The sequence below is a fragment of the Budorcas taxicolor genome, chromosome 24 (assembly GCF_023091745.1).
Source record: "Budorcas taxicolor isolate Tak-1 chromosome 24, Takin1.1, whole genome shotgun sequence".
In the NCBI taxonomy this organism is placed as follows: Eukaryota; Metazoa; Chordata; class Mammalia; order Artiodactyla; family Bovidae; genus Budorcas; species Budorcas taxicolor.
Window position 1 is genome coordinate 6672294 of NC_068933.1, and position 576716 is coordinate 7249009.

General features: G+C 40.5%; 7 protein-coding genes across 7 annotated transcripts; 4 read left to right on the forward strand and 3 right to left on the reverse strand.

Annotated features, from left to right (window-relative positions):
* The first annotated feature begins 599 nt into the window (after window positions 1–599).
* Window positions 600–19168, forward strand: LOC128068166 (putative protein FAM90A15P). Its single transcript, XM_052661257.1, has 5 exons — window positions 600–611; window positions 731–853; window positions 17206–17402; window positions 17818–17923; window positions 18458–19168. Exons 1-5 carry the CDS (start codon window positions 600–602, stop codon window positions 19166–19168), a joined length of 1149 nt encoding a protein of 382 aa, XP_052517217.1.
* Window positions 19169–30526: 11358 nt separating this feature from the next.
* Window positions 30527–35077, forward strand: LOC128068404 (beta-defensin 109-like). The gene is made up of 2 exons (XM_052661554.1): window positions 30527–30617; window positions 34872–35077. The coding sequence occupies exons 1-2, from the start codon at window positions 30527–30529 to the stop codon at window positions 35075–35077; spliced, it is 297 nt and encodes a 98-aa protein (XP_052517514.1).
* A 50144-nt stretch (window positions 35078–85221) lies between these two features.
* Window positions 85222–332366, reverse strand: GPM6A (glycoprotein M6A). Its single transcript, XM_052661403.1, has 7 exons — window positions 332285–332366; window positions 122012–122204; window positions 114750–114906; window positions 100065–100218; window positions 93182–93258; window positions 92323–92388; window positions 85222–87026 (listed from the first exon to the last, which is right to left on the reverse strand). The coding sequence occupies exons 1-7, from the start codon at window positions 332286–332288 to the stop codon at window positions 86874–86876; spliced, it is 804 nt and encodes a 267-aa protein (XP_052517363.1). The 5' UTR covers window positions 332289–332366; the 3' UTR covers window positions 85222–86873.
* Window positions 332367–385515: 53149 nt separating this feature from the next.
* Window positions 385516–435319, forward strand: WDR17 (WD repeat domain 17). Its single transcript, XM_052661371.1, has 30 exons — window positions 385516–385581; window positions 391973–392101; window positions 393325–393508; window positions 394799–395029; window positions 397629–397880; window positions 399748–399870; window positions 401432–401616; window positions 402239–402407; window positions 404298–404389; window positions 406150–406232; window positions 407634–407720; window positions 410566–410730; window positions 412402–412604; window positions 414393–414542; window positions 414630–414760; window positions 415191–415316; window positions 416787–416942; window positions 417625–417689; window positions 420401–420533; window positions 420990–421081; window positions 422318–422417; window positions 423306–423445; window positions 426483–426503; window positions 426695–426806; window positions 429389–429530; window positions 429807–429909; window positions 430717–430818; window positions 432174–432272; window positions 432586–432769; window positions 435200–435319. The coding sequence occupies exons 1-30, from the start codon at window positions 385516–385518 to the stop codon at window positions 435317–435319; spliced, it is 3945 nt and encodes a 1314-aa protein (XP_052517331.1).
* Window positions 435320–437513: 2194 nt separating this feature from the next.
* On the reverse strand, window positions 437514–446248 carry SPATA4 (spermatogenesis associated 4). The gene is made up of 8 exons (XM_052661549.1): window positions 446031–446248; window positions 444444–444573; window positions 443957–444075; window positions 443626–443846; window positions 441408–441524; window positions 441140–441260; window positions 438794–438813; window positions 437514–437626 (listed from the first exon to the last, which is right to left on the reverse strand). Exons 1-8 carry the CDS (start codon window positions 446246–446248, stop codon window positions 437514–437516), a joined length of 1059 nt encoding a protein of 352 aa, XP_052517509.1.
* A 9028-nt stretch (window positions 446249–455276) lies between these two features.
* Window positions 455277–495301, reverse strand: ASB5 (ankyrin repeat and SOCS box containing 5). Its single transcript, XM_052661275.1, has 7 exons — window positions 494827–495301; window positions 463868–463947; window positions 461779–461886; window positions 460973–461123; window positions 460669–460803; window positions 458246–458437; window positions 455277–457210 (listed from the first exon to the last, which is right to left on the reverse strand). The coding sequence occupies exons 1-7, from the start codon at window positions 495284–495286 to the stop codon at window positions 457083–457085; spliced, it is 1254 nt and encodes a 417-aa protein (XP_052517235.1). The 5' UTR covers window positions 495287–495301; the 3' UTR covers window positions 455277–457082.
* Window positions 495302–509052: 13751 nt separating this feature from the next.
* On the forward strand, window positions 509053–517843 carry SPCS3 (signal peptidase complex subunit 3). The gene is made up of 5 exons (XM_052661310.1): window positions 509053–509363; window positions 510715–510788; window positions 512848–512924; window positions 513515–513630; window positions 514579–517843. The coding sequence occupies exons 1-5, from the start codon at window positions 509221–509223 to the stop codon at window positions 514709–514711; spliced, it is 543 nt and encodes a 180-aa protein (XP_052517270.1). The 5' UTR covers window positions 509053–509220; the 3' UTR covers window positions 514712–517843.
* Window positions 517844–576716: the final 58873 nt, after the last annotated feature.

The following is a 576716-nucleotide window of genomic DNA, read 5'->3' on the forward strand; positions in this document are numbered from 1 at the left end:
CAACTCTCACATCCATACATGACCACAGGAAAAACCATCCTAGGGTAATTGATATCCACATCCATGGGGAACAGAACTAACCTCAGGGCTGAGGGAGAGCTGGAAGGCAGTGTGTTTCCGGAGGACTGCCAGGGCTGTTGGAGAAGCACTGCGGGCGCACAAGGCAGGGGATGATCTGGGGGCCTCCAGAGCGTTTCCCTACAGCAGTGACCACCGTCCACTCTGGCGAGAGTCAGGGTCGCCGAGGGCGGGAATGAGGGAGGACGCTGAGCGACTCTGGGTGCCACGGGCTGATGAACAAAGTCAGCGCCTAGCACGTCCTTATTTGCAGACTCTGACTTTCCGTGTTAGCAAGTGCAGCTCTAGCTCTTCACACGGGGTCTGGGGGAGAAGCTGCATAGTATTCCCTGGACGCACCACCAGTTCCCGAGTGCTGGGCTGAGGCTACACCCAGGTGAAGGTTGGGGGCTTGAATTCAGGTGGGTCTGGAAGCACAGGACTGGGTTCTCGTGGCTTCTCCATCCTCAGGTTGGCCTGCCTAGTGCCTGATCGGCTGAGTGAGATCCCGAGAAAGGCTCCCGGGGACTGAGCTGTTGAGCATGGAGCCCCCGGTGAGTAGGGGTGCTTCCTCCTGACGCTGCCCCCAGTCCCCATGCTTCCTCAGCTCAGCCGCCCACTCTGGCCAGCGGGAGGGCTGCTCTGTCTAAACCAGAACATCCTGATGTTTTAGGAATCGGTGACATTTGAAGATGTAGCCGTCGACTTCACCCAGGAAGAGTGGAGCCTGCTAGACAAGTCCCAGAAAAACCTGTTCAGAAATGTGATGCTGGAAACGGTCACCCACCTGGTCTCTGTAGGTGAGTCTGTCAACAGGGATGTGCCTGCGCCTGTGTCCATTCTGTTCATTCACTCACTGAACGAGCATTTAGAACAGCTTCCCTGGGTCCCACTCCAGCTGCTCCCTGATTCTCTGCTAGTCCTCCTAACTACATAAAAGGAACATGTTCCTTTTCATGGCACTTCTCATTACCACACTGAAAGGTCACCTTGGCCAGGTTTCATATCTTTATTGATACTTAGTCTCAACATTCAGAACACGACTGGGGATTCAATGGACATTTTAATGCATAAATAAAAGGATCAAATATTTAAAAAATAATTATTTTGTTCCAATCACTCCATGAAGGCTTAACACCAGAGTCCTATATATGACATAATTTTGATTCTCACTGGATCCTGTTTGACAGAAATATTCAGCCCACGGTAGAGTCTTTTGATCTTTCCCATTTGGAAAAGACTGGGGATTCTGTGGCCTCTCTCTGAACTGGTGCAGGGGCATCGGCCCCTAGACAGCCTCACTGTTCTTGCTGCTGCTCTGGGTTTCCTCCCAGTCTGCTGAAGGGCCTTCACTGTTCTGCCTGGTGAAGATGTTACCTGCACCGACCTTCAGTTATCTCTTTATTGTCTTCACTGCCTTACCCATGACTCACAGCAAAGGGTAATTAGCCCACACTCAAAATCCACGTTTGTTTGTTTGTTTAAATCAAACAGGCTATCAAATTAGCAAATCAGATGTGATTTCATAGCTGGAACAAGGAAAAGAGCTGTGGACTGGAGCAGCAGGAAGCCTCCAAGGTCAGAGTCCAGGTGAGCGTCAGGGGCCTGGGCTTCAGGGCAAAACAGTTTCAGCCAGTGTGTTAAGTCCTTGGAGATACCAGGTGAAAGTCTGATGAAGGCAGGGATATATTCCAAAGTGGAAGTGAGGACACTGGGGCATATTCCTCGCGTTGTCATCATTCTGGGCCCCTATCATCACAATACATACTACTTCCTGCCATTTTCTCTTCTTTAAGGAAAAGGGTTCTTATGGAGTTATTGCACTTAAATTTTCACATAGTGATTCTTGTCCTGATCCTGCCATTTCATGTTTTTTCCACCATTTTCTGACCCAATGTCTCCTGACCACATTACATTTTTATGTTTTAATCCTGTTTTCATTTTCCAATAGACAATGACTTTAAAAAATATTTCTTTCAAATACTACACTGAGTATTTCTTTGCTATACACAGTTTCTCCAACTGAGTGCCAATTTTTGAAATATACTCACATGGACCTTGGTGGTTGTCTACATTTTATTTCCCTAATGCCATTCTAAAATTTATATTTTTCTCCATTCCTTAGGCAGTGAAAGATCCCTTAAACAACAAGAAATGATATTCATGCAAAATGTCTACAGAAAGCACATATCCTCTACTATGTCAGTAGTAAGTTTCAGGGGTGGAAACCTCAGTCATCCAAATGAAAGACCCAGCAGTGTGATAAGTTGGTAATTGAGCACAGTTGCCTGTGTGTAAGTTGATAAAGCTCTTTCAGAGCAAATTTTTGGATAGTCTGAAATTGGTGAAGTGAATATGAGCTTAAAACTAATGTAAGGAAAAAAGTCAATAGCACAAACATTGTTCATCTCCTAGTTTTTAGAACACACTGAAGTTTTCAAAATTAATCTGATATCTGGGGTTTGGAAACTATAAAAGAGAATGTTTGTGCCTGAAGAGGAGTAACACAACATGTTTGCAACTAACATGGGAGACATTTACCAGGAGACTATTACTGGCTGATGCTCTAGGGTGAACATGTAGAGGAATAAATGTCTGCCTGGACATGGGCAAACCAGTAACAGCCTCATATCTCCTTTCCCAAAACAGGCTTCTCACCAGCAAGGGGATCCTGCTGGATGCACTAATTTGAGAGATGAATTAGCTTCTAGATCTTCACCTCAACATTCATCAATTCACTTGAGAAGGAAACATGTCCACAAACAGTGTGGAAAATCATGTAGTCAAGGATCATTTCTTGATGCACAGGATCCTATTCACACTAGAGGAAAATCAGGTGAATGTCCTCTATGTAGAAAAGTCTTCAATAATTACTTTAGCCTCAGATGACACAGGATGATTCACACTGGAGAGAAACCATACAAATGCAGTCTCTGAGAAACCACGACCGGGTCCACACTGGAGAGACACGATTCGAATGTCACGTGTGTGGGAAACTCTCCAAAGTTCCTACCTGAAACATGAGAAAACGCACAGGAGAGAAGCCCTGTAAATGTCGTCTGTGTGAGAAAGTCTTCATCAAATCTCTTACCTTACAAAACACGAGACAATCCACCCCAAAGAGAAGCACTATGAATGTTGTCAGCGTGGGAGTCTTTAGCCAAAGCGCTGGCCTTAGTCAGCACAAGAGAATCCACACTGGAGAGAAACCTCACGTGTGTCTTGCGTGTGGGAAGGCCTTCAGTCAGAGTTCTGAACTGACTCGGCACAAAAGGACCCACACAGGAGAGAAACCCTATAAATGTCAGCGGTGTGGGAGCACCTTCAGTCAATATGCAAAGCTGAGAAGGCATGAGAGAACACACGCCGGTGAGCAACCCGATGAGTGTCAGCTCTGTGGGAAGTGCTTTAGTCACGGCTCTTCCCTTAGACGACACGAGGGAACCCAGCACCAGAGAGAAAACCAGGAAGGCCCTCAGTAGACTTTCTCACCCGAGGTGACACGCTGTTCCTCCCACATTCCACACATGAGGAATGTGGGAGGAACAGCAGCCATAGCGTTAGCATTTAAACTCACCAAGTTCCCACTCACTAAAGTAACTGTCTGTAATCAATATGGAGGCTCCTTCAGGCATCGCACTCCCCGGTCCAGACAGGAATCACCTGTGGACATGGATCCACATGCGCGCTGTCTCTGTGGCAAAGCCTTTAGTCACTGGCCTGACCTCAGATAACTTAGCAGAACTCCCTCTGTAAATACAATATGGGTGTTTTCAGCAACAACTCCCAACTCTTAAAGCCCCTAGAGCACGTGAGCAGAGGATAAGAACGCCTAGTTTTTCTTTCATAAGTGTTGTTCACCGTGAGCCAACTCCATGTGGAGAACCACTAGGACTTTGATAACTGTCAACAAACATTCAGCCAAGCCCCAGGCTTGATGTGCGCAAGAAATTCCGTGAAAAAAAAAAAAAAGGCACTAAAACAAGAACAAAGACGAAGACCTTTGAGAAATGCTAAGGTATGTTGAGCAGCACCAAAGCATACTTCTGAACAGTTTATCCTAGAGAAGTGATTTCACAGAAGGTTCTGAGACATTCTCTCTCCATGGAGCAACCCCTCTGGTCCACATGTACGCAGGCTATACAACACACCGTCAGTGTCATGGAGGAAGGGAAGTCTTCGGTGATCACTCATTTCTCAGTCCACACAGATATCACCCTGAGGATGCAGCGATCCTGAAAGCACAGTGGGGCTACAGCCAGATTTCATAGCAGAAAAAATCCTGTGGAGGAGGCGTAGTGCTAGTCGCTCAGTCGTGTCAGGCTCTTTGTGACCCCACGGACGGTAGCCCACCAGGCTCCTCTGTCCATGGAATTCTGCAGGCAAGAACAGTGGAGTGGGTTGCCATTCCCTTCTTCAAAGGATCTTCTTCACCCAGGTCTCCTGCATTACAGGCAGATTCTTTGTGTAGTAGGGCAAACCCCTAAAAGATTATTTGTACAAGCCCCTAAAAAATCCTGTAACATACAGTCAGGTCTCCCTGTGGCTCAGTGGTAAAAAAAATCCACCTGCAATGCAGGAGACCTGGGTTTTATCCCTGGGTCCAGGAGATCCCCTGGAGAAGGAAATGGCAACCCACTCCAGCTTTCTTGCCTAGAGAACCCATGGAAAAGAGAGCCTGGGGGGTACCGTCCATGGGGTTGCAGAGTTAGTCACAACCTAGCAGTTGAACAACAACAGCAAACACGTGAGTACATTATGATTTGGGGAAAGACCTATTCATGAAAACGTGGCATGAAATGGAGAATGAAGAGACCTGGCAACGTGGATGTAAAGTTTTGTAAGAAGTTAAAATTTGTGTGTGCAATAATAGTTGTAAATATTCAAACAGTCGTTTGTGGCTAAAGGAGCTCGGTGTTGCTGTCTGGTTGCTTTGCCTGTGTGCATGCTAGTCGCTTCAGTCGTGTCCAGCTCTTTTTGATCGCATGGACCATAGCCTGCCAGGCTCTTTTGTCCATAGGATTCTCTAGGCAAGGATACTGGAGTGGGTTCCCAAGCCAACCGCCAGGCAGCTAGTGCTGCTGCTAAGTCACTTCAGTCATGTCCGACTCTGTGCGACCCCATAGACGGCAGCCCACCAGGCTCCCCTGTCCCTGGGATTCTCCAGGCAAGAACACCAGAGTGGGTTGCCATTTCCTTCTCCAATGCATGAAAGTGAAAAGTGAAAGGGAAGTCACTCAGTCGTGTCCGACTCTTAGGGACCCCATGGAATGCAGCCCACCAGGCTCCTCCATCCATGGGATTTTCCAGGCAAGAGTACTGGAGTGGGGGTGCCACTGCCTTCTCCAGCCCTCCGCCAGGGGTTCTTCCCAACTCAGGGATCAAATTCATGTCTGCTTATGTCTCCTGCATTGGCAGATGGGTTCTTTATCTGTTGTGCCACCTGGGAAGTCTGGTTTCTTTGGGCCCCTGTAACACAGGGACGCAGGTCTGCACTCTGGTAAAGTGGGCAGAGACTCAGCCCCACTCTCTGAGCCCCCCTTTCTCCACTGCTCTTTCCACACAATTCAGCTCCACTCGTTTCAACATCTCCCCACCCGATCTACCCCTTCAGGGCCTGGGGGTGACACAGCTCTGATCTTCAGCTCCACTGGCCAGGTTTCCCAGAATGTCATGACCTGCTCAGGCAAGGTCCTGGGGGAGGCTCAGAGACATCTGGTCTTACATTATTTGAGGCCCTTCAACCTATGTCTGTGGATGGAAACCACCTAGGGCTCAAGAGACAGACATCTGATCTCTGCCCTCCCAGACCTCAGGAATCTGTATTTTGTCCCCAAATCTCTGAGCTGAGCCCAGTGGATGAAGAGTTCCTTCCATTATCATACTCTTTATCTTACTCAGCTGATTCCTGAATTATGCACACAGCAGTCTCAACAGAAACCCAGTCTTGTTACCCTCACATAAGCTCATGGGATAAATCTGCAAGAATATAAAATACCTAAAACTATCAGCCATCACACAAGCAGGTTTTTAAAATAATCAGTGCAATGTCCTTTTCCAAAGAAAGAAATGAATGTCATCACAAAGCAAATCTCCCCTCTTGTCTGTAGGACTTGGAAAGTTATCCTTTGACACACATCCATACTGAACCCAAATCTCCAGGGAGAGTCTTCCCGTATATCCACTCGAATGAGGTGTGTTCCTGCCAAAGCAGCACAATTCCCCAAGAAGCCCTGAGTCCACTCACAGAAACACACACAAGGATTGCACTGATACCTCACTACCTTTTCACTTGCTTATTTATTTGATTTTAGCTCTGCTGGGTCTCTTTTGCTATGAGGGCTTTTGCTCTAGTTGCAGCAAGCCAGGGCCACTCCGGTTGCGCTGTGCAGGCTTCCCCTTGCAAGCACTTCTCTTGCTGCAGAGCGCAGGCTCTGCGGTGCGTGGCCTCAGCTGTGTCGCCCGGGCTCTGGAACGCAGGCTCAGTAGTGGCACATGGGCTTAGCTGCTCTGTAGCATGTGTGATCTCCCCAGACCAGGGATAGAACCCATGTCTCCTGCATTGACAGGTGGATTCTTATCCACTGAGCTACCAGGGAAACTCCATCATTAGCTTTCAAAATCTCCAAGCGGAATTCTGGGGACAGTCAGGTGGTAAAACTGAGCAAGGGTAAGGGGCAACCAATTCTCTTGTCTGTCAATTGTCATATATTTCATTCCTTGGGTACAAATGGCTCAGCAAGGTCATGTGACCTTGGAGTAGCATGAAGGTCAGTTTGCAAAGACAGCTTTCCCCATGGACACATCCTCGGCCACCTGAATAGCTTCATGTCATCCAGTGAAGCTTGTTCCGCACCCATTTTTCTGAGGTTCTACTGACAGATAAGAGGAGTGCAGCTGGATTTCAGGTTGGTTTGAAATATATGTGGTGTTCAGCTATACCCCCAGAGAAATGGAACAGCAGTCAAAATATGTAGTGATGTGGCTTTAGACAATGCGGTGAAGATTCTTTAATTTTTAAAAATTTTCATTTCTATTTTTCTGAGGTGTTCTGTTATAATATTAGATGAGTTTTAGGTTTACAACAATCTATTTCAGCTCCGGCATACCGTGCACCTGCCCAGCACCAACGCGCTCTCTTCCCTCCTTTACTCTCCGTGACTGTGTTACCCTCGGGCCCTCCCGCCTGCCAGCTCCCCCCTGTATCCACCACTCAGTTCTGTGTTATCTGTGTATGTGTTCTTGTGTCATTTGTTTAGTTCTTGATTTTTTTTCACTTGTTATCTTTTTTGTTTCTTGGTTTCTTCCTGCTTTACACATGACTAGGGTCAATAGGTGTTTCTCTCTCTTAATCTGTCTTCAGACATGGAAGGAACAAAGCTGATCTATGACTTGGATTGGTCAGGAAAATCTTAACAAGGTCACATGACCTTGGAGCAGTAACAAGTCAGCTAAGAAAGGGAAATTCCACCGCGGACCCTCAGCCACCACTGAGTAGACGGTGTCCAGCGCCCACCATTCTGAGCATCTACTGACAGATGGGAGGTATCTAGCTGGATTTCAGGTTGTTTGGCTTTATTTGGTGTTCAGTGTATCCCCCAGAGAAACAAGATGTAGACAAAATATGCACACCTGTGGCTTTATGCACTGTGAAAGTCGCTCAGTGATGTCCAACTCTGCGATCCCATGGACTGTATAGTCCGTGGAATTCTCCAGGCCAGAATATTGGAGTGGGGAGCCTTTCCCTTCTCCAGGGAATCTTCCCAACCTAGGGATCAAAGCCAGGTCTCCCGCATTGCAGGCAGATACTTTACCAGCTGAGCCACAACGGATACACTGAGGCATGGATAATGTAATTTTTAAGTATTTCTTTTTCTAGAGTATCTTTGGGTTACAATAATACATGTTCTATTTGTATAAAAATAGATTTCAACTCTGGCATGCCATGAAACTGACCAGCACCAGAAACTGGGTTTTTCTTTTCCAGCCTGCGGACCTCTCTTACTGCCGCCCTCTGACACCCACTGCTCTGCTCTGGGATTGTGTGTTTATTTTTGTGTCCCTTGCTGTCTCTTAATAATTTTTTGTACTTATTCCCTCTTTTTCTGTCCATTTAGGGTTCCATATATGAGTGAATTTATAAAGGATTTCTGTTTTTGGAAAGTGTCTAAACATGTTATTAGATCAAAGGTGATACTTAACCTTGATTGGATTAATACAACCTCATTGAAGTCACATGGTGTGGGAGCAGACTTAAACGCAGCAGGAAAGGGAAATGACCCCACGGACCCTCCTTAGCCACCTTCAAAGGTGCACAGAGTGTCCAGTACCTACCTTCTGAGCATTTACTGACAGGTAAGGGGTATGCGGCTGGGATTAAGGCTGATTTCAATTTGGTGGTGTGTGTCCGTCGGAGAAATGGGACAGTAGACAAAAGAGGTACCAATGCCGTCTAGGCAATGGGGTATGGATACTTTAATGTTTAGATTTAATGATGTTTGTAGGGTAATTTTCTTGAAGAGCTCTCTAGTCTTTCCCATTCTGTTCTTTTCCTCTCTTTCTTTGCATTGATCACTGAGGAAGGCTTTCTTATCTCTCCGTGCTATTCTTTGGAATTCTGCATTCAGATGCTTATATCTTTCCATTTCTCCTTTGCTTTTGGCTTCTCTTCTTTTCACAGCTATTTGTAAGGCCTCCTCCGACAGCCATTTTGCATTTGTTTTCCATGGGAATGGTCTTGATCCCTGTCTCCTGTACAGTCACGAACCTCCATCCATGATCTTCAGGCACTCTGTCTATCAGATCCAGTCCCTTAAATCTATTTCTCCCTTCCACTGTAGAATCATAAGGGATTTGATTTAGGTCATACCTGAATGTTCTAGTGGTTTTCCTCACTTTCTTAAATTTAAGTCTAAATTTGCCAAGAAGGAGTTCATGATCTGAGCCACAGTCAGCTCCCAGTCTTGTTTTGCTGACTGTGAAGATCTTCTCCATTTTTGGCTGCAAAATATATAACCAATCTGATTTTCAGTGTTGACCATCTGGTGATGTCCATGTGTAGAGTCTTCTCTTGTGTTGTTGGAAGAGAGTGTTTGCTATGACGAGTGAGTTCTCTTGGCAAACCTCTATTAGCCTATGCCCTGCTTCATTCCGTAATCCAAGGCCAAATTTGCCTGTTACTCCAGGTGGTTCTTGACTTCCTACTTTTGCGTTCCAGTCCCCTATAATGAAAAGGACATCTCTTTTGGGTGTTAGTTCTAAAAGGTCTTTTAGGTCTTCATAGAACCGTTCAACGTCAGCTTCCTCAGCGTTACTGGTTGGGGCATAGGCTTGGATCACTGTCATATTGAATGGTTTGCCTTGGAAAGGACCAGAGATCATTCTGTCATTTTTGAGATCGCACCCAAGTACTGCATTTCGGACTCTTTTGTTGACCATGATGGCTGCTCCATTTCTTTTAAGGGATTCCTGTCATCTGGGTTAAATTCACCCACTCCAGTGCATTTGAGTTGGCTGATTCCTAGAATGTCGACATTCACTCTTGCCATCTCCTGTTTCACCACTTCCAATTTGCCTTGATTCATGGACCAGACATTCCAGGTTCCTATGCAATATTGCTCTTTACAAGCATCTGACCTTCCTTCTATCACCAGTCACATCCACAACTGGGTATTCTTTTTGCTTTGGCTCCATCCCTTCATTGTCTCTGTAGTTATTTCTCCACTAATCTCCAGTAGCCTATTGGGCACCTATTGACCTGGGGAGTTCCCCTTTCAGTATCTTATCATTTTGCCTTTTCATACTGTTCATGTGGTTCTCAAGGCAAGAAAACTGACGTGGTTTGCCATTCCCTTCTCCAGTGGACCACATTCTGTCAGACTTCTCCACCATGACCCTCCTGGCTTGGGCGGCCCCACTCTGGCTTGGTTTCATTGAGTTAGACAAGGCTGTGGTCCATGTGATCAGACTGGCTAGTTTTCTTTGATTGTGGTTTCAGTGTGTCTGCCCTCTGATGCCCTCTTGCAACACCTACCATCTTGCTTGGGTTTCTCTTACCTTGGACGTGGGGTATGTCTCCACAGCTGCTCCAGAAAGCGAAGCCATGGCTCCTTGCCTTGATGAGGGGTATCTCCTCACGGCTGCCCCTACTGAACTTGAAGGTGGAGTAGCTCCTCTTGGACCTCCTGCCCCATGCAGCCACCACTCCTTGGATGTGGGGTTGCTCTTCTCGGCCACCTCCCTTGATCTTGGGCATGGGGTAGCTCCTCTCAGCCACCAATGTGTGATCACTCATCTAAGCCAGACATCCTGGAATGTGAAGTCAAGTGGGCCTTAGAAAGCATCACTACAAACAAAGCTAGTGGAAGTGATGAAATTCCAGTGGAGCTATTTCAAATCCTGAAAGATGATGCTGTGAAAGTGCTGCACTCAATATGCCAGCAAATTTGGGAAACTCAGTAGTGACCACAGTCCTGGAAAAGCTCAGTTTTCATTCCAATCACAAAGAAAGGCAATGCCAAAAAATGCTCAAACGAACACACAATTGTACTCATCTCACATGCGAGTAAAGTAATGCTCAAAATTCTCCAAGCCAGGCTTCACCACTATGTGAATCACGAACTTCCAGATGTACAAGCTGGTTTTAGGGAAGGCAGAGGAACCAGAGATCAAGTTGCCAACATCCACTGGATCATTGAAACAGCAAGAGAGTTCCTGAAAAACATCCCTTATGCTTTATTGACTATGCCAAAGCCTTTGACTGTGTGGAACACAATAAAGTGTGGAAAATTCTGAAGGAGATGGGAATACCAGACCACCTGACCTGCCTCTTGAGAAACCTATATGCAGGTCAGAGAGCAACAGTTAGAACTGGACATGGAACAACAGACTGGTTCTATAAAGGAAAAGGAGTTCGTCAAGGCGGTCTGTTGTCACCCTGCTTATTTAACTTCTATGCAGAGTGCATCATGAGAAACGCTGGGCTGGAAGAAGCACAAGCTGGAATCAAGATTGCCAGGAGAAATATCAATAACCTCAGATATGCAGATGACACCACTCTTATGGCAGAAAGTGAAGAGGAACTAAAAAGCCTCTTGATGAAAGTGAAAGAGGAGAGTGAAAAAGCTGGCTTAAAGCTCAACATTCAGAAACTAAGATCATGGCACCTGGTCCCATGACTTAACGGCAAATAGATGGGGAAACAGTAGAAACAGTGGCAGACTTTATTTTTGGGGGGCTCCAAAATCACTGCAGATGGTGATTGCAGCCATGAAATTAAAAAACACTTCCTCCTTGGAAGGACAGTTAAGAAAGCAGAGATATTACTTTGCCAACAAAGGTCCATCTAGTCAAGGCTATGGCTTTTCCAGAGGTCAAGTATGGATGTGAGAGTTGGACTGTGAAGAAAGCTGAGCGCCGAAGAATTGATGCTTTTCAACTGTGGTGTTGGAGAAGACTATTGAGAGTCCCTTGAACTGCAAGGAGAGCCAACCAGTCCATCCTGAAGGAGATCAGTCCTGGGTGTTCATTGGAAGGACTGATGCTGAAGCTGAAACTCCAATCCTCTGGCCATGACATGTGAAAAGTTGACTCACTGGAAAAGACCCTGACGCTGGGAGGGATTGGGGTCATGAGTAGAAGGGGATGACAGAGGATGAGATGGCTGGATGGCATCACTGATTCGATGGACATGAGCTTGAGTGAACTCCGGGAGTTGTTGATGGACATGGAGGCTTGGCCGGGTGTTCTGATCCATGGGGTCGAAGAGTCAGACATGACTGTGCGACTGAACTGAACTGATTCAGGGAATTTGGCAGATTAAACGTTATGTGTACAAAAAATATATTTCAATTCCAGTAGATCATAGAATTGGTGAGCACCAACAACTTAGGTGTTTTTGTTACCACCCTGTAGATCCTTTTCACTCGTCGGCTGTCCCCTTGCCACTGTCTTCTGACATGCCCTGCTCTGTTCTGTGGGAATGTTTGCTTTTGTGTCATTTTGCATCATTTTCTTTTGTGTTGACTTCTTTGCTTCTGAAATTTGTGTTTCTGTTCCACATGGAAGTGAATGCACAAGGTATTTCTCTTTTCTAAATGGGTCTTCAAGACACTGAGAAATACAGGGTGATTTCTGCTATTCAGTCGCTCAGTTGTGTCTGATGCGTTGTGACCCCCTGGACTGTGGCCTACATAACGTTGATTGGTTAAGAAAACCTCATCAAAAAAAAAAAAAAAAAGAAAAGAAAGAAAACCTCATCAAGGTCATGTGACCTGAGGGGAGTATAAAGTCGGCGGGAAAGGGAAATTTCCCCTCTGACCCTCCTCAGCCACCCTGGACGCTGCATCTCCTCGGCTGGAGTGTCCGGCACTCATGATTCTGAGCATCTGCTGACAGACTGGAGGATCACAGCTGAATTTCAGGTTGTGTGGTTTAAATTTGGTGTTTGGCTAGTTCCTCAGGGAAACGGGACAAGAGGAAAATCATGTAGTGATGGGGCTTTAGGTACTAGGGGATCGATTCTCTAATTTCTTTGGAATGTTTTTTAAACTGTATAAAGTTTTGGAAGTATCCCGTTATAATTTTAGTGAAGTGTTAGGGGCATTGCCATACCTTTCAGCTTCTGTGAACCACACACCTTCTCAGCACCCAAAACTGCAGGTTTCCTCTGTGACTATCTGCTGCCCAATTTTCTTTGCGGCTCCTCTTCTGATTCCCTTTACTCAGGTCTGTGCATCTTTGTATTTGCTATCGTGTTAGCCTTGTCTTCTTTAAAATTCTGTTTACTTGTTTTCTGTTTGTCTTTTGTGTTCCACACATGAGTGACATTGTGAATTATTTCTTTCTCTTAACATGTCTTCAGATGTAGTTAGACCAAAGAGAATAGTTGATGTCACTTGGCTAAGAATCTCTGGACAAGGTCATGTGACCTTGGAGCAGCCTCAGGTCAGCTGAGAAAGGGCAATTCCTCCTTGACTGGTTCTCAGCCACCATCAGAGCTGCATCTCCCTCAGTGAGGGCATTCCTCCCCCACCTCTCTGATCCTCTCCTACAGAGAGGAGGAACACAGCTGGATTTTAGGATGGCTTGGTTTTTCAAGCTGGTGTTCAGCATATCGCTCAGAACAAAAGTCCATCGTAAACTTATGTAGTGGTTTGGCCTGGCGATAGGGTAAGGTGTCTTGAACTTTACAATTTTATTTTTTAAACTGAATAAACGTTGATGTTAATATTAGATGTTTCATTTGTACTTTTTTTCTTTGCAATTATATAGCTAATTTTAAAAGTTTGGGGTGAACTCCACATGAATAAAAAGACTGGAAAAGGATAACTCCCTCAACCTCTGGCAGTGGCCGAAAGGGAGGGAGGCTACCTGAGGGGAAGGAAGCACGAAAGGGACCCACTGTAGACTCAGGGCAAAGGGAACGCCATCGGTCCTGGGGCCTGGGAGCCCTGTGGCAGGAAACCCCAGCGTGGGGGCACTGACTTCAGGCCCACAGGCCAAGGGCGAGAGGGTTGCACATGAAGCCTGAAAGCTACTTGGCTTCCCCCTTCCCTTTTGCCTTTCTCAGCTTCTGCTGCATGATCTGCGTGTCCCTCTGCTTGGGGGACAATCGCCCCGAAGCTCAGTGCTTTCCCTTCACCGAGCGGCTCTGCCTGAGCGGCTCTGCCTTTCCTTATTCTTCTGGCGGGCAAGCTCCTGCTGGTCACATCATGTCATGGGGACTGCAGCGACTCTGCTCTTTTGTGCATTAGCACATTTCAGCTTTCTGACCCTTACTCAGGCTCACCACCCAGATGTTCCTCTCTCACTGCCACTACACATTTGACCACAGTCACTATCCTGCCTTCTCCCCTGAACCTTCCTCCCTCAGTTCAGTTCCAACACTCAGTCATGTCTGACTCTCTGCCACCCTGTGGACTGCAGCTCGGCAGGCTTCCCTGTCCATCACCAACTCCTGGAGTTTCCTCAAGCTCATGTCCATTGAGTCGGTGATGCCATCCAACCATCTCATCCTCTGTCGTCCCCTTCTCCTCCTGACTTCAATCTTGCTCAGCATCAGGGTCTTTCCAAGTGAGTCACTTCTTCCCATCAGTGGCCAAAGGATTGGAGGTTCAGCTGCAGCATCAGTCCTTCCAGTGAAAACCCAGGACTGACTTCCTTCAGGATGGCCTGGTTGGATCTCCTTGCAGTCCAAGGGTCTCTCAACAGTCTTCTCCAACACCACAGTTCAAAAGCATCAATTCTTCAGTACTCAGCTTTCTTTATATTCCAACTCTCACATCCATGCATGACTACTGGAAAAACCATAGCTTTGACTAGATGGACCTTTGTTGGCAAAGGAATGTCTCTGCTTCTGAATATGCTGTCTAGGTTGGTCATAACTTTTCTTCCAAGGAGCAAGTGTCTTTTAAATTCATGGTTGCAGTCACCATCTGTGGTGATTTGGGAGCTGCCCAAAAATAAAGTCTGCCACTTGTTCCACTGTTTCCCCATCTATTTGCCATGAACTGATGTGACCTGGTGCCATGATCTTCCTTTTCTGAATGCTGAGTTTTAAGCCAACTTTTTTACTCTCCTCTTTCACTTTCCTCCAGAGGTTCTTTAGTTTGTCATTTTCTGCCATAAGGGTGGTGTCATCTGCATATCTGAGGTTATTGATATTTCTCCCGGCAATCTGGATTCCAGCTTGTGTTTTATCCAGCCCAGCGTTTCTCATGAAGCACTCTGCATGTAAGTTAAATAAGCAGGGTGACGATATACAGCCTTGACATACTCCTTTCCTGACATGGAACCGGACTATTGTTCACTGTCCAGTTCTAACTGTTGCTTCCTGACCTGCATATAGATTTCTCAAGAGGCAGGACAGGTGGTCTGCTATTCCCATCTCTTTCAGAATTTTCCAGAGTTTTTTGTGATCCACACCTTCAAAGGCTTTGGCATAGTCAATAAAGCAAAAGTGGATGTTTTTCTGGAACTCTCTTGCTTTTATGATGATCCAGTGGATGTTGGAAGCTTCCTCCCTATTGTCCGCTAACTGTTCTGCAGATCTGTGTCTTTGCCTCTGTCTTCTGGTTTGTTTATCAATTTGTTGATTTATTACTTTTTTCTTTGCTCTCACTGGGCTACCTGGAGTGAAGTCCTTTTGTGTTTGCTTTCAGCCTCTGACTTAATTCATTAGCATCATAACACTAAGGTCTCTCCATGTTCTGGAAAATAATTACATCTCAATATTTTTTCTTTTTTTTTTCTGGCTGATTAGATTTCCATTGAATATGCATACTATTGAAAGCCAAAAACTTTATTTGTTCATCCTTAGTTGAAATATGCATTTCACATGAGCGAGGTACAAATGAGATGCTAAGGACAAAAGTTCCAGAAAACAGACCCTCAGCCGTGAATCATCTAGTCTAGTAGAGAGGAAGATAATTTGAAGTGAATTTGTACTTGAAAATTGCCTTCGCTGATGTCGAATGGGAGAGTCCAGTTTTCAAAATTCATCACACTTATTTTTGATTTTCAAATGCCTATTCCTTAATATTAACTGCAGCTTTCCCCTAGCACAAATATTTGTGTACATGTGGGGAGATCTTTTATCTCCTAGATTGTGATACGTGTAACCCAAGTGTCTAAGTGTAGTCTTCCGAGGATGCATTCCAAATGCATATTAGTCTGGGTCCTAATCTGGGTGTCCGTAATCTTGGGAGAATATAGAACTGTCTGGGCAGTTCAGTTCAGGTGCTCAGTCATGTCTGACTCTTTGGGACTCCATGGACTGCAGCACCCCAGGCTTACCCATCCATCCTGAACTCTGGGAACTTACTCGAATTCATGTCCATCGAGTCAGTGATGCCATCCAACCATCTCATCCTCTGTCGTCCCCTTCTTCTCCTGCCTTCCATCTTTCCCAGCATCAAGTCTTTTCCAATGACTCAATTCTTAACAACAGGTGGCCAAAGTACGGGCGTTTCAGCTTCAGCATCAGTCCTTCCAGTGAATATTCAGGATTGATTTCCTTTAGGATGGCCTGGTTGGATCTCCTGGCAGCCCAAGGGACTCTCAAGAGTCTTCTCCAACACCACAGTTTAAAAGCATCAATCCTTCGGCATCCGCCTTTGTTTACGGTCCACCTCTCACATCTATAATGACTACGGGGATAACGAGAGCCTTGACTAGACGGACCTTTGTCAGCAATGGAATGTCTCTGCTTTGTAATATGCTGTCTAGATTGGTCATAGCTTTTCTTCCAAGGAACAAGCGTCTTTTCATTTCATGGCTGCAGTCACCATCTGCAGTGATTTTGGAGCCCCCCAAAATAAAGTCTGTCACTGTTTCCCTATGCATTTACCATGATCTTAGTTTTCTGAAGGTTGAGTTTTAAGCCAACTTTTTCACTCTCTTCTTCCACTTTCATCAAGAGGCTCTTTTGTTCTTCTTCACTTTCTGTGAACAGAAAGATCTGGGCAGGAGAAATCAATTTTTAGAAACCTGGTTGCGATGTCATGATCCCCATTTAGGGTTGATAGGGCAGGGATGTCTCTGTGTCTCTGCATCAATATGACAGGTTTTCTAAAAATTTGTTTTCACAGAGGAAATCCAAAAATTGAGATTGAGAAGAATCTCCAGTAGGTGTGGAAGATGGCTGGTCAGTACGGATGGCTGAAAGCCTGCCGACTCTTTCAAGACCGGAAAGTGAGGAAGCAAAACCCGGGACCTGGGAGGCAGACGGCTCCCCAGCCACAGGACAAAGACTCTATGGTGAGTGGAGGCTTGGACCCACAGGGAATCTGTGGGTGGCATGGACTGCGGAGACAGGGTTTAGACCTGGAATATTCTGGGTCCATAACTCACTAGTGCATTCGCCTGCAAAGATAACTGCCTCCACCTCCCTCCTGAGCAGCTCGAGCCACTCAGAGCCTGGGAGGAACCATCTGGGCTCCTCGGGGTTATGTCTGCCGTGGCTTCATCCAGATCTTTCAATGGGCCCTTATTGTTCAGCCAGCCCCTCCTCCTCTGATGCTTGTGACAAGGGCTTTGGGAACCACAATGTTGTAATTATCCTGACACTCTCCATCCGTCCTTGCATTCCCTCTGGACTCATGCCTGTGCTTTCTGGTGACTCTCTGACCTGGTCTCCTCCACCCACAGGTGAAGTGTAAGGACTGTGGAGCCTTTGGGCACACATCAAGGAGCCTCAGGTGCCCCATGAAGCGCTGGCAAGGGGCGCTGGTGCCCCTGCCCTTGGGGTCCAGATTCGGTAAGGAGAACCTGGCGTGGAAGCTGCAGGACCCACCGACCCCAGGGAGCCCTAACGCAGCTGAGAGAGAGGAGGAGGAAAGACAGAGGTGAGTGGCGGGGAGGTGGGACCCAAGGTCGGGGCTGAAATCTGGAGGCGGTTCCTCTCCTTGTCGACACTGTGCTGAGCCATCTCTAGAAAGGACAGGGCAACTGGGGAGACAGAGACAGGAGCCACGTGCTCAGGGGCCACACTCGGGGGCTCACACCAGGCCCTGAAGTCACTAAGGAGAGTGGGGAACACACACAGCTTTGCACCTGACCGGTCCCAAAGCCATAGAGATGAAGAGACAGGACCTCCTGGGAGACACTGCAGGGAAAGACAGGGGCGGGGGTCTGTACAAAGGCAGAGGGCTTCAGGTCCGGTGTCACCCCCAAATGAGGAAAGGGGCTGGGCCACAGCACTGTCGGGCCCATCGGTGACAAGGACACTGGGTTCTGACACTTGACCTGTTCGTGTCGCAGGAAAGAGGAGCAGCAGAGGAAGCTCCTGCAGCGGTTTCCCAGGAGGCCCCGCGCTCGGCAGCCGCAGAGCTGGAAGGAGGAGCCGGAGCCCGGCCTCTGCCTGAGGGTCAGTCTCTTGGGCCCCCTCTTTAATCGACTGGCCTCAGTCCTATCTCTGGGAGGAAGCCGGTCATGTTCTTTCCTGACCAATGTCAGCATTTATTTTTCAGATGCCATTTTTTGCGGTGCCTTTGATTTTGCATTCTTACTCACATGTCTGGCGAGAAGCTGGCAGGGACATGGAAGTGATTTTATCAGCAGCTTCCATAGTCAAATCCTTTAACTTAGAACAGGAATCTGTACATTGTGATTCATCCTCCAAAACTGGACATGAAAACTCATTTTGCCATCAAGGCGCCTGCAAAACACCAATCTGTGTACAGTCTGGAGAAGAAGGTCTACCAAAAGCTTGCTTCCCCTTACTTAACAAGAGACACTGTTAGAACATTTCCATTGGCCATTGGATGTATAAATGTGTCAAGGTCACATGAGCACCCTGATGTTGAGGATCTTACCATGTAAAATTAATTCCTGTGAGGTGTTTTTCTGGAGGGAGAGGAGATTCTCACACCTGGCCTCTCTGTGTGCTCTTCTCTTACAGCACCCAAACATGCCCCTGCTTATCCACACATCCAAGAGGAAATCCTTCCAGGATCCAGATCACCCAAGAGGGTCACCCACCAGGAAAGATGATGTGAAATCCAGCCTCCCCGCCGTGTCTCTCACCGGCAGGAATGTGGCCCCGGCCTCCAAGGGCAGCGTCGAGGCTCCAGGCAAGAGATGTGCGCAGACCCCCAGCCTGACATGTGTGAACTTCCCAAAGAAACCTAGACTCAGCCCCGTCCAGACGCCCCAGCAGAGCACTCCCACAGCAGATCAGGGGGCCTTCCTGAATCTCCCTCCTCCACCCAGCACAGCAGGACGTGGACCTAGAATGGCCTTCCGTGCATCCAGGGAGACACCTGCCCAGGGGCAACGCTTTGACCTCCAGCCTCCCGCGGACAGATCTCCCTCCAGGAGCGTGCGCACCGTCCCTGCAGCCCACCCGCCGCCCATCATCATCCGCGTTCGGGCCCAGCCTCTCAGGATGCGCTTCCTGAGAGATGCCGAAGGCTGCTGGAGCTGCCGCTACACGGCGTCCCCGTCTCCGCAGCCTGCGGAGCGGCCAGCCCCTCCTGCTCAGAGCCTGTCCGTCGACCGGGAGCCCGAGGGACTCGCTGTCCCCGGGCCCCGGAGCGTCCTCTACGATGACCTCCTGGTGTCTTCTTCCTCCGAAGAGAGTGACTGGGACGCAGACACCAGTGGCAACTGAGACTCGTCCTCCAGCGCCCGGTGCCCTGACTTGACTGTGGCTGGCGGGTGGGCTGGGTGTTAGAGGGAGCGGCTGTTCCCGGTGAAGCCGGACTCCCCACCCTGGTGGGCGAGACAGCAGTGGGACCGGACCTCCCTGGGGACACCCAGCTGCACGCACTGCCCTGTCTCCTCATGGAACCCCAGTCTGTCCCATGGCGCTTATCCAACCGAACGGCAATTGTCAACCTAAAACGATTATAAGCAATTGAGCAAACTCTAGGAGTGACTTGTAACCATTGTGTAGACAGGAAGTGATGGTAGTATCTGCAGTTGATGATGGTAGTGTCTGTGTTGATGGTAGTAGCTGTATCTGAACCTTTGGAACCTGCCTAAAGGCCTGACTCTGCTCTGCAGAAGGGCAGTCGCGCCCCATCCTGAGATAAGTCTAGTGGACTCTGTGGAGTCTTGCACTATACATCACAGTGGGGAAAATTCCTGTGGCATGCTTATCAAATGTCATTAAATGGTAATGTAAAGCTTTGCTTTAAAATATTTCTGTCTTTTCAGAAGAAACAAGAAAAATTACACAGTCATCTCAAGAGATGTAGAAAGATCATTTGGTCACATTCAACATCCTAGTCAGGCTGGCCCTGCACCGAGGCCCTGCAGGGCCTTCCTTCTGCCCTAAATCAAATCACCAATAGGTCAAGATCCATTTCCTATGTATATATAATTATATACTGTTGAATTTAATATGCTAGTAGTTTATTACGATCTTTTGTACTTATGCTCATCAGGGAATTTTTGATTTGTTATTAAGTATTATTTGATTTTGTTATCATGGAAAGGTACACTTAGTGGCTAAGTCGTGTGTAACTCTTTTGGACCCCATGGACCTCAGTCTGCCAGGCTCCTCTGTCCATGGGGATTCTCCAGGCAAGAATCCTGGAGTGGGTTGTCCTTCCCTCCTTCAGGGGATCTTCTCAACTCAGGGATTGAACCCAGGTCTCCTGCACTGCAGGCGCATTCTTTACAGACTGAGCCGCTAGGGAAGCCCTATTATGTAATGCTGGTATGGAAAACTGGTTGGAATCAGTTGCCGCCTTGCTTTTGAATGATCATTTTCGTAGGAGTGATGTAATATCTCCCAACAATTTTATAAAATTTACCAAGGAAAAAGTTTGAGTTTTAATAAAGTTTTACCATATAAAACATTTTGTGTGTGGTTTTTATCTCTAAGCCTTGAAGATCATCTTAATACTATTTTGACTCAAGATGCATCTTGTAATGGAGGGGAAAGAGGAGCATGGGAGGACTTTAGGAAAAACACAGAATCAGGGCCTCCCAGATCCCCGGGGCCACTTATGCACATTAACAATGCCCCGGGCCAGTCCCCTGCAAGGAGAATGTGGTCAGCCTGTGCACTGCCTACAGCCACAGGAAGCCCCGGAATCACCTCAGCCCTCATCCTCAGGTGCCCTGCGCCAACTCTTCCTCCAGAACCCTGGGAGTCCAGACAGCAGGCTTCTGAGTATCTCAGCAGGGGGCTATAGGCCAGTGTCAGGGACTGTTGTTCCTGGACCAACAAGGGCAGCAGAAGCCACCACGAGTGTTTCAAGAACTCCCTGACCAACCAGGCACTTATCTACCCTTGCTCAGGCTGAGGGTCACCACCCCCTTGTCTCTCAGTGAAGTGAGCGAAAGTCATTTGACCTGATGAGGTTCTGAGAGTGAATGACCACAAGATTCAACTTCCTCCGCCCTGAGGAGCAAAGCCTGATCTCAGCAACAAGCTCACACCTCTCTGGGAGGCAAGTGTCTGTTAAGCAAACTCAGATGCGTGTCATGAGTACATTGTGAGCAGAGCACCGTGGGCTTTCCAACCCGGAGGGAGAGGCGATTGATCGTGAGGATGGCTCTTAAAGCCTGGGAAGAGCTCACTAATGTCTAGTCACTGACGAAACCAGCCCCGCTCACTGTCCCTGAATACAGACGGCTCCTCGCTCAGACCCTTTAATCTGGAGCCAAAGCACCTGTAGCTCATGTTCCCATTTAACGCGGTTTTCTGGTCCAAAGTGTGCGCCCACAGGCTCCCCAATGCTCTGAGTGTCCCACGAAAGGAGGATTCTGCGGCTTCCGGCGAAGGCCGCTCTGGGCGCAGAACAGCTCTGCGCGGAGCCCTAAGGAGGCGGAGGAGCGCGGACATCCGGCCCCGACGCCCCGCTGCCGCCGGAGCCGCGGACCGAAGTGTCCTCTGCCTCTCGGAGACGAAGCCAAGCGGTCTCCTCTCTCCAGCCATGAGCACTGCTGTCCCCCTGCTCACCATTCTCTTGTTTATGAGCCACGTTCCACCAGGTAACAACAACAACGAAAGCTGGCTGACGCTTGGTGAGAGTAGAGTGCCTGAGACCTTGAGCGGATCCAGTGATCAGAGCAACGTCACCATCACCTCTGCCTGAGGAGGGGTCTCGTGGGAAACCTGGGAAGACCCGCAGCCTCCTGACTCAGTCGTTCCCCACAGCAACTCTCAGTTAGACAACGCGAGGTCAAGGGTGTTTCAAGGGCTTGCAAGAAACCCTCCTTGCTCCAGCACTGAAGATGAATTATTTAGGCAAATCTACTAGCAGTTTCTAGATCTAGGTAACAAAAAACAAGGCATTGTTCTGCTAAATTTTGGTCTCCAAAATTCCTCTAATTTCAGCAAAAATTAGTATCTTAAGATACTGTTATAAGAGCTATGGCAAAGCTACAGGGGCCCAGGCAGGTGGATAGGTGAGGGTCTCCTTGAAAGGCTTACTCTGAGTCAGAGTGTGTGTGTGTGTGTGTGTGTGTGTGTGTGTGTGTGTGTGCGCGCGCGCGCGCGCGTGCGACTCCCGAGAGACTTCTAACCCATTGCTCCTTAATACTGCTGGTCTCCTGGCTTGATGATGTCCCCAGGGACCCCGGGCTTCCTCTTTCTTTTCAACATCTGTTCTCCTGGAATAGAACTTAAACACAGAGATGAAGATGGCACTGCCGTGGAGTCTGTCCACCTGCATGCTGTGTGGTATGCCAACACCCATCACAGGGGGAGGCGCAGATGTTTATCTCCAGGACCTGTTGATCTATGAGGGATGAGCGACTCAGTGCTCTACGTCAACAGGAATGTCTTGTCCTTTCCTGAGAATTCAAGGTCTCAGGGTTGGGAAGGAGCCTGAAGGTACACAGATGGGTGAATGTGGACAGTCCTCGCATAAGGAGCTGTAATCCCAGCCCTTTCATTCATCTCAGATCCCTCGTGGAGTGTGGGGCAGTGGATATATTTCACAGACAGGCAAAGTGCATGTGTGTGTACACACACACATACAGAGAATGCTACTATTCTGGGAATAAGGAAAAATCCAGATGAAAACCTTGAACACACAGCCTTAGTACTAATCTGATCCCAGAATTCTCCTTCCAAAGCCTGCTCCAGCCATCAGATTCTGTGAGGCGTCAGTGCCTTGAGCTCTCATCCCCGGGGACACTTACGCTGTCTTTCCTTCAGTCATGTTTATTTACCTCTGGCTCTCACTTAGCAAACCTCTTCTTCATCCTCGGGCCAACACTCTGTTTTGAGAGCTAGTTGACTGTTCCCTGGACTGTCTAGCCATGAAGATGACTGGACCATGATACCTTAGAAGTCAAGGGCCATCACATCTTTTTTTCGTTGGAAGCCTGCTCCCCAGTAAGGGCCTCCCAATCAGTGGATGCATAGCAAATATCAATTAGTGGTTGTTTTGTGAACGGTAAAGAGTTAAATTCAATTTAATCCATTTGACTTTCGCTTGAATTCAATGGACTTTTGTTGACTTGCTACAAATGCCCTACACCGATTTGAAGCTATTCAAGAGTTGGCTTTTGTGTTCTGGAATAGAAAAATCTAGAAGTGCTGGTTTTGAGACCTCTTTTAATGCCAGCAAAGAGCTTCGGAAGCTGTCTTGGGAATGGTGCTCTTTGTTACATATGGAGACTGCTGAGATGAAGCCACTTTCGAAAATGAGCCCCTCGTTGTGTGTGACCCATCTCCAGAAGACTAATATATTAGGCCATAAGTCAATTATGATTCAATGTTTTTAACAAGCATGTGTGTTCAGCCCTTGAAAGTGAAAGTAAAAGTCACTTAGTTGTGTCTGCCTCTTTGTGACCCCATAGGCTGTGTAGCCTGCCAGGCTCCTCTGTCCATGGAATTCTCCAGGTAAGAACTGGGATAGGTAGCCAGCCCCTTCTCCAGGGGATCTTCCCAACCCAGGGATCGATCCCAGGTCTCCCGCATTGCAGGCAGATTCTTTACCGTCTGAGCTATTAGGGAAGCCCAAGAATAATGGAGTGGGTAGCCTATCCCTTAAGAACTCTTAATGTTTGCAATGAATCCTGCAGCAGGTTGCAACCCAGAAGAGCAGCACCAGAGAGAGAAGCAGTGAGTGCCCCCTCATGATGCAAGAAATGCTGACGTGGGCGCTATCTGCACATTACATACGTAGGAATATCGTTTCCTTCCCCCAGAAGTATATCCTGTCTAATAATTTCCTTGTGTACATTATCTTTTGGATCTGTATTTCAGTTCCACTTTTGAAAGATACCCAAACACACAGAAAGACAGCTTTCTCTAAAAAGTTTTTTCTACTTTAGAAAAACGAGCAGTACAAGACTCATAACAAATAAAGACTGCCTTCTGCCATCAGTGTCAGGAGATAACAGGCAGTAAGAAAGACGGGAGGAGCTTTGATGTGTGTGAGCCCCGGAGTGAGGGCAGGACTGCCCATGGGCAGGCTTTCCTTTTTCAGATGCACTCAATCTTGCTGAATTTTCCAACAATGCCCCAAATACAAATTTTTTGTGTGAAAGCAGAGGGGGCTCTCCCAGGTACTCAGTGGTAAAGAATCTGTCTGCCAAACCCTGGGTTGGGAAGATCCCTTCGAGATGGAAATGGCAACCCACTCTTGCCCGGGGAAATCCCATGGACAGAGGAGCCTAGCAGGCTGCAGTCCATGTGGTCGCAAAGACCTGGTCATGACTTAGCAACTAAACAACAAACAGATTTTTAAGGAAATCGAGTAACAATGAAAAATCCATACAAGCTTGTTTCCAAATATTCCTTCACCGCATGTAATTCAATAAAATTTAAGGAGAGCAGTAAACAGTAACCATCACCCTCTTGTCTGTGCAGGCAGCGCCAGTTTCAGGGAGGTCTGTGAGCGTCCAAATGGGTCTTGCCAGGAATTCTGCCTCGACTCAGAAATTCATTCTGGACGATGTCTGGATGGCCGCCCATGCTGCTTGCCCTTGGTGAACGTCCCTGAAGTCGACCCCACTACACCCAGAGTGCGCTGAAGGCCTCCTGAAGCTTTTTGTTCGGATGTTTTATTCTCATTCTCCTGAAACCTTTCGCTCTTGCCTCTCTTTTGTTCTCACAGGGATTCTTAGTGAGTTCTCAATAAATCAAGAATCAAAATTTGCAAACACAGAGTCTGTTCTAAGAATCCTGTGATGTGTCCTCACTTGGCTGTGGTTTGGTTTCCATCTTTTTATCTGGCCTGGATGAGCTCCGGTTGGGGGTGGGAACTTTCTCTCACCTTCTGTTTTCAGCTGGCCCTGCAGCCCTCTGCCCTTCATCTGGGGAGACGAATCCCCTTCCACACTTGGAAAACGCACCACTTCACTCCACGCAGCCTCGCGGGGTCTCCCTTCCTGACAAAAGGGCAGCTCACAGGAAATCTTCCCGGACGTCACCAGCAAGCTGAATCACGGACAGAATGACATCCATTTAAAAGAGAAGTTCTTCTCACACCCTCTTCACAGCCAGTGCTCTGGGTCCCCCTTTTTCCACATTCTCAACAACACTTCTTCTCTTTTATTTTTTGACAATAGCCATCCTAACCGAGGGAGAGGAGCCTAGCGGGCTACAGTCCATGGGGTCGTAAGAGTTGGACACGGCTTAGCGACTAAACTACCACTACCATCATAACATGTAGTTAGAATTTTTTTGCATATGTGATGCAAACTTTTAAGATCTACTCCCTTATCAATTTTCAATTATACACTACAACGTTGTTACCTCCGTCCAGCAGGCTGTCTGTTAGCTCTCCAGAACCTAGTTACCTTATAACTGGAAGCTTGTACACTTTGACCACCCTCAGCCATTCAGCCCACCCCCAACAACCATCACTATATTTGTGGTTTCTATGAGTTTAGATTTTTTAAAATTCCACATATAAATGAGATCATATGGTATTTGTCTTTCTCTGACTTACTTCAGTTAGCATACATTCTCAAAGTTCATCCATGAATTTCCTTCTTATTTTTTTATGACCAAACAATATTCCATTCGGGGACAACTTTTCATTTATTTCTGCCTTCTTCAATTTCCTTTATTATTGTCTTATATTTTCAGTGTATAGATGGTTCAATTCTTTGGCTAAATTTGTTCCTAAGTATTTTATTGTTTTTGATGCTATCACAAATAAAATTTTTCTTAATTTTTCAGATAGCTCATTTTTAGCATATAGAAATGCAACTAAGTTTTGTATGTTGATTTTGTATCCTGAAACTTTAATTCATTTATTAGTTCTAACAGTCATTTATGGAGTCTTTAGGATTTTTTATATTTAAGATCATTTCACCCTAATGAAAACAGAGGCTATTTAAAAAACAAAACTACCATATGATGCAACAAATTTTCTTCTGGGTTTTTTTTTTTTTTTTTTGAAGGAAACAGAAACACTAACTCAAAAAGATATCTGTACTCCAATGTTCATTGCAGCATTATTCACAATAATCAAGATATGGAAAACTTAAGTGTCCACTGAGAGATGAACGAATAAGGAAAATGTGATATATATTAATATATAATGAAATGTTATTAAGCTATAAAAAGAAGGAAGTCCTGTATGTTGTGACAACATGAATGGACCTTGATGGAATTATGCTATGCGAAATAAGTTAAATATTGTATGATCTCATTTATACATGGAACCCAAAAGAAAAAAACAAACCATAAAACAATGAACTCATAGATACAGCGAACAGATTGGTGGTCATTGGAGTGAGGGTGTTGGAGGTGGGTAAAAAGGGTAAAATGGCCAAAACGTACAAAGCTTCATTATAAAACAAATCCTAGGGATCCAGCGCACAGCATGGTGGATATAGTTAATCAAACCACAAGTATTGCACACTTGTCCTGCCAGGCATTCTGCCTTGACTCAGAAATTCGTTCTGGGTGATGTTCAACAGTTGAAAGTTGCTAAGAGACTCAATCTTAAAGTTCTCATTACAAGGAAAAAATTTGTAACCATGCTTTGCTGTTGTTCCGTGCCTAAGTCATGTCCAGCTATTTGTGACCCCATGGACTGCAGTACACCAAGCTTCCCCGTCTTTCACTATCTCCCGGAGCTTGCTCACCATGCTTTTTGATGGATGTTAATTAGACGTATGGTGGTGATCACTTCAAAATATATGCGTATGTACACCCAAAATGAATATAATATTGTATATCAATTATATCTCAATAAAAAAATCATTTCTTTTTCAGTAACAACTAAAATATGAGGACAAAAATTCAGTAAGTATATAAAAGTCCTGGGTAATACTAACAAGCAGTTTAATCTAATTAATATTGTTTAAAACTTTCCCACAACAATAGTAGAATAAACACTCTAAGTGTGCATTGAGAGACATAAACTGTATTCTGGGCCACAAAATAGTCTTGATAAACACAAAATTATCTAGATCATACAAAATATGCTCAATAACCTTACTAGAATTAAACCAGAAATCAATATTCAGTACTTGGAAAGTTCCCATATATTTGAAAATCAAACAACTTCTAGATAAAAATGAATAAGCATTCGACTTGAGTAAAAATAAAAATATGATATAACAAAATGTGGGGAATAAAGCTACAGCAGCATTTTGAAATAAATTTATATTATCCAAATGCTTATATAGTCAAAGAAGAGCATATTAAATCTAAAATAAATAAAGGAGGAGATTAATGTAAATAATAAAAGAAATTAAACATAAAACCAATAGAAAATAGAAATGAAATCAAAAGCTGGTTCTTTGAAAAGATGAATAAAATTTATGTCTTACCATTCTGATCTGAGATAGAGCACACAGATTACCAATGCCAGCCATGAAGGAAAACACATTAGATCCTACAGATATAAGGTGAACAACCAGACATTATTAGGCATAGCTTTACGTACATAAATCCAACAAGATCGATGAAAACGGGTGAATTCTTTGAAAAAAACAAACTACCAAACCTCGCTTAAGCAGAAACAGATAAAAAAGAAGACAAAACAGACTATAGGGACAGAAAGATGTCATCAGGGGCTGGGAACAGGAGACAATGGACACGGAAGAATATGACGGGGATTTTGTAGGTGATAGAACTGGTCTAGGTATTGATTGTGGTGGTGGTTATACAGCTATATGCACGTTTAAAAACTTGTAGAAATGAGCTAAATTTTAATGAATAAAATTCTATTGTGTAAGACACATCTCAATATATCTGACTTAAAAGACAACACAAATGTCAGTTCTGTTCCTGTCTTCAGCTTTTATAGCTCCCTTTGACTTCTAATAGCTTGTGGCTTCTTTTCCTTGGGCTTTAATGTCAGGAAGTACCTGCTATATTCCTCCACCCAGAACACGGCCTTCCTGAGTAACCACGGCTTCCACCCCCAGAACTTTGCTGTACCTTTGAGACCTGGCACCACCATGGGGACAGGTAAAAATCTGGAGGAGTTCCAGTCATGCAGAGAAGGCTTCATCATCATCCCTTACTGTCTGAATTATAAAACGGTGGGACCTGATACTGAGTGATGGAAAAAACCCTGTCTGGCTCTGCTCCTGATGAGTTCATATAACCCCAACTTTTACCTGGGTTCATTCAAAGTCAGCTGCCATCTGATAACCCTACAGCCAAACCTTTGCCCTAAGGAGTGGTCCAAAAGTAGAAGAAAAGCAACCCTGCCTGAGGATTTAGATACTATAAACCAGACCTCTCACCTGGAGATGCTTTTCTGCCCAGCACGTAGTTGCCAGTGACTAGAGATACCTTCAGTTGTGACAATCAGAAAGATGCTACCAGCATCTATTAATAGTAGCCAAGATGCTACCAGCCAAGGATGCTACTAGGCATCTTACAATGGCAGAAATGACCTTCAAGACAAAAAATCATCTGACCCCAAATCTCAACAGTGCTGAGGTTGAAAAACTCTGCTACAGGCTTTGACACAATGATAAGAACCAGAAACCAGAGAGGGTAAATATCTTGCCTCAAGAGCATGTTATAGCCTCCCTAGAAAACCCCTAAATAGGTATGAGGCACCCACCCACTCCCATAACTATCCTTCAGAATGGTGAGCCTTTAATTCATGGACAGGCAGGATAGGAAAGTGAGTCTTAGATACTCCAGCATAACTGATAGCATTTTTCATTCTTACATATTGCTTCTCTCTTGTTTTTTCTTCTAAGTCTATTTCAGGGTCTAACCACCTTCTGGCCCAATTATCATCAGATCCCATTGCCAGAATGAATCATCCCCAGTTCAATATCCCTTACTGTATTTCACTCTGGAACACTGCTTCCCTAGGTGATTTAAACTCTAAGAAATGCAGAATGAGTTCACAACATAATCACTTGAAACATCTGCATGTTGAAAAAAAACTCTGACTGCTCGAACTTTCTAACATTGCATATACTGTGGCATCACTTCCCCAGAGTCTCTTTGTTCCAGTTGCCCTCTTTGACACCATGCTTCCCAGTAACTTGGGGCCCAGGAAGGTGCAGATTGCATTTCCCAGACTCCTTTGCCGATTTGCTTCAAGGATGGACTCTCCAGGAAGAGCTGGAGCTTGGAGAACGGGGATGGACTTCCTCACTTTTGTTCCTGTCACTGTTGCTATAGCAACAGTGGCTTGCATCCAGGAGCAACAGTGCCCTCCTGGGTCCACATTCTCATGGTGCTACACAACCCATCTCACAATGTCCTCAAACAAGTGTCTGCAACAGCTAGTCGATGCCCCCTTTCATAGACTTGAGGACTGACTCTGAAAGGTCTCCCCTCAGGTCTGCAGAGGCACCGGCACGGCTGGGTGGGGTGCCCCCTCCTCCGAGGCCTGAGGACCACAGGCGTCCTCCCCTGGCTCCTGGCTTCTTCCATTTTGTTGTCTCACTGAGGGGTGATATCCACTGCCTGCAGTTGCTTCTGGGTTCCCTCGGCGTTCTCTCGGAACAAATCCTGATGTAAGTCCCTTCTGTAAACCAAAGCACCACTCTGTTCTAATTGGGCGGATCCTGACTGATAGACCTGCTGCCACCACTGTTTCTCCTGCTGCTGTTACTGATACTATTGCTGTATCATCCTAGAACTCTAGGTAGCAGGTCAGTTGCCTGCTAAGTCTCTTCAGTCATGCCCAGCTCTTTGCAACCCTGTGGACTGTAGCCCGCCAGGCTACCCTGTCCATCGGGTTCTCTGGGTCTAGTTACTTTACAATAAATGGACCAAAGGTAATGCAGACAACATTTTCTCACTGACAATTGGTACATCAAATAGGTGAAAAATACATTAAGACGGTAGAGTGGGCTTCCCTGCTGGCTCACTGGTAAAGAATCTGCCTTCCAATGCAGGAGACATGGGTTCAATCCCTGATCTAGGAAGATCCCATATGCTGCACAGCAACTAAGCCGGTGCACCACAATTATTGAGCCTGTGCTCTAGAGCCTGGGAGCCAAAACTGCTGAGTCCATTTGCTGCAGTTGCTGAAGCCTGAGCACACTAGAGCCTGTGCACCTCCAAAATTAGAGAAGCTACTGCAATGAGAAGCCTGCGCATTGCAACTAGAGAGTAGCCCCTGCTTGCCAAAAGTAGAGAAAAGCCCGCACAGAAACAAAGACTCAGCACAGCCAAAAACAAATAAATAAAATTTTAAAAAGACTGTAGAGCAACTAAAACAGCAATTTTAAAGGCAAAATGTGCACTTTCAATTCTAGACATTATAAATGTGAAACAGAACTCAATTTCTATTTTCCATGTAACATAAAGAGGAACTGACTGCGTCTTCATCCGCTGACTGCTCAGGTCATCAGTCCCCTGCTGGGAGGGTCTCTCCACAAGGGAACACAGCAGACAGCTCGGATATCCTGAATCTGGGAAACCCATGGCATCAGCTTCTGCTTTCTCATCCGTTGAGTTTCCACCACACCGTGTACTTTTTTCCCTGGAGATTTCCTGTGAAAGACTGAGGTAACTCTCTTTTGGATAGGCTCTACTAACCACGGAAAAACCGCAGGCCCAGGGGACACTATAAAAGGCCACGGACCTGCCCGTCCAGCGACCCCAGCTGAAGCCATGCGGACGCTCCTCCCCTCCCGCTGCTGCTCCCCCGCCAGGCTCCACCTGCTGCTCTCCGCGCTCTGCTTCTTGACCCTCTTATCCCCAGGTAAGGTGGCGGCTGATTACCTGGGCCCACAGTTCAGAAAGCTGTTGGGAAGGTCAGACAAGACTCTGGAATCAGTCTTATAGATTCATAAACCTAACAGGATGACAACAGGGGAGGATGGTAGAGAGATCATTCAGTTGCTGTTAGCCAAATGCTGGATGGTGTCACATTCGGCTTTATCCTTACTTTGTAGCTTGGGATGTCTGGGTGAGGCACAGTGACCCACTGGTAGGCAGGTAGATCGGAAAGGATTGGATTCCATCAGCATCTATCATTATATCTATTCAGTAGGTCAGAAACAGACGGACAGAGACCTAGCGACAGGATTCAGTGCAGAGGGTGCGTCCTGGGGAGCTCTGTCCTGTAGGTTTGCCTCCTGAAGGAACTGACAAACCAGCATAATAATGAGCACAGCTCTCATTATGGGAGAGGTGTAGCCATGATTACAGAAGTAGGATGAACATTTCTAAAATCTGAACTAGATATCTTTGCAAAGTGAAAGGAGCACTTACCACTGTATCAGAACTAAGGCATAACCCAGACCTGTCTCATTTAAACTGGCCACTGGGCCACGCTATGCAAATAGCACAGACCCAGGAGAGGGTTTCAGAAAGAGAATTAGAGTCCCCAGTAAGAGGTTACTGAGAAGATCAAATGCTGGTCCACATTTTAGGAAGGGCTTCTTATGTTACGTAGCATTGCACAGAGTAGGTACCTCAACATAAATCTGGAGGCAATTAGGAGGATAACAGAGTTTGGAATACTAATGCATGTGCAACGTGGGAAGAAAATGATTGGGCTGGGAAATGCAGACAGTCACATGAAATGTGAGACTCTGTGACCTTAAATCCTTAGGGCAAAGAATAAATGTAAGACCTTTGAGAGGTGCCCGAAAGACTGTAAGACAAACCACCCATGCTGCTATCTCTGTGGCCTCACTTCCACTCCCTTGTGGTAGGTCCTTACACCTTTGGAGTTTTAGCTAATTAGCTTTCTTTGAGAACCCAGATCACTGAGGGGCTCTTAAAAATATGATCTATAAATTCCTGGATGGCTCAGATCGTAAAGAATCCACCTGCAATGTGGGAGACCTAGGTTTGATCCCTGGGTTGGGAAGATCCCCTGGAGGAGGGCATGACAGCCCACTCCAGTGTTCTTGTCTGGAGAATCCCATGGACAGGTGCCTGGCCGGCTACAGGCCATGGGGTCGCAGAGTCAGACACAACTGAGTGACTAAGGATGCACACATAAATTACTCAGCTTGCTTTCTTTGTCAAGCCAAGAATATATTTATTTTCTCATATGGGTGATTCCCATACCGTTAGTCTGTAAAGGTCCAAATACGTTATTTCTCCATTAACTTGTACTCACAGTATCTTACCTTCCTGGTCTTCTTTCATAATAAATTTGTTGCTTCTACTCAGCTTGCCATGTTCTTACGGTCTCAACTGAGAATGTGTTTCTGCAGCCATCCAAAGCTACCGCTGTAAACCTCTCCTCTTCTTTACCTCAGTTCCCGGGTTCCAGTCCTAACCAAACAGCAATGTGCAAAACCCAAGAGTCAGTCCCCGTGTTTGGACTGGTGATCACAGCATTGACCTTCCAGGAAACCCTCCACCTACCCAGTTGACCAATACTGAGGGCCCACTGCTCAAGTTTCAATTCACAGACTTCTTTCCTTGAAGAAGGAATTATTTTAGGAAATCAACCTATCATTTTCAAGAATAGAAATATTTCAAAGATATTCTTCAGGGTCCGTTTATTTCTACAATAGCAGTCACTTGAAGCACTGAACCCATAATCTCAGCCAGAGTTTAAATCTTTCTTGCAACCTGATCGTGTTTGGTTTGTGTCTTTCAGTTATTTCTCAGTTTCTGATGCATCGATGGTACCCTGTGATTTCTGGCACCCCTGCAGATTCTGTCAAAATGTAACTTATATAGTTCCCATGGCAGTTGGGGATATATTGAAGGAAGGGTTCAAGTAATCATTGACTTTCCTTCTATGACTTATGGCATGGCTCAAAAATTTCAGAACTATATTCATATAGTATTGACTGGACATTCTTCTCTTCTTTATGATTTTCATGGGATTGAGGCTAGTATTTTACTATGAAACATTATCTGGAATTTTTTGTGCAGACAAGCTTTAACTTGGTTAAGGCAACACCCTTCCTACTTAAAAAATAATGTTTATCAGATGTTAATGTTGATTTTCTTTTCCATTCTCCCCTTCAAATACATATTTAAGTTACTTGATCAAGTGGGAATATTGTCTATGTAATTCTGTTACAGTAAACAGGAACATCACCACCAAATTTTAAGCAGAAAATACTGACATCATTCTTAGCTAGGAATGGCTTTGACAGGCAAGCATAAAACAATTAACATGATGATAATAAAAACTATCTTATTTAATAGACTCCATCCAATATTAAATGGACCGTGCACTATTTCTTGACTGGTAAAATCTTGACACTATGAAAATTCTCAAGACACAGGTGAGTCCAAGTGAAGCTACTAACTGTCCGTTTCCTAACTCCGGCTCTAGGTGGATTTTCCATCTAGGTGGATAAATCCATCTAGGTGGATTTATTTAGCTCTGCTGCTACAAAGCTACTTAGTAAATTAACTTTTCTACTGTATAAATCACCAGGAGGAAATAATGGTCTGGACACAATGACCAATTTTCAGCTTTCTAATACCCTTTACTTTTTTTTTTTTTACTTTACAATACTGTATTGGTTTTGCCATACATCAACATGAATCCGCCATGGGTGTACATAAGTTCCCACTCCTGAACCCCCCTCCCACCTCCCTCCCCATACTATCCCTCTAGGTTATCCCAGTGCACCAGCCCCGAAAAGATATGATTGAAAGGATCATTTAGCATGTCCAGAAATTTAAATCTCCTCTGATACACTCCATGATGAAAATTTCTTTGTCCCTTGAGTTAGGTAGATCATATCTACCTTGGAAAGAAAAAAATAAATTCTACTTTCAGAGCTGATTGAAACATGAAGAGATTGAGAGGCTTTCTACTAGTTTAGAATGAACCGGTACCACATCTGAGTGGGCTTCCCAGGTGGTGCTAGTGGTGAAGAATCTGCCGGCCAGTGCAGGAGATGTAAGAAACACGGGTTTGATCCCTGGGTCAGGAAGATCCCCTGGAAAAGGGAATGGCAACCCACTCCAGTATTCTTGCCTGAAGAATCCCACGGAGAGAGGAGCCTGGCCCTCCCGTAGAGTCACAAAGAATCGGACACAACTGAAGTGACTTAGCACACGGCACATCTGAGTATCCACAGAGGTGTTTTTCCTGAAACCTCCCCCATCCCTTATCTAAATGGACTGGAGGAAATAGGAGGTGAAAATACCAAACATTTTAAAAGAAGCATAAGCACAGAGATGGAAGCATAAGCTGACGGAAGAAAACTGCAATGTTAACTATATGAGTCTGCAAGCTTCCTACGACCTACAACCCCAGAATTATCTTGATCCCGTTTAATCAAGGTCATTTCATTTCTTATCAAACTTATTTTTTCCCAATATGTTCCATCCACATAGGTCTTTCTGTTCTTCAAATAAACTAAGCAAAGGACCTTGCTGTCTATACACCTATCCTACCCTCATGTGGATAACTACTTGTCTGTTTCATTTTCATCATCCACATCTCAGTTCAAATGCTATATCCTGAGAAAGCCTTTCTTGGTCCATTTTATCAACTCCATCCTCCAGACTATATCTGGCTTATTATTGTATTCTAACCACTTAACACTTTGTGAAATTATCTCATCATTCTATTTTTCTATGGTAAACTTTTCCTCATTGAATATAAGTTGCTGTGAGAATAAGAAACATTTGTGCCATTTTCACTGTTCTATTGCTAGTACAAAGAAAAATGCCTAGTGAATAGAAGACACTCGACAAATACTGGTTGAAGATCCATATAAAGGAGTACAATAATGACATTGTGTATTTAGAACATACATTTTGTCCATCCCTTTGTTGTTTCACTTCAACATTTACCGAAGTTATTTTTGAAGCTTAAAGATATAAGGAAAGGAGGGGAGTTTGTCAGTATTTTGGCTCTTGGGTAAAAAGGAGACAGTGAATGTGATGCAATTGGATGGACACTTTGTCCAGTTTCTTTCCTGCATGTAGAAATGCTCATGCTAGATCTCACCTAATCTCACACCTAGATTTACAGGTTTATATTCATGGGCTAATGATTTTAATGCCTCTCCTTCTGCAGTAAGAAGTGGTATGGGTTCTGCGCAAAACCACTGTCTCAATCTGGAAGGCGTTTGCCGAAGAGACACCTGCAGAACGACAGAGGATATAATCGCCTACTGCAAGAGAAGGTGGAAATGCTGTCGCGCATGGTGGATTCTCATGCCCGTTCCAACGCCCGCTATCTATTCAGACTATGTAGACCACGTTAAGCCTAAGATAAAATGAAACTTGGAAAAGCATCAAAAATGAAACATGCTTGTGTCTAAAAATTTTAGAATATACACATTAAACACTGCTGGCTTTATTATCAACTTCTATCATCTCTTGTCAATAAAAATAAATAACTATATATCAATTTCAAATCAACCCGAATACTGCTTCTTTGGAACTCATTTCAATCCAAAAAAATCCTCTTTGAAAATAGCAAAGATTGAGATTGACATACATACACAACAGTGTGTAAAACAGCCAGTGGAAAGTTATTATAAAGCACAGGAAGCTCAACTGGGTGCTCTGCGATAACCTAGGTGGGCAGGATGGGGGTGGGCGGGGGAGGAGGGAGGTCCAAGAAGGAGGGGATGTATGTATACATATAGCTGATTCACGTCATTGTACCACAGAAACACAACATGGTAAAGCAATAATACTCCAAACAAAGCATAAGAAGAAAAAGTAAAGGCTATTTACATAACAAATTTTCAAAAAAAATTATCTTAGAAAGATAAAAAACCAACAGGTTGCAAAAATGAAGATATCATTATATATGCAATATAACTAAATGGACACACAGAGAGTTCAAAGGAAATTCAAAAGCCAAATATAGAGGAAATCTAGAAACTGTCTGGGAGCGGAGGAGATATAAATAAGAAAATGGGAGAAAACTGGAACGAGGCAAGAGAAAATAATTTGGGGTGATAACATCGGATTGTAACTTCATGACCGATAACTAGAAAGAGATGAAACCAGAAAGGAGGAAACGAAAAGTTGAAGACCAACAGAAATAAGTATACTAACACATAAAATCTCAATTAACAACCCCTCCCCAAAAAGATATTTATGTCCTACTGCAATGAGGAAATATTGTGATCATATAGAGATTCTCAATTATTTTACTCCTCTATACAAATAATTTGCTTTTCTAGAACCTAAACATTTTACTGTAGAAAACATAGGAGCCTCTCTCAGGGTATGCTGTCAATATCCCTTTTAAATAGACTTCGGATGTGTCACAAGTTCTGACTAGAACTTCATCTTCCTCCCTAGAGTCATAAGGTCTCACTTTCCTTTCTTGAATGCCCTTAGGACTTGAGTTCAACCACATACCTCAAAGTTGTTCTTAGAAGGAGTCAGTTTTCAGTTATGTGGAGAACTTTGATGATTAAGGAAGTGTGGTTTGGTAAGCGAAGACTCCCCTTCTCTCATCCTATAATGCAGTATTTGTGAAATCAACTAACGTTTGACATGGGAAATAAGAATATCAGTGGAGAAATGACAATCTCTCCAACAAATGGTGTTGAAAAAATTGGGTAATCACATGGAACACACTGAAATCATACCCCTATCTTATACTACACATAAAAAAATAAACCTGAAATAAATTAAAGACTTAAACATAAGACCCTATATCATAAAACTCCTAAAAGAAAACAGGGGAAAACTCCTTCACATTTGCCTTGGCAACAAGATTTTTGGGGATATGACACCAAAAGCACCAAGCAAAAATTAACAAGTGAGACTTGATACATCAAACTAAAAGCTCTGCACTGCAAAAGAAACAATCTAAAAAAATGGAAAGGCAATCTACAGAATGAGAGAAAATATTTGCAAACTATATTTCAGATATGCGTTAATATATATAGATACATAGGGAACTCACACAACTCAAAAACAGAAACCAAACAACTCAATTTTTTAAAAATGGACATAGGAACTGAACAGAAATTTTCCCCCAAAAACCATACAAATGACCAACAGGTACATGAAAAGGGTCTCAACATCACTAATTATCACGAAATGCAAACAAAAACCATAGTGAAATATTACCGCATACATCTTAAAATGGCTAGCATCAAGGAGACAAGAGCTAACAAGTATCAGCAAGGATGCGGAAAAAACAGGACATCTGTGCACTGTCGGTGGAATGTAAAATGATCCAGTCACCATGTGAAACAGCGTGGAGGCTCCTCAATGAAGTAAAAATAGGGGGAGAGGCTGCGGGTCTCCTTAAGCTTTTGGCATAGAGTCTTTAGACAATCACGGTGATTGAGGAAATACTATGCTCTTTGACTCTTCTGTTCTCACCAACCTTGTCATATGGGACAATTATACAAAGTGTTATAATGGATGAGAACATTTTAGTTTTCAGTGTGAACTCAGTGTATTTGCCTTTCAGATGCTACTTAGAACAAAACACATATGTGATACTGGCCTCTCTTTTAAAGAAATAAAAGTACAGTTTCTTTTTTCCAGAAATGGACCTTATGCAGTTATATTCTTCCTCGTATGATAAAGAGTCCCCTTGCAACACAGAGGACTTTTTGGTAACCAGGACTTTGCACTCAATGATCCTTCAAAAGATGCTGGTCAGAGATATTGACCTCTGAAAAATGTGAGAGCCCACAGAAAAAGTACAGGATAAGCCATCTGGTCTCCAGTGGTTAGGTTAATTTGTCACCAAATTTAGAGAGCCCAGGGTTTGGAAACATTCCAGTGGAAGCTGTTTTTATTTTCTTACTTCTTAAGCTTCACTGACTAAAAGGACTCTTGGTCTGCAGAAGTAAATAAAAGGCGCTGTATCCTGCTGTTTCTGATTACTCACTGCTCTACCAGGCATTCAACCATGAGACTCCATTTATTGCTTTCTGTGTTCCTTCTCTCTTTGGCTATAATACCAAAAGGTAGGTGGTGAATAACTGTAGACCTGGGTTCTTAGGAGACCTACTCGGACACTGAGTTATATACCATGGCCATCTTGACTCAGACCCTAACGCACAGTCTCAGGGATACAGAGGTCCAACATGAGCGTCCTCCTTAGAACTGATGGGGTCCAAATTGGGAAGAAGGACAAGGATTTCCACCAACAGAAAACAAGTTCCAAGAGCTCCATGATTACAAAAGGGGGCTCAAATTTAGGGGGATGGGGAGAAGTCTTGACATCTGACACAAGGATACAAATCAAGTAGCTTTCATAAGAGCCCCCATCTCCAAGAGACAGTGGAAATGGCAGCTATTGGGTCAGACTTGGTTAGTGAATGAAACTGACCTGGAGTCTACTGGCAAAGGAATATTTGTGAAGGGTGAAAGTTAGGTGTGTAAGAAAGCTCAGGAACAACAACAAAAAGAAATTCTATCAAACTATTAAAAACCAACAAGAAGCAAGGGAATTTGGGAAAAGCATGGAAATTTGGGATGGTGCTTCAGTGGCAAAATTTTAAGTATAATGTAAAATAGGAAGGAAGCATTTTACCAGTCTGAGATTCACCCTTGGTGCTCATGATTGAGAAGCTGGAATATTAAAGCATAGATAAAGGAGAAAGGGAATGTGGTCATTTTCAGGACAGTTTGTTCAGATCCTTGTAAAACTGATAAGACTGTTTTCTCCACTGTTCATGGCAGGATGCTCCAATCCTTCAAAATGACACCGGTGTTCACTTGGGTAACTCTCCTTCTTCCTTGAATCATCTATCTAGCTCAGTTCAGCTCGGTCGCTCAGTCGTGTCCGACTCTTTGTGACCCTATGCACTGCAGCATGCCAGGCCTCCCTGTCCATCACCAACTCCTGGAGCTTGATCAAACTCATGTTCACCGAGCTGGTGATGCCATCCAACCATCTCATCCTCTGTCATCCCCTTCTCCTCCTGACTTCAGTCTTGCCTAGCATCAGGGTCTTTCCCAATGAGTCAGTTCTTCACATCAGGTGGCCAAAGTATTGGAGTTTCAGCTTCAGCATCAGTCCTTCCAATGAATATTCAGGACTGATTTCCTTTAGGATTGGCTGGTTGGATCTCCTTGCTGTCCAAAGGACTCTCAAGAGTCTTCTCCAACACGACAGTTCTAAAGAATCAATTCTTCGGTGTTCAGCCTTCTTTATGGTCCAACTCTCACAACCATATATGACTACTGGAAAAACCACAGCATTGATTAGACAGACCTTTGTTGGCAAAGTAATGTCTCTCCTTTTTAATATGCTGTCTAGGTTGGACATAGCTTTTCTTTCAGGGAGCAAGTGTCTTTTAATTTCATGGCTGCAGTCACCATCTGCAGTGATTTTGGAGCCCCGCAAAATAAAGTCTCTCACTGTTTCCATTGCTTCCCCCTCTATTTGCCATGAAGTGATGGGAAGATTCTTCAAATACCATCGAAGATATTCCCTTGTTTGATCTTCACCTGATCTATGAATATCTTAGGATCTCTGACATACAGTTGTCCCCTCTTGAGGGAGTTCACATAATTCTCATCTTGGCCTCAGTTCCGTCAGAAGACACACTTGCAGTGAACTGTAAAATTATATGATGTTAAGGACTTAAAATTAGAAGGTAATTTAATGCTTAATTCTTTAATTTTACAGATAAGAGAATTTACATCAACCAAAATAAAAAATATTTCACTAAGGTCATGTAGGTAGGGGCAATTGCAGCTGAAACAAATTTTTTTTTAATTTTTTTATTTTGAATTGGAGTGTAGCTGATAACTTTTTGCTACTTTCTGTTAAAAGGCCTTCTTTCTGTCAGATTTCCCTCAGAAAATCACCTCCTTTCTGTCAGAAAGGGTCTTCTTTCTGTCACGTTTCCCTCAGAAATTGTCTCTTTTCTGTCATAAAGTACCTTCTTTCTGTCAGGTTTCCATCAGAAATCAACTTCTTTCTTTCAGTAAGTGCTTTCTTTCTGTTAGGCTTTCCTCAGAAAATCTCTTCCTTCTTTCAGGAAGTGTCTTCTTGCTGTCAGGTTTCCCTCAAACATCTCCTTTCTGTCACAAAGTGCCTGTTTTTCCTGTTATGTTTCCTCCGAAATCACCTCCTTTTTGTCATAAAATACCTTTCCCCCACCTGGTTTTCCTCAGAAAATCACCTCCCTTCTGTCAGAAAGTGTCTTCTTTTTGTCAGTTTTCCTTCAGAAATCACCTCCTGTTTGTCATAAAATGCCTTCTTTCTGTCAGGTTCCTTTATGAAATCTCCTTCTTTCTGTAATGATATGCTTTCTTCTGTCAGGTTTCCCTCTTAAATTGCCTCCTTTCTGTCATGAAATACCTTCTTTTTGTCACATTTTCCTCAGAATTCACCTCCTTTCTTTCAGATTGCCACCTTTGTTCTGTCCTTTTCCCTAGGAAATCTGGTTATAACTGATGGAGATGAAACTACATTGTGTATAAGGAACAGCATGAAGGCCCCTAGCAATTTGTTTCAGAAAATGTGCAGAGGAAATCTGTGATTATGTCAAAGTAAAAGCTGCAGGATGCAATGCTAAATCTGTAGGAACACTTCAAGAATGAGGTAACTTCTTCCAATGGTGTTCCAATGGATAACAACCTGCCTACCGATGCAGGGGACATGGGTTCAATTGTAGTCCAGGCTGATTCCATATTCCACAGGGAAACTAAGCCCGTGTGCCCAAGCACTGAGCCTGGGTACCCTAGAGCCCACTCTCCACAAAGGAGAAGCCATTGCATTGAGAAACCTGGCACAGCAAGAAAGAGTAGTCCCCGCTCCTCGTGTTATAGAAAGCACAGGCACAGCAATGTAGACCCAGTGCCGCCAAAATTTAATAAAATAAAATAACAAGGACAAGGCTTCTAGACTTTATACCTGGAAGTAGTAATCACCTGCATTGGGATCACCCAGGGGTTTCAGTTTACCCTCAAAGTAGGATCAAGTAAGGGTTTTAAACAGCCTAGAAGAACTATACAGAAGAAAGATCTCAATGACCCAGATAACCATGATGGTATGATCACTCACCCAGAGCCAGACATCTTAGAGTGCGAAGTCAAGTGGGCCTTAGGAAGTGTCACTAGGAACAAAGCTAGTGGAGGTGACTGAATTCCAGCTGACCTATTTCAAATCCTAAAAGATGATGCTGTGAAAGTGCTGCACTCAATATGCCAACAAATCTGGAAAACTTGGCAGTGGCCACAGGACCAGAAAAGCAGTCTTCATTCCAATCCCAAAGAAAGGCAATGCCAAAGAATGTTCAAACTACTATACAATTTCACTCATCTCGCATGCTAGCAAAGTAATGCTCAAAATTCTCCAAGTTAGGCTTCAATAGTTTGTAAAACAAGAACTTCCAGATGTTTGAGCTAGATTTAGAAAAGGCAGAGGTCAAACTGCCAACATCTGTTGGATCATAGAAAAAGCAAGAGAATTCCAGAAAAACATCTACTTCTGCTTCATTGACTAGACTAAAGCCTTTGACTGTGTGGATCACAACAAACTGTGGAAAATTCTTCAAGAGATGGGAATACCAGACCACCTGACCCGCCTCCTGCAAAACCTGTATGCAGGTTAAGAAGCAATAGTTAGAACTGGACATGGAACAACAGGCTGGTTCCAAATTTAACTAAAAACTTTTATGGCATGCAAAGGTCAGAATGCAACACTTTTTTCTTTTTTTTTCAGTTTTATTTATCTTACTTTACAATATTGTATTGGTTTTGCATACATTGACATGAATCCGCCATGGGTGTACATGTGTTCCCCATCCTGAACCCCCCTCCCATCTCCCTGCAGCCCTTCTTCCTAAATAAAGATGCAACACCATGCTGCTGCTGCTGCTGCTAAGTCGCACAGTGTCTGACTCTGTGCGACCCCATAGACGGCAGCCCACCAGGCTCCCCTGTCCCTGGGATTCTCCAGGCAAGAACACTGGACTGGGTTGCCATTTCCTTCTCCGATACAACACCATACTCATCAACAAAAAAGGTACCTGTTTTGAATGATTTACTTAGGGTTCCCTAGTGGCTCAGAGGTTAAAGCGTCTGCCTGCAATGCAGGAGACCCAGGTTTGATCCCTGTGTTGGGAAGATCCCTTGAAGAAGGAAATGGCATCCCACTCCAGTATCCTTGCCTGGAGAATCCCATGGACAGAGGAGCCCGGTAGGGCTTTACAGTCCACGGGGTTGCAAACAGTCGGACACGACTGAGTGACTTCACTTTCTCTTTCTTTCTGTTTACAGTAAATGTGTATTCATTGAAGTATACATCCCCCCTGGGCTCCATTTACAGTGTATGACAGGCATTTGTGCTCAGTTACCAAATTTAGAAGTCATAAAACATAACTATGCCTAGAATTTGAGGCTTTTGAGTAATGTCACTTCAGAGCTATGCTATTTTGTAGTGGTTCTATACCAAGTTGCCACCAATACCATAGCTTAAAATAACAAATTGTATTATCTTAGACTTATGTCATCTCACTGGGCTAGTCAAGATGTTGCCAAAGCCACCTTCCTTCTGGAGGCTCTGAGACACCACCCACATGCCTTCCCGAACGGCATTATCCGAGCCTCCTCCACGGCTGCATCCCCCCCGGCTCTCTTCTGACTCCATCCCATTTTCCACTTAAGGACCCTTGTCCTGACACTGGACCCATCAGGATAATCCAGGATAATCTCTCTATTTTCAGGTCATCTGATGAGTAACCTTAATTTCATCGGCAACCATAATTTCTCTTCCCATAAAGCCTAACATATTCACGAGTTCCATTGACTGCACATGGACATCCCTCATGGGTCTCTGCTCTGCCCACTCAGAGCTTTGACTTATGCCTCATTCTATAGAGAAAGAGGAGTACATGATAGTTAACATACAGCCCTCTAACCTCTAACTCATCAATGAACGTATCTTTATTGGAATCCATGGTAGGTTCTGTCAGGATATAAGACACTTGAACAAACCACAGATCCTAACTTCCGAGGACTTACATGCTAGTGTTCACTGAGTGTGAACTCGGTATATGAGGAAAGGATGTCAAAGTCAAACAAGAACATTTCTCAAGTCTTTACTTGGCAACCCAGCAGGAGAGGGAAAAATGCAATCATGGCCATTGTAATAAAAATGTATAAGAGCACACCAGCAAATTATGACTGTATAAATAAAGCACAATAATATATTTTGGAGGCATGATTACATAGCTATTAAGAACAAGGTGTTTAGTATTTAGATAGAGCTGGTTTCAAGTCTTGACTAAAACTTTGGAATCAAGTAGTTATAAAATCAAGTGTTATAAAAGCCTCAGTTTCCTCTTCAATAAAATGCAAATAATACCTATTATGATGAGTCTTGTATAAAGCATATGTACAGAGCTTAGAGCATAACGTGGCTCCTAAAATGTGTTCAATAATTACAGTAATTACAATCACTTAAAGTTGGAATTTAAGGGAGATTATACACCACAAAAACTTATCACTGAACCTGTGGCATAAAAAGAAAGAGTAAGAAAGAAATGAATTGTTTTAAAAATGTCTCAATAACCTAAACTCGCCCATCTAAAGAGAATCTAGCTGAAAAACTTAATTCCCTGATATTGGCACCAATTACATTAAACATTCTGGTAATAAAAAGGGACTTTTCCTCCCCATTCTCCACAAAAGAAAATGATAAAAAATGATTTTATTAATCAGAAGTCGATCTTTCCAGTTGCTAATGTAGGACATCCTGATATATACAGAATAGCCTTAACTGGTAAATCATAATAATAGAGTTATAAGAATGGAATTTCTCCAAGTAACTTCCTGTTCAAATGTGTAAACTCATATTTGACCCCAGAGAGTGTGTGTATGTGTGTGTGTCTCTCAAGAAATACAGTTTTGTGATATGTAGTGAATCAACAGAAAATTAGGATTTTGTCCCCACTGTCACTTTGTTCTAGTTCTTTCTTCATAAAAAGTTCACAGCTATAAAGTTGCTGCTTACATTTTATATGCCCATCCTTATGAAATTACACAATGCAAGGATTCCATCGTGCATGGTCAAGCAAATGATGTTTGGAGAATAATCAAATCATTTGGTGTTGACAGGTAGAGCTCTTCCCCACTGACATTTTGTATTGCATTGCACTGCTTTCTTCTAAACACACTCAAGGGATTTCCAGTGCAGGGGGCTCAGGTTGGATCCACGGTCAGGCAACTAAGATCCATGCAGCATGACCAAAAAATTTAAAAAATAGTAGTAAAAAAATCAAACATACTTGGGTGGAATGTTTGATCCCTCAGACAAGCACAACCTGCTTTCTTTGTATCCTATTAGAAAGTGAATCTAGCCCATTAAAAGAGTATAATGGCAGGTCACTCAGGATAAAGCAGCTTTAAAATTATTGCCTAATCCAACACAGATATGTTTTAAAGATTGGGGCAAGTGGGCCAGGAGAAAGGAACTGGGATTGTGGAAAAAGCCCTGGTGAATGACCCAGTGTGAGAAGGACTCAACGTGTCACCGTCAGCTTAGCAGACAGAGGACAGGAGCATCAAGCCAAGGAATGTGGTGTGCGTGCACGTGCACGTGAGCACTTAGCCACTCAGTCATGTTCAACTCTTTGTGACTCCGTAGACTGTAGCCTGCCAGGCTCCTCTGTTCATGGGATTCTCCAGGCAAGAAATACTGGAGTGGGTTGCCTTTTCCTTCTCCAGGGGATCTTCCTGATCCAGGGATTAAATCCTTGTCTTCTGCATTGGGAGCCAGGTTCTTTACCATTGAGCCACCTGGGAAGCCCTATGGTGGCCTCTAAAAGATGGTAAAAGGAGGAGGATTTCCTGCCAGAATGTCCAGGAGGAACACAGCTCTGGCAATATCTTGATTTTAGCCCAGCAGGACCCAAGTTGGACTTCTAAACTACACAACACTTAGATAACAAATGTGTGTTGTTGTTAAGCCCCCAAGTTTGTGGTCATTTGTGAAGCCAGCCACAGAAAAACAAGACAAATATTAACTGAGAGGCTTATGATATCCTGAGGTGAACCATAGAGACAGGGAGATTCAACTCAGCTCATCTAAGCTTTTCAGCAAATATTCATTTCTAGTGAGGGCTGCCAGATAAAATACAGGACTCACAGGTAAATATAAACTTCATATAATCAATGACTATTTTTTAGCAAGAGAATATGCAGTATTTGGTACATATATACAACAAATTGTGACCCACACAGTCCAGGGCTTCGGCACAGTCAATAAAGCAGAAGTAGATGTTTTTCTGGGACTCTCTTGCTTTTTCCATGATCCAGCGGATGTTGGCAATTTGATCTCTGGTTCCTCTGCCTTTTCTAAAACCAGCTGGAACATCAGGGAGTTCACAGTTCACATATTGTTGAAGCCTGGCTTGGAGAATTTTGAGCATGACTTTACTAGCATGTGAGATGAGTGCAACTGTGCAGTAGTTTGAGCATTCTTTGGCATTGCCTTTCTTTGGCATTGGAATGAAAACTGACCTTTTCTAGTCCTGTGGCCACTGCTGAGTTTTCCAAATTTGCTGGCATATTGAGCGCAGCACTTTCACAGCACCATCTTTCAGGATTTGAAATAGCTCTCCTGGAATTCCATCACTGCCACTAGCTTTGTTCATAGTGGTGCTTTCTAAGGCCCACTTGCCTTCAAATTACAAGATGTCTGGCTCTAGATTAGTGATCACATCATCATGACTATCTGGGTCATGAAGATCTTTTTTGTACAGTTCTTCCATGTATTCTTGCCACCTCTTCTTAATATCTTCTGTTTCTGTTAGGTCCATACCATTTCTGTCCTTTATCGAGCCCATCTTTGCATGAAATGTTCCCTTGGTATCTCTAATTTTCTTAAAGAGATCTCTAGTCTTTCCCATTCTGTTGTTTTCCTCTATTTCTTTGCATTGATCGCTGAAGAAGGCTTTCTTATCTCTCCTTGCTATTCTTTGGAACTCTGCATTTAGATGCCTATATCTTTCCTTTTCTCCTTTGCTTTTCGCCTCTCTTCTTTTCACAGCTATTTGTAAGGCCTCCCCAGACAGCCATTTTGCTTTTTTGCATTTCTTTAACATCCGCTGGATCATGGAAGAAGCAAGAGAGTTCCAGAAAAACATCTATTACTGCTTTCTTGACTATGCCAAAGCCTTTGACTGTGTGGATCACAATAAACTGTGGAAAATTCTGAAAGAAATGTGAATACCAGACCACCTGACCTGCCTCTTGAGAAACCTGTATGCAGGTCAGGAAGCAACAGTTAGAACTGGACATGGAACAACAGACTGGTTCCAAATAGGAAAAGGAGTCCATCAAGGCTGTATATTGTCACCCTGCTTATTTAACTTATATGCAGAGTACATCATGAGAAACGCTGGACTGGAAGAAACACAAGCTGGAATCAAGATTGCTGGGAGAAATATCAATAACCTCAGATATGCAGATGACACCACCCTTATGGCAGAAAGTGAAGAGGAGCTAAAAAGCCTCTTGATGAAAGTGAAAGAGGAGGGGGAAAAAGTTGGCTTAAAGCTCAACATTCAGAAAATGAAGACCATGGCATCTGGTCCCATCACTTCATGGGAAATAGATGGGGAAACAGTGGAAACAGTGTCAGACTTTATTTTTCTGGGCTCCAAAATCACTGCAGATGGTGACTGCAGCCATGAAATTAAAAGACGCTTGCTTCTTGGAAGAAAAGTTATGACCAAGCTAGATAGCATATTCAAAAGCAGAGACATTACTCTGCCGACTAAGGTCCGTCTAGTCAAGGCTATGGTTTTTCCTGTGGTCATGTATGGATGTGAGAGTTGGACTGTGAAGAAGGCTGAGCACCGAAGAATTGATGCTTTTGAACTGTGGTGTTGGAGAAGACTCTTGAGAGTCCCTGGGACTGCAAGGAGATCCAATCAGTCCACTCTGAAGGAGATCAACCCTGGGATTTCCTTGGAAGGACTGATGCTAAAGCTGAAGCTCCAGTACTTTGGCCACCTCATGAGAAGAGTTGACTCACTGGAAAAGACTCTGATGCTGGGAGGGATTGGGGGCAGGAGGAGAGGGGGACGACCGAGGATGAGATGGCTGGATGGCATCACAGACTCGATGGACGTGAGTCTGAGTGAACTCCGGGAGATGGTGATGGACAGGGAGGCCTGGCATGCTGCGATTCATGGGGTTGCAAAAGTCGGACACGACTGAGCAACTAAACTGAACTGATACAACAAATTGCCCATTATGTCTGCAATTAAAATTTAACCATGTCCTGTAACTTTATTTGCTCAACCTGGCAACCTTATTTTTGATTCACATATGTGGGACATTCCAGGGATTACCTCTGCTCAACTGAACTGTTTCCTGCCAGCCACACTGAAACCCACTTCTTAACAATTCTCCTCCTGTATTTCAGGTCTAATTTATCATGCACAGCCTGTCTTTCTCTGTGATAATAGGGTTGCTGGTTTCCATCTCTAGTGATGGTATTACTGCCATGAATTGCAAATAAAGGTCTGTGGAGTTTTTGCTAAATGTGACAGTCCTAGAATCATCTGGAGCCTCATATGCTTTGTCCTTCTTGCATTTCATCCAATTTGAATTTCTCCTCTGCCAAAATACATGACAGCTATCAGAATGCTGCTTAGAGAGTGATATTCAGGCTCCGACGCTGGGCGTAAACATGCTCCCTCTGCTTGTTTTAAATAATTTCATCCCCACCACAGCTGTTGACTCTGCTTTACTGATCTGATCCTTTGATTGTGTAATAAAGCCGTTCGGTTTGAACAAATTAGTGTGTCTTTTCCCATAGCACCTTCCTCTGGCTGATAACTTACACTTACGAATATGATGACTCATGCAAAACCGTACATGTAATAAGTCTAATGTGTTCCAAAAGAATCACATAGTTCCTTTCAGTGGGTTCTTATATTACCAAGGAATGGGAGGATAGGTTTTCCATTTCTGTAGTCAGAAAGTGGAATGTGGCACATGCCCACTTATTACAAATTGGAGTTTCTATTCTTATAGAAGTTATTGATGGAAATGATTTGCTCCTCTTTTGAAAGTGTTGGTCACTCAGTCATGTCCACCTCTGCGACCCCATGGACTGTGGTCCTCCGGGTTCCTCTGTCTACAGAATTCTCCAGGCAAGAATACTGGAGTGGGTTCCCTTATCCAGGGGATCTTCCTGACCCAGGGATCGATTCCAGGTCTCCTGAATTGCAGGTGGACTCCTTATAGTCTGAGCCACCAGGGAAGCCTGTAACTCTTTTAGCAGGATATAGTGAGGAAGGTAGGATGCTAATTCTAAACAAGGCTTAGGGGATAATTGTACATTTATATTAGAGTTACATCTTTCCATTAATACACTTGGGGTTTATTCTAAGATGTGTGCTTTTTTAATGGTATAAGATATTTAATATAGGTTCCTCAGATAGCCTTATCACTTGCAATAAAATTATTTTTTAATAAATGAATAATGTTCAACCATGAATAATGTCCATTTCTGTTCTATGAGTTTTTGAATGATAACAGTGTTGCTTGTTTAGAGTTTGGGGACAGATTCTAAACAATATTAGATAAAACTTTCCCTCAACACAGTATAATTTTTACTATATTACCTATAAAAGAAGTATTATATGCAGTATATAATTATAATTCTTACTATATTGTGTTTTTCTTTTAAACAATACTAAGGTAAATGATTAGAGAAGGGCATATCAACCCAGTCCAGTATTCTTGCCTGGAGAAACCTGTGGACAGAGGAGCCTGGTGGGCTACAGTCCATAGGTTGGACGTGACTGAAGCAACTTAGCACAAGGTAAATGGTGGTGATATTATTGTAAAAGATAAATCTCTTGCAAACATACACTGTTCTAAATATCATTTTGACAAGTGAAGGAAAAAAGATTCTAAGAAGTTAAGGATCTTTCCTGTCGATTTATGGTGGATGATAAGGTTAAGGGTTTATTACAGACAACAAAGATGTAAGGCATATGATAAAACACAAAACAAAAATAGGAACAATGTAGATTGCACAGCAAGAGAAGAATCATAACAGGTTGAGAAATGAGGGTAAAGACTTCAATACTATAAAGATAAATATCTTGTTTGAAGTGCCCACGACCTTGGCCTGATGCTTTCTAGAAGCCAAATAGCAAAGTGAAATACTGCCACTTGTATTTTTTAAAAAAGAATTAATTGACTTGATTGCTAATTGCTTGCTTAGGAGAAGCACAGATATTACTGATAGTAATATAAGACACAAATTCCTGCTTGAGTTCTTCATAAAAAGAATACCAAGTAACACATAAGCCAAATGTCTTATAAACTCCAGACAAGCACCAAGTCTAAAACCCAGATCTGTAGATTTTCCACCTCATTATGTAAAAATGTTAGTTTCTGATTCTTCTCAGCAAGACTACAGATTCCCTTTACATCATCAGTTTCTTCCACCCTTCAATCAAGATAATATACATGGTTTTTCTAAGAATGACAATTCCCTCAGATCATATCTCAAGGTAACTTTTTATTATATGTTAATATAATAAACAAATTAAACATGCTTAATGTTAAAAATATTGTTTGATGTTCACCTAGATGGAAAGCTCCCAGATGATGATGAGTTCCAAGGATGGAATGTAATATAGACAGAAGTCAATCACTTTGATGGATGAGCTATAGACAGCTATTTTAGCTTTAGTATAAATGGAAGTATCTATACTGAGTTCCTGGTCTCAGGTTTTTGCATAGATACATATGAAAAACTGCTGTAATTTGGCAAGTATACTCATTAAGTTTTAAAAAGGATTGCATTTTTAGACAAAAGTGAAGCTGGACAGGTCGTAGCATGTAGATTCTCTGAATGAGCTTAAATGGGATCTTGCAAAGCTGCCTTGGACAGTGTCCCGCATCCTTACACCAACAGCCTGGTTACCAATCTGCCATACTTCCAGGTTGGCATTGAATAAGCAGGAAGATACATCATTTCCAAGTGTAAATAAAATGCTTATTATCTTGATCCTAGTTGAGTCATTTTTAAATGCAAAAATTAAATACTTGAAAACACAGGATTCCTTGTAAGCATGCTATTAGTTGAAATAAAAATCCATTGTCTCACATCAACCTAGGATTTTCCTCTGCTGCTTCACATAATTTTCCTGCTTTGTACCAAGGAGATCAAACCAGTCAATCCTAAAGGAAATCAGTCCTGAATATTCATCAGAAGGACTGATGCTGAAGCTGAAACTCCAATACTTTGGCCACCAGATGCAAAGAACTGACTCATTGGAAAAGACCCTGATACTGGGAAAGACTGAAGGCGGGAGGAGAAGGGGATGACAGAGGATGAGATGGCTGTATGGCATCACTGACTCAATGGACATGAGTTTAATCAGGCTCCAGGAGTTGGTGATGGACAGGGAGGCCTGGTGTGCTGCAGTCCATGGGGTCACAAAGAGTCAGACATGACTGAGCGACTGAACTGAACTGAACCTATATATTCATGCACAGAGTTAAAATAGGGTTCATACTCTGAGGTATGAATTTTCTGAACAGTCAATGATGGACTAAATCTTACACTATCAAGAATATCTCTTGTATTCATTCTATCAGAAAGTAGGTGATTTATTTTAATATCTCCAGCCTTTTATTATTTTTTTTAATTTTGAAAAGTATCAACAATCCACAAAAGTAGGGGGAACAGTACAATGAAATGCCATGTGTCCATCATCAAGTGACAACCATTAGCAACCTGGGGGCACACTTGTCTCTGCTAAAGCTTTACATGCTTTCTTTTCCCCACACAAAGACTGTGACGCAAATCTTAAAGATCATGTCTTTTCATTAAGTAGTTCAGTATATTTTTTCAAAAAGGTAAGCACTCTTTTAAACACCAAAACAATCAATCCAGTTATGGCACTAAAATATTTCACAGTAATTCCTTCTACTTTCAGACACTCTGTCAGACTCCAACCATCACATCAGTATACAATCTCATTAATGATTCCTCATATGTGCTTTGTTTCAGGGCTTTTGACAAATATTTACTACAAGCTAGTTTGGTTCCAGGTGATGTGTGGCACATTCTAATGTGTTTTATTATATTTTTTTCCTTCCTTGTAATGATTTATCAAGTGCCTAATACATGTCAGGGAAAGTTGAGGATCCTTGGAACACATAAGTAAATAAAACAGACAGAGTCCCCACCTTCCTGGAGCTCATGCTGTAGGAGGATGAGGCAGGAAATAATGAATAAAAATAATAAAAGTAAATCTGCCCATTGTTAAAAGGGGACAAGTGATTCTGGGGGAAAATATTACAGCTGGCTAATGGTTATTCCCGGAGAAGGCAATGGCACCCCACTCCAGTACTCTTGCCTGGAAAGTCCCATGGACGGAGGAACCTGGTAGGCTGCAGTCCATGGGGTCGCTAAGAGTCGGACACGACTGAGCGACTTCACTTTCACTTTTCACTTTCATGCATTGGAGAAGGAAATGGCACCCCACTCCAGTGTTCTTGCCTGGAGAATCCCAGGGATAGGGGAGCCTGGCGGGCTGCAGTCTATGGTATTGCACAGAGTTGGACACGACTGAAGCAACTTAGCATCGGCAGCAGCAGCAACAGTTATTCCAATACTTTGGCCACCTCATGCAAAGAGTTGACTCATTGGAAAAGACCCTGATTCTGGGGTTGGGAGCAGGAGGCGAAGGGGACGACAGAGGATGAGATGGCTGGGTGGCATCACTGACTCAGTGGACATGAGTTTGAGTGAATCCCGGGAATTGGTGATGGACAGGGAGGCCTGGTGTGCTGCGATTCATGGGGCTGCAAAGAGTCAGACACAACTGAGTGACTGAACCGAAATGAACTGAACTGAACTGAAAGGTTATTTGCAAATCATGGGCAGAGATGCAATTTTAAAAAGATAATCGGGGAAAGGCTGATTGGAAAGGTGTTTTTTGAGGAAAGGATTAAAGGAAGAAAGGGAATTAACCCTGTAGATATCTGGAGGAAAAGTGTCTAAATCAGAACTAGCTCAAAATCTCTAAGACAGGATAAAATTGGTGTGTTCCAGAAACAAGAAGAAGGCTAACATCTTTGACATTTAATAAAAATAAATGATAACTTGAGGGAAAGGAAACAGCCATAGGAATGCATGAACAGAATAAATATGACCCACTCTGCTCAGTGACTACGATCAGGTATATTTAGGAAAGCAGAAATAGTGGAATATTAATTTTATAGAAAGTTTGAATTACAAACATTCAAAGATGGACACATAATGTTTAACCTGCTCAGTCTATCAAACCTCTAAAAATGTCAAGTTATATTTAAAAGGTGGTCTCAGTTTTATATATATTTAGAATGTATATCACCATATTTACTACTGCCTATGTGACATTTTCCTGAACAATCCCATTCACTTGGATAGTTTTGCCTATTTTTTCTATAATACAATGACCACCCAATGTCTATTTTCAGAGGCCCAGACCTTACTCTAGCGCTGTTAGCTTATGGTGTGCACCGTGAACTGAATACCTTCATCTGAGCATACTTCGTATCACTGAATATCACCATAACCGTCCCCAATATCAAAGGCAGAAATATGGTCTTCATCTGGCTTCCCTCCTTTTAGCCTCTTGCCAAGTCCAGGAGGTATCCAAACCCTGCCCATTTCAAGTCCACACACTCCTGTTGCTGCTACTAAGTTGCTTCAGTTGTGTCCGACTCTGTGTGACCCCATAGACGGCAGCCCACCAGGCTCCCCTGTCCCTGGGATTCTCCAGGCAAGAACACTGGACTGGGTGGCCATTTCCTTCTCCAATGCATGAAAGTGAAAAGTGAAAGTGAAGTCGCTCAGTTGTGACCAACTCTTTGCAACCCCATGGACTGTGGCCTACCAGGCTCCTCCGTCCATGGGATTTTCCAGGCAAGAGTACTAGAGTGGGATGCCATGGCCTTCTCCACCACACACTCCTAGGATATATATATATTCAAACATTTCAACCATTGAGACCCATGGGGAAGCGAGCTAATTTCCTTTAACCACATATGATGTATTACTGTACTGAATAGTGACTTCCCTGATGGCTCAACGGTAAAGGATCTCCCTGACAATGCAGGAGACACGGGTTTGATCCCTGGGTGGAGACGATCCCTTGGAGAAGGATCTTCAGAAGAATACTCCAGTATTCTTGCCTGGAAAATCCCAAGGACAGAGGAGCCTGGCCGGCTGCAGTCCATGGGGGTCACAAAAGAGTCGGACATGATTTAGTGACTACACAACAATATTGAATATTTATATATAAGGTAATGTATGTTATATGCATAATAAATGTTATATGTGTAAATATAGTCATATTATTATATAATGTATTAAGATATTGAATATGCATAAATAAGGTAATATGTAATATAAGGTAATTTATGTAATATAAGGTAATACGTGCATAATAATGTTTACATGAGGTATGTTCATACTGTAAGTATACATATATATAATATTTCACACGCTGCTGCTGCTCAGTCACTTCAGTCGTGTCTGACTCTTTGCGACCCTATGGACTGTAGCCTGCCAGGCTCCTCTGTCCGTGAAATTATACAGGTAAAAATACCGGAGTGGGTTGCCATGCCTTCCTCCAGGGGATCGTTTCCACTCAAAGGATTTATGTCTTCTGCTTTGCAGGCGGACTCTTTATTGCTGAGCCACCAGGGAAGCCAAATATTTCACATATTGTGCCCCAATATACCGGCATCAGGAACGCTGCTCTATTTCTATAATGACACGTGCACCAGGCTCAAACAAAACACGCGTCCGGACTGTCTGCAGAGGAGGCTCTGCCCAGCGTGGCGTCGGTCAAAGGCCTTTAGGGTCTTCCGCGGGGCTTTCCCCAGAGCTGCGCGCCCGGTGCAGGGCGGCTCCCCGCACGCCACCGGCACGTGCTGGGCGAAGCGGCTCACCTGGACACCGCAGGCGTGGATGCTGACCCCGGCCCGTCCGCCTGACGCCAGCCTTGGCTTCCAGGTCATCAGTCTTCAGCTTCCGGGTCCTCAGCCCGCACACCTCCGGAAACACTTTAAGCCGGGTCCCCAGAGGCCAGTGACGCTGCCAGTGGTTGGGTCCCCTTGTCCTGGAGGCTGCAAGGCAGACCTGCTCAAGGATAGGTGCCGGGACGGAGGCTGTGGGGGCCTGGCTGGAGCCCTGCCCGCTGGGGTCAGGGGACGGCGAAGAGCCTACCTGGAGAGCCGGGCCGGCTCTGCGGACGCGACTCGGCCGTCAGCCCCCCGGGGGCAGCCGGGTGCCCACAGAGCGGGAGGAGCTTAGCGCTGCCCTGCGCCGACCTGGGGCTGACCTCGCACCAGGCTGGCTGCTTTGGACCGGTCCCCAGGCTGTGGCGGCCGCGCTCCCCTCATACAGACGGGCTAAGCTCCCTGGACCCAGTGAACTCCCTTTGAGGCCCGAGGCAGGGGCTTCCAGGGCCCAGCGGCCCGGTGGGGGCGGGTCCTGGAGACCCCATGGACCGTTGATCCCCGGGCGCCTACCTGGGCGGGCCTGAGTCCCCCATCCTGGGCCGCCTGTGCAGCGCGCGCCACCTCGCGGCCGTTTCTGGGCGTGCACCTTCAGCACTTGGCTTCAAGACCCTCTCTGGCCGGAACTCACAGCCGGCCTCTTCTCCTTGGCCAGGCCCATCTCAGGGGTAATAGTAGCAACTAAAATGACATCTCTCGACAAAGAAAGAACAAGGAAAAAAAAAAAAAAGGACTGGTTGGCTTAAGACAACACAACATACACTTATTTCTCACAGTTCTAGAAGCTGGGAAGTCCAAGATCCAGGTGCTGGCAGATTCTGGGTCCGGTGAGAGCCAACTTGCTGGTTTGCAGAGGGCCATCTTCTTGTATCCCCACCTGGTGGAGAAGGAGAGAACTGGCTCTCTGGTCGATTGTTAAAGGGCTCCAGCCTCATGAAGGAATTACCTCCCAAAGGCCCCAGCTCCAAACACCATCACATTAGGGATTAGATTTCATTATATGAATTTTGGGGGCACACGGACTTTCAGCCTATGGCACTACCAAAGGAAGAATAGCACTGTGGGGCCTGGAGAGGAAGAAGAAAATGTGAGAGTAATTATAGCATGTACCCTAACTTGGTTTAGGGCTTCCCAGGTGGTGCTAGTGGTAAAGAACTTGCCTGTCAATACAGAAGACGCAAAAGACAAGGGTTCCATCCTTGGGCCGGGAAGACCCTCTGGAGAATGAAATAGCAACCCACTCCAGTATTCTTGCCTGGAGAATCCCATGGACAGAGGAGCCTGGTGGGCTACAGTCCATGGGGTCACAAAGAGTCGGACTGACTGAAGCGATTTACCGCGAGCACACTAACTTGGTGTATCATGGCAGACCAGGGAAGGCAAAATGACAATGAGTTGGATAAAACAAGCAAGTTCAGAGTCAAGGAGGATGGGCTTGCCACCGCATTTGAAAAGTGGGACACCAGTAGCTTTAGGAGTGAAGAGTTCAGTTAGTTTCTAAACACAGATAGGAAACAGCTGAAGCTGGCATTTCAGCACATCTTGTGGTAAGAAAATGCAAGAGAGAAAATGATAGGCGGATCCCTGACTCCAAGAATATCTACAGAGATGTGTGAGCACAGTTGCTGTGGTTCAGGTAAGACTGAACTAAGTGTGCTTTCCAAATGCTGCCTGTGTCTGCTTCCTTCTCCCTTGGAAATTTGGCTTTTGCCTCCGTGAATGACATTGGTCTGGAAAAGATATTTCTTTTGATTTCTGTGCCTGAGTGCTGTTAAATCATTTGGGCTATCTGTGTGTCCCAGATATGAATGAAAGCTATAGGGATCAAAAATTAAAGGCATAACAAAGATGTTGCATCATGTTTATGTAAACTTTGTGTCTCTAAAAAGACACAGACATAATCTAGGTAAAAAATTCAACAGAAAGAAACTTAAATGTACTATACAAATGATTACTTAGTGATGCTGAGTGTGATCTTATGAATTCTTTAGGGTATCGTTGATACTTATATCTGAAATAGATTTTTAATAAGGAAATAAACTATTATCCAAATAACCATTTGCTTGCCTGACACGTTTGAAGTGCACAGCTTTTTATTACATAAGTATGTATTTTTATCTTAACATCAATTATGACTTATTGATTCTGACAGAAATTAATCATCTAGATAGGAAATACTGTCACTCTTAGTGATGGCACCTTGAGCTCCAGCTCTGTAAGTTGGCCATGCATTTAAAAAGCAAAATAAGTAAGGCTAAATAATGCTCTGGCTTCTGTGGATGAAAATCAGACACATTTTCCAAGCAGTATTTACTGGTATCCCATTTAACTAAGTCACTTCTACCACTGATAGCACATAGCAAAGTAATGATTTTTCAGCATTTTAAATTTGAGAACTGAACCTGTTATTAGGTGCATGAATGTTTCAGGTTGCTATGTCTTCTTGTTGAAAATCCACTTTGTCTTATGTTTAAACAGTCATGACAGCCTTCTTTTCTTTAGGTTTCTTTGGCATCTCTTGTTTGATCATTTTGCTTTTGACTTATCTAAGGCCACCTAGCTGTATCTTCAGAAATAATATATAGTTATGTCTTGCTATTATTTTATTTTTTTAATCCAGCCTGAAAAGGGTATTCTTTTACTTAGTATCTACTGAATGTATATTCAATTTGATTACTGATATGATTGGATTTGACCAGCATCTTCCTCTTTGTTCTGTTTCATTTATTGTTTTTAAAATTTCTTTTGATTAATTTTTTTTGCTATTACATTTAGTATGTTCTTTTAGAACTCTCATTGTAACTTTTATATTATTATTTTAGTGATTATGTAGCCATAACTTCACTTTCACTTTTCACTTTCCTGCATTGGAGAAGGAAATGGCACCCCACTCCAGTGTTCTTGCCTGGAGAATCCCAGGGATGGGGGAGCCTGGCGGGCTGCAGTCTATGGGGTCGCACAGAGTTGGACACGACTGAAGCGACTTAGCAGCAGCAGCAACTTGTAAGAGTACCTTAAATTAGAATTTTATCAGTTTCCATAAAATCCAAAATCTTGCCACAATTTAACTATACTTACTCCCTTGGCTTTTCTTTTATTGTTGTTATATAGTTAACTCTGTGTCTTGTAAAAACACAGGCATAGTTTTGAACATAGCAATTATTGTTTCTTTAAGGGCTTCCCCGGTGTCTCAGCTGGTAAAGAATCTGCCCACAATGCTGGAGACCTGGGTTCAATCCCTGGGTTTGGAAAGATCCCCTGTGGGAACAGCTACCCACTCCAGTATTCTGGCCTGGAGAATTCCATGGACTGTATAGCCCATGGGATGGCAAAGTGGTACACAACTGAGAGACTTTACCTTTAAGTGGTTGTTATTTTTTTCATATTTTCCCATGTATTTTCCCTTTCCAGTGTTATTTCTGCTTGTAGCTTTGCACTTCTACTTGGAATCATTTAAGTTCTACCTAAATAATTTAATGCTTCATACAGTGCAGTTCTGGACTTCCCAGGTAGCACCAGTGGTAAAGAACCCACCTGCCAATGAAGGAAGCTTAAGAGCCTTGGGTTCACTTCCTGGGTCAGGAAGATCCCTTGGAGGAGGGCAGGCCAATCCACTCCAGTCTTCTTGCCTGGAGAATCCTTGGGCAGAGGAGCCTGGTGGGCTACAGTCCATGGGTCACAAAGAGCCGGGCTGGCTGAAGCCACTCAGCACATGCTCACGCACAGTGCCGTTCTGTTGGACATAAATTCTCTCAGCTTGTGGCTGTCCAGAAAAATAATCATTTTGCCATCGTTTTGGAAAGATACGTTGCTGAGCTAAAATTCTAGGTTGACAAGTTTTCTAAGACTAGTAGACTCTTCTGTTGTAGTTTTCATTGTTTCGGTGCAGAGGCAGCTGAAGTGTTATTGTTGCCTCATATGCCTTTTCATCCCAACCGTGGTTGGTTGTAAAGTTTTCTCTTTAGGCTGGGTTTTCAGCAGTTTGGCTGTGTGCCTAGATGTGGTTTGTTTGTCTTCATCCTGCCAACAGCGTGGTGAGGGTCTTCAGTGTGTGCGTTGCCTCTCTCATCCGTTTGGAGAAAGGCGCACCATCTATCGTGCCCATGTTGTTTCTGGCCCATTTTCTCTCTCCGTTCCTGCTGTTACCCCGTTACACCAAATTAGGCTGTGAGACTGTCCTACAAGCTTTCTACACTCTGCAGTCCTTCAGAAAGAAGAAAATAACTGCTACCAGCTTATTTAAAATAAGTGAACTTTCTTACATAGTATGGCATCTTACAGCATAGCATAGATTAGAAGACACATTTTGTAAATGGAGAAATATCATTTGAAAGTTTCACGTATTTTCAGAATTTCAATGCAAGGGAAAACATTTAGAGATACAATATTGTTTTATAATTCCTTTATAGACAGCTATAAAGTAGATGTTTTTATTTTTTGATTTTGTTATACCTAGTGTTAAATGCATATTAATGGTCCAATAGGCCATAGTACCATATATTGCAGTTGACTTCATGTGAAAAAAATTCATCTTTCTGGGCATGTTTCTTCCTTCATCCCATAAGCCCAGCCTCACATTAGGGACAGTTTTACTCTCATGTTCTGAACTCATTAGAGGAGACCACCCACCTCTGTAATTGTATAGAGAATTAATTAGTAAACACTCTAGAATCCCCACTTGTGTAACTTCTCTTTTTGGTAGTCCTGTTACCAAGTTGCAGTGCCCTCAGAATCTCACTTCCTTCCTTAATTAAAGCCCATGTAGAGAAAAATCATCAATTCTCTCCAAATATAATAGAAATCAGAAGTGCTCAAGCATTTTGGTCTTGGAACCTCACTGTACTCCTACAATTTATCAGGGACCCTGAAGAGCTTTCGTATATGTGGGTTAAACACATTGATACTCACCATCAGAAACTGAAACTGAAAGATTTGTTTAAAATCTTTATTTGTTAGTTGAATTTAAAATAATACTAATGAACTATTGCATGTTAACATAAGCAACACGTTTATGAAAACTAACTTTATTTCATAAAGTTAGAAAAAAGCGACAAGAGTGACACTGTTGTACATTCTTAGCAAATCTCTTTAATGTCTGCCTTATAGAAGAGAGTGGTATTTTTAGATCTGTGTCTACATTCAGTCTCTTGTGAGTTTATGTCTTGTTACCTCTAGAAGACTTCTGAGAAAATGGGAATTTTAAAAGGCAAAAAATGTCTCGGTATAATTATGGAAATTTTTTTCACCTTACAGAACCCTGAACGGGTCTCATCAACCCTTCAAAGGTCCCTAGACCAGGGTTTGAAAACTGCTAATGTAGGTATTAAGATTCATATGGCTGGAAGGTATTTAATTCAGTATACATTCCAATGCCATCACTTTAATGAGGAAACTGGGAACTAGGGGTTGAGAAATTTTTACAAGTTCCTCAGAGACGTGGTGGCAGAGAAGCAGAACAAAGACCCAAATCTTTTGTTCCCTCTGGCATTCTTTACAGGAAGTAAATGGAATATTCTTGGTAATAGGATTAAAATAGATTAGACAGAGGCATAGAATATTAGCAGTGCAACCTCAGGCCTGGGTGGACAGATTGGGAGGTATTTTTGGAGCAGCAATATCTTCAAAATCAAACCAGTGAGACGGTTCCACACTTTCTATCACATCCAACTCCACTGCCATCCTCTCCTATTTTCCATTGTGATACAAGCATGGAGAAATTCTGGGAGAATAATAATGATAAAAAACAAAGAGCAAAAAGTCTCTTGATGTCTGTTGCTGCTGCTAAGTCACTTCAGTCATGTCTGACTCTGTGTGACCCTGTAGACGACAGCCTACCAGGCTCCTCCGTCCTTGGGATTCTCCAGGCAAGAACACTGGAGTGGGGTGCCATTTCCTTCTCCAATGCATGAAAGTGAAAAGTGAAAGTGAAGTCTCTCAGTTGTGTCTGACTCTTCGCGACTCCATGGACTGCAGCCCACCAGGTTCCTCCGTCCTTGGGAGTTTCCAGGCAAGAGTACTGGAGTGGGTTGCCATTGCCTTCTCCGTTGATGTCTGTTATCACAGATATAAAATATTCAAATTAGAGCAGGAGTACTCCCCCTGCTGGTAGTGAGGCAGGTTGCAGGTCCTTGGTTTGGACCACTGTTATTAGTACTTGAACTTTGCTAGTTTCTTAGTCGTGTCCGACTCTTTGTGGACCCCATGGACTCTTTGTGACCCCATCCCCTGCCAGGCTCCACTGTCTATGGGATTTTTGAGGCAAGAATACTGGAGTGGGTTCCCATGCCTTTCTCCAAGGGATCTTCCTGACCCAGGAATCGAACCCAGGTCTTCTGCATTAGTGGGCAGATTCTTTCCCCTGTGAGCTAATTAGTACAGCAGGGCGCAATTGGATCAGGTCTGGATGACCTTCAGTGCCCCCAAGAGACTATGTGCTCTTTCACCACCAGCGCCTCCGGATATAACTCACTAGACTCAAAGAGTTTGGCTCAACAATGGAATCTTAAGTGGCCTCAGCACAATGAAGAGAAACCCCATATGGTACCTTCACTGAGTGGATAGGGATGTTACGCTACAGAGTCCCTGTCACGTTACATGATAATGTAGCAAAAACTGTATGCACTAGGGAGGCAGGCTGCTAGAGTTTATATCTAAAATCACCTTTTTTTGTTGTTTTTACAAATTGAGTGAGTAGAGAAACTTTAATAAAATTGTAACTTTAATGCTCTGGAATTAATAAAGAGCAGTCACTGAGGGGGAATTTCAACTAAGTAGCACAAACAGTACACGCCATGGTAACATACTCTGGGGAAATTTGTTTGGTGTAAATACAAGCATGTTTGTGTGATAAAAAATCACAATGCTTTTCTTTTAATGCCAAAATATCATGCCATCTTGCTCTTACCGCAAGAGCCACACCAGGTTCTTTCCAATATTTATTAACAATAGTTTGCAATTGCTTCATACCAAAAGATGAAACCCATTCTGAAACTTAATAAGCAATTATTTGTGGAAGCATTTCCCACAAAGAAAATGACCAGTTTAAGGGAGATTATGCACTTGTGAATAGGATGACCAAAAGCTCTATAACAATCTGATTAAAAATATTTATGGTTAATTACATAAAGGTATAGATTAACATGGCTACATATTTAAAACAGTGTTGAGGGGAAAAAAGCAAACTATATAAACATGTACTGTGTTAAAAATACACAAATATGTCTCAAATATGTATTCAAATATGATAATATATAGAAATGATGTAATTTTCTTCTTGGTAGCAGTTAATTCTGAGGAAAGCAAGAGGGGAGAGGGTTAATTCTGATAAAGAGTGCATGGAGATAGCCTCCATTACTATGTAATTTTGTTTATATTTTTAAGGAAGAATAATTAGGAAATTCTTAAAGTATCCTTTGTATAATTTTCCATCTAGATGGAATGGTTTAAGGAAAATGTTATAAATTAACACTGGAATAGCAGCAAACAGTAATAACTCACCTCAGTCAACACTGCACCGAAATGCCTACATTTGAGTTCTACATCTGGTTGCTACCATCAGGCGCAGTACTTCCTTCAGGGACCTTATTTTATTAAGATGATAAAGATAGCACAGTATGGGTTGACAAACCTGGATGATGAAGTTGTGTGTGTTTAGTATAATTATGATTTTCTCTCTATTTTAACATAGATGAAAATAAAGATAATACACAAAATTAAAATAATGCAGCTAAAAAGTGAAATAAGCTCACATCCACACGAAACCAATGAGTTGTCATCAAACTAACTTGAGAAACACGGCTGAATGACGGTGACAGCCGTTCTGGAGGCATCCTTTCCGGTAGGGCTGGTGGAGCACACGTGAGGAATACTGTGAGCTCCAGAAGAGTTGAGCTTCAGAGGGATTGGGTTCCAATAGCACCAGATCCTTGTATTTTATTTTTAAAAATAGCTAAAATACAGTATTTTGAAATAGATATAAAGGTACTCCAGCCTATGCAATCCCTATGTATGATTCAGCTGAAACAGTCTCCTAAAAGGCTTTGACAATTTTCAGGAAAAGTTGCCTTTAGAGGGTTCCAGAAAACCTAATCCCAGTTCACTCAAACTACCAAGTCGTCCTGTCTCTGAGATTCCGATTAGGAGTGTTTTTTTCTAGGAATATTCCAGTCATCAAGGTATGTGCCTGAGTGTGGTGGTTATGCGATTGGGGAGGCAGAGTGGGTTTGTGGAGAAGACAGGGTAGAAATTTATAGATTTCCCCTCTCCTACAAGTTCTCTGATAGATCTGTAAGTTTCAGATGCCCAGGTGAGCGTAAACGCCAAACCTTCAGATCATTACACTCTGAAGTAGGGACCAAAAGCCGCATTGCCCGTGGGAGCTGCAGTCTGTGTTTGTCCTATTTTCTTTTTTTCGCCTCTCACATCTCTGACAGCTTAACTTGGCAGAGTTCATGAATAAGAGCACCAAGCTGATTACTTTGCATTTTCCTGTCACAGAAATGTTGTCTGTGCAGTCACTTGGAAAAAATGAATGTAAATTCCACAAAGGATCAAGTTCCTGCTTAGGAAGCTTTTTGCAAACTCATTAAATTGATGGCTTTTGGAGAGGGACCAAGAAGAGAAGCCATGATGGGGAAAAATTGTCAAGAAAGTACTCAGTGTAATCTGCTTTCTAGAATAAGGTTTATACTGTGTATAATTACCAATGGGGAAAATATACATAAGGCTTGGAGAAATGTAGTAGCAGTAAGTATTAGACTAAAATTATAACATGCAGAAAAGGAGGGAGGGAGGAAGAAAATAAGTTAGAATGCATTTGACAAAACGCGAGCTAAGTCAACTTCAGTCATGGCCGACTCTTTGTGATCCTATGGACTGTAGCCCACCAGGCTCCTCTGTCCATGGGATTCTCCAGGCAAGAATACTGGAGTGGGTTGCCATGCTCTCCTCCAAAGCATCCTGCTGGTCCAGGGATCGAACTTGTGTCTCTTACCTCTGCTACATTGAGAGGTGGGTTCTTTACCATTAGGGCCACCTGGGAAGCCCTTTGCCAATTAGCCACATACATTAATATATATTCTTAGAAATACAAACTCTCTAAAATGTGAAAAATGCCAAATACTCAAAGCAGAAAGGTACTGAGAACTATTATGGGGCCACCCTTTTGTGTGTAAAACATAAACCATTGTGGTCAAGCAGGCAGAGCTGAAAAATTGAGGGAAGCACTCAAAAATGTCAGAAGAATTTACCTCTCAAGAGGCTTATTTCAGATTACAAAAGGTCTAAGCCAGGGAGCAGCAAGGCCATTTATAAAGATGTTCTCCATAGGAAATGAAAAGGATGCGCTTTCTTCAGTTTCAGGCAGAATGTGGAGTAAAACCGATCCTGAATGGTACATTTCCCTTCAGGTTTTCATTCTGTCTAAGTATCAGCAGAAGTTTAACATATAAAGGACCATAATGGGCCATCAAAATAAGGTACATGCATGTGTTCCAGGCGCGCACTGGCCCTAGGAGGTGCAAGGCGTGTAAAGGGGAGCAGTGCACTGTTGTTGAACGTGCTTTGTGGCGATGTTTCTGAGAGCCACCAGATGTCAGCATCCGATAACTCTCTGAAAGAGGCTCTGGCTTCCTTTTTTATTTTTCTCTGCGACAGACTTTCTGTTCAGCCATTTTCTCCAACCATAGAGAGAGTGAATGAGAAATTGTATAACATTTAAAATAACGCAGATAAAAATGGATGAAGATCAGCAATTCATTGGATATAACTGTTTTCCAGTCCTAAAGTTATGATATGTTGCTAAGTCGCTTCAGTCGTGTCCGACTCTGTGTGACCCCATAGACGGCAGCCCACCAGGCTCCCCCGTCCCTGGGATTCTCCAGGCAAGAACACTGGAGTGGGTTGCCATTTCCTTCTCCAATGCATCCATGCATGCTAAGTCGCTTCAGTCGTGTCCGACTCTGTGCCACCCTATGGACAGCAGCCCACCAGGCTCCTCTGTCCACGGGATTTTCTAGGCAAGAATACTGGAGTGAGTTGCCATTTCCTTCTCCTATGATATGTTAAGCAAAGTTATTAGTAAAACTATCAGCGTGCATGTGTGTGTGTATAATGTACATTGCCGTGGTATGAGAAAGAACCACTTCAAACATTCTTACCCCCTTAAGCTCTTAACACATGCTTTCCATCTGCTGCATCAAGGGGAAAATGAGGATATCTGATTGTTTCTTTCCTGTTTTCACTCTTTTGTAAATTTAGCCCTTTCTACATTTTGTGTGGTTATTTTTAGATCTCTCAACATTTCTGCAGAGCTAGTACTACCTTGAAGGCTAGAAAAGTCTCTTGCTGATCACATGTGCAAGGTACAATCAGTGAATTTGTGAATGAATCAATGTAAGGAATTAATTAATTCATCCTAGGGAAATAATTTAAAGAGCAAGTCACGTCTGTTAAGCCAGACCATGAGTTTTGAAGAAGCCGTGTTGGAGAATCCGAATCATTAAGTTTCCTTGGACTACAGGTATTCTGAGTCTGCAGATGACAACTAAGGACTTACCATTTGCCTTTCCCCTTATGTCGCTTCCTCTAAGCACCTGACTTTAGGGAGAGGAGAGCCAGAGACAGGAAGTTTCTGTGTTTCTCAACTGTGAAAGATATAATCAAGTGAGACCCATCAAAGTCCTCTGCTCACAGTCTACAAACGAATATTATACAAAGTCTATGTATGTGCAGGTGGCTGTTTTGGAGAAAGGGGGGCACAGGACTAGGGAATTTTGACACTCAACAAAGGTCCTAAAGATTAGCTATGCAGTGATTTTCTGCTGAGAACTGGCTACAGTTTGGGCGTATTTATCCCCCAGTTCCTTGGGTGAGGTCACTCTTTCAATCCCAATTCTAAAACAAGGTCTCCCCTTTTCTCTGAGAAACTGTAGCTACAGAATGAGATTGTAAAAATCTTTTCATTTAGCAGATGTGTATTCAGCCCAGCTCTCTGTGAAGCACTGTGCTAGGTTCTGTGGGGGGGATACAAAGATGTATTCAAAACAGCCCCTGTTTCAAGAAGCTTAAAATGAATCATCTAATGAAACGACAACATATTTTAGTCTTAATGTCCCAGAATTCATTAATACTTGAAACTCCTATAGCACAATTAAGGAGAGGATGCTGAATCATCTTGCTAAAAAATCCTCATTGGTATGTTTAATGTACAGTGAAATCAGATCTTACCAGCTGACTTTTTATGATAAAGTAATTGAAGTTTTTAGAAGAAAATGGCTTGCTTCAGGCTATGGAGTGAGCTGAAATTATATAACCATTCTCACCAGCAAGCTGCTGCCAGTCTATTCTAACTCCTAGTATATCATGATTAAAAACATTTTGTTATGCCACAGGCACAACAGAAAATGGAAATTTTTGGGTACTTTTACATTCAGTGTCACTGTTAATATAATAATTCTGGACTTGGGTTCCTGGGCACTATTTGGCAGGGGAGAATTTATTTCAGTTTATCTCAGAAGGATATGTAGGATTTACCTCAAGTTTATGAAACTGAAGCACTTCCCCACTGTTAGCTGTTTCTCACCAAATCTATCCACTTTCTAGTAAATACATTAAAGCAGCAGCCCCCCTTTTTTGGTATCAGGGACCAGTTTTGTGGAAGACGATTTTTCCATGACCTGGCAGAGGATGGTTTGGGGATGACTCAGGTGCCCTGTGGTGATTATGCACTTTATTTCTATTATAATTACATCAGCTCCACCTCAGATCATCAGGCATTAGATCCCAGAGGTTGGGGGCCCCTGCAAACCACAGCACAGGAGGAGCTCAGGTGTGTCCATGTGCACCTGGGAACATTTTCTCCCTCTTGCCACTGAATGGGGGGCTGGCAGGAGCAGAGCCATCGCTCAGACAAGAGAACAGATGGGTGAGAACATTCCCGCATACAGCTCTGGGGAGCTGGGTGGAGAACAGATTCCATGCCCATTTAGTTTTCAATCTGCCTTCACATCATGTTTATGATTTTGCGGGAAAAAAAAAAATGTCTAGTTTCGTTAACTGAAGGCTGCATTGAATTACCTCCTAAACTTGCATTCCGACCCAACAATAACTCTTCATGTACCGTAAGGAAGAAGAATCCCAGAGTCACACAGCTTGTGTGTAGACTTGAGTAGACTTATAGCTTGCAGTTTATTCCTTATTTGTGAATATTTTCAAACATGATATTGACAAGATGATGGAAGAGACCCATTAGTGCTAGAAAAGTGACATGTGTGTGTGCCTGTGTGTATCTGTCATTTAATAAAATAGGGATGAAAGTGATGGAAATATGCAAGAGAAAATATTTGGAAAAATAACTAGCTATCAGTTTGAGGATAAATAACTAACCTATTAGTTACTGAGCCTGCATAAGCAGCCATACTGAGCAAGGGATTCATTTGAAGATGGTTGAGCCTGTGACACTATTCATTTTATCTGTGTGCTTCAGATAATCTCAGACATTTGAAAGAAAATTTTTACTTGTAGAGAAATGCTTTGAGATTCAGAGATAATATGATTTTTTTAAGTTGGTTCTTCACTGAAATTAAAAAACATTTTACATGCTGGTGTAACTAACTCATGGACATCCAGTCTCATAGCTCCTACAGGCAGGACCATGGCATGACAAGTCAAAGGAATAAGCCCATCTAATCTTTGTACATTCCTCTCAATTTTGCTGTGAACCTAGAACTGTCCTGAAAAAATAAAATAAGGTACACTGGGTAGGATCTGTACTAAAATGTTGAAAAGAAATTGCCATAAAATTTATTCTTACCTTTTCCTGGTCTTTGTACAAAACATTTATCTTTCACTCTTATGTGTGATCATTGCTGTGGGGTTTTTTTTGGTAAATCCTGTTTGTTTTAGCTTGATGAAGTTGCCCTTTATTCTTTGATTCTTAGTGTTTTGATCACAAATGAGTGTTGCTTTGTTAATTGCTTGCTCTGTATCAGTGAAGACAATCATATGTTCCTTCTTTTAGTGTGTGTGTTAATGTGGTGAATCGGAATGTTTAATTTTCAAATGGGAGCCAAACCTTGCTTCCCTGAGCTAAATGAGAATTGAAATGTTCCCTTTTATATTTTGCTGGATTCGTTTTGCTCACACTGTGTGAAGTATTTTTTCATCTGTATTTCCTGAGACATGTTTGTCTCTGTTGTTGTTGCTCTGTTTGTAATGCTGGCATCCTCTTCTGTCAGCTGGAAAATTTGCACGAGACTGACATTACTTCTTTTTTTTCTTTTTTTTTTACAATTACAGTTGCACATTTTCTTTGTGGGACAGTTTTAAACTACAGATTTAATTGCCTCCTGATAAAGGACTATTTAGGTTAGTAGCTTCTTAGTAACTTGTGTCTTTCAAGGAATTTGTATGTTTCATCTTTGTTATCAAATTTATTGATGCATAGTTTTTAAAGATGCCTGTGTTATATAGAGACTTCTTCAGTTCAGTTCAGTTGCTCAGACATGTCTGACTCTTTGCGACCCCATGAATCGCAGCACGCCAGGCCTCCCTGTCTATCACCAACTCCTGGAGTTCACTCAGACTCACGTCCATCAAGTCAGTGATGCCATCCAGCCATCTCATTCTGCCTTTAGGATCTATAACATTGTCCTCATTTTCTTTCCTGATACTGGTAATTCATACCCTTTACTTTTGGGGTTTTCCTGGATAAATGTTTATCAATTTTATTGAGTTACTCAAAGAACCAACCTTTCAGGCCATCGACTTTTCCCTATTTTTCTGTTTTATACTTCATTGATTTCTGCATTGTCATTATTGCTTCCTTTTGCTTACTTGAGGTTTGATTTGTCCTTTATAGTTTCTCAACACAGATTAGTTTTAAGACCTTTCATGTCTTCTAACATGGAGATTTAAGGCTATAAGCCCATTTTCTCCTGAATCCTACAAGTTTTGATGTACTGTATTTTCATTTACATGCCATTCAAAATATGAACTGAATACAAAATCAAAATTTCTGTTTTGATTTTTTTTTGACCTATGAGTTATGTAATAGTGTGCTACTTTATTTCCAAATTTTGAAAGACTTCATCAGGTACCTTTCTATATTGACTCCTAGGTCATTTTGTGGTTACAGATCACATTCTGAGGGTTCTTCAATTTACAGCAATGTGTTTTACCACCCAGAATATAGTTTATCCTTGTCAATGGTCTACATGATCTGGATATGATTGGTAATTTCTGTTGTTGAATCAGGCTTGCTTTGAAGATTTGCTTAGGATTGGTTCAAAGCAGCCTTTGGTCCAGGGCTAACTGATGCCCACTGTGGAGATGATGTTTCTCTCAGGCCTGCGCCCAGTGCTCGTTTATTATAAAGTCTTTCTATGTTGGGATTTTCACTGCATATGCTTCAGGCAATGTTTGTTCCATCGCTTTCCGGCATTTCCCCATCTTCTGGTGGTGCCCCTGTACACATTTGCAGATCAGTAGTCAAAGACATATGTGCATCCCCCTGCTGACCCATGGGGTTTATCTTTTGTGAAGCTCCCTCCTCTCAGATAACCTGCTTCACACACTGAAGCCACCTTGGTGGGCGCAAACACCAGTCTCTGTCTCCTCGACGGATAACTACTCCTTGGCTTCCCCAGCCTGTGCCACGGCTTCCGGCCCATTAGCTGCGGCAGGTACACGGTTGGCTTGATTGGTTCCTTCATGTCAGGAGTCACAGCACACTGCTGCCTGTGGGCCAGGGTTGGAAAAGTACTGTTTCATTTTGGTCTAGTTTTCTAGTTGTCAGTGGCACGACAACATTCCCAGGCCCATGTACTTGATGGTGTTTAGTCTATTTGCAACCTTCTGTTTTTGAATTACATTTGTTTGAAGTTCACATTTCTCACAATTACACCTATCTTGGAAAGAATGACTATTAATTTCCATATTTTACAGAAGAGAAAATAAAGTTTAGAGAAATCAATATATGGGCTAGGCATAATATTTTCTTCCTCTTAGGCTGTACCCCACACTGATTCTCTTCAACCAGACTTCTAGGAATTTGAAATCAGGCAGTTGTACTTTTGAATAGAGTACCATCACTTAATAATAAATTAATATCTCTGTTTTCTCATATGCAAAATGGAAATAACAACAAAAATAAACTCTCAGTAGTACCTCATGATAATAAGCATTGATATATAGAGAGTTATCATTTGGATGATAAAGATGATGGTTAAAAATCAGTGCTCCTGTAACTGGTCTTCATATTAACACTCCGTACATATTCTGCATTGCTTCTCTCACTGTATTAAAATTAGTGGTAAAAAGGGATTGAACTCTAATGTCTTCATTGCTCATTTAAGGCTCAACTTAATACATATCTTGTTTTATGTTTTATCACCTCGAGCTGTCCAATCTGTCACATGAGTGTGTGATGACTATTTTTGTTCATCATCAGTGTATATTACCATCAACTTTTATTTGTGCTTAGTTTATCTTCTTAAAATATCAGTTCAGTTCAGTCACAGTCGTGTCTGACTCTTTGTGGCCCCATGAACCACAGCATGCCAGGCCTCCCTGTCCATCACCAACTCCCGGGGTCCACCCAAACCCATGTCCAGTGAGTCGGTGATGCCATCCAACCATCTCATCCTCTGTTGTCTCCTTCTCCTCCAGCCCTCAATCTTTCCCAGCATCAGAGTCTTTTTAAATGAGTCAGTTCTTCACATCAGGTGGCCAAAGCATTGGAGTTTCAACTTCAACATCAGTCCTTCCAGTGAACACCCAGGATTGATCTCCTTTAGGATGGACTGGTTGGATCTCCTTGTAGTCCAAGGGACTCTCAAGAATCTTCTCCAACATCACAGTTCAAAAGCATCAATTCTTCAGCGCTCAGCTTTCTTTATACTCCAACTTTCACATCCATACATGACCACTAGAAAAAAAATAGCCTTGACTAGAGGGACCTTTGTTGGCAAAGTAATGTCTCTGCTTTTTAATATGCTGTCTAGATTGGTCATAACTTTCCTTCTAAGGAGTAAGCATCTTTTAATTTCATGGCTGCAGTCACCATCTGCAGTGATTTTGGAGCCCAGAAAAATAAAGTCAGCTACTGTTTCCACTGTTTCCCCATATATTTGCCATGAAGTGATGGGACCAGATGCCATGATCTTTGTTTTCTGAATGTTGAGCTTTAAGCCAACTTTTTCACTCTCCTCTTTCACTTTCCTCAAGAGGCTCTTTAGTTCCTCTTCACTTTCTGCCATAAGGGTGGGGTCATCCGCATATCTGAGGTTATTGATATTTCTCCCAGCAATCTTGATTCCAGCTTGTGTTTCTTCCAGTCCAGCATTTCTCATGATGTACTCTGCATATAAGTTAAATAAGCAGGGTGACAATATACAGCCTTGATGGACTCCTTTTCCTATTTGGAACCAGTCTGTTATTCCATGTCCAGTTCTAACTGTTGCTTTCTGACCTGCATACAGGTTTCTCAGGAAGCAGGTCAGGTGGTCTGGTATACCCATCTCTTTCAAATTTTCCACAGTTTATTGGGATCCACACAGTCAAAGGCTTTGGCATAGTCAATAAAGCAGAAATAGATGTTTTTCTGGAACTCTCTTGCTTTTTCCATGATCCAGCAGATGTTGGCAGCTGGATCTCTGGTTCCTCTGCTTTTTCTAAAACCAGCTTGAACATCTGGAAGTTCATGGTTCATGTATTGCTGAAGCCTGGCTTGGAGAATTTTAAGCATCACTTTACTAGCGTGTGAGATGAGTGCAATTGTGCGGTAGTTTGAGCATTCTTCGGCACTGCCTTTCTTTGGGATTGGAATGAAAACTGACCTTTTCCAGTCCTTTGGCCACTGCTGAGTTTTCCATATCTGCTGGCATATTGAGTGCAGCACTTTCACAGCATCATCTTTTAGAATCTGAAATAGCTCAACTGGAATTCCATCACCTCCACTAGCTTTGTTCATAGTGGTGCTTCCTAAGGCCCAGTTGACTTCACATTCCAGGATGTCTGGCTCTAGGTGAGTGATCACACCATCATGATTATCTTGGTCCTGATCTTTTTTGTATAGTTCTTCTGTGTATTCTTGCCACCTCTTCTTAATATCTTCTGCTTCTGTTAAGTCCCTACCATTTCCGTCGTTTATTGGGCCTATCTTTGCATGAATTGGCTTCAAATTAGCTCTTGCTTGTAGCTTAGGGATAAACATTTTGGGACTATATACTTTGATAAAGCCTGATGTAGTTACCATAGTTGCTTTTTGTTCATTAAATGGGATTTTATACTTTCAAAACTGAACTATATAGTAGTTTTGACATAACATTATTTAACAATTCGAGATGCTAGCATTGATGTGCAGCATTTAGCCTCTGCACATATGTCATCCAGAGCCAGAAACCAAGATTTTCTTGTTTTCAAAAAGGCTTGGCACAGTCAATCTGCTGTTAAATATTTTGTGCCTACTTAATCCTTGTGTAATCCTTGTATAATCCAATTTCTTGAGTTAATTTGTTCATTTATAAATGTTTCCACAGCATTTAAAATTAAGAGCTAATGTAGTTCTAAAATAGAATTGCACCCTTCATGAATATAAAATGACTTTATAGTGAAGGTATATTTATATATTGTTTCAAGATTTTTCTAGTTTTAATGTAAGCAGGCAGTATTCTGTATTACACAGAACTTGGCCCAGCTGAGACCTGAGTCAGTCCTGTAGTGAGTTTTGGAATCTTTGATGATTTCTCGCAATTTTCTTTATGGTGAGACCCACACGTGTGCACCTCGGAACCTCACGACGCCCTCGCGGGTGACTCTCCCCAGATTCTCATTCTGTTTCTCTACACAGTGCTCACCAGTTTCCCCTGGGCTCTCCTCAGTTCTCCAGCTTCTAACTGGAGGTTCCTTTGCCTCATTCTGTCTGACGTGTTTCTGTCATTGCCTCTGCACGTGAGGCAGGAGGACAGGAAATTATTTAAAGTGCAATAGATGATCACACCATCCTCTTAAGACAATGGTCCCTTCACTCTGCAAAAGGGACGCCTCTGTCATGGCTGTCACTGTCACTGCCCCAGGCCTGCTGGGGAGCCGAGGTGTGAGAAAGCAGAGAAAATGAAACTAAACGGGATTTTCTCTTACCGCCTTCCCTGGTGGCTCAGATGGGAAAGAATCTACCTGCAGCGCAGGAGACTGGGGTTCACTCCCTGGGTCAGGAAGATCCCCTGGAGAAGAGAATGGCTACCCACTCTGGTATTCTTGCCTGGAGAATTCCATGGACAGAGGAACCTGGTGGTTCTACAGTCCATGGGTCGTGAAGAGTCGAACATGACTGAGCGACTAACGCTTATCACTTCCCTTGTGTGTTAGGAGATCCCCATCGTGCTCCTCAAACCAGAGCTGGAGGACTTCCCTGGAGCTTTTGGTCCATGATGATGCCACTTCCAAATCTGTAGCTGCACTGAGCCAAGACCAAAGATAATAAATAGGATAAAAAATTAGGTAAAACCACCACTAACTGAAGAGTACTTCATATTCTAGTTACTTCTTTAGTAAGCCTATTACTATTTACTTTAAAAAAATTAGACTTTATTTTTTACAGTAGTTGTTGGTTCACAGCAGTATTGAGCAGAAGATAGAGGCTTCCCACATACCCTCCAACACTCAGCATATACCCTCCAATAAGATGGTACATTTGTTACAACTGAAGACCTATACTGACATATCATTATCACCCAAACTCTATAGTTCATACTAAAGTTCACTTTCAGTGCTGTACATTCTGTGGGGTTCGAAAAATTTATAGTGATACTGTTTGCCATTTTAATGTAATATGGAGTGGTTTTACTGCCCTAAAAGTCCTCTCCACCTAGTAACCCTTCTGACCCCCTAGTAATCCTCACTGACCCCCTAGCAACCACTGATACTTTTACACACACACTCTCTCTCTATGTATATAAGCATGTGTGTGTGTGTGTGTGCGTGTGTGTGTGTACACCAGAGGATCCTCTCCTCTTCCCAAATATTTTTATTAGCATAATGAAAGCTGAAAGTTGTCACTGAATTCTTCCAGGTAGAAATGTTTCTCTAAAGTTACAAAGCAAAAATTAAGATGTACACAAACTGAACAATGATATTTATAGACTACATCTCTTATTAAACACACAAACTGTTAACATATTTTTAAAGGAAAATAGGTAAGCCAACACAGTTTCAGAAAGCTAGTAGACAAATATTCCCTTGTAGCATATTGTCATTGGCCAAGACAAAGCTCTACAAAAGAGCAGGTGCATTCCGATATCTCTGTTGTTATGAAATGGAGACCTAATCATTTTCTTAGGCAATTTATTTGCCGTCTCAGGATCAATACTTTATATCAGAGAGTGAGCTTACCGTGACCACGTGACATTCGAGTTGGCTCTCCTTCAAGTGCTATAAAGCACACTGAAGAAAACCAACAAGCCATGGTAAACATCCCCTCAGGTACAATTTTAATTGAAAATAATAAGACAAGATAGAAATATAACAAAATGATATATTAATTTGATACCTCAGGTTTGCATCCCCAAGTTAGTTGCAAAATTATCCTAAGGCAGGTCATTTAAAGCTACTGATGTCAGTTTCCTAGATATAAATCTTACAAAATAATGGTTCCACAGAAAAGTGATGAGAAACGTCTAAGTACCTTTAAACTGAAAAGGGTTCTAAAGTGTAGGATTTGATGACAATGCAGAGACATGCTATATTATTGATCCCAGAGGTTGAGCCATGTAATGATATGACCAGGAGCAAGCATGAGTTTATTTCAAAGTACAGGATGGTCACAGACCTACTCTGTCATCAGGTTCTGATAGTGCCATCTTAAAGTATGAAGCATGCATGCATACTAAGTCACTTCAGTCGTGTCCACTCTTTGCGATGCTATTAACTGTAGCCTGACAGGCTCCTCTGTCCATGGGATTCTCCAGGCAAGAATGCTGGAGTGGGTTGCCATGCCCTCCTCCAGTGGATCTTCCCTACCCAGTAAATGAGCCTGTGACTCCTGTATTGCAGGCAGATTCTTCACTGTTGAGCCACTCAGGAAGCCCATGAAGAATAATAAAAGTTAAAAAAAAAAAGCTTTCATTGAAAAGTAGCTTACATTGACATCAGCTTACCTGCTAACTCATCTTCCTATTTTAATTCACTCATCACTGGAAATCTTTGTTCTGAGGTTTAAGCTATTTCTTTATCATAAAAATCTGAAATGATGAGACAATTAAGTACACAAGGTTTTTCAATCCAAAGCATGAGACTTTTCCCAATTTGTGATTTTTTGGAACTAAAGGCTAAAATACAAGATACTATTTATGCAAACAAAAGTAAAGGCATACCCTTTGGTATATATAATCCAGTATTATATTTGGATCACCTACAAATGATTATCATTTGTAAACTCCTTTACAGAATATTATTGTTGAAAGGACCACATGATGAAGGAACTCTTTCCTTCAAAAACTGATGCTTTGTTTTTTATGTAAAATAATTGTCATTTCAAACATGACTAATTTTTAAACACTGATTTTACAAAAAAGACTGCAACTGTTTTTTGGGAGGCCAACTGTTTTGCCTTTTAGCACAAGATTATAAATTATAAACACATAAATTCCCCCCATTTTTTTCATGAACAAAATGGGAAAATGGTAAACTGCTAAAATAGTCATTTGGGCAGATGTCTGTGAAATAGTTATAATAAAGAAACAAGCTGTCATCAGATTATATTGTTCCTTTAATTTTTTTACAGAATGTTACATATTCACAGTGAAATACTGAGTCCAACATCCTGTAGAAGTCACAGGAGCAAAGAAAAGATGACATGATGTTATTCCCTTCATCTACTCCTCACTTCATGTGAATCATAATGACAGAAAACCTGAAATAAAATTGAAGGTGGTTTAATAAATTATTATATTTTGGGGGCAATTCATTTAATGTCTCTGAGTTTATTTATAAATAAAATTTTTTTAATGGTCTCTACTGTCCTTTTCAACCTTCAAATGCAATGATTATAGTGACATAGTTAACTGTTTAAGACATAGTAATGTAATCAAATCTGTGAGCTACTACACACACATCATTTTACAAAACGTTTTGAAGTGATATTTTATTCTGATTTCAGTTTCACAGATATGGTTCAGTTCAGTTCAGTCGCTCAGTCATGTCCGACTGCGACCCCATGAACCACAGCACACCAGTCCTCCCTGTCCATCACCAACTCCCGGGGTCCACCCAAAACAGTGTCCATCAGGTTGATGATGCCATCCAACCATCTCATCCTCTGTCGTCCCCTTCTCCTCCTGCCCTCAATCTTTCCCAGCATCAGGGTCTCTTCAAATGAGTCAGCTCTTCGCATCAGGTGGCCAAAGTACTGGAGTTTCAGCTTCAGCATCAGTCCTTCCAATGAACACCCAGGACTGATCTCCTTTAGGATGGACTGGTTGTATCTCCTTGCAGTCCAAGGGACTCTCAAGAGTCTTCTCCAACACCACAGTTCAAAAGCATCAATTCTTCAGTGCTCTGCTTTCTTTATAGTCCAACTTTCACATCTACATATGACCACTGGAAAAACCTTAGCCTTGACTAGATGCACCTTTGTTGGCAAAGTAATGTCTCTGCTTTTTAATATGCTGTCTAGGATGGTCATAACTTTCCTTTCAGGGAGTAAGCGTCTTTTAATTTTATGGCTGCAGTCACCATCTGCAGTGATTTTGGAGCCCAGAAAAATAAAGTCAGCCACTATTTCCACTGTTTCCCCATATATTTGTCAAGAAGTGATGAGACTGGATGCCATGATCTTAGTTTTCTGAATGTTGAGCTTTAAGCCAACTTTTTCACTCTTCTCTTTCACTTTCATCAAGAGGCTCTTTAGTTCTTCACTTTCTGCCATAACGGTGGTGTCATCTGCATATCTGAGGTTATTGATATTTCTCCCGGCAATCTTGATTCCAGCTTGTGTTTCTTCCAGTCCAGCGTTTCTCATGATGTACTCTGCATATAAGTTAAATAAGCAGGGTGACAATATACAGCCTTGATGGACTCCTTTTCCTATTTGGAACCAGTCTGTTATTCCATGTCCAGTTCTAACTGTTGCTTTCTGACCTGCATACAGATTTCTCAAGAGACAGGTCAGGTGGTCTGGTATTCCCATCTCTTTCAGAATTTTCCACAATTTATTGTGATCCACACAATCAAAGGCTTTGGCATAGTCAATAAAGCAGAAATAGATGTTTTTCTGGAACTCTCTTGCTTTTTCCATGATCCAACAGATGTTGGCAGCTGGATCTCTGATTCCTCTGCTTTTTCTAAAACCAGCTTGAACATCTGGAAGTTCATGGTTCATGTATTGCTGAAGCCTGGCTTGGAGAATTTTGAGCATTACTTTACTAGCATGTGAGATGAGTGCAATTGTGTGGTAGTTTGAGCATTCTTTGGCATTGCCTTTCTTTGGGATTGGAATGAAAACTGACCTTTTCCAGTCCTTTGGCCACTGCTGAGTTTTCCATATCTGCTGGCATATTGAGTGCAGCGCTTTCACAGCATCATCTTTTAGAATCTGAAATAGCTCAACTGGAATTCCATCACCTCCACTAGCTTTGTTCGTAGTGATGCTTCCTAAGGCCCACTTGACTTCACATTCCAGGATGTCTGGCTCTAGATGAGTGATCACACCATCGTGATTATCTGGGTCATGAAGATCTTTTTTGTACAGTTCTTCTGTGTATTCTTGCCACCTCTTCTTAATATCTTCTGCTTCTGTTAGGTCCCTACCATTTCTGTCATTTATTGAGCCCATCTTTGCATGAAATGTTCCCTTGGTATCTCTAATTTTCTGGAAGAGATCTCTAGTCTTTCCCATTCTATTGTTTTCCTCTGTTTCTTTGCATTGATTGCTGAGGAATGCTTTCTTATCTCTTCTTGCTATTCTTTGGAACTCTGCATTCAAACGGGTATATCTTTCCTTTTCTCCTTTGCTTTTCACTTCCTGTCTTTTCACAGCTATTTGTAAGGCCTCCTCAGACCGCCATTTGCTTTTTGCTTCTTGTGCCTTTCATTCAGCTTAATTTGATTTTTAATGCAAGCGAGTCATCATGTATCATATACATGAAATGGATAGACTGAAGTGTATAGGTTCATTACTTTGGACAAATGTGTGCATCCATATGGCCCCCACCCCAATGAAGATCTGAGTACTTTGATCAACTCAGGAAGTTCCCTCCACAGCTTTTGAAAGAAGTGAGATGTCCGATGACAGCCCACAAGGAACTGAATCCTGCCGCAACACTGTGGGTGAGCGAGGAAGCTACAAAGGGGCTCCATCCCAGGCGAGCCTTGAGATGGGCGAGGTCTGCTACAAAGATCCAGAGCCAGATGACCTGGATGGTCTAATAAGCTGTGCCTGGACCTGCAGAAACCTAGTGCATGTTGCTTTAAGCCACTACCATTGGGGTAACTTGTTAGGCAGCAATAGAGAAGGACACAGCAACAACAGGCTTGTAGGGAGAGTTGCATTTGCTTTGGGAGACTCAGTCTGAAGATACATCCTCCAGACTGGAGGCTGTCAGAGTGAAGGCAATTCTGTGGTTGAGCATCTCAATAGTTTTTACTTGAAAGGCAGGAAGAGCATGGTGCCCTTAGAGGTCAGGTGGTGAAGAAGCTGCAGTCATTTCCATGAGCAAGGAGAGAGAGAAGCAGACTTCTTGTGAGGTTGGTTTGGACAGTTTTTGTTTTGTATTGTGCCCAAATAATTCTGGAATGCTCTTTGTTTTGTCTTGCTCCATCATCATTGACTGACTTATTTTTGATTTGCTGGTCTTTAAAATTGTTTATGTTCATCTGGAGAAAATTTCTAATAGCCAAAACAACTACCTCCCAGTGGAAAGCAGTCAGGGTTCTTTTCTCTCTCTTTCTCAATCCATAAATATGCTCCAGACATTCTTGTACAACTCTTTTTTTTTGGACCCCCCCCCCCAAAAGTTCATTTCTCTTGAATAATATCTAGGAGTGGAGTGTTCATAGTCTAGGCAGATGTATAACTTCATAAGTAATTGCCAACTATATTCTTTAAAAAATTTTATTTCAATTTTTAAAAATATTTTTTACAATTTTGTGTTAGTTTGTGCCATACAATTATATTCTTATCAGTAATCTATGAGAATTACAGATGCTGTACATTTCAAAACATAATGTTGAAAATTTTTCAATTTTAGCTATTCTAACGAGTATAACAGGACTGGAAAAGGTCAGTTTTCATTCTAATCTCAAAGAAAGGCAATGCAAAAGAATGCTCAAACTACCGCACAATTGCACTCATCTCACACGCTAGTAAAGTAATGCCCAAAATTCTCCAAGCCAGGCTTCAGCAATACATGAACCATGAACTTCCAGATGTTCAAGCTGGTTTTAGAAAAAGCAGAGGAACCAGAGATCCAGCTGCCAACATCCGCTGGATCATGGAGAAAGCAAGAGAGTTCCAGAAAAACATCTATTTCTGCTTTATTGACTATGCCAAAGCCTTTGACTGTGTGGATCACAATAAACTGTGGAAAATTATAAGAGAGATGGGAATACCAGACCACCTGACCTGCCTCTTGAGAAATCTGTATGCAGGTCAGGAAGCAACAGAACTGGACATGGAACAACAGACTGGTTCCAAACAGGAAAAGGAGTACGTCAAGGCTGTATATTGTCACTCTGCTTATTTAACTTATATGCAGAGTACATCATGAGAAACGCTGGACTGGAAGAAACACAAGCTGGAATCAAGATTGCCGGGAGAAATATCAATAACCTCAGATATGCAGATGACACCACCCTTATGGCAGAAAGTAAAGAGGAACTCAAAAGCCTCTTGATGAAAGTGAAAGAGAAGAGTGAAAAAGTTGGCTTAAAACTCAACATTCAGAAAACGAAGATCATGGCATCCAGTCCCATCACTTCATGGGAAATAGATGGGGAAATAGTTGAAACAGTGTCAGACTTTATTTTTTTTGGCTCCAAAATCACTGCAGATGGTGACTGCAGCCATGAAATTAAAAGACGCTTACTCCTTGGAAGAAAAGTTATGACCAACCTAGATAGCATATTCAAAAGCAGAGACATTACTTTGCCGACTAAGGTCTGTCTAGTCAAGGCTATGGTTTTTCCTGTGGTCATGTATGGATGCGAGAGTTGGACTGTGAAGGAGGCTGAGTGCTGAAGAATTGATGCTTTTGAACTGTGGTGTTGGAGAAGACTCTTGAGAGTCCCTTGGACTGCAAGGAGATCCAAGCAGTCCATTCTGAAGGAGATCAGCCCTGGGATTTCTTTGGAAGGACTGATGCTGAAGCTGAAACTCCAGTACTTTGGCCACCTCATGCAAAGAGTTGACTCATTGGAAAAGACTCTGATGCTGGAAGGGATTGGGGGCAGGAGGAGAAGGGGATGACAGAGGATGAGATGGCTGGATGGCATCACTGACTCGATGGACGTGAGTCTGAGTGAACTCCAGGTGTTCGTGATGGACAGGGAGGCCTGGTGTGCTGCAGTTCACGGGGTCGCAAAGAGTCGGACATGACTGAGCGACTGAACTGAACTGAACTGAATGAGTATAAAGTAGCATCTTATTTTGGAAATGTAATTCCCCTGATGATTAATGATATTGAGCATCTTTTCAATGCCTATTTGGCCATCTTTACATCTTTTTTAAAATTTATTTTGTATTTGGATGATAGTTGCTTTACAATATTGTGTGTACATCTTCTTTCTCATGTTTCTATTCAAGTCCTTTGCCCTATTTTATTGGATTTTCCTTTCCTTATTGATTTGTAGTTCTTTGTACACGTTGAATGTATTTCCTTTGTATTTTATCAAATATATGCACAATGAGTTTGTATCTTTTGTTTTCATTTCTTTGTCCTTTAATAAGCTAAGGTTTTAAATTTTGATAAGAGTCTAATCCATTACTGGCTCCTTTAGACTTTCAAAACCTGTCTAAAAATTTTGCTCATCCAAGGCTCAGGATGATATTCTTCTCTATTTTCTTCTAGAAGCTTTATAATTGTAACTTTTATGATTGGGTCTATAATCCACTTCAGATTAATATTCAAGCACAGACATGGAACAACGGACTGGTTACAAATTGGGAAAGGAGTATGTCAAGGGTGTATATTGTCATCCTACTTATTTAACTTCTGTCCAGAGTACATCATGTGAAATGCCCAGCTGGGTGAAGCACAAGCTGGAATCAAGATTGCTGAGAGAAGTATCAGTAATCTCAGATATGCATAATCACCTTATGGCAGAAAGCTAAGAGGAACTAAAGAGCCCCTTGATGAAAGTGAAAGAGGAGAGTGAAAAAGCTGGCTTAAAGCTCAACATTCAGAAAACTAAGATCATGGCATCTGGTCCCATTGCTTCATGGCAAATAGATGGGGAAACAGTGGAAACAGTGACAGACTTTATTTTCTTGGCCTCCAAAATCACCACAGATGGTGACTGCAGCCATGAAATGAAAAGATGCTTTCTCCTTGGAAGAAAAGCTATGACAAACTTAGACAGTTTATTAAAAAGTAGAGACATTACTTTGCTAACAAAGGTCCATCTAGTGAAGGCTATGGTTTTTCCAGTGGTCATATGTAGATGTGAGAGTTGGACTATAAAGAAAGCTGAGCACCGAAGAATTGATGCTTTTGAACTGTGGTGTTGGAGACTCTTGAGAGTCCCTTGGACTGCAAGGAGATACAACCAGTCCATCCTAAAGGAAATCAGACCTGAATATTCATTGGAAGGACAGATGCTGAAGCTGAAACTCCAATACTTTGGACACCTGATGCGAAGAACTGACTCACTTGAAAAGACCCTGATGCTGGGAAAGAATGAAGGCAGGAGGAGAAGGGGATGACAGAGGGTTAGATGGTTGGATGGCATCACTGACTCAATGGACTTGAGTTTGAGCAAGCTCCGGGAGTTGGTGCTGGACAGGGAGGCCTGGCACACTGCAGTCCATGGGGTCACCAAGAGTCCTATACAACTGAGTGACTGAACTGAACTGATTATTTTTTTTTTCCCATTGGGTTACTATTTTGGCATTTTTGTCAACAATTTGTCATCTATCTATATATGTATCACTGTAGATGGTGATTACAGCCATGAAATTAAAAGATGCTTACTCCTTGGAAGGAAAGTTATGACCAACCTAGACAGCATATTAAAAAGCAGAGACATTACTTTGCCAACTATGGTCCGTCTAGTCAAGGCTATGGTTTTTCCAGTAGTCATGTATGGATGTGAGAGTTGGACTGTGAAGAAGACTGAGCGCCGAAGGATTGATGCTTTTGAACTGTGGTGTTGAGAAGACTCTTGAGAGTCCCTTGGACTGCAAGGAGATCCAACCAGTCCATTCTAAAGGAGATCAGCCCTGGGTATTCTTTGGAAGGACTGATGCTAAAGCTGAAACTCCAGTACTTTAGCCACCTCATGCGAAGATTTGACTCATTGGAAAAGACTCTGATGCTGACAGGGATTAGGGGGCAGGAGGAAAAGGGGACGACAGAGGATGAGACGTGATGGACGTGAGTTTGAGTGAACTCCAGGAGCTGGTGATGGACAGGGAGACCTGGTGTGCTGCAATTCATGGGGTCGAGTCAGACATGAGTAGGCAACTGAACTGAAGATCCCAATTCCTGTCCATTGGAATATCTGCCCATTTTTACTCCCCAATTAATTTTTATTATGAGGACTTTCCAATAAATCTTGACGTCAAGTGGTGTAAGTGCACCAACTTCTTTTTCTGTTTTGAGTGTATTGCAATTATAGATCTATTGCATTTCTAATTTAGAGTTGACTTTAAATTTGTTCTTACTGTTGTTTGCTTGTTTAAAGATTGGAATAAGCCATTAGAGAGTGAAAACTGATGATTCAGGAGAGACTGGGGGAGGGAAAATTTGCTGGCGTGATCGCTACCCTTCAGTAGGTGACAGGAAGTGGGATCTAAAATACATCAAGTGCGTCTGGCCTGGGAAACGTGAGCAATTCATCCAAATTGAAAAGAGAAAAAGCAGATATTGATACAGATAGATTAAGAGATTAGTGATGGAGATTCATGGAGATGTTCTTCTGTTTCTCAGTTCTCCCTGAAATAGGAGACAATTTCTAACTAAATGAAAAGAAGGCACTGGAAGTTTGATAAGAGAAAACTGTGATGCAGGAACCATCCAGAGGATGTAAAATGGTGAATGCTCTAGGGCAGAAATCAGTAAATTATGGACCTCAGGCTAAACATGGGCCACCATTTGTCTTTGTAAACAAAGTTTTATTGGAATACAGCTATGTCCATTTATCTGGAGAAGGGAATGGCAATCCACTCCAGTATTCTTTCCTGAAGAATTCCATCGACAGAGAAGCCTGGTGGGGTATAGTCCATGGGGTCACAAAGAGTTGGACACGACTGAGTGACTAACACACATGCCCATTTATTGACACATTTCAACTGCGCTTTAAATTATAATGTCAGTTAAGAAGGTACCATAGAGAGTTCACGGCCCTCACATAAATCCTTAAATATTCACTATGTGGTCGTTCACAGAAAAAGTTTCCAACACCTGTTTTAGGAAAATAGAGTTGATTTCTTGACAACTCCTGGAGCTCACCTAGACTTAAGTGATGTTGGTCAGTCTGGGCATGTGATTTTCTCTAGTCATGATTAGGTATATACGTTCAGATGTGGACAGAAGATGAATTAAAGCAGGGATGGCATTTTACCCTGTGAGTTTAAGGAGGAGAGAGGGTCAAGGATGCTGAGGATTTGCCAAGGGAATGGGTACAATGATGGGTCATGCAATATCAGTTAGTTATTGGAGGAGCTGAGGACATACAGGAGTAAAAGGCTGCAAGATTGAGATCAATAGCTACATGGTCCCAGTAGAGTAAATAAGGTGAAAAGATAGCAAATAGGAGTTAGAATGCATACAGTTTAGATTATACAGGGTTGGCAATTATTGAAAATGATGAATTTGGGGATTGAGCAGTGGCAGTGGGTCTCATTTAATCAGGAGAAAGATATTTACATTTGAACTAGCAGCATTTTATACAGACTTGCCTACACTGACTTTGAATAATCTGTCATCTAAAAACCTTGCTTATATGCGTAGTACATCATGCAAAATGCCAAGCTGGATGAAATACAAGCTGGAATCAAGATTGCTGGGAGAGATATAAATAACCTCAAATATGCAGATGACACCACCCTTATGGCAGAAAGCAAAGAGGAACTAAAGAGCCTCTTGATGAAAGTGAAAGAGGAGAGTGAAAAAGCTGGCTTAAAAGTCAACATTCAAAAAGATAAGATCATGGTATCCAGTCCTGTCACGTCATGGTGAATAGATGGGGAAACAATGGAAACAATAACAGACTATTTTCTTGGGCTGCAAAATCACTGCAGATGGTGACTGCAGCCATGAAATTAAAAGACGCTGCTCCTTGTAAGGAAAGCTATGACAAACCTAGACAGCATATTAAAAAGCAGAGACATTACTTTGCCAACAAAGGTCTGTCTAGTCAAAGCTATCGTTTTTCCAGTAGTCATGTATGAATGTGAGAGTTGGATCATAAAGAAGGCTGAGCGCCGAAGAATTGATGTTTTCTAACTGAGGTGCTGAAGAAAACTCCTGAAAGTCCCTTGGACTGCAAGAAGATCAAACCAGTCAATCCTAAAGGAAATCAGACCTGAATATTCATTGGAAAGACTGATGCTGAAGCTGAAGCTCCAATACGTTGGCCACCTGATGTGAAGAACTGACTCATTGGAAAAGACCCTGATGCTGGGAAAGAATGAAGGCAGGAGGAGAAGGGGACGACAGAGGATGAGATAGTTGGGTGGCATCACCGACGCAATGGACGTGAGTTTCAGTAAACTCCAGGAGTCGGTGATGGACAGGGAGACCTGGCGTACTGCAGTCCATGGGGTTGCAAAGAGTTGGGCACGACTGAGTGACTGAACTGACTGAAATATAAGCATATATTTTTACATAGAGAAATGAACTTTTAATTTTTCAAAGATTAAATTATTTTATAATTATCAGTTTTTGAAAAGCATATATCATGAAATTTTTGTTCATGTTAAAGTTCTTAACGTTTAGTTCTTTATTATCTGTTGCTATGCCTAGAAGGGCTTCCCATGTGGCACAGTGGTAGAAGAATCTGCCTGCCAGTGCAGGGGATGCATGAGACTTGGTTTCCATCCCTGAGTCTGGAAGATCCCCTGCAAAAGAAATATCAACCCACTCCAGTACTCTTTGCCTGGGAAAACCCCATGGACAGAGGAGCCTGGCGGGCTGCAGTCCATGGGGTCGCAAAGTGTTGGACACAAGTGAGCACAACGACAAAGTTAAGCATCTCATAAATCCTGGAAAGAATAAGAATTATTATTTCATAAGGTTTGAATAGGGGATAATTTTTTTTATTGTCATCAAAGTGATTTTTTAAAACAAGACATTTTCCCATGATCTCCTTATAATTATTGTAGCTATTAGTAATTTAACTTTATGAAATTTTCAAATTGTCATTTACAATAATACATAAATAAAGAATAATGTAATTCCTTAGGTTTTATGAAAGTTTAGGTTTTTTAGATAACTATTTTATCATTTGTAAATTGCCATTACTTGATTTGGCCAGAAGAAATTACATCCAAAACAAATGAAGTCTGGAAAAAAATTTTTTTCATTTCTTTGGTCTCACCTTGACATTTTGAAGCAAAGCAATAAATCATTTTTTCTCTCTGAATTGCATTAGACATTTTTGTTTCTCTGCTAGTTTATGAAACACTAAAGAAAACACAAAGCAATAAACATTAGGCAAGGAAACAGCACAAACTGGGAATCGTTATCGTTTGCTAAATGGAATGGCCTCCACAGCCTCCACGTCACCCTCTCTCCTCTCCCCAGCATTCCCTCGCTGTAGGTCATGCACAGACTTCTCATTAAATTGTGAAGAGTTAGGTCGGCTCAACCAAGTCAGTAAGCATCCTAAGGAAATAGCACTGATTGAATTGGAAAGAATGCACACACAGGAAAAAGGAATAAACAAAACAAGAAAGAAAAAAACAAAAACACACTGCAGAAACTAATAATAAGTACACAAAGTACACAAGTGTATTTATTACATTTGCAAGCACTTTGTTCTACATTTCAAAAACGCCACCATCAAGCTGTTGGCACATTTATGTACAAAACAGATTAATTGTAATGCCTGCTACAAAGCACTCTGTGAAAATACAAACTCTAATACCTGAAAAAAAAAAAAAGCCAAAAACATCAACATCATTACATAAGTTTAAAAGACAGTTTTAAAAATCATCACAAACTGTTAAGACACAGAACCGAAACACTATAAGATAGAATTTAAAGAAGCCCATTAATACTTTTGCTGAATATCTGTAATACTGCATATATCAGAAAAATGTTGAACCAGTAAGATAACCTAAGTGAAAAAAAAGAAGCAAAACCCCAAATTAATTAAATAATACTACAGAATGCATAATCATGCCACAGATAACCCTAGTAATACACCCCCTACCTACTACAAGAATTGTAAGATTATGGATGATGCACAACTAGTCATTGTACAAAGATTGTTTCACTCGATAAATTTTATTAGAAATGCACTTACACTGAGAAAAGATTTCACATGGTCAAATAGTGCACAATACTACCTAGTTTTTATACACTGACAAGACAGTCTTGTCAGGCTACAGCATTTTAAAAGACACTTTACAGCATTCTTGTAGCATTAGAAATAACCGGAAGAAGAGTTAAGGTTAAAACAAACACCAAATTTGGTCCAATAATACTGATTGTTTTTTTTTATTCCTTTGATATAGGTACGTCTTATAAATGAATACGAATGAACATTTGGTTAAAATGACTTACTTGAAATAAAAACACAAGATATCACTACACTTTGAAAGGACACATTGTATAGTGGCCTCTGACCTCACTCTAAAAAACACTACAGGTAAACCAACATAGATTGGAAGGCTGCAAGCAAAGCTATTATATTAATGGAAGCCTTTTCAAATGTATCATACACATTGGAGGGATCGTTTACAGAGGTGCAATCCATTAAAATGCTTTAAAGTAGGTAAAACAACTTCGGAGGGGTTAGTGTGCTTATTTTTAATATATCACCTTCATAAAGGTAATTAATGTTCCACATTAGCATATTAAAAGTTCCAATCCAGCCACTGCTTAAGTCACAAAGCGATCATTCACCAACAGTCCATGGTAGTTATTTCTGTTAAAGTCATTGCTATACTAAACTTTAAAAGGTAAGCCTGGTGTCACTATCTTAAAAAGGTAACTAGCCATGCATTAGCATCACTGTTTCTACATGCTCACAACAGAAACATGAGTCATCAGAGAGAAATGCTTTTAAGTACATCAAGAAAAAAATAGTGTTAACAAAGATAAGAAGCACTTTTTTTAAACCTACTCTTACAAATTTAGAAATTGCACCTTAGATTGATGAAAACATTAACCAGGGCCTATAGCGACACGGCCACTGATCTTCAGACAGGATTTTTGTGTTTCGAGTCATGATATCATTTCTGTCTATTGTCATAATGTACAGTGGTCCCTTTGAAGGTTACCTGTAGTTAAACTAGTTACTGAAATCAAAACTAAAAAGTATAAAAAGCTACTTTTCTTTTCAAAACATAAGAAAGAATGCAAAAGGTGTAATGTATAACACATGGAGGTGGTTAAAAATCAAATCTCTGCATTTGACAATGTTAGTCTCTTTGATCTTACAGAATTAAGTGAGTTTGAGAAATTTAAAAAAGAAAAAAAGAAAAGGCTGGATAGGAGCTTGTAGAAAAGATCTGATTACACCAATTTAACAAATTAGGAAATGAAGTGCTACGCAACAAAGACGTGTATTCGGGTGATTCATAAGTCACCCCTCCATATCATTGATGAGAAGCACTTTCATTTTCTTTTTCAAAAGATTGGATGGTTGGATGGCCCTTAGTTAAACACCAATGCATTTGAGTGATCGAACTGGAAGGTGGTGTTTATGTGTACGCATTGAGCCGCTCTTTGGAGCGAGTAGAGTGGATATCGTGAAGCTCCTGCTCCTCCTTTGACTTGATGTCTTCATACTTCTGCATCCGGCAGGCGTCTTTCACATAAGCCCAGTTGGCAGACAGAACCATAAGGTAGTGGACCTAGTCAAAGACAAAGATAACTGATGCAGGAAGTCTGTTCTGTGTCTTCACTACACCTTGCTATTAGGAAAGAAATGTTCAAATTATATACGTCTGTAGAACATGTTCATTAACAAAATGGGATGAAGGTTTCTGCTGTAACAGAATATAAACAAAATATATTCCTTCCTCACTCCCCCAATGATGACAATATCTTCTTGGTGCACTTTTTTCAGTGTCTCTTTCTTCTTCTTCAGCTTTGAGGGATCCAAGGGTCTTAATTCAATATTTTAAAGCTTTTATGTGATGCTTCCTGTCCTTCTGCCCTCACTCAAACCGTAGACTACACATTTTATGGTTACGTATTTATGTTTTCTAATCTATTATAGGAAACAGTCTCACATACAGTGGACTCCAGTGAACTGGGACTAACGAAATGATACACTGCCCGATGTGTAATAGAAAACAGGTTTATGGAAACCCCAACACAAACCTGTGGATTTAATTACGTTGATTTTACATTCAATGAATTTTGCACTTTACATTGCAAACTACAAGAGAGCAAGCAATGTGTCATGTGAATCTTGTATTATTTTGTTTAATTTTTTAAAAAATGTTTATTTGTTTATTTGGCTGCACCATTTATTTAGTTGCAGCATGCCAGATATTCAGTCTTCATTGCACCATGAGAATTCTTGGTTGCAGCAAGTGGGATCTAGTTTCCTGAGCGTGGCTGGAACCTGGACCCCCTGCTTTGGGAGAATGGAGTGTTAACCACTGGATCACCGGGAAGTCCCTGAATCTTGTACATTTATATACATTCATAATAGCTAGAATAGTTCAAGAAGGAAGCTCCCTATTTTTCCTGATGAATACAGTGTGAAATAATGAAGCTCCTGGTTTTATCTGAATAGACTGAGCAATGAGATCACTTATTTGTTTTTCTTTCTTTGCTTTCCTTGTAGTCTTTGAGAGAGAAAAAGACGTTTTCCAATTGGTGGATTTTGATGGATGAATAGGAAAGAGAAACTAAGTTGTCAGGTATGTACTTTCTCTGAGCCTTAAAGGGTAGCATTATTTTTACTTAAAGTAAAATAGAACAGGAAAAGTTTTTATTGAATTATAGCGATATTCTATATTATGTACGTTACAGGTATACAGTATAATGATTCACAATTGCTAAAGCTTATATTCCATTTATAGTTATTATAAAACATTGGCTATATTCCAGTGTTGTATAATATGTCCTTATAATTTATACATACTAGCTTATATCTCTTAATACCCTGACCCTATGTTGCCCCTCTTCCGTCCCTCTCTCCACCAGTACCTACTAGTTCTTTCTTTAATTTCTGTGAGTCTGTTGCTTTTTTGTATATTCACTAGCTTGTTGTACTTTTTAGATTCCACATAGAAGCGATATCGTACAGTAGCTGTCTTTCTCTATCTGACTTATCTCACTTAGCATAATACTCTTCAGGTCCATCTGTGGTGTTGCAAATGGCAAAATTTCCTTCTCTTTTATGGTTGAGTAATGTTCCATTGTATATATGGAATATTACTCAGCAATATTCCACTGTATATACACCTCATCTTTTTCCATTCATCTGTTGATGGACAATTAGGTTGCTTCCATGTCTTGGAAATTGTAAATAATGCTGCTATGAACACTGGGGTTCATGTATCTTTTTGAACGAGTAATTTTTCTTTTCAGATATATACCCAGGAGTGAAGTTGCTGGGTCATATGGTAGTTCTATTTAGTTTTGTGAAGAACTTGAAAATTTTGATTAGTCAAGATAGGAGCTAGGCTCATTCTAAAAAAGTAGGGATGAGCATTTAGAATGCAAGGTACATTCTAAACGGTGACTACTGTGGTATGTTCATGTTCAGGCAGTCAATAGGCAGTAGAAAGGAATTTTGACAAAATAATTTTGATACAGCGATACAGTAAAACAATGAAATTCCTTTCAAATGCTGTATTTTGCTTCATTTGTTTAGAAATTGTAAGCCACATGGAAGTAGGAGCTCTGAATTATATTTCTTGCGTTTTCATAGTGAAAGCTTAATCACTGTATGTATGTGGATTAAGTAATGCTTGTACACATAGCCAAATTTGTGTTGTCGTTGTTGCTGTGAAAATATCAAGGGCCTTGGAGAGTGCTTATCAAGCAGCTGGTACTCAGAATATTTGCCATAGGAATGAATTTATTTTTAGATGTTCAGAAACTTTCTCTTTGAAATCTGAGAAAAATATGACCCTTAAATTATTACTAAGAATCTATGAGTGAAATACTAAAAAGAATGTCAATGTTACTGAAAAGAATGTCAGCGTTACTCTATTTTAGAGACTGGAGTTTCCCAGCAGGTTTTCAGATATTTCACCTGGCCCTAGGTTAATGCAAGCTCCAGGCTTGTTACCGGACCTCAGCAGATGAATCCTAAACACCGAAATCTAGAGATGCTAAGTTGACTACTTTTGTCAGCAGACAGACCTTCCTAATATAATAAAAAAATAATAATGGAGTAGTGCTATGCCCTGCTTAGTTGCTCAGTTGTGTCCGACTCTCTGTGACCCTATGGACTGTAGCCCACCACGCTCCTCTGTCCATGGTGATTCTCCAGGCAAGGATATGTGAGTGGGTTGCCATACCTCCTCCAGGGGATCTTCCCAACCCAGGGATCGAACCCAGGTGTCCTGCATGCAGGCGGAGTACAGCACACATGAATCTTGGTCCAAATCCTTACAACCCTTGCCTTAAATGACAGAGGATTTTTAAATACCTTGGTAGAGTGAAATTCATCTCAATTTTCTGACATCTAATATAGAAATAATTATGGTAGCTGTCTTCTGAGATCTGAATGAGATGTGTTGAGGTTAATGACAGTTGCTATCTTACCAGTCCTGATAAAGCATTTGACGGTAACTTCGACAAAGTATATTTTAAAGAAATGTTAGCCTATAGCAGTGCTATGGAAGCTATATTAATACTGCGAACAATAGAAGTAGTTCTATCAGTATTTTCTGTTTCCAGAAACATAAACTTGAGATGTCAATCAATATTTAGAAGTTATTTACTTCTTAAGGAATTTATGCTTTGCTTTTATTTAGTTATCTAAAAGGATGGTTAGTACTTATGAAAGTAATCTTCTAAACTCTTGCTGTTTGAAATAAAATTTATTTATAAGTTAATTCCTAAATCTATGCAGATTTCTTAAGAAATACATAACATCTAAATTTTCTATCATCTTAAAACCTTTTGATAATAGAATCACTTTATAGGAAGCATTTTTAGAGTCATTTAAACACTATTTTGTTCAGACAGGTACTTTTCACTAATGTGTGCCTGAAGGCATGTGTTTTTACACAAAATATTACACACACTATGTTGCAAATGCAAACAAATGCTCTATTATGTACTTCTTTTCATAAAATGATTTGATAGATGTTTTATACATGGGTGTGCATTGCTTGAAGATACACGACCCTAGATTTATCCATTGTGCAGAAATGTGAGGGTGGATGCAGGTGAACAGATGTTTCCTGTTATCTCACAGCCAGGCTATTTGGGATTATGGGGTCTGGGATATCACTGCCCAGAACCTATGGATGATTCTATGTTAAGAATATAAGGCCTTTGCTTATTGTTTTATTGTGACCCCTCAATTACTCAGGCAGCGAGATCTTGTTAAGCATCTCATATTCTGAAGTGAAATTCTTATGGAGACATTTATACACCAAATTTACAATGTTGAGCAATTAACATGATATTGAATTAAAATATCTGAAAATCCACCACAGCCCTGATATGGCTATTTTTGTCAGGTATTTTTGAAAATAGGGTGGTGCTAGTGGTATAGAACCTGGGGACACGGGAGATGCTGGTTGGATCCCTGGGTTGGGAAGACTCCCTGGAGGAGGCCATGGCAATCCACTCCAGGATTCTTGCCTGGAGAATCCTATGGACAGAGGAGCCCCACCGGTGGGCTACAGTCCCTGGGGTTGCAAAGAGTCAGACATGACTGAAGTGACATATATACACACTTTTGAAAACAGTTTTATAAAACAGAGTCAGGTCTTAATGCAAATTGATTTATGAAGTCACTGAAAATAACTGGTTCGAAGCGGCTCACCGGCACATTGTCTCTGCTTTCCTGTTATTAGTCTTTTACAAGAGAAAAGCACTCATTTTTTTTCCGAATGTTTCTTTCACCAACACGTTGGACAATGTATTGGCACCATAACGAAAGGAATTAGATAGTTCCAAATTAACTCATCATTTCTGGGTATTAAAGTAGCTGTTCCATAGCTGAGGTTTTACTGGGCACCTTCTAGAGCTCTCTGCCACGTATATTCTAGGACATGAAAGTAAGGACAGAGGAACCCGGCTGCAAAAGCTCCTACAATGTGCAGGGTCCGTGTTCATCGTTGCCACTTGGCCTCCCACTAAACAAAATGGAACTCATGGTGAGTTACAGAGAAGAGACTGGATCTGGCAAAATTCAGGTCCTCAAAACTTGGTAAAACCTGACTTTCAGGACTTGTTCTTAATATTTTTTAAGAAAGTTATATACAGAAGACACGACCAGAAACTACTAAGGTTTATGTGAAGAAAAATAAATTAATCCTTTTTTCATAAATGACTCCATAAGGAGGAAAAAAGGGTAACGTACGATAAGGAATTGATTAAATTATTTGAATATCCCATTGATGCATATGTGCTGCTACTGCTGCTGCTAAGTCACTCCAGTTGTGTCCGACTCTGTGCGACCCCATAGACGGCAGCCCACCAGGCTCCCCCGTCCCTGGGATTCTCCAGGCAAGAACACAGGAGTGGGTTGCCATTCCCCTCTCCAATGCATGAAAGTGAAAAGTGAAAGGGAAGTCGCTCAGTCGAGCCGACTCTTAGCGACCCCATGGACTGCAGCCCATCAGGCTCCTCTGTCCATGGGATTTTCCAGGCAAGAGTACTGGAGTGGGGTGCCATTGCCTTAGTATATGCCAAATAAATGACTTTTTATGTTAATAGTAGCCTCACATCTAAAATGCTAAGGAATTTACTTATTTTGGTTAGTGTTACCAATATTATGGAGCATTTGAATCCTTCAACTGATTACTAAATGTCAATTCTATTGTAACAAATATCTTTCTTTAGAGTAAGCCTTATTTTTCACTTAATTATTTGCTCATTCTCCCTCTCTCTTTTTTAAAATGATGCTAAAACACATATGATTCCTACAGACTTTGGATATTAGAGGCAAATGGTCATCTCTACAGGCAAACTGAAAAACCAAGCCTCAGAGCTTTGAGGTCTTACCATAGCGATGACTGCAGCCCCAGCTCCGGCAAGGGCAACAATAAACAAGTGGAAGGTCATGTTCAGCTGCAAGAGAAAGCAGAGAGAAACAGACATGCATCAGGGTTACAAGAGAAGAGTGATAAGGCGTCCACAGCCTTATGAGTAGGAACTCTGCTCATCTTTAACAGAAGTGCACCTCACAATATCTTTTCTTCTGCTGCTGCTGCTGCTAAGTCACTTCAGTCGTGTCCAACTCTGTGCGACCCCATAGATGGCAGCCCACCAGGCTCCCCTGTCCCTGGGATTCTCCAGGCAAGAACACGGGAGTGGGTTGCCATTTCCTTCTCCAGTGCATGAAAGTGAAAAGTGAAAGTGAAGTCGCTCAGTCGTGTCTAACTCTTAGCGACCCCATGGACTGCAGCCCACCAGGCTCCTCCATCCATGGGATTTTCCAGGCTAGAGTACTGGAGTGGGGTGCCATTGCCTTCTCCGTGTTTCCTCCTGAAAGTTGTTTAAATCTTTGCAACTGCACTATTTTAGTATAATTTCATGTTAAAGATGAGATCATGATTAATAATGATGGTTTCCAGTAATATTATAACCACAAAGGCTATGGCATATCTTTTAAAATATAGCCTTATGATTTTCCAACTTTCACTAAAATGATAGTTTCTAGAAAAAATTTTTGTCATAATTTTTATTGAAATGTGCAGAGTATCTCATTCTTATTTATTTTCTCATCCCCCTGCATAACAACATTGCAAGTGAACTTGCCTCTGAAAGAAAAAGGCAGGAATTTGATGTCACTTTAATTATATATCAAATAACAAAATGAAGCTCAAATTCTAACAAAATTAAAGGCTGTAACAACACTCACCTCAGTGGATTCACACATTCTCAGGAAGTTCTCAGAGACAGTGCAAATTTTCTTTTCCTCTCCAATTGTCACAATCCCTACAATATTCAGAAAAGTACAGTTTAACATTTTACATATTTTCAGGATCCCAGAGAGAGAGAAAAAAAAAAAACTTGAGTGGATAAAATATAAGTAAGTTTCCTTTTATGTGATATTATAATGGAAAAACTCTTCCTCAGCTCTCGTGGCTTGATAATAATCATGAAAAATAAAACTTAGAATGGAAGATCAAGACTATTCAAGCCTCAAGCAATTTAAAACATTTTCAATCTGAATTCAATGGGATCTAGCCACCAGAATCTTCAGATTCAATTGTAGCTACTTCATTGGTTTGGTCCATTAATGTCATGGTGTAGGCATCAGAATTATTTGGATAACTGTGCTCCAGATGAAGTCAGGATCTAAAAGTATTCTGCTTGTACAAAGCCTCCGTTAGTCTATAAAAGCATACTGCACAAAGGAGCAATTTTTCTCCGCTAACGCTGAAAACAGTGTTATTAGTAAGAAGAAATAAAAAGCTGCAATTTCACTCCTGTTTATTCTTGCTCCAGTTGGTTTATGGATCAACTGCATCAGAATCTCCTGACTAGAGATCTCTTCAAGAAAATTAGAGATACCAAGGGAACATTTCATGCAAAGATGGGCACAATAAAGGACAGAAATTGTATGGACCTGACAGAAGCAGAAGATATTAAGAAGAGGTAGTGAGAATACACAGAAGAACTGTACAAAAAAGATCTTCATGAGCCAGATAATCACAATGGTATGATCACTCACCTAGAGTCAGACATCCTGGAATCCAAAGTCAAGTGGGCCTTAGGAAGCATCACTACGAACAAAGCTAGTGGAGGTGATGGAATTCCAGTTGAGCTATTTCAAATCCTAAAAGATGAGGCTGTGAAAGTGCTGCACTCAATATGCCAGCAAATTTGGAAGACTCAACAGTGGCCTCAGGACTGGAAAAGGTCAGTTTTCATTCCAATCCCACAGAAAGGCAATGCCAAAGAATGTTCAAGCTACTGCACAATTGCACTCATCTCACATGCTAGTAAAGTAATGCTCAAAATTCTCCAAGTCAGGCTTCAACAGTACGTGAACTTCCAGATGTTCAAGCTGGATTTAGAAAGGGCAGAGGAACCAGAGATTAAATTGCCAACTTCTTGCGGATCATCGAAAAAGCAAGAGAGTTCCGGAAAAACATCTACATGACTGAGCGACTGAACTGAATTGACTGCTTTATTGACTACACCAAAGCCTTTGACTGTCTGGATCACAATAAACTGTGGAAAATTCTGAAAGAGATGGGAATACCAGACCATTTGACCTGCCTCCTGAGAAATATATATGCAGGTCAGGAAGCAACAGTTAGGACTGGACATGGAACAACAGACTGGTTCCAAATAGGAAAAGGAGTACGTCAAGGCTGTATATTGTCACCCTGCTTATTTAACTTATATGCAGAGTACATCATGAGAAACACTGCGCTGGATGAAGTACAAGCTGGAATCAAGATTGCCGGGAGAAATACCAATAACCTCAGATATGCAGAGGACACCACCCCTATGGCAGAAAGTGAAGGAGAACTAAAGAGCCTCTTGAGGAAAATAAAAGAGGAAAATAAAAAGTTGGCTTAAGGCTCAACATTAAGAAAACGAAGATCATGGCATCTGGTTCCATCACTTCATGGCAAATAGATGGGGAAACAGTGGAAACAGTGTCAGACTTTATTTTTGGGGGGCTCCAAAATCACTGCAGATGATGACTGCAGCCATGAAATTAAAAGACACTTGCTCCTTGGAAGAAAAGTTATGACCAACCTAGACAGCACATTAAAAAGTAGAGACATTACTTTGCCAACAAAGATCTGTCTGGTCAAAGCTCTGGTTTTTCTAGTAGTCATGTATGGATGTGAGAGGTGGACTATAAAGAAAGCTGAGTGCTGAAGAATTGATGCTTTTGAACTGTGGTGTTGGAGAAGACTCTTGAGAGTCCCTTGGACTGCAAGGAGATCCAACCAGTCCATCCTAAAGGAGATCAGTCCCGAATATTCATTGGAAGGACTGATGCTGAAGCATCAATACTTTGGCCACCTGATGCGAAGAACTGACTCACTGGAAAAGATCCTGATGCTGAGAAAGATTGAAGGCAGGAGGAGAAGGGGACGACAGAGGATGAGATGTTGGATGACATCATCGACTCAGTGGACATGAATTTGAGTGAACTCCAGGAGTTGGTGGTGGACAGGGAGGCCTGGTGTGCTGCAATCTTTGGGGTCGCAAAGAGTCAGGCACGACTGAGTGACTGAACTGAACAGCATCAGAATCTCCTGGGGAACTATCACAAACTTGTATCTCTGGATCCACCGGAGGACTAATCCGTCAGAGTCTGTGAACGTTTGCCAGGAGTATTGAATTTTAACAAGCACATAGGTAATGCACTGCCACAGACCTCATCTTACAGAAGTGATCAAGTTCATCCTAAAACGGGTCTTTGATTTTGTTTTGAGAACTCCTAGAGTATTAAGCACATATATACATGAAAGGAAAAATTCACAACTTCTGGGCAAACTAATACCTCAGCTTTTAGCACTTGCTGCATAACAATATATGGACATATTATTTAGTTTTAATATGTACACATATTCACACATTCTTAGCTTTGAGGTGCACCATCAACTCTCCATGTTAATGGATCTGCTTATACCAACCTGCTTTGCCAATGGTTTGGGCAATTATTTCAGTTAAAAAAAAATCTACTTGCAATATCTTGAATTCAGAGATCCTTCTCTGGGACCTTCCTTTTTTGCCATGGTAAGTCTAAGAGGGGTTAAAAAGAACCTCTGGAAGATGTGTCTAATAAATCATCATTAGTGAGAAATCTTCCCAGGAAAGGCTATCTTTCTCCTTGCTGATCTGTTGCAGACTTCATTCATTCACATGAAACACCCTGGCTACGCATGCATTTCTCTGCCTATTTCTTTATTCGCATTTGCAGCAAAACTTCTAGGAAGTGTTGCTTAGGCTCCGTCTGCAATTCCTTTCTTTCCATTTTCACTTAAACCCTTTCGAGTCAAATTTCACCCCAATCCTCCACTGAAACTTTCCTTATGAAGATCACTCATGCGCTTCACATTGTTAAATCTGAAGGTGAATTCTCAGTTCACCTTCTATTCACCAGTCAGCAGTACTGGAGGCAGCTGATGACTCCCACAAGGCTTCCCTGGTGGCTCAGTGGTTAAAGAACCTGCCTGCCAATGCAGGAGACGTGGGTTCGATCCTTGGGTTGGGAAGATTCCCTGGAGAAGGAAATGGCAACCCACTCCAGTATTCTTGCCTGGGAAATCTCACGGACAGAGGAGACTTGCATCCTTCATGGTCTCTTTATTTGGATTCCAAAATCTACACCCTCCTGCTTTTGCCTTTCTGTTCTCACCGGCTTCTCCCAATCAGTATCTTTGTCTGGTTCCTCCAGCAAGCTAGGATCTCTTTCAGTGGTGCTTCTCAGAGTCCGGTCCTCAGTTATCTGTCTCCTTTGCTGGCCTCGGCCGTTCTCAGAGCTTTCAACTTTAAACATTATCAAGATTCCTAAATCCATACAGGCAGCCCCATACTTCTCTCCTGAAACCAAGACCCAAATATCCAACTTCTTACTTGACAACTCTATTGAGTCCTCTAATAAGCACCCGAAAAACAACACTGCCGAAACTGAAGTCTCATCTTCTCCCTTGCCTGCCCCACTCCTGAGCAAGCTCTTCTGGTTGGCTTTCCCATCTCATTTGATAGCTAATCAGCCTTCCCAGTTGCTTAATCAAAAAGATGAATTCCTTCTTGAATCCTCTTTTCCTGTCGACCCCCACACACAACCCATCAGGAAATTCTGTTGCCTCTGTCTGTACCCATTGTGATCCACAATTGGGGGGTTGGTTTTCTTCTTTTCTGATGCCCTTTGTTTATAACTTGATTGCATATGAACATTAAGGATTCTTATTAAAGATGTATTATTTGGAGGGTAAATACATGCTGTCCAGGCAGTAGATTCTTTGTTAAGAGCAAACAGAAAGCCTGTACAGATGACGTGAAAGGTTGCATGACACCTCTGCACATCACAGAACAAGGCTACGCCTGAATAAATCCTGGATGAAAGTGCAAGAAGAGAGTGAATAAGGTGCCTTAAAACTCAACATTCAGAAACCATTCACGGCATCTGGTCCCATCACTTCATGGCAAATAGATGGGGAAACAGTGGAAACAGTGACACACTTTATTTTTTTGGCCTCCAAAATTACCACAGATGGTGACTGCAGCCATGAAATTAAGACACTTGCTCCTTGGAAGAAAAGCTATGACCGACCTAGTTCAGTTCAGTTAAGTTCAGTCGCTCAGTCATGTCCGACTTTCTGCGACCCCATGAATTGCAGTACACCAGGCCTCCCTGTCCATCACCAACTCCAAGAGTTCACTCAAACTCACATCCATCGAGTCGGTGATGCCATCCAGCCATCTCATTCTCTGTCGTCCCCTTCTCCTCCTGCCCCCAATCCCTCCCAGCATCAAAGTCTTTTCCAATGAGTCAACTCTTAGCATGAGGTGGCCAAAGTAGACAGCATATTAAAAAGCAGAGACATTACTTTGCCAACAAAAGTCCATCTAGTCAAAGCTATGGTTTTTCCTGTAGTCATGCATGGATGTGAGAGTTGGACTATAAAGAAAGCTGAGCACTGAAGATGCTTTTGAACTGTGGTATTGGAGAAGACTCTTGGGAGTCCCTTGGACTGCAAGGAGATCCAACCAGTCCATCCTAAAGGAAACCAGTCCTGAATATTCATTGGAAGGACTGATGCTGAAGCTGAAACTCCAATACTTTGGCCACCTGATGTGAAGAACTGACTCATCTGAGAATACCCTGATGCTGGGAAAGATTGAATGTGGGAAGAGAAGGGGACGACAGAGGATGAGATGGTTGGATGCATCACCGACTTGATGGAGATGAGTTTGATCAAGCTCCAGGAGTCGGTGATAGACAGGGAGGCCTGATGTGCTGCAGTCCATGGGGTCGCAAAGAGTCATACATGACTGAGCGACTGAACTGAACTATGCTGTAACAGGGCTAAGGTTCAAAGAGCAGCTTTAATCATAGTCATGCTTCACACTTACCAGATGTATGTCCCCTACAATATCTGGGGTGTACTGGACTAAATATATTGCTTATCAGAAATTCAAACTTAACTGGGTGTCCTGTAATTTACCTGGCAACCCTCTCTGTGAGACTAGCCACATCTCTTCCAATTTTAATTTTTCAGATTAGAAGAATTAAAAAGGAAGACATTTTAGTTGGGGGCGGGGAATGCTGAAGTTAGGGCTGTGGTTTTCCGAGCAGCTATTTTCCAGTGACCTCCAGCAGCAGGTGCCAAGGTTTCCTTTTCCTGTGTTTACCTGGACATGATTCCAAGGTTTAAACTTTCCCCAGAGAAGACCTGCCCACATTCCTTCCATCATCATCTTGCCAAGAACCCCATGCACAGAGCAGATCATCCTGATTTTCATTTGCATCACGCAATGGGGGCTGAAACTCCTTCCATCAAGAGCATAGGTGGACATTGTTTTAGAACATTGGGCTAGCTGGTGATGGACTGGTTCGACCATACCCTGCAGTCTGTCTACAGTCTAACTTCAGAGCCACAGTCTAACCTTGCGATCCCCTCTACTGAACTGTTTCCCACTTGCCTGAAGTACGGGGACACCCGCATTAGAGAAAAACATTTAGAACACTTTATTAGATTTTAAAGGTCTTCCCTGGTGGCTTGGATGGTAAAGAATTCACCTGCAATGCAAGAGACCTGGGTTTGATCCCTGGGTCAGGAAGATCCCCTGGAGAAGGGAATGGCAATCCACTAACAGTTGTGTTGTAAAAAAAAAAAAAATCAGTTTGAGCACATGACTTTGCATATCTTCTATAAATTCTGTAGCCCCCATATCATTACAAAGGATGGGATGGAATTCCAAACAGGTTAGGTGAGATTAGACTCAACTTTCCTCATTCATAGTTCAGTACTTGTTTCAACAGTGAGGCAGCTCACTTCAAGCCAAAAACAGACTCTGAAACTGGATGGAGAGAATCCAGTGCTGTTACTTACTAGCTGCGTCACCTTGGACAGGAAGTTAACCTCCTGGTACCTCAGTTTTTTCATTTATAAAGAGGATAACCACAGGATCCACCACATAGAATTACTGTGAGAACTAAACAGGCAAACATATACAAACTATTGTAAGCCCTTATGCACATAAGAAATTATTATTATTACATGAGGTTTCAGCCCTAAATAAAAATAACCTAAGAGGACCTACTGATTGATTTAGTATTTTTTGATTTTTTTTAAAAATTATGAAATGGTAAAGTTAATTTTTTCCCCTGTTTCAGAAAACAATGAAGTATCTATTTCTTAGGTGAGCTTCATAGCAGACTTCACAGACTATATAGTTTATTGGGGGAGAATGAAAATACTATGCAAACACTACACGGTTCATGTCATAAGAGTGACTTGCACTCACTCTGAAATTCCCTTAGTTTGGTTTTAAAACAATGACTTAAACGTGAAGATTCGGATGCATCTCTCTCTTTGGTCGAAGTAACGATGGTTCCCAAGTGGTTTACGCTAGTTTGCTCAGTTGCTCAGTCATTTCCAACCCCTTGCGACCCTTAGGACTGTAGCCTGCCAGGCTCCTGTGTCCCTGGGACTTTTCAGGCAAGAATACTGGGGTGGGTTTCTGTTTTCTTTTCCATTACACTAGTTTAAAATGAAGCAAACCATGTGAGGTGCTGTATTTACAGCCAGGTATACACCTACCAAACTGACGAAGGTCCAGGCAGAGATTCGCTCCCTCCACTAAGGTGGTGTTTCGGCAGATGGTCCACAGGTTGAAATACATGTAAACTGGCAGTGAGGTGAATGCCGTGACTCCCAGCCAGGCCAGCATGAAAAGGTATGTCAGCATAATAAACTGCAACAGAGAAAAAGTCAAGACAGAAAACATATAATCTACTGGGAAGGAGGGATTCTGTGTTTAACCTACACAGCTCAATATTTATCACAACTCCGGTAGGTCCTGCCACCAGTAAAGAAGCTAAGAGATGGTGAACACGGATCATGAGAAGAAAGGGGCTGGAAAACTGCATCACAGAGGTTCTGATGGACAAAGGAAGAGTTCCTCCATCTGCACCTTAATGCCTGTTTCATTCATGTATTGATCTCGAAAATCTCACCACACATTTTTTAAACTTTAGAAAACATTAACTGATAAATTTTAAGATGTGATCCTGCACACTGAGTTAAAACTTTGCCAATAGCTTTGTATGACAATTAAATGGGCACAAATTCACATCATAAATATTTAAGCTACTTAATCATGTTTACATTTAACATTCTAAGTACGATGACTCACAGGTCATTTTGGTATATAATGATATGAGTGTGTATTTCTACTCCTCTTTTTCAATGACTTTTGTAAACTTTAAGTCTAAATCTTCTTTCATGCACACTAATTTTACCTTTGACTGACTGGTTGATTTATCAAGCACTGACATGCTACTCATTCACTGTGTCCCCAGCCTAGATGTCACATTTGTTTAGAAGAAGTGGGGCCTTAGAACATGCTGGTTAAAGGCACAGATTTCTGAACTGGTTTGAGTCCAGGCTGCTTTTTATGCCTCTTTGTGATAAATTTAGCAGAGCATGCCTGCTAAACTGATCTGAAATTACAATGACAATTGTAATCTACAGTTGTAATCACTGCATGACTGTCGAGAGGCTGGACTGAGATGATTCGGTGGAAGCACTGAGCATCAAACCTGGCGCATACGAAGCCCAGACAAAGTATTAGTACTTTTTATTCTAGGCAGTATTATTGTAGTAATAGTAGTAGTAATAATCATTACTACTGCCACCAAACATATATCTTGCCTGAATAATAGGAATGTGTAGAAGAAGGAAATTAGGCTTCATTTCACGTTTGGAGAAAATAAAAAGCATGAGAAGTTCTCAAGTCTGGGAAAATTATTTAATGAGCGCTTCCGCTGGAAGAGGAAGGCTCTCAGAAGTCTGGAAACTACCCTAAACTGAAGAAATCTTGTTAATGGAACTCCTGGGAGAAAAAAAGCTCTGTTTATTAACATTTTCATTATTCAGAACTGTAGACCTCAGTGCTAATTTACAATCTCAAGAATAATAAGCATGATACTGCCCCTCCAGACCCAGTCCTCTGGAGGGTAATGGCGACTCAGAGCCCACAGAAGAGTCATCAGCAGGCCTTTTGGCTCCGTTCGGCCTTGTTTTCCTTTCTGACCCAGGGGACTTTTCAAAAGCTTCTTTTGATGGTGCTGTTCACAGTAGAATGGGACTTTGGATTTGATGGGTTTACACTCAAACTGGCCTGGAATTCTCTGAACTGTGTTGCTGCTGCTACTTCACAAGGCAATGGAAGGAGTGAATTCTGAAACCGTATTTGCTATAATGTCACAGCATAGTAATAAAGCTGAATTTTATGGAATCAATCTTTGCTGCAAGAATATGTTTTCATGAGGACTAATGCATTAACTTTTGTTCTAACATACAAAAGATTTTACTTCTGAGTTGGAGTACAAACAGTTACATTTTAGGGAGTTCATAGTCACTAAAGTATTCATACTGAACATTCTAAAAATATAAGGCTATTTTCCTACTTTATGTTTTTCCTTAGAATCTGATAATTACTAAGATTGAAAAATTATTTGAATTGATAAAGTGTGATTCTAGGTAAAAATTCTCTATATGTAATAAAATATCTCATGATTATCATCTTATTTCTAGCTTTCCACTGCTAGTAATATGACAGGTATTTTGTTGTCTGAGCATTAAACAAATGAGCTACTCTTTTTCTCTAAACTGAGTTATAATTGATATATATCATTATATCAGTTTCAGGTGTACAACATAATGGTTTGATATTTGTATATATTGTGAAACGGTCATTGCAATAAGTCTAGTTAACATCTGTCACCATACATTGTTATTGTTATAAATATTTTGTAAACTATTTATTCACATGTAGTGTTTATTGCCTTGAACGATATATTTTACTTTCTAAACTAAACAGCAGTGGCCCTGTTTATAGAAAGGAGAGAGGGATGGGTCTTATGGAAGTCTGATATATAAAGTGGACTCACTGGCTTTTCCTATTTCAGCCACAGTTTAATGTATCTCTCACTTATATTAAAACACTGACCATTTCCTCCTAATTCACAAAGAAAAATATCTCAGTAAAATTTCTTTGGTTTGGTTTAGATTAGTTAACTTGTTGATCTTAGATGGTAAAAACTGTCATTTTTTAATGACATTAATGTCATTTAATGCCATTAAATGATAAAGACCTGGGTGCCAGATTCATAATTAATATCCAGCAATCTTATTATCACACCATTATTGAGTACCATTTCATCAGAACATGCAAATGACTTTCACAATAGGTACCTTCTTGTTACCATAGTTCTTGTTTTGTGTTTTATTCAAAATACATTTGTTGAGGGTCTAATATGTGTTAGTATTACACTCAACAATCTTGCTGTGAATTCCTTCTTAGTGGCTTAAAACTTTTAAAAATATGTATTATTGTTTTGATTTCAACCTAGATGTTCTAATTATTATTTGAAATTTAGAAGGGAGGTTGAAATACCAAACTGCAAGAAACAAGGTTTTCTTAGTCTTTGGAAGAAGGTTAAAACAGATGATTACCCCTTGATGATGCAGCTTTGAGATTACAGTGTATTTAATTTGAGAGTGACTTGTAAAAGGTAATTCATTTTTCATCTGAGTGCCTATGAATTTAAGCTTGATGTCTAAGAAAATCACACTTGGTTGAGCCATAGACTTTCTGGGGAACTTCAGCAGATGTGTACCAGTCTGGGTAAAAATAACATCTCAGATGTTAGCTGAACTGATGACAAAGAGCCAGCTGACTCTGACTCCAAGAGTCTCTGAGTCTAAGGACTATGTAAACGCTGAAAAAATTAGCCATATATCACATTTAATGTTATGATATAATGAATAAATTCGGGCATAACGTAGACTCAAACTTCAGTGAAATGAATTAAATGGATCTGTCTGTTCAGTTCAGTTCAGTCGCTCAGTTGTGTCCAACTCTTTGTGACCCCATGAACCACAGCACACCAGGCCTCCCTGTGGGTATATGCAAACATATACCAAACATGTACTGTTGGGTTCCACTCAGGAAACTGTCTATACAGTCTCTTTCTCATCAGTGTTTTATAGCACAGCTTATAAAAATACTTAGATAAAGTATTTTTTAACTCAGAGCTCCTTCATTTCACAAAAATATGTTTTCAATGACATTTCCTCATTGGGAATGGATTTATAGACTATCAGTTCAATCATGTCCCCACTTGAACAGCAAGAGGAAACAGCTGTAGATTTGAAGGCAGAAACATCTCTGGGTTTATAGATTTGTTCATCCAGCAGTCTCGCTGGGTGAACGTGAGCTGAGGGTCATGCCTCTGACAGTGGTTTCCAACCATGGACACACAGTAGGATTATCTGGCAAATCTGAGAAAGAGATCAGGCTTTGCCCATGACAACTATATCTGAATTTGCAATATCTTTGCAGACAATTTTAATGGGCATCTAACATGAAGAACTACTGCTCTATGGGAATCAATAAAGCTCTCATGAGTACATCTGATGTGAAAACTTCTCTGATATTTTCCTTAGGCTCTTTAGGGTACTACACCTGAAGTCAGAAAAAAAAAAAAAAGAGCACAATTGGAATGATTTGCCAGAAATCCATGCCAATGTCAACAATATAGCCAAATGCATAGATGAGTGACGGACTGACATGAACCAAATTTGAAATCAAGATTTCCCAGATTCAGCACTATTGAAAATTTGGGCCAGAATATTCTTTGTTATGGATAGTGCCCTGTGTATTGCAACATGTTTAACAACATCCCTGATCTCTACTCAATAGACAATAGTTACATAACCAAAATTTCTGTGTCTCCTGCAGGAAGAAGGCAAGGAGTGGGGAAACGGCATCTGGTTGAGAACCACAGCTCTAATATGAGAGAAAACCAAGTCACAGAAAAGCAGTGGACACCTGAATATGCTATCGTTAAGAATGCAAAATGAAACAGCACTAACAATATTGAGCTCAGTAGGCTGTGAGAAGCACACAGTGTAAAGTTTACTGAAGAAAAAATTACTTACATTATTATGTAAATTACTTGAAAATATGCAATCATCATTATTGTCAACATTATGGCCTAAAGCTATCTTGGCACAAGTGGTGATCAGAAACTTGCTTTAAAAAAAAAACTATTTGCCATGTTTATACCCATTTTATCCATAATTGTCAAGACGTGGAAGCAGCTAAAATGTCCTTCAGTAGCTGAATGGAGGAATAAACTGTGCTACATTCAGACGATGGAATATTATTCAGCACTAAGAGAAATGACTTATATAAAGCCACAGAAGAACATGGAAGAACCTTAAATGCATATGACTAAGTGAAAAAAGTCTGAAAAGATTACGTAACGTGTGATTCCAACTATATGACATTCTGGAAAAGGCAAAACTATGGCAACAGTAAGAGGACAGGCGGCTGCCACGGGTGGAGAGAGGAGGAGGAACGGGTGGAGCACAGGATTTCCAGGGCCGTGAAAGTATTCTGTTTTACACCATAGAGGCAGATGTGTGTCAGACACTTGTCTAAGCACACTGAATGTGCAACACCAAGCGTGAAGTCTCAGGTAAATTTTGGACTTTGGGGGATTATCATGCGTCAGTGTCGGCTCATTAATTGTAGCAAATGTACCACCTGGTACAGGAATTTGATAGTGAGGGAGGCTGTTTAGATGTTGGGGTGGGGGATATTTAGGAAATTTCTATTAATATATTTTCTGTTCAATTTTTCTCTGAACCTAAAGTTGCTCTAAAAAATAAAATCTATTAAAAATATACTAATTATAATGCTCTTCTTTATTACCTTGCTCTGGTCTTTTTCATTCCACAAATCAAACTAAAATGCTTCAGAATACAGTACAGGATTCATCATGAGTTTGCAGTTGCCCTATCTAACACTTGGATGATTGCAGTAATTCTAAACAGTTCATTCTAATTTGCACCCTTCAGGTTACTTATAGAGCTTATTTCTATTTTCCAAACCCTTGATCAAAGTCCTTTACTTTTTAATTCATTAATAATTAAAATGTCCCCTGTGTCAACAATGTGTACTGTACGAGGCCTTGGGTATATACTGGTCAAAAATGTCTTTAGAGGATTTTAATCATTCTCTGAACAAACACTGTAAGCCATCCATGTTCATCAGTGTGCTCAGCATGTGTATGCTTATGCAGGCTTTACTTTTTCAAGTGAAAGCAGAATTCAAATCAAATTATATTAGAGAGAAAAGCATTGCCAACCTTTTTCCAACAAATATTCCTATAGAGGAAATTTCCCTTTCAGTTCAGTTCAGTTCAGTTCAGTTGCTCAGTCGTGTCCGACTCTTTGCGACCTCATGAATCACAGCACGCCAGGCCTCCCTGTCCATCACCAACTCCTGGAGTTCACTCAAACTCATGTCCATCAAGTCAGTGATGCCATCCAGCCATCTTATCCTCTGTCATCCCCTTCTCCTCCTGCCCCCAATCCCTCCCAGCATCAGAGTCTTTTCCAATGAGTCAACTCTTCGCATGAGGTGGCCAAAGTACTGGAGTTTCAGCTTTGGCATCATTCCCTCCAAAGGTGAATGCTATTTTATTGTCAGTTACATTGTAAATATCTGAGAAATGGTCTTCTGACCAAGAATCCCAATATGATAATACTAGGCTTAGACATGGGCCTTCCTGGTGGCTCGGTGGTAAAGAACCACCTGCCAATGCAGGAGAAGCAAGTTCAATCCCTGGTGGAGGTGGGGTGGGAGTTGGGGTAGGGAATATCCCTTGGAGAAGAAAATGGCAACCCACTCCAGTATTCTTGCCTGGGAAATCCCATGGACACAGGAATCTGGCAGGCTACAATTCATGTGGTCGCAAGAGCTGGACACGACTGAGCGACTAAACCACCAGCACCACCACCACCACCAGGCTTATTCATTCCTAGTGAGCTTTTGATTTTATATCCTTAATATATGTCATCTCCCCATAAAGTAATTTAAAAACATAAACTATGGTAGCTAATCTTAAAATGAGAAAAAGATAAATTGAGTCTCAAAAATGTGGTAAAATTTCATGTTTTGTAAAATGTTACCTATTTAAACGCAAAGTCAGAAAAATATAATTCTTTTTTTTTTCCTAAAAGAAATGATAAAATAAGAATCTTTTGGGTGGAGATTATTCCCAGTACAGTGGGCATGAGCCTTCTGATTGGAAAAGACAGGTATCTACTAAATAACCAGTATTGCAAAAGACCATCTGTAATCCACAGTTCTCATTGAATCCCCAATCCAGTAGCCTGTTTAAATGATAACTTTTACATGTATGGAAATATTTGGCATATTAAAATCAATTGAACCAATTTAAAAAAAAACGTATTTCTATTTGCAGTGTCACCTGATCATATAAAATCGAGGTTACTCACAGTAGAAGCAGTTACTATCAGTAAATGGATTCAGGATGCCACATTAGGATTCATAAAGCCTATGAATTGGAGGATATTTTCTATCTATCCTTAAGGTGAATTTCTAGCTTTATTATAAAATTTAATTAAAAAATCTATATGTGCAAGTGACTTCATTTAAACTAGAATATCCTTATAAGCAGAAATTGAAAATTCATTAGTTATAGATATATCTCCTTAGAACTTTTCAGTTCAGTTCAGTTCAGTCGCTCAGTCATGTCTGACTCTTTGAGACCCCATGGACTGGTCATGCAAGGCCTCCCTGTCCATCACCAACTCCCGGAGTTTACTCAAACTCATGTCCATTGAGTCAGTGATACCACCCAACCATCGCATCCTCTGTCATCCCCTTCTCCTCCCGCCTTCAATCTTTCCCAAGAACTTTTCAGTGGGCATCAAATTCTAAGATTTAATTTTATATTAATTAAATAAAACACTGAGGGTTTTAAATATTCTGTAAAAATGAAAATGGACTATTATCCTGCTATGTACAATTAATCTGTGATAACTGTATTTTAACATATTTTTCCCCACATTTTATTTTATTTAGTTATTTTGGTTCCACTGTGTGGCATGTGCGATCTTAATTCCCTGATCAGGGATTGAACCCTTACCCTCTGCAGTCGAAGCACAGAGTCTTAACCACTGGACCTCTAGGCAAGTCCATCAACAGTTTATTCATTCTGTATAACTGAAAGTTTGTACCCTTTGATCACCATCTCCCCATTCCCTACTCTCAGCCCCTGGCAACCACCATTCTACTTTCTGCTTTTATAACAGGATTGCTTTTAACAGGACTATTTCGTTTAGGAAGACATGAATCAGAGAGTGTTACTTCATGTCTCTAGTTTCCTTTTTCAACAGTTCATTAAACGTATGAGAAATGGTGTGATGAGAAAGTAGTCTCTGTGGTGTTCCTTCCCAGAGTCCAAAGCCCCAGTCCAAATCAAGAGAAATATACCAGACAGATTTCAATTCAGGTACATTCTATAAAAGGCCTAACTACTCCCCCACAAAACTTTCTAGACCACCAAGGACAAGGGAAGTCTTGGAAAATGTCACAGTCAGAGCAGCCTAAGGAGGAATGACTGGCCTGTGACATGCTCTCTGTACTCCCTGAGTGGGATACTAGGAGAGAAAAAGAACGCTTGATTTAGGGAAAACCAAGGAAGCCTGAACACAGCATGGACTTTAGCCAATGTTCCTATACAGGCTCGCTAGCTGTGACAAAGGTACCAGCTAAAGTAAGATGTTACTAGCGAAAACTGAGTTTGATGTATATGGACCTTCTCTGTGCCATCTTCATCGTTCTGTACATCTAAAACTACTGTGAGATTAAAAGCTTATTTTTGAAAAACTGCTTTAGGATTTTAAAAATATGTGTGTGTTACTTAATCACGTCTGACCTTCGCGACTCCATGGACTGTAGTCCACCAAGCTCCTCTGTCCATGGAATTTTCCGGGCAAGAATACTGGAGTGGGTTGCCATTTCCTTCTCCAGGGGATCTTCTCAACCCAGGGATCAAACCTGGGTCTTCTGCATTGCAGGGAGATTCTTCATCATTTGAGCTATAGGGAAGTCTTTTAAAAATATAAGGAGCATTTCACAAAGCATTTCATAAATGCTATGAAATTATATCCTAGGATGATCTGATGGATGAGCTGATATATAGAGAAGTCTAATGAGAATGAAAATGCCACTGAATATACAAATTTTAAAAAGAACAATTTAGCAGAAGATTATATTTCATGATTTGAATAATCAAAAGAACAAAAATGAAAACAAAACAAAACCTTGGCTCAATATTTTTGAGAAGTTATTCTAATTTGAATTGAATTCCAACCATGACCTATGGTGACTGGGAAGGAAGCAGGATGATTTAGACTTTTTTTTTTAATTTTTGCTTTCCAGCAGTTTGAAGTATTTCAAATTAAAAATTCCAACACTCGAAGATTTACTTTTTATAAGAAATTTTCCCATTCTGTCAATGTCATCTTCTAAGGCTAACCAAAATTTTTTGTTCATTTTTATGTTCAAAACCCAAATAGAATGAGACCATGTTTTCTGTTTTTGCCATAATTTATGTACCAGCACAGCTAATAACTGCATGGTCAAACTTAGATTGGTCCACTGTCCTGTATTTAGAGTCCAGTTCTGAAACTATAAGTGCCTGTGTGAGATCTGCTTCAGATACTTGTGGCAAATATTTCTAAATATTACCACTATGCTTGAAGCAGTTCATGTTCCCTATTCCACTTTATGCCCTATTGAGAGAATGCTAAAATGCTTGCTATAATCTGAAAAAAAAAATGATGTTGCCTTCTTGAGGTTAGATTTAGAATATCCTAGAGAGAGACTACGGAGAAGGCAATGGCCCCCCACTCCAGTACTCTTGCCTGGAAAATCCCATGGACGGAGGAGCCTGGTAGGCTGCAGTCCATGGGGTCGCTAAGAGTCGGACACGACTGAGCGACTTCACTTTCACTTTTCACTTTCATGCATTGGAGAGGGAAATGGCAGCCCACTCCAGAGTTCCTGCCTGGAGAATCCCAGGGACGAGGGAGCCTGATGGGCTGCCGTCTATGGTGTCGCACAGAGTCGGACACGACTGAACCAACTTAGCAGCAGCAGCAGCAGAGAGAGACTAAGACTTATTTGAAGAACTTGGCAGTCTTGGATCAATGGTGTTATTATTTTTAAACTTTACTTTTGAAGACACTGATTTTTAGAGATAGACTAGAATGCAGAGTTCCTTGATGACAACTTTACTTAGAGAGTTACCTTAAGATTCTTTTAGAAGCGGTCATCAAAATCGACTACTGAGTTATTTCACCTCGCACAGAGCATCCTTGTCTTATAAAAAGAGATAATTCATGATTGTGGATAAAAGCCAAGGTTAAAATGAGGACATCTCTGCCATGAAGGAACTTTCCAGTCACCAATGAATTATATCGCTAAAATGTAAAACAAAAGGGGCTGGTAAATTATTAAAAACTCTCACAGCCAGATAATTCTCCTGTGAAATTAGCCCAAATAAAACATAAATGACAAGACAAATCCTGATTATGAGGTTAGTGAGGCACTCTGTGCCACAGGCTTGAATGCAAATCTGACTCCACCACCCACCATGTACTCATCTCTTGGTGGCAGATTCATCATCTGTGAAATAAAGGTAATTATTACTATTTACATCTCAATAATACTGGTACCTACTCACATAGTTTGGAGGATTAAATATCCTAGTATTCCGTAAAGTCCCATGCATAGCAACTGGCATATATAAGTACCTAACAAACATTTCCTATTATTAATACTGGATTTATTATTAAAACTTAAAGTTAGGAAAATGAGCCATGAGTTATGATACACTGTAAAGGTAATTCTACAGAGTAATATGTCTAATATACAGTCAAAATCTATAACTATCTGAGGCTAATAGAAAAGATTAAAACAATAAATACAGCTGGTCTTCCTTTTTGACATCCTTGAATTTAACCAATGATGAATGGAAAATATTTTTTTTAATATGCCAGAAAGTTCCAAAAAGCAAAACTTGAATTTGCCACATGCCAGCAACTATTTTATAGCATTTACACTGACAATTATAGAGTTTATATTGTATTAGGTATTATAAGTAATTTAGAGATGATTTAAAGTATATGGAGGGATGTGTGTAAGGTTAAATACAACACTACACTGTTTTATATAAGAGACTGTGGGTCTTGGTCTCTACAGGAGTCCTGGGACCAATCCCCTCAGATACAGTGGATGACTGTAAATACATATGTTTCTTTACCCGTGACTGTAAATACATATGTTTCTTTACCCGTTAAATGAGGTAAAAAGTAACTGCCTATTTTTGTTACTTTAAACATCGTGTGTGCTTCCCAGGTGGTGCAGCGGTAAAGAATCTGCCCGCCAATGAAGGAGATACAAGAAACCTGGGTTCAGTCCCTGGACTGGGAAGATCCCCTGGAGTAGGAAATGGCAATTCACTCCAGTATTCTTGCCTGGGAAATCCCATGGACAGAGGAGCCTGGTGGGCTACTACAGTCCATGGGGTCGCAAAGAGTCGGACATGACCAACACACACACACACACACACACACAATGCAACATAAACACTCTGTGTGGCATACTGTTGCTGTTTGTTATGAGTCAAAATTGTGTTCCTCTGAAATTCATATGATGAATTCCTAACCCCCCATACCTCAGAATGTAACCTTATTTGGAGACGGGGCATTTGTAGAGGTAGGCAAACTAAAAATGAGGACGCTAACCCAATGTGACGGGGGTCCTTCAGAAAGGGAAATCTGAGCAGCAGACGTGGACAGACACCAGGTAAAGATGAAGGCCGTGGCTGGGGTGACGCTTCTACAAACCCGGATGACCAAAGACCACCAGCGCCCACCGGAGCTTAGAGGAACAGAGCTTCCTCACGGCCCTCAGGAGGAACCAGCCTCGCTGACAGCTTGATCTTGGACTTGAAGCCTCCAGAAACGAGAGACAATACGTTTTTGCTGTTTAAGCCACTCAGTTCATGGTACTTTGTTATGGCAGCCCTAGCAAATGAATGCATATACTTTAAAATTTTTTATTGTCTTATAGAATACTTAGAGCAGGTAGATTTATGGAAAATAAATGTATTAATTTCCAAGGAAAGTAGCACATTTAAGAACTCCATTACTTCAAAGGTGTTGGGCTTAAAAATCTAATGTGTCCGAACTAGCATAGATAAAATTTGAGATCCATATTGCGGTCATAATGAGAAATTTTTAGAACAATAGCGATGGGTGTAACAGGTATCCCAAGATTTCAAGATGTGAGCCACTGAATAGCTCCCAAATTGCAACCGAATAAATGTATTTTTTGGTTTAAAAACTTAATGGAGAAGAAATTCAAAGGAGAGAAAATATTTCTGTATTTATCAAATTGAAGTTCACATTTAATATGTTCAGCAACATTTGACTTGTACTCATGTTGGTGCCATTTACTATTTAATTTAGATAAAAACTGTTACTTAGAATAGTTAAATAAATTTTCACATGCTCTTAATAAACTAGTGGTCCTCACCCCTAAAAGTTAATTCCATGCTATTTTGTTTTATGCGCCTCACATTTAGGATTTCTAGGGACAGCATTAAAAATCTGAAATGAATTTGAAGTGGTCTTGATGCTGCAGGACAGAAGTGCATAACGCAGGTCAAGTTATGTTTTCAAGAGATTCATTAGGAAACGACAACAGCATTTAGCATCTTCTATTCAGAGATGCAATGCCGCTTTAAAATAAACTTCATTTATGCATTGGGCACAATTCCATTTTGTGAGCAGAATCAGTTACTAGTGACCACTTTACATTTTATACAGCATGAAAAAACAGGGATAGAATAATACTTTTCTTTCAGCACTAACTCTGAAAGCTGATTCTATAATATAATATGGTTGTTTCAAAAAGTTTTTTTCCACCTGTTAATATCACTCAGAACTCCAAACAGAAATTCATCAATCTATTTTCAAAAAGACATTTTTAAAGCTAAGGAAGACTGCTTAAACATGCTAACAGGAGAACTCATAAAACAAATAATAGACTCTAAGATACAATTTACCTACAAATTGGGGGCGGCGCGGGGCGGGGTGGGGGGAAAGCACCAGAATGGAAACGAGAAAGCAAAAAACATAAGCAGCAGGACAGTGTGACTTATAAAACATTATTATTTTCCCCCTCTGATTCCACGGAGCCCTGAGTCTTGCGTGAGCAGGGAGCTGGGTGTGCAGCGGGAAGAGAGGCTGGCAGGGGTGTGCCCTGCGCGGGCCGCAGCTGCCACTGCCCACCTCCGGCGGCGGAGCTGGTCTCTTTCTGCAGGCGCTGGTCTCCTGCCTGGAGCCCGTGTTGGGACAGCCCAGGCCTGACTCAGCGCCCTCCCTGCGGCACTGATGCTTCTACAAAACACACAAAGCGCAGCTCTGCTTCTGCCCTGGTTCCGCTCGTTCCGGTGCAGGGAGGGTCCTCAAGGAGCGGGTGGGCTACGGTGTGGGTCCCCGCTGCCTCGCCTCTGCGGGAGCCCACGCCGCTGCCGCCACCATTCTGGGCTGGTAAGTGCGACTGCTGACAAAATTGTTACTATTATAGAAAAAAATGTGGCTCCTGGTTTTGCTTTAAAAATCTTTCTTTGAGATATCTTTGAAATGTTTGAATGGCAAGCAGATAATCATTAATGACACATAAACAGGCGGTTTCTTCCAGGACTTTTTGTTTCTGCGTACAATCCTATGCAGAAACTTGGCAGTCTCAATGAAACATAGTCAGTTGCCCTCTTCCTGGCACAAGGTCACTCACTCCTCAATGGTAAAAGTGTGTTCAGAGACCCTTTCTCTCTGTGATTCTAGTGCTTCAGAATGAGGGACTCTTCGAGCTAGACTGCACTTTAGAGATGATCTAATGTCTTTATGATATGAGAGAGTAAACTGATCTGGAGGAGTTAAGTGATTTGCTATGACCAACAGTGGTGTTATAATGATACTGTCCTAATTATAAGAAGAAGTCTATCATTAACTGAATTCTTCATACTCTACTGGCACAGTATTTGTTGTTGCTTAGTGACTAAGTCCTGTCCGACTCTTGCGACCCCATGGACTGTAGCCTGCCGGGCTCCTCTGTCCATGAGATTTCTCAGGCAAGAATACTGGAATGGGTTCTTCAGGGCATCTTCCTCACCCAGGGATCGAACTCACGTCTCCTGCATCGGCAGGTGGGTTCTTTACTGCTGAGCCACCGGAGAAGCCCTTGGCAGAGTACGAGTGAACCTAAAATCACAGTGTCCCTTCTTAACAGAGAAATCCCTTAGGTATCACTAAAAACTGGCCAGTGGATAGTCATATCTTACTTATTAATCCAAGATCTTTAGCTTAACTTCCTTTGGGTCTGTAATTTGATATTGTTGATCCTAACACTGAGCTATTACAATAAACAGTGTCCTCCAAACGAGCCTTACAAGAAATTACTGCAGAGGCAACAAATACCCATAACACAGGCAAACTACTTTCTCATGTTATTATCATTGTGGACACTGAGCAAATAATACAACTTTTACAAGCTGGTGGAGAAAACGGTGTCTTCGAACTTTTCTGTAAGACTGAAATAAATTACACCATCCTTATTAGAGACACCTTACATAATAGGAAATATATGCTGTAATTAAATATATATTCTCATATAATATTAGGAAATAAGAAAAACTGTTAGTTAAAAATGGAAGCTCCCAAGTTTGTGAAAATTACTCTGCATGAAAGTACTTTAAACCATATTACTCTTAATTTTCATCTCTTGTGCTTAAATTTTCTGCACTGCATTATCTCTTGACTATAAGTTTGATTTACCATTAAATATCAATAAAAATTTAAAACCTAAATAAGTATAATATAGGGTGATTCTTACCTTACATCAAAACTAAACAGAAATTACAGTTCCCACCCAAATTTACAGTAAAATATAGAAACATATTTAAGGAGGAGAGACATGCATTTATCTATAAATTGCAGACGGATTTTTCTATTATTCTAAACATTGTATGGGAAGCCCAGGGTCATTTGGGAAAAACAAAATATAAATCAGTCAACAGTTTGCTGCCTCCAGAAGCAAAACGAGTTGTATTGCACACGATTTGAGAATTTGAACCTGAATTTTCACATGTAATAATTTAATCTTAAGTTAGAAAATAATATCATTACTATTTTAAATAGCCATCACAGGAGGGAATGTTACTGTGTTAAAAAATATATATTACTTCCATTCCTGGCAGATGAACACAAACACCAGAGTGCTACTGAAATAAACCCGCAAGAAGCTCTGAGCGCAAACAGAGAACGTACCCACGCGCTCACACATCTGCCGCAAGTGGTGATTTTGAAATCCCCGTAGAGATCTTTGATAGCCCCGGTTGTGAAGAAGCCTTCCACCATCAGCAGAATGCCGTACACAAAGAAGGCAGCTGCAATTCCGTAGATGACATACTTGAAGATGTCAATCCTGGAAGGAAAGACCAAATGATTTAGTTCAACAACTCTTCACAGCTCATCTGATCCAGAGCAGTGGACGCCCACGTGCGCAGGGCCCTTTGGAAGGAAAGCTACAGAATATTTATGTTCATGATGAAGGTTGGATTTTTTAAACATTTTTGCTTTATATGCCTAGAGCTTGTACATTTCCTTCTGCCACTTCCAGGATTTGTTGGCTTCTCATGTTTTTAAGTTTTTCCTCTTCCACTGCACTGTCCCCTCTCCCCTGGTTCACACCAAGGTAGCCCTGGGTGAGCAGGGCATCCTACTGGACTTTGCTGGGATGAATTTGATAAGTAGGATAATTACCATATAATTTTTAAAAAATTATGACAAAATAGCAGATACAAAGGTTTAGGTATAAAACACTTGAGTTTTTAAGACATTATGACTTTACAAGAGGAAGAAAGCTTTATGGCTAACGATGCATTCATTTCTGATAAAGTAACAATCTCATATTTTTCTTATAGTTAATTGTAATTATGTTTTATTTCACACTTACTGTGATGGTTTCATCATTAATAGTTTCTGTTGACAATAATGAAAAAATTATGGTTTTATAGCTGTTATAATTTTGACAATTAAACTTTTAAGGCAGAATCACTAATGGAATATTATGTAATCCAAAATCACTGTAAATGGTGACTGCAGCCATGAAATTAAAAGATGCTTACTCCTTGGAAGAAAAGTTATGACCAACCTAGATAGCATATTCAAAAGCAGAGACATTACTTTGCCAACAAAGGTCCATCTAGTCAAAGTTATGGTTTTTCCAGTGGTCATGTATGGATGTGAGAGTTGGACTGTGAAGAAAGCTGAGCACCAAAGAATTGATGCTCTTGAACTGTAGTGTTGGACTGCACGGAAATCCAACCAGTCCATTCTAAAGGAGATCAGCCCTGGGTGTTCTTTGGAAGGAATGATGCTAAAGCTGAAAACTCCAGTACTCTGGCCACCTCATGCGAAGAGTTGACTCATTGGAAAAGACTCTGATGCTGGGAGGGATTGGGGGGCAGGAGGAAAAGGGGACGACAGAGGATGAGATGGCTGGATGGCATCACTGACTCGATGGACATGAGTTTGAGTGAACTCCTGGGAGCTGGTGATGGGCAGGGAGGCCTCGCATGCTGCGATTCATGGGGTCTCAAAGAGTTGGACGTGACTGAGCAACTGAACTGAACTGAGCCAAATTATAGAATAATTCCACAGAGAAATGAGAAAGTATTTTTTTCTCTTCTGACAGCTGAGTGCCCATGTATTCAAGGGGGAGAGAAATGTATATTGTCTATAAATTGCAGATGGATTTTGTTGTTATTGTTGTTCTAGATATTGTATGGGAACCCCCAAACCCTTTGGAAATGAAAAAATCATAAATTAATCAGTTTTTCTGCCTCTAGAACCCAAACTAGTAGTTGTGGAGCCATGGTATGAGGTGAGATATACATATTAGTTGCAGTTCTGTGTTTGTGGTCTTCATATCCATTTGAAAGAGATTTTTTTTTTTATTTCACTGGCCAAACTTGATTTTTACTCTCCTCAATAATTAAAGTGAGTGTAACAGATAGGGTGGCAAGAAATGAAGGACAGATGCTGTTGACTTTATACAAAGGGGGAAAGAGTGAATAGGAAGCTCGCTTACACTGATGGAGAGTTAGAAACTTTGGATGCTACGACAATATTAAAAAAAATATGTCATAGCATAAGTGAACTTGTTGCATGTAAATGAGCAAGAAGAGCTTGCTAATATTCAGTGTACCAGAGCGAAGGTTTAGTGACCGGTTCCCACTGTCTGAAAAATCTAAATATTCCATAGTTCTCTTTGTCATGGGCAATGAAACAGATGATGTGAACTGTATCAGCCCATCAAGCATGTGACACAATCTGAGGATTTCAACATTCAGATCCCGTTTGATATCACTAACACTTTGAAGAGTTTAGTTAAACCAAACTTGTATGGGTTTTTCCATACAATGCTTAGGTTAAAATGACCTATTTAAAAATATTTTTTAATTTTTATTTGAGAACGAATTCACATTTAAAAGAAAAGTTGCATAAAATGAATAGTACAAAAAATCCTGTAAACCCTTGATCTACTTTATGACATTTTCCCTCATTTACCTTGTGTTTTTCTCTTTTGGGATAATTTTATCTGAATGGAGAGAAATTCTCTGCAGTACAATGATTGATCTTAAGAAATATAATGTTGATAAAATAGACAGCCAGTGGGAATTTGCTATTTTAATCAGGGAGCTCAAACCTAGTGCTCTGTGATAAACTAGAGGGATGGGATGGGATGGGATGGAAGGTGGGAAGGAGACTCAAGAAGGAGGGGACATATGTATACCTATGGCTGAATCATGTTGATGCATGGCAGAAACCAAGAGAATATTATACAGCAATTATCCTCCAATTAAAATAAAATTTAAGAAATATAATGTTGATAGAGTACTTGCGTCAAATCTATAATTTGTATTCTAATTTTATTAACTGGACTGACCCATAGCATTTCCCCCTTGCAACGTGGGATCCAGTCCAGAGGCAAGTACTGCTTTCATTTGCCATGTTTCTCCCTAGTGTCCTTTAGCTCAGAACACATCCGCAGCCTGTCTTTGTCCTCGGGACATTAACGTTGCTGAGAAATACAACCCACTCCCTCCTTACTAAATTCACTATTCTTCATCTGGGGTTTGTCTGATGTATCCTCATGGTTAGGTTCAGATTATGCACAGGTGATAACTCTGTGCATCTGATACTACAAAATTAGTAGTGATGCTGATTTTTATCATTTAGTTGGTGATGTTTGATTTCTGTACTGACTTCTGAGGTTTTTTTCAAAACATCCTCTGCCTGTCTCTCAAAAGGATACATGGGATTGCTTTTAGTGCCTACCAGAATACTGCAGGGTAATTTTCTCTTCCCAAGATCTCTAACTCAAAACTATTTACACCATATAAGGCAAAATTCACTTTTTTTTTGCCACATAAAGTAATATTTATAGGTGTTAGGGATTAGGAATTTAGTGTATTTAGAATGAAGCATTTGTTTTTTAACCTATTGCAGTAGCCAAGATTGCTTTTTTTCCCTCTTGTAACAACTGTTGCCTGTAAAAACTTTTTCTAAGCATACAAATATTGGTAACTTTTAGAGATACATGAGCAAAGTAAATATGCCTGTACAGTTCTTTCTGGAGATACTTCTGATCCCCTCTTTTTTTTACTGTGAGAAGGATCCAGGTGAGCATAAGCAGCAACTTGGGACATGAGAATATATAGGTGCCGAAAGGCAAAGCATCTTCCTAGATTCAGAGACTAGAGATCATTTTTACAAAACCGAAAAAGCATCCCGACAACCTCTTACTGATTGTCTTTATTTCAGTCTGTGTGTCATTCCAGTAAAACTACTGTGTTCCCTAAAAAGATCCTAAGAAGTAGGGATGGGTGCATTTTTTATTAAGGAGTAAGGGTCACAGTCCCAAACCCAGGATACTTCACTGAGGCATTCCGATTCAGTCACAAGAAAACCATGAATAATCTCTGCTTTTGTTCCACACTGTTTTGGATGGACTAGCCCATCAGAGGTCATCCTGTGTTATATAATCCCAACCCAGGGATCGAACTTGCGACTCCTGCATTGCAGGCACATTCTTTCCTGTCTGAGCCACCAGGGAAGTCCCCTTTAAATCTGTACTTTTACAGGTTAGTTTACTCTTAAATTTTAACTTTAAATCCATCTGAAAATTTTCTGGTAAAAATGTGAGTTGCTGCTACTGCTGCTGCTAAGTCGCTTCAGTCGTGTCTGACTCTGTGCGACCCCATAGACGGCAGCCCACCAGGCTCCCCCATCCCTGGGATTCTCCAGGCAAGAACACTGGAGTGGGCTGCCATTTCCTTCTCCAATGTATGAAAGTGAAAAGTGAAAGTGAATTCGATCAGTCGTGTCCGACTCCTAGTGACCCCATGGACTGCAGCCTACCAGGCTCCTCTGTCCATGGCATTTGCCAGGCAAGAATACTAGAGTGGGTTGCCATTGCCTTCTCCGAAAAATGTGAGTAGGAACATAATTTTGTATGTAGTTACAAGTTCTTATATGTATGTCTGTGCCAATGCCATGTGGTGTCAATTATTGCAGTTTCTCAACTCTCTACTTCATTAACCTGATGCATCCTCAAAATCAGCTCAAGTACTAACTACCACTATCTGATTCATATCTATTGAATCTAATGTTTTTGAACTGTGGTGTTGGAGAAGACTCTTGAAAGTCCCTTGGACTTCAAGGAGATTCAACCACTCCATCCTAAAGGAAATCAGTCCTGAATATTCATTGGAATGACTGATGCTGAAACTCCAATACTTTGGCCACCTGATGTGAAGAACTGACTCATTTGAAAAGACCCTGATGCTGGGGAAGATTGAAGGCAAGAGGAGAAGGGGACGACAAGAGGATGAGATGGTTGGATGGCATCACTGACTCAATGGACCTGAGTTTGAGTGAACTCCGGGAGTTGGTGATGGACAGGGAGGCCTGGCATGCTGCAGTCCATGGGGCCTCAAAGAGTCGAACACAACTGAGTGACTGAACTGAACTGAACTGAGTCTAATGTGGATAGCACTTTGCTAACATATGTTTCCTATGTCAGTACAAGAGGAAAAATAATTCGTCTTATACTACTTTGTGTCCCTAAAGATTAGCACAGTGATTTGCACAGAGCATAACCCTGTAATATTCGCTAAGTGAATTAATCAAAAAACAAACCAGACTAAAGATTGTCTTGAAAAAAATGTGAATATTTGAAAATAAGTACATGGTAGAAGTATAATAAATTCAAGGAGTTTTAAATATATTTCCATACTTGATATTTGCAATAACTCAAATAGCAAAATAAGCACTAATCCTAAAGTAACTATTCTTGAAAAAAGAAGACTGAGGTTTCGCAAGTGAATATGGATTGTAATATAGTATAATAAGTGAATATAGACGTTATTTTCTTGAGCTCCAAAATCACTGTGGACGATGACCGCAGTCATGAAATTAAAAGATGTGTGCTCCTTGGAAGAAAAGCTATGACCAACCTAGACAGCATATTAAAAAGCAGAGATATTACTTTGTGTACAAAGGTCTATATAGTAAAAGCTATGGTTTTTCCAGTAGTCACATATGGATGTGAGAGCTGGACAATAAGAAAGGCTGAGCAATGAAGAATTGAACTGTTTTGAATTGTGGTGCTGGAGAAGATTCTTGAGAGTCCCTTGGACAGCAAGGAGATCCAACCTGTCAATCCTAAAGGAAATCAGTCCTGAATATTCTTTGGAAGGAGTGATGCTGAAACTGAAGCTCCAACACTTTGGCCACTTGACGCGAAGAGCTGACTCATTAAAAAAGACCCAGATGCTGGGAAAGATTGAAAGCAGGAGGAGAAGGGGACAGAGGATGAGGTTGTATGGCATCACTGACTTGATGGACATGAGTTTGAGCAGGCTCAGGGAAATGGTAAACGACAGGGAAGCCTGGTGTGCTGCAGTCCATGAGGTTGCAAAGAGTTGGACACGACTGAGCAACTGAACAACATAGATTGTAAGCATCTCAGAATCGGAGGTTCATCACCAGCCTTGTCTAAGCACATTCAGTGACAGGCAAATCACTACATTCTAAGGAGCCCATGTGTACTTTAGAAAACTCTGACTTTTGAAAATGTACCACTTCTCAGCCACTATGTGACCTTGGATGTACCGCCTGGTTTAATCATACCCAGGAGTTACTGGTACACATCTTCCCTCTGTGTTTTCATGAACTGTTTGCCAACAGGAAGAGGGTTTTAATTCATTTGCTAGCTTCACAGGGCTTAGGATAACAGATTTTAGTTATTTGAAATATGAAAAGAGAGAACTTGAGCACTTGCTTTTATTCTGATCTAAATGGCATTCTTCTCATGCCAAAGATGTGTTCTTGATTTCACATTTCACTCCCAATATAAGAGGTCAAGGTTAAAGTTCCGGAGTTAGCACATGACCTCTGATTCTCCTGCTGCATCCACACACGTACAGCCCTGCGGAGCTTTTGTCAAGGTTTGTGATCTATAAAGGTTTGTGGTCTAAATGTCAAATAAACATGCTGGCAACTGGTTTTCAGTAGATTTATGCAGTCAATCATTCCGTGCCACTTATTAAGCTTCTTATTTCTTGCAAACTTCTATAACTAAAAGTTAGCACTTTGGATGTAGCCTAAATATAGAGGATCTGTAGATCTTAAAGACATCTGTGGTAGCTTAAAATAATGCACAGTGAAAACATATTTTGTCCAGTGTAGGCTGAGATAAAACTAAAAAGAAAATGTCAGTATTGTCACATTAAAATATATCTAAGGAATCATTTGCTTAAGGCTCTTTGCAAACCAACATGTAATAATCCAAAGCATTTTCAGATAGTTTAATTATATTCCAAATGATGGGAATCATTCATAAACTCTCAAGGATCAATCCATGCTATATACCTGATTCAGTGTTACTCGATAAACTGTCTACTACAGGCTTAAAAAATTCAATTTAATGGATAATGTTGAATTTTCAGGATTTGTAAAATAAAGTTACACGGGGAAATATAAGCGATATAATTGCCTTATCTCTCTTTTCATTATTTTAAAAATTTGCTATTTATTCATTTCCATTTGTCAGTGACGTTGACGAAGTTCTAAATTGATGCTTCTGAGTTAGGGACTATTTTTAAATAAGTTACCTTCCTATCTGAGTGCCTAATCAACAACTACCTCCTTTTAAATCGTTATGTGTGTGTATAGTTTTGGGGGGGGGGGTATTATCACACACGTGTTTTGTTATGTTCCTTATTTTATGACCAATCTCTCTCCAATCTTAAGTGCCAGTCTATTTTAGATAAACATGAGTTATTTCAACTTTTCCTGAAAATTTTGTCATCATTATGTCCAAGGGGACACGCTTTTCACCCTCCCTAAAAGTATTTTTTCGTCTATAAAATACTGCCTCATTTATCTCTAGACCCCTGTTTATTTAACACACAGCACGGAGCACATAATGAGAAATGAGAAGCGATACCAGATTGACCTACATGGTAAAGACGTCCAGCGTATCTCCAGCAGTTCTGGCCATCTCAAAGTAGGTTTGCAGGATGTTGACAGTTCCAGAAAGTGCTTCATGACCACAGCCACAGAACAGGGCAACCCCGGCGTAGAGCAGGATGGTGGCGATCAGAGAGGCGTAAGGAATGCCGCCCAGGCATTTAATACAGCACTCGAAACACCCTGCAGAAGACCAACAGAAAAAAAAATTAGAAATTAATATTCCATGTTAATCTAATGAAACTTTTTCTCAAACTTAAAGGAATATGGAACATACTATGTATTGCATTTATAGATGACATCAGGTCAACCACACAAATCCAGTCCTATGGTATCATGGAAAGTACAAATCAAGTTCCTTAACCAGCAACCATCCTCCACAGGCAAGAGAAGGCTTACTTCAGCTGGGGGTTTCCTCTTCTACACCAAAATTACAGAAGCCCTTCCTTCCCAAATCGGATTTCTATTTTTTTTTTTTTTTTTGGCTGCACCACATGGTTTGTGGGATCCTAGTTTCCCAACCAGGGATTGAACTCACACCCCCTGTGTTGGGAATGCAGACTTGTAGCCACTGAACCGACAGGGAAGTCCCAGATTTCCTATAATAATTAATATTCACTAGACAGGCAAGAATACACGGAAAAACTGTACAAAAAAGATCTTCACGACCAAGATAATCACAATGGTGTGATCACTCACCTAGAGCCAGACATCCTGGAATGTGAAGTCAAGTGGGCCTTAGAAAGCATCACTACAAACAAAGCTAGTGGAGGTGATGGAATTCCAGTTGAGCTATTTCAAATCCTGAAAGATGATGCTGTGAAAGTGCTTCACTCAATATGCCAGCAAATTTGGAAAACTCAGCAGTGGTCAGAGGACTGGAAAAGGTCAGTTTTCATTCCAATCCCAAAGAAAGGCAATGCCAAAGAATGTTCAAGCTACTGCACAATTGCACTCATCTCACATGCTAGTAAAGTAATGCTCAAAATTCTCCAAGCCAGGCTTCAGCAATACATGAACCATGAACTTCCAGATGTTCAAGCTGGTTTTAGAAAAGGCAGAGGAACCAGAGATCAAATTGCCAACATCCGATGGATCATCGAAAAAGCAAGAAAGTTCCAGAAAAAACATCTATTTCTGCTTTATTGACTATGCCAAAGCCCTTGACTGTGTGGATCACAATAAACTGTGGAAAATTCTGAGAGAGATGGGAATACCAGACCACCTGACCTGCCTCTTGAGAAACCTATATGCAGGTGAGGAAGCAACAGTTAGAACTGGACATGGAACAACAGACTGGTTCCAAATAGGAAAAGGCGTACGTTGAGGATATTGTCACCCTGCTTATTTAACTTATATGCAGAGTACATCATGAGAAACGCTGGACTGGAAGAAGCACAAGCTGGAATCAAGATTGCTGGGAGAAATATCAATAACCTCAGATATGCAGATGATACCACCCGTATGGCAGAAAGTGAAGAGGAACTAAAAAGCCTCTTGATGAAAATGAAAGAGGAGAGTGAAAAAGTTGGCTTAAAACTCAACATTCAGAAAACAAAGATCATGGCATATGGTCCCATCACTTCATGGCAAATAGATGAGGGAACAGTGTCAGACTGCATCTTTTTTGGCTCCAAAATCACTGCAGATGGTGACTGCAGCCAATAAGTTAAAAGACGCTTACTCCTTGGAAAGAAAGTTATGACCAACCTAGATAGCATATTCAAAAGCAGAGATATTACTTTGCCAACAAAGGTCCGTCTAGTCAAGTCTATGGTTTTTCCAGTGGTCATGTATGGATGTGAGAGTTGGACTGTGAAGAAAGCTGAGCACCGTAGAATTGATGCTTTTGAACCATGGTGTTGGAGAAGACTCTTGAGAGTCCCTTGGACTGCAAGGAGATCCAACCAGTCCATCCTAAAGGAGATCAGTCTTGGGTGTTCATTGGAAGGACTGATGCTGAAGCTGAAACTCCAATACTTTGGCCACCTCATGTGAAGAGCTGACTCATTGGAAAAGACCCTTATGCTGGGAGGGATTGGGGGCAGAAGGAGAGGGGACGACAGAGGATGAGATGGCTGGATGGCATCACTGACTCGATGCACATGAGTTTGAGTGAACTCCGGGAGTTGGTGATGGATAGGGAGGCCTGGTGTGCTGCGACTCATGGGGTCGCAAAGAGTCGGACACGACTGAGCAACTGAACTGAACTGAACTGAACTGATACATGCATATCATTCTATCTTGACTGCATTGTTCTCAAATTTCAGATTTTGGTTTTTATTTCCATGACATTTATTCTTTTCAACTCCCTGGGCCTGTTTCTTTTACACAGTGAGTCAAAACCTCTTAGTTGTGTGTGAATCCAATTTAGTGAACGTTGACCAGCATTTATTAAAAGTGAAAGAGAATGCAGGAAAGTACTGTGCGTAGGAAGGCACATTACTTTAGAATCACTTTGAGTTTAGAAAAGAGAGACCTGAATCGTTAGGGACTCCACCCCTCTGTGTTTCAGGGCGAGGTTATTCTTCTGAATTAATTTGTAAAAGAGTGACAATAAAACGGACTCAAATGGTTCTTGTGAGCATTAAATGAGCTAACAGAAAATATTGTATGACCTAGAGTAACTACTCAGTTAATGTTACACCTATCATATTGGATATAACTGTAACTATTATAAATATTATTATTGTGTTGTAATATGGGTTCCAAAAATGGTTTGACCACAGTAACTACTTTTGCTTTTTGAAGTTTCATCATTTTAGTCTTCCATTTTCCAAAGATGGCTTTAAACTAGTCTCAAACATCACTTAACCTTGGTTGTTGATATTCAAAATAAGTATCAGAACTCTCTGGTCAACTCAGATATATTCTTCTAAAGAATTAACTAGAAATGCCTAAGTATATATGTGTTGCCACAAGAAATACTGATGAGATGCTGTTTCTCAGCCACTGCTGAGAAGGGAAGTTCAGGTTAGATGTGCAACAAGCAAAGAGGAACTCTATGCAATCAGTTTCATCTCTGTTCCCCACTGCTTCCCCACACATACCCTATTTCAAAAATTTCCTCCTACCTATCGTCTTTTGGAAATTGTGGATCAAATTTCCTTCTGTAATGCTGAGACCCCCTCAAACTCTCTCCATGTTATCGACTTTTCATCTCTTCAGAAACTAATAACAAATAATGTTGGAAAACGGATTGTTATGTACTTACTTCATGGGAAGATGTGTGTGTGTTTTATCTATAATGTGTATATGTTTATAAGCTACATATGAACCACACAGTGATTGCAAAGTTCCTGTGTGAGGCAACTTTACATTCAGAGGGTGGTTAGTCTGCTATTTTATTGCTCATTGAACTAACCTCCTTAAGAGAATTATGGATCATCTTATCTGTCCCAGGAGAGGTTAAAAAAAGGAGTTTGAACACCTTCCCACTTCCACAGCTCTTGCTAGCACAGGCAAAATTATTCCCTGAACATTCGTCCCCCGACGCACGTGATACACACAACACACACATGCATGCACGCACATACACACACAATGTGGTTAGGTAGAAAAGGTTAGAACACCTTGCCACCTCATGTGATAGGAAGAAATATCACTGGCAGATGGGTGAGACCAGTGTGTGGAGTATCTGAATGTCACTGAACACAGTTTTGGGCAGAGATTAACAGGGTAGCAAAAAAAAAAAAAAAATCTTTTCACTGTTTAAAAATAAAGAAAAAACCTAAAACTGGTACCAACCCAAAGAAGAGCTACTCTTAATTTTGGCAAGTGTCCCCAAAAGCCCCATGATCTCAAATCCTTGTCCTTTGTAGTTTCTCTCCCTATTTTTCTTGAAGGGTCTAAATGTGTGGCATTTCTACTGCAGACACTGAGGTGTCCGATTAAAGTATCCACAAAACCGTTAGGAAAAGGAGTCAAATATACAGGAAAGGGTCCAAACACCGAATTCATGGATAGGAGCTAGCTTTGCTGATCCCACCCTTCAAGCTTCTAACAGAATAAAGATAAATTGTGACTGTTTCAGGACCAAAGGGAGTGATAAGCCCACTGGTGGTCACCAGATTGTCATGAGTAACATGGAAACTCGCAATACCATATGCAAAATAGATAGCCAATGGGAATTTGCTATATGACTCAGGGAACTCGAACAGGGGCTCTATAATAATCTAGAAGGGTGGGATGGGGAGGGAGATGGGAGGGGGTTCAAGAGGGAGGGGACATGGGTGAACCCATGGCTGATTCTTGTTGATGTCTGACAGAAAACAGTAAAATTCTATAAAGCAATTACCCTTCAATTAAAAATAAATAAAGTGTCAAAAAAAGAATTTCTGATTAATTTTGTTAATAATTCCGGTCAGTTTCTGCTTATTTCATGTTCTCTCTGTTGTGTGTTAGTTGGACTAATTCTAGCCTACAAGCTACCAAGCCTGGCTGCCTAGACTCTATATATATGGTGGGAGGGGAGATGCTCTTTGTAGATGCCATAGTCTGTGTAGTATTAAGGATAAAGTGAAAGTGTGAGTCGCTCTGTCAACGTCTGACTCTTTGTGACCCCATGGACTGTAGCCCGCCAGGCTCCTCTGTCCATGGAATTCTCTAGGCAAGAACACTGGAGTGGGTAGCCAGCCATTCCCTGCTCCAGGGGATCCTCCCCATCCAGGGATCGAATCAAGGTCTCCAGCATTGCAGGCAGATTCTTTACCATCTGAACCACCAGGGAAGCCCAAACATTAAGTATAGCTTTCATTGAAAAACTGCCTTTTATTTGGAAAAACATGAGAGAAATTTCAATACTGAGTAAACCCAAATGGACAAGCCTGAGTTAACAGGCATTTCCAGATGAGCTTAAAATCGCCAAATTAAACAGATATTTCTTTAACTTTCTATTTAAATGCTGTCACTTAAATCCCTCAGACTGACAGTACCCTTATGGATAAGTGCCAATTCCTTTAAACCTCCTTCACTGTCAGATCAGGTTATAATCTTTCCATTTCAGTCCTGTGATGTGAGAGTCGCTCAGTTGTGTCCAACTCTTTGCAACCCCATAGACTATACAGTCCATGGAATTCTCCAGGCCAGAATACTGGAGTGGGCAGCCTTTCCCTTCTCCAGGGGATCTTCCCTACCCAGGGACTGAACCCAGGACTCCCGCACTGCAGGCAGATTCTTTACCAGCTGAGCTACTAAGGAAGCCCCATTTTCAGTCCTGATCCTCCGCAAAACTTTTACTCAAAGTAAGAAACTTTTGATGCACATTTTGCACTCGTAATGGGCTGGATTCTGATCGCCCCACTCTTCTGCGAGGCCCGAGTTGCCTATTGGCTTTTAAAGAAGGCTTTCAGAACTCCCATCTGGGGAAGCAGTGCACCATTTCGGCGTTCTCTCCAGCTGCCAGAATCCCACGTAGCTGCTGGCAGGGGAGCTTCTTTCCTCCCACAGAGAGAAGCGGCCTTGGCATAGCAGCAGAGTTACCATGGCAACTGTGCTCCGGGGCCCACGAGATGCTCCCAACAATCATCTTCTGAGGCTGAGGATTCTGCTGCCACCATCGCCATATTTCTTACTGTGCCTCCAATGAGAAAGCACTCCATCAAATGATATCAGTGAAAGCATAGTACGCGGAGGGCTGGCACTGGCGAAAATACCTTTTCTTGAGAAAACTCTATTAAAAACAATAAAATGACTTTCCCCAGGAAACATTTTCAATATTAGATATGCTGAAAGTAGGGTCACTGATTCTCAAACAGAGCTGATGGTTGAAATCCTGAACCCAGAATTTACATGCTGTAGACATACCTGTACACACAAACAAGCATTTCTCAAAATAGTCTATTTTTTTTTAAGTGGGACATATGCTGCTTAATTTTCTTTCATTAAAACATTGTGAAGTAAACACAAGCCTTTTCTCACTCCACAGAGTGCACCAAAATAAAGGGAGAAAAGTCTAAATCAACAAGAAAGAGAGTAAGAGAGACAGACAGCTGAGAAGAGAGACCAACAAAACGGAGGGCCCTGGAACGGAGGCTGATGTGTGAGGCTGCCAGGAGACCGACAACGTGCTCACTGGGAGTGCTTTCCCAGCATCATTTACCAAAGACCTGATTCTTTATCCTGCAGCCTCCCATAACACCTTTGTCATTACCAAGTAGCCACCAAGGTCTGCGTCTCTTTGCGGGCAGTCTAATTCTGTTCAGCTATTGGTCTATTGTCTCCTGGTCTGTGCCCCAGCTTTGGAGCTTATCTTGGTTTGTTGTGGAGAAAATTCCCTCAACTTGCTCCTCTTCCTCATGTGTATCATGCCATTGATGGCCCTATTACATCAACATACAAATTTTAGAAATAGTTTGATTTCCCAATTTACCTTATTGGAGTTCAGGTGGGTATTTTTTATAATGATTGCATGTCTAGAAATTTTGCAGAACCTGTTTTTGATCTCTGAATTATTTTAGTTCTGTGAATTATTTTGTGTTGATAATTATTCCATCTGTGAAAATTTTGAGATTTCTTTTCATTATTTGTGCCTTTCTACTACTGACCTTTCTCTTGATTCTACTCTCGTTTGACCATCAAGCGTTATGTATGCTATTGGTTGACTGGTTAAAAAGGTATCTTCAGTTTTGAATTCCATAACTGGCTTTTCCCCATCTGTCGAAATAATTTTATGTTTTTCTTTTTATCTGCCATTTCAATATTTTTTTCAATTTTAAATTAAACTTGCATCCCTGAGAAAAACCCAACTGAGTCATACTGTATTTTTTAATATGTTGCTGAATTTGTCATGCTAACATTTGTTCAATGCTTTTGTATGTATCAGTTCATTCCACAAATAGCTGTCAGGCCCTCACCAGGTGCCAGGCACTTCACAAATTGCTGGTGCTGTGGAAGTAAGTAAAAAAATAAAATAAAATTCTGCTCTAGTTCTAGAGGTGGAAGACAGACAAATGAGATGCAGAAGTAATATGTGTAAGAATGTGAAAAGTGCAAAGAAAAGCAAAATATTGAAGAGGGGTAGGGAACACTGGAATAATTCAGGGAAGGAATAACTGAGAAGACAAATTTTAAAGGATGAGAGGAGGTAAAGGGGCCAGGCAAGAGAGTTTCAGGAGCAGAGGGCTTCAAAGAGAGGAAAGGCACACGTGAACGTCCTGAGGAAGGGGCCTGAGGATTCGAAGAGCGTCTGAGAAGTCAGTGGTGGTAAAAGAGACGGAAGCTGAAGCAAAAGAACCTAAGGTGAGATGATGAGATGACCGATGTCCTGGGTGAGAACAGGGATGCTCATGTTCATGAATGGGACTGACATCTAATTTGTGCTTTCTTGTTTTATAATTAAGTTCATACCAGCCTTGTAAGATGATCTTTTTTCTACACCCTGAGGTTGTTTGCATTAGGTTTAGCTGCATAATAAATATTTGGTAGAACCAGCCAGTAACACCATCCAGGCCACTTGCATACTTCATGGAAGAAGGTTAACTACTGATCTAATTCTTTATAGAACTAATCAAGCTTTCTTTTGCTTCTTAACTTTGTTTGCTAGGTTCAATGTGGTAGGCATTTGCAAACTTAGTATAAGTTTTCAAACTGTTGATGAAGTTTTATGTAACTTGTATAGTATTTTTAACCGACTCGTCATCTGCATGCATCTCCTTTTGTTTCCCCTGATGATTTCAGTTCCCTCCCTCCTCCTCTTCTTCCTTCTGGCCTTCAGTCCTTCATGCACACCTTCCTCTCACTCTGCTATTTCTACTTGCGGTCCAGTGGCTAGAAAGTCACATGCCTCCCCCTCGGCCACACAGAACAAACAGCACAATTCTACCCTGTGTGCACAGGACAGGGCTCCATAAATATTCAGCCAACAGCCCTAACTGCTAATAACTAATGTCAATGGCTTTTAAATACTACTATTGTTAATTGTCAATTGCTAACTGTAATAAGTAATGTCAATGGCTTTTAAGTACTACTATTGGGCTTCCCTGGTAGCTCAGATGGTAAAGAGTCTGCCTGCAATGTGCGAGACTCGGATTCCATCTCTGGGTCGGGAAGGTCCCCTGGAGAAGGAAATGGCAACCCACTCCAGTATTCTTGCCTGGAAGATTTAATCCCATGGGCAGTGGAGCCTGGCGGGCTATGGTCCATGAGGGCGCAAAGAGTTGGACATGAGCGACTAACACACACCCTTTTCAAATAACCCATGCTGCATGATTACTTTGTTTTCTTAGATTCTGTTCTTAAGTTTTCTCTTCCGTTTTTACTTTCTGTCTTTTTATAGTGTGCTCCTATACATTTCATCATGCCTAGAGAGGGATATGTGTGCTTAGTTGCTCAGTTGTGTCGGACTCTGTGACCCCAGGCTGTAGCCCACCAGGCTCCTTTGTCCACAGGATTTTTTCAGGCAGGAATACCAGAGTGGGTAGCCATTTCCTTCTCCAGGGGATCTTCCCAATCCAGGGATCGAACCTGAGTCTCTTAAATCTCCTGCCTTGCAGATTCTTTACCCACTGAGCCAATGGATGCTGAGCTATTAATCTTCAGTATTTTATCTTTGTTAACATAAACATTTAGGGGGATAAGATGAGAGATGAGAGTAAATTGTGCTTGTGAAGAAGTTTTATATTGTAAGATTATAGTAAACAGAATTTCTAACATTAACCCTTTGATTAATGACATGATCAACTAAGGTTTTAAAGTGTCCTAGAATATAGCTCAAATAGTCATCCAATATTATTGAAACGTTAACATTTTATTTAAATATATTCCTGGCCAAACAAAGTACAGGGTTAAGGTAAATATTTGAATAATTACAAATGAATGCTTCGTCATTCAGTTCAGTTCAGTCACTCAGTAGTGTCCAACTCTTTGCAACCCCATGGACTGCAGCACGCTAGTACTCCCTGTCCATCACCAGCTCCCTTCATTACAACTTCCTTCATTAGAACTTCACCAACTTCCTTCATTACAAAGGGACAACAAAAGATCTGTAGATATTTGAGGAATACCTCCAACTTGAAAGAAATAAAAATAAAATAATAATAAAAAATAAATTAAAAAATAAACACAAAAAGAGCTCAGAGAAATGAAAGACAAAGCAGGCAGCTGGTGAAAGTTTAAATGGGTGCATGCACGCACACACATACATTCACATATTCCTATGTTCTCCTAGGATATAATTAAATACATTGTACATGGACTTCCCTGGTGGCTCAGATGGTAAAGAATCGTGTGCCATGCGGGAGACCTGGGTTTGATCCCTGGGTTGGGAAGATCCCCTGGAGGAGGGCATGGCAACCTGTAGAATCCCCAGGGACAGAGGAGCCTGGTGGGCTACAGTCCATGGGTTGCAAAGAGTCGGACACGACTGAGTGACTAAGCGCGGCACATTCTTGAAATAAGAGTGGATGCTAAAAGTAGGTAACTGCAAAAAAGCTAAAAGTTCTTATTTTAAAATATGATAGCAGAAGTTTAAAATTTAATGGATGAGGTAAAAGACAAAGAAAAGGAAATCTGTATCAAAGAACAAAAAGGTGAAGATGGAAATTGGAGAGAGAAGATAAGCAACTCAGAAGATCAGATAGGGAAGTCCAATTTCGATATTCAAATGTAATGAGGTCCATCAAGAAGAGCCGAGAAAGTGAAGATTAGCAAATTATCAAATACTACAAAACAGTCTCTTAGAATCGAAGAACAGGTGTCTCCAGATGAGAAGGACTTTTCCTCATGGGCTGGTTTCCTTTCTGTAGCCCTTACCTACAGCCTCATGATATCAAGGAGACAAGCATCCTGGGGTTGGCTGTGTGCCTCTTCCAGTTACAACAGCTGGGATCACAGACAATAAGTGTCTTAGACAACACTATCATCAGACAAGAGAAATGGGAAGCTATCCACTAATGTGAAAGCAGATGACTTTTCAGAGGACCATTTCTGAAGACGTAACAATTCCATTTGGCCTTAGGATCCTTAAGAGTTTGTGAAAATTTTAGGGACAGGAAGCCAGCCTCACTTCCTCTTATCCTATTACACAATTCCTTGTCCCATGGGTAGAAACAGTATGTGAAAGAAAAAGAAAGTGAAGTCGCTCAGTCATGTCCGACTCTTTGCAACCCCATGGACCGTAGCTTACCAAGCTCCTCCATCCGTGGGATTCTCCAGGCAAGAATACTAGAGTGGGTTGCCATTTCCTTCTCCAGGGGATCTTCCCGACCCAGGGATTGAACCCAGGTCTCCCGCGTTGTGGGCAGACGCTTTAACCTCTGAGCCACCAGGGAAGCCCAACAGTAGAGCCACCATTAGGTCAGACTTGACTGTCCTAGGTTTATGTCACATGCTTATTCGTTTTTTTCCATGCTTTGCTGGCAGCACAGTTACTGAATCACTCTACCAATATACAGTGGATTTTTTTAAGCACCTACTAGTTCTACGTACTGAGTCTACAAGAGTGAAAGTCACTCAGTCATGTCCGACTCTTTGCGACCCCATGGACTATACATTCCATGGGATTCTCCAGGCCAGAATACTGGAATGGGTAGCCTTTCCCTTCTCCAGGGGATCTTCCAACCCAGGAATCGAACCCGGGTCTCCCACATTGCGGGTGGATTCTTTACCAGCTGAGCCACAAGGGAAGCCCAAGAATACTGGAGTGGGCAGCCTATCCCTGCACCAGAGTATCTTCCTGACCCAGGAATCGAACCAGGGTCTCCCTCATTGCAGGTGGATTCTTTACCAACTGAGCTATGAGCGAAGCCCATATGAGGGAGTCTACAAGGGTGACAAGAAATATGATCTTTACCTACCAGTGGCGAGAATGAGCCCACATACTACTAGGAAATAAAATTTGAAACTTCTAGCACCTTTCTACCAAGCTTTCTAAAAATATTCTACCTGAATATTTAGGATCGTTGTGACGTCTTGCGTGTCCAACCTGAGCAGCCAGAATCACCATGTTCATCAGCCACCAGAAAGAGTGGCGGTGACCATGGAGTTCAAAGTCACTTGAAGGACAGTGGAAAAATGTCCTTGGTGTAAAGGATAGCATACTAGAAAGATGAGCAGTAAGATGAGAGTTCAGAATTGTGCTTATGAAGAGTTTTTTATACTGTAAACTTTACAGCAAACAGAATTTCTAACACTAGACCTTTGGTTAATGACATGATGATGTAAAGTTTTAAAGCATGCTAGAATATACCTCAGATAATCCCCCATATTATTGAAATGTTATTAGCCCTTTACTTAAATATATCCTTGGCCTAAAAAAATTACAGAGTTGAGATAAATATTTGAATAATTCAGGATAAAGTGGCATTATAAAGAATACAAATGCGCACAATAGGTTTTCAAGTTAAATACTTTACTCATTGCTACAATACTGTGATTAGATTAGTTCCTAACTTTAAAAAGAAAATCTTGGAACAGGAAGAGAATAGGCAGCGTTTGGAAATATTCTTTATACTCTGCTAAGTTTCTGGCTAGGTACCAAAATCACCAGGGATTTTCTCAAAAACAGAGATCCTAGGACCCCCTCCATTGAAAACATTGCTGTTTTTATCAAGTACTTCAGCTGACTCTGATGTACAGATGGAAGAGCACACGGAAACCATGCAGTGTTCTATAAAATCATATTAAATGTCTCACATACCCTAAAATGAGTTGACAAACCAGATACACATGTAATACAAGGATTAAGAAGGATTTACTCTAGGAATTTTGAACAAATCATTAAACAAAACATGCAGTCTGTAACTAAACGACATCAAAAATAATTTTTTGAACAATTCCAAAGGCTCATAAATAGTGCCAAGACTTTTAGTGTACTGCCAGGTGAGTGTCATCTTCACAGTAACCCTGTGAAGGGGGTATAATCATTCATTTCTCAAATGATTATTGATGGCTGGTATTGAAAAAAGTTTGTGAAAGGCTGTGTATAATGAATTTTCCAGAAGAATGACGCGATTTTCCTTTTAAACATGCTTTTCTTATGGACACATTTATAATACTATTTGCAACTCTAGAGTGTAAAAAAAATACCATTAATTACAGAACAATCTGTACTGGTCAACATGACTTAGCAAGAATGTTTTGATTAATTAAACTCATTTCCCTAAGGCAAAAAAATTAATTGTTTAGATAATGATTGGAGCCATACTCTTCTGGCTGTGATAAACAAACCTCAAGGGTGAGAGAACAGTCAGGTGGAGACATGTTTCTGAGATCCAACCAGAGCAATTCCTGGAAGGAAAAAAGCTGAGCCCCCAAACTGGTCTGAGTTCCAGACACCTGTGAGGTCTTTGCAGCACACCTTGTGCTTGTTTAAATGATGTTCAGAGATCCAGTTAAAACCCTTATCTCCCCCTGTAATGCTGCTGATGCTAAGTCGCTTCAGATGTGTCCAACTTTGTGCGACCCCATAGATGGCAGCCCACCAGGCTCCCCCGTCCCTGGGATTCTCCAGGCAAGAATACTGGAGTGGGTTGCCATTTCCTTCACCAATGCATGAAAGTGAAAAGTGAAAGTGAAGTCGCTCAGTCGTGTCCAACTTTTAGCGACCCCATGGACTGCAGCCCACCAGGCTCCTCTGTCCATGGGATTTTCCAGGCAAGAGTACTGCAGTGGGGTGCCATTGCCTTCTCCGCCCCCTGTAATGAGTGAACCGGTAAACATAAATTTCAGTGTGGCCGTGTCCTCACAATGTTCAGACCTATGTTCAAAATGCCATTAGTTCTGGGGTTTATCCACAGCTGCCATCCCAAAGATGCATTATCTTAGAACAAAAATATATTACAATTTCTCATAATTGCATAATTGCATAGGTTTACTCTGATGGGCAGTTTTCACTTGGGATCATTCTACTGCAGCTAAAAGAGGAATGGGGACTGATTGCTTGACTGAGCTGGTTTCTCCACTTGCACTTGGCTAATATGGTGAACCAGGGATTATAAAAAAATGTTTCTAATGTTTCCTGTACAGCACAAAGCAGCTGCTAGAACTGTCCAGAATTTTCAGTGTAACAAGGTATTCTGTGTTGTGAAATAAACATGTGTTATATAATGAAGCAGTATGATATTTGGAAATTATTTTAAAATTTTAAACAGTATATAAGACTTTGTAAAATTATACCAATTACATACAGCAGTCTGGATTCCAGATCAAGTATTCTAATATCCTAATATTATATTGTTACTTTAAAAATAACAATAAGGGAATTTTAAAAATTAATCTTTAAAATGACATTTACAATTTAAAAGTTATTTTGGTCAAAAAAATAAAAAAAATATTGCTCCATGTATAAACCATATGACAATTTTTTGAGAGTATTGATCACAGTTTTATTCGAAACTCCAGTGAGAAAAGGCAAAATGGGATCATTTACTAACATAGTCCATGTGCATGATCAAACACATATTTTCTATAGAACTGGAGTATATTTAAAAAATAATTGTGGAATTCGAAGATATTCTTGAAAATAAAAACATATCTTGAAAAGCTAATGGTAATAATTTCAAATTATAAATTAAAGTTGTGAAAGAAATATTATAAAGTTAAAAAATACAAATTCTCTTTTTAAACACTGTGAATTACTTATAGAAAGTTTCTTTATTCAATTTAGTTTGTAGAAATTCACTGAGACATTTGCAGAGACAGCCATATTTCTCTAAACATAATTATAGAGTTTTTCATGTAATCTGGTATTTTAAAATTTACACATTTATTGTAATTATTATTTTTTTTTTTTCAGAAAGGCAGGTATCAAAATTTTCTGTTTCATAGTTCCCTGGTAGCTCAGCTGGTAAAGAATCCGCCTGCAGTGCAGGAGACCCTAGTTCGATCTCTGGGTTGGGAAGATCCCCTGGAGAAGGGAATGGCAACCCACTCCAGTATTCTGGCCTGGAGAAGCCCATGGACAGAGGAGCCTGGTGGGCTGCAGTCCACGGGGTCACAGAACTGGACAAGACTGAGCGACTAAGCACACACATTTCATAGTCACTAAAATATAAAAAAATTTGGTATGAGGCAAAATATAAAGTCATCGTCTGAACCATCGAAATGATAATATTTTCAAGTACAATTTCTTACATCACAATGTTTCTTCAAAATATACGTGGAATAGAGAACAAAGCAAACTGCCTCCTAATAATCACAGTAAGATGTTTTACCATGAACATTTGCAGAGTTTTTAAAATGAGTATATTTTTTCCCAATTAGTTTCACGACAAGTCATTTTTTTCAGTCACAAACAACCTGTCATAATTTGTAAGAAGGAAAACTCTGCTTCCACAGTTGAAGCATTATTGAGTATCTAAATTATCTAATGTCTCTTTGGAAAGAGGCAAAATGGCAGCATTGCAAAGTAGAAATGTCACTTCTGCAAGTGCTATCTTTTCTCAAGTACCAGAAACTTTAAAAAGCTAAAATATATTTTTAAAATCAACAGAATAATATTCTCCTTTTCTCTCCCTCTCTGGCTTCTTCTCTCATCAGAGGAGCTATGGTTCTCTGCTCTGCTCTCTAAAGACCAGGGAAGTACTAGTTCAAAGTCTCAGTAAACCTTTTTAAATGTTGCCGAAGAAATGTTGATTTTATCTGAGCCAAGCAGAAGCCCTCCATTTTGTTGCTTCTATTACAAGCTGAATGAGCTTTGTGATCACAAAATATACATGCACTGTTTTTTAATTACAGCAATTTTCATCCCCGGCTAATTTGTCCCATGCCATATGGATTTTATGTCCTTTGCTTCTTTTGATTATAACCCAAATGACTCCTAGATACTGGCGGCTGAAAAATAAAGGTTTAGTGACAGATGACTACAAAGCAGCCTTGAACATGTTATAAGGGAATCGGCCTTTTAGGTGCTTTTGTATTCTGCTCGCCACAGGGCGCATCTTTAAGAGAGCTCAGCCTATGTATGAAAACCTGCACTTCACACAAATCTTTTTATTTCCTGTCAGTAATCCCCACAATTTTATGAATACAGACAAAGCTCATTTTCAGTTCCTGCCAGTCATCTCAAGTGGCTGTGAAGTTAAAGTAAGAATTGCTGCCAAAGTAATAGAATGCTCATGGAGAACTGGAAAGGCAGATATATTACACAAAACATTAGATTTTTATAATCTCGAGTGTATACTCTACACTTTGGTATATAGCACTACAGTGTTGTGGTTTGCTGACAACTTCTGATATCAGGGACTAAGATTTATGTATCTTTACACATCCGGGATTTCATAAAGCTTGGTTCATGCACACAGCAAGCGTGGAAAACTCCTAGGACTTATCTTCTATTTCTATTTGGTGGTGTGTTTTTTTCTTGTTTAGGTTGCCTATAAACTGGAAGGATAAGTCAACATCAATTTCAGTGTGTTATCTGTTCAAATTACATTGGAAAAAAAAAAATAGAGTCATAGCAATGGAATCAGAAGATGCAGTTTAATTCAAGGAAACCTTAGAAGCATATTCCACAATGTAAAGGAAAACAGTCATTTCTATCTTTGGCCAGGACTGGTCACTGCTGAGATATAATGGAAAGAACCCTGAAGAAAGTAGCAGTAGAAGGGTGACATTTCTGCTTTTTCTCAGTAAGCAGCAGTTCTCAAACTTATCTAGTGTTTGATTTTTCTCCTCTGTTTTTAATAAAGCAAAATCTAATTTTTTAAAACTCATTTGGTGGGTTGTGTGGGGATACAGAATTGGCATTATTACCCTTAAAGCTGCTGTATGAGCTCACTAGCTTGAGGTTTTTCTCTAATCATTGGAAAGTCTAAGGCAGATAATCCTTAAAGACTCTGCTTATTAAACAAATACATTGTTTGGCCTTAAAACATGGAGAACAATGTTCTGTATTTTTGATAAATACCACTGATACTTCCTGCAGTTTTGACAGGTATATGGGATCAAATTTAGATAACTGCAAAGATTATTTTTATCCAACATCATCTGTCAATGCTCATGTTAAGACTGAACTTGGAAGTGAGTGAAAAGAATTGGAGTGAAAAATATTTAAAATTGTTTAATAAGTGACAGTGACTAACATATTCCAATGGTCTGGTAATTTTTACTATTTCCTTTGAGCTCTTAAATGTGACCAAACCCCATGTGATGATTTATGTAATTAAATTATGGATAATGTATAACATGTAAAGATTTCTCTCTACTGGTAAGAATAATGTATTTTTTTAATCCTATTATCATTTTAAGATAATATTCTGGGAGAAAAGTTTACAGTGACTTCAGTGGTTTACCTGCACAATGAGACTCTAAATGAGACCTATATTTGCTGCCATTTAGTTACATGAACATGATACTTATGCCTAACATTATTTTCCTTCACTTAAGAAACCACAAGACCTGAAGCATTTCACAGACAGAATTGGATGAGGAAAATCCAGGGGAAACATACAGAAGTGACCTTGACCATCTCGTGACCAGGAAGCAAATGTCCCCGAGGGGCTCAGGCTCTATTTATGTTTGATCCCAAGCGTTCAGTGAAAGCAAAGTCATCATCTGTTGGTCGGGATTTTCTGCCTCTGTTTTTGGCATTATCATGACTCCCGTTTCAACCATATATTTGATTTGTAAACTATAAAGATGTAGCTAACTAATTGGGAGGGCTACCCATTTAAAAACTGAGCAGGTGCTGCAATGCTAAGAACAAGAAAAGGACACAAAGAACAAGCAAACGGGGTGCTTCTCGAGGAGTCTTGCCAGAAGACTGCAGTTTTACCAAGGAGCGCTAGAATCTGAGCTGGCAGACTTATTATATTTACATGAGTTAAAACCTAAATTAAGAGAAAATATGCAACATTCATCTAATAGCTGGTTACTTTTGAACAATGAAGATGAGTAAGACGGAGCTGACCTTTATAAAGACATGAGTTACTAAACGTCAAATCTATGTCTGGACATACAATAGCTAACTAACAGAACGTCTATGAGGGCAGATAGTAACACCAATACATTTGGAATTCTAATATTGAAAAGAGCATATTGAAAGGTACTATGCAGTATGTGTTAATGAGTAATACATATGCATGACTGTACCCCAGAGAGACAGCTTGGGGGGTCAGATAAGAATAGAAAAACAGGCAGGCCTTGTGGGAGATGCAGCTTATTTCCCTTGGAACAAAGCTAAAAGCCTTACAAAAGGGCTTGCCAGCCGCTGAGGTTCTCCCTCACCACCTCTCCAGCCCCTCCCTCTCTCAGCCGCATCTTCCTTCTTGCTGTGAGAAACACCCAGCCTTGGGCATTGCTACAAGCTACACTTTCTCCTGCAAGTATTCTTCCCTCAGATATCTGGGGACCCAGCTTCCTCACGACCTTCAAGTTTTCACTTAATTTTAATCCTGATGCTCCAATTTACAAATTATATCCTGCTTTCCTCTATTCATAGCTGTAGACTCCAGAGTCCTGTTACCCTGCTCTTCTTTTTCTTATTTCCACGTGACTTTCAACACAATACAAAGTTTACTCCTCGGTGCTATCTATTGCTTACCTGTATTCTTCTCCTTGGGGCTTCCCTGGGGGCTTATCAGTAAAGAATCTTTCTCTTGTCAATGCAGGAGACACGAGTTTGATCTCCAGGAGAAGTAAATGGCAACCCACTCCAATATTCTTGCCAGGGAAATCCCATGAACAGAGGAGTCTAGTGGGCTACAGTCCATGGGGCAGCAAAGAGTCAGATATACCTTAGCAATTACACAACAACAAATTCTCCTTGAAGTGTAGGCTCGTACATAGTTGGTCCTCAATTAACATTTGTTGAATGTGTATTATCTTTTACACACATAGAAGCTTATGCTTATGATTGCCAAGTAAAAACCTACAGTTCACAGTCAACAAGGAAAATAACAAAAAGAAGTTGCTTAAAAGATAGAGTTTCTATCCAATATCCTAATGCATATGTATTTGGAAGTAATATACTTCTATTGAGCAAAGAACAGATACTTAATATATATTCCTAGTCAAAATACAAAATATAAAAATCAAATCCATAACCATAAAGGTGATAATTTCACATTAAAAACTGCACTATTTATTATATAAACACAAAGAAACGACTGCACAGGCATTTGACTGGATCCTAGTTTTCCACAATAGCACAGAGTTCTTACAAAGCTCCTGGAAAGTAAAACTATAGCATTAGTTGGAGACATTAACAAATTTAGCAATAGAGTCCTTCCATAAAGATAGCACTGCCCAATGGCTACAGCCACCAATCTAATCAATATGGCTCATATTTCAAGAAACAGAAGTAAGCATACGATTTAGCTCTCACTCAGTCTCACTCTGTAGAACTCTTCTTCTAATAGCTTAAAAAAACCCCAAAGAAACACATCAAAATAAAAAGCCATAAATAAAAAGTTATGGCTATTATTATTGTAGCCATAAATACCGCAGTGTTTACAAAAAAAAAAAATGGTACAGATATATTTACTATCTAGGACAATGAATTTTAAGCATATGTTCTAAATTATTCGATGGTAGGCAAGACAGAGCTTTTTAAGATTCAATGGCAAAAAGCCTTGAGTAGGGAGCCAGCAACTTGGCTGCTAAATGAGTTCCACCACAATAGCTTTAAAGTCACAGGGCAAGTCTCTCAACCTTCCTTCACTGTTAAAGGATGCAATGGCTGAATGGTCTCTAAGGTCTCATTTTGCTTCTAAAATGTTTCTTAAAATCTTAAAAAAAAATTCAGCTTGTTTTATTTTCTTCCTCTGATGCTCAGTAGATCTTAAACAATGTATTCAGGACACAAGGAGAAACAGTCTTTTTAGCCCAGTTATGACTGAGTATCTTGTGACAAGAAGGCGTTTCATAGAACTATCCCCACATTCAGGGGGACGCAGGCAGAAAGAGCCTCTGGAGGATAGAACACTGAGCTTCCCTTCCTGTCTACCTATGATCGCTTGTCAAGGAGCATCCATGGTTCCTTGAGGCTCCCTTTTTCCAGGAGGTTTTGGGAGGATGAGGGGTGCTGATAAGGCAACGGTGGTCCATTGTTGCCACTGGTTCACCTACCAGACTCTAGACAGGCAGTGTGTAACATTATAGCAGAGCTCAATGTTTTGAACTTTAGAGGTCTTTTAAAGAGTAGAGTTTGAAACTGTGTTATAGTGCTAAACGCAGCTCAGTGGTAAAGAATCCACCTGCCAGTCCAGGAGATGTGGATTTGATCCCTTGGTTGAGAAGATCCCCCGGAGGAGGAAATGGCAACCCACTCCAGTATTCTTGCCTGGGAAATCCCATGGACAGAGGAGCCTGGTAGGCTGTAGTCCAAGGGGTCGCAAAAGAGTCAGACACAACTTAGCGACTAAACAACAAAAAATAAATGCTTTTGCTTTGCAAATACTTGCTATTGCATTTAAAACTACAAGAAATAATTTATGTTAAATTTATGTTATGTTAAATTTATGTTAATAATTTATGTTAAAGTCCTACAAAATGTAACATTATTCTGTAATGGGAAAGTCAACTCTAATACACATGTTACAAGCCCCAGATACTTAAACTTCATAGTTGCACGTGTTCTGTCACTTTGTAAGATCCACTCATATTGGAAGAATGAACGCTGGTAAAAAAGTATACATTTTTATATATAAAGCAATGAATGGTTACTGACAAAGTAGTCCTAATACATTAGCAAAACCATGAAGTGATTGCTTGTCTTTCATAGTTATTAGTTGCTTTCATTCAAATAGTTGTGTCTTGGTTTCACTAGATTTTGAGTAATTACTTTAAAATACAGAAATGACTTTAAAGCAGAAATAAGGTTGAAAATCACAACTCACTTGTGCATCCTGAGATTCTAAGTGTTGCCTGCCTGGTTGGTAAGTTTATCACTTGAGCTCTTCTTTTTCTGTGGAGGCCTGGCCTTTTCCTTAATTTTTAAATTTGGTAGAAAGAAAAAAAAATTCAAAAGAACAAAGCATATTTCCTAACAATTCCACCCAATAATAACCACTTTATACATGACAATAACATTTGTCTGTAAATGGATATTTTTAATATACATTTTATATTATTAATTATCTACATTACATTCTCATCTACATTCTAATACATATTCAAGGAATGCTTTCATAAGTAAAGGTTTGTGTGGTTCTCCAATATAATGTTATATTCTATGCAAATTATTAGATTTCTCCTTATGCAGTCAACATAGAATTAAAGTCTAAAACTTTATTATAATGTATAATGCAGAGAGGTAAGGAGGCCTATGAGCAAAACTGGAAAAATGTTACATTAACTTTCTGTAAGAAAAAACATCTCCCCATTAATTCCCAATTCTTAGTACTCGAGAGGGAGAAATGCTCAAATAGAAAATGGATAAATGGCAGAAATTCTACACTACATTTTACATAAGGAAATGAAAACATTACTGAATGACATTATGTCATCAATATCATTGACAGAGAACTTGCTTGCAATCTGTAACACATACTTTCAAAGAAAACAGAAAGCAATACGAGGCTTCCAAAAAGCAATCCAGCAGATAGAAAAACAAACTGCTACCAATGCAGTTAGTCTCCTCATATCAGGAAATCTACAGTGTAAGAGAAGAGGCAATAATCTTCTAAAGTTGCAAATGAAAAAGAAAAAAATCTCATTATATTTAATGGGAAAAGAAACACAGCAAAGAACAAAGTTACCTTGTTTGTAGTCATTCAATATTATAAACTTTTTGTCATGAATCTATGAGAAATCTAAGATAGAGGGCAATTTCTGGTCTTTTTAATTAAATAACTCATTTGCCAGAGTATTATGATCCACGAGGAAAATGCTAAGCCAGTGTGGTCTAGTTTGCTGTGGATCTGTGTCTAATAGTTGATTAGACAACCCACACCCTAGAGATAGATGGCCTTCATGTTACCAACTATCCACTCATTTCTTCTATTAACATCAGTATATAATCACAAAAAATTTCTGCAGGGTGTATCTAAGAATATTTAAAATAATTCCAGATAATATGATTTCATATATATACTTCTCACAGCAATGGAACGATTCATGGTGTCAGTTCTACCTGCCAAATGCAGATAAAGATGAAAATAAAAACCACCATCACTACCATCCCAGCCACTGCGAGAAGTTTCCTAGTTGTGGCACAGAGACCTACAGTATTCAAAATGACAGTGGGCATGTTTCTTGCATCATTGCTTTTACCTCGGTGTCATGAGCACTGTTGGTGCCCTCTTTGTAGGGCATTTGCTCTTAGTCACATGACAGCTCAACTTCCAATCATTAGCATCTGCATTTTTCCCCTAAAGGTGTCTTCAGTCCTACAAGCGCTCTGTCTGCCAGTTAGGTGAGCATAAGGGAAATTAATGTCCATCTGAGGACCATCCTTATCTAATGATTGACAGGAACTGAGTACAAACATCCTGGCTTCTCTCCTAGGATGAGACGACTCTGCGGAGGGGTGATCTACCCTGGCTCCTACTGTTTCCCCAGCAGGAGGAGGACCCAGCTGTTCAAAGTGATACCTGGCTTGTCACTGCGTGCTTTATCAGCGTCCTTTCTCTTCCTAACTTCATTAGCTGCCTCAGTTACCCACTCGTAGTAGTATTTCCTTTGCATATCAAACAAATAACAAACCTCAAATCTCTGTAACAGGGGTGGTTCCTGGGGGAAAATAACTTAGGACAGTGACCATTAATTCTAGTACCCCCAAAAATCCCAGCTTAATTATTAATAGTACCTACATTCATTCCTCAAAGTGTCCCAGTTTGGATGACAAATTGTATGGTCATTCCATTCTAGGGAGCACAGAAACCACTCGATTAGAACAATCTCTTCTTCCTGATGGCAACCATGCCCATTTGCCAACATCTTCACTCTTGACTCTTAACTTTCTTCTAGTTTAGATATGAAAATCCCTTCTCTATCGACAAGTGAGATGATCTCTGTACATATTTAAAGCTAATTACTCCCCCTACCCTGAAATCTACAGATTCTTATACAATCAATGTTGGTTTTTTTTTCCCATGCATATTCAACTTCTTCTACACTGGACTTTCCCATTGGCTTCCAAAGATCCCTAAATCTCTTTTTTAGTTTGAAAATAAAATTTCAGAAAGCTCTCCCTTATTTCCACATATTCTGACAGATACCATGTGGCTGCTGTCCTGGTTTCCTCCTCCCTCTCAGAGAGAAACTGTTTCTAATCGCTGCTGACATAGTGGCCTCTTTTTGTCATTTCCATCTGCTGTGCAAGCCATCCCTCCAGCTAGGCTACCCAGTCCATCACTACCCTGAAACCACTTCCCATGGCTTCCCATCTTCACCAACATACAGGATTCACTTCTCCCCTCAACTGACCACCAGTCACCCCTCCCTCATTCTTGACACTGCTTTTACTTGGACTTCAGGATCCAACTGTTGTCTGGTTGCTTAGTTTTCGCCCTGCCTTTCTGGCATCTCCTCCTCTATTTCTTTGCCTCTGTCTTCTTCTACCAAGGTTCTCAATCCTGACAGTCTTTCCTGCCACCCTCTCTCTTTTAGACACTGAAAGTATCCTTAATGGGTCTTGCTGCATCCCACTGGCCCATCTTAATCAGAACACTTTGTTTGGATATAAATTTTATATCTTTTCTCTGCTTTATAATTCATAAATGACTTATGTCTTAGAATAGCATATAATGTTCTTAATCTTTGAATAAGGACAAACTCAGCCTGGCTTTCAAAACTCTTCATTCTCTGGTCTCTCCTTAGCTAGATCTTTATCACTTGTGGCAGCTGATACTGGGCTCCTGGAGTTCCTCTCTGACACAGGACCTGAATATACACTGCACTGCCCCAGGGTCTGGAATGCACTCCCAAACACACACACACACACACACACACACACACACTCACACACACTGCACCTTCATTTTCACCTGTTTAACTCCTACATATCTATGATCGTTCCACTTAATGGTTACTTCCTGAGACAACTTTCCCTGATCTTCCTGACAAGGTCATTTCACTGAGAACGTGGCCTCAAGCATGTTTGACTCTTAAGCTATGCCACTCTGCACAAGGATGAAGCACAACAGTTTTTGCTCAATGTCATATTGTGCTTAGCACAAGGCCTGGAAGATATCTGCATGGTTTTTCCCTTTACCTCATCTCTGCTCGAAGTGTTATTCTTAGAGTAGTGCTCATCTTTTAAAATCTTATCTAAAACTCTAATTTCCCCATTCCTCAGTATTTTTTCCATAGCAACTACTGCCTTCTAGTATATCTCTAGTATACCATTTAAATTCAATACTCGTATGCTCTTAGCATGAAAGATCCATAGGAACTTCTTGCCTGCTCTGTTCACTGTGGTAGCTTCAGCACCTAGGACAGTGCCTGGCACAGAGAACATGCTCAGTACCTATTTGTTGACAACACAAAAATCTTGACCATCACATTAATCTCTCTTAGCTACTAAAGCAGGAAAAGGTGTCTTAACCCATAACTGCCATGTAGATGAAATACATATTCTTAAAAAATATTATTTTTTCTACTAATTGCCATTGTAAGCCTGCCATTACACTACAATTAATAAAATTAAATGTTTATCTTTTTTTCATAACAGTAAGAAACGAAAGTCAGAACCCAGAGAAAAGGAGCTGAGACTTTATCTACACATGGCACAGATCTGCATACAAAAAAATAAAGGCATGAGAATCAACAGACATATTTTTAGGACAAACAAAACACATGGGGACCCCCAGCAGAGTGTAGAGACCGCAGGCATGGAAGCTAGACTTTGCTATTTCACTTGGCTCTCCTCCATAACCTCTGCAAACCACAGAACATGCACCTCAAACTGCCTAAGCTTTCTGTTTTTCAGATATAACACAAGATGATGCTGAGTATCTGTGGGACTGGACTAGAAATCAGAAGTGAAAAGCATAGCAGAAGTGGGGGCTAATCAGTTCAGTTCAGTTCAGTTCAGTTGCTCAGTCGTGTCCGACTCTTTGCGACCCCATGGACTGCAGCACTCCAGGCCTCCCTGTCCCCCATGGACTGACTGCAGCACTCCAGGCCTCCCTGCCATCATCAACTCCCGGAGTTTAGCGAAACTCACGTCCATCGAGTCGGTGATGACATCCAGCCATCTCATCCTCTGTCGTCCCCTTCTCCTCCTGCCCTCAATCCCTCCAAGCATCAGGGTCTTTTCCAATGAGTCAACTAGACCCAGCTTAAAACTCTAGGCCAGCCACTTCCTAGGAGTATGGGTTTAAACCAGCTCCTTGCCCTTTCTTTTACAGAACAGCCACCTCTGAGGTCTTTTTTGCAAGTATGAAATGTGACAATAAAATATACCTCCCGATTCAGAATACTTTCGAGAATAAGAGAGGGTGCTCTTGATCGTTAAGCCTAGACAACAAGCAATAATTGAGATTGTTCTGGATACACTGAGACCATCCTGAAAAACTGAGATACAGGGTCACCTCAATTAAAGGAGACTACATAGCTGGAAAAACCTGGCATCGATCATGTGTCCAACAAATACCCGTCATAAAAAGATTCAAGGAAGGGAGGTTCAAGAGGGGTGGGACATATGTATACCTATGGCTGATTCATGTTGATGTATGGCAGAAACCAACACAATATTTAAAGCAATTATCCTTCAGTTAAAAATAAATAATTTTTTTAAAGGAAAAAAAAAACTCAAATTACCTGTTACAGTTGGAACAAATTAATTGCCTAATTTTGAGTAGGTCACTTAATTTTCAAATGCTGTAATGCCCATATATTTTGTAAGGGGACAGGTTTCTTCCATGAGTATCTGTGTGTGCCTGTGTATATGTATATTTACACATACTCTTTTTCATTAAGGTTCTCCATCTAATCTGAAGTAGCAAGGGATTTTGGAGGATTTACCTTAGTTCTATAAATGACACATTTATATTACAACAGATAAGAAATATTCCATCCTGTACGTTAAGAACATATACAAATAAAAAAAATCTTTTGACATGAAAATATTACCTGTATGTAACTAACTCAAAGATTTAATACTCCAGTTTAAGTAACTGATACCAAGAGAGCTTACGTTGTTTCTGTATAGTATTCCTTTATATAATGGAAGGTTATCATTAACTGGTCACTGGTCTCAGAAATATAATGAAATAATACTGGGATTTGCATATATACAGGAGCTTGAATTTTGAAGAGATGACCCATCTATTAAGTCAATGGTTACTCAAGAACTTCTGTTATTATATATATTTTATAACCCGAGGAAACTCAGCCATGGAGATAGGAACTGATTGGCCTAAGGCCACACAGATTTCAGGGGCAGAGCTAAGTTATAAGCCACATCTACCAAGTGTCAGAACCACGTTAAGTTCAGGCAACGTAATGATGAGTGAAACTGACAGGTAACTTCCTCTTGAAGCTTTTAGCCCAGTGATGAAATGGTTGTTTGCTGAATAACATCACCTCTATAAGAAAAGTATGCTGCTTCAGAAAAACATAAAAATATTGAGAAATCAAACTATCTAAACAGTTCATGCTCTTTTTAAAAGTAAAGCTCCATTATCCTTTGTCTTTGCTGTTGTTTTACCTATGTGGGTAGAAATGTCCTTTCACTGACTATTTATGGAATATTGAACAATCTTTCCTTTAAAAAAAATTTTTTTGACATGGACCACTCTTAAAGTTGTTACTGAATTTGTTATAATGTTGCTTCTGTTTTGTTTTGGTGTTTTGCTTTTTGGCCAGGAGGCATGCAGGATCTTAGCTCCCTAACCAGGGACTGAACCTTCACCTCTGCATTGGAAGGCAAAGTCTTAACCACTGGACTGCCAGGGAAGTTCCCCCCACCCCATACCATGCCACAATCACTTTTTTTTTTTTAAGATCTTAGTAACTTTAAAAAATCTTAATAGCTTTCTACAGGAAACAAATGTTTCTTGCAAGTCAGCCATGTGCTTTTTACTTTACTCATGGGATATCTAAACTCATTCATTCCATCTCTGACAGACCTGGAGAAGAATAGGATACAAAGAGCCAGGTTAGACAATGTCTTGTATCTATGTGTGCGCGTGAAGCTCAGTCGCATCCAACTCTTTGCTACCCCATGGTATGTAGCCGGCCAGGCTCCTCTGTCCATGGAATTCTCCAGGCAAGATACTGGAGTGGGTGGCCATTTCCTTCTCCAGGGGATCTTCTTGACTCAGGGATCGAACCCGGGTCTCCTGAATTGCAGGCAGATTCTTTACAATCTGAGCTATAGTTAAAGATTTTTGCCCTGTTTGCATGTTTAAGAGTAGTAGGTATACAGAGCATAGACACTTAGTTTTGCATAAGAAGTAACCTTAAACTATCTTTAAAATAGTATTTTAATTCCAATTTGAAAACTAGTTTAATTCAGATTAAAATGGTTTCATTCATTATAATAATATTAATGGCGTGGGTGCTGTCTCTTCAGGCGTGTTCGACTCTGTGCCACTCTGTGGACAGTAGCCCAACAGGCTCCTCTGTCCATGGGCTGTTCCAGGCAAGAATACTGGAGTGGGTTGCCTTGCCCTTCTCCAAGGGATCTTCCCCACCCAGGGATCGAATTCATGTCTCTTACCCACGTCTCTTCTGTCTCCCGCTTTGGCAGCCAGGCTCTGTCCACTAGCACCACCTGGGAAACCCCGTATGAACGGCATTCCTATTTAAACTTTCGGGCTTCCCTGGCAGCTCTGTGGTAAAGAATCTGCCTGCCAGTGCAGGAGATGCAGGCAACTCGGGTTCCATCCCTGGGTCGGAAGATCCCCTGGAGGAGGAAACAGCAGCCCGCTCCAGTATTCTTGCCTGGGGAATCCCATGGACAGAGGATCCTGGAGGGCTACAGTCCATGGGGTCGCAAAGAGTCGGACGCCACTGAGCATATATGCGTGCATTTAAACCTTCATCCCAAACATCTAAATTCCTATGGAGTGTGCCAAGTTTGATGTTTTGTCAGACTCAAATTTTTCAAAATTGAACTTTTGCCATCTCCTCCAAATTGACTTCCATTATTCCGAGGTAGAAAAATTAAAGTCTATTTTGATTAAATCTCTCTCTTTGGTTGCCTGTATTATTTTCTGCCAAGTTTTTTTTCTTCAACATTTCCTTGCAATTTCCAGTGCTGCCATTATAATTTGTAATTCTTCAGTCCTGTTCTGCTCCCTTGCTTCAAGTCATTCTTTTTTCTAATATACTCACAGTCATCAATTAATATGCTTTACTACCATCCACTCATCATTTCCCTATTCAAAAATGTGCAGCGACCTTCTGCTTTATGTATAATTGTCAATCTTTTTTTTTTTTTTTTGGCTAGTTTTCAAGGTTCCTCAACTTACATCAAATTATTTCAAATGTGGTCAGTCCCTTACTTTACAAATTACTTTAATAGTCACCTTATGTAAACCAGTCATTCTGTTTTGGAATCTCAACTTTTTCTGGAGTTAGATTATACCTTTGAGAATGATTTACTTATAAGAACTTTTTCATACTCCCTATGCTTTCCAATAAGCCAGTAAGCAATTGTTGAATAGTCTCTTTAAAAATGTCATGAAACAGCATCTTTATTGAGAACAATGCTTTCTATTCTATATTTCATATGAGTCACTTAGCTCAACCTATAGTAAATTGCTTTCAAAGTACATCCTTCTGGATTTTTCCATTGTTTAAGCATATTTTGAATTAATAGCAACACTTATACTTCCTGGAAAAATATCTTCCAGAAACATACAATGTGAAGAGTGAATGTGGGAGTTAAACAGGAAAACCAAAAACAACTGGGTCTAGACTTTAGGAGTCCAAGATCTTTAAGGTCATATGAACAGAAAATTGACTATAGTCATGTTCAGGTTTGGTTCTTAATTCTGTCTGATTTGGGAAACAAGAAGTTGTTATTCCTAATTATTGCTATTAAGTGGTCCATTCTTAGCTTCTCAGAAGGACAAATACTTTCATCAAGCTGTAAATGTATTGGATGCACATACAATATCACTCTAAGTTTTTCACAAATAAAAATCATGAGCCAAAAGAATACAAATTATGGGCCTATATTACAAATAACCATCAGAACTATTTATGAGTCTGAGAGCACAAATGGGCCTGAAAAATAGAGTCATTTAAAAGTTGATTCGTATGAAAATATAAATGCAATCACATCCCTTTCTAAACTCAGTCTGGTGGATTTCACCCAAGAATTTCCTAAGACTAAAAGAAAGAAGTCTTAGAAGAAGGCATCTATAAAATGTGAATAAACGAATCTAGAGTCTTGACACATGAGGCTCCACCTGCTTGTTTTCTCAGATTGACCATCTTGCCACCTAATGATCACTTTCTGGGGCACCAAATAGCAAAAATAATACCAACTGTGTTTTTTTCCTGTTTGAAAATAATTTAAATGCTCTAATAAAGAAGATTTTTTTTTCTCTATAAAAGCACTTTATGTTGCTGAAATAAAAATAAATTTTAAATAATATTGCCAGACAGCTGAACTTATCAATTGCAAATTTCTAGCAAAGCACAGCCTTCAGACTTATTTTTAGCAAGTATTGTTGGTTACTAGCATACTTGTATAAAAGCCACTTCTTAAAAGACAATTATAGATTAGTAGTAATAAGATAAAAACAAGCAAAACTATGTGAATTATTTTAATTACAAGATAAAGTTCATGTTATTTTTCTTAGGAGACAGTTCTGGCATTCATTAATTTTGGGGTTAAAAGAATTTTCATAAAATGAAATGTGTTTTTCTTAAAATAATATTATCAAATTCCTAGCTCTATGAAAAAATAGTTACAAACATTATTCAAAATGACACTATCCAGAAACTGACTTCAGGAAGTTAAAAAACAGTTACTACTAGTTCTATTTAACTGAAGGCATGTTAGCTCCTTTTGCATTTTTGGTATACATGTGAAAGAGAAAATGTGATTTTAAGGAAAATATTTTAATAGCTGAAGAGATAAGTGCCTATTAAAAGCTTATTTATTTCAAATGATGTCTTGATTTTTAAATTTTCATCCAAGAAAAGCATGGAAGGAAAGTTTTAGTCAATACTGAACAGCACTTGTTGAGAACCTAGTGTATACTAAATGCCCAGTTTTGTATAAGACTTTATCCTATTTTTAAGATGTTTCTCATCCAGCAAGACACACACGACAGACCCTGATAACTTCTGCTACTGTCCCATGGACCTCATGTCTTCACTCATCTCCAGCCAACATGATCTCCATGGCATTGGATCCCACCCTACTTCATGTCTTTTCACCGGTGTTCCTCTTCCTCAAATACCTGCAATTTCTACCAAGGCAACACCCCTATTTCTACCTGCCTCAGTTCCTTTCCTTCCTCAAGCTCTTGTTCAGATGTGCTCTGCTCACTGCGATGTCCCTAACATCTCTCCCCAATTAAAAGTGTCAGCCTTGACTCCTGGGGACCACTTCCTCTCCTCCCATTCTTTTAATCGCCTACTTCTCTGTCCCTTGGGAGTCTCTTCCCCTGGTGATGTGAGATGAGGGAAGCGGGGATCCTGTCCTCTTTGTTCACTGCTATTCCCCCGGCAGTACTTGATTCACAAACGGAACAATTCAATCTTACAGACGATGGAAGGGAAGCAAGCGTTTTTAGAGACAGTGACATTTTCAATGAGCCTCCAAGGAAACCCATCCTGGCAGGTAGCCTGAGACCACGTTTTCTAGGGAGGAAATTATGTGGAATTCAGCCTGCTTTCCTACCCCTGAGGCTGCCTAAAGCAAACTAGAAAAGCCTTCTCTTGACTATTTTTAACCACATCCACTAAATATTCTCAAGTTATCACTGACATTGCTTTCTGAAAAGTCTGTCTGTGGGATTCTGTCGCCAATGCCCCAAATAAAAATCATTCTAATATTCTTTCACTCATTTGGTGGCATTTTCCTAATCATCTGGATTACATCTGTGAATAAATATCACAAAGATCCATGACTCCACAAATCTTACATCCTGGAGTGCATCAAAGACACAATAAACAATAACCAAGAAAACACAATTAAAACCATGGAGTAGGTTAAAATGTTACAAGGGCGATAGCACAGAGAAAACAGTGGAGCAGGATAAGGGCTGATCCGATGAGTGAAGGGACGGGGAAGATGGGCCAGGAGGCAGCGTTAACAGGGCGGCCAGGGCAGGACAGCAAGCTTCACCGTGAAGGGGAGAGTTAAACAAAATCTTGACACTTGATGGGGGTGGGAGGTGGGGGAGAGTCACATGTGGATGTTTGGGGAAGCTTGGCCAGGGCAGAGAGGCAGCTCCAGCGATGCCTTTAGCAGATCATTGAAAGAAGAGCCAGGCGGCCACCGTTGCTGAACCTGGGAAGCAAGAGAAGGAAGGGCAGGAGGAGATGAGGCCACAGGGCTCAGGGCTGATTGTACGTGACCCCGAAGCCACGATGGGAACATTGGCATTGAGTCTGCATCAACAGAGAAGGGAAGGTACTGCACGCAAGGATGAGATCATCTATCTTCTTAAAAGGATCGTTTTGGCTGCTCTGTTGAAGTGGAGGCACATCAGAGCAAGGGGGTAGCAGCAGCAATGGTGTGGAGAGGCCCGATCTGACGCATTCCAACCCTATCGGAAGGCAGGGTCTTAGGGTGTCATCAAGGTCTGGATGAAAGGACGTAAGAAAAACAGGAGCCAAGGATTTTACTTTGAGCAAACAGAAGGGTAAGTTTGCCACCAGCTTGAGATGGAAAGATCTATCACCAGTGGTGGGACGAGGGTCAGGAAACAGTGGATTCCATTTCAGACAGGCTTGAACTTCTGTTATCTTTAAGATATTCATGTGGAGATCTCAGGTAAGCCATTACATAGATGGGTCTAGAGTTCAGGAGACAGAATCAGTTTGGGAAAACGTGGATGATACAAGGGGCTGGAGATCCAATTCTGAGGCTTGCTTCTATCTTCATTCCATCAGATGCTTAACTGCACTTATCTTTCAGCACTGGCCAGGTTATAAGCCTCTGCTATCGGTAATCAAGGTTGACCTCTGCAACTGTTAATGAGACTAGTGAGAAATAGGTAATCGCTGAGGATCAGGAAGGTAATATTCTTACCCTGCGAAACATAAATCACAAATTTCATTTGGAGAAACATCCTATTTTGATGGACTTCAAAAAAGATTTGGAAATTTGTAACTGGAATAAAAAATGACAGTTTATCCTGGATAAATACCAGTGAAAAGATACTTTCTGCCCTCTTGGAGGAGGAGGAAGAAGAAGAGAGTATAACCTACAAGGAAGGACCTGCTCAGCCTTTGGACTTCATCCAGGTGACCAGGCCTTTGCAATCCTGGGCATATGATGCAAGTTGAGTTAATTTAAAAGTTGCTACACAGGCGAATGAAAAGATGGAGCCAAAGCAAAAACAACATCCAGTTGTTGATGTGACTGGTGATGGAAGCAAGGTCCAATGCTGCAAAGAGCAATACTGCATAGGAACCTGATGTGTTAGGTCCATGAATCAAGGCAAATTGGAAGTGATCAAACAGGAGATGGCAAGAGTGAACGTCAACATTTTAGGAATCTGCGAACTAAAATGAACTGGAATGGGTGAATTTAACTCAGATGACATTGTATCTACTACTGTGGGAAAGAATCCCTTAGAAAAAGTGGAGTAGACATCATCAGTTCAGTTCAGTCACTCAGTCGTGTCCGACTCTTTGCGACCCCATGAACCATAGCACGCTGGGCTTCCCTATCCAACACCAACTCCTGGAGTCCACCCAAACAAAAGTCCATTGAGTCAGTGATGCCATCCAACCATCTCATCCTCTGTCATCTCCTTCTCCTCCTGCCCTCAATCTTTCCCAGCATCGGGGTCTTTTCAAATGAGTCAGGTTTTGCATCAGGTGGCCAAAGTATTGGAGTTTCAGCTTCAACATCAGTCCTTCCAATGAACACCCAGGGCTGATCTCCTTCAGAATGGACTGATTGAATCTCCTTGCAGTCCAAGGGACTCTCAAGAGTCTTCTCCAATACCACAATTCAAAAACATCAACTCTTCAGCACTCAACTTTCTTTATAGTCCAACTCTCACATCCAGTCAACAAAAAAGTCCAAAATGCAGTACTTGGATGCAGTCTCATAAACAACAGAATGATCTCTGTTTGTTTCCAAGGCAAACCATTCAATATCATGGTAATCCAAGTCTATGCCCTGATCAGTAATGCTGAAGAAGCTGAAGTTGAATGGTTCTATGAAGACCTACAAAGACTTTCTAGAATTAACACACAAAAAAGATGTCCTTTTCATTATAGGGACTGGAATGCAAAAGTAGGAAGACAAGAAACACCTAGAGTAATAAGCAAATTTGGCCTTGGAGTACAGAATGAAGCAGGGCAAAGGCTAATAGAGTTCTGCCAAGAGAATGCACTGGTCATAGGAAACACCCTCTTCCAACAACACAAGAGAAGACTCCACACGTGGACATCACCAGATGGTGAACACCAAAATCAGATTGATTATATCCTCTGCACCCAAAGATGGAGACGCTCTATACAGTCAGCAAAAACAAGACCAGGAGCTGACTGTGGCTCAGATCATGGACTCATTATTGCCAAATTGAGACTTAAATTGAAGAAAGTAGGGAAAACCACTAGACCATTCAGGTATGACCTAAATCAAATCCCTTATGATTATACAGTGGAAGTGAGAAATAGATTTAAGGGACTAGATCTGAGAGAGTCCCTGATGAACTGTGGATGGAGGTTCATGACACTGTACAGGAGACAGGGATCAAGACCACCCCCAAGGAAAAGAAAGGCAAAAAAGCAAAATGGCTGTCTGAGGAGGCCTTACAAATAGCTGAAAAAAAAAAAAAGAAGCAAAAAGCAAAGGAGAAAAGGAAACATACACCCATTTGAATGCAGAGTTTCAAAGAAAAGCAAAGGGAGATAAGAAAGCCTTCCTCAGTGATCAGTGCAAAGAAATAGAGAAAAATAATAGAATGGGAAAGACTAGAGATCTCTTGAAGAAAATTAGCACAAGCTGGAATCAAGATTGCTGGAGAAATATCAATAACCTCAGATATGCAGATGATACCACCCTTATGGCAGAAAGTGAAGAAGAACTAAAGAGCCTCTTGATGAAAGTGAAAAAGAGAGTGAAAACGTTGGCTTAAATCTCAACATTCAGAAAACAAAGATCATGGCATCTGGTCCCATCACTTTATGGCAAATAGATGGAGAAACAGTGGAAACAGTGGCTGACTTTATTTGGGGGGGCTCCAAAATCACGGCAGATGGTGACTGCAGCCATGAAATTAAAAAACGCTTACTCCTTGGAAGAAAGTTATAACCAACCTAGACAGCATATTAAAAAGCAGAGACATTACTTTGCCAACAATTACTTTGTCCATCTAGTCAAGGCTATGGTTTTTCCAGCAGTCATGTATAGATGTGAGAGTTGGACTATAAAGAAAGCTGAGCACTGAAGAATTGATGCTTTTGAACTGTGGTGTTGGAGAAGACTCTGGAGAGTCCCTTGAACTGCAAGGAGATCCAACCAGTCCATCCTAAAGGAGATCAGTCCTGAGTGTTCATTGGTAGGACTGATGTTGAAGCTGAAACTCCAGTACTTTGGCCACCTGATGTGAGGAGCTGACTCATTTAAAAAGACCCTGATGCTGGGAAAGATTGAAGGCAGAAGAAGGAGATGACAGAGGATGAGATGGTTGGATGGCATCACCGACTTGATGGACATGAATTTGAGTAAACTCCAGGAGTTGGTGAGGGACAGGGAGGACTGGTGTGCTGCGGTTCATGGGGTTGCAAAGAGTCAGACACGACTGAGTGACTGAACTAAACTGAACACATTGATAAATAGAAGTCCTTATCACTGGACATGGTATAGAGGAAATGCTCAATAAAGATGATCATTATTTCTGTTTCACAGTGTTCAGAGGTGGCTTGTAGAAATTCATAGCAGTTGGGAATGCTCACCACTCTGCTGATCTTACAGCCCAAAGCATCTCTCGGTCATTCACACCTTCTAACCCAACAGCTCCTGAGAATGCCAGCACGTTTTATCCTCTCATTACCATCTTGTTTTCACAGGGGACATGCACTTGAGAAAACCACCTCCCTATCTTTGCTTGAAAGCACCCCAAAGTAACTAAATGCAGAATCCGAATCAGCATGGAGAGTCCTAGCAGTCCTGTACTCGGCACATTTCCTCCGAAGTTCATGAGCAGAGAGTGAAAATGGCAAAATGGGGCCAGAAGAAACAGGAACACAAAGTGTTCATAGATGGAATGGAGAGTGGCTTGAGGGTATTTTAATTTTCTTTTTTTTACCCCTAGACAAGTAGTACATAAACACTTTGATAAACAAAACGTAAAGATAATTTTTTAAGGAAATTCAGGATTTAAACCAGAGCAGTGTGTACATATTGGTAAAGAATGATGTGCAGTTAAGTCAGAGAAATCCATGGATTTTCATTTCAGATGTATCCTACACTCCATACTCCCACCCTCCCCACACACCATCTGCTATTTGTTTTAGAAATACAAAGTTATAGGTGGGGTGGATATGAAGTTGATTTTTTAAAACTCTTAAGAACTCGTGGCTTATTTTTAAAGCCTAGTGGTCTGTGCTGTCATAAAAAAAATTAACCATAAAATTGACATCATTTGTGTAGGTGGTCGTATCTCGTTCTAAGACACTAGAGAGCCTTTGGTATAAGTCTAAAGCAAGTATTAAAGAGAGCTACAGCTGTGGCTGACAAGGTGTTGAATAGAAGGTATTATATTTTAGTTTTCATTTGATAGGATACGTTCCTAATTATTCTCACTAAATTTGTTGCCTGAATTTAAAAATTGGTATATGTGTTTCTGTTAACTTTGTTCTCTCAAAATTTAATGTCATGTCATACAGTCAACTAAGGTATATTTTTTTGCCAAGAAAATGCAAATTCAATTATAAATAATAAATTAGATGCATTTTGTCAAATATCTATGGGCAGAGGTTTCTTTCAAGAGGTCTCAGGCACAAAATTCTACCATATTTTACACACACAGATTCATACATACAGTCTATTCCTAGAAACAAATGTTCTCTCTAAACTTCCATATCACTAATGCCTATAGTTTAATTCTGACAATTCCCAATTTGAGAACTAATAATAAGAGCCAAGTATTATTGAAAAGTACTAATTACATGTATAGGGGAAATTCTTTATATATGAAATGCAAAAATTGGTAGACTAGCTAAACTGTTCTGAAAATATACAGAATTTCTTTCTTAGTGAATGTCATTCATGAGTCACATTTTTATAAGTAAATGATCCTATAATATTAAACCTCTAATTCTAGGCAGTAAAACAGAACCATTTAAAAATACTTTGACGAGCCATCAGAAACCTGAATTACCTGGTGTTTTAAGACACTGTTTCTTAAGACTTTGCTTTTAACACGTTCAGTTCAATTCAGTCGCTCAGTTGTGTCCAACTCTTTGCGACCGCATGGACTGCAGCACACCAAGCTTCCCCGTCCATCACTAACTCCCGGAGCTTGCTTAAACTCATGTCCAACAAGTCAGTGATGTCATCCAACCATCTCATCCTCTGATGTCTCCTTATCCTCCTGCCTTCAGTCTTTCCCAGCATCAGGGTCTTTTCCAATGAGTTAGCTCTTTGCATCCAGAGGCCAAAGTATTGCAGTTTCAGCTTCAGCATTAGTCCTTCCAATGAATATTAAGGACTGATTTCCTTTAGGATTGACTGCTTTGATTTTGCAGTATAAGGGACTCTCAAGAATCTTCTCCAACACCATAGCTCAAAAGTATCAGCTCTTCAGGGCTCAGTTTTCTTTATGGTCCAACTCTAACATCCATACATGACTACTGGGAAAACCATAGCTTTGACTAGATGGACCTTTGCAGCCAAGTAATGTCTCTGCTTTTTAATATGCTGTCTAGGTTTCTCAGGGCTTTTCTTCCAAGGAGCAAGCATCTTTTAATTTCATGGCTTCAGTCACCATCTGCAGTGATTTTGGAGCCCAAGAAAATAAAGTCTGTCATTGTTTCCATTGTTTCCCCATCTGTTCTGAACGCCATGATCTTAGTTTTTTGATGCTGAGTTTTAAGCCAGCTTTTCGCTCTCCTCTTTCACTTTCATCAAGAGGCTCTTTAGTTCTTCTTCACTTTCTGTCATAAGGGTGGTGTCATCTGCATATCTGAGGTTATTGATATTTTTCCCAGCATACTTGATTCCAGCTTGTGCTTCATCCAGCCCAGCATTTCACATGATGTACTCTGCATAGAAATTAAATAAGCAGGGTGACAATATACAGCCTTGATGTACTCCTTTCCCAATTCGGAAGCAGTCTGCTTTCCATGTCCAGTTCTAATTGTTGCTTCTTGACCTGCATACAGGTTTTGTAGGAGACAGGTAAGGTGGTCTGGTATTCCCATCTGTTTAAGAATTTTCCACAGTTTGTCGTGATCCACACTGGTAGAGAATCTGCCTGCAATGTGGGAGACCTGGGTTTGACCCTGGGGGAAGATCCCCTGGAGAAGGGAAAGGCTACCCACTCCAATATTCTGGTTGGAGAATTCCATGGACTGTAAAGTCCATGAGGTTGCAAAGAGTCGGACATGACTGAACGACTTACACTCACTTATTCACACAGTCAAAGGCTTTAGGGTAGTCAGTGAAGCAAAATAGATGTTTTTCTGGAATTCTCTTGCTTTTTCTATGATACAACAGATTTAGAATTGTGATCTCTGGTTCTTCTTTCTTTTCTAAATCCAGCTTGAACATCTGGAAGTTCTTGTTTCATGTACTATTGAAGCCTGGCTTGGAGAATTTTCAGCATTACTTGGCTAGCATGTGAGACGAGTGTAATTGTGAGGTAGTTTGAACATTCTTTGGCATTGCCTTTCTTTGGGACTGGAATGAAAGCTGATCTTTTCCAGTCCTGTGGCCCTTGGTGAGCTTTCCAAATTTGCTGGCATATTGAGTGCAGCACTTTCACAGCATCATCTTTTAGGATATGAAATAGCTCAGCTGGAATTTCATCACCTTCACTAACTTTGTTTGTAGTGATGCTTCCTAAGGCCTGCTTTGACTTTGCACTCCAGTATTTATTTAACATGTTAATCCAGCTCTAAATATGAAGCAAATTTTTAGAAATTATCAAACTCTTCATATGTTTTTTTCACAAAAAGAGTTTTGCTATTGATCATTTTAGTCTTCAAATGAATGTGAGAATTATCTAAAACTATTACAGAAAATAAGATATAAAGCAAAGTTCTTCAAAAATACCTTTAAAAGTAGTAAATAATGTTTAACTGATAGCTTGCTAAGATAAATATATAGAAAATATTGTCTCTAAAACACACAGTTTATTCTTCTTTTTGGTTAATTTAGTTAAATTTTAGGGAGTAAGGAAGGAACAGTTTAGTAAGCTTACATTATCATATCAAACATATTTGGGTTCACCTTATCTAAACAAGCACTCAAAAATTACCAAATGACTGCTGGAAACATACTTTGTTGGGTAATATATTTAAAGTAGGAATCCTATTAAAATCATTAATTATAAAAAATCATAATGTACATGTGGAGATGAGTGTCTTAAGACAGTCTACTCCTACACATTTTTAGATGATACCTGGAACCTATTAAAAATTGTGCAGAATCAGCATTACATGTAAATTATGAACAGACTTCAAATAATTTATAAATTTCAGTTAAAACCATTAAAATGAGTTCCTTGGTGGAATCTAGTGTCAAAGACCAGCAAGTGTTATTGCTAACTTCTTCAGCAGAAAAACAACACTACCTTTGTTTTCCCTATGAATGCCTCTGAATAAAAAGAAAAAATTAAAACATCTCAGTATTGGTATAGTCTGGGCCCTGGAAACATTTGGAGGTGGATGAATTTTGCTTCATATATATATCTACATAGAGAGATAAGCACCTATTAGATTAGGAAAAAATGCTTCATTTTTATTTTATTGTCATTGATTTTATTGTTTTAGGTTTTAGAAGAGTTTATTTCATGTTCATGTTTCTTTCAAAAACTGTCAAATGTAAAGGGCTTCCAAAATAAGCTGAAAGGGTGGCATTTTAAGTAGTGCTATGGAAACCCAAGAAAGGCATTTTAGAAGCAGCCTTCTAAATGTCACCAGCAAATATGAAAGCATGCTCAGATAAATGCATAAAGACCCAGACTGTGAGTTTATTCTAGTTTTCACCTTCAAGAATTCAACTGCTTAATAAATACTATTGAAGTGTCACTCACTACTTCTACTCCTTTTCTTCCCCCAATCCTCAAATTTGAATATAATTTTAACTCTACAGTTAGAGGTCACCTGATCATTTCACGGAAATGGCTCTCCAAGAGGCCAGTAGCCAGTTATCACACAGACCTAAGTGGGGGTGGTGTAGTTGCCAAGTCGTGTCCGACTCTTTGCGAACTCGTGGATTGTAGCCCGCCAGGCTCCTCTTTCCATGAGATTTCCCAGGCAAGATTACTGGAGTGGGTTGCTATTTCTTTCTCCAAGGGATCTTAGGGATCCAGGGGTTGAACCTGGGTCTCCTGCATTGCAGGCAGATTGTTTACCAACTGAGCCACCGGGGAAGCATTTTTTTCAGCTCCCTCATTGGGAGATTTCCACACGTGCTTTGATGTCTGAATGGTGTACCGCAATATAAAAATAATTCCCTCTACTCCTTCTGGGTGGGTTGGTCTGTTCCAGAGGAGCTGTAAATGCTCTATATATCATGAATTAGATAAATTTGCACGATGTCTCACTTACTTAAGATGTAAATTAAATACCCAGAAGCATTTATGAAACTGATATACAGAATACATCAATAATACATGGTTTATCGGTGACTTTTTAAATATTCATTTCCCAAAACTGAGTTAAGCTGTCTACTTTTCTTGGCATTATTTGATCCTCTTTGTACTGAATAGCTATGTTCACAAAATTCATTATTTTGATTACAAAAGCAGACACCAGAAAATAGACACTTAAATACATTTAGGACTGAGTTACTGGATGCTCAGTTCCAGTTACAAAATGTTTCTTGGAATAATCTTCCTGTAGAAAACAGTCTGAAAGCTAGATAAATATAAAAGCTGTAACAAAAGCAGATTGAAAGCCTTTATAAGTAATCAAAGCAGCTAAGATGTAAGGGACCAAGATCCTGGAGAAAAGTGTATCAAGAAAAGCCCTAAATGTGTTGATTTCACAACACGAATGATAGAAGCAGAAGACAGATCTATTTAAAGAGTTAAAGAGGAAAAAGAAAATTTTTCAAAAACAGAAAAAGGGAAAACAAACTATAGTTTTTTTTTTTTCTTTTTATAGTCACAAAAACCTAGAAGGAAAATGATGCCAGATAGAATCAGGGCAGAGAGAGGGCAAGGCTAAAGTTGGGGGTAAATCTAAATGAATATTAACTGATTTTTTAAAACTAAAGTACTTTTAAATGTCAATTAAACTACAAAAGGAGTGAGGTATGTAGAAACAAAGAGTACAAATTCTGAAAATCTGTATATGTTTTCTTTAAGGTAGACTTAGATAACGTTAGAATGGCATGTTTTAATTTCTAGGGGAACCAATAAAAGAATTTAAAACAGGAATTAATGTTAAAAAAGTAATAAGGGGGAAATTTTAAAGAAGTATTATTAATATAAAATAAGGCAAAAGGAGAAGAGAATGAACAAAGAGAAGTAAAGACAAACAGAAGGGAAAAAATGGTACATTTAGACTGGACATAAATATATTATTAATTCACATCAACAAAAATGAACTAAGTAGCACAACTTAAAGATGAAGGTCAGAAAAGAAAATGATATGCTTCTTACAGTTAAAAAATTCCTTTAAATATAAGGACACAGAAAGATGAAAAATAAAAGGGCAAAAAAAAAAAAGGTATAACATGCAAATACTCAACAAAAAAGTCATATGATAATCCTGATATCAGACAAAGTAAATGTTAAGGTAACAGTTATCATTCAAGACAAGGAGGGACATTTCACCTGATTAGACATTTAATTCAAAAGGAATGTAAACTATCCTAAATTTCTAGATACCCAATTAAGCAGCATTAAATATTGAATGCAATAACTAATTGAGTTAAAAAGGAGAAATAAATAAGCACAAAATGAGAGTTGAAGAGTATAGCAGACATGTGTTAGTAACTGAATGAACAATAACAAAAAAGCCAAGAACAGTACGCAAGAGATTAACAAATGAATAACCAAACTGACATACACATGCTGCAGGGTATACATTATTATCAAATGCATATGGAACATTTACCAAAATAGGCCACAAAGGGAGCATTAAAGTTTCACCAGATGTCAAAAGAATAGAAGTATACTGTGTTCTCTCACCAAAGTGAAATTGTTACAAATGAATATTTTTTAAACTAGGGAAAATTCCTAAATATGTCAATTTTATGCAATATTTTCTAAATCACTTAGGCCAAAGGAGAAATTTTAAAAAATTAGAATGGTATTCTGAAATAAATAATAATGGAAACAGGACATATCTCAAAACCTCTGGTATGCACTAAATCTCTGTTACAGGGAATTTATGGTCAAAAATACATACATTTTAAAATGAAAAAAGTTCTCAAGCCCATGACTGCGCATTTTTATTGCAAAGAACTCTAAATTGTTCAGCAGAGTGAAAAGAAAAAGAAGGAAAAATAAGAAAGTTCGCCAGGGCCTCAGTGTCTCCTGTCACTGATCCTTTTCTCTAAAGTAAAGCCAAAAGCTTTTCCACACTACAGAGATGAAGACAAGAAATTAATCACCCATGAACTCTGATGAAAAATCAGAAAAGGCATGAAACATCAGATTCTTTGCCACATACACAAAGTCTTCATGTGCTAAAGCTGCTATCCTGACATACATTAAGTGTCTGCCTTTTTGAAACAGCATAACTTGAGACTATAGGCAATGCATTTATCTAGGATACCCATGGCAATTATTCATTAGTCAGCTAACGAATTTCATTGAAAAATGAAGTATACGAAGAGGGTTTTCTTGGGTCAGTTCCTCCATACTGTGTGTCAAGCTGCAGCTGTCCTTGTACTGGGCATGTTTAATGTGCAAATTAGCAAATGACAAAGAGGAAGAACATGAGCTTTGTCTGAGTCGATGCCTACTATGCTCCAAGCAGTCAGCTGGGTGCTAGAAGTACCATTATGAAGAGAAGTCCCTGCCTCGATGGACCTGGGGTAGCTGGCAGGGAGAAGGCAGTCTTCCCTCTAAGATGATATGATTGTGTAGTTCACAAAATCTTCTTTAAGAGGGAATGCCTGCCTTATTGTTATTGCAAGATACATAGGAATTATTCAAGTAAGATTGGCAGAGAGCGCATAAAGTACTTAAGAAACATCACGGTATGTAGAGACAAATGCCGTCACTGTTGATATAAGCAAAGGGCGCACTGGATGCAAAGTGAGGGAAGACAGAACCGGAGTCTGGAGACGTGCGTCACGTGGGGGCAGGGAGGGCTTCTTCATGCTCTTTATTCAGAGAGTGACATGATGAGGTTTACATTGGAGAGGGATCTCACTGACTGCTGTGTGGATGGTGAATTCAAGTCAGGGCCAGGCCTGAGGCACAGAAATTGGGTGTCAGCTTTAACAGCCTGAATGAGAGACACTAGAAAACCGTAGCAGGAAAAAGGAACCTGGGAGTGGATTTATCACCTGCTGAGTTAAAAGTGTACGTTTTGAGCAGTTCTAGACAGACAGGCTAAATTTTCCATATAATTAAATGTCCACATCAGCTTCCCTCCCCAAAAGCTTTCATTCTGGTTTGGACATGTACAAGATCTAGATTCATTAAAGATAGAAAATTAGTATCTGATGGGGAAACTACTAAGAAAAACGAGGAAGGGAATCTAAACAAGACCATTATAGAAACATTTTCTGTAATCATCTTTGACTGTTTTGTTTTTTTAATTCCTTAGTAAGAAAGTATCTGAAGTTGTTTTGTTAATTTCTTACATACATCTTCACAAGTCGCCTGTGTGTTAACCTGAATATGTCAGACAGCACTATGACCTAATCACTCTCAACCAACCTGGTGTGGCCTCTTGAAAGATCAGAATTAAAGATTTATATTCTTATAGGTAAGTTTCTGAAATGTGAAACCTATCATAATTAGAATCAAACTTCTGATGCTCAGAATAGACATGTCAGAAACATGACTCCATTTGGAGCATGGACCCTTTTCACACTCGTTTTTTTTCCCACAAGGACTTTATGTTTATATTCCTAAACCTATGCCAGATTATATTTGGTCTGAAAAGGAAGAGTTTCTAAGATTCGTTAGATGATAAGTATATCTTTTGAAACCTTAAATATTACACATCAGAAGAGCCAAAGCTTTGCAAACTGATTTAAGACTAGGCCTATGAACTATTAATATATATCTAGATTACACAATACACCAATATCTAGAGATATGTAGATTATTAATACACTAACTGAAACAAAATCAGAAAGCCAACCTTATTCGTTTGCCCAATACCAATCAAGTCATTTGGCAAACTGCTAATGGTGCTAGTGGTAAAGCACCTCCCTGCCAGTGCGGGAGACAAAGAGATGAGGGTTCGATCCCTGGGTCGGGAAGATCCCCTGGAGAAGGGAATGGCAACGCACTCCAGTATTCTTGCCTGGAGAATCCCATGGACAGAGGAGCCTGGTGGGCTACAGTCCATGGGTCACAAAGAGTCGGACACGACTGAAGCAACTTAGCACACATGCATGACTCATTAAAACAGTCTGGATCGTCTCTTGTCATGTAGACGGCAATACTTAAACATTTTTAAAATAGAAAGAAGGAAACCTAGAACATAGTGTGTTTTTCATGCCTTTTATAGTATTAGACTAAACTAAATATTAAAGAACCAAATAAGGGAATATGAAGTGGGAGGATGATCGTCATGTTAAGCCAACTGCTTTCAAACATATAGTACTGTGTTCTTTAGATCCTGTCTTTAATAATTCATGTCCAGAAAAAGTGTCCTCCCTCTGCTCAAATAATGAACAGAGAGTAGAACATTAAGTTTGACTCCCACAACAGCAGGGCTCTACATGACACAAAGACTTACGATAAACACATATGTAAAAAGTGATGAGTATCACCAAATCACAGTTCTGTGTTTTTTTTCTTAAACATTATGGTCATCTGGACAGGAGTTCCTCTTTTTAAATCATTCTTCTGAAACTGTTTTAGGACAACTGTCCCCCAACTAATGGGCAATATGAGCTGTAAGAAGGAGACAGTTGCTCCAGCAGTTTATTCCCTCCGCCTCCTTCTGGTCTAACTATTCTCTGGGACCCGCCATCTAACACGTGGCAGACAGGGGAAGTTTCCACAGCCTTAGCCATTTTAGTATGTGTGTAAGGGTCAGATCCCGTAACTACACTCCTGTTAAAAATGTCTACAGACATTTATCCAAAGTATCTGTTTCTAACTTACTTCTCTCTTGGCCCAATACACGATTTCTTGGAAATACTATGGACACGTACAACCGATTGCATTGTGGGTGATTCTGCAGTGCTCCTGACTGAGTCACGGAGGCTAGTAATCCATCTACCCACATCACATTAATGAATTTCTGTTTTCATTCATTAGCATTTTACACGACTTCACTTTCACTTTCACTTTTCACTTTCATGCATTGGAGAAGGAAATGGCAACCCACTCCAGTGTTCTTGCCTTGAGAATCCCAGGGACGGGGGAGCCTGGTGGGCTGCCGTCTATGGGGTCGCAGAGTCGGACACGACTGAAGCGACTTAGCAGCAGCAGCAGCAGCAGCATTTTACTTGATGACTTCTGTGTATCAGTCACTATGAGCTCAGAAGATCTGGAAAGTAGAATTAGTCATAATCCTTGACACCAACTAGATTATAGGAATACAGGAAGGTGTTGGTTAGAAGGTAAGATTAAGGAAAGCTTTTCTAGAACAGGCAAACTTTGCACCGAGCCTTGAAAGATGAGTTGGTGTTTTATAGGCGACAGAGAGTAAGAGGAGAAAAGGCTTCAGGGTGGAGCGTGTCACCATGGGAACCAAGGTTGGATGCATTAGGAATTCAAGTTATTCAGATAATTAGGGGTCTAGTATGTTCTGGAAGACATGGGAGTTGGATGCGGTGATGAAGGGATCAGTCAAAGAAAGAACAGAGTGTAGAGTTTTGTTACAAGATAATGAGAAGTCACTGAAGGATGCTTTGCAAGAATTTTATGGATGGATGTGCCATGAAAGACAGAAACAAGGGTGAACATTTAAGAGATTAATGATATAGTCCGGTCAGAGATGACAAGATTTGACTTATGACCATAGCAATAGGGAAGGGAAACATGGCCATTTTAAAAGATACTGAGAAGTTAGACTCCACGAAACACTGAGACTGGCTTCATGTCGAGTTTGAAGACAAGAATCTCAAATGATTGACAATGTTTGTCTTGAGCCACTAGGCTATGGTAGAACCATTCACTGAATTTCAAAGGATAAACATTGCAAATGCATTACATAATCTTCAAACCACAGCAGAAGCATGGGGAAATGAGCAGTGTAGCCTGTCCTTAGAAGAAGTGCTGTCCTCGGGGAGGGCGGGGGTCGGGGGAGGGAGGTGGAAAGCTGTCAGTCTGATCAAGGCTGTCTTCACTTCTAGCCACTGGAGTGACCTGAGGCAACAAATCTACCCTCTCCAGACTCCTTTGTTGTAAATTGTTAGATCAGGATAATACACAAGAGCTGCTGTCAGGTTTAAGATACGTATTACTTATTTCAGAACACCCAGCACAAGCCTGAGACATAAAGGACAAAGTACTTAGCGAATATCTTTTACTTTCCTTTTTAAAAACTGGAAAAGCATAAGAAAACAGAAGCATTTTGCTTTCTCATCAGTAACATCTTTCTGAAAATGAATAACAATTTGTGAGAAGTCAGTACACAGTAATACATTATATGAAAAAAGTCTTTAGAAAACTCTAGAATGAGTCAAATCTGCTAGCTTTAATAGTTTAATTCCAAGCATGTGATTATTATACACATGAAATATCAAACAGGACAGCACTGTATACATGTGAATTGCTACTTAAGAGCAACTAGCAAAGGCCAGCAGCTGAGACACTAGGGAGGATATGGCAAATTACATCTAGAAATAACTATTTTTGTAGATGCTAAAAAGAACATTGAGAATGTTCCTTTATAATCAAGGAAATGTATAAAAACAAGGAGCGTTTTCAGTGATAGCTCCCAGGCTTGGAACAGGATGAAAATCCTGGTTTATCAAAATAAATATGAGATAATGAGCACACCTTCCTGGTGCTCCGTTGGGGCACAGCAGGCAATGCAGACTCCACACACAGGAAACATCCAGTTTACCTCCAGCCTGTAGGAGGCAGCCGGTTTTTTACTTCGCCCTTTAAAAGCCACCAAGACATGAAGTTCTCTTTCTAGTTTCCTGTGAATTTATAAAAGGCAGTTCATCTATTCCATTTATAAGCTGATCAAAGGTAAAAAACGGTTACACTCTTTGACAGTAGGAAATGGGTTTTGTTTGTAACGTATGACACAGAACAGACAGTTATACTATAAAAATAATGTTGGCCAAAATGAAATCTCTAGGCCATATATTCCGTCACTCATAGTACCCGTCAGACACCAGCACAGCAAGAGTGTGGTGGTTCTGCAGGCTCTTCAAGGTATGTGGGTCTCGCTGTTCAGTGTCTGAAGAAAATACCCAGTTATTTAATGCTTGTGGCTACATGGATTTTCTGGAAGTGGTTATCTGCTTCTTGACAATCATTTCCTCTAAAAAAGGAGTGATTTTGTGACTGATGCATGGCAGCAAACAAAATAGAAGATAAAGGAATACAACATGAGAGGAAGATAAGATAATGACTTAATCATAAGTAGATAATTCTTCAAGAAAACCTAGCATTAAAGATAAAAGATCAAGATGATAAGATATCAGCTCTTTTAAATAAAAAGTGTAAAACCCTCTCTGTACCCATCTTCTCCTTTTTGAAAATAGATGGACAAATAATTTTTGTTGTGAATTTTGAGGGTCTTTTATTCTTTCCTGAAAAAGACTTCAAACGTACGCTGGCAGTCTACCTATGCCACTTTAAAAGACAGCTAAGTTTACTTACAGACAGATTATGAGTATAAATTGCTATTTGTTTGAATTGAAAATTTATAGACATACATGAATCTATTAACGACTGTTATCTCAGAAATGAACCTTGGGTATTGGGGAGAATAAAAATGAGACTGTTAAATTTGTCTGATATCTTTTCTGTAGCTTTTGATATTTTAACATGATTGTGCATTATTTTGAAATAAAAATTTTATTATCTCTAAAATATGAAGAATTTGAATGGAGAGAGATAGCAATTCTCTCAGAAGGAAAGAATTGTATTCTTTGGAATACAACTACAAATATGCTTTATTTTATCTAAATTTAGAACACTTTTTCACTAATCAAATTGACCCATGTGTATATTTTTATACCTTTTGACATTTTCATAAGTAATTTCTAAGAGCAAATTACTGATACTGAATAACAGGTTGAGGATGCTCGACACAGTTCAGTTCAGTTCAGTCGCTCAGTCATGTCCGACTCTGCGACCCCATGGACTGCAGCATGCCAGGCTTCCCTGTCCATTACCAACTCCGGAAGCTTACTCAAATTCATGTCCATCGAGTCAGTGATGCCATCCAACCATCTCATCCTTTGTCGTTCCCTTCTGCTCCCGCCTTCGATCTTTCTCAGCATCAGGGTCTTTTCCAATGAGTCAGTTCTTCGCATTAGGTGGCCAAAGTATTGGAGCTTCAGCTTCAATATCAGTCCTTCCCATGAACACCCAGGACTGATCTCTTTTAGGATGGACTGGCTGGATCTTCTTGCAGTCCAAGGGACTCTCAAGAGTCTTCTCCAGCAGCACAGTTCAAAAGCATCAATTCTTTGCCGCTCAGCTTTCTTCACAGTCCAGCTCTCACATCCACATATGACTACTGGAAAAACCATAGCTTTGACTAGATGGACCTTTGTCGGCAAAGTGATGTCTCTGCTTTTTAATATACTGTTTGTTTGGTTTCTCACAGCTTTTCTTCCAAGAAGCAAGCATCTTTTAATTTCATGGCAGCAGTCATCATCTGCTTTTGGAGCCCAAGAAAATAAAATGTCACTGTTTCCATTGTTTCCCCGTCCATTTGTCATGAAGTGATGGGACTGGATGCCATGATCTTAATGTTTGAATGCTGAGTTTTAAGCCACCCTTTTCACTCTCCTCTTTCACTTTCATCAACAGGCTCTTTAGTTCTTCTTTGTTTTCTGCCATTAGGGTGGTGCCATCTGCATATCTGAGGTTATTGATATTTCTCCCAGCAATCTTGATTCCAGCTTGTGCTTCTTCCAGCCCAGCATTTCACATGATGTACTCTGCATATAAGTTAAATAAGCAGGGTGACAATATACAGCCTTGATGTACTCCTTTCCCAATCTGTAACCAGTCTGTTGTTCCATGTCCAGTTCTAATGGTTGCTTCTTGACCTGCATACAGATTTCACAGGAGGCAGGTCAGGTGGTCTGGTATTCCCATCTCTTTAAGAATTGCCCACAGCTTGTTGTGATCCACACTGTCAAAGGCTTTGGCATAGTCAATAAAGCAGAAGTAGATGTTTTTCTGGAACTCTCTTGCTTTTCCATGATCCAGCAGATGTTGGCAATTAGATCTCTGGTTTCTCTGCCTTTTCTAAATCCAGCTTAAACAACTGCAAATTCATGGTTCACATACTGTTGAAGCCTGGCTTGCAGAATTTGAGCATTAGTTTGCTAGCATGTGGAATGAGTGCAATTGTGCGTTAGTTTGAGCATTCTTTGGCATTGCCTTTCATTGGGACTGGAATGAAAACTGATCTTTTCCAGTCCTGTGGCCACTGCCGAGTTTTCCAAATTTGCTGGCATACTGAATGTAGCACTTTCACATCATCATCTTTTAGGATTTGAAATAGCTCAACTGGAATTGCTCAACTCAACAGAGACATATCTGTAAGATATCTGAGAAAAGCACAAACTAGTAACGGAGCATTCCTTGGGAAATTGTTCTCTCTCTCGCACTTTTTCATATTATAGAACTCTGGACTGCCATACAAAAACATATTTAAAAACTCTGAGGTTGATGAAATGTGATAAAAGTTTTAAGATTAAAGTTAAGATTCAAAGATAGATTAAAAACTAGAGGACAATTATAGAAAAAGGACATATATTCTCTATACAAATTGATCACATACAGAATATTTGTAAAATTATGGCTTCATAAGTAGTGAATAATTTAGTCAATAAATGCAGATGAATAGATAGAACATGACAGAGATAGAGATATATATCAAGATACTTGCTTGGTGGTGAAAATATTAAAAACTACTACTCTTAAACTGGGAGGTGCTCATCTAGGTCTGTTGGGAATGTAAACTGTAATGATGGAAGATCAAAATATATGTGAGCATTAAAGATAGTAAAAGCTTATTTTATAGCCGGGCCCCGCATTAAGACAGCTTATATGCATTGTTCTCTTGTCAGTCCTTAAGTCATGTCCAAATCTTTGTGAACCTGTGGACTGTAGAAGACACAGCTCAATGTCCATCCTCACCCCTGTCCTTTATATGCATAAACTCTAGCAAAAACATATTAGGAAGCATTCATCCTGTCATACTGAATTCAATGACAAAATACCTCAAGAAAAGAAGTAAACAACTATTCAACAATTCAACAAATCCCACACTTACTATGGTTAGGCACTAAAATCACAAAAATCACCTAAGGGTCCATTATTACAAACACGAACATGCTTGTAGACAGCATCAGCTCAGTAATTATGTGTTGAATGAAAGAAATAAGATTACTATTCTTGGGGGCTTCCCTGGTAGCTCAGCTTGTAAAGAATCCACCTGTGATGCAGGAGACCCCGGTTCAATTTCTGGGTCAGGATGATCCTTTGGAGAAGGGATAGGCTACCCACTCCAGTATTCTTGGGCTTCCCTGGTGGCTCAGCTGGTAAATAATCCACCTACAATGTGGGAGACCTGGGTTCGATCCCTGGGTTGGGAAGATCCCCTGCAGAAGGGAAAGGCTACCCACTCCAGTATTCTGGCCTGGAGAATTCCATGGACTGTATAGTCCATGGGGTTGCAAAGAATCGGACACAACTGAGCAACTTTCACTTCATTAAGATATAAGGCCTTCAATGTATATTTCAGATAGGCATTAATTGGTAAAGCTTACAATTTTATTTTAATTCTAAGAAACCAGGAGATTTTTCTAGGGAAACCTGACAGAAAGGAGATTTTTGACAGAAGATTTCTGAGGGAAACCTGATAGAAAGAAGGAAACATCTGACAGAAAAAAAGGAGATGTTTGAGGAAAACCTAACAGAAAGAAGGATATTTCTGACTTCTGACAGAAAGAGGAGATTTCTAAGGGAAAACTGACAGAGAGAAGGAGCTTTCTGATGGAAACTTGACAGAAAGAAAATTTCTGAGGGAAATCTGACAAAAAAGAAGGAGATTTCTGAAGGAAATCTGACAGAAAGAAGAAGATTTCTGAAGGAAATCAGACAGAAAGAAGAATCTGACAGAAAGAAGATTTCTGAGGGAAACCTGACACACAGAAGAAGCAGCATTCTGATAGAAAGAAGACTTCTGATGGAAAGATTTCTGACAGAAAGCAGATTTCTGAGGAAAATCTGATAAAAAGAAGGAGAGTTCTGACAAAAAAAATCTTCACACTTCTATTCAATTTTTATATGTATGTTGGATCATTAAGTCAATGGTAAAGTTCAGACTTTGGATTAAATAACCTGGCAATGTATTATTCTACAATTAATAACACAGTGATAATTTTTTACATAACTGCAATACTGGAACAATGCTTCCCTCTCCCAGCAGAAGTTTAAAGATAAGGATTAAGTTCCTTACATTAATTTAACATTTGTGCTGTATTAACCTGGTAAATATCATCCAGAATTTCTGCTTCATGGAGTCTAGTGGTCTCTCAGTGTGCTTTGAATTTCTCATGCATCTTAGGCTCACCAGACATCTAGTGCATTTGATCAGTTTGTTAGTTTTTAACTGATTCCATTTAATATTATTAACACTACCAAAGAAATATAGCTACAAGCATCTATAACTGGTATTAATAATATATGATATTTTGCTAATATATGATCAGTTTACCATGTTTTTATTTACTCATTCATTTACCTTTCACTCAGTCACTCAAAAATGTTTACTATATCACTATCATCCCCTCTATTTCATGTATTAATAGCGATGGTGTAAACTCATTCTTTCTTGTGCCATTTTGCTGCTCTTTTATTGATTATTTTTCTATTAATTATGAAATATTTTAAAACTCTCATTGAAATCAATACAGTACATACATCAGACAAAAATATAACAAAGGATTCAATGTCCAAATCTAAGTATATATTTCTGGCAGATAAAATGGTAATCATACATACTGTAAAAAGCTACTAGATTTAAAAAACAAAAGGATTCTGGGGGAAGGAACTCCACCTGGGGAAAACAGAAAGAGACTATATGAATATCCTATAGTTGGCTAGAAATAAATACAATTGTTTCTTATTTATAAATTCTGCATAAATGGTGCAGATTGTTTTTTCTTTCCCCACAACCTCCAGAGTTTTACCTTAATTCAAATAGTAAGAACACTAGAAATAAAAGCAAAATAGATTATTACTTTGAAACAGAGCTGCCCATATACTGAAAGAGAAAGATTTACTAGTAATTACCTAGGATTGGGCTAGTGGGAGGGGAGGTGGGTAGGGACCCCCTGATGGGTAGGAGGCTGCTTTCCTGCATAATGAAAAGGTGCTAAAATTAGATTGTGTTGATGCTTCCAAAATTCTGCCTATATGCAAAAACCTAATGAACTGTAATCCTTAAATGAGAGAATGTTATGATATATGAATTACATCTCAATAAATCTGTTTAAAAATAGATGCTGCTACCAAATTTTTCCATAAACAATCCAATGCCTTACAATTTATTTTGCAGTATTTTTGAAATTTTACTTCAGAGCTGTTTCTACTTCCAAAAACATGTGTTGTAAAAAGGAATCTTTCCCTCTGGATGATCATCAGTTGACTCATACGCAATCAGTTTCCTTCCTTTGATTGCCACCAAGTATTTTTTTGCTTTTAAAGATACGCTATTTTTAATAACCAATTATTTTGACTAATATTATTATAAGTTTTAGGTTTTAAATACAGCGTGAGTTACTCAATGACCTATGAAACTTAATTTCACTTTCCACTTAATGATGTGTCAAATTCTTAATATCTGCAATGTGGTTTCATTAAATGTAGTTTATCTAGCGAATAAAATCTAATGATGTAGAATAACCCCAGACTGCTTAACTATAAACTCTTTATTTAACAGTGAAACAGAATATTCTACATGTCTCAGTGATAATTTTTAGGTAATAATGTTGATTTCTTTTGGAAATAGATATTCTTGTAGTTTTTTCCTAAACATTCTATAAATCCAAAGAAAGTAACTCCCTTAGAATTTTTCTTCTCTGACAGAAAATTTTTAATTTAAAAAATCCTAAGATCCTGTTCATCTTAACAGAATATAATCAATATCCACATGAAGTTCTGTAGTGAGAATTATTATTGTTTTTGTGCAGTCTCTAAGTCACATCTGGCTCTTGATGACCCCATGGACTACAGAAGGACAGGCTCCTGCAATCTCCACTATCTCCTGGAGTTTGCTCAAATTCATGTCCATTGAGTCAGTAATGCTATCTGACCATCTCATCTTCTGTCACCCCCTTCTCTTGTTGCCTTCAATCTTTCCCAGCATCAGGGTGTTTTCCAATCAGTTGGCTCTTAGCATCAGGTGACCAGTGTGTTAGAGTTTCAGTTTCAGCATCAGTCCTTCCAATGAATATTCAGTGTTGATTTCCTTTAGGATTGATTGACTGGTTTGATCTCCTTGCAGTCCAAGGGACTCTCAAAAGTCTTCTCCAGCACCACAATTAGAAAGCATCAATTCTTTGGCACTAAATCAAACAGGAAAAGGAGTTCGTCAAGGCTGTATATTGTCACCCTGCTTATTTAACTTATATGCAGAGTATATCATGAGAAACACTGGGCTGGAAGAAGCACAAGCTGGAATCAAGACTGCCAGGAGAAATATTAATAACCTCAGATATGCGGATGACACCACCCTTATGGCAGAAAGTGAAGAAGAACTAAAAAGCCTCTTGAGGAAAGTGAAAGAGGAGAGTCAAAAAGTTGGCTTAAAGCTAAACATTCAGAAAACAAAGATCATGGCTTCTGGTCCCATCACTTCATGGAAAATAGATGAGGAAACAGTGGAAACAGTGACAGACTTCATTTTTTTTGGCTCCAAAATCACTGCAGATGGTGATCGCAGCCATGAAATTAAAAGACACTTACTCCCTGGAAAGAAAGTCATGACCAAACTTGATAGCATATTCACAAGCAGAGACATTACTTTGCCAACAATGGTCCGTCTAGCAAAGGCTATGGTTTTTCCAGTAGTCATGTATGGATGTGAGAGTTGGACTGTGAAGAAAGCTGAGTGCCGAAGGATTGATGCTTTTGAACTGTGGTGTTGGAGAAGACTCTTGAGAGTCCCTTGGACTGCAAGGAGATCCAACCAGTCCATCCTAAAGGAGATCAGTCCTGGGTGTTCTTTGGAAGGAATGATGCTAAAGCTGAAACTCCAATACTTTGGCCACCTCATGCAAAGAGTTGACTCATTGGAAAAGAGTCTGATGCTGGGAGGGATTGGGGGCAGGAGGAGAAGGGGACGACAGAGGATAAGATGGCTGGATGGCATCACTGACTCGATGGACGTGAGTCTGAGTGAACTCCGGGAGTTGGTGATGGACAGGGAGGCCTGGCGTGCTGTGATTCATGGGGTTGCAAAGAGTCGGACACAACTGAGCAACTGAACTGAACTGAACTGAAACCTTCTTTATCAAAAGTAATCTCCAATTACCACTTTGTATAATTTGGGAAATGCTCTTCAATAACTAGTCTATTTGATCTCTTTATGACTATGGTAAAATGCATATAACCTTTAAAATGTTTTAAAGTACACAATTCTATGTATTTAGCATATTCATAATGTTGTGCAACCATCACCATTGTCTAGTTCCAGAATTTTCCATGATCCCTAAAAGAACCTCTCTACCCATTAAGCAATAGCTCTCTCCTTCTTACCTCCAGGACCTGACAATGACTTATCTGCTTTCTGTCTCTATGGATTTGCCATTTATAGGACATAAATAAAACCACACAGCATGCATCCTTTGTGCTTGCCTCCTGTCCCTTAGTATAATGTTTTCAAGATTCATCCATAGTGTAGCATGTGTCAGCACTTCATTCCTTTGTATGGCTGCATAGTATTCCACTGTGTGTATCTATCATATTTTGTTTGTCCATTCAACAGCCTATGGCATTTGGATTATTTCTACCTTTTGGCTACTATTTTAGCAGTTCATTTTGTTTGCTTTTATAGAATATATAAATACCATGTGATATATTTATTCTCAAATACAAATTAAGAAAACATGAATATAAAATGTAGGGAAACATATTTTTTCTCTAAAGAAGAAAAACTTTTGTCCATTAACGACCTCATCCATCACATATCAAACAGAACATGGGCACTTTCAATGAAGGATGAAACCTGCTGAATTTTAAGGATATAATAACATGCTGAGACTGATAGCCAAGAACCCACTTTTTATCACCAGGATATCTTGTATACATCTTGTACATATATACATGGCTGACTTATTTCATCTCCACATTAAATTTTCTTTGGCCGTCTTCATTTCTATGAAATGGCAACTCCCCTCAGCTAGTGACACAGCCCAAAGCCTGGTGGCCCTCCTTAGCACACTCTTCTCTTATGACCAGTGTAAATTCCACCTCCAAATCCTGTATATTTGGAGAACAAAATGGCTTGAACTCTTCCACTTTTCTTTGTTTCCACTGCCATTAACTAGAATTAGTCACCACGTTACTTGCCATCTGGGCTGTTCCCTCTTGCTTTGACCATCTCAAATTTATTCTTAACCAAAAAGATCGGAGAGATGCTCCTAAGAATTTAACTAAATTACATCACTCCTCTGCTTTGAACTCTGGAAACTTTCTGTTACCCCTAAAATAAAACCTGATCTTTAGTACAACCTATTCATCTCTAGAGCTTGGATTCCGACCATAAATTGATCTAATAGCACTCTCCCCGTTCCTTATTATACCCCATCAACACCAGGCTTTTGTCAGCACCCTCCTGCACCACACTGTTCTATGACTTTGCCTAACGCTGTTTTAATTCTCCCGCCATCACCAAATCTCACTCCTCGCCTAACAACTTCCTAATCACCTTTTAGCCTCTACTCAGATGTCATGTTCTCCAAACCACCTTCCAACATCCCAGTCAAAATTAGAGTGCCTTGATGTTTTTCCTTTGAAATAAACTCAGTATTTTTTCCTAGCGTCTAATATGTTTTATTTTTTTATTGTACATTTATCTGGCTGTTTGTTTAATTTCTTATTCCCACAGTAGGCTGTAAAGTTATTGGGGCTTTATATAGTAAGAAAAAATATGTCTCTTTTAAGTAAAATAATCATAAGTCAGCTAAGTACATATTCTTTGGTTTCTAAAATAGGCCATTTGTTTAAGATTTTCAAAAATGTTAGAAAGTAGTGCTTTTGCCCCCTTTTTCATAGATTTATAGATGAAGAAAATAAAATCCTTGCCAAGGTAAGGATTCTGAAGCATAGCAGGTCGAACTTGGTTTAAAAAAAAATTGCTCATTAAAATAAGTCTCTATTTGGAAAAAATAATCAGAAGGGATTCCACTCAGATTACATGAGTGACTTCAATTAAAGCAAATCCAATTTACACTAACCAGTGGACTTTTGGTCACTTCATTTTTCCTCCCCCACCCCCCACTCAGTTGTATTTGATTATCTTCAGTATATCAATTGATAAGTTTAATAGAGTTAAATTCATCAGGTACATCTATTGTTGACACAGTTCTCATCTCACATTATGATTTCCAAAGGAGCGTTAGAATATCAGTGTGTCCACTCACTCTTTACCTCTGAGTCTGCCCTTCCAATCACAAAATTTCTCTGCAGTTAATGGACCAAACTAGTTGGCTTTCAGCCATTACCTTTCAGGGAATGAAGAGAAGAAGCAGTCAGAGGGTAAGATGCTGTTCTCCTTTCTTTTCATAATGAATGAGTATAACACAGTTTCTTGAAATGAAATCTATCAGAACTGTTTAAATATTCTGCAGGCACATCAGTTCTCCTGAAGACACATATCATTCTTCTGAAAGAAGTCAGAGAATTTATAGACATGATCAAGAGCTACAGATGGAACAGGTTTTTGAAAGCCAAGATTCATAATCTGCCCCTCTTTTGGCAGCAGAAGGCTACATATGTTGTGTCGAGGTAACACTCCTGTGGGGGGCAGGAAGAGGACTTCTCTGTACTTGGAGATGTCTTGCAATCCAGCCAAAGGAAATGTGTGTTCACTATGCACAGCAAACCTTTGCCCAAACCTTAAACCCCTGACTGTGCTGCTTCACAATGAGGATCTGAAAAGATCCTTCATCCAATTCACTGTCTGGTCTCACAAACCGGAAGAAAAGCATAGTTTTAAAAAATACACTTTCTCCGAATATTTTTCACATTTGTTCATTTCTTTTTTAATAGGAGATTTTTCATATTGTGCACTCTCAAATCGAATATGGGGCTACAGCCGTGGCTTCAGCCATTGAATGACACACTTGAGGAGCTTGTAATTTTATATTCTGTTCATGACACAGCCTAGCTTGAAAGTTTGAGTGTGCTGAGGTATATACATACATCAGACATAGGCTTGGCACCCATGAATTTAGATGTGTGATATTGATATAGAGTGAATGGTTCACTCTAGAACATCCAAAGGTCTCCACGATTCTACCACTGGGAGAAAATATAGACACACAGATGATGTCTAAGATGTCATACACTACAGATACAGAAAAACTGAGGCATCTGCTTTGAGATTCGAGTGGATATCACAATTTTCAAAAGTTTAAGATTACAACACTTAGTTTGGCATTTTCCAAAATGAATGCTATTTTTATATTCACCCTTACCACTGAGATAAAAATACAACTAAATAGGCACTTCCATTATAAACAACAGCATGCTTCATGTTTATCTCGAAACAGAAAATCTGTAGTTTAATTATCATCTGATTTTGAATTACTGCTTGATTACAACATAATGGTGCTCAATTTGACAAGTATAATTCTAAGAAAAAGCTTTTACCTGATTAAGAAATGACATGAAATGCTTTGAAGTGCTTTTTAAAAATGATGCTATTTTTAGATTGAATGTTGTATAAAAGAGTAAAAGTATTCTATAAAGGAAGTATCATAGCAACTTTGTGTCACTGATTAAACACATTGTGACTTCTAGAATTCTTCTCCTGGAAGAAGACATAAATTCTATAGATGTATTAGATGTCATATATTGCAAATACAGGAAAAAGAGGCAGTCTGCTGGGGAGATTCAAGTGGCAACTCCATTTCTTGGTGATTTAGGAGTAACCAGAACAAACAGTACAGGAAAGAAACGAAAAACTTTAGTTTTATACAGTGACTAAACTCAAAGAAGATGAGGAAGATACAGTGAAAGTAATTCAAAATAAAAAAAAAAAGGGAAAAATGATCCATTGCCTACAGACTTAATTTGTGACCCATTAAAAGTAGTTTGTGGATATTTAATTATTATTATATAATATACTCTATTTTACATTTATTACAAAAGTTGAATTTAAATATGTGGGCATCATTTATCATCTTGACTATAAATATTTTAGAAGTAAAAATCGACATTTGTATGTAATGCAAAAGAAGAAACTAAGGTGCTATTTGAAAGGTAGTTTTTGGAAATATTCACTATATTTCTAAATAATAGAAAGTTAATTAAAAGGTAGTTTCCTAACTGGGATTGTGTATGGCCTTTTTTTAAAAAATCTTAGGGCTAAATCTGGACTTTCCAATGAAAGTGTTCAAATGAGTAATGGTGTGAATTTGGATAAACCACACCATCTTTCTAAGCTTCATCTAAAAAAAGGGGATATGGACACGAAGGTGGCCAAGAGGGGCTTGGGAGATTGGGGCTGACACATACACACTATGGATAAAACAGATAACCAATGAGAACCTACTGTCCAGCACAGAGGGCTCTACCCGACGCTCCATGGTGACTTAAATGGGAAGGAAATCCAAAACGGGGGGTATTTGTATATGTGTGGCTGATTCAGTGTGCCGTAGAGCAGAAACTGACACAGCAGTGTAAAGCAACTATACCCCAATAAAAATTAAAGAAATAAAAACCTTTAAAAATGGGATAATTTTCCTTACCTTATAGAGTTAAATGAGATGATACATAAAAACTCTTCTTGTAGTATTTATTTCAATTAAACATAAAGGGCAGCCTGGGTTTGAAGTTGACACGGAGCATAAGGGGCATAAAAGACAAAGGTGAGTTCACGGATACAGATGGATGGAAACTTCTCCCCAGCACCTCTCTTAGCCTCCTGAGGGTTCACTCCACCGTTGGCGATTCACCCAGCCCAGAGTGAAAGCTCAGCCAGGTCTGGGAAGCCCAGGGTGGCATGGTGGCTAGCATTTAGACCATCAGATATAAGAAGGGTCAGGGTAGCATTTGAGGGTACACCATTTACTAAACAAATTCTATATTCCCTTATCTTATTTCACATTTGATCATTGGACCTAAAAAGGACAGGCCATGGATCACATACTCAAGAGTCAATGCTAAACTTGCCTGCTAATTGTTTCATTCTGCGATATTTTATATCTTTAGTTTTCCTTCCAGTGTAAAATTAATGTCCAGGAAAAAAGTCAAATTTATACATTAAAAATTAAGAAAAATCTTATACAGTCTCCACAGGTTAGCCGTCTCGGCAAAAGGCTGAATTTTACTTCTAAGCGACAACCTGCGAGAAGCCTCAAGCAGAAGAATGGTATGGTAAATGTTATAAGATTTTAAAACCTTTGGCCTATAACCTTACTCTGAGGTACTGTGAACAAGAAAGGTCTTTTTCATAGTCCTACAGCTGCCAGTCTTGCCAGCCTTTAATCTCTTAGCTCTTAATCTCATCTCGCTGCATCTCTCCAGCGTAACATTTCAAAAATGCTAACTCTCCCATATCACTTACGGTATTAAGGCATTTTCTAAGAGGTTTTCCACACCTTGAAATGAATTTCAAGCATCTCAGAATGGCTTATAACCTCCATTCTGACGAGGCACTTGCTTAACTGTCCAGCCTCATCTCTCAAACTTGCTTCTTGGCACCTGATACTCTCATAATACTGAGTTACTTTAAATTCTCTTTCTTCAGGATTTTATGTGTGCTATATTGGTGCTGGGAAAACTCTTCCCTTCAACATTTTCCTCTGCAGGTCCTGACTCTGAATACTGGGTTTTGGCACCCCTCCAAGTCCTGGTCCTTCCCACCCCTCTGAGAGCTCACACCATAGTCCCCATTGCTGTATCTTTAATACCGCTCTTCCTATTGGTTCCTTGGTCATCCTCTCCAGACCTGCTCAAGCATGACCTGTATAGACTGTTTTTAGTCTCTGCACAAGGATCACCCCTCCTCTTATGCTTCTGTTCAGTACACATGCGTTTATCTTCCCAGGTTAACCACAAGAGGAAAAGCAAGGATATTTGACTCATGAACATCTCCACACACCTTCCTGGGGCTGTAGACACGACTCCCTTCACATGTGATCAGCATATCTGTCCATCACAACCTATTATAAGTTACTCCAAGTAGGACACTGCTCCTGCCCTGTTCCTCAGTAAATGCCAGGTTTTAACTGGGGAGAGAGGGATGAATGCTGAGCAAAAACCACTTTGAAAGAGGCTTTGGTGGAAATCAAATCCCCAGGAAAGGTTAAAGCACTGGGGGTTACAAAGGATGAAGAACAAGAACGCTGCGTGCTTGCAACTGTGTATCCGGGATACAGTGCTCTTTTGCATCCTGTCACCAGCTTCCCTGGAAGCTCAGTGGTAAAGAATCTGCCTGCCAGTGTAGGAGATGCGGGTGCGATTCCTCCATTGGGAAGATCCCCTGGAGAAGGAAATGGCAATCACTCCAGTATTCTTTCCATACTGTTCATGGGGTTCTCAAGGCAAGAATACTGAAGTGGTTTGCCATTCCCTTCTCCAGATGACCATTATATCTACTACTGTAGGAAAGAATCCCTTCAAAGAAATGGAGTAGCCATCAGAGTCAACAAAACAGTCCAAAATGCAGTACTTGAAGGCAGTCCCCAAAACAACAGAATGATCTCTGTTCGTTTGCAAGGCAAACCATGCAATATCACAGGAAACCAAGTCTATGCTCCAACCAGTAATGCTGAAGAAGCTGAAGTTGAAGACCTACAACACTTTCTAGAACTAACACCCCAAAAGATGTCCTTTTCATTATAGAGGACGGGAATGCAAAAATAGGAAGTCAAGAAATACGTGGAGTAACAAGCAAATCTGGCCTTGGAGTACAGAATAAAGCAGGGCAAAGGCTAACAGAGTTTTGTCACAAGAACACATTGGTCATGGAAAACACCCTCTTCCAACAACACAAGAGAAGACTCTACACATGGACATCACCAGATGCTCAATACCGAAATCAGATTGATATATTTTTGCAGCCAAAGATGGAGAAGCTCTATACAGTCAACAAAAACAAGACCAGAAGCTGACTGTGGCTCAGAGCATGAATTCCTTATTGCCAAATTCAGACTTAAATTGAAGAAAGTAGGGAAAACCACTAGACCATTCAAGTATGACCTAAATCAAATCCCTTATGATTATACAGTGGAAGTGACAAATAGATTCAAGGGATTAGATCTGATAGACAGAGTACCTGATGAACTACGGACGGAGGTTCCTGACATTGTATAGGAGGCAGTGATCAAGACCATCCCCAAGAAAAAGAAATGCAAAAAGGCAAAATGGTGGTCTGAGGAGGTCTTGCAAATAGCTGTGAAAGAAGAGAAGTAAAAGGCAAAGAAGAAAAGGAAAGATATATCCATTTGAATGCAGAGTTCCAAAGAATAGCAAGCAGAGATAAGAAAGCCTTTCTCAGTGATCAGTGCAAAGACATAGAGGAAAACAATAGAATGGGAAAGACTAGAGATCTCAAGAAAATTAGAGACACCAAGGGAACATTTCATGCAAAGATGGGCACAATAAAGGACAGAAATGGTATGGACCTATCAGAACCATAAGATATTAAGAAGAGGTTGGCAAGAATATGCAGAAGAACTATACAAAAAAGATCTTCATGACCCAGATAATCATGATGGTATGATCATTCACCTAGAGACAGACATCCCATAGTGAGAAGCTGAGTGGGCCTTAGGAAGCATCACTATGAACAAAGCTAGTGGAAGTGATGGAATTCCAGTTGAGCTATTTCAAATCCTAAAAGATGATGCTGTGAAAGTGCCACACTATATGCCAGCAAATTCAGAAAAGTCAGCAGAGACCACAGGACTGGAAAAGGTCAGTTTTCATTCCAATCCAAAGAATGCTCAAACTATTGCACAGTTGCACTCATTTCACACGCTATTAAAGTAATGCTCAAATTCTCCAGGCCAGGCTTCAACCGGAGAAGGCAACGGCACCCCACTCCAGTACTCTTGCCTGGAAAATCTCATAGACAGAGGAGCCTGGTAGGCTGCAATCCATGGGGTTGCGAAGAGTCAGACACGACTGAGCAACTTCACTTTCATTTTTCACTTTCATGCATTGGAGAAGGAAATGGCAACCCACTCCAGTGATCTTGCCTGGAGAATCCCAGGGACGGGGGAGCCTGGTGGGCTGCTGTCTATGGGGTCCACACAGAGTCAGACATGACTGAAGCGACTTAGCAGCAGCAGCAGCAGGAGCAGCCTTCAATAGTACGTGAACCATGAACTTCCAGATGTTCAAGCTGGTTTTAGAAAAGGCAGAGGAACCAGAGATCAAATTGCCAACTTCTGGTGGATCATCAAAAAAGCAAGAGAGTTCCAGAAAAACATCTACTTCTGCTTTATTGATGCCAAAGCCTTTGCCTGCATGGATCACAATAAACTGTGGAAAATTCTTAAGGAGATGGGCATACCAGACCACCTGACCTGCCTCTTGAGAAACCTGTATGCAGGTCAAGAAGCAACAGTTAGAACCGGACATGGAACAACAGACTGGTTCCAAATCAGGAAAGGAGTACGTCAAAGCTGTATATTGTCACCCTGCTTATTTAACTTATATGCAGAGTACATCATGAGAAACACTGGGCTGAATGAAGCACAAGCTGGAATCAAGATTGCCGGGAGAAATATCAGCAACCTCAGATACTCAGATGACACCATCCTTATGGCAGAAAGCAAAGAAGAAGTAAAGAGCCTCTTGATTAAAGGGAAAGAGGAGAGTGAAAAATTGTCTTAAAACTCGACATTCAGAAAACTAAGATCATGGCATCCAATTGCATCACTTCATGGTGAATAGATGGGGAAACAATGGAAACAGTGACAGACTTTATTTTGGGGGGGCTCCAAAATCACTGCAGATGGTGACTGCAGCCATGAAATTAAAAGACACTTGCCTCTTGGAAGAAAAGCTATGACCAACCTAGACAGCATATTAAAAAGCAGAGACATTACTTTGACAACAAAAGTCCATCGTCAAAGCTATGGTTTTTCCAGTGGTCATGTATGGATGTGAGAGTTGGACTGTGAAGAAGGCTGAGCGCCGAAGAATTGATGCTTTTGAACTGTGGTGTTGGAGAAGACTCTTGAGAGTCCCTGGGACTGCAAGGAGATCCAACCAGTCCATCCTAAAGGAAATCAGTCCTGAATATTCATTGGAAGGACAGATGCTGAAGCTGAAGCTCCAATACTTTGGCCACCTGATGCAAAGAACTGACTCACTGGGAAAGACCCTGATGCTGGGAAAGATTGAAAGTGGGAGAAGGGGATGACACAGGATGAGATGGTTGGATGGCATCACCGACTCAATGGATGTGAGTTTGAGCAATCTATGGGAGGTGGTAAAGGACAGAGAAGCGTGGTGTGCTGCCGTCCATGGGGTCGCAAAAAGTTGGACACAACTGAACTGAACTAAACCAGTATTCTTGCCTGGAAAATCCCAGGGAAAGAGGAGCCTGGCAGTCTACCATCCATGGCAGGCTACAGTCCATGGCAGGCTATAGTCCCTGGGGTCACAAAGAGTCGGACATGAGTTAGTGACTGAACAGCAATCCTGTCACCAGTGTCTCACCCAGAAATGAGACAAGGAGGTTACAGAAGAAGAAACTTCTGCTGACCCAAATCCAAATCGCCCCTGTTTAGATGGGCTAACTTTCCTTCCTATCATTGGGCTAAGGTTAAGCACAGCACAATATTCCTAACTGGCTTCTCTCCACTCCCTCTGGGGGAAAGAGGAAAAAAGCAAAAGAAAAGTAGGGATAAAGGGGAGGGAAATAGTACAGAACAGACTGCAGTCTCACATTTTCTTGGGGTTAGAATCCATCTTCCTTTCCTACTGTTATATACTGAAAAAGAAAGAGATAAAGAGATTCATCATTTAGGAGAAAACACAATTATCTAGTATTTCAAAATCAAATGGAAGCAGGGAAAGTCCAATTACTCTAAAATAATGTGCTTACAGATGGAGGCATCTTGAATTTCCTCTGAACCCCACTGATCAATAAGTCATCCTAGGTCTTGACCAGGTCACTGGAATAAATCAGCATACTAAAAGCTTTTTCATATGGTTATTTAATCAACTGATGCCCTTCTGTTTGTACATCTTCATTCAAAGCCCCTCGTCCTTTTGGTGGAGATTCCACACATCCCTATAGACATTCTTTATCAGCTCATATAAGCAAGTATTTACCAGCCATCTGACACACTGAAAAACATTTGAATGGGTTTTCAAGAGATCAGTTTTCTACATTCAAGGCTTATTAATCACTACCATCATTGCGTCATGTCATGGGATAAGATCAGCATATGCCTTTCAGGATTAGTGGGAAAAAAATCTTTGTTCTCATATACTCAAGGCTTTAAAAAGAACAAAAGCCTTGCATTGAAATTAGTATCAGACTCAATGTTACATCTTCACAATAAATATAGAAAATAGGAGACCCTATTTGGCATAGACTGATAGCCAATTAGAAAAGAAACAAAATCTTAACGTTCAAAATTTTTTAAAAATATTTTTATCTGATAATAAAGAGGACAACTCTCAAGGTAAAGATTGATTTTGTATTTATCAAATTGTCTTTTCAAATAATAGTAATACTAATCCTAAGTAAAACTAATTTGATATAAAAGATTATATGTAGATTATAACACTTGTGGGAAAAATGAATAGAATTGTATCATAATGGAATTGTATTAGGATTCCATTGTATTCTGGACTCCATATGAAAGAACTGAAACCACAATTTTATGTTAATGAATTGAAGGGAAGGAAACTCTGATTGGCTATCACTGTGCACTGTTGGGCAAAAGTGTCTATACCTCAGATTCCTGCAGTTTCCATAGAAACAGGACAGTGGCTAGTGTAAGAGCAATAGTTATCTCTAGACAAAAGACTTGCCTGAGCTTTCATTTCAGTGCATCAAAATCTTAAGAAAAGAAGCCTTTATCTTTAAAAATAGAAAGGAAAATTTTATTATGCTAAATGTCAAAATTCAAATGACATTTCATAAATATCTTTAAAAATAAATCCTGGAATAAACAAAATTCCCTTAACTGGAATAAACAAAATTCCCTTAATTTTTTCTTTGACCCCTATCAAAATAATGAAACCCAGCTCTATCAAGTTTGTTGCCAACATAGCTTGAAGTTTATGAGCAAAATTGAAAATCCCAGTTGTCTAATGTCTATCAAGGATAATCAAGGTCTGTAGACAGAGTTCTATCACTACCACTGTTTTTAATTTAGATATTTGCTTAATAAAGTATGATCCCATTAGTGTATACGAGGGCTTCCCTGGTGGGTATGACAGTGAAGAATCCACCTTGTACTGCAGGAATGGAGAAGGACATGGCAGCCCACTCCAGTGTTCTTGCCTGGAGAATCCCAGGGACAGAGGAGCCTGGTGGGCTTTCGTCTATGGGGTCGCACAGAGTCGGACACGAATGATGTGACTTAGCAGCAGCAGCAGTACTGCAGGAGACCAGAGCTCGATCCCTGGGTTGGAAAGATCCCCTGGAGAAGGGAATGGCTAGCCACTTCAGTAGTCTTGCCTAGAGAATTTCATGGACAGAGGAGCTTGGCCATCTACAGTCCACAGGGTCACAAGGAGTTGAGATTCGGACATGACTGAGTAACTAATGAGTGTGTATGAAGACATGGGAGGAAGAAATTTGCATTTGTTTATCTCTTCTGCTTTACCAAAGTCCCTGAAAAGGTCAGCAAATAACCACTGGGTTAATAACACAGTATTTAATATAACTCTACCTGGTAATTAATTAGAAGTATTAATAAATGTTCATTTTTTCATATCAAATCTAAATTCTTCAAATAATATGTCATTCGATTCCCCTTCCCACCCAATCTATAATACTAATATTGAAGAATTTGACATATGTATTCACAAAATGGGGATATTAATACAGGCAAATAAGAAAGACAATCTAATTTTAAAAAAAGAAAAAACTAAAGTATTTTATTTTGGCATAGAATCCAACAATACACAAGTTCCAAAGAGAAAATGAAAGCAATCAGGCACTGAAATTTTTAGATAACGTAATTTAAGTCGTGAGTGAACATCACAAGAATTTTATACAATGAAGAATATTACAAATAATGGTAAGATCCTTGTAACATCTAAACAATAGATATTGCAAAGAATAATTGTTTTCATCAACACTGTATCATCAAACTACAAGAAATCAGTAAAAAAAAAAACCAAAAACCTCATGTTACAATTGTGACTGTCTAATAAAGAGCATTTTTAAAGAGGATATAACTGACAAATCGGGCTTTCCTGGTGGCTCAGTGGTAAAAAATCCAGTTGCCAATGCAGAAGCCACAGGTTCAATCCCTCGGTCACGAAGATCCAGTGGAGAAGGAAATGGCAACCCACTCCAGTATTCTCGCCTGGGAAATCCCATGGACAGAGCAGCCTAGTAGGCTACAGTCCATAGGGTCGCAATAGCGTTTGACATAACTTAGTGACTAAACACCAAGACAACAAGTGACAAATCACTAAAAAAAGATTGCAAAATATATTTTCTATCTCTGAAATTATAAAATGACTGTGTATAAAAACCTATGTTCTCAAATAGGCTGAGTTAGTAATAGGTTGAATTTTATTCATTTATTCATTGTTTTAATTAACAATGTTCATAAAATAGATTTTATTTTTAAGGCAACCTGCTGATCTCAAAGTTGTGACCAAACACCATTTCAATGTAGATACAAAATAAAATCAGGATATAAAGTGAGCAAATTTATGTAGTGCAAAATTTGTATTGTCTGTTTTGTATGTGAATGTGTAAAATTGACCAGGCTGAGAAGTTTCACACACATAGATGTTAGGCTAAAACCAATGGAAGCAATTACAGTCAGTCTAGAAATCTGCAAGACCATATAAAATTAGTATCACCAAAATATTTGCAGTTGAGAGAAATATCTGTGTCAAATACAGTATCAACCTCACAAAATTTCAAAAAGTTGAGGAATCTAACCTCAATCAGGCATAGAAAACACGTCTGAGAAGGATCCCAGACATCTTGTGGCCAATAAAAAACACAAATGAGAAAAAAAACAAAGTATTTCCTCCAAGATTCCTACTTTAAAAAACCCATGTAAAATAACAACTATTTCTATAATGGTGTTTCTCCAAAGTTGTGACCCCAAAAAGAAAGTGAGGAAATCTGACGCTTAGAAATGTATTCAAAATTTTATTAAAATCTCTGGATTTTTCCATTAATTCAAATGTTATTTCAGCCTGCTAGTAATTTTTAATCCTCTCCCACTCACTACCAAGTATGTTGCATTTCAAACTCAAGTGAAAAATATCTGATAGTGCAGAGGGAAAAAATGACTCCTTTCTTTCCAAAGTCTTGCCTTCACTACCATTTAAAGGACTTACAAAGGACTATCTGGTGAAATTCTAAATAATCAAATTAAAATGGAGATACACTTCTGATGATCAAAAACTATACAAATTGTTATAAAGCCAGTCTTGTGTGAAATACATGCCAAAACACAATCTAATGTCTTCAGAAAAGTGATTTAAAACCTCATGAAAACAGAGTTGCTTTTTCCTACCACCTTGGATTAACATGATGTGAAAATCTAAGTTATAAATCTATAAATCAGCCCATTGGGATGAAAGCCCAAAAAGAGAGGTTATATTTTGTTTTGTACAGAATGACATTGAGCTAGAATACCAAAGAGGAAACCTTGAGGAAAAAAAGTAAAAATGTCAAGAGACAGTTATCTATTGACGCTAAATTTGAGGAAATCTTCAATTATTAAAAAAAAAAAAAACCCCAAGGACACAATATGCCTGGCATCACTATTAATGTGTGGTGTGAGAATCAGCATAAAATGGCAAGAAGTTAAGACAGGAGGGTTTTTTTTAAGGGACAGTAAAGCCAGTAACACTGAGGAAAGGCTTCTTCAAAAAGAGATCTGTGGCAGGAACCTTAAAAAAACTTTCTTAGATAAAAATTTCAATTCAATATTATACTAATCATTATACCAAGTGTCTATCCTGAAAGTGTCTCCCACTTTTTTCTGACTTACCCCCTGTGTTAAGTCAATTTATATGTAAATTCTATGGAGAATTAGGTTAATGTGCCTTTTTCATGTAACTGACAGTAAGAGCAAATGTATCTTTCCACTTGGCTTCCAAACAAAGACCCAGCCAAGCCTTGAAGAGAGGAAGAGACTCTAGAAAAGCAACAGAAACCCAGACTGTGAAAGAGCAAACTGTGCTGATTCGTGATGTCAAAAACTTGAGCAGCTGCCAAAAAAGTCAGGTGTGTAAGGGGTCTCTGAGCATCTTTTAACTGAGTCTCTGATATATTCAAACACTGATCTTGGAAGCACGACAAAAAGACAAAGTCTTGGTTGGCAAGAGGAAGAAGCTGCCCTGGAAAATTAATTCCATGAATAGGTGGAGTAAAAATTCCCCCTCTAAATAATATTTAGTTTCACTGTATATTTAATTTCTAACAAAGTTTAATTTTCTCTGGTAAAGGTGACTACTCAGTTTCAAGTTACAATATGACTCCCACTTCCCTAAAGACTCAAAGGTTGTGTCATAAAATGAACTTAAGGAAAGGGGCAAGAAATGACATACCTAAACCTTGTTTCTCAACTATAAAACATTAAAAAGTGGCACCATCTACCTCACTGGTTTGTTGCAAAGCCTGGAAAACAAGAAGGCTCAAGAAGTGCCAGACAGAATAAGCATTATCACTTTTATTACCAAATTCCACTGTTTAGAGGCCAAAATGTTTAGGCTAACATCGTCCCATCATCTGGCCTTAATTTGATTTCACAGACTATTCTTCCGTATACCCTGGGACAACAAAGAAAACATTCTGAATTTCTCAAAACTTTTTTTCCTTACCAACCCCGAGCTTTTTTAAGACTGTTCCTTTTTATGGAATATCATCTCACCCATTCCCACGTGTCAAAGTCTTAACCATCTTTAAAGGGTTCACAAAAAATAATCACCTTTACTTAGAAATCTCAAACAGAAGGGATATCAGGAAAGTCATATCCAGCCTTGTCAGGTAAAATTTCACATTTATGACCGTCGCCTCCTCCCAACCCCTGCCACTAAACACATGTTCTTCAGAGACAGAGATAATGCTTTGTTTATTGTTGCATTCTTGAGGATCCTTTGCTAAACAACTTAGCAAATTAATACAACTCAAATGCAGTTATACTCTGCAGTCTACATAAATTCATTACATTTGATTAACCAGCAGCAGAACAAGTAAACAAGAAACAGCACTTTATTATCCCAAAACACTTGCAATTATGGAAATCACAGGTAAGTTGTGTAAATACAACTTAGTATTAATAATTTCTATTCCATTATTTGCATATACCATAAGGAATAGAGTCAATTAATAAATAGTTTTCAAAATTAAATAGTTTGTAAGGATTAAATAATTATGCTATTCTCCTTTCTTCTTTTAAGATATGGTGTTCTCCTTTGAATTACTAAAATACTATTTACATTCACAAAGGGATGTTTAATGATTATCAGTCTAAAATAAACATTTATTTTGTTTCAAATTCACTGAGTAAATTCAGGGCATAACTGGTAATACTTTGTGTTTGTAATGCATATTTGAAAAAAAAATACACTGTCCTAAATTATCAGCAACAATGAAACAAAACTCAAAAAGGTAACACTAATTCTAGGTTATTTTCAAAACCTTCCTAGTTTAAAAATCATTTATTAAACTTGCTTGTGCCCTTTTTTCCTTATTAAAATGAAAACTGCTTTGAATTAACTTTGTCTCCTTGCAAAGTAATACTTTTCTTTCCTTCCTTTGCTATCATAGTAATGTAAAACAAAACCACAAATTATTAAATAATTAGGCATTGCCTTGACATTCCCACTATCATCTGCATAAGAAGTCTTCCTTGAAGTAAAATTTGTTTCAGATTAAGTCGTATCAATTTCACCAATGAAAAAAATTTTTAAGAGTTGATAAAGGAACTGAACAATTGTGAAGTATTCATGGCAAGTGTCGTTTCTCGATTTTAATAAAAAATTTAAAAACTCTTTCTGACTTCCTTATTCTAAAGATCCTTTAAGAAATTTGATATCTATAAAAGACCAAATTTAACGACAGAGAAAGAAAGCTTGAAAGGATGCACAATCTATTAAAGCACAGTAAGGCCTAATTCTGATTTGTATCAAATTATATGCTTTGATATAACTGCAGAAGATGAATGCATATTTTGATCATTAAGGCAGATATAGTAAGTGAAACATGTGGAGATCAATAAAATTTTGTGAATTACATATGCTGAATATGTTTTGCATTTTAACTTGTAAATAAATTACATTAGGAATTATGTATGTTGATAAGAATTATTTGCACTGTATTATGGTCCTTCATTTTGCCACATTATCCCATAGGATTTACAGACAAAAAATACTGAATAATTATAAAAATAAGTTCTGTGGACTGAAAGTTCAAATCGGAGGAGAAAAATCAGGATTTTCTGCGGAGGTTCAGATTCATTCTGTGAATGGAATCAAACACATAGCCTTTGAAATATTTATTAATGCTGGCTGGCTGGTTTCAGCATGTTCACACATTTTTTGACAGCACTTCCTCTGAGGGGGGAAGCCTGAGTTGAGCTCCTTGAAGACAGGATGGACTTAATGAGTCTCTTCTAACAAAAACTGTCTGAAAGGGAAGTGGCAGACAGTACAGGGTCTTAACCAAGTGCCCAAGGAAGCCATTTGGTAAACTAAGAGCACCAACTCTGTGCCTTCCTTCCTCAAAATAAGGAGACATTGGACAAACACAAATGCGGGAAGTTTTTAAAATACTCTACCAGTACTGTGAGAAAACATCAAGGTAACATGAAACAAGGAGAGATGGAGAAATATTCACCCACTGGAGGAAACTACAGAGACAGGACTCAACTGAGTTTGCTGGACTAGATCTTGGAACATTGAACAGCAACTGTGAATGACATTCAAATACCCAAATAAAGTCTGTAGTTAGCTAGATGGTATTGTGCTGCTGCTGCTGCTGCTAAGTCGCTTCAGTCGTATCCGACTCTGTGCGACCCCATAGACGGCAGCCCACCAGGCTCCCCCGTCCCTGGGATTCTCCAGGCAAGAACACTGGAGTGGGCTGCCATTTCCTTCTCCAATGCATGAAAGTGAAAAGTGAAAGTGAAGTCGCTCAGTCGAGCCGACTCTTAGCGACCCCATGGACTGCAGCCCAGCAGGCTCCTCTGTCCATGGGATTTTCCAGGCAAGAGTACTGGAGTGGGGTGCCATTGCCTTCTCCAGATGGTATTGTATCAGTGTTCATTTCTAACTTTGGCTAAGTTATGGAAGCAGTCAGGTAAGCTGGGTGGACCTGCACTGAAACTTTCTGCACTATCTCTGCAATGCTTTGGTAAATTGAAAATTATATCAAAACACTGAAGAAAGAACATATTCTGTGAGTGAATAAAATAATCAATGTGAACTGTAATAAACTGCAAAAACAAAGCATTATATGACTATATGACTATTAAGTAGCAACTGTGAATAACATTCACAGAATAAATGCCTATTCAAATCCCTACTATTATCATCACTGTTATCATGATCTCTAAATTTACTGAATGTGTAATATATATATATGTGTGTGTGTGTGTGTGTGTGTGTGTGTAATCACATACGAGAATGATCAATATTGCTAGAGGTGAAGCAGTAACAGGTTGTGATTAAGAATATATACTCTGAGACTCTGAGTCCTGGTTGCTGCATTTATCATCTATAAATCGAAGTTACCACTTCATCATGAATCTATCTCCCCACTTCTAAAATTAAAAAAAAAAAAAAACTAGTAGCACCCAGAAGAAGTGAAGAGCCAATGATGGCCACTCTTGATTCATTCCCTCTCCTTTTATGCTGCTTTTCACATTGATGAGTGGGATCTAACTCCCCCTACCCCCCCACCCCACCGTGAATCTGGGTGAGCTTTAATAATCCCCCTTCCCACATACAATGTGGCGGAGGCGTTCTCAGGTTTCTGAGGCTAAATTCTAAGAATCCTTATGACTACTGCCTGGATCTCTGACAGTACTTGGTCCTGAGTTGCTCCCTCTCAGAATCTAGCCGCCACACTGTGAGACGTCCAAGCCACATGCAGAGGCCATGAGTCTCAGCTAAACTCTCAACCAACAGCCAACATCAATTGAGCACTCTCGGACATTCCAGCCCAGTCAAGACCCCAGATGACAGCAGATTTTCTTGCAGCCAATATGACATGGAGCAGAAGAGTGAATCAGACAACCCACATAACTGTGAAAGAGAAAAAAAAATACTGTCTCAAACCACTAATTCTCTGGGTAGCGTGTTAAGCATCATACTTCCTACCACTGTTTGCAGTTAAAGGAGTTAGGTGCACTTTATTTTAGAATTTTAACTATTGTTAAACAGAATTTTAACTATTGTTACAGTTATTATTCTTATGTCTACCACAATTCTCCCAAAAGTGTACTCAGACTGGCGATTCATGTGATTCGCCTTCTCTTATGCAGAAGGAAAAAAAAGCAATTCTTGTTTTAGCACTTGCAAGCATTCTATTCAGTTATTGTTAATAGATCTCACAAAGATCATTATTATGACTCTACTAAAAGAAACATTCTACAAATTAACCTTGGAGCTTGAAAAGTGCACGCAGACATATTAGCATTGTATATAATTAACCCATTCATAACTTGGATTAATCCAACAACTAGTTACTGAAGACCTGCCATGAGCCAGTGCTGGTTGGAAAGGATACAGCTACGAACAAGATAAACATGATCCTTTCTTTGTGAAGTTTGCAGACTCAGCTCAGCAAAAAGCATGGAGAAAAAAATCACACAAGCACTTATGATACAGTGAAATATATATTCTGACACAACACGAATAACAAGTATGAGAAAGCACATCACCAACATATGGTTTCCAGCCTGTGACCCAAGGCACCTACACCTCTGTGCAAACTCACAGGATACCAGTGGATATTTAAAACTGTCAACTGAAAACACCATGGCATCTTTCGGACCCTGTTGGACTACCATTAGTAAGATAACTATTTAATACATAATGTTTTAAGTATTTCTTTCAGTCTAGAAACACTACATGTTTCATCAGTTTTCCCTCATATTTTACCCTTGAATTAATAGAATCTTTCCGACTTCCCTGCTGGCTCAGACGGTAAAGCGTCTGTCTACAATGCGGGAGACCTGGGTTCAATCCCTGGGTGGGGAAGATTCCCTGGAGAAGGAAATGGCAACCCACTCCAGTACTCTTGGCTAGAAAATCCCACGGACGGAGGAGCCTGGTGTACATGGGATCGCGAAGAGTCGGACACGACTGAGCGACTTCACTTTGACTTCACTTCCAATGTGCAGCCGTTTCTTGGTCCAGCCTCCATGATCTCCAATCTATAGTCAATATTCTCCCATCTGTCCTGCACAATACCAGACTCATTTCACCACAACCTCAAACTAATTTCACCAAACTGTGCTTTTCCAACAGAAATATGTAAAACCAAACACACAAAACATGATACACATACATCTTCTTTCGTTGTGTTCAAGAAACAAAACGAAACTTCATTCTTTAAATAGGGACGGGGAAAAGAATCCGCGGTTGTCTTTCAGGGTTTGCTATGAACCTTTCCAGCTACACTCTAGATTTTAGCACCTCTCACAACTGACCTCCTTCTAGTTTTATTTTATTTTCTATTTCTCCCACTATCCTGATTCTTCACTCTTCAAATGTATATTCACATCCCTACCATATCAAAAGTCAAACAGCACAGGAAATAAATGACATCTCTTTCATAAGATACGACATGCATGCATGCATGCTAAGTCACTTCAGTTGTGTCTGACTCTTTCCAACCCCATGGTCCATAGCCCTCCAGGCTCCTCTGTCCATGGAATTCTCCAGGCAAGAATACTGGAGTGTGTTGCCATGCCCTTCTCCAGGGGATCTTCCCGACCCAGGGATTGAACCTGTGTCTCTTACATCTCCTGTACTGGCAGGCAGGCTCTTCACCACTAGCACCTCCTGGGAAGCCCAAGATATGACATGCTGCTGCTGCTGCTGCTAAGTTGCTTCAGTCGTGTCTGACTCTGTGTGACCCCACAGACGGCAGCCCACCAGGCTCCCCCATCCGTGGGATTCTCCAGGCAAGAACACTGGAGTGGGTTGCCATTTCCTTCTCCAATGCATGAAAGTGAAAAGTGAAAGTGAAGTTGCTCAGTCGTGTCTGACTCTTTGCGACCCCATGGACTTCAGCCCACCAGGCTCCTCCACCCATGGGATTTTCCAGGCAAGAGTACTGGAGTGGGTTGCCATTGCCTTCTCCAAAGATATGACATACCAGATATCAAATATATCTTACAGCTTTAATAATATACCTCACATGGTATGAGCTACAAAGAAATACCGCAGAAAAGGTTTACTCAAGGGTCTGACTGACAATGTACTCTCCAAAGTTACACTTGACCTTGTTGGTCTTCACAAGCATGGGCTACTGCTAGCCACTTCTTGTTCACGACTTCTCTTCACCCTCCGTCAAGGGCCCCAGCACATGCTTTCTGCCCACTTAGCATTCTCTTTCCTGTTCCCAGCCTCTTTCTATGAAGCTTTCCTGAAGTCTCTATTCTAGTCCCTTCTAGGTCCACAAATACCTTTAGGTTGGTTTCATCAATAACACTATCATCAATGATCCCATACATGTTGATGACTTACAAGTGCAAAATTTCAACACAGATTTTTCTCCCAAATCTGAGTTCATGCATCAAACGCTTACTGGGCATCACTCATCACATCAGGCAAATAAATTTAACTTATTCAAGACACAACTTTCTGTGAAAAATCTTTTCCTTTTGTTCTTACTTCTGAAAGAAAGATACTTATCAACAATATAAAGCACCATTTTCTAAGCTAAGTTTTTATTCACTGGACTATAGGCTCCAGGAAGATAAGGACTCGGTGTCTTGGAGTGTGTGTGTTCTGATTGCTCCAACCTGAGCGATTCAATTAGAGTTGGCAAAAGTGGGTGCTCATTATATGTTTATTAAGTGATGAATGAATCATCTAATAGAGGATGAAAAAACATAAATATTAGCTGCAAAGTTTTAACGGACAAACTTAACGTTCCTGTCCACTGGTTTATCTGTTTCCCCCCAATTTTTCTATTCACGATCTTCTCATCTTTCATTTCAGCTTTCACTTTCCTGCTCATCATTTCTCCATCTCACCCTCCTCCTCCAACCACTTTTTTTGTTCTTTTGAAGATGTTCATTAATGTGAGCTGATCTAGTCAAAGTAACTGGAATTGGGGAGAGAGGATGGGTCTGAAAGGGAAGGGCAAGACAGGGAGAGACTTTTACAAGGAAGATGAGAAAGGGCTTAGCACAGACTGAAAAGAAGAAGCAAAGGAGAATGAAAACAAAGAACGTCAACTGATGTGTTCGGGGGAGAAAAAAAGACAAGGAGAGGCAAGACATGTATTTTCAACCCTGAAATAAAGGAAAATGGTCAACGTTTTTCTCAAAGAAATATCTTTAAATTTGTTAAGATATATTCAGTTCATATTTTTAATGAAATCACAGAAATATAAAATAGAAACACACAGATCACTGAGTTTTTAAAAACACAGTATTTTTGAGTCCCAGTACTTGGAAAGATCTAAGCAAAATCTCATGAAGATAATACAAGAAAGAAAACACTTGCCCTCAAAACTAGAAAACTTAAGGAAAGTGCCAGTTCTAAAACAAACTGAAGCTAGAATTTATTATCAATCATTGGCTAGCAGAAAATTAAAATTTTACACAAGTGTGTATCTATCAGGGTAATTTCAAGAGTTTATACTGCTTTTCAGAGTTAATATCTAAATACCAATGATGGATAATGTTTAGCCCTATCCATCCTTCAATAATTCATGAGCAAATTAGACATTTAAATATAATGAAAATATGAATATGCCTCTCTTAAGTCAAAATTAAAAAGAAGCAAAAACTACACGTAAAATAATAAATTAGAGCCCTTAGCTCTAAAAAAGGAGCTATGACAAAGAAAGTAAGGAATTTCAAAATAAAAGAGTGTTGCCTTCTCTTAAACTAAATGGACATCTCATGCAACCAGGAAGTTATTATGTTTGACCACAACATGGATGGTAGGGGGATTAGCAGGCATCACGGTGCTATAAACAGAGCCTGCATTTGAATGAGGCCAGCAGGGTTTTAGGCCTAGTTCTATCATTAATTAGCTCCTTAATCCCACACAGTTAATTTCCTCTTGTAGACTGAGGATGATCTGTAAATCTCGCCCTCTCAAAAAAATTATAATGAATAGTGATTCTTAAAAATTTTCTTCAACAATAGATTTTTATCGTGGCCTATTATAAATTATTTATATTTACATCTGATATTCATATTTTCCATTGATTAATCAAAACATCCATACTTGAATTTTTATATAAGCATCCTAATAAAAAAATCAAATTAAAACATACAACCTTCCTTACCTCATATATTGATTGTCAAAGCTGAGTTGCAGAAACAGTTTAAATCTGTGCTGTCCACTTTATCTTGTCTTTTAAACTTTATTAGCCAGATCAGAGCAAACTAATTTTTTTTAAAAATCTTGCTAGACAGTCAATTCCTTCTCCTCCTATCTGTATTAGACATAAAAGAAAATAAATGGCAAACAATATGAAGTGTCTTATAAGGCATAATAACTTGCTTTCATTGACTACCTCCAAATTTCTTTTAGGTTAATAGCTATGTATTAGCCAAAGGGGTGGAGTTGAAAAATAGATGAGAAAAAAAAATGATAGTGAGCCATACCATCCGTCTTTGTCCAACGCTCTGTCTCTCTCGTTAATGATTTATCCTTTCACCATCTCCTCAGTCCCTAAATTTGGCTATGGAAATACTGGCCAGCAAAGGCAGTGCCAATCTACGCCATCTGTACATGTCATCTGCCATGTGCTTCATGGAACGGCTTAAAAGGGAAACAGCTAGGTAGAAATGATCATTTACAGCAATTATACTTGTTCTAAAGAATAGTAAGTATTTTCTCTAAAAGAGGACTTTGTATTTTAAAGCTATTTCAACCATTTCTTTTTAAAATCCATATAAAATCAAAAATATTTTTGGTAAACATCTAAATGTTTTTTTAAAGATCTAGTTTTTGTACGTATTATAAGTTGATCTTATCCATACCATATAAATGAATACGGAATAGCAGAGCCATCCTTAGACTCCTCTGTCCCTTTCACCATACTCTGAGCAGGACTCTCTTCCCACCAAGTTAACATCCGAGGAGCACAGTTTCTCCATTTCTGAGCATGTTTAATCGACCACTATGGTTGTCATGCCAACCAACACAGAGAATTCTGAGCTTACATGGGGTATTTCAATACAGTGACCTAATTACTATCTGTCAACAAATTCACCAGCAAAATAAAGGGACTCACACATTAGTAAGATTTATTTCCTGAATCTGAACTATAGAGTTGTTTGCAATAAGACTGTCAACATTTTAAAAAATAATCAGAATGCTGTAAGTATCACAACTATGATCCTTTTAATCCTTTGCCTTGGTTATTGTCTTCATGAGTTTCTCTATTAAAAAATTGCCTGAAGTCAATATATATTTAGCTTCTCTTTTATGACAAAAGCAAACGCCTTTTGACATTTAGGTATCCTCTATGTAAAGATACCATATTCTCAAAATAGGAAATCACTGAATAGCAAAATTACCTCAATTCTGTATCATAAAATGAAAATTTATGAAGACATGTGTTATGCTATATAATCTTGTTAACTATTGTTTAAGGAAGTCTTTAGTTCAAAAGCAAGAACAGCAAATCCAAAGGACTGGAGGACTTTGCAAAATGAGGAAGTCATTAATTGCAAAAAAAAAAAAAGACATATTATTCCTTCTTGTAGAGGAAAAGAAGACCAGCATAAAGGTCAACCCTGGGTTGAAAAAAAAAAATTCAGATTAATCCTTTAGATATAAAACATTCAAAATATTTTACTTTCACTTGACAATTTACTATATTTATGATAGTTTGCTTTTGTTATGTGTGTGTTTATGTGTGTGTATCTGTCTGTATCTATGAGAGAAAAATAAAAAAGAAGGGAGAAAATAAATTATTAAAATATGAATGTTTCTATTTTCTGGTAAACACTTCTGTATGTTTTGGACAAGAAATCATACTTTAATCATTCTATGTGTAGACTCTACCTAGTACCTAACAGAATATTGACACTCAGATGGGTTTCTCCTACATAAAACATCAGATGAAAAATGTGCTTATTTTATAAGAAATAAGTAAAGATAAATAAAATGCACCAACAGAAAATATGTTCTACTTAGTAAAGCAACAGCCTAGCAATGCTCGCACATTGCCTTTGACATTACCAGGTTTAGAGAGCACCTCTAAAAGCCATAGGAGCATAGGTGTGGGATTCTAGTGCACTCCTTAATGTTGCAAATAGGGAATTTAAGGTCGCAGAGGTGCAGCGGTTTGCCACGGGCCATTCACCCATGCCACCATCTCAAACACACAGAAGAAACTTTGAAAATACTTTTTTTTATGATAATATAAACTTGACTCTATTCATTCACAATTTTCATCTATTTAGCCTTTCATCCAAGGAGCTTTCATCTTATAGTTTTTATTTCTTTATCCCTCTCTGATTTATGCTATCTCAATTTGGCTATCTTTGGATACCAATTACTTTCCAGAGTATCTGGGGCTAGATTGCCTTGGTTTAAGACCCAGCTTCACCACTTCCTAGCTGGGTGACCATGGGAAAATCACTAAACATCTCTGCGCCTTGGGTTCCTTATCTTTAAAGAGAGAATCATAATATCTAATTGACAAAGTTGACGGGATTGAGTAAATTAAACATAAAGCACTCCTGGAAACAGTGCGCAGCAAATAGCGTGACCCTAATAAATGTTAAATTTTGTTATAATTTCTTTTAGATTTACATATGTAAGTCCCTAATAGGAACTAAAATCAAACATTTATCTTGGTCATAGCCCTTCTTTGGAACTTCTACATTGAAGTATTTTTTTTTTGAACACTGCAATTATACACAATAACTTAAATGAGAATTCACATATTCTATCATTATTTATTGAGTATCAATTGTTGTACCACTGTACTCAGAATTTTGAATTCAAAATTAATAATTCATGGATTTTATTTGAAAGGGAAGTCTAGAAAGTATAACTCAGTGAGCTGAGTGACATGATAGAAATTTACTGGACCTTAAAGAAGTTCATGGCTTGTGATGAATGTGGGCGTCTGGCAAAGCTTCCTGAGAAACACTGGTTGAGCTGTGACTTCAATGGTGAATGAGATCAGCAGGTAAGAAAGAGCATAAAGCAGGAAACCAGGACGGGCCAGAACACATCACAACAGGGCATGCCATGATGAAAGCGTCAGGATTTCTGTGTGTGAAGGATGAAATCCAAAACCAAGGCTAGTGGGTTGGTTTCCCCAGTGCTATAAAGGGTCTGATAGGCCAAAATAAGGATAATGGATTTATTCTTACAGGGAGTGAAAATAATGCAAGTCTTGAAGACACAGAATCCATGGATATATTCAGTGTGAGAAAGATAATTCTAAATAAAGCAGATAGAAATTGGATGAAGAAAACATAGTGAAGACAACTGCAATAGCTTCAGGCAAGAACTGACGAAGCCTCCAGACTACAACTGAACAGATACAGATGAGACATCAGAATTAAAAGACATTTCTGAGGAAAAAGCATACGGCGACCAATCTGATGCCGAAGAAAATGTGGAAGGGCTTAGCAGTGACCCTTTGGCTTTGAGGTTCTGACATACCAGAGTGACGGGAGTCAAGAACAAAGGAGGCAGAGGAGATTCAGAAGTAAACGGATTCCTGTAACTTGGGACACGTTGCATTTGAGGCATGATCTATGGCGTGGCCTCTTATATGGTACTCAGAGATCCAGCCCCATAGCATTCACATCTTTCTGAATCTCCTCCACTTGAGTAAGGGCTACATTCCTTCATTCATCGATTGGCTATATTTACTGACTTGCTTCTAACGAATAGAATACGGCACACGTGATAGAATGTTGTTTCAAAGATTTTTTTTCCAGTTCTTTTTTTTTATTTTACTTTATTTTACTTTACAATACTGTATTGGTTTTGCCATACATCAACATGAATCCACCACGGGTGTACTGCTAAGTTGCTTCAGTCGTGTCCAACTCTGTGCGACCCCATAGAAGGCAGCCCACCAGGCTCCATCGTCCCTGGGATTCTCCAGGCAAGAACACTGGAGTGGGTTGCCATTTCCTTCTCCAGTGCATGAAAGTGAAAAGTGAAAGTGCAGTCGCTTAGTCATGTCTGACTCTTTGCGACCCCATGGACTGCAGCCCACCAGGCTCCTCCATCCATGGGATTTTCCAGGCAAGAGTATTGAAGTGGGGTGCCATTGCCTTCTCTGCCACGGGTGTACACATGTTCCCAATCCTTAACCCCCCTCCCATCTCCTTCCCCGTACCATCTCCCTGGGTCATCCCAGCGCCCCAGCCCCAAGCATCCTGTATCCTGCATCAAACCTAGACTGGCAATTCGTTTCTTATATGATATTACACATGTTTCAGTGCCATTCTCCCAAATCATCCGACCCTCGCCCTCTCCCACAGAGTCCAAAAGACGGTTCTATACATCTGTGTCTCTTTTGCTGTCTTGCGTGCAGGCTTATAAAAGCACTGTGGCTCTCACTTTGCCTGTTCTCTTCCTGTGTCTTTTACATTCTTCATTCAGAAGAACCAGCTACCCTGTCAGGAGGCAGACCTATACTGAGAAAGCTGCAGCAAGGTGACTTGTGAGCCACAAAACAAGTGTGCTCTGACAAGTCGAGCCTTCAGATGAGACTGCAGCCATTGGCCAACAGCTGGACTGCAAGCCCTCTCAATTCTAAATCCCACTCTGTTCTTCTCATGGGTATATCCTTGGTATTCTCAGGTCTATTTTAAGTGTGGATATTGTTTTAGTTATAGTCTGTATCCACGTCCACATTAAAATCTCCATAATCTAGTCTGCCTTGTTCAATGACACTTAGAAGAGCGGTCGGCACCGTGTAGTTATTCTAATATAACTATCTATGTACAGTCACAAAATCTGCAGATTTGAGATGACTTTTAGCAAGGACAGGGAGGCCCCATAACATAAAGGAAAGAAAAAGTAACATATCCTAAGAGATTAATAAAAATCCACTTTGATCCCCTACGATTTATCAAGTAGTGCTAACCATTTAGATGATTTATAAAAGTTATCTCATTAAATAATTGATCAAGCTCCCTGGTGACTCAGATGGTAAAGAATCTGCGTGCAATGTGAGAGACCTGGGTCCGATTCCTGGGTCCAGAAGATCCCCTGGAGAAGGGACTGGCTACCCACTCCAGTACTCTTGCCAGGAGAATTCCATGGACAGAGGAACCTGGTGCGGTACAGGCCATGGGATCACAAAGAGTTGGACATGACTGAGCAACTAACACTTTCACTTTCACAGAGATATTGTATTTTCCTATTTTACGAATGATAAAATTAAGACTTTTGATCAGAAGCTAAGTCACTGAACCAAAAAAAAAAAGCCAGTATGTGAACAAGTTAAGATTCAAATCCATGTCTGACCAACTCAGTTATTTCTACCACCTCCCTTCTGACAGTTGAGAGCTTTTCATTACAAACATGTAAAAGCTAGAAATGTAAGCCATTTGTCCCCTTCTATTGCATGAACAAAGCTATTAGGTTGTGTTTACCAAAAACAGATCATAATTCAGCAGAGCTATTCGCATCTGGGAATTCTGGAAGAGGAGAAGCATAATTCCTAGGGGTAGTACTGATGGAAGACACAGTCTTCAAGCCTTCCACCTATGCAAGCTGTTTGCTGGCTTGTTTTTAAGCCAATGAACCTGTAATAAGTTCCCACAGGCATTTCCTTCCCCAGAGCATACTGAACTCACCCTGAAAGCTGTTCTGATCCAAAACAAGAATTTCAACAATTTTTATAAGCTTCTGAACTACGTTTTGTGTATGTTAAGCCTATGTCTTCATTATTTTATAGTAAAACAATTACCTTAGGTTCTTAAACATTCTATTCTCTGAAAAATTACCTAAATTTGATTTCATATTCCATGACAATGAGTAAAAATTGCAATTACTTCATTTCTTTAAGATAATTTATGTACATTTAATAAGAAAATGCAAAACAACACACAAATAAATAACTCCATAACACACGGTAATAACTGAGATTTCAAGTCATACTTTTTGCTTTTATTTTGTCAGTAAAACATAACTTGTGATCTTAGTAATAACCAATATTTACCAACAGTGATAACCAACTGATCCAACTAAGTTTAGAGCTGGTTTTCATGGGATCTTTCATGATCACTGACACAAAATTTCATTGATATTTGTTAATTAGCTGGTGAGAATGACAATAGCATTAATACCAGCAACAGGTCTTGGCAGTCAGGTGTGACATAGAATCATTCTCCTAAATGATTGAACTCTCATGCCCACTGAATACAAGATAACTGTTTTATTGGTACACACATAGCATTTTCAGTAACTGTAGGTTTCCTATCTCAGTCAGTTTTGCCCATCAATGCATGATTATAATTTTCTCCTACAGTTACTGAACAATCCAGATGGAAAGCTGTATATCATCACACATTTCACGAAACTTTTTGAAGCCTTGCATAACAAGAATTTATGCAGATGATCACAGATTTCAAAAATCTGTTTGATTTTCAAAAGCAAAATGTTTGAATTAGTTACCCAGAAAGTTCTAATTTTTAATGACTGCCATTTCTACGTTTTTACGTAGTTACCCAGAAAGTTATTTAAATGACTGCTATTTCTATATTTTTTGTCTCAGACTTCATGATATCTTTATTTGGATATATATAAATTATAAGTCTCTGTTGGGAAATTCACCATGAGTTTTACCCAGTAGAAATAATATACTAGACCAACAGCTCTCTATGTGTGGCCCCATGACTAGCCCCTACAGCATCGCTTGGAAATTGTTGGAAATGCAGATTCCTGGGCCTCGCCCCAGGCTTACTAAATCATAAACTTGAGGTCAAAGGAGGAGGGGCAGCAACTTATGTTTTCACACACCCCAATAGAGGTGAGCATTAAGCAAAATAAGACTGAGAACTACTCTGCTAGACTATGGTCCTGCTACACTTCCAAAGACACATAACACAAAACATAATAAAGACACATAAATCCCAAAGGCCCCCAAGTAGCACATCCACTGCAAAGTACAGTTAATAATGATTCTTCTCTTACAAGTTATTCATTCCTAATAGCTTTAGGCAAAATCCTCACCTTATCTCTCCCAAAGGCTGCTATGTATCATTTAACAATTTTTAAGGAAGCTCAGTTGTTTCAACTTGAGATTATCTTTAAACCAAATGTTCTAATGGTGCTCAGTTCACCACTTCAAGGTAAATAAAATTCTGTTTATGACATTTATAATATAATTACATGGGTGTGGATAAACATTTTCTTTCAATGCCATTGCATCTAACTAGCAAGACAGAAGCCCTTGGTTCTGGAAAGAAGGAAACTCGAGGAGCACAGTGGATTAACAATCAGTGCATTTCCTCAGAAAAGCAGTTTTACCAAGGGAAATATAGAATGCAATTTTTATGCCGCTCCGAAAGAGGTATTCAATTTTTTTTTGTCTGGCAAATCCTCAGCTGTATTCCACATAAAAGAAAATGAAGGAAATTGGAAATCATTGCCAGAGGCAACTTATAAGCAGAAAGTTCAAAGATTTCAATGGCCTCATACGTAGTCGCATTTTTTTTTTCTTTCTCATTTTGCAAAATGGGAAACGACATTATGCTTTCCCAACCATGCCCTATAAATAGCTCCATCAGGCTCATTGCCAGCCCCTGGAGACCTTAAGACAGAGTCCATACTTCTTTCCTTAGTTCCTAGGGGCCTCTAGCCAGCTCGCTTCTCTTGACTCTTCCAGGCATCAGTTCTGCTCTGAAATACACATCATTTCTTTTTTGGCACAAACATATACCCACTTCTTTAACGTTTGAACCAGTGTCATTTCTTGGCAGTAGTACTCAACGATCTCTTGTTATGGCATGGCCTTTTAAGTGGGATGGATTTTTTTAGATAATAAATTCTAAAAAGATTAAGAAAATTTTGCCTCAAATAATGTAATCCTGAGACTACAAAATTTTAAGCTTTATAGATTTCTAAGTGGTCAGGAAGTGGTTAAATAATTCCAGTAACTGCGTAACTTGGGGCTTCCTAGGGGGCACCAGTGGTAAGAGAATCCACTTGCCAATGCAGGAGACACAGTAGACAGGGGTTCAATCCCTGGCTGGGGAAGAACCCCTGAAGTAGGATGTGGCAACCCACTCCAGTATTCTTGCTTGGAAAATTCCATGGACAGAGGGGCCTGGTGGCCTACAGTCCATGGGGCTGCAAAGAGTTGGACACAACTGAGTGAATGAGCACACAACTGTATAACTTGTGGTAAATAATTCAACATTTTCAGAGACTTAAGGGGAATTTCAAATTTCAAATTTTGCAAAGTGAAAACATAAATAGCTAAAAAGAATATTAAAAATATAAAATAGAATTTAAATTTATAAAATAAAATTTAGAAATAAATCATACTTGTACCAAAACCTTGGTTAGAGAAATAAATTGCTTTATTTAATCAATGCATATATGGGCTTCCCTGATGGTTCAGATGGTAAAGAATCCACGTGCAATGCAGGAGACCTGGGTTTGATCTCTGGGTTGGAAAGACCCCCTGGAGAAGGGAATGGCAACCCACTCCAGTATGGCTACCCACTTGCCTGGAGAATTCCATGGACAAAGGAGCCTGGAGGGCTACAGTCCATGGGGTTGCAAAGAGTTAGACTTGACTGAGTGACTAACATCACTTTCAATCAACGTATACTAACCTGAGTTCAATTTCATAACATGATTTTTAATATTAATTATACTGAATGTAAATCACTTAACTTAGGGATGGGACTCTCCAACATCTGGGCCAAAACTGCTCTGAAACAGAATCTTTCCATGAAGAGGTCTTACTATCTGAGCTTTAGAAATATAAGAAAGCAGTCATTTTGAATAATAATTTTTTTAAAGTTTAGGCTTCAGGTGCACAATAATGCAGGACAGCACCAGAAAACATCCTGTAGGAAGATCAGAAGCATCCAAGTCTTTTCCATCCATTCTCACTTTTTCTCACAACTACATTTAAACAATTAACAGATAAAATTCTGTATCTACATAAACTAAAGGGCATTCCATTGTTTTCTAGTGCTGTCCTGCATTATCGTGCACCTGAAGCCTGAACTTTAAAAAAATTATTATTCAAAATGACTGCTTTCTTATATTTCTAAAGCACAGATAGTAAGACCTCTTCATGGAAAGATTCTGTTTCATCCACAATAAGCTCTAGTCATGGTAAGTGAGGAGTATTTCCACACAACATTCTGAGTTACATTCAATATTGAAATGGTACACAATTCTTCATCCCTCAAGGACCACAAACAGTCCTATAAACTTATCTTAGATGATATTTTTAAAAAACTCAAAAAATGGCATTCTCAATTTGTGGGAGCTGAGACTCCATTGGTCATGCCACGTATATGGAAAATGATCTTTGGAGTTTCATTGAATCCAAAGAAAAACACAGCAGATATTCCACCCACTCTCTAGAGGAAAGGAGACACCATCTACTCTGAGGCAGGCAGAGTAAACCACAGATCCAACAGCAGTATGTTGAACAAGCCCCTAAAGTACCAAGGTCATCCAACCTCAAAAGTGAGAAAAGGTTAGCTTTGAGTTACATAGGAATAAAACAATCAAGTTTTAAAGCTTTGCCGATTTTTGCTTAAAAAGATAAAAAGAGCACAACAAATTAATGAGCTCACAATGATTTGGGACAAAAAAACTATTTGATAAGCTTACTGTATATTCCACTGTAGACACGCAAACCTTAATCATGTCTTATCACATATTATTTTTCTATTTTCTAGATAGGAATGATGAACATATTAAAAAGTTTCATTAAAGGTAACACACTGATAGTACAGACATATTGAAGTGTCATGTTTTAGAACAAATTGTCTAGTATTAGAAATTCAACATGGCCAACCTAGTACATCTATAATATAGCCAAATATGTCATAACTCACCCAGCAGACACTTAAAATAATTCTTTTAGTACTTAAAGACTGAAGCAAAATGAACATACATCAATAAATAGGAGGAAATGTGCCAATAATGATACAAATGGAATGAAGTGGCCAATGAATCTGATTTTTTTAGTAGAGCATATTAGAAGAAAAAAGTACACGCTGTGTTTTTAATCTATTTTAAAAATTGTGCATGGGACTGAGGCCAAAAAAATAAATAAATAAATAAGGGGCTTGAGAAAACTAGGATTAAAGAATATGGGTAAAATTATACAGAAAGTGACTTACAGGGAAGGAAAAGAGCTTGTAGCAAAGTCATCTGTTCTGGAAACCCACAAGTTATTGGGGTTATGACAGTTGACTACAAAAATGACTCAGTTCTCTACATGCTTAAAGTTTATGGAGAGAATCCAAGTATATGGTCTCTGAATTCCAGATCTTATAGTTTACTTGCAACTTTCTATTGTGGATGGTGGAGCAAAGGGATTGAAAATGTTTTATGCTCAGTTATTGCATGAGTAACATCCAAAAGTCATCTTATTGTAAAAGGATGAGTTCTTTTAATTGATGAAAAATTATAATAAAATTTCTAAAGTATTAAATGAATCTCGGTTTAATAACATACGGGCTCCACTGAGGACCTTCAGAACATCTCAAAGTCTGTTTGCTTTTAGTGGATAAATACTATTCAGTGTCATATCTGAGAGTTCCACAGCTCAGACAAGGCTCAATCCTTTCTTTTTAAACATTGATTCTAGTAGCAAAATACTGAAAGATGTTTTATCAAAAATATAAACAATTCTCTACTAGCACTGAAAAAGAAATTTCCAGTCTAAAATTCCAAAATTTGTATTTGTGCTTTTATTATGGGGGGTGTGGGGGGTGGGGAATGCTTTTTCTAACGAGACACATTTTTTCTTCTTTGAAATGAAGACTATCTCATTTCATTAAGTTAAAATCCTCCTTGTTCTCTGGATATTTCTATAAAATTTTCTTCTAGCTCCTTTTAGAGTTTAGTTTGAATGAAATAATCATTGACTAATAGTGTCCATAAAATTAAAGAATCTTTGAAATTATTAATTAACATATACATGTTCACATTAGATACTTGATATGAAATGCTAAGAACAGTGCCTAGAAAATTAAATATTAGTTATTATATTTACTATTTTTCCACAAAAAGTAAATCACGTTAATACAGGCAGTGAGCTATGTTTCAGACGTTCAATCACTAAATTGAAGTGCAAATTGGCATGGTATAGACTACTATGAATGAAAATGTATATCCACTGGTACAGGAAACGTGGAAAGATGCCTCAAAAATGGAAAAAAATGACTAAGCTTTCAAGGAAAGAGATTTGATCAGATACTATTTCTTTATTTGAATTCTTTACTAGAACTTCTTCTCATCAAATAACAATGAAAGAATATAAACAATTATAAGGTTTTTCTTCCACATTTTACATTATTAAGAAAAAACAGCTCATTCATCTTTCAAAGGCTCTCTTTAATGCATTTAAAACAGAAAATATTTACCAAAACACTAAAATTTCTATTATTAATTAGTGGGAAATAATAACTAGGAAAATGTTTTAATTCCCTCACCTTTACTTGTGAATAAAGTAAAAACACACATGCTCCATAATAGGAGGCAATGTGAACAACATGTTTCATCTTCCTAAAATCATTCCCAGGGATCGATTCCACAAAATGGCTTTCTTTTGTAGAGGTAAGTGTACTATAAGATTATTACTTCTCTGGTGATAGAAATTTAAGTCCAAAAACATTAAGCAACTTAAACAATGTGCTCAAATGTCTTTCTTTGGGGAATTCTGGTTACGTACAGTAGTAATGTTCCAACATGTTGACATGTTTTAATACTTTAGGAAAACACATCATTTATAACAACAGGATTTTTTCCTTTTCTCTCTGATCTCAGACTTGCTCACATTGTAACTTAATTCCCCAGTAAACTATATACTCAGGCCCTACTAAACAGACTTTCATCTGCGACCAAAGGTAAATTTTCCACTCACAAGCTAAGAGAAACAGCTATCTTCTGTTTTTCTTTCCTTTTATTTTCACAGAGCAAAGAAAGGAAGTTTCTTTCAGATTAAGAAAATCTAAGACAATGGACACCATTTGAGCAGAGAACACATGGGAAAACATGAATTATTTTTATAATGTCAGCTCATCTACAGCTGTGCCACCTGTTAATATGGATGCCATCCAAAGGGATTCTGAAAATAAGCCAGGCAGTCTGCCTTCGACGGATGAAGAAGAAAACTGCCAAGCATTTTGCATGCTTGTGGCAGTGGGGGTTGGGGGAGGCAGGGAGGCTGTTAAGTGTAGAGGACAATGGCGGCCAAAACTGACAAACCAGAGTCATTTCCTGTATCCTAGGAATCCCACATGTACCACTGCCTTTGAGATTCAAGAATAATTAATTTCTAAGAAACAAATGTTAAGATTTTTTTTTTGATGTGAACATTTTAAAAGTCTTTATTGAATATTAAAATATTGCTTATGTTCTAATTTTTTGGCCATGAGGCATATGGGATCTTAGCTTCCTGACCAGGGATTGAACCTGCATCCCCTGCATTGGAAGGTGAAGTCTTAACTGCTGGACCACCAGGGAAGCTCCCTCTAAAAACCATTTTGAAGTCATCACTCTACCTATATTCTGCATCAGCATACCATACCCATGTCTCAGTCCACCATATTGTTCTCAGTTTCCTTAAATGTTTAAGATCAAGTTTCAGTTCAATTAGTTAAAGACATAACTATATTAAGCACTTTCATTTTAAAGTGAGGTCTTCCCTGGTGGCTCAAATGGTAAAGAATCTGCCTACAATGCAGGAGACCCGGGGTTCAACCCCTGGGTAGGGAGGATCCCCTGGAGAAGGAATTGGCAACCCACTCCAGTATTCTTGCCTGGAGTATTCCGTGGACAGACGAACCTGGCAGGCTACAGTTCATGGGATTGCAACAAGTCGGACATGATTGAGTGACTAACTTTTCCCCCCATTTTAAAAGATGAATACGCTCATTCTAATGATATGGTTGGACTATAAAGAAAGCTGAGTGCTGAACAATTGGTGCTTTTGAACTGTGGTGTAGAAGAAGACTCTTGAGAGTCCCTTGGATTGAAAGGAGATCCAACCAGTCCATCCTAAAGGAGATCAGTCCTGAATATTCATTGGAAGGACTGTTGTTGAAGCTGAAACTCAATACTGTGGCCCCCTGATGCGAAGAGCTGACTCATTTAAAAAGACCCTGATGCTGGCAAAGATTGAGGGCAGGAGGAGAAGGGGACAACAGAGGATGAGATGGTTGGATGGCATCACTGACTCAGTGGACATGCATTTGTGTAAACTCTGGGAGTTGGTGATGGACAGGGAGGCCTGGGGTGCTGCGGTTCATGGGGTCACAAAGAGTAGGACGCAACTGCGTGAATAAACTGAACTGAACTGAATGATATGGTGAAAAACTGACATATATCCTCTGTCCTAACGTGATGGTGTTGCTTGTATTACCGAGCACGTGGGTCTCAAAGACAGGTAGCACCACAGTTAGAAAAAACATAATTAGCCGCAGAATCAGTGGAAATAGAAGATGACAATTCTATTTACATTCTATTCTAAAACATTAAATCTAAACTACAGAAGTCACAATAACCAGGGCAATGCATAAGTTCTGGGAATATTTACTAAATTTTATGAGATATATACATAATTTTGCCCCCTGACAGGCATTTGATAACCACAACATGAAGTCAATTTCTGAAAGTGCAGCAAACACTAGTAAAGCACAGCTGTCAAATCACAGGACACAGTTTTCTTATGTTCTTTATAAAATCTAAATCTCTAAACTTCTTCTAGCTTTTGTCCAAAGGTAGAGATGGCATCTGATGATGCTTGTTGAGAATTTTGTCCACTTGGTACTATGCAAGGCAAACTCCATTTTTCAAGGCTCTACAAGGAGCTGACATCCAAAAGCAAAAGGGGGCTAATTAATTCCTCCATGTCTGTGACTGTTAAAAGCTTTTTGATGTTATTTTCCTAGCCTCAGGTCTGTGGATTTCAATGTCAAACCATTGAAGATTCCAATTCTTTAAATAAAGCAGACATTTTTGACTCATGCTGCTTCTTTAATTTCTCTTGCAATGGTTCTAAAAATATTTTACTACCAATGTTTACTTGGTAAGTTTTAGGGTGAACTAATCAAATTGTCAACATCCGCTGGATCATGGAAAAAGCAAGAGAGTTCCAGAAAAATATCTATTTCTGCTTTACTGACTATGCCAAAGCCTTTGACTGTGTGGATCACAATAAACTGTGGAAAATTCTGAAAGAGATGGGAATACCAGACCACCTGACCTGCCTCTTGAGAAATCTGTATGCAGGTCAGGAAGCAACACTTAGAACTGGACATGGAACAACAGACTGGTTCCAAATAGGAAAAGGAGTATGTCAAGGCTGTCTATTGTCACCCTGCTTATTTAACTTCTATGCAGAGTACATCATGAGAAACGCTGGGCTGAAAGAAGCACAAGCTGGAATCAAGATTGCCGGGAGAAATATCAATAAACTCAGATATGCAGATGACACCACCCTCATGGCAGAAATGAAAAGGAACTAAAGAGAGCCTCTTGATGAAAGTGAAAGAGGAGAGTGAAAAGTTTGGCTTAAAGCTCAACATTCAGAAAACTAAGGTCATGGCATCTGGTCCCATCACTTCATGGGAAATAGAGGGGGAAACAGTGGAAACAGTGTCAGACTTTATTTTTCTGGGCTCCAAAATCACTGCAGATGGTGATTGCAGCCATGAAATTAAAAGATGCTTACTCCTTGGAAGGAAAGTTATGACCAACCTAGATAGCATATTCAAAAGCAGAGACATTACTTTGCCAACAAAGGTCCATCTAGTCAAGGCTACGGTTTTTCCAGTGGTCATGTATGGATGTGAGAGTTGGGACTGTGAAGAAAGCTGAATGCCAAAGAATTGATACTTTTAAACTGTGGTGTTGGAGAAGACTCTTGAGAGTCCCTTGGACTGCAAGGAGATCCAACCAGTCCATTCTAGAGGAGATCATTCCTGGGATTTCTTTGGAAGGAATGATGCTAAAGCTGAAACTCCAGTACTTTGGTCACCTCATGCAAAGAGTTGACTCATTGGAAAAGACTCTGATGCTGGGAGGGATTGGGGGCAGGAGGAGAAGGGTATGACAGAGGATGAAGTGGCTGGATGGCACCACCAACTCGATGGACGTGAGTCTGAGCGAACTCTGGGAGATGGTGATGGACAGGGAGGCCTGGCATGCTGCGATTCATGGGGTCGCAAAGAGTCGGACACGACTGAGCAACTGAACTGAACTGAATTAATCAAATTATAAAAATAAAATGATGAGGGAAAAACTCACAATTACCCAGGATGTGTTCGATAGTAGTGGCAAGTTGATGATTAAGTACACAATGAGTGTACGTTTGGTTCGTTTGCCACTTAGCAGGTTAAACTTGGGAAACAGTTCTTAACATTAAGTCCCTCTATATCAGATTCCTAAAAGGATCTAGACATCTATTTTATTTAGAGGTCCTTTGATGGCCAACAGAAATTCACTCAGATTAGCTGGGGGCTGGGCAGCACAGTCAGTGCACAGACACATGGAGGGATAAAGAGACTCTGCACACACTGAGAATCATCTCCTGATCTCAGGAGAGGAGACTCATTGACCCAGGCCCTCTTTCTGGAGTCAAAACTTCTAGGTCATATGTTGCTGGCTCACCTGGGGACTAGACGCCCTTGGTGAAGCTGTTTCACATCTGGGCAAAAAAAGCCAGCGCTGGTGATAGGGAACAGCCGTGATTGCTGCGCTTGGCTGGCCAGTGCAGCATTGGGTGCCTCTTAAGTGGAATCACTAAGAAGGGGGTGTGCAGGCAGGCCACGTTGGCATCTAATGCGATGCGGGGTGTATTTGAAAGTTAGATCCTGGCCTCCTCTGTCTGACTGTATCGAATCCCAGCTCTTTCCACATGCTACTCTGAGACTTTGGTCCAGTTAATTAACCTATTTGATTTTTAGTTTTCTCAGTATTAGTACCAACAAAGGTCATGGTGACAAGTCAATGAGGTAATCTATGCTAAAGTCCCTAGGCCACCGTCTGGCACTGAAATCGCAGGGTAATTTAAGTTGACCAATATCATCTAGTATCAGAGCTGAAGCCGACTCTCTTCCCATTTATTACGGTGGTGTCTCTTCTCCATGTCTGTCTAAGGAAGTGTTCGGCCCCAACATCATCTGGCAAGGCAGAAATAACCCTAGTCAAGAAAAGTTCTGATCCAGTAGCTGCAGACAAATACTGTTTGACTCTAGGTAGGAGGTACCTGAAAGTGAAGTGAAAGTGAGCGTCGTCCAGTCGTGTCCAACTCTCTGCGACCCCATGGACTATAGAGTCCGTGGAATTCTCCAGGCCAGAATACTGGAATGGGTAGCCTTTCCCTTCTCCAGGGGATCTTTCCAATCCACAGATCGAAGCCAGACCTTGGCATTGCAGATGGATTCTTTACCAGCTGAGCCATAAGGGAAGCCCAAGAATACTGGAGTGGGTAGCCTTTCCCTTCTCCAGGGGATCTTCCCAGCCCAGGAATTGAACCAGGGTCTCCTGCATTGCAGGCAAATTCTTTACCAACTGAGCTATTAGGGAAGCTCTAGAATAGTTAAATTCATAGAGTTAGGAAGGACACTGGTAGATGCCAGCGGGTAAGCAGTAGGGAAGGGGAATGGTGACTTAGTGTCTAATCGGTACAGAGTTTCAGTTTAGGAAAGTTAAAAATTTGGAAGATGGATGATGGTGAGAGCTGCACAATAATAATGTACTTAGTGCCACTGCAAAGTACAGCTAAATATGATTAAACAGTATGTTTTAGGTATTACGTGACTTTTACCACAGTAAAATTTTTTTTAAGTTTTGAAGATTGTATCAGCCCATAAATATAGTATACGTGCTTTTCTGATATGTATCCTTTAATGGGGATATGTGTGTATACATGTCCATGTAAAGTGTATGATTACGTCAAATATAATTGTACAGTGTTGTTAATTATGAGACAGACATTACAACTACACTGAAAAAAAAAAAAAAGATCTGTGCACTGTCCTTTCACTGAAATACTCCTGCTGGTTTTAGTAAGTTAAGGAGATGCTGATGCCGTATGTTAGCGGTGCTGGGCCAAGGATGAATGAGGATCATTAAGCAGTGGCCACATGATGGGTTGTTGAGATAAGGAAGCCGGGCTGTTCCCACCGAGTTTGATCTTCTGTGTCCTCAAGTGACCCAGTCTTTCAGGGTCACCAAGGATTGATTCTCAGAGGAAGTCAGTGGTGGACTCTGTTCAACCAGAGAAGTTGATAGGTATTAATATGCTGCTGGTTAATTATGCTAGAAAAACATGGTAAATAACACTGAGGCTGGGCTGATCAAACATTTCTGGTACATGTAATTTCAAGGCTTTGTTTCATATGATGTTCCTGTTCCAAAAGGAAATCAATCAGGTTTTGGCTGTTTGGAACAGTCCTGCCAATTTATGAAGATTTCAACTTGCTTGCTCTTCCTGTTCATTGCTCCTTTGTTTTTATCTCTATATAACCACTCACTTGTTCTAATCATTGATTCAGCAGTGACGACCTCTGTGTGTGCGTGATAAGTACTTCAGTTGTGTCTGACTCTGAGACCCTATGGATGGTAGCCCTCCAGGCTCTCCTATCAGTGAGGTTCTCCAGGCAAGAACACTGGAGTGGGTGGCCATACCCTCCTCCAGGGGATCTTCCTGACCCAGGGATCAAACTCTCATCTCTTATGTCTCCTGCATTGGCAGATGGGTTCTTTACCACGAGCGCCACCTGGGAAGCCCTGACATTCTCTGTGACCTCTCCTAATTCATAATGTGTTCACTGAGGTTATCGACAAAGCCATGGTTAGTCACTTGGTGGGCCATAGAAACACACATTCTCACTAACACACTAACGATCAGACACCCTCAAATCATTTACTTCTCTTACCAGAAGACTGGACAAAATGTTCCAGACATAGTTAAATATCTACAAGTTATAAACGTATACCTTTTAAATCTCTGTAAAAAGAAAAACACAGGTCTTCATGCACTTTGTTCAACTGTCCATGGTAACTGAAGCCCTTGTTGCTAGACCTGGTGACCATGTATCTTGATGTTTGCTGACAGTGATGCTGGGCTTATGATGGGTGCATGTAAGGGCCAAGTTCAAAGACGCCTCTTTTGTTTTCTTTCTTGTCTTTTTTTTTCCCCTCTGATACCAGAACACTGTTGCTTTGATTGAACTTGAGATAAAATAACTGATTTCATTTACAGGGCATGTTTTACAAAAAACATATTAATATTTACTTAAAACAGTAGACTCACTCTCAGCACAATAAGACACTCACCTTTGGGAGGCTGGCAGACATGGATGGAGCAATAGATTAATGACCCACATTTCAGTTTCACACCAAGACAGGGACTCACTGAGCAGAACAGCTGGTGAAGTCACCCCCTTATTACTGTTCTCCTCCCGAATTGAACACATAGAGTTAAATCAGTGCAAATGTCCTAGGATTGTTTTCAGTGTCTTTTATAGAGTAAGTGGAAAAGGGAGGTCTCATTTCGAAGACAAATACCTTTCTTATGGAAGATCTTTTTAAGTCCTTAAGTATCAACTCTATTTTTTTTTTCAAACATGTTTACGAAACCATCAACTTCCACTTCACAAGGAAGTTTAATTTGGAAGACGACATGACTAAACATTGACATGAATGTAAGTCCTTTAAGTACGTAACAGGAAAGAACAGATTTAAATAGTTAAGAAAGGACAGAAAAGCTTCTTTCAAATCCAAGAGAATTCTCTGATATCTGAATTATTATTTAAAAAATCCAATCTATGGGAAATAGGATAACAGTTACTGTAAAGTGTTGCCATCATTTAAGTGGATGGATCATTAAATCTGTCTACCTGAACTCTTGAAAAATCTCTAAAGATTTTTATCTGCTTGTCAAGGAAATCCAACTTGGATTTCATCACATTGCCTCCTGCTCCTACACAAGTAGAAAGAACATTTATATTCAAATATAACAGTCTAACAACAAACTTAGATAGGAAAGGTGTCATAAGCATAACTGAAAGGAATGGAAGACCAGGAATGAAGAAAATTAAACCTCTCTTTCTTCAGTAAGAGGAAAAACAAAGCTTAACCACAGATATCTCACTTGTGTATCTCAGTATACTTATAGATCACTATACGACGTTTAATTTTATTGTTTTCCACTGCTGTTCCTAAACAAAACATGCACACCTCTGGTAAAAAGAACCCACTGAGACAGCAGCAGGTGCTCGTCACATCACCACTACCCCGACCGCAATGAAGGAATGATTTTCAGTGGTGTTACTGGAGAAAAAAAACATCACAACTAATTACATCATTTCTCTTGGTTCCTACATCCACCAAGGCATGCTCAAACATGCTCAGACATACTCAACCTGTTACCACAATCCATGATTTATCTCAAGGTTTCATTTAGTGTAATGAATATCATTTCTCTATTTAAAATGATAAACTTCTATTTCCTTAAATAGAATGACTGGCCAAGAAGCAATCTTCTCATGTGCTATAACAAGGTATTCACATGAGGCATTTTATTGCTAAAATAAGTTAATCAATTGAGAAGCCTTTTAAGGATGAAAATTACCAGGAAAATTTGCCATTTCATATCACTGATGAATACTTATGCTATTAGTTCACATAGTAAAGGTAGTTGCGGATGTTATTTTTTTATTTAAAAACATATCATATGATATCTATGTAGATTATTGTGTTTCTGTTACAGAGTATCATTATCAAGTGTGCTAGTGTCTAAAATTTGGGTACTGGTTTATTGCCTTTCTCTATTGCTTCTATAAAACCTTTATTTATGGAATGTCTCTGGTTATACATATGTGAGTACATGTATGTGTGTGTAAAAAAAAAACCAGCAAAGCTGAAAGCTTCAAAATAATGAAAAAGACAAAACACTGTATTTCCATTCTATTTTATCATATAAACTAAAATAATGCATTTGTGTACATTCGAAATCAAATTTGATAGCTGAATCTTTTCCATACTGCTCTTAAATATAACCTTTAAGTAGTTTTACCTGTGTTACTGTTTGCATCCTAAGAACACAAGAGTATTTGCTATAACATTACATAAGCCTTGAAGAGACAGGGGAGAAAACGCTGCCAATCCTGGGGTAAAAGCCACAGTTCACTCCAAAGCTACCCTTGAGACCCACAAATGCTAGAGTGTTGGAATCATTTAAAATTGCTGATATTTGGCCATTTCAACCTCAAAAAAACTGACAATTTCACTTTAACTTAAACAGCCAGATATACCTAACAGGCTTAGAAAATGCATCTGACGATATCCTCGACAATTATTATGCAGAAGTTGGTGACAATCAACTCTATAGAAATGAAAACCTTAACATCAGCGTATGCTCTGAAAATTTATGCACCTTTGCTCCATCTTTATTAAAACTCAACTGTGTCCATGCAGAGAAAAAACAGATTCTTTTTTTTACGAAGGTGCACCAATGAAAATAAATACCCTCTCTGTCTTTGTTCTATCAGATGCCCATTCAAAGGTCGTGACGACGGTCACATCGCCAGATTTTTAACTACATCTCGCTCCCAATATTGCATTTGTGGCTCACACCAGGAATCCCTTGACCCAGCTCGACAACCGTGAAAACATGAAATAAATGAAGATTAACAAAGACAGGTCTAAGGGACAGCTTGCACCAACACCGCAATGCCCTCATCACTAACATTCGACTCTGCATCGGGGCACTTATATCTGCAAGATTTGCAAATAGTGACAACGTTCACGCCAGACATGACTGCAAGTGGGGAACAGGCTAAAGGGGAAATAAAAAGAAATGCCTTCCAAGAGAGAAACATTCATTAGCCTTCCTGGCAAGTGTCTAAAGCAAACAAGGAAACTGCAAAATAATGCCTTCGTTACAAATAAACCCTTTCGAGCACAGTACCTTTTTGTGTCTGCCCCTCTTCCATATTCTCTTCCATGGCTACCTTTCTTCAGTAGAATCTGGTACACGGAATTAATCAAAAGCTCAATTAGATGGAGGAAAAGCAAGTGATTTCTTTTTTTTTTCTCTTGGGAAGCTCCCCCAGCAGTGGCTTGGGTAAGTCCTCGGAGCTTAGCTCAGGCTCCCTCGCGCCTCTTGTTTGCTTGGAGACAGGCTGTCAAGTGCAATTTCATTCAAATTACTCTTCCGTGAAGATTATCAATTTTTCTTCTCAAAGCTGCCCATTGTGTACCACTGTAAGCAGGTATTCACAGCAAAGAGCCTGAGAATTTTGGGGGGAAATTTGGTCTGAATCCCAGTGGCAGAGACTCTAGGACTCGAAAGGCTTGCTTTGCATTTCAAATGGGGAAAAGAAATTGAGGTTTGTATTGAAATCTGGGCTTTAAATGGGAAGCAGGCTGAGCTGGGAACAGATGGAGGGGTGTCCTCCTAACAGGAAGCAGACCACCAACCCACAATTCCCCCTCTCTGCCACTAGAGTGGGAAAGCCCAGCTCCCCGTGGGTTCTTTATGCTGCAAGCTTGCTCCTCACCCAGTCAGATACCTTGTGAAACTGCGTTTTCCTCTTCTCTCCTCCCCAAGTATCTGGTTAATTTGATTTAAAAGTGCCAAGACAGGATGCAATTATACCATCTCAGGGTTTATCTCTAAGAGGTTATGATGGAGAGAGGACTTGCAAGCTCACAGCTCTCAGATTTAAACAGATAGAGAAGTATGGTTTTCAAAAGAAGGAGTATAAACCTTTAAGCCTGAAAGATATGTTTAAGTCATTATTTCACTTCAGAGCCACGAGACTCTTAAAGGGAAGGGAGAGAAACTGAAATGTCTGTAGAAAGAAACTGATGGATGACTTTGTAATCTATCGTGACGATTTTCGCCCACAAAAACTGATTTGAAATGGGAATCTCTTGACAGGGAATTGCTTCAGAGGGTCGTCATTGGGGAAGCAGAAGGAGCAAATTCTAGATAAGGAACGACAGGATAAGCAATTTATAATGGGATTCTGCAGTCTGATTTGGAATGCAAATCACAGTGCTGCAGTCTGGCAATAAATTAGCATTTGTACTTCAGTCTAGTGAGTGATAGGGCATGATCCACCAGTCTCAATACTTCACAAAAAGTAGAGGAAGAAAATAAACAGTACCCCTTTCTAGGGGGCATAAACCTTCCCAGAAGATAAAGGGAGGAAGAAGCCTTGTCTCCGTCTCCATCTTTTAACAAGCAAGCACACAGAGACGCACACATATGTGCACACACACAACTAATTCCTTACCTTTCATGAAAAATAATTTGCCTCCTAACCACCCACAGTATATGTTTCTCATATTACAGCACATATTTAACATCCATTATTTCAAGTGGGTCAGTAACATGTTCCATACCACCCTCGAAACCATGACAAACGCCACTCTTGAGAAGAAAAGCAATTCTCATACAACATTTCACTTTATTTCTCATTATTTCTCCTAAAAGAATGTTTAGCCTTCTCACTTCTACGATCATTCGCTATTTATTTTCTCTAGTCAAATAATTTTAACCCAAAGGTAAATATCATTTGAATAAATCAAAAACTCATCTCCTCCGAATAGGTTTCCATTTGTATTCAAGGGTTCATGAGAGAGCTGCTGGCTCAGGGCACGGACTGAAGAAGGAAATCAGAAGGGAAATCAAAGAGGCGAACCAGAGCAGCATCCCTGCTTCCACTTGCCCCCAGGCTGACATAACCTGGCATACAGTCAAAACAGAATGAAGCATCACTTCTCATTAATATTCTCTATTCATTTAATACCACAGGAATCATCAGCAAAACAAATCATTAACAGTAACAGCAGTAGAAAGAATAATGTCACTTGAAATCTTCAGAGCACTTTCCAATCCAAATGACACACAGCACATGCATTAGCCCATTTGCAAAACAAAGAGGCAAAGTGCTGTTTTCTCCCCATTTTATGTTGGAAAAAACTGAGACTCAGGGAGACCCAGGGACTGGACCAGGAAACAACCAAGTTAGTCTGAGATTCCATGTCAGCAGTTCCTTGTCTAACGCTCTGAACCACGGGCAGCTTTATCCCCTCGTGAGTGTCTTTGGCAGCTTCACAAGTCAGACTCAGTCCACAGTTTCACCATGTGAACCAAGGGGAAGATGTGGAAGGGAGACAAAAAGAAAACTGCAAGAAATCTTCACTGGGCAAAGGTAGATGGAAAAGTTACTGTAACTTATTTCCCTTCTGGAAACTTTGCAACAGAGCAACAAATTCCTATAATGATCAACTTTTTTGTCTGAAGCAGACTTTTTCATGCACAAATCTTTAAAAGAAGACATTAGCAATTTATGCCAATTTTTCAAATATACAAAGAAGCATCTCTAATCCAGGCTAAAAAAGCCTCTTAGGAGGAGAAACAAGCATGCACACAGCTTCCTTATGGCAATCACTTCTTGGAGAGTGCAGATTAATTTTTTTAATGTAGTAAAATAGATATAAAATGCACCATTTTAACCCTATTTAGGTGGACAGTTCCGTGGCGTTAAGTATATTCATGCTGTTGTACAACCACCATCAGCATCCATCTCCAAAACTTTTTCACTTTCCAAAAGGGAAACTCTGACCCATTAAACACCTTAATTCCTTCTCCCCCTGTTTGAGGGGAGGTGAGTTTCTGGGGCTGATTGGTGTGTTTAGAATAATTTTTAAAGTCTTGTTTTCATTTAAACCAAATCTTTTGAACAACCAAGTAATTCAAAACTGTTTCAAAAAGAAAAAGAAACATAGTTGTCATTATTGTATTAACCTTATGAATTTGAAAATATACTTCCATGAACCCTAAGAATTGGCAATTCTCTGTTTTCTAGATTGTTTTTTTATTTAATTTTTAAATGCCATTTTTTAAAACCATTTCAAACACATTGCACAGCATGTGAGATCTTAGTTCCCTAGCCAGGGATGGAAACCCATGCCTTTGGCATTGGGAACATGAAGTCTTAACCACTGGACAACCAGGAAAATCCCTATGTTGTATTTAAGACCTACAAGTTGAGATGATGAGACATCTCATCTAACATGCTTTCCATCACATCACAGTATGTTTGCCACACTCTATTTTCAGTAGTACCAGTCAATCCTAATATCCATATAATATTTCATCAATGGGAGTTTAAAAATATGGTACTAAATGTTAAATATGATTTCCTTTTCAAATATTGCCGAAGAAATATTTGTGAAATATATGACTTTTTCCCATGTAAACTAGAAGACACAATTGCTCACTAAATCTAAACCTGTTGTGAGAAGATACTTTGCAAATAATACATCAGATAAGAAGTTAATATCCAAAATATGTATAAAACTCATAACTCAGCAACAATAACAAAAGAAAAACCAATTTTCAGAGGAGCTGGATTGATGTTTTTCTAAAGAACACATACAGATGGCCAACAGGCACATAACAAGATGCTCAACATTCCTAACCATCAGGGAAATGCAAATCAAAACCTCAATGAGATATCACCTCACACCTGTCAGACTGGTTATTATCAAAAACGCAAGAAATAGCAAGGGTTGAGAAGGATGTGAAGAAAAGGGAACTCCTACACACTGTTGGTAAGAATGTAAATTGGTATAGCCACTATGGAAAACAGTAAGAATATTCCTCAAAAATTATGAATAGAGCTACCATATGATGCTTATGAACTGCATATGAAGTTATATGCAGAGAACCTCATGTGAAATGCCAGGCTGGATGAATCACAAGCTGGAATCGAGATGGGTAGGAGAAATATCAACAACCTCAGAAATGCAGATGATACCACTCTAATGGCAGAAAGTGAAGAGGAACTATTGAGCTTTTTGATGAGGGTGAAAGAGGAGAGTGAAAAAGCTGACTTAAAACTTAACATTCAAAGAAATAAGATCCTGGCATCCAATCCCATCACTTTATGGCAAACAGAAGGGGGAAAAGTGGAAACAGTGACATACTTTATTTTCTTGGGCTCCAAAATCCCTGTGGATGGTGACTGCAGCCACGAACTTAAGACACTTGCTCCTTGGAAGGAAAGCTGTGACACCTAGACAGCGTATTGAAAAGCAGAGACAGGACTTTGCCGACGAAGGTCTGCATAGTCAAAGCTATGGTTTTTCCAGTAGTCATGTATGGATGTGAGAGTTGGACCGTAAAGAAGGCTGAGACCAAATAACTGATGCTTTCAAATTGGTGCTGGAGAAGATTCCTTAGAATCTCTTGGATTCCTTACAAGGAGATCAAACCAGTCAATCCTGAAGAAAATTAACCCCGAATATTCATTGGAAAGAGCTGAATCTCCAATACTTTGGTCACCTGATTCAAAGAGCCAACTCATTGGAAAAGACCCCGATGCTGGGGAAGATTGGGTGACAGAGGATGAGATGGTTGGATGGCATCATCAACTCAATGGACATGAGTTTGAGCAGACTCTGAGAGACAGTGAAGGACAGGGAAGCCTGGCGTGCTGCAGTCTGTGGGGTCCACAAGAGTCGGACACAACTAAGTGACTGAACAACAACAATGATCCAAGCACTTTCACTTCTGGGTATTTATCTGAAGAACATGAAAACACTAACTCAAAAACAAACATACTCCCCTACATTCATCCTGTCATTATTTACAGTAGCCAAGGTATGTAAAACACCTGAGTGCCCACCAATGGGTGAATGGATGAAGAAAACGTGATACACATGTACAATTGAAATGCCATGGATCGGAGTTAATGGCAGAATGATACACATATTTCATAAATGAAACTGTAAAACAAAATGGCAAGTGGAAAATAAGTAGTTGTGTGCCATGTCTCCCTTACCAAGTGCTTGTTACAAACACTGATTGGTATAAAGACAGATAGAAAAATGCAAGAGGAACACTATCTAGACTAAATTAATCCGTTCAAAGTAGGAAAAATCAATTATAAGTATTTATTGTAAACCAAAGTTGAGATCCTCAAAGTTAGTAACTTTCTCTGGGTGACACAGGTTGTGAATTAAGGAACTGGGATTTGAATTTCAGTCTTTCCAATCTTACATTCACTCTCACAAGAAGATAAATCATTCAGTACATGGTTACCACAGTCATAAGACATGTTATGTTACCATTTCTTCATTTTCGAGTGAAGTCTTCATGTTAACACTAATCACAACAGACATAAATTATACCTTAGCTGAAAGATGAATTTTTTGCTCCATTCATTTGAATCAAAGGTCAGCAATTTGGAAATCTCAGCTAAGCCCAACCTTACACATCACACTGGATATTGCAAATGACAAACCCTTAAAAATAAAGAATAAAATGGGAATGTGTGTGTGTGTGAGAGAGAAAGAGAACAAGGAAGACAGAGAGGCTAACATAAAGCTTGCAAAGCTCATCAGAAGTTCTGAGTTTTGAAATACTGGTTTTAAATCTTGCTCTGAATGTTCCTGCAGACACAGATGATAGGAAAAATCCTTTGCGAAAGCTGATTACACAACATGGTGCATAAAGATATGATGAGGAAAAATCAGATTCAAGTCTTCTCAGCTTTATAATGAGCACTCTGGTCTTTTTGGTTATACATTAGACTGCAAGTCCTTTCATGGCTGAAAAAAATATACTGGCGTCTACTCTTACATTTCTGGAGAGCATCTCGGGTAATCTAAACATTCTTCTTATCTCAGAAAAAGAAGCTATGCACAGACTGACAACTTCTCTTCAAAATGTCGCTTGTCAATATATCTGAATTCAAGACTTAGGCAGGGCACAACAGGCTTGTCCCAACAGGCAAATCAGGATGAAAGACACTTCCTTTCCTACGTCTAAGAGGGGTGAGTGATTTTATGCATTGTTCCTTTTTAGTGAGTTGTACATTTAAGATACTTAGGGGTTTCTTAGTCTTGAGCAAGACACCTTTGATCATGATCTACTCTCTGTGAATTAGAAGCGTAGAAGTGAAAGTTGCTCAGTCATGTCCAACTCTTTGCAACTCCATGCCCTATATAGTCCATGGGATTCTCTAGGCCAGAAATCTGGAGTGGGTAGCCTTTCCCTTCCCCAGGGGATCTTCCCTACTCAGGGATCGAACCCAGGTCTCCCACATTGCAGACGGATTCTTTACCAGCTGAGCCAAGAGTGAGTAGCCTATCCCTTCTCCCACGGATCTTCCCGATCCAGGAATTGAACCAGGGTCTCCTGCACTGCAGGCAGATTCTTCACCAGCTGAGCTATCAGGGAAGCCCTATCAGCTAAGTCCTTCATGCACCAGAAACAACCAGAAAACATTCTCCCAAGAGCTTTACTGGCAACGACGTAGGGTCTATTTGGATAACATACCACGGCAATGTGATATATAAGGAAGATGGATACATTCAAGCTTTCAAGCACCACAAGAAATTTACATCCTAAAAGTTCCTTCTTTCCATGTGCACAGGTTAAATGAACCCTGGAGAGCACCCCTTGGTTCCAATCTGGTCGTGCAACAGCCACACACAATCCATCCATTTGTGACTATTCTTTAGGTTTTCTGCAGGGTGCTCCAGTCATCCCCAGCACCCCACTGCAGATGTCCAAGATAAATGCAAATCTATTTTTAGGATCTGATATTGCAGATATTAAGGAAAAACTGATGTCTTTCCTCCCTCCATTCCAATGCCTGAATTTCAATATCTTTTGTCAACAACGTGTATTTGCCAAGTGTCATACATTTTTTCCATTTTTAACATTTCAATACAAATGCTACTTCAATATATATTTCTCCTGCCTGTCACTGAGAGCAGAAGCCGGAAGTTGCACGTGGTTTCTCTGTACTCTTTCATCCAATGAGGCTGAGGACAGACCTACTTTGAAGTGACAGGCTTCCCAGGGGCCAGGTTTAACACTTCTTACTCAGCTTGCTTGTTCAGTGACTAAGTTGTGTTCGATTTTTTGCAGCCCCATGGACTGCAGCACACCAGACTTCTCTGTCCTCCACTGTCTCCCAGAATTTGCTCAAATTCATGTCCATTGAGTTGGTGATACTATCTAACCACCTCATCCTCAGCCTTCCCCTTCTTTTGCCTTCAATCTTTCCCAGTATCAGGGTCTTTTCCAATGAGTCAGCTCTTCACATTAAGGGGCCACAAGCACTGTAGCTTCAGCTTCAGAATCCAACAACTATTCAGGGTTGATTCCTTTTGGATCGACTGGCTTGATTTCCTTGCTGCCCAAGGGACTCTCAAGAGCCTTCTCTAGCACCACACTTGGAAAGCACCAGCTCTTCAGCACTCAGACTTCTTTACAGTTCAATTCTCACACCTGTACATAACTACTGGGAAGGCCATAGCTTTGACTATATGGACCTTTGTGGGTAAAGTGATGTCTCTGCTTTTTAGTATGCTATCTAGGTTTGTCACAGCTTTCCTTTCAAAGAGCAAGAGTTTTTTAATTTCATGGCTGCCAATACCATCTGCAAAAGCATTTAATAAATACTTGTGTGGCAGCCACTGTACGCTAGGCACATTTTTATCTTTCTGTTCATTTGTGATCTTGGGAATAACTGGTATTCCTACTGCACAGGTCATAAGATTTAGACTGAGGGAAGCAATTAATTTACAAGTTACACAGCTATGGAGAAGCAAAACTTGAATATAAAATCACTCAAAAGTTCACTGTTTTCATTATATTAAATGGCTCCACAGACAAAAGGAAGTGATTATTAACCAATTCCAGAAAATAAGTGATATAAAAAATATATTTTGAAAGTTTCTCTCATTTAAAAGTCTTAACATTTGTAGCTAAATGAGTAGGATGTCTTTATAAATTTAGAAGTATTTTTTTGTGCTGTGCTTAGTCACTCAGTCATGTCCAACTCTTTGTGACCCCATGGACTGTAGCTTGCCAGGCTCCTTTGTCCATGGGATTCTCCAGGCAAGAATACTGGAGTGGGTTGCCATGCCCTCCTCCAGGGGATCTTCCCAATCCAGGGATCGAACCCAAGTCTCCCACATTGCTAGGCATCTCTTATTGTATGACCTATGTAGACCACACAGAATAGTCAATATAAATTGTACCAGTTACATTTTAAATGAATTTAAAATTTCAAGAGACATTATCTTAAACTACAGGATATTCAGTGGCATGTTGCCCAGACATAGGCTTTTCATTCATTCACTCATCAGCTATCTACTGAGTGCTTATCTTCCTCCAGATATAAATCTAACTTCTGGGGTAAGTGCAGTGGAAACACATGCTAGTTCCCTGTCCTTATTTACACTCTAGAAAAGGCTAAATAAATAGGCACATAAAAAAGACAGTATCAGGTTCTGATATGTGCAATGATGAAAATAAATAGAGTAATACATTAAAGGGGTTTCCCTCATGGCTCAAGGATAAAGAACGCGCCTGCTAATGCAGGGGATGCAAGAGACATGGGTTCAATCCCTGGGCTGGGAAAATCCCCTGGAGGAGAAACTGGCAGCCCACTCCAGTGTTCTTGCCTGGAGAATCCCATGGACGGAGAGGCCTGACGGGCTACAGTCCATGGGGTTGCAAAGAGTCAGACAAAACAGCGATTAAACAATACACTAAAGAGTGTTCAAAGGGGCTCTGTAGCTTATGCTCCCAATATATGAGGTTCTTGAACATTATGCACGGCCGTAATAATAAATCTAAAAATCTCTAGTATGAAATGGTCATCAATAGAATTTTATTATTTATTAGTTAGGAAGGAAAACAATGAAAGGGAGGTTTGAGCAATCAGCAAAGGGCATAAATATTATGTTTTCTGTTGAAACTGTATCTTTTGTAATTGTTTGGATGTGGTGCAACATAAAATTTTTAAGTGGAACATTTTCAAGTCAGATTGAAGTCAAAGCTATTGTTGAAAAGAAAAAGTGGCATATGCCAGTCACAATCTCAAAAACCATTTCCCAACAACCTGTATCCTGAGGCTTAGAGCAACCTAAAATGTCACCCAATGCTGGAGTCCACTGTCTGTGCGCATGTGTGTGTATGCAAAGGTGTGTGTGCACTCCTGTGTGTATGCACACATGTGTGTGTCGTGCATCAGGATCAGGAATTAGACACAGGCTATCATATATAGCTAGTTCCCAGTAAAAAAAAAACCCTGCTTTTTAAATAGAATATTCAGGTGGCCATTCAGAATTTCTGTGTTGTTAAAAGATTTGTTTCAACACTATGTTGACTTCGATTACATTCATGAAAAGGAGGTAGATACTGACATCTATAAAACTGAAATAGTACACAAAACTGGGTCCTAGAAGCAAGTGGTCACAAGCAGCTTCTCTGGATGGTCCAGAGAGAAGAGAATGCAAAATGTCCAATCTGTGCAGTGAAATCTAAAACACCTTTGGGAAGTCAACAAAGACAAATTCCTCATGTCTCAAAAAATAGAGCTGCACACCAGTGTTCACGGCAACAATATTTCCAATAGCCAAGATATTGAAGCAACCTAAGTTTCCACCATCAGATGATTGGATTGAGAAGAAAGACGTAGTACATACACACAATGGAATGTTACTCAGCCATTGAAAAGAAAGAAATTCTGCCATTGCAACTACATGGATGGACCTAGAGGGTATTATGTTTAGTGAAATAAGTCAGACAAAGACAAATACTATATTGCTTCACTTATATGTGGAACCTAAAAAACAGAATGAATAAATATGACAAAACAAACACATAAAAAATAAAAAAGATTTTAAAAATTAAAAAAAAGCTTTAAATAGAGCTTATGGAGATTCTTGTTAATGAAGCCATATTATAACCCCCCAGGTCCAAATATATCAAATCATGCAACAATAAAATGCAGAGTCGTCTTAGTCTAAAACTAATAAGCTCTCTGAGTGATCTATTGCAATACTTCTATAGCAGGCATTCTGTCAGGTACCCTTGCTTTGTGCTTACCGTACCACTACCCGCTATATGATTTTGGGCAAGGATGGCCTGTCTCAATTTCCTCAAACACAAAATGAACGTATTAACACTTTCCCTGTTGTCTTCTGACTGCACTAAGTGCCAGATACTGTGCTAAATATTTTATGTATGTCATCTCATTTTATCCCTCCAACATCTTCATAAGATAAGGCCTTCATCAGTTGAAGCCATTTAGTAGGTGATGAAAGCAGATGAAAAAGTTCTTCCAAAAATACAAAATACTGTACAGAAATAGTGTAATTATAACCATTGTTGAAAAATAAATAGAACCATTGTTAGTAAAATGTGCTGTATGAACAATATTAGCGCTAGAGTGATATAGAAATTGCAAGTTGATAGCACATTCGTCCACCTGATACAACTCAGAAAAGCAATGCTAAACATTTAGGGACTATTATATGCCAGTCACAGTTCTTAGCATTTGGGGCCATACTTTAGCTCAAGAATCTTCAAAATAACCCCCCAAGCACGCACGAATGTTATCCCCATTTTATAGATGCGGAAACAGAGGGAGAGAAAGAACTTGCCCGAGGGAACAATGCAAATGGCAGAGCTGGGCAAAGAGACCAGGCAGTCTGGTTTCTGAACCTGAGCTCTTAATTCTAGCACTAAACCACTCCTGTGAAGCAGGCTCCAGTGGGTGCAAACCAAATAGCTGTTCATTCCCCAGGCTTCAGGAACAAATGGCAGGATTACTTTTCCTCACGTAGATGGCTTTCGGCCATTCTCTGGGCTCAGTGAGGTCAGCGCGGTGCCCTGGCTGGGCTTGGCTTAGCAGTCAGTTTCCAAGGGCAGCTCTGCCTGTTCTGAACATCCTCCGTGACCTCTTTATGGTTCTGCTTCTCATTTGTAAACTGAGAAACAGAAAGTCTATTCATGGGGGATTTTGCAGGATCCAGTGCATTCAGCACAAATCTTGGCACAGGTGCGGCTGGCACTCAGTACACATGAGACTCCCTCCTTCCTAGAATGTGACATCAGTGCAACTAATTAACTCTTCCATAAACTACTTAGAAAAGAAGAGAGAAAGACCTTGGGTCATGAAGTGTTAGGTTTGAAATGAACTATTACTGTCTTGAGTCATAAGGTAATCCACTTGGCAAAAACAATTTTATCCTATCTACAAATAGGAATTTTTTTTCTTCCTAAAACAGTGTGTAAAGATTTTCTCAGGGGTCAGTAGATTCCTTCTGATAGACTGGGGGACTACTCTGGTTTAGTAATCCCTAGGTCAATTCTAGACTTGCCCAGGTCATGCTGCTGGTGCTGCTGCTAAGTCGCTTCAGTCGTGTTCAACTCAGTGCGACCCCAGAGACGGCAGCCCACCAGGCTTCCCCGTCCCTGGGATTCTCCAGGCAAGAACACTGGAGTGGGTTGCCATTTCCTTCTCCAATGCATGAAAGTGAAAAGTGAAAGTAACGTCGCTCAGTCGTGTCCGACTGCCCAAGTGAAGTCATAGGTCTGCCTAAACCAACTGACCACAAAGCAGAATTGTCTCAGAACTGTTATCAGGGACAGTGGGAAGCATGGTATTAGCCTCTTGCTCATAAACCATGTTGAAGTAACTGAGAACATGTGACTTTTCATGCTATAAACTGTCCAAAGCTTAGTAAAGGGCTTAATTTTGTCAAAACCTCATTTTAAAACTTTAAGATTTCCTAAAGTAGAAAAGACTAGGCCGGTGACAATCTTACTATGTTGTTTCAAGACAACAGTTATTCTCTGCAAAGTGGTTCTACTGTTCACAGACCAAATGAAATCCAACAATGCTCATGGCAATAATAATAATGAATGCTCAGATGGGCCCTTTTGCTGTGCCAGGCGCTTCTACGAATAGGATATGTATTTCCCCCATTTAATCTTCATAATAATTCTATGAGATAGGTAACATTATTATTCCCACCTTGTAGATATCAAAACTGAGGCACAGAGCGGCAGAGTTGAGAGTCGAATCAGGCAGTCTGTCTGCAGGGGCCACACCTGTCCGTCCATTTCAAAGAAATGTGTGCACATAAAACAAAGCACTCTTTTTACGGCTGCCATCAAGGCACGCCACCTGATAGCTCAGCTGGTAAAGAAACCGCCTGCAATGCAAGAGACCTGGGTTCAATCCCTGGGTTGGGAAGACCCCCTGGAGAAGGAAATGGCAACTCACTCCAGTGTTCTGGCCAAAGAGTCAGACAACAACTGAGCGACTTTTTCACTTTCGCTTACCACATCCCTCATCCAGCTCATAAAGGGATCTTCAGTCCCTCATGTTTATATCTTCCTAGCCAACCGAAATCTTTTGTGCAATAAGTCAAGGCAGGATCATGAAAACATGTAAGTATTTATGCTGCTGCGCTTCACGTTGTTCCCAGTGGAGAAACGAAAGTGTACTACTTTCCCATTTAACAAATAAGGAGACTAAGGGGCAGAGAGACGTGAGGCTCCCGAGGCGCCCAGGAGCCGGGATTCGCTGAGACCCTCTGGCCTTGTCTCGCTCGGCGCCGGCCTCGGATCATGGCGAGGGGCCGGCACCGCAGCAACAGAGGCCCGCGGACGCTTGGAGCCGCCCGGGCACGTTCTGCAGACTCCACCGAGAGAGGAGTGGTAAGATCTACTCAAACGCTTGTCAGGTCTTTCATCGGGAAATGGTGGCTTGGCTTTCACACGGCAAAGCGAAGAACCTCCTATAGAAGGTCCCCAAGGCTCCCTACCAGCCCGCCGACCTGGGCGAGGGGCAAGGACACAAGGCTCCCCGGTCCCCTGGGACAGAACTGTTCAGCTGCATTTTGCGAGTTTTGTTTTATTCTTGGCTTGTTCACTCAGGTGATTACAAAAAGCTTTCAAAAGCGAGACATGGGCCGACTCTCAGTTCCCCCCTCAGGGAGGCAGCCCGCAGGGGTGTTCACAGGGCAGGGCTGCACCTCCGACCTTCACAGGTTGTTTCCCCTCCCCAGCACTTCGTGCTGAACGCTGGAGTAAACTCACCGTGCTGGTGTGTGGGTGCAGCGGCTCTGTTACACCTCTAATCCTGATCGGAATGGATTAAGCTATCACGTTCTCTCACCTGTGCACTTTTCCTTTACAAGAGTTTAAAAGAAAAAAAAAAAAGAAAACCAACATTCTTTATAAGCTGACAGTGACGAGAGCTGCGAGAGCCGGAATCACAAAACATAATAATTACAGTAAATAGTAGAACTATGACCGTCATTACTATAATAAAACAAGGCATGTCCCTACAGTTTGTTGAAGCTCTCATGACTTTTTTGCATCATACATGTGCCCCAAGAGAGGGAAGAATAAGAAGCATGAAGGTCACCTGGCTGATGACTTGTCAGTTTAATTCTTTTCGTACCTGAACCCTCCAAACTGGATCGGAGGCCCCCTGACTGGACCTCACTCACCTGCTCTCTCCTCTGTTCTAGCACTTTCTACGGCTCTCTGTTCTTCCTTGGCTTTACTTGTCTCTCCTGGTCTGCATGCCCTCCCGCAGGGTCCCACCACATGTTCGCGTGCTACTGTTGAGAAGAGGGTGTTGTAAACTGTATCTTGTTTACCTGAGTGCTTATGACAAATTGCCAATCCCTGGGAGCTCAGGAAAGCCCACCATGATTACACTGCTCAGATCCCTTTATCCTGGAAAAGCACTGCTATCATATTTCTCCTTAGGAACATATGACTACATAAATAGCACATGAGACTATGGTTGACGAGAATCCATTTAAGTGATGAGGAAGCACAAATTTCATCATATGATAGAAGATAAAGAAACTGAGGAAGAGGGAGGTGAAATAACTTGCCAAGATCGCACAGCTAGTTAGGAGTAAATTCAACCCCAACATATCTCTCTGTAGTAATGAATTCTCCAGGGAAGTGGCTGCTGACTCATGAAAGAAAATGGAGGTCTAGTAGGAATTGGATAAATAACATTAAATAACATAAATAGCAGTGACACTGTTCTGTTCATGTTCCTCATTTTTTTCCTACATAAACTGTACTTATACAACTAACAATAATATGAGAGTGATATTCATTTTAAACGCTTGACATAGGAGCTGGATTCTGCTTTTTTTAAAAATTGTATTTAATTTTAATTGAAGGATAATTACTTTACAGAATTTTCTTGTTTTCTCTCAAACCTCAACATGAATCAGCAGTAGGTATACATATATCTCCTCCCTCTTGAACCTCCCTCTCTGGATTCTGCTTTTTTGTTTTCTTTCTTTTTTTTTTTTTCTAAAGAGAATCCTGGTGTATATGTAATGCACACTCCTGGAAAATCTAACACTGCCCTACTCCTAGGTTTTTAAGAAATCTTATTGGGGAAAACATTGAAAGTTGGTCAAGATTGGTGTTTTTATTTAAAGGATAAAGATGCTTGCCTGAAACCAACTTGAAATGATAGAGAATCCATAAAAGGAAAGCACTGCAGATAAACCTACTTGAAAATCTTATTTCCATGACAACAGAAACAGCATTAAAGGGCCAGTACACCTCTGTACTGCTTTGTTGCCAACACATTCAATCATCTGACACATTTTCAAGAAAAGAAATAATCTTTCACATATATGCTAAATTATAACTATGTATGAACATATAAAAATGTTAGTGCTTTTTAAGAACAGAGATAAAAGCTGATATCCTTAATAGTTACATACAGACTAGCAGGTTCTCCACTGATGCTGGAAAATGTAGAAATAAAATGCAAGCTATAAACTAACATTGCATACCAAATTAGTTTTTTAGTTTCCATATTTATCATTAAATTTATTGCTTTTAAAAAATCCAGTTAATCTATATTGTCTTATAACACATAGTGTGGTTACTCATGAATATATAAACAGCCAAAATAAATTTTTATTCAGAAAAAAATATTATTTTATAATATGAGACATACATGGTCATTGCTACTCAGTTTTTCTGAAACATGAATTTAGTTCTTTTTGGTTTTGCATATATGAAACATTTGAGAAAATTATGGAAAATAACTTTGTTTCTCTAATGTAATAACAATATTTTGTACAGAACTCCTTTTTAAGATAATGTTTCCAAGACTTCCTAAATTTAAAGATTCTCCAAAGGGAAATTTAGCATTAAATTATGTAAAGTAATTTTGAATCTGTAATTTAAAATTATATGTATATTGGATTATAGATTTTAAAGGCATTGTGTGATTGAATTTGGTCTTCACAGAAACTCCCAGTGTAAAATAGAAAGGTCGGATACCATTATCAACTTATTTTTCATTGACTAGGTATTTGATACTCACAAGCATTACATGCTAAGTGGCCATAAGAAGAATAAACATAATTCTATATATTTCTATGCTAAGCTGTTTCTTTTCTATGATGCACACTCCACACTTAATTTAAAAGACTAAAACTGTCATCATAGTTCAATTTAGTCATACTTTAGTTAAGAATGAGTTAATAGTTTTATACAAAAAAAGAGAACATTCTTAATCTCCAATATTTGCTAACTTAATAAGAATGCAAATTACTTAGCAATTGATGCAAAATGTGTCTTTGATTTAAAGTTTATCATAATTATTAACTATGTGCCCATTCTTTATACCATCCTGTAGATACAGATGATAGATAGATCTCAGTCTTCAAGTAGGAAAGCTTTCCATCTCTAACTCTACAAAGTAAACAGGTCAATCTCTCTACACCCATGAATTCAAGGAAAATTATTTATGTGCCAAAAATCAAATGCAAAATTCCCAAGGTGAAAGTCAAGTAAAAAAATATAAAGCATGAAGATTATTTCACCTAAAAGTAGAGAAGAATTGGCAAATGAGAAGTTTATTAATAGTTTCTCCACGTGTCTTTCCTTTCCACATTCTTTTATTTCCTGCCACAGAAAGTTCTGGAGCTGAATCTGGACCTGGAACTCCACTGAGCAGAGCCCCCCCTCCCCACCCCCAGAGCATGACACAATGACTTGGAAGGCCCACTGGACTGGATCATTTCGTTTGTAATCCTAATTCTACCACTGAAATGCTGAGTGATTCTCACAAAACTACTTAAAACTATTGAGTCTGTTTCAACACACACTTATTCAGTGCTTTTGCAGATCCTACTCTCAAAAAGTTGGAAGTCGGGCCAACTTCATGGATGGGCATCCGTGGGGTCACACAGGACCCTGAGCTCAGAAGAGCCAGTACTTGGTTTAGTGATCTGTTGTCACTGTTTAGAAATTGTTTCTTTTTAAATGTAAACTTTTTATTTGGACATAATTGTAGATTCCCATACAGCTGTAAGAAATAATATGTAAAGGTCTTGAGTATTAACTACTTTCTCCCAATGGGAAACATCTTGCAAAAATACAGAACAAATTCCAGAGGGGCATGATGTATTCTGGAGAAAAGGGAAAAAGCCAAAGCTTTTTTTTAATTTTTGATGTTGTAAATAAAAAAATGAGAAGATTAATGCAGAAAAGTCATCAAAACAGAAGGTGGATCTCCAGTCTCAACAGATCCTGCCTACCTGGATCAGACAACTGTGCCTTATCTTATCATAGGAACTTGCTGTGGTTGCAAAGGATGACCACCAAATCCCACTGAATTTTCCAGCATCATATCAGTGCCTTTGTTTTACAAAGCTTCATTTTGAGCTCAAAAGCAAATGATATTCTTGGAATACTTTTGTTGCCAATATACACTGTATAAATAAGAGCCAGAAATCAGTGAATTGCCCTTTGTTGGCTTAAAGCATACTAGAATATATAGAAAAAAGATACAGCAGATAATTACCATACCAAAATAGCAAACCAGTAGGAGGCATTAGTTGGCCTAATAGGGGAAAAGGAAGAGACTACTCCACTCAACACATAATCGAACGAACGAACTCAAGAACACTTCACTGGAACACAGATTTTCATCCGAGACTATCCACTGGATGATGGCCTGCCTTTCTTCCTTTCTTTTTGTCAGTATAGTTGCTTTACAATGCTGTGTTAGTTTCTGCAGTACAACGAAGTAAATCAGCTATGCGTGCCAAGTCATTCCAGTCGTGTCCAACTCTTTGTGATCCCGTGGACTGTAGCCCGCCAGGCTCCTCTGTCCATGGGATTCTCCAGGCAAGAATCCTGGAGTGGGTTGCCATGCTCTCCTCCAGGGGATCTTCCCAACCCAGGGATCGAACCCAGGTCTCCCACATTGCAGGCAGATTCTCTACCACTGGGCCACCAAGCAAGCCATATACCCCCTCCCTCTTGGGTCTTCCTCACATCTCCCAGATCTTACTCCTCTAGGTCATCACAAAGCACTGAGCTGAGCTCCTGTGTTATCCTGCAGCTTCCCACTGGCTATCTATTGCACACGTGGTAGTGTGTGATGTCAATCCTAATCTCCCAGTTCACCCCACCCTCTCCCTCCCCACCCCTGTGAACACATGTCTGTTCTCCATGTCTGCGACCCTCCTTTCTTTTGATCTACAAACAGGGTTTCTACATATACATATATGAGTCCATTAAGGCAAACTCCTTTCCTGAAGAAACTCACAGCACGTTTTCTAACCAAGAACAGCATTCTGCAAATGAAATAATAAATTCTTTCATTCTCTCAAGATCATATCTTCATTTCCCTCTGCCTACCCCTTCAATTCCTAGCTTTTTTTAATTGTTTGTTGGCAAGAAAGTTCACATCTCTTCCTCTTGAATAGTTGTCAAAACACCAAGGCTGCCACCCACCGACTCTCTGCAGCCCCGTGCTGAAACAGTGATTTCTCGAACATTTGCAGTTGTGTATAATGTTGATGACAGCTTGTTTTGTAGTTGTCTTGCCTTCCTAGCTTCAAAGACAGCAGCCGCTAGTGCAAAGAAAAGCCTTTTCTCACATGGATACACTTCCGTTTTTTTACCTCTGAAAATTCAACGAGTTAAAACTATGCCTAAATGCCTTTTAGGACCCATTAGATGAGTTCTTAACATGGGGGTCTTAAATCTTCCTTCTCATTTTATACTTAAGTTCTAAAACTAACTATCTTACAAACTTTAAAATCAAATATGTTGGAGATTAAGAGGCAAACTAAAGTTGCGATTAGGACCTCTACTAGTCTGCCTGACAACACGTTACAGCTTAGAGATAGAGCCAGACAAAATGTGTATCAAATTCTAGGGCTACCTTGCACTAGCTGTGGTATTTTTGGAAACATCCTATCTTAGCTTCAATTTCCTTACATGTAAAATGAGAATATTAATAATTTACCTACCAAAGAGGAATGTTCTGAAAATTTCAAGAGCTAATATACATAAGATTTTTGGCAATGCGTTTCTAGTTCACAGCAATAAATACTGTTATTTATTAACTAATAAACATAAAACTTGTATATTGCTACTGTTTTTGGTATTGCTGTAATTATTAAGCAAAGGAGATATTACAATGATTTTAGAGAAAATAAGAAACTAGTATGAAAATAAATATATACAATTCAGATTCATACTAGGAAAAGTGACAAACCACTCAATTTTAATTTTGGAGTTTTTGTTATTCAACTGATAAAATTAAATGGTATGAGATATTGTTCTATGTATAATTCATTCACTTCAAAACTGGTAATTTTATGAGTATTTATAGTATCATAGTATAAAGAATTTTGCTATTCAGAGGTAAGCTCTGACAAAGTTAGTAGGGAAACACGATAGAGACAGTGCGTCACACATTCGTGTGAAGCTCGGTTCTTCAGGCTCTCTGCAGCTGATTGGGACCTTGTGACTGATTATGGCCAAGTCCATCCTAAAGGAGATCAGTCCTGGGTGTTCACTGGAAGGCTGATGTTGAAGCTGAAACTCCAATACTTTGGCCACCTCATGCGAAGAACTGACTCATTTGAAAAGACTATGATGTTGGGAAAGATTGAAGACGGGAGGAGAAGGGGACGACAGAGGATGAAATGGTTGGATGGCATCACCGACTCAATGGACATGAGTTTGGTTAGACTCCGGGAGTTGGTGATAGACAGGAAGGCCTGACGTGCTACAGTCCATGGGGTTGAAAGAGACACGACTGAGGGACTGAACTGAACTGAACTGAACTGGACTACGACTGAACCTACACATGTCACTTTTAAGCAGAAGCCTGGACAACAGATTTAAGAAACAGAAAAGTGCTTCTACTTTTTTGATTAATGCACTATTTGGCCCCATGCCCTGAGTCACAATGTGAAAATGAGCTACCCTGATGATCCACACTGGATCTGTGCCATTCGCAAAAAATAATCCACTGATGTGTTAAACCACTAAGATTTGCAAATTAATTTGTTATCGCAGCATGATCTAGCCTGCGCTGATTAACACTGGAATGGTTTCACTGACAAAGACCTGAAAACAATAGCTGCATGGCATTAAGATTGACCCTTGATAACTGCCTTTATCTTTAATATTTGTCAATTTTATAACCTTTCCTTCACTTAACAAACAGAGACCAAAATTTAGATATAAGCATTTGTCCTGCCCAAAGTAAGTAATTGTCTGGTAAAAAAGAGAAGATACATACATTTATAATAAAGCATAGAATCATAGTGACATAAGCTCAGATAAAGTCGTAAATGAATTCTGAGAAAAGAAATACAAGTCCTACTAGAAGATTTCTGGGAAGAAATGCTGAATGGTTTACGTCTGAAAGAATGGGATGCATTCGAACATGTGTGGGTGAGCAAAATATGGGAAGAACAATGAGTAGCATTCCAGTATGAGGGACCAGGAGAGAGAGGGACTGGTTGAGTGTGAAAGGAATGAAGGATGCAGGCAAATAAACCAATAAAAATTACCATCTCCCCTCATGTACTTCTGGGAAAAAGAAGAGGTAATCTAAAATGCTATTGAAGTAAACAGCTGAAGATACAGATGGGAAATTTATTCAGTGAGAAAGAAGACAACCTTGAAGGATCCTAATCAGGAGGTGAGTATGATCTTATAATCTAAGAATCTTATGCTGCAAAAAGGATGGAAAAGAAACATGACTACTATAGGAAGTTTAGTTTATTATCAATATTATTATATTAATATTCTGTATGGGACACAATAAGAAACTAAGGAAATGGCAAGGGGCTAACACGTTGATGAACTGAAACATTGTTTAGGAATGCAGATTCAAAAAAGTTCAGGAAAACAAAAATGTGAGCATAAGGGTAATGGGACCAGAAGAGAAACAGATGTGAATCATTAAGGACTGTAATTAGAATAAAAAATTTAGACATGAAAGAAGAGAAACAAATTTGGGATGAGGCAGATTTTGGATATGCTAGCTGTGATATACTAATGGCATTCAGCATTCATACAAATATATATATGCATATACATATACAAAAACCAGTATCTCCTACATATATACATATATATAGTATAGATATATATCACATACATATACATATGTGGTGTTGGAGAAGACTCTTGAGAGCCCCCTGGACTGCAAGGAGATCCATCCAGTCCATCCTAAAGGAAATCAGTCCCGAATATTCATTGGAAGGACTGATGTTGAAGCTGAAACTCCAATACTACGGCCACCTGATGCAACGAATTGACTCATTCGAAAAGACCCTGATGCTCGGAAAGATTGAAGGTGGGAGGGGAAGGGGACAACAAAGGATGAGATGGTTGGATGGCATCACCAACTCAGTGTACATGAGTTTGGGTAAACTCCGGAAGTTGGTTATGGACAGGGAGGCCTGGCGTACTACAGTCCATGGGGTCTCAAAGAGTTGGACACGACTGAGAGACTGAACTGAACTGAAACTACATATATAGTTCCTCTTTCTCTTCCTATTTTCCTCTCAACAATTATTCTTACTAGAAATATCCCTGCCAGGATGCAGCCCATTTTCTCCTTTTTTCTGCCCCTGTGCTTTCTAGAGGCTGAACTCTCCAACCTAAAACACAAATACTCTTCATGCGCCATGAGAAGATATACTCTTCAGGTTACACTAAAGAGGGATGAGCACCCAGTCCTCCACTGGTGTAAAACATGGTCATGGATATAGCGGTTTTGGAGGAGGAGGAAACATAAGACCCTCCATTCAGATGGACAGTTTTTCTGCAACCACAGGTGGCTAAAGATGCAAACAAGGTCCAGTTTATACACTACAGAAATTTCATTCACATTCAAGGTCTTATTTGGGTTGAATCATGAATATACACAATATTCTGTCCTGTGTTATCATCTTTCCTCTATTATCCTTTCACTTCAGTTCAGTCGCTCAGTCGTGTCTGACTCTTTGTGACCCCATGAACTGCAGCAAGCCAGGCCTCCCTATCCATCCCCAACTCCCGGAGTTTACCCAAACTCATGTCCATTGAGTCGGTGATGCCATCTAACCATTTTATCATCTGTTGTCCCTTTCTCCTCCTGCCCTCAATCTTTCCCAGCATCAGGGTCTTTTCAAATGAGTCAGCTCTTCACATCAGGTGGCCAAAGTATTGCAGTTTCAGCTTCAGCATCAGTTCTTCCAAAGAACACCCAGGACTGATCTCCTTTAGGATGGACTGGTTGGATCTCCTTGCAGTCCAAGGGACTCTCAAGAATCTTCTCCAACAACCACAGTTCAAAAGCATCAATTCTTCTGTGCTCAGCTCTCTTTATAGTCCAACACTCACATCCATACATGACCACTGGGAAAACCATAGCCTTGACTAGACAGACCTTTGTTGACAAAGTAATGTCTCTATTTTTTAATATGCTGTCTAGGTTGCCCATAACTTTCCTTCCAAGGAGTAAGTGTCTTTTAATTTCATGGTTGCAGTCACCATCTGCAGTGATTTTGGAGCCCAGAAAAATAAAGTCTGACACTGTTTCCATTGTTTCCCTATCTATTTGCTACAAAGTGATGAGACCAGATGCCATGATCTTAGTTTTCTGAATGTTGAGCTTTAAGCCAACTTTTTCACTCTCCTCTTTCACTTTCATCAAGAGGCTCTTTAGTTCTTCTTCACTTTCTGCCATAAGGGTGATGTCATCTGCATATCTGAGGTTATTGATATTTCTCCCAGCAATCTTGATTGCAGCTTGTGCTTCTTCCAGCCCAGCATTTCTCATGACGCACTCTGCATATAAGTTAAATAAGCAGGGTGACAGTGTACAGCCTTGACGTACTCCTTTTCCTATTTGGAACCAGTCTGTTGTTTCATGTCCAGTTCTAACTGTTGCTTCCTGACCTGCATATAGGTTTCTCAAGAGGCAGGTCAGGTGGTCTGGTATTCCCATCTCCTTCAGAACTGTCCACATTTTATTGTGATCCACACAGTCAAAGGCTTTGGCATAGTCAATAAAGGAGAAATAGATGTTTTTCTGGAACTCTCTTGCTTTTTCAATGATCCAGTGGATGTTGGCAATTTGATCTCTGGTTCCTCTGCCTTTTCTAAAATGAGCTTAAACATCTGGAAGTTCACGGTTCACGTATTGCTGAAGCCTGGCTTGGGCATTACTTAACTAGCGTGTGCTGCTGCTGCTAAGTCGCTTCAGTCGTGTCTCACTCTGTGCGACCCCATAGACGGCAGCCCACCAGGCTCCACCGTCCCTGGGATTCTCCAGGCGAGAACACTGGAGTGGGTTGCCATTTCCTTCTCCAATGCAAACTAGCGTGTGAGATGAGTGCAATTGTGTGGTAGTTTGAGCACTCTTTGGCATTGCCTTTCTTTGGGAAATCCTTTAGCTTTCAGTAAAATCTGTTTCATGTCAAGGACATGTTTCAGCAATGCCTTAAGCAGAAAGAGGGCAGTGGCCACACACAGGGTACAGCCATGGGGGGCAGAGGGGGGCACCCTCAGGAAGTGACTGGGTATGAACAGATCAGTCAGAACAGGAATTTAAAATAAGAAACAAGGATGCCAAGGAACCCAGGTCTCAGGAGAGGGTGTTGACCTGCCTACAGTAATTGAATGGGACCTGCAGTCATCTTATTAGAAGTTAAGTAAAGGGATGAGATCAGAAGGTAAAATCAATACTCCTAGCATTTGGTACTATTCCTGGGACATAACAGATAACCAGTTTATCAGGAATAAACATACAAATAGGTAGAAATGCAGGAGAACCTGAAGGAACAAATAGCAAGCAAAAAGATAATGGAAAAAAAGATACTTTTTGGAAGACCTATACCATCAAAATGTACTAGTAAGACAAGAGATGGACAAGAAAGAAGGGATGGTTGTAGAAGCAGGCGGACCTCTAAGAAGCAATGGTACAGAAGCCAGTACAATGAGACCAAATATAGACTGGTTTTTAAAAATTTAAGTGTTCTTTCAGGACACAGACTCATCTTCATTTTTTCTCTAATTTGCTCTGTATTAGAGTTGGACACGACTGAGTGACTGAACTGAACTGAGAGATGACAAAGAAAAATGGAAACATTCCCTTCCTTGTGTCCTGTCAGAGCTTCATCCCTAACCCTCCACTCTGAAAGCTCTGAGTTCATATTAATAATCTTTCTGCTCCTGAATTCAAAAATCCACTTAGCCTTAAAAAAAAAACTTAAGGAATGGAGTGTGGAAAATAATTTCAGAGCACTAATTATATAACATTCAGGTTTCTCTCCTACTTGTTTAATATTCTGTTGCCTTTGACATATAAAAAGGAAAGCCTTTTTTTTTCGCTCTCAGAAAAAAAGCAAGAGGGAAAAAAAGCCTTGAAGCTTTAATGAAAATTCAGAAATACTAATCAAATAAAATATTTCACAGTCTTAGAGCAAGGTGAACATCAGAAAAAGATATGCAGCCTGTTTCAAACAAGGAATACATTATGTAAGACCCAGCAAAGAGTCTGTATCAACACTCAGTAAACACTGTTTTCCTTTTGTTAACATTGTACCCAAATGGGCCATCCAGGTACAGCTGCCAATATTTCTTCTCAGGCCTAACAACCTCTTCTCCACAGTACACGAATCCTACAAAAGTCAGCTTATAGAAAACCACAGAGATAACTGAGCATTACCGTTAGCTTGCATTACTTTTCCTTTTTCTCCTCTTTTTAAGAATTTCATTGAAAGATAATTGATTTATAATGTGTTAATTTCTGCTGCACAGCAAAGTGCATCAATTACACATTCATATCCATTTGCTCTCTTTTCCATTGTGGCTTATCACAGGATACTGAATATAGTTCCTTGTGCTAAATAGTAGGACCATGTCATTTATCCACTCTCTATAAGCTTGCCTTATGTTTCCCCATGATTCATAACTTAAGGGAAAAAATTCAAACCACTTGGGTACAAAGAGATTAAAGCACTTTAAGACTAATTTACCACTTTTCATCCTTCATAACAAATACATATTTACAATCATTACTTCAGCTCAACTCTTGAGTATGACTGAAACGAGGCTTTGGGGGCATTATATCAAAAAGGATTACGTTATAAAAAAAAAAAAAACCTGGAGCTAAGTTTTCAAGAAAGTATTAACAAAAGAAGCTTTTCTTCTTTCCCCTGCTTTTACTTTATCTTAGCTAAAAACTTGAGTTGAAGTTTACCACAATGTTAAGGAAACATTAAATAACAGTACAGCACTAATCAGGCAATAATGGGGAAACAGAACAAGCTCTTTTTTTGTTTGTTTTTCTGAGCTTTGCAAATCCTCAGAAACAATGAGATCAAAAAGTAAGAAAATCAGGAAATCTTCATTGCTCTTTACAAAGAATGAATAAGATTACAAGCAGAGGTATTCTATGCTTTTACGTAAGGGGATAGGTTCTAAGGAATTTTTTTTTTTTTAAGGGAAAGGACAATACCTAACAAACATGAGTGGGGGCAACTTGAGAACTCACATGACTTTACTTCTCAGCAGTATTTTTGTGTGAGGATATTACAGTATTAATATCACTCAGTTACCAAAAATAAAAACTTTAAGCCTTTTTAGCATGTTCAGACAATTGTTGTGAGTTTAAACACTCTTAACTATTTCACTATCAGAATCTTTATGCAATATATTTTATAACTGGTCCATATTAATTTGAACACTGGACACTCATTTACCTTGAAACGAAAAGCAAGCTCCCAAATGACTTAAGCCAATACGTCAGATTAAGAAAGAAGGGACTCTCATGAAAGGAAAAAGGATAAACCAGGGAAGCATATTTCTGACTTAGCCATGTCAACTGAAAATGTTGCTAAACAGTTCTGAGGATCTAATTTTAATTATAAAAAAAAGCGGTTATTTTGGAAGTATGTGTGTATATCCGCACAAGTTAGCAGAAGGTAAGTAACTCCTGGAGAAAGACCCCGAGACCATCAATTTCTTAGAAACAATTCAAAAGCAAACCAGAAAAGGAAACAGCAGAAGGGAAGAAACTAAGAAAATTTTGAAGGTAGCGTAAAGAGGTGTCGTCCAAAACTTACCCAAAGCTTCTTGTACATAAAGATGAGTGGAGTCAGAGCCTACATTTCATAAGGAGCTGTATTATCTGATACCACTTGGAGTTCAAGAGGTAGACATCCCAGGACTTCAGAGAAAGGAAAGTCTTAGTGAATGATTAGGGGCTTAGACTGACTGACTAGGATTGGATTTACTCTCACAGCTGAGACAACCAGCGACTGAACACAAGATTTTAAACAAATGATGCTCAAGACCAATGACCTCATACAACTATAGATGGAGAGATGGAATGCAAACGAGGTGAGCTCTGTAATTGCCCAGGTACCACCATGCAAGAACTTCAAAGGTTCCTCTCATGTGCTGAGGAGGGGAAAGCAGGGAGTGCTTGCTGAACTCCCTGGGCTGAGGGCACAGAAAGACCTAGAAGGGCAATGGCCAAAGAGCCAGAGAGGAGACAGCTGAACAGAGAGGGAAGTCTGGGGACCCCCACGGTCTGCCATGAGCATCAGCAGCATACTAATCAACAAAGACACGTGAGGAAACTACCAGAGAACAGAAGAAGACCCTCGAGAAGACCGGGAGGACCAGCACCACGACGCACGCAGAGCTGGGGAAGGGACTCCTCCACTCCCTGGGAAACTGAACCAGGAGTCTTCGGAGAAACGAAGACTCAGGAACTGGCAGGAAAGATACAGTGTGAGCGTGGAGCACCTTATAGTGCTGCTGCTGCTACTAAGTCACTTCAGTCGTGTCCGACTCTGTGCGACCCTATAGACGGCAGCCCACCAGGCTCCTCCGTCCATGGGATTTTCCAGGCAAGAGCACTGGAGTGGGATGCCATTTCCTTCTCCAACTCATGAAAGTGAAAAGTGAAAGTGAAGTCACTCAGTCGTGTCTGACTCTGTGTGACCCTATAGACGACAGCCCACCAGGCTCCTCCGTCCATGGGATTTTCCAGGCACGAGTAGTGGAGTGGGGTGCCATTGCATAGTGCTAGAAAATCAGAAACTGCTCACAAAAACAAACATATATAAAGACTTCCCTGGCGGTCCAGTGGTAGAAACTTTGTCTTCTAATGTAGTGGGTATAGGTTTTCTTCCTGGTCAGACCCACATCCCTCACAGCCAAAAAATATCAGAACATAAACAATAGAAACAGTATGGTAACAAATTCAATAAAGACTTTAAAGAGAGAGAAACAAACACACTGATGATGCAATGTGGTTTCCTGGAACAGAAAAAAGAACACCAAGAAAAAAAATCAGAATAATGTATCAGTTCAGTTCAGTTCAGTCGCTCAGTCGTGTCCGACTCTTTGAGACCCCATGAATCGCAGCAAGCCAGGCCTCCCTGTCCATCACCAACTCCCGGAGTTCACTCAGACTCACGTCCATCGAGTCAGTGATGCCATCCAGCCATCTCATCCTCGGTCGTCCCCTTCTCCTCCTGCCCCCAATCCCTCCCAGCATGAGTCTTTTTCCAATGAGTCAACTCTTCGCATGAGGTGGCCAAAGTACTGGAGCTTCAGCTTTAGCATCATTCCTTCCAAAGAACACCCAGGGCTGATCTCCTTCAGAATGGACTGCTTGGATCTCCTTGCAGTCCAAGGGACTCTCAAGAGCCTTCTCCAAACACCACAGTTCAAACGCATCAATTCTTCGGCCCTCAGCTTTCTTTCACATCCATACATAACTACTGGAAAAACCACAGGTTTGACTAGACAGGCCTTTTTTGGCAAAGTAATGTCTTTGCTTTTTAATATGTTGTCTAGGTTGGTCATAGCTTTTCTTTAAAAAAAATGACTAGCTTTTTTGGGTGAACTCTCTGACTTTGCTCTTATTATTCTAATGAGTCATAGAATAATAATAATAAATGAAGGCTCACATTCTTCCAAATGGCTTTGAGAGGTTGCTACTCCCAGGCTGATTATAAAACACCAGTGATGTGGTATCCTATAAACTTATTCCACAAACTCACCTAGGAGAGTTCTGACATATTATCCACATGTTCACTTTCCTAATGTCCATGCTCTTGATCCTATTTCAATATATTCTATAAATAATTTATCTTGTTCTACGGGGTTTATTTGCTTTAAATATTTATAGGATATTAAACAGGAACTAGAATGCTTTCTGCTATATATGCTCCACCTTAATTATCCACATTTTTCAGACTTTAAGAAGGGCATCCTGGTTTTTTTTTTTTTTTCCTGTTTATAATTAGTTTAAATTTAGCCTACTCAAAGCAGTGTTAGTTGCTCAGTTGTGTCCGACTCTCTGTGACCCCAGGAACTGTAGCCCACTAGGTTCCTCTATCCATGGGATTCTCCAGGCAACAATACTGCAATGGATTGCCATTCCCCTCTCAAAAGCTATCTATTATCCAAGAAGCTGTACATCATAATGGTTTTTCCTAAAACAGAAAATATGTCCTTTTCCATTTATTAAGATATATGTGTGAAGTTCTATGAAACACAAGCGTACCCTAGGGCCCTCATACTAGTCTACCAGCCGAGAAGAATCTATGGCAAGATTGTGATTTAGTGGGATTCAGTTTGGGAGATCAGGGACATGTAACAGTTTATCCTCTAAGGTTCTCATTCCTTTGCCCACGGCACCCTTCAAAGCACAGGATTCCATCGAGAACCCTGAAAACATCCTCTTCTAACTATGAAGTCCTGTTTTCACTACATGATTTCTTATCTCTCCTAACCTCTCCTTATTTCTACATGATTTTCTCCATCATTAAAATTTGCTCTTCCAGCAGGTTTTGTCTCCTTTTTTCTGCCAAGTGACTAAGGGCTCTATGGCTGGTCAGCTCAGATGTGAACCAATTTCTACCAGCTTGGATCCTGGACAAGTTCCTTGGTCTCTCAAAGCCTTGGTTTCTAGGTTTATAAAATGGAGAGTAAATTCTTATTTGAAAAAGTTGTTGTAAGGATGAAATAAATGCACTCAAGATGCAAACATCTGCAATACAAAAATTAAAAATGTTCAATAAATGTGAGTTGCTATTATCATCATTTATTATCTTAAGGGTGTTAGCATCATGATTTTAAAGCTTATTTAAAATTGTGCATCTTTTTTTCTCCATATCTCTTATTTATTTGTCCACTGACCGGTATGTTGCCCCAGTCTCTCCTTGTGATTATGGTCACTTTTCCTTTGCCTTAGATAAACAGTTTTAACCAAAATATTGAAATTTTTATCGTCAAAAGAACTCAATCTTACTAACAAAACTGGTTGCCTTTCCCCCATCTCTGAATATTTCTCAAGCTCCTTTTTTCACCCTGGTCATTATTTTTGTCTAACTTCTCGTGACCTCTATTGGCAAGTAATGATACCAATCCCTACACCAACCCACACCACCATTTCTTATTTATTTTGATCTTTTTTACCCAAATATCCTTTCTTTATCTTTCTCTTTATTGAACATTTTATGTTCAGGGTCTTTGTGTAAAGGGCTTCCCTTGTGGCTCAGCTGGTAAAGAATCCTCCTGCAGTGCGGGAGACCCGGGTTCGATCCCTGGGTTGGGAAGATCCCCTGGAGAAGGGAGAGGCTACCCACTCCAGTATTCTGGCCTGGAGAATTCCATGGATTGTGTAGTCCATGGGGTTGCAAAAAGTCGGACACGACTGAGCGACTCTCACTCATTTCTTTGTGTAAAATACATAACATGATGATGGCTCTTTCACCTTAGCCCAATATAATCTATAGTGACCATTTTATATATGAAGATCTGTGATCTACTCACAATTTTTGCTGCAGAAACCAAGCAAAAGTTTTATTTCTTTTTCTCCTCCAGATATTCCCAAAGGAATCATAGATCATTTCATTACTACACCTCAACTAACACATTTTTCCCCTGACATGTGCATTCAGAGAAAATGTCTGGCACATTCCAAAGGGAATTTACAATTATGGCACAATTATGGCTTTTAAAGAATAGTCTATGTTCTGTTTTGCTGTTGCTCTCTTATTCTCTTATTTACCTCAACTGGCCCTTCCTGTTTCTCCTGGTAAATTAGTCAAGCTAACACGCTGAATCAATAATAAAAGTCTCTTCTCAGTTTTACAGACTACACGTGTGCATAGTCACCAGGTGGGGGACCTATGGCCTCGAGCTCTGTGTCCCTCTGCGGTGTCTCTGGCCCTCATTCCGTCCCCCTTCCCCGGCCAGCCTCCACCTCCTCCGCTCACCACCCTCTCCAGGCTTACTCTCTTCTCCTCTATTACCAAGCACTTCTTGAAATTGCTACAAAAGCTTCTTTGATTTATTTCTTTCTCTTTGAGACATCAACCATCCTGGATTTTGCCCAAGAAGCATTAAAATATTCCTAAAAAGTAGATATGCTGAATTGCCATACAAATTAAAGTATATAAAACTGAGGCAGAGAGAGAGACTGAAATAGTTCCAAAATTCATATACTAAAACTCTCTACTTGGCTTTCTTTGAGAATTAGAAGAAACATATATATTTCTTCTCTTACAGGGAAATCAGTATTAATACTCTGGTCTTTAAAGTTGCTTTACTATTTGAAGTATGTAGAATAAAAGTCATTCAGTTCTAATTTAGGAATACAAGGGTTAAAAGTAAACAATGCCAAAATTGATGTGACAAAAGGTGCCAAAAAGTTAATGCATCTGAAGCAATAAATTAACATGGAGACAGATGGTATAACCTTCCTGTGAAAATAAGATTCTAAAATTCACACTTCTGTGAAACCAAAATGTGATTATCAGAGTTCTCTGTAACAAGTCTTATTAGGATTGATTGAATTATATTCCTCTGGGTTTAGAATTAACGCTAATTAACTCTCATAAAGGGCTAAAAAGAAATAGCATGTGTACTGGACAAATAGAAACCAAGTGACTTTATTTAAGGTATTTGGGGGAAGAAGAAGGATAAAATATGAAGGCATATTTAAAAGATTTTTTTGTATATATGGGCATGTGTATGTATGTGTTTGTGCTTTAGCTATTTCCATTAAATGTATATATATATACACACACATACATACATAATATGCTGCTTTTCAGATGAAAGGAAGATGTGGTGCCATCCTTAGCTTAATGAGTTAACAACAGCAGTTTTTTTAAAATAATCATTTACGTAGGGCTCTAATTAAATGTCATATTAAGATTTTTTAAATTAAATTAATGACTTTATCATTTGTAACTTATGTCTACTGAAAACTTATCTGCAAGTGTGCAACTAGCTTAGTAAAGAAAAAAAGAAAATGGTCACCATAAACATTTTGTATGAGATGCTGTTTAAATTACAGTTAAGAACATAATCACGTTTTCTGCTATAAAAGGAATCTGTTTACATTTGAAAATGTACATAATCACTACATTTCTTGCTATTCAGTTATGTCATTATAATTTCCACAATAATGGGAAAATATATTCTAGTAAAATTATGAAAAAATATTCTAATGAAAATGTGATCAAATTATGAAGCAATTAATTGTAATAAATCAAAGATTTGAAAGATTAACATTGATTTTTCTCATCGATGACTAATAGTCATCAATGAATTAATTTCATTTTTTTCCCAAAAAGCACTTAATTCCTAAAATAAATCTTTAATTTTTAAGAAATAATACAATGTAACATCCCTTGGTCTCCTTTCTATGATGAACTCTCAATATGGAAACAGATCCAAATATTTGTAATTCAAAAGGCTCAGTAAATAAAGATAAATCCTGCATGATATTACATATGGAATCTGAAAATTACAACAAACTAGTGAATATAACATAAAAGAAGCAGACTCACAGATGTACAGAACAAGCTTGTGGTCACCACTGGGGAGGGGCTGGGGAGGGGAACTCAGTGATACAGACTACTGGGTATAAGACAGGCTCAAGGATGTACATACGACATGAGGAACACAGGCAATACTCTGTGATAACCACGACAGAAAGTAACCTTTAAAACTGAATAAAAATTCGAATTTAAAGAATGAAAGAACAAAAAAGTTAGTAAACAATTAGGTTTGTTTTGAATGTGCTTGCATTCATAAAATTTAGTGTGCCTTAACTTCTGTTTGATTATCTAACACCTGTCTTTACTGGGCTCCACTTTCCTACCTTTCCTCCATTTTCCTTCCATTATATTAACTTATTTCATTAACTTTGCAATTAATTTTTGAGCAACTGTCATATAGTTAAAAAAAAAAAGTAATGAAAGAGTCCCATAAACTCCAGAAGCTGACAATCTACAAAAAAACTAGACAAATACATGAATTAAGTCGCTTGCTCAGTCGTGTCCGACTCTTTGCGATCTCGTGGACTGTAGCCCACCCAGGCTTCTCCGTCCATGGTATTCTCCAGGCAAGAATACTGGAGTGGGTTGCCATTTCCTTCTCCAGGGAATCTTCCAGACCCAGGGATCGAACCCAGGTCTCCTGCATTGCAGGCAGACGCTTTAACCTCTGAGCCACCAGGGAAAAAAGCTTAAAAAAAATGACATCTTTCATGAAAGAGCTGCAGTGAAATTGCAAGAAACGATAGAGCACACAGAGAAGCACATGGCCATGTGGCTGCAGGTCAGGAAAGGTGGTGGAATAAGAGAAACAGAAGCGATGACAAGTCTAAGGCTGTATCACTGATGAACACCCACGTGGAATTTGTTAAGCGAAACAAGACGTTCCGGGAGGAAGACAGAAAACAAGAGGCCAGAGACATTTTAAAAATAGAACGTTATGTTGTGAAGTCAAAGGAGGAGAAAAGTTTCAGGAAAAGACAAGTGGTTGGTTTCATTCAGAATACAAGGGGGGTGAGGATGGGTAAGAGGTCTTTGGCATTGGGTCAGGTCTCTGGTGACTCAAAAATGGTTTCAGAAGAGAAGAAGCGAAGCTAGTGGAGATGACTTATATTTGAAACTTTCACTGAGAAATAGGGGAGGTTTGATGGTCCTTAAAGACAAGAAAAATGTCAAAGGCAATATTTTAAAAATAATTTGGAAATGAGGAAGCCCTTAAAGCCCAAAAGGAAAGGGACAGTGATAATGAGGTGAGTATGAGAAAGAAGGTACCGGTGATGAACAGAAGCCTCCAGGAAAAAAGTAGGTGGGATTGAGAATGAAAGAACCTCACTTTGAAATACACAGGAAATGGGAGAAGAGGATGCGTACAGATCTCCCCAGCGGGCATTTATCTTTCGACCGATCCAGGAGCACGGCCATCTGCCAAGAAGTAGAAGGAAGGAGGCAGGGTCAGTGAGCAATGCTGTCTCCCACACTGCATCCTTTCCTAATTCCCAGTACTTCTTTCCAGCTTCAGTTTCCTTCTGTGGCATAGCCCGCTGCTGCTGCTGCTAAGTCACTTCAGTCGCGTCCGACTCTGTGCGACCCCGTAGACGGCAGCCCACCAGGCTCCTCCGTCCCTACACCCTGACCATTTGTGAATGTGCTGCAACATGAAATCCAGGTGCCTGCTTCCAGTGAAAAGAGCTGAAGAAGCAGATCTTATTTCTCATCACCCCCTCCAGCCAAGAGGAGGCCACATGTCCTAAGCTCAACCAGATTCACTCCTGGGACTCTGAACCTCAGTGCAGGACTGGAGGCTAGGCAGGGGGGTACGTACTCCCCAGCAGCTGTGCCCACCTGTTCCTGCCCAGCAACCTTTCTCACAGCCGCTGCTTTCTTGCTCCCCAACCTCCTGAGTCGTGTCCTCTTGAAGGCTGTTTCTCCAGCCTTCCTGCAATTCCATGAGCTTTTGATATCAAGCCAGTACATTTCACTTGACTAAACTTATCCATAAGCAGCTTTATTTCCCGCAAGCAGCCCCCACCCCCAACACACACTCAAGTATAACTGGCACAGGAGTTCAAGATGAAGGGGAGAAAGAAAGCAGCCATCATTGTGATCACGAGATAATAAATGGAGAGACAATTCAAGGTGGAAAGATCAGCAGCACTGAGAGTCCGGTTACAATTAAAGGACATAAACTCACACTTTTATCGTGGCCAAGTATTATATAATGACCTACATGATAACTATTTTCCACATCTTACAATTTTTATAATAAATCAGGTGATGTACTCCAAGACTTAGATGGTCAAGACAGTGGCTACTGGTATAAGCATTGTTCACGGGTTTCTTAAAGACACCACTGCATTCGCCAAATTTAAAAATGCAGAAATATCCAGACACAGCAGAATGATTTACGGCACGGTGAATTTTTCAAGGCTCAGCAACCTGTAGAGAAGCAGCAGATGATCACTCAAGATTGTTCCAAGTTCCCTTAAATCTTTTTAAGAATGAATGCCTTGGAAACAGAAATAGCACACTTGTTCTCAAGAGCAGACTCTAAAGAGGATGACCTGTCATTAAGAAATATGACTCCCCTCCATGTCTTATAATGATGAAATAAGCAGTAGAAACCTACCAGCAGGTGCAAGAAAAGGAATCCCAGATTTAACAGCAAGGGCTGGTTTTATTTCTAATCACCTACTTGACTAGGTAATTCAGATATCTTTTTTTTTTCCTGTCTTTTATTTTCCCCATCTGCAAATTGAGATTTTTGTCAAAATTCTTCACCCAGCACAAGTCTTCCAGAATCTGTGCTGTGACTTCTCTATGTAGTTTGATTCCCATATGGTACATAAACCTAAAAATAGTATTACTGTGGGAAGAAACCTAGGAGGAGTGTGGTGACAATCCCATGAGTTTCAGATGAGCTGTTTTACAAAGTGCCTTCTAATAGATTTCTAGAACCCTGACTCTCTTAGCAGCATGAGCTACAAAAGTAACGACATGACTCACGCAATGGCCAACATCATAATAAATTCATAAAACAGATCTCAAGTAATAAGGAAATTTTAAAACTAAAATTACGCTAAGGTACACTGGACTTTATGTCCTCAATTTCTGGGCAGAAACCATGGACTCTATTTTCAGGTTTTACTTCTGTTTGTGGAGAAGATACATGTCTCTCTGAGAGCTGCTTTCTGAGTACCATGGTAACCACATCCTTGCTGTCAAGTCTGCCCTGTCGGATGCGCCATTTAAGACATTTGCAAATGCCACCTAAGATCACGTGAAACACACCGGAAAGGGTACGCTTTCATATGAATGTGGGACCACTGCTGGTGCTATTCAACATGAAATGCCAAGAATGCGGACGAGGCATGGGATTCAACCAATACAGCAACTTTTGCCACGACTCTGAACTGCTTCTTTTTTTTTTTCTGTCTGTCCTCATCTGTTGTTTCTACCTCTCCTGGTCCTGTGCACTAGGGCTGAAGTCTGTCTTTAAAAAAAGAGAAGGACCAGAAATGATAAGATTCCAGCTAAGGGGTAAGAAAAGTATAAAAGGACCAACGACACTGTGCTGATGGGACTCTGCACAGGCGGAGTGTCTCAAGGTCCAGTCCTGGAGGCTCTAGAAGCATCACTAGAAGAAGCGCACCTTGATGAGTCCTGGCCAGCAGGGGAATGAAAGTCAGTGAGTGTCACACAGCAAATCCAGCAGGAAGTGACACTGGCCCTGAGATGAACGCGGTAGCAGACCCATCTGTGGGCACCTGTGAGGCAAGGCCACTGTGGTCTCTGCTGGGGAAGACGTCTGAGCCCTGCTTCAGCTACAGGAGAAGCAGGAGAGGGCAGTAATCAGAGTCAGTCAACACAAGTGAGTCCAGAGGTGGCAGGACAGCAACCCAGCTGCAGGGCTCTATACCTTTATGACAAAAAGGCCAGCAATGTTACATGCGTGTGTGTGCGTGTGCGTGCACGCTCAGTCATGTCCAGCTCTTGGCGACCCCATGGACTGTAGCCCATCAGGCTCCTCCATCCACAGGATTTTTGAGGCAAGAATACTGGCCTGGGCCACTTCTTCCTCCAGGGGATCTTCTCAATCCAGGAATTGAACCCGTGTCTCTTTGGTCTTCTGCATTAGCAGGTGGATTCGATTCCTTACCACTAGTGCCACTTGGGAAGCCCCAGCAATTTTATTACAGGAGCATCAAAATAGTGTTAAATGTTATGTGTAAGAAGTTTGTGTTATTTTTGATGAATATTTTTGGTTAAAAAATAATGTTCCTTATTATTAAATGTTTCAGAAAAAATCAAGATAATAAGGATAGTAATAATATTGAAATAGCTTTTTCTAAACATATGTCAATCAACAACCAATATATATAAGTTGGAGTCAAAACAGTTAAAAAATATTTGGTGAAGTAGTTAATTAAAATAACATATCTGATTTTTTTAGATCAATAGTCCATATACATTTATAAAGAAATACATATTTATCCTTGTAAATAGATGTGTAATTATAATTTCAATACTTAAACATGAATTTATTATTAGTAATGTATTATTATCAATTTAATCAATTAAAATTAGAAACCCTATCACTCAGCTTTCCTAGTAGCTTAACATAAGGCAAAAGAGAATATATATTTTCCATTTTGCCAAAGGTAGTATGCTTCTTTAATAATATCTATTATCACTTCAGTGACATAATTTGTCTGTAATATTTTCCACGAGGTCTGCTGTGTACTTATCAAAATATTTAAAAGTAGCTGACACAACTGGTAATTTGATTCATGAGTGAGCACTGAAATTATTTTATGCTTCTGGATGGTTAAAAAAACTGTCAGTAAAGAATGATAAGGGCTCAAGATTAATATCTTGGATTTATATGATAGTAAATTTCATATTAAATAAAAATTGAGAAGCTCATCCTTTTTCATATTATTTACCCTCTGAGTTTCAACAAACAGTCAAAATTATTCTTCCACAAATTTAAAAAGACTGCCACAGAAACTCATCTTACCATCTTTATAAACTGAAATTTAAAATTTTCCCTTTATCCATCTCATTCTGTTTGGAATCAGATGTTTTGCTTTATTTTCCTCAGTCATGCATTTTAAAATATTAATATATGTATTATGCCTATAAGGAATAATTACCTCCTATTTATACTATGCAAGGAACAAGGCTAAAAAGAATTCACAGGCTGACAGGGAAATAGATTTGTAAAATAAAAAATAATATGATAAAGGGTAATGAGAGAGCTGTGAGAAACTTACAGTGGTTACACAGAGGGAGATTAACCTTCTACTGGGAAAAGGCAACTTCTCAAACAGGAAAAAACAAGAGGAGAGTCTTAGAAAAATTAGTAGGAATTCACCAAGCATTCAAAGTGATGAAGGAGCAGCAACAATTCATACAAATGTTAAAAAACTTATGAAACTTCATGATATTATCAAAGATATTTAAAAGACTCATTTTCTTAATGCATAAAGAAGTGGAAGGGGCAGATCACCCTGTGAACAGGAGTCAGAATCTCACAACAGAATCCAACCATCTAAAAGAACTTATATAACTTCTTGACGCCCATGGAAACCCACAGGATCAAACATAGGATAACCAATTCAGTTTGTTCTGCAACATATTGGCTTGGGACTTTTTGCTCTGAAAATACGCACGGCTAAGCTACTACCCTACATTATCACTGTACAACAGAGAGATAAAGGGAGTCACATATGTAATTTTAAATTTTCTAGTAGACATACTTTAAGAAAATACAAATTAGTGAGAAACTTAATTTTAATAATAAAATTGATTTAATAACCTGATATCCAAAAGAGCCAAATATCATCATTACAAATCTAATCAATATTAGAAATTAAGAAGATATTTCATGTTACTTTTTTAAATTAAGTCTTCATAATCCACTATATATGTTTTTACCTATATTATTTCTCAATGTGGATATTTAATTTTCATCAGAAATACTTGATCTGTACTTACAGTTCATAAGGAATTATATAGGAAAAGTAGATTCACATTTCCAAGTATTCCAAATATACTTAAAAGTTTCCTAATAATTGAACTGGATATCAAAAATCATTTTCCTTTGATTTCTGCAATAATATTAATAAAACTGATTCATATTTGTTAGATTATAGATTTGGCTTTAAACAAAAGCTTATCATGTTTCAAAAGTATACTCTTCAAGACAGGTAAATTAACTTTTGTGTCAACTCAGTGTTAACACCTAATATAGAGATATTGAATGAATTGAAAAGCAACTTTAAATTTATCAAAAGTAAAAACATACTATTCCAATTTTTCTTGTTGGCTTTAGAGTCAATTTATAATTCTTTTAATTACAAAGTTCTACACATTGATAGGATACTGAAAGACGGACTCACCAGGTCAGTAGGTGCCCAACATGCTACTGGAGATAAGTGGAGAAATAACTCCAGAAAAAATGAAGGGATGGAGCCAAAGCAAAAACAATACCCAGCTGTGGATGTGACTGGTGATAGAAGCAAGATCCGATGCTGTAAAGAGCAACAGTGCATAGGAACCTGGAATGTCAGGTCCATGAATCAAGGCAAATTGGAAGTGGTCAAACAGGATGTGGAAAGAGTGAACGTCGACATTGTAGGAATCAGTGAACTAAAATGGACTGGAATGGGTGAACTTAACTCAGGTGACCATTATATCTACTACTGCAGGCAGAAAGCCCTCAAAAGAAATGGAGTAGCCATCATGGTCAACAAGAGAGTCCAAAATGCAGTACTTGGATGCAATCTCAAAAACGACAGAATGATCTCTGTTCGTCTCCAAGGCAAAGCATTCAATATCACAGTAATCCAAGCCTATGCCCCAACCAGTAACGCTGAAGAAGCTGAAGTTGAACAGTTCTATGAAGACCTACAAGACCTTTTAGAATTAACACCCAAAAAAGATGTCCTTTTCATTATAGGGGACTGGAATGCAAAAGTAGGAAGTCAAAAAACACCTGGAAAAACAGTCAGATTTGGCCTTGGAATGTGTAATGAAGCAGGGCAAAGACTAATAGAGTTTTGCCAAGAAAATGCACTGGTCATAGCAAACACCCTCTTCCAACAACACAAGAGAAGACTCTACACATGGACATCACCAGATGGTCAACACCAAAATCAGACTGATTATATTCTTTGCAGCCAAAGATGGAGAAGCTCTATACAGTCAGCAAAAACAAGACCAGGAGCTGACTGTGGCTCAGATCATGAACTCCTTATTGCCAAATTCAGACTTAAATCGAAGAAAGTAGGGAAAACTGCTAGATCATTCAGGTATGACCTAAATCAAATCCCTTCTGATTATACAGTGGAAGTGAGAAACAGATTTAAGGGACAGGATCTGATAGATAGAGTGCCTGATGAACTATGGACAGAGGTTCGTGACACGGTACAGGAGACAGGGATCAAGACCATCCCCATGGAAAATAAATGCAAAAAAGCAAAACGGCTGTCTGAGGAGGCCTTACAAATAGCTGTGAAAAGAAGAGAAGCAAAACGCAAAGGAGAAAAGGAAAGATATAAGCATCTGAATGCAGAGTTCCAAAGAACAGCAAGAAGAGATAAGAAAAATTGCAAATAGAACTCCCTTATGTCCCAGCAATCCCACTGCTGGGCATACACACCGAGGAAACCAGAATTGAAAGAGACACATGTACCCCAATGTTCATCGCAGCACTGTTTATAATAGCCAGGACATGGAAACAACCTAGATGTCCATCAGCAGATGAATGGATAAGAAAGCTGTGGTACATATACACAATGGAGTATTACTCAGCCGTTAAAAAGAATTCATTTGAATCAGTTCTGATGAGATGGATGAAACTGGAGCCGATTATACAGAGTGAAGTAAGCCAGAAAGAAAAACACCAATACAGTATACTAACACATATATATGGAATTTAGAAAGATGGCAATGACGACCCTGTATGCAAGACAGGAAAAAAGACACAGCTGTGTATAACGGACTTTTGGACTCAGAGGGAGAGGGAGAGGGTGGGATGATTTGGGAGAATGGCATTCTATCATGTATACTATCATGTAAGAATTGAATCGCCAGTCTATGTCTGACGCAGGATACAGCATGCTTGGGGCTGGTGCATGGGGATGACCCACAGAGATGTTATGGGGAGGGAGGTGGGAGGGGGGTTCATGTTTGGGAACACATGTAAGAATTAAAGATTTTAAAATTAAAAAAATAAAAAACAATAAAAAAAAAAAAAGAAAGACTTCTTCAGTGATCAATGCAAAGAAATAGAGGAAAACAACAGAATGGGAAAGACTAGAGATCTCTTCAAGAAAATTAGAGATACCAAGGGACCATTTCAAGCAAAGATGGGCTCGATAAAGGACAGAAATGGTATGGACCTAACAGAAGCAGAAGATACTAAGAAGAGGTGGCAAGAATACATGGAAGAACTGTACAAAAAAGATCTTCACAACCCAGATAATCACGATGGTGTGATCACTCACCTAGAGCCAGACATCCTGGAATGTGAAGTCAAGTGGGCCTTAGAAAGCATCACTATGAACAAAGCTAGTGGAGGTGATAGCATTCTAGTAGAGGTATTTCAAATCCTGAAAGATGATGCTGTGAAAGTGCTGTACTCAATATGCCAGCAAATTTGGAAAACTCATCAGTGGTCACAGGACTGGAAAAGGTCAGTTTTCATTCCAATCCCAAAGAAAGGCAATGCCAAAGAATGTTCAAACTTCCGCACAATTGCACTCATCTCACATGCTAGCAAAGTAATGCTCAAAATTCTCCAAGCCAGGCTTCAACATTACGTGAACCGTGAACTTCCTGATGTCCAAGCTGGAAGGCAGAGGAACCAGAGAGATCAAATTGCCAACATCCGCTGGATCATCAAAAAAGCAAGAGAGTTTTAGAAAAACATCTATTTCTGCTTTATTGAGTATGCCAAAGCCTTTGACTGTGAGGATCATAACTGTGGAAAATTCTGAAAGAGATGGGAATACCAGACCACCTGACCTGCCTCTTGAGAAATCTGTATGCAGCTCAGAAAGCAACAGTTAGAACTGGACATGGAACAACAGACTGGTTCCAAACAAGAAAAGGAGTACGTCAAGGCTGTATATTGTCACCCTGCTTATTTAACTTATATGCAGAGTACATCATGAGAAATGCTGGGCTGGAAGAAACACAAGCTGGAATCAAGATTGCCGGGAGAAATATCAATAACCTCAGATATGCAGATGACACCACCCTCTTGATGAAAGTTAAAGAGGAGAGAGAAAAAGTTGGCTTAAAGCTCAACATTCAAAAAACGAAGATCATGGCATCCGGTCCTATCACTTCATGGGAAATAAATGGGGAAACAGTGGAAACTGTGGCAGACGTTATTTTGGGGGGCTCCAAAATCACTGCAGATGGTGACTGCAGCCATGAAATTAAAAGACGCTTACTCCTTGGAAGAAAAGTTATGACCAACCTAGATAGTATATTCAAAAGCAGAGACATTACTTTGCCAACTAAGGTCCGTCTAGTTAAGGCTATGGTTTTTCCTGTGGTCATGTATGGATGTGAGAGTTGGACTGTGAAGAAGGCTCAGCACTGAAGAATTGATGCTTTTGAACTGTGGTGTTGGAGAAGACTCTTCAGAGTCCCTTGGACTGCAAGGAGATCCAACCAGTCCATTTTGAAGGAGACCAGCCCTGGGATTTCTTTGGAAGGAATGATGCTAAAGCTGAAACTCCAGTACTTTGGCCACCTCATGCGAAGAGTTGACTCATTGGAAAAGACTCTGATGCTGGGAGGGACTGGGGGCAGGAGGAGAAGGGGATGACAGAGGACGAGATGGCTGGATGGCATCACTGACTCAATGGACGTGAGTCTGAGTGAACTCCAGGAGTTGGTGATGGACAGGGAGGCGTGGCTTGCTGCGATTCATGGGGTCACAAAGAGTCAGACACGACTGAGGGACTGAACTGAACTGAACTGAACTGACACATTGACTCCTAGTAGAAAAGTGTGTAAAATCATCATTGATTTGTATTAGGAAGAATTTTTATTTAAAAAAAAAATCCCACTGTTATCTAGCTAAATCAAAAATAAATTTTTACTTTCTTTGGAGGTTCAAATTTAGGTTATGTGTATGCAGTGTGATATTGATGACAAAATGTAAATCGCATTGCCATTTTTTTCTTCGATATTTTAATATTTGGCAAGCATTATTTGTTTCAAGAAATTCTGAATGGAGTTAACAGAGCTACAGATTTTATAAAAAATCTTCCATGACTCAACTAGCAAGCATTGGCAAAGAACAGAAGATTATTGAATTCATTGTCTTCTACTTCTTTCAACATTTGCATTCACTAGTGATGATTCTGGCGAAGGCAATGCCCCCCCCCCCCCCACCACTCCAGTACTCTTGCCTGGAGAGTCCCAGGGATGGGGGAGCCTGGTAGGCTGCTCTTGATGGGGTCGCAGAGAGTCAGACATGACTGAAGCGACTTAGCAGCAGCAGCAGCAGCAGCAGTGACAATTCAAATCACTTACACATACATTCAGAACCATCTTACAACTGTAACTCTGACTCTTTCACAGAGTCTGCTTTAGGAAACTGACCACAAAAACTTTCAAAATGTATCAAGCAACAGAACCGGGCAAGAAGCAAAGGTTTAGTCTCTTGAATTAAAATTCCAATAAATCTCTATTAGACTTAACATATGTCAAGCATCATTTATTGTTAGAGATGTTTTCATATCAAGATGAAACACTTCTTTGACGTATGTCAAATAATCAAAAATATCAACTATTGAATTCAAGTGTCATTGTAAGTTTGCAAGCTCTTTGAGACAAAATGGTAAAATGAAAGAGGCAAAACTAAGTGCTGATGAAAATTCTGAGCAACTGGAATTCTCCTACATCTGACAGAAACAATGTCAATTGAAAAACTATTTTATATTAGGTATTAGATCTGAAAACTAACCAAACTGAACACATGGATCACAGCCTTCTCTAACTCAATGAAACTATGAGCCATGCCGTGTAGGGCCACCCAAGACAGATGGGTCACAGTGGAGAGTTCTGACAAAACATAGTCCACTGGAGAAGGGAATGGAAAACCACTTCATTTTTCTTGCCATGAACAGTATGAAAAGGCAAAAAGATATGACACTGAAAGATGAACTCCCCAGGTTGGTAGGTGCCCAATATGCTACTGGAGAAGAGTGGAGAAATAGCTCCATGAAGAATGAGGAGGCTGAGCCAAAGGGAAGACAAGACCCAGTTGTGGATGTAACTGGTGATGGAAGTAAAGTCCAATGCTGTAAGAACAATATTGCATAGGAACCTGGAATGTTCCATGAATCAAGGTAAATTGGAACTGGTCAAATAGGAGATGGCAAGAGTGAACATTGACATTTTAGGAATCAGTGAACTAAAATGGACTAGAATGGGCATATTTAATTCAGATGACCATTATATGTACTACTGTGGGTAAGAATCCCTTAGAAGAAATGGAGTAGGCCTCACAGTCAACAAAAGAGCCCGAAATACTGTACTTGGGTACAATTTCAAAAACAACAGAATCTGCTGCTTGTTTTCAAGCCAAATCATTAAATATCACAGTAAACCAAGTCTATGCCCCAACCACTATTGCCTAAGAAGCTGAAGTTGAACGGTTCTATGGTGACCTACAAGACCTTCTATAATTAGCACCCAAAAAGGATGTCCTTTTCATCATAGGGGACTGTAACGCAAAAGTAGGAATTCAAGAAATACCTGGAGTAACAGGCAAGTTTGTCCTTGGAGTACAGAATGAAGCAGGGCAAAGTTTTCCCAAGATAACACGCTGGTTATAGCAAACATCCTCTTCCAACAATACAAGAGACAGCTTTACACATGGACATCACCAGATGGCCAACATTGAAATCAAATTGATTATAATCTTTGCAGCTGAAGATGGAGAAACTCTATACAGTCAACAAAAACAAGCCCGGGAGCTGACTATGGCTCAGATCATGAACTCCTTATTGCCAAATTCAGACTTAAATTGAAGAAAGTAGGGGAAACCACTAGACCATTCAGGTATGACCTAAATCAAATCCCTGATAATTATACAGTGGAAGTGACAAATAGATTCAAAGGACTAGGTCTGATAGAGTGCCTGAAGAACTATGGATGGAGGTGCATAACATTGTACAGGAGGAAGTGATCAAAACCATCCCAAAGAAAAAGAAATGCGAAAGAGCAAAATGGTTGTCTGAGGAGGCCTTACAAACAGCTGAGAAAAGAAGAGACATGAAGGGCAAAGGACAAAAGGAAAGATATATCCATCCGAATGGAGAGTTCCAAAGAATAGCAAGGAGAGATAAGAAAGACTTCCTCAGTGATCAATGCAAAGAAATAGAGGAAAACAACAGAATGGGAAAGACTAGAGCTCTCTTCAAGAAAATCACAGATACCAAGGGAATATTTCATGCAAAGATGGGCTCAATTAAGGACAGAAATGGTATGGACCTAACAGAAGCAGACGATATTAAGAAGAGGTGGCAAGAATACACAGAAGAACTATACAAAAAAGATCTTCATAATCCAGATAACCACAATGGTGTGATCACTCACACTCACCTAGAGCCAGACATCCTTGAATGTGAAGTCAAGTGAGCCTTAGGAAGCATCACTATGAACAAAGGTACTAGAAGTGATGAAATTCCAGTTGAGCTATTTCAAATCCTGAAAGATGATGCTGTGAAAGTGCTACACTCAATATGCCAACAAATTTGGAAAACTCAGCAGTGGTTACAGGACTGGAAAAGGTCAGTTTTCATTCCAATCCCAAAGAAAGGCAATGCCAAAGAATGCTCAAACGACCGCACAATTGCACTCATCTCACATGCTAGTAAAGTAATGCTCAAAATTCTCCAAGCCACCCTTCAGCAATACGAGACCTGTGAACTTCCAGATGTTCAAGCTGATTTTAGAACAGTCAGAGAAACCAGAGATCAAATTGCCAACATCCGCTGGATCATCAAAAAAGTAACAGAGTTCCAGAAAAACATCTATTTCTGCTTTATTGACTATGCCAAAGCCTTTGACTGTGTGGATCACAATAAACTGTGGAAGATTCTGAAAGAGATGGGAATACCAGACCACCTGACCTGCCTCTTGAGAAACCTATATGCAGGTCAGGAAGCCACAGTTAGAACTGGACATGAAACAACAGACTGGTTCCAAATAGAAAAAGGAGTCCATCAAGGCTGTATATTGTCACCCTGCTTATTGAAGTTATACGCAGAGTATATCATGAGAAATGCTGGACTGGAGGAAGCACAGCTGGAATCAAGATTGCCGGGAGAAATAACAATAACCTCAGATATGCAGATGACACCACCCTTAAGGCAGAAAGTGAAGAGGAACTAAAGAGTTTCTTGATGAAAATGAAAGAGGAGAGTGAAAAAGTTGGCTTAAAGCTCAACATTCAGAAAACTAAGATCATGGCATCCAGTCCCATCACTTCATGGCAGATAGATGGGGAAACAGTGGAAACAGTGGCTGACTATTTTTCTGGGCTCCAAAATCGCTGCAGATGGCGATTGCAGCCATGAAATTAAAAGACGCTTACTCCTTGGAAGGAAAGTTATGAGCAACCTAGACAGCATATTGTGTATCCATCACCAGGGAGGCCTGGCGTGCTGCAGTTCATTGGGTTGCAAAGAGTTGTACATGACTCAGCGACTGAACTTAACTGAATTGTTCCTTGGAAGAAAAGTTATTAGCAAGCTAGATATCATGTTAAAAAGCAGAGACATTACTTTGCCAACAAAGTTCTGTCTAGTCAAAGCTGTGGTTTTTCCAATAGTCATGTCAGGACATGACTGTTGGAGCATAAAGACAGCTGAGTGCCAAAGAATTGATGCTTTTGAATTGCGTGATGGAGAAGAGTCTTGAGTTCCTTGGACTGCAAGGATGTCAAATCAGTCAATCCTTTTAAAGGAAATTACTCCTGAATATTCATCGGAAGGACTGATGCTGAAGCTGTAGCTCAAATACTTTGGCGACCTGATGTGAAGAAGTGACTCACTGAAAAAGACCCTGATGCTGGAAAAGACTGAAGGCAGGAGGAGAAGGGGATGACAGAGAATGAGATGGCTGGGTGGCATCGCTGGCTCAATGGACATGAGTTTGAGCAAGCTCTGGGAGTTGGTGATGGACAGGGAGGCCTGGTGTGCTGCAGTCCAAGGGTTGCAAAGAGTCAGACATGACTGAGTGACTGAACTAAACTGAACAGACTAGATTTGAGCATGTCTGGTCATGTGTGGATGCGAGAGCTGGACTGTGAAGAAGGCTGAGCGCTGCAGAATTGATGCTTTTGAACTGTGCTGTTGGAGAAGACTCTTGAGAGTCCCTTGGACTGCAAGGAGATCCAACCAGTCCATTCTGAAGGAGACCAGCCCTGGGATTTCTTTGGAAGGAATGATGCTAAAGCTGAAACTCCAGTACTTTGGCCACCTCATGCGAAGAGTTGACTCATTGGAAAAGACTCTGATGCTGGGAGGGATTGAGGGCAGGAGGAAAAGGGGATGACAGAGGATGAGATGGCTGGATGGCATCACGGACTCGATGGATGTGAGTCTGAGTGAACTCTGGGAGATGATGGTGGACAGGGAGGCCTGGCGTGCTGCGATTCATGGGGTCGCAAAGAGTCGGACACGACTGAGCGACTGAACTGAACTGAACTGAACTGAAAGTATGAGTCAGCAACTTCCCTCATATGGAATGTATACCTGTATGCACAGCAGAAGATGTATACAAAGTGTTCAAAATAGCCCTTTTCCAGCCCAAAGCCAAACAACCCAAATATCCATTAATGTCAGAAACAGAATGGGGTATATATTTATAATGAAATGTTATAAAGCAACAAGAATGAATGAACTACTTCCATAGGCAAAAAAAAAAAAAAGGAAGAGGCTCACAAGAAGGTTACTAGGTGATGGAAACTAGACACTGCAGAGTTCTCACCTAATGAGGACTCGTAAATGTGAACAAGCCACTGGCAAGTTTCACAAAGAACAAAAGAGAAAAGGAAAAGACAGTTTTAGATGGAACAGACTATAACTGTAATAAAATTTTTGAAACAAAACACTAAGAACAATTTAAATATATTAAAAAAATGTTGATGAAACATTTTAAATGTTTCAAGGAAAATAGAAAACGTGAATATCATTCAGTTCAGTTCCATTCAATCGCTCAGTGTAAAGTATTACTTTTTACATTAGGTCTTGGTCACGTGATGTTTTTTGTATGGGCAGGGTACATAGGCGTTTGTTTGAAATAGGCATCTGTTTTTCTTTTCGAACTACATAGTGAGTCCGTCATCCAGCAGATCTTTCCTTCTAACTGACGACGTTACCTCATTGCTCAGTGAAGTTTCCATACATACAAGGATATGTATCCAGCGCCCATATTCTCTTACATTCTTCAGTTTGTCAATGGCAATATCATCATGTTTTTGTTATTCTTTGTTCTTCTATTTCTTTAAAACAAATTTACCTATTTTTGGTATTTTATGTTTCTATATTATCTCAGATTCACCATGCTATGCTCCTAAGGTGCCTTTGGGAATTCAGTGTGAATTGCATTATTTTTTAGAATTATGGGGAAAATATTCATCTTTAAAAATCAAGACTTTCTTCCTTGGCAACACAGTATGATATCTGAATTGTATTTATCATTCTAATGTTAAAGCTTCTCTGTATTCGTATGTTAACTCATATGCAAGTATGTCACAGATATTATACTTAGGTTTTGGCAGCACTACTGAAAAAATTATAATAGCAAATCCACATAATTAAACTGACTGTCCACATATAGACCATTGAATGCGGCTTATTCATACAATGGGAGCCCATACACACACTAAAAGTTGGGAACCAGATGCTTCAAGATGTCATTTGTGTAAAATTTAAAGAAAATACTGAAATTATAATAAGTTATATACATATGGATTGTTGTGGTTCAGTCTCTAAGTTGCGTCCAGCTCTCTGTAACCCCAGGGACGGATGTAGCCCACCCAGCTCCGCCATCCATGGAGTTTTCATGGCAAGAACACTGGAGTGGGTTGCTGTTTCCTTCTCTAGTACATATGGATACATACACATATATGTACAGAGATATACAGATATCTGAAGTAAGAGCTCTTGACATCTGTGAGTAGATCTGGTCCTGTCAACTAGGAACTGGCTGGGAGTTACCTCTATGGGTTTCACAACACGTGGCATTTACGTTCTCCTACTGAACATAAAGAATTTCACAGAATGTCACTGTCAAACAAGACCACACTGTGACCATTATGGATCAAGAGAAAAAATAACCCCACTATGAATCCATGTTGAATAAAGGCAAGCCAGGAATATTGAGCAAGCATTCCCTATCCTAGCTAATACAATGGACTTGCTTCTTTATCAACTATAGCTTTAGCGTCAACCTATTCTTCCCTCCTTTAAGGTAAGATATCTTAAAGATACCCAGTAATACAATTATTCCTGCTTCTGAATAGTAAGGAATTGCAATTGTAACAATTCCTGCTTCCTAATTGTTAATAATAAACAATTCAGAGGAGAGCCCCATTTCCCGAACTCCTACCCCAAATCACGTAACCCGATTTGCAGTTTCAAAGCCTTTCTAATACCCTCTGAGATTCCACACACTTCCCTATGAGGGCATGCTCCTTCACTGAAAGACACCAACTTATTCAGATGCAGGCGTGCTCCTGGTGATCTCTGGATGGCACTGACACATATAAGTAATTAATACAGAAACATCTAAAGGTCTGGTGGCTCAGACAGTAAAGAACCTGCCCGGGTTCAAAGTCTGGATCGGGAAGATCCCCTGGAGGAGGGCATGGCAACCCACTCCAGTATTCTTGCCTGGAGAATCCCACGGACAGAAGAACCTGGTGGGTTACAGTCCATGGGGTTGCAAAGACTTGGACATGACTGAGCGACTAACATTTAACAACATAAAGAAAAAAACCGTTCTAGTTTCAGGACAGCGGTTATTCCTTGGGATAGAAGAGGGGAAAGGGCAGGTGGTGAGAACTTGGGCTACGTCTTGAGGTTATATTGCTCTCTTCTCTCTTTAAAAAAATCGTAAAACAGAGAACCAAATTCAGATGCGAATAGCAGTCAGAGACTAGTCTGAAGTTTCAACTCATAATTTCCAAGCTCATTTAGATAATTACGGCCTAAATAAAGAAGAAAATGAAAAGGCAAGGCTATGAGTCACAGCCCTGCAAGCTGTGCTTCTGCAGTGCTGCCAAGAGCAGGGACCAGCTCGCGGGACTGAAACCTTCTCGGTGGCTTTCCCCGCTGCTTTACTGCACGCTGTCTGCGAGCTGCCACTGAATGGAATCGGAGGGCTCCTTTGGGAAGTCAGCTACTGTTAAAAACTACCAAGCATGTAACTTTGCCACCTTTTGGTAACTCAAGCAAACTACAACTTCCACTCAATAAGTACAAAATTCACAAAATGGCATCTTATTAATACGAAATCTTCTCCTCTGAGAGATGATGTCACAGACTTGAATAGGAAGTCTAACGTGTACTCTTATCCCATTCCAGTTTACTGTTACGAGTCTTAAAAAATTCGGATCTAGAAAAAAATGTGCTACTCATTGCTTTCTATCCTTTCCCTGTTTCGTTTTTCAGGTCTCAAGGATCATTTACGTCTCAAAGCTCTCTTCTCTCTGCATGTTCTACCCTCCTCTCACGTGTTCCAATCGCTCTCCTTCAGTATGTAACTCATGTGCAATTTCATAAATATTCTCAAACAGTCTTACTGGAAGTAACAGGTTGCTGGTGAGAAATCCTGTTGCACTTTATTTCTGCTTCACTTGTGTACTTCTTCCTTCTTTCACTCATTTATTCAATACATACATTTACTCACTTTGCAAGAGGCGCTAAAGAACTAATACTTTTCGACAGCGGCTCTTGCATGTACTAGATCTCCGCAGCTGTGCCCTACCCCCATCTTTGCACATGGCCTTCACCCTGTTCCTTCCCACTCTCTCGATATAATGGAAATGGCCCAAACAAAGACAGGAGATGCACCAAACCAACTCAGACCAACTCGTTTTGCTATTAGGTGAATATCAACTGTGCTCTTTTGTTAAACTTCATTAACTATTCCATCTTTTTTCTGAGCTATCCTTGCCTGGCACTTTAGATAAAAGTTTTGTTCATGTTCTGGTTAATTTCCTTCTGTGGTTTGATGCTGACACTCAGATCAGCACTGGGACCCTTTCTCATGCCAGGCATGCTGTGGATGTTCTAGAAGCTCCTTGTAACCATGGATGGGCTGTCCTTCTCCTGATCAGTGTTTTCGCTCCTGGGCTTGGAAACACTGCTTAAATTTTTACTCGGACATCTGTATCATCCCTGGTGGAAGGCTTTTGTTTCACTTGGTCTCACTACTTAGACAAATGGGATCAGAGGACAGTGGTGGCAGACCCAAGATTCCAAGGCTCCGATTCTCAGATCCTCTTATTTTCAGCCAACTGCCAGGTCATTTCAATGAATCTGTGGGTTGTTGCCCAGCTTCTTAAACTCTGGCTGGGTTTTATCATGGACAATATTGAATTTGATGGAGCATGCTAGGAGAACAATGTATAAATAAAATACTCATTTGTGCGGTTCCTTAGAAAAAAGGCTTTGGCTTATCTGGTAAAGTATCTGCCTGTAATGCGGGAGACCTGGGTTGGATCCCTGGGTTTGGAACGTCCCCTGGAGAAGGGAAAGTGTACCCACTCCAGTATTCTGGTCTGAAGAATTACATGGGCTGTATAGTCCACTGGGTCGCAAAGGGTCGGATGCAACTGAGCGACTTTCAGTTTCACTTTTAGAAAAAAAGGGGTTAAAAATGGAAAAATTCAGTGAACTATGTGTATTAAACTGTTACGAGGAGGTCTTTAAAATTTTAAATTGAGTCCCTTAAAATGACTCATTTGCCTCATGAATCAGTCAGGGCTCAACCCGGAAAACAAAAACCACTGTAAGAACTGAAATGAGAGATGTCAGTACAGGGCCAAGGTGACACAGGTGAGGGGCTGGCTCGGAAGTCAGTGGACAGTGAGGGGTCCCCAGGACAAGCCAGAGCTGGAGGTTGATGTGGTCCTGCCGCCAGAGGAGGGATGCTGAGTTCCTGGAGTCCAGGGTCGGTGGAATCTACAATGGGCTTAAATGGCAGGAGCAGCAGCAGCCGTATGAGTTGTGAGAGACACTGCTGGGGTCAGAGAAGGAAGAGGATAAACCCAGATCTATGTGGACGTCAGCATCTCCCACACTCTGGGCATGGAATAGGTGAGGACTGAGTCTTGGTGTGAACAATTCAGAAACTGGAATGTCTAGGAACTCCCACTATAACACAGGGCTAAACTACACTCAAACACTGACCAACACTTCTAGCTACCACTTCGGGTTCTTCTAATGAATTTGCATCTGCCTAACTGGAAAAATACTACAGAGCTACTCTTTGAAATGTAAGCTACTTAAGATCAGGAAGGCATGCAATGGAGGACCCAAGAGAAAAACGTAGGGCTTGGATGCTGCATTTCTGTTCATGGAACGGAACCGTATTGTGCAATATTCATATGCGTGTGCCTTTTCCTGGAGAACTCTACCAGTCCTGGAAAGCCAGAGACAGGGAAGAGCATGACTCTATAAAATATTCCTACATCTCAATAACATAAAGATGAACAGCACATTTTAAAAACGAGCAAAAGGTATACTATCATGTAAGAAATGAATCACCAGTCTTATGTTCGAGACAGGATACAGGATGCTTGGGGCTGGTGCACAGGGATGATCCAGAGAGTTGATAAGGGGTGGGAGGTGGGAGGGGGGTTCAGGATTGGGAACTCATGTACACCTGTGGCGGATTCATGTCAATGTATGGCAAAACCAATACGGTATTGTAAAGTAAAATAAAGTAAAAATAAAAAATTTAAATAAATAAATAAATAATAATTAAAAAAATAAGAATGAGCAAAAGGACATGAAGAGATGATTCACAGACAAAGACAGACAAATATGAGAACACATAAAAAGTGCTCAATATCATTAGTAATCAGGGAAATGCAAACAAAAATTATAAAAAACAGAACAGTAACACCAAAAGTTAGCTAGGATATGCAGCTACCGAACTGTCAGATGTTTTTGTTGGGAAATTAATATAGTGAAACTATAAGGAGATACCCCTCATCCAAGGGGTAAGGAGCAGCAGCTGTGCCTTGCTGGAGCAGCTGTGAAGAGATACCCCCATGTCCAAGGTAAGAGAAACCCAGGTAAGATGTTAGGTGTTGCAAGAGAGCATCAGAGGGCAGACACACAGAAACCATACTCACAGAAAACTAGTCAATCTAATCACACTAGGACCACAGCCTTGTCTAACTCAATGAAACCAAGCCATGCCTGCAGGGCAACCCAAGACAGGTGGGTCATGGTGGAGAGGTCTGACAGAATGTGGTCCACTGGAGAAGTGAATGGCAAACCACTTCAGTATTCTTGCCTTGAGAACCCCATGAACAGTATGAAAAGGCAATATGATAGGATACCAAAAGAGGAACTCCCCAGGTCAGTAGGTGCCCAATATGCTACTGGAGATAAGTGGAGAAATAACTCCAGAAAGAATGAAGGGATGAAGCCAAAGCAAAAACAATACCCAGCTGTGGATGTGACTGGTGATAGAAGCAAGATCCGATGCTGTAAAGAGCAATATTGCATAGGAACCTGGAATGTCAGGTCCATGAATCAAGGCAAATTGGAAGTGGTCAAACAGGAGATGGCAAAGGTAAACGTCGACATTGTAGGAATCAGTGAACTAAAATGGACTGGAATGGGTGAACTTAACTCAGATGACCATTATATCTACTACTGCGGGCAGGAAGCCCTCAGAAGAAATGGAGTAGCCATCATGGTCAACAAGAGAGTCCAAAATGCTGTACTTGGATGCATCTCAAAAATGACAGAATGATCTCTGTTCGTCTCCAAGGCAAAGCATTCAATATCACAGTAATCCAAGCCTATGCCCCAACCAGTAATGCTGAAGAAGCTGAGGTTGAACGGTTCTCTAAAGACCTACAAGACCTTTTAGAACTAACACCCAAAAAAGATGTCCTTTTCATTACAGGGGACTGGAATGCAAAAGAAGGAAGTCAAAAAACACCTGGAGTAACAGGCAAATTTGGCCTTGGAATGCGGAATGGAGCAGGGCAAGGACTAATAGAGTTTTGCCAAGAAAATGCACTGGTCATAGCAAACACCCTCTTCCAACAACACAAGAGAAGACTCTACACATGGACATCACCAGATGGTCAACACCAAAATCAGACTGATTATATTCTTTGCAGCCAAAGATGGAGAAGCTCTATACAGTCAACAAAAACAAGACCGGGAGCTGACTGTGGCTCAGATCATGAACTCCTTATTGTCAAATTCAGACTGAACTTGAAGAAAGTAGGGAAAACCACTAGACCATTCAGGTATAACCTAAATCAAATTCCTTATGATTATACAGTGGAAGTGAGAAATAAATTTAAGGGACTGGATCTGATAGAGTACCTGATGAACTATGGACAGAGGTTAGTGACTTTGTACAGGAGATAGGGATCAAGACCATCCCCATGGAAAAGAAATGCAAAAAAGCAAAATGGCTGTCTGAGGAGGCCTTATAAATAGCTGTGACAAGAAGAGAGGCGAAATGCAAAGGAGAAAAGGAAAGCTATAAGCATCTGAATGCAGAGTTCCGAAGAATAGCAAGGAGAGATAAGAAAGCCTTCCTCAGCAATCAGTGAAAAGAAATAGGAGAAAACAATAGAATGGGAAAGATTAGAGATCTCTTCAAGAAAATCACAGATACCAAGGGAACATTCCATGCAAAGATGGGCTCAATAAAGGACAGAAATGGTATGGACCTAACAGAAGCAGAAGATTTTAAGAAGAGGTGGCAAGAATACACAGAAGAACTGTACAAAAAAGATCTTCACAACCCAGATAATCACGATGGTGTGATCACTCACCTAGAGCCAGACATCCTGGAATGTGAAGTCAAGTGGGCCTTAGGAAGCATCACTACAAACAAAGCTGGTGGAGGTGATGGAATTCCAGTTGAGCTATTTCAGATCCTAAAAGATGCTGCTGTGAAAGTGCTACACTCAATATGCCAGCAAATTGGGAAAACTCAGCAGTGGCCACAGGACTGGAAAAGATCAGTTTTCATTCCAACCCCAAAGAAAGGCAATGCCAAAGAATGCTCAAACTACCGCACAATTGCACTCATCTCACACGCTAGTAAAGTAATGCTCAAAATTCTCCAAGCCAGGCTTTAGCAACACGTGAACCGTGAACTTTCAGATGTTCAAGCTGGTTTTAGAAAAGGCAGAGGAACTAGAGATCAAATTGCCAACATCCACTGGATCACTGAAAAAGCAAGAGAGTTCCAGAAAAACATCTATTTCTCCTTTATTGACTATGCCAAAGCCTTTGACTGTGTGGATCACAATAAACTGTGGAAGATTCTGAAAGAGATGGGAATACCAGACCATCTGACCTGCCTCTTGAGAACCCTATATGCAGGTCAGGAAGCAACAGTTAGAACTGGACATGGAACAACAGACTGGTTCCAAACAGGAAAAGGAGGACGTCAAGGCTGTATATTGTCACCCTGCTTATTTAACTTCTATGCAGAGTACATCATGAGAAACGCTGGGCTGGAAGAAGCACAAGCTGGAATCAAGATTGCCAGGAGAAATATCAATAACCTCAGATATGCAGATGACACCACACTTTTGGCAGAAAGTGAAGAGGAACTAAGTAGTTTCTTGATGAAAGTGAAAGAGGAGAGTGAAAAAGTTGGCTTAAAGCTGAACATTCAGAAAACTAAGGTCATGGCATCTGGTCCCATCACTCTATGGCAAATAGATAAGGAAACAGTGGAAACAAGTGTCAGACTTTATCTTTTTGGGCTCCAAAATCACTGCAGATGGTGACTGCAGCCATGAAATTAAAAGACACTTACTCCTTGGAAGGAAAGTTGTGACCAACCTAGATAGCATATTGAAAAGCAGAGATATTACTTTGCCAACAAAGGTCCATCTAGTCAAGGCTATGGTTTTTCCAGTGGTCATGTATGGATGTGAGAGTTGGACTGTGAAGAAGGCTGAGCGCTGAAGAATTGATGCTTTTGAACTGTGGTATTGGAGAAGACTCTTGAGAGTCTCTTGGACTGCAAGGAGATCCAACCAGTCCATCTTAAAGGAGATCAATCCTGGGTGTTCTTTGGAAGGACTGATGCTAAAGCTGAAACTCCAATACTTTGGCCACCTGATGCGAAGACCTGACTCATTGGAAAAGACTGATGCTGGGAGGGATTGGGGGCAGGAGGAGAAGGGGACGACAGAGGATGAGATGGCTGGATGGCATCACCGACTCGATGGACATGAGTTTGGATGGACTCCGGTACTGTGGATGGACCGGGAGGCCTAGTGTACTGCAATTTATGGGGTAGCAAAGAGTGAGACAAGTCTGAGCCTGAGCAACTGAACTGAACTGAGTAACAGACAAGGGTTATTGACTAAGGTTTGTTATGCAAATTCCTCTCCTTGCAGTCACAGAGCTAACCTGACTCCACCCTCCCTGGTGCAAGAGACAGAAGGTTTGGGTTCACACACAGGGGAATGGCTGCCCTGCTGTTAGGCAAATGGTGAGGGTAGAGAACTTCTCTGTCTGTTGCTTCTCACTTGCCTTCAGCTAAATATAATCCTTCTGCCAAAGTGGCATATTTGGAGGTGTTGTACTTTAATCTCCTTCAGTATATATCCTCTCACATTAAGGAACCACATTCTAAAAGAACTGGTCTTTATGTTACATAAGAATGCTAATGTGAGAAAAATGTCAACTAGCAGGCATGCATTACATCGTGACACTGCAATGCCCTTTTGTCCTTTCATCATTAAGAAAAGAAGAGCATTTTAGTGGAGCGTCACAGAGTATGAGCACTTCATTTCTCTCTAAATTAGCCTGACACAGCTGGTTTGGGCCGCATTTCCTTGCCTCTTTGCTTACAAGAAGCATTTGGGAAGTGGAAGGAGTAACGTTTCAGCAGGGACTTCTTTGGGTAATGAAAATCGCAGAACAGCTTCAATAACAGTAAACATTGAAGACCCATTAAGTCATCTCCCTTATTGTGTTTAACACCATCCGATTCAATGAGAGAATCAAGGGCCACAGCTGGATGCAAGAAGCATTGGAATTCAAGCAACTCTCTCCCTGCATCAGTGATAATGGCTAAGCAGTAGCGGGTGAAAGATAAAAAGTCATCACTGGGTTTTGAGTGTAGATCAGCAGTCAGTATGAAGGAAGACTTGCTAATTCACACGGATTTGTTAAACATAACACGTGTGCTGTCTGGAGGAAGGACAGAGAGCACAAGTATTCTTGACTATTTAGCGATGAGCATTTAAAAAGAAATTTATCATGTGCTTTACAGACAAATGAGATTGTTTAGAGACAATCCTGCAAATCACAGGATCTTTTCATTCGATTAGACAAGCTAAAAATCAATCTTATTAAAAAAATCTTCAAACTCCAGAGCTCTTACTTTTTCTTTTCTCGTCTCATTATTTTTATATTCTGTAACCATGGTGCTGTTCAGAACGTAGCTCTGTTCCTTGCATAGCTTCGAAGCTCACAGTTCTGAGTTTCACCACCTCCGTGACAGCTCCCGACTCAGACTCCTTTGAAATCCAGCTTTACCTTTCCTTATTTCATGTCCTTGTAATTTTCATGAGTTCACTTTGATGCTGCTGACTTAGGGAGACCACCCAACACGTCTTCTCCTTCCCAGGGCTATAGGCAATGATGCTGCTGTTGACTTGGATGGAAATTTACTCTGATGAGAACCAAATTAAGCTGGGAAATCTTAGCTACAGATGTTTAGGGACATTTTCAACCGTTGAAGTAGCTCAAGTGAAGGGCATTTATAGTATCACTAACAGCATATATTGTCTCCCAGTGTCTGCCAATCTATAGGAGCTCCTATAGAGTCAGAGCAGAAACACCACCCGCCACAAAGGCAGATGACTTGTGATTTCAGTTGAATGGCCAGCACTTCTCCTCAATCATCCTGGACATACTGTGCTTCTCAGGCATCACAGCTGACGAGCTCAGTGGGAGCTTAAGAGCGGATGTGGCTCCCGCCCACTCCAGCTCACTGTGTAACTTCCGGGACGTCACTCCACCTCTTCCCGGTCTGCCTTACAGAGCACCTGCTGCCTCTTACCTGGTCCTCCTCATCTAATACCACTTGGCTGTGAATTCTGTGTCCCTCCAGAATCTGTATGTTGAAGTCCTAGCTCCCAGTGCGATGGCATCACAAGCAGAGGCCGTTGGTGGGTGACTAGGCCAGGAGGGTGGGGCCCTCCTGAATGGGATTTGTGTCCTTATCAAAGAGATCCAGGGCACCGCTGCCCCTTCACCCGTGAGGATGCAGGGAGAGGAAGGCGGCCAGGGGAGAAGTGCGCCCTCACCAGACACCCAGCACGTTGATTCTCAATACGCCCGCCTCCAGAGCTGTGGGGAATAAATGTGTTTTTTCCCAGGGCACCAAGTCTAAGGCGTTTTGTTGTAGCAGCACAAACAGCCTAAGATGCTACTCCTCTACCTCCGAGTGTGATGCACATATGCCTAAAGGACTGACTAACATTCCCATAACAATCCTCTAATTCCATTTCTGCTCTTTTCCAGTCTCAATCCTGACTAAGCCCCTTTGCTTCTCCTTGCCTTTTATTAAATTATTACCAGAGGTATAATTTACTTGAGGGGCCCACCTGTATGGTAGGGTGAAGACCTAATTATACAACATCAATCTAAGGAGCTCACATGCTTTATCTAATGTGATCATCCCCACAACCCAGGAAGGTAGATATTGTTAAATTTAGCTCAAAGACAAGGAAAGCAGATGCTCAGAGGGGAAATCCACTGTCTGACCTGATATGGAAAGGAACACAGTTACAAATTTTAATTTTTTATTATAATGGTCCTCCTTTTATATACAGCTAACAGCCATCTGCTGGTGAAATTTCCAATATCCTCCATCTACCATAAGACCATAGTGAAAGCAACTAAATGTAGAGCATTTTAATACATCCATTCATGAATGGATTTTTATTAATATGTTTATCGTAAAATAAGTTTACATAATGCTATGAACATGGAGGAGAAGGCAAAGGCAACCCACTCCAGTGCTCTTGCCTGGAAGATCCCGTGGACGGAGGAGCCTAGTAGGCTACAGTCCATGGGGTCTCGAAGAGTCAGACACGACAGAGATTTCACTTTCACTTTTCACTTTCATGCATTGGAGAAGGAAATGGCAACCCACTCCAGTATTCTTACCTGGAGAATCCCAGGGACAGGGGAGCCTGGTGGGCTACCATCTATGGGGTTACACAGAGTTGGACACAACTGAAGTGACTTAGCAGCAGCAGCATGAACATGGAATTGATATGGTACAGGAATTTTAAAAAACCATGATTTCTACTTTCCACTACCATACAGTAGAGGTGAGGGAAGAAAAAACAGGAAGGACACAAATTGAAAAGCCATGCAGCATATTACATTACGTATTTATACAATAAAACACAAATACAAAAGGAAGAACAATAAAGAGAAATTCGATACGAAATGAAGTCACCTGGGAAAGATTTAAGAAACTGTGGACACTGTAGAGTTTGCAGTGAATCTTAAAATTTGATGGGATTTGGCTAGGATGACCAGACAGAGATAAACATTACTTGAATAACACAGGTTAAACAACACAGTTAATGAGAAACAGCCATAGTATGTTTAGGGAACAGAGAAAATGACAACAAGATGTTTATGAATCAGAGGAAAAGGAATCAAGTATATTAAACATGAATAACTCATTACATTATATTACATTAAACATGAATAACTCACAGGCTATAATGAAAAGCATGTGTATTTTGCCTCCTACTGCACTTTCAAAGTAGTCAGTGTGGCTTCATAAGATCCAATGATGTGCTAGAAAATCACCTTTCTAGAGGGGAAGTCCTGATTTGTCCCATTTACCAATTTCTATGTTGTAAATACTCCCCTTCTGGCCAATTTCAAGCTACTGGTGCTTTACCCACAGGCTCATATGGTTCCTAAATATTGAATTATCAACCTTCATAAGCCACAAGGTTGATCCCAAATTGCTTCTGGCTCCCCCTTCCTTTTGATGAAAATTTACCTTTTTTTTTTCTTGTCTTCTCTGGTTATTCTGAACACCATAAAAATTCCACAATTTCTTAAAGTTGTAAAACCATCCAATTTTAAGAATTGTGAAATGATGAAACCTGAAAGGGAAACTCGCTCAGTGGGGTCTGACTCTTTGCAACCCCATGGATTATACAGTTCATGGAATTTTCCAGGCCAGAATGCAGGAGTGGGCAGCCTTTCCCTTCTCCAGGGGATCTTCCCAACCCAGGCATCAAACCCAGGTCTGCTGCACTGCCCGCGATTCTATACCAGCTGAGCCACCAGGGAAGCCCAAAAATACTGGGGAGAGTAGCCTATCCCTTCTCCAGGGGATCTTCCCACCCCAGGAATCGAACTGGGGTCTCCTGAATTGCAGGCGGATTCCTTACCAGCTGAGCTACCAGGGAAGTCCAAGTGAAACTCGTTCAGTCATGTCCAACTCTTTGCAACTCAAAATAGTGGAGTGGGGAAGTTGTTCCCTTCTCCACGGATCTTCCCAACTCAGGGATCGAACCCACATCTCCCACATTGTGGGTGGATTCTTTAACAGCTGAGCCACCAGGGAAGCCCACGTAATAGTAAAAGCTTTGAACCTGATTTACAGCTGGGCAAAGTGCCTTCCTTTTTCCCTCTTAGTGTTACTACATCTCTGGTTGAGAACTTACTTTCTAAGCTCGCCTTCCTGCTCTGGACGTGGCTGCTCTGGACACGGCTGCTCTGGACACGGCTCCTCTGGCCAGAATAATAGGTTGAGTGCAGGAGAGGCTATTACGCACATTACACACTACTACAAATTATTACAGGCTATTACACACATCAAAAGGAATTTTTAAGCCCTGCACAAGCACGAGCAGCTGCGACGGTGCACAAGCGTGGCCCAGAGGAGCCACCCCACGCCCGAGGTCAGGAGTGGCGGCCGCACTTTGCTGGAGAAGCCGTGAAGAGATACCCCCACACCCAAGATAAGAGAAACCCAAGTAAGACGGTAGGAGTTGCAAGAGGGCATCAGAGGGCAGACACACTGAAGCCATACTCACAGAAAACTAGCCAATCTGGTTACGCTAGGACCACAGCCTTGTCTAACTCAATGAAACTAAGCCATGCCCTGTGGGGTTACCCAAGACGGGGAGGCATGGTGGAGAGGGCTGACAGAATGTGGTCCATGGAGAAGGGAATGGCAAACCACTACAGTATTCTTGCCTTGAGAACCCCATGAACAGTATGAAAAGGCAAAATGATAGGATACTGAAAGAGGAACTCCCCAGGTCAATAGGTGCCCAATATGCTACTGGAGATCAGTAGAGAAATAACTCCAGAAAGAATGAAGGGATGGAGCCAAAGCAAAAACAATACCCAGTTGTGGATGTGACTGGTGATAGAAGCAAGATCCGATGCTGTAAAGAGCAATATTGCATAGGAACCTGGAATGTCAAGTCCATGAATCAAGGCAAATTAGAAGTGGTCAAACAGGAGATGGCAAGGGTGAACGTCGACATTGTAGGAATCAATGAACTAAAATGGACTGGAATGGGTGAACTTAACTCAGATGACCATTATATCTACTACTGCGGGCAGGAAGCCCTCAAAAGAAATGGAGTAGCCATCATGGTCAACAAGAGAGTCCAAAATGCAGTACTTGGATGCAATCTCAAAAACGACAGAATGATCTCTGTTCATCTCCAAGGCAAAGCATTCAATATCACAGTAATCCAAGCCTATGCCCCAACCAGTAACGCTGAAGAAGCTGAAGTTGAACAGTTCTATGAAGACCTACAAGACCTTTTAGAATTAACACCCAAAAAAGATGTCCTTTTCATTACAGGGGACTGGAATGCAAAAGTAGGAAGTCAAAAAACACCTGAAGTAACAGGCAAATTTGGCCTTGGGATGCGGAATGGAGCAGGGCAAAGACTAATAGAGTTTTGCCAAGAAAATGCACTGGTCATAGCAAACACCCTCTTCCAACAACACAAGAGAAGACTCTACACATGGACATCACCAGATGGTCGATGCAAAAATCAGATTGATTATACTCTTTGCAGCCAAAGATGGAGAAGCTCTATACAGTCAGCAAAAACAAGACTGGGAGCTGACTGTGGCTCAGATCATGAACTCCTTATTGCCAAATTCAGACTTAAATTGAAGAAAGTAGGGAAAACCACTAGACTATTCAGGTATGACCTAAATCAAATCCCTTATGATTATACAGTGGAAGTGAGAAATAGATTTAAGGGACAGGATCTGATAGACAGAGTGCCTGATGAACTATGGACAGAGGTTCGTGACATTGTACAGGAGACAGGGATCAAGACCATCCCCATGGAAAAGAAATGCAAAAAAGCAAAACGGCTGTCTGAGGAGGCCTTACAAATAGCTGTGAAAAGAAGAGAAGCGAAAAGGAAAGGAGAAAAGGAAAGATATAAGCATCTGAATGCAGAGTTCCAAAGAATAGCAAGACAAGATAAGAAAGCCTTCTTCAGCAATCAATGCAAAGAAATAGAGGAAAAGAACAGAATGGGAAAGACTAGAGATCTCTTCAAGAAAATCACAGATACCAAGGGAACATTACATGCAAAGATGGGCTCGATAAAGGACAGAAATGGTATGGACCTAACAGAAGCAGAAGATATTAAGAGGTGGCAAGAATACACAGAAGAACTGTACAAAAAAGATCTTCACAACCCAGATAATCACGATGGTGTGATCACTCACCTAGAGCCAGACATCCTGGAATGTGAAGTCAAGTGGGCCTTAGGAAGCATCACTACGAACAAAGCTAGTGGAGGTGATGGAATTCCAGTTGAGCTATTTCAGATCCTAAAAGATGATGCTATGAAAGTGCCGCATTGAATATGCCAACAAATTTGGAAAACTCATCAGTGGTCACAGGACTGGAAAAGGTCAGTTTTCATTCCAATCCCAAAGAAAGGCAATGCCAAAGAGTGTTCAAAGTACTGCACAATTGCACTCATCTCACACGCTAGTAAAGTAATGCTCAAAATTCTCCAAGCCAGGCTTCAGCAACACGTGAACTGTGAACGTCCAGATGTTCAAGCTGGTTTTCGAAAAGGCAGAGGAACCAGAGATCAAATTGCCAACATCTGCTGGATCATCGAAAAAGCAAGAGAGTTCCAGAAAAACATCTACTTCTCTTTTATTGACTATGCCAAAGCCTTTAACTGTGTGGATCATAATAAACTGTGGAAAATTCTGAAAGAGATGGGAATACCAGACCACCTGACCTGCCTCTTGAGAAACCTATAGGCAGGTCAGGAAGCAACAGTTAGAACTGGACATGGAACAACAGACTGGTTCCAAATAGGAAAAGGAGGACGTCAAGGCTGTATATTGTCACCCTGCTTATTGAAGTTATATGCAGAGTACACCATAAGAAACCCTGGGCTGGAAGAAGCACAAGGTGGAATCAAGATTGCTGGGAGAAATATCAATAACCTCAGATATGCAGATGACACCACCCTTATGGCAGATAGTGAAGAAGAACTAAAAAGCCTCTTGATTAAACTGAAAGAGGAGAGTGAAAAAGCTGGCTTAAAACTCAACATTTAGAAAACTAAGGTCATGGCATCCAGTCCCATCACTTCATGGCAAATAGATGGGGAAAGAGGAAACAGTGTCGGACTTTATTTTGGGGGGCTCCAAAATCACTGCAGATGGTGACTGCAGCCATGAAATTAAAAGACGCTTACTCCTTGGAAGGAAAGTTATGACCAACCTAGACAGCATATTGAAAAGCAGAGATATTACCTTGCCAACAAAGGTCCATCTAGTCAAGGCTATGGTTTTTCCAGTGGTCATGTATGGATGTGAGTGTTGGACTATAAAGAAATCTGAGCACAGAAGAATTGATGCTTTTGAACTGTGGTATTGGAGAAGACTCTTGAGAGTCTCTTGGACTGCAAGGAGATCCAACCAGTCCATCCTAAAGGAGATCAGTCCTGGGTGTTCACTGGAAGGACTGATGTTGCATGAGAAACTCCAATACTTTGGCCACCTGATGTGAAGACCTGACTCATTGGAAAAGACCCTGATGCTGGGAAAGATTGAGGGCAGGAGGAGAAGGGGACGACAGAGTATGAGATGGCTGGATGGCATCACCGACTCAATGGACATGAGTTTGAGTGGACTCTGGGAGTTGGTGATGGACAGGGAGGCCTGGCGTGCTGCGGTTCATGGGGTCGAAAAGAGTTGGACACGATTGAGCGACTGAACTGAACTGAACTGAAACATCTTCATTTTATACCCCAAAGGGTTCTGTGGTTGATAGACTTTTTCCTGCCTAATAAATCCATATACACAAGGTTTACTTACTATAAGCAATCTTTAGCCAAGGACATCCTGCTAAAGGCATTCCTGCTAAAGAGATAATGTCTGTTTCTCTGGGAAACTATCACTTGTCCACAGGAATCCACTTAGCAAGGAAATGAGACAGGGTCACCTGACTGTTTACCTTGCCTTGGACAGGAGGTGGAGAAAGTCATCTTCCAACTAAACCTAGTGAATGGATCACAAGCAGCTTCTTATGGTCTGCCCTCGAGAGATCACATTTGTCTAGGGGTCCTAACATTCAAGATGCTCTCATTTTAACCCCCTAAATGAGTCACTTCCTCCCCTTAGCACTGCCCTTACCTGTACTGCAGGGCCCTTTGGAGGCTGCTGTTGACTGTATGTTGCAAAAATTGAAATATTACCTATAAATAAGCAAAACAATGACACATCGGTGCTTAAGATGGCAAATGCATATAATCCTAACGAGAACAGGGAAATCCAAAATAGGCTGATAAGATTTTATCCGTTCCTATATGAAATCATAATAATGTGGGCAGCTATTAAAAGTCTGCTGAACAGATTATTCTTTTTCATTCATTCTCCCTGATGCAAAATTTATAAAATGCAGGAGTTGGGGAAGAAGAACCATAATATAATTCAGGATAAACAGGTTAAAAACTCTGAGTTTTTAATATTATACTAGAGTTAATATTGCATTAGACTTTATACCTAGTAATATTAGAGTTAAGAACTCTAATATGTGGGAGAAATGGGTTGATATAAAAAACAGGAAAAAAAATAATCAAGGGAAAAATAATAGGAAATGGTTCAAGAAGTCTCAACCCAAGAAGAGGAAAGTTTTCAAAGAACTCTACACAGACAACAAAGCAGCCTCACTAGTGGGTAATTTGTGAGGAGCTATGTACTATTATTGTAATTTTTTTTAAAATTGGATCCTTTTTTCCCCTCAGTTCCTTATTTTATGAAACTCAAAACAACTATCTCATCTTAAACTTCACTGGAAAAAAAATGCCTTAGTAATAAATCCCACCAGATAAAGTAAATTGTAATAATTCTTTTTCTAATATATTATATTCTCAATATGAAGAGTTTCATGGGGGCATAATTTGCACACAGAATTTAAAATCCTGACAACTGAAAATAAAAAAAAAAAGAATGAGAGAAAAACAGAAACTTCATGATGAAGAGTGTTTTCAGACAAACTTGATGATAATAACCACATGCACAAGTTCTGAATTTTCTCCAGAAACACTGGACAAACTATAAGGATGTAAACTGGGCATCTGTCAGTTTGTAAGAAAGCAAAGGTGTTGCTTAGGTGCTGGAAGCAGTAGTTGTTGAGTTATGTGTGGAAGAAGCCCTATGGGGGTGGGGGGGAACCAGAATCAAGACGAAAAATCTTTAAAGTTGGCTGGGGGGGAGAGATAATCCTGCAATGGTTTCTGAAGAAACACTCATGTTTTATATATATATATGTATATATATATATATATAGGTAATTCTGAGGTAAGTATCTGTTTCTCAGTTGAGACACACTAGTTGATTGATGTGAAAATAACTCTGCAATATTGCTAAAGCAAGAGTTGTAAAAGATAAAAGTACTCTGCAAATGCCATGAGATAGCAAAACTACATATTAGAAAAAAATTTAAGATTAAACACAAACTGCAAATCATCCAGAATATGCAGGCACAGATTCCATTCAAACTAAGCTAACTTTATACCATAAACATAGTTAAATTAAAACCATCCTCTAAAAAGAGCACTTACAATAGACAGCCATGACTAATTTCTTTCCTTAAAAAAAAAAAAAGAGGAATGCCCAAATAGGTTATAAATTCATGTGGATAACGAGTCAGGCAATGTAACGGATTTTAATCTCCAGTCTGTGGGCTCATGGATGCCTTCCAAAGCCTGTGAACTGTTTAACGTGGAAAACAGAATTTCATTTGTATGTGAACAGGAGAACTTCAATGTTTTAACCAGATTCTCCAAGGGATTTCATGCCCTGCCCCACCATAAAGTCAAGGACCATTGTTGCCGATGCAAACAATAGGATACAAAGATGACTGAATAGTCTACAACTCGTGAAAGACCAGGAAATAACTAAATTACCAATGAAGTCCCAAGAACAGTACTATGTGGACCTAATTTGGGGTTCCTAGGGAGTTTAATGGGGCTTCCCAGGTAGTGCTCGTGGTAAAGAACCCACGTGCCAAACCAGGAGACATGAGATGCGGGTTTGACCCTGGGTGGAGAAGACCCCTGAAGGAGGGCATGGCAACCCACTCCAGTATTCTTGCCTGGAGAATTCCATGGACAGAAGAGCCTGGTGGGTGACAGTCCACAGGGGTCACAAAGAGTTGGACACAACTGAAGCAACTTAGCATGCACACAGTAAGTTTAACACCTTCTGGAAACCCAGTTTTTTATGGAGGAATAGAATGGGACAGATTTTCTGCTACAGAACACATCTGAATACGATCATGATCTATCATCCTGTTTACTATACTAGGTTTCTTAATCTCCTTCTTTTGTGCTGTTTTTGCAGTGGGATTTTGCATTTACTTCTTGGCATTTATCATACCAGTAATATTTACATGATAAAATTTTTATAAACCCTTGAGCAAAATCCCTAATTACTAGTAATTTTAAGTCAGCCTAACATAAAATCTAATTGATTAAGACCATCCCTTTTCATTTTCTTTCATTCTTATTTTATTCATTTTTCTCAGTGGAAAGGGATACTGAATTAGCAATTATATATGAAAAACATACATGAGATGATTAGATAGCATCATCAATTCAATGGACATGAATCTGAGAAAACTCCAGGAGTTATTGGAGGACCAGAGCAGCCTACTCCAGGAGATATTGGACGACATGGACTATAGTCCATGGGGTCACAATCAGTCAGACACAACTTAGTGACTTAACAGTAACATGAAAAACACATTATTGTCCACCAAAATACTGTTGTCCTATAATTTAATCCATGTACTTCTAAGTTCATCTTTATCTTAATATTGCTTTTTTAAAAACTTGTTATTTTGTACAGGGGTATAGCCAATGAACAAGGTGGTGACAGTTTCAAGTGAAGAGCAAAGACACTCAGCCATATACATACATGAAAAATCCAGGCTCCCCCACACTCCCCCTTCCATCCAGGCTGCCACATAACACTGAGCAGAGTTCTATGTGTTATTCAGTAAGTCCTTGCTAGTTATCCATTTAAAATGGATAGTGTGTACATGTCCATCCCAAACTCCCTAATTACCCCCTTTCCCCATCCTTTCCCCCACCAGCAACCATAAGAAACCCTAAGTTCATTGAATTATAATGCAGTGTACACATGTTATTTATCTAGGATACTACAATAATAGCACCAGACACTCTGTCTATATCCATACCACCACCGATTTTTAAACACCTTTCTCCCAGAAACAAGGGCTGAATCTCTAGCAGTGCCTAAGTTAAGCAGATTTAACACATGCTGTCAAAGGCAGTCTTTACCAGTTCAGTTCAGTTGCTCAGTTGTGTCTGACTCTGACACCCCATGGACTGCAGCATTCCAGGCTTCCCTGTCCTTCACCAACTCCCAGAGCTTGCTCAAACTCATGTCCATCAAGTTGGTTATGCCATCCAACCATCTCATCCTCTGTGGTCCCCTTCTCCTCCTGTTTGCAATCTTTCCCAGCATCGGGGTCTTTTCCAATGAGTCAGTTCTCATCGTGACTTCACTTTTACTTTTCACTTTCATGCATTGGAGAAGGAAATGGCAACCCACTCCAGTGTTCTTGCCTGAAGAATCCCAAGGGGTCGCACAAAGTCGGACATGACTGAAGCGACTTAGCAGAAGCAGCAGCAGCAACAGCAGTTCTCATCAGGTGGCCAAAACATTGGAGTTTCAGTTTCAGTATCAGTCCTTCCAGTGAATATTCAGGACTGATCTCCTTCAGGATGGACTGGTTGGATCTCCTTGCAGTCCAAGGGACTCTCAAGAGTCTTCTCCAACACCACAGTTCTAAAGCAGCATTTCTTTGGTGCTCAGCTTTCTTTATAGTTCAACTCTCACATCCATTAATGACTACGGGAAAAACCACAGCTTTGACTAGACAGACTTTTATCGGCAAAGTAACGTCTCTGCTTTTTAATATGCTGTCTAGAAATAGGTGGGGAAACAGTGGAAACAGTGTCAGACTTTATTTTTGGGGGCTCCAAAATCACTGCAGATGGTGACTGCAGCCATGAAACTAAAAGACACTTACTCCTTGGAAGAAAAGTTATGACCAACCTAGATAGCATATTCAAAAGCAGAGACATTACTTTGCTGACTAAGGTCTGTCTAGTCAAGGCTATGGTTTTCCAGTGGTCATGTATGGATGTGAGAGTTGGACTGTGAAGAAGGCTGAGCACCGAAGAATTGATGCTTTTGAACTGTGGTGTTGGAGAAGACTCTTGAGAGTCCCTGGGACTGCAAGGAGATCCAACCAGTCCATTCTGAAGGAGATCAACCCTGGGTATTCTTTGGAAGGAATGATGCTAAAGCTGAAACTCCAGTACTTTGGCCACCTCATGAGAAGAGTTGACTCATTGGAAAAGACTCTGATGCTGGGAGGGATTGGGGGCAGGAGGAGAAGGGGACGACCGAGGATGAGATGGCTGGATGGCATCACGGACTCGATGGACATGAGTCTGAGTGAACTCCGGGAGATGGTGATGGACAGGGCGGCCTGGCGTGCTGCGATTCATGGGGTTGCAAAGAGTCAGACACGACTGAGTGACTGAACTGAACTGAACTGAGGTTGGTCATAACTTTCCTTCCAAGGAGTAAGCGTCTTTTAATTTCATGCTGCAGTCACCATCTGCACTGATTCTGAAGCCAAAAAAAATAAGGTCTGTCACCGTTTCCATTGTTTCCCCATCTATTTGACATGAAGTGATGGGACCGGACGCCATGATCTTAGTTTTTTGAATGTTGAGCTTTAAGCCAACTTTTCCACTCTCCTATTTCACTTTCATCAAGAGGTTCTTTAGTTCTTCTTCACTTTCTGCCATAAGGGTGGTGTAATCTGCGTATCTGAGGTTATTGATATTTCTCCTGGCAATCTTGATTCCAGTTTGTGCTTCATCCAGCCTGGCATTTCTCATGATGTACTCTGCATAGAAGTTAAATAAGCAGTGTAACAAAATACAGCCTTGACATACTCCTTTCCTGATCTGGAACCAGTCTGTTGTTCCATGTCCAGTTCTAACTGTTGCTTCTTGACCTGCATATCAGACCACCTGACCTGCCTGGTATTCCCATCTCAGGAGGTCTGGTATTCCCATCTCTTTAAGAATTTTCCAGAGTTTGTTGTGATCCACACAGTCAAAGGCTTTGGTGTAATCAATAAAGCACAAGTAAATGTTTTTCTAGAACTCTTGTTTTTTGTATGATCAACAGATGTTGGCAATTTTAACACATGTTGTCAAAGGCAGTCTTTATAGTTTCTGACATGTGGTAGGGTGAATAATGTATACATACCATACAACTAGAAATATTAAGAAGGTGAGGATGTTCATTCTTTAGAAGAATATTTTACTTCCAAAGGAAGAGAGCCGTGGGGATGTGGAGTGGGAAGAATATGGCACTGAAGCATGCAGGTTCTGGCCATGAGACGTAACCCTCATTGGACAGGGAGAAGAAACCAGAAGCCTGCCATGCTCACAGAGAACACAGGAGCAGAGCCTGCTGGGGGGCAGAGAGGTTCCGAGGAGGCTGTTTTCCTGCACTTCCCCGTCTCCCTCCCCACCCTGCTCACCTTGCTGCTTCTGAGCTGAGTCCACGGCGACCAGGGAAGCATCCACCTCGATGCTGCAAGACGACAAGCATGAGGAGGGCCAAAGGTCACAGCTCCCAGCTTGTTGGAGGTTATTTAGGCTGGTCTGGGGGGTGCCACTCTAGCTTTAGCCCTGACACTCCTCTTTTCAGATGAACTGTCACTCTTCATAACTGCACTCAAATAAGCTAAGATGGGCTGGGTAGCCCTCTCCCTTCCACTCGCTGCTCCTGCCACAGCCAGGCTAGTAGCACATGGCACACGTGCAGCAAACGGCCTCTCATTTAAAAGTCACTCACAGCTAACAAGTGTGGGGGCACAATGACAAACTACACAGTGTAAGAAGGAACGTGCCCCCTGATTACAGGGAAGTGCCCCCTGATTACAGGAATGTGCCCCCCTGATTAAAGGAACGTGCCCACCTGATTTATCCCATTGATTACATAGTCTATAACCCGTGAAAGACCAGGAAATTACTAAATCACCAAGAGTCCCAAGAACAGTACTATGTGGACCTAATTTGATTCCTAGGGAGTTTAATGGGGCTTCCAAGGTAGTGCTCGTGGTAAAGAACCCATGTGCCAAAGCAGGAGACATGAGACGCGGGTTTGACCCTGGGTGGAGAAGACCCCTGAAGGAGGGCATGGCAACCCACTCCAGTATTCTTGCCTGGAGAATCCCATGGACAGTGTTTGGAAGTGAAGAGTTAGCTCTGTCTTATTCTGGTTCGCAAGGAACCTATGTATTCCTACGGAAAAGGCAACCCTCCAGGTCATTCCACCTCAACCCCCTTCCTCTTCCTGATTTCAGCACAAACAAACCCCAGCATCTGTTTTATTTTACAGGACGAGCCGCTCACACTCAAGAGAGGAATGAACGTGGACACAGAGGCAACACTCAGTCATTCTCCACTGAGCCACGATACGCTCCTCAATAAAAACACCCTGTAAAAATGGTTCCTCTGATTGAAAACAGCATCAGAAGTTCCAAAACAAAAACAGAGCAGTTTAGTTCATAATGAAGATTACCTCCATGTAAGTAATATTTTTATACAGGTTTTTAGATGACCTCACATCATCAACAACAAAAAATTAAACATAAACCTCAACTTAAAAACAACTTTATAAACCTATTTTCCGTTATTTTTGAAGAACGTTTCAACATGAAGTCATCTTCCTGAAATGCCTTCTAGGTAGTACAGAGTTCATTTTATGTACCTCACAAGCTAAATTCAGACAATTATACTCAACTTCGAATTAAATTTTTTTTAAATCTTTTTTTTTTTTTTTTTTTTTGCTTGGTGAGGTTCTTTTGAGTCTCTAACGCTGAACTTTGAATTCTTCAGAATAAAAGCTATTCAAATAATTTGAAAACTTCTATCAAGAATCCTGGCACTTTTCCTGCAGATAAAATGGGCATTCCACTCACTCCTCCCACATACCAGTGAAGGCAATACAACAATTTCCCAAACACAGCATTTTTTCCTCTCACTTAATATAATTTTGGTATGATGTATTATTAAACATTTGGGTGTGTGCATGTGTGCTAAGTCGCGTCCAACTCTTTGTGATCCTATGGACTGTAGCCCTCCAGGCCTTTCTGTCTATGGAATTTTCCAGGCAAGAACACTGGAGTGGTTTGCCATTTCCTAATCCAGGGGATCTTTCTGACTCAGAAATAGAACCCATGTCTCTTGTATCTCCTGCATTGGCCTGCGGATTCTTTACCAGCTGAGCCACCAGGGAAGCCCACTAGACAAGTCAATTGATAAATAACTGTGTGGTGCCACACATGAAATTTTAAAAACCCATGGCACAGAATATGATAAATTATCCATTGCTACTGCTGCTACTGCTAAGTCACTTCAGTCGTGATTTTCCAGGCAAGAGTACTGGAGTGGGGTGCCATTGCCTTTTCCGAAATTATCCATTACTGTGATGGTATTTAGCTCTTCCCAGCTAATACTTTTTTTAAAATAACCTCCAACCAGAAACAACCCAAATGCCTGTCAATGGGTGACTGGATAAACTCTAAATCCAATTAATGAATTACCATTCAGCATCTAAAAGAAAGGGACTTTTAATATCTACAAGGACATGTATGAATTTCAAAAGTCCTACGGTGAGTGAGAGCAGCCAGACACAAAAAGCTATACACACATATTTAATTTATATTAAATTCCATAAGTTCTATATATTCTATTGCAGACAAAACTAATCCACAGCGGCCAAAGCAGATCACTGATTGCCTGGGGGCAGGGGAATGAGTGACAAAGAGCATAGAACACAAGCTATCATGCACGCCTCCAGGAACATTTACAAATTGTATCACAAACTGCTTCCTGATGGTTATGTTAGCCATAAAGCGTGGTCCCATTTGTTAGACTGTCACCTAAACTAGCTAACACTCTGTGTATATTTTTAAAAACAATAATGATAAAATTAAATTATTGTTCAAATTCCCATCTCAAGGTCAAAGGTCATCACTAGGCATAAAATTCCAAGGCGGATATTATTTTATTTATTGTTTATTTATTGTTTGCCATTTTAAGAAGGAATAGTAGTCTCTCAGCCCCATGTTGATAACAGTGCCTACCTTTGGACCAGAGGGCAAAATGGGTGGGAGAGAGGGAAATGCTGTGGGTCTATGAAGGGGACTCTGACACTTGAGCTTATATATTGGGGGTTGGAAAAACAAAATTTTTGCCCAATCCAATATTTGCTTGAATTTTTCAACAAGTTGTTTTTGAAGTGCTGCATTTACAATTTCAGTGAAAATCTCAACAAAGTGAACTTTCCTTAAAAAAATAAAAGCCTTCAGTCAGCACAAAGCCGAAACTTAAAACAAACAGGCCAATTTTCACAACGCAAAACTGCATTTAAATTGACAAATGCCACTGAGATCACAAGCTGACATTAAACAATTAGTTTGATCAATAAGGTGACTCTCAATAGACCAGTTTAATTTAAAAATTGTTAACCAATTATTTATATACATGTGAGTGACCTCAAGTGAATGGATAACATAGAGTCTGGGTTTCATCCTTTTACTCCTCAGGTTTACTCTCAAATCATTTTCTTTTAAAAAATTAAATAATTTAATATGCAAATTTTCTAAGTTTACTCATTAAAATTGTTTTGAAAATACTTATACCTGAAAAAGTCAACCCTGTTGTTATGATTGCCAATTGACAGTAACTGCAGAGAAGTCTAAATTATGTCTGTCACATATGCATTATGGAGAAAGAAATGGCAACCCACTCCAGTATTCTTGCCTGGAAAATCCCATGGACGGAAGAGCCCAGTAGGCTACAGTCCATGGGGTCACAAAGAGTCAGACATGACTGAGCAACTTCACGTATGCATTATGGTTTGAATTCAGAAAAAATTCTGAGAAGACCCAACATGGTTCCAGCAAATACAGCTAATGGCACTCAGCTGCTGCAGTCCAAAGGAATAACAAATAATCCTTTTAAAAAATGACAAGCTTGTTTAATAATCTTCATTATGTCTACAATTTCATTTCTGAGTATTTCGAATTGTGAATGATGTAATAATCTGTATTCTTTCTGATGGAAAACCTGTTATCCAAATTAAGAGCTTTTTGTCTCCCTTAATTCAGCTAATTAACAGAATCATGCTTTCCCAACTGATTTCCATTTGCTGCCAGGCAAGTTAAAAATACCATATAAAAAGCCAATAAATATGTCTTCCCCAATTAACGAGAGGCCCTTCTACCAGTTTAACTGGAAGACTAAACAGTGCGCTAATTTTAAAGCTATTTCAGTTCATAACATATATTATACCCATCATATGTGTCCATTAACTGGGTAAGACTACCAAATGGAAAAAAATCAGAAAAATTCAATTGGAAGTGAAAATGTATTCTGCAATGAACTACCAATGAGCGGATACATATCTGGATGTAGAACCAGAGTAGGATGATTTTAAACAGAAGAAAACGAATCCAGGCTTTGCAGCAGAGAAGTTTTCCTGTTTTTAGTCTATATTTCTCTGCTTCAGTCTTAACAGGCAGAAAAACATTTATAGTTTGGCAGTCGTGGGTTTTCCCATAAGCATGAGTGGAACCACAGGGCCTGCTTCCAGGCTGCGTGTGTTATTTCTGGGAAGATCACACATGCTTTAAAGATCCCATATTAGTCAAGGTAGGAACCAGCAGCAAGCGACGGCCAAACAAGGCCAGATCAATGATGGTGCACTCATCTCTTTATTATGCTATGATGGAAATACACTTTGTGTGATTAGGACCAATTTTATCAGTGAAATTGAACATGCCTGTCAGACTAGCATTTATGAAATACGCAGCAGCTTTAGAACCAGAGGAGTCATGAAACCCCATATGTTTACTGCTTTAGAAAATGTACATATCAACCAGTGTAGATATGATTCAAATACATTTGGGAGCATAATCACAACCCACTTAAAAATTATTTTGAACAATCTAATAGAAAACATTTTCCCATAGGTTTAAAGAGAAGACATATTGTAATTTTGTGAGAAAAATAAAGCCCTTTTTGTCTGTCAAACATTTTACTCAAGGCAGAAAAGAGGGAATACGCTTGAATTAAGAATACCAATACTATTTTCAAATTATCAACAAAAAAGTCCATGAAGTAATGATATTCTAATATCGCAACTGATGATAATAATTCATTTATATTTTAAAACTGCTACTGAACTGCAAAGAATAATGAAAGTGAATAAAATGTCTATAACACTTTTTTAGTATCTGTCCTAACTAGATTGATATAATTATGATAAGTGGAAGAGAAGCTAGAATGAATTTTGATGTAAACTGTCCCTTTTTTAAGAAAATATTAATGCTCAAATAGTGATAGCTGGCTCAACTGCTTAGTCACAACAACTTAATAATTTTGGTTTCTAAATGTTGAACATCATTTTAGTAATATTTTCTGATGGGAATAGAATACATATTCATTCCTATGAATTAACATTTTAAGGATAACACAAATAATTTCTCACTTGTAATAAACTGTCATCTCTTCCAAACCTTTTGTATCACTTGTTTTAACATCAATCCACTTGACAGAATTATTTTCATCTCAATAAGGATGGCAGAAAATAACAGTTTTAAAATGATGCACAAATGTCTGTTTCAGAATATATGGTATAACAAAGTGCCAAAAACCAAGCTGCTTGTGGCCTAAGATATGCAAAGAATTAATTTTTGTGCTGGCATCTACTGTAATTAGAAATGGGTCTGTGCATCATGATTAAACCAGTAACTATGGTAACGAGAGCAGGAAAGCATAAGTGCAGAAAGAGGGAGGCCGAATAAGCCAATGATAAGCTGCTTTTCATCTGTTTATTTTTAGAGTCTTTGTAATAAGCAGAACTATCTATAAAACGCATATTAACCTTATTCTACTTCCTATCATTCGCTGTCAATAGACTAAGGTGTGTCACTCCTTGAACTGATGCACACATTACCGGGAGGACCCTGATAGCCACCCGCACACTGCCCCTGTGATTGCGGGGCTGCATGGAGACAGCGACAGAACAGAAAAGTGAAAGTGAAAGTGAAGTCGCTCAGTCGTGTCCGACTCTTTGCGACCCCGTGGACTGTAGCCCACCAGGCTCCTCCGTCCGTGGGATTCTCCAGGCAAGAATACTGGAGTGGATTGCCATTTCCTTCTCCAGGGGATCTTCTAGACTCAGGGATCGAACCCAGGTCTCCTGCATTGCAGGCAGACGCTTTTAACTTCTGAGCCAACAGAGCGACAGAACAGAAGATTTTAGTAACTCCGTTTTTGGTGTCAGCCTTTTTGCTATAAATCGATAGCAAAGCCCCGTTTTTCAGGTGCATGTGGCAACACGCTCACATTAGTAGGGCACAAACAGGAACAGAAGGCAGCCGCTCGCTCCATGTCGAGCGCGGGGCCTCAGCGGCTCCCAGGGCAGTCTGGGGGAGACCGCGGTACAGACCTCCCAGCTCCCTGGAATCCCTGGCCTTTGAGTATGTTTTTCAGTCTCAAAACCATGCAGAAATAGGAGGAATATTTCAAGCAGTTTCAAAAGAGAACATCAGTCAAAACTGATGACAGGTATAAAAAATAAGCCATTTGAGAAGAGGTTTGGGTGGTGGTGTTTTTTTTTTCTTATAATTTATTGAGGCTAGAAAAGACTGAGGAAGCCAAGAATGTGGGTGTGAACAGTAATTATCTCTTTATGGAAGATGGAGCAAGATGCAATAGCGTAAATTTCAGAAAAACAACTATAATTTATGGAATAGCTTCCTGTAAAAGAAACAACGTATCACTAAATAAGCTGTTAGAATGGAGATGAATTTAATGAAAGACACAGAAATAAAGACACGATGTTCCTGTTTAGCACAATGTGCGGTGCTGTGCTAAGTCAATTCAGTCATGTTCAACCTCTTTGTGACCCCATGGACCATAGACCACCGGGCTCCTCTGTCCATGGGGTTCTCCAGGCAAGAATACTGAGTGGGTTGCCATGGCCCCTCCAGGGGATCTTCCCCACCCAGGGATAGAACCCGAGTCTCTTATGCCTCCTGCATTGGCAAGTGGGTTCTTTACCACTAGAGCCATGTGGCAAGTCCCTTTTCGCACAATAAGAACTCACTAAACATTTTCCCCACACAACTGAGTGACTTTCACTTTAAATTTCATAATTCTGGAATAGAGATTCTGTATAAGGAATACAGGTGGGCTTCCCAGGAGTCGGATACGACTGAAGCAACAGCACCTAAAGAATCACAAATCTTTTACAGCCCTTATTTCAATGGGAAGTAAATTAGGAAGTTAAGTGATTTCAAAGGTGGGAAGTCTCAACTAAGATAAGGCACCAAAGACTATTTAACGTTTCAAAAAAAAAGCTTTAAGCGACTGGCACCAAAGAGTTGATGATAGTATCATTTTCCGTTCTTGTGTTCATTGCGTCAGCCCAGATGAGGCATCTGCCAGATGTGAAGCACTGTCCTCGGTCCTGGGATACAAGCGTGAATAAGAGAGACACATCTCCTCCTCGTGCCCCTTCCATTCTGGGTAGGGATACAGCCAGGAAACAGCCAAGTTAACTAGACTGTTGCAGGAGCTCTGGGTGGCGTGACAGGGATGAACTGCTAAAAGGCTGCTTTGCTAGGCCGGTCAGGGAAGCCCTTCTTGAGGCAGGGGAGGTTTCAGGGCGTAGGAGCCAGCGATGTGATGAAGAGCATCCCAAGAATAGGGAACGGCAAGGCCAACTGTGCAGCGTCTGAGGACCTGAGATGACAGCATGTTTGGGCCCTGGGGGGCAAAGAGCAGAACAGGACGGTGCTCGGCCGGCAGGGGAGAGCCCGCGGGGGACCTGGTCAGGCCATGTTAGGGGCTGGATTCTTAAATGTATCCATCTTCCCAACAAACTGAAAAAAATCTGTTTTTTTCCTTTTGGAATCATTTCTTAAAAAGTACCAGTTAGAAAGTCCAAATAGGCTTACTCACCCAGAACTTCTGTTCAGCTTCCTGCGAGGAAGCCAAGATTGCAGCTCCCTGCTGTACTGGACGCAGAACAGGACAGGCACAGCACGTCAGGACCTGGAGCTGAGAGTGTCCCACGTGCACCTGCGGAGTGAAGAGGGCTGCCTCCTCTATTGCTTCTTCCAAACCAGAGACGTCTCAACCATTGTCTCCATTCAAATCAATGAGATACCAGAGAAGGAGCTTCCTCATTTTCAAAAACTGCCTGTCACAAAATGTTAAAGCTCCAACTGGAGAGCCTTTAAAAAATAGCTAACATCTTCTCAATAATTCAGAGTAATTTTTATTTTTTTCTGTTCTCCTTAGTTTGTTTTCCATTTGTACCATTAGAAACTCTAGTGTAATTTCCAAAGCAACCACTAGAGGGAGAACGTCTACTGAAGAAAGTCATTTAAAAACACCTTCACTTGTTTCCTAAATTGAACAACTCAAAAATAATGATGCCTCCCCAAGAGGAAAGATCATACAGGCATCTTGCAAATCTCAAATGTATTTTTTAATGAGTCTTGATAATAAGTAATAATATATATTCTGCAAAGAAGGGAATGGCTACCCACTCCAGTATTCTTGCCTGGAGAATTCCATGGACAGAGGGGCCTGCAGGCTACACTCCATGGGGTTGTAAAAATTGGACAAGATTAAAACAACCAACATTTTCACTTCAAGGATTTTTACATTCATAATTCATTTGCTTCTCCAAATGAATGACCAAGGGAACAGGTATTATGACCACTTGGCTAAAATTTAAAAATGCAAATGACTGAACCAAAGACAAACAAGATTTTAATTGAACAATCATATTAGGACTGAGGTCTGAGTATTTTTTTCAAATACATTATATTGTCTTCTTACAACTTTTTGTTGAGAAAATAGAAAACTTTATAGTCTCAGCTTTCCATCATATTGTAGATTTCTAGATAAATATCTGGAAACACAGGAGACACTTGAATAACTACTGAATGTTGGGTGAATTAACATATGAAAGAAAGAGTGAATGAATGAAGTTTCACTCTTTCTCTGCAGCGCTGTGTGCTAACATAGCACCTAGCCATAGGACACCTGTTCTCTTTCCAACCACATCTCATTTACGAGGCAGCAGTTGCAAGGATGCCTAAGGATACTGCTTGCAGTTTAATAAGCCCCATGAAGAAGAGAGCTTTGTAATCCTTTCTCCAAGATCAGGGAATCCTCATGTTATGGACTGAATGTTAGTGTCGTCCCCAAAATTCCTGTTAATATCCTAACTCCCCATGTGTCACAGTGTTGGAAGCTGGGGCCTCTGGAAGGTGATTAGCTCCTGAGAGTGGAGCCCTCCTGAATGGATTAGTACCCTTGAAAGGAATGAAAGAGGCCTGAGAGAGATGTTCTGCTGCTCTTTGCCATGTGAGAATACAAGGAGAAGATGGCCATCTGTGAAGCACAATCAGGGCCCTCACCAAGAAATCGACCACGCTGGCACCCTGACCTCAGACCTCCAATCTGCTGAACTGCACGAAATACCACCCAGTTTATGCGATCTTGTTATGGCAGCAGACAGATACACCTCTTCTTGCTCCACCTCTCTAGACCGATTTTAGAAAATTTAAACTAGGGAATTTTGGTTATTCCACTAAATCTTATACAAAGCATCATTATGACTCAAATACAGAATTCCCTCACACGGGTCAACTGCAGAGGAAAGAAGCAACAGTTAACTAGAAGAAACAAGACTTAAAGTTGTGACCTACGCCTTCCTTTTGCTCAGATGGTGAAGACTCTGCCCGGAATGCAGGAGACCCAGGTTCGATCCCTGGGTTTGGAAGATCCCCTGGAGAACGGAATGGAAAGCCACTGCAGGATTCTTGCCTGGAGAATCCCATGGACAGAGGAGCCTGGCAAGCTACAGTCCATGGGGTCACAAAGAGTTGGACACGACTAACACTTTCACTTTCCTTCCTTTTGCGGGCATCTTGAAACATCTGCCACAAAGGTGTACTATGGGTCTCTGTCACATCAAGTAAAACAAAAATATCAATACTATAATAATAAGTGACCAACTGCTATTAGAGTAAGTAGAGGACAGTTATTGAAATCCACTGAAGAGCCTTGAAAAAAAGCAACAATCCCCTGAGAGACACTAGACACTTCTTTTCGAGCAAGAAGGCTGCATTTGGTGGGATGTGTATATGTGGGGATGGGGTACTTGCTGTCTCTTCTCCTGCAGTTAACTTCCTCTGCACAATTAAGGAATCAAGAAACTGGCTCCTAGGAATTCCCTGGGGATCCAGTGGTGAGGCCTCTGCACTTCCATTACAGAGGGCCCAGGTTTCACTCCTGGCTGGGGAACTAAAACCCTGCAAGCCATGCAGCACAGCCAAAAAGAAAAAAAAAAAAAAAAAGACAGCCCCTCCTAAAATGAACAGATAATCCACAGTTTCATATAGTTTCAAATGTCATAAAATATTTTCAGAAGAAATCCCAAGAAGTGAAAAGTTTTTGAGTGCTTTCCTATAATTTCCATCTGCTTACAATGAAAAAATGAATTAACTTTTTTAACAAGGGGGAAATATTTTTAATTCAAGTTATATAAATTTCATATCTGATCTTAAAATTATCTCTGGCACATATTTTGTGTTAAAAAAGAAGTTAAAGCTGTTTCCTTGTTGTTTAATCTAAGAAGATAAATAATCAAGCGCTACTAGGCTGAGTCGTACCTAGTACTCCCCGTCTCTTCTTATCAAGAGCTGAGCTTACCAAAGACTCCTTGGAACTGGCAAAGAAACAAGGGCGTCTCCTCTGGCTGGTCCTTCCAGAATCCTTCACCAGGCTGATTTCAAGCGCACAAAGAAGATAAAGTTGAACTGGTAGGCTTCCTCATATCTGCTCATTCCGCACATTTAGTACATTCCTTGAGTAGCTGGTTTTGAAAAAGCTTATTTAAAAATTATCTGATTTTGTGCATTAAGTTTTTTGGATGATATCCCATGAAACTTTTCAAACAGAAAAAGTTCTTGTAGCTTTTTGAGCTCACGTACTACGTTTCTAGTGAATTTTTAAAATCCACCACTGAAAGGAGACAGTTACTGGTAATCAGTTCATATACAAGCTCCACTGAATGGCAAACGATTTTGTAAAGAAAAAAAAAAGTCAGAGCCCCCTGGGAAAATCTTAAAAGCATACAGAGTTCACCACGAAGAAAAGTAATTCCATTTACAATGAGTATTACGGGGGAAAAGATTCAACACATTTTGACAAAGTTAACATATTTGCTTTCTACAGTACTGTGGTATTTTCACAGATCTCTTGTCCATTCAAACTCAGAAAACTAACTATATCATTAGAAAAGAATAAATAAAATTAGATTACCTAGGGGTCTAACAGAGCTCTGCTAAGTCACTTCAGTCATGTCCAACTCTGTGCAACCCCACAGATGACAGCCCACCAGGCTCCCCCGTCCCTGGGATTCTCCAGGCAAGAACACTGGAGTGGGTTGCCATTTCCTTCTCCAATGCATGAAAGTGAAAAATGAAAGTGAAGTTGCTCAGTCATGGACTGCAGCCTACCAGGCTCCTCCGTCCATGGGACTTTCCAGGCAAGAGTACTGGAGTGGGGTGCCATTGCACCCCAGAGCTCAATGAGATTTAATAAATGTTTATATGTATTCTACTTTTATTCACATCATTTTAATCACTTTACAAATTAAATATAATTGAAAGTGCCATTGATACTTGAGTCAAAGAAATTCAAGCATATAACAATACTTCTATAGAACTAGGAGGTAGTTTTGAAATATGAAAATAGGATGACAACACTTTTGGAGAATTATTCTTAATTCTCAACAAAATGCAAATACTCCAAGTTTAACCACAAACTCCAAAGAAAGAAACTGCAAAACAATTTCTAGTCATTGAAATGTGTTTCAGGAGTGAAAAAAATAGCTTCTGGAGCTTTTAGATACAGATCTACTCTCAGAAAAACCTAGGACACTCTGCTACAGTCAACAGACCAGACAGCGCTCACCGAAGTAGTTTTTGCTGTGGTTACGTGTGTGTGTTGGGGGTTGGGGGGAGGTGGCAGAGGGGGCTGGAATGGGGAGATGAGGGCACAGAATCTTCACTTTAATTCTGAGAAAAAAATACTACTTTCAATGGCACATAGTAGTTTTAAATGCCTTTCCCCCGTCGTCTTAAATGATTACCAGCAAGAATCCTATTATTACAGCAAAAATTACCAACCATAAATTCAACTGTGTTAATTTCCAAACTATTGAAAATATATCACATCAGAAAGTTGAGCTCTCAAAATGGAAATATGTACCAGTGTCTCCAATAATGTTGAATTAAAAACATGATGTTTACAAGGAATTTTCTCTTTCCTATGAATATTTAGATTTTTTAAAAATTATTATTTCAGGCTTCTGCTACCATGAATGCCACCCCTTCCAAAAAGCTCTGAGAAAAAGATTCTCCTCTCCACCAACTAGAATTTACTACTCTCATAGGTAAAACATTAATAAATGATGGAAAACCTCCATCTCTCATCTTGCCTACTGATCTTACCATAGGACAAAAACATGTTCCTTTCCCAAGATGACTATTTGTGCAACCAACCCTTGGAGCAAGCAACCCTTTCTATTTTTAATATTTTTTTAAATTTATTTTTAATTGAAGAATAATTGCTTCGCAATATCATGTTGGTTTTTGTCATGTATTGACATGAATCAGCCACAGGTCTCCATATGTCCCCTCCTTCTTAAACCTCCTTCCCTCCCCATCCCACCCCTCTGGGTTGTCCCAGAGCCCTGGTGAGTTTCCTGAGTCATACAGCACACTCCCGCTGGCTCTCTGGCTTACATATGGAAGCATGTCTGCTTCTGTGCTGCTCTCTCTAACTGTACCACCCTCTCCTTCCTTCCTCCTGCCAGTGTCCATTAAGTCATTCTCTTTTTACGTATATTTGCCTGGAATTTTCAGTAGGACCAGTAAGTGGAAGAATCATACACCACGAATTCTTTTGCTATTTCGTTGCAGTAATTAAAAGCAAGTGACCACAAAAAGGGTGCCCCCAAAGGGAAGCCATTATTATGGTAGCAATCCATTATTTTCCCAATTACTGATTACAACAAGGATCTAAGGCTCTGCTTAGTTTCAGTTCAGTTCAGTTGTTCAGTCATGGCGGACTCTGAGACCCCATGGACTGCAGCACGCCAGGCTTCCCATCACCAACTCCCAGAGTTTACTCAAACTCTTGTCCACTGAATCAGTGATGCCATCCAACCATTTCATCCTCTGTCGTCCCCTTCTCTTCCTGCCCTCAAATCTTCCCCAGCATCAGGGTCTTTTCCAATGAGTCAGGTCTTCACATCAGGTGGCCAGAGTATTGGAGTTTCAGCTTTAGCATCAGTCCTTCCAATGCACACCCAGGACTGATCTCCTTTAGGATAGACTGGTTGGATCGCCTTGCAGTCCAAAGGACTCTCAAGAGTCTTCTCCAACACCACAGTTCAAAAGCATCAATTCTTCAGTGCTCAGCTTTCTTTATAGTCCACCTCTCTCATCCATACATGACCACTGGAAAAACCATAGCTTTGACTAGATGGACCTTTGTTGGCAAAGTAATGTCTCTGCTTTTCAACACGCTTTGTTAGGGTAAGTATTTTTCAAGGAAAAAATTAAAGTTCTTCTACTTAAGCAACATAGAACTAGGAATATTTAGGAAGTATTAGTTCATTCACCTATCCCACAAACATTTTTGAGTGCCTCTTTTGTGAAGAGTTTCATGTGAGTGCCTTTCCAGAGTCCATGAAATCATATAATAATTTGGACGGTGACCCACCTTTTCCACTAAAGAGTCCAGCCCTGTCGTAGTACAATGGCAAAGAAAACAGAAATCCCCTCATCATGCTGCTGTTGCTGCCACGTCGCTTCAGTCGTGTCCAACTCTGTGTGACCCCATAGACGGCAGCCCACCAGGCTCCTCCGTCCATGGGATTTTCCAGGCGAGAGTACCGGAGTGGGCTGCCATTGCCTTCCCCACCCCTCATCATGAGAGCTAAACAATGGGAAGGTTCTCTTTTGACCATGGAATACAGCATGCATTCTAAATACCTACGATTCTAAATTTTATCAAATAAAGAAGGATATTAAGGGAGAGGAGATTTCATTTTCTACCAACCTGTTTCCAGAATTCTATAGTTTTTGCAGCTGAAAAACCTATAAATATACGGTGTTGGAACCCCTGTTATATCATGACAATTTTCCACAGAGAAGTATTCTAAGAGAATAATAATTTGTGCACTAGATGTGAAAACGGCTCAGGAAATAGCACTTTTAGAAATCTAAATTTATATCCACTTTAAGATATATAGTACAAAAGGCTGGGGAGAGAGAAAATTCTAACCACAGCAGGAGCAGCCAAATGGCTGCAAAGCAGAAATAGAGTAGAAATTTAATTGATCCTTCCTTTGATTGCCATCATTCTTAGTTAGTACAGTAATGTCTCTTTCTTTACTACAACACGCTACACAGCTTTGAAGCCTGCAGGACAACATGGCAGATGTATGATGTATACTACCACGGTGAATGTTGAAGGGGAGTTTGCAATATTAACCCACCTGGTTTACAATTATCTTTTTTCAAAGTCATGATAAACACTGGCAGCAGTGAAAGCTGGGGGATAAAAAAGCGTGCAGTTAATTTTCCTTGGCTCGTCTTTCCAACCTAGGATGTCAATGGACTCCTCCCAGAGAGGCAGTATAGTCAGGAGCTTCACTAATACAGTAGACTAATTTAGACAGGTAATCCTTGGACAGGGAGTCCCTTGGACAGCAAGGAGATCAAACTATTCAACCTTAAAGGAAATCAACTCTAAATATTCATTGGAAGGACTGATGCTGAACACTTTGGCCACCTGATGCGAAGAGCTGACTCATTGGAAAAGACCCTGATGTTGGGAATGATTGAAGGCAAGAGGAGAAGGGGACGACGGAGGATGAGATGGGTGGATGGCTTCACCAACTCAACGGACTGAGTCTGGGCAAACTCCGGGAGATGGAGAAGGACAGGGAAGCCTGACATGCCGCAGTCCATGGGATCTCAAAGACTCAGACAGGACTTAGTGACTGAACAGCAACAAAAAGTCACAGGTTCACACTTAAATTTTGTAATGGAAAGATAGTTGACATACAATATTAAGCTGGTTTCAGTGTACAACATAGTGATTCAACATTTGCATACATTGTAAAGTGATCACCATGGTAAGTCTAGCGAGTATCTGTCCCCATACAAAGCTATTAGAATATTAGTAACCACATTCCTCCTGCCGTAACTCACATCCCTGTAGCTTCCTTACTTGACACCTCTTGTAGCCTTCAGCTGTTTCACCCAATCCCCATCCCTCTTTCCTCTGGCAATCATCAGTCTGTTCTCTATAACTACGAGTCTGTTTTCATTTTGTCTTGTTTGCTTGTTTTGTTTTTAAGATTTCACATATAAGGGAATCAAACAGTACTTGTCTTTCTCTGTCTGACTTCTTTCACATAGCACGACACCCTCTAGGTTCTTCCGTGTTGTCACAAAGGGCAATATTTCATTCTTTTTTATGGTCTAATAATATTACGCTATGTATTTGTGGAAATACTCTGTGAAAATGGACAAACGCTTCAAATAAGGGTTTACCTAATGCTCCCCAGAGAACTGGTTGTTAAACACACACCACCATGCCACTGGGCTCACAGACCCGCATGGGCTGGAGTGCTATCAGTCTGAGGGGACCCGACCCATACAAAGCCCATGTTGTACCACGTAGACTGGAAGGGTCTTGTTGAGGATATTGTCAACAAATTTTAAAAACTGTTCTTGGAGAACACAATGGCCAAACTTCTCCCTTATATACCAGAAAGACACATGTTCTGGCTTGTTTTTATTCTGTGGACAAGGATGTTCACGTATCTGCATCCCTTTTGTATTGGATATTTAGAAAAATTAGACACAATTTGCAGGATACAAATTTATAGGATTTAATGATATGTGTGTGTGTGCATATATATACCTTGCTTAAGAATCTCACCCAGCTTCAGTTCATTTCTCTAAATTAAATTCCTTTTGCTCTGGTTCCACTCTACCATTTTTTAAATCTCATCTTTCTATTTCTTTGTTTACATTTAGGAATTTATATATCTCTGCAAGGTACCAACACTATCAAAATAATGTTTCAAATAAATGATTAGGCTTCATAATTTGACTGTCAGATCCAAAATTATTTCTTATTCAAATAAAAAATTTTAATTACGTAGGCACAGATTCCATGAGAGAGGAAGCTATTCCCCAGCTAATCTGTAGACAGAGGTGTTTAATGGATTAGGCTTGGCTGGAAGGTTGATCAAGTCATCCTCTGATGAACCCATCCTAATTTTTAAATTTTTAAATATTCATTTTAACTGAATAACATATTCTTAAGGAATGTAATGCAATTTTAATCCCATTTTATGAAAGCAAAAATATATATGAAACACAGGTGGTGGGCAGAAAGAGGACTATTTGGTACAAGTAGCAGAGTGATGGTATTTGCTTATTCTCTATTATAAATATGAGAATAAAACATTTCATGCATGCTAGTGTCAGGGGTTACTTCATGGTATCTTAGTGGGAAAAACATACAGAAATGACTCCATGGCCCAGACTAAATTAACGCCTACTGAAATATACTTAATAATTGTTCATATAAATATAGGAAAAAGAGGGAAATGGAAAAAACATACTCTCCACCTGAAAGGCTTGCCAAAAAGACTAGCTTTTACAGAGCAGGAAGCTTTGAGATGTTCAGAACTGAATGATCAGGCTTTCAGTCCGTCAGTTTAGTCACTCAGTCGTATCCAACTCTTTGCGACCCCATGGACTGCAGCACTCCAGGCTTCCCTGTCCATCACCAACTTCTGGAGTTCACCCAAATGTCCATTGAGTCGGTGATGCCATCCAACCATCTCATCCTCTGTCGTCCCCTACTCCTCCCGCCTTCAATCTTTCCCAACATCAAGGTCTTTCCCAGTGAGTCAGTTTTTTGTATTAGGTGGCCAAAGTATCGCAGTTTCAGCTTCAGCATCAGTCCTTCCAATGAATATTCAGGACTGATCTCCTTCAGGATGGACTGGTTGGATCTCCCTGCAGTCCAAGGGACTCTCAAGAGTCTTCTCCAACACCACAGTTCAAAAGCATCAATTCTTCATGCTCAGCTTTCTTTATAGTCCACCTTTCATATCCATAAATGATTACTGGAAAAATCATAGCTTTGACTAGATGGACCTTTGTTGGCAAAGTAATGTCTCCGCTTTTTAATATGCTGTCTAGGTTGGTCATAACTTTCCTTCCAAGGAGCAAGAATCTTTTAATTTCATGACTGCAATCACCATCTGCGGAAAGTCTGTCACTGTTTCCATTGTTTCCCCATCTATTTGCCATGAAGTGATGGGACCAGATGCCATGATCTTAGTTTTCTGAATGTTGAGTTTTAAGCCAGCTTTTTCACTCTCCTCTTTCAGTTTCATCAAGAGGCTCTTTAGTTCTTCTTCACTTTCTGCCATAAGGGTGGTGTTATCTGCATATCTGAGGTTATTGATATTTCTCCCAGCAATCTTGATTCCAGCTTGTGCTTCATTGAGCCCAGCATGTCTCATGATGTACTCTGCATATAAGTTAAATAGGCAGGGTGACAATATACAGCCTTGACATACTCCTTTTCCTATTTGGAACCAGTCTGTTGTTTCATGTCCAGTTCTAACTGTGGCTTCCTGACCTGCATATAGGTTTCTCAAGAGGCAGGTCAGGTGGTCTGATATTCCCATCTCCTTCAGAATTTTCCACAGTTTGTTGTGATCCACACAGTCAAAGGCTTTGGTATAGTCAATAAAGCAGAAATAGAGGTTTTTCTGGAACTCTCTTGCTTTTTCAATGTTGGCAATTTGATCTCTGGTTCCTCTGCCTTTTCTAAATCCAGTTTGAACATCTGGAAGTTCACAGTTTAGGTACTGTTGAAGCCAGGCTTGGAGAATTTTGAGCATTACTTTACTAGTGTGTGAGATGGGTGCAATTGTGCAGTAATTTGAGCATTCTTTGACATTGCCTTTCTTTGGGATTGGAATGAAAATGGACCTTTTCCAGTCCTGTGGCCACTGATGAGTTTTCCAAATTTGCTGGCATATTGAGTGCAGCACTTTCACAGCAGCATCTTTCAGGATTTGAAATAGCTCAACTGGAATTCTATCACCTCCACTAGCTTTGTTCGTAGTGATGCTTCCTAAGGCCCACTTGACTTCACATTCCAGGATGTCTGGCTCTAGGTGAGTGATTACATCATCATGATTATCTGGGTCATGAAGATCTTTTTTGTATAGTTCTTCTGTGTATTCTTGCCACCCCTTCTTAATATCTTCTGCTTCTGTTAGGTCCATATCATTTCTGTCCTTTATTGTGCCCATCTTTGCATGAAATATTCCCTTGGTACCTCTAATTTTCTTGAAGAGAGCTCTAGTCTTTCCCATTCTGTTCTTTTCCTTTATGGGGGCAACAAACGGAGATGTAACACCCTGAATAGATGCCCTTTACCCATCACTAAGCCTCTGATCTGACCGTCTGTTTCCATTAACTCTTCTCCAGCCTGTTGCCCCGACCTGCACCCATATACTGAGCAAAACCTCTGTGCTTCACAGTAAGCTTAGTGCCAAGACAGATGTCAAAGATGCATGGCAGGGCACCTGCCCTTAAGGAACTTCATTCATTTATTTTCATTGAACATGTCAGTCCATCGGCCTTGACTTTATACCTGTGTACCTGTGTATCCCTTTATACCTATGTACCGAACATACTACAAGATGATCAAGGTGCTCAGAAGAAATAGTCAATTCCTTCCCAGAAATGACCTACAGCCTGGTTGAAAAACCAAATAAATGAGTTTTTACAACAAACTGAAAATTGTGTGGCACAGAAGGAAGAAGAAGGCTGGACACCGCAGCCAAACCAACTAGGAGAGGGATCAGAGGGAAGTTGGCGTGATGCTAATAATCATAATGACAAAGCTACTCTATAGCCATTTACTTTGCCTCAGGTATGAAGGACACAAATAAGTTTTAGGCTGACTATGTACATAAAGACCCACAGGACTTGTCCAGTAATAGAAAGAAGCAAGGAAGATACTTCTGCTGTCTTTTGCGGAGTTCTGCAGAATTCAAGAATCCTAGGCGTTGTGTGCCAATGCATGCGTATATGTTGGTTGTGCATGGGATGTACGGTGAGTACAAAGGACTTTAGGGAGACAGGAAGCCATGGGGTAAACACTGCAGAAAGTTTCCAGATCAAAGCATAGAGCAGTTTAGCAGGTCTATCTGAGATTAACTGTATGAACAGTTATGAATATAACAAGGTAAGAAAAAAATCATCAGTGGGAAGATAAACCTCTACAGAGATTCTTCTACACAGTCTCAAACAGAAAAAGAAAATATTTTAAACAAAATACTGAAGAACACTTGAATAAAAGTACAGAATCCCTTTTGGAGTTAAGTCTTAAGGTAATGAAAAATACAAGAAGCAGCTCATGCTTTCAGTAACTGTAACTAACCCAAAGCAAACTGAATTTGTCAGTGTCTTTTCCCTAACACCACATGAAACCTGAACAACATCAAATAGCATCTCTTTTAAAAATGCAGAACAGAATCAAAACCAAAACTGTTACATGTTGTTATAAAAATTTTCCAGATTCATAAAATTTAAAGTAATGGGTTACATCTATGTGTTAATTTTCTGCAAAGTCAAAGAAATTTATTTGTCCTGTGCAGATCTGCACTCAAAACCAATGAAATATACACACAACCTAATTTTTGTTTGTGTCTGCAGCTGTGAGAACAGCAAGGTAACTTGTGTTCCTGGCCTGTGACTACTGACTCTGAATGCTAGATCACTGTGTTTTTTTCATTTCCTATAAAAAGTGAGTTGAGTCAAACCAAACACTTGAATGGTATCCTTCACATTCAAAGTTCTTTTCAAATGATGGCCACTTAAAGAAATGAATGCCTCCTCGGAGTTCAGGAAACCATTGTCTATTGAGGCAAATTTACTGTTCTACTTTGTAGGATTGGGTTTCAGGTGTAAGAACTGCAGTTGTGCTTGAAATGTATTTTCAAAGACACTCATGGAGAACTATAAAGCAGCTTTCAAGCACTGTTTCCAAATTCATTTGCTAAGTGATAGGGGCAAGTGTAAAACAATGGCCGAAGCTTTATTCTAAACAGAGATGTTGGTCTTTTTCTTTTTCTTTCTTTTCCTGACCAGAAAGACAAGGTTCCACATATCCCTGGAGATCTCTGGAGACCTTTGCCTCTGGTCACTCCGAGTGTATATCAGCAGTCCAATAAAGGCTTGCATCCCGATCATATCTTAAAATGAACGGGGGGGTTATTTGCTTGTACTTGGAATGTCTGCTTTGCCGCAGCACTAGGGTTCCCGAAAGGAGGCATGGTTTCCACCAGAGGAACGCTCTCTCGTTTCACCCACAGAGCCACAGCCGCCCAACGATTGCTCCATCACAGTGAACTTCACTTTGGACAAAAAGCCACTGTGATCCACTTGCCTCCTCATTTGTAATGACTAGGATTTGTCTTCAGATCCAATCACAAGCCTGCACATGAGGTGAAGGAATGAAGAGTGTCCCTGGCATCTGAATATATGCTATATTTGCTTAGAATTCACAGCTCCAAAAAAAGGCTTCTGCTTAACCTACCGTCCCCAGAACCGGACAGTTGCAGTACAGGGCGGCAGAACGCCCCGATCGGCCGACGAAATCAATTCAGGTGTCAAAGAGAGACACTGCTGAAATGAAACATAAAAACAGATAAAATGAGCCACTTTCAAAATGTCTGGACAGATGGGGACTGAGAGTCCTGGGGAACTCTACATTCACATTCCATACACAGTAATGTCTCCGTCCTCATAGTGCCTAGTGTAATGGTCCATACGTGATGCGTGCGCACAGCATAGCCAGCCTTACACACTATGACTGGATGTGTAGCAGGTTACCTCTGCATGATTGCCATTCCACAACCTCTCAGCACTGAGAAATGATCCTCAACACACACCCCAGACACATCAGGTCAGTTCAGTTGCTCAGTCATGTCCAACTCTTTGCGACCCCATGAATCGCAGCACACCTGGCCTCCCTGTCCATCACCAACTCCCAGAGTTCACTCAGACTCACGTCCATCGAGTCCGTGATGCCATCCAGCCATCTCATCCTCTGTCGTCCCCTTCTCCTCCTGCCCTCAATCCCTCCCAGCATCAGAGTCTTTTCCAATGAGTCAACTCTTCACATGAGGTGGCCAAAGTACTGGAGTTTCAGCTTTAGCATCATTCCTTCCAAAGAATACCCAGGGTTGATCTCCTTCAGAATGGACTGGCTGGTTCTCCTTGCAGTCCAAGGGACTCTCAAGAGTCTTCTCCAACACCACAGTTCAAAAGCATCAATTCTTCGGCGCTCAGCCTTCTTCACAGTCCAACTCTCATATCCATACATGACTACTGGAAAAACCATAGCCTTGACTAGATGGACCTTAGTCAGCAAAGTAAGGTCTCTGCTTTTGAATATGCTATCTAGGTTGGTCATAACTTTTCTTCCAAGGAGTAAGCGTCTTTTAATTTCATGGCTGCAATCACCATCTGCAGTGATTTTGGAGGCCCCCCAGAAATAAAGTCTGACACTGTTTCTACTGTTTCCCATCACATGCGCACAATGCAGTGACTGCTGTAATTATACCAGTTTAAAAAGAAGATAAGAGAAAAGGCGAACATCAGAATGTTAGTAGCACTGGAGACTTGGGGCTTGGACTGGTTCACTCACTACAGACGCCCGGGTATGTGCAACGCCTTTTAAGACTAGACTTTGCTGCCCTGTGTGGCCACAGAGTCAGTGATCAAACCTCAGATATATTCCTGCCTCACCACCCTACACACACAGAGTCATACAAAATTAGTGAATTAAAGCAAGAATTTTAGCGATAACATAGAGGAAACATACACACTACCATATGTAAATCAGAGAGCCAGTGGAAATTTGCCATAGGATGCAAGGTGCTCAACCTTGGTGCTCTGTGACAACCTAGAGAGGCGGGAAGGAGGGGGAGGTGGAAGGGAACCTCAAGAGGGAGGGGATATACATCTACCTGGGGCCTATTCGTGTTGATATGTGGCAGAAACCAACACAGTATTGTAGAGCAATTATCCTCCAATTAAAAATAAATAAGTTTTAAAAAATGGCCACTCATCCATCCAGGAGAGTTCTAGATAGTTTTAAATGAATGCAGGCTAAAAATGCAAATCCTGAGAGTCTGAGTCACTGTCCTCTTTAATCATAAATAACATTAATTAGGAAACGACTGCCAGACATTGTTCTAGGCAAGGTACGCATTCAATTTTCTGCAATTATTATAACACTATGAGATAGAAACTACTATCCACATCCCATTTTAAAGAGGAGAAAACTGAGGGGCCAACAGGTAAAGCAGCCTCCCCACTGAATACAGCAAAATCACCACCAAATAGTCTACTTTGGAATTCAAAATCACCCTGGTTGATTTTCTTAAATAAGCTCCTATTAGACCACACAGGTTGGCACCAATACGTTCCAACTAAACTTTTTTTTAAACCACATGTCAGACTTGGGGTAAGTTTTCAAATAATTTGAACACAATAAAATATAAACATTTTAAAACTATAATCTATTTCTAAATATAGAATTTAGCCATTTTGTGATGAGTCAGATACTGCTTTGAAATCTCTCAGGGTTACCATAGGATCTAGCAGTCATACTCCTTGGCAATTACCCAAAGGGACTGAGAATTATCCAAAGGGATGTGAGAACCCACACAAAAACCTGCACACAAATGTTCGTGGCAACTTCATTCATAGTTGCAAAAAATGGAAGCAATCAAGATGTCCTTCAACAGGTGAATAGATAAGTGAATTGCAGTATACCCATACAATGGAATATTATACAGCATTAAAAAGCAACAAGTTATCAAGCGATGAAAAGATAAGGAGGAATCTTTCTCTTACATGCATATAAGTTAAAGAAGTCCATCTGAAAAGACTACATCGTTATATGACATTCTGGAAAAGGCAAATGTGTGGAGGCAGAAAAAGGTCAGTGGTTGACAGAGGTCCAGGGTGATGAAGGGAGAGATGTATCCATGGAACACGGGGACTGTTACTGTCTGAAACTATTCTGTTTGAGGTTATAATGGTAGCTACCTGTCTATGCATTTGATAAAACCCAAAGAACATGCAATACAAATAATGAACTCTAGTGTAAACTCTGGACTTGATCTGATAATAAGGTATCAATGTTGGCTCATCAATTATAACAAATGTACTACATTAATGCAAAACAGTAATAATATCAGAAACTGTGTGTCTGAGGAGGGATGAGGGGATAAGTATGAACTCTATACTTTCTGCTCGATTTTTCTGTAACCCAAAAACTGCTCTAAAAATATGCTTTATAATTTTTTTCAATAAATGCCACAGAATAGCACACAGAGATGTTCTGAAGATGCGTGCCAAGTGGTCTCAGTCGTGCCCATCTGTTTGAGACCCCACGGACTGCAGCCCACCAGCCTCCTCTGTCCATGGGCTTCTCCAGGCAAGAATATTGGACTGGGTGGCCATGCCCTCCTACAGGGGATCTGCCTGACCCAGGGATCGAACGCTGTGTCTCTTATATCTCCTACACTGGCAGTCGGGTTCTTCACCACTAGTACCACCTGGAAAGCCCTTTTGAAGATGAACAATTATTAAGTATGAAAAATAAAGCTATCAGATTATTTTTACTCACAAAGCCAATTCAGCAATAGCTTTCAGATATTATTGTTCTTTACAACACAATGATACTGAAATATTCCACTGTGTCCTTCCTTTTTCCTTTTTTTCCTTTTTCATCAAAGAAAACTTCTCCTACCAAAAAATATTTGGCAAATCCTCTGGAAATAGAAGTCTTCTGCTCATGTGCTTTGCCACCTCATGATAAACAAGTTTGTTTTCATCGGAAATCTGCTTTGGAGGCTTTTGCAAAAACACACCACACTTGTGCTTTATAACAGAGAAGGAAAGCGAACGTTGGAGGTCACATTCTAGTTGCAGTGAACACATGGGCCACTTGGCTGCTGAAAGTTTGGCAGTTATCAGAACTACAATCAGGAGACTCTTGATGGAGAAGAAAACAAAGAAATCAGGAAAAACAAAGAAAAATGCTAGAAACAGTAGCACCCGACTCTGCAATATAGTTCTTGGTTGGTTTTTATGTTTGTGGATGTGTGTGTGTGTGTGTTTTCACACACACACACACATGCATCCACTGAGAAACGTTTATTAAATAGGGAGCTAAAGGAAATACACACAAAAGCCACTGGGCATGGTTTCTTCTCTCTTTGAAAGAAAAACCCAATTCGTTCTAAGCTCATTTCTTTTCTTATTCAAATTAGATTTAAAGGGTCATAGCAGGGTTGTGGAGCTTATCACCATCACAAGTGAAAAACAAATCCAAGAAAGCCTTATCTTTGAAGTCACAAGAGAATTCCCTAGTGCTGAAATAAAAGGTCACGTTAAAAGGCAGCAATTGTAAGAAACACAAGATTCTATGTCCTTTGTCACCCTTAATTCAAATGAGTAACCTGTCGGAAGCGTCTTCCGAATGGCAGGTCCACTGCACTACCCCTCTGTCAGCATCAGCTGGCACTCACAGCCTTTCCAAGATGCAAGAGCAGGGCCTGCAGGACAAAGGAGCCACCGCCTGGAGTCACATCCTGCTGCTGACCAGCATGGGGCACCCCTGGGGAATTCAGCAGGAGCCCCAAGCACAATACAGCCTTAGTGAGCAAGGTCAAGGAGACAGACCCCAGAGAGAGTCCACTCGCTAGAGAAAGCCTGCTTGTCTTCAGCATCCATCGCCTTCAAGGATTTATCTTCAGCTCAACTTTATAACACAGAACATGTTCAGGCTTCTGTAGCCCCAAGATCTCAGCAACTCGGATTAAAACTGGCCCTCCCCTGCCACCAACTCCAATGAAATCCTGTCCTGCAGGGCAGCACTGAGCTGTACTTTCCCTTCATTTGCTATGAAAACACGGTCTCTTTAAAGGAGCCTGCACTTGCCTTTAGGTTACTACTCACCTAACCCAGATAAGCCTGTTCTTTGAGTCACATTTACTTTCAAAGCTCAACTCAGACAAGGAAATAGAGTAGGTGTGACATGCCTAAATAATGTGTAGATATGTGTTTAAAAAAGTTCATCTCTTCCACATAAAAATGAGGACCAACACACTCATAAAGACATCCCACCACACCTCTCCCCAGTCAACCTCCTCTCCCCTCTAGACTTCCCGTCTCAGAGAGAAAGCAGAACAGGATGCAGCTATCAAGAGAACCAAAAAGAAAAGGGCTGAAGATGGGCACGGTAATAAGAGAGGTAGTACAGGGAAAATAAGGGCCAGGAGCCTCTGACTGAGGCTGTCTTCCCCCTTTTTTAAGGTTTTTGACATAGAGCACTAAATGGATTTTTCCAGAAAAATGAAAGTAGGGTAGTGATGGTGTTGAAATCAGCAGTACGGTATGGCTGCAATTTACAGAATGTGTCATTTTGCGGGGTTTTGGAAAGAGAAACAAATAGAGATAAAAATTACATCTTAGGGAAGTCAGTTATGAGTTCTCTGGACTTTGGGTGGTGGAAACAGAGTTACTTCCTTGGCAAGACAAGCACAGCCACACTGCTGGGGGGCGGGGAGGTGGGAGGAGCCGAGCACCCTGTTCCCTACTTGAAAAATATTTCCAGTCAGAAGACAGTCACGTGCGCTGTAACTGACCTAAATTCTCCCTGCTGCTACTACTCATTCTCCCTTCCTTTCACATTATGATTCCCTGCATATGCTTTATTCTCCATCAGTTCATTCAGAGAACCCTAGCTTTGCTCTAAAATTTATTTTAAAAGCCACAGTGTTTTTAGATTTGTATCAGATGCAGCTACTAAGCTCTAGAAATTTTGTTTCAAACTTTCTTGAGCCGGAAATGCATTCACAAACAATACAATATTCCAGTGTATCTTACTGCTACTAAAAATAAAACATACAGAGAAATCTGCTCAAAAACCATTTTATCTGCATTAAGATGCAAGATCTTTGATGACGGTTAAGTTCATGCCAGTAATTATTTCTAGCAAGATCCACAGATAGAAACAACAAGAACAGCAAAAAAAAAATCCCGAACATGGGATTTTAAAATATGAACGTATTCACTTACAAACTATTTTCCTTTACCAATAATCCTTTAATATTTTCTTTGAGATCTCTGTTATTGAAAACTGTCAGTTCAAAGCTTTTTTAAAATAACATGGGATTTGTTGAAGACAAATCTGGAATCCACACTGCCTAGGCAGAAAAAAGCAAATGAAAAAATATCTCCCTAAAACCTTCCATAATTTAAGAAAGCAGAACTGGTGTATGTATGTCTATATATTCTAAGAAATGTGTCCTTTGTATTATTGATACTCAGTATAATCCCTGTGCCCAACAACTGTTGAATGGGTAGCTGTGTAAATGAAAACCTCTTGGGTAGAATAGATGCCTCTGTTATTCCTTTTGCTCATCTGAAAGATGAGTATAAATGTTTCTTCACAGCTTTTCTTTACTTATTGGAAGTCTACAAGGACTTGAATCTCAGACTCAAAACCTCTCTCATGTGGTAATTCTATTTTCTTCATAACATTTTTTGTTCAAACTAGAAAAAAAGCAGAACAGTTCATTACTCTTCAAAAGTGCTTTTATCTTGAGCTGAGACTAAAACCATCTTCAGCTGATTATACATACTTCTTTGGACACTCCAGACATAAGCCTCCACTCAACATTATCTTCAGAGGCAAGTATGTCATAGGGTAAATGGTGCTGATCAAGGATGTATCAGAACATCTCAAATGAAACTGTGGTTTCCATCAACCCTGAAAACATCCGTGTTCTCACAAGAGCAGAGCCTTGCCCAAGGATTCACAAAGAGGAACAGAAAATATGGTATCAAAGATAACAGCAGACAGGCTTCTCCTGTCTCCACTAGGGAAGTCAGTGTGGTTAGAGGCTGAATGACAGCGGGAAGACCTTGCTCTGCCTCTGATCAGCTGCATCACTTTGGGTAAGCCTCCTGGCATCAAGTTCTATACTACAAAATAAGTGGTTTGGGGCTAGGATCTCCAAAGAACATTTATAGCTCGCATAGCTCTAGGATCTATCTATATTCTATAATCTGATATTTAAAGAGATTGTTCCCTGATAACACAGTGGAAAATAAAAATACAGGACACTTCCATTATCTTTGTTTCTGGGCTTTTGTTTTTCTAACTATGCTAATACCTCTGCTTGATTTATTCTCACTTTTTTTTGTGGTTTGACACACTCCTTTCCATTCTTCAAACCCTTATCCAAAGTTTCCTTCATTGATAATGAAGAGAAAATGAGTCATTCCCTTCTCTATTCTGGGTAGCAGCTACCTCTGTTAATATTGATAATATCATGAGCAATAATATCTATAATCTTTATATATTATTATCTTTGGGTACAGTTCAGTTCAGTCGCTCAGTCGTGTCCGACTCTTTGCGACCCCATGAATCGCAGCACGCCAGGCCTCCCTGTCCATCATCAACTCCCGGAGTTCACTCAGACTCACGTCCATCGAGTCCGTGATGCCATCCAGCCATCTCATCCTCAGTCGTCCCCTTCTCCTCCTGCCCCCAATCCCTCCCAGCATCAGAGTCTTTTCCAATGAGTCAACTCTTCGCATGAGGCGGGTACAGAGGGCAGTAAACAGTGCCAGGCACAAGAGGAGTGCACACTGAGTCACGGTGGAATGAATGGACTATCACATGACCGCCATCTCTGACTGTTAATGATACCAATACAATGTCTGCGAAGACAGAACGTGTACGTAACAGTGAACAGCCATCTCAAAATGATGGCAAAGCACAGAAACAGACAGTTAAACAGCAAAATTAACAGGACTTAACTTTATACATAGAGAAGCTTCTAAAGTTACGTCTAGGATTATATACATGCATATATACAAGGGACTATTACTCACCCATTAAAAAGAATGAAGTAACGCCATCGTAGCAACATGGATGGATGTAGAGGTTGTCATATTAAGTGAGGTAAGGCAGAGAAGGAGAAACATTATGACATCCCTTACCTGTGGAATCTACAACGAAATCATACGAATGAACTTACTTACCAAAACAGAAAGAGACTCACAGACTCAGAATGCTCTTACGGTTGCTGGGGGCGGGGGGAAGAACATGGGTAAAGGACAGTCAGGGAGTCTGGGAGGGACATGTACACACTGCTGTATTTAAAATGGATAACCACCAAGGAGCTACTGTCCAGCACATGGGACGCAGCTCAGTGTTATGTGGCAGCTTGGCTGGGAGGGGAGTCTGGGGGAGATCAGATACATGTATTTGTATGGCTGAGTCCCTTCGCTGTTCACCTGAAACTATCACAACATTGTTCACTGGCTATACTCCAACATAAAGTAAAAAGTTTTTTAAAAAAAATTTAAAGAAAGATTAGACAACATTGGGACTATTGAGCCATAGTGCCCACTCTAGGCTTCATACCTAAAGCAATCCAACTTCAATGAAGTTTACCCCATGAGGAAATGTTTAGTCTTAAAAGAAAAACCTGCATGATCCAAGACAGAGTTCCCTTCTCATGTAGCCCCAAAACGAACTTCACAGAACCTTAGAACATGGCTTTGCTGCTTGCGCTTCTGTTGTTTTCAGGGCCCGGCTCACTGAAGCCACGATTGATGTGATCAAATCAAAAATATGCAGAAAGCTTACAAACTATCACAGGAAAGAAAGTGAAAGAGTGTTAGTTGCTCAGTCGTGTCCAACTCTTTGCGACCCCATGGACTAGAGCCTGCCAGGCTCCTCTGTCCATGGAATTCTCCAAGCAATACTGGAGTTGATTGCCATTGCCTTCTCCAGGGAATCTTCCCGACCCAGGGATTGAACCTGGTCTCCTGCATCGCAGGCAGATTTACCTCTGAGCCACCAGGGAAGTAGATCACAGGAAAAAATAAGTCAATTAAAAGGGTCAAGTAAATAATTAAAATCATTTCCGACTCAATCATACGTGCTAATGAGATCTTGGGGCAGGATGAATCAACGAAATTTTCAGTTAATCCCAAACCACAATTAATTGCAAGTAAAAAAAAAAAAAAAAAGACTGCTCATTCCTCAGAATGGTGGTTCTGAAAGAACACTGGGAAGGTCTGATTCAGCGCCTGTGCCCGCCCTCTTGGTGGAAGTGCTAATGAGCCACAGAATGGCTACAAGGAAGCCAGGCGGATGGAACAGCAAGTGTCTCCCAGCTGCACCACACAAGGTCTTACCGCTCCTGCTCACGCTGCGCAGCCTCTGCCTTCCGGCACGAAAATCCCCTGTTGATTAGACCCTTCGTTCTGTTTTGTACCTTTCAGATTCACCCTGCACAAGTGTGACTGTGTCAAACCCCTGTTTAAAACCCTCAATGGCTCCATGTTGCTCTCATAATAAAACTGAAATGGACCAACATGACCCTCAGGTCTATGCCACGTGGACCCCATGTCTTCCTCCAGACGCCGCTCCTTCCATGCTATCTTCATACACCAGTCTACTACACGGGGTTCCCCAAAGCCCACAATCTCCCAGGTCCCCACCGTCAGCCTTCATACTTGTCTAGAATTCTCTGCCCCTCCACGACACATTGGCAGGGGGACAGGCATTGAGAAGTGGCCACTGGTCCACGATGCTTGTGTCTGAGTAAGTCTGTCCAATGCAAAACTGAAATAAAATGCCCCCTTGGAGAGACCAGCTAAGACATTGTTCTCCAAGATCACTATCAGTAGCGAAAGAACTAACATTTTCAGCTCCATCTCCCAGAGCATTTGTCTTCAATCCAAACTTGAGTGACTAATAGGGGTTATTTTTTACTGGATCCTGTCAAATATTGATGCCTGAGCTGCAATTATCTACCTGTGTTTCTCCCCCATAGTTCACGAATATCTGATACCACTAACCATGTTTACTTCCACCATCATTATATTTTCAGCTCCTAGAAGACTGCCGGGCACACAGTAGGTACACAGTGTCTTTCAATCAATATTTATTTAGTGAGTAAATGAATGAAGAAACAATATCACAACCCAAACTCTTCAGATATTGATTAATGCCTCTAGAGGTTCAGTTCTTATCAGTTTCTAGCCAATTCTTCAGAAATAGTTAAACTCTTAAACTGCACATGAAAATAATTTTTATTTAGCTAATCAATCATTTGATCTTAGGTTACTGTTTACTTTTATTCAATGAAAAAGATTTATTAGTCAAAGATAAAGTAATATAATTAGAGTCACAGAGTCTTAGTACTTTATTAGTTGTCTATCTGGAAAATGAACTATGCAAAAACCATACTAAATTGATTTCTGTATAAAAGGTGCTGAGGTAATTTAAAATGATTCTGATTCATTCACTGAGGTATTAGAAATAGAAGATGTTTCTTTCCAAAACCATGATAACAGTTGCTTTGAAGCCCTCACATGCACTAAGAATTAAAACAGGCTATTCACATTAGAAAATTCAGTGATTTAGACTTTTTAATTCAGTCATCCAATTTTAATAAATCATCTTAAGATACTTTACACTTCTGCTTTTCACCAGTTTGGGGGTTTTTTACTTAAGTTTCTAACTCATTGTCTGTGGTTTATAATATGATGTCTCTCAAACTAATTTCTTATGTCAAAAACATCCTTTTGTTCACTGCAAGCAATTAAATAAACCAAATGTTATAGTAGGACATTGCAATTCAGAACCAGAGGTATGTACCACACAAACTCAGTAAGTAAAGGTTTACAACAAGGAGCACCAACTATTATAGAGGCTTGACTATGTATAGGTAGAGAGAAGGATAACGTGGTAGTAAGCTCCATTGACCAAATCCTGCCATAAGCCAGGGACGAGGCATTCACATAGAACCCACTGCTTCTTCTCATCATTGTGACCCTACGAGTAATGCAGAACTGCCACAGTGAGAAGCTACAGCTCAGAGAACACCACCACGTTACACCAACTGCATAACCAACAAGCAGAAGTACCTAGATGTACAAAACAAAACAAACAAAAAATGAATGGAATAACATTAGAAAAATAAAACAAATGAACTCCTGCATTCCCTAATACGGCTGGATATGAGGACATTTACATAATGAACCACTGGAGATTACCTGGTTCCTTAAAAATCATTAAATAATCTGCAAACTAAAAGACTAATATGCTAATATATTCATTGAAATCAGTTTTAAATACTTAAAATAATATTTCATTCTTTGGATAAATGATTGATAGACAAATCAAAGAAGCACATTTTTAGAATAATTAGTGACCAAAATTAACCACACCTGAGACAGAAGAATTCTTCAAAGTTAGACTTTCCAATATGACATGACTATAAAATAATCAGAATGTGCTAATAATGGAAATTTCAACCATGAATTGAGAAAATTTTCATATCTTAAATATTCTTACATAATTAAAAAAATCCACATAAAACCAAGTGTTTGTAGTATTTTATTTAGTATTCTCTCTTGAGAGTGCCAAGTGTTATTAAATAAAATAAGCAACTTACTGCAATGCTTTGAATTTAAAATAAACAATAAAAGCCTTATTGTGCTTTAATAATATCTTGGAATGAGGGGTTTAAAATTTGCTTGATGAATGCATTCTATACAAATGGACTTCACATGTTCTGATTTTTAAGATCATCCCTAGACATCTTTGGAGCAATGTCTTAATCTTTACTCTAGCTTATTCCTAATACTATATCCTATCCATAAAAGCCATAGCCAATCAGTTTATCCCTAAGAAAACATATGACTACACTGTGCATTGGTTTTGAAAAATAAGCACCAAGGGCTTCCCTGATAGGTCAGTTGGTATATAATTCACCTGCAGTGCAGGAGACTCCAATTCGATTCCTGTGCTGGGAAGATCCGATGGGGAAGGGACAGGCTACCCACTATAGTATTCTGGCCTGGAGAATTCCATGGACTACAGCCCATGGGGTTGCAAAGAGTCAGACACGACTGAGCAACTTTGACTTTCACTTTCTTTCATCCACAGTTTCTTGTATGATAGACTTAAAAAAATTACGACTAAAGACTTAGTAAGACAAACTTACTTTCACAGTTTCATTTACGTGTGTGTATGTACACACTCACGTATGTTTATATGTATTGAGTATTACCTCCTAGTCTGACATTGTTAAATCATTTTAACATGTTGTTGCTGTTTAGTCATTCAGTCCTGTCTGACTCTTCTGCGACCCCATGGACTGTAGCCTGCCAGGTTCCTTTATCCGTGGATTTCCCAGTCAAGAACACTGGAGTGAGCTGCCATTTCCTTCTCCAGGGGATCTTCCTAACCAGGGATCAAACCCGTGTCTCCTGCATTGGCAGGCAAATTCTTTACCACTGAGCCACCAGGAAAGCCCTTTATTTTAATAAATTGCGTCATTTATTCTTCTGAACTTCAGGTAGTCCAGGGTGTTATTATTGTGTCTACAAATATCAAATAAAATAACTAACTGAAGCTCAGGGAGTTCAGATCACCTTTCAAAGCAGTGACTCCAGGAACTGAAAACAGACTTCTCTAAATTAAAAAATGCAAAAAAGTGCCATGAATTTGCCACGAAAGTTTATTTATTCAGATTCACTTAGAAATTAATGAATTGGAGAATACAAAATTCTATTCAAGTTGATTTCAAAAGTAAAATAACATAACCTTTTTTTCTCACCATTAACCCATTTGGGAGAAGTTTAAACTTTATATGCCTCTAAAAGAGTCCTTATGTTGGGAGAAATTACAAATATATATGACTTGTAAAAAAAGAAAAAAAATTCTCTATTCATATTTTATATCATAGTAGAATTTAATACCAAAAATTAATTACTCACCTAGAAAAATAAAATAATTATAGCTCTTCTCAAGATAGCACGGTCAAGTGCAAAATGTCCTGAGTCTTTGTTGAAAATAAAACCTGAGTATCTGCTGTCATTGTAGCAAGTTCAATGAACTTCTTGTTATTGCTGGATATGTTTGTCTTTGTAACCCAAGCAATGGTATCCAACAACTTGGCACTTAATCATTTTAAAATTAAAAGATTAAGTCCACTGAAAGCCTAATTATGAAAGCTGGAAGAAAAAAATAGGGGAAAAAAGGAGTGCAAATAATTTCAAGCTTAGTACACAAATAAACCTTGGAAAGGAATGCTTAATTAACTCTATGGTGGTGTTCTCCAAGAAAAGAATATATTCATTTTCCCTAGGAAATTAAACTTTTCTGTAGTTAGATATTCAAAGACTAAAGAAACTTAATTGAGATTCTTAAAAGATAGTAAGCAGGACTTGTTGCTATGACTCCAACAACCAGCATGCAGCTTAATCAGCACCCATGGCAATCACTGAGAGGAAATGGCTATTTCAGTTCTTAGTTTTCCTTCTAAAGATGCAGGGATCAAAACTGAAATTTGACCTAGAAGCTGTCATGGTTCTAAAGCTGCATGACAAAAGGTTTGGCAAGTGTTAATAAGAATAGGAAAACAACAACCAACAAAGCAGTCAGATTTCTCAAACCTTCAAGACAGTAAAGTGCAGCAGACCAGCCAAGAGCCTAACAGCCAAAGATTATACCCAATGTGCCGTGATGGGCATGCTCACTGCTCTAATCTGTTGTCAGTGATCAAAGACGAGATGTTTTCTCATACCGAACACCCAGTAAATAAACAGTGAGCTACAGCCACTGGGACGGAAGAAGCAAGCCAGTGACCAAGAAAACAGAAGGACCGGCTGGACCTGAGAGCAAACAGCTACTTGCACCTCGATTCTGCCGTCTGCGCAAGAACTGAAGGATCAGGGTCAAATCTGCTGGTGCTGCTGAGCAGTCAGAGGTAGAAACACACTGCCTGAACACACCTGCACCCAGAGCTTTGCCCACATGGAGCTCCACGTATGGAGAAAGCCGCAGTGGAAAATGACAAGACATCCTTACAGATACCCAATTAGTCTTTGGAAATTCACCTATCCAGAAGTCTTTAATTATATAGTGTTTCATTTTAACTATGTTGCTTTGGGTCAGTCCCTTACACAGAAGATGGGAGAGAACTGAATGAATCTGTCAACCTCAAGGATACAGTCTTCTTCAAAGATTCAAAGGGAGGGGATATATGTACATCTGTGGCTGATTCACTTTGCTGTGCAGTAGGGACTAATACAACATTGTAAAGCAACATTACATCAACAAAAATTAATTAAAAATGAAATTAATAACATTTTAAAATAATAAAAAAGATGCATCATTTTGAACTTTAAAAGCCAAAGTAAAGCAAAAAAAAAAAAAAGAGGATAAAACAGAGTGGCAAAAAAAAAAAAAGAAAGGAAATAGAAAAAAGGCCCAGAATTAGGGCAGCCTACAGGTCAAAATGTGAAACTTAAGGTGTTAAGAAAAAGGATATTTCTTCTCTGTCCTTCATCTCATATCATGCACAGTAAGTATAAAGACATGAAAAAAGGAGACAATATTGCATAATGCTAAATAATTAGGGATTTAAAAAACTATTAAATCCTCTCATTATCATTACTTAACTATATCACATTCTTTGGTATCAAAAGTTTCAAGTTTTTAATTTTCAATTTAATTTGAATAGCATAATTGTCCACTAAGTTATAATCTGTAATTAAACACATTGAATTATTTCATTCATAATTAATTGGATGTCCTAACATCCCTGAGTCAAATTTTTATAAATGTCTGATTATATCACACAGTCAATGGGAAATTGGATCTTAAGAGCTTGTTTTAAGGTTCTATTTTTGGGGGAGGGAATCCAACTGCATACTCTTAGTAAAACACTCTTTCATCCGGAAAGTTTGCCATCTTGCACAGTTTCTAGGGAGGACCACCTGGGTAGCAGGAACTAAGACAGCCTTCCTCTGGACAGGTAGATCCACACAGCAATCCTGAATCCCTTGGGCTGACCTAAGTCATGCCAGATCATCCTCATACTTATTGATGTGGGATATATGAAGTTTAGTTCATTGGCAATTGCCTGAATTGAGAATATTTTCAGTTTGTTTATGTTTGTTCTTGATAAGCTTCGTTCTCTCTCTCATCAGAACACCACCTTCCGGTTGGTATTCTAACAGAAAATTTCTCTTCTCATTATCTCTTCTGATTCCTTCCTTTCTGCTACATCTGTAACTAAATCTGATAATTTCCCTATCGCTCCCTGGCTGAAAGGCTACAGTTGCATGCTCTTGCATTAGAACCATTTTCTCAATCCTTATATGAAGACTTCCACCTATGCTGCAGTGATCCAGGCTCTTGGACAAAAGAACATTTGCAAAAGGGTGCTTGGGGTTCTGGGCTGTGACTGAATGGAAGAAGAGTAATGATGCTTACGCTAAAGCTGAAGCTCCAATACTTTGGGCACCTGATGCAAAGAATCAACTCCCTGGAAAAGACACTGATGCTTGGGAAAGACTGAAGGCAAAAGGAGAAGGGGGCAGCAGAGGATGAGATGGTTAAATAACATCACCTGACTCAAGAGACACAAATTTGAGCAAACTCCTGGAGATAGTGGAGGACAGAGGAGCCTGGTGTGCTACAGTCCATGAGGTCACAAAGAGTCAGACACAACTTAGCGACTCAATGACAATGATGGGCTAGCGCAGAGGGAAATCAAATGAGGTAGCCAGGGCTCAGAGGACAATGAGTGGGTTTAGAGGTGGAGTACCAGAGTGAGGGGCAGAGGGTGAGATGCTGTGACCAGCAGACCCTGCTTCGCCCACTGCCGGGCACCACTGTCAGGTGTTCTCCATGATCGGAAGCCCTCAGGGGCACAATGGGAATCACACCCTCCGGAGTCGTGCATTGTTACTGATGCTGTAGCAAGACTGGCTTTAATTTAGACACTCAGCAAATCCCACTTAACAACAAAATCCCGGCGTGAGTTATGAGAACCTGTGTGTGTCAAGGGAGGGTGGGGAGGGTGGAAATGACTAATCTCGAAAGGGTTGAAAACACTCATGAGATCTTGGGGGACATCACAGAGGAGCTGACGACGTGTTCTACAAAGGAACAGGAGTGGCAGGAAGTCAGTCAGCTGCAGCGGTCAATCAGAAAGCGAAGCAGACAAATACCCTGAACATCAAAGAGGCAGACTTCCGTGAGGGTGGCACCCCACGTCCCAGTCCAGAGGTCATGGGGGGAGGTGGAAAAATTCACAGCAGAGAGCCGGAGCGGGGAAGCAGACTCGGGTGGGCCCCGAGCACGCTCAGCCCACCTCCTGGGCTCTGGCCACACCTCCGCCCCTCCGTCTGACAGAATCGCACACGCCCAGACTCCCTTCACGGTCCTGCACCCAGAGAGCCTCCCTGGGTGAATGCAGCCTGCGCGGGTCTCCCCCATCCTGGGCCGACGGCTTCCGCAATCGTTACATGACTCTACATCTCCGGCACCTAATCTTCTCAAATTCTCGGACGGTTTCCTACGCATGTGATTTTTGTGTCTCCCAATTGATGTGCAAGTACTTTTGAAGCAGAAATGAGAATCTGGGCTTTATGCACCTTTCGCTGTCAAGATGTGTAGAAAGGTGAGCGTGCTTGGTCCAATCAATATTAAAACACACTTAAGAGGCTGCTTGTGTTGGAAGGAGTAGTCTTTTTAGTTTTTTTACTTTCTTAAATTTTTTCAGCTTTGCTGAGGTATAATTGACAAAGTTGTATATATGTGTGTGTGTGTGTGTGTGTGTGTGTGTGTGTGTGTGTGTGTATTTAGCATGGTGATATAGATAAACATTGTGAATGATGACCATGATTAAGTTAATTAACACATCCATCACCTCACAAAGTTACCTCTTTTTCCATGCTGACAAGCCTAAGATCTACTCTCTAGTAACTTCAAGTATATAATATAGAGCATTATTTTACTATGGAAGTGTTGGTGGCCTTAGGTACAATGATTCTGTGATAATGATGATTTTAATACGAGACAATGAGGTTGTTGTTGTGGTTCAGTTGCCAAATCACGTCCAACTCTTTCCAACTCCATGGACTGCAGCACTCCAGGCTTCCCTGTCCCTCACCATCTCCCAGAGTTTGCCCAAGTCCATGTCCATTGAATCGGTGATGCCATCCAACCATCTCATCCTCTGTCACCTCCTTCTCCTCCTGCCCTCAATCTCTCCCAGCATCAGGGTCTTTTCCAAAGAGTCAGCTGTTCGCATCAGGTGGCCAAGGTATTGGAGCTTAAGCTTCAGCATCAGTCTTTCTAATGAATATTCAGGGTAGATTTCCTTTAAGATGGACTGGGTTGATCTCCTTGCAGTCCAGGGGACTCTAGCACCGCAGTTGGAAAGCATCAACTCTTTGTCACTCAGCCTTCTTTATGGTCCAGCTCTCACATCCGTACATGACTTCGAGAAAAAGACCATAGCCTAGACTATACAGAGCTTTGTCAGCAAAGTGATGTCTTTGCTTTTTAATACACTGTCTAGGTTTGTCATAGCTTTCCTGCCAAAAAGCAATCTTCTGATTTTCACTGGTATTTTTAAATTGTTTACCTCCTTTGAGTTTAGTTATCGCTTTACTTACCTCCCAGTTAAACAGGATGTATGTATCATGTTATATAAAAGGAATTTTATTAAGGTAATGCTGAGAAATGGTTGAAACTAAATAATAACACTCAGTAGTGATCTCTACTTCATTTATACCTAAGGAACCAATTACTTTAAAATTGTGCACTTATATAAAATAGTTGCTCTGGATTTTTCTTTAGAGACTTCTCACCCTGAGTTTAATTTCTCATCTATTAACAAACAAAATTATATTCTTCTTTGTAAATTTTTCTTTTGGAAGGAAAGAATCTATCAAACAGTAACAATAATGGACCTTTGTCACACATATATGTAGTATCTCATTATGAATTTTTGTTCTTTTTGTACTATTTCATAGAAAACCTGAAGCAGGACTGCAGAAAACCCCCTTAGTATCCAACGTTCGTTATTTGGGCTTCAAACTTAGACTGAAGTAGACAGCTGACTTATCTCAATTACAGAAAATGTCCATTAAAATAAATACATTACTGTGTATCATTAGATTGGCCAAACAGTGCATTCATGTTTTTCCATAAGATGGTTAAGCATACAATGCATGAGAGATGATAGCAGGAGGTGAAGCTGGAGAGGACCAGTGGGGCAAGAAGAATCATGCTGGCATGGATTGTTTGGATCATCACGTGGGTGATTTGGGAGGAGACCAAGGAGGGGAGGTGACTGGCAGTGGGAAAACTACCCACATCCAGGCTGGAGCAGGTGAGGACACAGGACGAGACAGTGTGGGCATTCAGATGTGTAATGACATCCGCTCAACAAGACCAGGCATGTTGGAGTCATCAAGAAAAACAAAGAGAAGGAAGAGGGCAAAGGAAGAGAGGAGGGAGCCAGCCAGACTCAGGAAGGAGAATTCCATTTTGCAGGCATTGAGACTGCAAGCAGCGGCTTGGGGGGACATAGCTGACCCTTGAGCACATGGAGCCAGATTTATGTGCACATAAGTAACGCTTGACAGAGAAGGCAATGGCACCCCACTCCAGCACTCCTGCCTGGAAAATCCCACAGACGGAGGAGCCTGGTGGGCTGCAGTCCATGGGGTCGCTGAGGGTCAGACACAACTGAGCGACTTCACTTTCACTTTTCACTTTCATGCACTGGAGAAGGAAATGGCAACCCACTCCAGTGTTCTTGCTTGGAGAATCCCAGGGACGGGGGAGCCTGGTGCGCTGTCGTCTATGGGGTCACACAGAGTCGGACACGACTGAAGCGACTTAGCAGTAGCAGCAGCAGCAAGTAACACTTGAAATCCTGAGACAGGAAATCGTCAGTTATTTTCTGGGGGAGAGTTACCGTAAACTGGAGAGCACCGTCCCATCAACAGGCTAAGATGTGCCTGGTAGGATGGACAGAGGAGCTCAAGAGAGACTTAGGCTAAGTCTCAGCAAGGCCCAGGTGAGGAAAGGCAGCAGCATGGGCTCAGCGAGCTTGATGGGGGACGGAAGCTTCTGGAAGAGCTAGTTCTCCAGGCTTCATCCTCAACACTGGTTGAACCTCATGTGAGAACTGCAGGTCCACCTCTCAAGCCCAAACTTTCTCATCTCAAATCTTGGCAGTGGGACCCACAGACCGGTACTTAGCACATTCTCCAAGTTACTCTACTCAGACAATAGCCTCAGAGGCTCTGGAACAAGATGTCTTACAGCAACAGCCAGAGATAGTGATTTTGCTATCATTATATAGTTCGGGTTATCTCAAATATTATAGAGAAAGTAGTGAGTGACCATTCTGACAGGTTGTCTTAACAAACTAAAGAAGAATTTAATTCCATGTCATCGTACCTTCTGAATTCCTCAGGCATTCTTCCAGTCCTATCGGTTATACAGGTCAGGCCTTTATCTCCTGTTGAGATGTAGTTCTGTCTGTCTGCCATGTCATTAGTGCTGGGGACAGAGTATGTGGCTTCAGATTATCTATCCTCATTCCCTCACCTCTTGTCAAACAGTCGAAAATAGAATGACCTCAAATCAGTCAGGTTGCAACCATCAGAATCTAATTCTTTTTTAAGGCCTCTAAGTTTCTAGGTTGAAACTAATTCTGTCCTTGACTTTAAACCCATCTCCTTTACCCTATTTTTTCTTTGTTTTTCAATCATCTAAGGAGAAAGACCTATATTTTTGTAACCATAAATGTCAGCTCTCTTTCCAATTAAAAATAGTAAAATGAGACTTACACTTAAAGTCTTAATAAACTGACAGTTACATATTTAATTTAGAAACGTATCTTTCAAAAAAAAGCGATAGTTAAGACTATACTTATTTTTAGTTGCACCATACCAACTGAGTATTTCATACAGTCAACACATTCTTGAAAAATACAGCAACCTTCTGAACTGTTCACTACAAAACATTTAGTTTAGTGTGACAAGAAGATACTGAATAAAGGATTTATACATTTCAATTTATGGCAAACTCCAACTTAAGTAAAATAAACAGTAATTTACAATAGCCTTAGAAACTTCAAATTGAAATTAAAATAAAGAAATGCCAGCTGATTATATTTGAAATTATTCTGAGTAGAGCTTACCCCAGCACTTCACTAACACACTTCCACCCAGGCATGAATTTCCACACTCAAATGTTTTCCTGTGAAACTAGTGTGACTATCTGGATGTCTTTACAGCTCTCACAAAAGCATCGATCCTTTATCATATGTGATTCAGAAATTTGCTGTATGACACAGGGAACTCAAACCTGGTGCTCTTGTGACAGTCTGATGTGGTGGGAAGTGGGAGGGAGATTCAAGAGGGAGGGGGTATATGTACACCTATTGCCGATTCATGCTCTCGGGTCCTTCTGTCCTTGAACTGGCATGCTCCTCCCTTGACTCTGACTATGCCCAGTGATTTCTGTGAGCATTAGCATGTAGCGGAAGTGGTGCTCTAGAACCTACGATGTTCTAGCAAGTCTTGCAGCTTACAGAGGTCTTGCAGCTTCTGCCTAGGTTTGTTCTTGGAACACTCTTCCAGGGATGTACCCCCTTGGAACCCAGCCACCATGCTGCCTAAAGTCCAAGCCACTTGCAGGCAGCCCTACCTGAACTCCCAACCAGTAGCCAGCATCCACCGTCAGCTACAGGTGGGAGCCGCTTTAAGCGACCAGCCCAATCAAGTCTTCAGATGCCTGACCCTCAGCATATACTGAATTGCAAGGCAGGAGACCTCAAATAAGAATTGCTCAGCAGTAAAGTCCACAGAACCACAGAGATAATAACAAATTGTTTTAATTCACTAGTTATAAGGATACATGGTATGCAGCAAAGATAACCAAAATATTAGTTTATCTTTCTTTGCTCAGGATCAAACTTTGATAATTTTCTAGGGAGAAGGCGATGGCACCCCACTCCAGTACTCTTGCCTGGAAAATCCCATGGACAGAGAAGCCTGGTAGGCTGCAGTCCATGGGGTCGCTAAGAGTTGGATACAACTGAGCGACTTCACTTTCACTTTTCACTTTCATGCATTGGAGACGGAAATGGCAACCCACTCCAGTGTTCTTGCCTCCCAGGGACGGGGGAGCCTGGTGGGCTTTTGTCTGTGGGGTCACACAGAGTTGGACAAGACTGAAGTGACTTAGCAGCAGCAGCAGCAGCAGGCCATATAACATACTAGCGGGCTTCCCAGGTAGTTCAGTTCAGCTCAGCCCAGTCACTCAGTTGTGTCCAACTCTTTGTGACCCCGTGGACTGCAGCACACCAGGCCTCCCTGTCCATCACCAGCTTCCAGAGTTTACTCAAACCCATGTCCATTGAGTCAGTGATGCCATCCAACCATCTCATCCTCTGTCGTCCCCTTCTCCTCCCACCTCAATCTTTCCCAGCATCAGGGTCTTTTCCAGTGAGTCAGTTCTTCACATCAGATGGCCAAAGTACTGGAGTCCCAGGCGGCACTAGTGGTAAAGAACACACCTGTCAATGCAGGAGACATAAGAGAGACAGGTTCAATCCCTGGGTTGGGAAGATCCCCTGGAGGAGGGCAGGGCAACCCACTCCAGAATTCCTGCCAGGGAAATCCCATGGACAGAGGAGCCTACAGTCCTCTGGGCTCCTCTGGTGGGCTACAGTCCATAGGGTCGCAAAGAGTTGGACATGACTGAAGTGACTTAGCACAGCAAAGCATGTAATATACTAGAGGCCAACTGACCCTTAAAAAGTTTCAACTAGTCGTTTACCATCTTTAAAATATTCTTGGTTTGTTTCATGAAAATAGCTCAAGCTTAACTTTTTACATGTTTTTATTAATTATTACTAACTATTATTAAATCAAGATCTGAGCTACACAAATGTATAGAATCATGAACGACACTTCATCAAACAAAAAAGAAAACAGGATCCCTAACGTCTGCATAATCCACCTAAAGATTATCATTTGCTTCTCCAACTTCAAATACTGCCTCTCTGTACCTTGTCCATAACTACCTCTAGGGGGTCATACTTTCCCGAAGGAAAAAAGTATGAATTCGAGATGATACCACATGTCATTATTCTTGGCTTAAATTTGCAAATAATTTTCAGATCCTTAACCAAGATCCTTTTTACTGAAACCAAATGACATCAAAATATTTTCGTCTGATATCGCCTCTTGTCAAAATTTGTGGACTCCTAGATCTAACACTGAAAGTTAAAGATGTCACACTTCACTGTTCTAATTTCAGGGCACTGATACATGTTATGTGGTTGATATTTCTCTTCCTGCAGATAGTGTTTATCCTCCTTCCCTTTCCCTCAACCAGCCCTCCACATACCTGTTCACCTCCAAACAGGTAATTTATTACATGGATTTACTGCTCACCAAAGGTTGGTGACCTTCTAACCTTTATTTTCCTTCTTATTCTTGTGCTCTGATTAATTTCTCACTGTATGTTTCCAATTTACTAACATATGTGTTAACATGTTTAGCCATCACCATTTAATTAACATCTCAAAAATAAAATTGATCTTCTGTCCAAAGCATCTGGAAAATAAACAATCTGTTTTATTCTTTAAAAACTCTATCAAGGGATCGACTATATCCCCACTCCTCAAGGTTTCAAATCTCCAGAAAATGCTTCTTATTCATTCTCCTCTTTATCACTTAATTTCCTAATTTTAGACCTTTAATTAGAAATATCATTCATCCATCTTTCTTTCTCCATTTCCATCAGTGCTACTATTTCACCACAACTGAACTAGACATGGACCATAACACTTCAGGGTTACTGTGACAACTGGTTCTGCCCTAATTTATCCTTTATCTTAAAGAACACTGCTCAATTTCTCTTCCTCAAACACTAATTTCACTACAATTCCTCTCTACTCAAGAATATTCCATGATTTCCTCTTTCCTATTATATACATTCTAAATTCCTCAGGTTGCTTTTGAAGGCTATCCAAAATCAAGTCTCATCCTGCCAATCCACTCTGTCAATCGTGTCTTACTGCTCCATGAAATTCTTTCAGCTCTGCTCAGGGATCCGTTACTCTTTGCGGAATACCTGTCTCCTCCCCAAATCCTTCACATCCCTTCAAGCATCACCAGGTTTAGAGCCACTCCCTCCATGAAACTTTCCATAATATCTTCTGTGTAATGTTCAACACCACTTTTTAAATACAACAAGGAACACTGAGTGATGCAGTGAGAGGAGAAATTTAAAATATTCCCCCACCTGTCTCACACCAGAGCCTGCAATTTCATAATTAGTGACTGTGCAGGTTCAAGTCAACCTTGTAGCTAAGAAACAAATATTCTTACCAATGAGTCAGTCCCATACTTTTTCCATATGAAATATTTCATCATATCTTTTGTGCAGAGCAAAACTTGGGGGCAGAGAGGAAGCCCACTGCATACCTTGATAAGCTGAAGGCATCACTGAGAAAATAAAATAAAAGGAGGAAGCAAGGGATACTAAACCTCAATTTGCCTGCTTAGCAAATAACGTGGGTTTTTTTTTTTTGAGAAATAGCCTTGTGCATTATACATATGATAACTATCAATTATTCAGAATATTTTGATTAACCAATTACTTTCATTCTTCCATGATGCTAGAGCATGGATTTCTTCTTCTGAGTCAAGCAAGAATTGATGGCTATATTCACCCCCACAGCACCATCTTCCTTTCGTGAAATGATACATTTCAGTTGTCATGACACCAGGAAAAGATGGACTTACCCTGCTGGCACAGTCAGGCATTCAGCTACACTGCCTTCCCCCTTATCCTAGCAATTTGGACTCCAGTGCTAAATCCTCACCCCCCTACTACCTCTAAATAAAAGAAGTGCAAAGTAATGAAGTTCTGTGCTTTTCACAAGTGACTTAAAAGATGAGGAGAAAGATGACCTTAAGTGACCAAGTGTTTTCTCTCTCGTTTCTGGACAGATTTCCTTCCTTCCTTCTCTCACGCTGCCCGCCCCTCCTTCCAGGGCTTTTGCTATGTGTGGACTGCGCATCTGGGTCTCTGTCCTGAGCTCTGGCCTCAGACCCTCATTTCCAGACCACCCATTCGTCCTTTCTTCTACCGCCCAGCCCGCTGGGTTTTCACCGGCTTCCTCAACCCACTCTTTGCTACTAGCCATCTGACAGCTCTATGAGCTTTTAGTGACCTCAATCACAATAAGAAAGTGCAGTCCATTTATGGCAGAAAAAGGAACAGACAAATTTCAGCTGTCAGTTTACAGGTAGGATAGAGAAGTTCTAAGAGTCAGAGGCTAAACTCAGTCTGATCAGAGGGTTCAGGGGCTAACCTCACCTCCTCTCCAGGAGAACACTCTGCTGTAACCTGAGATCCTGTCCAATTTGTTGAGGTAAAAGCCAAGACCTACCTTCTTCATTATAGTTTGGAAATGCAAGCTGGGGAAATAATTAACTTCAAAATTATGTGCACCTTACCCTTGGATAGATAGTCCACTCAAGCTTAAGGTCACTCTTCCTGGAGACTTTATGCAGTATACAAAATAGCATCTTAAATGCTTTCAGTGAAGTGAATAGATCACTTCACTGAAAGTCAATTATGCTGGGTTTTCCCATTTATGAGAGCTTTTCCTCTCTATGTGTTATTCTAACAAGAGTTTATATGACCATGTACAACAAAAGAAAGAGCCTGAAACTCATTCTGCCATGCTTGGGGGAAAAAGTGTTTTATCTTTCCCTTTTAAATGGAACATTTTCCTTCTGTTTCAGAAAACTTTTTAAAGACAGCTCATGCTGCAGATCATTTACAAGACTAGTTTTATTCACAGGCCCTTAAAAAGAGGACTTTTTAAACGTTTCCAGAGTCACGCAACAGAGTATGAATGTCTTGACCACAGTTAACATTCATAGGCAAAAACGTCCTCAGCTTTCTCTGTCCTCCTTTCTTCCAAGTTGGCCAACGTCTATAAACTCCACCGATTAGCAGTCAGAGCACCCCTACCCCTCGAGCCTGTGGGAACTTAGGAATGTCCACCCGAGCACGTCAATCCCCAAGGCCTCCTTCACTCTGGAAGAAAGCCCTCACAACAAAGGACAAGGGAGAGGCCGGGGGAGGGGCGTAATGGACTTGGCCGAGAAGAAACGAGAACGCAGGCACTGAAGGGTCAGTCCGGGCTGCCCGCCGATCCCTAATCAGCACGAAAAGCGGCCGCGCCGGCGGCTCCTTGGACCGCGCCTGCGGGAAGCGTGGTTCCAGCCCTCCGCCCCCGCGCGCGGCTCCGAGCTCTTCTCCCGGGACGCCACCTCCTGCGGCACCGGTCCCCGCACCGGGTTCCCCGACCCCAGCCACTCACACCCAGGTGCCGCCCCTATACTCCAAAGCGGAAGCGGGGCCGGGGGGCAGTCGGTCTAGAAACTTGAGCGGAGCGGCGCGCGCGCACCCCAGCGCCCTGGGACCTGGACCGGGTCGCACCCCGCTCCCACTGGCCCGTCTCACCCCGAGGCAGGTCAGCCTTCAGCCTTAACTTGCAGCCTTTTGCGCAACGATGGCACTCGGTGGAGGCGGAGGCTGGAAAGTGTCCCTCCTCGCCCTGCCCCGGCGCCTTACCGCACGCAGACCGCTGCGAGTGGAAGTTGCGCGAAGTCCCCACTCCCCGCGCCCCGTCTCAGCTGGCTCCTGGGGCGCACGTGGGGACAGCCCCCCAGCCTCGAACTCTGCGCCCCCCGTGACGCCCACGCGCGGCGACCCCCTCTGGACCGCGGTCCTCCCCCGGCGCCCACCTCCCGCCGCCGCCTGGCTCCCGGAGAAAAGTCCACAGGCTGTTGGGGGGAGGTGTGCAATCCCAGGCCGGCCGGCCGACACCCGCTTTCTTCCCGAGGCCGAGCCCCGGGGCGCCCCGCGGGCTGCACACTCACCCATGGCGCCGGGTCCCGCTGCCCCGCGGCCCCTCCAAGCGCTGGCGGCCGACGCAGCGCGGGCCCGAGAGCTCCGCGCGCCTCTCCTGCTCCGCGCCGCGCGAGTGACAGCCTCGCCCCTCCCAGCGGAGCCGGCTGCCGGGGCTCCTGGCACCCGGCGGCCGCGCAGACCCCTCCCTCTTCCCACCTGCTCGGCGGACAACTGGCTGTGGCCTCGCGGTTCCCGCCGCTCCCCTCCCCGGCCCCCTTTCCCGCCCTGATCACGTCCACTTGGCCGGCCGCTTGCAAACACCTCCCCCTGGAATACGGTGAATCCACATTACACGCTCGCCCCGTCTCAGGGCACACGGATGACCTGGTAGCCAAGATCATAACCTGTAACCTGGAAACCCTAACCAGGAAAGCTGATTCCAGAGGAGTTTGATAGGATGATTTCCCTAAAAATCTTCTCTTGCTTTCAATGTACTAGTTTTTCCCTTAATAACAATGTTAAGGTAACAGAAAGAGAAAATTCTCCCATGAATTTATATCTCTCTTCTTTCTTCTATGTTACATATGTTCGTTTCTATAACCTGGCAAGGCTGTAACGTCCCTCCCCGCCACACACACATCACAATATGCAAAAGTCACCTGGAAAATAAATGACTCCGTGCAAGGAGCAGTAGATGCTGCTAGAAAAGCACTGGGCTTGCCAACTGGGAGGACGAGGTGGTGATTCCTGCTCTACCACTAACACAAGGGGACTCAGTTTCCTAATTTGTAAAATGAAAGATCTGGAAAAAGTGATCTCTAAGGTCCCTTCAAGCTAAAAAAAAAAAAGAAATTATATAATTCTTTGGGTTTATTGGCCTAGTTCTTACAGGATTCATCCTGGAGAGTTATTTCAGTAAGTCAGTCCCCGAAGTGTCTTAAGCTACTTTTTCATACAGGACACACCCTAAAATACACAAATCTATGCCATAAACAGTAGAAGAATGAAATAAAGTGCATGGTTACTAACGTCCAGGAACATTGCTAAATAATGGAGAAGACAATATGAAAAATAATTAAGAGCATGTTTGGCAGAAAAACATGAAGAAATGCTGAGCACATCATTGGCATGGCACAGAAACGTTTGCACAGCTATTCTTCACGTAATGGAAGAGACACACTCCTGGAAGGATATTGCAAATGCGTTTCAGTTAAATGGAAATAGAAAGTTGTTCTTATGGGTGGGGAAAGGAAGTAGTTGATAAAAGTGTTCAATATCCCATTGAGAAATGCATCACCCTTCTGGAAACTGACTAACATGAGCTGTGACTGCAGCAAAGAATAAACTTATACCGGATCCAAGAAAGATAAATGATGAATGTTTGGAGATTAATTCATAAGCACAGCTTTTGGGGACAACCATGATGGTGTGGTCACTCAGCTAGAGCCAGACATCCTGGAATGTGAAGTCAAGAGGGCCTTAGGAAGCATCACTATGAACAAAGCTAGTGAAGGTTATGGAATTCCAGTTGAGCTATTTCACATCCTAAAAGATGATGCTGTTAAAGTGCTGCACTCAATATGCCAGCAAATTTGGAAAACTCAGCAGTGGCCACAGGACTGGAAAAGGTCAGTTTTCATTTTAATCCCAAAGATAGGCAATGCCAAAGAATGTTCCAACTACCACACAATTGCACTCATTTCACATGTTAGCAAGATAATGGTCAAAATCCTTCAAGATAGCCTTCAACATTACATGAAACGAGAACTTCCAGATATACAAGCTGGATTTAGAAAAGGCAGAGAAACCAGAGGTCAAATTGCCAACAATTGTTGGATCATAGAAAAAGCAAGAGAAATCTAGAAAAACATTGATTTTTGCCTCATTGACTACACTAAAGCATTTAACTGTGTGGATTCTCCATGACAAACTGTGGAAAATTCTTAAGGAGATGAGAATACCAGGCCACCTGACCAGCCTCCTGAGAAACCTGTATGCAGGTAAAGAATCAACAATTAGAACCGGACATGGAACAATGGACAGGTACCAAATTGGGAAAGGAGTAAGTCAAGGCTGTATATTGTACAGAGTACATCATGTGAAATGCCAGGCTAGATAAACCACAAGCTGGAATCAAGATTGCCAGGAGAAATATCAATAACCTCAGATATGCAGATGACACCATCCTAGTGGCAGAAAACAAAGAGGAACTAAAGAGCCTCTTGATGAAGGTGAAAGAAGAGAGTGAAAACGTTGGCTTAAAACTCAAGATTCAAAAAACTAAGATCCTGGCATCTGATCTCATCACTTTATGGCAAATAAATGGGGAAAAAATGGAAACAGTGGTAGACTTCATTTCCCTGGGCTCCAAAATCACTGTGGATGGTGACTGCAGGCATGAAATTAAAAGACACTTGCTCTTGGAAGAAAAGCTATGACCAACCTAGACAGAGTAATAAAAATCACAGACATCACTTGGCTGACAAAGGTCCATATAGTGAAAGTTACAGCTTTTCCAATAGTTCCGTATGGATGTGAGAGTTGGACCATGAAGAAGGCTGAGCGCTGACAAATTGACACTTGAAAACTGTGGTGCTGGAGAAGACTCTTGAGAGTCTCTTGGACTGCAAGGAGATCAAATCAGTCAATCCTAAAGAAAATCAACCTTGAATATTCATTGGAAGGACAGATGCTGAAGCTCCAATACTTTGGCTACCTGATGCGAAGAGCCGACTAATTGAAAAAGACCCTCATGCTGGGAAAGATTTAGGGCAGGAGAAGAAAGGGGCAAGAAACGACAAGACGGTTGGATGGCATCACTGACTCAATTGACGTGAGTTTGAACAAACTCAGGGAGATAGTGAAGAACAAGGAAGCCTGGCATGCTGCGGTCCATAGGGTCTCAAAGAGTCAGACATGACTGAAGTGACTTAGCATACAATACATATATATTCTGTTAGTTTTCTCTGTTGAGCCCTGACTAATACAATTCACCAATTGACTGGTCATCATAAAGGGATCAAAACACAGTAACAGAAAAAAGTTGCCAAGGACCAATAAATGTGTACATTTTGATTGTCCTCAAAGTTAAAAGTTTTTTCATATTTAGTGTCTTTCTTCCCAGAGTTGCAAAACAAATTTTAAGATATTTCTAAGAGTATTTGACATTGATCTAAATGAAAAATTAGGAAATATGACCATGATCCATAATTTTATCCAAGAGTGATAAGTGACATAGTACATTGTAAATTACCACATGTACACCTTATATAAATAAGCACAACCAACACCATTTTTCAAAATCACACAAAAATGTTTAAGAAATCACTGAGGCCCTTTAAAAAGTAAAGTGTGAAAGGCAGAAGTTAGAATGATTTGTGTGAGAGGAAACTTAGATTCTGCACACAAAATAAGCTCATTAAACAACATGCCATTTTACAGGCCCCAAAGGATATGGGAAAAGTTAAGAAATTTCATTTTCAATCTATTGTGAAATGCGGTCCAGTTACCAGAAGCAAATGAGTCGTAATTTTTTCCACCAAGGAAGCAGTTTTGTATGTTGCTCAATTTACTCTAGATATCATAAAGATAAAAATGACTTGATAATATTTTTCTAGTGTGAACAAAACTATATTTCCCTTCCAAACTCATAGTACTTTGGCAATTTTTTGTTGTTTCTTTGTTTCTAGATTATTTTCCCATATAAGGCAGTACCTAGGACCGAGTAGAGTCCCATGTGCTACACAATGTCCTTATTAGTTATCTAGTTTACATATAGTAGTGCCTATAGTGTGCATGTCAATACCAGTCTCCCATTTATCTCTCCTTCCCCTTACTCCTTTGTAACCATAAGTTTGTAACATCTGTAACTCTCCTCTTCTGCTTCTGTTTTGTTAAAAAAAAAAAAAAAAACAACTTTCAGAATTCCCAGAAAGAAATGAACATATCTGAAGCATAATAAATTATTTCAGGATCTCAGAAACACAATAGTTAAAATGCAATTAAACTCAGATCTACTCTTAATATAGAAGAAACAGACCTCCCTTATGTATCTTGCGCTCCTGCTGTGAGCTCCACACTAAGGAGGTTTGCTGTGTGTGTGTCCATGGAGCCAGCCTTCAAAGCCCCATTTAAGCCACATCACCCCAGTCACACCTCATATATTTCTTTAATGAAGATAAGCACTCTCTAGTTTCTTTATTCATTTGCTTCTTTGGAGAAGCCTGGTATTATATTTTTACTGCAACATTTCAATTATGATACTATCTTTTGTGTCGATAGACCTAAATATGGTTTAAATTTACCCTGAGTCCTTTCATCTGGGCAATCAGGGCAAGGAGTGACATGTGTATGAGAACATCCAAGTCTTCTCAGGATGGATCTCCTGGAAAGGTCAAATCAACCATAAATAATAGTCATGTATAGTAGTACCTACTATGTGTGGCGGAAACTGAAGAACTAAAGAGCCTCTTGATAAAAGTGAGAGAGGAAAGTGAAAAAGTTGGTTTAAAGCTCAACATCCAGAAAACTAAGATCATGGTATCCAGTCCCATCACATCATGGCAAATAGATGGGGAAACAGTGGAAACAGTGGCTGACTTTATTTTTCTGGGCTCCAAAATCACCACAGATGGTGATTGCAGCCATGAAATTGAAAGACGCTTTCCTTCCTTGGAAGGCAAGTTATGAACAACCTAGACAGCATATTAAAAAGCAGAGACATTACTTTGTCAACAAAGGTCCATCTAGTCCAGGCTATGATTTTTCCAGTGGTCATGCATGGATGTGACAGTTGGACTATAAAGAAAGCTGAGTGCTGAAGAATTGATACTTTTGAACTGTGGTGTTGGAGAAGACTCTTGAGCGTCCCTTGGACTGCAAGGAGATCCAACCAGTCCATCTTAAAGGAAAACAGTCCTGAATGTTCATTGGAAGGACTGATGCTGAAGCTGAAACTCCAGTACTTTGGCCACCTGATGCGAAGAGCTGACTCATTTGAAAAGACCCTGATGTTGGGAAAGATTGAGGGCAGGAGGAGAAGGGGATGACAGAGGATGAGATGGTTGGATGGCTTCACCGACTCAATGGACATGAGTTTGGGTAAACTCCGGGAGTTGAGTTGATGGACAGGGAGGCCTGGCGTGCTGTGGTTCATGGGATCGCAAAGAGTCAAATATGACTGAGCAACTGAACTGAACTGAACTGAGCTATGTGCTGGGTCCTTTGCATAAACATTGCATATGTAGGTCTTCCAAGGACTCTGAATTCAGTGCATTATTACTATTAATTTACAATTAATAAATCTCAATTTATTTACTACAGTTTATTAATTGTAATACATTTCTACATGTCTCTACATTTCTAAATTCTGCTAATTTCTACACGTGGAAGCCAAGTCAGAGCAGTTGTCACCTAACACAGTGAGACTCAGATCCTTCAGCCACTCACAGGTCTGGGAGGGACCTATCAGTGGCATTCTTAGCAGAGCTCCAAGGACAAGATCCAAACACAATGGTGAAATCTGAATTAGGGAAAGAAATAAGTTGTCCTGAGACCACCGAACAGTGCTGGTAGCTTTTGATTCTGTAAACGGTATGGTGAAACGTCTGGACCAGACTTGAAAAAGACAACAGCAGTTCAGAGCAGCATGGACTGTCAGAAGCCATCTGATTTACAACATACGATTCCCCCACCACCATTTCATCTTCTATTCAGAGGCCAAATTTATCATCCAAAACACATGAATCTGGTTATGTAATTTCTGCTTTTAAATTCTTCACCTAAACGTTAACAAAAGTGAACATTGCACAATTAATTTTTACTGGAGTATAGTTTACTTACAATGTTGTGTTAGTAGCAGGTGTACGACAAAGTCAATTGGTTATACACAAATCCACTCGTTTTAGATTCTGTTCCCATTTAGGTCATTACAGCGTATTCAGGAGAGTTCCCTGTGCTATACAGTAGGTCCTTATTACTAATAAGGCATTACTTTTGATCACTCACCTAGAGCCAGACATCCTGGAATGTGAAGTCAAGTGGGCCTTAGGAAGCATCACTATGAACAAAGCTAGTGGAGGTGATGGAATTTCAGTTGAGCTATTTTAAATCATGAAAGATGATGCTGTGAAAGTGCTATACTCAATATGCCAGCAAATTGGGAAAACTCACTAGTGGCCACAGGACTGGAAAAGGTCACTTTTCATTCCAATCCCAAAGAAAGGCAATGTCAAAGAATGCTCAAACGACACACAATTGCACTCATCTCACATGCTAGTAAAGTAATGCTCAAAATGCTCCAAGCCAGGCTAATATGTGAACCGTGAACTTCCAGATGTTCAAGCTGGTTTTAGAAAAGGCAGAGGAACCAGAGATCAAATTGCCAACATCCGCTGGATCATGGGAAAAGCAAGAGAGTTCCAGAAAAACATCTATTTCTGCTTTATTGACTATGCCAATGCCTTTGACTGTGTGGATCACAAGAAACTGTGGAAAATTCTGAAAGAGACGGGAATACCAGACCAGCTGACCTGCCTCCTAAGAAACCTATACGCAGGTCAGGAAGCAACAGTTAGAACTGGACATGGAACAACAGACTGGTTCCAAATAGGAAAAGGAGTCCTTCAAGGCTGTATATTGTCACCCTGTCTATTTAACTTATATGCAGAGTACATCATGAGAAACACTGGGCTGGAAGAAGCACAAGCTGGAATCAAGATTGCCAGAAGAAATATCAATAACCTCAGATATGCAGATGATACCACCCTTATGGCAGAAAGTGAAGAGGAACTAAAAAGCCTCTTGATGAAAGTGAAAGAGGAGAGTGAAAAAGTTGGCTTAAAGCTCAACATTCAGAAAACTAAGATCATGGCATCCGGTCCCATCACTTCATGGCAAATAGATGGGGAAACAGTGGAAACAGTGTCAGACTTTATTTTCTTTGGCTCCAAAATCACTGCAGATGGTGACTGCAGCCATGAAATTAAAAGACGCTTACTCCTTGGAAGGAAAGTTATGACCAACCTAGACAGCATATTGAAAAGCAGAGATATTACCTTGCCAACAAAGGTCCGTCTAGTCAAGGCTATGGTTTTTCCTGTGGTCATGTATGGATATGAAAGTTGGACTGTGAAGAAGGCTGAGCACGGAAGTATTGATGCTTTTGAACTGTGGTGTTGGAGAAGACTCTTGAGAGTCCCTTGGACTACAAGGAGATCCAGCTAGTCCATTCTAAAGGAGATCAGTCCTGGGTGTTCTTTAGAAGGACTGATGCTGAAGCTGAAACTCCAATACTTTGTCCACCTCATGCGAAGAGTTGACTCATTGGAAAAGACCCTGATGCTGGGAGGGATTGGGGGCAGGAGGAGAAGGGGATGACCGAGGATGAGATGGCTGGATGGCATCAGCGACTCGATGGATGTGAGTTTGAGTGCACTCCAGGAGTTGGTGATGGACAGGGAGGCCTGGCGTGCTGCGATTCACGGGATCGCAAAGAGTTGGACACGACTGAGCGACTGAATTGAACTGAACTGAACTGAAAATAGATAAAAGTTATCTATTTTATAAAAAGTAGCGTGTATATGTCAATCCCAATGAACCTATTTGCAAAATAGAAATTGAGTCACAGATGCAGAAACCAAGCTTATGGTTACCAAGGGGAAATGAGTAGAGAGAGGGACAACTGTAAAATTAAGGAAACATTTGAAACAGCATAGAGGGGACGTGGTGCTGTGGTGGCCCTGCACTCAGCTCTCCAGTCTCAGCTCTCGAGGCGGTCATTCCTCACAGCAGTCCCCATGTTAACCCTGCACATCACTCTACGTGCAGGCATGCTCAGCCGCTTCAGTAGCTTCAGTCATGTCAGACTCATTGTGACTCTATGAACTGTGGCCCACCAGGCTCCTCTGTCCATGGGATTTCGCAGGGAAGAATACTGGAGTGGATTGCCATGCCCTCCTCCAGGGGATCTTCCCGACCCAGGAATCATACCCATGTCTCTTTTGTCTCCTGCACTGGCAAGCAAACTCTTTACCACTGGGCCACCTGGGAAGGTATCACTGTTAAGGTTCCCGTTATTTGCATGTTTTCTCTCATCTCAGACCTTTGAATATGCTATCCCAACCAATCTCCTCTCCTGCTTTGCTCGGTAAATATCTACTGTCTGGATTTTGCAGCTTGGATTCAGGGGCAGTTCATGACATGGAGACTTGGACATACCATCTAAATGCTCCAAGCACAGCCTGTCCTCCCATCACAGGAACTGTAGCTTCATTTCTCAGTGCCTGTGTCTCTCTTTAAACTACAGGCTCTGGGAGGGCAGGAACCAGGGGTCTTCTTAGCACTGTGCACCCAGCATTAGGTGTAGTGCTTGACGTATAGTAGGTGCTCAACATTTTAACAGAAATTTCACACACACACACACACACACACACACACACAATCTCTATCACAGACACACAAGATATTTTGATTTGATGATCTCTCATCCTCCAGCTTTTGTATAGGAAAACACCGCTGCCCAGAAATCTTAAGTAATTTGGTTTAATGCATGTTCTATTAGTGCTTTATAAGCACAAATCTCAGTTCACAAATTCCAATGTACAGAAAAACTTTTATTTTCTAAAAGTTAATTTAAATTTAAATTCCCTTAGAATGGATGACAGGCCACCTGACCTTGAGGGTCCCGAAGTGTCTCCCCACAAGAGTACTGCAGAACCCCTGGGGTCTTAGTGCATTATTTTCAGAGCCTGCACGTGGGCTCTCACTGTCCCATTCTCTGAGTCCTGCCAGCCAGCCAGCTCTGCAGCAGCCATGCCCACGATTGGCTGTGGTTTCTTTGGAGAAAGAAAGCACACTGGAGCTGAGAGTCCTGCCTCACCAAATGCACCGCCCTGTCACCTGGCCAGCTGCTCTGGCACACGGCAACACCAGATCCTAACTGAAGTCTCCTCCACCCACTCCCAAGCTCCACCTGACAAAATCTCATTTTGAATATTGGAAAAAGCCTTTTTCTCTCCATATTTCTCACCAAGGAATTCTTTCTTCTCACTCTCTTCTCTCAAAGCATTTAAACGTTGGGCTATAAAAGCCAAGGAGGGAACAGAACTGCAGACAATTTTAGCCTTCTGCTTTTGTGAGTTGGAACCCTTCTGGTCCAGTGAACTCACAGGCGTTTTACACACAGGGAAATGAACTGTATCACAACACTGAGAAAACCCAGGTGGAGCTCTGGCCTCCAGCGAGCTAGACCCAGGACTCAGTTATGTCATCAGGGTCTGGTTTTCCTCCAAATTGGGTCTCTACTTCTTGCTTGGATCTATTCTCTGACGATTCTGTTATTTCTGGTTACCGGCACCATTTTAACTTCAAGACCACTAAGGAAGAGAATGAGGCACTCTATCTCAGAATGACCAGGAAAGCAAACTTTATTGCACCCACCCGACTCTGATGAGATCACATTTTCACTCCTGACCTCAGTGGTCAATGTAATACGATGCACTGAATGACCTAAACCCAAGTCCCATGCATTACACTTGAGCTGGATACGGGACTTCCCCCAAAGCATTTGTATTGAGAGCTGGCAGAATATTTTCCTGAGGGAAAAATGTATATTACTACTGAAAAATGGGAGAAATAAATCTGAGCAGGATTGAAAAATAATGTACCTTGCTTACAGATAGTTTCCAATATAAGTTGCCAACAATTCCTCACCTCACTGCATGCACATGACATTAATTCCATGAAGACATGGAACTCCTGCCCTGCTGAACCAGACTGGCCTTGCGCAGTAGAATATGACCTGCCCAATAAAGGCAGCACTCTGCCGGTTTGGGGACTAGCCCTTCATAGGTCTGGAAACTTTGACATTTGCTGTCTTAGATCCTTGAGCTTCAGGGTAAGAAGTCCAGGATGTCTTGACAGAAAAAGGGGCCAGCTGAAATTAGGCAGCAAGTGGGGAGAGAAAGAGGTGACTCCGCTGATGGCTGGCACTAAGGCCCCAGACACGTGAAAGCGATGTTCTTGGATCACCCCACGCAATACAGGTATCAACTGAACGCAGTCACACCAGTGACTCCAGCCAAACTCTCATGGAGAGGAGAGCCACCCAGTCAGCTGGTCATGAGATACAGTCGATCACAGCTGTTTCAAACTACTGCATTTTGGGGCCGACTGGTTACACATCAAAAGGGAACTGATGAACTGATACATTTTTACCTGCTACAGATAAATTACACTGAGACAAGGAAGCACAGAGCTGTCACTTGCTTAAAGGGGAAGGAGAGACTGGAAAGGCTCCCCTACTTGGAAGCACTCTGGTCTCTGCCTCTTAATTCAGGCCTCTTCTCAGTAGGACTCACCGCCAACCTTACAAGTGTTCCCTACTGTACATACAGGCGTGTACAGGATATGTACAGGCATACCCATGTTGCTAATCATGGATCAGTCTGAACAAAAAGGTGCCTAAGCAATTTAGACTCTGGCCAGTGAATAGACTGGAGAACAGGCAGGGAAAAAATCATTCAAAAAAAATTGACTCTAGTGGAAGAAACACTGTAAAAATGATTTGATTATTTGTACCAACAGCAGCAAACAGCTACGATCATAAGCTAGTTCATCTATTTCACTGCGAAAAATAGAATCAAAAGACAGCCATGAGGCTATAGCGCCCTCTCATCATTACTTTATTAAAATAATATGGCCAATGCAAATAATTACTTATTACAAGAAGGAAATGATCTATAAAATGTGTGCTTTTTACCAAATGATCTAGGCAATTTTTACAGATCTCTGAACTAAAACTGGGAGAAGGAAATGGCAACCCACTCCAGTATTCTTGCCTGGAGAATTCCATGAACAGAGGTGCCTGGCAGGCTACAGTCCATGGGGTCACAAAGAGTCAGACATGATTAAGTCGCTAATGCTAGATAAAACTAGCAGTGGGGGGGGGGGGGGGGAGGGAATGAGAACATACAAATCCACTAAGAAAATAATTAAATGATGGGAAGATAAAAACAATTATAGAATACATCTTATTTCTGATTAAAGCAGCACTATTATGGAAGTAGAGAATCACCATTTGGCAACCCTTACAGTACTAACTGATTTCAAAAGAGTCATTAGCAGATGCTAAAACTAAATCTGATGGATTAAAAAGTAAATCTGGAGGCTTGCGAAAAGATGGCGGAGGAATAGGACGGGAAGACCACTTTCTCCCTCACAAATTCCTCAAAAGAACATTTCAACTCCGAGCAAACTCCACAAAACAACTTCGGTAGGCTGGCAGAGGTCATCAGGCATCCAGAAAAGCAGACCATTGTCTTCAAAAACAGGTAGGAAAAAATATAAAAGACGAAAAAGGAGACAAAGGAGGTGGGGAGGGAGCTCCGTCCCGGGAAGGGAAGCCCGTCCCGGGAAGGGAATTTTAAGAAGAGAGGTTTCCAAACACCAGGAAACACTCTCCCTGCCGAGTCAGTGGCGAATCTTGGAAACACAGAGGGCAACATAACAGGAAGGAAAAATAAAGAAATAATTAAGACCAAGAGATTACAAGCCCAACAGTAACTCCCCCAGCGGAAAAGCGGCACAGACGCCTGCATCCGCCATTGGGAAGTGGGGGCAGGGCAGGGACGCGCGGGAGGCGCGGGCTGCAGTGCTTTGTAAGAGTCGGGCAGGAACGCCCCACGCGCAAGCAGAACGATCTAACTTGCGCTAGCAAACCAGACTGTGGGATAGCTACCACGCGAAAAGCTCGAACATAAGACACCGCCAGGACCGAGCACAGAACAAAGGACGGAACGGAAAAAGCCGGCTGCAGACCATCCCCCGCCGGGGACAGGCAGCCAGAGCCGTAAGGACTGGAAAGGGGCAATTGCAGACCCGGAGAGACTTTACTTACCTAACTGCAAGCAGGCCTCTTTGCTAAGACTTCTGGGGGTGCTGGACACTCACAATCTGCCTCACGGGGGACGCCAGCGGTCCACCCAGAAAGCTGAGCAGCAGCGGCAGAAAAGGTGACACGCCGCGGCGATCGCGCTCGCCAAACTCCTGAGCTACTCGGACCTGGGAAGGGCACAAAACGCAGTCCCAGCCGAATCTGTGCCTCTGAGGGCGGCCTGAGTGGCTTGGACCGGGGAAGTGCACGCAGCCTAGGGCCGGCCCCAGACGGTTCCCGGCGGAGCATCGTAGAGCCGGAGCGGTTTGTACGCCGCAAAAAGGGACAAGTCAGGCGGGGCTGAGACACTGTGCACACGACAGTGCTATTTGTTTGCAGCATCCCCCCTCCCCACAGCGCGACTGAACTAGTGAGCCTAAAAAACCAGCAAACAGAAGAAGTTAAACAGAGGGAACCACCTTGGAAGTGATCCCACACGGCCCAAAACATCAGAGAACGGCCAGATATATTTTTAATAATTTTAAAATCATTCCTTTTTTTTTTTTTTCCTTTTTTTTTTCTAACTATTTTTTAAATTGTTAAGTCTTCTATTTATCCTCTAATTTTTATTTCTATAACCTACTATTAATATTTTAAAAAAAAAAGACTTTTTTTTTTTTTTTTTTTTTTTTTTAAGGCAAACACCATATATAGCCTTTGGATGGTTGTTGGTGGTTTTTTGTTTTTTTTTTGGTTTGTTTTGTTTTTTTGTTTGTTTGTTTTTTAAATAATTCTTGTGTGTTTTTTTTCTTTCTTCCTTTTTCCTTCTGCTTCTTTTCTTTAATATTGTATTTTTTAAAATCCAACCTCTACTCTAGATTTTTAATCTTTGCTCTTAGGTTTCTGTTGTCAATTTTGTACATCTAAAAACCCAAACTTCACTACCCAAATTTACCTGAGAGCGAGATTACTGGCTTGACCACTCTCTCCTCCTTTGGACTCTCCTTTTTCTCCACCAGGTGGCCTCTGCCTCTTTTCTCCCCCATCTCTTCTCTATCCAACTCTGTGAATCTCTGTGTGTTCCAGCCAGTGGAGAACACCTAAGGAACTGGTTACAGGCAGGATTTGTCTCTCTCCTTCTCATTCCTCTCTCTTATCCCCCTGGTCACCTCTGTCTACTTCCTCCCTCTCCTCTTCCCCGTATAACTCCGTAAATACCTCTGAGCGGTCCAGACTATAGAACACACATAAGGAAGTGACTACTGGCTAGCTTGCTCTCTCCTCTTTTGATCTCACCACATCTAATTCCAGTTACCTCTAACTACCCCCTCCATCTTCTCTTCTCCTTGTAACTCAGTGAACCTCTCTGAGTGTCCCTCAATGTGGAGAAACTTTTCATCTTTAACCTAGATGTTTTATCATCGGTGCTGTATAGTTGGAGAAGTCTAGAGGCTACTGTAAAAATAAAACTGAAAACCAGAAGCAGGAGGCTTATGTCCAAAGCCTGAAAACATTAGAGAACTCTTGAATTCAGGGAACATTAAGCAATAGGAGCTCATCAAATGCCTTCATACCTACACTGAAACCAAGCTCCACCCAAGGGCCAACAAGTTCCAAAACAAGACATACCACTCAAATTCTCCAGCAACACAGGAACACTCCCCTGAGCTTCAATATACAGGCAGCTCAAAATTATTCCAAAACCCTTGATGTCTCATAACCCATTACTGGTCACTCCACTGCACTCCAGAGAGAAGAAACCCAGCTCCACCCACCAGAACTCCAACACAAGCCTCCCTAACCAGGAAACCTTGACAAGCCACTGATAGAACCCCACCCACAGTGAGGAAGCTCCATAATAAAGAAAACTCCACAAACTACCAGAATACAAAAAGGCCACCCCAAACCCAGCAATATAACCAAGATGAAGAGACAGAGGAATACTCAGCAGGTAAAGGAACAGGAGAGTTGCCCACCAAACCAAACAAAAGAGGAAGAAGTAGGGAATCTACCTGAGAAGGAATTCCGAATATTGATAGTGAAAATGATCCAAAATCTTGAAATCAAAATAGAATCACAGATAAATAGTCTAGAGACAAGGATTGAGAAGATGCAAGAAAGGTTTAACAAGGACCTAGATGAAATAAAAAAGAGTCAAAATATAATGAATAACGCAATAAATGAGATCAGAAACACTCTGGAGGCAACAAATAGTAGAATAACGGAGGCAGAAGATAGGATTAGTGAAATAGAAGATAGAATGGTAGAAATAAATGAATCAGAGAGGAAACAAGAAAAACGAATTAAAAGAAACGAGGACAATCTCAGAGACCTCCAGGACAATATGAAACGCTCCAACATTCGAATTATAGGAGTCCCAGAAGAAGAAGACAGAAAGAAAGACCATGAGAAAATCCTTGAGGAGATAATAGTTGAAAACTTCCCTAAAATGGGGAAGGAAATAATCACCCAAGTCCAAGAAACACAGAGAGTTCCAAATAGGATAAACCCAAGGCGAAACACCCCAAGACACATATTAATCAAATTAACAAAGATCAAACACAAAGAACAAATATTAAAAGCAGCAAGGGAAAAACAACAAATAACACACAAGGGGATTCCCATAAGGATAACAGCTGATCTTTCAATAGAAACTCTTCAGGCCAGGAGGGAATGGCAAGACATACTTAAAGTGATGAAAGACAATAACCTACATCCCAGATTACTGTACCCAGCAAGGATCTCATTCAAATACGAAGGAGAAATCAAAAGCTTTACAGAGAAGCAAAAGCTGAGAGAATTCAGCACCACCAAACCAGCTCTCCAACAAATTCTAAAGGATATTCTCTAGACAGGAAACACTAAAAGGGTGTATAAACCCGAACCCAAAACAATAAAGTAAATGATAACGGGATCATACTTATCAATAATTACCTTAAACGTAAATGGGTTGAACGCCCCAACCAAAAGGCAAAGACTGGCCGAATGGATACAAAAACAAGACCCCTCTATATGCTGCTTACAAGAGACCCACTTCAAAACAAGGGACACATACAGACTGAAAGTGAAGGGCTGGAAAAAGATATACCACGCAAATAGAGACCAAAAGAAAGCAGGAGTGGCAATACTCATATCCGATAAAATAGACTTTAAAACAAAGGCTGTGAAAAGAGACAAAGAAGGCCACTACATAATGATCAAAGGATCAATCCAAGAAGAAGATATAACAATTATAAATATATATGCACCCAACATAGGAGCACCGCAATATGTAAGACAAATGCTAACAAGTATGAAAGGGGAAATCAACAATAACACAATAATAGTGGGAGACTTTAATACCCCACTCACACCTATGGACAGATCAACTAAACAGAAAATTAACAAAGAAACGCAAACTTTAAATGATACATTAGATCAATTAGACCTAATTGATATCTATAGGACATTTCACCCCAAAACAATGAATTTCACCTTTTTCTCAAGTGCTCATGGAACCTTCTCCAGGATAGACCACATCCTGGGCCATAAATCTAAACTTGATAAATTCAAAAAAATCGAAATCATTCCAAGCATCTTTTCTGACCATAATGCATTAAGATTAGATCTCAATTACAGGAGAAAAACTACTAAAAATTCCAACATATGGAGGTTGAACAACACACTTCTGAATAACCAACAAATCATAGAAGAAATCAAAAAAGAAATCAAAATATGCATAGAAACTAATGAAAATGAAAACACAACAACCCAAAACCTGTGGGACACTATAAAAGCAGTGCTAAGAGGAAAGTTCATAGCAATACAGGCATACCTCAAGAAACAAGAAAAAAGTCAAATAAATAACCTAACTCTACAACTAAAGCAACTAGAAAAGGAAGAATTGGAGAACCCCAGAGTTAGTAGAAGGAAAGAAATCTTAAAAATTAGGGCAGAAATAAATGCAAAAGAAACAAAAGAGACCATAGCAAAAATCAACAAAGCCAAAAGCTGGTTCTTTGAAAGGATAAATAAAATTGACAAACCATTAGCCAGACTCATCAAGAAGCAAAGAGAGAAAAATCAAATCAATAAAATTAGAAATGAAAATGGAGAGATCACAACAGACAACACAGAAATACAAAGGATCATAAGAGACTACTATCAGCAGTTGTATGCCAATAAAATGGACAACATGGAAGAAATGGACAAATTCTTAGAAAAGTACAATTTTCCAAAACTGAACCAGGAAGAAATAGAAAATCTTAACAGACCCATCACAAGCACGGAAATAGAAACTGTAATCAGAAATCTTCCAGGAAACAAAAGCCCAGGTCCAGACGGCTTCACAGCTGAATTCTACCAAAAATTTCGAGAAGAGCTAACACCTATCCTACTCAAACTCTTCCAGAAAATTGCAGAGGAAGGTAAACTTCCAAACTCATTCTATGAGGCCACCATCACTCTAATACCAAAACCTGACAAAGATGTCACAAAAAAAGAAAACTACAGGCCAATATCACTGATGAACATAGATGCAAAAATCCTCAACAAAATTCTAGCAATCAGAATCCAACAACACATTAAAAAGATCATACACCATGACCAAGTGGGCTTTATCCCAGGGATGCAAGGATTCTTCAATATCCGCAAATCAATCAATGTAATTCACCACATTAACAAACTGAAAAATAAAAACCATATGATTATCTCAATAGATGCAGAGAAGGCCTTTGACAAAATTCAACATCCATTTATGATTAAAACTCTCCAGAAAGCAGGAATAGAAGGAACATACCTCAACATAATAAAAGCTATATATGACAAACCCACAGCAAACATTATCCTCAATGGTGAAAAATTGAAAGCATTTCCCCTAAAGTCAGGAACAAGGCAAGGGTGTCCACTTTCACCGCTACTATTCAACATAGTTCTGGAAGTTTTGGCCACAGCAATCAGAGCAGAAAAAGAAATAAAAGGAATCCAAACTGGAAAAGAAGAAGTAAAACTCTCACTGTTTGCAGATGACATGATCCTCTACATAGAAAACCCTAAAGACTCCACCAGAAAATTACTAGAGCTCATCAATGAATATAGTAAAGTTGCAGGATATAAAATCAACACACAGAAATCCCTTGCATTCCTATACACCAATAATGAGAAAGTAGAAAAAGCAATTAAGGAAACAATTCCATTCACCATTGCAACGAAAAGAATAAAATACTTAGGAATATATCTACCCAAAGAAACTAAAGACCTATATACAGAAAACTATAAAACACTGATGAAAGAAATCAAAGAGGACACTAATAGATGGAGAAATATACCATGTTCATGGATCGGAAGAATCAATATAGTGAAAATGAGTATACTACCCAAAGCAATTTACAAATTCAATGCAATCCCTATCAAGCTACCAGCCATATTTTTCACAGAACTAGAACAAATAATTTCAAGATTTGTATGGAAATACAAAAAACCTCGAATTGCCAAAGCAATCTTGAGAAAGAAGAATGGAACTGGAGGAATCAACTTGCCTGACTTCAGGCTCTACTACAAAGCCACAGTCATCAAAACAGTATGGTACTGGCACAAAGACAGACATATAGATCAATGGAACAAAATAGAAAGCCCAGAGATAAATCCACACACATATGGACACCTTATCTTTGACAAAGGAGGCAAGAATATACAATGGAGTAAAGACAATCTCTTTAACAAGTGGTGCTGGGAAAACTGGTCAACCAGTTGTAAAAGAATGAAACTAGATCACTTTCTAACACCGCACACAAAAATAAACTCAAAATGGATTAAAGATCTAAATGTAAGACCAGAAACTATAAAACTCCTAGAGGAGAACATAGGCAAAACACTCTCAGACATAAATCACAGCAGGATCCTCTATGATCCACCCCCCAGAATTCTGGAAATAAAAGCAAAAATAAACAAATGGGATCTAATTAAAATTAAAAGCTTCTGCACAACAAAGGAAAATATCAGCAAGGTGAAAAGACAGCCTTCTGAATGGGAGAAAATAATAGCAAATGAAGCAACTGACAAACAACTAATCTCACAAATATACAAGCAACTTATGCAGCTCAATTCCAGAAAAATAAATGACCCAATCAAAAAATGGGCCAAAGAACTAAATAGACACATCTCCAAAGAAGACATACGGATGGCTAACAAACACATGAAAAGATGCTCAACATCACTCATTATCAGAGAAATGCAAATCAAAACCACAATGAGGTACCACTTCACACCAGTCAGAATGGCTGCGATCCAAAAATCTGCAAGCAATAAATGCTGGAGAGGGTGTGGAGAAAAGGGAACCCTCCTACACTGTTGGTGGGAATGCAAACTAGTACAGCCACTATGGAGAACAGTGTGGAGATTCCTTAAAAAATTGCAAATAGAACTCCCTTATGACCCAGCAATCCCACTGCTGGGCATACACACCGAGGAAACCAGAATTGAAAGAGACACATGTACCCCAATGTTCATCGCAGCACTGTTTATAATAGCCAGGACATGGAAACAACCTAGATGTCCATCAGCAGATGAATGGATAAGAAAGCTGTGGTACATATACACAATGGAGTATTACTCAGCCGTTAAAAAGAATTCATTTGAATCAGTTCTGATGAGATGGACAAAACTGGAGCCGATTATACAGAGTGAAGTAAGCCAGAAAGAAAAACACCAATACAGTATACTAACACATATATACGGAATTTAGAAAGATGGCAATGACGACCCTGTATGCAAGACAGGAAAAAGACGCAGCTGTCTATAACGGACTTTTGGACTCAGAGGGAGAGGGAGAGGGTGGGATTATATGGGAGAATGGCATTCTATCATGTATACTATCATGTAAGAATTGAATCGCTAGTCTATGTCTGACGCAGGATACAGCATGCTTGGGGCTGGTGCATGGGGATGACCCACAGAGATGTTATGGGGAGGGAGGTGGGGGGGGGTTCATGTTTGGGAACACATGTAAGAATTAAAGATTTTAAAATTAAAAAAAAAAAAAAATAAATAAAAATAAAATAAAAAGTAAATCTGATGAACAACAGGAATTTTATGTTCCTAACTCACAAATTATCTCCTGTAACATGCTTATTTATTACAATGAAAAATATAACTTTATGCGGGGAAAACGGGTACACACCACTGTAATGAAGTCATTAAAGTCAATATCTCTAGGAATAGGACAAATGCCATCTCGAGCTTCCTCATACGATGAATACACAGGAAACGCCACATACTTCTACAATATTCGTGCCAAAAATGCAGAATCTACGTCCAATCATGCACTGTGTCCCATTAAAGCAAGTAGAAGCACAACCTACGAAATGGCTGGCCTATATTCTTCAGAATTTATCAAGGTTCTGAAAGAGATGGGAATACCAGACCACCTGACCTGCCTCTTGAGAAATCTGTATGCAGGTCAGGAAGCAACAGTTAGAACTGGACATGGAACAACAGACTGGTTTCCAATAGGAAAAGGAGTACGTCAAGGCTGTATATTGTCACCCTGCTTATTTAACTTCTATGCAGAGTACATCATGAGAAATGCTGGGCTGGAAGAAACACAAGCTGGAGTCAAGATTGCCAGAAGAAATATCAATAACCTCAGATATGCAGATGACACCACCCTTATGGCAGAAAGTGAAGAGGAACTAAAAAGCCTCTTGATGAAAATGAAAGAGGAGAGTGAAAAAGTTGGCTTAAAGCTCAACATTCAGAAAACGAAGATCACGGCATCCGGTCCCATCACTTCATGGGAAATAGATGAGGAAAGAGTGGAAACAGTGTCAGACTTTATTTTGGGGGGCTCCAAAACCACTGCAGATGGTGATTGCAGCCATGAAATTAAAAGACGCTTACTCCTTGGAAGGAAAGTTATGACCAACCTAGATAGCATATTGAAAAGCAGAGAATTACTTTGCCGAATAAGGTCCATCTAGTCAAGGCTATGGTTTTTCCTGTGGTCATGTATGAATGTGAGAGTTGGACTATAAAGAAAGCTGAGCGCCGAAGAGGTGATGCTTTTGAAATGTGGTGTTGGAGAAGACTCTTGAGAGTCCCTTGGACTGCAAGGAGATCCAACCAGTCCATTCTGAAGGAGATCAGCCCTGGGATTTCTTTGGAAAGACTGAGGCTGAAGCTAAAACTCCAATACTTTGGCCACCTCATGTGAAGACTTGACTCATTGGAAAAAGACTCTGATGCTGGGAGGGATTGGGGGCAGGAGGAGAAGGGGACGACCGAGGATGAGATGGCTGGATGGCATCACGGACTCGATGGACGTGAGTCTGAGTGAACTCCAGGAGATGGTGATGGACAGGGAGGCCTGGCGTGCTGCGATTCACCGAGTTGTAAAGAGTTGGACATGACTGAGCGACGGAAATGAACTGAACTGATGAAAACAAAGACAGACTGAGGAGCTTTCAGAGTAAAGCAGACCGAGAAGACAGAACAACAGGGGGGACCTGACCCAGGATTTTTCCTCCTTTATATCCTGTATAGATATTATTGGGACAATTGGCAACATGTGAATAATGTCTGCAGTTTAGATCATAATATCAATATTAAGTTTCTATTTGATACTTCTACTTTGATTAAAAAGAGAATATCTTTGCTTTCAGGAAATATTTACTGAAAAATTTAAGAGTAAAAGAGTATCAAGTCTGATGCTTACTTTCAAAAAATGAAAAAATATATATACAAGAGAGGGTGTGTGTGTGTATAACATATTTGAGAAGGAAAAAGCAATACAGCAAAATAGAAGTAGCAAATGTTAACATGGGAATCTGGATAAAAGAAATCCTTTCCAATATTCTTGCAGCCTTCCTACAGGTCTGACATTATGTCAAAATAAGAAGTGAAAAAAGTGCTTTTCACTTTTTTATCATTTTTTCTCAAGCAGTATCAGTATTATGATCTTCTTAGACATACTTTCAGTTAAAAGTTCAAAAATTTTTAACACACTCCTATTTAATCAAACAATATTAACAAGAAAAATAGTTCTTATTCTCTGATATTGAAGATTTGTAGCATGGTTTACTCTGTATGGCCTTATGTATAAGCACCAGGTAGCCTTAACTAGACAATATCAACAACAACAGTAATCTACACATGGTATGCATATTTTAAAGGGCATAATATACATATGTCTAATAATAGTTTAAGGTGTTAGGAAGTTTTAAGATTGATTTAACATCAATAGATAAACGAGAGAAGAATCTCTCACTGCCTTGAAATTCTGTTTCAATTTAATAAAGCAAAAATAGCCCCAAAGTTGCATCCAGACGCCTGTGAGTGACACGCGCTGCCAGTACCATCCTATTTCCACTTCGTGAAAATAGGTAACTAGGCCGTTTACTTTTGAAAAGACAATCTACAGTGTGACTTCTTCTAATGAAAACTTTTCTGTGCAAGGATTTACACCTTGTGTTTGGCTGCTCAGTGTCTTTCAGAGGACTGACTTTAGGCTAATGAAAAACTGACCATTCATTCAGTCATTTGAGAAACATATGTGGTTCATCTACTGCTACCTACAAGACATCCTGTTCAAGATGCTATAGGTATGGCAGTAATCAATATAGGCAAAGACCCTGCCTTTTTCTAGGGGGCATAGTGATGGATGGATCAATAGAAAGAAAGAAAGATGAGAGAGAGAGATGAATAGATTTCAGGTGTGGCTGATTGGTCTAAGGAGGACTAAAGCAGAAAGAGGATAGAAAGTATCAGGGAAAGAATTGATGTTTATACTATGTAGTCAGGAAGGACTGTCTAATGAGGTAACGTTTAATCAGAGATCTGAAGGAAGCAAAGGAGAAACGCACATAGAAATCTGGGAGAACGGTATGAAAAGGCAGAGGACACACCCGAAGTGAAGGCTAGTACTCAGAGACTCAATTTTAAATTTACGATCTTGCTAGGCTCTCCCTCGAAGAAGGCAATGGCAGCCCACTCCAGTCCTCTTGCCTGGAGAATCCCATGGGTGGAGGAGCCTGGTAGGCTGCAATCCATGGGGTCGCGAAGAGTTGGACACGACTGAGTGACTTCACTTTCACTTTTCACTTTCACGCATTGGAGAAGGAAATGGCAACCCACTCCACTGTTCTTGCCTGGAGAATCCCAGGGAAGGGGGAGCCTGGTGGGCTGCCATCTATGGGGTCGCACAGAGTCGGACACGACTGAAGCGACTTAGCAGCAGCAGCAGCAGGCTCTCCCTACTGATAACTAAGAAAAACAAGGGGCCCAACGACAGGCCTTTCCCCGCTCTGCGACTACAGCGCAGCCCCGTAAAGCCAGTCTGCAGCGTCAGTGCAGAGTGCTTCGGCGGTATATTTAACGTCGGAGGAGAAACTTCTATGTGAAGTGTATTTCATTCGGAATGGAAAATAAAATAAAAACCTTAAAAGAAAAATCCGCCTCTCAAGTGATTGTGGCTGAGAGTACATCCCCACCAGAGGTCAGCCTAACCACACGAACGCACTGTGGAATGTGACACAAACACCATTTTCCTGAAATGGGGACTTAAAATTTCTCCTTTCCTTCTTGTTTTCCTAAAGCATAATTGAAATGCTAAGCATTGGCACCAGCTGTGTTGTCTTTGTTACCATGGCTGGCTCTTGGTGATAAATTCTGCTGCCGTCTTGGTTTGCCTGGGACTCCGGGGGGTTCTCAGGGCACTGGACCTACAGCTTTCAGTGCTGGAACCGGGGAAGTCCTGGGCAAACGGGGAGGAGGTGGTGCTCCACCGTGTGTATGTGTGTGTGTGTGTCCTCCACCGTGTGTGTGTGTCCTCCAGCATGTGTGTCCTCCACCGTGTGTGTGTGTCCTCCAGCATGTGTGTGTGTGTCCTCCACCGTGTGTGTGTGTGTGCTCCACCGTGTGTGTCTGTCCTCCGCATGTGTGTGTGTCCTCCATGTTGTGTGTGTGCCCTCTACCATGTGTGTGTGTCCTCCACCGTGTGTGTGTGTTTGTCCTCTGCGTGTGTGTGTCCTCCACCATGTTGTGTGTGTGTCCTCCACCAAGTGTGTGTGTGTGCCCTCTACCATATGTGTGTCCTCCACCGTGCGTGTGTGTCCTCCATCGTGTGTGTGTGTGTCCTCCGCGTGTGTGTTTGTCCTCCGCGTGTGTGTCCTCCACCATGTTGTGTGTGTGCCCTCTACCATGTGTGTGTGTCCTCCACCATGTGTGTGTGTGTCCTCCACCGTGTGTTTGTGTGTGTCCTCCACCGTGTGTGTGTGTCCTCCACCGTGTGTGTGTGTCCTCCACCGCGTGTGTGTGTGTCCTCCACCACGTGTGTGTGTGTCCTCCACCGTGTGTGTGCGCACGTGCACCTGCGTTAGTTGCTCTCTGCAACCCAGTGGGCTGTAGCCCACCAGGCTCCTCTGTCCATGGAATTTTCCAGCCACAAATGCTGCTGTGGATAGCCATTTTTTCTCCACGGAATCTTCCCAACCTGGGATGGAATCCAGGTCTCCTGCATTGTAGGCAGATTCTTTACCGTCTGAGCCACCAGGGAAGCCCCACTATGGTGACTCCTAAACATCTGTGTTAAGCAAAACTTTTTTTTTTTTTTAATTTTGAAGCAGCTTAGCAACACAAAGTTCTGATTAGAAGGTCTAGGAAACTGACTTTTAAATAAACTTCTTGGTAGTTTTGCTACAAGGAGACCTTGCTTTAAGAAACACTGCTTTTACGATTTTGTATTTAAGTTCTCTGAAAAGGATGGTATGTGATGTTAGCTCAAGAACGTAAACACACCCTGATTGAGCAGAATGATGTATTACAATGACTTCATTTTATCTCCCCCTTAAAAAATTACTTTTACTTGGCAATAGCAAATAATTAATCCTCTGTTAAATTGATTTATATATAAAGGTAAGTATTTGTCCTCCCATTAGGATAAAAAATAGTACTTCAGAATCGATATTATCTCACCTATAACCATAATAGTGAAATAATGTTTAGCCAGAAATAATGTTTCAACAGCTATCCAGACACCTCCTCCCCCAGTCAAGTTGATCCAGACAATGAACCATTACACCTATGGACATAAAGCTGGTGCACTAACTCATTATCTTCGACTCTTTAGAAATCCAGTCTTAACACAGATGACCCAAAGATGCATGTTGTCCAAAGCCAGACACACTGGAGCACAAGGTTGGAGGTGAATGTGATGGGCTGAGAGGCCTGACTGCTGGATGGGTCGCCTGGAAAGATGCTGACCTCTCTGACCAGAAGCAGGATGAGAGAGAAAGACCTTGTGCTGGGAGCTAAAGTCTTTAACAAATCAGGGAACAGAGAGGAAGACAGATGTATAAAAGCCAGACAGACATATAAATGGAGGGCAAAGGCTTCATAAAAAGGCAAGCACTTTTATTCACATCACTGTCTTCTCTGAGCGAAAAAGAACCCCAGAAGGTCAAGGATCCCAATACACTAGTCTTTCCTCTACATCACTAAGATTCTAAGGATTGGGGTCGGGAGAGGAAAGAAAGGAGAAAAGGAGGACTCCCAGAGGTGAGTCAGCAAGGATGCTAAGCATGGGCTGATACGAACCCAGGAGCAGAGAGTTGGAGGAGAATTTTTAGTCCTTTTAGTTATATGAAATAAATTAGAACTTCATTTTTTTTCAAACCAGGAGATAGAATTAAAGCGTTTTATGGTTCCTATTATTCTTAGATGCCCTTTCATTTCATTAAAACATTTACAAAACGATAAAATTATTGACATGACAGTCATAGTGTACATGGAAACCCAATGTCAAAGGAGCAGCGTTTATTAATAAGTCTCAAGCAGTAAAAAGGCTTGGAATATCTTGTTTATGTTGCTGCACTTGCTTGTTCACAACAGTAATTGTGTTTCTTTTCATGTTTGACTGCTCTGTGAACTGAGCTTTTTTTGTTGTTGTAAAAGCACAGGAGAAGAGGGATGGAGGAGTCACAGGCTCAAGGCTTAGAGAAATGTATTCACGGGTGAAATTGTAAATTTCCAGTAAACATACATATCTTTCAATCCAGAGAGTGGATTTTCAGGGCTGAATAAGCAACAAAGTTGTATCTGATTGTTGCTTCGAGTGGAACTTAATGAGTGAGCAAACAGGACCGGGAGAAGAGACTAGGAATGGAGCCTGGCAGGAGGGAACTCGCATTGCCCTCCCGACCACCAGCAGAAGAGGGATCAACTGCCTTGCGGCCTAAGGGTACAGTAGTGCCACCTAGTGGCAACTCAAAATTGTCACTTAGACATTATTAGAAAAATCAGCATTGCCCTGTTAAAACAATCTACACGCTATTTCAGATAACGTCAGAAACTCCGTACCTTAGCCAAAGAAAAAAATCACCAGGGTTTTGCCACTATTCACACTCCATCTGTTGCCCCTACCAAAATAATCTCAGCTATGAACAACTGTAAATATGACAATAAAGATTTGGGAAAAAACATTGGCGAGTAGATAGACTAAGATGCTCTTTTGAAGCCTTGATAGCTATCAGACAATCCTGGTTTACAATTGTGCCAATGCGTATGCTGTTTCAAGCTAAGCCTTAAATACTACTTCACTTCTACTCATTCCTTGAGATTATCTTTTTTTCCCCTGTGAACCTACATGTGCTGTTTGTTAGGAATCAGTCATGTTGATGAAATTTGAAGTCTACAGCTCTTCACCTTAATGACTACACTATGGAGCCAAAGCAAGATCCCCAAATACCACCAGCACAGCTGCTGAAAAGCCAGTGGAAATTCACACACTGAGTATCACGCACCCTTCTGACTGTCCAGTTTGAATCCTATTCATCATTTTGAGCTGTTTTGTTCTTCTCTTCTAACTTGCAGGTAACAGATAATGTAAATACTGTTCCATCTGATAAAGTTTCAATTAACTTGCTCCTCTCTCCCCACAAAGACAATTTTTGCTTGCATTTGAAATTCATTTCAATATTCCTTTACACATCATAGGCATTTGTGATGTTTTGAAATCTTTTTGAAGTGGTTATAACATCTACCTGATTCCTTCCTATACAGGTAAAATCCTTGTAATTGGTGAGATGGCACGTGACTGAACAACATATTTCTCAAAATTTAATTGTGTTTTCATGAACGAGAGGGAAAAATCCATTTGTATACCAAAAGCAATGATACTAAAATATGCTGGCAACTAAAGCGTTTGAGAATACTTACAAATTAATCCCTAAGGATCTTGCCTCATGATCACTCTCTAAGTTTCAACATGAAAATAAAGCGTTATGCAATGCAAAGTCTTGAAAAGCTAAATATAACCATCTCCTTAAGTATTAATTTATCAACCATAAATTTAAAATTTTGAACATTCATTTCATAGAGCAATTTAAGTAAATGGCAAATATTCGATGTCCACTAACCTGCTTAATCAAACTCTGGGAGATGGTGAGGGATGAGGAAGCCTGGATGCTGCAGTCCATGGGGTCTCAAAGAGTCGGGCACAACTTGGTGGCTGGACAACAACAATAAGAAGAAACCTGCTTAATAGACATATAAGGCTGACTTGCTTATTTACCAAATTACTTTGGCCACAATTTCCTTTTGAGAAAAAAATTTTTTTTCAGTATAACTCCTCCAGAACAGAACTTGGATCCATTGCTCTCTTACTCCTCTTTCACCTCTAAAAAGCCCAAACTATAGTACAGTTGTGGAGTCAGAGTGACACGGAGCAGGGACCCCAACATCCAGGTCACGGACCGGTACCTCCTGTTAGACCAGTGGCAGCATTAGATTAGAAATAAAGTATACAATTAATAGAATGGACTTGAATCAACCTGAAACCACCCCCTCCACCCCAAGTCCATGGAAAAATTGTCTTTCTCAAAATCAAACCCTGGTGCCAAAAAGGTTCATAGGGACAAAGGAGTATGGAAAAACAACATGCAAAAAAAAAAAAAAAAGGACATACTTATTATTAAACTGTTTTGCTCCTTAGAAAAAATATTTTAGGCCATAAAATCAATCAATTTAAAAATCTGGCATTGGAAAACCACAATATATATTGTTTTCATATTTCATAAAATATATATTTAAGATTTTTCTTTTTCTTTTTTCTTTCAGCAAGATCGCTATGATTAGAAACACAGTGACACAGAAGACATCCTCTCAGGTTTAATTTTATGACTGCTCTCAAAACACAAGGCCAAAGGAAATTTGGCCAGGCACTGAACAAGACTTTTAAATGCTATATTTTAACTTATTGTTGATGATCCTAAGCATTTTAAAAACAAGTGAAAAATGACTATTCTCTTCAACCTGGTGTCACTAAAATATTAAAATTGTGGATTAAAGATAAATTGTTGGCAGTCATCCCTAGAACAAAACGCTTTGTCTTAGAGGCCCAAAGTCTTCCGAGATATTTTCAGCAAATTGCTTCATGTGGGACTCCCATTCATAGCAACAACATCTTGTCTTGTTTTCAGAGCAAAACAGTCTAAGGCATGTTTTCCAGAGCCAGAAGTCTGCATCTTGCTTTAGTTTGACTCAGCTTAGCCTGCTGCGCTGTCTCAGTCTATCATATACACTTCTTCAATGCTCTTTAAATAAATTGATAAATTTTATTTCAATACATAGGCAGTTTTATATACATATAAAAACACATTTATATGTATATAAAAACATATTTATATGTATGTAAAACACATATACAGGAATAGAATGCCCATATTAGAGAATTTTAGATTTAGTGTGTTATAACATGTATCTCAGGGTTCCCAGGTGGTAAAGAACCTGCCTGCCGATGCAAGAGACGTAAGAGATGCAGGGCCAGTCCCTGGGTCAGGAAGATCCCCTGGAGGAGGACATCCCACTTCAGTATTCTTGCCTGGAGAATCCCCAGGGACAGAGGAGACTGGTGGGCTACAGTCCATAGGGTCACAGAGTCGGATACGACTGAAGCAGCTTAGCATGCAGGCACGTACAATATCTATCTCAGATAAAATTTGTCTGCATCTTACACCAAAAAATGTTTCCTGGAATATAATAAGTTTAAAGCATATTGTTGTTTAAGAGGAATGGGGTAAAATTAAGGGTATAAACTCAGGTGGCTGTCCAAATAAACAACAATAATTTTGCCTATGATTCTATTGTGCTCAGTCGCTCAGTCATGTCCGACTCTTTGCCACCCCATGGACTGCAGCCTGTCAGGCTCCTTTTTTGCCCGTGGGATTCTCCAGGCAAGAATACTGAAGTGGGTTGCCATGCCCTCCTCCAGAGGATCTTCCCAACCCAGGGATCAAACCCAGGTCTCCTGCATTGCAGGTGGATTCTTTTACTGACTAAGCCACTAGGGAAGCCCCAATATTCAATGCAAATATACATCCAAATAGAATCTTCCATTTAAAATAAAAAATGTATTCACATAATTTTCTTTCTCTCTAGCTGGAGACAATTAGTCATGTGCCAAAGGTAAACAATTACTATTGAGAGAAAATTGACATACTATGGCAGTGTGGTTTTGGCAAGACACAGTAGCGGTGGACTCTGAGCATAGCACCTGGGGTCATCTGTCTCTGGTGTTTCCCACAGCTGGAGATGAGCGGCACATCTCCAAGTCTATGGCAGATAAACAGAAAGATAAATCAATGGGCACGCAGACTGGTGGCTTTAGGAACACCAAGAATCATAATGCACGCTGTGGCACATTTTCAGACACATTTAAGAACTTTTTTAGGCCTTCCCTGGTGGCTTGGTTGGTAAAGAATCCGCCTGCAGTGCAGGAGACCTGGGTTTGATCCCTGGGTCAGGGAGATCCCCTGGAGAAGGAAATGGCTACCCACTCCAGTATTCTTGCCTGGAGAAACCCATGGACAGAGGAGCCCGGCGGGCTAAAGTCCACGGGGTTGCCAAGAGTTGGACGTGGCTTAGGGACCAAACCACCACCAAGTGCTTTTCAGTGACGTGCTAGTGAATGTTTAACAACAAGCTCTCTGAATAAAGCAATGTGTACATATATAGGTACACAAGTTTATTACAGATTTTTCTGAGATAAAGGGTGTGTTGCGTGCAGTTTACACATAATAACAAGATGTTTATTTTATATTCCATGCAGCTAATTGATTTTCACATAATTCTTTCATAATTTTTGCCAAACTCTTGCATCTGTCGCTAAATCACAGCCGCAATAGGCAAATGAACATAGTGCTTTAGTGCTGATTGATATTTTCCTGTTAACGAGTCAAAAGCAAAACAAAGAAGGCTTTTTGTCATTGACTTTACCAACTTCTTTGCAGTATTGGATAATAGGTTTTGAATTTTAGAAGAACACCTCAATTTTTTGTGCTATCATATTGTGACAACGATAGACATATCCCAGTTCACAGTTGAATCGCATCATTAGTATTCAGTTCAGTCCAGTCGCTCAGCTCTGTCTGACTCTGTATTATTGCCATCATCTCCTTAAGTTCATAGCGGAGGTTGACAAATAACCTCTAGGTCAAATACAGCTTGTTTTTGTAAATAAGTTTATGGGGGACATGGCCACGTCTATTTATTTAAGTCTTGTCTGATTGCTTTCTCCACAACTGAGTGGTTGAGATGGAGGATGCATGGTTCTCAAAGCCTAAAATATCTACCATATGGCTCTTTCCAGAAATGATTTTTTGACTCTGGAAATAAACCAACACTTACCAAGAAGATTTTCTGTGACAATGAAGACGATGATGACGATGCTGTTTAATACAGAAGTCACTCAACTACACTGGCTATATTATTTTATTTGTAATTGACAGATAATTGCTTTAAAGTATTGCGATGGTTTCTACCAAACATCACTGGCTACTGAGCACTTGAAATGGGCCTACTGCAACTGAGGAACAATACTTTTCTTTCTTTTTTAATTTTTACTAATTAAAAAGTCTGCCGGGGGCCAGCGTGAGGAACTCCGCCCATGGCAAAGGTCATGAGGAAGGAGGCTTGGCATACGCAAAGGCATGATCAAGCCTCAGGAAACCCCCTGTTCCCGAGCATCTAGCCCCAAAACCAGAGTCTGTTTTATGCTCTCACCTACACCTCTGACTTCACGGGGGGCTCTCCCCCATAACCGTTTCTCTTGGAGAAGGAGTAAACGCGCAGCTCCAAGGCAATAAAAATTCCCAGGTGTGACAAGAGTGTTTCAGCTTACGGACTCTTCTGAAGGTTATCTAGCCCACCTGTGTAGGTTCGTCCAGCCACGTGTGATTGTTTACAGCCTCCCAACCTGAGAGGCACGAGATGTTTTGACTTACTAAAGGCAAATTCTTTTGGGGAGTTAGAAATTATTAGTATAGTGGGTTGGTTAGGAATTATATTGGTGAAGTGTTTTTCAATTGTTGTGTCAATAATTGCTGCTAATTCCCTGCCCTGGGTGGGACAAGGATGTCTCAGGTCAAACCTCTCTGCTGACAGACTAGCTTGTGTGACAGGATTATCCATACTCCTGCCACTACACACAGGATTGTTTACTACCTCTCAACCACAAACAGCACAGAGAGTTTTGGAGTATTTTGAAAGTCTTAATTAGCATAGGGCTTTTTCTTCTTGTTGAGTCAATGATTGCTGCCAGGCCTCCATATCCTTAGGCACCTGGGAATATTAATCAATGTATTTGGAATATAGAAAAGGAAATATAGTAGTTTTTAAGGTTAGCAATACTAGACGTTTTGAGTTAATGAATTTTCTCTTTTGTAATAGATCACTGTACTTTGTTATAAATCACTGTGTCCTTGCTATGTAAAAATGTAACTTTATCACTATCTTAAGACTAAACAGATCTTAAGGGGAGCATTGGTGAAAGGATTTTTATTTGTTGGGCTGATGTTTGCTGCTAAATCTCCATGTTCCCTGCCCTTATAATGAATATAACACATAGGAGAAATAAGTATTAACCTTTAAGCATATAGGAGAAATAAGTATTAATCTTTAAGATTAATCATGTTAACCTTGGGTTAAATAGATTCCTTTCTTGATTGTAACTCACTACACCCTCACCCTATAGGAATGTAACTTTATTTGGAGGGTGGTGCCTGGTTTAAGAAAAAACACCCTTGGAAAAAATAAGTTTTTTGGTTATCAGAAAGAAAGGATCATAAAATGTCAGCGGATCTCATGGCCAGAAGATGATGTAATATTCCTAAGACCTTTTTTTTTTACATTTATGTGAAGCACCTGATTCTGATAAAGATCAGGACTGCTGACCCCCGCGTGACTCTGTATTCATCCCTATATGTAACAAAAGGTATATAAGCAAACCCAAAAATAAAGAAATCAGATCAGTTTCCAGAAAGACTGATACCCCCATGTCGTTTCTTTCTTGCTGCCTGTTTTTCTGGCTGAATTCCCATCTGGAGCATGGATGCTATTCCACGTAGCCAAGTTATTCAGCCTCTTTTTCTCCACTACACTATCTCCTACTACACTATCCATTTCTAATCTCTCTATATATCTGTGATTAAATATGTATTTTTCCAAAGACGCCGACTCTGTCCCCCCACCTTCGAAACACCCTGGATCCACCGGGGCTGGACCCCAGCAAAAGTCCACATGTTGCTAGTGGCTACACTAAGCGCAGGCGGCTGTGACCGGCGCACTAAGCGCGACAGAGAGGAGCTACCCCACATCCGAGGTCAGGGGCGGTGGCCAGGAGCCACCTCACATCCAAGGAGCAGTGGCTGCGCGGGCACAGGAGGGCCTAGAGGAGCTATCCCACATTGAAGGTCAGGAAGGGCGGCGGTGAGGAGATACCCTTCATCCAAGGTAAGGAGCAGTGGCTGCGCTTTGCTGGAGTAGCCATGAAGAGATACCCCATGCCCAAGGTAAGAGAAACCCAAGTAAGATGGTAGGTGTTCCAAGAGGGCATCAGAGGGCAAACACACTGAAACCATACTCACAGAAAACTAGTCAATGTAATCACACTAGGACCACAGCCTTGTCTAACTCAATGAAACTAAGCCATGCCCGCAGGGCAACCCAAGACAGGCAGGACATGGTGGAGAGGCCTGACAGAATGTGGTCCACTGGAGAAGCAAAAGGCAAACCACTTCAGTATTCTTGCCTTGAGAACCCCATGAACAGTATGAAAAGGCAAAATGATAGGATACTGAAAGAGGAACTTTCCAGGTCAGTAGGCACCCAATATGCTACTGGAGATCAGTGGAGAAATAACTCCAGAAAGAAAGAAGGGATGGGGCCAAAGGAAAAACAATATCCAGCTGTGGATGTGACTGGTGATAGAAGCAAGGTCTGATGCTGTAAAGAGCAATACTGCATAGGAACCTGGAATGTCAGGTCCATGAATCAAGGCAAATTGGAAGTGGTCAAACAAGAGATGGCAAGGGTGAACATCGACATTCTAGGAATCAGCGAACTAGAATGGACTGGAATGGGTGAACTTAACTCAGATGACCATTATATCTACTACTGTGGACAGGAATCCCTCAGAAGAAATGGAGTAGCCATCATGGTCAACAAAAAAGTCCAAAATGCAGTACTCGGACGCAATCTCAAAAATGACAGAATGATCTCTCTTCGTTTCCAAGGCAAAGCATTCAATATCACAGTTATCCTAGTCTATGCCCCAACCAGTAATGCTGAAGAAGCTGAAGTTGAACGGTTCTATGAAGACCTACAAGACCTTGTAGAACTAACACCCAAAAAAAGATGTCCTTTTCATTATAGGGGACTGGAATGCAAAAGTAGGAAGTCAAGAAACACCTGGAGTAACAGGCAAATTTGGCCTTGGAATGAGGAATGAAGCAGGGCAAAGACTAATAGAATTTTGCCAAGAAAATGCACTGGTCATAGCAAACACCCTCTTCCAACAACACAAGAGAAGACTCTACACATGGACATCACCATTGGTCAACACCAAAATCAGATTGATTATACTCTTTGCAGCCAAAGATGGAGAAGCTCTATACAGTCAACAAAAACAAGACCAGGAACTGACTGTGGCTCAGATCATGAACTCCTTATTACCAAATTCAAACTCAAATTGAAGAAAGTAGGGAAAACCGCTAGACCATTCCATATGACCTAAATCAAATCCCTTATGATTATACAGTAGAAGTGAGAAATAGATTTAAGGGCCTAGATCTGATAGATAGAGTGCCTGATGAACTATGGACAGAGGTTCGTGATATTGTACAGGAGACAGGGATCAAGACCATCCCCATGGAAAAGAAATACAAAAAAGCAAAATGGCTGTCTGGGAAGGCCTTACAAATAGCTGTGAAAAGAAGAGAAGCGAAAAGCAAGGGAGAAAAGGAAAGATATAAGCATCTGAATGCAGAGTTCCAAAGAATAGCAAGGAGAGATAAGAAAGCCTTCTTCAGCGATCAATGCAAAGAAATAGAGGAAAAGAACAGAATGGGAAAGACTAGAGATCTCTTCAAGAAAATTAGAGATACCAAGGGAACATTTCATGCAAAGATGGGCTCGATAAAGGACAGAAATGGTATGGACCTAACAGAACAAGAAGATATTAAGAAGAGGTGGCAAGAATACATGGAAGAACTGTACAAAAAAGATCTTCATGACCCAGATAATCACAATGGTGTGATCACTCATCTAGAGCCAGACATCCTGGAATGTGAAGTCAAGTGGGCCTTAGGAAGCATCACTATGAACAAAGCTAGTGGAGGTGATGGAATTCCAGTTGAGCTATTTCAAATCCTGAAACGTGATGCTGTGAAAGTGCTGCACTCAATATGCCAGCAAATTTGGAAAACTCAGCAGCGGCCACAGGACTGGAAAAGGTCAGTTTTCATTCCAATCCCAAAGAAAGGCAATGCAAAAGAATGCTCAAACTAACGCACAATTGCACTCATCTCACACGCTAGTAAAGTAATGCTCAAAATTCTCCAAGCCAGGCTTCCGCAATACATGAACTGTGAACTTCCTGATATTCAAACTGATTTTAGAAAAGGCAGAGGAACCAGAGATCAAATTGCCAACATCCGCTGGATCATGGAAAAAGCAAGAGAGTTCCAGAAAAACATCTATTTCCAGAATAACAGCTATTGGCATATATTGACTATGCCAAAGCCTTTGACTGTGTGGATCACAATAAACTGTGGAAAATTCTGAAAGAGATGGGAATACCAGACCACCTGACCTGCCTCTTGAGAAACCTATATGCAGGTCAGGAAGCAGCAGTTAGAACTGGACATGGAACAACAGACTGGTTTCCAATAGGAAAAGGAGTACGTCAAGGCTGTATATTGTCACCCTGCTTATTTAACTTCTATGCAGAGTACATCATGAGGAACGCTGGACTGGAAGAAACACAAGCTGGAATCAAGATTGCTGGGAGAAATATCAATAACCTCAGATATGGAGATGACACCAGCCTTATGGCAGAAAGTGAAGAGGAACTAAAAAGCCTCTTGATGAAAGTGAAAGAGGAGAGTGAAAAAGGGCTTAAAGCTCAACATTTAGAAAACGAAAATCATGGCATCCGGTCCCATCACTTCATGGGAAATAGATGGGGAAACTGTCAGACTTTATCTTTTTTGGCTCCAAAATCACTGCAGATGGTGATTGCAGCCATGAAGTTAAAAGACACTTACTCCTTGGAAGAAAAGTTATGACCAACCTAGATAACCTATTCAAAAACAGAGATATTACTTTGCCGACTAAGGTCCGTCTAGTCAAGGCTATGGTTTTTCCAGTGGTCATGTATGGATGTGAGAGTTGGACTGTGAAGAAAGCTGAGCGCCGAAGAATTGATGCTTTTGAACTGTGGTGTTGGAGAAGACTCTTGAGAGTCCCTTGGACTGCAAAGAGACCCAACCAGTCCATTCTGAAGGAGATCAGCCCTGGGATTTCTTTGGAAGGAATGATGCTAAAGCTGAAACTCCAGTACTTTGGCCACCTCATGCGAAGAGTTGACTCATCGGAAAAGACTCTGATGCTGGGAGGGATTGGGGGCAGGAGGAGAAGGGGACGACAAAGGATGAGATGGCTGGATGGCATCACTGACTGGATGAACATGAGTCTGAGTGAACTCCGGGAGCTTGTGATGGACAGGGAGGCCTGGCATGCTGCGATTCATGGGGTCGCAAAGAGTCAGACACGGCTGAGCGACTGAACTGAACTGAACTTTATTTGACAGCACAGGTCTAGATAGTCAACAAAATCAGGAATCCTGCCCTTATTTGCAGCATTTGCTGATTTGGGAGTTGTAAATACACTGATTTTGGCCAATTTCAAGTACAATATTCTATCATGGAATGATGCACTGGGAAGAAATACTATATAGTATTACACATTATATATATTATATAGTATTTCCCATGCAGGCGTAGATGTAAATAGACATAATAGCCATAAATAACCTCAATAGCTTAGATACAGATAAAATAATAAAAATAATTAGAAAGTGATGAGTTTTGAGTATTTGATTTTAGTAACATTTTAAAATTATAAATTTATAACATTAAATTTTAATAAGAGCTGTGTATAACAATGTGTTTCTAAAACCCTGAAAAACATGACAACTGTCTCTCTCAAGCCAGTGCAATCTGGCTTCAGTCAGTGTTTTTACACACAGTAAGTTTCTAAGTAGTTCAGTCTCTACAGTTTGATCAGTTTTTTTTTTTTTTTGGTCATGTTTATGTCTATTCTCTTACCATTTTTTACATTAAAAATAGCATGAGAAGGTGTTTCACTTAGGTGAAACTAAAGCCCTTTAATATAAATTTTCCTAAAATTTGAGTTAAGGAATTTCTTCACTTAATTTCTTCTAAATTAATTTAGAATATTCACTAAAAATGCACTTGTCACATTAAATGGCCTTGAAAACGTTTCCAAAGCCAATACTCTCATAGAACATGTTTAGCCATTAAGCCATACTGGCTGAAATCAATAGATTCCCTAAATTACTCTGCTAGTTAAGACCCAATGATTGCCCTGAAACTGTCAGTCAGCCTGAATGACATTAAATATTTGTTGAATAAAAGAATGAAAACCACGGTAAAAAGATGGTTTCCTTAAAAATTAGGTTATACTACTTCTTTGGGTTCTGGATCTAATTATACCTATGGTTGTTTAAACCTCTCGTTCAAGACTTACAAACAAAATCACAGGAAAGGGAGAAGAGTACTGAACAGGGTGTCTGGGATCTTGATATGAGTTCTGCTACTATTAATAATATAGCTGTAGGATCTCGACAAATTCTAGAATTTTTCAGGCCCCAAGACCTTCATCTTTAAATTGTGAGTGCACAATCAGATAATTTCTCATGTCTCATTTGGTTTCTGATTTTTAACTGGAGAGCTGAAACAATTATGAACAAATTATTTAGATGTAAAAGATATTTTTATTCAACCAATGGACCAAGCTAGACATCGTGATTTTTAACAAATTTTCCTTTTGTTATTGTTGACACTGTGGCAAGCAAATATCCATCGTAAGTGAAAATGACAGTTTGTTTTCCCAGAAATGTTTCTCTCCACCTCCCCTCTTTAGCATTCTTACTTTCATGGTCTTAATTCAGGCCATCAGTATCTTTTCCTTAATTCATCATGCTTTTCATTTCTCTGCACCCTTGCTGCTGCTGGGGCTGTCGCTTCAGTCGTGTCCGACTCTGTGCGACCCCATAGACAGCGGCCCACCAGGCTCCCCCGTCCCTGGGATTCTCCAGGCAAGAACACTGGAGTGGGTTGCCATTTTCTTCTCCAATGCATGAAAGTGAAAAGTGAAAGAGAAGTCGCTCAGTTGTCTCACCCAGGCTCCTCCGCCCATGGGATTTTCCAGGCAAGAGTATTGGAGTGGGTTGCCATTGCCTTCTCCCTCTGCGGCCTTACGTACCCTCATTTCGAAGGTAACTTTTCTAAAGGAAAAGCTTTGGTTTTAAAGGTTAAAGTCTAACCTAATTAGGTTGTTCAATGTTTTTTCAATTTGATTTTCCAATTTTCTCAGTTTAATCTTTTACCAATTTCTCTCTCCCCTCATATCTTTACATGTCTACCTTCACCTTCTCCAGAGAATGCAAACAAGCCAAAATTAGTTAAATCAATCACACATTTACCCCTTTTGTTTTTGGCCATGCTGTTCTCTATTTGGTTCTTAAATTCCAGTCCAAAATATTACTTATTGAGAGTTTCTCTGAAAACAATGAAAAAAAGTTTCTCCTTCCCTCATCTGTAATTATCTCACAGAAATTTTATATAACCCTATTTTAGGACTTAACACATCAAATGTACTTAGGCATTGTCCTCTATTTTCTCTGGTAGAGTATGTGCTTATTTATTTATTTATCCATCCATCGAGCCAATATTTATTGAAGATCTGCTATTTGTTAGAATGAAGGGAACAGACCTGTAAGAACCGATTCTAGCTTTTAAAAAGCATGTCTATGTGGAGAGGTAAATTTTAAGAAAATTTTAATTTGCAAAATAGAATGTTCAGTGCCGTGGTAGGTAACAGACTACGCAGAATACTTTGGAAGAAAAAAGTTTATGGCATAAGAGGATCAGGATTAAGTCTAGGGAATGAATGTCCCTGGTTAGTTGGTTGGTTGAAGTAAACCATTAATTTATTAACTATTCAGAGTCTGACATATAGTGAAAGCTCAATAAGTGTTATTAAACACACTTCATTCCGAGTATCTGAAGGCTTATTTTCTCCTGTGTGTTTGATAAAGGCCACTGGCAATGAAGAGATTTCAGAGATATGAAGAAGGAAATGTGAATGACAGTACTATTTCCATTCAACCAGATCCCACCAGGAAAATGTCAGTTTGCACACTTTGAGGGGAGCTAAATTAATTACACACAAACCTAACAAATGACTTTCGTAGGGGTACTGCACAGAGCTTCTTGAGCCCAATCAGACGGTAACGAAGTGCCCAAGAGACAGTATTCCATATTCACATTCCAGGTGATGGGTTCAACTCACAGCCTCTGAAGGAGGCTCAGCTCAAGGACGCCCAGACTCCTCAAGGAGGTGAGGTGACTTACGGCATATTTGACTCATTTTCCTAGAAGGTGAAGGATCCATATGTATTATGTGAAGACTCTATGTGTGTTAGGAGAAGGCAATGACAACCCACTCCAGTACTCTTGACTGGAAAATCCCATGGATGGAGGAGCCTGGTGGGCTGCAGTCCATGGGGTCGCAAAGAGTCGGACACGACTGAGGGACTTCATTTTCACTTTTCACTTTCATGCGTTGGAGAAGAAAATGGCAACCCATTCCAGTGTTCTTGCCTGGAGAATGCCAGGGACATGGGAGCCTGGTGGGCCTGCCGTCCATGCGGTCGCACAGAGTCGGACGCGACTGAAGCGACTTAGCAGCAGCAGCAGCTATGTGTGTTGGACGGTGAGAACGCCGGTGGCTCACTGCTTCTTCCCCCACTTTCAGCCTCACCACAAACTCCGGGAATCCAGTCTTCAGAGCAGACTCTGGGTTGCCAGGTAACCACCTCCGGGAGCCTGGTCTCCGGGCGCAGCAGCCCCCGGCCCTCCAATCAGCGGTCGGCGTGGGGGTCACGTGGGGCCCGGCCCGCGGCGCCCGCCTCCCGGGCCCTCGGAGCCCGCCGCTCACGAGAGGCGGGCGCGGCGGGGCGGGTCCGGGCGCTGCGCTCGCTCAGCCGCCGGGCGGGCTTCGGCACCTTGCACCGTCTGCCCCCTCCGTGGTCGCCGCCTCCGCCAGGTAAGCAGCGGCGGGCCGCCGGGCGAGGGGCCCGGGAGGGCGCGGGCTGCAGGGGAATGGCCGTCGGACCGCGCGTGGCGTCGTGGGAGGGTCGCGGGGCCGTGCGCGCGTCCTGCGGGGCTTCGCGCGTGTTGATGTCCCGGGAGTCGGCGCCGCACACCTGGTTACCAAGCGGTGCCGCGGCGACCACCCGTGAATCCCCTGAACAGCCCTGGAGTGTCACCTACCACCCTGCCAAGGCTCGTTGTCTCGATTTCATGTTTTAAGCTGGTTCAGTCTGTGTGCATCTAGCTCAAGATTGGAACTCTTATTGCTGTGTCCGCGGGCACTTGTGTCAGCGCCTGTCTTCATATACAGGTTGTACCAAGAAGTCTTTGAGTTGGAAGGAAACGTGTTCTAGAAAAATAGCATTGAATATCAGAGGCATGGAGTGTCTTAAGTAGATCATAATATATAATCTCCTGTTTTTTAGAAATTAATTTCTGAAATTCTTTTACTGTGTTAAAAATATAGTTTATACATATATAAACTTTTTCTTTACTATATTAATAAAATCAATTGATTTGAATGAAGTTTAGTGATAACTTGGGTCATGTATCAAAAATAAATCACACATGGATTGTAACTTTCATATATGCACATCTGTATAGATATATATTTATTTAAAAGTCTCCAACAGTGGTTTAAAGAGAGAGATTACATTTCTAAGTCTGTCAGGGTATAATTCTTTCAGAAGTACCCTGCAGAAGAACTCATCGTTCTTTTAAAATAATTATTACTGTACTTAAAATTTTGTTATCTACTAGTCACATAATAATTTTATATATCAGAAAGACAGATTAATTTAATTTAGAAAATGATATTTTTAAATTCCTCTGCTCTCAGTAGATGGACTACTAGCGCTAAAGTGTTTTTGTTGTTTTCTGTACTCTACCTTGAAACCCTTAGCCTGTAAGGATGAGCCACAGCAGTATTTATATTACTCAGAAAAGAGTAGGAACCATTTTATTTATTTATTTATGTTTGTTTCTTTTGCCCAAATAGATATTAGAAGTCCAACACGAGTGATGAGATTGTCACTATTAGTAAAATATGCGCAAATTCTCAAGACTACCTGATTTTACTTGCCTAAATGCTATAGTGAAGACTAAAATGAAATTCAGTTTCGAAAGATTCACATTTTTTTCCGGTATTCCAGAATTTATTTGAAGTCAGACCTAATAAACAAAAAAGGTAACAGTTTACCAGATTGCTGAATGTTTACCCAGCCATTCATGGCAATGGTGTGTATACAAACATTGCTGCTACGCTATGCGTTCCTGAATTATCTCTGCTTATATTTTGTATATCTATTCCATTTAGTAGATTGACATATTAAGGTGAAGTCATGTATATTGTTTCTAGTGTTTCTTCAGGAACAGAGATCTTATTGAGAATATTTTAATCCATGGAAATCATATGAGGAGATCAAGAGGGATTTCTTAATAAATTACTAACTGAAACGTATATTAGACTAAGAGCGGCTGGCATTTTTCAACATCCAAGACTATGTGATGTTCTGTGACAGTCACATGGAGGTTATTCTCTCATTGTTGATGAGACTATTCCTTAGAGATTTATGAGCAAGAAGTTAGATATGGATACCTGGAGAGAATCAGAAATTCCACAAAGAATTTACTCTGCAGAGAAGCAAACCCTAAAGGAAAACCTTTCTCTTCCTTGAGGTTACTTAAATGTTCAAGAAGAACTTGTAACTTCAGTTATAAAAATTGGTAGAAAAATACAATGATCAACTGTGATCAGTGCCATTGCACGGTGAAAGAAAAAAAACATCCCTTCATGAAAAAAATCCCTTCATGGTAAAACATGGGCTGTTGCATGAGGAGACAAGATTCAGGCTGTTGTTACTTGATCTCAGTAACTAGAGAGATACAACTTGAAATAGGCTAGACTTTGGAAACAGCAAAAAAAAGGGAGCCTGAAGTTGGAGCCACAGGTGGCACATGCATCTAGATGTCACATTGTCAGCTACTTTAGAGAGAATTTTTTTAGAAAATAATGATAAAAGTCTTGCTTTCTATTACTTTACATGTACTAACAACATTGATTTTAGTAGCCTAATTATATCCTAAAGCACTGGAATTCTGTATTCTAATTTAAGAAATATATATGTCACAGAAGGCAATGGCAACCCACTCTAGTACTCTTGCCTGGAAAATCCCATGGACCATGGACGGAGGAGCCTGGTAGGCTGCAGTCCACGGCGTCGCTAAGTGTCGGACACGACTGAGCGACTTCACTTTCACTTTTCACTTTCGTGCATTGGAGAAGGAAATGGCAACCCACTCCAGTGTTCTTGCCTGGAGAATCCCAGGGATGGGGGAGCCTGGTGGGCTGCCATCTATGGGGTCGCACAGAGTCGGACATGACTGAAGCAACTTAGCAGCAGCAGCAGCAGAAACAGGAATACAAATCTTACACAATAAGATCATAGGAGATAATTCATCAGTGTTATTTGCTATTAAAGGGATAAATGATAATTGTCATGTTCAGAAAGGCTCTTACCAAAAGATGCAAGAAATATTTTTCCATGCTTTGATGAGGATGCTACAACATTCAGAATTTGGTTTCTAAATTTGAATGCCCAGACATGGATAACTTATGAAATAGATCTTAAATAATTTTCCTTATGCCCAGGTTCTTGTTTTCTTCCAAACTGTTTAAGTTGTGAGCATGGGCCAGTATCCCATACAGACTCATTTGGTATTACATTTAATAAGTTCAGTTTCATATCTCATACACACACACACAAACTTGCTTTCAAATTGGAAAGTAGAAAATAGCACTCATTATTGAGCACTCCTGTTTGATGTACTGTTGGAAAAACTTCATTTTGCAGTATCATATCTCAACGTGGAGTCCTGAAAAACTGAATAGTTAGTTAAGAAGTTGTTGTTTAGTCGCTAAGTTGGGCCCGACTCTTTGCAAACCCATGGACTGTAGCCAGCCAGGCTCCTCTGTCCATGGGGTTTTCCAGGCAAGAATACTGGAGTGGATTGTTATTTCCTTCTCCAAGGGATCTTCCCAACCCAGGGATCGAACCTGCATCTGTTGCATCTCCTACATTGGTGGGTGGATTCTTTACCACTGAGCCACCTGGAAAGCCCCTTAATATGGAGTAGGCAATACTTAATTTTGACCCATTAAGATAAAACATTTTGCATAAGTCTTAATGAAAGGAGTTATACAAATTTTATTTTTAATGTAAACATGGAAGCAGGTTTAGAGGAGTCATTTCCAAATGTACCCTAGAAGCTTTCTTAGAGACCAGTCAAATTAACACCATTATTTTGTAGATGAGGTCACTCAGCACTAAGAATTGCATTGCTCAAAACTGGGGACATTTCGAGGGGGAACTGGTCTACCGGCTCACGCTCTAACACTCAGCACTGTGCTGTTCCCAGAGGCGTAAAAATATGTCACCAACTTCACTTTCTCCTTTCTTTAATTTCAGGTATTCCAAAAGTTTGACGAAGATTTAGATCATTTTTGTAGCTTTAAATGATTATTGTACATAATGAACAAATTACATGTGTTTGGTCTCCTCATATAGAAAGTTTGCTTAAAAAGTTAAGTGTTTTCCCCTAATCTGTACAATTTTTTGATCTAATCATTAATATGATTTAAGTATTTCTGCAAAGTCTTCTGTGACAGGGGAGGGGTCCAGTTGTGTTATAAACTCCTTATCCTAAGGTACCCCAGTGACATTTGAGTGTACATAGCCGTCACGTCTACCTACAATTGAATGATAGAAGTAAGAAGCTTCTGGGAGTTATATCTGAAGCCTGGATTATGTTTATCATTGGGTGAGATTTTGAAGTTGGACACATTTATTTTCTAGACTTTCTGCCCCTTTGGTATCAGAGGCCGTCTAGAATCGTGATACTGGGCATGTACTGTAGACCAGCAGCGGCAGCATCTCCTGGAATCGTGTCAGAAATGCACATTTCCAGGCTACGGCCCTACTAAGTCAGATATCTGAGAGAGCCCCTGGAATCAGTGTTGGCAGGAGTCTTAAGTGATTCTCATGCAAGGTAGCACTTGAGAAGTATCATAGAAGGTACATTGTGCCCTTGGACCTGACCTCCCCTGGGGCTGGTAGTGTTCACAGTGACTCCACTGTTAAAACTTCCCTTGAACTACCAAGTAAATGAACTCATTCCTGAAAATACAGTTGTGCATATGTTTCATAGACATCTATTTTTCAATAGTAGCTTTTGGAACACAATGTCTCACTTTCATCATTAATGACATCGGTTTATCTTTGTGGGAATTTTATGTCGGCTAAGAGTATAGTTTTTGACAGGTGGCCTATTGACTGGGTTAGCAGCCTGTCTCATGTACGTATCAGCCCTGCCTGAGCTGATACAACTCTTCACTTCTTAAATGTTAGGATTTATTGCTGGCCTCCTATCAATGTAAGGATGCATATATTAAAAATGCAATTTTGGATTTGGTGACAATGTGTGAGTGATTTCTTTTCATCTTAAAGCTTGAAAGCTTTTAATCCATTTGATTTCCTTTGATGGTTTTTCTCAATACATGCCAAAAATAAATTTTAATACCTTGGACCAGAACATAAAAATGTCAGTGTAACTGACTGTTTCTGCCAAGTGAGTACCTTGATTTTCACAGACAGATAAGCGTAAAGGCCCACCCTACTTTAAAATCTCATATACAAAATCCAGGTTACAAACCAGATTAACTAGAAAGGGGACAGGAATCCTCAGGTTTACAGAACGATTCCTGCCATGGCCTCTCAGATCTTCCATCATGAGGAATGAGCATGTTTATAAAAATACTTATTTTTGCCATACCCTGTTTCCTGGTGGTGCAGTGGTAAAGAATCTGCCTGCCAGTGCAGAAGGTGTAGGACATGCGGGTTCAGTCCCTGGGTTGGGAAGATCCCCTGGAGAAGGAAATGGCAACCTGCGCTATTACTCTTGGCTGAAGAATTCATAGACAGAGGAGCCGGGCAGGCTACAGTCAGTGGGGTTGCAAAGAGTCAGACGGGATTTAGCACACACACACACATTACAAAAATAATCCTGTATCTTTTTGTGATGAGTATTTACATGTTTACTTTCATAAACATGTAAGTTTTCTCTTTCATTGAAATATTTACCTCTTCTTGGTTTATGGGTGAAAACATGTTATTTCACTCCTCTATTTCTCTTTGGCTGAGCTTCTCAAAATGGTTAATTGAAGGTATATAAGTGACCCTTGTTCAAGAAAAGTGGATTACGCCTTTGATCAAGTTAAAACACATTTCTTCATTGCAGCTCAAGAAATTCTGTAATCCTTGAAGCAACCTAGAAAGTCTGATTTCATTCATAACCATTCACTTTGGTGGTTAAATATAGGAAAACATAAAAATGGATATCTAGATGAACGGTAGATTAAGTGTATAGATGGATGATGAAGTAACTGCATTCACGTTGCCACATCTCTGAACCAGTGTCTTGGTCTTCTTGGTCTTACACGTAATTCTGTGTTTGGCTGATCAAATGGGAATTCGTGGTGGTGTACGTGGTCATTCTGTGAGTGCAAACTACAACCACCATAATGGCCCTGTTGTTTTCTATTTGCCATCTAATCCAGGATTTTACCGTAGGTTAATACTGTACTTGTGACCTATTTTATCATCTAAGCTTTTAAGAACATCAGGATGTGACATATGTTGGCAATGCTTAGATACAATGTGCTTGCCCTGCCAAGCACATGAAAGGTAAGTTTAGGAATGATTGAAATTGAAGAGATTACTCTTGGTCGGTAGAATTTATCTGCTAAATATCTTTACTGTTGTTGAACTGAGCAAGCGGTTCTCATGCTGTACTGTGGTATGGTATATACCTTATCCGGGAATGATGCTAAAAAGGCAGGTTTCCAGACTCCATCCTAAGAGTCTGATCTACTAGCTTTAGAGTATGATCCAGGAACCTGCCTTTTTAGCAAGTTTCTCAGTTAAGTGTGATGCAAGAGACCTGAGAACCACACTTCGAGTTGTACCAATTTAGAGATCTTTAAAATTATATTTATCCTTGAGAATCTGTGGGTGTACCTATCTGAGAATAGTGGTCATTTAGAATTAGGTCTACTAGACAGAGGAAGATCTCAAGTTGGTGGGCTAATGGCTGCTTGAAAAAAAAGAAACCTTCCAGTTTTGGTGTTTCTTTTTTTTTTTTACAATTTCCAAATGTTTTCTAATGAGCACAGATGGACTATCTGTGTTCATTAGAATTTTTTTGTGTAACTCTAAGTATACAGTGTATTTAGATTTTAAAAACTAATTTTAACATGTTAGGGCTTTTATATTAATATAGGCAATATATTTCTATTAAAAAAAATAACAAAATTCTGAAGAGGACAAAGAGGAGTTCAAGAAAACTACCTTGAATTTCTGCATCGTGGTATATCTGTGACCGTGACTTTTGAGTTCATATTTTTATATATTTTGATTGACTATTTGGACTCTTTCTCAAGCCTGCCAGGAACGCTCTTGTCTCAGAGTCTCTGCTTTTGCTGCTTTCCCAGCAGAGACTTTCATATTCTGTCTTCTCTTCTCTAGATCTTGTTCAGCATTACTGCTGCGGAGCGTCCTTGCGCTGACTTTTAGAAGTTTACGGTGTCAGCTCATCTCCAGAACCTGCCTTGCTCTTTCCCTGTGTTCTTTTTCTCCGAGCCACAAACTACCTTGTGATATAGTCACTGTTTACTTATTTGTTCTGCTTATTCTGATTTCTTCCTTAAGAATATGAACTGTGGAAGGGCAGAGTTCATACCTGTTTTGCAGGGTGCTCTATCTTCTGTGGCTGCCTGGCACCTACTTGGTGCTCAGTACATATTTGTGGAATGAATGGATGGGTTGAAAAATGATTATTAAAATTTTAGGAAATGTAAATAAGTCCAAGGACTAATACATTCCCTACTATTCAGTTCAGTTCAGTCGCTCAGTCGTGTCTGACTCTTTGCAACCCCATGAACCGCAGCATGTCAGGCCTCCCTGTCCATCACCAACTCCCAGAGTCCACCCAAACCCATGTCCATTGAGTCAGTGATTCCATCCAGCCATCTCATTCTCTGTCGTCCCCTTCTCCTCCTGCCCTCAATCTTTCCCAGCATCAGAGTCTTTTCAAATGAGTCAACTCTTTGCATCAGGTGGCCAAAGTATTGGAGTTTCAGCTTCAGCATCAGTACTTCCAGTGAATATTCAGGACTGATCTCCTTTAGAGCGGACTGGTTGGATCTCTTTGCAGTCCAAGGGACTCTCAATACTCTTCTCCAACACCACAGTTCAAAGGCATTAATTCTTCAGCGCTCAGCTTTATAGTCCAACTCTTACATCCATACATGACCGCTGGAAAAACCATAGCCTTGACTAGATGGACTTTTGTTGACAAAGTAATGTCTCTGCTTTTTAATATGCTGTCTAGGTTGGTCATAACTTTCCTTCCAAGGAGTAAGTGTCTTTTCATGGCTGCAGTCACCACCTGCAGTGATTTTGGAGCCCAGAAAAAAAAGTCAGCCACTGTTTCCCCATCTATTTGCCATGAAGTGATGGGACCAGATGCCATGATCTTAGTTTCTGAATGTTGGGCTTTAAGCCAGCTTTTTCCTTCTGCTCTTTCAGTTTCATCAAGAGGCTCTTTAGTTCTTATTCACGTTCTGCCATAAGGGTGGTGTCATCTGCATATCTGAGGTTATTGATATTTCTCCCAACGATCTTGATTCCAGCTTGTGCTTCCTCCAGCCCAGGGTTTCCCATGATGTACTCTGTATATTCCTACTATTAAATAGCCAGTTATTAACCTTTTGATGTGTATTATTTTATTTTTAATGTGCATACAAGTATATAGATTTATAAGTATATGTAGATACGAATTATATGTATACATTTTCCAGCCAAAACTGCTTAATTGGCATTCATTCAAATTCAGTAGGAAATATAGGTTTTTTTCTACAAGACAACAGTCAGATAAATCCAGAAGATAAGGTATTTTGTATGACAACTAGCAGATGCTCTTCAGCAAGTTCACATCATGATAACAAGCACTGTTCTAGGTGAACAAAACCTTAATAGCAAGATTGAACACGTGGACCATATTGGATTCTGATTTCAGCAGAGCAGTTATATAGAGGGCATCTGGCGGGTAGTTGGGGGTAAAGATGATAGATGGACTGGTTATTGGAAGTTGCTGTGTACGTAGCTGTCCCAGTGTGGTAAGCTTCTTGGAACAGTTGTGTGTGTGTTTTTTTTTTTCTCTTTTCTGTTTCTTGTTCATCTAGCATTAGTGCCTAGCCATTATATTTATGCACTAAATATTTTCTGAAATGAATGGAATAAAATGATGCATCAGATATACCTGGATAAATACATTTTTCACTAAATAATGAGGTGGTGGTGGTTTAGTCACTAAGTCATGTCCGACTCTTGCAACCGCATGGACTGTAACCTGCCAGGCTCCTCTATCCATGGAATTTTCCAGGCAAGAATACTGGAGTGGTTTGCCATTTCCTTCTCCAAAATAATGAGGTAGGTGCATGTGCAAATAATGTGTTGGGTGAGGCAAAATAGCAATAATTTAATATTCTCTGCTCTGTAGATAATAATGATTGAGTTTTAGTAATAGTGTGTGCCTGTAGGGGTGAAAACATGATAGTTAATTATATAAGACAAGGAATTATGACGATTATAACAAATTGACAGTATTGACTAATTTAACTAGTTCTGCTTTCTAAAATATGACTTGAAATTATGTAGTCTGAAAGCCTGCCTGAGGTTTGGTTGCATGTAACAGAAATGTAAAATAATAATGGCTCAAACAAACATTAAATGAAAAAGGTTGGAGGTAGGAAGTCCAGCAAGTTTCCAGGGATCTTGGCTTCTTCACCTCCCTTTTTAACCATCTTTTAGGTCCACTCTTCATCCTTATAATCCTCTCTGCCCTCAGCCTTCATCTCCACATTCCAAGCAAGAGGTGAAGTGTGAGCTGAAAGGATGGGCAGCCTTTGCTAATGTAAAGAAAAAATAAGTCCTAGTGTTTTTTGTTTTCAAGTATTTGTGCAAATATAATGTTTAGTAATACATTTTCTTCTTTTTTTAATTTTCGTTTTGTATTGGAGTATAGCCAATTAACCATATTGGGGTAGTTTCAGGTGAACACAGAAGGGATTCAGCCATACATGTTCCTGTATCCATTCTCCCGCAAACTCCCCTCGCATCCAGGCTGCCCCATAACACTGAGCAGAGTTCCCTGTGCTGCACAGTTGATCCTGTTGGTTATCCATTTTAAATATAGTAGTGAGTACACTCTCTTTATTTCTAAGATTATTTTCTCTAATGCTAGATATATCTGTGTTTTACCACACGTTTTTCAGGGGACATTTAGAATTCATTGACTTTAGGTCTTATGAAATAGCAAAAACAAAGGTGATTTTTAAACAAGGAAATGTACCACTGGCTAAAAATACAGATATTTTGAAGAGTTTATTATACTCTTTCTGCTGCATTCACTTTCATAAAAAAAAAAGTCACTTTCATTAAAAAAAGAACTCTGAAATGTTTTTCTTTGAATTTGTTGTGTTTATGTATCTTAGAAATAGAGTACATTTAATAAACTAGTCAAAATAGATTTTCTTAGAAAATCAAGTAACAGTTAACTTGGAACTGCATTACACAGTTTAAAGCTAAACATGTGCCGGATATTTTAGACTTATTAAATTACCCTAGTGCAAGTTATTTTTTATTTTTAGACAAGGTCAGTTTGGAAATTCGATTTAAGAATTTTGGTTAAGTTTTCAGAAGATGAAGATTCAATAATGCATTAAAAAGAATTTATTGACTATGATGATTGTGATACATAACATGATCTCTAGATTAAATCTGAGAGAATCTTTACAATATTAAATCTTCTAATCCACTAACATCTTATACCTCTATCCCTTTGTTTAAGATTTTTACATTTAACTTAGAGTGATTCCTTCGTAATTTCCTTCCTTATAAAGTCTTCAGGTGTTTGGCAGGATATAAAGAATTAATGTGATTCCTTTTTGTTATACTCTTAATAAATTTGTGTAAAATTTCTTCTTTAAATATTTGTAAACATTCACCAGTGAAATCACCAGGACCTGGGAGATTGTCTGTGGGAAAGTTAAATTTAGACTCATATTCAAATTCAGTCTATTTAGGTTTTCTCATTTTTTCATTAACTTTGGTAACTTTATTTATCCAGGTTATCTTGAAACTATATTGTGATTATTTTTAAGATTTTTTTTTTGTTCTTACACATTAAAAACATCGTCTGACCCAAGCTAAAGAGACAAATGGTCCTTTTGTTATTAGTGATTAGAGTAATGGATAACTGAAGGCTGTTGTCAGCCATATTGATTTGTTGTTGTTCAAGGGTGACCTTTCAAATTGTTCTTCATTTCAGTTCATTTCAGTCACTCAGTTGTGTCCGACTCTGTGACCCCATGAACCACAGCCCGCCAGGCCTCCCTGTCCATCACCAACTCCTGGAGTCTACTCAAACCCATGTCCATTGAGTCGGTGATGCCATCCAACCATCTCATCCTCTGTCGTCCCCTTCTCCTGCCCTCAATCTCGCCCAGCATCAGGGTCTTTTCAAATGAGTCAGTTCTTCACATCAGGTGGCCAAAGTATTGGAGTTTCAGCTTCAACGTCAGTCCTTCCAGTGAGCACCCGGGACTGATATCCTTTAGAATGGACTGGTTGGATCTCCTTGCAGTCCAAGAATCTTCTCCAACACCACAGTTCAAAAGCATCAATTCTTCAGTGCTCAGCTTTCTTTATAGTCCAACTCTCACATCCATACATGACCACTGGAAAAACCACAGCCTTGACTAGATGGACTTTTGTTGATGAAGTAACATCTCTGCTTTTTAATATGCTGTCTAGGTTGGTCATAACTTTCCTTCCAAGGAGTAGGTGTCTTTTAATTTCATAGCTGCAATCACCTTCTGCAGTGATTTTGGAGCCCCCAAAAATAAAGTCAGCCACTATTTCCACTGTTTCCCCATCTATTTGCCAAGAAATGATGGGACTGGATGCCATGATCTTAGTTTTCTGAATGTTGAGCTTTAAGCCAACCTTTTCACTCTCTTTCACTTTCATCAAGAGGCTCTTTAGTTCCTCTTCACTTTCTGCCATAAGGGTGGTGTCATCTGCATATCTGAGGTTATTGATATTTCTCTTGGCAGTCTTGATTCCAGCTTGTGCTTCCTCCAGCCCAGCATTTCTCATGATGTACTCTGCAAATGAGTTAAATAAGCAGGGTGACAATATACAGCCTTGACGTACTCCTTTTCCTATTTGGAACCAGTCTGTTGTTCCATGTCCAGTTCTAACTGTTGCTTCCTGACCTGCATATAGGTTTCTCAAGAGGCAGGTCAGGTGGTCTGGTATTCCCATCTCTTTCAGAATCTTCCACAGTTTATTGTGATCCACACAGTCAAAGGCTTTGGCATAGTCGATAAAGCAGAAATTGATGTTTTTCTGGAACTTTCTTGCTTTTTCCATGATCCATCGGATGTTGGCAATTTGATCTCTGGTTCCTCTGCCTTTTCTAAAACTAGTTTGAACATCTGGAATTTTGTGGTTCATGTATTGTTGGAGCCTGGCTTCGAGAATTTTGAGCATTACTTTACTAGCATGTGAGATGAGTGCAATTGTGTGGTAGTTTGAGCATTCTTTGGCATTACCTTTCTTTGGGATTGGAATGAAAACTGACATTTTCCAGTACAGCCTTGACATACTCCTTTCCCTGTTTGGAGGAAACTCTACTGCTGAGTTTTCCAAATGTGCTGGCATATTGAGTGCAGCACTTTCACAGCATCATCTTTTAGGATTTGAAATAGCTCAACTGGAATTCCATCACCTCCACTAGCTTTGTTCATAGGGATGCTTCCTAAGGACCCCTTGACTTCACATTCAAGGATGTCTGGGCTCTAGGTGAGTGTGAGTGATCACACCATCGTGATTATCTGGGTTGTGAAGATCTTTTTTGTACAGTTCTTCTGTGTATTCCTGCCACCTCTTCTTAATATCTTCTGCTTCTGTTAGGTCCCTACCATTTCTGTCCTTTATTGAGCCCATCTTTGCATGAAATGTTCCCTTGGTATCTCTAATTTTCTTGAAGAGATCTCTCGTCTTTTCCATTCTGTTGTTTTCCTCTATTTCTTTGCATTGATCACTGAGGAAGGCTTTCTTATCTCTCCTTGCTGTTCTTTGGAACTCTGCATTCAAATGGGTATATCTTTCCTTTTCTCCTTTGCTTTTCGCTTCTCTTCGTTTCACTGCTTCTTAGGGTGTAGCTATTTAATATCTTGGAAGGTCTGGTCAACGCATGAAATGCTGGGATGGGAGCTGTGTGTCTCTACAGATCTCTGTAAGCATTTCGGAGCTGGCTGGGAGAGACTGCTCAGAGAATACTGCCGTGGAATAGTGGGAATTAAGGGCTCAGAGGGTCTGTTATGGGCATGGCATTAACAGGCATCCACTGTGAACCAGTCGTGGCCAAGTCATCAGACTCTGTTGATTTTCCTGTGGACCCAAATACACACCCTTAATCTAGCCCGTCTCATTCCCCTGCCCGTTGTTTAGTAGACTCTGGCCTTCACATATTTCCTGTTTTGAGATAATTCCTGTGACAGCCTTCCTCACCTGCTTGTCCCTGATAATTGCTTCTAAAACTACTTGTGAGTTAAAGAAATATTAGTGCATGTCTCTGAGAGAGACTTAACACATTATGGAATATAATGACTGGGGCGCATAATGGGGCAGAAAACTCCAGGGGGAAATAAAAAGATAAATGAAAATGTCTGAGTGATGGTAGAAAATATAGCCCAGTTATACAGTACCTGCCTACTTGTGGAAAAATTCATTTCAGTTTATTTTCCCCTCTCAGTTTTGTTAGTACTAGAAAGCACTGCTGTGGATTTTTAGTGTGTAATTTCTCTTTATTTAGATTATATACCTGACGGCAGAAATGTGCACTTTACTGTTGAGCAGCCGCAAATTTGCACATCAGCATAATGAGCATAAAAGAAACAGCGTGAGCATCCTAGGTATTCCCCCTCGTGGCTCCTGTCTGTCTTGACTTCCTTTTCCCTGAAGAAAACTCTCTTGCAACTTCTAACAGTGTAGATTCGCTTTGCTTGTTTTTAAAGTTTTATAAACAGAATCCTGTGATGTTTATGTGTGACTTTCAGTCCAGTTACATTATGTGGTTCATTCATTTCATTGTGTATCGTTCATTTTAATTACTGTGTAGCACCGCTGTGTGTGAGTATCCTGTGATTTTTAATCTCCATGACTGGGGGGAATCTGGTTTTTGAGAGAGGTCTGTGTGTCTTCCCGATCCCTCCTCTGAGGCAGCCAGACTCCGCTTGGCACCTGCGGTGGGTGCTGAGTGAGAGAAGGCTTTCGCTGCCCTCCGGTGAGGGGTCTGGGTTTGACTTGGTTGCAACGGGAGCCTGTGGCAGCTTCCTGCTCCCCGCCTCCGCCGGGGCAGGGCTGGCAGCTTTTGCTTCTTCCTTCTGCCTGTCCGGGGTTTGGGGAGGGGGCGTCTGGCCCTCCCCAGAGGCACGTGAAGCTTGCGTTTACTCCCTCCTCCTCGTCGCTGGGAGTAAGGGTGCGTGTCTCCTCTCTGAAGGGTTCCTAGCTGAAGCGTTGCGCTTCATTTGAGAGGAGGCTCCAGAGACCTAGGCCGAGTTCCACGCCTGTCAGCTCCCACGTGCCCTGCCCGCTCGGGGACGGTGTCTGACTTGCCCCCTTCTTTCTCCTGGCACCCCACTGAGGCCTGAGACGATCTTCCAGGCAAGGGCAGCTCAGCTGGAACGTCAGGGACCTCCGGTGGTTCTAAATTGATTTTCTAGTTGGTTCAGCCTTGAAGACTTGAGCATCACAATGTTACGCGGTTCCTTCCTGCCTGCTTTGGGCTTCTCGTCTCTTGCCCACCCCTTGTCACAAGGGAAGCCGTTGCCTGTCTAGTTTCTCCAGTGGCTGGGCTCCTCACTCTCTGGAATTCCCTTGTTGGCTTTGCACTCTGTTAGGTGATGTGCTTAACTTTTTGATGCACTTAGGTAATTGGCAGTCAGCTAACTGGCTTTCCTCTCAACAGTGCCGGCAGGTGGAAATGTAGGATCAGCCTTGTCATTGTACCCCTTTCAACCTGAGGGCTTTAATCTAGTTTTATATCCAACTCCTGATGTTAAGAATGGAATACATTTTCTGTTTCTTGTTGTTTTGTGTTTTCTTCTGGATTCCTTACTTTTTAACTTGATTACTTTTAGAAATAGTTTACCTATTTCTTGCAAAAGTTAAATTCAAGATGTTTTTTAGACTGAAAACTGAAACCTAACAAAATATTTGACATAGCATTTGCTACTACTATATGACATAATTGTTATTTTATTTGACTATAGGTTTGCACGTTCTGGTTTAGCTTTATTTTTACAGATACTGTTATTTCTAAATTATTAAAGCTGTTGCAGATGAAATGTGTTTGTACTTCTAGCTTCTTATGTTGAGCAACGTTTCATGAGACAGAGTTTGGTAAACCTGTTTGGTTGAAACGCATTGTTATTACTTTAGGTGCTGACTGTTTTGATGCTGATTTCCAATTGCCTTGATTAAAGTAGAAACATTCTATGGCTTGGATGACTTACATTTCACATTGGTTTGAGCAAGATGATTGGTATGAAGGACTACAAAGAGTAAGATACATTTATGTTGTATTTATAATTTTTTCTGTGTTTTTTTTTTTTTGCTTCTCATGCAGCTGTATTTCTATGTCATTTATATTGTGGACATTTTTGCAGTGCAGTATTCTGAGGATAAATAAGATACTTATTTGATAGATTGAACAGCAGAGGTAAGATAATATATAAGGATAGTCATCATTATATATTGAAGAAAGGGGTTTTCTTCTATCCTGTTTTCAAATGAATTCTTAATGTTTTCAGATTGTCTTTAGGCTTTAAAGATAAAATAGAATTCTTTCTAATGAGATTAATGGATGAAAATAGAAATAATTTCAAGAAAGTCTGTTTACTTAAGGAAAAACATTTCATGCTAGAAATGTGCTAATACCATGGAATTATAATAGTATTGTAAAAGAAAATGAAAAAAAAGTTCTGAAGAAGAGTGCCATGTTCCATTTGATAAATTTTTAGGCAATTAATTATGTTTCAGAGGGATTTGCATTGTTACTATGGCAACTTTTGCATAGCATAGCTATTCTGATGTATTATTGCAATGGCAGAAAACTGCCATTTTATTAGACACCTTATCAACCTGGATTTAGTTTAGAATAGCATAGGATTTCTCTTTGATTATGTTCACCTTTTAAATGAAAGATTCTTTGATTGTTTAAATGAAGGCAATTTGTGGATTTTACTTTTCATTCATGAGTGGAACAAAAGAGAGAGAATATCCTCATGTAGTTTTTCCAGCTTTTCCCCACCGTGGTTTGTGAGCAGTGTTAGCGCTCAGTCATGTCCGACTCTGTTGCGACCTTATGGACTGTAGCTCGCCAGGCTCCTCTGTGCGTGGAGTTCTGCAGGCAGGAATACTGGAGTGGGTTGCCATTTACTTCTCCAGTGGTTTGAGGGCATATATTACTAAAGATAGGCAGTACTGAACGTTCCTTTCTCCTTACTTCTTCAGGGTGCTCTCCTAATCACATCAATGAAAGATATTTTCTCAGTATTTTATGTCTTTTGGTTTATCTTTTTAGTTGTAAATCCTCAGCAGTTTAAGCCTCTTGGGTTTTTTGTTGCAGATTTCTTTTTCAGCTGTGAAACAAGCTGGTAAACATCTCTGGAGCCAATGAATAACTCTGGAGAATAATCCTCATGTTGTGGATTCTAAAGCATTCTTCATAAGGGAGGCTGAGAGTCAGTGGGTAGCTTACTATCCGGAATTCCAGCCTTACCCGTAAATGATAGAAATGTTTCAGTGTATGAGTTTAATAGTATTTGAAGTTGCACTGGACACACACACATACCTGCCCACCAAGACACACACACACACAGAGACATGTACACAGACTGTAACTCTAGCATCCTTTTTTTGTACTGTGTATTTTAAATGTAATAACAGTGCATTTTGGATGTTCAGACAGAAGACTCTTTTTCAAGTGTAGACTGTATATTCCTCTGTGGACAAGAAAAGGGATGATAGTCTAATTGTGGGGGTTGGGGGGAGTGGCTGATTTAAAAAAAATTTTTTTTTTTTTTACTAAAATTATGTGTTCCTTTATAGTGATTTTTAAGGCAGCTCATGGAGATTTTGTGACGATTCAAAATCTTTCTCTCCACCATAACTCCAGTCTGCCCTTTAACACACTGTTGGCCTTTATTAGTGAATTTATTATTCTGAGACATATTAAAAGAATTACCTGTTCTCATACATAGATGTAGTTCAACCCTAAAATTGCCATATCCTTTTCATGAGTTTGAGCTTTTCTTGGGTCAAGTTTTAATCTGTTCTTATACAGACTTAGATGGCAATGAAACATCTTATTATAAATAATGAAAATTGAAACATGATTATTTAATTTCTTGTAAAATTCCACCATATAATTTTTCAGATGATATGTATGTGCTTATATAACCTATATAATCAGCATTCAGCATGCCATATTTTTCCATAGTTGTTTTTTTACTGTTTACTGGAAAAGATAAGTTGGTTTTTAAGAAAAAAATTATAATTTAGAAATGAGTGTTTGAAAAATCACATACAAATATGAGTTTTATCTTAAGATCACTAAATTGGCCTTTATACTTTGATATAAAATATCAGATATTTATATATTTGACATAAAATATAGCTTTTTGATAGGAAATATTTGATATACATATATATTTGGTATAAATATATTTGATATCAAATATAGAAATATATGACTATATGTCAAAATATGTATGAAAAAATATATATTTGATGTAAATATATATTCAATGTCAAATGTATGTATTTGGTATAAATATATTTCATATAAGATAGCAAATATACTTGATTTGCTATATAAATTTGATATAACTAATATTTATAGCATATGCATATACTTCTACAAACACGGCACATGTATATGAACTGGATTTTAACTTAGTTTTATAACTGTTTTTGGCAGTGTTGTAACTCTAGCCAGATTTAAATTTCATGGTTATGTTATATTGTCATCTTGCTTGTGCAGAGATGAGCTTCATTGTTACACAAATCTAATTCTACTTGTTTTTTCTGCGTTTGATACACTTACCCTTCACTGTAATTACAGTGTATGTGTCATGTGTTTCATACAAGATTGAAACAGAAAATAGAATTTAGGTTGAAAACATAAACATATATTTCTGCAGGTCTGCAGTTGGCAGACTGCTGACACTCAGTTGCTTGTGAGGTGACCACGCTCAGGCTTTCTTCCTGAAGCCTCTGTAACTTGCATTATTCGGCGAACTGCACGGCTTAGTACTTCATCTTTACAGTGTGTGTTTTGTTTCTGGGCCAAAAAGACAGTGTCTTCTGAAGCAGCACATGTTTAGGATGGACATGGAAATACTTCCCAAGTACAGATAGAAAGAGTACATAATATTTATGACAAATATAAAATTACCTGTCACATACATTTGAAATATAATGGATTACCTATATGTGTGGCATGTTTTGTAGGATTTATATTTAAAATATAAATGTGTATTTTGACATGGGCCTTCAGTTGAATGTTTTCTATTTCCAGTGATGCAGAATAACTAACTGTGTAACCTTTCATGCTGACCATAATATCGAAAGCTTCTGGACACTTTGTCTCTTCAGCAATTGTAGATATCACTTAATAAAAGTGAGATATATGTGTGTATATATATAAAATGATACTTTTGAAAAATAACAAAAAACTTTTGAATACTAGCAGTTTAAATACATAATTTAGATTTGTAGATGTGATAGTATTCATATCATTAATGATGCATAATTTTTAATATCTCATTCAAAAACCCTAATTTTTTAAAGAAGCTGCCATTTTGTTTTTTCCTGTTTATTATTTTAATGGCTGGTTTGGAAAAGTTCGTCAACTCTGAATTCTAAAGGATTTAAGTTGTTGGCCTATAATAAGACTTGTAAAAGCTGCCCAGGGACATACCATAGCAGACCAAATTGTATGAAAATATTAAAATGTTTACATTACCTGAATCAGGAACTAAAAAGAAGTAAATCAAGATACATGATACAGTGAAAATATATTAGCATGGATTTAGAAGTGATTTTTTTTTTTTAATAAAGAGTTAGTGGAAGGACTTAATTGTTTGTTGTTTGGCATGTGAGGAGCTCAGAAGTCCTCACTGTGGCCTAAAACAAAACAAAACAACGAAAACTGAAAAATCAACAACTCCTTCTTAGATTCCTAAGAGATTTGAAGTCACCAGGCCAACTGCTGCCCCCAAATTGGAGAGACAGGCATATGGGGAGAATCGCAGTGCGCCAGAGCAGAAACCCACCTGCAGAAACCTCCGTGGGAACCAGAGTCGGAGTGGAGAACCTCAGCGGTAATTGGTGACTTGCTGGAGGCTCGTGTATCAAGTCCCAGAGTTAAAAACTCCCCGGGGGACCCAGTAATAAGGAGGCCTCCAGGCTTTTCTGAGTTTTGCCTCTAGGACCTTTACCAGGTTTTCACAGTAAATATCAGAGAAAGAACCCTGCATGCTTCTGGCAAGGGGAGAGGAAAAGGAATCGTTTTGAAATACGTCAGAGCATCCTCCTTCTTAACAAGGCTGCTCTGTTTTACCAGAGCCTGATCTGCAGAGATTATATCTGCACCCAACCTGTCTGGGAGAAGGGAAAGAGCCCCTGGTAACCATCCTGTCCCACCTTGGGGAGGAAAATCTCCAAGAGTACTGGTCAAATTCCCATTCCACGGGCATGGGCTTATTGGAAGACAGAGAGCTAGTTACAATGATGGCACTACAGAGTCATCTTAACATCACAACACTAAAGACCTGCTACTGGCCACAGTTCTTTTAAACAGTGACATCATGTTCCCCTGCCAACAAAAAATTACACGGCACACTAAAAAGCCAAAAAAAAAAGCAGAGTTGAAAGAGATTAAATAAGGGTCCGCACCAAAGTCAGATACGGCAGGGATATTCATCTATGTCCAGCTATTATAGTTGGAGATGTTAATACTGCTCTGTCAGAATAGAACAGACCTAGCAGACACAAAGTTAGTAGAGACGTAGGTGAACTCAGCAACACCTTCAAGCAACTGGATGTGATTTGATGTCTATCAGCTACTTCATCTATCAACAGCAAATTACACATTCTTGTCCAACTTACGTGGGAGATTGACAGAATAGACCCTATTCTGGACCAAAATCACACCTTAACAAATTTAAAAGTATAGAAATAATAGTGTCTGCTCTGAGACAATGGAACTAAACTAGATATCAGTAACAGAGAGCTGGCAAATCCCCAAGTGCGTAGAGATTAGACGACACTTTTCTAAATAACGTAAGGGTCAAAGAAGAACTCGCGAGAGAAATTAAAATTCATTTTGAACTAAGTGAAACTGAAAATACAACAGAATTTATGGGAGGCAGGAAAGGAGTGCTTGGAGGGAAATTTATTGCATTGAATGTATTAATTAGAAAAAAAAGGAAGCTCCAAAATCAATCATCTAAGCTTCTGCCTTAGAAGACTAGAAAAGGAAGAGCAAATTGAATCCAAAGTAAGCAGAATATAAGAAATAATTAGAGCAGAAAATAAAAGGGTAAGAGACTTGAAAAGACACCTCACTGAAGGTGACAGATGACATGCAAGCTTATGGAAAGATGTCCAACATCACAGGTTATTAGGGAATTGGAGATTAAAGCAACAATAAAATGCGGCTACATGCCTGTTGGACTGGTCCAGCTAAACCACTGACAACAGCTTCTGCGAGAAGGTGAAGTAGCAGGAACACTCATTTTTGTTCGTTGGGAATGCAAAGTGGTGCAGACAGTCTCACGTTTCTTTTCCAAATATAAACTCAAAATTTGTTTACACACAAATCTTACATCCCAAGGATAAACTATAAAAGCCTATTTAATTCACATGTAGTTTAAATAATGTATATTTTCAGTGAAAAGTAATATTGCTATAACATTGTGAAAGGGAAAGTGTGGTTTTTTTAATTTATTTATCAAGAATGCTCGGTGTCATTAGGGGAGGAAGAAACCAGATATTTGTAGCAGTTTCTTATACTTGTAAGCACTCAAAAGCACAGTTTTTTTTAATCATGCTAATTTTCACTGCAGATTATTTTCTTCACTAGTTCCACTCAGATAAGGGAATTTAATGGGGCGAAGAAAGAAAAATTGGAGTGGAAAAAAGGGATCTTTTCAGGAAGTGGAATTATGAAATAGAAGAGATATAAAGAAGAAAGTAGTTTTTTAAATAAATGAGAGTTAACATAACTGAGTCTGGGCTTGCTTACTCTAAAATCCTCTGCCCTGCCATATGAACGATGTCTATTCTGTGATTTCCAGTTTCTTTGTCCCCTCTTCACAGTGAAGGCTGCTGGTCACCCAGCTTGTGTTCCTGCGTTATGTACCTCAGATAGTGTTTGTAAGGATGCTAGAGGAGCTGTGAGACGTAAGTTCTGAGACAGAGGTCACAATACTCCCAATACTGTGTTGCCTCACAGTGTTTTACATGTGAACTTGCTGCCTTGAATGAACTGCCAGTATTTGAAACTTGGTACATTTACATGAAATTCTGGATATTTCTGTCTCTTTGGGAAGTCATTGGTACTAGACCCTTTGGATAGGAATGTGCATTCTACGTTTCACTCTGTCCCCTGTCACTGCTGGTGGGATTCCCAGCCCAGATCAAATGTCAGTCGTCATTTATTTTATAGTCTTGCTTCTCTAGTAGAAATGACCTGCCTTGATGTCTGTTGCTGTTTGGAGATTTCAGCTCCCATTCTTTGAAAGCATACGCTGAGATGAATAGTGCTAGCAGAAAATTTTTTCAGGGCATAGAGATAAGGATTTAGGAACACAGATGTAAAACTACGAAGAGGCGATTTATTGAATAATGGAGATGACCAGCATTCCTCTGAATTTGTTTTTCAAGGTGAACATGTCCCAGGTAAGGCAGGTGGGACTGCTGGCTGCTGGGTGTCAGCCGTGGAACAGAGATGTGTGCGCTGCCAGTGGAGACAGGTTTGCGTACTGCGCCACCCTGGCCATCTATGTTTATCAGGTAAAAGAATGCTGGCTCTTGTCAATTTTTCATTTTTTAGGGTAAGATTAATATTTAATTAAGTTTGAAAAGGTAGTGAAATGCTATTAAGTCTGCAGTTTAGTTAATAAAAATATTTAATTAACACTCGATTTGAAATTCCTGAGTTCAGTTTTCTGCATTGCGCTTACGACCCCATGTGGGTAATTTGTAAAGTCAGGGAGGGTCACTGACATGCAAAGTGACTTCTTCACGCACTTGTATTTATAGACTCTTCCGCTGAGTGGCTTTAACAGCAGTTTTTTCTATTAGATACTTTACGTCTGCATTATCTACTGTTGGTAACCTAAATCACTAACTAAAACTTACAAACCTGTTCATCCCTACATGTACAGAGAATGCGTTTATACCTTTAAACAGGCTCCTGGCATTGGGCATAGGAGACTATGCTAGCTGTTTAGCTTTTACTGCAAGTATATGGTTAAGGAAAGACTGGTGGCATTAATAGATAATATAATAATGATTTGAAAAAGTATCATATAACACTGAAAGGTTCATTATGTGTTCAAGGGAAAAACCAGGTTCAACAAAATGCCAAATACAGCATATAACAGTATGTCATAAACATGTTAAAAATGAGAGATGAATCGATCTACTAACTAATGGCACAGTTACAGAGGGAATAGGAAAATTAGGCTGTTCATTTTGTCCACTTGTGCATAAAGACAGCGTAATGCCCTTTCCAAGAAGCAGTAACGTAAAACAGGTCCAAATGATACCACTGCTCTGCAAACCTTGCCTATCTTAATAATGCAGCAATGAGCAGTTGGCTTACTTAACGTACATTTTTTGATTAAAATGCAATTTAAAAACTGCAGAAAAATTATTTCAAGACCAAAGTATTTTTCCTTCATAAGTAGATAGGGCTACAGAAAATATAATAAATCTCTTAATTATGCATCTTTAAATGTACATTTATTTTTACTCCTTTTAAAATTGACATGTTTAAAAAAAATAAAATAAAATTGATTAATGTCAGTCCTCTCTTATTTTTAAAAAAATTATCTTGTTCCGTTGAATGCATTTGAATTCACTTGAAAGTAGAGCGAGCTTGAATTGTGTTCATACCTTGTCATTAGGTGTCCTCACCTTCGTGTGTGCAGCTTTTGAAAAAATGTGATTTTCAATGGAAAGTGCGTTACCTAAAAAGAAGCACTGATATGTTTTATTTATATTTTTTTTAGTTGGATCACCATTATAATGAATTCAAACTCCACGCAATTATGTCTGAACATAAGAAAACAATCACAGCGCTCTCTTGGTGTCCACATAACCCTGACCTTTTTGCAAGCGGCAGTGCCGATAATTTAGTGATCATTTGGAATGTCGCAGAGCAGAAAGTCATTGCTAAACTTGACAATGCAAAAGGTATATCTCTTAACTGGGATTTACTTGTTGAATGAAGTATTTTTATTTCAATAAGCAAAATGTTATACTTCAATAAGCTCAGGTTTTAAAGTAGAGTTTTGCAAGCTTGCTAATAAGAGTCTATGTAAGAAACACATTTCATGTCATGACCCATGGTTGTGTGTGTGCATGTGTACAAACCAAAACACAATTTCATGGAATAATCAGACTTAGTACACTGGTTAGTTAAAAACATAATCCGTACCAGATAATTTATGTTTACATATAACATTAAAAATTCAAAAATAAATATAAAAATAATTAGAGACAATTTTCTCAGTGAGACAATTATGAGAGATTAATAATTAACCTTTGTATTTTGTCTTTTAATTTTAAAAGGGGTTATATATACATCATTGTATTTTCTTGCCCTAACATTTATGTAAAACAGGTGGTCCGCTCATTTTAGTCAGATCCATTTTACAGATGAAGAACCAAGCTTAGGTAACATGACTTAAGGCAAAACTAAAATTTAAATCTAAACTCCTGATAAGGCGGTAGTTTGTAGCATTAACTTTGTTATTAAATGCGTATAGTAGCATTTAACTTTTCATACATTTAATCCTTATGCCTGCAATGCAAGAGACCTGGATTTGACCCCTGGGTTGGGACGATCCTCTGGAGGAGGAAATGGCCACCCACTCCAGTATTCTTGTTTGGAAAATCCCACAGACAGAGGAGCCTGGTGGGCTACGGTCAGTGGGGTCGCAAAGAGTCGGACGCAACTGAGAGAATAACACTTAACCCCAATTTATATTTAATATGCTTTAAAGCAGGAATTGTATCCCATACTAACGTAGAACATCTAAAGTAGGTCTTATGTGCAAAAGAAACTCATTGTAAGTTTTCATTGCTTACAGTATGAATTCATTGCTTTAATATTGGGTTGGCCAAAAGGTTTACTCCAGTTCGAAGAATCCAAATGAACTTTTGGGGCAACTCAATATATAGTTTCCTGAAAGAAAGAAAGAACTCTGTAAGTTTCTTTGAGTATGTGAAGCATATAATCATATGAAGTAGTTTTAAACCAGAAACTAGGTATCCTTTTTCATCATAGACGTACTCTCTGCATGTTCCCTGTAGTCTTTAGGGTTACTTTATAAATTAAGTTCCCAAATAAGAGGTAACTTTTTAATAATGAACATAACCTTGTATTTTGGTTGTCTTGGAAGCGTAGGAGGCAGATAATATTGAATGGCGTGGTCTTAAGCCACATCTCCCGGTTGTGTATCTGTATTTAATTTATTCCAGGGACGCCTGCCTCTCTCAGCTGGTGCTGGAATGCTGGTGATGCTCTGGCATTTGCTTCCCACAGAGGCCCGCTGTTCATCTGGACCATCTCAGGACCAGACAGTGGGGTGACTGTGCACAAAGACGCCCACAGCTTCCTGTCTGATATCTGCATGTTCAGATGGCATACACAGAAAAAGGGGAAAGTTGCCTTTGGTCATATTGATGGAAGTCTATCAATTTTTCAACCAGGTAAGAATGTTTTTTTAGTCAGATGTCTTAAATTTATTTTTCTTATTAACATACATAATTTCATATTTACATGGCATAGAAAGTTAGTGGTATTTTAATTTTTAAATAATAGTTGTGCTTGGGCTTCCCAGTGGCTCAGTGGTTAAGAATCCGTCTGCAAATGCAGGAAATGGAGATCTGGTCCCTGGGTCGGGAAGCTCCCCTAGAGAAGGAAATGGCGACCTGCTCCACTATTCTTGCCTGGGGAGTCATACGGACAGCGGTTGCCTGTTGGGCTGCGGTCCATGGAGTCGCAAAAAGCTGGACATGACTGAGCACACAGACACACACAGCACAATAGTTGTACAAATATTATCCAGTACTATGCCGATTCCAAATAACCATTAGAAGTAAATTTTATTTGTAAGACATTTTAGTACATTTCACCATCTCTTAGGGACACAATTCAACCTGTAACAACACAGTGCAGATTCCTTGACTTCATTATTCTGTAGGATCTTTAGCAAGTAATGTGCACAAAACATTAGTATAGTCCTGTGGTGTGTTTTCCTTACATGTGCAAGAGCTAATGGGTCATGAAGGAAGCACAACTTTCCTGCTCTGCCACTGCATTCTAAACTGTGAGTTTGAAACTCTGAGACCATTAGCATTGATACCAGCAGCGTTAGGTCTTGTCCTGAGGGGTGGTCCCCCTTCCCTTCTGAGCGACTTGTCACCACAGACGGTTGTTCTGTCCTCTGGGCTCTCAGAGCAGACTGTGATCTCAAGCTCTCTGCTGTCCTGTCTTTGTCTCTCTTGGAAGAAATAAGTATTCGTGGAGGACTGCCCACAATAGTGCAGTTCATCCATCGTTTGGAAGCAGTGGTTTTTAAACCCTGCTTAGTGTGTCTGTGGATTTCTTTGTGTGTGTTGGGCAGCGGTGGGGTGGGATATCTTGGCAGGTAGTCCAGCTGAGGCTTCAAGCCTTCTGTTCCCTTTCAGTCTGAAAAGCACCACTTTATTCTTTATTGGACTTCATGTAAAAATTCTCATATTAATAGGGGATTCTAGGGCCAAAAGAGGGAGAAGGCAGTGGTACCCCCACTCCAGTACTGTTGCCTGGAAAATCCCATGGATGGAGGAGCCTGGTGGGCTGCGGTCCATGGGGTTGCAAAGAGTCAGACATGACTGGGCGACTTCACTTTCACTTTTCACTTTTGTGCTTTGGAGAAGGAAATGGCAACCCACTCCAGTGTTCTTGCCTGGAGAATCCCAGGGACAGAGGAGCCTGGTGGGCTGCTATCTATGGGATCGCACAGAATCGGACACGACTGAAGCGACTTAGCAGCAGCAGCAGGGCCAAAAGAGGTGGAAAACTACTGTTTTAGCTGTTTCAGGTTATATCCTTAGACGAAAGCAGATCATTAGAAAATCTGGTTTCAAACTTCATAGTAGAAATGTTTTAATTAAATTGACTTTGGTATTCCAGGGTTATGCACTAATCAAATTCTCATTGTTTCCTTTTGGAAATGATGTTGATGGCGTAGTGCTTATGTAATGTCGCTTTTATAATCTGATATGTTGGAAGACAGCATGTAATGATGTCATTGCAGGAAGAACTATGGTATCTTTCAGTTGTCTTATTTTTTGAGTAAGTACTTCTTTTAAAGTTTATGATACTTAGGAATAATTGGTACTTCTGTTAAGGTTGTAATCTCTAAACTTAGCTGTTTCGCTGCCTTTCTGTTGCAAACGAGTGGAACATTTAATTGCAGTTTCCATGGGGTATGTCAGCAAAAGCCTTTCTTCCATTATCACCAGTGTGTATATAATTTGGAATAAATAAGAGGATTGTTTGCTGGTCCTTTTCTTCACTTAATTTCATTTGTTTCATCTCCCTATTTTTCTGGCTGCTTGTTTGTTCTGGTAGCCAGGAGTGAATTACAGTGTGGCAAATGATAGTATGGATGAGGACAGATGACTGTAAATATTGGGATGCTGTTTATCATACACCCACTTCAAGGCAATTAACTCGTTTACTCTTAAAAAAAAAAAAACACCTCTGGTGTCATCTTGTTCTCTACCATAAAATAAAAAAGTGAGCACACAGAGATTCAGTATCTAGGGACTAGGATTTGGACCCAGTTAGCCCTCCAAAGCCTGTGCTTTTAATCAGAACACAATATTCTTCCTGTTGGTGAGCACCTCCCTACCCCTATGCTACTGTAACTCAGTGAAATTGTAATTGTTGACAAGATCATGTGGGTTATTTTTCCACTTTTTTTCCCCTAACAACTTCTCAGAAGCAAATAGAGAGACCTCCAGGATACTGGGGGTTGCCTAAGCAAAGCAGTTCTGTCCAGCTGCATCCTTAGTTGTTCGCCAAGTTGTGTCTGACTTTTTGTGACCCCCGTGGACTGCAGCTTCCCTGTCATCCTTCGGACAAACTCTAAATTCCCCTGCATTCGCATGTCAGTTATGACTTCCATATAGAAATGCCAGACTTGTATTCCCAGGACTCTTGGAATCAGTGGTCTGCAAAGAGGAAGTTCAAATGATCTCAGTTGTTAGTCTTATTATGGAAATTTTGTTGAAAATCATGTTCCTTACATTTGAATAGGTAATAAAAGTCAGAAGCATGTGCTGAGACCCGACTCTCTTGAAGGGACAGACGAAGAGGATCCCGTGTCGGCCCTGGAGTGGGACCCGCTCTCTACTGACTATCTGCTCGTGGCTAATTTGCATCATGGGATTCGCCTAGTGGATTCCGAGTCACTTTGTTGCATAACGACGTTCAGTTTTCCCAGTGCAGCAGCTTCTGTGCAGTGTCTGGCCTGGGTTCCCAGTGCTCCTGGGATGTTTATAACTGGAGGTAACTTTACCTTGTTCCCCAGAGTTTCAAATATGTGCATATTATTTAATTGAGTCAGGGAAATTGCACTCTTTTATCAACTGATTTTGTGTAAGACATTAATATCTCAAATATTATCATTTATTACAGTAAATACCAAGTTTACTCTTATTTCTATTGTGTATCATTAACATAATGACAAATAAAAATGAAAAGAAGGCCCAGTTTTCCAGGTTTCTGGCAAAATCAGAATATGTCCTGCATGTACACATGTGTGTGCCTGTCTGGGTTTGTGTGTATACAAAAGGGAACAGCAGTTCAGTTTCAGCCATGGCTGGATGACAATAAAGGTACTGGCTAGAAAAACAAGTTATATGAATGAGAGGTCTCTTAGCCTCACTGGTAGTTTTGGGTCATGTTTTCCTAATCATAAGACAGTCAGCAAAGCTAAGAAGTGATGGAGGATGGGAAGATGAGGAATTTAAAATAGTCGTTAGGAATTAAATGACTCACCATTCACATAGGTTCAGAGAAACCGAGTACTTTCAGCTGCTGTATAAATACTTCCCATATTTGCTAAGTCTTAACATAAAAAGACAAAAGAGTCTTTATCCTTTCAACAGCTTTAAAGCAGCCTTTATTCTTTAAGCACTTAAACTACACATGGAAGTGGATTCTTATTTATATATGTTAACTGACTTAATTACATACGATATAATTAATGATAGACATGGGAATTTTGTTTTTATGTATTATTATTACTGTCCTTATTATTGAGATGAAGTTTATATATCGTAAAAATCACCAAGTTAAAGCGTCCAGTTTAGAGGTTTCTTTGTTCACAACGTTGTACAACTGTAACCACCATTTACCTCCAGAATCTTTCCTCATCCCCCTGATAGACGCTGTGCCCATCAACAGTCAGTCTCCATGACCCCCCAACACACTCCCTAGTCACACATGTATGTACATTAACCACTGATCTGCTTTCTGTCTCTGTGATTTGCATATTCTGAATTCACAGAAATTGAATATTCTGGATTCACAGAAATTGAATCATTCAGTGTGTGGCCTTTTATGTCTGGCTTCTCTGATTTAACGTTAAGTTTCCAGGATTCATCCATGATGTAGTGTGAACGAGTACTCATTCCTTTGTATAGACGGATAGTGTTCCATTGTATGGATATGACAAATTTTGTTCATCCGTTAATCAGTCGATAGACACTCAGCTTGTTTCCACTTTTGTGCTGTTATGAATAATGTTGCTGTGAACGTGTGTGTGCAGGCTTTATGTAGACGTGTCTAATTCAGTTGGGGGTGTATGCAGGAGAGCAATTGTTGGGTCATATGGTAACTACATTCAGTCAGTTGAGGAACTGCCAGTCTTGTTTCTGGAGTAACTTATTAAGGTGGGAATTTTGGAAGCAGGGGGTTTTCTAGTTCCTCTTCAGGCATATCAGCTAGTCCTTGTGTGGCTGCAGGTGAGCAAGGAAGCAGTTTACAAATGCTTCAAGAGAGGAAGGATTGTTCATGGCGGGGGTAGAAAGTTTTCTGTGACTGGCTTTCCTAGAGCACAATGTCACTGGGTGGTTTTTTGTGAGAAAATCATCATATCTGTCTTTTCTGGGGGAAGCTGCAAAAGCAAGCAGCCTCTTAGCTTAGAAGGGGATTTGAAACAAAAAAAAAATTGCAAAACCTGCCAAAAAATTTAAGGGATGAGTATCATTTCATCTGCTTCTTTGTATTATTATATAACATTGTGTGAAGAATGTCAGTAAGTGGTGTTAAAAATCTGGCAAGTTGAAATTTTGTTATTACTTTTATATCTCAGCATTTTATGTTTCAAATAAAATGTGCTAATAGAATGCTTTTCTTTTGATTTGACTAGATTCCCAAGTGGGTGTTTTACGCATTTGGAATGTTTCTAGAACAACACCTGTTGATAATTTTAAATTAAAGAAAACAGGATTTCATTGCTTACATGTACTGAATTCTCCTCCAAGGAAAAAATGTAAGTAAAAACGTTAAAATTTAATATTTAAAAATACCATATTTGCTGCTATCAAATAATATAATGATATAAACATAACAAATACTGGCTGCTACTGAAAGGCAAATTTTTAAAAACTACCCTTGATAATATGTGTGCTAAAGTTACCATCAAAGCCACATAATATCTAATATTGCTAAACTGAAGATATTTAGAGCAAAATTACATTTTTAAATGTTATTGAATGAGGATGTTAAAATAATATTAAATTGTCTACATGGGGGAAATGAAATGATGGTACTGGTGAAAATAAGAAATAGAGTGATAGGATTAAATAAAATTGCTCTGAATCAGATATGAAAGTGAAAGTGAAGTCACTCAGTCGTGTCCAACTCTTTGTGACTCTGTGGACTGTAGCCTACCAAGCTCCTCTGTCCATGGGATTCTCCAGGCAAGAGTACTAGAGTGAGTTGCCATTTCCTTCTCCAGGGGATCTTCCCGACCCAGGGATCGAACCTGGGTTTCTTGCATTGGAGGCAGACGCTTTAACCTCTGAGATCTAATAATTTATAGTGGTATCATTATTTTAAATTATATTTGCAAGAGCATATTCACATTCTAAGGGAAAGTTTTTTTTGAAAGAAGACAAAATATGTGATAACCTAGTGATACCTGTATCAGATCTGACCTGCAGAATTGTAAGATAATAGATTTGTACTGTTTAAGCTGCGAAAAAAAAAAAAAGAATATACAGAAAATAACTAAGCAAGGAGACTTTTATACAAAGTTGGGGAAATGAAACTGTATAAAAAGTAAACATTGACAAAGAAGAAATTAAGATGCAAATGTATGTCAGACAGTTGTAATTGTTGATTTGGGTGCTAAATTAAGTGAAAGTCGCATAGTTGTGTCCAACTCTTTGCGACCCCATGGACTGTTTAGTCCATGGAATTCTCCAGGCCAGAATACTAGAGTGAGTAGCCTTTCCCTTCTCCAGGGGATCCTCCCCACCCAGAGATTGAACCCAGGTCTCCTACATTGCAGGTGGATTCTTTACCAGCTGAGCCACAAGCTAAATTAAAGTGAATAATAAATAAATCTCAAAAATAGTTATTTTCATTGGATTGAAATTTTATGGAAGAGGGTGATTTGTTTTAAAAGAAAAAACTTCATGTGTGTTTGTATGTGTAGAGGAAGAAGTAAGCTTTTATATCAGCAGTTTGAAAGAACATTGATTCCAAAATAATCATGCTGTGTTTCAATTTATGGGCAGTAAAAAATTAAAGATTCAGCACATACTGTGATTCTTCACAGTAATTTTTATTCGTCTTGTTTCACCTGCACTCTGTACATGTCTTTTCAAAATAATATCCCATTTTGTATATATGTATGTGTGTGGAGGGGGGGCCAGTTCTGCAAAGTATACCTGCGGCAGAAAATCTGATCATTGCTTATTAAGAGTTTACTGATACAGATTCTAGATAAAAGAAAACGCAGGAGCATCTATATAAATTAAGTCCTTTGACTTCATTCCAGCATGTGGAAAGCCACTGGCATAAGGGTTTATTACTTTCTTTTCTAGTTTCAAACCAGTCCCCAACCAAAAATCATTACACATCCTCCACGAGTGAAGCAGTCCCACCCCCAACTCTGACGCAGAATCAAGCCTTCTCTCTTCCTCCTGGTCACGCCGTGTGCTGTTTCTTGGATGGTGGCGTTGGACTTTATGATATGGGAGCCAAGAAGTGGGATTTTCTTAGGGACTTGGTATGTCTGTGGTTTTCCTTTCTTTTATAATGCAGTGCTTATTTTGTGTATAAAGTGATGTTTACTTTTACTTATGTATTAATATTGTCCTAAGATTATTTTTGTAGGGAACCATACATTAGGAACTTATTTTGGTTATCTGAAACTTTTTATAAAGATGTCTAGAACTATTAAAAGTATTTAATTGTAAATATTGTAAACATTAAATTTCTTTTAAAAGTACTGTCTGCTTAGCTTATCGGGAATATTCTGCATTTGGCAGCGTTCCCATTACTGTGTAGGCCATGTTACCCATGTGTATAGTATTGGAAAATCATGTCGTTGCTCTATATTTTGGAAGCAAAATGAGAAATGAGAAATGAGACATGTTCTTTCAGGACGAAGGAGAAAGTCCCATCTCTGCCAGTTACTCCAAGCTTTCTTGTTCTCATTCATGAAATGAGCAAGGTTGGATTAAGTGTTTTCTAAGGTTTATTTCTATTATTGAGTCATAATAATTCTATGAGTCTACAAACTTCTGTTGCAATGACCATGAAGCCTCTGTGTAAAATAGAATACAGTCCTGCTGAGAACTCACATTTTGCCTGGTTTTCTTCTGTGCTTTTTTACGCTGCATTCCTAGGGTCATGTGGAAACTATTTTTGACTGCAAATTCAAACCTGACAACCCCAATCTTTTAGCAACAGCTTCATTTGATGGCACCATAAAGGTCTGGGATATAAACACGTTGACTGCGGTGTACACTTCCCCGGGGAACGAAGGGGTTATTTATTCCCTTTCATGGGCTCCAGGTAAGAACGTTTTTTATTAAAATCAGGAGTACAATTGAATGACTCTCCTAACTTTTATATTCATCTGCATCATCGTCTCTCCTTTAGTGCCGTCTTGCTCCAAATGATTGTGGAGGCAAATTAGTATCAACATATGTGTTGGTACAGTTTTGGGGGTATTTAGAATAAACTCCCTGAGCAGGCACTTTGATTTCTGGGCCCTTCCATATGTTGTAGTCATACAGAAAAGCCACAGTACATCAGGATGATACTGACCCATCTCATCTTAGCTGCATTTATATCGATCTGCCTGTAAAGTGTTAGTCGCTCAGTCACGTCCGACTCTTTGCGACCCCATGAGCTGTAGCCCACCAGGCTCCTCAGTCCCTGGAATTCTCCAGGCAAGACTACTGCAGTGAGTTGCCATTCCCTTCTCTGGGGAATCTTCTTGACCCAGGGATCGAACCCAGGTCTCCCGCATTGCGGGCAGATTCTTTACTATCTGAGCTGCCAGGGAAGCCCTATAAAGGTGTAATGTATTTTACATGATGGAAGTTTTCCTTAATATTTTCATGTGACTCAAACATATAAAAATAAAATTTTTTTTTCTAAAAATTATGCTGCCTATCTCTTTCCCTGGTACATCTGTTTTGTGAGTAAGAATAATCATCAGTTTGATTATGAGCATGTAATTCTGTATAAACTCTACTTTTGTAATATTGAAGGGTTTTATGGAATACTAGGGCCTTTTCTTGGACTCTGTATGGTGGAACCTTTATACTTTCCTATACATAAAAAAGAAAAGAGATGCCTTGTGAAACTGCTGGCATTTTCTCCCAAAACATTAAATTTTCCTGTAGTGAATAACTATAAAAACTAAACTGAGTTTTTCACGTTAAAAAGGATGTAGAATGTTTTACTTATTTGTCCTAATACTAATATATGAATTAAAAACTGACTGATAGCCAGTATATGGCTTATTTTTTTAGCTTATCTCCTCATGCACATAAATTTTTAGCCCTGAATATATATATTGGGTTTTTAAAGGCTTGATGTCTTCAGACTTCTATTTTCTTTACCCTATTTTTAGAGTAGAATCACAGGAAAAATTTTAGAGGTGCAAATAAATGTGAAAACTTTTCCCCAGTAATTTTAGATCCCCAACAGGGTAGCAAAATGAAAATCCTAGAAAAACTGGTGAGGACTGTTTTTTAAAGTACTTACAATCATTTATCACAAAATAATTCCTCTATATTTTTTCTCCTAGGTAGCAGGTAATAACTGTTTCTTTCTTCTAATAGAGAAAACCTCTTCTTTGATTGCCTTGTAACAAATTCAGAATCATCTACTAACTTAGCAGTAGTTTGATTTTCATAGATTTTTTTTTCTTAAACAGCATTATGTTTTTGATGGAGAAAATGAATTTTTTCATGTGTCTTGCTTATGGAAATATTTACTTTCCTAACCATTAATACTTTACTAAAATTGTTAGATGGTCAGAAAAATGTAAATGCTGACTGGATATGTAACAATACTGAGGAATTATTGATAGTCTTTCTATTTTTGATTATACTAGTTTGATCACGTTAATAAAAGAGATCCTATATTTTAGACATCCATCCTCAAGTGTTTATTGATGAAAGAACACAATGTTAGAGCTTTGCTCCAAAAAATCCAGTAGGGGGTTGTAGACGAAAATAACATTGACCATACTTTGATAATTGTTGAAATTGTATGATATATTTATGCACTATACTTTCTGTCTATATTTGCATGCAATTAATACTTTTCATTATTAAAAAAAAACTTGAAGCACTTTACAAACTCAAGTCATTTTCAAAAATTACATTTTTAAAAAGAGTTGCATTTGTGGCAAACATTTCATATAATGTCTAAAAATTGTTTCCTAAGGTGATTTAAATTGTATTGCTGGAGCAACTTCCCGAAACGGTGCTTTTATTTGGGATATTAAAAAGGGCAAAATGGTACAACGATTTAATGAGGTAGGATGTATTTATTGCTAGCTTAATAATATAATGTCTTATATGGCCTCATGTATTTTCAATGCTTTTCTCTCTACATTTAATAATCAGCAGGTTGCATTATATTTTCCTAATTAGAAGAAAGTCCAAGAGAACATGCATATGCTAAAATAAATTCTGAAAGATGTAGCTAAGTCTAAGATACAATTATTCCCCTAAAGTTGCATTAGAGATTCAAAGGAATTTTAAGTCATCCTCCACAAAATTGTCTAGGCAAACACTCAAAAGTTAGAAAAAGACTAAGCTCAGAATGTGTCCCAAATCACAGTCCCAATTTTGTCACTGATTAGCTTTTGACATAGAATCATTTTATTGCCTTGAGCCTGATTGTTCACCTATAAGATGGTAAAGTTGGATGTTTTAGTTCTTCTGAGTCTCAAATTCCATTTTTCCATAACACATTGTAAAATCTCCCTCTCTCCTCTTTGCAGTGTCACAGACTGTACTTCTTCTACTTGGAGTTGAATTGTCCTTCTACTTTTTTCCTGAGTTCTGTTAATATTTGCAAAACATACATAATCTCACTGACAGTGCGTTAGCTGTGAAGGGAGGAAGGTATGAACAGGGTCTAGGATTGTCCCTCAATCTCTTGAAATTTCATTCAAGTGATTACAGTGATTACTGTACTTAAATTGTGGCTGGTGTTAAGAGGAGACTAAAGTGACTTTTTCTCTGGAGCTTTAAGGCTGTTTTACTAAGGTGGTCTTCAGTTTACTATTTTAACCTTTTTTGAGGGGGGTCCATCTTTATAAGGACGGACACAGGAATGGAGAAGGTCTTTAGACTCATTCAGTTGAAGGAGTCGGGGTTCTCCATTAGCTGAGTTCATCCTCATGAACTCAGTGCACTTAAGGGTCAGTAATGTCCTGCTTTTTATTTTGTGAGGCCCATGTAACAGTTAATTGAAGCCAGAAGTGTTCATTTTTCCCACATTTATTATCCTAAATTTAAGCAATTTTGATACTGGTTCTAACTGTGCTTCTGGACACTGGGAAAGCCATGAATGACATAAGGGACGTCCTGGATGCTTGGGGCTGGCTGTCAGGTTGGGGCCGCCTAGTGCTAATGAAAAGGTACTTAGGTCACAAGACACCAAGATGCTGGGAAACTTGGAAATGAATTGATCACACCCATTACCTAGTTGATGAGTGACATTCCTGTGTATAGATTGTATCCTTTGTGTTTTTAAAACCTGTGATTATATTCCTTTACCCTTCTCCAGTCCAAGAATACGGATAAATGTAGAGATTTGTTATAGTAATAACCTTAAACCTTTGTTTTATAAAAATAAAATTTAGAAATTTAGAACAATCAATAATAATAGTTGCTTTCAGTATCTCTTTTACTGTAGTTTTAATACCATTGGGTTTGAAAACTATAAGTTATCTTCATCATTATGGGAAAGGTAGGCTTTCCCAGAAAAAGGTATAAAGCTGAGCTTGATTCTACAGATGACTGACAGACGTTGGGCCTTTATCAGTGTCCCCGAAAAGGAAATAGAGCCACCCACTTTATGTCTTAAAACAGTGGTTCTGTTTCTTAAGTGTGACAGCTTTATGCATTCTTAAAGTGTATATTCAGCTTTCTGTCGTTCACAATAATGTCTGTAGCATCATCTAGAGCAAGTTGCTAATAGAAAAGTAATATTAGAAGAAGTAAATAAATAAGAGAAAAAAGGGGTGAATTATTTCTTATTGATAGGTATTTTGCATTTTTTGAAGCATGGAAAAAATGGGATATTCTGCATTGCCTGGAGTCATAAAGATTCCAAAAGAATAGCAACCTGCAGTGGTGATGGTTACTGGTAAGTACTGCGTATGAAATCACACTGTTCATAAGGATGCATTTGATAATATAAGTGTCTCATGTTAGCACCTGTATTAAAATATTTGATAAGATTCTGTTTGTACAGCTCTGCCAGCTATCATAAATATTGTTTATGGTGGCTTCCCAGGGGGCACTAGTGGTAAAGAACCAGCCTGCCAGTGCAGCAGATGAGACCCAGGTTCGATCCCTCAGTTAGGAAGGTCCCCTGGAGGAGGAAATGGCACCCCACTCCAGTACTCTTGCCTGGAAAATCCCATGGACAGGGGAGCCTGGTGGGCTGCCATCTGTGGGGTCACACGGAGTCGGACACGACTGAGGCGACTTAGCAGCAGTTAGCTTTACCGTGTATTTTCAGGGCATTAACTTACTTAAATACCACAGTCAATCACTAAACATTTGTAAGTATAGGTTACCACCAATCCCTAGTAGCTTCAAAAGTTTTGGTAGGCCTAGAAAGATCCCCTGGAGAAGGGAATGGCTGCCCACTCCAGTATTCTTGCCTAGAGAATTCCATGGACAGTAAAGCCTGGTGGGCTATAGTCCACGGGTTCACAAGAAGTCAGACAAGGCTGAACGACTAACACGTTCACTTTCACATAGCAGGGATATTTTAAAAGGGTCTTTTCCAAAGACTTTTAAAACTTTGCAGTACATTAATTTACACACAGCTTTGTGTTCCTAATGGAATTAATAGCCCTTGTATTATGGTAATAATAATAGAAGGATATTGTGTGCCCAGTCATGTCCGACTCTCTGCGACTCCATGCATTGTGGCCCACCAGGCTCCTCTGCCCATGGAATTTTCTAGGCAAGAATACTGGATAGGTTGCCATTTCCTACTCCAACAGTAGGGTCTTAAGCTTCATTTGTTTTTGCATTAAAAGTGTATGGAATGTATTTGGGGAGAAGGGCTCCTCCAGATTTCTAGTTGTATCCCTTAAAAATGTGCCATGAAAATATTATAATGACTAACATGTCTTAGACTTGGTGTAATAATACATAACAACCAACACTGTAAATGAGTTGTTTTAAACATAAATTTTCCACTGTTAAATTTTGAAGCTGAAAATCTAATGCTTGTGTTTTAAAATATATGTATTATACTATGCATTTCCTAAATAAAATATTTTCTAAATAAGAAAGTATCTCCTTTAAATAGGTTTCAGTGGGTTGCCATAATTAATACTATGTGATGTAAATATACTTATCATAATGATAATATCATTTACATGGTACTTTTAAATGTTCCCTGTGCTTTGCAGACAAGGTCTCTACCCTAAAACACTTTTGTTTAAATTATGTAGTTTTGGCTTTCTTCCTTTGAATAACGTATTTAGAATGTTGTAATTTTCTATTAACATATTACACTTAATTTCAGTATAATTCGAACAATTGATGGTAAAATACTACACAAATACAGACATCCAGCTGCAGTATTTGGTTGCGATTGGAGCCAAAACAACAAGTAAGTATTTTTTCCTGAAATAAGTAATAATTACACTTAGCAGATTTTGAATAACCATAAAGTTTGATGTTATTCTCATAAGTAATATTCATCGCTCTTTTTAGGTAATATTCCCCTTATCTCGTCTTGTAACTGCGTGTTTACCCATCTGTTTTTATTCCATGAAGTTTTTACATGATTTAGAAATATTGATCCCTACTTTCAAACAACTTGCTGCTGCTTCAGGGAAAAGCATACAGCTCACTAATGAAAATGGAAGTCAGTCCGGTCTGTGTGTGGCTTCTGAGGGATGTGGCCCTTGCTCTAAACCCTGTTAGAAATCTCTGTGGTGCATTGTCCCCGTGGCTTTCCATTGCCTCCACCTGATAGGAATGCTGCGACATGGGGTGATTTCCCAAGACGTGGAACTTAGGATGGTTTTGAAAGGTCACCCTTGCTTAAGAACCTGGTATTTACCATGTAAAGATCAGCTTAGATTTAAAAATTAATCCACATCAAACCTCCACTAAAATTGATCCTTTAAGCCATTGCACTTCCAAGAATATTGTGTTTCACACCTCTCTTTGACAGGATATAAATTACATTTATATGCCATCAAATATGTGGGATCAAATAAATCCCATCAAATACATGGGAGATAGTGAAGGACAGGGATGCCTGGCATGGTTCAGTCCTTGGGGCTGTGAAGAGTTGGCCATGACTGAGCGACTGAACAAGAACAACAAATTGTATTTAAGAAGTCAAACTTCTGCTTTGAAAAATGCAGATGTGAGCACAGCTTTCTGTTGCTTAAATCTCCCAGCAGCTTCCCATTGATGTTGGGATGACGTGCAGAGTCCTAGCCAGGCAACCCCTGTATAAGCTGGCTCCTCTGTGCCTTATCTCCTTCCAGGCCTTGCTACCTCTGCTGCTAACGTCCGGCCACAGTGGCTTTCAGCTTCTTGAACCAGTCAGCTCATTTTTGCCCCAGGCTTTTGCTCCTGTTTTCACCTGCATCTAGGATTCTACTTCCCACCCCACCCCACCCAGTCCACCCTGACCTGGGCATAAATAACTTCTCCCTGTCTCTCAGCTCAGGAACGACTTCTGCAGAAAAGTCTTCCATGAGCCCCATCTTAGATAAATTTACCCTGTAGTATCACACACCTTAGGACACTTAACATCAGAAAATTAAGTTTTAGTTGTAAATTGGCTACCTCTCCCTGAGATAAGCAATGGTTCTCTATTTTTTGTAGTATATTCTTACTAAAACACTGTGCTTCTAACCCTCACCATGCCTTGAAAAAGTAGACGTGTAGTAAATACTTGTTGAACACGCAAATGAGTAGAATTACCTTGTATCTGATCAACAGAACCGTCCCACATTCTTATTTCCCTCCTTTATAGGGTTAATAAAAATTTAAGAATTTGACCATTCAGGGGGGAAAAAAGATATGAATGCAGTATGCTTTGTTGGTTAAGAAAGCTTTAAAAAAAAAATGTCCTTTATACTTAACTTTTGTGTTTACTGGTAAGGCTGTCTAATAAATTTCGTTTTTCATTTTGACATTTCATTTTTGTTTTTAAAAATCTTTTCTAAATGTTCTAATTTCTGTATTTATATTCCACTTAGTGTCTTAGGAGATAAGTGAAAAACATCTTGAATTTATAAAAGTTTATTCATATTCCTGAATTTATAATTTGGATAGCTGTGTGTACATTTAAAAAATCTTTTTCATTTCTAAGATTTTGTATCTGTGTATCTGCATATACATATATAAAATATACTCCTGTGTACATGTAAGTATTTATATTATGCAAAATATATTTTCCCACATAGAGAAATAAGCCTGTTTATCAGTGAGCCTTGGGTGCATGTAATCTATGCATTCACAGACCAACCAGCATGCTGGTTTAAAGATTTCTGTATTTTTGACTTACAAGCTTTAATAAATATAGCTATTATAACCGATATGACAAAAATCAGCAGTTCGAAGTTTGGAGAAGGTTTTGATGACAATTGGAAAGCTAGAAAATATGTAGCTTTCCCTCTTTACCTTTGGGCCTGGGGACTGTTTCTATGATTGTTAATGTTCCTTGGAGAGACTGTCATGTCTGGTTCATGATTTCACAGGTCTGCCTAGTACTTGAATTCCACTGGTACTCCAGGCATGACCACTAGGGTCTAGCTAGTTGCTTAGCTTGTCTCACTCTCTTAAGAATAATGAGCAATGATCATTTAAAGATCATACCCACATATTATATTTCCAAAGGATTCTTCTGGATCAAACAGTTAAGCATCTCAAGTTGGGGAGACCACCAAAGAGAATTGGAAAACCAGGACTGTGACTGGCTTACTATCAGATGAGTCAACCCTGGTCTTTGGGGAGTTTTCTAGTACACTTCTGGGGGAAACATTGTTAATTCTACCAGTACCGCAAAAAAAAATCTACTAGCAGTCAGGGCTGGTAGTAATTCATAACTTGCCTACCAGCAATTCAGCAAATTTCAATCAATGACCATTTGGGACCCTTTTCAATAGTTGTAAAATATAAAGGTCTGAGAAATATTGAAGTTATGAATCCTGGCATCTTGAAAAAACAAACGTAGAGAAGTAAATATACCATTATCTCTCATCTGAGGAAAATAAAGAATTTACCTGATTAAAAGGGAAGCTTGAGAAACTAACTGCAGTAGAGCAGTTTCTATAAATGATGTTTTTGCTTACATCAGTTTGTAGTGTAACTTCATGAAGGGAGCAGAGCATTCTGGTTTTAGAAATCAGTACAGTGTACATTTAAAAACTGTCAGTACCAGGTATTATCAACCCTTTCATTTTTTTAATGGGCCGTTGATGATGTTTCAGAGACATGATAGCCACGGGCTGTGAAGACAAAAATGTCCGTGTCTATTATGTGGCCACCAGCTCGGATCAGCCACTGAAGGTGTTCAGTGGGCACACGGAGAAAGTGTTCCATGTGCGATGGTCACCTCTGAGGGAGGGGACTCTCTGCAGCGGCTCTGATGACGGGTATGTACTTTTGGATTCTTGTTTCTAGTCCTGAAACTCATAAGCTTGCAATTTTCTAGAAATGTGCTTATTTATATTATCCAACTTGTATGTGGAACTATTCTAAACATGTACTTAATAAGTAGACAGTTAACAAGTATCTAACTGCACACGTAAAAATTTTTCCTTACTTAATGTCATATTCACACTTTCTGTGTCCTTATTTGGGCTTCCCTGATGGCTCAGATGGTAAAGAATCTTCCTGCAGTGCTAGAGACCTGGGGTCATTCCTGGGTTGGGAAAATCCCCTGGAGGAGGTTACTGTGCTTGCTGTAGATGCTTGTTTCTATCTTGCTAAGAACAGAGTTAACAGAAACGAAAATTGTAGAAGGGTCTGTTGGGGAAAATGTCTGAAACAGTAAATCTTTGTAAAATATAAAGAAGAGTTTATTTTTAAGAATGTTCTCATATCTAATATGGAAAACAGGTGTACTCTGTTTTCATTAAGAATGAAATAAAAGATGATTATATGTGTTAGCGTGAAGAGAAGATATTTTAGAACTGAGAATGATTTAACATTTTTTTCTGGGTTTGTGAAAGTTTCTGAAATCTTGTCTGTATTTTATATCCAGATGTATTTGCATAGTTTAGGCTCTTTGAATAGGAGATAAATTTAGGTAAGAAAAGTCTTACTTTGTGCTAGTAAAAGTTGTAATAGTAGCCACATTATCCTGTCCTAGTATAAAAGAGAAGAAAAGTTTTTTTTAATATAAAGCAGAAAGAGATATATGCCTTAAATAAAAAAGTGATGTATCTTCTAATGCTGTAATATAACCTTTGGAGTATTGATATTTTGATATTTTCAGGTTGATATAAATCTGTAACTAAAAGATGATTATGAGTTATCCAACCAGAGTTGGCATCTGGAGGTCTTAAACTGATTTTGAGTTAAAATTTTACTTTAATAGTATTTGTATTCTACACTCACTAAACTCCAGTAATAGTATGAATCCATTTGTATTTAAATTTTGTACTTGATCTGAGAGTGATTCCACAGGCTAAGAAACTTATTTTACTGACATAAGCATGAACTGTTTACTGTGTTGATAAAAGCATAGAGCTCTGTAGTGACCTAGAGGGGTGGGATGGGGGCCTGGGAGGCCAAAGAGGGAGGGTGTGTATACATATAGCTGGTTCACTTTTGTACAGCGGAAACTAACACAGCATTGTAAAGTCATTATCCTCCAATAAAGTCTTTTTTAAGAAGCATAGATAGGAATTGACTTTTCAGATAATATCCATCATCATATATGCTATATTTTCATGATACAGATAGTCTGAGTGCATTTAAATGATTGTATACATGTTGTTAGTCATATTTTTTCTTCAGCTTTATCTGCTCTGGATAATTTAAGAAAGCAATTTTTCCAAACATAAATTGTGAAGTCATATATGTAGTATCAGTAGCAAATGACCAGCAGAAGTAAAGAAGAAATATTGTAATAGCCTGGCTGTAACCCAACTAATTATTCATTCTTTCTGCTGTGGAGAATCAGCATATCTTGAAACATAAACTGCTTTTTCAGTATGCTAAGAAATAATCACTAACAATATATGCTCTATTAAAAATATATTGACCCTTTAGATAAATTATAAGTTAAATGGTATTTATGTATAATATTCTGTTTTCAGTTCTGTTCGAATCTGGGATTACACTCAAGATGCGTGCATAAATATTCTTAGTGGACACACGGCACCTGTGAGGGGACTGATGTGGAATACTGAGATCCCATACCTGCTAATATCTGGCAGCTGGGACTATACTATAAAAGTGTGGGACACACGAGAAGGAATATGTTTGGATACTGTGTGTGATCACGGTGCAGATGTATATGGTAAAGTGTTTCTCATGTACTTCTAAACTTTGCTGTATTAATGATTCAGTTTCTGAGGAATACAGTATTTTTGAAGAAATCTTAACAGTGTTTCATTTTGAAATAAGACTTACCTTATTGGAAAGTATGCATTCAAGAAGTTTACTATTTCAATAGCAGAATGCCCAGAAGAAAATAGAAAACACCCCCAGAAAAGATTAGAAGATAGCTGTTGTTAGCACTGTGGTGTCTCTGTCTCTGCAGAGAAGCACACACACCCCCCACACACACCCTTGCACATATTCACCTGTGAGGCTTGGGTTTTTCTCACTTTCCATCACCCCAACAGTAAGTTGTAAAACAGGAAATCAGTCATAACTTAGTTATGACTTATCTAGCCATTCCTTGACGTACTCCTTTTCCTATTTGGAACCAGTCTGTTGTGGCATGTCCAGTTCTAACTGTTGCTTCTTGACCTGCATATAGGTTTCTCTAGAGGCAGGTCAGGTGGTCTGGTCACCCTGCTTACTTAACTTACACACAGAGTACATCATGAGAAATACTGGGCTGGAAGAAGCACAAGCTGGAATCAAGATTGCCGGGAGAAGTATCAATAAACTCAGATATGCAGATAACACCACCCCTATGGCAGAAAGTGAAGAGGAACTAAAAAGCCTCTTGATGAAAGTGAAAGAGGAGAGTGAAAAAGTTGGCTTAAAGCTCAACGTTCAGGAAACGAAGATCATGGCATCTGGTCCCATCACTTCATGGGAAATAGACAGGGAAAGAGTGGAAACAGTGTCAGACTTTATTTTTCTGGGCTCCAAATCACTGCAGATGGTGATTGCAGCCATGAAATTAAAAGACGCTTACTCCTTGGATGGAAAGTTATGACCAACCTAGATAACATATTCAAAAGCAGAGACATTACTTAGCCTTGTGCCAACAAAGGTCCATCTAGTCAAGGCTATGGTTTTTCCAGTAGTCATGTATGGATGTGAGAGTTGGACTGTGAAGAAAGCTCAGTGCCAAAGAATTGATGCATTTGAACTGTGGTGTTGGAGAAGACTCTTGAGAGTCCCTTGGACTGCATGGAGATCCAACCAGTCCATTCTAAAGGAGATGAGCTCTGGGATTTCTTTGGAAGGACTGATGCTAAAGCTGAAATTCCAGTACTTTGGCCACCTCATGCGAAGAGTTGACTCATTGGAAAAGACTGTGATGCTGGGAGGAATTTGGGGCAGGAGGAGAAGGGGATGACAGAGCATGAGATGGCTGGATGGCATCAGCAACTCGATGGACCTGAGTCTGAGTGAACTCCGGGAGTTGGTGAGGGACAGGGAGGCCTGGCTTGCTGCGATTCATGGGGTTGCAAAGAGTCAGACACGACTGAGCGACTGAACTGAACTGAACTGAGCCATTCCTTTACCTGTATTCTAAGATATTTAGGGCAGTGTTTTATTTTTTAATATAGTACAAAGTTTTGTAGTATAAATGAGTTGGGAATGGAAAATCAAATTTCTTTTGCACATTACTTTGCTCTCATTTGTAGCACCCAAACATGGATGGGGTTAAGTAGTTGAATTACGAATGCAAAATGATAATTGAAGGAAGCTAACCCTAACTAACGCACTCCAGTCTTCTTGCCTGAAGGATCCCATGGACAGGGGAGCCTGACAGGCTACTGTCCACAGGGTCACAAAGAGTCAGATACAACTGAGGGACTAACACTTCTCACACTTAGGAGGTACATATAAATAAAAATTTGTCAGCGCTTCCTTTAGTAAATGGCTTTATTTCTTCCACCAGGTTTAACATGCCACCCGCGCCGCCCCTTCACAATGGCCTCGTGCTCCCGGGACTCTACAGTGAGACTCTGGTCATTAACACCATTAATCACTCCTTTACAAATAAATATTCTGGCAGACAGATCCTGGGAAGAAATCATCGGGAACACAGGTGTTGAAACCCTGCACGTATTAGGCCTTCTTTCTAAATACGGTTTGATAAGCGCTCTTTCCTTATTAGGTTGTGTCCCTTCTCCAGATTCTGCCATAGAGCCGGGCGCGCCCCCTCTGCTCTGTGGCAAAGTGTCAAGAGATATCAAACAGGAGATAGAGAAACTAAGTGGAAACCTTCATGTGAAAAAACTCAGATGGTTTTCAGAATGTTTATCTGTAAGTATTGTAGGCATTAAATGTGAAAATTTCCCCTTTAGCCAAAAAGAGTCATGACGACTTTTTGTCCTGAAATGCACGTTTGCATGTGTTGTCCCAGTGTGAGAAAGCAAATGGGAACCGGAAACTGTAAGTAAGGTAGGAATCTCCCTGGTGGTCCAGTGAGTAAGACGGCACGTCCCAGTACAGGGGTCTGGCTTCGTTCCCTACTCAGGGAACTAAGACCCTGCATGCTGCTTGGTGTGTGGTCAAAACCACAAATAAAAACAAAGAGACACAAATTTCTTTAAAAAAAAATCAACGATAAGGAAAATATTGTTTTGTTAATTTCTCAGGTTTTATATGCCTGCATTATATTTTTAAAGATGCAAAATGCTCTGAAGTTTTTACTTCATGTTATGTCTTTGGGTGTCCTGTATCAACTTTTTAGCCTCCAGGTGGCAGTGATAATTTATGGAACTTAGTTGCAGTGATAAAAGGGCAAGATGATAGCTTACTTCCTCAGAACTACTGCAAAGGAATAATGCACTTGAAGCATCTGATTAAATTCAGAACGGTAAGTAGCATATGCAGTTGTGCTGTGCTAAAACAAAAATTACTTTTGCCTTTTTGTCATTAAAATATGAAAATTATTTTAATGTATATAATTAGATTGGAGAAGCTAAAATAAATGAACACTGAAGAGGCAAATCTTCAATGAAAATTGATCATGATAGTATGAATTATTTGGTAACAGACTAAGGCAGTCATGATTTCCACAGATTGAGTCTCATGAAATTCTTCAAATGTCACTTGGAAGATCCTTGAAATGCTTTACCTTTACCCTATTACCGGATGATCATGTGTGTGATTTTTGTCTCAGAGGCCTGCTAGACTGTTTTCTGGGATATGTGTTGTTAAAAATGATCATATCTTATCCTTTAATGGATTTCAGTACACCTTGTACATGAAGTGATATGCAGTGCCAATAGCAAACCAGTCCTGGGATGAGAAAGAAGAAAAAGCTTTTATATTTGAAGTATCAGTGGTTGACTTAACTGTTAGACCATGGGGAGCATCGTGCCAGGGGTGTGGATTTGATGGTATAACAAACAGTCATTTCCATAAAGAAGTCCTTCTTTGATTCAGTCAGTTCAGTTCGGTTGCTCAGTCATGTCTGACTCTTTGCGACCCCATGGACTGCAGCACACCAGGCCTCCCTGTCCATCACCGACTCCCGGAGTTTACTTAAACCCATGTCCATTGAGTCAGTGATGCCATCCAACCATCTCATCCTCTGTTGTCCCCTTCTCCTCCCACCTTCCGTGTTTCCCAGCATCAGGGTCTTTTCCAGTGAGTCAGCTCTTCCCATCAGGTGGCCAAGGTATTGGAGTATCAGCTTCAACATCAGTCCTTCCAATGAACACCCAGGACTGATCTCCTTTAGGATGGATTGGTTGGATCTCCTTGCAGTCCAAGGGACTCACGAGTCTTCTCCAACACCACAGTGCAAAAGCATCAGTTCTTCAGCGCTCAGCTTTCTTTATGTCCAGCTCTCACGTCCATACACGACTACTGGGAAAAGCCATAGCCTTGATTAGATGGACCTTTGTTGGCAAAGTAATGTCTCTGCTTTGATTACAAGCACCTAATGACTATAACAGTTACCTTTGGCACTATAGAAGCCAACGAGAGTGAGCCAGTAATTTTTAGGTTTTCATTAAAATCCTTTATATATTTTTTTCCCACTAGTCGTATACTATTTTATCATTCACTACCTTTTGACCTCTGGATTTCTGGTGAGTTTTATGAAAAATTGGATTCAGCCTCTTCCCACCAGCACCAGCCACATCTGAACCCCACTCTCTATCATAACAAAATATTACGTTTAAAGAAGTGTTATACTTTTTAGACAAAAAGCAGTGGTTTTTAAAAAATATTTGATTTCCAGCTCTTTGTTTATAGTGTGTTTCCATATTATGCTTTTATAATTATCACTAGCTCTTGTGTAACAAAATTCAGGAAATTTCATTTTCTTCGTACCCAGTCTGAAGCCCAAGAACTCACCACAGTGAAGATGTCCAAATTTGGTGGTGGTATTGGTGTCCCTACCAAAGAGGAAAGACTGAAGGAAGCTGCCCAGATACACTTGCGGCTGGGACAGGTTCAGAGATACTGTGAGCTGATGGTTGAACTTGGAGAGGTAATGGGCTGTTAAAGCAAAATCAGGAGAGTTTAACACAGTATTCTTAGTTAAATACTCAATTTCAAGCTTGTCTTTCTCCAGGTCTGGTTGGTCCTCTGCTAACCTGATGTCAAGGGTGTGCCTCAGAGCGGGAGCTATTGCAGGGAGATCCCGGGGAGCAGTGTCAGCGTTGTTATCAATAGATGCATCATTAGATATGCATTTCCCACCCAGGCAACAGGATCAGGAGCTCCAGGGATGGAGCCCAACACGGGTGCTTTTCTAAGCAAGCCCTGGAGAGAAAAATGGCAGCCCAGTCCAGTATTCTTGCTGGGGAAATCCCATGGACACGCTGGCCCAGAGAAGCGTCTTCTCTGAGGGTCAGCTGCTGAAGAGTGCTCCTCTGGCACGTCCCAATCTTTAGGGAGCACAGAATTAGCAAAACAGAGTTCTCCAGAAAGGTTAGGATGGATCCATCCTATTAAAATTGAGAACGTGAGTTGCCTTCTAGAGGTGGGTGGTGACTGAAATAGAGCCAAGCAGAGGCATGGCTCCTGTCCCACCATCTGAGAGTGGCTTTGCTGAGTGTATTCAGCTTAAAAACTTACATTATAGATTTGAGGTCATTTAAAATAAATGTCTGTTAAGAGTTAGACCACACACTCCAGATGGGTCTGTTTCTGCTTTTCTCCCGTTCCAGTGGGACAAAGCCTTGTCAGTTGCTCCAAGCGTGTCTGTGAAATACTGGAAGAAGCTGATGCAGAGGTGAGGCGGACTGTCTGTGCCCAGATGGACATTTAACATTTTGTTAAAATGGAAACAACATGTACATATGCTAGTAGCCTTGGGATTTTTTACTTTTTTGTTGTTTTAAATGATAACTGAATTTTGTATCTCCTGATACAATAAATGAATCAGTTATAAGTCATTTTGGCATTTTTGTATTTGACCTGACGTCTGATAAGAGCAGTGGTTTCCACATGTTGATAGAGGAAGGGACGGATCAGTCGACATGCTCACTGCTTAATGTATCGCAGTTGAAATGTATGGATGTCAAGTAGTGCTGATGGTAAAGATGTTTTACCGCTAAACAAGGTTACCTGGATGTCCTTGAATGGAATGCAGAAAATGGGATTTTTTTCTGAGGTGTATTGGTTTACTAGAGCTGCCATAACAAAGGACCGCGGAGTGTTTCAAACCACAGAAATGTGTTCTCTCCCGATTCTGGAGGTTCTGAAGGCTAGAAATCCGCTATCAAGCTGTCGGCAGGGTTGCTTTCTCTTGGAGGTTTCGAGAAGGAATCAGGTCCACTCTTCTCCCCTGGCTTCTGGTGGTTACAGCCCTTGGCACATCGGCGGCCCCCTTATCTTCACACGCATTATCCCCCATGTGTCTCTGAGTCCACATTCCCCCCTTTTGAACGAGGATACCGGTCATATCAGATTTAGAGTTTGCCCTAATCTGGTATAACCCTATCTTAATTAACTATTTCAGTGAAGACCCAGTTTCCAAATAAAGTCACATTCACTTTAAAGAATCAGCCTGCAATGCAGTAGACACATATTCTATCCCTGGGTCGGGAAGATCCCTTGGAGGAGGGCATGGCAACCCACTCCAGTATTCTTGCCTGGGAAATGCCATGGACAGAGGAGCCTGGTCGGCTGCAGTCCATAGGGTTGCAAAGAATCGGACATGACTGGAGAGACTCAAGCACGCACGTGGGTTAGGGCTTCCACGGATCTTTTGGTGGCGGTAAGGGGGACGCATTCCAACCCATAACATAAGACTTTTTTATCCTGTTCATTCATTCCACAAATATTTAGTCCTCACTACGTGCCAGTTACTGACGAGTACTGTTTAGTGAGTAATTACCTTGTTTCTGGCATTAAAAATGAAGCATTTGGTTTTTGTTTCATGGTTTAGAAGAAATTCAGCTGTGACTCACATGTACCAGTAAAATCAATCAGAGACTAAGCATGAAATCCAGGGGGATTAACACATTAACCAAGAAAAAGGGGACCGTTTCCAGCAACTACTCTCCCCAAATAAGTGAAGCAATAGGCTGGCTCCAGCCCTCAGACTGCAGGCTCCTTATCCTAAGCTCTAAGAATCCTGAGTGATTCTCAGTTCATGTACCCTCACTGAACAATTGTAAAGTCCTTGCTCCCACTGAGACCTTAATAAAGTCAAGTTAGCGGAGGATATTTATGTCACAGAACAATTTTGTTCCAACCTGCCTATTTTTTTCTCTGCTCCTTAGTTCACATGGTGGCCAAAAAATCATCACCCTTCAGCTTCCAGGTTTATGTTTTATGGATTCAACCATTTGCAGAGATTGAAAGGCAGTCTCTCAGTCCAACTTATAAATGTCCAGGAAGAGAGTGTTGTTTCTTAACAGCTGTAACAGGGAAGTCAGAGTCAGATGGTGAAAGCCTTGTTGGGAAAAACCCTAGAACTGGAGACTGTTAACAGTGATCTGTTAGTTGCTCAGTCATGTCCGACTCTGCAAACCTGTGTCTGTAGCCCACCAGGCTCCTCTCTCCATGGAATTCTCCAGGCAAGAATACTGGAGTGGGTTTCTATTTCCTTCTCCAGGGGATCTTGCCAACTCAGGGATTGAACCCAGGTCTCCTGCATTGCAGGTAGATTCTTTACCATCTGAGCCGCCAGGGAAGGCAGACCATGTGAAAAGTGTCTACTGCACCCGCCCAGAGGTTGGCAATTGAAATGTAGTTTAATGCAAATGCGAGCATAGATTAAATATGCCAGATTAGTTTTCAACAAAACTAAGGTTAAACATTAAGAGTGGAGTTAATGAGGTTGGTCGTTGAGAAAGTGGAACCAAAAACAGGAAAAGAGAAACAGACAGACAGTGATGGATACAGAAAGAAAGAGACAGACAGACACATGTATATCCTCCATAATCTCCAAACTCAGGTCCCCTTCCCCCCCAAATATCTGGAACATTATTTTTCTTTGAACTACCCTGCTTTGGCCACTAACAATGTTTTGCATTTTACTATCAATATCTGTGTTCTTGAATTATCCTTTTTAATGATTTTAGCCTGCTTGCATTTAGAGTTTGTCCATTCATTACGGTGCCATGAAAACATTTAAAATTCTCTGTCTTTAATAAAGTAGACATTAATCCAGTTGAGAGTAGATGTTCCATCATACATATCTAGGTAACAACTTATTTTCAGAAAGATATATTTCTCACTTTAGTAGATAAGCTATATTGATTTAAGACCTGTTCAGTGCCTTTAAAATAGGAAAATCTGCAATGTTTTATGGAAGAAACAAGTGCCTATAGTATTGTTTCAGAAAACTTTTATCTTCCAATAATGATGTGATTATAAAGCTAAGTCTTTGTGAATGCTGATCAAATTTTAGATATTTTCAGCATTTCAGAAAATCTGAGTCCAGCTGAGAACCTTGAAATTAGTATTTCATAAAAAACGTTGTTACTTTATTAGGAGAGCTGATCAGTTAATCCAGGAAGATAAGGATGACGTCATTCCATACTGCATAGCCATCGGTGATGTGAAAAAATTAGTCCATTTTTTTATGTCAAGAGGTCAGCTTAAAGAAGCTCTGCTTGTTGCACAGGTAAAAACACGTAATTTACATGGGCTGCACAGCTTTGTGGGGGCGAGTTTGGGAGGGGGTGGTCGTGTTCACGTGATTGATAAAGTCATAAGGTGCCTTGGCCTCTGCCCGTATCCTGGCCTTCTTTCCTGGCCATTTCCATCACCCTGCCTTTGCTCTGATCACACTGAGTTTCTTTTAGATCTTTAAACAGAAGCATCTCTGAATTCTGGTCTGGTCTATTTTGCTGAACACTGTGTACATTTGATCAACTCTTTAAAGTAGACTTGATGCTTCGTGTTGATACAGTGTAATTTATGGGCTTGTTTGTTGGCTTGTTTTCCAAATTCTAAGGGTATCTCCAAATTGTAGTATGAATTTCAAACATGGTTTGAATATACTTTGTTCAAAATAATTTTCTGAAGTTGGTCTATTATCAACAGACAAAGATTAACCAAAGATTGCATTAAATTCCAGGCTGCTTGTGAGGGAAATATGCAGACCTTCCATGTTTCGACACCCAAAGGACCTTCTTTTTCTGATGATATCTACAAGGAAGACTTTAATGAGTGAGCGACTCGTCCTTTGCTTGGAGTCAATATATTTTGTGGCTGGTTTCCCTTTAGGGGCTTTTGAGGTCATCCTTCCTTGTACACAGAGCGCTTGGCTGTCCCGTGTCCTCAACCGCGTTGCTCACTGCAATCGCGTTTCATCGCAGCATCTGCCCCTGGATGAGAGGGAAAAGTCAGGCACGTAGACCCAGCCTGCACACATCTTAGCATAGCTTCAGAAAAGCAAACTGCATTTCAGTACAGTAATTGCATATAAAGCACCTAAATCCTTGAAAATCTGATCAAACCTGCTGGGGAGGAGAAGCAGTGAAAATAAATGCTATTTGTGAATGTTTCACCATAGACTCAGTGTGGATAGCATCTCCCTGACATCATTCACACTCTGGTGTTGGCGTCTAGAATAACATCCTGGCCTCTTGACACATACACACTAGTATATATAAAACATGACTGATAAGGACCCGCTGTGTAGCAAGGGAACTTTACTCAATACTCTGTAATGACCTATACGGGAAAAGAATCTAAGGAAGAGTGGGTGTATGTATGTGCTTTGCTATACAGAAGAAACTACACAACAGTATAAATCAACTGTAATCCAGTAAGCTTTTTAATCTAAAAAAATAAATACTTATGTTTTTAAAAGGAATAGAAATTAGGATTCTCCAGCCTTTTGACCATTTTCAAATCTAATAATCTGCCTTTCTTTGTGTCTCCTCTTTGCTCCTATCATTGATCCACAAAATAGGATATTTAACTTTTAGGACACTTATCAAGTGAAAAATGACCACAAAATGTTAAGCGTATTAAGAGTGACATATTCCTTCCTGGTCCTTTGCTGCTATCCCCTGCCATTTCTAAACTTGGCGTTTAATGATCTGTTAGCAACATACACTACCCCTATTCCCATCTCCACATAAATCTTCAACCTATAATCCTTTTCATGTTAATTGCCCTTATAGCTGAGGCATAAATTATTTAGTGTAGGATAGAAAATTCTTAAAATTAGGCTTTTCTGAAAAGAGGAAAAGTTAGGAGAGGGAGGTGGTTCGTCAGCTCATCTACTAAGAAAGACTGCTTTCCTGATTTTTACCCCCAAATCAATCCCTATACCTAAACCAAGGATATACAATTAAAGCTTGTTTGAGCCCTTAATCAGCTTATTATAAAAGAGCATCCATTCACTTTTATGATGGAGTCCTTGTGTTTCCATTGAATATGTATGCTTCTTCCTAGACTCCTGCAGGAAGCCTGCAGAGAGCTGGCAGAATGGTATTTTCAGGATGGCCGAGCAGTTCTAGCCGCCTGTTGCCACCTGGCTGTGGACAATATTGAGGTACATTTCAAGGTGGCTCGTGTGTCTTGATGTTTGAGAGGGAAAGACACGGTGACTTTCTGTGTAAGATCTGGTTTTATATGCTTTCTGAGCCTGAGCGATTCCATACTCAGTAAACACAGGTTAACTCTGCAGATTATGAAATCTTTTATTCACCTATTTTTAAATTTTTATCACAAGATACATATTTGTGACAATCTTACTCTTTTTATCATATATGAGAAGCACTAATGTGAAGGGAAAAATCACTGCCTGGAATTCAGAATATCTGACGTTTGAAAGCAGTTATTTTTATACACTTTAGTATGTTCTTCACAAGTTATGTTTTTAAATTATTTTTCACTCAATCCACTAATGTCATGGGAAAACCGTTAAGTAAAGATATCGGTTCTATTTTGCATGTATCCTTAGATACATTGACCATAAGGGATAATTGATAATCACTGTACACTATTGAGGAAGACTCTAAGAATTTACTTTTTCTGATGGACTGAAGGACATGTTGAGGCTATTGCAGACAGACCATTGTTAATTAATTCCAAAAATGTGAGCGAAAGTTCGAAACTCTTAAATTATAAAAATTACTCTATGTCCCTTTATCAGCTTTCCCACCTGAAAATTGAAAATTGTAGTTGCCCTTGCCTAAGTACCCTGTGGCTCAGATGGTAAAGAATCTGCCTGCAATTTGGGGGACCTGGGTTCAGTCCCTGGGTTGGGAAGATCACCTGGAGAAGGGACAAGTACATTATAGAAATACTACACTCACCATCTTTTAAGAATAATCGGCTCTAGGTTAATACAGCTTGATCTACTTTGTGAGCTTGGCGGGGAGTAATGATCCTGCCGATCGCCTGTGAAACTGAAGGCGTTGTCTTCTCATTGAGCAAGCTGGCTATGGCGTACCTGATTCGTGGAAACGAGCTGGAGCTGGCTGTGTGTGTGGGCACTGTGCTGGGGGAGCCCGCAGCACCCGCAACCCACTATGCCCTGGAGTTACTGGCGAGGAAGTGCATGCTGATCCCAGCGTGGTGAGCGTTTTTCTTTTCTAATGGGGAGTGTGATTGCTCTACAGTATTATCTTATTAATAGTTTCTGCTGTACAGGGAAGTGAATCGGCTACATGTACGCATACATCCTCTCCCTCTTGGACCCCCTCCCACCCAGCCCCATCCCGCCACCCCTCTAGGTGGTCACAGAGCCCAAGCTGAGCTCCCTGTGTGACAGAGCAGCCTCCCACTCGCTGTCTGCTCATGCGTGGTGGGTGTATGCCTCAGTGCTGCTCTTCCAGTGAGTCCCACGCTTTCCTTCCCCTGCTGTGTCCCCAGGTCCTTCCTCTCTGTCTTTGGTTCATCTGTATCACTTTTCTACATTCCATATATATGTGTTAAAATATGTGATGTTTGTTTTTCTCTTTCTAACTTACTTCACTGTGTATGACAGACTAGATCCAACCACATCATCACAAATGACCTGATTTCACTCCTTTTTATGTCTCAGTAATATTCCATTATATATATATATATATATATGTACATGGTGAGCATTTCTGAAGTTAAAAAATAGTTTCATAGTCATAAAATGCATTTTTTTTAAAGTTGCATGTGATATTTTAAAAATGCAATATTTTTAAATGTGATTTTTAAAAATATTGCATTTTTAAATGTCTCCTTTGTAAATAAAAGACTTCCCTGGTGGCTCAGATGGTAAAACATCTGCCTACAATGCAGGAGACCCAAGTGGAAAGAAAAGATAAGATTGTGAAGGAAATGGTGCTATGAACATGAATTAATAGTAAGAGCTACTGTGAGCATATAATGAAGTCTACTATCACTTATTCTGAAGTAACCAGTTCTAATTTGTGATATTTCAAGCACACAAAGTGTCATGAAACAATAGAGCATGCACTTTCTAAGATTATCAGGACCGCACATTCCCACGTTGTGAATTCTGCCTATCTACACTCGTTCTGGCTGGTACTTGTGTATTGGTTAGAGGTGTAGAAAATAAAGTCTCTTTTCTAGTGGAGAGTAATAACAAAGATGATATGACTGTACACTGGGAACGAATTTGGGTGATGCTTTAAGACAACAGTCTCCAGACTTTCGGCACCAGGGACCAGTTTCGTGGAAGACAATTTTTCACACACCAGAAGTGGGGAGATGGTTTGGGGATGATTGAAGCATACTACATTCATTATGTATTTTATTTCTATTATTATTACATCAGCTCCACCTCAGATCATCAGGCGTTAGATCCCGGAGGTTGGGGAACTCTGCTCTTCAGAGTTAAACCTGGGAAAGACCCGGGGAGGCTGGAGCTCAGAGCTGTTCTTCCTTGTGTCTCAGAGCCTACTCCCTAGGGTGGACCGTGCTTCACCGTGGATGACGGAGACGGTCCTATCCCTCAACAGGGGCTTGTTGAATAAAGATGATTTTACTTCTGTCTTCTCTTTCCTCAAAATACTTAGAACCTTGAGAAATTTTAAATAAGCTTGCTCGTCAGGACTTCACTTCTCCGCACTGCCTGCACACACACCCCCAGTCTGAACAGCAGATGATGCAGACGCCACTGCTGAACAGTACAGAGGACGATGATGGTGACGACCACAGCTAAGGACACTGCTGTCCCTGCATATGCATTCACTGGATGCTCGACAGTAGCATAATTTTACCGAGACTTATTGGTCTCAGTAAATTTTATGACCAAAACTAAAAGTTACATAAATTGGCTTTATAGTTTGTACTCTTAGCTACTGTCTTAGTGTAAAATACCACAGACTGGCCTATAAACAAGAGAAATGTATTATTCACAGTTCTGAAGAGAGAGAAGTTCAAGATAAACTGGCAGATTTGGTGTCTGATAAGAGCAGGCTTCCTGGTTCTTAACTAGCTGTTTTTGCTGTGCTCACAGGGAGAAAAAGGTTAGGAAGCTCCCTGTGGCTTCCTTTATCAGGGCACTGACCCCTTTCCTCGGGGCTTGCACTGCACCCTCCCAAAGACTCTGCCTCCTAATACCATCACATTGAGGGTTAGACGTCAGCTTAGGGCTTTTGGGGGAACACAGACATTCAGCTGACTACAGCTAAGTCAGAAAGAGAACAGAGCTTCCCAGTCTTCTTTCCTGTTGGGTCTGAGGGCTTCAGAGTGAATCGATAATCTTAGAGTTACTCTAAAATTGACCCGTATCTCACAGTGATGTAAGAGCTCCCTCCCCCCGAAGAACTGAGTGGTGCCCCACTGTCAGTGTCAGATGATCAGCGTCAGATGTGAATGTATCTTAACACTGACCGGCCCTCCAGGGGACCCAGTTCCCTACTGCCTCAAACCCAACCGGAAGTGTGAGGTCTAACTCAGACAACTTACCCACAAAGGTGACTGACTGTATGCTAGAAGTCAGCATCTCATTCAAATAAAATGTGATTACTTCTTTCTAAAACCTGAAAAAGGAGCGAACAGTAAGTAGATATTAAATTTTGAAGAGGATTAAAGATCTTTGAACTGAGTATACATCCTGTGTTGCGTGCATGCTCAGTTCAGCCGTGTCTGACTCTTTTGCAACCCCATGGCCTGTAGCCCACCAGGCTCCTCCGTCCATGGGATTCTCCAGACAAGAATACTGGAGTGGGCTGCCATGCCCTCCTCCAGGGGATCTTCCCGACCCAGGGACTGAACCCACGTCTCCTGTGGCTCCTGCATTGCGGGCAGTCTTTACTGCTGAGCCACAGAGGATGCTGTTAATAGAAAGCAAACTTGTTTCTTCTTAACTCCCTTCAAGAGCCCTTCCTTTATGCAGCCATAGGTCTGTGTACCAGAAACCAGGACCAAGTACATACGCTGAAAGACATGGAGCAGGCTTATCTCCAGGCAACGTGTATAATCCTCGTGGCTATTAGTAGAGCTCCACAGATTTGAAACACAGTAATTTAGATAGCTGCATTATCTTAAGAGAATATGCTTTTATAAACCAAGAACACTTCTTTTTTTGCTTTTACACTTATTGGTAAAAGTTCGCCTTTTTTGGGCTTTCATCACAGATTCATGACATTCAAATGTATTTTCTTTTTAGCTTTCCATCCGTCGGATACAGGTATTGCCTAGTTTTCCTGCATGCCCTTTGGTTTCTGTAATCTCCATTGACAGGAATTTCATAATTAAGTAGGGAATCAGTACTCTTTATGTAACTAGAAAGGCACGGGAGATTCTCCTTCCTTTGAAAGAGTTCTAAAACGTTTCTCAGTTTTTTCCTCCTTGACATTTCCCCTTTTGTCATGTGAATAGGGATTTGGCAGCTGACCTTCTCCTCATGACTCCTGACAGTGAACTACAGTTGGTAAAGCTCTGTGCTTTCTGCCCCGGGTGCACTGAAGAGATAAGCGATCTCCACGAGAAGGTATGCTGGTGCTGCTGCTGCTAGGTCGCTTCAGTCGTGTCCGACCCTGTGCGACCCCATAGACGGCACCCCACCAGGCTTCCGCGTCCTCATTGTTCCCATTTGGGATGTCGTGCTGTGATTTCGTTAGTTTTAGGTTTGGTCAAATAGAAATTCTTGCAGAGAAACAAACATGATCCTTTCACGATCCTCTTATAAAGGCAGCAAAAATTATAACAGTAACAAAAACATTGATTGAATTTCTACTGTATTTTGGGGGCTGTTCTAAATTTTCACATCTGTTGGCTATTGACTCAAGTCTCACAAAACCCTGGAAAGCAGGGCATACTGTTCCTAATTTATAAAGAAAGTGAACTCAGAGAAGGTAAGGAACTTGCCATAATTGGTTCATGTTGAAGTGAGAGCGTCAACACGTAACTGCCCGTCGCAAGCCCTTTGCATCATAAGGTGCCCCCGCCCAGAGAATCCCATGGACAGAGAAGCCTGGCGGGGTACGGTCCGTAGAGTCGCAGAGAGTGGGAAACAACTGAACCGACTTAGCATGCACACATGCATGCTGGCTTTTAAAAAATAGGATCTTGAAAAGAATTACTGAAGTACAATGAAATTTGCATGCTTATTCTAAAGTGCTTTTTATAAAGGCTCCATTACAGAATACAGGAATCTATCAAGATTACATACAAAAGTGATCAGAATATTCAGCAAGAAGGAGATTGTGTTAATTATGGTACGTTTCTATATGTCAGTGCTGTTAATCTGTTAAAAAATGATGAAGTTCTGTTTTTATTGGTGGATGGCTGTAGAACAGTAAAATAAAAAGCAGATTATTAAACCATGTACACACCATGGGATTTTCATTTTGAAAATCATCTGTGTACATAGTTTTATAACAGTGTTCACCTGCTGTTTTTATCATACATTCCAAAAGGGTATGATTGGATTCTTGGATCAGACTTCATTAATAACTCTTTAGAGAATTTTGCAAGACTAAAAATCCGTGTGTGTGTGTGTGTGTGTGTTCGGCCACAACGCACAGCTTGGGGGATCTCAGTTCCCCAATCAGGGATTGAACCCAGGGCCACAGTAGTAAACGCCTGGAATCCACTAGGCCACCAAGCAACTCCTCTAAAAATTATGTTTAAATATTAAGTTATATAGCTTTGAGAATTTTAAGATAGGGTAAGAATTACAGGAATGATCAACCTGCTCTTATCATATTCTGTGTCAGAATGAAATTTCAGTGGGAACCATTTAATTCCCTCTACTCTCAGAGCATGTTTCAAAGTGAAGAAACGATTTTTCTGTCTAACCAGGCAGTTTCTGTCATAGAGTAGTTGCTCAGCAAATAACTGGCTTTCAGGGAATACAGATGGGGAACGTTAGATGAAATGTCACGTACACATGAGCACTTGTAATTTAGTTTGTACATTTTTTGAGAGGTTGAGGGGTCTAAAATATTCCATTTGGGACTTCCCTGGTGATCCAGTGGCCAAGACTCCGTGTTCCCAATACAGGAGGACCGGGCTTGATCCCTGGTCAGGGAACTAGATCCCACAGGCCACAGCTGAGACCTGGCACAGACAAATAAATCAATATTTTTTAAACAGAAAAAATGTGAAACTATTGAATAAACGCATTAATAAATACACAATCTTAGTAACTTGAGGGGATATTAAACAAAGAGAAGGATAAGAGTGACAGATCTCAAAGGAGACAGTTGACCCTGTGGACGAACCACATCCCCTTCCGTCCGACACAGATGTTTCTGCAGAAGAAGCTGCATCACAGTGTTTGCAGAGATTAGTGAGACGGGGCAGTAAGCTATGTAGCCTCGCTTAGGAGCAAACCAACACACTCTTAACACCTGTGCTTCAAAAAGCGTGAGCATTTCAGAAGTTTACATAAAAGCTAAATTAATCCCCACCCATGATTTGGAAGCAGAACTTCCATGAAGGAGGAGTAGATTCTCAGTTTTAACAGAAAAATTATTTGAAAAAAACATTGCTTTTCATTTTACAGTAATATAATTTCATAGGCTCAAATCTCCACTTCATGGCATTTCAGAATGTCAAAGCTAAAAAAAAAAGCTATAAAGAGCTTGTCCTTTTTTTGCCTTCCTATTCAAAATAAAGTTGCGGTGTCTCAAGGTCAAGTGAAAGTTAGTTACCATGTAGAGGACACATAAGCATTACCTATTGTGTTTTCTACATTTAATGTAATTTTTGACACTGGTTGAGTATATTTGTTCTAAAATAATTAATTTTAGCATTCCTGCTAAATGACATTTGTGGGTACTAATCCCGTTACCACAATCAGGACAATTTTCTTTCACCTTTTTTATTGTGTGTTTAAAAGTATTGACTCATTAGATAATATCATATTTATTTATTGTTTTTAGATCTTAAAGATATTAACATAAATGTATGCTCCCAGTACAGATTATTTCATTTACATCTATTTTCAGCAACTTTAATTAGAGAAACATACCAGGTATATTGGAAATATTTAGCACTTATATTATTACTATTCCTTTTATTCCTATAAATATTAGTAGCATTGTCATCAAACCAATTCTTTTCTAGTGCAAGCTACCCACAGTAGAAGAATGTATGCAGTTAGCTGAGACAGCCCATGCCGATGGCAAAATATTTGAAACTATAAAGTATTACTTGCTAAGTCAAGAACCTGAAAAAGCCCTTCCTATTGGCATTGACTTCATCAAAGGTATGTATTTAGTTGGTAGTATAATTTAAAATCTACTCTTTTATTTGGTATTTTCACTTGTATTAATTTTTTTAAAAAGGCTTAAAAATAAAGTTCTAGCCATCCTGAATTTAAAAAAGAAAGAGATTGCTGATGGTTTGGTAGCAGGACCTGACTGGGATCTAGAAAATAAAGAGGTAGATAGCATTGACCAGAAAAGAATCAATCACACAAGTTAAAATTTGAATGAACAAGTTTTAATCCTTTTATTTAGAGACTCTGGTTTTATTTTGCCAGAACACATCAGTAGTTCAGATTGGACTTTGGACACCATTTACCCCGTTCTTGACCTGTTGAGTTATATTCGTACTGAAAAACTCGTCTTGCATACATGTACTGAGTGAGTACTTTTTCCGCAAAATATGTAACCAAACTTATGCAATGTTTCAAATGGCTGTATTGTGTTCAGATGAAGAAATAAGATCTCTTGGACAGATAGGTGCACATGTAGAAAAATTACATTTTCTTTTATCCTTAAGTAAACATAGAGAGGTCACTTTGAAACCTAAGATAAGTCTTACTGGCCCCGTTTCCTAATACCATGTGTGTGTGTCTGTGTGTGTCTGTCTGTACACAAAGACACACACAGACACACCTGGTTCAAACAGGGCTACTTCAGAGCTTTGGGGTCATTTTGGACCACATGTCCCCAGTGGTCTGTGTAGTGGTCAAAGCTCTTAAAAATCCATGTACAGAAAGCATCCTAGGTTGGGCAAAGAAGTGAAAGTGCTAGAAAGTAAAAAAATAGACACTGTCCTTGAATTCAGGTATCGTTTAAGGACATTATTACCCCTGTAGCTAAAGTCCCGAGAACCGCGTATATTTCTTAGCAAGGCTTTAGGCTGTTTTTGTTGCAGGGCCACATGGGCAAACTGGTGCAGCAGCCTGTGGCACTTTGGCAGGAGTCGCAGGGACCGACAGGGGAGAGAGGAAAACAAGGCGGCAAGAGTTCAGGATTATTTAAAGACTTATATTTTAAAATACAATTTGTATTATTTGGTACATGTCTGAATAGGAGTTAACTGATGAATGAAACATCTTTACATTTAGAAAATTTTTAATGAGACACAAGTTCAATAACTATGTAACAGCAATGTTCTGTACCTGAGATTGTAGAATTTTTAAAAATAAATACATTCTCTTCTAGAGCTCGAAATGAGTTGCTGATATTATGTGGGTACGTTGGCGCGTTGCTGGCTATCAGAAGGCAGTATCACAGCATCGTTCCAGCACTGTATGAGTACACGAGGTAAAAGCAGTTTCTCTCTGATTAAGACATTAGAGAAGTGAGTGCCTTTCCCTGAGTCGGTTAGCATCTTAAGTGCACTGTAGAGACAAATAAATTTTGCACATGCCCATTTATTTGCTAAGCATGTGCTTCAGCATAAAGCAGCAGTAAGTGATACAAATTAACAGTGAGTGGGAGTATTAGTCACTCAGTTATGTCCAGCTCTTCGCAACCCCATAGATTGTAGCCCGTCAGGCTCCTCTGTGCATGGGGTTCTCCAGGCAAGAACACTGGAGTGGGTTGCCATTCCCTTCTCCAGGGGACCTTCCTGACCCAGGGATCAAAGCTGGATCCTCCTGCATTGCAGGCAGATTATTTACCATCTGGGCAGATTCCATCAAGGATCTGGATTCTTCCCTTCTTTCAACTCTGACATCCTTGGCTTCCTTCCTCCTGCCTGAGTGACCCAGAGTTACCAGCTAGCTTCTTGCCCTCTGCCTGCATTTGAAGTGGGAAGGGAGGTGAGGGTGACCGGATGGAGACCACAACGGGCAGGAGCTTCTGATTCTGGAAGGAAGTCTTCCTTCGTGGTGTGTGCCTGCAGACCACGGCCAGGACTGTGTAATCTACTTTTAAAAGAAGATGAGAAACTGTGTGTTTCAAGCTTGCCCATCTCCACAGTAGAAAAATGCAAAGTAAAGAGGTTGGTCAGTGGCAGATATTCCCTATTTCATATTTTATATTCAGATATGACCTACCTGCCAAACTCCTGTGTTTTCAGGACAGCTTGCTGAACTCAACCCTCGTGCATAAAACTTGTCGTACTCAAAAATAAAACTGAGTGCCTTGTCCCCAAAAATACCATCTCTAGAGCAGGTGACTCCTAAAGATGCTGAGAGTCTGTGGTGAAGCAGTTATTCTGAGTTTCCTTCCTGTGGGCACGGGGTTCTGAGAGAAACGGAGCGCTCTCCTTCCCGACTTACCCGTCTTGTCGAGGTGGAGGGCTATGTTACTGTGGGCCTGCGCCTGGAGCTGTCGGAAGAATCTCTGATGTCAGGGCACTCGAGGAAAAATCTATGCCAGCAGCATAACCATAAATGGAAAGCAACTTTCAACAATATTAAGATATAAGGGAATTTCTGAGTGTTACTCAGCATTGCTCATCCTGTCATCCAGCATTTATTGAATATGTTTGACTTACCAGAGAGTTACACACACAGACCCACACACGTGTGCACACACACATGTATTTACATATACACATAGATATGTGAACAACAGTGTATATCTAAAATTGCCATTGTTTAGAATTCATGTGCCTTTTTGCTGTCTTCATCATGGATGTCAGATGTTAATTTCTTTCTGGCGTGTTTCAGTCAACTGTTAAAACGGCGGAAAGTGTCAGTACCTTTAAAAATTGAACACCTTTCTGAGGAGCTGGATGCGTGGAGAGCTTGCACACAGGTTGTCAACCCGTGAGTGAATATAAAATCTGATATAAAAATTGAATACAGAATGTATTGCTTAATATTGTAGACAGACTTGTAAATTGTTGTCTCATTATTTTGGCAGGAGAATGAATCTTGGGTTGTTTAGCACACACTCAGTAATAATTTATAACACTCTCCTGCCTTTTTCAAGTCCTTCCTTTTACTGTAAATTAAGTCTAAAGCTAATTTGCCGTCACTTACAAAGGACTAAATTATCATGGGGGACTGTTTTTAATCTAAACCTTGACAATCCTGTGATTCTACAAAAATAAAAATGGAATATCTGTTGGAAATACAGATCATCAGAAGACTCTCCATATACGCCCCCTTCTGATTCACAAAGACTGGTTTATGCAACTTTACTGAAGAGACTAAAGGAAGAACCACTCAGAGGAATTGTTGGACCAGATTATGTGACTGGGTCGAATCTTCCCAGTCATTCCGATATTCACATCTCTTGTCTTACGGGATTGAAAATCCAGGTACAGCCTAATGTCAGGCATAAATTATGCATGCCCATCATTTTTGTTTTTTCATTACTTTTTGAAATGAGAACTTAAAATAATCTGAATAAAAGTATAAAGAAACCTGAGGCCTAGTGAGAAAATATTGCCCTTAATAAGCTTTTGTATTTGATATAAGTGGTTTCTCTCTCCTTAAAATAAATCCAGAGACATAGTCATTGTACTTTTTATCATAAAAGCAATTCATATAACAGATAGACTTGGTAACATATGGCATGTATACTTAGTAACATATGTTTTAAACTACATAGAGATAATTTCCTTAGGGAAGTTAAATAAGGGAGACAAAGCAACAGTCAACAGAGTTACAAATTGTTCTCAGTAGATTAAATGTAACTTAATAGTCTCCACTGGTATTTTATAAACACAAAGCAATTAAAACCTGATAGATGTATAATAAATCTACATATTATGCATATTCTTACATTGACTTAGTGAACTTCTCAGTGATTAAAAATTACAGGGCTCTATCATGAGGGATGGCTAATTCCCAAGGAATGGCCCCTCGTGCGCAAAGTAACAATGCTGAACAATGCCAGGCCTGCCCGTGTGGCCCAAGGGTGCCATTATCGCCAGAAAATAGAGAAGCTTTCATCATTTCAGAGCCAGGAGCAGTTGTAGGTATCCCCAAGAAGTAAACAAAGCTGAATCCCCATGAAGTGCTACTGGAGACCAGATGGGACCGAAAGAATGCCATCCCCCAGGCATCATCACGTGTCACTAAGTGGATTCTTGTGTCTCTAATGTAACATAGCTAATTACATCTCTGACACCAATGTGCCACATCAGAGGAGAAAGGTGTTTGGGGGGACAACTAGTCAGATGTCTTGCTACCAATGAAAAATCTAACTGCAGCTTGACTTGACCCTGAAAACTAAGTCTTCAGAACACACCAGTATATTCCAAACCACAGACAGGAAACCAAATAGGATATGTGCTTACTATCCACTTACGTTCAGAGATTAAGAACCAAAGCAGTAAATTCAGTCATTTATAATTAATAGCAAAACCCATCTTGCAGCTTTTAGACTGTATCCTCAGTGCCACTTAACTACCCTGCATGTACCACTTCTAGTACTTGACAGACTTCCTGTTTCTTCCTCCTCTTCAGAGCTTTTTCTCCTGAGACAATCAATCTACTCCACAGGCTGTCTAACCTCTCTGCACCCAAACCCACCTTAAGAAAGGATCTACTAATTACCTGACATACACTCGGGCCCAAACGACTAATTCAGGGGGAGTTCTCCTCACCTGGGATATTTTTGTTCCTGCAGAAAATTAATGTGTCCTGGTTAAAACTGAAATTTCAAGTACCTGTGAATAGGAAGCTGTCTACTGCATATAAATGGATTTTTGAATATCTGAAAATAATTTGCTAACAACATGCTCTTATCACTTCAAGTGTTAGTGGCTCGGTCATGTCTGACTCTTTGCAACCCCATGGACTGTAGCCTGCCAGGCTCATCTGTCCATGGAATTCACCAGGCAAAGAACACTGGTGTGGGTTGCCATTCCCCTTTTCCAGGAGATCTTCCCAACCAAGGGGTCGAACCGAGGTCTCCCTCATTGCAGTCAGATTCTTTACCATCTGAGCTGCCAGGGAAGCCCCTAATCATTTGAAATCAGGGTCCAAAGCCTGATAACTTTAGAACATAATGAAGAAATTAAGTTTTTATCCCATTTTTGTGTTTCTGAAATCATGCTTTTTCTTCTAGGAGCCGGGAGATACAGATTGAAAGGTTTTTTGGGATTTAGTTCTTCAGAACTACACTTGATATACAAAATAGCTGATGTAACTAAATTGTAGATATGCTTATAAATCACAAAATTGACATGACTCTATATTATATATCCACATGTATATAGCAGTGTATTTTTCATCTTCTGGAGAGCAAGTTGAGTTTCTGGTTTAAATAATTTAACCAGCTGTATTGATGTAGGCTGTATGATAAAAAGGGTGAAGTCTACTATTAGGCATGTATGCCTTTATAAATGTTAACTTTGTAGTAATTAATAGATTAACAATATCTACTGTCGTTGACAGCACTATTGTAATTAAAAGAATTCAGATGATAAAGCCAAATTCCATTTTGAAAGACATCAGAGCATTTAAAAATGTTTCTCTATTTGGTGGCAATTCAAAAAATCTAGTGTTTCTCTTATTTTTAAATTTCCTATCAGCATTGCCTAAATATCACTGGTAGTTTTTTGATGACAGTGATTCTGTGTATGGAAGTTTAAAATTCATTTAAACTTTAAATTTAAACTTTAATTTTTAAATTTTAAATTTTTAAATTTAAACTTTAATTTTTTAATTTAATTAAATTTAAAATTTAAAGTTGCAAATTCATAATCTCATCCTCTCTTCTTGTGACTCCCACTGTGCAGGGTCCTGTATTTTTCCTTGAAGATGGGAAATCCACCATCTCCTTGAATGATGCTCTCATGTGGGCAAAGGTGAACCCATTCTCACCTCTGGGGACTGGAATACGACTCAACCCATTTTGAGGGAAGGTTTTTCTCCATGCTTAATTGTTTTTCTTAAGACCTTTCGTGAGTTAGTATTACCTTAACCTCTGCTGTCCGAAAGCCAAAGGTCTGGAGGAGGAGAAGGGGGTGGAGGGCTCACAGTTGATTTTAATCATTGACTTCAACAAATAAAATATTTATATAATTTCAAGGAAAAATAGGTGTCTGTCTCCTTTATAAAATATAATAGCCGTATTTGGGAGGAAGGTAATATTCAAATTATAAAGGACTGACAAATATAAAAGAGCATAGAAACTTTTCCCAGAGCATAAAAGGTACCAACTATTCTAGTGTTAAAACACTGAAAGGTATAAAATAGTGCAACACCTATAACAGTGCTTGATGTGCAGTGGATACCTATGAATATTTGAATGACCGAACATCTCCAAGTCTTGAAATGTAAGGTACATACAGCTGATCTTCAAGTTAACAAGCACCGATATTGTCCTCTACAAAATGCATGGTAAGCCGCTAGTTTCAGTTCATATTTAATCAAAGTTTTCAGTTATAAATTTAATAAACATCAATAAATGGATATGCAGTCAAAATACTTTTGAGTTTTATTTTTTTAAAAAGAAAACATTCCCAGGTTTTGTACCTGAAACTTAAATGTCCAGTTATAAAAGGAATGAGTTATATAAGCATGAAAAATATTGAGGGGTAAAAAACAAATGAAGTGAAAATTTATTTTAAAAGATATAAATACTAATTTTGATAATTTAATATTCACAATCTCTAATCATTTTATATTAACTCTAATTATAATAAACATGATTTATTGGAAGTTAGACCATGAATGCTTTTGCAGGAGATTGAACACAGAATCAAGAGAAGAAACTTACTGTTTACCCAAATCTAATTCTTTTTTCTGCATGTTTCTCCAGCTGAGTTTCAGAAGACTTGTCTAAAAGTCTTTCCTAAGACACTATATTTTATGGTTTAAAAGATTATTCTCAACATTTTCTAAACTCATTCCCAAGAAGTCATCTATTTTATCAGGACTCTCTTTAAATTTATTTTACTAAATATTATCTGTTCAGAAAGATAAAGTTAACTAAGGAAGTCTCTGGATGTCGAAATTCTTATGCAGCTGTCTAAGCCTTCAAAAATGCAGAAAAACAAATAAGAGTTTTGTTGGAAACTGACAAACATATCATGAGATTCAGCCTTAGTAATACTCATCTTGGAAGTCAAGTGACACTATTAATGAGATAGCATAAAAACATGAATAATTCCACTTAATGAAAATTTTCCAAATAATGAATTTAAGATTACCAAGAATATAGGAAGTATAATCACTATCTGGCTGCTTTTGTTTTCCCTTTGATAAAAATATGGGGCTTGGCAGCAAGCAGGAAGGATTTTTCAATCAAACTAAATGGTTTGCTAAACACCAGAATGAAGTTCCAAGTGAAACATGATTTTCCTTCTAGTATCAACAGGAAAGATACATTTTTTTTTTAAAATTCATAGCTTAAGTAAAGCTGTTTCTAGAGGTGGGCAAGATTTTCAATGGACCAATGTGTAATAGTAATATTCAAAAAAAATTGTATTGATGAGCATGACATGTAAATAAATGATATCAGGCAAACTAGTAGTGTAACTCTTTGCTAGTGAGGAAAACATTACAAAGTATATTCACATTACCTACAAAAGTTATGAGAAAGAATTCTTAGTCGTCAGGGTGAATCATGTTTAACTGTACCTTTAAACTTACTTTTGCTCACTGGATTAATGAAGGGACTTCCCAGGTGGCTTCTTGGTCAAGAATCTTCCTGCCAATCCAGGAGCGCAGGAGATGCGGGTTTAATCGCTGGATCAGGAAGATTCCCAGGAGGAGGAGATGGCAACCCACTCCAGTATTCTTCCCTGGAGAAATCCCGTGGACAGAGGGGCCTGGCAGGCTACAGTCCATGGGGTTGCAAAGAGTCAGACATGACTGAGGGACTAAGCATAAACATGCATACTAATAAACCGATTTTGTGTTTTCAACGGTACCAGGCAGGCACAGGTGTTGAATAAATGATTGTTGAATTTTTTTAAAAAATATGTTCTTCAGCCCAACTGTGGATAGGACACACTTTAATTTACTTATTATTGAAATATATCCAAGCGTAGATGATTGTATCCTATTAGGGTGGCAAGAGGTGGTAAAATCACTTCTTCAAAGCCATTAGATAGGTGCTTCTTCGGGTTCCTTTTCCACATTTATGGTAGGCTTCATTGAGTCAAAATGTGTTCCAGTTTGCTTCACCTCAATTTCTTTAGGTAGACTGACACTATTACCTGTATTTGGTGGGATATTTAAATAAAATTGAGATCCACTGTGGTTATTAAATATGTACATAACCATCAATGTTTCTAATGTACCAACCATACACAGAATAATTAGCAAGAGGCTGGGCACAAGTTAGTCTAAAATCTCAAGTAAACAGAACATTTACAGCATGCATTATAGTAGTTGGAAATACAAAACCGGAATACCAGCGCCTCCAGAGTCATCTGCAGAGCCTAAAAATACCCAGGGCTTATTGGGTGCATCTGATACTGAATATGACTACTATTTTTAAATGTTGCTTCAGAAAGCAGGTGAGGCAACAGTGATTTTAATAGTGATTTTAATAGTGCTTAGATTTGCAAACACAGAATTCAGAATTAGGTTTCTAGAATTCTGTGCTAAGGCATCCAAGCTGGCCACTCCGACTCTTCAGCTGACTTGGTTCGAATAGGATGGGCCAGAGAGAACTGAGAGACCTGCATTTCCTTGGCCCATTGTTGTGGTTGATGCTAGATTTAGGTAAACAAAGGAACTTCAGTGTTAAAAAAAAAAAACCTTTCTTATAATTTTTACCACCTTATCAATATATTAAGAGAAACTTTTCAGATGAACAGCCTGTGATTTCAGTACCATTCAGTGCCAACTGCTATCTTAGGTGGTAAAATAGGTTTAAATTCCTTCAGTCGAGAGTTGTTGCCTCTCCTCTTGTTAACTTCCAAGTTCTGTTAGCTTATCCAACTAATCACTCTGCTCTTATCAGAAGTGACTAAAATGGCATCCATCTCACAAATGTGGGGAGAAGTGATGTAAAGCCCAGGAGAAGGGGCTCTCATCCATATAATTACCAAAGTCAAACCCACGCCATTTATTAATTCCTGTTGTGCCTCGGTTGGGAGAGTCCCAGGATCTACAACAGGCTGGAGAGAAGGAGAAAGAGAAGCTCGTGTCTTCCCATCCTGCTCTGCCCGGCCCCGTGAGGGCCCCCGTCGGCCATTTTGAAAAGTAGGAGACAAGACCACGGAAACGGAAGGGAATCGGGCCTCATGAGAGCACAAGATGGAGGACGAGTGATTTTTAGGAGTTGGTCCATTATTAAACACCGAACAGCAAGAGGCCATGCTCCTAGGAGTCCCAATCTGAAATAACGATAGCATACAGTTTTTCGAAAAACTCACCTGTGACTCTTGAAAGTTTCCTGAAAAGACAACAGAAATGAAGAATATTCTTTAGCAACTCAGATATCAGTAGGCAACTTTTTTTTTTTTTAAGCACGGCACCTGACATCTGTTTGTTATACAGGCAGAAAGCCTTGCTTTGGCTCACTCCCACCTTTGCTTTCTCATCCCCAGTCAGGCCCTTTGAGCCCTATTACAGGGACAGAGGCAGGCAGGTGAACAGAGGGGCCACTGCAGTCTCCTCCCTGCCCACCACACTCCTCCCCACCCCAGCCCGCCGGGTTCCAGCTCCTGCCCTGCTGGAACGTTTACTGCAAACATCCCTGATGGAAGGAGCCTGGGGCAGGCTGAAGGGGAGGACGTGTTCTCAGAATCTAAAGGTGAAACTATGAACTGCTCTTTTTTTCCTCATAGAAGTATTGGAATTGACTTCTGTTAGAGTCCGTGGTGATGTATTTTGTGTTAGGGACCAAACGACAGTCTCTAGGCCTGAGTCATGTTTACCAGAAAGAGACAGGATATGCGCTCATCCTACCTGGCCAATCATGTAACGCCAGCTACTGCTGTAACTGAGACAAAGAACTGCCTGTATATAAGCCGCCATACTCCTTTGTTCGGGGCTCTTGTCGGATTCCCTTGTGTGGGATGAGACTTGAGCCCTAGCGCGCTAGAGATAAACTCCCTTCTTGTTTTTGCATTAGTGTGGTGGACTTGCTCTCTCGGTCGGCTCGGAGATACGGGCTCGGAGCATAACATTTTGAGGCACTGGCTGGCCTAAGGTCTCAATGTTAAAAAGTATGCTCTGGGAACCGTTGTTCTACCAAGCCGTAAGTGTTAGTTGCTCCGCTGCTGCTGCTGCTAAGTCGCTTCAGTCGTGTCCGACTCTGTGCGACCCCACGGACGGCAGCCCACCAGGCTCCCCTATCCCTGGGATTCTCCAGACAAGAATACTGGAGTGGGTTGCCATTTCCTTCTCCAATGCATGTAAGTGGAAAGTGAAAGTGAAGTCGCTCAGTCGTGCCCGACTCTTTGTGACCCCCTGGAATGCAGCCCACCAGGCTCCTCTGTCCATGAGATTTTCCAGGCAAGGATACTGGAGTGGGTTGCCGTTTCCTTCTCCAGGGGATCTTCCCGACCCAGGGATCAAACCTGGGTCTCCTGCACTGCAGGAAGATTCTTTACAGAATCTATCAAGCCATAGCAAAACAAAACTAAGTAATAGTGATGTGTGATCCAATTGTTGTTGTTAAGTTGCTAAGTCATGTCCGACTCCTTTGTGACCCCACAGACTGCAGGCCACCAGGCTCCTCTGTCCATGGGATTCTCCCGACAAGAATGCTGGAGTGGGTTGCCATTTCCTTCTTCAGGGGATCTTCCGGACTCAGGGATGATCAGACCCACATCTCCTGCATTGCAGGCAGATTCTTTACTGCTGAGCCACCAGGGAAGTCCCATGTGATCAGACAGAGTTTGAAAAACACTTCTTTCTACACCTCTCCCTTTTAATATTCATAATGTGTGTTAGCATATGAAAGGTTCTAAGAAGTCATTTAAAAAAAAGAAAAAAAGAATCTGTTGACATTGCTTTCCCAGAGCTTATATAAGCAAAGAACTTCCACCCCATCTTGCCCAAGAAATCCCTCTTCACACTTTAAGCAGTCTGCTCTATAGAGAGCCCACAGGATAGTTTCCATCAAGGGCATGACAGTAAATATTATATTTCAAGCTTTGAGTAGGGTTTTCAGATAAAAATGGGACACTGTTAAATTTGAATTTCTGATACATAGCGAATATTTTTTTTTTAGCAAATGTCCTCAACATGTCTTAAAAAGTACTGGTTATATTGCCCTCATCTTTTTATTTGCTAAGTCTGGGATCCTACGTTGTAGGCCAGACAGTCTCTGTGGCCAGTACCAGGCCTGCTACTCTAGATGAGAAGCAGCCACAGACAAGGCACAAAGGCACAGGCATGGCTGTGTCCCAGTACAGCTTTACTTATCAACATGGAAACTGGAATTCCATCGCATTTTCTTGTGTCAGGAGATACCGTTTTTCTTTTGATATGTTTCCAACCATTTGAAGATGTAAAAGCCATGCTTCATTTGCAGGCTATACAGAATTGTCAGGCAGAGACTGACTTTAGCCCGTGGTTTGGCTATAGTTAGCTGTGGTATACAGTGCTTTCTGAATTCACAGGACTTAAACTTGCGGCTTTTTGTAAAACAAGTGATTGGAAAGTCCAGGTGTGCAGGTTGTCTGCATCTGGGTTAGGACTGATTCATCATCCAGCTGCTAGAGAACTAAGTTTTGAGCTCTGCCAATGTACTTCCCCTGTTTCAGACTCACTTTTTTAAGCAGAAATCAGTATTGGGATGGCTCATATAGAAGAAAGTGGGGGCACCCTGGCTTGGGGGTTCCCCTCGTTTGGACGGGTTCTTAGCCCTCAATGTACTCATGCTCGCAGCACCTACAGAAAAACACAGCACATCAACCTGCGCATTCTAGACTGAATGCCTAGACCAGCATTTTTACTATTTTAAAAAATTTAAATGAACAAAATAAAAGAAAAACATCAATTTTAACAAGTAAAAAAAAAAAAAAAAAAAAAACTTACAACACACAGGAGCGGCTTTTGCCTTTGAAATGACTGAATTGCTTTTGTTCCCAAAGGCTTTGGCAGGATGGTGATCGAGAGTAGATTCTCCCACTGTTGGTTTGACTGCAAACCATTCTATAAAATAAAAACACAACATTTTTTGTTAAAAATTCATTATGACTATTGTCAAAATACGACACTACAATTTCATTTAAGCCGATTATTTAGACATCAGGGATTCCCTGGTAGCTCAAACGGTAAAGAGTCTGCCTGCAATACGGGAGACCCGGATTTGATCCCTGCATCGGGAAAATCACCTGGTGAAGGAAATGGCCACTCACCCCAGTATTCTTGCATGAAAAATCCCATGGATGGAGGAGCCTGGCAGGCTACAGTCCAATGCGGTCGCAGAGAGTCAGACACAACTGAGTGACTTCACTTTCACTTTTGTATCGTATTCCTGAGAGTGGTGTGAGTACATAGGTTAACAGCCCTCTCCACCATGGTTCACATCTCTGATGCATGGAAGAGTTGCTTCAAAAAAGGTACTTTAAAGGCAGTATCCCTGTGTTCCTATTAGTCTTTTGATAAGCTTTTATTCAATAATAATATACATACAGAAAAATGAACAAATCGTATTGTTACAGTTTGATGAATTTTCGGAGTGAATATATACCTGGGTTGCCATCACCTTGATTCAGAAACAGTATAGTACCAGCAACCCCAAACCCCCTCATATCTCTCTGTTGTTGTTTAGTTACTAAGTCATGTCTGACCCTTTGTGACCCCATGGACTGTAACCTGCCAGGCTCGTCTGTCCATGGGATTTCTTAGGCAAGAATACTGGAGTGGGTGGCCATTTACTTCTCCAGGGCATCTTCCTGACCCAATGTGCTTCCTGACCCAGGGATCGAACCCTTGTTGGCAGGCAGATTCTTTACCACTGAGCCACCAGGGAAGCTCCAGAACTCTAAAAAGAAATCTTGACCTCTATCATCATAGGTTAGCTTTACATGTTTGTATATTTCATATAAATAAAATCATACAGTATCTTTCATTTTGGAGTTATTTTTATACTATAAAAATGGTGACAAAATTATTTTCCATGTTTCTGTTTCTTACTAATTCTATCAACTGCAGCACTTGGGCATCAGTTTCACTGTGCTTCCAAAGACCACTTACTCTTCTTAGCTCACCCTCACGGAGGCTAGAAGATGTGTGTGAGGTCATTTCTACTCATCAGCTGTGCCCTATGTGTGCTAAATACCACTCTGGACAGTAATATTGCACAAAACTGTTACAATCACTTTGGCCGCTTAAAATCAGCAGTCTCAAAAATCAACACAGATGATAAAAGAATTCTGTTCAATAATCTGAAGGGTTGAGGTGTCCATGGCTAAAGAGAAATTGTGTTCCAAAGCAAACAGGGATGCAGGTCAGTTTTGCACTAAAATGAACTTTTAAACTGAAGATTAAATGGAATGGATGTGTTTCGTTCCAGAAATTCCTACCAGATCCAATAAGTAGAAGTAATAGATAAATTAAATGTAAGCAAATATTAGGGATAAAAAATGATGCTTGATTTTGTGGTGTTAAAAAAATAACTTGACAAATGCTGAACAACAAAAGAACTTAAGTGGGGGGACTTCCCTGCCAGTCCCAGTGGTTAAGAATCTGCCCTTCTATTACAGGGAGCACGGATTCAATCCGGGTGGAGGAATTAAGATCCTGTGTGTCTGTGCGGTGTGGCCAAAAATAAATAAATAAATAAAAATAAAAGGGAGAAATAGCATCAACTTAAAAAAAAAGAGAACTTAAGTGGGATGGGGGCTGGCAGGGAGTGGGTAGTGTTCTAAGGTCCTTACAGTTTGAGGAAGAGAATAAATATATTACATTTAGACTAAGATAAATATGTATGTTAAAATTTCTATGGTAGCACTAGAAAGAGTAGAAATTTGTAATTTTCCAAATTAGTAGTGGGGTCTTTGGAAAAAAGTTCAGTCCTAAAGAAGAAAAAAATAGGTAAGACAAAAAACAAGAAATAGAACACATTAAAAGCACAAAATAATATGATAGATATGAATGCATATATGGCTGAATTAATAAAAGTCGCAGCAGATGAAATTACAACAGTCCATGAATCGGGTACAGCGGCAGGCTTTTCTTTCACTTGTGTTCAAGTAGAGCCTCGTTAAGCTTGGAAGAACCCAGTTGACTATTTCCAAGGAAAACTTACTTGGATTCAGTTTTCTGCTCAATTTCCTTTGCAACATTTGTAAAAGGAAGAGGAACTCTACTTTAAGTTCATTGTTAAGTTTGTTGGGATTGCCTATTAGTTCTGATAGCCTAATGTTATCTTTAATAGACTTTGAAGCTGTCGACCTAGGGACCAGGGGCAACTGCATCTGGTAACTGTAGTCTGTGAAATTCACGAGGTCATCCTGGATACTTTTAATTCTGAAAAAATAAAATAAAATATTGTTGACAAATGCCATTTTAGTAATAAGATTTATATTACCAAAAGTTTCATATTAAATTATATTACTAGAAAATTCCAGATAACTCACTCTTGATGTGTTAACAAGGTGTACACCTCCTGTATCAGTATTTCAGGTACTCCGGCTTTACAGTGAATTGTTCCATGGATTAGTTCTTTAGGTAATTTAAGTTTTTTTCTTGCCAGGAACTTTAATAGTAGAAAGAGAATACTTTCATCATAAGAAGTTCTATAAATGTCTCCAATTACTGTGAATTCACTCTAGTCTCCCTGTAATCCTCAACTAATAGTTTGAGGTTTAATGTGATAATTATTAAAAGATATTATTACTCAGCAAGACAATCAACTATTATATCGCACTCCAATTTGAAATGAGTATGCCAAGTTTCATAGGTGACTCATGACATAAACCTTAGTAACCTTTTCAATACAAGGAAACAAGCTGCCAACCCAGCACATGGCCACACACACATATACAGAGAAATCCAAGATCTCAGGAATACACCTCTTCAAACAAACTTCTCAACAGTTAAAAGTGTCAGTGATTGCTAATTTACCTTTTCCAACTGTGCCCAGTTATCCAACTTGACTTTTAAAGAAGTTCCATTTTTAAAGGATGACAGCTTAAGGTCCCAGGGGTAATATGTAGTGAATATTTCTGCTATCAGGAAGCCATTTGAAAAATCTCTGTTCCATAGCGATAAGGAAATGAAATTAAGTGCAGTTATTTATACAATTTGTATTTATGGTTAATTAACACCACTTAAATATTCTATACTGACAGCAGCTAACTTATGGAGCATTCTTGGATCCCTACTCTAAGGAAGCCTGCTATGGAATAGCATTTGGGTAAGAGTAGATACACCAAAGCCCGTGGCATTCCTTTTATGAAGCCAAAACCATTATTTTGTATTGAATATGCATGTTAACAAGATCCCCATGTGATACCTGTATCCACTGAAAAGTTCAGGCATCTTTCTTAAGGAAAACTGAAATTAATAAGCCAGAGTCATTGCCTACAAAGTCGTTATTTTTCTGGAATTTAGTTTGCATTCCCAGAAAAAATATTAACTACCAGTTATGTTCAGCAAGTGAAATTAAAAGATGCTTGCTTCTTGAAAGGAAAGCTGTGACAAACGTAGATAGCATTCTTTGTTAAAAAGCAGAGAGCTTATTGTGACAAAGGTCCGTCGAGTCAAAGCCATGTTTTTCCCAGTAGTCATGTACAGCTGTGAGAGCTGGACCATAAAGAAGACTCAGCGCCAAAAAAATTGATGCTTCGAACTGCGGTGCTGGAGAGGACTCTTGAGAGTCCGTTGGACTGACTGCAAGGAGATCAAACCAGTCCATCCTAAAAGAAATCAACTCTGAATATTCATTGGAAGGACTGATGCTGAAGATGAAGCTCCATTTCTTTGGCCATCTGATGCAAAGAGCCAACTCATTGGAAAAGACCTTGATGCTGGGAAAAATTAAGGGCAAGAGGAGAAGAGGACAACAGAGGATGAGGTGATTGGATAACATAACCAATCAGTGGGCATGAGTTTGAGCAAACTCCAGGAGCTAGAGAAGGACAGGGAAGCCTGGAACGCTGCACCCCATGGGGTGGCAAAGAGTCAGACACGACTTAGGGACTGAACAACAGCAGTGTTCAGCGAGGCTGCACTTAGCAACTTTTTTCAGTCCCTGATAACTCTCAAACTAGATGCAGTATCTAACAGAAAGCAAACTGATCCTCACTAATATAAATGTCCAATGTCCCTGAAGAAAGAGCCTGGACTTTTTTTTTTTTTTTTAGTTACCAAAGTATTCTCTATTGGCTTAAGTAATGATTGACTGATTGAAATGCTCCATCCTATTTTTTTAGGTCATCTCCCTAAGAGAGCAAGGAGTGTGTGAGTGAGTGTGTGTGTATGTGAGTGTGTGTGTATATGAATGTATGTGTGTATATGAATATATGTGTGTATGTGTGTGTGTATATGAATGTGTGTGTGAGTGTGTGTGTGTGTGTGTGTGTGTGTGTGTGTGGTGAGTGGGCGGGGGCGGGGGCAGTCCCTGTAAAGAGCCCCTGAGCGGATCCTGGGCCTGCTCTGCTGGGCCCTCAGCGCCCGCTAGGCGTCCGGGGGCCGGACCTGCTTCAGCACCTGCTGATGTTCCTGGGGAAGAAGGTGAGGTCGAGGCTCTGGAGCCAGCGCAGAACCGACCGAGACAAGCGGGAGCTCTTCGGGGGATGAGGATAGACCAGACACTTCTTAGGCTTCTCTCCATTGGGAGCTGCTTGACATGGCAAAATTGACCGTGACTTAGGGCGGGCTGCCGCCGGCTGTGTCAAAAGCCCTTCTCCAGGGCCGGCGGCAGCCATGGCGCTTTCTGGGTTTCTATGGCAGCACCGGTAGGGGCGGGGCCTCTGCTGGGGCGGGGCCTCTGCTGGGGCGGGGCCTCTGCTGGGGCGGGGCCTCTGCTGGGGCGGGGCCTAGTGTGGGCGGGGCCTCAGCGCGAACGCCCCGCCTCACGGGTCCTCCAGCTTGGGGTCCTGCCGCCCTGGGTTGGTGGACGCGCATCCCTGGTCCCACTGGGAAAGGACTCGGTTCCAGGAGCTTAAACTTCGGGCAGAGCTTTCAATCTCCGTTTTACCCTTTAAAAAGTAACCGATTTAGAACACTCTCACTCCCATCCGGCTTTCCCTTAGAAACTGAAATTTTGAATGTTGTGGTTTCTGTAGTCAAGCATTTTGAGAAGGTTGAGGACGTTTCAGAAGACAAAGACTGTTTTTGTTTGGAAAATGGAAACAATAGAGATTTTGTTGCAAACTGCCAATTGAAAAAAATCTTCAAAATTAAGATGAATAGATGCTTTATGTCTACAAAATTTAATGTACCTATTTCCTTAATTATTACATTGTGTTCATAAAAATTGCATAATATTTGAAGGTAACTTGTAAATTAGATCATCACACTTTACAAGGATGTCTCAGTGTGTGTGATTCATTCATTCACTGGACAAGTATTTATTGAATCCCTAATAGGCCCTGAGCTAGTCACTTGAGATTTATCAGTGAAAGATATAGATGAAAAAAGGATTGCAGACCAGGCACAATTATAAATTAAATATCTGCACATCAGAGTTATTAACATCCTTTAAAAACTTTTACAGTAAAAGATAAAATCAATGTGGTTCATAGATGCATATTATTATGCAAGATAAAATATGGGATAGACTTGAGAGTAAAGCAATATTTTACTGAACATGTTTATTAATATAGTAAACCAATGTAAGTCTGTATATGGTGAAAAAGAAAACCAGAAATGGGGCTATACAAGTGTTTTTTCTTTGCCCAATATGTTTTTCATGGATAATTATTACATTCAGTGAACTTCTTGAGGAGTTATTGTTCTATTCTTTGCTGTGTACTAGATCACCACTATTCAATATGGTGGCCACTAGCCCCATGTGGCTGTTCAGATTTAAATATTAACAAATTTAAATAAAGTGAGTAACACTGGCTACATTTCAACTTCTCAGTAGCCACATGGGACTGGCTAGTGGCCACCACTTGGTACAGCATAGACACCACGCTGTCATTGCAGGAAGTTCCATTGGGTGGCTGTGCACTGGCTTATTTATAGAAGGTACAGAGATATAAATATCTGAAAAGCTCTGCCACAGTAAAAATATATCAGTATCAGGGAGGAAGCAAATAATTTGGCCTGAGGGAGTGTAGGAATCCTCTCAGAGGAGGTGACCTCTGATGTGACTTTTATAAGGCAGTATTTTGAATCAGTTAAGACACAGGCTTTGAAGCACAAGCCCTATCTTTTATTTGTTATGAGACTTATTATGTGATGAGTTATTTACTTTTATTTGTAAAAGATGGAAGTAAATAGGATATGCATCACAGGGTTATGTTGGATTAAATCAATAAGTTAAATGAGTGAAAAGCCTGGAACAGTGTGCACACATCATAAGGGCTCAATACATTTAAATATTTCTAAGATGATCATGGAAATCTGTGGACTGAAGAGGAATGGGGTCAGCTTCACACGGAGTTACTAATGTGAGCAGAAGCAGATGATATCATCTGTGATAACCTCAGATACACAGATGACACCACCCTTATGGCAGAAAGCGAAAAGGAACTAAGGAGCCTCTTGATGAAAGTGAAAGAGAAGAGTGAAAAAGCTGGCTTAAAACTCAACATTCAGAAAACGAATATCATGGCATCCGGTCCCATCACTCCATGGCAAATAGATGGGGAAACAATGGAAACAGTGAGAGACTATTTTCTTGGGCTCCAAAATCACTGCAGATGGTGACTGCAGTCATGAAATTAAAAGATGCTTGCTCCTTGGAAGAAAAGTTATAACCAACCTAGACAGCATATTAAAAAGCAGAGACATTACTTGGCCGACAAAAGTCTGTCTAGTAAAAGCTATGGTTTTTCCAGTAGTCATGTATGGATGTGAGAGTTGAACTATAAAGAAAACTGAGCACCGAAGAATTGATGCTTTTGAACTGTGGTGTTGGAGAAGACTCTTGAGAGTCCCTTGGACTGCCAGGAGATCCAACTAGTCCATCCTAAAGGAAATCAATCCTGAACATTCACTGGACGGACTGATGCTGAAGCTGGCCACCTGATGCGAAGAACTGACTAACTGGAAAAGACCCTGATGCTGGGAAAGATTGAAGGCGGGAGGAGAAGGGGATGACAGAGGATGAGATGGCTGGATGGCATCACCGACTCAATGGACATAAGTTTGAGCAAGCTCCGGGAGTTGGTGATGGACAGGGAGGCCTGGCGTGCTGTGGTCCATGGGGTCGCAAAGAGTCGGAGACGACTGACAACTGAACTGAAGGTGGTGTTTCCTTTGCCGAGCTGTATTAAATTCTGCCACTAGGGGGAACTAGAGAGAGAGAGAGAGACCTGGAGGCCAGAGGAAGGGAGAAGGGCTGTTTGGATGAAGGTCACCAAGGCAACAAAGCGTCACCTGGCAGTGGCAGCTGGTGCCAGTTTCCAGTTTTTGTTCCCAGTCCTGGAGCAGGTTTCATCGTACTCTCTTACAGGTTTCAGCAACCACCGAGAAGTGGTGGCACTCAGAAGTCTGAGCCCCAGATTCTACTCAGATCCCTGCTCTAAGTTCCTCAAGAATCAGCACCCGCTGTGTTCTCTGCCCCTTCAAAGAGTCAGTCTGTAGGGCTTTCCCTCGAAGTTCAAGGCTCTCAGAACTCCTGCTGCTGCTGCTAAGTCGCTTCAGTCGTGTCCGACTCTGTGCGACCCCATAGGCGGCAGCCCACCGGGCTCCTCCGTCCCTGGGATTCTCCAGGCAAGAACACTGGAGTGGGTTGCCATTTCCTTCACCAGTGCGTTACATGCATGCTAAGTCGCTTCAGTCGTGTCCGACTCTGTGCGACCCCACAGACAGCAGCCCACCAGGCTCCTCCGTCCCTGGGATTCTCCAGGCAAGAATACCGGAGTGGGTTGCCGTTTCCTTCTCCAATGCATGCATGCATGCTAAGTCGCTTCAGTCGTGTCTGACTCTGTGCAACCCCATAGACAGCAGCCCACCAGGCTCCTCCGTCCCTGGGATTCTCCAGGCAAGAATGCTGGAGTGGGCCACCATTTCCTTCCCCACTCAGAACTCCTGCCCCTTCCCTTTGCCCTCCTTCTAGCACTAGAGGTCTGGCGACAACAGAGGATGAGATGATTGGGTAGCATCACCGACTCAATGGACATGAGTTTGAACAAGCTCCGGGAGGCAGTGAAGGACAGGAAAGCCTGGTGTGCTGCAGCCCATGAAGTCCAAATAGTCATGGTATGACTGAGCAACTGAATAACAACAACTAGGGGTCTGTCTCTGTTAATTTAATCGTCTCATTTTCATTGTTTAGCTCTTCAGTATCCATTTAACTATTTCCTGATGTTAAATTATTGTTGAATTCATGAAGTTACTGCTGTTTCCCTGATGAATGATGCCTGGAGTATGGTCTCCCCCTACCACTGGCTCATCTACATCTCACTAAGGCAGTCACTCCTAGTCATCAGATCCATGGTATCACGAATAAAGTGGACCAGCTGGATGTCCTGGGGGATGTTAAGATACTCAAAAACTTCTGCTAATCTTGTGGCAGAGAGCCAGAAAATTGATTTGACCTAAAGCAGGATGATGAACTTGCCCTACTGCTCCTGCTGGAAGAAAGCAAGCTGCTTTTTGTGGTTCTTGCAGATTGTTACAGGGGAGAAAAAGTATCAGATCAATAGCAGGATAACAGTTGCTAGGGACTGTGGCGGTTTATTCCAGTAAAGAGCCCTCAAACAGAAGAGCAGCTGTGACTGAAGTTACCTCCTGATGAAGTTCAGAAACCTGGAGTCATCCTCCAAGTCCCAGCCAACTTCCCACATGAGCCCAACAGCTATCCAAGTCAATAATTGTTGTTGACCTCTCATATGTCAAAAGAAAATTCAGAGAGCTTACTTGATATGAGTATTTTCTTGATCGAGAAGCAAACTTGTCAGACAGGGAGAGTTGCAGCAGAAGGCGCTTAGAAGCTGACTTTCAGCAATTATAGTGCACTTTATAAAGTATGTTTGTGTGAGTACAGTCAGCCCTCAGACCCATGGCTTCCATAACTGTGGATTTAACCTGGCTCAGATAGAAAAATGTTAGAAAACACAATTCCAGAAAGTTTGGAAAGACAGAACTTGAATTTTTCTCCTGCCAGCAACTATTTACACAGCATTTGCATCGTATTAGGTATTATAAGTAATCTAGAGATGAGTTAATGAATACAGCAAGGTGTGCATAGCTTATAAGCAAATTCCACACCATTGTTAATAAGGACCTTGAGCATCCTGGGATGTTGGCATCCTCACGCCTTTAAGGGGTGATGGTGCACTGTTCTCTATTGTGACTGGTTACTGGGAACTTACACTCCTTTTCCTTGACTGTAGCCCACTAGCTAGGAAGCTGTAAGCTCTCATTGATAGGAAGAAAGCTTAAAGCTTTATTTAAGGTTGGAATCAGCATCTGGGGACGTCGGGACAGCTTAGGTTTTAGTTAAGTGCAGTGGGAATTTGGTCTGGCGGGATTGCCAAGCTGTGGTCTCAGCTTTGATTTCTCTGCGCCACACCTCTCTTCCACGGTGAAGGTGACGGGGCGCAGACACGGGGAGCTGACTGTGTTCTGCTCAGCCAGGGGCATCTGTGCTATACTGGGTATAACCAGACCCCCACCCCACCCTGTTGGCTTCTGCCCACAGGGAGGGGAAGTGTCCATCTCCTGAGTCATACAGAAGGATCTCTTGATTCTCCTCCTGGGCCCTCCAACCTGGACTCTGTCCATATTGAAGTGACATTCGATAAAGCACCTCAGGTTATCCCTCTAGTTCTTTTAATTGGACAAGAATTACCTGAGAAAGTTCCACGTGGCTTACCTGTGGAGTCCTATCCCCAGGTCACAGGTGCGAGGCCTTGCACCAAGGCCTCAGACGTGGAGCCCAGAGCCAGGGTCACCCCTGGAACTGACCAAGCCCCATTGGAACTGCTGCCAAGCCCCCTGATCCTTACTGGCCAGCTTCCTGACCTCAAATTAGGTAAAAACGCCCACCATGGCCCCCTAACCAGTCACCTAATGCCACCCTTCCAGCAGGAATTTTCTCTGTCTTGAAGCTATAAAAATTGGCTACTAACCTATGAAAAGCATCAACCAGGTCAGCCAGCTGTGCGCACAGCACCCACATTATCTCCGCTCTTTGGTTCTTAAACCCACTCCCTTCTGCAACATTCTGTGTCTAAAAATTCCTTTCCAATCCGTGCTCGGACTGCCGCATCACCCAAAGATGAAAACGTCTCTCCACATGGATGTTAGTCACTGGAGTATTTATAGTGTCACAGCAGAATCGGAACAGAATCGGAATAAAACTGTGGGGCCCACTGTTGAAAAATTAAGCTTTCAAGATGACCATTAAGCCAAGCATGGGATGCTGTGAGTGTGGGACTGTGGAACAGAGTCAAACCCAAGGTTCCTAAAGCTGGCTTATGTGGCTGGGTTGACCATGTACTTTTCCTCCTATGCATAACTCAAGAAGAAAGTTCGTGAGGTTCCTTTTAATACCTTCAGTTGTTGTTGTTTTTTTAAGGACATTGTAACAGAGTCCAAAATTACTGCTTCCCTTCCCCCAGACTGAGACCATTGAGTCCTTCCTTTCAAAGTCATCTCGTGCCTAAGGCCTTATGCCTTCCTGTACATAATGGATATGGATCTGCATAATAATCTGAAACATAAAAATGTAAAATGCTGACTTCACTTTGAGAGGGAGGCCTCAAAAATTATGAGCTAGTTAGGAAAATACTTCTGTTCCTCCTTATGTGTTTGAATGGTCTTGTCCCTGAGAATTAATATTTGTCCTTGGGAAGTGTAGAACTGTGTGTGTTTGTGTTTAACTTACCCTCTGGGCAGTGCTAGGTCCAGAAAGGACAGATTCAGAGCTGAGGTCCACCCTCATGCTCCGTGGGTCAGTCACTGCTCCGGGGGAAGGGGGACCAATGATGATGGGACCCCTCCTCCTTATAATGTGGGGGGAGTTGGCAATAAGGGGGGCAGCTATTGGAAGACTGAATCCCAGCCCCAGACAGAACTGCCTTCACTCTCAATAGTCCTGGGTTCCCTGAAGTCCAGGGCCTGAGAGATGGTGTCAAGTCCCAAATGCTAGCTTGTCCTTTTTGAGGAAGGGACAAGCTAAGAATCCTGCATTGGGTACAAGAATGAATGATACAGAGAGATAGAGTCACCATTCTCCCCTGCCAAAGAAAAAAAAAAAAACAACCCAAACTCTTTAAAAACTCAGATGAGAAGGCAATGGCACCCCATTCCAGTACTCTTGCCTGGAAAATCCCATGGACACAGGAGCCTGGTGGGCTGCAGTCCATGGGGTCGCTAAGAGTCGGACACGACTGAGTGACTTCACTTTGACTTTTCACTTTCCTGCATTGGAGAAGGAAATGGTAACTCACTCCAGTGTTCTTGCTTGGAGAATCCCAGGGACGGGGGAGCCTGGTGGGCTGCCATCTATGGGGTCACACAGAGTCGGACACGACTGAAGCGACTTAGCAGCAGCAGCAGCAGCAGCAGGGTGTTAGTTCCGTCTCATCTCTGGGTGAAGGAGGATCAGAAACAGGGTTTTCTGCATGCCTTTTTTCCTTGGTCTAGTGCAGGATGCTGGCATCACATTGCCGTATCCTCCAGCCCAGCCTCAGCTCCCCCCTGGGGAAGAAACCCTGTTCCTCCTGCACAATTCACAGATTATCTGCCTGCACGCCTCACCCTGCTGAGGTATGATTTTGACAAGAGATGACCCGGGGAGATGGATCTTCCTGACCCAGGAATCAAACCTGGGTCTCCTGCCTTGTAGGCAGATTCTTTACCAACTGAGCCACCAGGGAAGCCCTGAGCGGGGAAACGGTCTTCCTGTGATGGAGCTGTCCTGACAGCGGATGTCCTGACTCGCTGCATCTCCCACCCTGCATCCAGGAAATCCTCTCCTGGTTGTTACCAGGGCCTGTGTCCCCCAGAGACATGGCCTTTCTCTCCTCGAGCCTTTGGGAACCTTCATGGTCTGAGGGGTGAATCACTGGCATGATCCGTTTATGTTGAGACTCAGAAACACTAAACTCTCCTGTTTCTAGCAGGCGGACCTAATCTGCTGCTCTTGTATGACACAGAATGAATGTTTCCATTTGCCATAGCAATTCCAGTGGATGTTTCATTTCATATATTTAGGTCATTTATACTCCCCGAAGGGCACCCCTTTTTTTGTTGAAGCCCTAGATCAGATGGAGAGGTAACAAGGCCTGAATTTTCTGAACAAAATTTGCTCCCAAAAAAGACTGAGAATGATTGTTAAGGCTTTTAATAGAGAGGGCAAATCTTAAACCAATTATAAATAAGAAAGTAGAGAAACTAGAGTAAAAAGGTGGGGATAACCCAAGGGAGTGGATCATTTGTTTAAATTGTTGGTAGTAAATGGAGAACCACTCACCTGGGTTCAGGGCTGTCTAAGGAAACACAGTGGATACTCTTAGACCTTTTCAGAAGAGGCCATCTTTTCACATGTTTCTATTTACTGATTTCTGAGCATCTGTACTCTGTGGTTACAACAATAATAGAAAGTAAATACTTTTTTCCTACAAAAATAAATGTGTTCAGCAGTGCTTTACTCCAGCATTTATTTCACCATATTTCTTTAATCTCGTATCAAATACAGACGGTCCCCGATCAACTGGTTTTTTGACTTTAGGATGGTTTGAAAACCATATGCCTTCAGTAGAAATCGTGCTTTGAGGACTGCATTTGGGTCTTTGTCCCAGGCCAGTGGTAGACTGTCCCACCAGATTTCTTGATGCTGGGCAGGATCCTACCGCTCCCAGGCAGTCCCCTGACCACAGAGCAGAGCAACTGATACATGATTAACCATTCTAGACCCAGACAACTGCCTGCTTTTCACTGTCAGTACAATATTCAGTCAACTGCATGGGACAGTCAATGCTTTATTATAAACTAGGTTTTGTGTTAGATGATTTTGCCCAACTGTAGGCTAATGCACGTGATCTGAGTACATTTAAGGTGGGCCAGGCTGAGCTCTGATGTTCCATGGGGAGGTGTATTAAATGCATTTTTAGCATGATATTTTCCAGTGGTCATGTATGGATGTGAGAGCTGGACTGTGAAGAAAGCTGAGCACCGAAGAATTGATGCTTTTGAACTGTGGTGCTGGAGAAGACTCTTGAGAATCCCTTGGACTGCAAGGAGATCCAACCAGTCCATCCTAAAGGAGATCAGCCCTGGGATTTCTTTGGAAAGACTGATGCTAAAGCTGAAACTCCAATACTTTGGCTACCTCATGTGAAGAGTTGACTTATTGGAAAAGACTTTGATGCTGGGAGGGATTGGGGTCAGGAGGAGAAGGAGACGAAAGAAGATGAGATGGCCGGATGGAGTCACCGACTCGATGTACATGAGTTTGGGTGAACTCTGGGAGTTGGTGATGGACAGAGAGGCCTGGTGTGCTGTGATTCATGGGGTTGCAAAGAGTGGGACACGACTGAGCTACTGAACTGAACTGATTTTCACCTTATGATGGGTTGATCAGGAGGCAACCCCATACTAAGTATGGTATAGGACTATCTGTAGTATTTTTTTATTTTGCCTTTGTATAATTTTGTCTTTGGACCTTTACACATGTATGTAAAGATTTTGATTAGAGGAACTTCACGGTGTCAGTCGGCATTATGCTACTCTAACTGCTCCTGATACAGTGATTTGAAAACCAGTAGTAAATAAGACTAGGATAACTGAATCATATTCTCCATTACCTTCCATTATAAAATCAAATACTAATTAGAACAGAAAAAAAAACTGGTTTATTTCAGGGATAAACATCACACTTTAATATAGTAACATACATATGATATGTTTAAATTAGAACAGTTCTTTGATACAATAATCATACTCAAACTAATATACAAGGTACCAGCACTCTAAAACTTTCCAAGTGTCAATTTTTATTTTAATATTTGATATTTGCTTCTCTTACTGACATAAAACCAACTAAGAGGGATGCCTTGTACCATAAGATGACTTCTTGCTCAGGAAGAATACTAGTAGACACAGTTTTACTGAAAAGCAATTTTAATATGTGATTATGTTTCATAGGGTTACTCTATAATAAAAAAGGTTAAATGCATATTATTCTGAGGATATTACAAATTTATTAAACTGAGATATTTTGTAAAACAGACTAATTTAAAAGTCTCTAGCCACATTGAAGACATTTTTTTAAACAAACATGCCACAACCTTATTTTGACTTTTGAAAATCTAGAATGATTCTTTAAAAATGTAGTCTTAATAACTTTGGGGATATATACAATGATAGTTTATTTCCCACAGGTCTCTGGCAGTCAGTCAAGAATTAAGTAAAAAGGAAAATAGGCCTCTGGTTATCAAAATGTTTTATCAAAATTTGATAAATTTATAGGACGCATCCAAGTATTTTCTTCTACTTTACACAGTGTTATAAGTATTTTATTATCTTATAAATTCAAATAGTTTACAAAGTAGGCACAGAGTTTTTTTTTAATGTTTAATTTTATTTTTTTAAATTACTTTTTACATTGCACTCAAATACATTAAGCAGAAGAGAATAAACCCCACAGAGGAAACCTTATGTACAGCATCCCTTTACAGTATCGTCTATGCTGAACCCTTGTTTTGTGCAAGAATTAGAAACACCGCAGTGAAGGTCCACAGATGGGGGACATTTCCTAAGGTTTCTGTGTTTGCTAAGTAATGCCCTTTTTCTTTTTCTTTGAAAACCCCACATTTTAAGGCATTTTTTATCTTCCACCTTTTACAGCCTTGGGCCCCCCTGATCCCTAGAGTGTAACCCAGGGCCTCTTTATCAACTAGATATGAAGTTCATTTTCCCGGTCCAAGTCTCACCAGCTCCCGACAGCCTCTGAATGGAGGAGGCTGGGGTGATATGTATTAAAGCACAGAAGAGAGACCCTGAGAGACCACTCATTAGTAGGAAAGGGTCTTCAATTACACTGAGCAGGTGTGTAATGTTCCAGACTTCTCAGGGTGAGAGAGCTGTAGTGATCATTCTAGTCCTGCCAGTTTTTGAAACAGGTTTACCTAAGGCAGTGAAGTGACCACTGGGACCTTTGCAGGAAAGGGGCGATTCGTCTTTTCTTTACTGAATTGATCATTATAATGATAAGTAAACATTTAACATAGTGGGTTTCCTGAATGACAGTCATCTTTATTTCAAAAAATATATGAGCTGCTCTTTTCTAAACCATACTCATATTTTGTATTAATGTCAACAGTACAGAAATAATCAATTACAGAGGCCAAAACTTAAAAGCATAAACATTAATCGAAGAATATAGACCTTCAAAAATATATGAATACTTTTAGTAAGGGTTCACATAGATACTTTAAACATATTATAGTTCAAAAACAGTAAAAATGCATGAAACATACTACGCACTAGTACACTTTAACTAAAATTGCTATTTCACTTCTTCCCGGGTATTCTCATATCTCTACCATCACTTTAGCATGTTTTAACATGAAATATACACTATGCAGATGAAATAGAAATTTCTGATTTTCAGACATTTAGAATTATTTTACTCCCTTATCGATACTGTAAGAAATTCTGCAATAACGTTGGCAGCTGGAGCTGTGGGATAAGGTGTAATCTTGGTCTACCGATGTAGTTTCTGATACAGAGTCTGCAGAGCTGGCATAGAGAGCTTGGGGTGGCTGTAAGAAACGTGAAAGTATTTGCTCATTAAAATCAAAATGGATTTTTCTGTGTTTTAAGACACATGAAATCAAACCACATAAAAAAGACAGTGCTTTGCAATAAATTAGGGCAGTATGACCATTGCGTGTGTGTGCATGCTCGGTTTTGTCTGACTCTTTGCCACCCCATGGACTGTAGCTCACCAAGTGCCTCTGTCCATGGAATTTCCAGGCAAGAACACTGGAGTGGGTTGCCGTTTCCTCCTCCAGGGGATCTTCCCCACCCAGGGACCGAACCCAGCAATGTAAGCGTATACTTTACCTCTACACCACCTGGGAAACCCATTAACCTAGGGAAACTTATATAAGCATATGTATTGCTTTTATTTGTAAGACTTTATTATGATTGAGATATAATCCATGCATGTTCTTTAAAATATTTTAATCTTCAGGCTTATGAAATTATTGTTGTTTATAAAGCCTCAAAAACAAGGCTTTTTGCTTTTTGAAGGAGATATAAATCTCCTGCTTTATAAGGACATATAAATCAAAAGCTCCAAGAAGTGTTATGCACTAAAAGGGGAATTCAAAAAATTTTTTTTTCCTCAAATTAGGTTAACTATTTAAGCCAAAGCAAATTCTATTCTAGTGTCTAGACCAGGCTTTAGAATTTCTGTTTTAGAATAAAAATTCATGCTTATGTTTCTATAACACACTATAGATGATGCGTATCCTTATAAAATGGGGGCATATTTCAAGATATATATTAACAAATATATATTTAAACAGAATCAACATATTGTTTACTGTCAAAAATAATATATTTAACTTAAACTGAAGGAATACAGAATTTAGGTAAGATGAGAACAAAGAAAATCAAAATCCTCATGATGCCTTCTTTATGGATGCAACTCAAGTTAGAAAGTTATCTTCCTTCAAAAAATATTCCAAATGTTATGCCACTGTTATTTTACATGCCAACAAAAAGTCTTCTAATTTCATCTATTTCAAGCCCTTCAAAATGTTTTTAATGCCCTCATAGATTCTTCTTACCTTCATGTTGAAGCAATAATCTTTCCACCAAACTACTAGAAGTCGCTACATCGATAGGTCGCAGAAGATCTGTGTTTCTGGCATTGATATCCGCTCCAAATTCTAGCAGTAAGTTTACAATTTCTGTACAGGACTGTTGAGCAGCAGCGTGTAATGGAGTATCCCAATATTTGCCTTTTTGTACATCAGCGCCTACATGGAAATGAGGAGTGATGGTTTGTGAGACGAATCACCTACCTCAGCAAGGGGAGGCCGGTGTGTCAGCCACAAAGAGGACCTCAATTCTCTATAATAAGCTACTTCTTTGTATGCAATATATATGCACAATGCAGATTTCACAAATATGCTTCATACATACATGTATTAAATCTTAAAATGCAATACACCTGGATGGAGAGTTCACACTTTTGTTAAGTCCTCTAATATTTTTCTCTGTGCTTGAAAAATCTCATAATAAATTATTTTTTAAAAAATTTTTAAACAATTCCCAAAGTAATCATATTAACTAGTATTTATAGTGCACAATTAGGTTGACATATCCATTTGCCTCACAATGGATCGTTCTTAGGATTATTCAAGAGCTTATTGTTCTTATTCTTTTCATTTATTTTAGGGCAATAGAGCTCTTTGGTTTCTCGGAAAACTTATGACTGTAGATATGTGAGTTCTTTGGGTAAAATGTATACAGATTTGTCCCCCTCTCACTCAGGTAGTTTAATTCAATAAATATATAAAGGAACTGAGCCTTTTAAGTAGAAGAGCACATTATATTTCTGCATTCAAAGTAAGTTTTTAAAATGCTTATATTAAAATATCCTTACATGTTAAATTACCTATTACACAGTTATTTTATCTTGGTGCAAACCCCTGGCACATGGTGGTCATTTGACACACGTGAAATGAATATATGCTGCTTAATACTGTAAAGAATAATGATCCCATTTTCCAATACATAAAAAGTTACAACACCAAGACAGGCCTGTTAATAAAAATCCATTAAGTCCTTCTCAGCTCTGCTTTCTGACACCATCAATAAAACCGATGATGTTTATAAGAAGCAGCACATTTCATGAGTCCCTTTATGGCCCTCCTGATACTCTCACGTTTCAGTAAATGTATTTGTTTTCAATATTTTTAAATCAAATGTAAAAGATTTAGTGAAAAAAATTATATTCCATAACAAAATCTCCACAGAGGAAGCATACATTTCATTGGTTATACCAATTTTACGGGAGATCAGAGCCTGAAAATAACAACCAATCCACAATTACTAACAAGACTGCTTCAGGTTTTTTTTTTTTTACCCAACATAAAATATTGGGAAGAGGATAATATTGCAAGCAAAATAAAGCAGGTTGTAAAGAATAAACTCTTCTGGTTATACAAATTTATGGGTGAGCATAGCCAGAAAATAACAATCTGCCAGCCATCGTTAGCAGAACTCATGTTTAAGACTCTTACTAGGTATAAAGAGAAAGAAATAGTGCATACAGACACTGCTTGAAGAAGCGTATAATTTAGCCAAGATGAAGTGAGTAACACATAATGGGATTACTAAAAATATATGTGACTTCCCTGGTGGCTCAGATGGTAAACAGTCTGCCTGCAATGTGCGAGACCCCAAGTTCCATCCCTGAGTCAGGAAGATCCCCTGGAGAATGGAATGGCAACCCACTCCAGTATTCTTGCCTGGGAAATCCCATGGACAGAGGAGCCTGGAGGGCTACAGTTCAAGGGGTCACAAAAAGTTGCACACGACTGAGTGACTAACACTTTCACTCTCATATATCAGAGTCCGAATGAGTGTCATAAACAAAAACCACAGAAATCCATTTACTCATTTTATGTATATTTTGAGCACCTGCCGCATTCGAGGCATTGGGCTAGAGGGAAGAATTGATGGAAAAAAAAGATATAATTCATATCTTAAAAGGGCTCGCAGTCCTAGAGTGGAAGATACCACATGGTCTCAGAAGATTATGAATAGTTTCTTAGGGCTGAAGATGAACTTTAAGGAATTGGCTTGTTTCAAGAAAGTGAAAGGGTATTAAGTCTTCTTGGGGAAATTACAAAGTGGGGCAAAGTCTTGAAAGACAAGGTTACCTAAGCAGTTATAATCCGTAACATTTCTTTTGATAGGTTTGCTCACAGAGATAGAGATATCGGGCACCATTATATCCAACCTTGAGGATTTTAATTTTATAACCTTTATAGGTAGGACTTTTGGAGTTTTGAGGTCAAGTGGAGTTACCACAAATGTGCTTCCTTTTATGGATTTTAGAGTTATAGGTGAGGATGCTTAGAATAAGAACATTTTTATCCATAAGGTGTAATTTTTAAAGAAGCTTATTTAGAGAAGTCAATATGAAGCTGAAGAACTGCTTGTGTGTACAGACAGAATGGAAGATGGTATAGAAAATTACCAGCGTAAAGAAGCTTCCGGACACAATGGAACTGCTGGGACATGCAAGCTACATACAGAGGGGTTCCCAGATGAGGAATGTCTTGGTCAACATCTACACCCCAGGATATCAGGATTTCCAGACACTCGTGGTGACCTGCCAACACAAAGTACAGGTGAGTTTGCATCTCCTGAACACTTGTTCCCCCACCTCCAACACACAGCTCCCCCCAACACCCGCCCCAGGCTTCTCCCTGCAGCCTTATTCACTATGCCTGTGGCTGAAGGCGCTTTTTCGCCTCGTCACTTCACCCAGTCACAGTCACCTTTGCTGGCTGCCTCGTGCGTAGGGGAAGGAAGGCAAGACTCCAGCTGGGGTTTGGCGCCGTATTCCAGGAGCAGTTCTGCGCAGCTGGTGCTGCCTTGTGAGCATGCGTTGAATAAGGGGGTCACGCCGTCTATGGTGAGCGCGTTTACCTAAACCAAACCAGAGCTCTGAGAATGAGTCGCAGAACCACTCGCCATTCCTGGCAGCTATGTGTGTGGAAACAGGTATTAACTGAGAAGGTGTGTGCAGCAAACGGGACAAAGGCTATTTAAGCTCACACACACATCCGTAAGCAGAGCTTGAAAATGCTAAGGGATAAACAGAAACATGATGTGGTGGATAATCTACAGGAGTGGGCATGAAACTAGTGGAATTCTGAAAAAAAAAAAAAAAACAACTCTAGAATCAAATACACAGAAATGAATTAAATGATTAGGTACTTTGTAGTTAGGGGAAAAAAAGGTACAAATGTAATAGTGATGAAGCCACTTTGCTGGTTGGCAGCTGAAATTGGAAATCCTATTTCTGAGAATTTATCTAAAAAAAAAAATTCAAAAGATGAGCACACATGATAGCTTAAAGATGTTCATCTATTGTTATTTAGAATCGCAAAAGCAGGAAATAGCCTAAGGGATACTCCATACCCTGCAGCGTGCTACCCAGAGTGCTAGCGGGCAATTTGAGAGCTTTCTTTTTGTTCCGCTTTTGAAAACTACTAAGAAGGCGAGAGATGCAAAATGAGGACTTTGCCTGCTTTTCTCAGTCAGCCCATGTGGGACGGGGAACGCTTTTTGGGGCACTTACGTTGGCTCCGGCTTGCAGAAGCGTCCTGGCACAGGCCACATGATCTCCAAGGCAGGCTTCGTGTAACGGCGTGACATGGTCTATGGTCACTGCGTTGACATTATAACCCTAAATATGACATCAGTAATTTTGAAACGTGAGCAGAAAGTCAGAGAAAAATCCCCTGTGTCAACGGTCATTAGAAGGTGACGGCAAAGACCAGAACATCTCAGGAAAATCAGGTTTCACTTTAGCAGGCATGACCAGTTCAAACCCCCAGAGCCAGGCAGCTGTCAGATCCCCTGAACCAAACTGTTGTAACCATCATATTGCATCCCACACAGCCTTAAGTGGTTTGTCCAACAGATTCTGAGCCACCTTGACATATTTGGGGCAGTCCGCTCTGAGCCCCATCAACTAGCTTATATGCTGGTGGTTAACAAGTCTCAATACAAAGTCACTTAGATGTGAGTTTGAAGTGCCATAAGGCAGTATTTTTTAAAATTTGGATTGCTACTCTAACCTCTAAATATATTGGTACAATTAAATGAGATGATACATGCAAAGCAATAATGATTAAAATGCCCAGCATACAGAAAAAGTCTTATTGTATTATTCAATCAAAATTAAGTAAAATCTAAATATTTTCATTCCTAATAAACTAATGATATCAGTCTAAAATATTTAACTGTTGCTAGGGAAAAAAGGTTCCTTGCCTTCCTGCTATATTTGATAATTCACTCTATGGACAATCATACTACCATTATCACAGGAAGATTTTCGTGGCCAAAGCCCCACAGCCTCTTATAGGTTACCATGATCTATAATAATACCAGGAAGGACTTGAAGAATCTTGAAATGAAGGCAAGAAAATAAATATCACCCCAAATCTTTGCTACTAGTGAGTGGCAATTTTTAAAGATCCCTTGAATCACCCTGTCAGAGGTTTCAGATTGGCTGGTCTGTAGCCAGACCTGGAGAGCTGATTTCCAGCCACTGCCCATGAGGGTGACCGATGACAGAAGCCTCTGAAAGGTCCAGGTTCCATCTCACAAAGGCTCTGGACACAGCCTCTGACCCTCTCAGCTGGCCTGTCTGTGGACATGTGCTTACAAATCTCCTAAGACTCCTCCTCTCCAAGAACTGTGTGACCCTTTCAGAGGGGTTGCCCTTCAGCAGTTAGTGATATTTTGCAATTTTTATTGTATATTTCATCAGGTGATGAGCAAACCACATAGTCACCGGATTATCCCAGAACTGGAAGGCCCTAAGGAGTGTCTTGTTCTGCAACCTCAGTTCACAGGTGAGTAAAAGGAAGCTCTGACATGCTGTGGTTCACCTCAAGCGCCAGCCAGGAGTTCAGGTGACCAGAGCCCAGGGCAGTGTTACTTACAGTGAGCGACATAACCCTTTCTCCCCTCGTAGTCATCTGAGAAAACTCCTGTCTCCCTGATTCTGAGAAGCACCAGGGCAAGGACTTCTGGACCTGGGTGTGCATTCATATCCCACTGGCCAAGCCCAAGTCCCTTATACTTCAAAAGGAATCTGTGCTTTTCTTTTTCCCTCTGGTGAGTCTGATGATCAAAGAGGTGTAAAAATGACTGTTCTGTGGCGTTCATAGGCAAACCCCCATAACATACTACAGATTACCATAATGTAAAAAGCATTGTTACAGCAAGCATCTGGTCTGATTATCCTTCCTTGGATATTTTATGACTGAACTAAGCCTGCAATTAACTGCACACCATTGTACCGATGTAAGCATATTTAAAATGTGTGATGAATAATACATATATCCAATTACTTCCTGCTTAAATATGTCTATCAATGAACAAATGTACTGTGTGAGGAATCTGAAATACTAAGGCATAAAACTATACCAAAATATTTTAAAAGATGTTTCAAAAGATAAATGAGAAACTATGGATTTGGCTAACAATATGAGTTAAAATAAAAAGCTAGTAGAAGTTATCAAGCAATTTTGTTGGTTTTGAGTTGATTAATATTGATAATGAATGCTGTATGCTCAGGGAAGAGAGATATTTTAAACTATAGGTTATATCATAAACATGTATTATATTACATTATAAAATTATATGTTATATTTTACCTGTGACAATAATGTTCTCAGAGCTAGAAGACGACCTTGACTGGCTGCTTCATGTAGTGGTGACCGATCTGCCCAGGAACCTTCCAGAAAAGAAAGAAAACAAAAATCTGTGAGTTAGAGCAAACCCTGATGGTGGTGGTTGCTGTCAACTCTTTTTAACCCTATGGAAATGGCAACCCACTCCAGTATTCTTGCCTGGAGAATCCCATGGACAGAGGAGCCTGGCGGGCTACAATCCATTAGGTCTCAAAGAGTCAGACACAGAGGGGCACGCACGCACCCGGCACCAACTCTTTGAGATACGTATCATTATTATTTCTGTTTTAAACTTAAGGAAGTAAAAGCTCTAGAAGAAATGAAAACATTTAAAAAGAGTCACATAGTCTAATTCCAGAACTGAATTGTTACAACTCCACTGCCATTGTTTTGCCTTTCCATCCAGCATTATTTCCTGCTTATCCAAAAAATTAATAAGCCCAACATCCCATTCTTTGAATTATCAACTGAACAAAGAATTATCTTTCATTAGTTTGGGGGTATTGTTTCTTTCCAGGATGCAACACTCCCATATCATATTAAAAGCAGAATTGAATTAGTGTACCCCAATAAATATTGGTTAATAGGGCAAATCTGGCAGGAAAATAATAATTTATAAGAATTGAAGCCTTATATTCTCACAAAATAAAATGCTAAAGTCACCATCATAAGTAAGTCTTTGGGGGAAACAGTTATGTTTCCAGTTCCCATCTATGAAGATAAAATTCAATGCTTTCAAAATCATATGCAATTGTTTGTTTTATCATTAAACAACTTGACTGCAGAGCACAGCTCTGGAGGACTTCAGAACATATATCAGTTTTCATGGTGAATGTTTAAATAAGCAAATTATTAACTTCCCAAACAGACTGCATGTGTAAAACCACTGTGTTCATTTATTGAGCACAGCGGTAGCAAATTAACAAGGTTTTGAGTAACCAATGCTTAAATAAATGTTTGAATTTAAATATTCATTTATAATATTTGTAATGATTTATAATGCTCCCTCCTATATAATGGGTTAGTAAATTTCATTATCCTTAATTTATCGCTGAACGCTGTGTGCTGAATTGTATGAGGCTGATCTGTTATCAGTTCTTCCACTGTCACTGGCTAATGTGGCAATTAACCAGATGCTGGCACTCAGAACAGCCTACAGAAATGGCCTTTTGGATTCATTTTTGGACTCATTTCTTTCTAGTAAACTATTAAGACTGTAAGGGGCAGCAAAATTAATAATACTTACAACTGAGGGGTACTAGATATTCCTATTTTACATACAATTTATCCATCAAAATGATTTCATTAGTCTTCTGGACCATTCAGCATTGCTTGCTGTTGTTCACAAAAGACAGAAAAAATGGAAAAGCGTCATTCAGAAAATAGGCCACATCAGGGCCAAAATAAAGAAATGTTAAGTGTTTACTGAATTTACCACCCATCACAGTCCCCTATTCTCCTCCAAGACGGTCACAAAGCTTTCTGTACCCATTGTCATTTTCTTTATCACCAAGCCTCAAGTCCTTTACGGTGGAAGAAAAAAAAACCTGAAGCCAGAGTTTTGTGTGTGCATTTGCTATCATCTCTATTCATAGGACCTCCACCGGCATGAAAGGGGAGTTAAATGTCACACGGTCTGCAGGAGAGTGTGGGTGGTGGTAAGTGAGAAACCCACTGGGAATAATTGGTGTGGGTGAGGGCTCCCTTGGCCTGAAAGGCAGGGGTCAGTTTTCTGAGAGCCATGCCCTATTACTAATATTTTCATGGATGAACTCAGCTCTGCTCACCTGCCCAGGAGCCCAGCTGCTTGTGGCCTAAAAGCAGTGGGGTGAGCTAGAGGAAGAGGAGGTGAGAGAAATGGAGACCAGGAGGAAGACAGAGATGAGATGCAGGTTGGAGCCCAGAAGGGTCATGGAGGAAAAAGACTGAGGGACTGGGCAGGCCTGGCCTTGAATCCCAGATTAGGGTGGTGGCCTTCAGGGAGGACCTAATCTCTCTGCGGGTCAATTTGCTCATAAAATAGGAAAAATACTACCTGTGAGACAAGATTGAGAGCAGGCTAGAAAGGAGCATGCTAAGTACATGCCTGCCACGTAAATGTACAAATAATACCTAGCATTCTTAGTTAAATATGAACTGATAAATACAGGAGGTTTTTAATATGAATTTAAAGGAACAATTCTTCTCCAAAATTAGGGGAACTCAAGCCATAAGTAACAGCATCTATTGACCAAAATGATTTTCAGTGCTTTCAGCTTAATTAAATAAACCATATAAAGCAATTGAATGATTCATAAATGTATTTAAGCCAATGATCAACACTGTTGCTATCTTTTTCTTTCCTAAGTAAGCACTGAGAAATAAAGTCATAGCAATCCATTACAGGAGTAATTTATAGTACATGCTGGTGAGTCAGGGAAAAAAGTTATTGTTTTGAATTCTGCTTACTTAACTCCCAAGCAACCCCACCTGGTCTGCTTCCTTATAATTCCTTAGATGAATTTCTATAATTAATCTGGTAACATGTGAGAATCAGAGGATCCATCATGCTCCAGTTTCTGTTTTGAGCTAAACCTTCATCCCTCCCTGCTGCTCCCTTTCAAAATCTGAGAATCAACTGCAAATTTCTATTCAGATATATTCAATATTAAATATCTTACTTTTCAATACAGATGTGCTTTACAGTAGAAAGATTTATAAGCTTTCTCAAGACCAAACAAAAGATAAATATCGTCATTTACAACTTTTTAAACTCTACAATCTCGTTAGACTTTACATTGGGTATCTAAGATTTAAAAAATAAAAGTTCAGTTGAACTCCTTAGGATAAATTATTCAATGGGAAAATGTTTTACAAGAAGTCTGTAACTTTCACCAGCTAATCTAATGCCCACTGCTTCGGTCTCTCTGTAGCAACACAGGAGGCCAGTGCCTATATTTAGAAATAACACTGGTTCCAGGGCATCTGGTATGTAATTTACAAGGAGAGAGCCTGTCGTACTCTGTAAACAACCACCTTACCCGAGCAAAAACATTCACGTTCTCAGATATTTACGGGTCCGTAGGGGTCTATAACATACCTAAATCACCATCTCCCCACGGCACTTCAAGCCAGCCACTGTTGAGGTAAATCCGACTCATGTCTTTTTTTTGATCAGCATTAAAAAAAAAAAAGTCACTTGCCATGTATGTGTTAGCTCTGTTCAGCCATTTTATGCAGCTCTAAGCTCCTTGTAACGTGACCTTTTACCTCCAAAAAGAAAAACAGCTTTTGGAAAATCAGATTTCTTTTCAGAATTGCCTCTTACTATTGCTCACTGCTCTTTGAGAAACTGACTGTTCCCAATTCATTTTTCTCCTCTCCTTACATTATGTGCTCTGCAATGAAATAAAAGTATTACACTTGGATCTCTGCCCAGGGTTATGATGAAACCATTTTATTTTTCAGAAAGTCTTTGCCTTCTGCCCATCCTAGTCCCATCAGCAGATGTGGAAGCAGGACTCATCAGAGAGCAAATTTAGGAGCAGTACAGGGGGCTCTCTGGGTTTGGGTCACACCGGATTTTCCTAAGTGGTCCCAAACAGGAATGTCAGGACAGTCATCTCAAACAGGAGATGACAAGGAGAGGTGAAAAGCAATGACATCTTCATATATGAATCAGAGAGCAAACTACTAATACACTTTACAGACTGCTGGTCTTAAATCAATAATCCTCCTTGTGATGGATGTGGATTTACTGTGAAGTCGAGAACCTGGAACTTCCACGGCCACTTTTTAAAACTATGCAATTTCATGTTATTTGTCTTAACGAAGATCCAAAGATGTGGCGAAGTTTCAGACTCAACGACATCTAACGCATTCCTATCCACAGATTTATAAAATACTTTTAAAATCACCCGGGATTTACTGACCCTTACTGAGCACTTTTCTGTTGAGCAGATTAATAGAGCCATACAAATCCTTGAGGACGTGGTTGATTAGGGAAGTAACATGTTGCCAAAACCAGTCTCTTCAAAGACTGAGACTGTCCTTGTCTTTCCACTCAGATTATGTCCTTGTCGTTCATTTCCTGAACATAATGCTAGTCCGGATGTGAGACCACCAGAGCGAGCTGTACCTTGGAAACTTCGAGTACACGTGCGGACTTGCATGGACCTGCCACTTACTCTGATTGATTTCCCGCTCATGATCCAGCAGCCCTCCGTTATCTTACAAGAATACAGGGTATGGGCAGGAACAGGAAAAATAAAAAAAACACCCACACAGATAAATGAAAGCATTGCTGCAGTTTGTCTCAAGAAATAGGACTAAATTTTTAAGGAAGTAAAGATAGTGGTTCTCCCGTGAATATCCAAAATCAAGGGAGAAAGACTATTTAACACACTTCATAAAAACCAGTGACCATTGCTGCTGTGGATAGAGCCTGCTGGACTTCATCACAGAGACCTGAGCTCAGAGGCCAGCACAGATGGACTCTTGAGCCTCAGTTTTCTCACCTTTAAAGGGAAGGATAATTCTGTTTCCATCATAGGATTGTAGTGAACGCGAATGTACTTAGCACATTTGTACTAAATGCATTTGAAACATGACAATCCAATCCAAATTCCATTTTGAACAAATACCTCTGTATGTCTGTCCTATGAGCTTTCCACTGCATCTTCTATACAGGAAATAGAGTAATTTAATTTATTTAAGATAAGAAAGGACTTCCCTGGTGGCTCAGAGGTTAAAGCGTCTGCCTGGAATGCAGGAGACCTGGGTTTGATCCCTGGGTCGGGAGGATCCCCTGGAGAAGGAAATGGCAATCCACTCCAGTACTTTTGCCTGGACAATCCCGTAGAGGGAGGAGCCTGGTAGGCTACAGTCCATGAGGTCACAAAGAGTCGGACACGACTGAGTGACTTCACTTTCACTTTCTAAGATAAGAAGACTTTAGCTCATCTTATTCCTCTTACATGTATCTGTAGGAGATATAAACAGACAGGGAACAGTCAAAATTCAGAGACAGTGGTCACATCCACACAGAGAGCTCTTCAATTTTTGTGACACGTTACAGAATTTAATTCTGGACACTCTTGTAGATATTTTGCTGGCATCTCAAGACATTTCTAAAAGGAAAGTCATCACCTTTCTCTCAAAACCAACTATTCTTTTTGCTTCATTGCTTTAAGACAGTGTTACCATCCCTTCTGTCACCTGGCACTAATAATACGGCCTTAAATTTAAGCACAGCAGTTTAAAGGAAAGCTTCATATGTATTAACTATTTCCTTTGCTTTTTGCAGGGAGGCAGTTATTATTAAACCAGTTACTTCTCCTCACTCATTTTTCGTGGATCCGCATCTCAAGCTCAGTCCTTGCCTCATCTACTACACTCACTCTTGGGAGGATCTCTTCTTCTAGCCCCATTGATGTAAATATTATCCACATGTTGATCACCCCAAATTTGTATCTTCAGACCAGCTCTGCCCTCTAAATTCAAGATGTGTATCTCCAACTGACTCTTCACCTTTTCCGCTTGGCTATCTAAGTAGGCCTTGCAACTGAACACGCCGAAGGCTGAACCTTGGCTGTGATCCTTCCAGCTCTCCTTCCTATCAGTAAGTGCCAACACCGTCACCCAGGTGCTTCAGCACCAACAGCCGTCGTGTGTTCCTGAGTTTCTATTTCTCACACCCCTCAGTCAAACACGGGTAGGTTCTTTTGCCTCAACCATTCAAATATAATTCAGCTTCGACTATTGTCATGACCTCCACTGCTACTACCCTAGTCCAAGCCACCATTATGCCTGCCTGACTTAGTGCAAATGCCTCCTGACAGGTCTGTGTGTTTCCACCCATGTGCTTCCAACAGTCTATCCAAAACACGAGGATCCTTGTAAAGTGAGAAACATTCCAATGACTTTCTTTCTCCCCCAGAGTAAAATCCAAGGAATTTCTGACCAGTGTGACCAGTTCCACCCCTCCCCTACATCCGTGGTCCTCGTTCAGCCATGCTAAACATCTGGGCTTCTGGGCCCTCTGCCTGCGACACTTCTTTCTGAGAGACACACATGGCTTCTGGCCAGCTTTTATTGTCCACTGGAATCGCCTCATAGGGGAGCTCTTCTCTGACCGCCTTTTATGAGACCGTCCTACCCCTACGACAGTACTCTTTCTGTCTCATTTTCCTGCTCTGTTTTTCTTCATAGAACTTTTTGCTACTGCAGTGGAAGATCTTAGAAAGTGGACTTGCTACAGTTTGCTCACTGCATATCCCGAATACCTACCACGTCAATAACGTCTATTGATGGATGAATAAATACTTGTTGATTTGTTAAATTATCTTTTTTGTAGTCATCTTTTTTTTTTTAATCCATGCTAATTTGTTCTCAATCTTTATTGATCACCATATTGTTAAAAAGTAATGAAAAAGAAATACATGTTGGGCTGGGCGGTTTGTCTCAAGAAATTGGGGGGAAAATCAGATTGCTTCCTCGGCCTATTAAAGAAATGCGTATTTTATCCTATTTAAAAATACGATTTGCATGTTTTACAAATTTATAACAATTTCTAAACAATATCCATCAGACCCCAACCATTCTATAGTAAATGCAACTTTTACATTGTAGGGGGATAGGGGGTTATTTTTGTCTCTAAATCTGCACTTCCCACATTAAGTCTATCATCGACCATATTGACGTTTTACAAAAGTGTACACTTGTTCTTTTAAAAAATAACTCCCTTACACAGTTCCTTTTTGGCACTGTGCTCATTCTCCTCCATGGCTTTCATATTTTTATTATTAAATCTAAGAGCTCTATGCCAGGGCACTTTAAGGAAGTGCTTCTGTTCATTTTCTTGCCTTCTACCTTAAATGTTTTGAAATTCCCATATTTAATTGCTTGGAAATACTCTTTTCCTGCTCAATAGCAGCTTTCCTGGCTCCCACACCAACTTAGAAACACCCGCTGAACCGGAAAGGTAAGCAACCCAGGGACTACTGAGTTTACCCGGGTGTTTAATACACAGTCCTAAGAATGAGTCTGCAGGGGCAGTTTCCAGATGCTCTAAGGTGAAGGATACAGTGCAGCCCTTGGCCATGCCATACATTTCCAGGTCAGAGTCCACATTCTGGAAAGCACCGACAGCTTCAAGTTAGTACTTGCAAAGACAATATCGTTTATTTCAGGACACCAACAGACTTGCAATGGCCGCTCTACTAACCTTGACTGGTCAGAATACCCCAGCTAGCTTTTCGCTTAGAAGAACATTCTTCTACGCTCGCTAGCCTTCTTTTCGGGAGGGTCTGCTTAATGCAGTTCCCTTCAACAGAAGCACCGTCTGAGGGCATAGAGGGGCTGGCGTTTCTGCCTGGACAGCCAGGGTCTCAAGGCAAGGCTCCAGCCAGCAGCAAGGTCAGCAGCTGGATTTCTAACTACTTTCTTTCCTTCCCTTCTTGCTTTCACAGAGATTCCTGTGTGCTCACTGGAGGAGGGCCTCCACATTGAACTCTGTGCAGAAACACGGGGAGCAGGGCTGGCAGGGGTGGGGGCTGGGCCAGGAAGGCAGTAGCTTTTCTATTTTTAAAGTGGAGACCCAGCTGTCGCCAGAAGGATTTAACTATCTGCGTGACACAGAAAGCAAAAATGTGCAAAAAAGTCACCTTCCCTAGTCAGAAACAGAATAGAAATGTGCTCTCTCTTGCAAGCATGAAAGCCTGTGTGAAATCTCTACAGATGCATCCAATGTAAAGTCGCCGGTTGATAACAGCAGTAAACAGCCTTGCAGCCAGAAAGCTCGGTCGTGACGGGTGACCGGCAAGCCTGTCTCCTCCATCCTCAGGAATAAATAGCGTGTGTGCATTAGGGTCAGCTGGTAGCGAGCTCATGTTCTCATCTTGTAAGGATCTAAGTTTAGAATTGGCTTCTGTACAAAATCACAGTCTTCCTATTTATATAGGCATAGTTCCCTATTGTGATTTTTTTTTTTTTCTGGAGGTCATTTCTAGACCAAAAGACGTCAGGAGTCAATTTAAGTACAGCTGAGATTTTTCACCCTAAAAGGCAGAGGATGGAGCAGCTGGACAGAAGAGAGGAAAAAAGCGAACATGTGCCTGGTATTTTTTTGTTGGCATGTAAAGCTGAACAAGGAGCATGGTCCACGACTGAGTCAAGAGCAGTGGCTGAACCATGACAGGGTGCCAGGGATTAACTGAGCTGGTGATCCTGTTACATGGTATTAACCTACTGAGATGGGTCTAGATGAAAAATGGTTACAGATTCCATTATCTCTATTTTTCACCCACTATTATTAGGTTCTACTTTCTGTTGATATAATGGGAAAAAAAATTATTGGGGTACTACTTTCTTATAACAAGCTGGATAAGGGAAAAAAAAAAAACATGAGTAAGATTATTTCCCCTGTTAATATCTGCTGCCACACTGCATTGCCAATATTTACTTCAAAGTTATCGTGAATGAATACCAAGAATATCTTTTCCTTATCTCGGATTAATTTCTAATCCTTGGAACTATGTGACCTGGGGCAAATAGCATGGTGATACCTCAGTTTCCTTTTCTATAAAATGAGGAGCTTGGAGGAGATGGTTCCCTTCTGGCTCCAACATTCTTTGATTCAGAGTCTAGGACTGATATAAAAGGGCAGGGTGGTTATGTGAGCTCCGGGCATATGATATCACTACACAAGAGGCCAGACATTTCCAATAAAACTGGAACTTGTGATCAGCTTAGCTGAGGCTATTTGTATGGGGGAGACATTCCTAGATGGTGAGAAAATCTTAGAGGGTGGTCTAGAAAGGGGCTTTATGAGTCCAGCGTGGTTGCAGAAGGCAGTTGTTCCAAACCACTAGTTCTTCACCACAGGCTGGTACCCATAAACAGAGTTCAGGATCTAAACAAAATGAACAGTAAAAGTAAATACTGATCTTTGTTTCTAAAAACAAACTTCCATTTTAAGCTTTTGACATTTCGGCTTTGCACTTTTCTTTTGTTATTGTAAAATAAATATAGAATCCTTTATTATAAGAACTGGGGCAGCTTTTGGTCTTAACAATTTTGGACTTCTGGTCTTATAAGGATCTATTTCTATGTCTGTCTCCTCTACGAGGCTGTGAACTCTGAGTACGTACGTCTGTCATTCGACAGGTCCACCACTGCACCTCTTATAATGGGCAATCAAAAAAAATGCTAGTTTAAAAGAGTAATTTGAATATAGAATTCCTAAGAAGGCTCAAGAAGGCTTTCTATAATCCATATTGGGGAATAAGCAAATTTCCAGTGCAGTGGGGAGAAAAGTCACTGGATTTGACTATAAATACATACTTAGTTAGATGAGATGTGTGTGGCTTGCGGAATACCTATAATAATTCACATAAATACTTAGGAGAACAAAGGAGATCACAATTACTTCTTTCAAAAACTTTACATACATCAAAAGTATAAGTAATTTTTTAAAGCAACTCTATGGAATTGAAGGAAAATGTTTCAGTTAATTTGCTGGAGAAAATAAAGGATGAAAGATTGAACTGATTGTGCACAGCTGTATGATTTCATTAAAATATGCACAGTGAAGGGGATATGTTTGGGACAGCATCATTGAAATGCTGGGTATCTATGATCATATGAATAAGAACACACTGTGAAATCTTCAGACGTAGCATCTTCCCAAGTGTAAACAAAAAAGTGGATTAGATAAACCACAGGATATTTTCAGGCTCTGAGTAGGCAGATGTTTTAAAGCAAAGCAGGATTAGATAAAACACTAAGGAAAAATAAGAAGAATTATATTTCATAGATCATACTGGGCTCTGAACATGTGTCTCAGAAAAAGTATCTGAGATCGACTATAGATTGGAGATGGCACTCTATTACTACCCACGAAAACTAAAATGAAATTTTACACCTTGTAGGAAGGACGTGGGAAGTGAACCAGGTCAAGTCTCTTCCCAGGAGTCATTCTGTTCCTGTTTTAACAATGCTAGTGTATCTGAAAACACCAGGACCTATGTTTGGTCTGGTTACCAGTCCTCAGTGATAAAGCGACAAATAAAGTTGAAAAATCAAACTAGTCAATCCTAGAGGAAATCAACCCTCAATATTCATTGGAAGGACTGATGCTGAAGCTGAAGTTCTGATACTCTGGCTACCTGATGCGAACAACTGACTCACTGGAAAATACCTCAGTGCTGGGAAAGATTGAGGGCAAGAGGAGAAGAGGGCAGTAGAGGATGAGATGGTTAGATGGCATCACTAACTCAGTGTACATGAGTTTGAGCAAAGTCCGAGAGATAGTGAAGGACAGGGAACCCTAGCGTGCTGCGGTCCACTGGCCTGCAAGTAGTCGGACATGACTTAGCAACTGAACAACAAAGTTGAAAAATCTTCGCAGAAGGACACTGAAAATCATCATAGAGATGGACGGGCTTCTGCAGGAGAGAAATCTTATTACTTTTAGATACTTCAAAATAGAGAGTTGGAATCTAAGAGGGATTGTCATAGAAATCTACATAAACATATAAGCCGCAGTTAAGTGTGAACAAACTTTTTCAAGACATTCTGAAACACTAGGAAGTTGGATCATGTTCTGACAGTTTTAAAACCTATATCCAGGGGACAAATGTAAACTCCTTTTTTTGTTTAAGTTTACACAGTTACAAACTTCAGGAGCTCGCTGCTCCAGAATGGTGGTATTTAGGTAAACTAATGAATGAGTCAGAGGTTAAAGCGTAACCAACAGGTAAAGGTTTTTGAGGGTGTGTTCCTGAGCTGGGGGACTTAGGTCATTGGAGTTCCTCCACAATCAGGAAAAGAAGACTAAGATGAACGGACTTCTGCTTGGATTGGGGTTGACACCTTCCCTCATTATAACCACAAAATATTTCAAACACACATGCCATCCATCACCCAGGTTCAGTTACCAACTCACAGTTAGTCTCATTTCACCTAAAGTCGGCCCCTGTCCCTCCCCATCTCTATTCCTATGATTATTTTGAAGCAAACCTCATCATGTCTTTCCACCTACAAATATTTCAGTCTGTATCTTTAAAAGATGCAGGCTCTTTGTAGTCATAACTACTATATCATAATCTCACAAAAACACGATTTCCAATATATCAGCTTCTACAGGTCAGCAGTTCTCATTTTCTAAGGAGCCATCCAGTTCATAAGCTGCCCCCACGCCTAAATTGATTAAATCCTTTATTTGGGGGCAAAAATCTGTAGTCTCTCCCCTTTCTAAATGTCTTAAAAATGTAAAATTCCTATTCTTAGAAAAAAAACAAAAAAGAATGCCTGTTTTCTCTAAGGTACCAAGGGTTCACTAGCTACAGGACACTATCATCACCTTAAATCATCACCAAAATACAGCAGAGTCCCCCTTACCTGTTAGCGTCAAATTTCCACCTTTGCAAAGTCGCATCTGGAAAAGGCCATTATTCAGTTCTTGGTGGCTGCCTTGCTGTGGGCTTCGTTACAAAGCCATGTGTACATATAAATCTTAAGCGTCATTGCTGAGCCCCATTCTTGCTCCATTTTACTTTTCAGTGTTTTTTCTAAACATGATTATCCACATTTAACGGCTTAGTGATGGGGATAAGGGCAGATGGGGTCTGAAGGTAAACTTGATCAAAGTTTCTTGGGAAAAATAGAGGGGACTGTTACCTAATAGTCCATCCTTGTTTCAAGGGTCATCCACCTCTTATATAAAGGTTGCTGGGAAACCTACAGTGACATCTTGTGGTCCATGATGGCTCCTGTCTTAGTTGGAAGTGAGTGGTGAGGAGAGGCCAGGGGTCAGAGAAAAATCCCAATTACCAAAAATACAGTTGGTGTCATTACAAAACACAGCAGTGCCTAGATGCTGTGGTGAACGATATTTTCTGAGTTTGAGTGCATAAGAGTTTGAGAATAGATGTTATATAAGCAGGTCTTCCCAATTTTACCAACTTTGGGGGCTATGATTATAAAACTTAAAGCATAATTAAAAATTCCAATTAAATATAGTTTGAAACAGTAATATATATGCACACACAAAACATCTTTTCATGGTAGATCCTGAAACAAGATGGTAAACGGCTTCTATTGAGGAAAATATACCTGTCTCCATTGTCCAGGGAACTAAGCAAGGAGGAATCATTCTCCCTCAGCTGTTCTTACAGGCGATTTCCACCAAACTCAAGTGTTTGTTAACACTGAGAGCTAAACATTTTGAAAACATCTTGTATAACATTATAAGTGAAATATCAGCAACACAAATCTAGCATGAAAAATAATTTTTCTAAGAAGTCTCTTATAATAAGGTTTCCTGTTTTTAAATAACATCCAGGCCCATAAACAGAGCAGAAAGATAATGTCCTGTTAGGAGATCCAACCTTGCTTTTGCAGAAGCACACAAAGCTGCCAGAGTTATCTTGGAATGACTCTGAAGCAGGTAACTAAGGCGACACCCAGCAAAAGTGTCACAGGTAGCAGGGCACTGAGTCCATGGGATGAGAGGGGCTAGTCTCTCGGTTTCTCTACTGTCAAGGTTCACTTATTAGAAATATTTCTGTTATTATCTACGATGCTTGGTAGAAGTCATTGATATAATCATCTATTCTTAGAGATTTTTTGAGGAAGTTTAAAAACTAGTGATTATATTTATATTGTGATTTTTGGACTACCCAAAAATATCAGCTTTGATAAACTGTGCTTTTTAGAAAATGGTCTATCCCATCCAAATAGTCAAAATTGTTGGCATTAAGTTGTTATGTAACAACCACTTATTGAAAAATCTCAGTAACATCTGTTATTATGGTCCCTAATTCCATCTGTTATTTATTTGTAGCTCTGATCCAACAGAGGTATGCTAATCTTAGTTTTTCAACAGACTATCTTTTAGTTTTATTTATAGTTTGTTTATAAAAAGTTACTTTATTCATTTCTATCTGCAGCTTTATCATTTTCTCCCCTCAGTCTCTGGAAGTGGATTGTGTTACTCTTTTCATAATTTTGATTACTTGGCCTATGAGTTACTTAAAGATATTTTCTCAGTCTCCAAACATAATGAGCTTTTTGTTTCTCTAACTGCATTCTGTTAATGATTTCTACATTAATTTCACTGAGAGAAGTGGATGTGTTCTCTATCAGAGGTCAGCACACTGTGGCTCCTGGCCCAAGTCTGACCTACCATCTGTTTTGGTAAATAACGTATTATTGGAACAGAATCAAATCCATTCTATTGTACATCATCTGTGTTTACTCTAAAACTATAACTGCAGAACTGAGACTGCATGGCATAACAGTAACTAAAATATCTCTTCTCTGATCCTCTGCAGAAGAAGGTTGCCAATCTCTGGCCTATATAATACTAGACATTTGAAATTTCATGAGACTTGCTTTATGGTCCTCTGTATACTCAATTTTTATAAATATTCAAAATATACATGAGAAGAATGTGAATGTAGAGTTCCATTTCTTAGTAAGATCTATGTTTTAAATTTCTGCTATAGCTATAGAAACTAATATTGCATGGTTTAGATGTGGGGCAAGTTCACAAATAGAAAGGCATGATAGACCCTAAACTTATTCAGAGCAGGCCCTGTAGCAACTGTAAATCATAGAATGTATGGCTGACTTTCCACTAAATGATGTGAATATAATTAGGCATCCACTTAGGAAAAACTGGACTTACATCATTCCAAAAATCAATTCCAAGTAGATAACTGGAAAGGAAAGCTTTAAGAAGAGAATATAGGAAAATACTTTCATTACCTTGAAATACACCAAGATTTCTTAAAAATTAATTACAACAAATTATTAACCAAAATGGAAAAGGTTTCTAAATTTGACTATTTTAAAATTAAGAGCTCCTGTTCACCAAAAGGAAAACCTCCAACAAGTGAAAAGTCAAGCCATGAAAGATACTTATAAAGAGCTTCTTCACATTGTCTTCATTTTCTAATGGTTAGAGTATAAAAATAACTTCTAAAAATCCATGAAAAAAGGAGCAGACAACATAATCAACTGGATAGCAAAATATTTGGAAGGCACATCACAAAAGAGAAGTACAGATGGCTAATAAACATGAAAATGGCAATACTAGAGAAATGAAAATTAAACCTGTGTGTTCACTAGATTGGCAAAATTAAGAATATTGGCAATACCAAATATTAGCAATAATAGGAAGCACCACAAATTTATATGGTGCTGGTTTCACTATAGACACAACTATATTGGAAAACAGTGTAACACTATCTTAAAAAGCCAAAGATATTCATGCTGTTTGACCTGGCACTTCCTGTCCTAGAGCCATACCAACTGATTAGTGCTGGACATTTATAGCAATATCATTCTTAATTACCCTAAACTGGGAATAGAACTTATAGCATTGAACATGAATAAACTTCACACATACACAGATAAATCTTCCCATCATACTGTTCAGTGAAGAAAAGCAAGTCATGAAAGAATACTTAGAGAATGATTCAATTTACGTAAAATTTAATATCAGGCCAAATCAAATCTTATCAATTTAGGATGCACTCAGAGGAGTGAAAACTATAAAGGTAAGAAAATGATTACAGTCAAAGATAGTCACTCTCTCTTTGGGGACAGGGAGATGTTGTGGTTACAGAGGTTCACCTGGAGGGCTTCCCGGGTCCCAAGCACACTCTACTTCTTGACTTGGTTGGTGGTTTCATGGGTTTCTGCTTTGGTGTTTTATTAAATTCTGTAAATGAGTTCCCTGATAGCTCAGTTGGTAAAGAATCCGCCTGCAATGCAGGAGACCCCGTTCTAATTTCTGAGTTGGGAAGATCTCCTGGAGAAGGGAAAGGCTACCCACTCCAGTATTCTTGGGCTTCCCTGGTGGTTCAGCTGGTAAAGAATCCGCCTGCAATGCGGGAGACCTGGGTCCCATCCCTGGGTTGGGAAGATCTCCTGGAGAAGGGAAAGGCTACCCACTCCAGAATTCTGGCCTGGAGAATTCCATGGACTTGTATAATCCATGGGGTCGCAAAGAGTCGCACACAACTGAGCGACTTTCACTTTCACTTCACAAACGAGTTCTGTTCATTTTTTTATTTGATACAGTTTACCTTTCGATTGAGAAGATGCCAATTAACAAATAGAGGCTAGCCAAAATAGGTTGTAATATTGAGGGAGTGGTGGTGGTTGATGCTTAGTTGCTAAGTCGTGTCTGACTCTTTCGAGATCCCATGGACTGTAGCCCATCAGGCTCCTCTGTCCATGGGATTTCCCAGGCAAGAATACTGCAGTGGATTGTCACTTCCTTCTCCAGGGGATCTTCTTGACCAGGGGTTGAACCCGGATCTCCTGCATTGTAGGCAGATTCTTTACCATTGAGACACAGGGGAGCTGGAGGAGGAGGTTAACAGAAAACAGAACCCCAGTAAGAGACGGGGAGGTACTTGGATCCTCTCACCCTGGTGTCCTTTACTCTAGGGGCCTCCCCTCCAGCCTCCACCCCCGACAGCCTAAACCTGCTGAATACCTGCCTTGTGACTGAGGGAGCTTCAGATCCTCTCCTAGGTGTGCAGACAGGTTACCGCTCACCTCCAGGGGACACACAAAGATGACCCAGGGACTTTCTCTTAGCACAGAAAGTGCCCACTGTGGGAGGAGGGAGCAGCGCTCCAGCGTGGCTGAGGGCAGAACTGTCAATCATGTGGGCATCAAATGACCTTGGGTGACCGGCAGAGTGAATAAGTGAAAACATTTGTCTCTTTGTCTGCAAGAGCAAAGAGCTGGGTCTGCTGTCATAAAATCAGGTAGTTCACGTTATTTGGTGACCCACAACAGTTGTTCTGAACAGCTCAGTTGAGAACATTCTCCGTGCTCTGGAATAAGGCAGGTAAGGTTATGGGGGTGAAACATCCATACAGAGTAGCTTGGGTTCTGAGTGCTAAAAGCTTCTCCAGTACAAAAAGGATTCAGCAGTAGTCAACATAACGTGAAAGAAACGCTACGTGTTTCAGAGCTACCAGTGGACTTCAGATACCATCAACTTCTGCCACTAACAAATGGCTTCAAAAGCCCTGTGAGTTCAGCAGAGCCACCTCGAGTGTGTTTGCAAAGTGTGAGCTCTATCTTCAAACAGTCTTGCTGCCACTCCACCAGCTTTACAATTTGAACTTCCAGACTGACATGCACACACACACACAGAGTCAATGGCTTAAAAATAAAAGGTCCAAAACCCACCCACCCATCTTGCCTAACTCCTCCCTTCTGCAGATGAAGAAGCTGAAGTCGAGAGAGGGTAGGGGGTGTCCTCGGAGTCACCTGGAGTGTTACCAGCAAAGCAGGACTGAAAAGGAGACCGTCTGCTCCCTGGGTGAGTTTTCCCAACCTGCAGTGTTGCTCCTTAACCACAGGTGGGCAAATTGAAACCAGGGAACATAAAATAAGCAAGGCAAAACAAGACCTAATTACCAACGGCACCTAGATCCTCATGTTCTTGTCGAGATTCAAAGAGTTTATGACTATACCTGAATATTCATTGGAAGGACTGATGCTGAAGTTCCAATACTTTGGCCACCTAATGTGAAGATCCAACTCATTGGAAAAGACTCTGATGCTGGGAAAGATTGAGGGCAGGAGGATAAGAGGGTAACAGAGAATGAGATAGTTGGATGGCATCACTGACTCAATGGACATGAGTTTGAGCAAGCTCTGGGAGATGGTGATGGACAGGGAAGCCTGGCATGCAGTCTATGGGGTTGCAAAGAGTTGGACACCACTGAGTGACTGAACAACAGCAACAACAACGTAACTGTGCCTGTTTAGAACAGCCCCTGGCAGGCAACCAAGAACTGGGGTGTTTACTGTCCTCATGAAATGACACTTTTCTTATCCTTTCCGTCTCTTCACCCACTTTGTTAACACACTGTTCTGGTGCTACTAAACATCAGCGTGAAGTTTCAAAAAGGCCACAAACCCATACAAGGAATGCAACCAGCAACCTGTGCTCTCGAGTCAGAGGACAACAGCTGCTGGGAGGAAAATCTGATATGCATCCGGACAAGAGCAATGCAAGAACAATTTTACACATAATCCACTCCTCCCTGTAGTTCTAGCCACAAATAGTTTCTTCACCACTAACCATGTGCTCATGGCGGGTTTAGAGGCTGGCAGTAGCTGAGGAACTTTATCTTGATATTTTTCATGAAAATTGAAGAACGGGTACACTGACACGTGTTTCTGCCATGTTGAATATACTTGCAGAAGCAGGTCTTAGAGCAGAAAGCATAGAAAGTCGAGGATCCCAAGTGTTCTGGCCTCAACTTTGCCGGGGAGGGCAACATCCCAGACACCTGGGCAGAGTGGCCCGGTGTCCCGAGGCAGTCTGTTCTTGCCCATCCACCTCCAAACAGGAGGCCACCCCACGCTGGGGGCTGCGGCTCTGTCTTGCCCTTTTGTTGCCTTAACCACGGAGAAGGGAGTTCCTGACACTGAAACGGATCATTCCTCCTACTGGAATCCTCTAGCTGCCTGTGCCTGAAGAAGCCAGTTGAGTGCCTAAGCAAACGCAAGATTTTTTAACCATTTATTTTTATCATTCCTACCACTGTGCTAATTTAAAAAAGTGAAAGTAGCGCAATCGTGTCTGACTCTTTGCGACCTCGTGGACCATACAGTCCATGGAGTTCTCCAGACCAGAATACTGGAGTGGGTAAGCCTTTTCCTTCTCCAGGGGATCTTCCCAACCCAAAGATCGAGCCCAGGTCTTCCCATTAAAACAGATAATAAAGAATTTGGGGCCTGGGAGTAAGATATAGAGGCTTCCCAGGTGGCTCAGGGGTAAAGAATCTGCCTGCCAATGCAGGAGATGCAAGAGATGCAGGTTCAACCCCTGGGTTGGAAAGATCCCCTGGAGATGGGAGGCTGCCCATTCTAGTATTCTGGCCTGGAGAATTCCATGGACAGAGAAGACTGGCGGGTTACAGTCCATGGCGTTACAAAGAGTTGGACACAACACACAAACACACACACACACACACACACACACACACACAGAGTAACATACAGACTGGCCTGAAGGTGAAGAACTGAAACCTGGAGGACTTGTTCTAGCAGGTATTGATTCACAGTTTTACATCAGCCAAATTCCTTCCTGCAACATCTAAGACCCGACAACTTCCTGGTCTGCTTTACAGACAGAAAGAGTGATCCCCTGTCAGTTCAGTTCCGGTATCTGGTTTCTGGTATGTTTTCTATTCACAGTACATACTTTGAAGTACCATGTTCAATTTTAAATGAATGGAGAAGAAACTGTTTAATAACATTTGAAGACTGGCTCAGAAAGTTTAAAAGATTAAGAATAAAAATGCCTTTGCTTAAAGCGAGAAATCAAAAGGTAAACAAGTAGCATTCTTCTCCAAAAGGCAAGAGGTTTTTGAGTTCCTACAAGGTGAAGAAGCTACTTGAATATATTAACAAACATTAACTGATCCCAGTAAACAAAATACACATAGGATTTGTTTGTCTTATGCCAACTCATGAGGTTAAAAGGAAACAGGGAAAAGGGACAGTATGTCTGATTCAGAAAAAAAGAGGAGTGGGTTAAAGTTATAGATTTAACTTCTGGACAGGATGGAGTTCCTGTCTTCATTTGTTCTCCTGGAATCTCCAGATTAACATTTACTCAGGGCGCACAGGGGCCACTCCACTAGCCGAGGCAGGCTTATAATAGGTGATGCCTTACAAAGGAGTGTGATACCCTCCAGTAGTTGGGAGAGTGATGATGTGAAAAGGGATCGTATGTATGGAAAGTCTTTGTGGACTACACCAAAAGCATGACATTATCATCAGAAAGGGCAGGGTAGGTTTTATACGCAACATATGAAGCAAAACCATGCACATACTCTGGTATATACACATTTGATTGGTATTTTGCCAACTTCCAAACATAGCTTTCAAAGCTTCTGCATGAGTGCTAAGTCACTTCAGTCATGCCCAACTCTCTGGCACCTTATGGACCATAGTCCGTCAGGCTCCTCGGTCCATGGGATTCTCCAGCAAGAATACTGGAGTGGGTTGCCATGTCCTCCTCCAGGGGATCTTCCTGACTTAGGGATCGAACCTGCGTCTCTTAGTGCCCTGCATTGGCAGGCAGGTTCTTTACCATCAGAGCCACCTGGGAAGTCTCTAAAAGCTCCTACGTTCAAGAGCATTGCTGCTGGACTATTATGATTCTGATATTACAACAGAGAACTGGATCTCCATCATCTCATAAGAGAAACGGCCAATATTCTATCAGAAGCACGACTCCTTAAGTATCTGTGAAGAGTGGGCTAGCCTGAGCTCCCTTCTGATAATTTGGGAGAGTCACCACGCACTGCTGTAGTCTCAGAAATGTACTCTCCAGTTTGTGGGGTGGCTGTTAAGACACTGATTTGAGAAAGTTCTTTGTCCATCAACATATTCCAGCCAAGCTTGCGGGAGTAAAGCTGGTTTCTGACTTGAGCCTCACCCTGATCATAGATGCTGCAGGAGGACACTAGCCCCTGAGAACTCCCAACCAACAGGCTCAATATTCCTGCTGTTTGTATTATCACTTTGTTCCCCATTTACAATGTACAGTTTAATGCTCTCATTCTGAAGAGAGAAGACTCAATCATTATTTGGGGTTCATTTTCTGAGCAGAGGCTTAGTCACCTTCATATAATCCTTATGGTAGCCTAATAAAGAAGCAATGATTCTAGGGTGGGACGAATTGAGACAGTAGTACCGAGACATAGGCACTACCGTATGTCAAACAGACAGCTGCTGGGAAGTGGCTGCATGACTCTGGGAGCTCAGCCTGGTCTCCACGACAACCCAGAGGGGTGGAGTGGGGTGGGAGGTGGGAGGGAGGGTCAAGAAGGAGGGAAAATATGTATACATATGGCTGATTCATATTGATATACTTCAGAAATCAAGACAACATCACAAAGCAATTATCCTCCAATTAAAAATAAATAATTTTAAAAATAAAATTAAAAAAGAAGCAACAGTTCCTTAAAAGCTCTTGAAGGGTATTTTGCAAACATGTGTCTAGGTTCCCAGATAATTTAAATACTGATAGACTTTGATTCTATGAAATCAAAGTGATTCTGTGAAAAAATTCTGCATCCTCTTCCCAAATACAGTCCACTCATTTTTAAAAAGGTTTACTTTTCTCTTTCCTCATAAGAAAAAAAACCACACTTTTTTGTAAGACATGTCCAGTGAAAAGCTGTTTTTCTGGCTTCCTGGAGAGACCAGCTGGTAGCAAAAACAAGCAGAGAAAATAAAGGGAAAAAGCCAGCTTCCTAAACAGGCTGACTCAGCTCTTCGGTGTTAGTGTTGACATGATTGCCTTTTTTTTTTTTTTTGTTTTCCCTATTCAGCTGCCAGGAATTAAGAGAAAAAATAAAAGCGTGAGAAGGACAGTTCAGTGGAGGAAGTCAACATCCAGGGTTTTGCGATGTTGGAGGTTCAGAAGCATCGGTCCCTCCTCTGGGGGATGCCATAACAGAGCAGCGGAAGTGTGGTGACTGTTACACACCACTGCACACCACTGCATCCTTCCAGAAGAACCTTAAAACCCTTCCAGAAGAACCTTGGGAGCCTTCCAGAAGAACCTTAGGACCCTTCCACAAGAACCTTAGGACCCTTCCACAAGAACCTTAGAACCCTTCCAGAAGAACCTTAGGACCCTTCCACAAGAACCTTAGGACCCTTCCACAAGAACCTTAGCACCCTTCCACAAGAACCTTAGGACCCTTCCACAAGAACCTTAGGACCCTTCCACAAGAACCTTAGCACCCTTCCACAAGAACCTTAGGACCCTTCCACAAGAACCTTAGGACCCTTCCACAAGAACCTTAGGACCCTTCCAGAAGAACCTTAGGACCCTTCCAGGAGAACCTTAGGACCCTTTCACAAGGACCTTAGGACCCTTCCACAAGAACCTTAGGACCCTTCCAGAAGAACCTTAGTACCTTTCCAGAAGAACCTTAGGACCCTTCCAAAAGAACCTTAGAACCCTTCCAGAAAAACCTGGCTTCCTACAGTATATTCACAATCAGGTATTTGACCAGGATTGCCCAGGAAAACATTTCTGTTCAAAGAATTTCTGTCAAGAGGAGTTTCTTAGACAAGGTAATAAGAGGGTAGGAAAAAAAATGTCTGCAAGTCATTGAAAACTGTGAACTAGCCTGCCCACACCACAACATCCCCTCCAGGTCCTCGTCATTCTCACCAACCTGCTGACACCTGGGCTAAGATCCCACATGACAGCTCAGAATGTCCTGCTTTTTCTGTGGAGCCTGCCAGAGAAAAATATCCGAACAAGAATAGCTTGAATCCTGAAGGCACATAACCAACTTCTCATTTTTGCTTATAGTTGGGGGAAATTTTACATTTTCAATACTTTTTTTAATTTTTAAGAACATTTATCTATTTATTTGGCTGTGATGAGTCAGTTTCGATACGTGGGATCTTCGCTCTTCCTGGTGGCATGCAGAGGTTAAGACTCTGTGCTCCCAAAACAAGGGGCCCAGGTTTGATCCCTGGTCAGGGAACTAGATCCCATATGCTGCAATGAAACACTTTCTAAATAGTTAATATTCTCTTTGGAAAGAACCAGTGGAAAAGTCCCGTGGATGACACAGACACCTTACAAGCTAAAGGCTTGGCGTGCTGCAGTCCTTGGGGTCGCAAACAGTTGGACATGACTCAGTGACTCAACAATAACAACAAAATCACTGTGTTGTCTGCAATATGATTTATGCAAAGGTCAGGAAACCCAAATTATAACTTCCTTCTTCAGAACAGCAGCAGCTTTCCCATAAATATTGAGCTTGCTTAAACAGACCTCCCTGTCTTTCATGTTCCTGGAAGGTCACACCAATTAGATATGCAAGCATGGTTTCAGGGCTTAACATTCACTACACAGGGAGCGATTCTCTCCAAATCAATTCGGTCTTGTTTTGCTCCTTCCTTTGAGTAACGGTAAGGATACATAAAACTTCATTCCTTTACTAGATTTTAACAGATGAGCAATTTCATCCTAACTACAGGGAACAGAGAGAGAGAGAAAACCTCAGAGCTCATGGACTGTAGCCTGCCAGGATCCTCTGTCCATGGAATTTCCCAGGCAAGAAGACTGGAGTGGGTTGCCATTTCCTTCTCCAGGGGGTCTTCCCAACCCAGGGACTGAACCTACACCTCCTGCATTGGCAGGAGGATTCTTTACCGCTGAGCCATCAGGGAAGCCCATGAGGTTCTAGGTACTTGCACTGTAAGAGAACCGGTACATTTTCCTGTCCAAATTCCGCATCCTGACCATGGCTCAAGAGGAACATAAGACACAAAGCTTTCAATGCAGAAACTCCTTTGGTGCACCATTTCATTCCCTAGCTTACTTACTACTTTGACTTGATGGATGATGGGGATCGTCATTTCTCTAGTGAAGGAGGCAGAATTTGGAAAACAGAAGGGCTCATCAATCTTCTCAGTGGTTAATCAAGGATGTGTTTGGTTGTTCCTGAGGGATTCACTCATAGAGTCATCATGACTTATATGCTCATTATTTAACTGCTATCCTGTCTCCGGGTGCTGAGAACTCTTTAGAAGATCATCTGTTAGCATTTTGAAGGCGGACTACCTGCTTTAATCGACTCGCTGCAGCGTTACGATGGGAAAGAACAGATTTTCAATGTACCAGCCTCAATTTTAACTGCATCCTTGTCAGTTTTCATTTAAATCAAGCTGCACACTTGATGACAGAGATGCACTGATGTTGCTATTTAAGAACATCAATGGCATTTCCATATTAAATGTCAGTTTGTTTGTGCTCTGCCCATAACTTCAGACCGTAAGCCCTCTGGAAAGAGTGTATGTATTTCTGAATGTTTCTGTTTTGGTCAGTAGGGGTGATGGTGACATGGAAATTTTAGCTCCTCTGATGGAGAGAGATGCCCTCGTGCCACTGGACATACTTATGCCCATTCCTGACGGGCCCCAAATGTTTTCTGTTGTTCTAATCCCTAGGAAAGAATGTTGGATGGATACTCAGTTATGACTCATTTTATAGAGTGGTTAGGGTCTGTAAAGATGTGTGCTGCTGCTGCTGCTGCTAAGTCGCTTCAGTTGTGTCCAACTCTGTGCGACCTCATAGACGGCAGCCCACCAGGCTTCCCTGTCCCTGGGATTCTCCAGGCAAGAACACTGGAGTGTGTTGCCATTTCCTTTTGCAATGCATGAAAGTGAAAAGTGAACGTGAAGTCGATGTGTGTTAACTCACACCATATTTTAAATAAAACGGGACAGTTTAAACATTAAAGAAAAATTCCTCTTGCAGTCCAACATCTGAAGATTCATAAAAGTCAAGCGGTTCTGTTCACGAAGGAAAAGGGGCCATGGGAACCTGTCCCCTCACATTGCCCTAGCCTCTCAGTCATTGAGGCTCTTCTAAAAATCTCCTAAATCTTCTTAGAGGACTGATTTTAAAAATCTTGTCCCCCAGTTGTCCATGAAGAATTACAGGATTGAGAAAAGAGACCATTCTAACCATTACATGTCCTCCTTAACCTGCATGTCACAGAGTATGCTTGTTTAACTACAGGCCACCTGGAAGTGCTAACAGTTGAACAGTTTTTAGACTCCTTAAGCCTCCCCTCTCATGACCTGATATTCTTGGGGTGTTTCCAATCTGAAAAGCCAATGGTCTGCTTTGTAGTGTTGCTGTGAGAAGGGTGGGAAGAATGAAGGATTTGTTCTTTGTGCAGCTGGTGAAGAAGAAATGCCAAAAGTTCTTCATAGGCTGTGAGTGGACACTTTCTTCCTTTAAGAAACTATTTGATGGTGGTTTTGGAAGAAGAGGCATTCCAAATAACCCCCCTTGCTTTCAATGGCGTGGCCTGTCACCGGGGATCAACTTTCCTCTCTCTTCCCCAGGTTAGAAAATGAGCTTCCTGTGCTGAGATGAAGCAGGAGTCCAGGAGCCTCCGTGGGTCCATTCTGAGGATGCGCAGAGCTGATGTGGCACCCAGGAGGTATTCAACCGCTGAGACGTAGTTCATGGACCACACGTAATAACATGTTGACTCATTACACCTGGGATTTTATAAAAGTACTCATAGTGGTGCTGGTTTCCCTCATGAGTCAGGGGCTGAATCCATTGGAAAACTTGTAATAGAACTTTTGACTTTAGGACATGCAATCTGAGGATACATGTATTTTTCACTTTGGCATGACTCTTTCTCTTAGCAAATATTTATCCTTCAGCCTCTGGCCCCATGAACCAGGCTTGCTCAGTTCCACATCTAAAAGTTCTCTCTTTTTTTTTTTTCTTTACATGCAGCTTGGTTCCATCAGCACTTATACCTAACCAGGTATGTTCTGCTTCTGAAGTTTTTCCTTCAGCTCCACCTTCTTTAGGATCTGATACTCTCAATGGACTTCCTTAGGGAACTTGACGTTGTTCAGTGTAGCACTTTATGAATTTCCTATGTGCTTGCTGTTTGCTGGTATTACATGGACAAAGTTTGGCTCCACTGATCCAAGGTTCCCATGACTCAAAAGCAACTCGTACACTCTATGTGTTAAATACATGTATGTACAGCCACATATATACACCTATATGCATTCATCCATGAGCACATAGCACATAATACGGTGCCAGGAGCAGAGCAGGTATTCAAGTGTTTACTGAACTGAATTAAATTCAAAATGGTGTCAGTTATGTCAACTAATAAGGAAGGGAGCTTCTTTTCATAATTTACCGTCCTCTAAAAGAGAGTGCAAATTGAAAAGCAGAAGGCCTAGACCTAGCTTTCATTCTTTAACTACAGTTATTACATAAAATTTTTAGAGTCGACTCTAACCATGCCACTCGTATACAAAATTTGATTTTAAATTGTTCACCAACATAGTTTTTATTCTTCAAAAGGCTTAACGGATAAGCAATAAGCACACTGGCTCTTGTCTAAAAAAATTCTTTTGGCAATAAAACTGTGCACCCTTACAGGCAAAGATTTAGGCAGGAGATAGATGAATTAGAGGGCTTCCCTGGTGGCTCAGACGATAAAGAATCTGCTTGAAGAGATGTGGGAGACCTGGAATCAATCCCTTGGTTGAGAAAATCCCCTGGAGAAGGAAATGGCAACCCACTCCAGTATTCTTGCCTAGAGAATTCCATGGACAGAGGAGCCTGGTGGGCTATAGTCCATGGGGTTGAAAAGAGTTGGACATGACTGAGCAACTAACATACACACATATGAGTTAGAGGTAATAATAGGTTGAGAGATGAAAAGGTGAACGGGGAGGGCCGATCGGGAACTGGGAAGCTCTGGAGCATGATGAATGAGGATGCATGCATGATGATGGAGAGAAGATGCCTGTGGTTAGCACAGCTTTTGTTTACCTGACGAACCCCAGGCAGAACCTTCTTATCTCCATACTCTCTCCTTGGTGCTCCCCGAGCACCCCTTCAACCGTGCAAATCAGCAAATTACTTGGTCATCAGTTTGTCTCTCTCACTAGACTATACATACCTTTAGGAGACAGACAGTGATTTGTCCGTACATTTCATCCTTAATGCCTAGCACTGTGCCTTTGATACAGAATACACACAAGTAAAAGGTATGGAAGAATATTCCTAGGAAACCAGTCCCCTCCTAAGCAATAATGAGCTATGCTGCATTCTTTAATTCCAAAAATCTAAGCATTTCTCCAAATACAGAGGAGAGGAACAATATTAATACATTAAAATATGACAAAGCCTTTTGCACCCTGGAAACTTTGTTCTCAGATTCCTGTTTAAATTCACAGTATTATATTCGTCCCTTCCAAAAAAAGTGCTCTGGCATTTCCAAAAAAAAAAAAAAAAAGTAGAAATGTGGGCAAAACGAAAGTCTCTTAAAAACCTTTTTGGTAGCAATTTTGATTATAACGTCATGTTTCTTGCCATAGAAGAACTGTTCTATTTATTTCAGTTATTCTTATCTGGTGATTTTCCATTAAGTATAGAAAATGTATCCCCAGACTCTCACATCTTCAAGGTATTTTTATACCTTTATACAATGAGCACTATAAAAGAACTGAGCCTACAGGTTGGCTTGACATTTTTCAATGCTGAGATTCTGAGAAATGTTCCCAACATAACTAACCTCACAATCAACACAGTAGCACCAAAACTCACAGGAAACAAGTTGTTCCTGGGGAACAGGTATAATGGGCATGCCTGTTGTCCTTGCTGGCATCAGCCGTAAAGTTAAATCCCTTAAGTTGTTTTTAAACCTGGGATGGATTCTATTGATGGAGAAAAAAGTTACATCATACAAAGTTCTAGCTGCTTTTCCTACCCAGGTTCCAATGTTCTCCAAAATGATAAGTCCTTTGTCATTGACTCGACTCAGAGTGCACGTTTACCCTGTATCCTATTTCCAAGTGTCAACAATAGACTCACTGGAAAAAAAAAAAAAAAGAAAAAACAGAACAAAACAAAAAAACAACTGCATGCTTAATGGCAACCCTGAAACCAAATTTCTGAAATCTCAAGCACAAATATTCTACCAGACTATTCCTCATACATTCTATATTCTATATCAAGCCTCAACTATGAAAGGAGTGCTGAGGAGGCTGGGTGTCATGAGATTGTTTTTCAGGCAGCCTCATGGAGTCATTACCTCGATGAATTTTCCACACTCTAAAATTTGGTCCATGGCCTTGCAGGCTTGGAAACCTGATCTGTCGGCAAAGCTGGAGCAAAGTCACATCTCGGAGGTGGACTTACAACTCAAAGAGCACAGAGCACCAAAGAGTGATGTCAAGATGCAAACATATTAATTTACCGCAAGAACCATAAATGTCAGATGGACTGAAACCCTCCCAGGGCAAGCCAGAACATTCTCTCTCTGTGGACAGAGGCAGAGGGGGAGCCAAGTCACAACCCGAAGGTTACTTGGTGACGAAAAAGTGAAACAAAGGGAATAAACAGTAAATAAATCAAAGACAGGAATTCAGAGTCTAGAGCTATGATTTCCCGACTCACCCTGACATTTCACACTAGAAAAGGTGACCCATCAGACTTGCCAGGCAGCTGAGGACCCAGCTGTCAGGGGTGGCATTACCTGGGAACTGCAGACCTACATGGGTAGGTAATTAGTTCTTCTGATTGACAGACTTTTCCTTTAGGTATGTCACTGTCTAATTCTGGGAGACCCTAAGGTAACCACTACTCTCTTCACTAGTGTATTTAAAGGTACCATCAGGTTCATTCATTTCTTCTTTTTGTTTATTTTTTGTTGTCATTCTTTTCTTTCCATTCAGACAACTACCACTACCAGAAAATCTGGGGCCTCATGTCCTGATGGCGGGGTCTACCTGATCTACCAACCTCAACCCTGTCCCCTTACCCAACTCAAAGACCACTACTGTGTAAATTGACCTTAAATTAGCTGTTTATATGTTTTCCAAACTTCCTTCATACCAGACACTCCCAGTGACTCCTACTGCTGCCAAAGTTAAGTTGAAATTGCTTAGCCTGCCATTCAAATTCTTTCATATCTGCGCCCAATTTATTATCATTTTTTCTATTGCATGAACCTTTAACTCCAGGCAAATCTACTGTCTCTTAACATCATATGTGCACCCTAACTCCTGTCTCTGCTCCCTGCTGGGTTCCTGGGAGTCAACTCAAGATCTTCATCCTCCATGAAAATATCTCTGAAGGTCCAAATCTGAAATTGACCTTTCCATGCTTTAGGCTCATTTGGTATTTAGTGTATTGGGAAAGTAATTATTATACATAATACCAAAGGACAGGGGAACCTGGCATGCTGTAGTCCATGGGGTCTCAAAGAGTCAGACACAACTTAGTGACACAGATATCTCCTTAATTAGAATAACCTGCTTACAGTTGGGAACAGTACATTTTGCCTTTTTTATATCCTATTTCCCCAATGCCTTGATACCAGGGTGCTCAATAAACAGGTACTTAGAACTGACCTTGTCTACATGTAGGTTAAAATACTGAACTCTCCTAAGAGCCTAAGATAGAACTTGAAAGGTAGACCCTTAGCTGTTTCTCCAGGTGTCAGTGGCACATGCTTCTTCCACAGCTTTAGAGGGATTTCATAAAATCGGCATTCTCCCCAACATCTCACTTGCTCTCTGTACTGTCTGATGTAACAGCTGGAGACACCTTTCAACTTCTGTTAGTTTCACTGAATCAGCCTCAAAGTAAAGTACTGGCTTTAAAAATAGACTAGAGCTCGGATATGTGGAGACTGTCATCAGGACATTTAACAGCAAGAACCTTATGGAAAAATAGTTACATAGAAAAGCCTGAGAAGTCCCTCCAGTATGATGGCGCAGCTGGTTAAAAGGGTGAAAAGTCAGATTTCTATGGCTTATTGGAAAAGCAAAGGGATCAAGAAGGAAACAGTCTTAAGCAATTTTAGTTACCATGTTGCTTTTTGGTATTCTTACCTGATCCTACCAGGTCTCCAGCCTGATTGGAGAGTACATTAAGAAAGATCACCCCTTATTTGTCTAAGACAATGAGCTGATTTGCAATAGTATCTGGGAAGACAGAGTTTCTTTTATTTCCTACCGAAGAACTATTGCTCACTGGGAGGACATCCAGACTGTTGTCAACAGGGTCTTCCGTGATTATGGAAGACATGAAAATACACACACCATCTCATATTTCATGGAATTTGGCAGCTCCCCATCAGAAATGTTGGGGAACAATCTGGCTAAGTCTTGAAAGTAGGAACGAGAAACCTAACTCAGAGTGGAATGGAGGTGATAATCTTTCCTAGGAAGGAGGAAATTGCTAGATTAAGCAAAGATAATTAAGCCTGATTGGTTAATGATAAAAACATAAACACAATAAAGATAGTTTAATCATAGTAATAAAAGAAAAACTTATATTAAAACAGAGTATAATTTCTTCCTAGGCAAGGAAGAATTAATTCTTAGAGGTAGACCAAGAGTTTGTAAGGTTCCTCACTGTCCTAACATTAAAATAAAATTGGAGACTGATTATTCTTACACTGAATACAAATTATAATATATTGTATTGGTCAACATATATGTGAATGCAAGCTATAGGAAGTGAGAATCTTGTAAACAGGTACAAAATTATAAACAACATATAACAGATTTGAAATTTTGATGTTCCCCATTTATATTCCCAGAAAAAGTATTTTCTATTAGTGAGTGTTAATTTCTTTCTCTCCTTTTTGGAATATAATCCTAGAGTTCTAATATATCTTAACACAAACTCATCAAAACAGATGGGAACATGGAAGCCCTTTCCCAGCTTCCCGGGGGGCTTCCCAGCGTGAGCAGACTGAGATCAGGCTAAAGAGGGAACAAGCGTTTCTTTCATTTGTAAATAAGCTCAAAAGGAGATTTCAAAGCTTCCTCTAAACCCTTGTCAATTCACGAAAAATCTAAGATTTCTAGCCAATATTTCAGTTCTTGTGTACAGCAGTTCTCATAACACGTAGATGGGATTTGATTATCAAGTAATGAGTTACGGGCTTCCCGTGACCATAAACTTAGTCACCTTATGCCTGCATCATCTATTTAGTTTTATATATAAAAACACGAGGTTTACTTTAAAATCTAATCTCTTATGTTTGCTAGTTTTTTAAAACAGAATATTCCCTTTACCAACATGGTATATACCACATTTAAACAGTTATCCCTTTTCTGAGCTGGTGGGTGAAAGATAAAATGTTGCCTGTTTCCTCTAGAGCCCACCTTCCTTGTCCGGGTTTCATCCTGGCCTTTAGATTTTCCTCACTTTGTACGAACACATAACTTTCTCATTTTGCATAAGAACGATCTTCCTTGGGGGGAAAATGTATTCCTTATCTACCACATACACCAAAAAGTATTTTCTACCTTTGTTCAATTTTACATATACCTACAGAGTCACCTAGATTTTTAAAATAAGTTATTCCACAAATTGAAAAATAAAGAAAAGCAGATACGAGCTTTCTATTCTAAGCATTCTTTAAAAAAAATACATTCTCTAATTATGTGGTAGTATATTTTGATTACAAAAATTTAAGTTACTTTAGAGATATTTGGGGCTCTAAAAGTGCATGCTTGCCTGATTTTCAAACCAGAAATAATCAAGACTTTAAGAAATTGAAATGTCACCTTGAAGCCCACCATAAGAATTGCTTTTGTTGTACAAAATAGCAGTCCAATAGAATGTAAATTGCTTTACAACCTTTCAAGTCTATGGTTAAAATGACTGTTTCTCACTTAATTTCAAATTTCAATTTCTTCTAAGAAATATAGATGGATGTACTTGGCTGCATACATACAACATTTGTTCATTCATGTTCCTGTCCTTTTGTAATCAATTTCTTACCAATTGAGCAAAGTGACAAAAATTCCATCAGGAAAACCCATGCTGTAAATCTTAGTGTTTTCCACAGTGTGCTTTACTTTATAATGAATTAGCTAATCTCAGTCAAATAAAAACTGTGAAAAACAAAACCTTCAAATCTTCTCCTGTAACAATCATTTTACATATTCCTAAAGATTTGATTTAAAAAATCATAAAAACTCGGGTATATTAAGGACAATTAAAGTGCAATCAGCAGTTGAACCCTGTAAAAGTATGGCTTGGCAAGTGAAACGTTAAAAGTTTAAAAATATTTATGATTAAGAAAACATCTACCCTAGAGTATGTTCCCATTAGGTTATTTTGCAACCATACCTCGATTTCATTAAACCCAAAAAGGGAATTTTATTTTATTTTATTTTATTTTTTCTGAGGCCAGGAAGTGACTTAAATATTTTCCATGATGAGAAGCTGGCAAAACAGACACTTTGAGTCGGTCCCTAGAGGAGGAAACCTGGGGTGTTTTCTTGGGTTGTGGATGAAAGATAAAGTCGGCGTGAAACCAGAGCGCAGGCCAGACACATACCTCGTCCTTGGGTTACTCCGTAAAACTCGGCCGCTATCCGAGCCGCTTCCTTGCGGTTGCCTTTCACTATGTAGAAGTGGCTGAGGATGGCCAGGCTGATTTTCACAAAGAGCTTGAAGCAGAAAAGGGAGAGGATGGTGAAGTAGACATTGGAGAGCTGCTGGGCGAACGGCCGGTTTTCCTCCACCACCGACATCGCTGCGCAGGCTGGGCCGCCGGGCCGGGTCAGATCCAAGTCCTGAATGTGCTTGGCTCCGGTCCGGGATGCTCCTGAACAGCTGGTCCTGAGGAAAGAAAATATCAGCTGGTGGCGATGCCTCCAGCTCAAAATATTTATACTGTCCATAAAAGTGCCTCGCACACGCCTATTGGTCTGACAATATTCCGGGGGAGCGGCGGCAACACGTGCCGGGTTCTGAGACGCCTGACTTTCCGAGCTGGGTATAAGATGACCCCCCATCTCCCTGCTCTGAGTTTCAAAATCCAGGTATTGACGTTAATGTCCAGAGTGTTTCCTTTTTGTTGTCTGTTGTTTAGTCGCTCAGTCATGTCGGACTTTTTGCAACCCCATGGATTGTAGCCCGCCAGGCTCCTCAGTCCATGGGATTCTCCAGGCAAGAATATTCCAGTGGGTTGCCATTCCCTTCTCAGGGAGATCTTCCTGAGCCAGGGATCGAACCCACCTGCTTTATCAACTGAGCTAGCCAGGCAGCTTAGTTTTAGGGGAGGAAATAATTGTCCTGGTAGCTTTGAAGGCTTTGGGTAAGGGGTTCCTGGTGTGAATGTAAGTGAAACACATGATGTCAAGGTAAAATGAAGTCCATCACTTTAAACCTTCGAAATGGTCCTATTTGTAGACTGTGAGCTAAATTATCGAATAGTTAATGACTTGTGGATTTAATGACCGCTCATCAAATTAGCCAATTATGCGGCTTCCGTCATTGTCAGGAAAAAAAAATGTATAAGTGGATAGACTGGAAAGCGACAGGGTCATAACTTTAGGCTATTTATTCATCCACTGAACACGCTTCAAGCACCTGCTACGTGTCGAGCATTTAGCTGGATGCTGGAGAGGCAGAGAATGTCACAGCCACAAAGAACTCAGAGTCTAGAGGAGGAAAGAGAAATGAGATAAAATACAAGTGAGGACAGGGCAGCATAAAGAGGAAGGGTCTGGTCCTGGCAGGAAAGAGTTCAAAGGCTTCCTGGAGGAGGCACTGTATCCAGAGAGTTTCAAACGGAAGTGCTTCATCTTTACTCTTGCAAACCAAGCAAAAATATATTTTTTTAGGCTGACAGTCTTTGCTGCTGCTGCTGCTGCTGCTGCTAAGTCGCTTCAGTTTTGTCCAACTCTGTGCGACCTCACAGACGGCAGCCCACCAGGCTCCCCATCTCTGGGATTCTCCAGGCAAGAACACTGGAGTGGGTTGCCATTTCCTTCTCCAGTGCATGAAAGTGAAAAGTGAAAGTGAAGTCACTCAGTTGTGTCCGACTCTTAGCGACCCCATGAACTGCAGCCTACCAGGCTCCTCCACCCATGGGATTTTCCAGGCAAGAGTACTGGAGTGGGGTGCCATTGCCTTCTCCACACATAATCTTTGTTAGTTCAGTTCAATTCAGTCACTCAGTCGTATCCGACTCTTGGCGACCCCATGAACAGCAGCACACCAGGCCTCCCTGTCCATCACCAACTCCCAGAGTCTACCCAAACCCATGTCCATTGAGTCTGTGATGCCATCTAGCCATCTCATCCTCTGTGGTCCCCTTCTCCTCCTGCCCCTATCTTTCCCAGCATCAGGGTCTTTTCAAATGAGTCAGCTCTTCGCATCAGGTGGCCAAAGTATTGGAGTTTCAGCTTCAACATCAGTTAAACCCTATCTTATTTAGTTTAGAAATAAAATGCCACTGTTTATAAGGGAATCCTTAAGTAAGCTATATTTTAAAAAGCAAAATAGAGTAAATTATTAAGAACAGTAATGTACAGTGGCAGTATTTCGGCATTTAAGTAAAAAATAATATGCCGAGATACAATATGACATATCATAAAAAATATGACCTGGCTTGACGCCTGTTCGTTGTTGTATTGCTTCCTGATTCTTCTGAGACGTTCCAAAATCACAAATAATAACAAAGACATAAGAGAACAGAAGTGGCTCATTTTGGAATAAAGAAGCGTGTCAATGACGGGTCGTGCTGGGCAGTGTCGCAGGCTTTTTTATGCTGCGTGTCTTATCCGGTTGCACTGACGTACACAAAACATCCCTAAGACAAAGGAGGTGTAGCTGTAAAATAAATGTGCCAACAAAGCAGGCTTCCCCTTTCCCCAGGGACTGAGTGGTTCCCAGAAAAGTAAATTAGGCCAATGTATTAGAAAGCCGCCACAGCCCTCCTTATGGGAAGGCCCCCTGGTCTTGTTTCCAGAGGCAGAGAACCAGACTAAGTGGCTGTTCATGGGCCCCTGTGGCGCGCTCCACATGTGCTTTGGGAAGCGATGAAAATGAACTGCAGACTCTTGACGGTGGAGTAACTGACTGTGAGACTGTGGAGGGTGACCCTCCCGCTAGTCTTCCCCCTGGCACGGGGAGGCATGCCCGGGGACAGCTGGGCCATCACAGCGCTCTGAGTCACCTGCACCCACTTCCGTGCTGTGGAATCAGAAATAAAACCCACCTGAGTCACGCCTCAGCGTCTTCTCAGGTTTCACTCCTTCCTGTCTACCAGTAAGTGCTATTATAAATAATTATCTCCACATCAGCTCATCAGGGGACTGGATTCTTTGGGGCTGAGGAGCACTTTTATTTCAATAAGGCTGCTATCATTGGAACATTCAGTTTAACTCCCTACAGTTTTTACTAGTAGGATAATACTGACTCTCCAATATCTAGGACTTGTGTCAAGATGTCATGCTTCATTTTAATGAATTCCTTGATTTCCCACCTTTCTTTTGTTAGTATAAACTCTCCTTCGGCAACTTTTACCGTCTCTATTTCTATTAATCACTAAATAGAAATTAAGGCTAAATAGAAAAGCTCATAGTAAGGGAACTCATCAAATATAAACTAGATGCTGTATTTTTTACATTATAGCTCCTTCCAAGGAACACCATAAGTTATTGATACTTTATTAGTGTCTAAAGGACACATGAAAAATATTGTGTATTTTCCTGGCACTCACGTTTTCGTAAAAAACAACATATTAGTAATTTACGTGATTTATTGAGATAAATACTTTTATCACTTACCATGTTCAGAGGATGTGGTCGAGTGAGGCAGGTGGTTAGCTAACATATCCTAACCCATCTAATCGTGTCGGTTTTGATCAATCAAACTGAAACTGAGCTCAACAATTCTGTTACTAGAATGGGAGGAGAGTTAAAACACAGGGAGAAATCATTTATTGAGAGTTTACTATCTGCCACATGTTTTATGCAAACCTCCTCATTTACGATCTTATTCTATCCCAGAGGCGTATCTATTATAGTCATTTACATTTTAAAAGATGAAGAAAGCGGAGTTCTGGGAGCTTTGGTGACCTATAAAACGTCCATCTGAGCAACAGCACTATTTGAACCCAGTTATGACTCTAAAATAGGCGCTCAAGTTACTGCCCGTATTTTCTATTTTTAAGCACTTACTGTGGGAACAAGCAAGTACGATTTGTGCATATGGAGAGTGAGACAGAGTCACACAGAAGCGCACACACAGCAGAGAGGTCAGACAAAGACTGCATTTAATCAGGTACCTAAATTAGCATCTAAATCAGGGGGTGAGCCAGCCAGGCTCTGATGATTCCATGAGATGGAATCTCGTGTGTGCTTGATACCTGGGAGCCAAGGAAAAGGGGATTGTTTGGTGGCTGGGCTAATACTTCTGGATTGTTCAAGGCTGGTGAGCAGCTCCCACTGAAACAGCAGAGAGGAAGCAGATGGGGGGCAGAGAATAGGGCAGTTGAGATGCAGTACACTGAAAACCACGCCGAGTGCTCAAAACAGGGTCCAATGACTGAGGAAAAGCAAAGAGAATGAGGACTAAGAAAAGGACAGGGGGCATCACTGGTGAGCTTCAGCTCGCTATTCGGTAGGTTAATGGAGGAGGAGCTTTAGGACATCCGAGACCTGGGGTGATCCTCAGAGCATCTTTCAAACAAAAAACAAAGAAAACAAAGGCCCCTGGGCTTCCTCTTTCAGGCACCTTTCTGGGTATGATCTCTGCTCCCTCCACCACACAGGTGTCAGAGATAAGACCACTCCCTGGGACCCTGACCTTTCCTCTTTCAAGTCTCTCTTTCAGCTTCCTTTAGCATCCCGAGTACTACATGCATGAGTTGACACTGTGTGTGTGATGTGTTTTCGAGACTTAATTTCATGTCATTCAAATGTCAACTATCATAATAAGTTTCAAATATGGCCAGATTAGTCTATAAATTTCCAGAGATAATGAGGCTAAATCATTTTGACTTAACTACAGCATTGATTCAAATTGTTATACTAAACATGTCAAGAGGATATAATAAAAATTGCTTGTTTCTAGTGCTTTCCAGTTGTTAAATCTTAGGATAAATATTTTTTATGTAGGGGAAATAGAGTGACCCTATTGAAATCATGATTTCCTTGTTTTCTTTTTTAAAGAAATATGATCCTCTTCTCTGGTAGAAATCTTAAGGCTCTAGTTGACTTTTTATTCATTAATATATTATTTTTATGTGAATATTAATAACTACTTCAACTGGTTGTCAGGACTATAATATACATTACTGTTTAAAAGTATTTGGAACAGTGTCTAGCACATACTAAGTGGTGCTTTATAAAAATCTGTTGAATAAATTAATTTAAAAAAACCAAAAATATGGCAACTGAAACAAACTGATGAAGATGAGGTTGGAAGGTGTAGCTTGGTGTGTAATAAGGTGTAAGGATATCCAATAACATACAGATGCCCTAAATTTCAATATAAATGCCCTATCATTTTCCATGTGAAATAAAATGCAAAAGATATGAATGAATCCTAAAAAAGTGTTCAAAATAGATATATTCATAGGAATCAAAACTGGAAATAATCCAAGTGTCCATCAATAGGAAGTGGATAAACAAACTGAGATATTTATAAAACATAATACAGTTGAACAATAAAAGGATTAAGCTACTGATATGTGCAAAACAGAAGATTCTCAAAAACTTCTGCTGAGCAAAAGAGTAGATGTTGTATGATTTCTTTTATACGAAGTTCAACATTATAAATATCATATAACAATATAAATATATAGTGATATGAATTAAAAGGCTGATTTCCAGGGATAGGGTTGAGGATTGACTGGAGAGAGCAATGAGGTATCTTTCCAGGAAGATAGGAATATTATCTGTCTTTATCTGGGTGATGGTAACACGTGAGGGCAAAAGGAGAAGAGGGCGACAGAGGATGAGCTGGTTGGACGGCATCACTGACTCAATGGATGTGAGTTTGAGCAAACTCCAGGACATAGTGAAGGACTGGGAAGCCTGGCGTGTTACAATTCATGGGGTCCCAAAGAGTCAGACACGACTTAGTGACTGAGCCACAACAACAACATGGAGTATATATTTTTAAATAATCTTATCAAGTGTACACTTAAATCTGTGCATTTTACTGTAAGTGAATGACACTGCAATAAAATAAAAATTGACGAAATAAGTGTTGGCTTTCGGTAATGGCAGGCTAGTTAATTCTCCCAGTGGAGACAACAAAAATTTCTGGGTGAAATATTGAAACCACATTCCTAGTAATATCCACGAAGTATGAAGAAAGTGAGAAGTCACTGGCCCAAGAATGTAGGACAAGAGGAAAACCCAGAGAGGGATTTCAGGCCACGCTTGCCCCAGGGACCAGAAGAGATGGCAGAGAGATTAAGCAGTCCTCCTAACAGTCCCTGGGGGAAAGGACATATAAAATGTGATGTATATAGTCTGCCAAGATTGAGGCCCATGGTACAGGGCTCACACTTACAGCTGATGTCCAGAAGAGGCAAAAGAGGAGTGAACCAGAGGTACACCAGCTACTTTCAATGACTACAATCTACACGGTCTAGAAAATTTCTATCCTGGAGATTGGCTTAAGGTGATTCAAGATTGCTAGCACCCACAGGCATCTGTCAGAAAGAAACAATGAACAGCATGCTCTCTAGAGGAAGATGATATCACAGGCCTTAAATTACTTCTATACATTTTTTAAAAGACATTATGTAGCACTCATTCAAAAATAAGGAAACACACAAAAAGATGTATCAATATGAATCAGAACCAGCACAAACGAAATGACAGAAAGAAGCCCATTAGTATTGGGCACAGTGAAGTTTCCAGAAATCTAAGGCGTGTCGCGTTTTTTTTACTAAGCTTATGGAGACGGAAGCCGATGTAGTCCCTCCACCAGGAGCGGGGGTGGGGGCATGCCCAAGGCCATGCAGCCCCCCTCTCAGGAGACAGAACACGGGGGTAACGTCCGCTGCAGTGCTGGCCTCTGCCCCGAAGCTAGGCTCCTTCCCTTTGCCAGTCTGTGGTGGCGGATGTGTTACTATGTTCCATGCCATGATGGATGCAAGCAGCAATGATGCCAATCGGCTGGCGCAGACAGCAGCTTGCTTTGGTCTCACCGGGATGAGCCCTTTCCCTGGGCATCCAACAAGGGACCCAGATGGTTCAGGTGGTACCGCGGTTTGCTATCATCGTGTGTGGCCTCCAAGAGGCGGGTCTTCAGTTTGTGAGCTTGCAGTTTTCCAAGTGGAGACCGAACAGCTAGGCCATTGGCGACAGCCCCATAATCAATAAAAAGCTAACGAGGCTCACCGAGGGGCGTGCTGGCTGGAACTGTGAGAATGGAAGGGGATTCCACCGACCAAGCGGGGAGACCGCGTCCACTGTCAGATCTGCATCGCGGGCACTGAGGCTGAACAGCTGCCGCGGCGCAAGGACACCATCTGCTTTCAGCTTGGCCAAACAGGCAGTGAACCAGGCCCCGGCTTTCTGTTCGTGAGGAAAACAAACAGCAGCTGTGCACACCCCCGGCTCTCACAGACACGGTGCTGAGAAACGACTCCCTACCTCCCCCAAAGTACTGACGCTTTCCTTTATATGAAGTTCACACAAAGGCTTCCCAGGTGGTGCTAGTGGTGAAGAATCTCCCATCAATGCAGGAGACATAGGAGACGGGGGTCCATCCCCAGGTCAGGAAGAGCCCCTGGAGGAGGGCATGGCAACCCACTCCAGTATTGTTGCCTTGGACAGAGGGGCCTGGCGGGCTGCAGTCCATGGAGTCAGACATGACTGAACGACTGAGCATGCACACACCAGAATAATCTCACAATATGCAAGATAATCCTAATAGTTTAATATATAATAAATAATTATATGCATGTGCTATTAAATCCCCTCAGAGGAAGGCATGGCAACCCATTCCAGTGTTCTTGCCTGGAGAATCCCATGGACAGAGGACCCTGGCGGGCTACAGCCCATGAGGTCACAAGGAGTCAGACCTGACTGATGCCACTTAACACAAACATCATACAAAGGCAGGTCTGAACCACTGTTTTTAGGGACACATACTTAGGTGGTACGGAGAAGGCAATGGCAACCCACTCCAGTACTCTTGCCTGGAAAATCCCATGGGCAGAGAAGCCTGATGGGCTGCAGTCCAGGGGGTCGGGAAGAGTTGGACACGACTGAGTGACTTCACTTTTACTTTCCACTTTCATGCACTGGAGAAGGAAATGGCAACCCACTCCAGTGTTCTTGCCTGGAGAACCCCTGGGACGGGGGAGCCTGGTGGGCTGCTGTCCTTGTGATCACACAGAGTCGGACACGACAGAAGCGACTTAGCAGCAGTAGCAACTTAGATGGTAAAATGAAATGAAGAACAGCAAGGCCGTGTTTACCAGGTTAGCAGTTATTTTTCAGCTGCAGGTGTGATAAAGAATGTGTATGTGGCAGGGGACAACATCCTGTGTCTTGAACTTGGGTTACCACTTTATGTATTTGTTTTGTGTATTTTTCACTATTGTTGAATTTCACAAATTTTAAAAAGGGCCTAAGTCCCTTAGCATGTTAATGTGTAACGGAGTTGGAATCTACAGTTAAAATCACTTGCTCATGTGGGTTACCAGTTCAAAGTTAAAAAAAAAAAAAAAAAAAACTCAAGCTAAATTACGATCCAGATCCAGACATGATTCTACCAATTTCTTATTCAGCTCAGACGAGTTCTCACTCAGGAACAGGTGGTGTTCCTGCACCTTCTCCAGCCAGGATTCTCACCTGAATGACAGTCAGGGCAGCAGGAGCCCTACCAGCTCAAGGCCAGGCCTCCAGAGTTCCTCGCTCATCAAACAGTTCAAACAGATGCTAGGTCGGAAAGGATTGTCCACAGCCCTAGCTCTCTACCCAACAAACGCAGAAAACAAAACCAGTCCTTGCTGCTGGCAGTTATCCCAGGAAAAACTAGATTCCTGAAACGCGGTATTAATATTGCCAAAACCATGGTAGAAACTCAATGGTATGTGAGTGTACCTGCTGAGGGAAAAAAAGAAAAATCTGGATTTATTGACCAGATTGCCTACAAAAGGACGAGAACTGTAAAACATCTACATACTGGGCGATTAGAAGCGATTTCTCAGCAAGAGCTGAATTCGGGTACTGTGTAAATTACTAGGTCTTGGGAGGAAACGCCCACCCAGACACACTCTCCTCTCTCACAGTGACATTTATGACACTGAAATCTTTTTGCAGAGATTTTGAGCCTGCAACGGAGAAGGTTCCAGTCATCGGACCTTGTTCGGGCTACTGTGCCGGCCACAGGTAGTACTTTGCATTTCCCCTGGAGCCTCGCATGTGGGCACTCGGGGCTCTGTGCAGGAGCTCCGCTTGGCTGCTGGCCCCTGGGTTTCTTCTGAGCAGACCCTTCTTGTGCCCCAGAGGCTGCTGCCACTGTCTTTTCTGGTGGAACTGCTTGGTTTTAAGAAACTAGTGTCCCGGAGACAGTTTCCATCAAGTTCTCCACACCTGTTCCAACTGGAAAATCACCCTCAACAGACTGCTGAACTGAAAGCTACTTTTGGAGATTTTTTAATGCCTGTTCCTCGAGGGACCTTGGGAGGCAATTATGAATCCAGATGCTTTGTTTGCCTGGGAACTCTAGAATCCCGGTCTGGGTCACATGCATTTGATCAGCAGCTTGCTTCCAGTCTTCTGTCCCTTTGAAGCTTATCTGTTGAATCTATGAGTGTTTTTATATTCGATCCCATGGATAAGTCAGATGAATTCAAGGATGTTGTTTCTCAGCCCAGCTTGCACCTACATGCAGATTGCTGAGCTGTGCTCAGGTGTGTCCGACTCTTTGCAGTCCCATGGACTGTAGCCTGCCAGGCTCCTCTGTCCATGGAATTCTCCAGGCAAGAATACTGGAGTGGGTAGCCATTCTCTTCTCTAGGGGATCTTCCCGACCCAGGGGTTGAACCCAGGTCTCCTGCATTGCAGGCAGATTGTTTATTGTCTGAACCACCAGGGAAGCCCAAACCTATTTCTCTATAACCTGGCAAACACTTGTAGAGAGTGGAGCCTCAGTGATGCTAGTGTGATGAGCTGGAATGAGCCTTCCTTATAGCAAAATAGGTGGTAGTCGAGGATTTTGATTTCCCCAGACCTGATAGAGGGCCAGTGTGCCTGAAAAGGCATGAGATGGTGCTGAAGGAGGGAACATGACCCTACTTTTGAGCCACGGATACTGGACACTGTCAAGTCCCCACAGACTCTTGTCTAGAACGTCTTCTCCCAGCTGCTGACGGTGATGCCTGCCGACTGCCCTCACTGTTGGTCCCCTTGGGGACCACCCGTGATGCTCTCCACACACCTGCGTGCATGCAAGGCTCTGCCTCGAGATACCTTCTCAAAGAAGCCAACTGCCACATCGCAAGTCCATGGGACTTTATTCTAAATTAAATGGAAGGTGATTGAAAAGCTTTCTTAAAAGCAAGGGAGGAGGATTTTAACTGGTGTATACAGAATCACAGAGGACAGGGACAGAATCGGAGGACCGGTGACGGCGCTGCTACATGGGCCAGCTGAGGTGACGCCTGGAACTAGGGTAACGAAGTGAAAACCGAGAAAAGTGGATAAAACGAAAGACACACTTAGGGATGGAGTCGACAGAAACTTGGTGACTAACTGGGTAGTGAAACAAAGAAGGCGTCAAAGAATAACATCTTTGAGATGGCACAGCACAATCCTGGATGTGCAGGGGCAGAAAATTCAGAGCACCAGAATTCCACGTTGATTTGTGAAGCTTTACACAACCGCAGAAAAAAGTGCTGAGAAAAGACTCCAGGGCTAAACATCTTGTGAGACAATACGTGGGCTTCATTTCAGAAAATTGTAGCCAGAGAAATATGTAATTGGTGTAAATTTTAAAACATGGCCACGGATGATCAGCATTTCCGTATTCTAGCACTATATATTACATGGTGTTTTTCTTATTTCCTAATAAAGTACTGGCAATGAGTTGCCATCTGGCACTTTGTAACTAAGCGAAGCATAAACACTGTAAACTGAATGACAAAAATGTAAGAAAACATGGTTCATTGTGATGTACCAGTTTTAGGCTCAGAGGTCAATCATGGCTTAATATTCCAGAAAATAGATTTTAATGATAAGTCTAATGCCACATAATGTCATTGTTGAATAGGGGTTTGTTTTGTTTCATGGCAAATTATGCTTGCTCAGAGACCAAGAGTGTCTTTGCCAAGAATTTATTTAACACAGGTTCCCTGTGGGGATTATAAAAATTTCATAAGCCAACAGCATACAGGATAATGTCTCTTAATAAACCAATAAAGAAATAACAGACTCAAGCCAATAGTAGATTAATTATACCATCACTCCAGACAAGAGGACCTGGACATTTCTATGAGCTGGTTTTCAGGGAAAAGGCTTGACCAACTAGAGCTAATGGCCAGCCGCCAGCACAAGAATGAAAAGTCCCCTGTTGGTAGAACCTGTGGCTTGGAATGATTGCAGTGGAGTTGATAGGCAAGAAGACAGTCCCTCTTGGGGTCGCTGCTGGTAACAGTTGCCTTCACAGCAGGAGCTAACGCCCAGAGATCTTTGGAGAGCTGTCTAGATCAGCAACGGCCAGCCTTTGCCTGGATGCAACGCTCTCCAGTGTTTGTAACCTAAGCACCCCCTTGCCCCAGCTGCCTCCCACACGTTCTTAGTGATCAGCCCCCAGGGACCCCTCAGCTGCTGGGCAACTTAGTGCTCAGCACAGACGTGGCTGATGACATGCTGACACACAATTTCACTTTTACATCAAAACACTAACTTCATTGGGAAAAGAATCTAAAAAATGAGTGGGTATATAAAGCGGATTGCTATATGGCAGAAACTAACACAACATTGTAAATCAACTATACTCCAATAAAAATTATTAAAGAAAAAAAACTGTTCTTGAAAACCACTTCACTCTTAAAAACAGCTTCATTTTATCAGAAACAAGTAGATTTGAAATCATAACAAACCACTGGAAAACAGTATTAAACAAGGTAAGCATCTGAGTGATGACTGGAGTAAAAGAAAGCAGAAATTAAACAGCACAGATTTTAAAAAACAAAGAAAACCCAGCAGAGATAGAAGGGATCTTTCTTGGGATGTGTTCATATGCATGGGACTGGCTGGCTTATCTGGCCTTAGACCTGTCCTGCTTCTACCACCAATGACCACTCAGCTACACTGCCTCTGCTGTGACTCTCCAGGCTGGTTCACTCACCCTCAAACACCCAGGCCTGAAAACTTGGATGTCAGTCTCCTGTTTCCTTATATTGTCAATCAAATCATAGGTTCATCAGGGTTTATCCGATTGGTGAAATCTGAGTCAGATGTCTGTACCTGGCAGCCAAGTGCTGGGAAAAGTAGTTATTTTTCGGATTCTGCACTGGGAAGGAAGAATGCACACAGTGCAGAACTACTGATATTACCATGTGGAGAAAGCACTGAAAAAAATTTAGGTAAATGTGAATGACAGATGTCCACCATAATTAACATTCCAAAATCTTCACTGGAGTTTAAACTCTATTGATTCTATCCTCAATGTTCTCAGTTTCTGAACTTATTTTTTACTAAATAATGGCCAATGCAAGAGATGTAAGAGACATGAGTTTGACCCCATGGTACATGAAAATTGCCTGGAGAAGGGCATGGCAACCCACTCCAGTATTCTTGCCTGGAGAATCCAATGGACAGAGGAGCCTGGTGGATTACAGTTCATAGGGTTGCAAAGAGTTGGACATGACTGAAGTGACTTAGCAGCAGGACCACTGAAGTAATCAAAAAAAAAAATTAAGAACCAAAGAATTCTGGATGCCTGACTTAGAACATTTCTTATGAATAAAGATTGTTTGAAAACTGACACTAATGTCTTTAGGAATGGATCAGCTGTTAGCCTGCTTTTTGGCAAAGTCAGACATTAAAAAGCATCTCTCTCAGTGGAGCTATAATTGATTACTTGAGCTCACTGGAGAGGGCTGCTGCTTGAGAGATTTATTTATAGTGCCTCAGATCTACACACTGGATTGATAGTCTAATGAAATGCTTCTTTTATAATTCCAATTATAAATGGGTCTTCAAATAATTTACTCCTAGATGAATCAGAGGCAGTGAGGACATGCATGGGCACCATTCTCAGGAGGCGAGCTCAGAATGTTGGCCTTAGGGTTTTCTGTTTGCTTTACTTTGAGAGTTCATCTCTTTGCATAGGAATTTTCAGAATTAGGCTGACTGGCATTGGTTGTTCTAGTATCCTTCTTCTTCAAAGCAGATTTTTGGTTATCTAATACAGTTTCTGGTAGGAGTCTCTCTTTGTCTCCTTTCAGTAGTATCAGCGAATTTCCCTGCTACTGTTCAACTTTAAAAAAAACCAAACCAGATTCTCTTCTGTTACCAAACATTATTGGCTTAGGCAGGAATAAAGCAGTTAAGGAACACATCTTCTTTAAAGCACATCTTCTAAAGACACACACACTAAAAAACTTCTCAATAAAGAAGGAATTAATGGATACTTCTTTGATATCCATATTATACACACAGACATCTCTGTATCGTGCAACACAGTAGATGTTCAACAATTCATTGCTTCATTTAATTACTGTGCTGCCTGGAAGATAAAAATTTAGGGCTTAAACTTAGATAAAGATCTCTCTTTAGTTTATAGCTTGTTTGGTTTTCATTACTTGGCCCTACTTCAATTTAGCAGGGGCTTTGTCTTATTAGTCCTGTTCTCTTAGAGCCTGCTGTACCTGGCATACTAGGCATTTAGTAAGAATTTTAACTGTATGGCTGTATGAAAATTGAGTGATTACTGAGTAGTACAAAGAAACAAGGGCTCAACAACAGATCAGGTAAAACAGCAATAGGGTCAGAGTATCATTTTCTGGTCTGCAGGCATCTCAGGTGTTCGCACTGTTAGCTTATGGACTCAAAACTTTTTAAGAAGTTAACTTCAGCATATTACTGCTCATTGAATCCTATTTTTTAAATTACACACACACACACAAAACAAAAACCCAAAACAAAAACCCACCCTAGCTGCTAACGCAACAAAGGTGTCGGCAGTTTATTTAAGCTCAGGGATTGACAGTCTGAACCCTACGGTCTCTCACGGCCATTATGTACTGATGGCTTGCTAAATTTACACTATAAATTTATATACTTCATAAAAATTTAAACTATCCTTTGTGTGGCATAGCAATTCCACAGCGATCACCTTCTTTGATCCTGAGAGCCCAGTGAAGTCATCCTTTCAGTTATCCGATACATTTTGTGCCCCACGCCCTCCCCAAAGGCTGATGTTCTAACTTTGATCAGGCTTGACAAAGGGGACGACTGAGCGCTGTAAAGTGCTGCTTTCAAACGCAACCCGTCAGGACACGCACCAAACGATCTTGCCCCGCGGCTGATTTTAAATGCAAAGTAACGGAACGTAAGCACCCAGGAAGCCACAGCTCCACACAAGCGGACGAAGAGGCGGAGAAAGGACGCTGGGCACGCAGACCCGGGCCGGGCCAGGGGACGTAACACCAAGTGGGCGGACCTTCCTCGGCTAAACTCCGCCCCTCCTCGTCGCTGATTGGCGGAAGGGCAGGAGGAGGCCCCGCGCGCGGCTCAGGCTCTCGGGCTCTGCGCGCGCCCCGCCCGCTGGTGGGTGTGTCCGGGCAGCGGGGACGCGCGCGCTCGATCGCGGCCGGGACCGGAAAGGAGGCGGGGCGGCGGTGGCGCGCGTCCCCGGAACGCGCGGCACAGGCGGCGCGGATCGTCGGGAGCCGGTCCGCTGCCGGAACGGGGTCCCGCCTGTGCCTGTGCCGCGGTGCGTTCTCGGGGCGTCGGCCGAGATGAACACGGTGCTGTCGCGGGCGAACTCGCTGTTCGCCTTTTCGCTGAGCGTGATGGCGGCGCTCACGTTCGGCTGCTTCATCACCACCGCCTTCAAAGACAGGAGCGTCCCGGTGCGGCTGCACGTCTCGCGGATCATGCTGTGAGTGCGGCCGACGCCGGGGGGCGGGGATGGGCGGGCAGGGCGTCGCGGGGTCGGCCGGGCTGCGGGGCCCCCTCACGAGCAGCCGGCGCCCCCGGGCGGGCGGGTCGGCCCCCGGCGCCCCCCTGCGCCGCGCCTTCGCGGGCTCGCTCTCCAGTTTTTCTGTGGAGCGTTGCTCGGGTCGGCGTCCGCCCTTCCTTCCGGTTCCTCACTTCCGCGCCCGCGCGCGGCCAATGAGGGAGCCCCACGACAGCGCGGCGCGCCCTCCCCGCACCCCCAACCGGCGCGGGGCCCGCGCCGCTCGACCCCCGCACCCTCCCTCCCCGCGGTCTGCTTGTGCCTACCGCCGCCGGAGGTGCCTGCCGACTGGGCCGGAGGGGTGAGGGTGCCTGAGGAGGACGCCACACCCCGGCGCTGAGCGACCGCGTGCTTTGAATTTAAACATTTTTGAAGGGCCAAGCCGCTTGAATACAGTCTGCAAACATGCCCCCAAGTAGAGTTTAAAACGACATGGTCCTTCCGCTAATGTCCATTAAAAAAATTTTTTTTTTAATGCTGAGATTTATTCTCCGGGACTTCTTCGATTCGTAGCTTTTTTTTCCCTTTTCCCTGGTTCTCCTATCCTCTGTGCCATCTTTCAACAAGTGCTTTCTTGTCTTCACCCTTCGTTTTATTTCTTAAGTCGGAAACGCGGACCAGTCTGATAGCTATCCCCCCACTATTTTTTTTTTTTTTCCTGCCTATGTTGATGTTTTTTAGTAAATGGTTTTTTTTTAACATGAAGATAGACCCTGGCTGGAACTCCCGAGTCTGTTCTGCTCTGGAAGAGTTTAGAAAAGCCTGGCTCATGGTAAATCCTGAACTGTTAGCTCCTTTGTATCTGGAGCTAGCTTCTTACCTTCCTTGGTCTTCATTTGCTTTTTTCTGAAGTGGAAGTAACACCCAACCCATAGGCATATTGTGAGCATTGAGATGATTGTCAAAAATACATAGTGAACCTGACAGACACATAGTAAGCACTCAATAAATAGCAATTATTCATTTTGTTTTGGTTTCCTTATAGTCGTCTGTGATTTCTTCTTCCAGATCACTTAACATAAAATCTTTCACATTCTTTGAGCACTTTTTATCTCCCTCTGGGTTTTGTTAGGGATTCTTTTAAGTTAAATGGAAATAGCTGAAGACCTGCTTTAATAGTGAATTAGAATGTTTGTTGATACACAAGTTTCTCTGATTTTTACTTGTTTGTGGGGTACAGCTAGACCATCTTTCACTTATGTAAGGAACTTTGTGAGTTTTGTATGCTGTGAAGTTTGAAGGATGGTGAAACTTAACTATTTTTTGCTTCTAGAAAAAATGTAGAAGACTTCACTGGACCTAGAGAAAGAAGTGATTTGGGATTCATTACATTTGATATAACTGCTGATATCCTTTTGAAAAAATATACTTCATTGCTTGTATAATGATACACATATTGTTCAGTGATTTGGGGGGCAGTAAATGTTTATCCACTGTTATCAATCAGACCTTGGAAATTTCTGTGCTTGTGTTGTCATCAGTATAATCGTGCTAATGTCCCCTCATTCATACCTTGAGAAAACTTGTTTATAGATTCATGAGTTAAATCTAAAGCTACAAGAGTTTGAGTATGGATTTCAGAAAGAAAATAAAGTTAGATCATTTAGCTTAAAGGAGGAAGAATGTTAACAGTACTCAGCCTACCTAGATGCAGTGTTTCATGTACAGTGCCAAAGAATATGTCAGTATTTTGTGATAGCAGAGAGAAGCATATGTTAAAAAAAAGTGAATTGCATGTGCTGTGGTTCAGAAGGTCATTATCAGATGATTATTAGTAAAAATGCTAGCATTCTGCCTTATAGTTCTTTTATAAGTACTTACATAGTAAGAGAAATCTTAATGAAAACAATTACTTAAAGTGGAGGTGATTTCAGTATTTTCTCTTTATTTTGAATTTCCACCTTTTGACTCCTTTTTGGCCAGTTTAATCTTCTTTTAGGGGCTTAGATTACTATTTTGGCAATATTCTTCCCAGTCACTTCTAGGAAGTCACTTGCCTTTTTAGGACCCCAGGATTAAAATTGAATATGGAGATTGAACTGTCTGAACTCCTGTAAAGCAGCTGTCTTCCCGGATTGTGTACCTGGAAAGTTTACCTGACATGCCCCTTTACTACCCTGGAATTACTTTAAATTTCATTAAAAAAAAAAAATTGTGGGGTTTAGAGGTAGACTAGTAATTAATTCTTTAGGCACTTTTTTTTTTAAGGAAATAGAATACACCATCAGAAAAGTCCTGTGGCAGACTTCTGCTATTAAGTCTTCTTTTTTTTTTTTTAAATCTAAGCTAGTGAGGGAGTTTGGATCTAGTGTAAAAGTAGGAATTTTGTGTATTGGGCGATTACAGTGAAACTTCCTGATATTTCAGCTATTACATTTATATATTCCCAGCTTCATCATTTGTAGTTTAGATTCTCTTAACATGGCTGCTGAAAGTTGAAATTGTACCTGTCCATATAAAGAGGTATCCAAGACTTCAATTGTAAAATAGTGATTCTTAGTGGACACATATCCAAGAGAGGAATGTCATGAGCCTGTTCCTCTTAGCATGTAAATGGATATAATGAAATGACTTAGCGTATGACGCTGAATAAAACCCAGACATTGACCCCGCTCGTTTGTTAGTGCCACTGTGCTGAGTCGCTCAGTTGTGTGCTACTCTTCTGTGACCCCATGGACTGTAGCCCAGCAGGCTTCTCTGTCCACGGGGTTCTCCAGGCAAGTGGGCTGCCATCCCTCCTCCAGGAGATCTTCCCAACCCAGGTCTCAGTGCCACTAGTGTTGCAGTTAGTCCTGGTGAGTGTTTTCAGTCTTGTAAATCAAATTGGTGTTCATACCCTCACTTTATAAAGCACATCATGGGTTGAGACATTTTGATCTCTACTGGCATGTGTCCATAAACAACATGTCCTGTTTACTGTACTTGGTTCCGTTCAGTTCAACTTGTACAGTGTACTTAGTTTAGTTACTTGAGCCTATTCTTTTTTGCATAACATGAAGTTGCCTTGTGATCATTGGTTATACTCAGAACTCCAGTGGTGTCATGTATGTTTAAGATACTAGGTCCTCTTTCTTTTAGACTTAGTGGGTTGATTTTACAGAAAACTAAATTTTTATTTCTTGGTTAATTTCTTTTATTAATTGAAGTATCTCAGGTAGTAATGCTTAGAGGAGCAGGGAAGGATGCTCTTAATCTCACTGATATTTTTTGACTTTGGAATGAGCTGGATTTTACACTGTATTATCTTTTATATGTTTGTATTAGTGCACCAGTATGTTTCTGGGCCACCTCTTTTTTATTTTAATTTTAGTATCAATATTGCTATGAATTAGCAATTTAAGAATAACGAAAATCTTTTTAGAGTTGTATGCTGCTTTGTGATTTATATACTCCTTAATTTATTTACATCTAGAAAATATATTTGATTGGAATGTTAAGCAGTTGTTTCTGTATTTATCAGCTGAATATTCAACAAAAAATAATGTAAGTACCTGTGTGGAAGTATGTTTGTAGCTATTTAAAGCCTCATTCTTTAGGAAAGAATATAAATTTTATATATTTGAAATATGTGACCTGAGTAATTTGGTAAAGCCCGTGGAGATGGTGACTCTGCTAAGAAAACTATCTCTTTTGTAGCTTCTGTCTTTTTTACAGATGTGTTTTTTCTCCATTTCATGTCCTTAATTTCCCAAACTTGTTTGTGATCTGTCAAAGCAGTGACTTGAAAGGATTGTCTGACCCCTAGGATTTTACCATAGTGAAATTGCTGTTTCTCCTAGGGTCTCGCTCTGAAGAGCACGTAAGTCTGAAACCTTGCATTGAGCTTTAAGGGCTCTAAATAATAGGGTTGTCTTAGCAAAAGAGGTGATTTTCCTTAGGGAAATGTCTTTTGTCCAGGAGAAGTTGGCCTTCTGTGTCTATCTGCTTGTATCATTTTGTCTGCTTTAAGATTTTAACAGTTCCCTCAAAGTGAGACTCGTTCATATAAATAAGACTTTATTTACCAATACATCTGCAGTGACCGAGATGCTAATTTCTATTGAATTACCTAATTAATTTTTATTTTAATGCAGGCTCTGAACCAGGTTGTCCTTTGGGACAAGATTGTTCTGAGAGGTGATAATCCGAAGCTGCTGTTAAAAGATATGAAAACAAAGTATTTTTTCTTTGACGACGGAAATGGTCTCAAGTGAGCAACTCTTTGTCATTTTTTACATGCGATGCTACGTGAAGGGGAGAGAAAGACGTGATGTGTTTTTAAAGAAAAATGTTACAGGCTAAAAAGAAAAGTTGAGAGAGAAGAAAAGTATTTACATAGCTCTGAACTGAAAGATTGAGCAGAAACAGTGCTGTGTGAGCCGGAGTCTAAGTGCTCGGCTCTCTCGCCTTCTGGGAACTGAATAGTCAGAGTAGGAGGGCTTGGGGCTTCTGCCCTCAGGAGTGCAGCGTCCTGGGCTGCTGATCCCTGGGTGGGAACGTTATCCCCAGAGGGCTCCTCTAGGGTTGTCAGAGGAGCTGCCAGGGAACCTGAATGAGGAAGCAGCCTGTTGGTCCAGGGTTTGATACTGAGGTTCCTGGTTTTGGTTCACTTAACCTCTCTGAACCTCAGCTTCATTTTGTGCAAAATGAAGGAATGAGAATGATTGATCTTTTGGGTCCACTTTGGCTCTAGTCTCTGTGGGTCAGCTTTGGAAAGGATTTTAGGGAAGAGCTATTTTAACCGAACCTGTTTTTGCGGATAAAAATTTTCCAGCATTGAGAGATTTTGATCAATTCAGGTTTGCCCATGTGGATAATGATAGAATTAAGTTTCAAATCATTTCACCCTGATTTCTAGCTCAAATGTGTTTATGGTTCCTGTGTTTTACACATTTACACGTTTTGGTTGATGGCTTGCCTAACTGTGATGCTTAAGTAACTTCAGGTTGGTCATTACGGGAAGCCTAAAGTGAGAATGGTGGGGTTTTCCAGCATTGTCTGAGATTTCAAAAGACTTGAGAAAATGTGTTTGTAGATTAGAATTCCACTTAGAGCTGGTTAAAACATAAAGTATCTGATACCACAGTGCTTGAATTAAAACAGTTTTATTGAACTACAAATGTTTCTGCTGACGTCTGTTTATGATGTCTCGTTACAGGGGAAATAGGAATGTCACTTTAACCCTGTCCTGGAATGTCGTACCAAATGCTGGAATTCTACCTCTCGTGACAGGATCAGGACACGTATCTGTCCCATTTCCAGATACATATGAAATAACGAAGAGTTATTAAATTATTCTGAATTTGAAACAACATATTTTTATACCTAATGAATTGTATCTCGTTTCTCTCTTCCTTGCATCTTCATTTGTTTTGCGTTGTTCACTTTTTTTTGGTATAAGAATGAACATCAGAAGGCATATTTGAAGGGAAAGACTAATGTACTACCTAATTTTCCAAATAAAAACAAACCAAGGCCACCAGAGTGGAGTATTATAAGAGTAAGACAGCCGCATCAGAAGAGTCTGTGAAGTACTTGTATTTGAAGTCTTGCTGTATGTCCATTATTCTGGATGGAATATGAGTGACCATGAAGGATAGTCAATACTTTCAGGTGCCTGTGGAGTTGGGAGAACTCTGTTTAAGCCTTGCATTCATGCAGGCTCACATTGGATGTGATTTAGAAGCAGATATTTTCTTTTATCTCTTTTAGGGTATATTTCAATACTGGAAAAATTAATACTAATGAGAAGCCTGGTTTACAAAACAGCCAAACATGGAATTTTATTCCATTTGTCTTAGGAATGCCCAAATGCTTGTTTTTCTGACGGGTGACTAGCAGCTTTCTCCACTAAAGACTCAATACCTCTTTATATGCAGTAAATCATTCTCAAGTCATTTTAAAGTCACTTAAGTCTGTGTCTTTCAGTGCTTTCTCTAAAAAAAGCTCCTTGGTATTATGTCTTTGTGTGATTTTTTTTTTTTTTTAACATTGCCATAGAAAGTTAAAAATGTTTGCATGGTTTACTCTCTTGAGTTTGTTCTCCTGAGCATGCCTAGTGCCACAGAGTGGTAATTATTGAAATTTTTTTCTAGGTCCACATTTTAAGAATTATTGGGGTAATAATAATCAATATTGTTGGTGTGCTTTTCTGTTTACAAGCACTCACATATATTTGACTGTATGTGATTCTCAATAATCTAATGAGGTAGGTAGTGCAAATGTTAGCTCTTTGCAGATAAAGAAAATGACCCAGAAGTTTATTGAATTGCTTCCAGGTTATTACATAGCCAGCAAGGAAGGGCATTGACCCTTGAACTCAGATCTCTCTCTCTGAGCATGTCCTTTCTTCTATACCTCAGATGACAGACTAGTCAAAATTCACTTCTGTAATTTTTAATACAGCTTTTGTTACCCTGGATGCCCTTTCTATTAGTTAGAAGAGTTCCTTTTCTAAATGAAAGTAACTGGTTTTCAAGTTGCCAACAATTTGTATAGAGGTAATATGTCACTCATTCTCTGCATAGATTAATTCTTCTCATGTTAAAAGTAAAAGAATCCAAACGTATGTAAAAATAATTTAGAGATTGATTATATGATCATATTTAACCATGTTTTTTGCTATAGTGGACGAATAAACATCCTCAAAGGAAGCAACTGCAGATCAATCATCCCTAAAAGCTAGACCAAACACTGCAGGAACAGTGTCAGCAGTAACCAAAAAGGGCTAATGTTTTCTAAGCATCGTTTACACCAGTGGCTGACGTTTGTCATGAGAAACACATCTCCATTTACTTACATTGCCTGGAACAGCTTGGCTTGTAGGGGCATGTGTTCTCTGGAGGCCAGAGGTACAGTGTCATGAACTAGACTGGGTTTGGCTCGCAGCTTTCTCGTTAAACCTTTCAGGGTCTCCGTTTCTTTATCTGTAAAATGACAGAGTTGGACTAGTTAAATAGTGATTGTTTTATACCATACACATCTGTAAAATTCATTGTATCTCTTGGCCGATTGAACAGAAAAGCACCTTAATAATGAGAGGGCAGGTGTAATAAGATGACTGAAAGATAACTAACATATAATTCATACTGATCTGACTTTATTTCTGTTAGATTTTACACCCAGAAGATTTAACTTTTTGTATAGTTTTTGTACAAATACTAGACACAAACTTAACATCTGTCAGCATCAAAGCTTAAAAGGGTGTGTTCTCCTTGAGGAGGGTGCTCTCAATGGGCCTGCAGCCCAAGGCAGACCTAGGGCCAGCTGTGAGGTTCGGATGCCTCTGGACACCTGGATCTGTGTTTGCTGCACATGAATTTGGAAATTTACTCCAGCTACTGTTCAGTCCAGGCTCACCCCCTTTTTGGAGTTAGGTGAGGAAGGGGAGTAGAAAGGCCCACTAGCACAATAGAGTTTTTGCTTTCATTTGAAAGAGAAACTGCTCAGGACAAGGATGATCCAACACAGGAATACAAAACCTTCCTCAGGAACTCATTTTTGGGTTTGCACAGCATTGTAAGTCCACTTAACTGCATGAAAAAGTTGGACCTGTGTTCAGTTGACAACATTGTCTACCTGAGCGTCAGTGTTTCCAAAGTCTTGCATTTCCACAAGACTGGAGGCTTCACACTTTGGATTAGAAACATCTGAGTCCCAGGATCATCCTGGGAAAGATGATTGCAAGACTCTCCTCTAATGTGCTCCCATGCTCCTTTCCTCCTGCAGTTTAACCTGGACCAGCACATATATCTTGTTTTTCATGCCCAACATTTGATTACATTTGGTTTCTTTGTGCCTAAAGGAAGATAACAAGAGGCCAGAAATCCTTTATGGTGTAATAGGAAAGGGGTTAGTTTGAGTTTCTGGTTTTGTAATTATCTTACAGCTCTTTGGTGAGTCTGGCCAGCCTAGTGATAACACTGAGAGAGAGGCTTTAAGGCTAGAAGAACTACCTACACCTTAAAGCTTCGGGTCTTTGGGATACAGGTTAATGGGGCTGTATTTTATAATACTTTGAATTGACATGAGTTTATGGGGGGGGAAACCATAAGCTGTGAATTTTGATAGTCAACATCTGTCCATTTCAGAAGCCTCCCTTGCTTTTAGCAGACAGCCTATGTACCTTTTATGTGACTGCCAGTGGTTTAAAAAAATCTGTTTCAAAAAATTGTTGCATGTTTTGATGCAATTTGGGAAACTGTTTACTTTAAATTCATAAGAAAAACGTCGATACTGAAGAAACATTTGAGGCTTTTCTTAATTGCAATAAATATTCAACGTTTTTCTAATGAAAATGAATTTTGTTTATGAGTAAAAGGTATGCATTTAAAAGACTTCCAGATGCTTTTTTTAAAATGTGAAGCTGCTGAACTAAAAATGGATGAAACCAAGTCTAGTAAACTTGAGTTTTTTTCTTTTTTCCTTTTCTCTGTCTTTTTCTGGGGCAGGTGTGGGGGAGGGTAGTCACACCTAGCAGATCTCCAGAGACTGCTCCTACCCTAGACTGTAAGCTCTTTGAGGGCAGTCTTGTGGATTTATCTTTGTATTTTCCCCAGCACCTAACACAGTGCTTTGCACAAAATAGGCGCCCAATAAATACTGATGATGAACCAAGTCACTGTCTCTAATGTGGCCAGACCGTGGGGACTATTTTGCAGGTAAGTGTGCTCCTTTGTAAAGGCTGCTGTTGTCACTCTTGAGCTCCCGGTGACGTTAGATCTGACCCTTCCTTTCGTACCTTGGACATTGCCCAGGCCAGGCAAGCACTGTGCTCCTGTTGCCAAGACCGGGGTTCCCCCAGTGCCAGGCTTCTGATAAGAGCCACGGGACATTAACCAAGAAGACAGATAACAGTTGAAAGTCACCACACAGACCTGACTAAATACTCAAGATGCTGGTTGAGCTCATGAAGAAATGAACGGGTCAGATTAGACAGGTGACTGCATTTGATGGCGTCCAGCCTCCCTCACACTCATGGCTTCTAGGCCCACCCTGCGAGCCCACTGAGCTGTGGGAATCCTATCATTTCCATTCTCAGTGTTTCCCAGTGAACTTGACAACTGCAATGATAAAAATACTCCCTCAAAAGAAGAGAAAATCGGATTCAGAGGGGAAGTTAGTTTTCTTTTTTTTTAAACCAAAGTATATTTTTCTGGGATGATACAAGAGGTCAGCTGGGAGTTCTCAGCCCTGCCTTTACAGTTTATCCAGGTACAGAGTCAAGAAGTAAAACAGTAGTCATTATTAATGACAGAAGAAAAATGTCTCCTGGAGGAGGAAATGGCAACCCCTCCAGTATTCTTGCCTGAAGAATCCCATGGAGAGGAGTCTGGTGGGCCATAGTACGTGGGGTCATGGTGATGGACACTACTGAGTGACTAACACTCCAGGGTAAAAGGTGAGTTGCATTATCTGGTTGGGGTGACTCCAGGAGGCCAGAGAGACCCATTCTAACAAATCTAAGTCCTGTTGACCAGTTCCCTTCCAGGAAGACACATTGGGTGAGAAAAAAATCTCCATAGCAACCTGTGACAGGCCATGGGTCTTGTTCGGTTCAGTTGCTGAGCTGTGTCCGATTCTGCAACCCTATGGATTGCAGCACGCCAATACTCCCTGTCCATCACCAATTTCTGGAGTTTACTCAAACTCATGTCCATTGCATCAGTGATGCCATCCAGCCATCTCACCCTCTGTCGTCCCCTTCTCCTACCCTCAATTTTTCCCAGCATCAGGGTCTTTTCAAATAAGCCAGCTGTTCACATCAGGTGGCCAAAGTATTGGAGTTTCAGCTTCAACGTCAGTCCTTCCAATAAACACCCAAGACTGATCTCTTTTAGGATGGACTGGTTGGATCTCCTTGCTGTCCGAGGGACTCTCAGGAGTCTTCTCTGACACCACAGTTCAAGAGCATCAATTCTTCAGTGCTCAGCTTTCTTTATGGTTCAACTCACATCCATTACATGACCACTGGAGAAACCATAGCTTTGTCAGGACAGACCTTTGTTGGCAAAGTAATGTCTCTGTTTTTCAATATGTTGTCTAGGTTGGTAATAACTTTCCTTCCAAGGAGTAAGCGTCTTTTAATTTCATGGCTGCAATCACCATCTGCAGTGATTTTGGAGCCCCCCAAAATAAAGTCAGCCACTGTTTCCACTGTTTCCCCATCTTATTTGCCATGAAGTGATGGGACCAGATGCCATGATCTTCATGTTCTGAATGATGAGCTTAAAGCCAAGTTTTCCACTCTTTCACTTGCATCAAGAGGCTCTTTAGTTCTTCACTTTCTGCCATATGGGTGGTATCATCTGTATATCTGAGGTTACTGATATTTCTCCCAGCAGTCTTCATTCCAGCTTGTGCTTCCTCCAGCCCAGCATTTCTCATGATGTACTCTGCATATAAGTTAAATAAGCAGGGTGACAGTATACAGCCTTGATGGACTCCTTTTCCTATTTGGAACCAGTCTGTTGTTCCATGTCCAGTTCTAACTGTTGCTTCCTGACCTGCATACAGGTTTCTCAAGAAGCAGGTCAGGTGGTCTGGTATTCCCATCTCTTTCAGAATTTTCCACAGTTTCTTTTGATCCACACAGTCAAAGGCTTTGGCATAGTCAATAAAGCAGAAATAGATGTTTTTCTGGAACTCTCTTGCTTTTTCCATGATCCAGCAGATGTTGGCAATTTGATCTGTGGTTCCTCTGCCTTTTCTAAAGCCAGCTTGAACATCAGGAAGTTCACAGTTCACGTATTGCTGAAGCCTGGCTTGGAGAATTTTGAGCATTACTTTATTAGCGTGTGAGATGAGTGCAACTGTGCGGTAGTTTGAGCATTCTTTGGCATTGCCTTTCTTTGGGATTGGAATGAAAACTGACCTTTTTCAGTCCTGTGGCCCCTGCTGAGTTTTCCAAATTTGCTAACATATTGAGTGCAGTATTTTCACAACATCATCTTTTAGGATTTGAAATAGCTCAACTGGAATTCCATCACCTCCACTAGCTTTGTCCGTAGTGATGCTTCCTAAGGCCCACTTGACTTCACATTCCAGGATGTCTGGCTCTAGATGAGTGATCACACCATTGTGATTATCTTGGTTGTGAAGATCTTTTTTGTACAGTTCTGTGTATTCTTGCCACCTCTTCTTAATATCTTCTGCTTCTCTTAGGTCCATACCATTTCTGTCCTTTATCGAGCTCATCTTTGCATGAAATGTTCCCTTGGTGTATCTGATTTTCTTGAAGAGATCTCTAGTCTTTCCCATTCTGTTGTTTCCCTCTGTTTCCTTGTATTGATCTCTGAGGAAGGCTTTCTTGTCTCTCCTTGCTATTCTTTGGAACTCTGCATTCAAATGGGTATATCTTTCCTTTTCTCCTTTGCTTTTCGCTTCTATATTTTCACAGCTATTTGTAAGGCTTCCTCAGACAGACATTTTGCTTTTTTTGCATTGCTTTTTCATGCGGATGGTCTTGATCCCTGTCTCCTGTACAACGTCATGAACCTCTGTCCATTGTTCATCAGGCACTCTATCAGATCTAGTCCTTTAAATCTATTTTTCACTTCCACTGTATAATAAGGGAATTTATTTAGGTCATACCTGAATGGTCTAGTGGTTTTCCCTGCTTTCTTCAATTTGTCTGAATTTGGCAATAAGGAGTTCATGATCTGAGCCATAGTCAGCTCCCGATCTTGTTTTTGCTGACTGTATAGAGCTTCTCCATCTTTGGCTACAAAGAATATAATCAATCTGATTTCGGTGTTGACCATCTGGTGATGTCCATGTGTAGAGTCTTCTCTTGTGTTGTTGGAAGAGGGTGTTTGCTATGACCCTTGCCTTGGCAAAACTCTATTAGCCTTCGCCCAGCTTCATTCTGTAACGAATTCATTCTCTATCAGTACCTGTGCTTTTGTGACAACTTCATGTCACACACACACGTAAAACTGCAGTTGAAGTTTCACAAAGTGATACCCCGGAATATGAAGATAGGCTGGCTCCAAAGTCCAATACAAGGTCCACCGTCAGGACAGATGCTAGCTACTACCCACTCACTATGCGCTACCTGTCCTGACTGTGTGACACTCGCCTCGCATTTTCTGGTGAACTGCAGGAAAGGAGTCAGGTACCCCTGGCTAGAAGTCACATAAAATAAAATGCTTATTAATAGAAGAAAGTCACCTAGGCCCAACAAGCTTTAAGATGACTAGGGGAAAGAAGCAAATATATATCTAGTGTATCACTGTTTTACTTATTTAGTGAGATGGCACAGGAGAATTGTTTTCTCTATATATTCATATGTATATTTTTCATGTAGAATTTAATACAATCCAGTCATGAAATTTTCTATATATACCTTCATATTCTACATTACATATTTTAAGTTCAGTGGAACCTATAAAATCACTAAAAGAATTGAAACTGAAGGTCGCTCTGTCGTGTCAGACTCTTTGTGACCCCATGGACTCTAGTCCATGGGCTTGTCCAGGCCGGAATACCGGAGTATGTAGCCGTTTCCTTCTCTAGGGGATCTTCCCAACCCAGGGATCGAACCTGGGTCTCCCACATTGCAGGTGGATTCTTTACCAGCTGAGCCATCAGGGAAGCCCAAGAATACTGGAGTGGGTGGCCTATCCCTTCTCCAGCAGATCTTCCTGACCCAGAGATCGAACCAGGGTGTCTTTCATTGCAGGCAGATTCTTTACCAGCTGAACTACCAGGGAAGCCCTAATATAAATAAATTAATCACTAGAGAGGGAAGTAATTTTCATCAATACAGTTTTCCTAGTTTCCTGATTTTAAATTTTAATTTTTTTACAGTGAGAAGCTTTTGTGTCCAACTATTTTACCCTCCTGAAGTGGGAGTTCTTCCCCCTGGCCAGATGTGTCCTTAGGAAATGCTGTAGAAAACGGATCCACCATGGTGCTGTTTTTCTGCTATGTGCCTGTTTTGCTGAGTGGAGCTTTGGTGCCCTCTGGCAGCAGAACTGAGAAAAACAAGTGACAGGTCTCCCGCAGTTCGTGCTATGTAGTGTTGCTATGACCATGGACCTCTGCCGTCCAGAAAATTCTGAATTTTGCGTTTGATTACTGCTCACATTTAGGTTTTAACTCCCTGGTCTTTTCCTCCTTCCCTTGGAGCTTTCATATATGTTCCTAAGAGCTAGGCATGGTGAACACTGTGTGTGTTCACTTCATCTGGGGGCTGGTTGAATGGCTGCAGGGGTGTTTTAGAGTCTTGCGTGCAAGATGATGCCAACACAGAAGCTGAGGCATCTTTTTTCTGGGGAAGAAAACAGTCCTTAGCAGCTTATACAGAGCGATCGATTTGGTAAACATAATTTTTTTTCCTCTCTTTCCTAATAAGAGAACGCCAGAAGTTTGCTTTTAGAAAAGCTCAGGTAGATTTTACTGTCTTGTCTCCAGGCATAAATGCTATGTTTTCTGCTATAATCTAATGAGCAGGGAGCCTAATTCTACCCCATCTCACAAAATGTAATGCTGATTTAGAACTTTGAGGCCATCGTGTTGACAGAGTTCTATGAGCAGGGTATCTATTAATATACATGCATACCAGAGGATGGGGGTCTCTTTCCCACAGATTTCAGGGACCTGCCACTCTACTGTGAAGTGTCCAGAGATCAGAAATTTGGGGTGGAGATAGAATTTCACTTTTAAAGGCGGATGGCGACCCCCTGTGCCCCCTACCGCTGTAAAAATTCTACTTTGCCCTTTTATAATTTCTTTGACCCCCTTTCCAAGTCTCTTGCTCATTTATTAAGGTCCATCTTTTATTTTTAAACATTTCATATGTTGTCATATTGGGTTCAAGAGACACCCTATTGCGGTGTCTGCTCCAAACCAAATGCTGAATTACCTGGTAAGTCAAAGGCTGATGGACTTGAATGGGGCCCAGAATAAAAGAAGAGCCTTCGGTTCACCCTGTTTGCTTTGTGAGCAGTTCTGCCAAAGTCCTAGTGGGTCCAGGGGTGCTTCCTGAGTCTGCACCTGACTGGGGTGCTGGGAGAGCTCAAAGAGGGCTCTGACAGGTGAATCAGAGCGAATGCCCTCAGGGTTTTGGGGCAAAGCCGTGCTCTCTTCAGAAAGTAAATATTGTTCTGAGAATAATTCTTGGCTCACTATGAGGCCCTGAGATGCCAGTAATCATGAAACTTGAGAGGCAAATCAAAATAAGTTTTGTCTGATCTCGTAAGCCTCAAGTCATCACAACTCTCGGACATTTAAGTGAAGGGATTATATGAGATCAGGCAGGCCTTGAATGAACTGGCAAACCCTGTCATCCATGCCTTTCTCAGTTTACATCTCTGACCTTACGTGGAGTTATATGGAGACAGAAAAACCGAGATTGGCTTATTGATGGCTCCCTGTGACATCCTGTGTTAGGCAAGAGAGAGAAACCGTAGAACCATAGTCCTTGGGGGTGACAGGAGCATCTGATATGCTGAGAGACTGGTTATTAAGAGTAATAGCTCATAGTTAGATATCTGTGTTTTTACGATGTCCAAGTATGTGTTTGCTATATTCCATAAATGGGAGTTTAAGTTATTCTCAAGCAAATAACATTTTTGTTGCAAAGAAATACCTGTTGCAGGAAGTCTCCCACCATCCTTTAAAGATGAGGCTGGCTGCTGTTGCTGCTGCTAAGTTGCTTCAGTAGTGTCCGACTCTTGGCAACCCCATGGACTGCAGCCTACCAGGCTCCTCCGTCCATGGGATTTTCCAGGCAAGAGTACTGGCTTAGCTGTTGCTGGAACCTGGGAGGAACTGCAAAAGAAAACAAGCATTTCTGGTTTATTTCCACTAGGTGGAGCTAATGAGTTTGAGTCAACCTGCTGTATCTTTTAACGCAATAATTGAACTAATTATAGAAGATATTTATATTATACTTTCCCCTTTCACAATAAAAGAAGTAGTAAGATCACTTTTATTCATTATAGAAGTAAAATAATCACAATTGTAACCTCAGGAAATTTGAAAACCCTGTTATCTTCTTAAGGAGCTAGGATGATATTATCTGATATTTTCACTGTAATTCATAGAAATGATCTTTTATTAAAAACTGTAGTTTTGGGGTCATTTTTACATGTGTTGTGAGTTTTGATCATAGCTATTTTCCTCTTTGGGCAAAATGCAGTTTTAATTTTCAGATGACTTAAAGAATAGGGGCTATGTGTTTTCAATTTTTTTTTATTGGGCAAGAAAATACCTTGAAAGCCTGTGCTTGTGGGTAAAAAGAGACTACCTTTGAGTGCATCGTTTCACTTGAGTTGTCACTAGACATTGTACACAAAAATAAAAGTTTGAAAAAACAAACAGCACTTCTTTCAATGACCGAATAGTAATTTCCATTACTGATTCTGTGGGTGTTTAATTGCAGAAAAGGAAGGAAATCAGCAACTTGGTTTGGGTTTCTGTTCTGTGAATACACAACTGGGAGAGACGTTCGGAATTACCTAATCCACGTCCACTGCTTTAGAAATCAAGAGACTGATAATCCAGACCACATTTAAAAATGCACCTGAGAAAGACAGGAAAGATGCTGAGTACAACTTGACTGGCCTTCAGGACTTTACGAAACACTTGCTTGTAGACAGTGTCCAAGGGCAAGGCCACGTTATGAGTAAAGAATCAAGCTCTTTGGTCAGTGTATACGGATCATTGTCTGTTGTCTTTAATGAAAGTTGCACAGTTAATGCATGAAATGGCATTGGTGCTGGCGTTTACAAAAATTACTGTGTCCCCAGAATCAGCTTGTATAGTAAAAAGGGCAGGCCTAGGAGTCATCTAGAACTGAAGAACGGCAAATTCTTCCCTTAGAGCCTGTGTAACCTCGGACACTCAGCTTTGCTGTGTGTGTGTGTGTGTGTGTGCTCAGTCGTGTCTCTTTTGTGACCTTGTGGCCTGTAGCTCACGAGGCTCCACAGACTATAGCCCTCCAGTCCATTATCTTTAGTTAGTCCATGGAATTCTCCAGAAAAATACTGGAGTGTGTTGCCATTTTTTTCTCCAGGGGACCTTCCTGACCCAGGGATCGAACCTGCATCTCCTGTGGCTCCTCGGTTGGCAGGCAGATTCTTTATCACTAAGCTACCTGCGAAGCCCCCAGCTTCTCTATAACAGGAGTTAAAATAGCTACAGTATGGAGGTGCAGGACAGCCTAAATGTAATAACATGGTAGGCTCTTAATAAAGAGATATCCTGTTACCTCATTAAGAAACAGTTTTTAAAAACGGAAAAAATAAGTTGAACTTAAGGGATGAATGAGAAATGTCTGACATCGTGGATCTGTCCATTTAGGTGCTCAGCTATGTTCTGACCCTTCTCATGATGGTTCGGGTGAATTTCTTGGCCCTAGATTTGCAAGGCTCATTTGATTGCTTACACAGATCCAGCCTGAGTCAAGCTGATGGAAAGCTGCAGATGACAGAAATCAATAATGAGGTGTAGCAAACCACAGGCAACAGAAGCACCAGAAGCACCGAGTTTATAACAGTTGCTCTGGGGCTGAAGCTACCTTGATTGGACCCTCAATACCCACTCCAGTGTTCTTGCCTGGAGAATCCCAGAGACAGCGGGCCCCCGTCTATGGGGTCACACAGAGTCGGACACGACTGAAGCGACTTAGCAGCAGCAGCAGCAGTACAACAGCAGAGAATGACACCTCCTGTTTCCTCTCATCGCACCCCATTACCCTTTTGTTCCCAAGGATTGATGTCAACATTGTTACGTTGTTACAGAGAGCAGATATCACTGGGTTCTAGGATGTTGAGAAGTATTTACATAACTGACTCTTTTTCTTTTCATTTCTCTTTTTATCCAGCAGATGTCACTCATTATCTTTAGTTAGCCCATGTTTGGTCTCACCTGTCTAGGACCAGCTGAAGAGAAATCACCTGTAGTTATTATGTCAAAGTGACATGTTTGTTGAACTGGAACAATAATCCTTCTCCCCATTAGTCTATCGGGGACTCGAGGCATCACCATACTCAAGCAGTGATGAACTTTTATTTTCTCATTTAATTAAAAAGAAAATGTCTATAACAGGCTCCAAAATGTATAACTGGGAAATAAATGAAGGAAAAAAAAAATAACAGGGAAGACATGTAGGGAATTTAAATTTGCCTTTGTGGTAAAATACTTTGTAGGTTCATGAGAGAGGACAAATCTATCATTGATGCCAATGTAAGGTTGTGATTTTACTCTAGAGTTTAGAATAAAAAATGCAGTTTATGCAGTTCATAGTGTGTGTCTGTGCAGATGTGTGAAACAATGTGCTTTTAAATCATTCCTGCTGCAATAACAAATAATCATTACATTCATGCTGGCTTTGGGCTTGGTAACTGGAGCTAATTTTATAAAACTGGAGTAACACAAGCTTAACGTATAAGAGGTAAGTTTCCTTCGGTTTCTAAAAGTAACAAAATGCCTCTTAAAAAAAATACATATTGCAAGCAAGAGTCTATGTATCCTGTTTCTCCAACTGCCTCTGTGTTTTAAATCTACTTTTTCCTCTTAATAGGGATTGGTGGGTGATCCTCCGAGTATGTTCATTAAAGGGAAAGACATTGCCGGTCTTTCTTTGTCAGCAAAAGCTGAATTTATTATGGGAGAAGAGACCATCTCTCTGCAAGCCTGTTTTTGACTCTTGTACTTCCAATTGGCCTGTTGGAACAGCTGGACTGGATGCGAAGCTTCAGTGCAGGCGTTTATGTTCTTAGGTGATGGTGCTTCCTGACGGAGGTGTTCTGGGGGGGGTGGTGCGGTGCTTCGCCGGGTGGGAGGTGGGGGCTCAGCTTAACCTGCTTCTGCTCCTGGTGCAGCTCCTTGTCTGTGGGCCATTTGCAACCAGAGAAACAAAAATTCCCAATTTCTCTTCATTTTACTTATTTAGAAATTTTTGGCTTCGGATATAATTTATGCAGTTTTTAGATACAAAAAGCCAGTTTGAAAGTGTCTATTAAACAGCAGCTATTCATCAGGAAACACAGAAACAATCAGTGACAAAGATATGCCAAACTAATAAAATTCAGGAAAGAAGAAACCGACTTGGATACTGAACAACTATTCAATAACTTTATGGAAAAAAATAGTACAGCTTAGTAATTTGAAGAGGAAAATAGGCTACTATTCAATTTTGAAAATCTGACATGCAAAGTTCTACAACATAACAGTAGCACCCAGAATAGATAGCAAAGATCATTTTTATACTAGACATTTCCTCATGGACCCCAGTGATACCCTAAATGTTACATTACTGATGCATACGTCAGAATTTACAAAAACAGTCCTCTCCTGTCTCCTGGACTCACACTTCATTCAGTTTTTTAAAGATGTAAAACATTAAAAAAATTTTTATTTTTTAAGTTTATTTATTTATTTTTGCCATGTGGCGTTGCTTGTGAGAAAGACCAGGGATCCAACCTGCACCCCGGGCAGTGAAAGCTCAGAGTCCTAACCACTGGCCATCCAGGGACCTCCCATAGCTTAGTAGTGACCAGGCACTCAGTTCTCCAACCTAGGCCATCCATGTGGGAAAGGGAACAAATGATAACAAAGGTAGAAGCAAGAGAATATCATGGAAATGATAATGCAGGTCCAGGACAAGATGCAAACTGCAGGATGAAGCGGGGGACGGGGAGATGCGTGCTCCTGGGAGAACCTTGTACTAATGAGCCTCTAGCATCCAAAATACACTGATGAGCTTTTCCGGCAGTTGCTCTGCAGCCGTGTTCCCATGAAACATCACAACTGCTATCACAGTATCAATGCCCAGTGAAATGCACACACTACTTTTTGCATGAACTTGAATATTCAGTGCCAGAGACGGGTACAATGGAGGTGAATAAACCGTCTCCTTCCCAGATTCCCACATCTGCACTTTTAAAGAGACGTCCCAGCTGTAGGAGGCTTTAGGTCCCTGTAGTTTATTATTTTTCAGGACCGTTTTCAAAATGCAATAGAGATCTCTTGAATTTGAATTTACACTACAAAGGCTAGTGATATGAAAGTTTTGTTCAAATGAGTCCTCACCGTGAAATATATTGTGTATAAATGTGACAATTATCTTTCATTGAAATACGGTGATGATTGTTGTTTACAGAATTAATTGAAAGTACACTTCACACGTTACTATACTTTCCCCAAATGTTCTGCAAATGCACTTTCTATTTCAGGTGGCTGAAAATGTAGGATAGATGCTTAAAACAAGAACGCGGCCAGAACCAGGGGCTTGTCTACATTCGACAGTCTATTAGGATTTCCCTCTACCACCTGTCAATCACTTATAATTGGGCTTGAAAGTGGAGATAGGTTTCTGGCCAGAAGCTGGACTCTCTACTCTCATCCTACTTCAGGCTACCCATCACCCATTTTGGGATTACAGGTTTGCCCCTCTGTCTGAAACTAGAGTGTTCCTATGAAACCTTTTCCAAGCTGACAAGGCATAACATCAAGACTATAAGACAAGGCATGAAGCAATGAGTTTAGGACACGCCTTGCTAACGATTAAATGGAGGTAAAGCACAGATGCTCACACAGTCAGAGCCTGATGCTGAGACTCTGGGCACGGTTCCTGGAAAGGAGCTGGAGGGGCTGGCAGGCCTTCCTCCTCACCATGGCCTTGTGTGTCTATATCCTATCGTGGTGTCTTCCTTCTGTTAGAGATATTTTGATTTGACAACTAGAATGACACTTTGATTTCTACTTTTCCATCATAAGACTTAAAATGATACATTTTTGCCTCTCTTACAAGGAGCCATTAAGGTATAGGTGTCTATATTTATGCAGGTCAGGAAGCAACAGTTAGAACTGGACATGGAACAACAGACTGGTTCCAAGTAGGAAAAGGAGTACGTCAAGGCTGTATATTGTCACCCTGCTTATTTAACTTATATGCAGAGTACATCATGAGAAACGCTGGACTGGAAGAAACACAAGCTGGAATAAAGATTGCCGGGAGAAATATCAATAACCTCAGATATGCAGATGACACCACCCTTATGGCAGAAAGTGAAGAGGAGCTAAAAAGCCTCTTGATGAAAGTGAAAGAGGAGAGGGAAAAAGTTGGCTTAAAGCTCAACATTCAGAAAACGAAGATCATGGCATCTGGTCCCATCACTTGATGGGAAATAGATGGGGAAACAGTAGAAACAGTGTCAGACTTTATTTTTTGGGGCTCCAAAATCACTGCAGATGGTGATTGCAGCCATGAAATCAAAAGACACTTGCTTCTTGGAAGAAAAGTTATGACCAAACTAGATAGTGTATTCAAAAGCAGAGACATTACTTTGCCGACTAAGGTCTGTCTAGTCAGGGATATGGTTTTTCCTGTGGTCATGTATGGATGTGAGAGTTGGACTGTGAAGAAGGCTGAGCGCTGAAGAATTGATGCTTTTGAACTGTGGTGTTGGAGAAGACTCTTGAGAGTCCCTTGGACTGCAAGGAGACCCAACCAGTCCATTCTGAAGGAGATCAACCCTGGGATTCCTTTGGAAGAAATGATGCTAAAGCTGAGGCTCCAGTACTTTGGCCACCTCATGCGAAGAGTTGACTCATTGGAAAAGACTCTGATGCTGGGAGGGATTGGGGGCAGGAGGAGAAGGGGACGACCGAGGATGAGATGGCTGGATGGCATCACCGACTCGATGGATGTGAGTCTGAGTGAACTCCGGGAGATGGTGATGGACAGGGAGGCCTGGCGTGCTGTGATTCACGGAGTCACAAAGAGTCGGACACGACTGAGCGATTGAACTGAACTGAACTGAACCCAAGCATCACTGTTTGTTTATTGATCATTCTTAAAGTCATAGCCATTACAATTTGGGAGTCAAATAAATAAGTAATAGGGGACTACCTATCTCTTCAAGTGCTGGACATCTTAAAATATACCAGTGCTGCCACTACCCCTGTGATTTAAGAAGTATTCAAACATTATCTTCATAGCTGTGGTTAGTCGCTCAGTCATGTCCGACTCTTCGCGACCCCACAGAGTGTAGCCCACCAGGCTCCTCTGTCCAAGGGGATTCTCCAGGGAAGAATACTGGAGTGGGTTGCCATGCCCTCCAACAGAGGTTTTTGCCAACCCAGGGACTGAACCCAGGTCTGCCACATTGCAGGCAAATTACTGTCTGAGCCACCAGGGAAGTCCTATCTTCACTGCAGATCTACAAAAAGATTCAAGCATATACATTCAGTAAAAGCAGAAATGAGGGAAAAATCTAAAGCTCTATTCCCAAACCCTATAAGAGGGGGAAAAGAAATGAAAATGTATTAATCATCTTATTATGTGAGTCATGTCATTCTATACTTGAAATCAGTTATGTATGAACTTCAAAATATGCCTTAATAAAAAAGTCGAAGCAAAATTAGTGAATTTATCTTAGTGTATTTCTCACTCTGTGTTCAGTGTACATTTTAAAGCGCTGGCTTTTCGCATTACTGCCTTTTATTCTTGAGAAAAGGGAAGCGATGCAGGACGAGATGGTGAGAATAGTTAAAGGAAACGACAGTTATGAGTCACAGTGTGAACCTGGCTTTCCTAGATTCCCATGTTAGCAAAAGTGCTTTGTTGAGGGAGATGAGAGGGGAAAAAAAAATCCCAGCTGTTTTTAAAAATATTAGAGTAGCCAAGAAGAAAGTTCAGATTTTAAAAAGCAAAATGAACGTCATACCTGCCGCCCCATTTCCTTGAATTATGGCCGTGTGAAATTGATTTCTGTGTAGATTGGGCTCACTGGCAGTTTCCTTTCCTACAAGGCCCTGTAGTTCCTTTTCCTTTTTTTAAAGAGCAAAAGGACCCCTCAGATTTGTTATCAGCTGGAATGTCCATCCTTCTAACACAAACCACACTGATACGGCACTTGGTTTGCTCTACAGTGGTGCGCTTCTGAGATTTCCACTTTCCTTTTTTGCTGGCCTACGCCTGATAAGAGAGGCTGCCCCACTTACAACAATGCAGCCCCAGTTTACACTGGCAAGTGGCATTTCCTGGTTGGTGTGGAAATGCAGCTGTACTCTTCAGGGTTCTCCACCAGGAATCTCTGCACTGCGGCCTCACGAACAAGTATTTCTACAGATGATAAAGGGAGAATTTCCTTGCGCTGGAAAATGAAAGTGGGCTTTATCTCCTTGAGAACCTGACCTTGACAAGTAGAAATCTACCTGACAAGTAGATTCGCTTTTTCTGTGGCTAACCTTTCTGCATATGGATCTTGTTAGGGAGAAGCATAGCATTGGAGACATTTATTTTCTAATAAATACAATAGTTGTCATGCTAAAAAGTAGAGTTTTGAAAAATTATCTTTCTCATGTTAGTCATTTTAAAGTGATTATGAAGACGTATGAGCAGGCCTGCCCTTCTTTGTTGGCTAAATCTACCATCAACAAGGAACAGATGGATCCGCCATTTTCCTGATAAAGCATCACTGCTGCTGCTGCTGCTAAGTCGCTTCAGTCGTGTCCGACTCTGTGTGACCCCATAGACGGCAGCCCACCAGGCTCCCTCATCCCTGGGATTCTCCAGGCAAGAACATTGGAGTGGGTTGCCATTTCCTTCTCCAATGCATAAAAGTGAAAAGTGAAAGTGAAGTCGCTCAGTCATGTCTGACTCTTAGCAACCCCATGGATGGCAGCCTACCAGGCTTCTCCGTCCATGGGGTTTTCCAGTCAAGAGTACTGGAGTGGGTTGCCATTGTCTTCTCTGAAAGCATCACTGCTGTCTCTCATTCTTACAAAGCAACGTGGTTATTTTAAGAAGAGAGAAACGATTCTAGCTTTAGCTATAGGAATGTTCCTGCTTGCAGGCCTGACTCTACCATTGCCCCATTGGCTGGGTCTGGGGCAAAAGTGCAAAGGTAGGTCTACCTAATTGGCTAACTATCTAGAAATTATAAGTCAAATTAATATCATGTTAAATATTTTCTATTATCCTTTCTTAACAAATTTACTTTCATTATAGCTTGGACGTGCAAGTCTGAATGAAACGTTTTGGACCACTGCAAGTTCTGGGGTGGAGACCAATGGCAGGGGGGTCCAGCTGACCTCTGGCTCACGACCAGGAATTTCTTTCTCCATCCTCAGCTTTGTCTCCCGCCTGAGAGGCCTCATCTGCACAGATGCGGATACTCCATCTTCACATTTCAGAGGAGGAAAGTGAAGCAAGGAGAGGTTTTAAGGCACCAAAGTTTGCATAGCTGATAAATAATGGATCCATGATCACAAGCCAAGTCTTTGTCCCATCTCTCAATTTTTACCATGATTTCACTCTTTCTTCTAAGGAAAAGTGTGTTTCCTGACCCGAGGTAAGAGCTAAGGACATCATATCATAATTATCATAATTGAACAATACAAGGAGAGTCAGGAAAGGTACATCAGAAGTACTGGGTAAGTCTTGATGGAGGATGGAGAGACAAAGCTTTCAGACAGAGCTAACTAAGTGCAGTGGGTCAGAAGAAGGAGTGGGGAGTGTTGAAAGGCCACCAGGACTTGAGAGAGTGGTAGGGAGTAGCAGGACATGCGGGCTGAACTGTGGGGACCCCGAAAACCAAGCTAAGGAGTTGGGGTTTGACTGTGTAAGCGATGGAGGTGAGGGTAGATGGACAAACTTAAGCCCTGGGGGTATTGGGTGACTTCCTGGCTAGTGTGATAGTCTGCTATTGCTAATGAAAGGCTAATTTACAGATCCACAACTCAGACTTAGGGGACCCACTTAACTCCAAATGTTGAGGGCAGTGATTGCAGTCCAGAAGTCAGCCTTCCGCTAGCAGAAACCAGAGACTCCAGCCGATGTGGAGGTTGCGTCTCCTGTGATCCAGAGGCTATGATGAAAGTGTGACATGTTTTTTTTTTTTGCTGCCTGAGTATTATATCCTAATACATGGTTTCTTTTCTTTATTGAAATCCCCCAATGCTGATGGGATCCTGAAGGTGAACTTCCATGCTGATCGCTGGTTGGATTTTTACCCTTTCTCATATTGAAATAGATTAAAATAAATTTCATGTAATTCTTACAGTGGACTTCCTCCAAGTAGACAGGAATGCATTTCTTGGTGTAACATATTTCTCAGTTATTTCTGAGGGTATTTTAAGTGCAAGGTAATGTCATAAGTAGTGTGTAGGGAAAAAAGCTATAAAAAGCTGTAAGTTAAGTAACCACTTCATAAAATTACACAATTTTCATAATTCAAATGGATTCTGTATAGTCTATTTCATCCTTAACTCAGACTTTTTCTTGTAATAATTCTGTAAAACCATTTCCCAGTCTTTCCAAGTATGTATTTCTTCCCCTATCTCCCATGTCTAATGTAAAGCTAAGTTGTTTCTCTAACAATTATGAGTGGACATGATGGATTAGTATAACAGTGTAAGGCTGGTCCAACTATTTCCCTAAGGGCATGTATCATAACATGAACGTTTTGGCAGAGTCTGTGTAGTGCTACTGTTTTTAAAGACCATGTTTTGACTTTCAGAATACTGTAGTCCAGAAATCTTAGTATATCATAGAATGATTTAAAAACTTTCTATATGTGAGAATTCTCACTGAAATAAAAATAATTAAAGATCTAAATGTATGTGCTTCAAATATTAAACATATGTAATGTCAATACGTATGCACAGTATTCATTTATATGCATGACCGTGGTAGAATGGGGTGGAAATATCGGTTTAGCAATTTTGACCGAATTGTTCCAGGCAGTTGGATTGGCCTTCTTTATGAAGTCCACTATTCTTTAACTGAGTTAATTTTGTTGACTAATTATCGTAGTGTCATGAATAAATTCTTGCAATATATTTTTATACTTCGTGTTCAGGGTGGGGACAATGAAAGCCGTATATTAAAACGGTCCTAATAGGGTGTTACTACACAATTTTCCTTCTGCCAAATGGACTTCTGAGTCTCTTCTTATCAGTGCTGCAGCTAAGACCCACATCTGGTGATTATTTGAGGTAATTTCTTAGTAATCCCCTTAGTCATCATATCCCCTTACTTTTCCAGCAAGACCTCTTGCAGGGTCTTGTTTGCAGGTACAGTTTACAAGTCTTAGGGATATATGACTTGATTAAAACCCAAGAAAGACTTAACCAGTTTACAGTTTACAAATAGCCAGTGACTGTCTTTTTAAAAGCAGTTAATAAACTATAATGGAAAAGAATATAAAAGTGAATGTATGTATATGTGTGTGTGTGTGCATCTAGCAGAATCACTTTGCTCTGCAGCAGAAATTAATATGACATTGTGCACCAACTAAATAAAGTAAAATTTAAAAAAGCAGTTGATCAAGCTGATGGCTTCTTTCTGGTATTGTAGTAATAATGATGATACTACTATTATTACTATTATTTATTGAGGAATTGGGGCTTCCCTGGTTGCTCAGATGGTTAAGAATCTGCCTGCAATGCAGACCTGGGTTCAGTCCCCAAGTTGGGAGGATCCCCTGGAGAAGGGCATAGCAACCCACTCCAGTATCCTTGCCTGGAGAATCCCTGTGGACAGAGGAGCCTGGCGGGCTACAGTCCGTGGGGTCACAAACAGTCAGACATGCTGCTGCTGCTGCTGCTAAGTCACTTCAGTCGTGTCTGACTCTGTGTGACCCTAGAGACGGCAGCCCACCAGGCTCCCCCGTCCCTGGGATTCTCTAGGCAAGAACACTGGAGTGCATTGCCATTTCCTCCTCTAATGCGTGATAGTGAAAAGTGAAAGTGATGTCGCTCAGTCGTGTCCGACTCCTAGCGACCCCATGGACTGCAGCCCACCAGGCTCCTCTGCCCATGGGATTTTCCAGGCAAGAGGACTGGAGTGGGGGGGCGTTGCCTTCCCCCGTCAGACATGACTGAGTGACTAATACATGCAACACACTGAGAAATTACTATGTTTTAAGATCCATGAGGAATATGTTGCTTATAAAGATTAAGTGTCATGTTCAAGGTCACACCGTCAGTAAGTGGCAGGATGAACATTTGAACCTCAATTATTCTCAACAATGAAGATTAAATCCCATGCTTGTGATCTGATGTTTTCTTCCTTGTGTCTGTCTTTTCCTTTAGCTAGAAAGATTTACATGCCAGGTAGGATTTTAACACTTTTCAATATTTTAACTCCTTAAATCTGCACAACGATTTATGATCTACTTTTGATTTTACATATGAGATACAGACTGGTTAATTAACTTGGCTGATATCCACTTAGTGACCATGAAAGATATCCAAGAATGATACCACTTCTGTTGTTTATATGTCCCTGTGTTGGTGAACTGGTTAGTCAATTCTAGAGATATAATTTCATGATATTTCTGCAGAGCGAAAATGAGCTTTATCTTCCCCCTGTGGATGTTGTAACACAGAAAACCCAGAGAGCAGATGCAGATTACATTAAGCTTACATAAAAGGCAATGCCCAACTTACAGAGAATCACTTTTAAATTGTAATTATTTAATTGAATAAGAAAAAATTATATTTTGGTCAAAATCATGTGAAAAACTGTTATTACTAAGACTTTAAAGGTTAGACTTTAAGTTGTTTGTGAAATTCAGCAGTCTTGAGGTTTTGTAATCCTCAAATCAGCTTTAATTAATTTATCAAATCCTTTTAGCAGAATTTGTTTCAGTGTTTTTGTGCAGCTACCAAAAACAGAACCTTATTAGTTTTCTGTAATCTTTAAATTAGATTTGCTCATATGACCTAATACTCTATATGAATAATCTAAGTTATAGAACCACCAACCAAAAGGGGAAACGTCAATTCTTTATTTTGGTTTTAGTGTGACCTGTGCCCTCTGAACTACGTTGTGTTCATACACATTTTCTCTCACTGGCAAATAAAAACCATTGATGTCATAAATTTATATGAATAACATAAGAAACAACCACTATGCCAAGATTAAGATTTGATTGCCGCTTTACCCAAGGACATGCTCAAGAAACATTGATAAAAGCTGATGCTGTTGCTTGAGATGGAGTCCACTTCAGTTCAGTTCAATTCAGTTGCTCAGTCGTGTCCGACTCTTTGTGACCCCATGAATCGCAGCACGCCAGGCCTCCCTGTCCATCACCGACTCCTGGAGTTCACTCAGACTCGCGTCCATCGAGCCATTGATGCCATCCAGCCATCTCATCCTCGGTCATCCCCTTCTCCTCCTGCCCCCAATCCCTCCCAGCATCAGAGTCTTTTCCAAAGAGTCAACTCTTCGCATGAGGTGGCCAAAGTACTGGAGTTTCAGCTTTAGCATCATTCCTTCCAAAGAAATCTCAGGGCTGCTCTCCTTCAGAATGGACTGGTTGGATCTCCTTGCAGTCCAGGGGACTCTCAAGAGTCGTCTCCAACACCACAGTTCAAAAGCATCAATTCTTCGGTGCTCAGCTTTCTTCACACTTAGGGTTGTTTTAATTTTAATCTTTCAGATTAATTCACCCAACCATGGGGGTAAGTTTCTTCTCATGCTGTGATTATGCTGATCAACTCTTTCTTCATAAAAATGAATAGAGAATGGTAGATTATATTTACAGTCAAACATATTAAATTACCCCTAGAAAATTCTCAAAACAGTTAAATAGAAAGACAAGTAAAAGGCTACATACAACTTATTTAGATTTTTCTTCTAGCATCTTAGACTCACTAGTCAAAATTTAGTTAAAACTAAGCTTTTAAAAGATTGTATACTTACAGTAAAATAGTACTTTACATGAGTTGATTAAACTTCAAAGGTTAAGTGGTATTTTCCATATAAAGAAAAAAGATATTTCATGTAAATAATATGGTGAAATATGGATTTGATCATATTGAAATATTATGGCTCATTCGAGAGTTATTTGTGCATTTATTTGAAATAATGGGCTATGGTTTCTAGACTGAAAATCACGGAGTGATGACTGGAAGTGGACCTCTTGAGAGAACAGGAAAGCACTGAAGAACTTATGGTTGTGTGAGGTTTAAGAATGTCTTTAGAGAAAGCAAAGGGGCTAAGAATTAGGAAAGGAAATTATTTTGAAAGAGTGCAATTTCAGAGTATGCCATTGGGCTGATACTTAGCACTTTGCAATATCCTATTCTCCAGTTTCTCTCAATCTAAGGGCTTTAATATGCATTGTTTGACTAAATCATTGATCAATAATAACTATTGATTATTTTCACTGAATTTTTTTGTATTTGCAGTCTGAAGGCCATTATGCCAGTGAGAGGACAACTGAATAAAATAAAAATCTAGGAGGTGTTTTTATTTCTATTATTTTGACACTCAAACAATCGTCTCAGGTAGGATCTATCATTTTCTTTATTTTCTCCTTAGCATTTAGTAGTGTAAGTCCTTAGCTGTCTTGAGGAATTCACCTTCTTGACTTGGCTGAGCCATAATCTTACATTTGTCCTCGGCTATGTGCTTAATCTTCCTGCTGTTGTACACATCTATTATGACCTGAATTAACTGAGAACAATCTGTGAAATTCAAATAGTTTTTCCATTTACCTGTCACATTTCTACCTCATCCGAATAATTAGTTATTACCTAGATGATTACATCTTTGAAGCTTTCACACCCTCTTAATCCATCTTTCTTAAAAAAGACCAAGAACAAAGAATCAAATTCTTCCCTTTGTATCTGAGGCTTGTCCCAAAGAATTACACAAAGGCAGTTTTCTCCATTGCTCTCAAACCACTTACCTATTTTGTTTCCCATGATAATTTTCCATTGCCAATACATTTCTCCCTGATGGTTGGGATGAATTCTGTTGTGACAGTCTCCATCCATGCTTCTTCCAACTTCAGATCAATGAAGGTAGCAGCAAGGCCAGAGCTTGACAGGTGTTCCACTTTGAACAATGAGTCATTGTCAGCTCTCCGAAGGGATGCAGTTTCCCATCACTGCTGTGTATTAATTCCATGTCAGCTTTACTGTCTGTCTCCCTTCTTTAGCTTTACCCAAATGTACTTTAGTAATTTCACTTCTCCCAAAAGTTTATCACCTTCTAATTGGCATCCTCTCTCACCCAACACAGTATATCTTCAAAAAAAATTCTGTACACTTAAAACCATGCAAAGAGCTGACTCATTGGAAAAGACTCTGATGCTGGGAGGGATTGGGGGCAGGAGGAGAAGGGGATGACAGAGGATGGCATCACTCACTTGATGGACGTGAATCTGAGTGAACTCCGGGAGACGGTGATGGACAGGGAGGCCTGGCATGCTGCGATTCATGGGGTTGCAAAGAGCTGGACATGACTGAGTGACTGAACTGAACTGAGTATTGAGTTGGCCAAAAAGTTCATTTGAGTTTTTTGGTAACGTCTGACGGGAAAAGCCAAATGAGTTTTTTGGCCTACCCAATATTTAGTTCCAATAAAATCATATCAAGATAGCGAGGATCTGCTTCTATATTGTGGGTGACATTTTAAAAAAATGATACAATCTTACTGGAGAGTTCTCTATATATCTGTATCAGTATCTGTATCTTATCTATATATCACATTTACTAAAATGGTTAATATACTTCACTTCCAGAATTTATCCAAAGCAGATTATGAGAGATGCAGACACAGATATTTGTAAAACTATTTTTCTCTTTAGTGTCATTTATAATTTTGAAATTATAACTTAAACAATCAGTGACAGGATAATGGGTTACACTATTGCAATATAACAGCCTACTATAATTAAAAAATAGGGGTTTCTCTGGTGGCTCAGGCAATAAAGAATCTGCCTGCAGTGTGGGAGACCTGGGTTCGATCCCTGGGTTAGAAAGATCCCCTGGAGAAGGGACTGGCAACTCACTCCGATATTCTTGCCTGGGCAGTCCCATGGACAGATAGCCTGGTGGGCTACAGTCCATGGGTTTGCAAAGAGTAGGACACGACTGAGTGACTCTTTGACATAATTAAAAATATATTCTTCCAACTTATTTTGCCTTGACAAAATAACTCACAGTATGATATTAGTAAAAACAAAAGGATATGGAAGACATTAAAAATGGTGTCAGTTTTGACTTTTAACCAGCTTACCTATCCTGTGAGCTAGGTTGCACAGGCGAAACGTTTTTGTCCCTATTCCTTAAAGCATAGACTATAGTTTTTGCTAAGCAGTCCATTTCCCATTTTTCTTCCACATTCCACCCTAGCTCCATTGGGAGTTCTGGAAATGAGGGCTTACAGAACTGACCCAGTGCTCCAACCCACTTTATTTTCTAAACAGCACACGCGAGTGACTGATCAGGCAGTAGAGGAAGGTGTGGATCCTCCTGACACTGTCGTGTGTCCTTAGAGACCACAGCTACGCGCCACGATTCTTCTCTGAGAAAGACGCTAAACGAGGCAGAGGAGATAATTTTTCGTATGATCTTCAGAGTGAAAAATTGTCCTAATACTAGGGTGCAGTATAGTTTTCTCTTCTTTTTTTAAACATGGATTTACCCCTACCGTCATAGCTGCCAGGAGCTGTCCACAGGATTCCATGTGTATGAATATGCCATCGACACGGCAGAAGAGGAAAGCCGCGGCGTGGTACCAGCTCCCACAGCAGCATTCTCTGGGAGTCCTCCCGTGATGAGTGCGGCAGCCAAAGGATTCCTCAGCTTCATCCCGCTCTTACCCTCAGACTCTACTCTGCAGCCTCGGCACTGCCCTACGCATCACAGAAGAGAAACGGACCCTCCTTTCCTGGATCATCAACTATTTCTCCATCCTTCCTCAATACCCTTCTCTAGATCATTGATCATTCTCTAGAACTTCTTACCGACATATCTGTCACTCTTCATAAGCTTAACTTAGAGTCTCATTCTCTGAAAACCATATCTTATGCTTCCCATTCATTTCCCCCAAATGTCTAAGGCACCGAGAACTCATTAACCTCACAGGGAACTCTGATCGACCCTAGTGCTGTCCCAGAAGCCCCTCAATCTTTCCTTAAATCTTGCTGTGAATATTCTCATCTAGGTAGCAGACCAAGGTTGGAGAAAACACACAATCGTGACAACTATAAAGAAACAAATAAATTAATGACCACTAATCTCAAGTGGAATCTTAGCACTGCCAGGAAACACATTACTTCTCTCTCCTGCCTTGAGCTTCCCTGGTGGCTCAGCAGTAAAGAATCTGCCTGCCAGTGCAGGAAAGCTGAGTTTAGTCTCTGGGTCAGGAAGATTCCCAGGAGAAGGAAATGGCAATCCATTCCAGTATTCTTGCCTGGGAAATCCCGTGGACAGAGGAGCCTGGCGGGCTGTAGTCTGTGGAGCTGCGAAGAGTCGGACATGACTTAGCAACTAAACAACTGCCTTTGTTCTCCTATTCCGTTAGGCCATTGTTCTACAACTTTCTATCAAAGGCCCAAACCTCCTTCTTGATAGTTCTCATCTGATGATCTTGCTGGGAATTTCCTTGGGGAAACTGAAGCAGCCAGCAGAGACCTCCCGCGTGCTCTCAGCACCCCATCCCCTGGACCGCCTCTCTCTGCAGCCTGCAGTGCTCCCTCTTAGACCATTCCTGCTCACTCTGCCCTCTTGGCTGTGGCAGCCCTTCTTGGGCACGGCACGCACACCCTATAACCTGCTCTAGGAACGTTCTCTGCAAGTCCCTCCCCTTGCTCCTGCGTTAACATTTCTTTTCTGCACAACCACATTTAATATTTTCCACCTTAAAAGAGCCCTCCCTCAATGCCACAGTCCCTTCTACCTCTGACCTTGCTTCTTTTGGCAGCAAATCTCAGAAGTGATAATTACCCTTACCGTCTCCACATCCATTACTTTTCTCCTTTCTTGAACCAGCTCCAATCGACAGCTTGTCCCGCTGCCGAACTGAGACAGCTGAAGGCTTTCATAGACGTTTACCAACCCAGTGGTCAAGGTTTTAGTTCTCTTCTTAGCCCCTAGGCTGTCTTCAACACAGCTCACGTTCTCCTTCACATGTCTCCTTCACCGGCTTCCAGAATGCGGCTGTCTCTCACTCCTTCTCCTGTATCCGTGGTCATTTCTTCTCCTTTGCTCTCCTCACCTTAATTTTTGTGGACTCCACAAGCATGAATTTATATTTTTCTCTCCAGCTACTTCTGCTTCCTAGGTGGACTCATCTTCCAAGGACTCTTGCTCAGCTCAGATCTTATATATTCAGTGGCCTATTTAACATCTCCATCTGGATGTTTACCAGGCTTCCCAAAATGTAACACTCACAATCTCCCATCTTTCGGAGAGGTAGAATCTTCTTCCAGCTTCTCAGGCCAAAATCCTCAGTTATTCTTGACGCTCCTCACACCCAGGTCCAAACCTTCAGCACATTCTGACAGTTCTTCCTTTGTCCTATGATTCAAACAATCTGACCACCTCTGACAACTCCCGCTTCTATGACAGGTTTTCAGCTCATCATAAATTCTCCCTTGGACTTTCCCAATTGTTTCTTGTTATCCTAGCATCTGAACTGGCCCCTTTATGGTATACACGTCACACGCAACCAGGAGGATCCTTTTAAAACCTAAGTCAGATCATGACACTACTCTACAAAAGAGGTCTCGAGGGCTCCGTCTCAAGCAGAGGTGTCTGGCCTCGTTTCCCTTCCCTGGCCTCTCTGCTCTGTTTACTCCTCTGAGCTGAGGATGGCGCAGGGCCTTTGAATGTGAGCTCCCTGTCTTGCACTCATGCCATCAGTTCTCTCCCTGCTTCGTTCTTCTCCACAGCCCTTTCTAGCGCCTGGAAAATCATATATTCTTTTCTTTATCTGTCTCCCCAAACAAGATGCAAGTTTCCCAAGGGAAGAAGCTGTGTTTTGCTCATTATTATACCCTCAAGTCCTGGAACAATGCTTGGAAAATGATAGACATTCTGAAAGAATGTACTTAATTCACAAAAATTAAATTATCCACACTTCATAACAGAAAATTAAGATGCTATTGGCTTACTTGCCTTCAACTTATTCTACATTCTTACTTCCCCAAATTATAAACACCTTATAAATTTCTTTTATTCATACAATCTGGTGGCTAAGCTGAAGCCTGCAGAATATTTGTAACTTTTTGAAGGTCAAGGATGAAGGAAAGGCCTAGTTTAAAGATTTTCCTTATTCAACCCAGTACAAAACTCTTAGCGATTCGATATTTCTGTTTAGTGATGACACCATTTTTATGTGAAGAATATAGCCCATTATGTTGATAGCCAAATTGAAAATGGGCACTGCATTTATGAGGGTATAAAAATAAATGTAATGCTTATTACCTTGAAATGTGTCAGCTACCAGTTTCTCAGTTTTACAAGAAATGTAGGAGACACAGATGTTCTATTACCTATTCCAGTTAATTTCCTCTCTTTTTCAACATCATTAGCTTCTTCTCAGAATTATAAGCTGCTTCTTGGGGAAGATAAGACAAGAGTAGTAATTTTGGTTGAATGGTCTGCAGTTAGTTTCTCAAGGTGATCAAAATACTGAAAACGTGAGGATTCAAGGAGAGTGGGTGCCTGGGGAAGGGTGTCCTTTCCTTATACCAGCTCGACCACCTGGCTGCTCTGAATTCTAGCCTTTCAAAAGTAAATATATATATATATATATATATATATGCACAGTTGTTGTTTAGTTGCTAAGTGGTGTCCGACTCTCTGCAGCCCGCTAGGCTCCTTTGTCCATGGAATTTTCCAGGCAAGAATACTGGAGTGGGTTATCATTCCCTTTTTCAGGGAATCTTCCCGACCCAGGGATTGAACCCGCATCTCCTACTTTGCAGGCGATTTTTTACTGCTGAACCACTGTGGAAGCTCACTAAGTGAAAACTGCAAACTAATAAAGTATAATTTTTAAGTATTCATCTTTTAAATCTTTATAAAAGGCTAGTAATGTGACTAGCTAAAGAAACTTGCACATGGATTATAATAAGGGTAGCCTGCTTTCATTTCACCATATTTTGACTTCTACAAGACAAAATACATACTAGAGAATATATCATTGATTTTACAGCATGATGTGTAACAAAATGAAATGGGGAAAATGATCCATTTGCCATTGGTAAACAGGAATTTATTAAAAGACAAAGAAAAATATGATATGACTTGAGACAAAGTTTATCACTTAAACTAGACTATCCAAATGAGAATTAAAAGATTATAATCTTCACAATGCTTATCAAAAATAACATTAAGAATTTTACTATCTATATTAATATTTGCTGTGCCAGAAATTTCCTGAGAACTTGACATGGTCTGATAATCTGGGCTCTGGAGGAGATTTTGTTATTGCTCACTGTGTATGTGTGACCTTAGGATTATTTCTTAAACACTCGAATTCCTTTTTGAAAAAGTTTCTATGCAAATGATATTTTTGAAGGAAGATATCAAGTAATATAATGCAACTGGTGTAGTCATTGAAATTACTACCATTATTGGAAGGTAATTATGTCATTTGGTTTTTGTGAAGAAGAGTTTGCCATAAATCGGTTACTCTCAACTTTTTGTCAGTGCCTGGGTTATAACATTGGGGTGATTCAGACAAAGTTATGTCTATGAAGATATGCATTATTAGCTTTCTTAAACAATAGACTGAAATAAGGAAACACATCACCCTAACAAACACGGTATTTGCTCTCTGAGGTCCCATTATTAGAATTGAATGTAATTGCTATTTTTAGAGGACTGATATACAATTAATCCTTGAAGCCTTTGACAGTTTCTTGATTTAGAAAGTAAAACTTGCTGGGCAATGCCCCCAAGGAGCCAGGTCTGATACTTGTGAGCCTGCCATGTCATGTTAGTGCTTGAAAGGCCACACCAGACAGCATTCATAAAGCAACACAGAAGGGCTTCAGCCCATGAACCTCCCCATCAGCTCTTGAAATTAAAAAATCTTTGTTTGCTGTCTGTGAAAGTATTAAGTGCAACCAAAGAATGTGTTTACCTGGCTGAATTTCCCATTAATAGTACAATGTATCAGCTATTTCAGTTCATGAGGGCCACCACTGTGGCCATAATACTGTTGGATTCGTTGGCAAAAAAGAAAGAAATTAAATTTACCTAAGGCCAGTACTCTTGCCTGGAAAATCCCATGGACGGAGGAGCCTGGTAGGCTGCAGTCCATGGGGTTGCTGAGAGTTGGACATGACTCAGTGACTTCACTTTCACTTTTCACTTTCATGCATTGGGGAAGGAAATGGCAACCCACTCCAGTGTTCTTGCCTGGAGAATCCCAGGGATGGCAGAGCCGGACGGGCTGCCGTCCATGGGGCCGCACAGAGTCGGACATGACTGAAGCGACTTAGCAGCAGCAGCAGCAGCAAGGCTTCCTTAACTGCATCCCATTTATAGTTTGTTTGCTTCTTTGTCCTGATAGAGCCCTCACTTTATTTTATATTTTATTTAATATTACTTTTAAATCTAACATTAGGCAACCAATAGTTTTGATTAATATTTTCACACCTGAATTTCCTTTTTTCTAGTATTATTTATCAGAGAAATACTCCATGATATTTAAGAATAAGCAAAGCCTTGTTTTGACATTATTTCTATTGGTTTAGCAATTGAAAGAGCTTGGCAATGACTGGCTTGTATACACATACAGTTTTGTTTTTTATTTAAAAAACATTAAATCAAATATGCAGAGGATTTATGGACTAGACAGCAAACAATTTACTTATTGGATATTTGGATAGAAATAACACCAGATATTTTTTGGAATATGTAAATGTTTATAAGAATTTTCTTGCAGTTTAAAAGTACTGTGATTATTGGCAAGCCTGAAGAGGATGTAGTTAAAGGTATTTTCATGGGAAACCTGTAAATATGCTAAAACGGACTGACCCTACAAGACCTTAAACATTTTTCCTCTTCGAAATAATGCTTTAAACCAGGCAAAGTGATTTTCCAAAAACTTTAAAGGGATTGGCTTATAGTGAAATTTACACTCAAAAATAAAGATTTAAACTAAGCTGTTCAGCCATTTTGGATTTCAATAATTGATTCTCGGTTTCAAGAGCTGATTCTTCCAGATTTGAAGACTTGATGGTGTCTTTCCCCTCCTGGTGAAGGCTGCGCTGTTGTATTATGACATTGGAGGTTGCTGCCTATTTCATCCAGAAGAAATTTCCCCTGGGACCTATGGATGAATATGAATAGTCATTAGTCATTTTCCTGTGAGCCTGAAAAGCTAAGACAGTGAAAATAAGCTCCATGGATAAATGACAAGCAAATTGACAACCAAATTTAACGAATGCTTGTGCTCAAAACCACTTCCTGAGGGAATTTTAAAAGGTCTTTGCAAGGGATCCTATGCTATTTTTGCTACAGAGTAAGATTTTGGGGAAAGACAGTGAGTAGCAGCACTGGTCTGTTAGTAATGGCAACGAAAGGAGCCGGACGGGGTTACCGCAGTTACCATAGCTGCTAAGCATTTGCTGATTTAAGTATCCTTAGAGCGTCATGAAAATTCCTACTCAGTAGATAAACAGTATTCAAAGCAAACTCTGGGTTTCAAGTTATAGTATCTTCCTTAAACAATCCTTCCATAGCTGCTAAGTATTTGCTGATTTAAGTATCCTAAAATCCCATGGACAGAGGAGCCTGGTGGGCCGCAGTCCATGGAGTTGCTAAGAGTTGGACAAGACTCAGCGGCTTCCCTTTCCCTTTTCATTTTCATGCATTGGAGAAGGAAATGGCAACCCACTCCAGTGTTCTTGCCTGGAGAATCCCAGGGACGGGGGAGCCTCGTGGGCTGCTGTCTATGGGGTCGCACACAGTTGGACACGACTGAAGCGACTTAGCAGCAGCAGCAGTGGCAGCTGCAGCAGCAGCAGCAGCAGAGCTTAATGAAAATTCCTACTCAGTAAAACAGTATTCAAAGCAAACTCTGGATTTCAAGTTATAGTATCTTCCTTAAAAAATCCTTCCAGGGTTTTAGATATTGAATTGAATATTTAAGTAGTGATAAAAATGAACTTCTAATTCTTCTGGAATATGTCAACTTTTTCAATGATGGTACTTTAAAAGACTGTTCATAGCACAGACATTGGCACAATTTAATTGAAATTTAGAACCAGGAAGGAGAATTGTCTAAGAAAGTCTTTTAGAATTCAGATTTGGAAAAACTAGTAATTAGAAAAATGTGGTTTTCTTTGTAAAGTCTTTCTCTTCTAAGTTGGTGAAGCTGAATAAGGTGACTCTGTAATCTCACAAGATGCAGAATTTCTCAAATTCCATTTAATTTAGGTTGGAAAATCAGATAGCAGCACCATAGATTGGATCATCATGGGTAAGATGGTAAACATTCACTATTTATGTTTAGAAGTAATAGTAAGATCAAAATGACAAGCCATTAAAAATAGAACTGTCTACTAAAAGTGAGGCAATATGTCACAGGTCCAATCAAACCAAACCAAATACCGGAAGGCATAGCCTCTGTCTTCTAGCCTCATGACCTATCACCTTCTGCTGATGCATTTTCTTGGCTGTAAAATGGGAAAAATACAAACAGTTTTTCATTCTTCACAGTATTAACTATCAGAGAGAATGATTAGCCCTGTCCCCTCTCCCGATACTCCACTCCAAGTCCACTTCCTCCTGTGGAGTATGTTTCCACGGTAACCTAGTGACCTCTCACTCTGGCTCAATTCCCACTCTACCATTTCTAGGCACTTCCCTCATCTCCCTCCAAGGTTGTCCAGGACTCTCCCAACAGCATCCCACGGGCTGTCCTATGTCGAGTCCCCTCCAGCACCTTATGGTGATTGTGAGCGACTGGCGGCATCCACAGCCACTCCTGGTTCACAGAGCCTGGTGTGGATTATACCTAAATCTTCATAAACCCAGACTCTAAAAGCAACCCTGACACGACAGCAAACCACTATACTCTGCTTTGTTTCTTTCTTAAACTCCCCTTTCCACCATCATTGATGACTTGTGTCCTCTTTCATCTCTTGAAACTCATATTTTCTTCTAAAGATCTTTTATACTTCCTTGAAACCAGAATGGTTTAGATGGTTTTCTATTGTATGGATATACCACATTTTGTTTATCCATTCATCAGGTGATTGTAATTTTGGAGTATTTCCAGTTTTTTTGGCTATTGTGTTTCATGTGCTTGGCCATTTGTATATGTTGTTTGATAAAATATCCATTCAAACATTTTGCTCATATTTGTTTTTTGTCTTATTATTGAGTTGTATTTTTACATATTTTACATTCTACTCCTTTGCCAGATATAGGATTTGCAAATATTTTCTCCTAGTCTGACTTGCCTTTCTTGATAGTGTCTTTTGACCATTTTGTCTTTAAAATTTTTTGATGAATTTCAATTTATCAAGTTTTAAAAATAATGGATTGTGCTTTTGGCATCATGTCTAAAGAATTCTTTGCTCAGCCAAAGGATATGGAGATTGTTTTCTGCATTTTATTCTTGAAATTTAATAGTTTTTCTCTTTCAGTATTATTGAGATATAGCTGATATACAGCGCTGTATAAGTTTAAGGTATAGGGCACAATGATTTGACTTAGATACATCATGAAATGATGACCATAATAAGTTTAGTGAACATTCATCATCCCATATATTAAAGAAATAGAAAAAAATATGTGATGAGAACGCTTTGATTTACTCTTTTAACAATTTTCATATATAATGAACAGAAGTGTTAATTACCATGCTGTACATTACATCCCTGCTATTTATTTATCTTATAACTTTCAGTTTGCAGGACCTTTGACTGCTTTCACCTAATTCCCCCTCCCTCCACCACCCATTTCTGGTAACCACAAATCCATTCTCTTTTTTTCTCTTTCTTTTTTTTCGGGTCTGTTCAAATCTTTTTCTCACTTTTAATTTGCTTTCTTATTGAACTTTAAGGGCTTTTTATATATTCTGATATAAGTCCATTATCAAATATGTGATTTTCAAATTTTTTTCCCCCAGTATGTGGTTTGCCTTTTTCTTATTTTCATTTTTAATTAAAAGAAATTTTTTTAAGCTCTTATATTTAGGTCTCTGATTCACATTAGAGGTGATTTTTGTGTATGGTATGGTGAGAGGCCCTTAAGTTCTGTGTCTTTTCTTTTTCCTTGTTGCTATGCCACAAAGTTCTATTGTTTTTATCTGAAGTTCTAGAGTTTTGCAAGCAAAAATGTGTGTCAATTATATCGCAATAAAACCAGTTGGGGGAGGGGAGGAGATCCTCCTAGTTGAGCTAGGCCAAATATCTGACCTACACAATTCTAAGCAAATAAAACAATTGTTGCTTTAAGCCACTTAATTTGCAGTGGTGTGTTATATAGTGACTGATGATCAAGAGAATATATCATACTCACTTTAAATTTTCTCTGTAAACAATTATGCCTGAACAGCAAATCTTAAAATAGACACTATGGTAATTTTTACTCCAAAATTTTAAGCATATCTCATATCAGAAAGTACAGGGCTTCTTTGTGGCTCATTGGTAAAGATTTTGCCTGCCAATGCAAAAAACACAGATTCCATCCCTGGTCTGGGAAGAGCTCACATGCCCCAGAGCAACTAAGCCTGTGTGCTGCAACTGTTAAGCCTGTGCTCTAGAGCCCAGGAGCCACAGCTACTGAAGCCCTTGCACCCGAGAGCCCATGTTCTGCAGTGAGAAACCTGTATACTGCCACCAGACAGTAGTCCTTGCTTGCCACAGCTAGAGAAAAGCCTGCACAGGAAGGAAGACCCAGCACAGCCAAAAATAAATAAATAAACAAATAAACAAGAAAGTAAAGACTTTCTGATCTTTTGTATTGACATATATCTTTTGTATACTTTTTGGCACAGTGGTCCCTCCTTACCCACAGGGGAAGCATCCCAAGACACCCCCTGCCCTGTGGATGCCTGAAATCACAGATAGCACTGAGCCCTTTATATACTGTATGTTTTCCGACACACACAGGTCTACAATAAAGTCTAATTTGTCAATTAGGTGCAGTAAGAGGTTAGCAGTAACTAATAGTAAATTACAACAGTTATAGCAAATACTATAATGAAAGTAATGTGAATGTCAACCTCTCTCAAAACGTTTAATTGTTCTATACTCACCCGTCTCCTTGTGATGATGGGAAAGGAAGCGAGGTGAATGACGCAGGCACTGTGATGTAGCCTTGGGCTCATATTGACCTTCAATGGCAGGTCAGGAGAATTATCTGCTTCCAGCGATCCTGGATCCTCAGTCGTGATAAAGCGGCTGGTCGGATGTCAGGAACAGACAATGTTGATGGTTGGGATCCCAGGCAGGTCAGAGCTGGATGGAGAGGACTTTTATCATGTGACTCACAATAGACGTGCAATTGACAACTTATTCATTGTTTACTTCTGGAATTTTCCATTTAATTTTTGGACCTGAGCTGACTGCAGGTAACTGAAACGTTGGGAAGCAAAACTGCAAATAAGTGGGGAGAGGACTAAATAGATGCATAGCTTTGGTATACATCTTTTGAACTTGGGCTTATCAAGTATGACATTTATGTCAAAGTTAATGAAATTGGTGAATTTCAAAGTTAATGAATTGTTTTTATGGGATTGCATGTGACTTTAAAGCTGTTGGCTATAAATGTATTAGTTTCATGTTTCCAGTTAAAGGATACCAAAGTGGCTTTTTTTTTTTTTTGCTTTTGTTGCCTGCAGTTATCTCTGAGAAAAATGCAATTTTTTGGAAGAAAGGAAAAACTGCTTTTCATTATGGATTCTTTAATCAACAGCAATCAACTCTTTGCCTTTTAAAACCACTTACAAAGAAAATGATTCTTAATTTCCCATTTCCAAAATGTCCAAATAATAAATTTCTAATTACTTAACTGCAAAAGTAAACACCTTCTAAGGTTTGCTCAGACATTAGGGTATATAGGAGTGATTACCAAATGTGTCTGGTTTCCTAGACACCAAATGCTAAATCTATTAGGATTTCCTACTATTCTCCTGAATTTTGAATACTGTTCATGTAAATTGGAAAGGTCACTGTATAGGGACAATTCTGTAACTTTCTCCCTCTTAAAATTATTAACTTGACAGTAAAATGGAGCAACAGAAAATTTTAAAATAAAATTCATGCACAGTTCAAATCTATAATTTCTTTTTACACTACAAACAAGTTATTTTTGCTATAGTTAGGTAAATAAAGATATGTCCACATAATTGTTAATAGAATATAATATTTTTAACTTGTTTGAGGGAAGATACACATTTCATTAGTCCAAAGTTAAATTATCTAGTTTAATGCTTTACTATATAGCCATTTAGATTCTAGGAGCCCAACGCCTCTATACAAGCTTGAAGAGGATTTGACAACTGATTGTAAGGACTTGTTTTAAAAATAGTGTAGTCCAATGAATATTACCTTTGCATTTTAAGTAGCAAGAATCTGAAAAGGCCATCCAATGGAAAATACGCGAATTAAACAATTCTGATATTCATTCCTACTTGGAAGCAGCTTTGGGGTACGATTTGTTCAGTTACAACTGTGTTTCATCTTAGCATGTTTCTGGCTTGAGCAAATTTTTAATCTTGGCAGATCATAGAGTAGAAAAATTCCTTTTTGTACATCATGCAAACATTAGACACTTAAGGAAGGGAGTGGAGGAGGGAAGTTCAGGTTCCAAGTTTCTTTACAATATTCCTCCCAAATGGGCTCTGTAGAAACTTAAGAATATTGAGTCTAAACCTGGTGTACAGTGTTGCTTGTCCTCAAAGATGTGATGGTTATTCCTCTAGGCAGACAATTTCACTGGAAAGCCTGGCTATCCTTTTATTTTAGTCTGAATGAATCAACTGTTTTTTTTTTAAACTAAATGTTCATTCTCTGAAGTCAATTGAATTCCTCCTTTCAAAAATATTCTGTATTCACACTGTTCTGAAGTTATGTCTTTACTGACCTGCTGCCTTGAGGTTAAGTGAGTTGAGGAAATAAGAAAACATGTAAAAAAGAAAGAGAATTTCCTCTTCCTTTCACCTAGAATACAGCCCGAAAGTGAGGTTCACAAACAAGAGTCATCTGCATCATTTGAAAGATTTCTCAAAATGCAGAATCTAGGGCCTCACCTAAGACCCGGTGAATTTGAATCTGCACAATGACAAAATCCCCCATGACCCCAAAGTTGACATGTGCCACCCTAGCAGAAAGCACCAGGTAAAATCCACCAGGCTTCCCCTCCCCTGCGTCTCAGAAGGACCTCTCTTCTCTGGGGTACCACTAAGAAAAAGCACTCAGAGGCAAGGAGGAAATAGTTTCATTTCCACGTTTCTGTTTGCTCTTTGTCAAATGGTCTAGTATTTTCTGACATATCGTTTCTCATGTGGGTTAGCATGTGACTTACTCTTTTCTGGTAACATTGAGCCCAAATCATTATATAGGAAGCAGTCTCCTCCTTTACCCAGGAGACAAGTGTTCATGTCATCAGCACATTCTTATCATAGTCCAACTTATGCCAACTGAATTAATTTCATTTAATTTAAGCTGCCTTACACTAGACTGATACAAATAGAGTTGCCAGAGAAATATATTCTTAGGTAAAAAAAACTGATCATTAATATATTGGTTGATTCACATATTTCTCCAAAGGAAAAATTGTAATGAACTTCTATTCATTACAGTTAGACTATATTGTCTTTAGTTAGTTGGCTTCTAGAATACTGCTTGAGATTATACTATAAACTATCTTTCTGCTGCAGATATATAAAGATGTACATATATAAATTTATCTTTAAATTCAAAGAAGAATGCTAAAAATCAACATACACTTTGGTTTACAGATTTACAAAGCTCTTCACCCACATAAGTTCATTAAAATAAGAAGTCTGGGACTTTCCTGGCAGTCCAGTGATTGCAACTCTGTGCTTCCCCTGCAGGAGTGTGGGTTTGCTGAAAGAGGAACTCCCCAGGTCAGTAGGTGCCCAATATGCTACTGGAGATCAGTGGAGAAATAACTCCAGAAAGAATGAAGGGATGGAGCCAAAGCAAAAACAATACCCAGCTGTGGATGTGACTGGTGATACAAGCAAGGTCCAATGCTGTAAAGAGCAACATTGCATAGGAACCTGGAATGTCAGGTCCATGAATCAAGGCAAATTGGAAGTGGTCAAACAAGAGAAGGCAAGAATGAATGTCAAAATTCTAGGAATCAGCGAACTAAAATGGACTGGAATGGGTGAATTTAATTCAGATGACCATTATATCTACTACTGTGGGCAGGAATCCCTCAGAAGAAATGGAGTAGCCATCATAGTCAACAAAAGAGTCTGAAATGCAGTACTTGGATGCAATCTCAAAAACGACAGAATGATCTCTGTTTGTCTCCAAGGCAAACCATTCAATATCAAGGGTTATCCAAGTCTATGCCCCAACCAGTAATGCTGAAGAAGCTGAAGTTGAACGGTTCTATGAAGACCTACAAGACCTTTTATAACTAACAAAAAACAAGACCTTTTATAACATCCAAAAAAGATGTCCTTTTCATTATAGGGGACTGGAATGCAAAAGTAGAAGTCAAGAAACACCTGGAGTAACAGGCAAATTTGGCCTTGGAATGCGGAATGAAGCAGGGCAAAGACTAATAGAGTTTTGCCAAGAAAATGCACTGGTCATAGCAAACACCCTCTTCCAACAACACAAGAGAAGACTCTACACATGGACATCACCAGATGATCAATACCAAAATCAGATTGATTATATTCTTTGCAGCCAAAGATGGAGAAGCTCTATACAGTCAACAAAAATAAGACCAGGAGCTGACTGTGGCTCAGATCATGAACTCCTTATTATCAAATTCAAACTCAAATTGAAGAAAGTAGGGAAAACCACTAGACCATTCAGGTATGACCTAAATCAAATCCCTTCTGATTATACAGTGGAAGTGAGAAATAGATTTAAGGGCCTAGATCTGATAGATAGAGTGCCTGATGAACTATGGAATGAGGTTCATGACATTGTACAGGAGACAGGGATTAAGACCATCCCCATGGAAAAGAAATGCAAAAAAGCAAAATGGCTATCTGAGGAGGCCTTACAAATAGCTGTGAAAAGAAGAGAGGTGAAAAGCAAAGGAGAAAAGGAAAGATATAAGCATCTGAATGCAGAGTTCCAAAGAATAGCAAGAAGAGATAAGAAAGCCTTCTTCAGCGATCAATGCAAAGAAATAGAGGAAAACAACAGAATGGGAAAGACTAGAGATCTCTTCAAGAAAATTAGAGATACCAAGGGAACACTTCATGCAAAGATGGGCTCGATAAAGGACAGAAATGGTATGGACCTAAGAGAAGCAGAAGATTTTAAGAAGAGGTGGCAAGAATACACAGAAGAACTTTACAAAAAAGATCTTCATGACCCAGATAATCACGATGGTGTGATCACTCATCTAGAGACAGACATCCTGGAATGTGAAATCAAGTGGGCCTTAGGAAGCATCACTACGAACAAAGCTAGTGGAGGTGATGGAATTCCAGTTGAGCTATTTCAAATTCTGAAAGATGATGCTGTGAAAGTGCTGCACTCAATATGCCAGCAAATTTGGAAAACTCAGCAGTGGCCACAGGAGTGGAAAAGGTCAGTTTTCATTCCAATCCCAAAGAAAGGCAATGCCAAAGAATGCTCAAACTACTGCACAATTGCACTCATCTCACATGCTAGTAAAGTAATCCTCACAGTTCTCTAAGCCAGGCTTCAGCAGTACGTGAACCGTGAACTCCCTGATGTTCAAGCTGGTTTTAGAAAAGGCAGAGGAACCAGAGATCAAATTGCCAACATCTGCTGGATCATGGAAAAAGCAAGAGAGTTCCAGAAAAACATCTACTTCTACTTTATTGACTATGCCAAAGCCTTTGACTGTGTGGATCACAATAAACTGTGGAAAATTCTGAAAGAGATGGGAATACCAGACCACCTGACCTGCTTCTTCAGAAACCTGTATACGGGTCAGGAAGCACCAGTTAGAACTGGACATGGAACAACAGACTGGTTCCAAATAGGAAAAGGAGTGTGTCAAGGCTGTATATTGTCACCCTGCTTATTTAACTTCTATGCAGAGTACATCATGAGAAACACTGGGCTGGAAGAAACACAAGCTGGAATCAAGATTGCCAGGAGAAATATCAATAACCTCAGAAATGCAGATGACACCACCCTTATGGCAGAAAGTGAAGAAGAACTAAAAAGCCTCTTGATGAAAGTGAAAGAGGAGAGTTAAAACGTTGGCTTAAAGCTTAACATTCAGAAAACGAAGATCATGGCATCCGGTACCATCACTTCATGGGAAATAGATGGGGAAACAGTGGAAACAGTGTCAGACTTTATTTTTTGGGGGCTCCAAAATCACTGCAGATGGTGACTGCAGCCATGAAATTAAAAGATGCTTACTCCTTGGAAGAAAAGTTATGACCAACCTAGATAGTATTTTCAAAAGCTGAGACGTTACTTGGCCAACTAAGGTCCATCTAGTCAAGGCTATGGTTTTTCCTGTGGTCATGTATGGATGTGAGAGTTGGACTGTGAAGAAGGCTGAGCACCGAAGAATTGATGCTCTTGAACTGTGGTGCTGGAGAAGACTCTTGAGAGTCCCTTGGACTGCAAGGAGATCCAACCAGTCCATTCTGAAGGAAATCAGCCCTGAGATTTCTTTGGAAGGAATGATGCTAAAGCTGAAACTCCAGTACTTTGGCCACCTCATGCAAAGAGTTGACTCATTGGAAAAGACTCTGATGCTGGGAGGGATTGAAGGAAGGAGGAGAAGGGGACGACAGAGGATGAGATGGCTGGATGGCATCCCTGACTCAATGGACGTGAGTCTGAGTGAACTCTGGGAGTTGGTGATGGACAGGGAGGCCTGGTGTGCTGGGATTCATGGGGTCGCAAAGAGCTGGACACAACTGAGCGACTGAACTGAACTGGGGAACTAGTTCACCATGGCCACACAAAAATAAATAAATAGAATAAAATAAAATCGGGTTATCTGTCTTTTAAAAAGTATGAAGTCTGTGCAACTTTCAATTTTAAAATTATATGCATTGTAAACTGACTTTTTTTTTTGTAAACTGACTTTTATTGCAGATTTTGTAAATACCTTTGAGATCCTTCATTTAAAGCATCACAAAAGTGGGTTTATTGACATTTATTATGCCATAGATGTGTCTAGGATAATTATTTTATAATTGTTCCTGTGTGTTGTTGTTCTAAGGGTTTTGGTTAAGAAAATCACTGTTTTTCTAGAATTCCCTCCCACTACATATGTTAAGTTCAACATGTTCAGTCTGAGTTGACACAAGGTATAGACACTGAGGTACCAATCCGCCAACCTGACAGTACTTAAGACTGCTATTCTTATTCAATATCTCACATCAAGATATATGAGACACTGTAGGCTTTAGAATAAGAGTGCCAGATTACTCTGAGCATCTAACATGATTTTAGATAGCTTAGTGACAAAAGGTGATGAAGGATTGAGGATAAACATTGTAAAAAAAAAAAAAAGAAAAAATAGCTAAAATTGGCCCTGGGAATAATGTGGAAGGCATTTAGATACCAAGAAGTGTCACTTCTTTCAGGAAAAAAGAAGAGAAAGCTGAACACTCTTTTCCATTCAGTTCAGTTCAGTTCAGTTCAGTCGCTCAGTCGTGTCTGACTCTGCCACCCCATGAACCACAGCACACCAGGCCTCGCTGTCCATCACCAACTCCCGGAGTCCACCCAAACCCATGTCCATTGAGTCAGTGATGCCATCCAGCCATCTCATCCTCTGTCGTCCCCTTCTCCTCCTTCTTTCAATCCCTCCCAGCATCAGAGTCTTTTCCAATGAGTCAACTCTTCGCATGAGGTGGCCAAAGTACTGGAGTTTCAGCTTCAGTATCAATCCTTCCAATGGACACCCAGGACTGATCTTCTTTAGGATGGACTGGTTGGATCTCCTTGCAGTCCAAGGGACTCTCAAGAGTCTTCTCCAGCACCACAGTTCAAGAGCATCAATTCTTCGGTGCTCAGCCTTCTTCACAGTCCAACTCTCACATCCATACGTGACTACTGGAAAAACCATAATCTTGACTAGACAGACCTTTGTCAGCAGAGTAATGTCTCTGCTTTTGAATATGCTGTCTAGGTTGGTCATAACTTTTCTTCCAAGGAGTAAGCGTCTTTTAATTTCATGGCTGCAATCGCCATCTGTAGTGATTTGGAGCTCAGAAAAATGAAGTCTGACACTGTTTCCACTGTTTCCCCATCTATTTCCCATGAAGTGATGGGACCGGATGCCATGATCTTCGTTTTCTGAATGTTAAGCTTTAAGCCAGCTTTTTCACTCTCCTCTTTCACTTTCATCAAGAGGCTCTTTAGTTCTTCAATTTCTGCCATAAGGGTGGTGTCATCTGCGTATCTGAGGTTATTGATATTTCTCCTGGCAATCTTGATTCCAGCTTGTGTTTCTTCCAGCCCAGTGTTTCTCATGATGTACTCTACATGTAAGTTAAATAAGCAGGGTGACAATATACAGCCTTGATGTACTCCTCTTTTCCATAATGGACTTCCCTGGTAGCTCAGACGGTAAAGCGTCTGTCTACAATGTGGGAGACCCGGGTTCGATCCCTGGGTTGGGAAGATCCCCTGGAGAAGGAAACGGCAATCCACTCCAGTACTATTGCCTGGAGAATCCCATGGACAGAGGAGCCTGGTAGGCTACAGTCTATGGGGTCGCAAAGAGTCGGGCACGACTGAGCGACTTCAGTCAGTGAGTCACCCTTTTATTTGATTATGAGATAGATCAACAGTCTTTTTCATAATCCATAAACATACATATTTTTCCAAACACATGTTGGTAGTTAAAAACCCACCACAAGCAAAAGCTTAGGTATAAGGACCAATCATTGTTAAATATATAATAAGATATATATAAACATATAATAAATAATAAATATTTAATAATGACCAATCACTATTAAATGTTACTTTTGATGATTAATTTTTAAATAATCAATAGACCATTGAAATGAAAAGTACTTTTTCTCTAAGAAAATGCCCCTATTAAATGAAGAACAACTAAAAGCTTCCCTAGCTGTCTTTCCTTTTTTTCTCTTTTAAAATAAATATTTATTGCATCTCTATTATGTGTTAGATGTATCAAGGTTTGAAATAAGACAAATCAAATGCAGTTTATGTAATTGAAGATCTTAGATTTCAGGAAGATTGAAGAAAAACCTTAGGAATGATAGAGTTGTTACTTTGTTGAAGGTGGAATTGCCTTATAATTAATTTATAAGAAGTTGAAAGCATAGTGATTAATATGGAATAATCATGATTCCATGTGAAAGAATGTCAAATCTTTATTTTAATGTCAAAATCCTTTGTGAGTAATATTTTTCAACAAAGATATATGTCACCAAGTGTTATGCTCTGGGCCAGGTTTTGGGGATATAGGGAAACAGACAGACCTGGTTCCTGTTTTTACAGGTCTTACGTTCTAGCAATAGAGTCAGATGGAAATTAAGAAAGTTGAAAAATAAGTACCATAACCACAATTAGCAATAAATCTAAATGTCACCAACAAGGAGCCATGATATTGCGGTAAGGGTAGGAAAGATTCACTGAGGATTTGAAACTTCAACAGGGATTTACTCCTAAGCACACACCCTCTCCTACATCTGGACTATGTTTTCAGGAAATCACAAGCTGTTGCTGGGTATCATTTATTATCAGATGAATTGAATTTGTAATGGGCATTGGAATCATACTCCTTCTCTTTTTTCTCTTACTCCCTGGAGGCGGCTCTTTATTACGTACCAAGCAGTCTGTATATGTGTATCATTTAAGTTGACTATATTCTTTATATATATTTTAAAATTTCTTACTTTGGGCGACAGGGTGAAAAAATTCTGCTATAAAGAGAGAGTTCATTCCTCTCTAATTCAGCAACATATTTGTTCCGTACCACTATGAAATTTTAGACAACCGAAACAAACTCCAACTCACATTGTTTGTCTATTGACAGACTAAATTGTTGTTTCGTCACTAAGTCATGTCTGACTCTTTTACGAACCTGTGGACTGTAGCCCACCAGGCTCCTCTCTGCATGGGCTTTTCCAGGGAAGAATACCAGAATGGGTTGCCAGTTCCTTCTCCAGGGGATCTTCCCAACCCAAGGATTGAACCACATTTCTTACATTGACAGATGGATTCTTTACCACTGAACCACCAGGGAAATCTACTTGTCTGTCTGTCTGTCTATCTAATCTGATCCAGAGAAAGGCAGTGGACTCTGACGATTTAGGGATCATTTCTCATACCTCGCCTTTCCCTCCAGAACCTAGCCCCGTGCTTATATGCAGTGCCAGGAATGCCTGACGTTCTCAGGACTTGGTTTCTTCCTGAAACCTCACTCAACAGATGCTCCGCCTCTGTAACCCATAGTCTGGTGTTAATTACCAAGGCAAGAACATTCCATAGGATATTAAGACATAAGGCAAGAAATTTGTTGATTAGTCCATTTAAACTACATGAATTTAATCCTTTAAAAGTACTTCAGATGCCAAAATGTATGATGTTTTTCTTCATATCTGACCAGGTATTTATAATTGCGTTGCACATTGGAGGATCTGAAAGTCTGATAGAATGATGAAGAGATCATTATGACCAAATGATTAATACTGAGACTTTGAGAAACAAGCAAAAAGTGGGGATCAGGGAAATAATATTTATTGTGGGAAAACTTTGTTCTTATGAAATTGGCTATAATTACCATAATAATTAATTATTAATGTGTCCTCTAACAATAATAAAGATTTGGCAATTTCTCTAAATCCTACCTATATTTTTCCAAAGGTACTTCTAATATCTCACTTTTTACTGCTTTTTTGATCATTTGAACAACTTTCTGCTGCTGAAATTTGCTCTTTTTCAAGTATTCACATATCCCTGGAAGGCACCACCATCCGCTTGGTAGCCCAGGAAATACTATGAAGCTCCATCCTTGAATCTTCCTTCCTTGTTGCCCTAATGTCCAGATAATCTGAAAGGCTGTCGGTTCCATCCATCTTTATCTTAAATTGGCTCATACTTTGTATCATTTTCCATCACCTCCTTTCTTTGGCTGAGCCATTCTCTCTCTTCCTGCTGTTTCCTAATGGTGTCTCAACAAGAGAAATCATTCCTTACGCAGACTCGAGAATTATCTTTTAAATGTAGATGTGGCTACCTTTTGAATCCTTTCAATGATCTCATTGTCCCAAAGACAGAGCCAACACCCTCCGGATGTAACTTCCAAGGCCACTACTCTGGCTCCCTGATTCCACCTCAGTATTTGCATCCTCACCTCTCCTCTTGCCTTTCCCTGCCTCCCCCGCCACACAACACACTAGTCTATCTGGAGTCTTTCAAACCACTTTCAGTTCTCAGCTCTCTCTTAACCTTGACCTTCTCTAGTCCTGTTACTTTCCCATGGAATGCTCCATTTACCCCTCCCTTTCCTCAGAACCAGAACCAGATCACTTTTTTTCTTTTATTGGAATTGCCCATTTGCTATTAAATTTTCATCCTATTCTACAGGTCCACTTTATCCACACGTGGTGAGGCTCCTGGAGGGTTGGACACTGCCGAGGTCACTGTTACAACCTGTAATATCAGGAAGATGTTTGATAAATGCGAAGTTAATCAAACTTCTCTTTGTAGATGGCTTTAAAATTCATTCCACACATAACCCTGTGAAAACCAAGTGTGTGATGGGGGTGGTCTTGGACAGGTAAAGTATGCTGGTTTTCAGTGAGATGGATGGGAGTCTTGTTTTCCATGCAGTCTGCTCAGCATCAATATGACTTGAAGATCTAGCGTGGAAACCATGGTCTAGGTTTCTGGGTTGCTGTTATTCTAGCTAATGGCAGTGATCGTGTTGTTGCACTTCTTTTGATATTTAATAAAACTCAGAGAACAGCATGCAAAAGGCAGTACTGATTCCTGCTGAGAGAAAAAGGGAAGCAAGTGAACCATCTACCAAGCAATTTCAAATGTTTCTGCTGTAACCTTAATAGCATAATTTTAACTTCTTGGCACTGGATGAAGTCAATGTTGGTGTACTTTGAACTAATGCATTATACTGGAAAATTGGATCCAGAGGTAAAGTGGAGTTTTCTTTTCTTAGAAGTTGTTTAGCCAAGATACACAATCCATGAACAAGAGTAATTTGGTGAGAATACTAGAAAAGTGTATATCTGGATAAATACCTGTCTTTCCCATGTTCTAAAATACCAACGCTTTCTTTCTTCAGGTTATCATTTATATTTACTATTATTTTTATTTTATATTATTTTCATGTATTTTAAACTGCAAACTAGTCTAATTTATTTTATTAAGAATATTTAGGAATCTGGGGAGTTAAGAGTATTTCACAGAGTCGGATACAACTGAAGTGACTTAGCAAGCAGCAGCAGAAATACCCATTTAAATTGAATATTTCTTGCATGAATAAAATTTTAACAGTTATACCTGATTGTGAGGAAATAAGGATGTATTTAAAGCTTCTAGTATCTAAAAAAAATGCTTAATTTTTAGTTTTAAGAAAGTGATGACAACTTTTCCTTTTTAATACTTCCAGACTCTTCAAGGGTCATTCGAGTCAATTGTATGCTAATAATTGAATTGGCATTGTGCTGGCTTGAGGTATGACCAAATCCATGTTCCATATGGATTACCAATAACATTATTAGCAATTTAGGCAAATTAATGACTAATATTGCATTGGGTAATGGCAACCATTTTCAGATCAATAAATAATATCTAATTACTAATCAAGACAAGAATATAGCTAAAGAAAGGTTATATGAAAGATGATAGATTCACAGTAAGTAGTTTTTAACTGAAATCCAAGTATTAGTAAGAGATTACTGGGATGGGATTTATGTGAGTAACCCCCCATAATTTAATGTTATTTTTCTTCTGAATGTTATCTGACACATTTCACTCTCTGGAGTGTGTAACCTGGGCTAGAACTCTCTCGGGACCCAGCTCCCTCACAATCTTTCTGGTGTTTCCTGTATGAGCCATGGTGGAACCATCCCAAATGGGCTCTGTTTTAGGGATTTAGCCCTTTGCTTCCATAAGGAAGAGAACCAAGAGATTAAAAAAACAAGAGAAAGGCAGACACACCATGGTTTTGATTTTTCTCTTTCTGTTTAAAGAGAAAGATTGATGGATTGTGATCTTCAACCAGCCATTATATATAAAACAGTATTTAGATGCCTTCTTTGCTTACTAACAGCACCTCACTGACTAATTCCATTACAAAGTGCTTGAGTCAGGGCTTGGAAGATTTAGACAGAGGCAAATCTGGAGCTCTGCAGGCAGAGCAAGGGTGACAGCACCATAGTTCCGTGAGTAATAAATCTGTGGAAAGAAGATGCAAGTGTGTTACGAGGAAGATCAGATGGTTGGGAGTAGATTCAGACAGTAACGTGTTTCACTTTGGGCTAGATAGTTCACCCCCCAGGCTAGATGTTTCAGGGTGCTGAGCTCAATCTTTTCTTCCTTCTTTCCTTTTAGCTGTGGTCCTTTAACTATGTACCCTTAAGCAGAATTTCAGTTTCTACAAATATGTGTTCATTCTGTCATTTGACAAATACTTAACTGAGTACCAGCGATGTGTTGGGCACTGTTCAAGTGGCTGGAGCATGACAGGTAAATCAGAGTAGAGATGATGAAGTAGACACAGAGCTGAGGAGCGAGGATCTTGTCTTCTTGGGTGAACTCCCTGTCACCTCCCCCTCCCCCCGAGCCTGGCAGTGGCCCAGAACATTCTTCTCTGAATCCTAGTTTTACTGGAGCACAGTCTGAAGATCATGATCTCCCTTATCCTTCGAATAATCTCTGGTTCCACAAACAGACGGTGCACGTTCATTCGCCACTGCAGTTGCCACCACAAATGCACCCAGGTTGCTGCAGTCAAGTTCTTGGTGTAGTGACTCATCCTATTGCAACTGACATTTCCTTTCTAGATGGTACCCTACTTTAAAAAGAAAGAGGCAAAAGAGTCACATTTTTATTTTATTTTGTGTTTTTAACTGGAGGATAATTGCTTTACAATGCTGTATCAGTTTCTGCTGTGCAACAACATGAACCAGCCATAAGTATATGTACATCCCCTTTCTCTTGGGTCTCACTCCCATCCCCCCCACCATCCCGTGCCTCTAGGTCATCACAGGTCGCTGAACTGAGCTCTCTGTGCTATACAGCAGGTTCCCACTAACTCTGTTTTGCACGTGGTAGTGTGCATATGTTAATGTAACTTTCTCAATTCGCCCCTACCCTGCCCATCCCCCTGCTGTGTCCACAAGTCTGTTCTTTACATGTGTTTCTATTCTTGTCCTACAAATAGGTTCATAGGTACCATTTTTCTAGATTCCATATATATGTGTTAATGTACAATATTTGTTTTTCTTTTTCTGACTTACTTCACTCTGTTTGACAGACTCTAGGTTCATCCACATCACTTCAACTGACTCAGTTTCACTCCTTTTGATCGTCGAGTAATGTTCCATTGTATATGCGGGCCACATCTTCTTTATCCATTCACTTGTTGATGGACATTTAGATTGCTTCCATGTCCTGGATGTTGTAAATAGTGCTGCAATGAACGTTGGGGTACATGTGTCTTTTTGAATTATTGTTTTTCTCAGCATGTATGCCCAGTTGTGGGATTGCTGAATCATATGGTAGATTTATTCCTAGCATCTTAAGAAATCTTCATACTGTTCTCCATAGTGACTGATTTTAATGAGATTTTGCCTCTCCATTTTTTGCTTTCAGTGCTGAGGTTCATTTTTATTTCACTACAGAGGTCATTAATGGCCCATGATCTACCTTTTTTTCTGCAAGACTATTAAAGGAATTCTTAACCATGTGTTCCAGTTTTAACAAGTAATGGTTCCCCTTTGAGGAGACCTTGCACATCCTGTTTGGTACTTGAATAAAGTTAAACCAGGGCCGAAATATATTCTAATTTCTTACCTGGGTATTAAAAAAAAAAAAAAGGCCAGAAAAGGAGGGGCAGAAGAAAAGCAGTTGCCATTCAGGATTTATGAGGAATAGTTACATTTGACAGCTAAAATATAAAACCACTTATCTTTGCTGCCAGTCAAAGATAATTTCCTCTGGTTCCTTCTATTTGAATTCATCCAATAATGGACAAGGTGTTTTTCTTTTACGACGAGAAGGTAGTCTCTGAAATTATATGAAATTTAAATGATTTAAGTCCTAGCTAGAAAATTTAGCTTGAGATCTAATGGTGATCATCACCTTCTATTCCAATCATATTTCATCTCCCACACCTGCCTTCTAGAGCTGTTTCAATCACGGGTAACAGTGGGGGAGAGAAACGCTGCCCATTAAGTGTGCAGCAAAGGTCTTAGTAGTTATGAGCCAAGTTGGAAAGTGGGACAACTGTCACCACAGGGCTGGACCTGCAGGGAGCCTGGAGTTCTGCCCTGACAGCGCCGAACTCGGCAACTTCACTCTCTGGTTTAAGAGATTCGATCTTTCTAACAGTCCAGTCTGAAAGCCAGCTTCACAGATACTCTATTTCTGGAGAGCCATGCAGCCAGAACTGTGGGAAACCCTTGTGGTGGTGGTTGTGTTTTTGATGAAGGACAAAGCTCAGCGGCGATGTGGCTGGTCTGCGTGAAGTCTCCGGATCCACTGACAGGGGGCCTGAGCGGAGTCCCCTTTATGCCGCAGGAGAGGAGGAGCACCCTCTCCAGCAGCCGGAAGGGGGCTCGGGGCTGGGCCCACGTGCCTGGCGTGAACCCTGGAAAGTCAGCGCAGGGTTTCTGCGAAGGAGGGAAGGTGAGCTGGCACTTGCCTGCTCTGGAGCAGGGGTGGGCCCGGGTACTGTGTCCCGACAAGAGAAAGGAGGCTTTGTGGGCAAATTCCCCGCTTCCGTCGTCTGTCACATTATCCTGCAGAGCTGAGCACATCCTGTTTTCCTGAATTCTCATCACTGAACGCCTGGTGTTTAGCACAAAGAGTTGCGGGGGTTTCTTAGGTTTCCTTTCCCTGTACCCCCAGCATTCCCTCACCCCGACTCAATTCTCCTCGCTTATTTTTTCCAGAAAATGTCTGTAACTTTCTACCTGCCCCTTGGTTCCACTGCTAACTGTGTCTCTGAAGGCTCATGATGGATCTCTGCTAAACCATGGGCTAAGGGTCTCCTCCTTTAGAGGTACAGAAAGGGCAGGATTTTAAAGTCATTCTTCCTGCTTTCCTTTCCCACACATTTCAGATAGGAACTGAGAGGGGTGTAGACACTTGTGCCTCCAGAGGAACTTCCCTTCCTCCGCAGCCCCACCCCAGGTTACAATGCAGTGGCTACAATGAGCTCGGCTCTAATCACATCCCCTCCATCCTCTTTGTTCCAGAGCTGCATTTCTTTAACACGATTCAGTTCAAAGTAAACCGTCACGTGCCCCTGTATGGCTCTAATCAAAGATCTCTGCCACGTGATACTGTCTCAGGTCAATAATCATGAATTAACAGTCCACCCAGAAAGGTTAGGGACCTGTCCAGAGCAGGAAAACTCATTCCCATAGAAAGCAGTTAGTGTTAAATGCTGAGTGATGAATCAGTGATATAGAATATATGAGCTCTGCTTTCTCAATATCCTGCACTTCCTCACAGCCTTTATTGCAATTGTCATGCAAGATTTATCTGGATAGTATTTGTTTAACATCTTGTCTTCACGCTGCATCATCCCTTTGGTACAGGGTCCTTGCCGCACTTTGGTTACCAGCACATCCCAAGGAGAGAACCGTGAATCCAGAAATTCAGAGAGGAAAGCGCTGCGGTCAGTTGTGCTAGCTACTGGCTGTGGACCTCAGGGAAGCCTTCTCAGAGGTGCTTCAGATTCAGCAGGAAAGTCCAAAAATTGCCAGGGATTTGCCACGTCAGCCTGAACTTGTGTCTACACCACAAAGCTGTCATGATACACTTCTGTATCTGGGAATCCCCAACCTGTGATTAGAATCAGAAAGTGGTGGGTGTCTCCCCTCCTGGTGTGACTTGGACAGACTGCCTGTGTCCTCCTGCCTGACCTGCCCCCATGTGTGGCCCAGATTCCACTCCCCATAGAGACACATCCAGTTTCCACGGGTCTGGAGTGCAAGAGGGCATCCGGGGCTCCAAGGCCGCCACCACACCTGGGCTGCTATGATGGTTTTCATTTTGAAAGATGCTCTGGGCAGCAGCAGCCCCCTGAAAGCCCTTCCTGTCTTCCCTGTAGTAGTTCTCCATCTTTCATTCTTGGTTCCAACTTTCCTGAGATTTGGAAGAACATTAAAAAGAAAATGGCAACCAACCTTGCTGTGGGGTTCATAACTTTGTGTGCAGTGTGGTGTGAATAGGAAGAAATTGTTCAACCATAAACGGTGAGGAGGGGCATGCAGCTGGTGGAAGACTGGTCTCCATCACCTCTGCTCAGTGCCTCCTCTGGAAGAGAACAAGGCATCTCTACTCAGCTGTGCTGTGATCCGTGTATGAAGATGCACAAACGGCAGTCTAGCCTTGGAGTCTTTCTTTTCATATTTTTCTAAGCAGTTTTGGTCCAAATAAGGCTCTTATTCCTCCTGAGATAATTCCTAACATTTCTAAATGGGTTTCAAAATCCCTGGTAACTCCACTATCGGTAATGAGCACGACATTTCACAAGTGGGCTGGTGGGTTGTACACATGCACATTATATACTTGTACTTCGTTTTGCTTGAAACCCTCTTAGGAACTATGGGAAAAGACTGCTTTATTTAAAATCAGGGGTAAACAGAACCTTACAAGTGTCATGAGAATATGGGGGATTCAGTTCAGTGTAGTTGCTCAGTCGTAGGAAAAATTAAAAACACCACCCAGCAAGATTCATGCTATTCCGCTCTCTCTTCGTGCCTTGAAATATTATGCATTTTGCTCCACTCACATGATTTTGGGCTCCATTCAAGCAAATCACTTCAAGTGTCTTTTTCAGAAAATGGTGACTAAAATTTGTTGTTTGTTCTTTAAGGAAACAAAACAGAACAAGCCCAGTGAATAAGAGGAATGATCATGGTACATGATACCAATTCAGTTTTAAAAACAAAAAAAGGAAACTGAAAAGGTTTTCTCCATTTAGTTTTTTACACTATAGCATCTATGGGCAAATACCATAACCTTACCAAATGCCTTTTTTAAGAGACTGACCCTAGACTGATAAGCTTTCCGCTCCCCCCACCCCGACCTTCTTATATAGACTCTGTGTATTGTGATTTTATTTATGCTCCAGTTTGCATGTAATTATGTCCCTAGGTAATGCCACTGGAGCTTAGTCTTACAAGCTTCTTGGAATTCTAGTCCACTTCAAACAAGTGTTTAATATTCAAAATTAAGATATTAAATTGTGCTTTTGCTTTGCAGCACACTAAAAGCAAAATAATTTCTATATTGCCAAAACCATTTTAAATGCTTTGGGAAGTGTTAAGTTATCTGTAGGTGTGCAAACTAGATACTTTGTTCAAGGGCAGATGGTTCCTTACTGTTTTGGTCACTCCTAGGAGGGTGGATTCAATTAAAGTTGCCTGATGGGAAAATCAACATTCTCCAAATATGCAGGCAAAGCTTTCCTCTGCAGGGCAGAAGAATTGCTGTGCTCCTTGGCCTCGACCACGGATTTGTTTTCACTTTTCTTCCCCACCCCCGCGAGTTCACACTTAAGGCCCATTTTAGTGCTGTGTGTCTACCACCTACTTCCTGTTATTGTGTTTGCCATTATAGGCTGCCCTCCTCAGAACTCTTATCTTTCCATCACCTCCTAGACCGTTTCGCTGAGATGAATTTGCCAGAGGCAGAGAAAGACTGGTTGGACTCAGTTCCTACCTGAGAGGGGACCTAACCGTAACCTGTTAAAATAAAGGATGACTGTCTGATGCACTTACCCTTGTGTTGTGGCTTTATTATTGTTTGAACTGCAACCCAGACTGGAACTTTTTTAAATTTCAAAGACTTTATTTTTCCTCCATGTCTTTTTTTTTTAATCTAATTTTGAACCTTAATGTGTCGACAGATCTCTTTTACATTATTTTTGGCTAAAGCCAGAAACCAATTGTGTTGAAAAATATTATGAGAATACCTCTCCTTCTAAAATTTCTAGCCCAGTATAGTAGACTCCAGAGGTTTGGATTAATCAGATAAGCCTTAGAGAAACATCCACTGTTGTAGATTATCTGCTTAACCAAATCCCAATGCTGAATGGCTAGAGGTTTTCTTATCTATCAATAGAATGAACTAACTGTGTATTAGGGGAGTGACTTAATGAACTGTGATTTATATATGAAGGGAATCCAAAACCTCATAGTGACACTTTTAATAATGTGGCCCAAAAAAGTCATGTTCATGTACATTTTGAAGGCTAATATATATTTTGCAAGATGCCTATCTCTGACATGAGTAAATATGAAATATACAACTGATTAACCTGATTATTCCATAAGAAAAGCCAAAAATACTATTTTTATCATACTAGTCATTTTGAGATTATTTAAAAACACATTTTACTGGTGAAAATTTGATTCTTATGTTTGGAGGAACAAGCAATTAATGTCTTTTTTCAGTTTATGAGCAGTGGAGTCCAACGAACACTTTCTGAGAATCTGCCCTGTGTTCGGGCTATGACAGTCAGGGATGAGAGCTGGGCGAGAAAACAGTGTCCCTGTAAGGGAAGACTCGACCTCATCAGAGAGACAGAGAAATAAACACACGTTTTCACTGTGAATGTGCTATGAGCGTTAACACAATTACGGAGAGGGCTCGTGAGAACAAACGGGTTGACGCACTCAGTGCTGCAGGTGATGCCTTACACCACACAGTGGTTGCGATATCCTGAAGGTAAAGTGCAAATTTCTGCCACAGTGTGTGGGCTGAAATGAGTTTTAGGAACTATATCAGGCAGTGAGTTTTAAGAACTATATCATAGGCCAGGTGATAAGTTAGAAAACCTGATGCTGTCATTCATTTTGTGTAACTTAACTTATTCTCTTGTACCTACATTGTACCATGTTCTATGTTAAAAATTATGCACTCTAAGGGTCTTAGTTTTTCATATGCAAAATTGCGACCATGTTAGGGCTTCCCTGGTGGCTCAGCTGGCAAAGAATCCACCTGCAATGGGGGAGACCTGGGTTCACTCCCTGGGTTGGGAAGATCCCCTGGAGAAGGGAACAGCTACCCACTCCAGTATTCTGGCCTGGAGAATTCCATGGACTGTATGGGGTTGCAAAGAGTCAGACATGACTGAGTGACTTTCACTTAGGTTTCTCTGACAGTTAAATGTATTAATCCACATAAAGCACTTAGAACAGTGCCCAGAAGATACTAAAACAGTTATAATAAGTTAAAAATTATTAGCTATTATTTTCAGGTATCTCCATTCTAACTGATAATGCTACCCAGCAAGATGGCAAGATGGGTGATCAATTCATTCACATATTCATAAATATTTATTAAGCACTTATTATGCACCAGGCTTTGGAGATTCAAAAGTGAAATGAAAAGCTACTTGCATGTAGGTTCAGATTCCAGTGCTAAGATGAAAGAAAAGCAAGTTAATCATCAAACAAATAAATTAATTCAGAGGTCAATATGCATGGAATGAGTATAACAGTGTTTGGGGGTGGGGGAGGCATTTCATAGATGGTCACTGTTGAAAGCCTCCTGGAAGAAGTGACAACTTGAATGTTAAAATGCAACCAGCCCCGCAAAGACACCATGTAGGAATATACTTGGCTTGTTCCAGAACAGACAGGAGACCACGGGTTTGGAAAAAAGGTAATAGAGGGACACAAACAGGGGATGAGGCTGGAGAAACAGGTCCATGCAGGGCCAGGGTGGGATTCTAAGAAGCTCAAATCATTTCATGTGTAATGGACACTCTCTGCAGAAAAAAGTTATAGCCAGTCTTTCAAACACACACACACACTCTTTGGTTTGTATTTACATTTCACAATGAGTTACCTAGATTTAAATGAAAAGAAAGTGAAGCAAGGTATCAAATATATATATATATTCTAACTCTGCATTTGCTTCTAGGGAGCTCAATGCCAAGAAGGGTCAACAGACATATTAAAAGACATCAAGACATGGGCCAGGAAGTGTAGTGACTGTGTTGAGCTCAGGGAGAGTGTGTGAGAACTCCTGGGAGAAGCAGTACATGTGATCTGAGATGAAGCCAAATTCCCAAGTTTCATTCAAACTCTGTTGTTTCTACTTCTCCTGATCCACACTTGCATAACTGGCCACTACTGCCGTTGTTGTCAATCTGGTCTTCAATAGCAGTGTGAGTTTTGGCAAGATACTGACTTTGAACATCAGTCTCTCTCCATTTAAAATAGGGATGCATAGTTATATATCAAGGTGAGAGAGAGAAATCCATACCTTACCGGATGGATTTATAATAAGGATATGACATATAATATATACTATATATGATTAAATAAACCTCATGAGGATGGATATTGCTAGCAGGGAAACTGGCATATAGAAAGTGATCAATAAACATGAGCCTAGTTCTATTCCTTGGGTGTCTTTAAGAGAATATATTGATTGCTCAAATCCCTCAAAACACTACTATTGCTTCCTAATACATTACTTATTAAGGAGCTTCTCATTCTTTCTACATTTTCCTTAAGCTCTCTGTACAATATGACTCCTCCTGTCCACATCTTGTCTATCTCCCACCTCAACTAAAACTTATGCACTGACTCTCTTTTGAAAGCACCCACTTTCTAAACCGAAACCTTCTCTCAGGCTTACAAAGTCTTATTTACCATATCGTAAAGTCTTTTTCTTCCTTCAGTATCCTCTAAAGGCATTTTTCTATTGATGTGCAATGGAAAGAGAAACTGCAAATTCTCCGAGAATAAAACTTCTTTAAATCTGACACTCCATAAATCAACTCTGATAAGCCCTTCCTTTTCGGAAAAATGAGATTGAGATATATTTACAATTTTCCTTTTGTCTCCATTGTCTAACTGTTTTGATGATTGAAATGAATAATACCCCTAGAGTTATTCTTCTTATTTCCTTTCTTTTCCCATCAAATCTTTGAGGAAATAAAAAATAGAACAAGGCCACCTTGGTCCCCAGTTTACTGATCAAATACCTATGCAGCAATTGTTTTGGTGCACACCCTGTATGAAGCTTTGTGGTTGAAGAAGGCCCTGTGCTGAATTTCTGGGTTTCCTGGGAGGAAGCTGGAGGTAGATGAGACCATTCAACTATCTGTTGAATTGGAAACCATCTGAGATAAGCTAGCTGAATTCTACATCATAGAGTCAAACATTACTAAGTTTAATAACATTCCAAGAAAGTTCTTCTGTTCTCATGACCTCATCTCACCAGCTCCTGCCCTTATCCCATTTAACACAAAGATTCTAGACACACATCGCTCCAGACCTTACAGGAAAACTGCTGGCAGCAAGTCTCTCATTCAAGAGCTCTCTTGTCTCTTGAAATAGATGATCCTTGTTCAGCAGGTGTGAACTGAAGGTATTTGAATTTGGATGTAAATGCCACATTGACGTTTCCTCTACTTTGACTTTCAGAAGATGAGCCCACGTTATACACAAGGAGCAAAGGAAAATCCTGCCAAAAGTACCAGTGAACCTCATTTAGCAGTTGCACTCATCATATCTGACCCCTCCTTTGGGCCCAAAGGATCAAAAGTTTCATTTTCACCTCATTTTAGGGAGCTGGTTTGGATTGAAGTCACATACAAAATGAACCGTCTCCAACATCTACATCAGGAAGTAACTCAAGCTCAAGATAAAGGTCACTGGCGGGGCAACAGGCTTGTGTTGCTTATTCTGGCTTCTCTCTCCTGTCTTGGAGATCGTCTGGAAGAGCCACCATGACTTATTCTTTATAAGCTTTACAAGTTGGAATGAGAGTTCTTGCATGTCGATGAGCCCTTGATGAAGTACAAAGTGTAATGTAAAACAAAATGGACTCTGCTCATGATGGATTCGAACGGTCATTCCACAGAGGTATCCTTGAGCCAAGACCACAACACTTTGGCTCCTACTTACTCATGGAAACTTCTAATTGATTGCTTCAAACCACTTGCCAATTATTGCTCTGAAGAACAATCCTTCGAAGTAGAACTTATGAGGGTCCATGCATCTCTAATGCTAAAATTTATTTTAACTCTATTGTGTCTAGGATTTTACCCACTGAATTTATTTGGAAACTTCATGAGATATTTAATAGGAGATTATATTTGGAGAAGTATTAGTATAACGTGAAATTCTAAATACATCATCTTTTAAAATGATCATTTGATTACACCATTTGAAAGTCATTAAAACAATATTCATAAGAGGGATATTTTTCAGATGTAGAATGTTTAATTATTTTAAGTGACTATAAAAAATATCTAATGATAGTTAAATTGATTTTAAGGTTACTCAGTGAAAATCCTTAAAATAGAGCAGTTTATGTAGGTATTAAACTATGCAATTAAAAATCATCTTTTTACTTATATGGTAATATGTTTGATTCTCCATATTTTGAAGGAAAAATACATAAATGGGCTTATAACATTGGTCAAAGATGTAAGAAATAAATACTAATCTGGAATCTATTCTAATTTGTAAAATGTTTGTTCCAATGTCCATATATACCTGTAATTTCAAACAAATGAATTCAAAACATTTATAACAATTAAAAAATATCAATAAAAATAAAGTGAACAAATAAGTTAACAGAGATCAATCTAATTTCTTGGTACCTACCTGAACCAAGAATTTTTTTAAAATCATGAAATTCTATGGAATATTTTTTTTAAAAATCAGATAAGCAGTAGTATTCTGTATTTTTAATAAAATTTATATATAAATAAAATATTATATAAACTGCTTAAATAAAGTTTGTAGCTATTTCACTACTCAGAATACTCTGAGTATGTTTTGTGAACATGGGCTATAAGAAAGTATTTCATCTGTATCTATATTGATTCAGTGATTAATTTTTATATGTTCACATATAAAAGTTTTACTTATCATATAAATTTTTAAGAATATATGTAAAGAAGAAAACACTGCTAAGATCTTTCACCACGCTCACCATTACAGTTTAGAGATTTTCAGTCTTTTTAGATGTATACATCTGTCTTTAGATGTTCTGTGTAATAGCTGAAAGGTTACTTCTCAGAGACGTCTTTACTGCATAGCTAGGTCTGACCTGTTATCATAGTAACCAGATGATGCATCACATTCTGAAATTTTATGTATTTGTGTGCTCTGCTAACCCTCTCGGATCCTCTCAAAGACTCAGCTTGGATTCTATCACACACAATAACCTTCAATATTGATTGCTTGGAGAAGTAGAGAGAAAAAAATTGTGCTTCTTCTTTGGGTCAGTGGAGTGGAAAAGATGCCAGAGCTGGCTTGATGTGAACAGGATTGGGATTTCATGAGGATGGAAAACTGAAACAAGTGGTGACTATGAGATCATGAAAGTGTTCCTCCCTCCAAGCCCCCTTTACGAAGGACGAGGGCTGAAGAACTGTGTGCTCTCCAGGTAGCATGGCCTTTGCTGACATTTGATTCACTCTCAGCCCAAGTGTTGTGTTGTTGAACTTTAAATTTCAGCTCCTTGACAGCTTCTCTAAAAAAATTTCCCTTGCTGCCTTTTGATCTTAATCAATCAAAACAAAACCTTCATATTTCGTTAAGCCTTAACATATCACGTTTAGTTTAGCTTAAAGCAAACTTATGGAAACGTCCTCATCAATAAAGTGATAGATGTAATAATAATATGAGGTGTACAAACAGGATTCAAGAAATTTGAAGAGTTTTATTTGCAAGTGATGAGGATAATCAGAACTTGGTTCATGTCTCTGCTCTGCCATTTATTAGCTTTGAGACTCTGGGCAAATTTCTTAACCTCTTTGTGCATCAACTTGCTTATTTGTAAAATGACACCAACAGTGCCTCGTATGGGTGTGCGCTGAGCTTTCGATGAGATAAAGAACATAAAGCGTGTAGTAGACTGCTGGACACTGCTCTGTACTCTGGAGAAGTCGGTTCATGTTACTCTATCTGGATATAGCTGCTGTTGTTTTTTAAAAATATGTCAACAAGAAGTAAAATGAGATTGGCAGAAAACATAATAAACTGTGACATTCAAAGTTATCCCGCCAGATATCTCATTAGGAGTAAACGGTGGGCAGAGAACAGAATTAGAGAATGTAAACGCTAAAATATGGGTTCACATTATTTAGGTTTTATCGTTGTTGCTGACTTGCTACATCATGTCTGACGCTTTGCGGATAATGACATTTAAAAATCAAGGTCAAATTTTCTACTCAGATGTACGATGTATGTATTATTGTATTCTGAAATATAAATTTGGCACTTCTGACAAACTTTGTTGCTTTCTGTTTTTTAAAGTGAAGGGCAGCGAGACCCAGTGAGGACAGCTCCTGCTGACAGCTCACATGGTCACTGCCCATGCCCGGCCCAAGGCCAGAACCACGTGTTCGAAATTCCTCTTCTTCACCATTGCTTTTTCTGGGCTTGTAAACAGGCTTCTTCCCCACAAGACTTCATTATCTGCAAAATGTTTTAAAGTCCCTATTTTTAAGTTTTAACTTAAAAGATTTTCATAAATATAGGTCGTAATCAAGTTGTATAATTTGTTTATATTTTATTGGCTTATTGACACAAATATTTAAGCTTTACCGCTGAATGTGTCACCATCAACCAGTGTTGAGATTTTTCTTATAATTATCTCTAAAATGATCATTTCAGCCAATAATTTAGTTATATTCATTCCTAAAGGAGTCAATACTGATGTAACGGGCAGACACCAATATGTCTTATTTTGACAAATGACATGCAAGGTCTTAGAAAACAGAAGTGTCATCACTTTCACTGTCCAGATCAAATAGATATAAATCTTTAAAATAACTAAAATACTTCTGTACTAAGAGTGAAAACACTCAGAAAATTAAGAGCTATTTGCCCACATGCTTATAATAATCCAGATCAATGTGTCTCTACATTTAATTTATAACTTTCTTTTCATAGCTTTATGTTTTTTGATTTTTATTTTGCTTGAAATCCTTTTGACACCCAAGAGGTTTCATACATAAAAAAATAAATCAACTAAGACTTGTAAAAAGACATACACTGAGATTTTCAATTATGGCTTTTCTAGGATGAAACACTGCTTACTTCTCTTTTTGGAGCAATTTCCCCATTCATTCCTGTTCTCTAATTGCACATATTTGAAAAATCAGTCCCCCAAAACACTATGTCAGCTGTCTCTCCATTTATAACAATGGTTGTTATAAATGAAATAACATTTTCCAGATGGGCAGCTATTCATTCTTTCCTTTATTTAGTATTATTTAATATTTTTAAGGGATGGGACTTTCGACCTTTATCTGGCCACATTTCATTTTCCAAAGATTTTGGATTGAGTCTTCACAGAAAACGGAATAAAAAGGCTGTTCTATTATTTTCTCATCAAAGTATCATCTCAAAGTTAACTACCACTGGATTCTGGGCACAACTGTAAGAAAAGGAAAAGATCTGATATTATCATTATCTAAGAAGAGGTAGAAAACAGCCTTTACAACAGATATAAACAAGAAAATTGAAGATTAATTTCTTTATACTGCCTACTACTCAGTTTCTTTTGGAAATGTACATTTAACTTTTTCTCTTGCTATATGAGTTTTTCTCTCCTGAGTTCTTTTCTTCTCATTAATCGCCTTTCCTTTTCATCACATGGATTAGATTGCCCCTAGCTGCTTCCGCCTTCCTCCCTGATGTCTTTCTGAGCCTTCAAATTCTGTAAATGAACTTGGATAATTTATAAACAATGACATAGAAAAAAAGACATAGTATGTAAATCTTTTATTTCTCATGCAGCTCCACATTTTACCTACGTGACTTATTCCCATAGATGACGCACATTATTTTTAACCATTTCCACTGCTTTAGGAGAGCGTCATCAGACTTTGTTTTTGTTTTGTTTTTTAACAAAGAACATTTCAATTTAAGATGCACCTGCATAATGTGGGCAAGTACTCTCGCATTCCACAGTTGATCAGTGCTCTGATTCATTTGGTGCTAAAATTTTAAGCCACATGAAATATTTCTAAGTAAGCAGTTCCAAAACATTTGTTCTAATTTGGTGTTTCTGCCCAATTTAACAGAGAAAGAGAGGCTGTGGAATAGTAAATCCTTTCGAATCTGTCAGCGAATGAGAGGACAGTCGGATCTCAGGTTCACTTAGGCCGTCGTGTTGATGGATTAGCTTATATTATACATGTGTTCTGTGCCAAATGATGCCTTTTGATTCTGATTCCAAGGAAAACAGCAGGGATCCGGGGCCCTGGGAGTCCTGAAGAAGTTGTTATTTCTGGCCTTTTGATAGAAATAACGGGAGACTCATGGCTAAAGAACATCAAAGTGTCAAGAGCAACTTCACATGTAGTTTACTCCTCTGATGACACACAATGTGAGAGTGAGAGCTGGTCGTGATTCAGTGGAGTTTGACAAAGTTTTCCCTGTGTCCCGTTAGCTGAAAGGCTTCTTTCTCTGTGTCTCAGGTACTTGGGATGTCTGTGCAGAGAGGTCCAAGGTCAGCCTCATAGTCTCAGGCATCTCCCTGCAGCCTGGGCAAAGCAGGCAAGCATTCCCACCCCCCATCCCCAAAGTCTGCAGAAGGGGCTGAACAGACAGACAGACAGAGGGCTGGCCTCATGGCTGAGGAGCACGTTGGAACAGGGGCCTGATGACTGGAGGCTGCGCGTGGATGTCACCGACAGCAGAATAGACTGCAGGCCAGGGGTCAGGGCTCAGCACCAGAGGCGCAGGCCTTGAGAGGCCTGTGTGGGCGCGGCGAGACAGGGCCATCTCCCCGCCTTGTTACAGGGCAACAGACACGCCGCCCCAGCCACCCAGACGTCAGCCGGGAATTAGAGCCGCCAGGAGGGCGCTTCCTGAACTGATGAGTACACACCCTGGAGTGTGTGACGTACACCTAGAGGAGAAGGCGTTTCACTGCCAAGCAGCCCTGGAGTCCCATGAGCTGAGTTTAATCACAGAGAAATAAAGCTACGTGTCTGTACACAGGCGTGTGTGACCATCTAAAATGTCACTTCACTATGTGCTACACATGCAGAAGGCAGATTTTCCATTCATAGTGACAGAAGCTATTTCTTTATTAATCTAATACCAGTCTGTAAGTTTATAACAAGAGATGGCTTTTTGTCCTTTGATTTTCTTTTCTTTTTTTAAAAATAGGATACACAACATACACATTCCTTGGTTTGTGTTTCCATTTCACTGTTAGTTACCTAGATTTAAATGAAAAG

What these genes read in the sequence shown, in the direction of transcription:
- GPM6A (XM_052661403.1), bottom strand. An exon ending in ACGCTGGACGTCTTTACCAT is followed by an intron (nt 114,907 to 122,011) that starts GTAGGTCAATCT and finishes CTTTCCTTCCAG; the next exon opens with GATTGACATCTTCAAGTATG. An exon ending in CCTGGACCTTCGTCAGTTTG is followed by an intron (nt 93,259 to 100,064) that starts GTAGGTGTATAC and finishes TGAATATTGTAG; the next exon opens with GGATTGTGACAATTGGAGAG.
- SPATA4 (XM_052661549.1), bottom strand. Translation starts at nt 446,248, where the DNA reads ATGGCTGCCGCCGGCCCTGGAGAAGGGCTTTTGACACAGCCGGCGGCA. An exon ending in ACCTTGTTAACACATCAAGA is followed by an intron (nt 443,847 to 443,956) that starts GTGAGTTATCTG and finishes TTATTTTTTCAG; the next exon opens with AATTAAAAGTATCCAGGATG. An exon ending in GAGCAGAAAACTGAATCCAA is followed by an intron (nt 441,525 to 443,625) that starts GTAAGTTTTCCT and finishes TTTATTTTATAG; the next exon opens with AATGGTTTGCAGTCAAACCA.
- SPCS3 (XM_052661310.1), top strand. Translation starts at nt 509,221, where the DNA reads ATGAACACGGTGCTGTCGCGGGCGAACTCGCTGTTCGCCTTTTCGCTG. An exon ending in CACGTCTCGCGGATCATGCT is followed by an intron (nt 509,364 to 510,714) that starts GTGAGTGCGGCC and finishes TTTTGCTTCTAG; the next exon opens with AAAAAATGTAGAAGACTTCA. An exon ending in GACGACGGAAATGGTCTCAA is followed by an intron (nt 513,631 to 514,578) that starts GTGAGCAACTCT and finishes GTCTCGTTACAG; the next exon opens with GGGAAATAGGAATGTCACTT.
- ASB5 (XM_052661275.1), bottom strand. Translation starts at nt 495,286, where the DNA reads ATGGGGGGTCATCTTATACCCAGCTCGGAAAGTCAGGCGTCTCAGAAC. An exon ending in TGAGAACATTATTGTCACAG is followed by an intron (nt 461,887 to 463,867) that starts GTAAAATATAAC and finishes TGTCATATTTAG; the next exon opens with GGTTATAATGTCAACGCAGT. An exon ending in TTCTGCAAGCCGGAGCCAAC is followed by an intron (nt 461,124 to 461,778) that starts GTAAGTGCCCCA and finishes GGTTTGGTTTAG; the next exon opens with GTAAACGCGCTCACCATAGA.
- WDR17 (XM_052661371.1), top strand. Translation starts at nt 385,516, where the DNA reads ATGGCTTGGATGACTTACATTTCACATTGGTTTGAGCAAGATGATTGG. An exon ending in TGATGGTTGAACTTGGAGAG is followed by an intron (nt 416,943 to 417,624) that starts GTAATGGGCTGT and finishes CTCCCGTTCCAG; the next exon opens with TGGGACAAAGCCTTGTCAGT. An exon ending in AAGCTCTGCTTGTTGCACAG is followed by an intron (nt 420,534 to 420,989) that starts GTAAAAACACGT and finishes ATTAAATTCCAG; the next exon opens with GCTGCTTGTGAGGGAAATAT.
- LOC128068404 (XM_052661554.1), top strand. Translation starts at nt 30,527, where the DNA reads ATGCGGACGCTCCTCCCCTCCCGCTGCTGCTCCCCCGCCAGGCTCCAC. An exon ending in CTTGACCCTCTTATCCCCAG is followed by an intron (nt 30,618 to 34,871) that starts GTAAGGTGGCGG and finishes CTCCTTCTGCAG; the next exon opens with TAAGAAGTGGTATGGGTTCT.
- LOC128068166 (XM_052661257.1), top strand. An exon ending in GAGGAGGAGGAAAGACAGAG is followed by an intron (nt 17,403 to 17,817) that starts GTGAGTGGCGGG and finishes TTCGTGTCGCAG; the next exon opens with GAAAGAGGAGCAGCAGAGGA. An exon ending in AGCCCGGCCTCTGCCTGAGG is followed by an intron (nt 17,924 to 18,457) that starts GTCAGTCTCTTG and finishes CTTCTCTTACAG; the next exon opens with CACCCAAACATGCCCCTGCT.